Source organism: Urocampus carinirostris, chromosome 18 (genome assembly GCF_059441175.1).
Source record: "Urocampus carinirostris isolate Australia breed hairy pipefish chromosome 18, RoL_Ucar_1.0, whole genome shotgun sequence".
Taxonomy (NCBI): Eukaryota; Metazoa; Chordata; class Actinopteri; order Syngnathiformes; family Syngnathidae; genus Urocampus; species Urocampus carinirostris.
Genome location: NC_142366.1, coordinates 24,377,732 through 24,858,502, shown reverse-complemented (window position 1 = coordinate 24,858,502; position 480,771 = coordinate 24,377,732). Strand labels below are relative to the sequence as shown.

Here is a 480,771-nt window from a genome sequence, read left to right as displayed (position 1 = left end):
GAGATCGAAGAGATCAAAGCCAGGAGAGAAAGCTTACCACGTGTTGTGAGTCATCATTGTATTCATATTTAGTTTATTTTGTCTTTTATTAGCATATTTGCTATTGGAGTCATCCAAAAGTCATTCAAAGTAATCCAATCAAAGCAGGGGTGTCAAACTCATTTTAACTCGGGGGCCACACAATAGAACAAACATTCTGTCGGGGGCCGGACTAGTAGATTAGAGTGAAAGAAAAAAGAGACAAAGAAATGAGAGAAAGAGAAGGAGAGAAAAGTAGAGGGTGGGACAAAGAAAGAGAGAAAGGGACAAAGAAAGAGAGAAAAAGGAGAAAGGGAGAGAAACAAAATAGATAAGAAAATAAATAATGAGAGAGGGAGAAAGAAAGAGAGAGAAAGAAAGAAATCCAAAGAGAAATAGAACAAGAGAAAGAGGGAAGGAGAGAAAAGAGAAGGAAAGAAAGAGAGAAGGGGAGAAAGAGAGAAGAGGAAAGCAATGGAGAAAGAGGGAGAAAAGGGTAAAAAGGAAAAAACAGTGAAAGAGAGGTAGATAGCGAGTGAGAGGAAAAGGGTGGAACAGTGAGTGAGAGAGATAAAAAAGAAAGAAATACAAGTACAACATTTGTGAGAGGCACCTGCCTTTGGCAAGTGCATATTTTTCAACCTGCAGCTCATTTTTCTCCTCCGCTTCTCCGAGCATTGTCCCGTGGGCCGGATTGCATCCCTTAGCGGGCCTGATCTGGCCCGCGGGCCGCATGTTTGACTCCCCTGAATTAAAGTAACCCTACCCAACCCTGGCTATATGATATATTGAACTGAAATTGCCGATCGGAACAACCAATGATTGATAAAGGAAAATCATGAAAATGTTTAGGGGTGCCCAAACTTTTGCATATGAGTGATATATAGCCTTTAATAATAATAATATAATAATAATTTCCTTGTATTGTCATTCTGTGTAACAATGTACACAGAACGAAATGTCGATTGCACCTGACCCGTTGTAGCGAGCCGATGCAGCCGCAGCCAACAGAGGGCGCCGCCGACCACTTTTTAAGTCTTAGGAATGACTCGGCCGGGGCGCGAACCACCGACCTCCCAGTCTCAAAGCGGGCGCCTTACCATCTAGGCTACTGAGCTGGTACATAGCAAAAGAGTGACAATTTCTTGAAGAACCGAACGGGCAGATCTCCAAACGGTTGGAATCCCTGAAAACGGAACAGCGTGGCTTTGATCGTCTCCTTCTGGTTACCACCATTAGCATTATTATCCGGAATCGACTCTCATTTGTTCTCCCAACTTCAAGTGCTTTATTTACACCTCGTACGTTACGTCTCCGAGTACAAGGGCTTCCTTTGTGTTTATTTTTTCCCATCAAGGCTATTTGCGTGAAGCCCCGTTGAGTTTTATATCCCATCCCGTATAATGAGGACACAGTCATCCCGCGCAAGTTTTCAAGTCTTTTCTGCACGTGTTGCATTGTGTTCCTTGAACCTATTTTCAAAAGGACAAATCGGAAAAGAACACCGGGGAAGGCGAACAATGTGGCGGTGACCTTTTGTTTTCTTGGGAAGATTCTGTCATGAACAAGAACAGGATTAGGACCCAAACGCGTGACGTTACTCAGACAAGCCTTTTATTTTAGTCACGCACGTTAGGCAGCGGCAGCACGGCGGCGCAGTGGTTAGCGCGTGTGCGGCACAGTTCATGTCATGGGAACCTCCTGCGTGGGTTCAAATCCAGCTACCGGACTTAGTGTGCGGAGTTTGTATGTTCTCCCCGTGCTTGCGTGGGTTTCCTGCCACATTCCAAAAACATGCATTTCAGGTGAATTGGCCGGTCCAAATTGTCCCTAGGTGTGAATGAGCGAGTGAGTTGTCTGTCCCCGTGTCCCCTGCCCACTGCCCGGAGATGGCTGGGATGGGCTCCAGCCCCCTCGCGACCCTAATGAGGATAAGCGGTACAGCAGATGAGATGAGACGTTGGGCAGCAGTCTGGCGTGAAATGATAGGGGGCCAGAGGCCGACGAGATCGATATCCATTGTTGATATGAGTTGATATCGGACGGCTGGTCGGTGTCGATACCAGACAGGACAGACAGGATGGATAATGAAACAGGATATCGAAAATAAACAGGACAAACTACACGGGAACGAAAACTGGAGAGAATAATTAACAGGACCAAAATAGATTGGAACGAAACTAGAAACCGATATTAAACAGGACAAAAATAAACGGGAACAATACTGGACAGGGAATACCAACAGGTAACCAGACCGAGTCTGAACCCACGTCTTGCGGGGCAGAGGTTTGTTGACGGACTGACCAAAATAAAATTTTGGGGGATGTGCTTGTAGGTGCTTGAAATGAATGCAATATTTCTTAACAAGTCTGCTTAAAGATAACACTGACACTGCTCTCTGGTGGCTTCGCTTTGCCATTGTGTTTCTTCTTCCTCCGTGATTAACAGCAACCTGTATTAGTTTGTATGGCATAGTCATGTGTAGGGCCATTGCACACACAAAAAAAGCATTTACAAACCCTGCTCTAGGATGATTTTTCTGTTGACGAAAGCGTGTAATGCCCTCATTTTAAGCTCCATTAATACTTGATAAGGTTCAGAGTTAGCATGTTATGTTAGTGTGTGTCAAAGTGCTTTTTGGGTTTCAAAATAAGACAAAGAGGAACCAAAATCCCTCAAGCAAAAATATTTATTGTCATGAAAAATATATTTCTATTAAAAATAACACGTTTCTTCAGAATATTATGAATGAAACATTTACCAAATGTAAATAGAAAGATCGAGAGCTAGATGGCTAGCTAGATGGCTAGCTAGATGGCTACATATCCAGCTAGATGGCTAACTAGATGGCTAGATATCTAGATGGCTAACTAAATGGCTAACTAGATGGCTAGCTAGATAGATGGCGAGCTAGATAGATGGCTAGCTAGATAGCTAGCTAGAAGGCTAGATAAATAGCTAGATGGCTAGCTAGGTGGCTAGATAGATGGCTAGCTAGGTGGCTAGATGGCTAGATAGGTAGCTAGATGGCTAACTAGATGGCTAGCCAGATGGCTAGATAGGTAGCTAAAAAGCTAGATGGCTAGCTAGATAGCTTGATAGCTAGATTGCTAGATGGCTAGCTAGAAAGATGGCTGGCTAGATGGCTAGATGGCCAACTCGATGGCTAGATAGCTAGATAGCTAGATGGCTAACTAGATGGCTAGCTAGATAGATGGCGAGCTAGATAGATGGCTAGCTAGATAGCTGGCTAGCTAGAAGGCTAGATAGATAGCTAGATGGCTAAATGGCTAGCTAGGTGGCTAGATAGATGGCTAGCGAGATGGCTAGCGAGATGACTAGATGGCTAGATAGGTAGCTAGATGGCTAGATGGCTAACTAGATGGCTAGCTAGATAGATGGCGAGCTAGATAGATGTCGAGCTAGATAGATAGCTAGCTAGATGGCTATATAGATGGCTAGCGAGATGGCTGGATAGGTAGCTAGATGGCTAGATAGGTGGCTAGATAGCTAGATGGCTTGCTAGATAGATAGCTGGCTAGATGGCTAGATAGCTAGCTAGATGGCTGGATGGCTATATGACTAGCTAGATAGATTGATTGAAACCGATCGAGAGATAGGAGATAGATAGATAATGCCCAAAATAATAGATATGACCATTTATATTCTCAGGATACGTTACAACTCCATTTATAGCTTGTACATAAAGACAATCAGTTCATCGTCTCGCTACCAGGATGAGAAAAACCTCAACGAAAGTGAGCGCCTAAAGGCAATATTTTAAAATCTATCAATAAACATAATCACAGTGTAGAATGAATCGGGGACACAAAGCACGTCCAATTGTTGTTCAGGTCGTTCCGGCAACATAATGTCGTAGTTAAATCGAAAGTAAGAGTTTTATGACATTGTTATAATGTGCTGACATCGGTCCACATTATTTTTTAGTGTTAATGTCAGCACGGTCATTCATGGCCGCCATTTTGTGCTGCTGAGAATTTTGATACACATGACACAAACCAAATACCGTATTTTCCACACCTTAAAACAGACTGGATTCTAATGGGCACCCCCAAAATTATTTTGATATTTTTCTTCTATGTATAAGGCGCACCAAACTATAAGTCGCACGAGATGGGCACTTGTCATAGTTTTGTTTTCCCACAATGCATTTTGACTCAGTTGGATGCCGACATTTATCTTAAAACTTTTCCTGTGGAAATCGCAAAAGGAGACCGGTCGTTTTCGAGGCGACCAAATCTAATCTGCAGCTAGACGGGAATGTATTCCGTTTTAGCCGGGGCCAAAATTGTCCCTCTTCCCGAATACAAGCGTATTATTATGCTGCTTACGTTTGCAGTTAAAGATACAGTAGCTTCCTGTGTCCGAAGATGCTAATGTGAACGTCCAAGTGATGAAAAATTGATAAGTTGCAAAAGTATTGCCCCCCTTTGAGTTAATATTTTGCACAACATCCCTATACTGGGATCACAACCTGAAGTTTATGTCTATAGGTTTTGCATATCTAGATACAGAAATAGTTATCCATTCTTCCTTACAAAACAGTTAAAGTTCCTTAAAGTTTGATGTCATTTTTGGGAAATCCTGTTCTTCAGGCTTGAAGGACTGGGCTAGTACCTTTATATTGATAGTTTTAAACCTTACCCTTTCAGATTTTGCTTTATGTTACAGTTTTTGTACCGTTGGATTATGAAACAGCACCCCATTGTCAGGTCTTTTGGAGAGTCCAACGGATTTTCTGCCAGAATCGCCCTGTACTTGGATCTTTCCATCAACTCTAACAATCTTTCTAGAAAAGCGGCCCCTGGTGCATGATGCTGCCACCACCATGCTTGACAGTGGGGATGGTGTTTTCAGGGTGATGTGCAGTGTTACGCCCAACAAAACACTGTGCATTCAGTTCAAAAAGTTTAATTTTGCTCTCATTTTATCTGAGCACAATTCGTGTCTCCCATGTGGCTTCTTGCAAACGCCAAAGAGAAGTTTTCATGGTATTCTTTCAGGAAGGGCTTTCTCCTTGCCACTCTTAAGGGCATATTTATGCAGAGTATGACTAATAGTTATCTTCTGCACATATTGTCCCACCTTAGATATGTATGCCTGCACGTTATCCATTGTGAACATGGGTCTCTTGGTTGCTTCTCTGATTAGTTTTCTCCCTATTTCGCATGAACATTTAGAGGGACAGCCAGGTTTTGGTAGGTTTGCAGTGTTTTTTTGCGATCTCCATTGTGATATTACTGCTCGCAAAATCCTCTGGGAGATGGATAAATATTGTGAAATATTCCTCTTGTATCCGATTCCTGCTTTGAACCTTTGCACAACTTCATCCCGGACCTGCCTGGTGTTTTTTGGTCTCCATAATGATATCTGGGCTCCAGTATCTCATTTTAGAGACCTGATCCCCTCTAAGAGCAGGTACATTTAGATCAAGAATGACACTCAGGTGACCTCTGTTTATGATTGTTAGTCATTTAGGTTGATATTGGATTCAGAAGTCATCGGGGAACCTTTGGAGTCAGTTGGCGGAGCTGAGATAACAGGGGGGGTCAATATTTTTGCAACACCTACTTTTCAGTATTTTAGTTGTAAAAGTAATATTAAATGTTGAAACGATTTGGTTTCACTTCCCAATTGTGTCTCACGTGTTGTTGATTCTTAGAAAATAGATTTAATTGTTTGGTTTTAAAGTTGAAGCCTGAAACGTGGCAATATGGAAAAACGTTTTCCGGGGCCAATGCTTTCACTTGGTCTTATATTCATCTTAATACCCGATACTGTTACGATATGCTTTTCTTACTTTAGCGATTCAACCTTTTGAGATTTCAACTTTTCGATGGCATTTTTTGGCAACCGAACCGGGACGTAAAATATGGCGTTTATGTCAGATGTTTAGAATGAATCTTCAAGGACGTCCGCCTGGAAAGACGAACAAAACTAAGGAAGAATCGGCAACACTACCGCTTGACGCGCTAAATTCCAGCTTTTCTCTCCTTTGAAGCACCCACCAATTAAAAAGAAATCTACTGCATCGAATTTAAACAACAACAACAAAAATCTTGCCTCGGGACTAGTGTTTTAGTCTACAGCTGCTTTATTTTGTAGCCTTACTCAGTATTGTTGTGGATTGACTGTAAGGCAGCAGCTTGGTGTGCAGACATCTGGCAGGATGTTATGAGTCATGAGATAATGTTGATACAAGAAGTCACAAGTTGTTGACTGAGCAAGTCGGGGCCCGGAAAAATTTTTGCGATCCCGGGAAAAACATCACGTGATCTTTTTAAACACAGTACAAAGCCCAGCGTCTCTTGGATGAATTTTGTACGTGTCCTGAATGAATGAACGAAGAGCGTTCCCTCTTTGCCATATTTCTCTCTCTGCATATATTTTGGGGCGACGCCCAACGACGTCCTCTCCAAAATTTCCCGATTTAAACAAGCACACGTCTCACGTGTAAAAAACGAAAGCTCGATAACATCTACCGCTTTTAATGTCGAAACATTAGCATGTATGCTAAGGTGTCTCCTACTTTCTCAAGATATCTCACAAAATTCTCACTTAAACTTGAAAATACATCAAAACAAAGCCGCACCAATAAAGTTGCTCTGATATTTTTAATCTAGCATTTAATCTGTTATCCCGTTTAACTCGTTCAGTGCCGTGACGTATAAGTACATTTTTTAGAAGGATATTTTCATTAAGTTTTTTTTTTTTTCAAATCACAAGAAGCGCTAAATAATACACGCCTCCCTTGTCTTTCACCTAAATACAATTATTTTTGAAATAGTATATAAATAACATTTCAATAAATAATTTCAGGTCACCTTTAAAGGAGGCAGACCTCGTTTTTGAATTAAATAACTTTACTGGCAAATACAAACACAAGGTGGCGCTGGTGTGTATTCATGAATATTTAGACGCACTAAATGATATCATAAACCGCTACATTATACTTATGAGCAAGATTTCGAGTTGATCAATTGGAGCTTGTTTTAAAGACATCAAACAATGTTGATGGATTACATTTAAAGGGGCAGTGCAGAGTTTTCCATATCATAGGAAGATCCTGGTAGTCTGCTAGGGTTCGATTGGTCCTGCCAGAGTCTCATAAACTTGTAGTATTAAAACGTAAAATTATGATCACAAATGACATGGTGTGTATCTGTGCTACTTATGGGTCAGTCGTCATCATAGATTTAGCTTCTGTAAGATGCTTTAAAAAATGAACCTGTTCGATGTATGTCAAGTTTAAAATTTTCAAAATGTTCCTCCGTGAAAGCATGCCCCTGAACACCCACCAGGGTCTCCGAAATGTATACAGGAAACACTGCACGGTGTAATATTTAACAACTAGATACTATTTTGTAGCGTGAATCAAAATGAGTGCTACAAAGCACAAGGAAGACTTACAGAGACCGGGTATAGTGAAACAGAGAACAAGCGTTAAATAGCAAACTACGGAGACTCCAAGTGACCAAACCGTACCGTTTTTCCGATTATTTGCCCAGCCTTTCGCAAAGTTTTTGGCTTTAAAGGGTTACCCGTAGCAGCAAGATGGCAGACAATCATGTCACCTTCCTGTAGGTGAGCCTCATGTGATGTAAAATACATACAAATGTCTCAACTTATAAGTATGTCGAGGAAATTCAGGTTTAGATGATAGTTTATAAATGGGTTATTATTCAATACATAGTTTTTTTTTAAATAGATATTTCTTTTACCACTAGGTGGCCAAATAATACACTAGTTTCATTTTAACCAAAGCTAGATTTGGTTTGATAGTACAGTAATCCCTCGTTTTTCGTGGTCCTGCAAAAGTAAACCTGCAAAGTAGAAACTTTTATGAATATACATCGGAACCAAGGAAAAAAAACTAATTTACAGGTTCAAGTAAATAAAAGTACTGTACATTTTTCTGTTTTATAAATTACTACAGTATTCTCAAATTATAATTTTAAAAGTAATCTTGCTGTATGTGCTGCTCTAAGGGACGGATATCGTCTCAGGACACTATGTTTTTACTTTACATGGTACTTTTTTGCCATCGTGTGGACATAATGGAAAACGCAATCAATGTTTAGTGGGTTGAGAAGCCCAACTTTGTTGGCGATAGAAAGCGTCTTCTTCTGTAAGTCCAGAACATTTTGTCGACGAGATGGCTTTAAGAGCAACTTGGAATTAAAAATAGATTTCAGCGTACGTCATGTAAGTTGGTCGAGCTGTTATACGCATATAAGGGGCGGGGTGATTGTTTAGCCAATCGGAATACAGAACACAACGCACAATAAAAAATAGGCCAACGAGCTAAACCGGGATAAGCAAACCGCCATAGAGCGAGGGATTTCTGTAAACAAAACCAACTCGTCACAAAGATCTTAAAATAATAAACCTTCTTGAAATGAAATCCAAATGAACGTCGCAGAAATAGTCCCCCGGGTTGTTGTTCAAAACCCTGAGTATAATTCACGCGCCCTCGTTATGCTCGGACTGGACGTGTGAGGTTTTTTCTGCCTCCAGTGTTTTGGCTCCTCTGGAACGGGAGTTGACAGGCTCACACAAAACCCGCCTGGGGAGTAAACGCGGGTGTTAAAAACCGGCGGCCCCTCGTGTCCCCGGCCCCTCTTCGGGTCCTCCGTCAGATATTGGGCCCTTTGCTGTAATGTTCCCTTAGGTTGTAGGTCTGATAGCACATGGATAAGTCACACGTCCCCGGTGTTCCCGGATGACCCCTTTTACCGGGTTCACCGGGAGGTCCCGGCTTGCCGGGGGTTCCCTCGTTGCCTCGCTGTCCGATGCCGTCGAAACCACGGAGACCTGGAGAACCTTTGAACCAAAATAGAGAAAACATTTCAACAGATTCCTTGCGTTACGTTATAGTTTAGGGGTCAGGAACCGATGTCTCTTTTCATGAGTACATATGGCTCAGAGATAACATTCTGGTTATTCAAATTTCTTCCGTAGCGATCCGATGCTAGCACAGAGTCGAGTTTAATGTGTGGATAGCCAAAGTTGGGTCACATATTTAATGAGTACCGTCCCTGTTGTAGTTTATAGTCAAGGTGTCGCACCAACAGACCCCGTTTTGGCCGTACATCGCAAAATCATCCTTTACATGAAATCCCATTAAACGATGGATGTTCACTATTGAGACACTATGATAAAAACCCACAGAACAAACTGTAAAGAAACACGAGCCAAGCACCAAGAGCAATTTCCCAGGGTTAGCAAGCAAGGTAGGCAAAGCTATGCACAAAGCACATTTCTCTCTGTCCAGTGCCGTCTGCACCGCTGCAGTATCATTGTTTGCAGTATTTTGTGACATGTTTATAAAAGACCTCTGCTTGCACCTTGTTTTTAACAAATACATATGAAGAACATGATGGTCAAAATAATGCTATCAAGCACAGAGTCGAGTTTAATATGTGGATAACCACATATTACCACATAAAGACGTATGTGGGGTCACATATTTAATTAGCACCGTCCCGGCTGTAGTTTGCAGTCAAGGTGTCCCACCAACAGACCACGTGGCTGTAAACCGCTAAATAATCCTTTACATGAAATCCCATTAAACGATGGATGTTCACTATTGAGACACTATGATGAAAACCCACAGAACAAACTGTAAAGAAACGCCAGAAAAATAATCTAAATATTTTGCTTTTATAGCTCTTTTGGTCAAAAAGGTGTCCAACCTCTGCCTCTGGTACCTACCTATATATATATATATATATATATATATATATATATATATATATATATATACATACTGTATACTTCTTACTTTGCAGAAATTCCCTTTAATACAGGTGACTGTGGAACGAATGAACTGTGCAAATTTCGAGAAGACTGTATAATTCATGCAAAACAACAAACAACTAACGTCCCCGAACAATTTGACGTAAGCATCTACCCACATATCTCTCAGAAATGGAAGGTCCTTGATGCCTTTCCATTAAAAGTGCACCGATGTTTTGATGAGAGCTCAGATGTCAGGTTACCGCCGTTTATCGCTCAAAATATTTACAAGGCCGGGAAAAAAGGCACTAATGGATGCAGGCCAGTAAAAAAAGAAGCAAAATGCTCCTGTGATTTTATTTACCTGGCGGTCCGGGTGGTCCCGGGCGTCCCTGTTGACCTTCCCCTTTGCTGCCTTTGGATCCTCTCGGCCCCACGTCCCCTGAGGACATATCGGGTTCACTTCAGAATACGAAAAAATGAGTATCGTATAATAAGTCGATCATGGACAATTCACATGACAACCACTACACAGTATCATCTCCAAACAGAAGAGCAGCTTCAGCGACAGGCTGCTGTCACAGTCTGAGGAGATCATTTCTTCCTCATGCCATGAGGCTCTTGAACTCCACCCGGGGGAGTAAAAGCTCACATAAAACCCAACCCCCCACATTTGCACATTACCCTATTTTTAAGACAGTAGCACTATTTAAATACTATATAGCAAAATGTTATAGTGGGTATTTTTGTATTTTATATCTTTATTTTATTATTTTATCTCTCAAGACATCTATCTAGATATGAAATGACAATTATATATAGTGCTTTTCAAGTCAATGACTTCTCAAAGCGCTTTACAGTGCGCTTCACATTTCCCAATAGCTGCCATGTAAGGCGCAAGCCTGCTTATTGGGGGCATTAGGGGTTCAGTGTCTTACCTAAGGACACTTTGACATGTAACACAGAGGAGCCGGGATTCAAACTGCAATATCTTGATCCCAAGACGATGCGCTCTACCTCCTGAGCTACTACTGCCCCAACATCTATCTATCTAGACATTCATCTATCTAGACATTTAGACATCTATCTATCTAGGCATATATCTAGCCAGCCATCAATCTAGCCCTCTATCTAGCCATCTATCTATCTAGCCATCTATCTATCTAGAAAAGTTTCATGGTTTTTGTCAAGCTTATCATACTAATAATTGCTTCAATCTTCCTTATTTGCGTAGAATGGCTTTTAGATTTCTTTTTCATGTTGTGGTATTTATCAGGATATTTTCATTTTTTTCTTCTTCTTTTCTTTTTCTCTTTTTTTCATTTTTTTCTTTTTTTCTTTGTTTTTTTCTTTTTTTCTTCCCATCTTTTTCTTTCTTTCTTTCTTTTTTTCTTTCTTTTGTTCTTTCTTTCTTTTGCTCTTTCTTTCTTTCTCCCCATATTTCTCTTTTTCTTTCTTTCTCCCCCCTCTTCTCCTACTATGTCTCTTTCACTCTCTGTGTCTCTCTTTTTCTCTCCCTTTGTTGCTCTTTCTCTCTTCCTACCCTTTGCACTTTCTTTTCTCTTTTCTCTCCTTCTGTCTTTCTATTTCTCTTTAGATTTCTTTCTTCCTCTCCCTTTCTCTTCCCCCTCTCCTCCGAGTTTTTATCTTTTGTTTCTCATACTCTCTCCCTCTATCTCTTTCTCTTTCTTTGTCCCACCCTCTCTCCTTTTCCCTTCCTCTTTCTCTTATTTCTTTATCTACTCCTTTTCTTTGTCTTGAATCTAATAGTCCGGCCCCCGACAGAATGTTTGATCTATTGTGTGGCCCCTGAGTTAAAATGAGTTGGACACCCCTGCCTTAAACTAACAAGGTGATACGACATCCAAGAGTGAGACATTATAGTCGGGGATCTTCCACGGATGATTAGGCGCATGAAGGAGCCATGAATCAAAAACGGCTCATTAAGTCCGATTTGGCCGGCCTGACTTTTACTGCCGTTCGCTAGTTTAATAAGCTTGTTTTACGGGCTACGTTGAGCATCAACACGTCCCATTTGTTAGATCCAGGGTTGGGTAGGGTTACTTTGACTTGATTACTTTCAATGACTTTTGGATTACCCCGATACCAAATATGCTCATAAAAGACAAAAGAACCCTAAATAGGAATAAAATGACTCCATTTTGTGCAGGCTTGGGGAGTAACGGAATACATGGAACGGCAAAAAGCTGTTTGGATTGATTTTCATTTTGTTTCTGTGGCATTTGATGTTGGTTTTGCCGGAGATCCAAGAGATCAAAGCCAGGAGAGAAAGCTTACCACGTGTTGTGAGTCATCATTTTATTTATATTTAGTTTCTGTTGTCTTTTATTAGGATATTTGCTATTGGAGTCATCCAAAAGTCATTGAAAGTAATCGAGTCAAAGTAACCCTACCCAACCCTGCCTCAAGGGATGAATAAAGTATCTATTTATCTATCGATCTATCAACATGACGGTGACAAAATATCATCTGAAGTGGATTGTTTCGAAACGGACTCGCTCTCTACATAATTCGAGGTGGTGTAACCCTGGGCACAAAGATTTCCATCTGCTGCAGGGACGTCCAACTTTTGGCCTAGCGTGTGACGTCATCCACCCCGCTAAACTACAACACAGCACCCCGAGACCATCCTGTTAATCAACACTGCCTGCTTTCTTTATGATTTTATTTTTCAACACAAGGATACTGCTGGAAATGTGAATTTCCCTACAGGCAGGGTTGGGTAGGGTTACTTTAACTGGATTACTTTCAATGACTTTTGGATGACTCCAATCCCAAATATGCTCATAAAAGACAAAAGAAACTAAATAGGAATCAAATTACTAAATTGGGGAGTAACAGAATACATGGAGCGGCAAAAATGATGTCGGCAAGCTGTTTGGATTGATTCCTATTTAGTTTCTTTTGTCTTTTATGAGCATATTTGGTATTGGAGTCATCCAAAAGTCATTGAAAGTAATCCAGTCAAAGTAACTCTACCCAACCCTGGAGGTCTTTGGCACTCTTTGGATTATAACCGCGTCTGAAAGCCGTGGTAAAATCGCCCGAGCTGTTGTTTTTCGCAAAAGTCGTTTTTGCGCATCTCCGGCTCGGACTTCAGATATCGGGTCTTTGCGTACGTGCGGGTAGCTTGCGTTAAAGCGGACCTTCGGCAGCGCTTACCTTTGACACCCGCGGGACCCTGCTCACCTGGAGTCCCCGGGTATCCCGCAGAGCCAGTCCTGCCGGGATAACCCGGCATCCCCGTTGAGCCTTTGGGTCCCGGGGCGCCCGTCTCGCCCGGTGGTCCCTTTACGGCTTGGCAAGATTCGCACCTCGCTGATCCGTCCACGGACCGGAGAAGTCCTGGGAGTTGGGCTGGAGGGCAAAAGCGGAGGTCACTGATTAAAAGCGGGATGCACGAGAGAGGTAATGGTCATAGAGACGGAAACACCCACCGAATGCGAAAAGCAACAAAATAAAACCTACATTTTAAACAGGTACTTGCAGCAATTGTCAAATGGGATAATGGATAGTGGCCGGCAGCAAGAATGGAAAAGAAGAAGCCGCCACACGTGACACAAATGTGCTCTGTCGGCCCCTGCTCTTAAGTCAAGTCAAGTCATTTTTATTTGTGACGCCCTAAACCACGAAGAGTCTCAAAGGGCTTCACAGATTATTACACAGACTATTTTTCAGCCGACGAGAAGAGTAGGTTATTCAGAGGTTGCAGATCGGATCTCAGGGGGAAGAGCATTCCACCGTGTACTACCGTTATCTCGGATCATTATTTAGTTACATTTGAGGTGCTAGCTAAATGTAGTGCTAAAAAAGCTGAAGGATTTAGCGGACGCAATTTAAGCACTGGCACAGTTTCTGAGCTCTTTGAACTCCTTCCTGGAGCAGTTGCGTCTTTTCCTTCATACCATGGCTCGATTGACTCACTCATGAATGAGTTCAATACTACCCTGACTAGTGTCCTGGATTCAATAGCGCCCATAAAGCTTAAATCACGTCCTAAAAGACGCACGCCTTGGTTTACTGATGAAACTAGAACCCTTAAACAAGAATGCAGGAAATTGGAAAGAAAATGGCGCGCTACCAAGCTTGAGGTTTTCCATCAAACCTGGTGTGACAGCTTGTTAAAGTATAAAGCGGCCCTTGCCTCTGCAAAATCAGCCTACCTTTCGAAGGTGATTGCGCCTCAAAAGAACAATCCCAAAGCCCTTTTTGACACTGTAGCATCGCTTACAAGGCAACAGACTATCGCAGATAGTTCGACGCACTCTGCTCATGACCTAATGGTCTTCTTTACTAAGAAGATTCGATGCATACAGGAAGAAATTGCTAAAGACAAGAGTTAACAGGGGATAATGGAGCTCAGCCAAAAAAGGTAGATGATGGTAGATGGTCTGCATTTATATAGACCTCCCGAAGCGCTTTACAATGTGCTTCACACCTACCCATTCACACACACTCACACCGATAGCAGCAATCTAGTCACATTCGAAAATTCCGTTATGCCGGTCTTCATGTCTTAAAACAAAGTAGTCTCACTATTTTTCCTCTACCATTAGTTTTCATAAACAAAGGGAGATCCCTCTTGCCGGAGGAATCGTATCAACTGACGGATTATCTTATGCAAAAAAGATGAAGGAAAAAAAACATTAAAAAAAATACATTTTAAAAGTGGCCAAATAAGTTAAGGAAAGAAGAGAAAAAGGAAACAAAAAAATAAAAGAAAGAAAAGATCATTCAGACCGTTGACTAGCTTGGCACTTTTTACTCGTGACTGCCACCTGTGGCCAAAAGCGAAACTGGAATACGTTAACACAAAAAACAACTAGTAAAATAAAATATTCAACAAAATACACATTGAAAATCAATTTAAGAATAAAAGTAAAAGTAGAAAATAATTTTAGAAATAAAAGTCAAATAACTGCGGAAAAATATGAAAAGTAGGGTAAAAGGGTACAGTTCGATTCCCGCAGATTTTTTCCCTTTTATTTTCAAAATACATATTCCTGCTTCTTTTGATAGTGTGTTTTAGGGGGATACACTTCAGCAGCCTGAACCGGAAATATGTTTTGCTCGGCAATAGTTAATTGGGGATAACAGATAGCAGAATGGCACACCTCCCTACAAAGGTACCTTCTGTTGGTCTCCGCTTGCAGCAATATGAGATCGGGGATAATGGATCGCAGCCACCTGATTACAGTTGTTTTAGGAAAAACTACGCCATTTTCTTTCATTTTCTCATGTTCTATCGCCATTTCACCACATTTTTCTTAAGTCCCATGGAGCCTTTTTTTTTTTTTTTGTTCCTGTCATTTGCAGATCCTTTTTGTTTTCATCAGTTCGTTAGCATTTTTCTCCAATTTCTCGATTTTGTCAAAGCGATTTTGTCTCTCTTAAAATCCTTCTTTTATCGCTCATTTTGTCGAGTCCATGTCGTCTGCTCTCCCTGTTTCGGGCATTTTTCGTATTTGTTGAATGTAGATTCCTAAGAAAGAAGAAGAACAAGAAGAAAAAAACAGCAGCAGCAGGAAAAAAAAAAAAATTCCAAAGCGATAAAAAGAAAGTGAACGGTGAAAAAAAAATTCCGAGACATTGTACGTTGCAGAGGATCACCGTGGCAACCACCTGTTACACACAGTGTAGTGAAAAAGTATTTTCCCCTTGCCGATTTCTGTGATTTTTTTTCATATTTATCGGCCACAAACGTTTCGGATCAACAAACCGATTAGAATAACAAACAGAAGCAACCAAAGTATCTACAAAACGCAGTTTAATTCATCATGGCACAAAAATCTAGACAGGTGTCAAACAGGCGGCCCGCGGGGACAGATCACGGTCGAAAAAAAGCTTGCCTAGAGTCAACTGAGGTTCACAGACGGACTGACAAAAGGCGACAGGCACATTTTGATAATGAATTCCAACAGTGGCTATGGCAACAATTTCAAGCATTTTCAAGCATTTCACCCAAAATTCAGCCGTTTTCAAGAATTTCGAATAACCGTACAAACCTTGTATTGGAATGTGATTTTAGGAATCAGGTGGATGCGTTTTATAGCTGTTCACTTGGACGGTTTTGGGAGGATGGGAGGACACCATTTTGTTTTTTGTGGTTGCGTATCGGGAATATTTGCTGGTTACTGTATTTTCCGCACTATAAGGCGCACCGGGTTATAGGGCGCACCCCCAAAAAATAGTTTTTGGTCCTATATCTTCCATAGATAAGGCGCACCGGATGATAAGGTGCTACAATGGGAACGTGGACAAAACAGTCAGATGATTCAGTCCAACTTATTTCCCCCTTAACATTCCCAAAGCTTGCAAATACGTGTCGGGAACACGTGCAGATGCGGTGTCTGTACGATGTCACTCAAATGCATCGTTCCATCATTCAGAAGGTTAAAGTCTTGGGATTCAAGAAATGCCAACCATTCCTTAGTTTCTATTTTCTTTTTCGCTCGCAACTTTACTGTGCATATGACAATAAACACTTGGAATTGAGTTGAATTCACTCAACTCATCACAGCAACGTCAAGATCGTTCTTAAACAAGATACCGGGAAAATATAAAGCCGTATAGCTCACCTAAGTTCTCACGTTCAATAATGATATGCAACAATGGTCTTCTTACAACCGTGAGTGTAGTAAATCCAGGAGAGTCAAATATTTACAAATACAGACTAATGAAACATGTTTCTTTATGGCGTAGTTTAGCAAGCTTGCTATTCAGTCATCTTTTTCGGCCTATTGCAGGGTTTGTTTTGGCCCTCTAGCCTATCCGAGGCTCCGAATAACTTCAGCCAATAGCGATCGATTAAACGGATGATTGACACATCTTTTTCGGCCAATTGCAGGGTTTTTTACGGCCCTCTAGCCTATCCGAGGCTCCGAATAACTTTAGCCAATAGCGATCGATTTAACGGATGATTGACACATCTTTTTCGGCCAATTGCAGGGTTTGTTTCGGCCTTCTAGCCTATCCGAGGCTCCGAATAACTTCAGCCAATAGCGATCGATTCAAATGATGATTGACACATTGGTTAGCCAACGAAACGCCGGTATATAAATCCCAGCATACACCGCGGACTACTCCACGTTCGGGGGGAAATCGAGTCGGCGACTGTTGCGTAAGTTGCGAGACCTTGCGATTTAATATTGATCCATATATAAGGCGCACTGTATTATAAGGCGCATGGTCAGCTTTTGAAAAAAATGAAGACTTTTAGGTGCGCCTTATAGTGCGGAAAATACAGTACTAGCAATTCCAAGAGAACTGTAGTCGTTTGAGATGTTATTTATACTAGCACAAAAAAAAAAACCCCGATGAGCCCGTCTGCCGGCACTCCATCACAATCCACGCCAGCAGCATTCGATCGATAATCACTTAAGCGGCGTGCGGGTGTTTGAAAATCCATCATTATCGGACATTAGCGCGGGAAAAGGTACTCGTAACTCATCGCCTGACCTCGGAATATCAATTAGATTTTGTATTCCCGCATATGCTTTTTATTTTCGATCGGGGTTTCGGAAAACTGGAATTCGGCCAGTCTTTTTGTCCATCGGGAAAATGAATTTCAACAATGCGCCGCTTTGGAAAATGCCCTTGGGAAGGAGTGAAAATGCTATCATAGCACTTGGATCAATCCTATTATTCATGGTACCAGTGCCGGTCTTGAGACCAAAAAGTGACTCTGGGTTGCTGTCCAAAAGTCTTGGAAAAGGGTGAAATAGGTAAAAAGGATTGAAACTCTGGATTCAGGGCAATGTTCCCTCTAAATTTCCTTTGGGGTCTGAGCGTTGACGCAAAGTCGGTGAGCAACGCTTGAAACAACAGTGAGCAACGGCAATCCCAAGTGTGGCAACTAAATCATGATCAAACATGTCCAAAACTTCAAGTTACATTTTGCTAAGGTTCCGGCAATGCAAAATTATTTTTCCCTTTTGAATGAATTGACTCATGTACGATTGCCTACAAACGTCCTTTGTTTTTACAATTCTTTCACAAGATTTCCATTTTTTTTTTATTCCTGGTATCTTTTGTGGCATAATACTAACATTTTTGGGGGCTTATTGAATCGGTTGCACGATACACAACTGTATTTAATCACATTTTTGAGTGGAAGTACAATGTTGGCAACAAGATTGACTTGGTATCATTGCAAATGATTTGAATGCAACACAAACTTTTTCTTCTATTTCCGTTTTTTTCTATTTTTTTTCCTTTAAAAAAATCTCATTGTGTTGATTTTTTCCTTGCTGTTACTTTTTTCTTTTTGTTCTCTATTTACTTTTCTACTTTGTTTCTTTCTCTCTTTTTTTCTGGCTTTTTTCTAAATTTGTTCTTCTTTTTTTCTCTTCATTTTGTTTCTCAGCTTTTCACTACTTTTTCATTTTTGTATTTTTTTTCTTTTTTGTTCTATTTCCCCCCTTCCTTTAAGTCTTTTTGTGAATAGTTTTACATAATATTTGGTTAAGTTGGGATTAAAGAAGCAAAAACAACCTGAAGAGCCGGTTCCTTTTAGTGAGCAGAGCCGAAGAAGCCGGTTCTCGAAAAACTCTAACTGACTTTACTCAACTTTGTTCTACTTCGACCTTGACTTCAAAATACCGCATTTAGAACACAGCGTCAGGGTAACTCGTGTATTTTTACCTGGGTTCCCAATGACCTTCACATGTGATCTTGAAGTGATACACTGACTTACCGCGTAGGACATCGGTGCAGAGCTTTACCAGATGATCATCTGACGGTGACTTGCCCTGAAAACCGAACCAAATCTTAAACGAGGTCTACGTAGAAAACAAGGTCTAAACGGTCTGCATTTCTATAGTGCTTTTCAACCTCCCAAAGCGCTTTACGATGTGTTTCGCACTTACCCATTCACACACACACTCACACACCAATAGGCAGTAAGCCTCCAAACATTTTGAGGATAATCAAGATGCTAAATGGTAACAGGTCTGCATTTCTATAGCGCTTTTCAAGTCAATGAAGACCTCCCAAAGCGCTTTACAATGTGTTTCGCACTTACCCATTCACACACACACTCACACACCAATAGGCAGTAAGCCTCCAAACATTTTGAGGATAATCAAGATGCTAAATGGTAACAGGTCTGCATTTCTATAGCGCTTTTCAAGTCAATGAAGACCTCCCAAAGCGCTTTACAATGTGCTTCACACTTACCCATTCACACACACACACTCACACACCAATAGGAGTCATTTCAGGTGAATTGGGCGGTCCAAATTGTCCCTGGGTGTGAATGAGTGAGTGAGTTGTCTGTCCCCCTGTGCCCTGCAATTGGCTGGCAACCGGTTCAGGGTGTCCACTGCCCACTGCCCGATGATTGCTGGGATGGGCTCCAGCACCCCCGCGACCCTACTGAGGATAAGGGGTATAGCTAATGAGATGAGATTTGGCATTATAATCATTTCATACATTTGATGAAATCATCAAATGACATAGCTTTTGTTTAGAGAGCGTAATTGGCCGTTTTTTCAATTTTGTCTGAAATGAAATGATCTGCATTTATAGAGCGCTTTTCAAGTCAATGACTTCCCAAAGCGCTTTACAATGTGCTTCACATTTCCCAATAGCGGCCGTGCAGCCACGTAAAGCGCTAACCTGCTTATTGGGGGTATTGGGGGTTCAGTGTCTTACCCAAGGACACTTCGACATGTAACACGGACGAGCCGGGATTCGAACTGGGATCCCTTGATCCCAAGACGAGCGCTCTACCCCCTGAGCTACTGCCGCCCCCATACATACATATATGTACTTATTGTTTTAAGTGTCCGCTTCTATCTTCCGTGTTTTTCTATCCTATAGTTATGGGTTTTAACGCACAAAAATGCGTTTATTCGAGGAATCAACTCCTTGCCCTAAAGAATTCTCGGAATGAGGGGGCCCTATCATGGATGCGGAGCCGTAGTTAGCTAAACAGCTAGCGGCGTTATAAGCCTTCGGTACCCTCCGTAATCCTGAGCTACTGCCGCACCTGAAAATATTTGATGCGGTTCTCTCGATTTCTCGATTTTTTTTTTTTTGCTCTTTGGGTCAAAAAGCTTCCTGGCCCCTGATCTAGGAGTTAATCCCCTTGTGACATTTCTAGCGTACTCTGGAAGTATGCCACCACTCACCGGTTTTCCAGGAAATCCCGTTTGACCCGGATGTCCCGGTAACCCATCCAAGCCGGGGAATCCCCTGGGGCCCACGGCCCCCGTGTGTCCATTGTGGCCCGTCTGGCCTTTCATTCCTTCGGGACCCCTCGGACCTTCTTCCCCCTTCGATCCTTTCTGAAAAAGCCCAGACGGGAGAAAATCCCATATTAAAGAGACGGATCTTTTTCTTTTTTTCTCCCCGCCACAATCAATCCGAGCTTTGTGGCTTTCAAAGCCGTCCGAATCAATCTTTTTATAAACCTTTGCCGAAAGTGTCGGGGCGCTTTTACTTCTTAATGACTCGGCCCGGAGGCTTTAGCGGAATCCTTATATGACCGATAAAACAACACCATGAATCACGGCCGAGACTTTGGCACGATGTGGTCGACTGCGGGGGTTATCCGCTATCCGTTCAAATAGGTGCCGTTTGACTTTAAATGAAAAGCCCGAGTCCGAGTCCGTTTCTTTCTCTTTTTTTTTTAATGGCATATTGACTGATACACTGTCCCTTTAAGAATCTCAGCTAGACTAAAAAAAATGTGATACTCGATACTTTAAGTCAGGGGTGTCAAACTCATTTTAGTTCTGGGCCACGTGGTTGAGAAACCGTCCTCACCGAGGCCGGACTAGTCAATTACAGACAACGACCGAGAGAGAGAGAGAGAGAGAGAGAAAAAAAAATAAAGAGAAAGATTATTTACAAACATATACAGTAGAGAGGAAGAGGGAGATAAGTAAGAGAAAAGAAAGAAAGAAGAAAGAAAACCATTTTAAAAAGAGAGAGAGAACAAAACAGAAAGACAGAGAAAAGGAAATAGAGAAAGCAAGTGGGAGAGAAGTCATACGCAGAGAAAGAGAGAGAGAGAGCGTGTGAGAGAGAGAGAGAGCGTGTGAGAGAGAGAGAGCGTGTGAGAGAGAGAGAGAGCGTGTGAGAGAGAGAGAGAGCGCGTGTGAGAGAGAGAGAGAGCGCGTGTGAGAGAGAGAGAGAGAGCGCGTGTGAGAGAGAGAGAGAGAGCGCGTGTGAGAGAGAGAGAGAGAGAGCGTGTGAGAGAGAGAGAGAGAGAGCGAGAGAGAGAGAGAGAGAGAGAGAGAGAGAGAGAGAGAGAGAGAGAGAGAGAGAAAAAAAAATATGGGTTGCTTTGGGTGTGGCCCTTGGCTTTGGAAACCTATTTGAAGCTGCTGCTCATTTTTCTCTTATGGATCTCTCTTCATTGTCTTGTGGGCCACTTCAAACAATGAGGTGGGCCACATTTGGCCCGTGGGCCATGAGTTTGACCCATGTGCTTGAACTACACTTCAAAACATTTACCTATTTAGACTTGGGTTGGCTCTCTCGGAAAGTGGGACGTTTAAACGTGTTCTAAGGGATGGGCAAGGCACCTGTATGATGCAGGAGGGGTAAACCAGCGAAAGCTGTCGGACAGAAGAGTGTGTTGTGTCTTCCTGAGTGACATGGCCGCTTTCTTGTGTCCCGTTTCATCTGGGTGTTTGGGCTTTTGGGTTGGCCACGGTCCAAAAACTTTTGTGTTTTTTGCTACTTTTTCCATTTTTCTTTTTTTTGTTTTTGTATACGTTTTTGTCTTGCTGTCGGTCACCCCTCTTGAGGGATATGACCAGGGTAGATAGATAGATAGGTACTTGGGTTCGACAACCCAAATTATGACGCTATAGACGGTGTGTATTATTTGACCACTAGATGTTGCTGTGGTGTGATGCTAAAACCACTTTTTGTCTCTTTCTCTCTCTGTGTCTTTTTCACTTCTTTTGCTCTGACTTCCTTTTTTCCTTTTCTCTCTTTTCTCTTTCTCTCTTCATACCCTCCGCGCTTTTTCTCTTTTCTCTCCTTATGTCTTTCTTATTTCTCTTTGGATTTCTTTCTTCCTCTCCCTTTCTTTCCCCCCCTCTCAAACGACTTTTTATCTTTTTTTTCACGCTCCCCCCCTCTCTATCTCTCTATCTCTCTTCCACCCTTTTTCTCCCACTCTCTGTCTCTCTCTTTCACTCTCTGTGTCTCTCTTTTCCTCTTCCTTTGTTGTTCTTTGTCTCTTTCTCTCTCTGTGTCTTTTTAACTTCTTTTGCTCTAACTTCCTTTTTTTCCTTTTCCCTCTTCTCTTTCTCTCTTCCTACCCTCCGCGCTTTATTCTCTTTTCTCTCCTTTCTATTTCTCTTTGGATTTCTTTCTTCCATTCCCTTTCTTTTCCCCTCTCACGACTTATCTTTTTATCTTTTGTTTCTCACGCTCTCTCCCTCTCTTTTTCTTTCTTTGTCTCGCCCTCTCTCATTTTCCCTCCCTCTTCCTCTTATTTCTTTCTCTTTTTCTTTCTCTTGAATCTACTCGTCCGGCCCCCGACAGAATGTTTGTTCTATGGTGTGGCCCCCCCGAGTTCAAATAAGTTTGACACCCCTGCAGTAGCGTGTTCAGCATTGGCAAAACAGGCTCCTGTCATGTATATTTTCGGTCTTTTCGGATCTTCCCGACCCCGCAGGTAACGGATCCCGACGTCTCCCGGCGAAGCTTGTCGGGGCTTTTCACCGCGGGGCGGAACGAGAGGGAATGGATTATATCTAATACCGCCGCGTCTAATTTGACATACCTCTCCTTCCCTTCCCCTGGGTCCCGCTTGGCCCTGATGTGAGGAAAGAATAGCAGAGAAGGGGATAGAAGGGGGCGGTGGGGGAGAAAAAGAAAAAAAGGGAAGAAACAGAAAAACATTAGAAAGCAGCGCTTACATTTCACAAAACGGGGATATCAGAGGAGCGACGTTACTCCACGCTGCATCCGAACCCCCCTCGGTCGAAACCCTCGGCTTACACGACGTTTTAGATTGCTTATTCCCAAGCAATCTCCCGCTCTCCTTTTGTAAACGAAAAAAGCATTTTGTGAATCTTTCAAGACAGTATCTGCCCGTTGTGGGGGCCGTTATGCCCCGTTAAACACTTTGACATATAGATAGATGGTTTATTCATCCCCGCAGGGAAATTCAGACTACCAGCAGTATCCTTTTGCTGTTTATTAAGAGATGAACAGGATGGCCTCGGGGTTCTGTGTTGTAGTTTAGCAACAGCGGAGTGGATGACGTCACACGCTAGGCCAAAATTTCGACGTCCCTGCAGCAGATAAAAATCTTTGTGCTCAGGGTTACACCGCCTCCTGTTCACATAGATAGCGACTACGCTTCCTCTCCGCTTCCCGCAGGCTTTTGTGTCTCTGTCTGTCCCGACAGCGCTGAAGCCGGGTAGCTCCACGTTAGCGTCCAGGATGATAGACGTGAGCCATGTTTCTGTACAACACAGCAACGTGGCTCACGTCTACTCTTCTTTCCTGGTTTACAACTCGCTTCCGAACCCGACCAAATTTTTGCTCTCCTGTCCCAGCTCCTGACCCGTTTTTCTGTTCCCGACACCGCCATCGCTCGTCACAGAAGATCCACTTTCGCGTTCAGAGCGACCTGCTTCCCGCGTCCAACCAACACCGGATCGTGGGCGCAAACCTTTCTCTTTCTTCCAATAAAACTTGTGAAAAGCGCAACGCAAGTGGGTTCTGTCTCCGTTCTGGTCCTGACATTCAACAACTCTTTTAGGATAGAGTCAGTTTCGAAGCAATCCACTTCAGATTATATTTTGTCGCCGTCATGTTGATAGATAGATAGATAGATAGATATAGATAGATACTTTATTCATCCCCGTAGGGAAATTCATATTTCCAGCATTATCCTTGTGTTGAAAAATAAAATCATAAAAAAAGCAGGCAGTGTTGATTAACAGGATGGCCTCGGGGTGCTGTGTCGTAGTTTAGCCACAGCGGAGAGGATGACGTCCCACGCTAGGCCAAAAGTTGGACGTCCCTGCGGCAGATGGAAATCTTTGTGCCCAGGGTTACACCGCCTCCCGTTCACGTAGATAGAGAGTCCGCCTCCTCTCTGCTTCCCGCAGGCTTTTGTGTCTCTGCCCTAACAGGCTGAAGTTGGGTAGCTCCACGTTAGCGTCCAGGATGCTAGACGTGAGCCACGTTTCCGTAAAGCACAGCGAACTGCACTCCCTGTACGCTCTGATGTTTTTCACCAGTTCCTCGGTCTTATTTGGTAGAGAGTTCACATTTCCCATGATTACAGATGGTACCAAAGGCTTATAACGCCGCTAGCTGTTTAGCTAGCTCCAGCTCTGCATCCACGATAGGGCCCCCTCATCACGCCGGCACGAGAATTCTTCAGGGCAAGGAGTTGATTCCTCGAATAAAGGCATTTTTGTGCGTTAAAACCCATAACCATAGGATTGAAAAACACCGAAGATAGAAGCGGACACTTAAAACAATAAATCACAAAAAGTGCGAAATAACACTGAGCTGCTAGAAAGGCTGCCTCTCGCTGCAGGGCCTCTTTGACAAATCTCCAAAACAGCCAGATTTTTTTCATGAATCCTTTTAGACGACAGTGTCACGTTTCCCGAACCACCTCCGTCGAGGCCTTTTCCTTCACAAAGCTCGGGCGTTATTTGGATTAGCGGCGAGCGGAAATAATATCATATTGCGAATCAAAGCCGGCAAATTACATTTTTCCAAACAGGCCCCGCGGCGATTCATTTCATCCGTCGAGTGCCGGAGGAGGAAAATAAGCTCGGTCGGTTCAAAGTATTTAAACACGTGTCTTTGGAGATTACTTTTTTTGAATAGGTGTTTAATGAACCGACAAACAGACAGGTGGGTTAGTTGTTGCCATGTTGCGCCGAATTTGATTTTCATGCTTTACGTCTCTCCTCCGATGGATAATGAATCAATCGAGAAAGTGGATTGAAACCATTTGAAGAAGGTAAAGTCCGTCCATTTTCTTCCTTTGGCGGGGAAGCCCAGACCTCCCTGTCCCTAGCCACTTCATCCAACTCATCCAGCAGGATCCTGATGCATTCCCAAGCCAGTCTAGATGCCTAGTCCCTCCAGTGTGTCCTGGATCGTCCCCAGAGGTTCTGTCCCCAGCCACTTCATCCAACTCATCCAGCAGGATCCTGATGCATTCCCAAGCCAGTCTAGATGCCTAGTCCCTCCAGTGTATCCTGGATCGTCCCCGGAGGTTCTGTCCCCAGCCACTTCATCTAACTCATCCAGCAGGATCACGAAGCATTCCCACGCCAGTCTAGATGCCTAGTCCCTCCAGTGTGTCCTGGATCGTCCCCGGAGGTTCTGTCCCCAGCCACTTCATCCAACTCATCCAGCAGGATCACGAAGCATTCCCACGCCAGTCTAGATGCCTAGTCCCTCCAGTGTGTCCTGGATCGTCCCCGGAGGTTCTGTCCCCAGCCACTTCATCCAACTCATCCAGCAGGATCACGAAGCATTCCCACGCCAGTCTAGATGCCTAGTCCCTCCAGTGTGTCCTGGATCGTCCCCGGAGGTTCTGTCCCCAGCCACTTCATCTAACTCATCCAGCAGGATCACGAAGCATTCCCACGCCAGTCTAGATGCCTAGTCCCTCCAGTGTGTCCTGGATCGTCCCCGGAGGTTCCGTCCCCAGCCACTTCATCCAACTCATCCGGCAAGATCCCGAGGCATTCCCACGCCAGTCTAGACGCTTAGTCTCTCCAGTGTGTCCTGGGGCATCCCCGGAGGCTTTTGCCTGTGTGACAGGCCCGGAACACATCCCGGGGGAGGTATTCTTATCAGATGCCTGAGCCACCTCAACTGGATCCTCTCAATGTGAAAGAGCAGTGTGAAAGAGCAGCAGTTCTATACTGAAACTCATTTCAGCCGCTTGTATCCAGGAACTTGTTCTTTCGGTCAAGTCAAGTTCCCTATTGGTGTGTGTGTGAATAGGTAAGTGTGAAGCACATTGTAAAGCGCTTCAAGAAGTCTTTATTGACTTGAAAAGCACTATAGGAATGCAAACCATCTACCATTTACCACTTATCATTTAGCATCTTGATTATCCTCAAAACGTTTGGTGTGTGAGTGTGTGTGTGAATGGGTAAGTGTGAAGCACATTGTAAAGCGCTTTGGGAGCTCTTCATTGACTTGAAAAGCGCTATAGGAATGCAGACCACTGACCACTTAGCATCTTGATTATCCTCAAAACGTTTGGAGGCTGACTCTCTCTCGCTCTCTCTCTCTCTCTCTCTCTCTCTCTCTCTCTCTCTCTCTCTTCCTCTAGTCCACCCCTTTCCTCCTACTCTCTCTCTCTGTCTCTTTCACTCTCTATGTCTCTCTTTTTCCTCTTCCTTTGTTGCTCTTTGTCTCTTTCTCCCTCTGTGTCTTTTTAACTTCATTTGCTCTAACTTCCTTTTTTCCTTTTCTCTCTTTTCTCTTTCTCTCTTCCTACCCTTCTCGCTTTCTATTCTCATTTCTCTCCTTCTGTCTTTCTATTTCTCTTTGGATGTCTTTCTTCCTCTCCCTTTCTTTTCCCCCTCTCTCGCGACATTTTATCTTTTGTTTCTCCCTTTCTCTATTTTTCTTCCTTCGTCCCGCCCTCTCTCCTTTTCCCTCCCTCTTTCTCTTACTTCTTTCTCTCTCTTTTTCTTTCTCTTTAATCTACTAGTCCGGCCCCCGACAGAATGTCTCTTCTATCGTGTGGCCCCCGAGTTCAAATGAGTTTGACAGCCCTGACTTAGAAGTTCAAGTTTTATCAAATAAAAAATATGCGTGTGTGTGCATTGCCCTGACACGTGTATGAGTCCCGCCCGGAGTGTTCCTGCTCACAGCTGAGCTTCCCCGTTTTTACGACCCCGACCCCGCGTGTGATTTGAATCGTGACAAGTTGGGCCGGATTCCCACGGCCCTTTCGCCTCAGCGCTCCTCAGCCGCCCTCTCTCTGCCGGCTGTCCTGACGAGTTTCATTTTGGGTCATAATTCTGTATTTTTTCTCATACTTAATCCGAAATGATGAAGAACCAAAAATGCAATTTCAAATAAATATGTTCACTTTTGTTGTGTATATAGGCCTTGGTACTGCCAGTCAGTCGGTATTAAGCCTCTGGGAATGATTTCAGTATGATAAATAACCACTAAACGGTAGGAATGGCTTTGATCGGATCTTTGTCCACACATTGAGAAGCCCCCACTTCCTCGTGTTGTTTCCTCCATCTAGCAAGTAAGAGTGTGTAAGCGGGTCAACGCAGTTCAGGTGAGGTGTGAATAGGCAATTGTACTGCTGACTGAGGCGTTAATGGCCTTGCTGAAAAAAACCTTTCTAGACATCTATCTATCTAGACATCTATCTCTCCATCTCTGTCTCTCTCTTTATCTCTATCTCTCTACCTAGCTATATCTCTATCTCTTTATATATCTATCTCTATCTCTCTATCTATCTCTATCCATCTATTTAGACATCTATCTATTCATCTATCTATCAATCTATCTAGACATCTATCTATCGATCTCCCTAGACATCTATCTCTCTCTGTCTATCTATCTATATCTCTCTCTGTCTATCTATCTATATCTCTCTCTGTATCTAGCTATATCTCTATCTATCTCTCTATTTAGCTATCTACATATCTCTATCTCTCTATCTATCTCTATCCATCTATTTAGACATTATCTATTCATCTATCTAGACATCATCTCTCTCTATCTATATCTCTCTCTGTATCTAGCTATATCTCTATCTACCTATCTATCTCTATCCATCTATTTAGACATCTATCTATCCATCTATCTAGACATCTATCTATCTATATCTCTCTCTGTATCTAGCTATATCTCTATCTCTCTATCGCTACCTATCTATCTCTATCTCTCTATCTCAATCCATCTATTTAGACATCTATCTATTCATCTATCTAGACATCCATTTATCCATCTATCCATCTATCCATCTAGACATCTATCTATCTATATCTCTCTGTATCTAGCTATATCTCTATCCATCTATCCATCTCTATCTATTTCTCCACCTATCTCTAGCTATCTACCTATCTCTATCTATCTATCTCTATCCATCTATTTAGACATCTATCTATTCATCTATCTAGACATCTATCTATCCATTTATCTAGACATCTATCTAGACATCTATATTTCTTTATCTATATATCTATATTTCTCTCTGTATCTAGCTATATCTCTATCTATCTATCTATCTCTATATATCGCTATCTATCTAGCTATCGCTAGCTATCTATCTCTAGATATTTATCTCTTGCTATCTCTCTCTATCTATCTATATTTTAAGCCAATAAAATAAAATAAAGGTCTTTTTTACCGGAAGACGAGGCACCGCCCGGCCGTCCCTATTCTCCCCCTCAGGAATTAGAATGTCTTTTGGAAGACAAACGGTCACGCAGGTTTTTTGCAGCGTTTGTGATTCACCGGCGAAACGCGTTCCGCTTCGGGGAGTCGGGCGCGCGACGGCCGGGCTGCGCTCCGCGGCTTCGACATTTAACCCGCGCGCTGAAAAATAGAATCGCTTTACATTTCTCAAGTGTCACGGGCCCGATGACACGACTCTATCTCCGCGCCACACCGAGCTATTGCAGCTAACACACGAAAAGGAAGCGCACGCACGCGCTACGATTGGATTCGTTGTCTAATCCCTCTCTAGAGACGCCAGAATCGATACCGGGGTCATCGATACTCGGACTCCAATGGGACTTATTCGCTCTCGTTAGTCAAATCCTGAAATACAAATCTTGGCTCTGAAGCTGGAAATGCTATCGCATCTTGGTTAGGGTTCTTGTATTGTTTATTGCTCATCTGTCATTTTCCTTCCGGGTCTGAGCGTTCACACAAAGTCGGTGAGCAAGGCTTGAAACGACAGTGAGCAACGGCAATCCCAAGTGTGGCAACTAATCCATGATCAAACATGCCCAAAACTTGACATCAAGTTACATTTTGCTGAGTTTCCGGAAATGCGAAATTATTTTTCTCATTTGAATGAATTGACTCATGTACGATGGCCTACAAACGTCCTTTGTTTTTACAATTATTTCACAAGATTTCCATTTTTTTTCCTGATATATTTTGTCGCATAATATTAACATTTTTGGGGGCTTATTGAGTCGGTTGCACGATACACAACTGTATTTAATCACATTTTTGAGTGGAAGTACAATGTTGGCAACAAGATTCGCTTGATAGAATTGGAAATGATTTGAATGCAACACAAACTTTTTCTTTTTTTTTTTCCTCCTTTTTTTTTTTAATTTAAAATCCCATTGTGTTGATTTTTTCCGAGCTGTTACTTTTTTCTTTATTCTCTATTTTGTTCCTTTGTTTCTTTCTTTTCTTTTTTTCTGTCTTTTTTCTAAACGTTTCCTTCTTTTTTCTCTTCCTTTTGTTTCTCTTTTTTCTCAGCTTTTCATTACTTTATTTTGGTATTTTTCTTCTTTTTCATTCTATTCCCCTCTTCCTTCAAGTCATTTTGTGCATCATTTTATATAATATTTGGTCATGTTGGGATGAAAAAAGCAAAAACAACCCGAAGAGCCGTTTAGGACCCGAAAGAGCCGGTTCTTTTTAGTGAGCCGAGCCGAAGAAGCCGGTTCTCGACAAACTCTACTGACTTTACTTCTCAACTTCGTTCGACTTCGACTCGACTTCAAAATACTACCTTTAGGACACAACCTCAGGGGAACCCATGTATTTTGACCTTCATGCACTGTAACTTTGACTTAAGTCGCTTCTTAATGAGTCATTTTGAGCCCTGATTTTTGTGCGCTGGCTCGATTTTCTTGTGCGCCGAGAATGTGCGAGCAGTGCGCAATTGCGCACGCGCGCAGCTTAGAGGGAACACTGGTCCCAACAGAGATCTACGGGTCCCCAAAATTTAGTGTTATCGCGGTTGACATTGTAAATGGGCGACAAATATATAATATAAATCTATATATTCATTCAGTTTTAATCATTACAGTTTATTGGTAATACAAATCAGTTATCACTTCAAGAGTTTTCAGTTCACAAAATGTTGTATATTATACAAAATGATATTGCTGAAATATGAGTCTATATATTCATTCAGTTTTAATCCTCAGTTAATTGGTAATACAAAGCAGTTATCACTTCAAATTTTTCAGTTCATATATTCTTTGTGGTTTGATGTCCCGCCATAGTTGTAATGCCTTCTCAAGGTCCAATCCATTATCATCCTCCTCATAGCGTCACCAGGAATATAATTGAGTCCATTTTGGCAGAAAAGTCCTATTCTTGCTCGGAGTATTCTTTTGTTTATCTTTTCGTCGAATCGTTCGTTTCAACACACGTGTTTTCCTTGCCTTCACAATCTTTCGAAGAATTTCTCCGCCGTTTTTTCGTGCCGGACTTATTGCCGTTGTTACCACTTTCTGCATTATGTTTCGACTCATTACCGACACTGAAGAAATGACCAATTTTTTGTGGCTTTGCACCTAATACCAACTGTTTTTTCGGAGGCATACTTCTCTTTCACTCGACAACCGCCAAAAAAATGACATCATCTCGAAGCGAAGAGATCTCGTTTGCCGAGATCGGCGCGAGACCAAAACAACAATGGCGGATCTGCCTGACGAAAAGTTTGGAGTGCCGAAAATCTTTGTTTAAAAAAAAAAAAAAAAGTAGTTGGGTAATAATGAAGATTTGGTGTCAAAAACGTTGCGTCCCGGGGACGCACGTTGATTTGACATCATGCGTCCCCAGCAAAAATGCAGGGACGCGGGCAAAGCAGAACACTGCTTTATACTCACTATGATTTTTCTAGGGGCAGCACGGTGACGCAGTGGTTAGCGCGTGTGCGGCACAGTTCTAAGGTCTTGGGAACCTCCTGCGTGGGTTCAAATCCAGCTACCGGACTTACTGTGCGGAGTTTGTATGTTCTCCCCGTGCTTGCGTGGGTTTCCTCCCACATTCTAAAGACATGCATTTCAGGTGGATTGGCCGGTCCAAATTGTCCCTAGGTGTGAATGAGCGAGCGAGTTGTCTGTCCCTGTGTGTCCTGCGATTGGCTGGCAACTAGTTCAGGGTGTCCCCTGCCCACTGCCCGATGATTTCGGGGATAGGCTCCAGCACCCCCGCGACCCTACTGAGGATAAGCGGTGCAGCTGATGAGATGAGATGGGTATTGTTGATATTGTATTCTGTTTAATGCTTTCTTGTGGTTTCAATTTCCAACACAGCGGGGAGGTTTTGTTTGGGGAATCTATGGTTTGGCTGGACGATGGGCACGGTTACTATTTGGAGCGGCTCGGAGTGGAAATACGAGCCCCCGGCCGCCTTTAAAAGCCGTAACCCTCAAATTAGTTGTTGCAGCAGAGACATTGTTCATCTGCGGGATTTTCTTCATCCTGCCGCCCTTGCGCCGACACTCCATCCCCATGAACTCATTAACATTCTCCCGAGCACATCCCTTTTTCCGTCCCAGGAATCGTTACTGTCACCTAGTGGAGGCAGAAGATTACTGGGATTTTTGGTGTTGATCCAAGTAAATACAGCAGGTGTTGAGAACCTATGGCTCTTGTGAGTAAATCTGACACGGAGTTAACATTTTTGCACATTTCTCTGCGGCGTTCCTAAGATGAGTGATCAGATCCCGGAGTAAATCCTTCAAATGGAAGCTCATGAAACTATTTTTGAGATCATTTATGATGAAAACCCATAGAACAAACTGTAAACACCACAAAACACATAAAAAAACACTCAGAGGAATAGGGTTGCGTGGAAGGTAAATATAATGATATTCTTGTCGTTTGCAGTATTTTGTGAGCCGGAAATATGCTAAATAGATTCGGAAATGCGTGATTATCAAAAAATGTGCTTCTACATACAGTAACCATTTGTGAATGGATCGATTCCTTTTAGTTGCGAAACAGGATTCCCTAATAGTTCTATGAAAGACATTTTTATTATCTTTAGATCTTATGCGCCCTATAGTTGGATGCGCCTTATATATGAAAAGAATATTTTACAAGGGGGTATTTTTATAAGTGCGCCTTATATAACGAAAAATACGGCACCTCCAATACTTGTATTTCGAAAATAAAATCAGGCATGCAAATAAATTGTAACCAAGATTGGATTGAATATGAAATGTATGCATCTTACCAACCACTGACACCATTATTATGATGATAGGTCAAATGAAAAAAACAGTATCAATCTTAAGTAGAGGTTGACCGATTATCGGGCGAGACTTTAGGAATTTGAGGGATAGCGGTATCAGCATTTCTATTCATTCGACGGGCTGATTAAATATATTTAAAACTGGGTTATTTAGGCTCAGATGCAGCCAAGCCTCGCTCTCCCTCTCTCCTACTCCTCCTTCTTTGGATGCTACCAACCTTGCGCCTTCTGATTGGATAAGCAACCTGGGGCGGGGCCACTGAAGCAGGAACCTCTATTGGATGGTCCTTAATCTTAATATAATAGTGTCGATCCGATCATATTACTTACTCAGTATTGATAGTATGGAGATTTGAATTGATAATCCACCCGCCCCCCCCTAGTGGCCACACTTACAGGAATAGCAGGACCTCCGGGCTCGCCGTCTCTTCCGCGGTCTCCCTGCAAAGAGACATATCACGATTTATTTTTGATCAGAAATTGTTTGTTTGTGTGGCGGGGATGAATTTAGAGTCCAAAAAGTCGAGAAAAAAAAACAACGTAAGGGGTTAGTATATTGAAAAACTAAAAATTAAAGACGTAAGGGGTTGGTATGTCGAAAAGTCGAAAAAAACCCACATAAAAGGTTATTATGTCGAAAAAGCTGGAAAAAAAAAACACGTAAGGGGTTAGTATGTTGAAGAATTCGATAAAAACACCTAAGGGGTTAATATGTTGAAAAATTCGATAAAAACACCTAAGGGGTTGGTTAATATGTCTGAAAAGTGGAAAAAAACACAAAGGGGTTACTATGTCGAAAAATTAGAAAAAAAAAACACCTAAGGCGTTAGTATGTCAAAAAATTAGAAAAAAATACCTAAGGGGTTATAGTATGTTGAAAAATTCGATAAAAACACCTAAGGGGTTAGTTAATATGTCTGAAAAGTGGAAAAAAAACACAAAGGGGTTATGTTACTATGTCGAACCTTTGAAAAATAAACATCTAAGGCGTTAGTATGTCGAAAAATTGGAAAAAAATACCTAAGGGGTTAGTATGATGAAAAATTCGATAAAAACAGTTAAGGGGTTAGTTAATATGTCTGAAAAGTGGAAAAAAAAACACAAAGGGGTTACTATGTCAAAAAATTGGAAAAAAACATCTAAGGGGTTAGTATGTCGAAAAATTCGATAAAAACACCTAAGGCGTTAGTATGTCGAAAAATTAGAAAAAAATACCTAAGGGGTTAGTTAGTATGTTGAAAAATTCGATTAAAAACACCTAAGGGTAATATGGTAATATGTCTGAAAAGTGGAGAAAAAAAACACAAAGGGGTTACTATGTCGGAAATTTAGAAAAAAACACCTAAGGGGTTAGTATGTAGAAAAATTTGATAAAAACACCTAAGGGCTAAGTATGTCGAAAAATTAGAAAAAAACACCCAAGGGGTTAGTATGTTGAAAAATTCGCTAAAAACACCTAAGGCGTTAGTATGTCGAAAAATTAGAAAAAAACACCTAAGGGGGTGAGTATGTTGAAAAATTCAATAAAAACACCTAAGGGGTTAGTATGTTGAAAAACGGTTAGGGTTAAATTCCAGATACAACAGTCTCCCCTGTGCGGAGTTTGCATGTTCTCCCTGTCCCTGTTTCCTTCTACAAAAGGTTAATTGGCCGGTCCAAATCGTCTCTGTGTGCCCTGTGACTGGCCGGCAAGCAGTTGAGGGTGTCCCCTGCCCACTGCCTGGAGCTGCTGGGCTCCAGCACCCCCGGGACCCGACTGAGGATAAGCGGTGCATATAATGTTTCTGTTTTACATCCGAAACGCCATACGCAGCAGCAGATGCGAGTGTGTGCGACCGAGTGTTTAAAAATATAGAGAGAGTACGGAAGAGCGTAGGAAAGGTCAGGCTTACCTCGAGCAACCAATAAGAGAAAGCCGCAGAGAGGAGGAATAGGAACTCGCCGGCCGTAACCTTTAACAAAGCCCACTCTTTCCATCTCCGATGCCACTTACAAAAGACACATCTGCCGGCTCTGATGCTCAATGTTCTACCTCTTCCTAGCATCATGCTCTTTTGCAGTCGAGGAAACGGGGTGCAGGGACCCAAGACCGGGAATTACCGCATGAATAGTATTTTTTATTGAAATATAAATTAATTAATTTTTTTAATAAATGAAGGGCACAGACACTCAGTTGTAGTCGTAGGTCCAGCCTAGTAGTTTCTTATTGCCCATGCACTGCTAATAATTTTATTTTGTGTTATTTTTTTAAACCAGTACGACAGTTGAGGCAAAAAAATAGATATTTTTTCATAGAGGTTTTGTATAGCTTTTCCATGGGCAAATTCAGATAGAGATAGATAGCTAGATACTTTATTCATCCCCATAGGGAAATACACACTTCCAGCAGTATTCTTGTGTTGGAAATAAAATGATATAATAAAAGATATAGAATACAAAAGTACCCAATATATAACGTTTAGAGAGAGAGAGAGAGAGAGAGAGAGAGAGAGAGAGATGGATAGAGAGATATATATAGAGATAGAGATATAGATAGAGAGGGAAAGAGAGAGAAATATAGAGATATATATAGAGAGAGAGATAGAGAAAGAGATAAAGACAGATGGATAGATGGAGAGATGGATAGAGATAGAGATATAGAGGGATGGAGATGGATAGAGAGATAGAGATATATATATAGAGAGAGAGATAAAGATATAGATAGAGAGAGATAAAAAGATAGATAGATAGATACTTTATTCATCCCTGTTGGGAAATTCCCACTTCCAGCAGTATCCTTGTGTTGATAAATAAAATAATAAAATAAAGATATAGAGTACAAAAATACCCAATATAACGTTTTGCTACAGAGTATTTAAATAGTGCTAGGGAAAATACACACTGTCATAAAAATAGGGTCATATGCAAATGTGGGGGTGGGGTTTAACGTGGGCTTTAACTCCCTCAGGTGGAGTCAAAAAGCCTCATGGCATGAGGAAGAAATGATCTCCTCAGTCTGTCCGTGGAACAAGACTGTGACAGCAGTCTGTCGCTGAAGCTGCTCTAATACGTCACAGTCTTGTTCCACGGACAGACTGAGGAGATAACTTCTTCCTCATGCCATAAGGCTCTTTAACTCCACCTGGGGGAGGAAAAACCCACATGAAACCCCACCTCCACATTTGCATATCACCTTATTTTTAGTACAGTAAATTTTCCGTAGCACTATTGAAATACTCTATAGCAAAACGTTATATTGGGTATTTTTGTATTCTATATCTTTATTTAATTATTTTATTTTTCAACACAAGGATACCTATGGAAGTGTCAATTTCCCTACGGGGATGAATAAAGGATCTATCTCTATCCATCTATCTATCTATCTATCTATCTAGACATCTATCTATCCATGTATTGCAATTTTGTTGGTTAAAAATTGAATTTCAAACAGTTAATTGTTTTGCATTTTATCATTTATTTTTTAGCACTGGAAAATTCATATTTTAAATGTGTGTTATCATTTTGCTTTTCCAGAGATTTTGTGTTGTTGTTTGACTTATATACTGGACTGTCTCAGAAAATTAGAATATTGTGATAAAGATCTTTATTTTCTGTAATGCAATTAAAAAAACAAAAATGTCATACATTCTGGATTCATTACACATCAACTGAACTATTTCAAGCCTTTTATTATTTGAATATTGCTGATTTTGGCTTCCAGCTAAAAAAAACTCAAAAATCCTATCTCAAAATATTAGAATACTTCCTCAGACCAAGTAAAAAAATAATTTTATAACAGCAAAACTAAATCAAACATTTGAAAATGTCCATTGATGCACTCAGTACTTGGTTGGGAATCCTTTTGCACGAATTACTGCATCAATCCGGCGTGGCATGGAGGCAATCAGCCTGTGGCATTGCTGAGGTGTTATTGATGCCCAGGATGCTTCGATAGCGGCCTTCAGCTCATTTGCATTTGTAGGTCTGGTGTCTTTCATCTTCTTCTTAACTATACCCCACAAATTCTCGATGGGGTTCAGGTCAGGGGAATTAGCAGGCCAATCAAGGACAGTGATGCCATGGTCAGTGCACCAGTTACTGGTGGTTTTGGCACTGTGGGCAGGTGCCAGATCATGCTGGAAAATGAAATACTCATCTCCATAGAGCTTTTCAGCAGATGGAAGCATGTAGTGCTCTAAAATCTCTTGGTACACAGTTGCATTTACTCTGGACTTGATGAAACACAGTGGACCAACACCAGCAGCCGACATGGCTCCCCAAACCATTGCTGACTGTGGGAACTTCACACTGGATTTCAAGCAACTTGGATTTTGCTCTTCTCCAGCCTTTCTCCAGACTCTGGCGCCTCGACTTCCAAATGAAATGCAAAACTTGCTTTCGTCTGAAAAGAGGACTTTGGACCACTCTGCAACTGTCCAGTGCTTCTTCTCCATAGCCCAAGTCAGACGCTTCTTCCGTTGTCTTGAGTTCAGAAGTGGCTTGACCATGGGAATACGGCTATTGTAGCCCATTTCCCGGACACGTCTGTGAACTGTGGCTTTTGATACCTGGACTCCAGCTTCAGCCCACTGTCTTTGAAGCTCCCTCAAATTCTGGAAGCGGCTCTTCTTCACAATTTTGTTAAGGCTGCGGTCATCTCTCTTGGTTGTGCAGCGTTTCCGGCCACATTTTTCCCTTCCGACAGACTTTTTGTGGATATGCTTTGAAACTGCACTCTGTGAACAGCCTGCTCTTTGAGAAATTTATTTTTGTGTCTTACCCTCCTGAGGGAGGGTATCGATGATGGTCCTCTGGACTGCAGACAGATCAGCAGTCTTCCCCATACTTGTGATTTTGTTTACTGAACCAAGCTGAGTGTTTTTAAGGCTCAGGAAACCCTCGCAAGGTGTTTCGAGTTAATTAGATGATTCAGGTGATTAGTTGAATAGCCTACTTGTATACTTTTTCATGATATTCTAATATTTTGAGATAGGATTTTTGAGTTTTCTTAAGCTGTAAGCCAAATTCAGCAATATTAAAATAATAAAAGGCTTGGAATAGTTCAGTCTATGTGTAATGAATCCAGAATGTATGACATTTTTGTTTTTTTAATTGCATTACAGAAAATAAAGAACTTTATCACAATATTCTAATTTTCTGAGACAGTCCAGTATATATGTCCGTTGAAATATGATATACCGGTATATATCAAATAAACAAATATCTTCTAAAATAATATAGTTTCCTTGGTAAGTGAGAGATCAAAACATCACACCATGACAGTACCTCTATATGAGGGAAAACAATATTGATAAATAAAAGTGGTTTACCATTGACCCTTTGCGCACATAATAATAGAAAATGATAAAGAAGAAGAAGAAGAACTGTGGTGTAGCTGGTAACTTACAGTTCAAGAAAACGAATGGATGTTTTGGACAAATTTCAATCCCTGCACATTCCGAATGCGATGCAAAAGAGCGTTCTATAATTTCTCCCGAGTATTTTAAATAATAACTGGCAAAGCACTTACTGTATACCGCAGATAACCTTCCATCCGGTCTCAAAGGCGAGCCTCAAAGTGCATGTTTATAGTACTTCATATAAATTTCACGAGGGCCCAGAAAATGTCCTCGATTCCGGAAATGACCCCCGTCCGGTTTATGTGCTAATTCCGCGCTCCCGTCTGATCGGATACAGCAAACATGCGAGCGTTGCGGTGTGCTTATACTGTATCTTATATCATCTATATACTATATTTTGCGTTTTCCGGGATGTTGTGTTGTTGTCGGACTTCAAATCTGGTCGTGTAGGTCTATGAATATTTGAATTTATATTTCATGTTTTTCAAGAATCCCCGGCAAAACATATGAAATGACTAATTACCGTATTTTCCGCACTATAAGGCGCACCTAAAAGCCTTTATTTTTTTCAAAAGCTGACCATGCGCCTTATAATACAGTGCGCCTTATATATGGATCAATATTAAGTCGCAAAGTCTTGCAACTAATGCAGCAGCCGCCGACTCGATTTTCCCCCGAACGCCAAATAGTCCGCTGTGTATGCTGGGATTTATTTGCCGGCGTTTCATTGGCTAACCAATGTGTCAATCATCAGTTGAATCGATAACTATTGGCTAAAGTTATTCGGAGGTCAAGGGGCGGATCCTTTTTATCATTTACAGGCTGGCATTGGCTTAAACGGCAAAACAAAGCCTGCAATTGGCCGAAAAAGATGAATGCGTATAGCACGTGGCTGACGGCATACAGAAAGCATTTTTTTCCTATTCTGTATTTGTAAATATTTTATTCTCCTGGATTTACTAAACTCACGGATTTAAGAGGACCACGGCTGCACATTATTATGAACACAACGGCTTCGGTGAGCTACTCCGGCTATATATAGTATCCCTGTATCTTGTTTCAGACTGAACTCGATGTTTCTGTGATAAGCGGTGCAGATAATGGATAAATTAAACTCAATTCTAAGTGTTTATTGTCATATATACAGTAAAGTTGCGAGCGAAAAAGAAAATATAAACTAAGGAATGGTTGGCATTTCTTGAATCCCAAGACTTTAACCTACCGAATGATGGAACGATGCATTTGAGTGACATGGTACGGACACCGCATCCGCACGTGTTCTCGACACGTATTTGCGTCTTTGCAAGCTTTCGGGATGTTAAGGGAGTAATAAGTTGGACTGAACTATCTGACTGTTTTGTCCACGTTCCCATTGTAGCGCCTTATAATCCGGTGCGTCTTATGTATGTCAAAAATAGGACCAAAAACGATTTTTTCGAGGTGCGCCCTATAACCCGGTGCGCCTTATAGTGCGGAAAATACAGTACTAAATCATTTGGTGCACAAATTATCATTAAAAAAAAGAAAAAATCCTATAATAGCCGGTTTTCAGAGGGTGTGACCAGTAGATGGCCCTTCACATGAGAATGCCATAATAAAAAGCCACAGAGCAGGCATTTCGGCGCCTTTTTCAATCCGTTTTTTTTTTTCCTGCATTTATTGCACTATTTAGTCTGCCAACTCAGACTGCCAAGAAACATGGCAATATTTCAAGCATTTTGAAGCACCTGGACCAAAATTCAAGCATTTTCCTGACCTTGAAAACACAAAATTAGAAACGTAAGCATTTTCAAGGATTTCAAGCACCCGTACGAACCCTGTATTATGGTATTTTACAACACCATTACTCAGTTTTTCAAGGTTATTTTGTACAATTTGACACCTTTTTTCTATTTTGACATTAAAAAAAATATGAACAATCTGTTTCATCATAGATGGAATTTGAACCCCTCATCGGCCTGGTGTATTTTTTGAGTTGAGTGTCCTGTGGTGTGTTGATGCTTTCATGGAGGAGATAAGGGATCTATAAATACTGGATTTGGAGAGCTGCTCATAAAGTCAAAAGAGCTCAACTGCCTCCCGGTGGTTGCCTGTGGTACCAGTCAGTCATTCAGTCAGATGAGAACATTTTTAGCATACTAAGTACTTGTTGCTATGAAATATATGTCTGATCATGCTTTAGTTATTATTTAGCGCAGTGCTTCTCAACTTGTCTGTTATGGGGAGTTACTATTCCCCCGTAAAGAAAGGCTGTGAGCTGATTTTAAAAATAATCCAGTTCTCAAATGTATTGACTAAAAATATTGTGCAGATATAGTAGAAAATATTTATTTTTTTCAAAAAGATAAGGCAATAAGTTTTCACCCTAAACATTATTTTTTTTGAGAACAAAAAAGGAAATGAAACAAACAAAATTACAATAAATGAGATGTGGTCCCTCTCAAACATTGAGCAGACTGACATTTCAGTCCCAACTCAAAAGTTGAGAACACTGTTTTAGTCTACTTCAACTAAGGTTCCTTGTTCATTACACAAAAACTAGATTTGAAGTAGAAAATATATTTATTTTTTTTCAAAAAGAAAATGACCAGCAGAACCAAAACAACTTAGAGTATGCTATATACTCTCATAAAAGCCTACGTCACTTATAAGTTACTGCCTCAAATTGCTTTGAAATAGCCACATACTACAATAGGTTTTCACCCTAAACATTAATTTTTTTAAGAACAAAAAAAGGAAATGAAACACACAAAATCACAATAAAATGAGATGTGGTCCCTCTCAAACATTGAGCAAACTGACATTTCAGTCCCATCTCAAAAGTTGAGAACACTGTTTTAGCCTACTTCAACTATCGTTCCTTGTTCATTACACAAAAACTAGATATGAAGCAGACTGACATTTCAGTGCCAACCCAACCGTTGAGAACATTCAAACTCCACACAGGAGGTTCGATCTCATGACCTCAGAACTGTGCCGCACATGCGCTAACCACTGCGCCTCCGTACTGCGGGACTGCACATGAGGTACTTCAAAATCTCTTCATTGTACCATCAAAAACGACGTATTTGTATTGTTTTGCAGTGTGGATAGAATTACTTCTCAGCAACACATACTAAAGTCGATTTGTGTTGTCCGTAAAAATATATGTAAGTTTTAGTAATGTCCATGCTAATAATAAACATGCTATCAACAAAATCAGGTCAAAAGAAAATAGTTTCAAGTAAGCTTTGTACCTTATCTCCTTTTGAGCCGGGTTTTCCGTTTTCTCCCTACAAAAAACAAAGATGAGGGCTATGATTAGGGTTCGTACACATCTTTCAAGCACTTTTAAGGCAATTCTTTTGCAATTTTCCAGGACTTTCAAAAGGAGAAAACCAGTGTCTTCGTTTTGTTGACTAAAATAAAGTGATTGATGAGGGGGGTGAGGGTCATACAGAGTTGCTGGATACAACCTGAATGTTTGATGTTTGATCTTACATTACATTACACATTACACATAGTCCAGTGTGTTTACGAATTGCTCAGTCCACAATTAAATAATGTTCAGTAGGGAACACAAAAATAGAAAGGAAGTAGTGCATGTTTAAAAAGCAGAAAAATGAGAAAAATTTGGACTCTTTTTAATGATATTTCTCCTGTTGTGGATTGATGGGGTCGGCTTGCACGAGGAACGCATTAGGATATAAAGAGGGGAAATTCCAGCTTGTTTATCCCGAGTGTAAACGTCAGGGAATGTTATTAATGATCGCCTTGGGCCGCCAAAAGAATGGCGTTCGTCTTTACCAAAGCTTCCTGGCGGCAGGGAACATGCAGGTCAAGCGACCCCAAACAATTCTTGGAGGTTACATAAAGATTACAAAACATCCTGTCTGGTAGCGTGCATAAACACGTGCGAGCGGGACAGGCGAAAGTAATACGAGAATGTTGTATTAGGAAATAAAAAGACATTTGTCTCTGAAGACGAACGAGTCTTCGAGACTCCGAGATTTGCTGACGAAGTTAAATAAACAAACTCTCCCTCCCACGCCAAGACTCCGTTGCACCTTGTTGTTCAAGTATCGTGGGGCATATTGCTCGGGCTGTTTCCACAATACTCCGAAGTGTATTCCATCTTTCAATCTTAGAGACTGTTGAACGTTTGCTTTCTCTTTTACTTATTTCATTTATATTTTGTTGGGTGTTTTTCAGGGGGTCTATGTCTAAATTGGTGAAGATAAAATTGTAAATACAGTAGATCAATTTTTTGCATTTTAGCATTTATTTATAGCACCGAAGAGTTCATACGTTTTAGTTTTTCTCAGATTTACTATATTTTGCATTTTCCGGGATGTTGTGTTGTTGTTGGACTTCAAATCTGGTAGTGTAGGTGTCAAGGTGGCCGTTTTGGATGTAAAATCTCTCAGAAATTGAGTCTAGTGAAAATAACTTGTTTTGATATTCCTAAATACAAAAACAATCTTTCTCACACACACACACACACACATAAAACAACGTTCAATAATCAGTCTAATTATATCTCTTGTACGTTTATCAATCTTATATTCTTTTATTGTGAAGTCGTGCTCATGTGTGTGCTGTTTTTCACTGACGGATAATAAACCACGCCCCCCTGGGGGCGTTCTCTTTTTCTCTTTCGACCAATATGGAAGCTGTGAGTACTTTTGCTCCTGGTATCACGATTTAGTTTTTAACAATATATGTATTCTATTTGTGTAAATACAGCCACCAAAGAGTCTTAATAATGACTATCTCTGACAGTAGGTCTATGAATATTTTAATTTATATTTCATATTTTTCAGGAATCCCCTGCAAAACATGTGAAATGACTAATTGTTAAATCATTTGGTGCATAATATATCATTAAAGAAACAAAAAGCATCTTATAATAGCCGGTTTTCCAAATAGAGCTGTTCTCTTGGGTGTGATCAGTAGATGGCGCTTCACATGAGAATGCCGTAATGACAAGCCACAGAGCAGGCATTTCGGAGCGTTTTTTTTTTTTTTTTTTCCTGCATTTTTTTCACAATTTGGTCTGCCAACTCAGACTGCCAAAATACATGGCAATAATTTCAAGGATTTTGAAGCACCTCAACCAAAATTCAAGCATTTTCCTGACCTTGAAAACACAAAGTTAGAAACGTAAGCATTTTCAAGGATTTCAAGCACCCGTACGAACACGAAACACCATTACTCCGTTTTTCAAGGTTATTTTGTACAATTTGACACCTTTTTCCTCTCTTGACATTAAAAAAAAATATAACCGATCTGTTTCATCATAGAATTTGAACCCCTTACCCAGTGTCCTTTGTATCCGGGATGCCCAGGAGCCCCTGGCAGGCCCGGTGATCCCGGCTCACCGGTTGATCCCTGAAATGATCAAAAACCGTTGAAATGTTACGGGTTATGAAAACATTTTTCCGAGCGAGTCGGTCCGACCGTCGTTAGTATGCCGTAAAAAAATCAAGATGCGCTCTGGGAAATTAGCCAATTTCCAAAACAAAGTCGGCTTTATTGTCAGTTGTGAAGGATAAACAGAGAATTGAAACGACGTTTCTCTGGCAGGCAGCCATCTTGCAAGTTAGCATATTTTATCCTGTTTGTCTCACTTTAGAAAGAAAAGTATGGCCGATTCATTGAAGTCCGTAGAGGCTAAGCGGTCTAGTGCAGGGGTCGGAAACCTAAAGCACGGCAAAATAATAATAATAAAATATTTTTTTTTAAATTTCATGCCCATTTTTGGGTGAAACTCAGACATTTTTAGTTGCGCGCTGTGTTATTTAGAGCATGGACAGATGACTGGGGCTTTGTGCAGAAAAAATGACCGTGCTGTTTGTGTATTATGCCCCGCACGTCAAGTGTTCAGCGTCATTACGAGACGGAACATGAATTCAAGCATGAGTCTGACAAGGCGGGGACGTTAAAAGACGCTCTATCGGTTTACATGTTAATTACCGTAAATTCCGGACTATAGAGCGCACCTGATTATAAGCCGCACCCACCACACTTCGGGGGGAAAACCGATTTTGTACATACGCAAGCCGCACCTGTATATTAGCCGCATGCACCCACATTGAAATAACGCAATACGAACACGGAAATTAACCCATTCTTGATAAAGTCCAAAAAACACAGCCGGCAATATGAACGGAAAATGATACCGGTACTTAAGATTTAATGCAGACCTGCAGAGTCCGGGTGCCCGTTGAAAGTAATCCAAGGAAAAAAGTGTATATTTCCAAAGGTAAGGGTGGGGGAAAATATATGTCCACTATTGTCGGCCGCATCCACAAACAGGTCTCACCTTTACTCCACTTCCCGTCAGCCCGCGTTTGCCCCGCCCCTTCTCTCTCATTTGCTCGTACAAAACATATCAGAATAAGTTTCTAAAATAAATACATTACAAAAAAAAGGAACGGCTTATAGTCCGGAATTTATGGTAGTCGAAAGGTTTTTACATGTTTTCAGCAAGGTTTTGGTCGTTTTTGTGGAGAACGCCTAGGTGTTGTATTGCAGGTGGGTGCAGCAAATGACAAAAATAAGCAGAGAGCTAATAAGGGCTAAACCAGCCGGGAGACGCCAGGCTAGCCGGCGCCCAAAAAATGGCTAACCGGCACCAATCTGCAGAAAAACGGGAAGCCCGCCGACCAAAAACATGCAGTAGGCAGGCCAGAATAACCTGTAGGTGGCGACAGCGCTTCACATGACAACCCCGTACAAAGCACTGCAATGTGTACTTCTCTGCTGGCGTCATTTTTAAGCCGACTGAAGTCTGCGGACTTTCAGTTAATCCACAACAGAAGGACAATATTTTGTTTCTTTGTTTGTTTTTTGTTTGTTTATTTTCCAGACTATAATTTGTAGTTTTTTTTTCATAGTTTGGCCGGGAGTTTGAACTTCTATGTGAAGTTATGAACCTATTATCTCCAGGTATATCATTTCATATGTTATTTTCTCTGTAAAATGGGATGTGGTCCCTTTTCAAACGCGACGATTGACTGAACAGGTAGACGAGATCGAGCAAGGCATCGTCCCCGTCTACTGCAAATTCTGCAACGGGGGTTTTTCTTCTGTTCCACGTCTACTTCGTCAAAACCAAAAATGGTCCAAACAAGTGATGTACCACCCTTCTTCGGTGCAATATTCGTTTCCTTCTCGTTTCCTTCTTGTTTGTTGACTCTGGGACTTTGTTTACGTTTCCTTCTCGTTTGTTGACTCTGGGACTATGTTTACGTTTCCTTCTCGTTTGTTGACTCTGGGACTATGTTCACGTTTCCTTCTCGTTTGTTGACTCTGGGACTTTGTTTACGTTTCCTTCTCGTTTGTTGACTCTGGGACTTTGTTTACGTTTCCTTCTCGTTTGTTGACTCTAGGACTATGTTTACAGAGTCCGCCATGACACTCAATGAGCTCAAACGGTGGGTGTGGCATAGTGTGGTGCTTGCAAACGTTGAATCGCGTTTACTGGCTTGTGCTATTATGAAAACTACCCGCTGATTGGTCGGCGCTTTTGGATTTCGAACATTAACAATTGTGGTTGGCCAAAATTCCATCACTCAATACAAAACCTTAAAACCTTGACGAGCAGTTACTTGCCTTGCATGGCTGACGTGGCTATCGGTCAGTTAGTGTGTGTAAAAAAAGGAAAGGGTGAAGCACATTGTAAAGCGCTTTGGGAGGTCTTCACTGGACTGGAAAAGCGCGATTGAAATGCAGAACATTTACATTTATTTGTCTTCGCTTAATGCGTGGTCTGTCGAGTCAGACCGCCAAGAAACATGGAGATCATTTCGAGCATTTTCCTGGCATTCAAAATCAATTTTCAAGGATTTCAAGCACCCGTACGAACCCTGTTATTCAATGCCATTTGAAGTCGAGGGGAAAAATAACAAAAACCTGAGTTCTTGTAGTTTTTTTCCCTTTATAAGTGGAAAGTTATGCTCTTCCCCCTGAGATCCGATCTGCAACCTCAGTGGAAATGTTTAAATCTAAACTTAAAACTCACCTCTACTCTATTGCATACGAATAACCTACTCCTCTTGTCGGTTGACAATAGTCTGTGTAATATAGTGTAACAATCTGTGAAGCCCTTTGAGACTCTTCGTGATTTAGGGCTATACAAAAATAAATGACTTGACTTGACTTGACTTGAAAGTCAGATCTAAGCAACGAAAGGAACAGTATAATCTGGCCGTCTCACCTTCTGCCCTGGTGAGCCGGGACAGGTATTCACTTGGGAACCGCCGCAGTTGCCCTTGGAAAAAAACACAGAAGAAAAATGGCATCAGAACATAGTGCTCAATTCTGTCACAGAACAGGAACGGAGACGGGACCCAATTGCGTTTGTTTTACTCCGTTTTTTATTGAGAAAGAGAGCAGTGTTTGCATCCACGATCCCATGATTGTCGGTCACGGGTAGCAGGTGTCAAGGGAGGGTAGTCGTTGACAGCGAGAAAAACAGGTCGATGGCCGGGACGGGGGAGCAAAACAGAAACGGGTCCAGAAAAGAGGTCAGCAACAGGTATCAGGCAGGAAACGGGGTAAAACAGGTCGATGGCTGGGACGGAGGAGCAAAAACAGAAACGGGTCCAGAAAAGAGGTCGGCAAAAGGTATCAGGCAGGAAAACAGGGCAGGATAATGTCAGATAATAGAAACGGGTCCAGAAACAGGTTGGCAACAGGTATCAGGTAGGAAACAGGGCAAAACTGGTCGATGGCTGGGACAGTGGTAACGAGTCCAGAAAAGAAGTCGGCAACAGGTATCAGGCAGGAAACGGGGCAAAACAGGTTGATTGCCAGGACAGAGGAGTAAAGACGGAAACGGGTCCAGAGAAGAGGTCGGCAGCAGGTATCAGGCAGGAAACAGGGCAAAACAGGTCGATGGCTGGGACGGAGGAGCAAAAGCAAAAACGGGTCCAGAAAAAGGTCGGCAACGGGTATCAGGCAGGAAAACAAGGCAGGAGAATGTTATATTAGAAACGGGTCCAGAAACAGGTTGGCAACAGGTATCAGGCAGTAAACAGGGCAAAAAAGGTCGATGGCCGGGACGGAGGAGCAAAGGCAGAAACGGGTTCAGAAACAGGTCGGCAACTGGTATCAGGCAGGAAACAGGGCAGGATAGTGTCGGAGAGTACAAAAGCTTGCCTAGCTGAGAGCATAGGTTCGCAGACGGTCTGACGGCTTCCTTTCGGAAGACGGGAGTTTAAAAAGAGACCGACAGCCAATCGGCTGCCCCGAATCAGTAATCATGACAAGGTCTACATCTACGACGGTCGCAGCCGATAAACTTCCAGAAAGCTCCTCTGACGACTGCGCGAATGAGAGTTTAAAGGACTTTTGATGGCTATGATGAGGACATTTAAGCGGCAACAACAAGATAATGGGAGCTAAACTCCGATTGTTTATCGGCGATAAATGCTCAAATAGCTTTTTGGGAGGCTTCCGAAAGATGCAACGATGACATCGATTGATAATAATGAGGAAATCGTTTGCAAACCCGCTAGAATTCGTCTGCCCTGTTCATGAAATTCCTATAAAGCATCCTCAGTGACTGAATCCTTCTACAGTAATCCCTCGCTGTATCGCTGATATTTAGCAGGTTTTCATCACGGATCGTCTTCTTCATTCTGATTGGCTAAAAAGACGCCCCGTTTCTTTTCTACCTGCGTCTGCTTGTGGTCTCAGTCGTATGCCAAACAGAAACTTTGTCGTGATTGCTGATTCGGGGCAACTGCGACTGCCCCCGTTGGCGCCAACAGCCCTGTTCGCTGATTGGCCCCTGACTCTTTCTAAACCCCCGTCTTCCGAAACGAAGCCGTCAGACCGTCTGCGAACCCATGCTCTCAGCTAGTCAATGATGCACGCGCAGCTTCAATATGTCAAAACTGTTTACAAACTAGGGAAGCGCGACGATGCAGTGGTTAGCGTGTGTGCGGCACGGTTCAAAGGTCATGAGATCGAACCTTCCTGTGTGGAGTTTGCATAATCTCTCCCTCAAATCACTCACTACTAAATAATATAGTGCATAACGTTTTTTTATCATTGATCATATATCGTTAAGAAAAAAATCTCACTAGCCATTTGAGAGATGAGCAAAAAAAGGTAGTTTTTTTAAATAGAGCTGTCCTCTTGGGGGCAACCAGCAGGGGGTGGTGAAGCGTACCACCAGAGCAAGTGAACAAATAAATATAAAAACAAAACCAAACTGAAGGTCTTTGATTTCCAATCTTATCCGGATACACTTGATGTGCTTTTGTCTCTCATTGATGACAAACAAAACCGACTCTTTGAAAGGAAAACATATTAATTAAAACGACAGTGAGTTTATTTGATTTCTTTGTACTTGTTTTAGAGTGGCTGCCTTTGAAGACTTCCAACGAATTTGCGTTTTATTATCGTGGAAAGTAGAGGCATTTTGGAGGGTACGTGACTGACAGGAATTTGGCTGGGTCAGGACGTCCCCAACTGTTTGCTTAACTGACAAGAATTTGGACTCTATGTGCTTAACTGGAAAGAATTTGGCTGGGTCAGGGCAACTCAAATCAAGCGCCCGGCTAGAGAAAAACAACGCGTCAGCGCTGACCGAACACAGTAAAAATGCCACTGTCTTCCCGGACAATTTCGGAACAGGACCGAATGTTTGAGTGAAATAAACAACGTATTCCCCTCTCATTTCAACTCTCTCTGCTCTCTTGTGTATGTTTTGGGGCGGGGCCGATAGACGTCCTGGAATGGAAAAACAAATCTCCAATAAATTCAACATGACTTTATTTCGACTCATCATAACGAATAAAAGATATGAAATCGTACTACTTCGGAAAGCTAGCATCAATAAGCGTCCCGGTCTTCTGATTTAGGTCTCCCACCACTCATAAAATGCAAATGAGCTCCATGAAAACCAAATTTCCGCTTCTTATTTTCATAGGAATCTCGAATTCATTCATTTATTCCCTTTAATGGCGCATTATAAGTTTTCCGTGACTATTTGTTTCCTTAACGAGTCAGTCATAATCATTTTTTCAAAACGATGACGTCATCAAATACTGCAGTTTTTGTGTAAAACCAAGTCCGAGTTCTGGCCTGGAATGCACTCTCCGCCCACGCTGCAACCTATTAACGACTCGGAGAACAAATTGGCGTCTGGAGATAAATAAATAATAACTGTTTGTGTGTGATGACTGCTGATTAACTCTCATGGGTGGGGGGAGCAGGGGGAGCGGGGGTCGAGGACCGCATCATCACTGAATTTTGATTCCAGACGAGAAAAAACGGGAATGCTGGTCGAGCGGTTCGATATCGACTCGGGTTTTGACTGTCATCGATCGGCACCGTGTCAGAGATGTTAAGGTGTTACGGTTCTATAATGTAGAGCAGGGGTGTCGAACTCATTTGAACTCGGGGGCCACACGATAGAACAAACATTCTCTCGGGGGCCGGACTAGTAGAATAAAGAGAAAGAAAAAGAGAGAAAGAAATAAGAAAGAAATAAGAAAAAGAGCAAGTGAGAGAGAGAGAGAACGTGATAAACAAAAAAAGAGAAACAGAGAAAAGAGGAGAGAAAGAGAGAAGGGGAGTGCCAGAGAGAAAGAGGAGGAACAGAGAGGAACAAAGGAAGAGAAAAAGGGAGAGAGAGAGGGATGCAAATTGAGAAAAAGGGAGAGAGAGAGAGAGAGAGGGGAAAAGAGAGATACAAATGGAGAAAGAGAGAGAGATAGAGATATACAAATTGAGAAAAAGAGAGAGAGAGAGAGACAAATTTAGAAAGAGAAAGAGAGAGAAAAAGAGAGCGAGAGCGAGCGAGAGAGCGAAAGAAATACAAGTGCTCTACAGCGTCTTTGCAATGCGAGAGGCACCTGGCTTGGCAAAATCAAGTGGACATATTTCAACCTGCAGCTCGTTTTTCTCCTGTGCTTCCCTCGGTCTCGGTTTTCAATCCCTTAGCGAGCCTGATTTGGCCCGCGGGCCGCCTGTTTGACACCCCTGATGTAGAGGCATTTTATTTTTCAGGAAAGTCTTTGTGTGTCTACGATTAAATGAATGTTACATTATTACCTTTTTACGATATTAAGAGAATTCTCAGCGAGGTAGGAACCCTGATAATATAACTTCTTTCTTCCTCATGCCATGAGGCTCTTTAACTCCACCCGGGGGAGTAAAAGCCCACGTTAAACCCCACCCCCACATTTGCATATCACCTTATTTTTAGTACAGTAAATTTTCCGTAGCACTATTTAAATACTCCATATCAACACCTTATATTGGGTATTTCTGTATTCTATTTATTTTATTTTATTATTATTTTATTTTTCAACACAAGGATACTGCTGGAAGTGCGAATTTCCCTACGGGGATGAATAATCCATCCATCTATCTCTCTATCCCTCTATCTCTCTATCTCTCTATCTCTCCATCTCCATCTATATCTATATCTATCTATCTATCCATCTCTATCTATCTCTATCTATATCTATCTATTTTGATTTTTTTCTCTTATTTTCTGCTTTTTGTTTGTTTTCTTATTCTTTTTTTTCAGTTTTATCCCCCCCCCCTTTTTTTCTTTCTATTATTTATTTCAATCTTTTTTCTATTTTTTATTTTATTTTTATTTTATTTTTATTTTTTTATTTTATTTTTTTCAGGTTTATTCCCCCATCCTTTTCCTAATTCTCTTTACTTTCCTTTTTCTTTTCGTTTTTTTCCTATTTCTCTTTTTACCTTTTTTTCTTTCTATTATTTTTTTCAATCTTTTTTCTATTTTTTTTTTTTAATTATTATTTTTATATTTTATTTATTTTTATTTTTGTCAGGTTATTTCCCCCCCTGCTTTTCCTAGGTTTTTCCTATTTCCTTTCCTTTTTCTTTTCGTTTTTTTTTCCTGTTTCTCTTTTTACCTTTTATTTCTTTCAATTATTTTTTCCACTCTTTTTTCTATTTTTTTAATTTTTTTTTTTTTTTTAATATTTTTTTTTATTTTATTTTTTTTCAGGTTATAACCCCCCCTCCCCCCATTCTTTTCCTATTTTTCCCTCTTTCCTTTCCTTTTTATTTTCGTTTTTTTCCTGTTTCTCTTTTTACCTTTTCTTTCTTTCTATTATTTTTTCTGATCTTTTTTCTATTTTTTTTTCAGGTTATCCCCCTCCCCCATCCTTTTCCTATTTTTTTTCTCTTTACTTTCCTTTTTCTTTTCTTTTTTTTCCTGTTCCTCTTAATACCTTTCTCTCACTTTTCCTCCCCTTTCCTTTTTTCTCCGACTTTTCTTTCTCCTTTATTTTGGTCAATCTTAGTCTCCTTCGTTTGTATGCTCCCTTGTGCCTTTTAGCACTCTTTTACGGTCGCAAAGCATACAGAGATACGCATTACACACTGTACCTTTAAGTAAAAAAGCCCATTCCCGTCCCGACTGCTCTTCCTCCTGAACTTTCCCCGAAAATGTCACAAGAGGGCAGCAAAACTAAGGACGTCCTGCAAAATGCCTGCAAATCACCCTAAACTCTTGGCGGCTCCTCCTGTGTCATATAAACAAATATTGGCCGCAAATTACCGTTTTTATACCAGTTCTTTTCTCGCTGAATGCCACATCCCCCCTCTAAACATGTCTAGGGTCCCACTATAAAACCCTCATCCCTTTTTTCTCTTTTTTCTTTATAGCGAAATCATAAAATGTCAAGTCATAAAAGCAACCAACCGGTGGTCCTTGCAGGCCAGGTGACCCTTGGAAGCCTCTGTCTCCCTGCAAAGAATAGAAAGGTTTTTTTGTGAGTCCCAAGCGTCCTCCGTGCTATAATGCACTCAGGTGTGACGTTACCTGGGGTCCCTGGGGGCCCACTTCTCCTGGAGGTCCCCTGGCACCCTAGAAATGTCATACCAAAGAAATGAGATTATTTTCAAGTGATTATTCGTTGCACGACCATGCAGTTTTTCTTAAGAGAGAAGCGCCGATTTTCAGCTTTAAAGGTGCACTGTCATATTTGACCACTAGATGTCGCTGCGTTGCGTAGTGTCACGGGAACTGAGTGTTACAAAGTCGGACTTGTTTATTTGTGACGCCCTATATCACAAGGAGTCTCCGATTATTGTAAACTACTTCTGTGTTTTTTATCTTTCTCTCTTTTCTCCCTTTCTTTGCCTCCTTCTGTCTCTTTTCCATTCCCTTTCTCCCTTTCTCTATCCGTCTTTCTTTCTCTATTTGCTTCTTTGTCTTCTCTATATTCGCTTTTCTCTTCTCTCTCTTTACTACTCTTTGTCTCTCTTTTGCTCTCTTTCTCTCTCATTCCATTTTCCCCTCTTTTTCGTTTTTTTCTTCTCTTTTTCTCAATATCTCTTGTTTTTTCTTCCTCTTTCTTTCTCTTTTTCTATTTTGTGGTTTACTCTTTCTCTGTCTCTCTCCCTTTTCCCCTCTTTCTCGTTTTTTTCTTTCTCTTTTTCTATTTCGTGGTTTACTCTTTCTCTGTCTCTCTCCCTTTTCCCCTCTTTCTCGTTTTTCTTTCTCTTTTTCTATTTTGTGGTTTACTCTTTCTCTGTCCCTCTCCCTTTTCCCCTCTTTCTCATTTTTTCTTCTCTTTTTCTCAATATCTCTTTTTTTCTTCCTCTTTCTTTCTTTTTTTTCTCTTTCGTGGTTTACTCTTTTCTGTCTCTCTCCCTTTTCCCCTCTTTCTCGTTTTTTTCTTCTCTTTTTCTCTTTCGTGGTTTACTCTTTCTCTGTCTCTCTCCCTTTTCCCCTCTTTCTCGTTTTTTCTTCACTTTTTCTCTATCTCTGCTTTCTTTTTCTCCTCTTTCTTTCTCTTTTTCTCTCTTTCTTGGTTTACTCTTTCTTTGTTATTGCAACATCTTTTTTCGCCTGGACATCCTGGAAGGGGGATGACCTCATGTGCACTACCTTCTCAATGTTTCTTCATTTTCCTCATGTTGAGGTTTTTGAGTTTTCCTTGCCCTCATGTAGGTTTTAGATCAGGGGATGGGGTCATAATAGTCTGTAGTTTGCAATAATCTGTGGTCTGTGCAGCCTTTTGAGACTCTTTGTGATTAAGGGCCAAACAAATAAACAGGACTTGACTTATCCTGAGGTTTTTGAGTTTTTCCTTGCCCTCATGTAGGTTCTAGATCAGGGGATGGTGTTTTACGCAAAACCTAAAACGTCTCCAAGAAAAACCTTCAGAAGTGATCAAACGGCATCTTCTTCCCCCCATTTCTTTGCCAGGGGTATTTGTTTTTTTGGGGGTACTCTTAGCAGCAAGATGCCAGACAATCATCTTGGGTTCCTCCAGGTGAGGCTCATTTGATGTGAAACAAATGCAACTTTCTAGAACTCCAATATCTAAAAAAAAAAAAAATACACGTTTATGTAATACAGTGGGACCTCGCTACTTCGCGGTTCCGCGTTTGCGGGTTCAAAGCTTCGCAGGTCTGAAAAATAATAATAATAAAAGAAAAGAATTTTTAAAAATAAATAAATAATGTTTTGGGGTTTTTTTGCATTTTTAAAGGGGCGTCGCTACTTTGCAGATTTTCACTTCTCGCGGGTGGTTTTGGTCCCCATTCACCGGGCCTAAAATATAATAATAATAAAATAAAATATTTTTTTTTAAAATGTATACATATACATATGTTTTTTTTTGAAGCATTTTTGAAGGGGGGTCACTATTTCGCGGATTTTCACTTTTCGCGGGTGGTTTTGGTCCCCATTCACCGCGATAACTGAGGGATTACTGTAATCAATTCAAAATAAATAAATCAAAAAACACTGTTACCAAAACTGAATTTGATAGTGGCTTAATCAAGTATCACAAAGTAAAACAACAGAATTAGTAAAAAAAAAAATAAATAAAAAATAAGATAAACAGATTGGTCTTGACATTTTTTTAAAACAAAGCCCTCAAACTCAGATACCAAGACAACCATTTTAGATGTCCTCACCTCATTTTTCCAAAAGACACAAAATAAAATAACTTATTTATTTATATATATATATTTCCGCAAACTGTCACACCAGGCCAGTCGGAAAACCTCCAGCTTAGTAGTGCGCCATTTTTGTTCAATTTTTCTGCCACTTTGTTTGAGTAGCCTAGTTTCTTCAGTAAACCAAGGTGTATTCTTCTTGGGTCGGAATTTATGCCTTAGGGGCGCCACAGAATCAAGAACATTAACCAAAGCGGTATTGAAGTTGTTTGTAAGTGAGTCAACAGACCCAGTGTGCGAAGGGAAGGCTGCAGTTACCGTAGGTAATAATTCTTTTAAGGCTAATACCGTTTTAGGGCGGATATTGCGACTGCTAAAGCCTAAATTTTCCTTATCACAGTAAACATTAAACAGCACCTCACATGCTGGTTTGAGATCTGGTAATTGTGTCATTTTGTAATTGTAATCCTCTGCAGTCCTTGGAGACATTTTTTGTGATTAAGGGCTATATCAATAAATGTGACTTGACTTGATTTAATTCTTATTGGTTGACAGTGTTATGTAAATAAACAAAAGGTGGTGGTGGTGGTGGGAAGGTGCTCACCATAAAGCATTTGTGCTTAGGGCACCCAAACGGCTAGCTACGGCCCTGCCTGTCAGTGCTTCAAATGCATCCCCCTCTGCAAACCCAACCGCATCCATCCATGTAGAATCTAAATGCGACCACCGGGTGGAACGGAGATGACCAAAGAGTTAGCTCTGCTACCAATAGAGGCTAGCTCACCGGGACTGAAACCGGTTCAACACAAAAGACGAAAAACTGTATGACGGACGAGGGTTGAAGGTTGTCCTTCGAAGCTACAGAACCACATTTTCTGCGGGGCTTCACAAATGAATCTAAACCAGAACCCCAAAACCTGGCTCCTGTGTCGAGTTGACGGTTCATTTGGAGTTCATCCTGAAACGCCAAAGCCGACTCTCCGTCGGTTGACGGCCTCCTACCTGAGCTTGTAAGACTCCTTAACCTTCCCTCTTTAATGGAGACCGGCATCGGACGGCTTTCGAGTGATTTATTCCAGGGAGAAGTTGGAAAAACTACTCTGTTTGTTTCGTTTTAAAGAAGTAAAAATGGCCTTTTTTTAAACTCAAACATCAAAGCAGACTTTTTTTTTTATCAAAGAGCAGAAAATCGGAGCATAGAGGGATTTGGCTTTGAGATTTGTGATATTCCACTTAAGTGAGATACAAACTTTTTAAAAGCAATTTTCTTGAAATCACTGCTTTATTTTATTGGGGTGCGGATCTAGCAGGAAGTTGGGCAGATGGATAGAATTATCATCAAAAGCAGGCATGCTTTTGATTATTCCAATACCAAATATGCTAATAAAAGATAAAAGATCTAAATAGGAATAAAATTACTAAATTTTGTGCAGGCTTTGGGAGTAACGGAATACATGGAACAGCAAAAATGATGTTGGCAAGCTGTTTGGATTGATTTTCATTTTGTTCCTGTGGCATTTGATGTTCGTTTTGCCGGAGATCCAAGAGATCAAAGCCAGGAGAGAAAGCTTACCACGTGTTGTGAGTCATCATTTTATTTATATTCAGTTTCTTTTGTCTTTTATGAGCATATTTGGAATTGGAGTCATCCAAAAGTCATTGAAAGTAATCAAGTTAAAGTAAACCTACCCAACCCTGCGGAGATCAAAGCCAGGAGAGAAATCTTACCACGTGTTGTGAGTCATCATTTTATTCCTATTTAGTTTCTTTTGTCTTTTATTAGCATAGTTGGTATTGGAGTCATCCAAAAGTCATTGAAAGTAATCCAGTTCAAGTAACCCTACCCAACCCTGTTTTTAAATATACCAATATACTGCTGAAAAAAGCAACCCCAGAGCATGATGCTGCCACCACCATGTTGGACAGTGGGGATTGTGTTTTCAAGGTGGTGTGCAGTGTTATTCTTATGCCAAACATAACGCTTTACATTCGGCCCAGTTTTGGTCTCATCTGACCAGAGCACTGTGTTCCACATGTTGTATGTATCTCCAATGTGGCTTCTAGCAAAACGGGCTCCTCATAAGTTTTCAAGAACCTGCTGACAAAATCCCATCCATATTTTATCCGGCGCCGAACAGATAAACCTTTCATGGTAACGCAATAAGAAATAGGTGTGGACTCACCGGGACTCCTGCGGCTCCGACGGCGCCGGGATCCCCCTGAGGACATGACACACACTTGTCAGCGCTTTTACAAGATCCGGCGCGCTCGCTGAATAATAGCGTGCCACCGTTATCTCCATTTTGTCACCTAATCCTGTCAACGCGGCCGGGAAGGGATGAGATTAGAAGGACTCGATGGAGGGGAGTTTGCGGGGGAAATCCCGGCAACAGAGCGAGCGATTTTGAGGTCCGGACAACAAAATACGGGGTTTGTACGGGCGCTTGAAATCCTTGGAAAGGCTTGAGTGTTAATGTTGTGTTTCCAAGGAACAGAAGGGGCTCTAATTTTAGTTGAATGGTAAATGGTCTGCATTTCCATAGCGCTTTTCAAGTCAATGAAGAGCTCCCAAAGCGTTTTACAATGTGCTTCACACTTACTCATTCACACACACACACACACACACCAATAGGGAGTCAGCCTCCAAACGTTTTGAGGATAATCAAGATGTTAAATGGTAAATGGTAGATGGTCTGCATTTCTGTAGCGCTTTTCAAGTCAAAGAAGACTTCCCTAAGCGTTTTACAATGTGCTTCACACTTACCCATTCACACACACACTCATACACCAATAGGGAGTCAGCCTCCAAACGTTTTGAGGATAATCAAGATGCTAAATGGTAGATGGTCTGCATTTCTATAGAGCTTTTCAAGTCAGTGAAGAGCTCCCACTCCCAAAGCGCTTTACAATGTGCTTCACACTTACCCATTCAGACACACACACACACACACACACACACTCACTCACACACTAATAGGCAGTAAGTCTCCAAACGTTTTGAGGATAATCAAGATGCTAAATAGTAAATGGTCTGCATTTCTATAGCGCTTTTCAAGTCAATGAAGAGCTCCCAAAGTGCTTTACAATGTGCTTCACACTTACCCGTTCACACACCCACTCACACACCAATAGGGAGTAAGCCTCTAAAAGTTTTGAGGATAATCAAGATGGTAAATGGTAAATGGTCTACATTTCTATAGCGTTTTTCAAGTCAATAGAGACCTCCCAAAGTGCTTTACAATGTGCTTCACACTTACCCGTTCACACACACACTCACGCACTAATAGGGAGTCAGCCTCCAAACGTTTTGAGGATAATCAAGATGGTAAATGGTCAATGGTCTGCATTTGTATAGCGCTTTTCAAATCAAGGAAGACCTCCCAAAGTGCTTTACAATGTGCTTCACACTTACCCATTCACACACACACTCACACACCAAAAGGGAGTCAGCCATGCAAGGTGCCAACCTGCTTATTAGGGGCATTAGGGATTCATTGTCTTGCCCAAGGACACCTCCACATATAACACGGAGGAGCCGGGAATCGAACCTGCGATCTCCTGATACCTCCTGAGCTAATGCCGCCCTTAAGCGCTTGTAAATGCTTGAAATTGTTGCCGCGTTTTGAAACAAGTCTGCTAAAAAAGGCCGGCGGGTGCAATTTACAGTAATAGATTCTTGTCGCGCAAAGATAGTTGAATTAAAACTACAATTGTTTTTATTGTCATTGATTAGAACATAGTGTTATTGGGGCACACCAGGATATATTCATGATAAAAGACCAAAAAAGATTGGCCTATTTTTTCATAGTTTTTGTTTAGGGAAAAAAACTTTGGCGTTCTGTTAGTCTCTATTTTAATGGATCTTGACCGTCTGCCAGAGGGCAGTGGGTCAAAGAGGTGGTGGCCGGTGTGAAAGAGTCTAATTATAACGTGGCAAAATCCTTCTGCTCGTTTTTGCTCTGTGACCTTTTTGGGACGCCCATGTTGTTTGGAAAACAAAGTTAGTATGTAATTTACATACTGAGCAAGTTGCTAGGGAAATGTCTGCTGGCGATGAATGTTTGGTGGTTGGCTGAATCAGAGCGTCGCTTAAAAATGTTCCCGTCTGTGGCGCCATCGGGCATGTTTCATCAAAAAATGCAAGCTGGTTTGACAATGAAATGAACTGGTGCAGCCCCGATCCATTATCACGATCCTGTATTGCTGGGACAGTCAGTTGTGCCGTTCAGGCCTACATAAAATGCAAGACTGGCTGTGATCCAATATCCCTAGTCAGCTATTTCTGAGCAAGGAAGCAAATTTGTGTCATGTGTGATAAGATGAACAGCACCTTTGCGGCTGCGATCCATTATCCCTAGTTGCCTAATGCTGAGCATGAGGGGCAAGGGAGCAGATGTGTGTCGTTCCCGGCGGCTACTTTATTCAGTGCTCCCATTTATATTGAACAGCACCTTTGCGGCTGCGATCCATTATCCCCAGTTGCCTAATACTGAGCATGAGGGGCAAGGGAGCAGATGTGTGTTGTTCCTGGCGGCTACTTTATTTAATTCTCCCATCTATATTGAACAGCACCTTTGCGGCTGCGATCCATTATCCCCAGTTGCCTAATACTGAGCATGAGGGGCAAGGGAGCAGTTGTGTGTCGTTCCCGACGGCTACTTTATTTAGTTCTCCCATCTATATTGAACAGCACCTTTGTGGCTGCGATTCATTATCCCCAGTTGCCTAATGCTGAGCATGAGGGGCAAGGGAGCAGATGTGTGTTGTTCCTGGCGGCTACTTTATTTAATTCTCCCATCTATATTGAACAGTACTTTTGCAACTGCGATCCATTATCCCCGGTTGCCTAATGCTGAGCACGAGGAGCAAGGGAGCAGATGTGTGTCGTTCCCAGCAGCTACTGTAGTTAGTTCTCCCATCTATATTGAACATTACTTTTGCGGCTGCGATCCATTATTCCCAGTTGCCTAATGCTAAGCATGAGGGGCAAGGGAGCAGATGTGTGTCGTTCCCGGCGTCTACTTTATTTAGTTCTCCCATCTTTATTGAACAGCACCTTTGCGGCTGTGATCCATTATCCCCAGTCGAATATTGCTGCGAGCGTGGTCCAGCAAAGTACATGTTAAAAGGGGGGTTTGGGGGGAACTACTTAAAGGATTTTCACGTATTGTGTGTGTTCTAGTAATCTTTATTTTTAGTATGTAAAAAAAAAAAAAAAACTATCAGCCCCCCAATAAATTAATTTTGTAACTGTATTTTTTTTTACTTAATATTATCAGAATCAGAAAATGATTACTCTTTAAATAAGATTTAAAAATCAGCAAAGCAATTTAGGTCATGAACAAACAAAAACACATTTTACAGGTGATGTTAGTCAGCGCATGTCCAAAGTCTGGCTCGGGGGCCAGTTATGGCCCAGGATGAAATTTTAACTGGCCCCCTGCCTCAGTCATAAAATTGATAATATGTTGCCTGCCAGTAATGTACAGTATCAAATAAATTTGTACCAAAACACTTTACCATTTTACCAGATGATGGCAGTAGCTCCTTGGCCACCTTTGCTTTTTTTATGAGAATTTTAGCCCACCCTATTTCCAACTGTAAAGAAAAAAGAAAAGTTGACTGTGAGGGCCGTCGCTTCCAGGACAAGTAGAAATCTGAAACAACTGCATTTTTCTATGAGACTGTGACTGTTTTTAAATAATTTTATCTCAAGAGGCACTACCATACCAAACATGCCGACTACAACATCCAATCGGAAACAAACGCTGTGAAAAGGTGAAGCAACTGGAAGCTGTTATAACGGCATTAGCTCAGGAAGTAGACCGCTCGTCTTGGGATCAAGAGGTTACATATTGAATTGTCCTTGGGCAAGACACTGAATCCCTAATGCCCCCAATGGCTGACTCCCTATTGATGTGTGAGTGTGTGTGTGAATGAGTAAGTGTGAAGCACATTGTAAAGCGCTTTGGGAGGTCTTCATTGACTTGAAAAGCGCTATAGAAATGAAGACTATTTTCCATTCACAGCAGTGCTTTTTCACGAGACCCCGCGAGTCAAATGAATATGCTACAAAGGCGAGCTACGAGGTCACGGCAAATACTATGCTGTAATGCTGTAAATTGTAACAAAACAAGTGTCAGCCGGTGGCAAAACACAAATAAATGTATGGAGAAAATGTCACGGAGCAGGAACAGAGACGGGACCCAATTGTGTTCGTTTTACTCCGTTTTTTTTTAGAAGGAGAACAGGACTTGCATCCACGATCCGATGATCCTCGGTCACGGGTAGCAGTAAGAACGCGTAAGTGTCACATCCGTGTCGAGCGAGAAAAACGGGTCGATGTCCGGGACGGAGTAGCAAGGGCAGTAACGGGTCCAGAAAAGAGGTCGGCAATTGGAATCAGACAGAAAACAGGGCAGGATAGAGTCGGAAAGTCACAAAAAGCTTGCCTAGCTGGGAGCATAGGTTCGCAGACGGTACGACGGGTTCTTTCAGAAAGCTAAGAGTTTAAAAAAGAGTCTAACAGCCAATCAGAGTCCGTGACTGTTGGCACCAAAGAGGCAGCCACCGGTGCCCCGCATCAGGAATCATGACAGAAAATCACGTTTCTGGAATATGATCAAAGAATGGATTCCCTGGGATAGAAAAAAACACCGGGAATGTACAAAAACAAAAATATATCCTGTATTCTTGTATGTGCTTTTTAACTGAACTAAGCAAACAACTTGTCTTTCAGATATGCCAACTCACTTACGTAAACGAAGAAAATAGACACATAGTCATGATGTCTTTAAGTAAAAAACCCATATACTACGGGTAAATTATAAGAAGAAAACGTCTTCCAAGTTTCCATTCACTGTGACTAAGAGCAGCACACGAGCAACACGACATCGGTATACAGTAAATCCCTTTCTGTTTGTTTTTCCCTACGCGCTGCGGCGTTCCCCAAACATGTATTTGAAGTTCTCTGGCATGAAACAAGTACATTTGCTTCCTCCCCCCCCCCGAAAGCAGGTTTTAACAGCCGACTTCATAATTATAAAGTCAAAAGGATCCTCCCCACCCAATGAACGACATGTTTTGGGTGTGTGGTGTCAAAAGAAATATACAAGTAGTGTATTGTACTGTAATGCTCACTGACTGTGTAATTCACTCCCTGTATTTAATGTATAGATTTTTGGGGGTGGGGACTATTGCTACAGCTGCAGCGGCTGGATAAATGGCACCTGAAAACTATATACAGTGCCTTGCAAAAGTATTGCCCGCCCCAAAAAATTTTAGACATACTGCTATGTTTCAGGCTTCAAACTCATAGATAGCTTCAGCGACAGACTGCTATCACAGTCTTGTTCCAGGGACAGAATGAAGAGATCATTTCTTCCTCATGCCATGAGGCTCTTGAACTCCACCCAGGGGAGTAAAAGCCCACATGAAACCCCACCCTCACATTTGCATATTACCCAATTTTTATTACAGCGTGCATTTTCCGTAGCACTATTTAAATACACTATATCAACACGTTACATTGGGTATTTATGTATTATATTCCTTTTACTTTATTATTGTTTTATTTTCAACACAAGGATAATGCTGGAAATGTGAATTTCCCTACAGGGATGAATAAAGTATCTATCTATCTATCTATCTATCTAGACATCTATCCATCTAGACATCTATCTTGACATCTATCTATCTAGACATTGATCTATCTAGACATCTAGACATCTATCCATCTAGACATCTATCTAGACATCTTTCTATCTATCTAGACATCTATCTATCTAGACATCTATCTATCTATCTAGACATATATCTCTCTATCTAGACATCTACCTATCTAGACATATATCTATCTAGACATCTATCTAGACATCTAGATATCTATCTAGACATCTATCTATCTATATCTATCAAAAACTTGTTTTCTATAAATCAGCAACATGTGAGACACGACACTGAAAAGAAACCAGAGATATTCGACATTTTATATTAGGCTAAATGGTTAACAAATATAACTTGCAGACAGATTTTCTACTAGAATCGCCCCAAATTTGGCTTCATGCATCTTCCCATCAACCCGAACGATTTTCTCAGTCTTTGCTGAGGAAAAGAAACCCCAATGCACGATGCAGACACCCCCATGTTTGACACTGGGGATAGTCTTTTAAGGGTGATGTGCAGTGTTGTTCTTACGCCTAACATAACGCTTTGCATTCAGCCCAAAAAGTTCAATTTTGGTATCATTTGAACAAACCCTTTGTTCCTCTTGTTATATGTGTTCCCATGTGGCTTCTTGAAAATTTGTATATATACATTTATATATATTCTATCAGAAAGGGCTTTCTTCCCGCAATTCTTCCATTAAGGGAAAATTTATGCTGAGTACGACAAATTGTTGTCTAATCCACAGATGGTCCTACCTAGGCTACTGCATGTATGCCTGCAGGTCATTTGATCTTGGGCCTCTTGTTTGCTTCTCTGGTTAGTTTTATTCTTGCTTGGTCTGAAGGTTTAAATGGACGGCCATGTTTTATTAGGTTGATCGTGGTTTAATACTCTCTCCATTTTGATATTAACTGAGACAGGTGCACTCTGTTTGTCATTGTTAGTCGTTGGATCATCTAGAACTTCTGAAGTCGGTTGGCTGAGCCGAGAGAACAGGAGGGCAATATTTTTGCAACACCTACTTATAAGTTTTCTCATATTAAATATAATTCAAAATTGCCTCTCACATGTTCTTGCCTCTTAGAAATTATTTACAGTTTTTTAGCTTTAAGTTTGAAGCCTGAAATTGAATTCAGAGCTGCACTTGACTGCCATCTGTAGTCCAATAAGAGTAGTGCGGTCGAGGTGCCAATTAAACGGAGATCCTTTGGTGTTGCCGTTAGTATGCAAGGTCAGTCTTCGTCCTCGCGAGGATTAGCAACTGCCTCCATGATCACTCTAATGAATTGCTCCCCTAATTCGACTACAGTTTAGGGTTCTGCGTATCGTCTCTCGTTCGTTCGGAGAATGTTTGCTCTCCGCTAATGTTTGCTCTCGCAAATTTATTTGCGTCGGTATTCGTGTTTTTGTCCTTTGGGGCCCATACAAATGACTTCTTTTGTATTAATACTAAAGCGTCCTCGGTCGTGTTATCGGTAAGATGAATTAATTGCGTTGTCCTTGGAAGTTATTTCGCTTCCGCTGCTATGAGTCTTTCTAAAATCTCCCTCAAGGATGTTTAAAAGTTGCGGGCTTGATTACCACGGGCGCCGATTGAGGCACGTTTAAATGAGATGAACGGCGTTGGGAGATAGTGATGCTGAAAAAGCAACTTTGCCGTTCCTCGTTGAGCCATAAATGAGACTTAAATGTACAACTTTGACAATGAAGTTATATACTATTTTATACACTGTTTTACCTTACGTAAAGTCTAATATACCGTATTTTCCGCACTATAAGGCGCACCGGGTTATAGGGCGCACCCCGAAAAAATCGTTTTTGGTCCTATTTTTGACATACATAAGACGCACCGGATTATAAGGCGCTACAATGGGAACGTGGACAAAACAGTCAGATGGTTCAGTCCAACTTCTTACCCCCTTAACATTCCCAAAGCTTGCAAAGAAGCAAATACATGTCGTAGACACGTGCGGAAGCGGTGTCCGTACGATGTCACTCAAACGCATTGTTTCATCATTCGGAAGGTTAAAGTCTTGGGATTCAAGAAATGCCAACCATTCCTTAGTTTCTATTTTCTTTTTCGCTCGCAACTTTACTGTATATATGACAATAAACGCTTGGAATTGAGTTTAATTTAAAAATAGACACTCCATTCCATCCATTATCTGCACCGGCTTATCACAGAAACATCGAGTTCAGTCTGAAACAAGATACAGGGACAATATAAAACCCGGAGTAGCTCACCGAAGTCGTTGTGTTCATAATAATGTGCAGCCAATGTCCTCTTATATCCATGAGGGTAGTAAATCCAGGAGAATAAAATATTTACACATACAGAATAGAAAAAAATGCTTTCTGTATGCCGTCAGCCACGTGCTATACACATTCATCTTTTTCAGCCAATTGCAGGCTTTGTTTTGCTGTTTAAGCCAATGCCAGCCTGTAAATGATAAAAAGGATCCGCCCCTTGACCTCCGAATAACTTTAGCCAATAGTGATCCGTTCAAATGATGATTGACACATTGGTTAGCCAATGAAACACCGGTAAATAAATCCCAGCATACACCGCGGACTACTTGTCGGCGGCGGCAAGTTAGTTGCAAGACTTTGCGAATTAATTTTGTTCCATAAATAAGGCGCACTGTATTATAAGGCGCATGGTCAGCTTTTGAAAAAAATAAAGGCTTTTAGGTGCGCCTTATAGTGCGGGAAAATACGGTACTTGTTATAAAATCTAACTTCAGTGTTTGAGGGCAAACTCTGAGAGAAGGGTGTCGTATCACCTCACCTGGGGCGGGAGGGCGATGACCTATCACCCTTCTCCCAAGCTTCAAAGGACTATTGGGAAATTTGCATCGACACGGCGCAGACCAATCAGCCAGAGGCTTGGTCCATGGGGCGTGAACATTTCATTAGCATGGATTATGACAGGGAACCCCCTCGTCTTTTTCCACATGATTGTAATTGGCAAGGAAGAAAGAAAGATCCGATTTGTTCAACTCTTTGATTCGGCTAAATAAATTGATATGTGGACTACACTGGTCGTTGGGCTAAATAAATTTATCTGACTTCTGGACATGCTCCAACTGCAAGGGAATATACAAGGCACATGAAGTGTCTTCGGAGTCAGATTTCAGTTTAGTAAATGTTAAAACTTTACACCATCTTCTACGGAATCAACTAAAAGTAGATGAAAAACAATATTTGCGCCGAAAGGTGTCAAAACTATGGCTTACGATGTATGTGTCGGCCACCGGAGCCCGTGACATAAAACTGTGGTGTTCAAAACCATATAAACACGAATTAGAGTCATCAGAGTTTGAATGTGTGTCTAAAAATGTTTGAATTTGAATGTTTGAAAAAGGCTGGAATTATGGGCGAAGTGCTTGTAAATGCTTGAAATTGTTGCCTCGGGCGATGAGCACACGGTGGGAGAATTCTTACACCTCCCAGGGGGAGGGCCCCTCACCACAGGACAAAAATATTTTTGTTACAATTCACGATTGTCTCTCACACGTTCTTGCCTCTTAGAACATGTTTACAGTTTTTTTAGCTTTAAGTTTGAAGCCTGAAATGTGGCGGTATGATCAAAAAAGTTCCTCCCTAGGCAGTGAAGGCAGGTCTCCTAGCCTGGGTTATTAAATATGATGGAAGCTAGAGCTCTCGTTGGTGATAAGAATGAGTGGAGAGGTGTTGTGAAAGGATAGTTCTAAGGGACGGGCAGGGCACCTCTATGATGCGGCAGGGGTAAACCAGCGAAAGCTGCTGTCGAACAGAAAGGTCATGGCCGCTTTCTTGTGTCCTGTTTCATCTGGAGGGACGAAAGCAAGACCGACTTAGGTGCCGAGGTGCTTCACTTGTTTGGGTGTTTGGTTATTTGGGTTGGCCATGGTCCAAACATTTTTGTGTTTTTTTTGCTATTTTTCCCCCCTTTTTTTTTTCTTCGTTATTGTATGTGTTTGTCTTGCTGTCATCTTCAACAATTCACTGTTCCTTTCCTGCAGCGCTTCTATGACAGGCATTCCTACAAAATGTTTACAAAGGTTTCCATCTTCATCCCGATTCTTCTCAGTTTTGCTTTTCTTTCCCCTTATGACTCACTTTCTTGGAACCCATTATTAAGGGCAGAAAAGGAAATAAAACCAACAAAATCACAATAAAATGAGATGCAGTCCCTAACAATTGCATCCATTCGACTGACCAAGGTAGATAGATAGATCGATAGATATAATTGGGGTATACCTATGACTTATATCAATTCATAGAATACTGATTGGTATGTTTTGGATAGGATAGAACAAACAATCTGTCGGGGGTCGTACTAGTAGATTCAAGAGAAAGAAAAACAGATCAAGAAATAAGAGGGAAAAGGAGAGAGGGCGGGACAAAGAAAGAAAAAGAGAGAGAGGGAGAGAGCGTGAGAAACCAAAGCGATAAAAAGAGATGTTGTGAGAGAGGGGGAAAGAAAAGGAGAGGAAGAAAGAAATCCAAAGAGAAATAGAAAGACAGAAGGAGAGAAAAGAGAAAAGAAGGAGCGAAGGGTAGGAAGAGAGAGAGAGAAAAGAGAGAAAAAGGAAAAAGGAAGTTAGAAAAAGAAGTTAAAAAGACACAGAGAAAGAGACAGAGAGCAACAAAGGAAGAGAAAAGGGACACAGAGAGGGAAAGAGACAGAGACAGAGTGGGAGAAAAGAGGGGTGAGAGAGAGAGAGAGAGAGAGAGAGAGAGAGAGAGAGAGAGAGAGAGAGAGAGAGAGAGAGAGAGAGAGAGAGAGAGAGAGAGAGAGAGAGAGAGAGAGAGAGAGAGAGAGAGAGAGAGAGAGAGAGAGAGAGAGAGAGAGAGAGAGAGAGAAAAGCTATTAGAGAAAGTGTGAGCGAGAGAGAGAGAAAAGCTATTAGAGAAAGTGTGAGCGAGAGAGAGAGAAAAGCTATTAGAGAAAGTGTGAGCGAGAGAGAGAGAAAAGCTATTAGAGAAAGTGTGAGCGAGAGAGAGAGAAAAGCTAATAGAGAAAGTGTGAGAGAGAGAGAGAGAAAAGCTAATAGAGAAAGTGTGAGAGAGTGAGGGAAAAAAGCTAATAGAGAAAGTGTGAGAGAGAGAGAGAAGCTAATAGAGAAAGTGAGAGAAAAAAGCTATTAGAGAAAGTGTGAGCGAGAGAGAGAGAAAAGCTAATAGAGAAAGTTTGAGAGAGAGAGAGAAAAGCTAATAGAGAAATTGAGAGAAAAAAGCTATTAGAGAAAGTGTGAGAGTGAGAGAGAAAAGCTAATAGAGAAAGTGAGCGAGTGAGAGAGAAAAGCTATTAGAGAAAGTGTGAGAGAGAGAGAGAAAAGCTAATAGAGAAAGTGAGAGAAAAAAGCTATTAGAGAAAGTGTGAGAGAGAGAGAGAGAAAAGCTAATAGAGAAAGTGTGAGAGAGTGAGGGAGAAAAGCTAATAGAGAAAGTGTGAGAGAGAGAGAGAAGCTAATAGAGAAAGTGTGAGAGAGAAGCTAATAGAGAAAGTGAGAGAAAAAAGCTATTAGAGAAAGTGTGAGCGAGAGAGAGAGAAAAGCTAATAGAGAAAGTTTGAGAGAGAGAGAGAAAAGCTAATAGAGAAATTGAGAGAAAAAAGCTATTAGAGAAAGTGTGAGAGAGAGAGAGAAAAGCTAATAGAGAAAGTGAGCGAGTGAGAGAGAAAAGCTATTAGAGAAAGTGTGAGAGAGAGAGAGAAAAGCTAATAGAGAAAGTGAGAGAAAAAAGCTATTAGAGAAAGTGTGAGAGAGAGAGAGAAAAGCTAATAGAGAAAGTGTGAGAGAGTGAGGGAGAAAAGCTAATAGAGAAAGTGTGAGAGAGAGAGAGAAGCTAATAGAGAAAGTGTGAGAGAGAGAGAGAAAAGCTAATAGAGAAAGTGAGAGAAAAAAGCTATTAGAGAAAGTGTGAGAGAGAGAGAGAAAAGCTAATAGAGAAAGTGTGAGAGAGTGAGGGAGAAAAGCTAATAGAGAAAGTGTGAGAGAGAGAGAGAAGCTAATAGAGAAAGTGAGAGAGAGTGAGAAAAGGAGTGGAAAAGAAAGAGAGAGAGAGAAATAAATACAAGCACAGTGTCTTTGTTGGAGGAACCTTTCTTTGGCAACATCAAGTTGACCTATTTCAACCTGCAGCTTCTTTTTCTCTTGCGCTTCTCTGAGTCTTATCTGGCGGGCCGGATTCGATCCCTTAGCGAGCCTGATCCGTCCCGCGGGCCGCCTGTTGGTCACCATTGCTTTAAAGAATATCATTTCAGGTGCTGAGCGTTTTTCCAAACTCCTGTGGTTGAAAAAGAAATCCCAGCTTGATGGGATGGCAAAAAATCCCTGCCGCAGGTAGCAATTGACTTTCATTAATTACAGGCGGAGTAATAACAGAGGTGGCATCTCTCTCGTCTAAGAAACATGAAATCTGCTCGAAAATGCATAATAACAGAGCTTGTACGTGATCAAATCGCTTTGAAGGTCCATGACTTTTACTGCGGGAATCGAACCCCGTCGCACCGACGGGATGAGAGTCTGTGTTCGAGACCCGGTGTGGGATACAACCTCATGTTTTACAGTCAGTGGGAGTGGTTTTGGGGGTTTTTCCTCAGGCCATGACCACACGCAGGTTGTTTCATCACGTAGGTCGACTCTAAGGGGGGTTTGACTTACTCGGAATCACTAAATTCATAGCCGGATCAAAAATGGCCAACCATTTTTTACTTTTTGTCTGGGTTTTTACTGTCATGTCCCTGTTTAAACCCACTCCAATCTGTTCCTTTTTTTTTTTTTCTCTGTTCCCCAGCTTCGACCTCTTTTTGTCCCCGACCACTTCAACTCTCCTTTCTTGTCTTGCGACTCGCTTCTGACCCCGACCACGTTTTTGCTCTCCTGTCCCGGCTCCTGACCCGTTTTTCCGTTCCAGACACCGCCATCGCTCGTCACGGAAGATCCACTTCTCGCAATCACTAAATTCCTAGCCCGATTAAAACTGCAAAAATTTTTTTACTTTTTGGATCTTGTCTGGATTTCTACTGTCATGGTTACCGATATGCATCACCTGTGCCTGCTCCTTTGGCGCCAACTGCCTCGGACTCTGATTGGCTCTCTGTCCCTATTTAAACCCACTCCTATCTGTCCCCTTTTGTCAGTCCGTCTGCGAACCTCAGTTAACAGTAGGCAAGCCTTTTTCGACCCTGACTCCCACCTGTTTTTTGCTCCTGTCTGTCCCCCCATCTTCAACCCATTTTTGATCCTGACCACATCTACTCTCCTGTGCCGGCTGTCGACCTCTTTTGTCACCGACCACGTCTAGATACATAGATAGATAGATAGATACTTTATTCATCCCTGTAGGGAAATTCACACTTCAAGCAGTATCCTGTTTTTGTGTACTCTCTCTCTCTAGACATTTATCTTACTATCTAGAATTCTATCTCTCTCTCTCTATCTAGACATTTAATTTTCTCTCTCTCTCTATCTAGACATTATCTATCCATCTAGAATTCTATCTCTCTCTCTCTAGACATTCTCCCCCTCTCTCTCTCTCTCTCTCTTTCTCTCTCTCTCTCTCTCTCTCTCTCTCTCTCTCTCTCTCTATCTAGACATTTATCTCTCTCTCTCTCTCTCTCTCTCTCTCTCTCTCTCTGTCTAGACATTTAGCTCTGTCTCTCACTCTTTCTCTATCTCTGTCTAGACATTTATCTTACTATCTAGAATTCTATCTCTCTCTTTCTCTCTCTCTTTTCTCTCTCTCTCTCTCTCTCTCTCTCTCTCTCTCTCTCTAGACATTTATCCCTCTGTCTCTCTCTCTAGACATTTATCCCTCTGTCTCTCTCTCTAGACATTTATCTTACTATCTAGAATTCGATCTCTCTCTCTCTCTATCTAGACATTTAATTCTCTCTCTCTCTCTAGACATTTATCTTACTATCTAGAATTCGATCTCTCTCTCTCTCTATCTAGACATTTAATTCTCTCTCTCTCTCTAGACATTTATCTCTCTGTCTCTCTCTATAGACATTTATCTTGCTATCTAGAATTATATCTCTCTATCTAGACATTTATCTCTCTATCTAGACATTTAATTCTCTCGCTCTCTCTATCAAGACATTTATCTCTTTCTCTCTCTCTCTCTATCTAGGCATTTATCTCTCTCTTTCTCTCTCTATCTATCTATCTATCTATCTATCTCTCTGTCTCTCTCTCTCTCTCTCTCTCTCTCTCTCTCTCTGTCTCTGTCTCTGTCTCTCACTCTATCTGGAGTGCGTACGAGTACACAAACAAGCAGTTCTATTTAACGGCAGGCCAGGAGAGCTTTGAGCCATTTCCGTAGTCCCCGCACCAAAAGCGAGTACGGGCGACTTCAACGCGGAGAGTGAAGAAACGAGAGCGACGAAAACATCTGCCCGGGCGCCCACTCCTTCCATGTGCGCGGCTATTTTCAGACATCTCTGAACTCGCTCTTTGTGTTCTACCGCTCCGCCGAGGCCTACTCGGTAATTTGGGACTCTATCATAATAAACCATGACCCCTCCGCCTGGAATCTGGAAATGTTTGACACCGAAACGGAGAAGAAGTCGAACAAAATGTATACGACCCGAGAAATTGTCAGTAGCGTTAGCGTAGCATCGGACGGTAATGACGGTACGATCTGCGTAGCCCGAAGCAGCACGACCGAGAAACGGATAAAATATCTTTCTCCGACAATGTCAGGGAACATTAAACACACAAACGATTGAGTGGAAATGAGTCCGCTTGAAGTGGATCTTGAGTGCTATTTAATCATCACGGCTGGATTGTCGTCACATCGGATGATTTGATGGGACGCGGAGCAATATGTTTGTTTTCAAGGGCTAGAGCCGTATCCATTACTAATACCGCTAAAAGAGGACCGTAAGAGATCATGGGAGCTGATAGGCAATTATCAGAATGTCCATCCATCCATTATCTGCACCGCTTATCCTCAGTAGGGTCGCGGGGGTGCTGGAGCCCATCCCAGCTATCTTCAGTCAGTGGGCAACTGGTTGCCAGCCAATCCCAGGGCACACAGGGACAGACACTTCGCTCGCTCATTCACACCTAGGGATTGGTTAGGCCAAATAACCTGAAATACATGTTTTTGGAATGTGGGAGGAAACCCACATAAGCACGAGGAGAACATGCAAACTCCACACAGGAAGGTTTGATCTCATGACCTTAGAACTGTGCCGCGCATGCGCTTACCACTGCGCTGCCATGCTGCTTATCAGAATGCATAAGCATTCAATAAAATACAAATTCGAAAATTTCGCCTTTTTGATTAAAATGTATACATATATATATATATATATATATATATAGAAAAAATCAAATCTATATTTATATCTATCTATATCTATCTAGGGCAGCACGGCAGCGCAGTGGTTAGCGCTTGTGCGGCACAGTTCATGGGAACCTGTCGTGGGTTCAAATCCAGCTCCATACTTCCTGTGCGAGTTTGTATGTTCTCCCCGTGCTTGCGTGGGTTTCCTCCAGGCACTCCGGTTTCCTCCCACATTCCAAAAACATGCATTTCAGGTGAATTGGCCGGTGCAAATTGTCCCTAGGTGGGAATGAGCGAATGAGTTGTCTGTCCCTGTGTGCCCTGCGATTGGCTGGCAACCAGTTCAGGGTGTCCCCTGCCCACTGCCCGGAGATGGCTGGGATGGGCTCCAGCCCCCCGCGACCCTAATGAGGATAAGCGGTACGGCTAATGAGATGAGAGATGAGATATCTATATCTATCTATCTATATATATATATATATATATATATATACACACAGGGTTGGGTAGGGTTACTTGAACTGGATTACTTTCAATGACTTTTGGATGACTCCAATAGCAAATATGCTACTAAAAGACAAAAGAAACTAAATAGGAATCAAATGATGACTCACAACACGCGGTAAGCTTTCTCTCCTGGCTTTGATCTCTTTGATCTCCGGCAAAACGAACATAAAATGCCACAGAAACCAAATGAAAATCAATCCAAACATCATTTTTGCCGTTACGTGTATTCCGTTACTCCCCAAGCCTGCACAAAATGGAGTCATTTCATTTCATTTCATTTCCTATTTAGTTTCTTTTGTCTTTTATTAGCATATTTGGTATTGGGGTAATCCAAAGTAATCAAGTTAAAGTAACCCTAACCCTTGAGTGTCAAAAACAGATTTCTTTGTTTTTTACTGTCGCCAATTCACCAAAAGTCAGTTTTAGCTTAGCTGAGTCGTAATGCAGACCTCTGTATATGTAATATTTCTATTGCACGTGTTCATAATTGTCATGTTCCGACAGCCCTAAAATTGGTACGTGGGTTTGACGCTCTTGAAGTATTTCGGGAACAGCTTGTTTTTTTACCGCCGCAATTTTGTTGACATTCATTTGAGAGCCGACTCTTGAAAGTCCAACAAAGACTCTGTTCATTTCTAGAACAAGAGCGCGACTGAGCTCGGCTGATGCATCGTCTTCCAGTCAAAGGAAGGAAATGCTCTGCTTTTTATTATTATTATTATTATTATTTTAATGCAGACAGTTGAGTTTATTTACTATATTCTTCTTCTTCTTCTTCTATTCTAGAAAAGTATGCAAAGTATGCTAACCACAGAGATCCGCGGTCCTGAGAGCATTGGAATCACGGTTTGGTGATGACCGATTAATTGGCACCGTTTTTTGGTGAATTTGACGGATATCGGTATTAGCATTTTTATCTATTTGACAGGATGATTAATCAGGCTCAGATACAGCAGAGCGTCTTTCCCCCACCTGTGTCTGATCAGCCCGCACCTTCTGACTGTAACAGGGACCGGGGGCAGAGCCACTGAAGCAGGAAACAATGATCGAGCAAAGTTAACAGCAGCAGCTCTGCTAACTTCTGAGTCCCGACCTGTCGTTGAGACAAGACCGCTGATACCATTGATATTTTTAAAAAGTCCGTGGTAGAAAAGCATTAGGAGATAGCGTTAAAAGTGTAGTTAGTTTTAGGGAAGCACGTTCACGTGGAGATTGATTTATTAGCTCTTATCATAACATGAGTCCGTCAATCAAGCGTGTGGGTTTGTGATTGAGAGCATAAGAAGCACGCTAACGTGTGAGGCTGAATGATTAGCTGTTACCGTAACATGAGTTCCTCAATCAGGCGTGTGGGTTTGTCATTGAGAAAGAGCATAAAAAGCAGGTTTAAATGGAAGGCTGAATGATGAGCTGTTACCATAACATGAGTTCATCAATCTGGCTCTAAAACAGGAGTGCCCGTACATTTCAATTTGTCAGCTCGGTTGGAATTTCGATGCATTGGGTTTCCTCTAAGTTAATTTATGTCATGTTGGCTGTATTGACATTTGTAGACAGTTTTAGGGAGCTGTATAAACTGTTATGATTGATAGATAGATAGAGATAGAGAGAGATGGATAGATGTCTAGATAGGGAGATAGATGGATAGATGACTAGATAAATGTCTAGAGAAAGAGAAAGAGAAAGAGAGAGAGAGAGAGAGAGAGAGAGAGGAGAGAGAGAGAGAGAGAGAGAGAGAGAGATGAGAGAGAGAGAGAGAGGAGAGAGAGAGAGAGGAGAGAGAGGAGAGAGAGACGAAGAGAGACGAGAGAGAGAGAGAGAGAGAGAGAGAGAGAGAGAGAGAGAGAGAGAGAGAGGAGAGGAGAGAGAGACAGACAGAAAGAAATGTCTAGACAGAGATAGACGTATATTTTATTCATCCCGGTAGGGAAATTCATACTTCCATAGGTATCCTTGTGTTGAAAAATAAAATGATAAAATAAAGATATAGAATACAAAAATGACCGTTATAACGCTTTGATATAGAGTATTTCAATAGTGCTACGGAAAGTAAATAAGGTAATATACAAATGTGGGGGTGGGGTTTAATGTGGGCTTTTACTCCCCGGGTGGGGTTCAAGAGCCTCATGGCATGAGGAAGAAATGATCTCCTCAGTCTGTCCGTGGAACAGGACGGTGACACCAGTCTTCCATTTTCAATAATTGACTGGATCTCACAACGACCCTTCTGATTCATCATCACCACGTTCCGCCTTCACCCGGACTCGCAATTTGTGCGAAAACATGGCGGCCAGAAACCACATCATGACAGTAATGATCTTGTTCTGGTTCTCCAAACACCACACAGTCAAGACTAGCAACCGTGATGAGATGTGGAAACACATGTTCCTACGAAGTGGCGTCACGGTTCAGGTTTGAACCTTCGGTGTGACTGTGTTTACCGCCAGTACGTGACATCATCCTGTCCTACCTTTAATCCTGCTTCTCTCGGATGTCCTGGTTCACCCCGTTCCCCCGGAAGACCCTGGAAAGAAAGTCCATTGTGGTTTGTAGGGCTCATGCATGAAGCACCACCGCCATGACAATAACCATGTTTACATTGAAACAACTCACGACAATGACCTGGACCAATCACCAACATTTCAGTATTTTCTGGGTTAAGGCGTGAAGGATTTTATATTTAATTTATGTGACCGTAAGGGATTTTATACAATTTTATACAAATTACAGTTATTGAATGCAATGAAGATTTTTCACAGGGAAGGCTTGGGGTCAGTGCGGCCTAGACAAGAATGATGTTTACAGAAAACAGTGAGAACAGGGACAAGGGCGGACGCCGGAGGAGCCTGTGACGCAGGAAAGGAGACGTTGTTTGGAGAAGTTGTTCCGATAAGCTTTCTTGTTGTGAGGTTTTTTTAGACGTGGTGGCGGCGCCTTTCGGCGAGGAGGTGGTGAAGCTGGCACCTCACCAGCCTCATGGGAGGGGCCTTCGTGACGCATCGGTCAGACAAGGTGGCGACGAGGTGGAGGCCACGTGGGGAGTCTCTGGCCCGCCCATTGGGGAGGAGCCAACACCCCAGCTTATGAAAAGACGTAGACAGAAGACAGAAGAAGAGACGGGAGATCTGAACGAGAATAAGAGGGAGGCTCGAAGCAGACTTATTAGACTAATTGACAATAATTCGGCTAAATTAGATGGAATTCACTTAGTTAAATACTTTAAGAAAATCATTCTGCCCCCGTGTGAAAATGTCGGCTATCTTTGTTCATTTTCCCATTAAGAAAAGAGCATGCATTGTTGGGTGAATAAAGTTTGTGTTTGGTTAATGGAGTCAGATACTCATTTGAATAATTTGGTAAACGATACGTTTTTAATAGTTTTTCTTCCTAACAAGGCGCAAAAAAATAAAGTGACATCCGTCTTTGAATCTCAGTAAGGCAAGCCTCCAGATTTCTACAACTTAACTGTCCAGTTGTCATCTGCATAGCAATGGAAACTAATATTATACTTGCCGATAATGTCACCAAGCGGAAGCATATAAATACTAAAAAGTAAGGGGGCCAAGTACAGAGCCCTGTGGAACGCCACAGGGGATATTAGAGTATTTAGAGGTCAGATTGCCGTAATTAACACATTGCATCCTGTCTGACGGGTAGGACCTAAACCACGAGAGTACAGTTCCTGAGATACCGATGCGTTCCAGACGAACAAGTCATATGTCGTGGTCGACAGTAACGAAAGCAGTAACATTGATGAGGCAACGGAATCTATTGCTAAAAGGAGATCATTGGTTACTTTAGCCAGAGCTGTCTCAGTAGAGTGATTTTCCCTAAATGCTGACTGGACAGTTTCAAAGAGGTTATTAAATGTTGGTTGCATGTTTTTGGAATGTGGGAGAGCCCGGAGGAAACCCACGCAAGCACGGGGAGAACATGCAAACTCCACACAGGAAGGTTCGATCTCATGACCTCGGAACTGTGTCCCACACGCCGCACACGCGCTAACCACTGCGCTTTTAGCGAGGAAACCCAAGTTTGTGCAAGTTATTTCTCTTGTACTACAAGTCCCACAATGCTTTGAGGCACAGGTGTTAAACAGGCGGCCCGCGGGCCAGATCAGGCCCGTTAAGGGATTAAATCCGGCCCGCAAGACAACACTCGGAGTAGCGCAAGAGAAAAACAAGCTGCAGGTTGAAATATGTCAACTTGATGTTGCCAAAGCCAGGTTCCTTTCACAAAGACTCTCGCTCTCCCTTTCTTTTCCACCCCTTTTCTCCCACTCTGTTTCTGTCTCTTTCACTCTCTGTGTCTCTTTTTCTCTTCCTTTGTTGCTCTTTGTCTCGTTCTCTTTCTTTGTCTTTTTATCTTCTTTTGCTCTAACTTCCTTTTTTCCTTTTCACGCTTTTCTCTCTCTTTCTCTCTTCCTACCCTTCGCGCTTTCTTTTCCTTTTTCTCTCCTTCTGTCTTTCTTTTTCTCTTTGAATTTCTTTCTTCCTCTCCCTTTTCTTTCCCCCTCTCTCACGACTTCTCTTTTTATCTCTTTTGTTTCTCCCTATAATTTCTCTTTGGATTTTTTTCTTTCTCTCCCTTTCTTTTCCCCCGACTTTTGTTTCTCTCGCTCTCTCCCACTCTCTCTTTCTTTGTCCCACCCTCTCTCCTTTTCCCTCTCTTCTCCCCATCTTTCTCTTTCTTTCTTTCTTTCTTTCTCCCCATATTTCTCTTTCTTTCTTTCTTTCTTTCTCCCCATCTTTTTCTTTCTTTCTTTCTTTCTTTCTTTTCCACTCCTTTTCTCCCACTCCATCTCTGTCTCTTTCACTCTCTTTGTCTCTCTTTTTCTCTCCCTTTGTTGCTCTTTGTCTCTTTTCTCTTTCTTCCCACCTTTCCCACTTTCTTTTCTCTTTTGTCTTCTTCTGTCTTTCTATTTCTCTTTGGATTTTTTTTCTTCCTCTCCCTTTCTTTTCCCCCTCTCTTACCACTTTTTATCTTTTGTTTCTCACGCTCTCTCCCACTCTCTCTTTCTTTGTCCTGCCCTCTCTCCTTTTCCCTCTCTTTTCCCCATCTTTCTCTTTCTTTCTTTCTTTCTTTCTTTCTTTCTTTCTTTCTCCCCATCTTTCTCTTTCTTTCTTTCTTTCTCCCCATCTTTCTCTTTCTTTCTTCCTTTCTTTCTCCCCATCTTTCTCTTTCTTTCTTTCTCCCCATCTTTCTCTTTCTTTCTTTCTTTCTCCCCATCTTTCTCTTTCTTTCTTCCTTTCTTTCTCCCCATCTTTCTCTTTCTTTCTTTCTCCCCATCTTTCTTTCTTTCTTTCTTTTCCACTCCTTTTCTCCCACTCCATCTCTGTCTCTTTCACTCTCTGTGTCTCTCTTTTTCTCTCCCTTTGTTGCTCTTTGTCTCTTTTCTCTTTCTTCCTACCTTTCCAACTTTCTTTTCTCTTTTGTCTTCTGTCTTTCTATTTCTCTTTGGATTTCTTTCTTCCTCTCCCTTTCTTTTCCCCCCTCTCTCACCACTTTTTATCTTTTGTTTCTCACGCTCTCTCCCGCTCTCTCTTTCTTTGTCCCGCCCTCTCTCCTTTTCCCTCCCTCTTTCTCTTATTTCTTTATCTCTCTTTTTCTTTCTCTTGAATCTACTCGTCCGGCCCCCGACAGAATGTTTGATCTATGGTGTGGCCCCCCGAGTTCAAATGAGTTTGACACCCCTGTCCTTAAGCGATGAGCAGAACTAACTCTAACATTGCAATGGTAATACTAGTCAAACTAAGACCTTACCTGTGATCCTGGTAAGCCGTTCATCCCTCTTTCTCCCTAAGAGAGGTTATAAAATGGTATTATTATCAGGAGTACTCTACTTTCAATCCCCTATTTGTTCACGGGCTTACCTTTAAACCAGGAAGTCCTCTCGGACCTAGCGAGCCGTCGACACCCTGCAGAAGGGAGAATGGACATAGGTGTTTACCTTAATGGATTTCTCCCTGTAGCGATCTAAAAATGGACACAGACGGCTGCCATTTATGAACAATTAACTCTTTACCTTCCGCCCCATTATCCCTGGAAGGCCAGGCTTCCCACTTTCACCCTGAGAGAAACATAAAAGAAAAAGATTGATTTTTTTCCTCTTCCTCGTGTTAATTTAACTTCTGGTTTGTGAGATGTTGTGAGACTGGTAACAAGGGCTGAAACTTAGCGGTTCTGCTGAAATTTTGATTAAAAAAACGAAGATTCTGGGCAATGAGAGGTACAGAACCAAGCTGTATGGGTTCACAAATGTGCTTTCAGAATGGCTGACAACTACTTTTATACTGGGAGGGCAGGCTATGTCCAAAACTAATCTTTCTACTTTACAGCAGCCCTTGTCTAAAATGGATTTATTCACAAAACGGAGTACACTTGTCACTTTTCTGCAGAGATTTCATTATACTGTTTCATAAAACAACACTGAAGAAACATCACTCAAATTAAAATTCTGGATTAAACTTTGACAAAATAAAAAGAATTCTTTGTAAAGCTTTCATAGCAATGTATATTTACTTTAACCCTCAAAAACTCATAATGTAGCTATCAATAACAAAACTCCTTTGCAACAAAAGTGAGTACACCCTAAAGTGAAAGTTCTTGAAGTGTATGGTCTGAATACTTCCAGGCTAACCTTTTCAATCTCTGCAGAAACACTGACAGCACTCCTGCACCTATCCTTCTTATATCGCATTCAGATATGACGCTTTGCATTTTCACTCAGCTTCTTTGGACCTCCAACACGAGCCCTGTTGTGAGTGAATCCTGATTTTTTTTCAGTATTTCAGCCACTGTAATGCATCTCGACGTCAGGGCGATCATCTCGTACCCTTGCCCAGCCTCGTGTAGTGTCACAAGTCATATGATTAAGGTCCCTAGAGAGTTCCTTGCCATGGTGTGCCATCTTGGGAGTTTCAGTAACTAATACGACAGAGTGTACTCCAAATTGAACACACCTGGTCCCTATTCATACCTGAGACCTCGTAAGAGTAACAAGTCACGTGAAATTTTGGAGGGAAAATGACCAGCAGTGCTTTATTTGGACACTTTTGTTGCTTAAGGTTTAGTTATGCTCTCCAGCACAGGGGTCAAACAGGCAGCCCGCGGGCCGGATCAGGCCCGCTAAGGGATGGAATCCGGCCTGCAAGACAACAGTGAGAGAAGCGCAAGAGAAAAACAAGCTGCAGGTTGAAATATGTCAACTTGATGTTGCTAAAGCCAGGTGCCTTGAACAAAGACACTGTACTTGTATTTATTTCTTTATTTCTCTCTCTCTCTCTCACTTTTCCACCCCTTTTCTCCCACTCTGTCTCTCTCTCTTTCACTCTCTGTGTCTCTCTTTTTCTCTTCCTTTGTTGCTCTTTGTCTCTCTCTCTCTCTCTCTCTCTCTCTCTCTCTCTCTCTCTCTCTCTCTCTTTTCCACCCCTTTTGTCCCACTATCTGTCTCTTTCACTCTCTCTCTCTCTCTCTCTCTCTGTCTCTCTCTCTCTCTTTTCCACCCCTTTTGTCCCACTCTCTGTCTCTTTCACTCTCTGTGTCTCTCTTTTTCTCTTCCTTTGTTACTCTTTATCTCTTTCTCTCTCTGTGTATTTTAACCTCTTTTGCTCTAACTTCCCTTTTTCCTTTTCTCTCTTTTCTCTTTCTCTCTTCACACCCTTTCCCCTTTCTTTTCTCTTTTCTCTCCTTCTGTCTTTCTATTTCTCTTTGGATTTCTATCTTCCGCTCCCTTTCTTTTCCCTCTCTCTCGCTACTTTTTATTTCTTGTTTCTCACGCTCTCTACCTCTCTTTTTCTTTCTTTGTCCCACCCTCTCTCTTCTTTTCCCTCCCTCTTCCTCTTATTTCTTTATCTCTCTTTTTTTTTCTCTTGAATCTACTCGTCCGGCCCCCGGCAGAATGTTTGTTCTATGGTGTGGCCCCCCGAGTTCAAATGAGTTTGACACCCCTGCTGTAAATCAACAGTGTACTCACAGGCTTGCCATCAACGCCGGGCAATCCGGCCTCCCCTTTCTCTCCCTGTAGAAAGACATTTTTTAAAAGGCACAAATTAAACACGAACCGTTTCCGAAAAAACAGAAAGCAACCTAATGTCTCGAACATCTGCTGTTTCGCTAAAGGACGGATACGGAATGGCTATTTTAAGATCGACCGACAGCTCCGGCCTGCAACACGCGGGTAAAATTGGCCACATCTTGACTTGACTCGACAGAGTTCCGGAAAAATGCTTGTAATGGCTACATGCATTTAGCCGTGGTCAACTGCAACCGCGGTTGCCTTCTCCTTTTTATCATGCTGCTAGCGAATCAGATCTTTTTGCGCATTTAGTTGCCGGGTAGAAGGGATCGGGGTCGGGTAGGAGTTTCCCACGAATTGTAGGTACAGGTCATTCGTTTCTATTTTAATCATCGCGGAGAGCGCCGGAGACCTTGATGAAGTCGCGGTTACCCGATGCTAAGGTAAAGCTAGCCAGCCGCTCTCTAAATCGTTTTCTTGCACTGAAAGGAGAATCCCTCCGATTTGGTTGTACTTTAATACAATGACATTCAAGACCATTTATTCTACTGCAATTCCATTTTTATTTGTAGATTAATGGTTATTATTTTCGTATACTCTCAGTCGGTATTAACGTCATCTCGAGGCGAGTTTGCATGTTTCCCCCAAAAACTAGCAGAGAAAATAAACTCTTCTTTTAAAATAAAATATCGCATCAAAATTGGTCTGAAAAATTGCAATTAGGTTTTTTTTCCAAAATTGTGCAGGCCGGATGCCAGGGTTGGGTAGGGTTACTTTAACTGGATTACTTTCAATGACTTTTGGATTACTCCAATCCCAAATATGCTAATAAAAGACCAAAGAAACTAAATTTGAATCAAATGACTCACAACACGTGGTAAGCTTTCTCTCCTGGCTTTGATCTCTTTGATCTCCGGCAAAACGAACATCAAATGCCACAGAAACTAAAAGAAAATAAATCCAAACAGCTTTTTGCCGTTCCATGTGTTCCGTTTACTCCCCAAGCCTGCACAAAATGGAGTCATTTTATTCCTATTTAGTTTCTTTTGTCTTTTATTAGCATATTTGGTATTGGAGTAATCTAAAAGTAATTGGAAGTAATCCAGTTAAAGTAACCCTACCCAACCTTGGAAGGGATCACATGCTTACTACACAACAGTGGTATCTGTGTTTGCAAATTGTACTGTAAAGTGAAAAGGCGTTACCCAGACTCAAAAACAATGGAGGTCAAAGAACCAGAGTCCTTGTATCCATTATCTATCCTACCTATCAACCTGTACGTTTTTGCCGTACAAAGTAGGTTTATGATGCATTTTAAGACGTGTAAGACGTACGAGAAAATCTGTACGGCAAATTTGTCATTGGTGGGTACCGTCCGGTATACACAGACGATCACGAAACGGCAAAATAATCAAGTCAAACGAGTTGGCCGCGGTAGCCTCTATCTCGGTATCGTTTTTTTTGGTTGCAAACGAAGCCAGCAGGTTGATGCTACTGTGGGCATGCGTCTGCCACCTGGGGATTTCCCATCATGCATCATTCTGTGGTAGTTGTGTGGTAAAAGGTAGTCCATCTTTTTTTAGAGAACCGGCTTTTTCGGCTCAACTCGTGAAAGAGAGCCGGTTCTCCAACGGCTCACTTGCTTTGCTGCATTATATTACAAATGATCATGTTGTATAAAAAAGTTAAGAAAAAAAGGAAGTACAAAAGGAGAAAATGAAAAAAGACAGGTTTGTGGTGATCCCTTGAATCAGTATATTACCAACAATAATTGAATGCAGAAAATGAATTCATCATTTGAATCAGAAAATTCTACTTCATTCTATTTGCATGTATTTTTTCCTTCTACAGTGAACGTCCGAGCGACTTCATTTTGGAACTTTTTTTATAATAAACCTCAGTCATGTCGAGCAACTCAGGATCTCACAACAAAATGTTCATGAACAACATAGATGATAGAACGAAACACATGCACAAAATAACATGTTAAACGACATCAATAAACACGTTTGAAAAAAAAAATATGGTGTAAGATTATTTTCTCTGGAGCTTGTTAGGTATGATCTATGCAGCTCATAATCAATGGACTGAACAAAGCAAACAATGAAAAAGAGATCATTTAAAATGACCGGTATTTTTTTACCCTTTGTCCTGGCGGGCCATGCTTCCCAGGAGGTCCGATGACACTAACGGAGTCTTCTGGTTCTGGGATGCTAGCTTCTCGATTCAGTGGACACTGTGGAAAGCAAGGGAGCCAATAGCCATTATCACTATTCTCTTCTGAATGAATTAGGAACTGAATAATAGATTATTATACATATTGGTGACAAATCATAGGACTTACCCTTTCATCATCCTGTGAGACAGACATAAAAGAGAATAAAAGATATCGTTTTGAAAATTTGGTATGCAGGAAAAAAACGAGAAAGTAAGATTTACCACGTAGAAGATCTCACAAGCCGTTTCTCTCTCGCTCTGTTGAGGGTCACAGTACAGGCGCAGTTTTTGGATTTGAATCTGTTACCCAAAGATAAAAACAAAAAACGATGAGTTCCTCGGTAAAACGACATTAAAACCTTAAACGTATTCTAATATTAAACTGAGGCTGCTCCAGGTCATCCATGAAACGGATGACCTGGAGCTACAACGGGTGGGAAACCGCTACGACACTCAAGAGGGTTGTAGACAAGAAATGAAGCTGGAAAACACACATCAGACACATACAAACTAAAGTATCTAAAAGCATTTCAATAATTCATAAAATCAAATTAATTTTAAACTATAATGCATTTTATTAATTATATTGTGCAGAAGTCTGGGGCAATAATTAGAAAAGTTCACTTTGGCCCCTTTTTATCTTCCAAAAACGTGAAATTAGAACCATACACAGGGTAGGATATAAAGATCATACTCAAATTTTGTTCCTGCAGTCCCAATTATTAAAATTAGATGATTTACTAAAATTTTTCACTGCACAACTGCGATTTAAGCTCAACAAAAACATCCATTAAGTATTCATTCAGAAATAGGGAAATCATAATTGAAGGTGCTGTCGTGAATTCATAATCCCAAAGGTGAGAACCACCAGGAAAAGTGTGCGTGTGTCTGTGTGTGGAGTCCAACTTTGGAACAATGTCCAACTATATACTTGTTCAAATTTAAATACAAAAAAACATGGCGGCGGAATTCAGAGATGAAGAAAATGGGTGATACGAGAGATTTTGAATAGTGTGTCTAGAACAGGGGTGTCAAACTCATTTGAACTCGGGGGGCCACACGGTAGAACAAACATTCTGTCGGGGGCCGGACGAGTAGATTAAAGAGAAAGAAAAAGAGAGAAAGAAATAAGAGAAAGCGTGAGGGAAAATGAGAGAGGGCGGGACACGAAAGAAAAAGAGAGAGGGAGAGAGTGTGAGAAACAAAAGATATTCATGAGAAAGGGGGAAAAGAAAGGGAGAGGAAGAAAGAAATCCAAAGAGAAAAAGAAAGTCAGAAGGAGAGAAAAGAGAAAAAGCGCGAAGGGTATGAAGAGAGAAAGAAAGGCAGAAACTAAGAAAGAAACTAAGAAAGAAAGGCAGAAAGAAAAAAAAAAGGCAGTAGGAAAAAAAGGCAGAAAGAAAGAGAAAAAAAGAGAAAAGAAAGCGCGAAGGGTATGAAGAGAGAAAGAAAGGCAGAAAGGAAAAAAGATAGGCAGAAAGAAAGAAAGAAAGAAAGGCAGAAAGAGAAAAAGAGAGGAGAAAGAGAAAGAGAGAGAGAGAGAACTAAATACAAGTACAGTGTCTTTGTGAGAGGCACCTGGCTTTGGCAACATCAAGTTGCCATATTTCAAGCAGCAGCTTGTTTTTCTCTTGCGCTTCTCTGAGTGTGGTCTCGCGGGCCGGATTCAATCCCTTATCGGGCCTGATCCGCCCGCGGGCCGCCTGTTTGACACCTGTGGTCTAGAACTATGGTTCACTTTGTTGTTATTGTTGCTATTGGTATATCATAACTGTTATTATTAATAATAATATTGTTGTTATTATCATATTCAACAGGGAAGATGAAGGGGTAGGGAAAATAAGCATTTGCTTCTTACTACCCCTTTTCGAACATGTTATGTCACATTATTTTGTCGTTGAGTTATTGTTTTTGTTCTGTTTTTATTTTAATGTTCGAATAAAGTTTTCATTCATTCAACAACTTAACAAAGCGGTTTAAGATTGCACTGTAAAAAATACAAACATAAATAAAGCACATCATTTTATTCATCATTTAAGACCTGGGTCAATCGGAGGATACCTTAAATGAGAAGCCCTCTAAATGCAATTCAATTGCAATTCTGTGTTTTATCGAACATTTACAGTTATTTTGTTACAGTTGTATACTCTCAGTCAGTTAGGATGTTTGTAAGGTAAGTTCAACCCCTTTTCACGTTTCTCACGGGGTTCTGGTCCCCAATAACTGAGGAAATTCTGGATTCACATAGTGTTAACTATGAAGTCGACATCATTTTTCGGATTTTGAATTAGTAAGCTTGGTTGAATATTGTTTACTTACAGGGACGGTGACATCGATGGCTCTTCTCTTGGCCACCTGAGTCTTCCCATTGATGTAAATGGGTTCCATCGGTTCCGGCGTTATTTCCTGAATCCGATAACCGTCGAGGAAACCCGTCACCAGGCTCGGCCTCACCAGGAGCTTCAGCTGATGCCACGTCCCATCGTAGAGAGCCTGAGGAAAGGTAGACACAAATACTGTGAAATGACCAAAATATTGTGGATTCAATATTCATTTTCAAAAATTGGGGGCCAGATTTGGTAAACTGAAGATGTGTGAGGGCCCGGCATTCTTTGAACAGTTCAATAAATTCTGCCTCCGTCAAAGATTTGCAGTGCTTGGCGATCAGCGTCGAGACCTCGTAGTTCGCCTTTGTAGAATTTTCATTTGACTTGTGAAAAGCGCCGTTTCGGCGTTTAAACAGCTTCCAGTTGCTCCACCTTTTCACAGCGTTCCTTTCCAGTTCGATTTTGTAGTCGGCATGGCAGTGCCTCTTGATATCATCCATCTATTATGTGTACCGCTTAACCTCAGTAGGGTCGCGGGGGTGCCGGAGCCCATCTCAGCTATCTTGGGGCAGTGGGCAGGGGACACCCTCAACTGGCAGCCAGGGCACACATGGACAGACAACTCACTCGCTCATTCACACTTAGGGACAATTTGGACCGGCCAATTAACTTAACATGCATGTTTTTGAAATGTGGCAGGAAACCGGAGTACCCAGAGGAAACCCACGCAAACACGGGGAGAACATGCAAACTCCACACAGGAGGTTCGATCTCAAGACCTCAGAACTGTGCCGCACACACGCTAACCACTGCACCGCTGTGCTGCCCCCCCTTGATATCATATTCTTTGAAAACAGCCACAGTCTCTTAGCAGTTGTTTGATTTTTCAGTGAAAAAAATAATCCAATACCTGTCCTGAAAATGGCGGACCTCACAGTCAACTTTCGTTTTTTTTATTAAAGAAGCCATTCTTACAGAAAGCCAAGGGTAAATTGGCCATCATGTGGTGAAAAGCTGATTTATTTTCTTATATAATTCATGCGTTTGTTACCTCCCGTCTTGATGACTGTAATGCCCTACTCTCCGATCCCCCGAAGTCCAAAATCAAGAGCCTTCAGCTGGTACAAAATGCTGCAGCCAGGCTTTTAACTAAGACAAGAAAGTTTGATCACATGACCCCGATTTGAGCCAACCTTCATTGGCTCCCTGTTAGCTTGAGGTGTGATTTTAAGGTTCTGTTGGTAGTATACAAAATCTTCCTCATTTTGAGTTTTCCTTGCCCCCATGTAAGTTTTAGATCAGGGAATGGCGTAATAATTAGTCTGTGGTTTGCAATAATCCGTGGTTTGTGCATCCCTTTGAGACTCTTTGTGATTAAGGGCGTCACAAATAACATGACTTGACTGATTTTGAGTTTTTCCTTGCCCTCATGTAGGTTTTAGATTAGGGGATGGTGTCATAATAGTCTGTAGTTTGCAATAGTCTTTGATCTGTGCAGCCCTTTGAAGACCCTTTGTGATTAAGGGCCAAACAAATAAACATGACTTGACTGATTTTGAGTTTTTCCTTGCCCTGATGTAGGTTTTAGATCAGGGGATGGTGTCATAATAGTCTGTGGTTTGCAAAAATCCGAGGTCTGTGTAGCCCTTTGAGACTCTTTGTGATTAAGGGTGTCACGGATAAACATGACTTGACTGATTTTGAGTGTTTCCTTGCCCTCATGTAGGTTTTAGATCAGAGGATGGTGTCATAATACTGGTTTGCAATAATCTGTGGTCTGTGTAGCCCTTTGAAGACTCCTTGAGATTAAGGGCCAAACAAATAAACATGATTTGACTGATTTTGAGTTTTTCCTTGCCCTCAGGTAGGTTTTAGGTCATAATTAGTCTGTGGTTTGCCTCTTTTCTCCACGTTATGACAAAGGCCAAGTAATAATTCCATCACGGTCCATAACTGGCTCCCAGGCCGGACTTTAGACCTTCCTGTCCTACATCAACGTGAGAAGAACAGATGGCACATTGTTTCCCGATTCCAGCCTAGGAAAACCAACATCTTCGAAATGTTAAATCACGGGCCACCATTTTTCTGCCCCGTCCCAAAAAATTTGAATCAAGCAAGTGGGAAAAAAGGAATAATGGCGACCTTGTTGCGTAAACCACAATTCAGTCCAGGTGTCTCCAAATGAAGGAGGCGGCAGAAATGGGAAAACAAGAAGAACCTGGCTGCTGTCTGACAGGACCTGTTATTAGAAGCTGCCGTGGAAATGGCGGCGGGTGTTTTCCAGAAACAGTCAGAAAGGATTTCCTCTGGCATCCTTCACGTTTCATTTTGGGTGATTCGTTCGAATTAATCCATCATCCATTCATGTCGTTATCAAGTCAAGCCATGTTTATTTGTGACACCTTTAATTTTCAAAGGGCTGGACAGACTACAGACTATTATGACACCATCCCCTGATCTAAAATCTACATGATGGCAAGGAAAAACTCAAAAACCTCAAGTCCAATCCAGCCTTGCTTATTTGTGTGGCCCTTAATCACAAAGAGTCTCAAAGGGCTGAACAGACCAAAGACTATTGCAAAGTACAGACCATTATGACACCATCCCCTGATCTAAAACCTACACGAGGGCAAGAAAAAACTCAAAAACCTCAAGTCAAGTCATGTTTATTTGTTTGGCCCTAAATCACAAAGAGTCTCAAAGGGCTGAACAGACCAAAGACTATTGCAAAGTACAGACCATTATGACACCATCCCCTCATCTAAAACCTACACGACGGCAAGGGAATACTCAAAAATCTCAGGATGAGTCAAGTCCTGTTTATTTGTGACACCCTTAATCACAAAGAGTCTCCAAGGGCTGCACAGACCACAGATTATTGAAACCGCAGACTATTATTACACTATCCCCTGATCTAAAACTGACATGAGGGCAAGGAAAAACTCAATCAGTCAAGTCATGTTTATTTGTGACGCTCTTAATCACAAAGAGTCTCAAAGGGCTGCACAGACCACAGACTATTGCAAACCACAGACTATTTTTAAACCATCCCCTGATCTAAAACCCACATGAGGGCAAGGAAAAACTCAAAACAAGCGCTGTTTGTCGTGGAAAAGCCATTTGTCCCAACCTTCAGCTGCTTGCTATAGAGTAATCCTGTTACTCGGTGACTTTTTGGAAGAAGTAGTTTTGTAACTATATACGTTTTTGGAATTAAAATGGCCGACTCTGTTCGGAAGAGCTCACCCACCTCAAATCCCTCTTTGAAGACGATACTCTGTTCCCGGTTCGGTATTCTGGTGGTGGTGAAGGTGAGACTTTTGTTCTTTCCGTTGAGTGTCACTGCCACTTGGATGGTCTTGTCCTTGGAGAGCACCCTCCACAGGTCAAAATTCAACTTGGCAGCCATTCCCTTGAGGCGAACCGTGGCAACAAATACGTAGGATGGAGGAAGGCCCTCGGGGAAAATCTCTCTAGTACGAGGAAAAACAAGAATACAGAGACTTTTCAGTACGTTGTGGGACATTTTGTATTTCTAAATCTCTATACTTTTTACTTGAGTAGATTTGTGAAGAAGAAACGGTACTCTTATTCATTAGGCTACATCGAAGCCGTTACGAAGTGACTTCGATTCCCACCACTTAAATACGAGAATTTCTCCAAGGGTTGCTTTTTTCTCTCCGGTGAGAGCCACTGTGTGGCCCAAGGCCTGCCTCTTATAAAGGGGCAGTGTCACATAGCAAGGAGGTGGGTGTGTGATTGGCCGTCGTTATTTGGATAACTACTTTTGACTTCTACTTGAGTCATATAATGATCAAAGCGGCTCACGTCTAGTATCCCGGACGCTAACATGGAGCTACCCGGAGGTAACCGGCTTCAGCGCTGTTAGACAGAGACACAAAAGCCTGCGGGAAGCGGAGAGGAGGCTGACTCGCTATGTACGTGACCACGAGGTGGTGTGACCCTGGGCACAAAGATTTCCATCTGCTGCAGGGACATCGAACTTTTGGCCTAGCCTGTGACGTCATCCACTGCGCTGTTGCTAAAGTACAACACAGCACCCCGAGGCCATCCTGTTAAACTGTTGATCTGCGACACAAGGGTACTGCTGGAAGTATGAATTTCCCTACGGGGATGGAAAAAGTATCTATCTATCTATCTATCTATCTATCTATCTAGGCATCTATCTATCTATCTATCTATCTATCTATCTAGGCATCTATCTATCTATCTAGGCATCTATCTATCTATCTAGGCATCTATCTAGACATCTATCTATCTATCTAGACATCTATCTATCTATCTATCTATCTATCTTCTGAAGTAAGAGTACTTTTCCTCCTCACTAGGTTCTACCTGGTGTCCTCCGATATGTCGGCGGAGGCAGTAAGAGCGAAGGCGGTTTCGGACAGCAGCGAGCCGGGAATTTTCTTGGCTTTTTTCTGGACGTTCATGCCCAGCATCAGCTCGAAGCCTTTCTCGTCCCGGGACGCTACCGGAATTCTGGTGGGACAGACGGATTCTGGAAAGAAAAGGAAGAAGTTGCAAGGGGCTTTTTCAAACAGCAGTGATAAAAACATTCCGCTGTTCTTAAAGGGACAGTGTTTTATAGTTGTCCACTAGATGTCTCCGTCACGTGTAGTGCAACCAAATACCGTTCTGAGGAACTACGAACTACCGAGGAGATCATTTCTTCCTCATGCCATGAGGCTCTTGAACTCCACCCGGGGGAGGAAAAGCCCACTTTAAACCCCACCCCAACATTTGCATATTACCCTATTTATTTTCCATGGCACTATTTAAATACTCTGTAGCAAAACGTGACATTGGGTATTTTTATTTTTATTCTATATCTTTTTTTTTTTTTCCAACACAAGTATACTGCTGGAAGTGTGAATTTTCCTATAGGGATGAATAAAGTATCTATCTATCTGTCTATCTCTCTATCTCTCTCTCTCTCTCTCTCTATCTCTCTCTATCCCTCTCTCTCTATCTCTCTATCCCTCTATCTCTCTCTCTATCTCTATATATCTATCTAGACATCTATCTATCTATCTAGACATCTATCCATCTATCCATCTATCTATCTATCTATCTCTATATCCTATCTCTCTCTCTCTCTATCTCTCTATCTAAAAAGCAATGTTTTCTTCTAATTGCTACCCAGCCTTTCTAGATGAAAGACAAAAAGAAGGGGAAAAAAGATTCTTGTAAAAAAAAAAGAATAAAAAGTAGGGAACAGCAAATAGGAAAAAAGAGGCAAAAAATGAAAGTGTGAATCACAAGAAAGGTAGGAGAAAAGAAAGCATGGATAGAAAAAAAGAGAAAAGAAAGGGATTAATGAAAAAGGACAAAAAACAGAAACATTTTTCTCTTTTTTTTCTTTGTTTTTCTTTTCTTCTTCTCCCTTTTTCTTTTCTTTTTAAATGTATCTTTTCTTATTTTTTTAAACAAGGACCATTTTAGTCACTTTGAGTTGTATTTTGTCTTCTTCTGTTGTGCTTTTAGCACTCATTTTCGTTGGCAGGACAGAATACAGTGACATAAAGTGGGAAAATATCTATTATCTTGGGGGCCTAATTCGCACCCTGGCTATGAGTTCGAGACCTGGTCTAGAATAACCCCAAACAGTATTTTTTGTGTAAATTGATCTAGAAAATTGGATCAAATTGACCCAGGGTTAGTCTATTTTTACTTAATCCTGGGTTATTTTTAACCCAGGTGTTTTTAGAGTGAAGACTCAATTTATTTTTACCCAAACCTGGGTTATTTTTAATCCAAAAGTTTTTACAGTGTGTGTTGTTTTTCTAAATTAAACCCCACAAAAATGATTATGTTGCCTTTTTTGTACCAAATAATACTTCAAAATTTTGCTGAAAATGACTCCATTCCAAAATTGGTAACTTTATACCACAAGGGTCATTTTGTCTAGTTTTTTTCTAAATTAAATCCCGCAAAATTGTGAATTCAAAAGAATTCTGCAAGTATGAGTATTTTTGTTGAAAAAAAAAATCACTCCCAAAATCGATTTCTTTCATACTAAAAAACTCTAACGGCCTGGCGTTGCTGGGAATTCTACTTGGTTGAGGTTGTTGGGGCTGTGGTCTGTTGAAAAAGCACCAGAGAGCCACTAGGGAGTGCCAAAGACCCACATGGCAGCATGCATCTCTAGAGTCACTTTTAAACAAAAAGTAATGCTTATTGATTTTGTTGGTAGGTTTTGGGGGCACCTTGACCCAAAACCTAGCCAAAAACACTTCCAGGAGTCTATAGTACTACTGTGTAAATGTTCAGGAAAATCGATTCTGCAGTTTCGGAGCCTATGGGTCACATATCAACACACACGCATGCAAATGGTGATTTACATAGGAGTTTAGACAGTCTTGGTCCTTTAAAATAACTGAAACATTTTCTTTTTTTTTTACTTCATTTTGGATTATTTTGAGTGTTTTTATAGTAAAGACTCTTGCCTTCACAGAGCCTCTGCTCCATGGAGTCCCGGATACGGTCGATGGTGGTGTAATCTTCGGCATAGAGGACATAGGTGGAAGACGGCTTGTTAGCGATGGAGACCAGCTCGGAGTTTGCGATCTCGTTCCCGACCCCGACGGCGAAAACGGTAACGCTCTGAGCCCGTGCCTCCACGCTGGCATCCACCTACGGAAAAACGGGGTCGCTTTAACCGAAAAACGTCATGGCTGTTATTTTCGTGATGTCGTGGTTTGGAGAGACGAAGACAAAGGATTATGTTATGTGCAGGGTGTCGCCATAGCGGTTCAAAAGTTGATTTACCACGTCGTCTTGGGATTTGCCGTCCGTGACCACGACGGCGATGCGGTTCTTGACCGGGTTCGCTCGCCGGGACGTGGCGAAAACGTGGTCCACGGCGAACTTAATGGCTCTGCCGGTCTGCAAAACAAGATGGATAGATACTTTATTCACACTTCCAGCAGTTTCCTTTTGTTGTTTATTAACGGATTAACAGGATGGCCTCGGGGTGCTGTGTTGTAGTTTAGCAACAGCGGAGTGGATGACGTCACACGCTAGGCCAAAAATTCGACGTCCCTACAGCAGGTGGAAATCTTTTTGCCCAGGGTTACACCACCTCATGTTCACGTGGATAGCGAGTCCACCTCCTCTCCGCTTCCCGCAGGCTTTTTTTTGTCTCTGTCTGCCCTAGCAGCGCTGAAGCCGGGTAGCTCCACGTTAGCGTCTGACACCGAACACGTTGTCCTGTTTAAGACTTTGCACAGGCTCAAGGCGTCGTTGCCGTGATACAGTTTTACAAGTCTCATCTCATCTCATTAACTGCACCACTTATCCTCAGTAGGGTCGCGGGGGTGCTGGAGCCCATTCCAGCAATCATCGGACAGTGGGCAGGGGAGACCCTGAACTGGTTGCCAGCCAATCGCAGGGCACACAGGGACAGACAACTCGCTCGCTCATTCACATCTGAGGACAATTTGGACCGGCCAATCCACCTGAAATGCATGTCTTTGGAATGTGGGAGGAAAACCGGAGTGCCCGGCGGAAACCCACGCAAGCACGGGGAGAACATACAAACTCCGCACAGGAAGTCCGGTAGCTGGATTTGAACCCACACAGGAGGTTCCCAAGACCTTAGAACTGTGCCGCACACGCGCTAACCACTGTGCCGCCGTGCTAACCAATTCATAGATGGATCTTCTGAAAAACGCGCAAAAAAATCTAAATAAAATGAGTGAAGCAAAACTAAAAGATCAGAAGTCTCGAAGATGGAATGCGCTCTGCTTCGGAGCAATCGATATAATTACATAGAGTCCAAATTTGGCTCATTTTTCTGCTTTTTAAACTGCCTGTATTTTCTTTCTTTGTCCTCTGTGTCTAGCTCCATTCTTAGCCAACACCTATAGAGCCTTTTCCATGTTTTAAAACAAGTCTGACGTTGCCAAGCTGCGTGTGCATTGTTAAAGCAGAATGGCAGAATTCATGTCAGTTTATAGCAGCGCATCAACATAAAGAATCATAGCTCATAGATTTGAACAATACAAAAGAGCAGCTTCAGCGACAGACTGCTGTCACTGTCTTGTTCCACGGACAGACTGAGGAAATCATTTCTTCCTCATGCCATGAGGCTCTTTAACTCCACCCAAGGGAGTATAAGCCCACATTGAACCCCACCCCCACATTTGTATATTACCCTATTTTTATGACAGTGTGTATTTTCCATAGCACTATTTAAATATTCTATATCAAAATGTTATATTGGGTATTTTTGTATTCTATATCTTTATTTTATTAATTTATTTTTCAACACAAGGATACTGATGGAAGTGTAAATTTTCCTACTGGGATGAACAAAGGATCTATCTATCTATCTATTTATCTATCTATCTATCTATCTATCTAAAATATGTGATAGCAGCCAGAATAGCCACTTTAGTCAACAACAACAAAAAATATTCTGAATATTGGCGCTGGAATTCTTTCTTTGAAAGAACAGACGCTCCCCCTACATACAAACATTCGAGTTACGCAAAATGGTAAATCCGAAAAAAAATTTCGGTATGTCAAAAAATATCCGAACATTGCTGTAAGTTAGATTTAGAATTGTGTGCACCTTTTTCCGAGTACCGGGCGATGATGTAGTACTTCTTTCCGCCACTACTGGCGTGTGGCGCTGTGAGAGCTCATCCGGCATTCACCCGGAAGAAGAAATCCGTTTCCTCTTCCTAGTTCGTGTGTAAACATTCTATACTGTATCTCCAGCGCCCTTAGAACTTTGACATTTTTATTGTTTAATATCTCGTGCATCTGTTCAATACGGTTAGTGCAAAGTGTAAAAAAGAGGCGAGCCATTTCTTTAGAAACGAAAGTGGAATAAGAAATCCTGATGCGGTTGAGAAAATGGTCAAAATGCTTTTGTTCAACCACTTTCTACCACCGAGGAGGACGTCATCTATCTCTTGAAGCTCATCTTCCAAAAGTAAGTTAGACTTAAAAATTATATACTGTATCTCCAGCGCACTAAGAACTTTGACGTTTTTATTGTTTAATATCTCGTGCATCCGTTCAATATGGTCGGTGTAAAGAAGAGGCAAGCTGTTTCCTTTGAAGCGAAAGTGGAATAAGAAAGCCTAATGCGGTTGAGAAAATGGTCGAAACACTTTTTTTCAGTCACTTTCTACCACGGAGGAAGATGTCGCCTAACTCTTGAAGTTCAACTTCCAAAAGTAAGTTAAACTTAACTCTATTTACCTTTATAGTGCATATTATTTTATGAAACATTTATTTTTTGAGTACAAAAAAATACAGGTTACTTATAGAAGCCGTAAACATACTTATATAAACCTTAAACATACAAAATATAGCACTGAAGCAAATTATGAATGATAGGAAGTAGGGCAGCGTCTGTACTGGAACAATTGGCCTTGAAAGTTCTTGAATTTGGTCATGAAAAAAGATGTAAGAAACCTTGGTTATAGCCATTCTAAGTTAAACCGCGTTGAAAAATGGAACTTTGTTAACATTGACATAAAAAAAAGGTTGTTCCTGCCTGCGTGTTCCCTCCCATGTACGCGATCCCTTTCATGGCCCGGATGAGTTCCGCAGCGCTCTGTTGTTCCCCCAACAGGATCTCTAGTCGAGGAGTGTCGCTGTACTGGATCACGGCCACCTGCAGAAGACACCATTTTCAAATGTGATTATTTTGTTATTCTGACTGGAAATGACAATCTTTCCTGTTGGATGCTGTTAGGAAATAAATATTACAAATGTAGCGTTTACCAAATAGTTTGAATTCGTTATCTGACTCCATTCACCAAACATAAACTTTATTCACCTAACAATGCGTGCTCGTTTCTTTTTGTGAAAAGACAGACAAGAGACCGGCTTTTCTACACGGGGGCAGATTTAATTTCTTAAAGTGTTTAACTAAGTGAACGCCATCGAATTAGTCGAATTAGTCTTCGTCGAGCCTCCTCTCTTGATTGTCCCTCTCCGTCGATCTTCCCAGATCTTCTCTCGACCCACGTCTCTCTCCCAAGCTGGCGTGTCGGCTCTTCCCATGGGCGGGCCAGGAACGCCCATGTGGGCTCCACCTTCGCCCGATGTCTGGACCCCAACGTCACGAAGGCCCCTCTTGCGCCGAGAAGCGCTGATTATCATATCAGTCCTTGTCCCAGTGCCTGTTGTTTCTGTAAACATCATTCTTCACAAGGTTGCAATGACCTCGCCCCACAGCTCAGCCAGTGAATATCTTTTGCATTTGAATGTAATTTGTATTTGATCGTACAAAATCCCTTGTAGTCAAATATATAAAATCCTTCAATGCAAAAAAGTGAGGAATGGGGTATGGAGAGGGAGTGGCGGTACCTGCGTGTAATGGGAACTGATGTCAAACCGGCTGGTGATGTTGATGAGCCATTGCTTGGCTGTTTCGAAATCCGACACGCCCACGCTCCACGAGCCGTCCACCATAAACACCAAGTCATTTACTGCGGTGCTGCAGCCTGAAACGGAAAGATTTCATTGGATGATGTCAGGGAAATTATAGGTTGATCGTAGTTTGTATTTTCCTTTGTATGCTTTTATCTTCAAAAGTACCTTCACGACACCAAAAAGATTACATCCAGGTGCTGTGTGTATTCTTGCAACAATTGTATCCTCCAGGGGCCGGCTAACTATAAATCAAAATGGCCTTCGCTTTGGTGCTGGGAAGTCCAGGTAAGAGCTTGCCTCCCCTTTCCAACTCCCTTGACTTCTCAGTGACGCTTTGTACCATTTGTTTTACAAAGTTTCACTTTCCTTACTGCTCATTTGTTATGTTCTCCAGCAGTATTCCCTTTATTTCTGTCTATCTAGACTATCTATCCATCTATCTATCTATCTATCTAGACATCTATCTAGACATCTATCTATCTATCTAGACATCTATCTATCTATCTAGACATCTATTTATCTAGACATCTAGCTATCTATCTAGACATCTATCTATTTAGACATCTAGTCATCTATCTAGACATCTATCTCTCTAACAACAAAACAGGTCAAGAATTTCCTTGAGGGTGAAAACATTGAATGAAAGGCATGGCCTACCCAGAGGTCCTGATCTCAACCCAAGAAAGAACCTCTGGAAAACCCTTGGTGACAAAATTATGGTCAAGAAAGCCACTAAAATCCCGCAATGATGAAGAGGCTGGAAGAAGGATGGACCAAATCATACTCAATAAGTGTGAGATAGCAGAGCTGTAAAGTGCTGAAGCCATTGTTAGGAAATAAATATTACAAATGTATCGTTTACCAAATTATTCGAATTGGTTATCTGACTCCATTAACCAAACTTAACTTTCATTCACCCAACAATGCATGCTCTTTTCTTTTCGGGAAAATATGGGCTAGAGACCGGCATTTCCACACAAGGGCAGATTTATTTTCTTAAAATATTGAACTAAGTGAATTCCATCGAATTAGCTGAATTATTGTCGAATTAGTCAAATTAGTCTTCGTCGAGCCTCCCTCTTGATTGTCCCTCGATCTTCTTCTGAAGTTTTTCTGCCCACGTCTTTTCACTAGCCGGGGTGTCGGCCACCCCCATGGGCGGGCCAGGACGTCACCGTCACCACCTCGTCTGGACTGGTGCGTCACGTGCGCCGGGAAGTGCTGATTATGGGAGTACTGATTATCTACCGGTAATCAGGGCCTGGCCTTCTCCGTCAGCGTCCTGTTATCAACAGAACTAAACAAAACATTCGCATTCGGAACGGCGCGACCTGTCATTGACTTTAAGCCTTCTCTGTGAAAAATCTTCATTCCATTCAATAAGTGTAACTTGTATAAAATTGTATAAAATCCCTTATAGTCAAACAAATAAAATATAAAATCCTTCATCATTCACACTAATCGATGACTTTTATAACCTCCATGCCAAAGTCATTGTTGTTTTCTAATTTTGATCAGTGCGTTTTCTGAAAAATATTGGTGTTGAAATGCCTTTTTGTGAAAAAATTGTTGCCGTGATCACAATAAAATGTCATTTAACCGTGAAAGGTGAAGATAGCCTCATCTCATCTCATCTCATTAGCTGCACCGCTTATCCTCAGTAGGGTCGCGGGGGTGCTGGAGCCCATCCCAGCAATCATCGGGCAGTGGGCAGGGGATAGTATTTAAAAATAATTCCGTTCTTTGATCCCCGGTGTAGCTGTCAAGAAGCTAACCACGTTTACCTGCTCGGACGTCCTGTCCGCTATCTGCAGCATTCAGCGGAATCAGCAGCAAAATGATACTCCGCCAAAGCAACATGGCGGTCCGGGAGGGCGGGTCCCCTCGGTCCAGTCCCACTCGGCTAAAACGTGAAGAAGAAAAACACGTGAGTAGAAAAGCAACACGAGCTAGCGTAATGTACCGGACTATAAGCCGCGGCTTATGCAACGATGCGGCTGATTGATGCATTTTTTCTAACTGCCGCCAGGGGGCGCCTGAGCAGTAAAGGTAACAGTCTGTTTGGGGTACAAAAGAGAAGAAATATTACAGAGAAAAAGATGAATACCTGTTAAAAAAGAAACAACAAAATTATGGTATAAACAGGAGGCCCCCTCCGTGGAGCGGTGGGTGTGCTCCGTGAAGGAATTACTTGTAATGGAGAGGATCGCATTTCAAATAAGGTTACAGGAGACCCAAGTCGTGGACAGATGGGAAAAATGGATAGATGACAGGGAAAATAAGGACCTCACCCATGAACAATCAAGACTGGACTTCGAAAAATGACTGGAGCATGGAAGATACCTGGAGGGACAAGAACCTAGCTAGAAAATCAAAGATCAGACCCTTGCAAGCACTGGTGTCTTCCATCTTCCTTAGCAAAACTGGAAAAGAACATCCAGGCCATGGAGATGCTACAGGAAACTTCTAAGCTTCAGCTACTTAGCCCATGTGACAACCCAAACCACCAGAGAGAACATTGGACCCTATGGAGGACTGTTGTCAATTGTGCGTGCACGGAAACTTCAGTGGTATGGTCAGGTCACAAGATCATCAGGACTGTTCATTCTCCAGGGCACAGTCTAAAGGGGTAGAAGAAGAACTGGACCCACAACATTAAGGAACAAACTGGTGCCCATAAACAGACCAGGGACCATCAAGGGTGGAGAAAGCTCTCCAGAGTTGCGTCCTCATTGGTGCCTGAGACCGCTGCAGTTAAAAGATATGTGTACCGTGTTCTGAGGTCCCGAGATCGAACCTCCTGTGCGGAGTTTGCATGTTCTCCTCCAGGCACTCTGGTTTCCTCCCACATTCCAAAAACATGCTTGTCAGGTTGATTGGTCGGTCTAAGTTGTCCCTAGGTGTGAATGAGTACCTCGTTGTCTGTCCTTGTGTGCCCTGCGACTGGCTGGCAACCAGTTTAAGGTGTCCCCTTCCCACTGCCCGAAGATAGCTGGGATTGGCTCCAGCACCCAGTGACCCTACTGAGGATAAGCGGTGCAGATAATGGCTGGGTGGATAGTTGCAGCCCGCACGGCAGAGCAGTGGTTAGCGCGAGGTCATGAGATCGAACCTCCTGTGTGGAGTTTGCATGTTCTCCTCCAGGCACTCCAGTTTCCTCCCACATTCCAAAAACATGCATATCAGGTTGATTGGCCGGTCCAAATTGTCCCTAGGTGTGAATGAGCGAGCAAATTGTCTGTCCCTGTGTGCCCTGCGATTGGCTGGCAACCGGTTCGGGGTGTCCCCTGTCCACTGCCCAAAGATGGCTGGGAGGGGCTCCAGCACCCCCGCGACCCTACTGAGGTTAAGCGGTGCAGATAATGGATGGATGTACCATGATATTCTTCAAACTTTAAAAACTCTCTGTGTGTACCGTCCCTCTTCATAAAAATCTCACGTTTCAATGTAAACACCTGCGGCTTATAGACAGGTGCGGCTTATGCATGTGCAAAATGTTCTTTCCTTTAAACATGGGTGGGACTTGGAATCAGGTGCGTTCTAGAGTCTGGAAATGACAGTACTCGTGAGTTTGTCCCCGCGATCCATTTCGCCAGCCCAGAAATATTTCGGCCAACCGCGACGTTGGCCAGACTTAATAACAATGTTGAGGGCCCTTGGGAAAACCTCTATAAACATGGCAGAGGGCATTCCAGGATTCGGACGACATTTTTAAAGGCACAGCGTCACAAAGTATTTTGTCAGAAGCCTCACTCTTACAGTAGCCCCCCCGGGAAAAAGGGACCCCACTTTACAGCATTTTCATTTAACAGTGTGGGATTTGGAGGTTTTTGGCCCCTTCTTACAAAAATTCCCCTACTATTGGACATAAACATCAAAATATTCTGCCAGTGTGTCTATATAGAGTTACCTATAACCTGCCTGTCCGCTATCGGTCAACGATACATCAAGTGCTGCTCTGCTATTGGTTTGCACCACATCATCAGCAACATACAGATATGTTTATTAGCAGAACTACCTCCCACAACTGCCTCGCCTTATTCATTAAGTTCAGAATTTCGTGTGCTTGGTAAAGACTTTGAGTCGGTGATACACTACTGTAGTTTTGTACTGTGTTTATTCATTTTGGGTCAGAAGATTTTTAGTGATGTTAAAGGAAGAAGCAAAAAAAACATAACCATGGAAACAAAGCTTGTGATTATCAAGAATTCCAAAGAAGGCAAACTGTCTGAATCATGGATTCATTTATTACTGAACGAGGGGTTGATTTCCATATTAATTGTTAATAATTTTTACAGTATTTTGAGAAAAATATAAATTTGAGAACAGTGAAATGTTTTTATATCAGTTTTTCTTGTGGGAAACCCACTTTCGCTCAACCCTCGTTTTGCTGGCCCCCAAGTGAAAAATTATAACCTTACAGAATGTTTAAAAATAAGTTAAATTCTAAATCTGCCGTCACCTACGCCCTTTGCATCCACCCGCTACTCTGCTTGACCAGCTCAAATCATATATGTCGCCACAAAATTAGATCAAATGTATTTATAATGATTTTAATTCTTTATTTTACACAAAAACAGTACTTACTGTATACTATTTTGTACTTTTAATATTTTTCATCAGTCGCTAGTTTGGAATACATTAGCTATGTATTATCACAAGTTTCTATCCCCCGCTAAACGGCAATTTCACTTTGTGATCCCCACCTCAGAACAGATTAATGTTGTATCCCTAAGGTATACTGTATTCATAAATCTCAGGTCCATTACTTTACATATCTGAAAACGTGATTTCAACAAAAATACTACAAAACTAAGTATCCAATTTAGTGCGTAAAAACCGGGACCTTGTATATTATTTTGTCTTCATTGGGATCATAAAAAGAAAATACCATAGAAATATTCAAAAAAATTAGGCTACAGTAATACTACGATTGAAAAATACTACTACAGTAATACTACAAAAAGACAACCAAAATCATATAATAAAAAATACTAAAGAAATACTACAAAAATACCAGTATGGAATCACTTTAAAAATACTTCTAAAGAAATACTATAATACAAACACTGCTAAACAAAAGTTATGCTAAAAGATAACAAAAATAAAACTACAGTAATATTAAAAGGTACTAAATAAATACTACAGATACGACTATGGAATCACTTTAAAAATACTTCTACAGAAATGCTACCAAAAAAAGTACAACAGTAATTCTATAATACAAAAATACTAATACAGAAATGTAATATTAAAAGATACTATAAAAAATACTACAAAGATAGTAGTATGGAATCACTTTAAAAATACCTTCACATAATTACTACATAAAAGCACTACAGTAATACTGTAATACAAAAATGCTACTACATAAGAATCACGCAGAAATACTACAAAATACAACTACAGTAATATTAAAAAGTTCCAAAAAGTACTACGAAGATAGTAGTATGGAACCAGTTCAAAAGTACTTCCACAGAAACACGACAAAAAAGCACTACAGTAATAGTATAATACAAAAATACTGCTACATAGATATTATACAGATACACTACAAAATACAACTACAGTCATATTAAAAAGTACAAAACAGATACTACAAAGATAATAGTACGGAATCATTTTTAAAAATACTTCTACAGAAATACTGCAAAAACACTATAATACAAAAATACTGTTCTATAAATATTATACAGACATACTACAAAATACAACTACAGTAATATTAAGAGTACAAAAAAGTACTACGAAGATATTAGTATGGGAACAGTTCAAAAATACTTCAACAGAAATACTACAAAAAAACAATATAATACAAAAATACTGTACCACAAATATTATACAGAAATACTACAAAATACAACTACAGTAATATTAAAGAGTACAAAAAAGTACTACGAAGATATTAGTATGGGATCAGTTCAAAAATACTTCAACAGAAATACTATAAAAAAACAGTACAAAACAAAAATACTGCTACATAAATATCACAATCATTATATGAAAATACATCAATATTACAAAAATGTGACTCTAGAAATTCTACAAAATATTAAAAATAAATATAGAATTACAGTCATATTACAAAACTAAATAGAGGAATCAAATGGACTGAACCATTTCAAGGCAGTGGAATATTCACAGTGCTTCACTGTTCATAAGTTTGTTTTATTTTCTTTTAACAAAAAAAAAAATATTTCGTCCTATTTAAGCCTAAGAGAGTTGCTCTCCATTTTGGGGGTGCTTGAGCACCCCCCAAAACCGGGCTGGTTGCGCCCCTGGTTTGGAAATTTTGTAGCCGATCCAACTTTATTTAAAAAAAAGCCAATGTTATCGAAACACGGCGAGGAAGAGAAAAAAGAGGAAGGGGAGTCAAAGACCTCAACTTACCCTTTTGACGGAAAGCGCGTGCTTCAGCCCGGAGCGCGATGAGAAAATGAAAAAGGAAAAAAAAGAAAAAAGAAAATCCCCGAAAAGAGGGAAAAAAAAGGGATGGAGCGAACGTGACAGTCTTAGGTAGGAGTGTCGGGGGAGACCCCCCTCTGGAGTCGCCCTGGAGGTCTCGGACTGGAAACCCGGACGGAATCCCTCCGCGCGAACGTCCAGTCCTGATGATTCGGTTGGCCCTCGAAAGGACTTCGGGTGACGTCATCATCCCCCGATCTAAAACCATTCAAGTTATTCTTCTTCTGGAGCGCAAAAGGGAACCCGCGCTAATATCCATTTCTATCATAGTAACTTGCACGACTTACCGTCTCGTTACTACGTAATTAAAAGGTTAAGTAGGGCGAGTAGAAAGGAAAAAAAGACAGAAAGAAAGAGCGAGAGTGAAAGGGAGAGTGAGAGAGAAAGGGAGGAAAATAAAAAGAAAACAAGAGAAAGACAGAGAGTGAAAGAAAGGGAGAGAAAGAGAGACAGATATAAAAGAAAGAAAACAAGAGAAAGACAGAGAGTGAAAGAAAGGGAGAGAAAGAGAGATGGATTGAAAAGAAAGAGAAAACAAGATAAAGACAGACAGTGAAAGAAATGGAGAGAAAAAGAGACAGATAGAAAAGAAAGAGAAAACAAGAGAAAGACGGAGAGTGAAAGAAAGGGGAAGAGATAAAAGAGGGATGGAGAAAGAGAGAAGAAAGAAAGAAAGAAAAAGAAAGAAATTGAGTTGGGGGCCTCGGAAGCCAGGGTTGAGCCAAAAACAGAACTGGTGAAAACATTCTGCTCTTCTTAAAGGGACAGTGTTCGATATTTGTGGAACCCAAAATGAGTCCAGGAAGACTACAAACTACGGGGACTGAAGGGGGGCAAAAAAAAGCAGCCTTTTCTTCACTTTTTAGCTAGCGTTTCTCGAAGAAAATCAAAAATAAGGGAAACATATCTTCAATAGGATAGAAAAAATAAGAAAGAGGCCAAAAATGAAAAGAAAAAGGAGGAGAAATGAAAGCAAAAAAGGAAAAATGAAGGAAAATAAATAAAAAATGGAAAGAAAGAAATAAAAAAAAGACATTTCTCGGATTTTCCTTTCCTTTTTTTATTTTTTCTCTTTCCATTTTCTTGGGTTCCACTTTTTGTCTTATTCAGCTTTTTGGTCGTTTTTATTTTCTTTTTTTATGTATCTTTTATTTTCTTATTTCTCTTCTCTTCATAAACAATAAGGTGCGTTTTGGTCACCATATTTTTTCTTCTTACGTTGTGCTTTTAGCACTCGTTGTTGGCTCGACAGAATACGTGGACATCTAGTGGACAAATAATACACACTGTCCCTTTAACTTTAATATTAAGGCAGTGGCCTCAAACTGTCCTCCTTGGGGGAACAAGTTTGAGACCTCTGTTTCACCAGGTTCGTAAGGGTGCTTGAAATCCTGGATCATGTTTGATTTAGATTTTGTGTTTTCAAAGTCAGGAAAATGCTTGAATCTGGCGTGAAGTGCTTGAAAATGCTTGAAATTCTTGCCGTATCATATTTCTCAGTAGCCTGACTCGAAAGACGACGCGTTAAGGAAAAAAATGGCTTCAAAATGACGCCGCTGCTATTGCATCGCTCTGTATGGGGTTGTCACGTGAAGCGTCATCGCCCCCTACAGATGCATTAGGAAAAGTGCATCAGAACAGGTAAATCACACCAATAGGGCCTGCTGCTAAAATCTGCTGACAGCAATGTAGAAAAAAACGGCAAACGCACCTCCTTTCAAAATAAGAAGAGCAGCAAGAGAAAAACAGTAAAAAAATTCATGGCTTTTTAGAAAAAAAATGACAGGAAAGATGAAGGATGCTCATTAGAGTGCTAAACAACCTGGCCTTTGTTCTTACCTTGATGTTCAGTTTATTTATGTTTACGTACCTTCTGTAAACCCCTCGATGTTCCAGGGACCGTCCGTTGAATCCAACTAAGTAAAATATTGACTCCAAACAGCTTGATGATGCCCACCGATGGGAAAAAAAAATACGCCTAAAAGCATTTCTGCATCATTGGAGATTCCTTGTTGTAATCATTTTCAATATTTGATTGACACCAATATCAGCCAGTAGCAGTCTTTTTTTTCATAGGCCACAGGCCGCAATAGCCTCGAAGGGCCTGTATTGATAAGAGAGAGATCACCTTCTTTAGCTCCGGATATCTGTAGCAGAACTAGGTAAGTAGTTCAGAACTGAAGGTTATTCAGATATTCACTGTGTATTCAAAGACCCTAAAATCAAGGGCACAACGTCACTCGTGTTTCATCTTTACGCACTATTACTAATCATAAGGGCGCACAATCATTAATTGACTTCTGAAGGAGAAGTTAAACATTTACAACTCTTTCAAAATGTCTAAAAAAAATCTCACCTGTTTTCCAGCTATGACGTTCATGCTACACTCATCTGCGGTTGTTTAAATGCGGGAAAACAAACTGGGCGAGAAAAAAACCTATTTCCGATATTATTTCAGTTTGGGTCAGAACTTGAGAGTGTTCCCTTTCAAAAGAGAACGCCTTTATTTATAACGGTATATTCCCAACACTGGTAATATTTGACCTCTAGATGGCACTGTGTGATCTATCGCAAACGAAAATCAGTGGCACAGAGCACAGCATAGCAGCAAGATCCCAGACAAACATGGCGACGACTTCTACGTAGGGGTTCCACTATGTATACGAAATACAAATTTCTCAACCTATGATTTCCTTTTTATTTTTATTTTCTAAACATGAACAGTTGTATGATAGTTTATGTATTTTTCATGTATGTTTTTTGTTTTTTTTAAGTTTATTTCTACCACTAGGTGGCACTACATATGACACAATGTCCCTTTGGAGTCGTGCTACTGAATTTGGAGCTTTTTTACTCTCTGCCGCCCTCTCCTGGCTCGTGTGTTCATTACAGCCTCAGTCGTCTCACTCATGATGTGTGTGCGAGTACGTGCACTCATCAGACGCATCGTTTTTCCATCTTTCTTAGTCTTTGGTTTGATGTTTGTGCTTTTCAAAATAAAAGGGCACTTACAGGGATGAGCATGACGGACGCCATTCCTCGAACCTAAAGTGTTCCGCACTGAACAGCTGTGACGAAAGGAAACTAAAAGCAGAAAGGCGCAATGGACACTAAAGCATAAGGGCTCTTTGAACTCAGTTAGACATTGCTAACACATACTTATAAGAGAAAATATTGAACTTTCCCCGTTTTGAGGACACACCCCACCTTTTAAGTCAACAGAGAGGAGGAAAGGGGTGGGGGCGCTCTATTTAGGGACCACCACATGGAAAGAATTGCATGGGTGGAAACAAACTCATGCGCTTCGAATGAAAAGATAACTTACAAATAGCTGCTTTTTGATCATGCGACTATCAACACGGAAAATAAAGTCTATATACAGCACAATATGTTTTTTAGGCGTCTTCAAGGGACACTGTGTCATATTTAGTGCCTCCTAGTGGTACAAAACAACTTTCATTCGGTAAAAGAAAAACATTGATTTGAATACTGGGCAAAAATACAAATACACATAGATAAATCTAATGAGAGAGAGAAAAGGAGAGAGAGATACAGGTAAATAGATTGAGAGAGATACAGGTAGAGAGATAAAAGAGAGAGATACCGGTAAATAGATTGATTGAGCGAGAGAGATACATGTAAATAGATAAAGAGAGAGAGCGAGAGAGATACATGTAAATAGATAAAGAGAGAGAGAGTGAGAGAGAGATACATGTAAATAGAGAGAGTGAGATACGGGTAGATAGATAAAAAGAGAGAGAGACATACAGGTAGATAGAGATAGAGAGAGAGAGAGAGAGAGATAAGTAAATAAAGAGAAAGACTGAGAGAAAGATACAAGTAGATCGATAGAGAGAGAGAGAGAGACAGAGAGAGAGATACAGGTAGATAGATAGAGAGAGAGATACAGGTAGTTAGATAAAGAGAGAGAGAGCGAGAGAGATACATGTAAATAGAGAGGGAGATACGGGTAGATGGATAAAGAGAGATACAAAGAGAGATACAAGTAGCTAGATAAAAAGAGAGAGAGACATACAGGTAGAGAGAGAGAGAGAGAGAACGAGATAGAGAGAGAGATACAGGTAGATGGATAAGAAGAGAGAGAGAGAGATAAGTAAATAAAGAGAAAGACTGAGAGAAAGATACAAGTAGATCGATAGAGAGAGAGAGAGAGAGAGAGAGAGATACAGGTAGATAGATAGAGAGAGAGATACAGGTAGCTAGAAAAAGAGAGAGAGAGCGAGAGAGATACATGTAAATAGAGAGGGAGATACGGGTAGATAGATAAAGAGAGATACAAGTAGCTAGATAGCCTAGATGGTAAGGCGCCCGCTTTGAGACTGGGAGGTTCGGGTTCGCGCCCCGGCCGAGTCATTCCTAAGACTTAAAAAGTGGTCGGCGGCGCCCTCTCTTGGCTGCGGCTGCATCGGGTCAGATGCAATCGACATTTCGTTCTGTGTACATTGTTACACAGAATGACAATACAAGGAAATTATTATTATTATAAAAAGAGAGAGAGACATACAGGTAGAGAGAGAGAGAGAGAGAGAACGAGATAGAGAGAGAGAGATACAGGTAGATAGATAAGAAGAGAGAGAGAGAGAGATAAGTAAATAAAGAGAAAGACTGAGAGAAAGATACAAGTAGATCGATAGAGAGAGAGAGAGAGAGAGAGAGATAGATAGATACAGGTAGATAGATAGAGAGAGAGAGATACAGGTAGTTAGATAAAGAGAGAGAGAGTGAGAGAGATACATGTAAATAGAGAGAGAGATACGGGTTGATAGATAAAGAGAGATACAAAGAGAGAGAGAAAGAGAGATACAAGTAGCTAGATAAAAAGAGAGAGAGACATACAGGTAGAGAGATAGAGAGAACGAGATACAGAGAGAGAGAGAGAGATGTGTAGATAGATAAGAAGAGAGAGAGAGAGAGAGATAAGTAAATAAAGAGAAAGACTGAGAGAAAGATACAAGTAGATCGAGAGAGAGAGAGAGAGAGACAGATTGATACTGGATAGATAGATGTCTCGATGTCTAGACAGATGTTACGCATTTGTTGAATGATATGCAATAGAATAGTACAGAAACATATTTATTGATTATTGATAACAGCATAGTTTATTTTTTCACAATGAGATTAGATGTGGCACTCCAGGATAAAATAAATATCAAGAAAATACAATTTAGAAAAATTATATCAGGATGGGGGCAGCACGGCAGCCCAGTGGTTATTAGCGTGTGTGCGGCACAGTTCTGAGGTCATGAGATCCAACCATCCTGTGCGGAGTTTGCACGTGCTCCCTGTGGGTTTCCTCCCACATTACGAAAACATGCATGTGGTTGCCGGTCTCTGTTCTCTGCGACTGGCTGGCAACCCGTTCAGGGTGTTCCCTGTCCACTCCCCCAAGAAAGCTGGGATGGGCTCCAGTACCCCGGAGACCCTACTGAGGATAAGCGGTGCACCTAACGGATGGATGGATATATTAGGATGAGAAGCAAATATTTGACAAGAAAATGCTTGTAGATTGACCTTGGATGTAACGGTATTAAAAAGTGGAATTGAAAAATGTGTAAAAGAAAAATGAGACATTTTCCCTATTTTTTCACAGTTAGTGATGGTTATGTTTTCCAAACTGGGCAGAGATCAGTCGATGGCTGATTATTTAGGCTGTGTTGATAAATTCAGTTGTTTTTTTTTTTTGTAATAATCAGGGAAAGGTCCCCTAGATGTCAGTAACCTTCTTTAAAATCAAGAAAAACCACAACACAGACTACATAACTTACACATACTTTTGTCCACACATCAAGGGAAGCCCCCCCCCCCTTCCTAAACATGCTTTCTGTATCCAGTGATAAAGTGTGTAGACGCCTCCTTATGGCGAATATAGGCATATTCTTAAGGTGTGGACGGATTGGGGTCAAACGGGACACCTACATTTTTGACTGAGTCACATTTGGTGATGTCGATTTTCAGAGCAGTGTTTGAGAACTTTAAGATTTGTCAATTTCTATGTCGCTCTTACTCGTGAAATTGCGGTAAGACGTTTTCTATTGGTTGACGTCATTACGCACGCACTATATTTCGTTTTGCTGGTTGTTGAGTGCCATGTTGGATTGGATGAAGCAGTGTTCTTGTTTACTTATTGTTAAGAATAAATGTTCTTAAAGGCTGGACCACAATGTCCTGCTTATCAGAGAAAGACGAAAGATAATATCTTCTCACGCATGAGGAAACTGCACACTCTGTCATATCCATAACAAGAACAGCTCACGGCATTTAGATGAACCAATAAGTATTGGAATACTACACCATCAGTACACAAATCGCTATTTTAGATTATTGAATATTTTCTATCAGTGCTGACTTGTTTTAAATGTAATTTGTTTTAGTAAAATGAAATTAAAAAAAGACCCCGCTGGAATATTTTAAACTACCACCAGGTGGCAGGAAAGCGCCGGCTGCGAAAGACTACGCAACCGGAAATAAAGTAGTAGAAGAAGAAATGCTCAGCCACCATGGAGCCGCCCCGTCTAATGGCGAGCAAACAGCAGCGACATTACAAGCGATTCACTGCTGAAGTCTTATAGCGTCGTCGCCATGTAGCTTCTTAGCCGAGTCCCCCAAGCACCGACGATGCTCAAAATGAAAGTCCGGACGAAAACAGCGGAGGAAGGCGGCGACGAGACCGCGGAGGAAGACGCCTTCCATCCCAGGGAGCGCCGACACCTTCCCAGCTCCGCACCCGACAGCCTGGACCCCTCGCCCGCTACCCGACTGGACAAGGAGGGCGTCTTTGAATGGTTCGGCCTCCATCTCAACCCCGCCAAGAGGGTGGAATTCATGTGCGGACTGCTTCACATGTGTCAACCGCTGGAGCTTCGCTTTCTGGGGTCCTACTTAGAGGACCTGGCCCGGAGAGATTATCACGTTTTACGGGACTTCGAGTTCCGCGCGAACAGCCCGCAGGAGCTGGGACTTTTAACGGACCTGATGGACCCGGTGGTGCGGTCTAAACTGCTGGTGTGTCTCTCCCTTCTGGGTTCCGACAGCCGGGAATGCGCCGGGATCCTCTACCGCATCCTCAGCCACGTCGATCCGTCTCCGCTGTGCGAGTACCCCCAGACTTGCTCCGCGGGACCTTTGGAGCAACTGGCGCTGCTATTTAGTATGGCGTCGTTGCACCCGGCTTTTCACTTCCACCAGCGGGAGACGCTCCGGGCCCAGCTGGACAAAATCGAGCTGGCCCGGAAAGACGAAAGGCGAACGCTCGGTCCCATTGCACAAGTAACGGTAAGCTATGGAGCGCGCTAGCATGCTAAGCTAGCTCTTGTTTACTTTTGTTACGTCGCCTAAAACGACGATTTTTATCCCATGTAAAGTTTGTTTCGTCTAGTTTGAATACAAAAGCCCACATTTATAAATTAGACTCGTTTTGTTTTTAAATTTTATTGCGTTTTTATCTTCAGTAAAGTAACAGCTGCTGCTTTAGCTATAAGCTAGCTGAATGCTAACTTGTGGCTAGCATGCTAAGCTAGCTCTTGTTTACTTTTGTTATGTTGCCTAAAGTGACGATTTTTACCACCCTTAAGGTTTATTTCGAATAGTTTAAACACAAAAGTCCACCTACATAAATCATACTCGTGGTGTTTTTCAATTTCATTGCGTTTTCATCTTCACTGAAGTGACAGCTGCTACTTTAGCTATAAGGTAGCTACATGCTAACTTGTGGCTAGCAAGCTTAAGTTTTGCAACTCATGCCGGTGGGTCAGGTTACACTCTGAACCGAATGAATTGAGTGGGGTCCGGTTCCTATGATGCAGGACTGGGAAGGTTGACGATCTGAAGTCAAGGGCACCTGGTCACAGGTGTTCGCCATGAGTAGCTTTCATTTCTCCCCTCAGAAGCTCTTTCGTTTCTGCAAAAGTGAAACTAGTGCTTGCTCTGATTCATTGCCTCACAAGCTAAGGAATATAAGTGCGTCTTAAGTATCGTTTTAAACACTCTCACTGAGGTTGCAAATGGTGTATCTCAGAGGGCAGATGATTTTTTTAAGCTAAGGCTCCAAAAAGGAACTTTGCAATTTAATCAGAAAGATATGAGGAGGCAAGTCCATGCAAAACGGTGTGTTACCAACAGAACCTCAAAGTAACATCTTAAACTTGCAGGTCAGCTCCATTCGGGGTAACGTGATCCAACTTTCTCGTGTGAAAGCTTCGCTGCAGCATTTTCTGACATTTTGTGACAAAGGACCATACAAACAAACATGACTTATGGCATGCAGCCATTTAATGGCTCCATGCAAGTTTTTGCAAGAACTTTGGACTTGGTTGCTCTTGTACTATTGTAATCAGTCAAATGAAATACTACTTTGTGTTGTTTTTTTTTGAAGATGATAAAGCTATCGTTTTTTTGTGTGATTACTCCGTTATTTGTTCAGGTATGCACACATTTTTTTTCCGCCCCAAACAAACTTAAGAGCTCGGGTGCCCATTATAGAGACAATTTACATAACTATATAAGCATTCATAAGCAATGATTGACAAATATGACCTTATTCGCTCAGTATTGGAAATCGAAACCCGGATCAGGGCAGGGAGAGCACAGCATCTTATCCACTGGCCCACTGGGATTGTAAATGGCAATCGGTTTGATCTCATCACACTATTTTTTTACCCACGGTGCCATGTTGTCCAAAGTTGTTATGGAGCTTTATTGGAAAGAATTCAACCAAAACAAAGTTGTAAAACGTGGTACAATAAGTAAAAAATAGTGTGGTGTTGAGATCAATTGTAATGCCTTTTCCAATGTCATCCAGATCTCTTGTGGTAATTACGCATAAAATTTGGGCTTTTTATTATGATTAGTTCAGTAATCAAAACAATAATGGTAATAATAAAGTTGTTATTTGGCCAGTCTGCGAGAATATAGTCGGACATGTAATCGCTCTGTGGCACAGAAAAGGTTGCAGACGACCGGTATCACAATGAAAAGAATGAAAGCGCCTGACTCATTTTTATAATTTGCTGAAAAATGGAATCCAATAAAGATATCCCTGAAGACCAGAACCATCTGCGAAAAGGGAAAATTTGCCAAGTAGCGTCGCACCTTCATAACAGCCCCCAAAGGGGTTAAACTTACCTCGAGACGTCATTACCGACTGAAAGTGTACCACTGTAACAAAATAACAATTATAGATCTTAAAATATTAACAAATAACACATAATTGCAGTTGAATGAATGGTTTTATTCTCATTATACAAAAGTATAAGGAAATTGGAGGGCTGTTTTTTGTGTAACAAAGCAATTTAGAGAGCTGCCGGGGAGCTGCATGCTAGCATCAGGTGTCCTCGATGATGGAGTTAAAACCATCCTGAATGTAGCGTTGTCCCTTGAGTTGCGGCTCCAGGTCATACATTTCATAGTAAATGGACCTGGCTTTGGCAAGATACCGGCCTGGCAGTAGTGGCTTCGGGGAGTTATTAGGTTCACCGTAAGCGGTCGGCCGGACCAGCAGCACTGCTCTTGCCAGACGCCGGCCAAGTTGCTAATAATTCTAGAAGAACCTGCTGGAGATCTCTATTTCGTTGCGCTCCTCTGATTTTCCTCAAAGACCGATTTATTCGATACATTTATTTTTAATGTAACAAGCCTCTAGAAGCTTGCGGTTGCGGTGCTTCCCAGTTTGATATGATTCGGAGACGTTGACTGCGCATCTCCACCTGTTTGACTGATGGCATACCCCAGCCTATCACAGTCGGGCCTACAGACAGTCGCACCCACCCTAATCCGTCCCCGCGGTCTGCTGTCAAACAGAACACAATTCACGAAACAATGACAATAAAGACAAAACCCTTTTCATTCAAAATCTGCGAAGATCTATGCATAACTTGATGAGCTCCCGGCTACAGCAGCTCTTCAACAGCTCCCGTTTTATCCGGTCAGTGTCCTCGTCTCCGAGCGAAATGGGGCCACGTGTGCCAAAGATGCTGAGCTCCTAATGAAAACCATGTGCTGAACAAATGTGGTTTACCATGACCGAGGGAACGGGCTTTTGATATAAGGGTGGGATGCTATTTCCCATGTTTAACAGCATATGCATGAGAAAACCCTCCGCATTCTGATAATTGTTGTTGTTTTTTGGACGGCAGGAGTTAACAGGCCAGATGGGTGACTATCTGCCGTCTGTGAATTCGGGGGAATGCGCAGACTCCCTTCCTCCTTGCCAGAGCCGACGCTCCAGACGGGGGGCCATACAGAGGCGAGGTGAGACAGTCTAGCGGATTTCAACCCATCTTTCTCTACATAAGTCTTAAGTATTGTCATTTTTTCGCCCCTCCAGCGGTGCATATAGAAGCTATTGTGCTCAAGTGCATCACTATGACCAGAATTGACAAGGAATACAACTTTGAGGTGAGGAAACTCGGAAAAGCTCGACAATATTGACAACTCAAAGCGAGGTATGGAATGGGGCAACGACGCGCCGTCTGCCTTCAAATTGCAAAGCTTTCTTTGTTATCTAAGACACCTTCCAAACACATTGACTGAGGTCTGTTTATATTCAACCGCCTTGAAACTGGTTTGCCTGTCCCTAGTATACTTGTGGGATGCGCTGTTCCTTTCACGATAGTTGTAAACATAAAGAGCCTTGGACTTGTTTAACAACAGTAATCCTCTCTTACGTGCTCACCAAATTTCATATTGTTTAGTACAAAATCAGGAGGGATTATGATTTCTATTTAAACATCTACTTCCAGGTTTAATTCAATTGTGAATTCATTCTTAAATGAAGTTGTGGACTTGCTGTAATTCCTCAGCACCTGACTATTATCTGTTCAAGATCGACGTTTGACCACACAATTGACAGAGTACCGAAATCATTTTTCCCATCCGAAGTAATGGTGAGGTGAGCACTATTTATGTAACACTATTTAAATACTATATATCAACACGTTACATTGGGTATTTCTGTATTATATTCCTTTTACTTTATTATTGTTTAAACACAAGGATACTGCTGGAAGTGTGAATTTCCCTACGGGGATGACTAAAGTATCTATCTCTATCTATCTCTCTATCTCTAGCTCTATCTATCTATCTCTCTAATGCTATTTATTTGTATACGTTCTTACAGATTGTAATAAAAGTGGATATACCCAAATAGTAATAAAACATGTACCTAAACAAAGGCGATTATTTTAATTCGTAGATAATAAAGACAGAACATCATTAACAATGTTAAAGCATTTACTGTACCTTTAGCAGCAGTTCGATGGAAAACACTCATGAAGTATTCTGAAACTTGGCAGTCATTTCCTTCAATTCGATCATTGTTTGCACTGTTATCTTCTTTTCTTTCCTGTTATCACAAACTTTCTCGGGAAGCATTACTATCGGCAAAAAAACGTGTCTAAATCACAATAAATTATCTAGATGTGACGTCAAACTGATGCTACCACTAACCAAGATGACCTCATCTCACTCGGCCACACGTTGGGGCGAAGTTCCTTATTGTTTGAATACCACAGCAAAAAATACTAGAGTTTTTTTAGAGTCATTTTAGTACGAGGGTATCGCTCGTAGGCCTAATTGAATGGTGAGAGATTCAAAACCCCGTAAAAGTGAAGGATTGACGTCAATGGCAGGTGACAGTTTGCCGGTCGGTCAGGAGGGACCTCAACGTCATCGCTCCGCTTTTCTTTCTCTTGTCTTTCAGGTGAAATGGTCAGACTCCTCTTGTAGTAACGTGACCAAAACGCATCTGGAACTGGAAAATTTCCTTTTTAAGGTAGTCGTCTGAATTCCCTCCTACCCCATTTTTTTAACTCTCAAAAATTACAAATTGAAATGTTGATTATGTGAATTTATTTTCCAGTCAAATAAAATATCTGTAGACAAGGTATTTATTGCAGTGAGTGGAGATATTTTTGCTCCGTTTCAAGCTGTGTGGCAGATTTGTTCTATATTTTATATCAAAATATGACCATTTTGTCTGATTTTAATTGCAAGGTATTTTTATTATTGTACAAAAACAGTACATTTTAAAAAGAAAACAAAACTAATATGAAACAAGAACAATTATGTTAGAATTATTTCCTATATAGAAATCTGCCCACACATTTTATGAATTATATTAGTGTGAGTGGGGACCGTTTTGCGCCATTTTAAATTATTCGTTTTGCAGCTTTAGTCAATAGTTCATAAAAGATGGTATGCTTTATCGGATTTATCTTACTAGGGATCATTTTCACAATCACTTTAAGAATTATTTCCTGCAATATCGAGGATTCTTTTGACATTCATTTTTTTGGTATTGTTCTTTATTTAATATTATATATTCAATCGAAGTCAGGAAAAATGTTCAAACGCATTGACAAAACAAATAATGAAATAGGAAATATAATGTTTGAAACCAGTAGGTAATTTTCCATAACATTTGTGTAACTGGGCGTTCCTTTTTTGTATTTGGGCACAGCAAAGAAAAAAATGAGGCACGAAACAATAAATGGAAAATAAAACCTTTTTACACAAAAACAGCTGCACAATACAATCATATAATACATAAACGTGCCCAAAAGGAGTAAGTAGGCTGCAGCAAAAGCTTTTAACTGCTTAGCCTCAATTCGTTCTTTTCAGGAAGAACATATTCAAATCAAAAACAATAGAAGACAAAACACAAAAGGCAAATTGGGAATAAGAAGATGACATTTCAGACCTTCAATTATGTTGCTAGAAACTTCTACAATGTATAAGAGTTAAAAAGCAAACAGTAACGGTCTTATATTTGTCTAAGATCATATTTACATTGACGTGACTTTTTGTGCAGCTTCCCAAGGATCAGTGCACTGAGTCGTTTGCAAAAAGCCTCCTGAGACTTTTGAGTCAGGGGCACCACTACGAGAGCAGAGAGGGCGAGAGAAGCCTCAGGTACGTTTTAGCATCGCAATTAAAGGCATGACCGAATTCTAAAACGGGCAACGTTTGGAGAAAATGTGCAGAAAATCTCATAGATATATATAGAATTTATAATATATGTATATCAATTTAATCGGTATATTCCAATTCCAGAGCTGTGAAATCATCAGAATAACACCGGCACCCTGCTAGCCAGTCACCATATTGCTTCATGGCTTTGTGTGTTAGTCATATAGGTTAGGAGTATTTCAAGACAAGTTCTGGTAGTTTTTGTGGAGAATGCCTAAGTGTTTCCTCGCAGACAAGTGCAGCAATGGTACAAAAAATGTCGAGCAGCCAAAACTGGTAAAAAATAACACAGTGGGCCTAATCTCGCCGGTAATAAACTAAATGGACACGGCAGGCTAACTGGGACAAATTGGCAGAAAAATGTCCGTCTGGCCGACCAAAAACAGACGGGCTACCAGGGAACCGACAACGATTAACGGCCAAAGCAATAAACGCAAACCCTGCCAAAAATAAGCCGGCTGCCAAAGGGGGCTAACCGAAATTGATCGGCAGAAAAACGTGACACCGGCTGACCGAAAACATGCAGTGAGCAGCCAGAGTTCCAGGGAATCGACAACTCAAAACAGATAAGCCAACAAACATGAACCTGGAAAAACAAGCAATGGACATGGCAGGGTAGCCAGCTAGCCGACCGCTAAAGGGCTAACATAGACCAAACAAAACCGGAAGCTTTCGGCAGCCTCAATGCTAAGGGGGAGCTATCCCTACACACTGCAAGACATGCGGTGAAAAACACAAGGGAAAAGCCACTATTGCCCACCTAAACAGTGACAAAGGCAAAAAGGAACGTACACCATTCATTCTGTGCCTTGTTGAAAACAAAAAGGGTCTTTGTAATCCCTTTAAGTCTTTCTTTGTTTGAGCAAAAGTGAAACCCAGGAAGAGGAAAGTCATCCAATCGATTGTACGTTTTTCATTTCAGGGAAAGGTTCCTGGCGGCTCCTGGCGTTTTCAGACAAACCAGGAAAGTTTGTAGCTTCTTCAATTGTGACTCGCGTTACTCCGCGACGCCTTCGGATTGCCGTTGTAAGTTGACGCTCTTTCAATCTTAAAGGGACACTGTGAATTAATGACCACTAGATGTCCATGTATCGTGTAGTGGAAATAGAAACGAGTGCTACAAAGCACGAGGAGGAATACGAAACTACGGAGACTCTGACGAAACCGCACTGTTTTTCTCATTTACTTTTTGCCCCGCCTATTACTAGGATTATGGGGGTGGTAGCCAACACCTCATGTTATGTAAAAGAAATTAAAAAATAATTATTTTTTAAAAATGCATGATTTGTATGATAGTTTGTATATTTTTGCTTATTTAAATCAATATTTACACCTATTAGGTGTGAAATAATACACACTGTCCCTTTAATGCCATTTATCAGTACCACACACAAATATGCTCTGATGAATGAATTAATAATTATGTTTGGGATTTTATTTGGTAGATAAAAATTGTATCGAGGATGAAACTGATTAAATAGTCTAACAATATTTTATGATTGTACTTAAATTCCTTCAATTAAACTGAATTAAAAAGAAGATGGGTTTTTAGAGTGCAAAAATAGTGTTTTGAAATAAAAATTTCTCTTACATTTAATGGAAAGATGGCTTAATTGTTGAACCCAGCATTTGCTAATTCAAATCAATACATTTCATGACGTGTTTTTACCACTAGGAGGTGCTAAAAATACACAAATGTCCCTTTCACGGACAATTGAATTTGACAAGGAAAGAAAAACACGTTGGTGGTTTGTTGCGGTCCAATCGGGCCTGACATAAAAAAATTTTGAGCAAAAATAACGTGTTCCATTAAACATAAACATCATTAAATCTTGTTTTCATATATACGAAGGCACATGTCATAAGAATAACTCTTAAGGTTGCAATAAATAAATTGGCATATTGAGTTTAACGTTATTGTTATGTAATTTGGTTTTATGTTAAGAGAGTTGATTTATTTATAAATGGTGCAGTAGCATTTCATTTTAATAATGAATTTTATTGATTGTATCTGCGCATTTTTTTTCTGGTCGTAGGCAAAGGTCAGCCCGGGAAAACCTTCCAAGGCGATGCTTCCGATGGCTCCAGTCAGGACGAAGGTGAGAGCTGGTCACCCGGCCCCTTCGCACAAAATCCGAGTTCACGCGTTCTACTCTGTTCTAGACGACGAGTCCTTCGTTCAGGGACACAAGAAAAGGCCCGGAGCCAAGAGCGCCAGTCAAAGGTGAGTGTGAAGTCACGTTCCCACAGAAATGAGACACCATCTCAAGACTCCATCTCTTTCTAAAGTCTGTCTAGCGCCAAGGGGCCACAGGGAGAAAGTCGGCGGGGCCCCCTTGTGGCCGAGCTGGAGAGGAGGAAGAGGGGATTCCACCTGAGGAGCGGGCCTCAACCTCAACAGGTCGGATAGAATTTTCATGTTTGCGCCGAGAAGTTTTTATCAGGGTTCCCCCAAGGTCTTCAAAACTTGAAAACATCTTCCATTTGATGACCCCAAATTATAAACGTCTTAAACTCCATCCATCCATTATCTGCACCGCTCATCCTCAGTAGGGTCGCGGGGGTGCTGGAGCCCATCCCAGCTATCTTCTGGCAGAGGGCAGGGGACACCCTCAACTGCTTGCCAGCCAATCAGAGTACACACAGAGAGACAACTCACTCACCCATACACACCTAGGGACAATTTAGACCGACCAATCCACCTGAAATGCATGTTTTTGGAATGTGGGAGGAAACCGGAGTGCCCGGAGGAAACCCACGCAAGCACGGGGAGAACATACAAACTCCACACAGGAAGGTTCGATCTCATGACCTCAGAACTTTGCCGCACACGCGCTAACCACTGCGCCGCATTGCTGCCCGACCGCAAATTATGAAGGTCTTAAATTGAACTCTCATTTTTTAAGTCTTTCCTAATAACTGTATCATTAGGACACTCACAAAAGTAGAGAAAATAGTTTTCATTTTCTCCGACTTTATCCATCTCCCACCGATGAATGCAACGTGTCGGTCGGAAATTCGAGATTTCCGCGTTTTCGTGAATGCAGCATTATGTTGGAGCTTTACACAGTCTCTGAAGTTGCTGTTGGAGGAACTTGGGGATGGGAAACTGTAGATTTCAATATAAATGGGTTCTGGGTGTACCAGGGAATGAGTGGGGGTTGCCCGTACCCTTTGTTATCATCTTGAGCAGTTGGGCACAGACCTCCGTCACGGGGTCGCCCGGCTGACGTCCTGAACCTGTCGGGGAGGCGTGCCCCTCTGCCACCCAGGACAGTTCCAGTTGGCTCCCACACAGTTATCGCCTGGACCCTAAGAGGATCGGGTGCATGGGGGGAGCTTTAGGGGTCAGGCTGACCAGGTTTCGGTTCCAACGTGTCACCTCCAGGTGAGTCACATTCTGTGCTGCTCCCCGTAGTCTGTCCCGTCCTCCCAACGGCAGCGGTGCGCGAGTATCCTTTATTCGGGTCATTCCGTACCCGACCTCCGCGCTGTCGTGGTTCCAACCGCCCCAGTGCCACCCTTAATCCAGGCCTGGCTCGGGTCCGTCACGTCTTTATGCCATAACAGACGCGAGATTGGTCTTGAATTTCATTGGATGTGGTTTTAAAAAGATCTCGTAGAGTCTTACATTTGGATAGAAAAATCCTGGGGGACCCCGTTTAGGAAGAGTTGAACATAGTCAAACTTGTCGTTTCAGGAAACGGAGAAAAGAAGCCAAACCAAAAGCAGAGTCCAGCATGCAGATAGGTACGTTTCTGATAACTTGCGTTTGTTTGGATGTCTCCCTGATTCTCTCCTATTTGTTTGCAGAGTGGCAGAAAAGGGATCTTCGTTCCTGCCCAACGGTAAACTGCCACCGACTTATTTGCCTCAGAGGAAAGGTGAGTCTTTCTGTCGTCATTAGTTCTAAATACATTTAAGGTTTCCCGCCTTCGTTGCATTTATTTTTTACAGGGTTTGTAGTTAAGTAGGTAGTTGGCTTGCATTGCTGACGCTGCTCTTGGTTAGTTAGTGTGTAAAGCGCTTGGGGAGGTCTTCGTTGACTTGAAAAGCGCTATGGAAATGCAAAACCTTTACATTCAAAAATTGGCGAAAAAAACAGATTAATGATGCATAAAAGAGGCACATGGTGGGTAGTGATTGAGACAGGAGAGAGAGAGGCTGGGCTGCATCTGAGCCTAACTAGTTGCCTGCCAAATAAATATAAATGCCAATACAGATATTAGACAAATTCCTGATTATGGGCTAGTTAGATTATCTTTCGACCTCTGATTTTTAATGTAATCCGCCACATTTTCCGGTATGTAAGGCACATTGGATTTGAAGGAGCGCTTTCCGGACAATTTGGGGTTTTTAGGTGCGTCTATAGTTAGGACAATACGGTAGTTGTGTTGCTCACTGCAAAGAAGCGAGGATACAGAGATAATTTGGTTGTCATGGTTACTGAGGACCAGAAGCCCTTACTTCCAGAATACATCATTAGTCATTAAGAGTATGCTACAGTGATAAAAACTATTTTTGATCTACAAATAATAACACGAAATAGCAGTTGAAGGAATGGTTTTATTGTCATGAGACCAAATTAAAATGAAATCGGAGGACATGAGCAGAGATGATATCAATGATTGCAAAGAACAAATCAATTCATTAAAAAATCTGAAAAGGAGTGAACCGGCAATAACTGATCGCGAGGGGTCTCTAAAGTATCATTGCTGAATTTTGCGGTGAAATGATACCCTGCAGGTTTGGTGGCGGGCTCCGGTCCCGACGACTTTGGCGAAACCTCGTCGGAAAGTTCCAGTTCTCCGTCCGGTCCTCAGCGTCGAGGAGCCGCCAGTCTGGATAGCGAGGACGATCCCAACAAAGGTACGGAGGGATAAAATGGCCGCCGTCGTAAACGTGGTCTGACCGGATGTGCCTACTTGATTTTGCCAGATAGCGACAGCCCCTCCGACGACTCCTTCCGAGTGGCGGGCCCCGGCGCGCCGAAAGAAGTCCATTTCCCGCCGCTCCCGGACGCGCTCCCCAACGGCGCTTGCGAGCCTTCCCTTCCCGGCCGCGATCTTCTCCCGATGCCACCCGCGGGTCCCGTGCCGCCTCGCCCGGGAGAAGCGGACAAAAGGGACGGCGCGCCCGCGTTCGCAGTGACGGCCTTGGGATTCCAGCCTCCCGTCCAGAGGTTTAAAACCGCTTTGCCGCTTAAAGGTAATCCCTCGTCCTCAAAACTTCGCGTTCGTACGGGTGCTTGAAATCTTTCAGGTCAGTTATTGTTTAATGCTCGTGTTTGGAGACCCTTTTCTTGGCCAAAATCCAGCACTTTTTAAGGACTGTCAAAGATGAAAGGGAAAATGACAATACTGTCCAATTTGGACTATAGAGCACCTGTAGTCGAACCCAGTACATTTTTCAAGGAAAAAGCAACAAACAACAAAAATCAACTCATCGGAGAAACATTACCATCGGTCCGAAACGAGATACCCGAAAACTATAAAGCCGAGGTAACTCACCATGATATCCCCGGGCCGTTTTAACTTTTGAATCTCCGCGAAAAGGACAATCTGTAGAATTATATATTTATTCCAAAACACACAATAATGCCCAAAGATGAGTAGACATTTCAAATTTGTTGGACAGTTCTTCGACTAATCCATTGGTTTGGCCACATGACTTCTGTTGTTCCCCCAATACGGTCGTTAGCCCTCCCCTCCCCTTTTGAGTGATACCTTTTCCACCATAAGGTAGTTTTATTCATACACAAAGTGCAAAGTTGCATTAAACTTGGTCTTTGACACATTGATATCACATGATGAATAAATTAGCCACAGGTTGAAAAGATTGGGAAAAGTTTGCAGTTTATAGTTCAAATTGTACGAAATGTAGCCTACATTTTCAGTTGCAGGAAGTTTGTTCCATTACAATTCCCTGCTGGGAAATGCTACCTTAATGATTGTCCATAAGTAATCCTTGCACTTATTTCATAGTGTGCTGTCCTGTTGGACGATGACGTTTCATAGGTTACTGCTATACAAAATACAAGGAAATAAATGCAATGGCAAAGTGAAGCCACTGGAGTGCAGTGTTGGCATTGTTTTTAAAGCGGATTTTGCCCCAAATCCTTGAAAACACAACATTAAGATAGATATTTTATTCATCCCTGTAGGAAAATTTACACTTCCAGCAGTATCCTTTTGTTGTTTATCAACAAATGAACAGGATGGCCTCGGGGTGCTGTGTTGTAGTTTAGCAACAGCGGAGTGGATGACATCACACGCTAGGCCAAAAGTCCCTGTGGAAATCTTTGTGCCTGGGGTTACACCGCCTCGTGTTCACGTAGATAGCGAGTCCGCCTCCTCTCCACTTCCCGCAGGCTTTTGTGTCTTTGTCTAACAGCGCTGAAGCCGGGTAGCTCTGGGTAGCGTCTGGGATGCTAGATGTGAGCCATGTTTCTGTAAAGTTTGGGCATTTTCAAGAATTTCAGGCACCTGTTCAAACCCTGCATACTGAAATTGTTGTGTTAAGAGGCGCTTGTACAAAGAGATACCACTGTATCTGCGTAATGCTTGTCCAATATACCTGTAACACTTCCTGTACTTCCAATGGCTCCTCAGAGACTCCCGTGGCCTCCCCGTCTTCCTGCCTCGCCATGTATCCCGCGCCGCCGCCTTGCCAGGACGCCAATTCTTTAAATTCTCACGCCAAGCACCCCGGTTTGACATTACCCTCGGCGTTACCGCCTCCCTTCGGCGGGACCCCGTCGGGCACCGGACTCCCTCCCGCCGTACCCGCTCACGTCCCGGGCCCCGGTCCCAGCCCGGCGCTCGCCCACAACGCGGCCCTCGCCGACGGCATCTCCTTCAGCAACGCCGGCGCGTCTTGCGAAAGTCCCGTCCCGCAGCAGCAAGCGGCCCCCCGGCCGCCGCCTCCCCCGATGGGCTGCGGCACCTGCGGCTGCCACAACAACTGCGGCGGGCGTGCCGGCGGCTGCCAAGCGCCGCTCTTCTTCCCCAACCACCAGATGGCGGCAGTGAGACAAGTTTTCAGCGTCCCCCCGCCGCTACTGCAACTGACGAGCCTGCGCATCAACAGCTACCTCACCCAGGGCCAAGCGCCGCACCAGGTGAACGGGGCCGCCCCCACCTTGCCCCCCTTCTACCAGGCCGCCCCCTACGGCCCCCTCCACTCGCATCCTCAAAGTCACGCCGATGTGCTGAGCACGCAAGCGGTGGCGGCGGGCGCTAGCTACAACCTGCCCGGCGCCTCCTTCCACTGCGTCTACCAACAGGTTTACCCCAACCCCTTGGGGGTGCTGCAAGCGCCTGCCGCGGCGGGGGGAGGACTCAATAAGAAGAACGGCGCCGTCTCTTGCTCCAACTGCGGCCTGGGCGGACACTACGCTCAGGATTGCAACCAGCCTTCCGTCGACGCCGCTCAGCAAGGTAAGACGCTTGATTTATACCTACTGCGTTATCTGGACGTACGCGTGACTCTCCGTGGTTAAAAGCGGTACACCAAAAGGGCTAACCTATCCACTCAATATTGTGCAGCCGTCAAATGAGATGGCTCATCTTGTCAGAAACAGAGGATAGCATTAGCAATGCTAACTAACAACCTACTCCTTTCGTATGCTAATATGATATATTCAGGGTGCCATCAAATCTCAAATCGATCATTTGAGCGAACGTAGCTCCACTCTTTGCAGAATCTTACCCTGCACGCGAATATCTTTTTTGCTTTTAGTCGCGGCCGTCAATATTCTTGTAGAAACACGTTCACTGAACTAAAATCGTGACACAAGTTCTGTTGAAACTCAAAACGAGTGCGCGCTTACGTTTAGGGGTGTGAGATACTTCTGCTGGGAAGTCGAAGTTGGCTACAATACTTGTAACTACTGTAATGAACATAAAACTGCGTGGAAATACATCAATCGTATTGTGTAAAAATGTTGGCTGCAAATCCTGGAATCATTTGCGAGTGGCTCCGTGCGATTTGCCGATAAACATCGCTGTCTTTATCAAAACAGACACGATAATGTTCCAAATCGGGCCTTGAATCTTGCAGATTGGCACAGCATTAAAGTAGTGGTTTTCTTTTGCGGGGATTATTGGTATTTGTTTCAACTCAAATTCTCATTCGAGGGCTGTCCACTAGAGTGCATGGATAAGGTGCATTCCAAAACGATAATTTGTAGGAATAGATTTTCAGGGCTAATAACAGATATTTGAAGCTATTTATTTCTGCATAAAGAAACTGAATATGTGTTGCAAATTCCAATATAACAAAAATTTCTACAGCAAATAAGTTGGAATTTTAACATAACTCATCTTTCCCTTAAACTAAAATTGATCTTAGCAGCCACTTCTATAATGGTACATAAACTCTTACCTTTGCTGCTGGTAGGAAATTGTTCATGTGTCATCAGCCACATCGTTGCATAAGCGGCATCTTATAATCTGAATTTGATGGTATTTAACAAGCTAAAAGGGGAATTATAATGTGCAAAGGATAAACAGCAACTTCTTTATGACCACACCTTTTGAAACCCTCTTGCAATGCAAACAGACAGGTATAAAATAAAATACAGGGCTGAAGGATTTCTTTATTCGTTTGCCTTTTTTGGAAAAGAAAAGTCCACTTTCATTTATAATGCATAACACAAAGTCCAACATGGTGTGTCTCCAAGCACAGCTACATATTCTGCAGACAGGTTGTGAATATAGCTGACCAGTGATTTCATTGTGACATTCTGGGAAACTGATTTTTCCGCCCGAGTCTAACCCTCCTTCCAGTAATTGACCTGTTAATAACATATGTTGAAAGCTCCTATTATGTCAAATAAATGCAACTTTCTCCAACTACAAGCATTAAAAAAAATACATGTTTGTATAGTGCATGTTTTATGGTTACCATTTAAACTATCAAGTGTTTTTGAGTTAAAACAGCTTAATGCTCTAACCATGAAGTTAACTGTTATGTATAAAGTCTAAGGGTATTCTACTGCTAATGTATTAACATTATTTCAAATTTCAAAGCGCCTTTAAAACAGACTATGCGAGTGACAACGACTTCATTGTAGGCTGCACAGCCATTTGCTTCGTTTCAAATTATAGAGAAACAATTGAGATTATGATACTGTAGTGACATAATATATTAATAATATATAATAACATTTTTGGCGGGGTGCATTTTATTTTGAAAATCAAGACTCTCGTATCAGAGCTACTATGCGTGTTTTTTACATTATAGTTGGGGTTGGTTTTGGCAAAGGATGTGTGACTAACATAAACCTTGGTTTTCTTATTCTATCCCTCCTAAGAGTTTGAGACCCTAACAATATATAGAAAAACACATATATATTTGTTGGATGAAGCTAAACATGCCGTGATGTCGAGTGTGCCTGAATGCTAACGTCTAGATGCCAGAGCCAAGGCCTAATCGTCACAATCGCCGCGGAATATGTCTTGTTGTATATATCGGTGCAAGGATTCATCAGTTGAAAAATGTCATTGACAAGTCTCAAAACACTGTATGCAACAGGAATTGAACCTGGCTCGCGGCACGGCAGCGAGTGTTGAAACCTAACTACTTCAATATAGATGACATACAAAAAGGCGTATGGTTGTATTTTGCTAATACATTTTACTCAGGGTGCCACAAGTGAACGATGGCCAGATTCATCATGCTTTTTGCAGTTATTTATATCATTCTGGGTGACTGTTTTCTCCGTTCTCTATCGTTCACTTGTGGCACCCTGAGTAAAATGTATTAGCAAGATACAACCGTACGCCTTTTTTGGTGTCATCTATATTGTAGTGGTTTGGTTCAGCACTCTGCTCTCACTGTTGTGCCACAACCCAGGTTCAATTCCTGTTGCATACAGTGTTTTGTGACTAGTCAATGACATTTTTCATTCGATTAATCGTTGCACCAATATATACAACGAGACCATTTCTGCGCTGATTGTAACTATTGGGCCTTGGCTCTGGGATCTAGTAGTTGCCATTCAGGCACACTCAACAACAGATTTATTCTCTCTCTCACCCATTATGCACATTGATTTCAGTTTAAATATAGATTTACTGTAATAGGCTTTAGAGAGCTGCTGGTTTTAATTGCATTCCATATTAAACATTTCTTAGGCTAAGTTTGAAGTTACAGAAAATGACTTTTTGAGGTATTTAAGAAGCACTTGTAATTTCCTGGTCTATCTGGGGGTTTTAAGGATTTCTTATAGTCTGAAAAAGAGACAGGACTATGCAACAAAATGACATGAAGTCTGTTTCAGGTGGCTTCCGGTTAAAGTATGCAACTTCACATGCTGGGGAGACGCCGGACGAGGCCGATTGAGATAGAGACCCCCGACGGCCGGTAAACGGAAACCAAGTATTTGTGCCTAAACCTCTTTCAACGTCAAATCATTTCACGTCGGGTGCACATGAAGGCGTTTCTCCGCTTACGGTTCCCCTTGGATCATTTTGCACTGAGGCCAGGAACACCATTAACTTATTATGACTGGTAGAAATTCGATTTAGTTTTGACGGAAAACGAAAGAATATTTATGCTTTGTCGTCGACATTGTTCATAGGCAGATTTTATTCGTTTCCCCTTTTAGATACTCCCACGTGAAGCATTGTCTTTTTGAATGTAGGCCATGTTTGAGGAAGCTCAACAGGATTGGGGGAATTTCAAGTTAATTGCTGCTTTTGAATTTTTTTATTGCGTTTCTTTGTATTTTAATGTGCACTAAAGGGGGGGGGGGGATTATTATAGACGTGCGGTGTGGCATTCATGAATTGTGCTCAGGGGAAAAATGGATTACTTTACTGCCACTTTTAGTGTCAAGTGGCTAAAATACTGGCACAGAGAATATCAACCGCTCACAACTTTAAATCATTAATGCTAACAAATGAACAAAATTTTATGGAATCTATTGTTTGAATTACAGTTTCCAGCAACCTATTTCATGATTTGAAGATGTAATAACTATAAATCAAATTACAATGAGATGGTTTGTTAGAAGATTATATGACCTGTATTGAGTGATACACCAATAGGTCACTGTGAAGTTAAGAAAGCGATTCTGTGCACTTTTAAATCATCCGGGAAAAAACAAATTGTATGGAGCGGAGGTCCTACTAAAACCACTGTTAGCTTTCGTTTTTAACTGTTTTCTATATCTCATTCTAAATCTCCTGCGCTGCGTCATGTCACCACTAGGTTGTGTTCGAGCTGCTTGCCGTTGCAACGAAGAACTATGCATGTCCGTTTTGTCGTACGTCCTACACCGCTTCCGGGAAGTGATTTTCCTTCACCGTGAGCTCTGTGCACAAATGCATTACTTAACAATCAGATTAAACCATTGGTTACCAACTATTTTCAAGGAGGGAACTACTTTTTTTGTTACATAATAACACAAAAAGGTACATTCTTTTAAACCCTACAAAGTTATTCACCCCATTCCTATTGTCAAAAGTACATATATCTCACAGAGTAATGGATATTCACTTTAATTTAATCTATTAAGGCATAACGCGCGCATAGCTGACCTAGTACAAATGGTTCGACCTAGTATATAAAACACATATTCTTCATAGAAACACACGACAATTCCCAAACAGGTCTAACGGGCACCGAAGCTGTTTACCCTATTTAAAAGTAATGCGTTTGTGTAAATCTATGGCAGGCATGAGGGGGGGCTTTGACTCAAATTCGGCGTCGATTTCAATGTGTTCATTTGCAAAGCGTTTACAGTACTTTGATACGAGCCCGTTTCTAGAGCAAAATTTGGATTTGATGCAAACTGTTTTCATTTTAGTGAACGCAATAAACACATCTTGAATTTGTCTAAAGCAATTATTTTTTGTTTTTGTGTCAACCCGTGAACTATACTATTTCTATATGACCGATTACATTCAAACAACTTTAGTAACTACAGATCGTCCAATGGAAATAAAGGGAAAAAGCGGCGTGTACTCAGCTCCTGACGCTCTGCAGCGCTTCCTTGAGACCGTCGTTGTACTCGGCCACGCGTCTGTAAACGTTTTGAGCCACCGACTGGAAGTCGCTCTCCTGGCATTTGGAAGCCATGACTGTCGCCGCCGTCAAGGAAAACTTGTGAAATGGCGAGATCTGTTCGCGTAGCCATAAGGAAGGATACATTCTTTCATGGCAAAATTGTTCTGCTCCAAATGTTGCCACTTCCTCTCCAGATTCACCAACTACGAAGACAACAGACAGTGTTTTTTAACCGGCCTGCCCACATTTTTCAGGTCCGGTCATTAAATGTCAATCGTTAAGTGTGCTCATGCTTCTTTCTCGCTGATTTTTTTAATTATCCGCTCGGCACGTTTAGCCAACTGTGTTTGTCGACACCGTCGGACACAGATGCGACAGGGGAGGGGTTGCAAAGAGATTTTTTTCACAAGACAACCAAAATCACACTTCCTCCTCACAAAAAAAAAATCAAGCTCGGTACCTCAGATCAAGTTCATTGGTCGGTCTGGGATTTTTTTTAGGTCAGACCTTAGCTCGAAAGGGCACACAAAGGTGACTATTATATCTGTGCCATCAAAAGACATTCAGTTCAGCGTCTTTCCTTTCTTGCAGCGATCAGCCGAGTAACTGTAGCATTTATCCATAGTCGTAATTTCTTTATACGGTCATTTTCTGCACATGATGCTGTACAGGGAAGTAGATTGATACCATTATTCCAATTAATCATTTTCTTGACACAGGTTTCAGATCATGGGTTGTCAGAATTGTGGTTTGTGGTTAAGAACTATACAATTCAACATGTTAGACTTGAAATCTTTCAACATGCCGTTTCTCTCTTTAATTATTTTAATTTTACAACAACTGAAAAGTTGGGGAGTCGTAAAACATTTGTTAATCTTGAATCGATGTTTTATTTTTCTAGAACTTGTAGTAAAAATCCTAACACTGTCACGATCCACAATTAAGAAAACCTTAATAACGACAATGTGATCGTTAAAGATTGGAAAAAAAAATTGCTAGAAATAATTTTTTCAACTGGATTTGAGTGACATAGCCCAAAGTAAACACATATTTTCATTTTTATTTGTGAGGAGTCAGGGGCAAAAGAGGGCTTGTCCTCCTGACAGTTTTTTTTTCCCCCTAAAGAATCCACCCATCATTGTTCTTTGTTTCTTTTTCTTTGAGGATCCGCACTTAGCACACAGACCCATCGAGTGGGATAGAATCCATTGCGCGAATCCACCACAAAGGAATAGAAAAAAACAAAGAACGACGACCGGTAGATAAAATTGGTCGGCAATAAAGAAGCCTGGCCTGAAACCAAATGTAACGATTGACATTTTGAGCTAAACCCGTGCTCGGGGTTGAGATCTCAAGAAATAAACAAACATACAAACCTGTGCGTGTGTCTCATTTTCGTCCAACTGTGTCTTGAGCGCTTCATATTTTTGGCTCATTTCCTCCAAAAGTTGCTGAAAGGAATCTCGCCGTTGAATAAGTGTGACCCGCTCTTCCTGAAGTCTCTGCACAACGACATCATCGTTTTAAAACATGTTGCCATTTTATTTGTAAGTCTTTGCTCATAACTGACATATAGTTGAAAAGAATGTTCTTTTGTTGCTGACTAAAATAAAGTCGCTGTCTTGCTGCTGGCACACCTTTTGTGTGAATGGGCTGCTATAAACTGACGTGAATTCTGCCATTCTTCAACAATGCAAACACAGCTCGGCTACGGCTCCATAGGTGTTGGGTTATAATTGAATTCAGTACAAAAGACAAAAAAGAAAAAGTACTATATGTATAAAAAGCAGAAAATAAGCTAAATTTGGACTTTTATGATATGGGTTGCTACAGTTTTTCTATCTGATCTTTTGCTTTTTATTTGACTTATTTTCATTTAGATTTTTTTTACGTTTTTTCAAGGGTCTGTGTCTAAATTGGTCCAATTGTTTTGTGATCAAAAACGTCTTTATAGATCTGTAACTAATTCAAATTTATCTATGTATAAATAACTCGCGACTAAATAATTTGGTGCAATCATTTTTATTATTATTGATAATACGTCATTAAAAAAACAAAAACATCAAGAAGCCGTTTGGGAGCAAAAAGAGCTAGCTCTTTCCACTGAACAGAGCCAAAAAAAGCTGGTTTTCTAAATAGAGCTGTCCTCTTGGACGGGGCCAATAGGGGGCAGTGACGCTTTATGATGACAAGCCACTGTCATCGTTTTGAGATTTCCACTTTATTTTATTTTTTTAAAGTCTTCATTTATTGAAGGGTCTATAGTCAGGCCGTCGAAAACATGGCAACAGTTTCAAGCATTTCAGCCTAAATTCAAGCATTTTGCTATGCTCGAAAACCTTAAAATACTCGCATTTTCGAGGATTCGAGCACCTGTTCGAACCCGGTCTATTTTTTATTTCCTTCAATTGGATTTGCAGCTCGTCATGAGGTCAGGATGTGGGGTCCTGAAGTCAGACCAGTCGAATACCACCGGCTTAAAAAGAAATAGAAACAATGGCGGATACGAATAACATCAATTAGATGGCGCGAGCCGTTACCTCCTTCCTCTGTTCCGCCGTCACCCGCAGCGTTTCCAAGTCCTTGTAGGTGAGCAGCTCCGACTCCATCTTCTCCACGTTCTCCTTCAGCGTACTCAGCTCTTCCGTGATCTTGCCTTCGAGCAGCTGCACTTTCTCCAGGTCTTGCTGCAGCCGCTGAGATTCTGACCGAGTGTACAGAAAGGCCGCGTTATTTTAGAGAATGAGGGCTCCCGGTGTCTTGTTAGGGATCAACCGATATGGGTTCGGTAATATTCAGGGATCAGAATGGAGATTTTCATTTTCAGCTGAAATAGCCAGGGTCCAGGAAAAAAGCAGGGCGGAGCCCCCCCATTCTATTTTTCTAACGGCCGCCAGGGTGCGCCAGAGCAATAAAGGAAAGAGTGAGACAGTCGGATTTTGAATTTGTTTGCTACGCAAGAGAAAAAGTGAAAAAGTCGGAATGCCTTTGGGGTTCAAAAACAGCGGAAATCCGCGGAAAATTCTGATCCCTGAATATTAAGGAGAGGCCCATCACCGATATTCGGAGCCCGTATTCATTCGCTGCAAAAGCTTAAACACGGGTGTATTACATTTTTAATAATAAAAAAAAAAAGAAAATATTTGCAAACAGAATCGTATAAGTCTCTGAAACCCTTTAAAGTCATATTTCACTTCAACCAAAAAACCCTAAACCAGCAACTCGTATGAAAGGTACATAAAAACTTAAATAGCTCCTAAATTATTTATTTTTTTACACTAAAATGTCAATGTTAACGACTTAAAAAACGTTTCCAATGGGTCGGATTATTTATTTCTTTATCCACGTGTTTCCGCAGTGCAGTGGTTCGCACGTTCGAGACCGGGTGGAAACATACGTTAGACTAGAGAGGGCCGGGCACCACCACAGAAACGGTGCCCCTACCACCCGTGTAGTTATGGGATCCAACCAACCACGTTTGATAGTTGGGTTATAAACATGTACAGAGATGATTTGAATTGTATTTTATAATACATATAAATAATCAAGTGTTAATGAATACAAATATAAATGAAGGAATCCCTATAGATATAAGATAGATAATCGATGCATCCGTTTAAACATTCATTCGGCTCTATTATGAAGAAATATCAAGCGCAAGAATATGGTTGGCCGTTAACACTACATTTCCCAAAATGCATTACCCCTAAACAAGGAAGCGGACGAGCATCGTTGTAGCAGGAGACAACCAAACGATAACAAGTTTAGCAGACCAAAAAACAGACGTAGCAGCATGAATAATCCCAAGAAAGCAGCAGAACCCGGATTTCATCTTGCACAGTCGGCATTTGTGCAGATGTGATTTTTCATACTTTCCCGGTTTTATGGCCGCCATGAACGGATGTGCCGACAGGCCACGGCACCGATCGCCCCGATGAGTGTTGCGCTTAACAAAATCAGCCGCCGCTTCTGCCATAACCCCACCACTGATTCGCAAAGTGAACGAGCGCAGCACTCAATACGAGCAACGTCACTTCGAAATTTTAACGGAGCTCGCAAATTGTAAAGTGTAGGCACTCCTGATTGACAATCTAATGTTCTGGTAACAGCTCATCACTCAGCCTTCCAATTAAGCGAGCTTTTTACGCTCTCAATCAGAAACACAACACACTTGATTGACCAACCAGTGTTATGATAAAAGCTAATATATCCATCTCTACCTGAACATTTACACTTTTTACGCCATCTCTTTATGACACACACGCTTTTCTACCACCGACTTTTTAAAACCTCAATTTTATCATCAGTATTGATTCACAGACAGGAGTTAGCAGAACCGCAGTTGTTAACTCCTCTCTAACCTCCTTCTTGCTGCTTCAATTGCGCCGCCCCCTGGTCGTTTATCCAACCAGAAGGTGGGTAGAAGGAGTGCGAAACAGAAGACAGGAGAAAGGGAATGACAGGTTGCGTCTGAGCCTCAATAAGCCAGTTTTAAATATAATCAATCGGCCCGTCGGATGAATAGAAATGCCGATACCCATCAAATTGCCAAATACGGTTGCCGATAATCGGTCTCCCTCTAGTTCCTATTTCGGGGAATAAGGACTTTTCAGTCACGTCACCGACCTACGCTCAGTCCCTCGGCGGTGCTGGTGGACTGCGATACTTCCGTCTCCTTGCAGACCAACATGTCCTGCATGTTCCTCAGTTCCCGGGCCGAAATGGCGTCCACGCGCCGGAGCTGCGACATGTTCTGTAAAAACCCGAATGTGAGCGGGAGGCGCTCCAGGAGGTTCCTTTTTTCCACTCACCTGGCTGGTGTGTTCCAAAAGGGAGACGATGTTCTCCTGCGTAACTTTGATTTTGTTCTGCTCCTGAGATTTGAACTCCTCGAAGCCCTCCAGGTATCCTGAACAGAAGAGGTACAGTGCATGCTTCTCGTCACATACTTACGGTTTCCGTTCGAGAATAATAATAATAATAATAATTTCCTTTGTATTGTCATTCTTTGTAACAATGTACACAGAACGAAATGTCGATACACCTGACCCGTTGTAGCGAGTCGATGCAGCCGCAGCCAACAGAGGGCGCCGCCATTATACCAATTAGGTATGTCTCGGCCGAAGCACGAACCAGCGACCTCCCAGTCTCAAAGCGGGCACACTACCATCTAGGCTACTGCACACCCCGATTTTTATTCAATTAAAAACCGGAATAAGATTTTGTTTCTGACTCAAAGTGTTTTTGTTTTTTTTATTTCTGCCTGCAGAACTCTTGCAAACAGCCAGGTTTAGTCAGAACTTAAAGGGACAGTGAGTGAAGAAACGTGAGGCACATTCAATGACTTTGGCTCAAAGCGTTTGGGAATTTGAGGCCGCAGTGCCTCAGAAATCCCCCTGCTTGCCTCGGACATAAAGGGACAGTGTGTAAATAATGAAAAAGTCTTTTTGCGTCCATCGACTCAGAGCGTTTTTGATTTCAGCTCTGTATAACACTTAGTTTCAGTTTTCAATAAGCGTCGTAAGTGAAAAACACGATTGAATACGATGAAATTCATATATCAAAAATGAGCGCCACCAGGCTGTACTTGCCCAAGACACACCGCAGAAAATGGGGCCCCTACGACCAACCCACCAAACTATGAAAACAATACCAACATAAATTGTATTGAATGTCCTCCAAAGGCTGATTCATCATCAGATACACCAAAGAGTTGTTTCCCTCATTGATTTATATCTTTCAGGACTTTGTTTTCTTCATTCTCTAACATTTTTCTCTGGTACTGTGAATAAAAAGAAGGTGATCATGAGATCAAATCTAATGCCAATTCATATGCCATGTAAATCACTGCTGAGGGTTTGTACATGGCCAGATTCAATCCACAGGCTTACCCACGTGTTCTTAACGTGTTATCCGTTTTCCACGGGCATCACCTTGGCGACCCTTGCAGTAAAATACGACACAAGATGGATGAAGTACTACCATTTTTTATGGTGACTGCTCATCGTCACCCCTAGAATATGCAAAAATTCACGAAACGGTGCCGCCAACCCGACACGACTCTTTATACAAAAAAGGAAATACGTCACACGCAATGCATAGTTTGCGGAAGCACTCATGGATGCTAACGCGGTAGAGTATCGAGTAATTTGAAAGTGATTATTCTGCCGGAGGCTGTCTCCCGAAATATGAATAAAACTTAAAACTTGTACTTGTGTATATCATGCAGTAAACAAAGTACATTATACAATTATAGCTAAGCTCTGAAAACATTCAATTGTATTCAAGTGGAATCGCTTGAAAAGAAGGGAGCAGGTGAGAGTGTACAGCGTTGTTCAATGACTATTTTCATTCCGCATTGCACGATAGCGCAAAGTAGCAAGAGATGACAATACTATGTTTGTAGAATATTTCCTTACTGTCAATGTCTTCCTCTTTCCTCTTCAGCTCCTTGTACTTCTGCTGGACCTCCCCTTTGAAACAAAAATACTCGAGTTGAGTGCATTCTCCATGATATCGTATTTTGCACGGGTCGGCGTTCCCACCTTGCGCTTCCTCGGAATCCTGCTCCTGTCGACGGATCTCCTCCGAAATTTGGCCGCTTTTCTCCCTGATCTCCGCCAGCCTATAAAATCACATTCAGAAAATCAGAACCGCGTCAGCAAAAAATACAAAAAGGACCGTGTGTTATATTTACTGCCTAAAAAATTTCATTCAATAAAATGAAAACCATTGATTTGAATACTATACGTGAACTATAATTCTAGTTTGAGAAATTTTGAATCCACACTTCGGTCGGCGCTACGTTTGTCTGGCATCATGCCGCCACGCCGTGTTATGTGGCACGATCACCAGACGACACAGCGCCATCTAGTGCTCAAATATTATACACCGGGGCTTTAAGCATGGACACGTACTGTCTGTCCATGCTGGCGATCTCCTGATTGTCCTCCTTGACCTGAAAAACAAAACCACGAGGTGAGAATACATTTTTGCTTTTCGATCCTGCCATTTTTTCAGGTTTGGGCTACATGCAACCAGTTAGGCTTTTAAATTTGGCGCACTCAAAAAAAAAAAAAAGATCAAATGTCATGAATCCTTTTACATAATATTAAAGTAAGTACTGCTAATAAAACAGGTTTTTGTTTGCTGCCGGTGATGTCTCATTTCCCCTTTGTCTGTCTACTACAGAAATTAGTCCGAAACCAAATATCAAACTTAATGCTTCAAGATAGGGACCTGACATATTTTGTTTTGATTGCACTGATGCGCTACAAAATACTATTATGGAAATCCAATAATACAAAAATACTACAGAAACTACAGAAATACTATTATAGTCATACTACAAACATAGTATAGACATATTACAAAAATACAACCGCGGTAATACTACAAACATAATAGATAAACGCTACAAAATACAACTAGAGAAATACCATTCTAGTAATACTACAAACATAGTATAGACATACTACAAAAATACAACTGCAGTAATACTATGAAAATAGTAGAGAAACGCTACAAAATACTACTATTGTAATACTACAAAAATACAACCGCGGTAATACTACAAACATAATAGATAAACGCTACAAAATACAACTAGATAAATACCATTCTAGTAATACTACAAACATAGTATAGACATACTACAAAAATACAACTGCAGTAACACTATGAAAATAGTAGAGAAACGCTACAAAATACTACTACAGTAATACTACTATTGTAATACTACAAAAATACAAGCGCAGTAATACTACAAACATAATAGATAAATGCTAAAAAAATACAACTACAGAAATACTATTATAGTAATACTACAAACATAGTATAGACATATTACAAAAATACAACCGCGGTAATACTACAAACATAATAGATAAACGCTACAAAATACAACTAGAGAAATACCATTCTAGTAATACTACAAACATAGTATAGACATACTACAAAAATACAACTGCAGTAACACTATGAAAATAGTAAAGAAACGCTACAAAATACTACTACAGAAATACTACTATTGTAATACAATAGAAAAACTACTATAAAATACTACAACAATTACAGAAATACTAGATATGTTACAAAAATACTACCATAGTAATACAACAGAAATACTCCAGAACTAAATATCAAATTAAGAGCTTAAAACAGGAACCCAATATCATTTTGCTTTAATTCTTAGTGTTTCAGAACTTATTTGATGAACATAATCTATTTCAAAACAAAATGCAAAAGAGAAAAACGGGAGCGGTCTCCAGACCCGGGCCCCTGACCACCATGTTCTCCCGTCCCCGATGGATTTCAAAGAAAGAATGAACTTACTTGTTTGAGGAGGGTCTCTCGCTCCTCCTGAGGCGTGCCCAAGCTCCTGTCTTCCGCCTCCAAGCTCTCGCGTTTGGCCTCCAGCGTGGTCAAAGTCTGGTGGAGCCGGACCATGTCCTGCTTGATCTGCGAGTGGGACAGTTCCTGCACAGAAACAGGACATTGGACAATGAGCCGACGGTGGCTGCTATATATGTTGAAGTTCCCAACGGTCTTCAATTCTAGACGTCAGAGAGCAGCGAATTCAAAGCCACGTGCGCAAACGGAAGCGAGAAACTCCACTCGACAAAATTCAACAGCTCTAAAAAGGAAATTGTTTATGTTCATTTCTTTAAACCAAAAATTTCGAGAAATTCTTGCTTCGCTGTTCGGTCAAAAAATCGGAGTTCGAACGCCGGTAATGCGGGAGTGCGTACGCTAGGTTGCCATGCTGAGCGGCATACGGGTGTTTTAGCCCCTTACTATGCCTCCGAAGAAAGCAGCAAAGTTGCTACAGGTGAAAAAAGAAAAGTAGTGCGTACAACTATTGCATTTAAGAAAGAAATAATAGCTCCACCGTCCACCTGCGCCTTCTGCTGACCACCACAAAGGTAAGAAATCCTATTCATAATTGTTTTCTTTATCCTTTTTTTTTATTTTTACACGTTCATGTTAGCGCAATCTTTCGTACGGAAGAGTACGATAACGCAAACGTACGATTAGCCTGGGCTAGCTTTAAGTTTACGTTAAACATTCAGGGTGTTGGAACGGAGCCCAACATTCAGGGTGTTGGAACGGAGCCCCCTTTCCAATGAACCGCTCACCACTTGTTGTGGAGACCCGGGTGCTAAATGACTTGTAAACGACCCGATTTTTTTATTTTTACACGTTCATGTTCATAACGCGAACGTACGATGAGCCCGGGTTAGCTTCATGTTTACGTTAAACATTCAAGGTAAACGTTCAGGGTGTCGGAACGGATTAAAACGATTTACATTATTTTTAATGGGAAAAATGATTTCGGTGATCCAACAAATCGGTTTTCGAACAGGGTTCCGGAACGGATTACGATCGAGAACCGGGGTTCCACTGTATAGTCGAAATACTGATCCAACTATAACATGTGCTTCGTGTCTTAGCCAACTCACGGCTTCGAGTTCCTCCTTCCGCGTCAACAGAGCATCCAGTTCGCCTTGGAGTAAGGTCAGCTCCTGAAACAACGGGACCAAAAAAAGGATTGTCAAATCGACGTTCCGATGAAAAAGGGAGACGAGAATACCTGTAGAAGCTCTTTATTTGCAGTCGTCATGGAGAAATACTTCTCCCGTTTGGGCGTGGGCATGTCTTGGACCATCTCCTCTGCAAAATGTCTTTCCTTCTTGATGTCCTCCTCGATGGCTTTCATGGCGTCCTCTCGTCTAAGGACAGACGCACCAGAATGTGCTTTAAAAAATGCCATCCTTATTGTGAAGATATTATGACAGGCTTGAAAAAAAACATTTTTTAAAAACCTATTCTTGTAATATTATGGTTTGTTCAATCTCTTAAAAGCTTCCCGATGAAGGATCCCCTTTAAAGGGACAGTGCGCACGATTTGATCACTCGATCGTCTCCGTTGTGAAGTGCAACCGAAAAGGAATGCGTACAAAGTACAGCGACTCAAAAATTGTTTTACAATTTTTTTTCCCAGCCTTTCAATAGGTTTTGGAGTACCCGTAGCAGCAAGATGGCTGACAATTCTATGACACACGTATGTCAAGTAACACAGATGCAAATGTGCACGACTATTTGACTTAATGCACGTTTACGCGTTATTTCATGTTTTTTTTGCTGATTTCTCAAATCAATCATTTTCAATGAATAAACGAGATTGACCACTAGGAGCAGTGTTCCCTCTAAGGTGCGGGCGTGCGCAATTGCGCACTGCCTGCACATTCTCAGCGCACAAGAAAATCTAGCCAGTGCACAACAATGAGGGCTCAAAATGACTCATTAAGAAGCGACTTAAGTCAAAGTTACAGTGCATGAAGGTAAAAATACCCGGGTTCCCCCGACGTTGTGTCCTAAATGCGGTATTTTGAAGTCGAACAAAGTTGAGTAAAGTTAGTAGAGTTTGTCGAGAACCGGCTTCTTCGGCTCGGCTCACTAAAAGGAACCGGCTCTTTCGGGTCTTAAACGGCTCTTCGGGTTGTTTTTGCTTCATGAATCCCAACATGACCAAATATGATGTAAAATGATGCACAAAATGACTTAAAGGAAGGGGGAATAGAACAAAAAGGAAAAAAATACCTAAATGAAAAAGTAGTGAAAAGCTGAGAAAAAAAGAAACAAAAGGAAGAGAATTTTTTTTAGAAAAAAAGCCAGAAAAAAAGAAAAGAAAGAAATGTAGGAAAAAAAGTAAATAGAGAACAAAAAGAAAAAAGTAACAGCTCGGAAAAAAATAAACACAATCTCATCCCCTCCAAACCTCTAAACATTTTCTCTAATGGGATCCATACGACTCACGCGGGTCCCCCTTTTTGACTTCAAGATGGTACGTTCTTCCTCGAGGTGTGCGATTTTCATGCCTGACTGGATAAAGGTCATTCAGGAGCTGGGTCGCAACAGGAACAAGGAAATCCGCAACATAAACCCGGGTTTACCGCAAAAACGTCGAGGCGAATGTTTCACGTGGGCCATCAGAATTTATGACAAGGGACAAAGGTCTATTGCTGTGTTGGCTGTGCCCGGGGATCATCCTCTTTCTGCTCAAAGAACAAAAGGTACGTACTTCTTGGTCATATTTCATACTTTTTGTTCCTCTTTCCTCAACTCAAACCCAATCCCAAAGGTGAGAACCACCAGGAAAAGTATGTGCGTGTCTGTGTGTGGAGTCAAACTTTGGAACAATGTCCAACTATTCACTTGTTCAAATTTAAATACAAAATAAAAAAATACCGGCGGAATACAGAGATGAAGAAAATGGGGTATGAGTGATAACTATGGTTAACTTTGTTGTTATTGTTGCTATTGTTATATCATAACTGTTATTATTTCTATTGTTATTATCATTGGTGTCACAATGATATTTAGTGACAAGTAGCATTATAACGTTAATAAATGGGTACTACGATGATTAGTATATAAAATATGTGACTATTGTTATTATTATTACTGATATCTGACCTATGTAATATGTATATCCGTGAGATTTTCTTTTATTGGACACAAGAGGAGCTATATGTAAACTGTAATTAATAGGGAAGATAAAGGGGTAGTGAAAATAAGCGTCTGCTTCCGACTACCCCTTTTCTAACGTCTCATCTCATTAGCTGCACCGCTTATCCTCAGTAGGGTCGCGGGGGTGCTGGAGCCCATCCCAGCAATCATCGGGCATTGGGTAGGGGACACCCTGAACTGGTTGCCAGCCAATCGCAGGGCACACAGGGACAGACAACTCGCTCGCTCATTCACATCTAGGGACAATTTGGACCGGCCATTTCACCTGAAATTCATGTCTTTGGAATGTGGGAGGAAAACCGGAGTGCCCGGAGGAAACCCACGCAAGCACGGGGAGAACATACAAACTCCGCACAGTAAGTCCGGTAGCTGGATTTGAACCTACACAGGAGGTTCCCGAGACCTTAGAATTGTGCCGCACGTGCGCTAACCACTTTTGTTGTTGAGTCACATTGTTTTTGTCCAGTTTTTATTTCAATGTTCGGAATAAAATTTTCATTCATTCATTCAACTCCAGCAGTACTGTTAGTCACTCATGAACTTGTCGATTTCACCTTCTCAAAATCTTCAAGAACCGACTTCAGTGTTCACAATTGTTTTGTTTTTTTCAGAGGGAGATGACGGAAAAAACCCTCAAGGGCTCCCACCTGCTGGGGTTGCTTTCTCTTGTCGCCACATTCGCGAATAATTATGCCGCGGTTGCAGTGCGAGATATACAGGTGAGAATTAAATATCAGCGTTTGACGTGAAATTCCGTCCATGGCACCGAATGTAGCACATTTAGTACTGTATTTTCTGTGTGGGGTTCGAACCTTGGCCGAGACATCCCACTTCGGAGTGAAATTCCATGCTTTTGTGAGATGGTTCACATTTCTAACTCAATGCGACTTGTACGCGATCTCATGCGGATTTTAAGTGTCTCATCTTTTAACGCCACAATGCATAGTTTGCGGAAGCACTCATGGATGCTAGCGCGGTAGCGTATCGAGCAATTTGTAAGTGATTGTTTTACCCGAGGCTGTCTCCGGAAATATGAACGAAACCTAAAACTTCCCTCTCCCCTTTCCCTCCATTAAATGCTTTCCGTCTTTTCGGCCGCTATAGCGTGTCGATTTCTATCTTGTAAACCGAGCATCTATCTGCAAGAGATATGCCTCGATTCGACTCCCCTGACTCCCCTTTGCGTGAACGCACACTATGCTTCCGACAGAACATGTGTCACCATTGTCGTCTGTATATGTGTTTATGAAGGAATATTGATCGGGATTATTAAAACAAAAATCGCAGTCAATATAATGAGTTTATTAAGACGAATGCAAAGGTCCCCAACACCGCAATGCTGAGAAGCATGGTTTAAGCCAGGGGTGTCAAATTCATTTTAACTCGGGGGCCACACGATAGAACAAACATTCTGTCGGGCGCCGGACTAGTAGATTAACGAGAAAGAGGTAGGGAAAAGGAGAGAGGGCGGGACAAAGAAAGAGAGTTAGAAAGCGTGAGAAACGAAAGACAAAGAGAAGTCGTGAGAGAGGGGGAAAGAAAGGGAGCGGAAGAAAGAAATCCAAAGAGAAATAGAAAGACAGAAGGAGAGAAAAGAGAAAAGAAAGCGCAAAGGGTAGGAAGAGAGAAAGAGAAAAGGAAGTTAAAGTTAAAGAGACACAGAGCGTGAAAGAGATAGAGAGTGGGAGAAAAGGGGTGGAAAAGAGAGAGAGAGAGAGAGACACAGAGAGATACAGAGAGAGAGATAAAGAGAGATAAAGAGAGATAACGAGAGATAAAGAGAGATACAGAGAGATACAGAGAGAGAGCGAGAGCGAGAGCGAGAGCGAGAGCGAGAGAGAGATCGCAAAAAAGAAATACAAGTACAGGTTCTTTGTTTGAGGCACTTGGCTTTGGTAACATCAAGTTGACATATTTCAACCTGCAGCTTGTTTCTCTCTTGCGCTTCTCTGAGTGTTGTCTGGCGGGCCGGATTCAATCCCCTAGTGGGCCTGATCTGGCCCGCGGGCCGCCTGTGGTTCGTGGGAAGGGAGTCAAATTGAGGCGCAACAGCGGGCACCGTGGCCTATCGTATGTGTTAAATACAGAAATAGAACCCGCTACGGAAACCGCGCCTTTTAACAGTCGTGAAAATACGGTGCTCCCAGGTCATCAAAGTCTAATTCTCGCCTTCTCCGCGAAAGGTCCGGAACTTGACGGACGCCTCTCTGAAAGCCATCCCTCCCAGCGACGCCAACTCCTCCGTGATCATTCTCACGCTTGATAGGAATCAGATTACTCTGTCGGACGGCGACCGGCTGGCCCTGGCCAGTTATCCCCGACTCGCGGAATTAAACCTGGATGCGAACCGGGTGGCCCAAATACCGGCTCGGTTTTTCTCGACGGCGTCACGCCTCGAGGCGCTGTCGCTATCCTGGAACCAAATCAGCAGGTAAGAAGTAAAAGATTCCAAATATGGCTTTTGATGGTTACGATTCTACGACGAAATTTAACCCCAGTTTAGTACCGGAGTCGTTTTATGGCCTGGAGGCGTTGAGGACTCTAAATCTGTCCCACAACAAGCTGACAAGTCTTCCCTCGCAGCTATTTCGTGAGCTTCATCATTTACAGGTGACGGATCATAAACCAGGATTCCGGACACTTACAGTATCGTTAAAAAGTCTTTGGATTTGTCTTCATCTTATCTCATCTGGCCCCGTTTAGGTGGTAGACCTACAAGGCAACCCGTGGAACTGCTCCTGCCAACTACTGAGCAGCATTCAAGAGATACAAGCAACAGGAGTCAAGATCGGTAATCATTTCCAATTACCAATCTTTGTATTTGTCCGTGTATAGCGAATATTTTTTAACCTAAAAAAATAACTCAGAGTTTTAGTGCGTGTTACACCTTGTAAATATGTGTCTGATCCATCTGAAACTTCACAAGATGCGTTTTCTTGTGGTTTCATGCCATATTTGGGCCTTTACTTGTCAAAACATTTATTTTGGAAAATGGTAAATGGTCTGCATTTCTATAGCGCTTTTTAAGTCCATGAAGAGCTCCCAAAGCGCTTTACAATGGGCTTCACACACACACACACACACAGGGCTGGGTAGGGTTACTGTAACTGGATTACTTTCAATGACTTTTGGATGACTCCAATACTAAATATGCTCATAAAAGACAAAAGAAACTCAATATGAATAAAATGATGACTCACAACACGTGGTAAGCTTTCTCTCCTGGCTTTGATCTCGAGCAAAACGAACATCAAATGCGACAGAAACAAAAAGAAAATCAATCCAAACAGCTTTTTGCCGTTCCGTGTATTCCGTTACTCCCCAAGCCTGCACAAAATGGAGTCATTTGATTCCTATTTAGTTTCTTTTGTCTTTTATGAGCATATTTGGTATTGGAGTAATCCAAAAGTAATTGAAAGTAATCCAGTTCAAGTAAACTTACCCAACCCTGCTCACACACCAATAAGGAGTCAGCCTTCAAATGTTTTGAGGATAATCAAGATGCTAAATGTTAAATGGTCTGCATTTATATAGCGCTTTACAATGTGCTCCAGACTTACCCATTCACACACACACACACTCGCACACCAATAGCGGCCAAAAATCTCGCTATATACGAGACTACTGTTCAAAAGTGTCTTTAAGAAACATTTTAACAATGAGAAACTTTACAGGAAGCATTTAATCATGGTGTCACACCCTATAAAGGCCTTCCTTGACAAAATTAAAAATTAAAAAGCAAGAAGTACCCCAGTACGCATTTTACATGAAGTTTTACAGTGGTACATTACCGTATTTGTGCAACAATTTGTGTCGGAATTTAGTGCTGACCACAAATGCCAAACATTGGATGCAATGGGAATCCAACTCAGGGCACAGCGGTGAATCCTAACCACTAGATCACCAGTGGTATAAATGACGTGCAAAAAGGCATTGGAATTGATTTCATTCACGGTACCAGAGACAAAAGATAGTGCTTGGAGGAAAAAGTACCCAGAAAGATATAAATACATCAAAAAAGCATGACAAAATGAAAAACTCTAATGCAGGGGTCTCCAGCCTTTTTCAAGCCAAAAGCTTATTTTTGTAACTATTCGAGGAATTAGGTTGCATTTCTAAATGAACTGTTTATGCTTTTACTTTGTTTTTATAATGTATGTAATACATTGGTAGTAGAGTTAAAAAAGACTCACTCAAATACTAACAATCACAATGCTCGAGCAATCGTCATCTATTTTCAGAACCGGTCAGCGGGTACCTCAGCTGTCTTTAGGGGGCACCCTGGTGCCCGCAGGCACCACGTTGGAGACCTGATGATCGATTGGATTTAAGGGCATGAAACGCATCGTATTTTTTATGTTGACGCTCCTGATAATAGATCCTAAAGCACTGGGAAAAACTATTTTCACAATTTTCAGTATCCGATCGTACGATACGCGTTGAATCACTTGAAACTTGATGGCAATGGCGTTACATCCTTTGCTTTTGGCACATTAAAGGCTCAAAGGCTGTTTGGTAAAGGTCTTGGCATTTTGTATATTTTTGTACCTCTATTCAAATGATTTATGTCTTTAAAATGAATAAATAACGAGATAGATGGCTCTTTCAAAATCAAATAAGTTACATTAAAATTGATAGGTTAGTCGTTTTGGTTGTAACATTTCTCAGAATTCACTGTGTGAATATAACTTGTTTTTATATTCCTAAATATAAAAACAATCTTACACACACACACACACGAAGTAACGTTTCAATAATCAGTCTAATTGCATCTCTTGTACGTTTATCAGTCTTGTACTCTTTTATTTTGAAGTCGCATTTCCGGTGTATTTTTCTGTTTCCTGTGTGAATAAAGTTAACTACACACACGGGTGGGGGCAGTGCTGCCTAGGTCGTGGCCCGGATGGGCCACCGGACAGTGCTCTTCCGCTTGGGAAATTTATTTACCTTAATGCTTGTTTTTATTTGAGTAATTCTGCCAACATAGAGTTTACATAAGTTTTAACTTTAACAAAAATGTATTCAAACGGTTGGGATTTGCTCCCCCACATGAAAGAGCTAGTACTGGTTTCCATTGTTACCAGTAGCAGGAAAAGCCTCACGATTAGACTCTGATACAGCACATTCAACATTTAATTGCCGTCGTTTTTCGGCATATTGCACACCTGCAAACGGTCTCAGAGCACAAAATGCTTGCGTTGTTAAGAAATCCTTTTAATTATGGCCGCAGGTATTCAATGTTCGGCTCTCACAATGCTTAGCGAGAAAAAGTGAAGCAAAATGTTAAATTGATATTTCATGAAATATTAGGGGCGTGCGTTACACACAAATAAGCGAGGTGATCGGGTGAATACAACAATTTTGTCCTTTTTGGCTCTGCAGCAGAGACAAACGCAACATGCGCTTCACCGGAGGAACAGGCCGGAGCCGATCTTTTCCAGACGGCTGCTAAATGCGACGCCACATCACCTTCTTCAACGTCGCAACCGCCAAAAACACCCTCTCGCACAAAACAAGCCATTTCCCCAGGATCCAGCCCGTCTGTTGGTGCAGACAGCAACGGTAAGGAAATTTTACTTCTACAGTGCCGTGAAAGGTATGCCATCTTCCCGATTCCTGTTTTTTTTTTGCATATTTAACACTTACAAATGTTACAGATCATCAAACCAAATTTAATATCACACATTTGTGACAACAGTGGTTTTCGCCTAGGGAACTCTCCCACCACGGGTGACATTTTCGGCCAGTGTCCTTCTTATGGTGGAGTTATGAACACGAATAGCCTTTTCAGCGACACAGTTCTGGATTTCCTCGCCTGGATTGGCCTTTTTCATGAAAAAGTACCGTATTTTTCGCACTATAAGGCGCACCTAAAAGCCTTTATTTTTTTCAAAAGCTGACCATGCGCCTTATAATACAGTGCGCCTTATATATGGATCAATATTAATTCGCAAAGTCTTCCAACTAACTTGCAGCTGCCGACTCGATTTTCCCCCGAACGCCAAATAGTCCGCGGTGTATGCTGGGATTTATTTACCGGTGTTTCATTGGCTAACCAATGTGTCAATCATCATTTGAATCGATCACTATTGTCTAAAGTTATTCGGAGGTCAAGGGGGCGGATCCTTTTTATCAATTACAGGCTGGCATTGGCTGAAGCGGCAAAACAAAGCCTGCAATTGGCCGAAAAAGATGAATGTGTATAGCACGCGGTTGACAGCATACAGAAAGCATTTTTTTACTATTCTGTATTTGTAAACATTTTACTCTCCTGGATTTACTACACTCACGGATATAAGAGGACCATGGTTGCACATTATTATTGAACACAACGACTTCGGTGAGCTACTCCGGCTATATATTTTCCCTGTATCTTGTTTCAGACTGAACTCGATGGTTCTGTGATAAGCGGTGCAGATAATGGATGGAATGGAGTGTCTATTTTTAAATTCAACTCAATTCCAAGTGTTCATTGTCATATGCACAGTAAAGTTGCGAGCGAAAAAGAAAATAGAAACTAAGGAATGGTTGGCATTTCTTGAATCCCAAGACTTTAACCTTCCGAATGATATTTGGAGCGATGCATTTGAATGACATCGTACAGACACCGCATCCGCACGTGTTCTCGACACGTATTTGCTTCTTTGCAAGCTTTGGGAATGTTAAGGGGTTAATCAGTTGGACTGAACTATCTGACTGTTTTGTCCACGTTCTCATTGTAGCGCCCTATAATCCGGTGCGTCTTATGTATGTCAAATATAGGACCAACAACCATTTTTTCGGGGTGCGCCCTATAACCCGCTGCGCCTTATAGTGCGGAAAATACGGTAACCAGTTCTTAGTCCCTAGAAGCCCGGCAGTTAGTTACCCTCTCTATTGAGGTTTTATACCCTGAACCGGGGACTTAAAATGTCTCTGACGACCACTTCTTAGCGCGCTACGTTGGTGCACTGCTAACCGATGATTGTTCAGAGAGAGTAGTAGAGGATATCATGTTCAGTTGGTCCTCCCCGCCATTTTGAAAATAGTGTCGCGTGTTTTTATTTTGCCGCAACAAACACTATTTAAAAATGATGGCTATTTCACGAAATTTAGCCCCGTTGTCTTCTGACAAGTTTCCTTAATAACACTTCGGCTGCCCCTTCATGTCATGTTTGTCAAGTCATGTTTATTTGTGACGCCCTTAATCACTATTATGACACCATCCCCTGATCTAAAACCGACATGAGGGCAAGGAAAAACTCAAAAACCTCAAGTCAAATCAAGTTATATTCATTTGTGACGCCTTTAATCACAAAGAGTCTCAAAGGGCTGCACAGACTACAGATTATTCCAAACCACAGACTATTATGACACCATCCCCTGATCTAAAACCTCCATGAGGGCAAATAATACACGTTATCAAAATAAAATATCGGTTATTCATATGCTATAGAGTAGAAGTGTGTTTTAAGCTTAGATTTAACATTTCCACTAAAGTTGCAGATCAAATCTCAGGGGAGAAGAGCATTCCCCAGCCCTGAATGGAGAAAGTTCTCAAACCGTCAGATCTCTTCTTGGCTCTGGGCATTGCTAGTAGTCCAGCATTTTCAGAGCAAAGGCTCTGGACTGGAACATAAGGGGAAATTGAATCTGAAAGATATGAGGGAGCAAGTCATCTATGATCAATTGTCTTGAGTTTGAATGTGCTTCTGGTTTGCGGCAAATATGACGCTGAAATGACATCAAGACGCAGCACCGCCCTTTAATGGAACAGGTACCGAGGGAGAGGCCGGGAAGGCCGGAACCGTGTCTCGGAAAAAAGGCTTTTATGATCCGGGGCTGCTTTGCTGCCTCAGAGCCAGGACAACTTGCTGTGGTTGATAGAATGATCGAATTCTGGGTTTTACCAGAAGATCCTGAAGCAGAAGGTCTGGCTGTCAGATCTGAAACACGCCAGCAAGTCCACCGCAAGTTTCTCGAATCTGGATTTAAATCCAATGGATGTGCTGTGGTGTGAACTCAAACGGGCAGTTCATGTTTGATATAGCACAGGGGTGGCTAACCCTGTCCTGGAGAGCCGCACGTCCTGCATGTTTTGAAGGTTTCTCTGCTCCAAAACAGGTGACGCCAATTTTCAGCTTGTTAGCAGGCTTTGTGAGAGTTTGATAAGGATCCAGGTGATTGGAATCACCAGTGTTGGAGCAGAGAAACCTCCAAAACATGCAGGACGTGCGGCTCTCCTGGACAGGGTTACCCACCCCTAATCAGGGTTGGTTAGGGTTACTTTAACTGGATTACTTTCGATGACTTTTGGATGACTCCAATCCCAAATATGCTAATAAAAGACAAAAGAAAGTAAATAGGAATAAAATGACTACATTTTGTGCAGGCTTGGGGAGTAACGGAATACATGGAGCGGCAAAAATGATGTTGGCAAGCTGTTTGGATTGATTTTCATTTTGTTTCTGTGGCATTTGATGTTCGTTTTGCCGGAGATCAAAGAGATCAAAGCCAGGAGAGAAAGCTTACCACGTGTTGTGAGTCATCATTTGATTCATATTTAGTTTCTTTTGTCTTTTATTAGTATATATGTGGTATTGGATTCATCCAAAAGCCATTGAAAGTAATCCAGTTCAAGTAACCCTACCCAACCCTGCCCCTAATATAGCAGATATGAAACTATTTTGCAAGGAAGAAGGGGAAATTACTTTTACACATGGGGCAAAATAGGCCGAGATTTTTTTTCATTGCGTCTTAATAAACGGAATCAACATTTGAAAACTGCATTTTTTTATTTCCTTGGATTTTTGTTGTGCGATATTAAAATCGGTTTGACGGTCTGATACTTTTGTGAGTGATAAATATGCAATAAAGGCAGGAATCAAGTAGGGGGCAAATATTTTTCCACTGGAAAGGAATTCTACCCGCAACTTCTACTGATGACTGTCCTAAATTTAGACGAGAAGCAGCCGTTGCCCCACAACGCGTGGAAGTTCACGGCAGTGGTCGCGGTCTTGGCGCTGGCTATCTGCGCCCTCATGGTCTGCGCCATCAAAAGCCCGGCCTGGTATCGACTTTTCCGCAATTATCGGCACAAGCGTCTGCGGCAGGAGGAAAACGCCGAGCCGAGCGGGGATTTCATGAGTCAGCGGACGTTCTCCTTCGAGCACCCGGCGGCCGAAGCGGACGACGAGGCGCACTACTTCGAGGATCCTTATATTAAAGCGGAGGAGTAACCCCGACCAAAACCCGCCAGGAATAAAACCCGATTTTCTTTATAGGTGGAGAAAGGGAATGGAAAGGCACTCACTGTCTCCTCTCGAGGAAGATGCGTTCGATGCTTTCGGCCTCTCGGTCGTTTTGCGCTTTGAGCTGATGGCGGGACACAAAGCCCACATCATTTTTTTCGTACTTTTGTCGAACGGGAATGGGATATTTGCTTACCGTGTTGTAGTCGTTGATCATCCCCTCTGTGTCGGAGTTGGTGTTGAATTTGTCCATCAACTAGACACAAAATTCAAAAAAGATGTATATCGTTTTTCAACCAGTGTGCCGTGAGAACTTGTTTTGCAGGAAATTGACTAATTGTGTCTTTTCAAAAAGGCATGTCATAGATAGATAGATAGATAGATGTCTAGATAGATAGATAGATGTCTAGATAGATATATAGATGTCTAGATAGATAGATGTCTAGATAGATGTCTAGATGTCTAGATAGATGTCTAGATAGATGTCTAGATAGATGTCTAGATAGATGTCTAGATAGATAGATAGATGTCTAGATAGATAGATAGATGTCTAGATAGATAGATAGATAGATACTTTATTCATCCCCTAAGGGAAATTCATATTTCCAGCAGCATCCCTGAGCTGAGAACAGTACAATAATAAAGCCAAAAGAATACAATATACAAATACCCAGTGTGACGTGCAAATGCCCACTGTAGCGTGTTATATAGAATATCTAAATAGTGCTACACAGAATACATATTGCAATAAAATTCGGTAATATGCAATGTTATTGTTATTGTATATCATTGTTCTATATCAGGGGTGGCGAACAATTTTGACACAAAGAGCCGAAATTTTTAACTGTGAGAGTCAAATAGCCACACCACGCACTGACCTGGAGCCAGAGTTTCAATTAAATCCACAAAACACTTTCAAAAACTGGCCTTCTCTGTACGTTTTTTTTAGCACGGGCAATGTTCCACGGCACTTTATAGGAGGCCAGTGTCACAGTTTCTCCATGCTTAATCAATGGCTGAAACATTTGAGACTGTCTTTTGACCTGGCTTTTCAAGGTGTTCAATTTTTACTTGCATAGTTCAGTATCTTTGGGGAATTCTGTGCCAATATCAGTATGGGCTGTGCTAAAATGACGCTGAAGATCTGAAGTCTTGAAATGGGATATCGTGGTACAACAAAAAAGTAAGCCTCTTCCCATTCTTCCTGAAATGCCATGTGTTCATCTTCATATTTCCGTTTCGCTTTGCATTTTGCCATTTTGACCATGAGGGCGACAGTCTGCACGCTCATGAAATGTTGACTTAATTTCCCGGCATTACACGTAACCTACGCAGATGATTGGCAGTCAGTTATGTGTCCGGAGCAGCATAAAACAAATCTGCCAAATTCATTTCAAAATATTATCTATTATCTGTTATTAACTCTGATGGATTCAAGTGTGTTTTAAGAGGGGAAAAAAATAAACATGAAACGAGGCAAAGAGCCACAGTATATAGAAAATATGATGAGCCAAAGAGCCGCATTCTTATTGGCCAAGAGCCACATGCGGCTCTAGAACCGTGTGTTCGCCACCCCTGTTCTATATATTTGCTTTCTTCCAGACATCGGTAGAGTAATTTCCATCCGTGTCAGTAGGTAGTAGTAAATTACCATTTTTCATCTCTATATAATAATTATCTGCTCATGAGGTAGCAGTGTATTTATTAAAGTATGTTTGAATAAATTTATCTATCTATCTACCTTGGTCATATCCCTCAAGAGGGGTGACCAACAGCAAGACAAACATATACAATAACAAAAGAAAATAAAAGACGGAAAAAAATAGCATAAAACACACACAAATATTTTGGACCATGGCCAACCCAATAGCCCAAACACCCAAACAAGTTAGGCACCTCGGCACCAAAGTTGGTCATGCTTTCGTCCCTCCAGATGACACAACACACTCTTTTCTTCAACAGCAGATCCCGACAGCTTTCACTGGTTTACCCCTGCCGCATCATACGGGTGCCCACCCCATCCTTAAGAACGCGTCCACAATCCCACTATCCTTTCACAACACCTCTCCACTCCTTTCTATCACCAACAAGAGCTCTAGCTTCCATTATATTTAGACCTCTTTCCTGCAGTGCACTCATAACACCCTTCATCCACGTCAATGGCAGCCTTCCTCTTGGTCTCCTTCCATTGACTTCTGCTCCTCATCCATCCTCTCCATGTGTCCAAACCAACAGAGTACTCTCTTATCAACACGCTTGCTCAGTTCCAATAATAAAGACATGAAATAAATTGAACATTTTGCATACAACTGCAGCAGATTTAGAGGAAAAAAGTGTGCCTCACAGAAAGGTCAAGAAACACTATTCTACGTTGACAACTTACCATGTTGTAGTCGGCAAGCTGTCCCTGAAGATCCCGGATTTCTGCAGCCAGACCTTCGGCTCTAAAAGGAAAAGAACATTTCAAATAGAAAACTCAGCCGCATATGCCAAATTAGACTCCCTCGTACCTCTTTTCATAGGACAGATAGACAGAGTTCTCCTCGTTGAAGGTGTCGATTTCTTTATGGAATTTGCTGATTTCTGTGGTCAACTCATTCATCTTACTCCTTTAAAACATAAATGGCTTTTAAGTCAGAATGGACCAATACTTTAAGTTATAGTCAGTCTCAAATAAAATGTGTGACTGTTACCTGAGAAGACCCAAATAGTAAGACTTGTCCAGAATTTGTCTTTGAGGTCCTTTGAGATAAAAATGACAATTGTGAAAAGCAATTTATGATGTCATCATTGGTAAATGAAAAGAAAAAATGCACGCCCTTAATCACAAAGCGTCTCAAAGGGCTGCACAGTTCAAAGACTATTGCAAACCGCAGACTATTATGACACCATCCCCTCATCTAAAACCTACATGAGGGCAAGGAAAAACTCAAAAACCTCAGGATAAGGCAAGTCAAGTCATGTTTATTTGTTTGGCCTTTAATCACAAGGAGTCTCAAAGGGCTGCACAGACCACAGATTATTGCAAACTACATACTATTATGACAGCATCCCCTGATCTAAAACCTACATGAGGGCAAGGAAAAACTCAAAAACCTCAACATGAAGAAAATTAAGTCAAGTCCTGTATATTTGTGACACCCTTAATCACAAAGAGTCTCAAAGGGCTGCACAGACCACAGATTATTGCAAACCACAGACTATTATGACACCGTCCCCTGATCTAAAACCTACAAGAGGGCAAATAATACACAGATATTGTCAACATAAAATATAAGTTATGTTTACCTTTCAACCCAGTCTTCATGCCACTCAGTCCCTGTTGAGTCACAGGCCTATCAGCCACTTGGATTTGTGCCGACAGGACTCCAGGAGTGGTCATTGGAGGCTTGACACCGGTCGCTGGAACCATCTGGATTGAAACGCACGAAAGGAGACTCTGTTTGACTAAACGGTTTAATGTCAAGTCAAATCATATTTATTTCTATAGCCCAGGGGTCGGAAACCTTTTTGACCCAAAGAGCCATAAAAGCAAAAAATGTTTTCAAAAGAAATTGAGAGAGCCACGTCATATATTTTCAGACAAAATTGAAAAAAACGGCCAAAAACGCTCTCTAGACAAACGCTAATTCTATTTCACTGTGTGTCATTTGACGATTTCATCAAATGTATGAAATGATGATAATGCCGAATCCTGTGTCCCAAATCAACGTCAATATGACATTTAAAATTTGTCTTCCACCTTCAGTTAAGAGTGTTGAGGCCATTTTTTTCCATGAAATTTGTCCTTAATAATACTTTCAAAACAATGTGCATGCAAAGTTCTTTTGTAAAAATGTCACAAATGATAAGCATATTCTATAAGTCCTATTCACTTTCGGTCTAGACTACAAACACACACACACACACACGCACGCACACACAGAGAGCGAGAGAGCACGAGAGAGAGAGCGAGAGAGAGCGAGAGAGAGCGCGAGAGCGAAAGAAAGAAAGAAAGAGAGCGAGCGAGAGAGAGAGAGAGAGAAAGAAAGAGAAAGAGAAGGAGAGAAAGAGAGAGAGAGAATGCGAGAGTGAGAGAGCGAGCGAGAGAGAAAGAAAGAAAAAGAGAAAGAAAAAGAGAAAGAGAAAGAGGAGAGAAAGAGAGAGAACGCGAGAGCGAGAGAGAGAGAAAGAGAGAGCGAGAGAGAAAGAGAGACAGAGAGAGAGAGAAAGAGAGAGAGAGAGAGAAGGAAATGCCTTGCGCTGTGTGCAGGGATCCGCCCACCTGTACTGCTCACCCAATCAAAGTCCTTTGCCGGCGTTTTTATTTATCAATTTAAATGTTTTTTTTAGCAAACTTCTGCATGAAGTTGCTTCGTCTTTATATGGACCAAAATCGGGATGAAATCACTTGACTTTGGAGATGTGCAATAGTTACATTTTATTTCGGAGCCATACGTACTCATGAAAAGAGCCGTATATGGCTCCCGAGCCATGGGTTCCCTACCCCTGACATAAGGTCTCAAAGGGCTGTACAGAGCACAACAACAAAATAACTAGTAAAATATAACATCAGCTTAATAAAATATTTTTGTCGGAACGGAAATATGTTAAGCGAAATATGTAAAAATCAAATATGCAACTTGGTTTACATAGAATCCAAATGCCAAATATGATAATATTAAATATTGTAAAGTCCATACTCGGGTAAAAAACTAAATTGGAGCTAGATAAATAGCTAAAATAGTAAAAAAAAAAAAAGATCAAATGTTAACTCGATAGCAGGCAAAAAAATGTAAAACGCTAGGTAGATAGCATGCTAAATAGCTAAAAATGTGCGAAAATAGCTAGCTACAAAGCTAAAGAAAAAAAAAGTAGCCAGATAGCTAGCTAAAAAAAACTGCACATTTTTTGCTCATTCGCTTTATGAAACCCAATTACGGGATTGAAGTTTTTTTGTACCACTAGGAGGCACTACATATTACACAGGGTCCCTTGAGACTAACACTGCTCCAAATTTTACACTTTGAGCGCTGACCTTCATGACATTAATATTGTGTCTAAGATTCTCCTTGGACAGAAATGAAATGTGCGCGTCATTTTAATAAAACGAACGCAATGTTAACTTTATGATTTCTCGACTTGATTTTGTGACCATTAATTTTCTCTTTCTTATTAAGGTTTACAACAGGGGTTGGGAACCTAAGCCATATATGGCTCTTTCATTGAGTATGGATTTCATCAGACAAAATTTAATACCATGCAAATGTTCTCTTCTCATGAAGAAAATCCGCAGAACAAGCGATGTGAGGAGCTATGCAGAGCGCACGCACTTCCTCCGGTCTCTCGCCCTGCACCTAGTTTGCAGAATTTGGTGACATTTTTACAAAATAACTTTGCTCGCACCCTGTTATTAAAACCACTATTTAAGACAAAACGAGCCAAAACACTCTTAAGTAACTGCGGGAGGGAAATACATTTTAAGTGCTGTTTATATGGGATACAGGCTCTAACACACGGGGGTCAAACAGGGGGCCCGCGGGCCAGATCAGGCCCGCTGAGGGATTGAATCCAGCCAGCGAGATAACGCTTAGAGAAGTGCAAGAGAAAAACGAGCTGCACGTTGAAATATGTCCACTTGATATTGTCAAACCAGGTGCCTCTCACAAACGTACTTGTTTTTATTTCTCTCTCTCTCTCTCTCTCTCTCTCCCTTTTTCTCTCACTCTCCATCTCACTCTCTCTGTCTCTTTTTCTCTTTGTCTTTTTACTTAATTTTGCTTTCTCTTCCATTTTTACTTTTGTCTCTTTTGCTTTCCTCATCTCTCCTTCTCTCTTTCGATTTCTCTCTCTCTCTCTATCTCTCTCCATTTCTTTCTCTTGAATCTACTAGTCCGGACCCCGAGAGAATGTTTGTTCTAGCGTGTGGCCCCCAGAGTTAAAATGAGTTTGACACCCCTGCTCTAGCATTACTATTTCATAGATTTGATCAGTTGGCTGGCAACCAGTTCAGGGTGGCCCCTGCCCACTGCCTGATGATTGCTGGGATGGGCTCCAGCACCCCCGCGACCCTACTGAGGATAAGCGGTGCAGCTAATGAGATGAGATGAGATTTGATCAGATCATCAAATGTCACACACTGAAATTAAATGCACAGAAGAATAAGCTTTTGTCTGGAGAGCAGGTTTAGTGGAATTTTGTCCCAAAATATATGGTGAGGCTCTTTCCTCCCCTCCCCAAAATAGGAAAATATTTTGCTATTACTTGAGTCAAAAGGGTTCTCAACCCTCGGTGTACAGTATATGTAATATTAAACCGATATTATCATAGTTGCATATAATCCAGAGGGGGAATATTGACAATATATTCGTCATTGGTGAGTATTTCTGCGACAATGAATCGTCTCCAGAAATTCCCAATCCTAACATTCCTAAATCCTGGCCTTACTCCGGTTGGGATGCGCATGGATGTCGGCGGAGGTCGAGCAGCCGTCAAAGGTCTTCCGCTTTCCGGTACCGCCGAGCCGGTCCGACTCATAGGCCGACCCATACTGGAAGGAGGACGCTGACTTGCCATGGTGCCCAACCTGTAATTGTATCGAATATTTGGACCAGTATTTTGCAGCCGGGGAAGGGAATGTTGTACTTGACATCCAGAGCACTGGGCAGAAATCACATCACATCAACACCAGTTATCATAGAAAATTTCAAATGTATTAAACGGTGAAATGGTTTCAGGGTTAACGTTTTTTCCTCATTTAACTTAAAATATTTGGGATTATATTTTTCAAAATTGCTAAATTTTCACAATATGAAGATTATTAATACAATTAGGAAATGCTACAGTAGTGAGCTTCTGGAAATGCAGGGAGAGGCACGCAATTCTCTTACCTCATAAATGAAGACAATAGTGAGATCAAGTATTGAGATTGTGCACACACCTAAGCCCCAAACATTTGAATTTCCTATATTTTTAGCAATCTACCAGCAAGTTGAGCCATCCAGTCAACAACAGCCGATTGTTCCCCTTATTTAGCAATAATAAACCTTACAAAAACAACGTGACCAGTGTTCCCTCTAAACTGCACAAGTGCGCAATTGCGCACTGCTCGCACATTCTCAGCGCACAAGAAAATCTAGCCAGAGCACAAAAATCAGGGATCAAAATTACAAATTAAGAAGCGATCTAAATCAAAGTTACAGTGCATGAAGGTCAAAATACACGGGTTCCCCTGACGTTGTGTCCTAAATGCGGTATTTTAAAGTCGAGTCGAGGTAGAACGAAGTTGAGTAAAGTTAGTAGAGAACCGGCTTCTTCGGCTCGGCTCACCAAAAGGAACCGGCTCTTTCGGGTCCTAAACGGCTCTTCGGGTTGTTTTTGCTTCTTTAATCCCAACATGACCAAATAGTATGTAAAATGATGCACAACATGACTTAAAGGAAGGGGGGAATAGAACAAAAAAGAAAAAGATACCAAAATGAAAAAGTAGTGAAAAGCTGAGAAAAAAAGAAACAAAGGGAAGAGAAAAAAAAGGAAAAATTTAGAAAAAAGCCAGAAAAGAAGAAAAAGAAATGCAGGCAAAATGTAAATAGAGAACAAAAAGAAAAAAGTTACAAAAAAGTAGAAAAAAAAACACGGAAAAACGAAGAAAAAGTTTGTGTTGCATTCAAATAATCTCCAATGATATCAAGTGAATCTTGTTGCCAACATTGTACTTCCACTCAAAAAATGTGATTAAATACAGTTCTGTATCGTGCAACTGACTCAATAAGCACCCAAAAATGTTAGTATTATGCGACAAAATATATCAGGGAAAAAAAGGAAATGGATATCTTGTAAAAGAATTGTAAGAACAAGCGACGTTTGTAGGCCGTCCAACCTTTGCAATAGTACATGAGTCAATTCATTCAAAAGAGAAAAATTGTTTTGCATTGCATTGTAACGTGATGTCAAGTTTTGGACATGTTTGATCATGACTTAGTTGCCACACTTGGGATTTCTGTTGCTCACTGTTGTTTCAAGCCTTGCTCACCCACTTTGTGTGAACGCTCAGACCCCTGGAAAATGACAGGGAACATTGAACGTGACACTTATTTACAGACTATGTAAACTATGAAACATTATAATTTTTGTAAACAATTCCATTTTATTTACCAAATAAAACAACTCAATTCTTTCAGCATCTTTAATGGTTCTTTTCCCACTTGCAGTAAATCCAGTGTTGCTTATACGTAGCGGTATATTTAAAAAAATCCCTCACAAAAATAGCACAATTTGAAAAGCAAGCCGACCGAAGAACATACAGGATATGAGGAAAGCGTATAGCATTGTAGCCCCACCACAAATGTGTGGCTTTATAATTTATTTGGGGAAAATAAATGAGATTACTATCCATTAAAAATAGTTTTTAATGTAAAACACACACATACATACATGCAAATTTAGATACATATATATATACATTCGTGTATATGTATTTTAAACACCAGCAGTTGATAGAAGATTCGAGTAGGCACATGATTAACAACTGGCCCAAGGCATAAGCGAATCTTTAGGGCATCGCAACCACTAGGGGGCGTCAAACAGCAGTTAACTCAATTTGTTTCGTGTGATTTTTGATGTAAACTATCAAATATTGGGCAGCACGGCGGCGCAGTGGTTAGCGCATGTGCGGCACAGTTCTAAGGTCTTGGGAACCTCCTGTGCGGGTTCCAATCCAGCTACCCGACTTCCTGTGCGGAGTTTGTATGTTCTCCCCGTGCTTGCGTGGGTTTCCTCCAGGCACTCTGGTTTCCTCCCACATTCCAAAGACATGCATTTCAGGCGGATTGGCTGGTCCAAATTGTCCCCCCCCGTGTGACCTGTGATTGGCTGGCAACCAGTTCAGGGTGTCCCCTGCCCACTGAGGTCTAGGCCTCCTGAAGTCCACCATCATCTCCCTGGTCTTGGTGGTGTTCAGGTGCAGGTGGTTAGCGCTGCTACATGAGACAAAATCCTGGATACATTCCCTGTACTCCTCCTCTTGTCCACTCCTGATACATCCCATGATAGCACCGCGACACTACTGAGGATAAGCGGTGCAGCTGATGAGATGAGATTATCAAATATTGCCCTGCGACTGGCTGGCAAGCAGTTCAGGGTGTCCCCTTCCCACTGCCTGAAGAGAGTTTACTGAGGATAAGCGCTGCAGATAATGGATGGATACTATCAAATACATGTCCATTCACAAATACGTTAACAGACTAATATCCTAAATACGAGGACTTTGTACTGTATACATTTTGAATATTTAGGGTAAATAAATCCCAGGCTGCTCTTTTACTTGAATTGTGTACAATTTCAGATTATAAATCACAGATTAAACGTGCCTGGCTGCGCTTTAAGGTTTTAGGTATTGATTCCCGTGTGGCCACTAGAGGGAGTCACTCACTTTGCTAAATATTTATTAGGAAAAAAAAGTTCTTTAGATGTGCAAATTCACTGAAACAGCTCATATCGATTACTTTAAGTGTATTCGTGAAAGCTGAGTAGAACATGGAACATGTTGTAGGAAAACATCACATTCTTCGAGGTTTATGTTTTAGCTGTGTTAGCTTGCACGGTGTCCATGCTAGTGCAGCTAACACGCCTATAACACAACTTTAGAAGATTGTTGTGATGCTAGAACATATTATTGGGGTCAATTGTGTGTGCAGGTTTCAATGGTTTCAATGTAGCTCCTGTACGCTTGTTTTCACGTTTCCCTGTCACTTTAGCATATATATACTCGTACGCCAGAAGCACCAAGCTAAAAGGCCGTCCACTCGCTATCATAACAACAACATTGAAAATAAGGGAAGATAAATACCTTAAATGCTTTCGTCGGTATCCCCGATAGTTCAAGAAAAATCGATATTTGGAGGTTAGCATTACAGCTAGCAAAACATTCTCCGCCTGAAACCATTAAGTTAATGAACGTTGCCGCGGCAACCTTTTTTCTTCGCGGATAACGCGACGTCGCCTGAACACGAAACTGGCACTAGCGCTCTTAGCGATCGATTTGAAGAATGACAACCTTTTTTTTTTCATGCGCTGTGCAGTTTTCTCCAATACTGTTCGTAAAAATACGACATTTGCTTCACACTGGCGTATTTATCGCCATTGTGTACTATATTTAATTTGACTGTACTTTGATGACGTGCACGAATACAAATTTGATGAGCTTTATATAAAACCCGATGCCATCGTCACATGAAAAGTGCAGCTTTAAAAGAAGGAACCCCAGAAGCATTCAACATTTTATATCAAAACACAATCCAATAGAATGTCAGGGTCTTCTTTTGTGTCACCAACCCATACATTGAAAACCTTGAGGGAACAGCATTCCAGTATTGTTACTAAAGGATTTTATACGATTGACTCATAATGCAATGAAGATTTTCACTGAGTGGGCTTTAGTTCAATGTACAAGGTCAGGGCAGGCTGTTCATATTTTGTCTAGGGAATTTTTATAACAGGACTCGTGGAGGCGACGTTTTTTTGAGAATTCAGACATCAAGGCGCGGTGTTGTGAGAACGATAGGAGCAAGCAATTCCTTGGCACGCCCATAGGAGGAGCCGGCACACCATCTTGCGGGGAGACGTGGGCCAATAAGAGAAAGCTAAAAGACTTCAGAAGAAAGCTTCACACAGACTTCAACGTCACTTCGTCCGTCTTCGATGGAGTACGCTTAGTTCTTTTGTTAGGGAAAATAAATGTCGGCTATCTTGTTCATTTTTCTCTCAAAAAACGAGCGTGCATAAATTGTTGGGTGAACGTAGGTTGTGTTTGGTTAATGGAGTCAGATAACTCATTGGTAAATGGTACACTTTGGTAATTAATTCCCAACATGACAAGTATTGAAAAGACAAACCCCTGAAGAAAATCGAGTCCTCTGTACATCTCAGACAATGTTGTTTCGGCCGAGTCTGGGAATTCCATTGCTCGTTTCACAAATCGTGCTATTATCACAAAATGCCAACATTTTTTCGGAGGCCTTTGCAGGAATATTTTTATTCACGTTGCCGGCCATCTGGATTTCCATCAACTTTCATCGACGCATGCCGACTCTGCTTCCCGTAAAACTGTTTGCATGTCCATTAGTGTGATCTAGAGTGGGAGAAGAAAAGAAACATAGCAGTCACAACTATTCGTTAGACCAGTGTTTCTCAACTGGTGGGTCGGGACCCGTTTTATGTGGGTCCTCGGCCTCGTCTTTGGAAAAATCACGCCAAGGAGAAGAAAAAACAAAGAGTCGATTACACTCTTAACAGTAAATGGTCTGCATTTCTATAGCGCTTTTCAAGTCAATGAAGACCTCCCAAAGCGCTTTACAATCTGCTTCACACTTACCCATTCACACACACACACTCACACACCAATAGGGAGTCAGCCATGTAAGGCGCCGACCTGCTTATCGGGGGCATTAGGGATTCAGTGTCTTGCCTAAGGACACTTTGACATATGACACGGAGAATCCGGGGATCGAACCTGCGGCTTATTTATCCCTAGATGAGAGCTTTACCTCTTGAGGTAAAACGAAGCGCAAGAGAAAAATGAGCTGCAGGTTGAAATATGTCCACTAGATGCTGCCAAAGCTCGGTGCCTCTCACAAACGCTGTACTTATATTTCTCTCTCTATCTCTCTCTTTTATTTGAATGAAGTATTTACTTTCTTTATTCCTTCCATGTTTCAATGTGTCCATTCATTCGGTACTTTCCCAGTAATGTTTCCAAGTGCCCTTGAACCTGCCATATTTTATCAGACCACCTGCAAAATTCGGTTCGATCACGTCTGAACAAAAAGTTTCTTGTAAGGATGTCCCTCCCTTGTCATTTGAGTTGAAAATTATGTTAAGTTTCATTTTCTATTTTGTCAAATCTTTTCTTTTCCTATGAGAGAGGGTTGATACAATCTTCGATACCTATTGGAGGGAATACTGCTCCGTACCAGCTTATACTCTGTTTTATTTATTTGTAACTTGGTCATGAAAGTCCCCAACTGAACTGCTGTCTTTAGCACTTTTTGTCTTCGTCCAAATCCCAGAAATTGAACATTTAACGAGACACGGAATGTCTACATCAACAATGGCGATTATGCCATGCTCGAGTATAAACGGTACTTTTGCTGGTCCTTTTGTGCATGTTAAAACGGTTAATGTATTAAATCATATCCATTTTAAACTGCTCTATTGTTTCAATGGATACATTTAAGAAGTGGGTTGTTTTTCCGTAATTGGGTCGCAGCTTGTCATTTAGGTGGAATTGCGGGTCCTGAAGTCAGACCACTTGAGGACCAGTGTGTCCGCCTAGAGCAGGGGTCACCAATATTTCAAAGCTGAGAGCTATTGTTGTGGATTAACTAAGTCAGCAGCCTTCGAGCTAACAACAGACATCTGGCAGGATCTTATGAGATAATGTTGATACAAGAAATCACAAGTTGGTGACTAACTGAGCCGAGGCCGGAAAAAAACACTTTTGATTCTGAGAAAAACATCACGTGATCTTGTTGAACACAGTATAAATGCCAGCGTCTCTCGGACGAATTTCGAACGTGGCTTGAATGCTACTGAACGAATGCAATAAAGAGCGTTCCCTTTCCGCCGTATTTCTGTCTCAGCGTATATTTTGGGGCGATGACCAACAACGTCCTCTCCAAAATAAGTGGCGCCCGACTCGGAAATCGAACCAACAACATCCTCTGAAACTACTTTCTGGTTACCGACTAGCTTAATGGGCTACCAGTTTGATATGCATTTCTAATCATGTTATTGCCCGACTTTAAATAGACAAGAGAATATTGCAACGCGAGTAGGATGCAGTGCAAATGTTACCTGTGGGATGGGATATTTGGTGGGGTACGGTGCCGTTTCCCGCCCAAAATCAGACAGGGTGCCACACTTTGCATCACCTTCTACCCAGAGGCCTTCATAAATGAGACCTTTGTCGGCATAGTAGTACTTTCCGTGACCGTTTCTCTTGCCGTTTCTCCAAGATCCTTCATACCAGTTCCCATTGGCTTCAACATACAATTTATAAATTAGATCTTTAGTGACATTCGCTCATGATGATTCGAAAAAAAATCTTACCAAACTGAATGACGCCGGCGCCATCTTCCTTATCCCATAGCCATTCTCCCTCGTAGAGATCGCCACATTTAAAGGTGAGCCTCCCCCAACCGCTGCGATTGTCCTCGCTCCACTCTCCCTCGTAGGTTGCGTGGGCATAGAAAAAAGAACCGTGTCCCTACAGAGATGATACAGAAGAGGGAATCCGTTTACTCGCAGGAGCATTAAAACATTTGAATTCCTACGTCCCAAAAGTAGAAAATAAGTGATTCGATTATCCAACAATCATTGTACGATGACACCCACACAAGGGCGGCACGATGAACCGAAATCTAATCGATATTGCAATGCGACCTAGTGCGATTGTGTGATCGCAAGACACTGCGCCTGCACAAACTCCCCAGAAGAGGGCGCAGTTTTCTTAAGGTTAAGCAGGGGTCTCATACTCAAATGACTTGGGGGCACAAAATACATTTCAAAAGTAATAAATGTGCTCATTTATTTTAATGTATATTGTCCTGCACTTCAAGATGGCACGATAGCTTAAAAAAGAATTTCTGCAAGTGTGCTCAGCAGCAAAACTTTAGATTGTGAACCATATGCAGGGTTGAAAATTTCGACTGAACTACCGAAACGTACGTAGTCTGCGCGGCCCTTTGAGACTTCTTGTGATTAAGGGCTAGACAAATAAACATCACTTGAAATCGTGTAATATACATGGACCAATGGCAAATTCTATTTGTATGAAAATCAAACAATTAGTAATAATATTCATTCACGTAAGCTGCACTAACATAAAAAACTTACATATGAAGGCGGCGCCATAAACTATCATCCTGGGGGCCGCAATTGGTTCTTGGGCTGCAAGTTTGAGACTACTGGTTTAAAGCATGTCAATATGATTACCCCTCAAGTTGTCTTCATTTTAAGGACCATTTTTCTAATACAACTTGCATAAAAATGGGAATGAAAACTACATTTTTCTAGTGTATTATGCCCCACAGTGAAAAGTTCTAGGGTTCAATTCCATCTACTCCATCAACCTCCCTGTGCCTATGGGAGTTTCCTCCCACATTTTGGCTCCAGCTCCCCTGTGACCCTAGTGAGGATAAACGGTGCAAGAAATGGATGGATGGATCATATAGAGTGGATTTTTCCAAGATTTTAACAACCCATTAGCAGGTCATTTTCACTTGAGGACAACAGGAGGTTTAAGTACGTAAAAAAAAAACAGAAAATGTTCTTTTTTTGCAGTAATAGTCTGGAAATTAGTTTTTTTAACCCCCCCGAGATCCTGCAGCCCTAAATCATACTAAAGAGGCAATAAATTGTATTTACCGGAGAAGTCAGGACCAAACCTAGCTTTGTACATCATTTCTTGTTTGGTATTTGTAGCCTATACCTAAGTACTTGCGATAACTGTTTACCTGACTGCCCATTTTGCACATCTGGTTAGCTGCTCCTCTTGCACTCTTTGCACTATTGTACAATACTATACATAGCTATAATCATTTAGTATATTATTAGTACTTCAATACTCCAACTCAATACAACATTTTATTTATATCCGTACATTTGAGGAAACTGTGCGGGTCAGATGTATCGACATTTCGTTCCATATACACGTGTACAAGAATGACAATAAAGTAGATCTGAATCGGAATCTGAATCTAAATTGTCATTGAACACCATTACTGACATCTTAAATTTCGTCTAAATCAAAAAACCATGAAAGCACAAAAGACGCGGTGTTTGTTTGGGATGCGATTTATGGACATACGTACGTGTTTCATTCCGTTCTTCCACTCTCCACAGTACTGCGTCGTATACTTTTCAGTCTCCGGTCGCAGTATACTGTAGATGCCGTAGCCTTCCTGCTTCCCAAATTTCCACTCTCCGTTGTATATAGCCCCGGTTGACTTCCACTCTTGGGTACCCCAACCTTTAGCCATTGTACGTGAACATTTGTTAAGCAGCCATTTCATTTTTGACGCGATTTTGGGTCATGAACATCAACTCACCGTGTTTTTTATTGTCCAGCCACTCCCCGGTGTAGTTATCTCCATTGACGGCGAATAGGGTTCCACGAAGGCCAGATTTCTTTGCTGTGTTGTCTAACACGTTCGTACGGGGTAGACCGAGGCGAGTTTTTTTCAGGAACGGCATTTCCGAAGTTACCTGTACATTAATATTGCCAGATATACACAGTGGCATCTACCATTTGATGTCATTTAAACCTGAGGAAGTGAAGTCATTTACCAACAAGCAAATTGGCTTGCTATCTGGTAGATGGACCCAATCTCCAAAGGAGGTGGTCAAAACACTGTAGGGAAATTCACATTCAATTGTATTGCCCCTTTTTATGGTTTAGGCCAAGAACCTGTCAGAAATTACCAAGTAGCCTTATAGGTATGGAAATATGCTTGGTGTACTTGGGATGTAACATTTTTTAATAATAACTGTTGTGGTGAAGGTATTCCTCATTAAGAACGGAGCAAGAAACCTGACATTGAGCTGGTTGAACGATATGATGATAAAACAAAGCCTCACAAGTCTGTGATGGCGAATGATGTCAGCATATGACAAAGAATGTGATCACATTCAGAGCTATTGCAAAAAGGTTTCCATTGCATGCATTTGGAATTGCCTTTCTATCAGTTGCGAACACATCAGCCGAATAATTTAGCAGTTGCTACTCACCAAGATTGCAGTTTTTCCCAAGTGTGATCGTAGTTTTCCTTTAGGTACCCCAGCCTCATCACACGCTAGCTTTCAGAAATATAGAGGCTCCAGATTTAACCAAGTTTTGATATCAACCATCAACAAAAGTTAACAAAAGCATTTCCTCTTCCCCTCAGGATTCCTACAGCCTTTTTCATGGCCATTCAAGCACTTTTAAAGACTTTCAGAGCCAGTTTTCCAATTTCTCAATATCAATAAAAGAGAAAAATCCAGGTGTAATAATGTATTTTACAAAGACATTCACCTGTGATTTAAATATATGAGTTTTAATTTTGCATTTATCCATCCAGTTTATTAAATCTTCAATAAATTTTATATATTTGTTTTGAGAAAAGAAACTCTCTCCTAAGGAGTGTTGGCTATAATAACAGTAATATGTAGCTTCCATTTTCTGTTGCAGGAAGTTCTTCCCCATGACAATTTACTTTAATAAATTGCATGGCCCATAAGAGATGTCCATCATGAACACATTTCATAGTGCCCTGTTTAGATGCAGAACGCACCTGTTTTCTTGGGCGCGGCCCATAGGGAGCAGTACCACTTCATATGGCAATGCTGTTCACGCTCATTTGGGAGAAATGCAGAAGAAATGCAATGGAAAAGCGAAGCCACCAGAGCAGTGTCAGCGTCAATTTTAAGGATATTTGTTGAGAAACATTGCAACAAACTCAAGCATTTACAAGCACTTCAAATTGAAGCACTGACAATCATAATATAAACATTTTCCCATCACAGTATGATTGAACTTTTGTTACAAGCTGTTGTTATTTTATTGTCATAGACAAATATCTTATTGACTTTATTTGCCAATTCATTTTGCCGATAGGGCAGCACGGCACAGTTCTGAGGTTATGGGATCGAACCTCCTGAGTGGAGTTTGCATGTTCTCCCCGTACCTGCGTGGGTTTCCTCCGGGCACTCCGGTTTCCTCCCACATTCCAAAAACATGCATGTCAGGTTAATTGGCCGGTCCAAATTGTCCCTAGGTGTGAGTTTTCTGTCTCTGTGTGCCCTGCGACTGGCTGGCAAGCAGTTGAGGGTGTCCCCTGCCCACTGCCCGAAGATAGCCGAGATGGACTCCAGCACCCCCACGACCCTACTGAGGATAAGCGGTGCAGATAATGTATGGCTGAATTTTGCAGATGTTGGGGATTTTCCGTTGTCTTGTTTTCCAACCACAATCTCGAAACCAATGCAACTGAAATCCATTTTAATCTCATGTTTATTCGTCACATCACTAACAGTCACAATAAACACTTTTTGTCCAAGCAGAAAAAAAAAACCTCAGAAAATAAAGCGACACAAAAACAAGGAGGTTCTGTCAATGACAAGGTACGTCTACCGAACACATCCTATTGTTTCGTCAGCATGCTCTTCAGGTTTACGACGGTTATTAAGGAGCGATTAGGTTTATATTTGCCTGCGACGAGTTCACCTTCGGGAGATGAAGCGTTCGCTCAGGTGCGATGTGACGCAAGCCGAACCTGCACAGCAAGAGTTCACGTTAACTGCTTCTAGATTGGAACCATGCAGGGTAATGATATGTTAGAACATGGAGAAGTCAAATTCTGCAATGTGGGATGAGGCATCCGACATAAAGTTTCGTTTCTTTCCCCCAAAAATTGTCGTTTTTTAAAAAAAGTCTTCAATTAGGAAAAAAAAACATGCCCACTTTGAGTTAATGCCATAACCCAAACGATGGTTACCATTTTTGTTAAGCAGAACAGCTGTGAGGCGAAAGGAACGCAATCATAAATACAAAAAACAAAACAAAAATGTCTTAAGACATTCTTTCACTTCAAGGGCCCTCGAAAGAGGCTCACATTTGTTAACAGTAATTTTCGTTATGATCAACGTTATGATCAAGGAGTCAACCGTGAAAAGCTGCTATTGGTGTTGTTTGTTGTGTTTTTCCGAGAGAGAGCATCAGCAATAAAATATCTATATACATCTGTGTGCAGTCTCAGTGTAGCAGGAAAGAAAAACTGACATCCTTTTACGCATAAGCGACAACAAATAGTGGGATACAGGCCAAGTTCAAGAAACAAAAAATATTGAATGGAACTGGATCACGTGTTCATGTTTATATGCTCCTCAACAGAAGACATTGTTTATGCACAGAATTAAAGAGAATAATCCAAACTAAAAATAAGGTTTGAATGGCCTATAGTACTACAAAAACAGATTTTGTCCTACACTGGTTTTAACGTTTCCCTTTTTGATTCCAAAGTTTGTTCAGGGGAGTTTCGATGGGTTTAAATGCCTCTGGAATTGCAGAACCCAGCATGTTTCAAATGCTTGTGTTAGGACAGTAGATCTTAAAATGATGCGCATTTTACACACGTTCCCATTTGCAGCAAAGCTCGAGTGAAAATGAGTTACATACGTTACAGTGGTTAACTTCAGCTGCAGTTTAAAATGAGGCTATAGTTTATGCATCAATAACCGATTAAAACGTTCATTTATGAATCCCAAATATTTTCTTGACACTCCCAGTCCAAAAAACGACCGCCAGCGTTCTCTTGGAGGTTTGCTGCCCCCAAGTGGACAAACAATCAAACAGAAAATGTTTTTTTGGTTTTTGTTTTATAAAAGGTCTAAAACTCGCTATTAAACGCACAAACAAAAACATAACCGTGAAATAAAAGCGAACGCTATTTGTGTTTGAGACGGCGTTTTTAAAAATCTTTGTTGAATGAAGTCAGGGATTCAAATGACATAACTTGCAAATTTTCGGGTTACTTCTTAGAATGGCGCACTTGACAAAAAACAATGAAAGAGGCACATACTTCTTTACGTTCCTCGTCCCATTCCGCATAAAAAAGAAAGAAAAAAGTAAGTAAACAACCCCCGAACAGCCATGAATTTAACTCGAGAACCGGAATCACATACGTGCTTTACAATCAACTTCAAATCTTAGTTTTGACTTCCTCTCGACACTTTCGACGTTTGCTTCACCTCCAGTATGTGCCTCGGTGCGCGCTTACGTTTGCTATTTTATTATTTTTACATTATCATTTTCACTTTTCTTTCCCAATATTCCCTTTTCAGATAATCAAACTTTTTTTGTGTTTGAATGCCAAAGCAATAATTGTATTTCTTAAGCTTTACGCTAACATGTATTTCAGGGGTCTGGATTTTTTTGGGGCCCAAGGAGCCATATTCGCAAAATATTTGATTATTTATTTTCTTATATTTGGATTTTTTTTTAAAGAGCCATACCAAACATTTAAAGACAAAATTCTTTAAAAAACGCCAACCTCGCTCTCCAGACAAAAACTAGTTTGTCATCGCATTTGATTTCATTGTGTGTCATTAGAAATTTGATAAAATCCATGTCATAAGAATAATGCAATAGCCTGTGTCCCATATCAACACGTATACCACTCTAAACGTGTCTCCCTCCCGCAGTTACTTAAGCTTGTTGAGGCTCATTTTGACCTTCATTTTCATAAATCATGGTTTCAAAACAAGCAGAGTTCTATTGTAAAAAATGTTACCAAAAGACTGCAAACAAAGAAGTCACTGATGTATTTCCATTCGTCATTTTGGACACATGTGAGAGAGAGGGGAGGGTGTTAGGCGTGCAGAGATCCGGCCACCCCTACTGTTCACTTAATCAAATTGCTGTGTGCTCGGCTGGCGTTTTTGGGTGCTTACTGTTGGTGCTGTGGGTTTTTAGCATATAGTGTCTGAACAGTGAACATGCATTTTTTTAATGAGCTTCCATTAAAAGGATTCCATAGCGACATACATCCAAAACTGGGTCTGTTGACTAGTGGAAACTGTGCCCTTTTCATACCTGATCGATCATTTGATGCACTCACCAAACTACTTGAGCTCATCAGAATTGAAATGCCATAGCATGATTTTTCCCGTATAGCTATTTATCTCAAAGCCATACGTACTTATGAAGAGCCTTTAGTTCTTGACCCCTGATATAATGCTAGCACCTTGCAGCAAATTGAGCTGAAAGGATTTTGATGCTATTAGAGACACTTCATTTAGACAAAGGAAGATTATTCACAACAGGGAAAATGCTGCCAAATGTAAGTGTGCGTTCAAACAAAAAACTCCACCCAGGACTTTTAGACAGCTAACTTTTTTTGCATCTATTTCAAACTTCAGCTAACAAATCGAAATCAATTGTTTTAGAATTGAAAAGAGGTCATCAATGCAAACAGCTACTTTTTAGGAGTTGCCACTCAAAAAGCACGACTACAAAGAGTTCAACAGTCTAAAATCTTTGTTTTCTTATCAGTTGTGTATGAGTCCGCCTGTTTTTGTTTCTAAGCTAGCGTGAAACCCACCAGGAAATAAATGAACTTTTGTGACACTAAAACAGATATGAGAACAGGGAGATTTGTATATGGAAGAAGAGGCTGTCCGGATGCCGCGGGGTCCACTCCACACGGTACAAGCTACGAGTCGCGGAAGGGAGACGGCGGGGGGGTCTTTAGTCTTCGGGAGGAGCAGGAGGCCATCTTGTGGGCGCCTTGGTCCGTGCGGGTCGAGCTAGAAACGCTCAATCTGCGGCAGAAAGTTTGGAAAGAGGAAAAGGGGTACGGAAATATAAAGAGGGGGTGTGAGATGAGGGGGGGCAGAGGTACAGCAGAGTTAGATGCCTGCAAGATAAGAAGTCAAAAGATATTGGTGGGATCAGCGATGGGAAACTTCCCCCAAAGACAAAGAATGAACACACAAGAGAGAAAATGACACTACTTACCGGAAATTCCAGATTACAAGCCACTACTTTTTTCCTCTATTTTAAAAACTGAGGCTTTAAGTACTGTTTGGCTTGTTCATCCTCGTTTAAATCATCACGTGCAATATCGTTCTGTGTAAATAGCAGAGTAATACTCAAAGGTGGCGTGCGCGGTTTGAGGTTTCCTAAATAAAGTTGCAAGTAAAATATTTTCTCCATCCGTGAGTTCAAAAAGCCACTTATTTTTCATTTGCCACTACGCCTGCTTTTATCTATATTTCAGCAAAGCTGTTCCGGGCGAAACACATTAGGCTGGAGGATTTGGTTCTGGGAGAGTGCTAGAGCGTGACGTGATGCTCGCCCCGGTGTTTTTGTTAGTGTAGCATGAAAATGGTGAAAGTGAGAAGAGGCCTGTCCAAAGGCCGACCAAACCCTAAGAAGATATGAAATAAATGAATAAATAAATTAAAAAGTTTATCCAAGCACATCTAAGAAGAAGGCTGCAATGATGGCAGGCCAGAAGATGGCGTCAGCAAGTAAAGTTTTAAATTCCATCTAAAAAACTGCAAGCATACAAATATGCATTCAAAACACTACATCTGGATGGTAAATGGTCTGCTTTTCTATAGCACCTTCCAAGTTAATGAAGACCTCCCCCAAAGCGCTTTACAATGTGCTTCACACTTACCCATCCACACACACACACTCACACACCAATAGCGGCCATGCAGCCATGCAAGGCGCCGACTTGCTTATTGGGGGCATTAGGGATTCAGTGTCTTGCCCAAGGACACTTCCACATATAACACGGAGGAAACATGTGTTTGAGAGAAATTGTTCCATGTTTTTGCCAATAATATTCACAGGAGCAAGGAGGGGAGGTTTGACAGTCGGCACTTTACAATGAACTTTTGATATTTCGCCTTTGGCACCCACCAACCGAATCCAATTGAACAGAAGTGGAAATTACTCATCAAAAATGCTACACTTCTCTTAACGTATCAGTGTAAATGTCAGGTTGCTAAAGTTTCCTTACATCAACAAGGAACGATGACAAGTGAATGCAATTGGTTCATTACCACAGCAACCTTCGATGACACGAAAAAAAAACAAATCAGTGACGCAGACCTCATACACGTTTTCCCTTTGAGCAATAGTAAATATGTGATCGCCTTTGTAATTGCCATCTTGAATGTTTAAGTGAGGACAGATTAGGGAGGAGAGGAAAACGGCAAATTTAGATGGGCGCTATGTAAAAAAGGGACTATAAGAGCTCTTTGAACCAAGTTGGGCATCGATAACACATAAGTTATTCAAATATTTTTAAGGACACCTCAAACAATGCATTCCACCTTTGAGCCTGCAGCTTAACATCCGGTAAAGCTTGTTGAGGTTTGTTCTCAAATTTGTGACAGCGGCTTTTAATCAGGTGCACTCTGTCATCTGGAATTTACGGTATTTATTTTTAAAGATAAGCATACGCACACCCCCCCCCCACCCCCACCCAAAGAGATAAGGGTTCTGACTTACTTGACTCTGGAATATGTGCAACCAGGGGTGCCTGAGGCTCGCCAGAGTCACCGGGAGGCACATCCTTCAGTCCGTTCTGGTGAGTGTCGGGGCTAGACACCGGCCCGCATTCCGGACCGAGGGTCCCGACCCCCTCGACTGCCTCTTGGGGCCCCTCGGCCTGCGAACAAAGCAACGGGCGAGTTCACTTCAAAATAAGAGCGAATCCCAAAAGTTTCAGTGACCGGTGACATCGTCCATACACCTATTTGTTTTTCTTAAATATGTTTCAATGTGGGCACATGCGGCTTATAGACAGGTGCGGCTTATATATGCACAAAATGGTTATTTTCCTTTAAAAAATGTACTGGGTGCGGCTTATAACCTGGTGTGCTTTATTGTCATCATTTAACGGTGTACAAAAGATAAAACTGTTGTTTTTTGAAATCTTGTGTTGCAATAGTTATTTCTTGGCGACATGGCACTCACCTTGACACTCCCTCCGCCAGGTGAATGGCTCACATTGTCCAGGGAACCCACTTTGGACTGCGCTTTTTCCTTAAAGTTGATTTTGTGCGACTCGATCTTCACCACGCCACCGCCTGTGGGAAGCGCATCACTCTTTTAGTGCCATTGAATTCAATTCTATACACCTTTTCCATGGCCAAATTTAAGATCTTTTCAAGCACTTTCAAGGCCAATTTTTTCAGTACTTTCAAGAAATCCAGCGCCAGTCAAAACTTCAATTGACCTGATGATTACCATTAAGTCGCTACCTTGCTGCTAAGCACGTGCTTTGTGATACTTCTAGCTATTCCTATTCCAATGGGCTGCTATAAAGTGACATGAATTCTGCCATTTCGCTTCAACAGTGCACGGGCATCTTGGCTACATCAAGCTTGTTTACAACCACAGAAAATACTTTATAGTTGTTGGGTTAGAATTGAGTTCAGTAGGAAAGACAAAAAAAAACAAAGAAAGTACTGTATTTAGAAAAAACAGATAAATGAGACAAATTTGGACATATTGATGACTATGAAGCGGAGTGCATTCAATCTTTCAATCTAAGAGACTGCTAATCTTTTGCTTTTGTTTTTACTTGATTTATTTTGCGTGTTTCTCAGGAGATGTGTCTAAATTTGAGTAAATAGAATTGTAAAAACAATTTCTTTTTTCATCTTGGTATTTATATAATATTTTTAATTCATTGTAGTGCATTTTCAGGGGTGTTGTGTTGTTGTTGAACATTACATCGGTTCAGTGTGTAAACAGATAAAATAGTTTTGTGTTTTGAATATCTGTGAATATTTTAATTTATGATTATGTACTTTTCAGGGATTTCCTGCAAAACTCATGAAATTACGAATTACTAAATAATGTGGTGCATAATGTTTTATTAATAATGTTAATATATCTTTAAGAAAAAAACAAATCTGAAGAGCGGTTTGTGAGCAGGCTTTTTCTGACTGAGGAGATAATTTCTTCTTCATGCCATGAGACTCTTTAACTCCACCCGGGGAGTAATAGCCCACATAAAACCCCACATTTGTATATTACCCTATTTTTATTAAGGTGTGTATTTTCCGTAGCACTATTTAAATACTCTATAGAAAAACATTATATTGGGTATTTTTGTATTCTATATCTTTATTTCATTATCTTATTTTTCAACACAAGGATACTGCTGGAAGTGTGAATTTCCCTAAGGGGATGAATAAAGAATCTATCTATCTATCAATCTATCTATCTCAGTGAGTCTAGACAAAAAACTGGTTTTCTAAATAGAGCTATACCCTTGGGTGCAACCAGTAGGGGGTGGTGACGCTTCACATGACAGGGCCATAATGACAAGCCACCAAAGCAGGCACGTTGGCATCATTATGTGTTTTTTCTTTATTTTGTGGTTTATTGAGTCCGACTGCCAAGAAACACGGCAATAGCAACATTTTCAAGCATTTCCTTACCTTGCAAACACAACATCAAAATTCAAGCATTTTCAAGGATTTCAAGCACCCGTACGAACCCGGCACACATCTTTTTGGGGCCTAGTTAGCGTTTCAAAGAATCTTTAACTTTAGATTCCTGTTAATAAAAAAAAAAAAAAACACTCTTCACTCACCCGGCTTGTGCTTGATGTTGTCCTTCGATCCGCACTTGGACGTCACCTTGCTCAGATCGACCTTTTTGTTGAGAATTTGCACCTGTTTCAAAATTGCACACCACTGTCACCGTTTCGTTACAACAAGAAAGCAGAAAATCATTGTTTCCTCTTAGCCATTGTAGGAAAAAGATAGAGCATTGCGGTGTCAGGCAGAAGGAAGGTTATTTTTAAACGACTCAACTTATCGAGGGATGTACTTTGTAGAAAGGCTTCGAAGGTTCTAGTGCTTCATACTATCAGTGTCCAGTGCGGCAGACACTCAAGTGCACCACACTCTATGCGAGTGTCAAACTACTACGTTTTTACATAATATCTCTCTCTCTCTCTCTCTATTATATATATATATATATATATACTTCCAAATATTTTCCGAGGTAATGCATTATGAAGACAGCGTCTTTTCTTTGACTTCCTGAGCTGTGACGTCACGTGAAGCACATCAGCACCATGGCAAGCCAGTCACCCCATTGTGTTTTACGGAAACGTGGCTCACGTCTAGCATTCCGGACGCTAACGTGGAGCTACCCGGCTTCAGCGCTGTTAGACAGAGACACAAAAGCCTGCGGGAAGCGGAGAGGAGGCGGACTCGCTATCTACGTGAACACGAGGCGGTGTAACCCTGGGTACAAAGATTTCCATCTGCCGCAGGGACGGCAAACTTTTGGCCTAGCGTGTGACGTCATCCACTCCGCTGTTGCTAAACTACGACACAGCACCCCGAGGCCATCCTGTTAATCTGTTAATAAACAATAAAAGGATACTGCTGGAAGTGTGAATTTCCCTACAGGGATGAATAAAGTATCTATCTATCTATTGGTTTATGTGTTGATTCATCGAAAAGGTATTAAGTGTTTTGGGCCAAGTTTTGCTAGGTTATGTGGAGAAATCCCACGCATTTTGTCGCAGGTGGTTGCAACAATGGTACGGCAAATGGCGAGAAGCCGAAAAGGGACCCTCTGGCAAAAATAACACACACACAGAGTTAAACCAGCTAAACCAGCCGAAACACGGCAGGCTGCTCGAGAGGACGAACCGGCTCTGATCGGCAGAAAAAACATGCAGTTAGCAAGTCAACAACAAAACACTACCACGGCAACAAAAGCAATCCCAGTCAGGAGAAAAAACAATGAGCACAAGAGGCTGGCTGGCCAGCAAGCTGACTGCTAACGAGGCTAACCAAGACCATACAAAACTGAAAGCCTTGGGGAGTCTGGATAATACCCGTAGCAAATAACACAAGAGGAAAAGTCACAATCACATACCTATAATGAGGCAAAGGCAAAAAGGAACGCACGCTGTGAACGACAGAAGGTAAACTTCCCCGCACACCTTCTGACCAGAGCAGGCGTGTAGAGTTTTGTTTCATTTATTACATGGTCTGTACAGTCAGACTGCCAAGAAACATAGCCATGGCATCCATTTCAAGCATTTTCAAGCACTTCACCCAAACCTTTCCAAGGCTTTCAAGCACCCGTACGACCCCCGATTCCATCAATCGCCCTGCACTTCCACCATCTGACTGTACTTACATTCCCTCCTCCAGGAACGTGCTTCATATTGTCCTTGGAGCCCAATCGTGCACCGACGTGACTGAAGTCCAGTTTTTGGGAGACTATCTGAACCTGAACCGAGCCGCGTGAACAGCAGAACGGCGGCGGGTGCGGCCATTAGGGAGGAAAGCAGAAGAAGAGAGGAAAGAGGAGAAGGAAAAGCAAAGGTCACTGCCGTAAAGCCCACTTGACTCGGAAAGGGTAGACAGATACTGCATGGTTTGATGTTTCAGGATATTTTCTAGAGATATTACTTGTTTGAACACTTGGGTCAAAAATAATTTAGGTTGGGTCATACCAGTCCACTACTTTGATAAACTTTCTAGGTAGTTTTGTTTCAACCAAGCTATTATTTTGGGTCGGTCTAAATCGGTGGTCCCCAAACGACGGACGGCCTCCTGGTTAGGTCCCTGTGCAACACCAGGGAGCATTTTGCCGCCTTTTTTTTTTTTTTTTTTTTACCTAAAAATAGAACTAAGTCCAGGTGCACATTTTTGGTTGTATCGAAATTTCAACCAGGTGGCAACAGTGAAAGCGCCAAACTAGACTACCAGTGAAATAGATGACAAACGGCATTGCGTTTTAACCCTAACCCACCACCACATTTTTAGTCACGATACCAGAGACGAATGTCAACTTCACATGTTACGATGACAAACGCACCACAAAATGAACATTCGTCTCTGGTACCGTTGTCGTGTAATAATGAAGTAAGAGCTTATCGACATAATGAGGACAAACTTGTTTGGACAGGAAATTCCAGGCTCATTTCTCTCGAATTTAAATGTCAGCGAAGCAATAACACTCGGCTTGGGTTGGAACAGCTTGCGAAGCTAAAAATTGTGTGATACTGAGATAAAATCAACTGCCTTTTCGCAAGTCATCTATATCACTGGTGATTCAGTGCTGACAATTATGCTGATCTTTTTTAACACAAAAACAGAAAGGTTATGTTACATGGACTTTTTTTTCTTGCGAAGCGTTGCGTTTGGTTATTTTTTAATTTCATAAACCGGCATAATAGCCCAGGCTTGGCATTGCCGGTGATTTGATCATAGCATTCTGGAAAGCGAGACATTTTTATATTTCAGCAGTTGACGGTGTCACACTTTTTGTGGTACCAACTGGCACAGGTCTCTCATCTGAGACAGGAAAAGTTTGGGGACCCCTGGTCTGAACAAAAGACACAATTTTTAACACAAAATGATGTTGGGTTAGTTTGTAACCGTCAGACCTTAATTTTACATTCATTAAAATAACAATGCTATTATTTTTAAAATTCGTTAAAATAAATGGACAACAGTAGTTATTTTTTGTGGTATTAATTGTAAAATACATCACTAGATAGGTTTGTATTTATTTCTGCTACAGTTTGATTCTCTGACCATTGCTATCTATCAGGGTTGGGTTGGGTTACTTTAACTGGATTACTTTCAATGACTTTTGGATGACTCCAATAGCAAATATGCTCATAAAAGACAAAAGAAAATAAATATGAATATAATGACTACATTTTGTGCAGGCTTGGGGAGTAACGGAATACACGGAACGGCAAAAATGATGTTTGGATTTATTTTCATTTAGTTTCTGTGGCATTTGATGTTCGTTTTGCCGGAGATCAAAGAGATCAAAGCCAGGAGAGAAAGCTTACCACGTGTTGTGAGTCATCATTTAATTCCTATATAGTTTATTTTGTCTTTTAATAGCATATTTGCTATTGGAGTAATCCAAAAGTCATTGAAAGTAATCCAGTTAGAGTAACCCTACCCAACCCTGCTATCTATGCTCTTTGAATAAGCTTGAAATGTGCATTAAGTCGTTGATGTTTGTTCTCTATATTTGAGAGTAGTTCAAATAAATGAAAACAAATAGGCGAACGTAATGATGAGGGTCTGCAAAGAAAGATGAGGCGGAAAATAGAATAAGAAGATAAATGATGAGTCAAAGCAAAGAAAATTGGAATTAAGGATGGCGGGGGAAAGGAAGGGCGGAGGAACTCACTTTGACCTGGCTTTTGTCTTTGGAGGCAAGGACCCTGCCCTTAGAGGCAGCTGATACCTGGGGAGACAGGCCCACCCGGGTCAACCACATATAAGAATAGGAGATGCTGGAGATGGAGGAGATGAAGTTCTAGAATTGTCATGAAATCTTGTGATGGGTTATCTCTTTTTCTCCATTACAAGGCGTGCCCCAAATAAATGGCCTTTTTTTCATACATAAGGCACATCTTGTTATCACAATATTGTTACTTACGCCTTGGTTTTCTCCATTCTCTAACATTTATTGGCAAAGAAGTAGAGAGAATGTTTCACTGATCAAAATACCTTGTAAAAATGAGTGTTTCTGGCACTGTGAGTAAAAAAAGTGTGTTAATAAGATAAGTTCTAATGTCACCTGTGCGTACGAATACATATAAAACACGATTAACGCGCATGTGAAGAAGTCCAGAGACTTAACCAATCAGAATGCACTGTGTAAATCAATGTTTCTGGCACCATGAGTAAAAATAGTAGGATAAGCTCCCTTTTTGTATGCCATTTGTATAACTTGTGGTCTCGTGGTGAAGTGTTGATGCTCCCACCACATTTACTCTGGTTCGATGCATACGTTGTTGCATACAGTATTTAGCGATTTTAGTCATCGATGTTCCTCAATTGATCACTCGTTGCACGAATACGGTAGTACACTGTAAAACGGTGTATGATAACGCATTTTGGGCTCATGTGGTGATGGGGGGTGCATTACATATTATAAAATTAATTTTAAAAAAAAATGTAACCTGCAGTAATTTTGGGGAGAAAAAATGTAAAAGTAGAACGAAGCACAATTCTACATGTTTTTGTTTCATTTTTAGCGTTTGGTGCATCATTTCTAAATACTACTATGGAAATACTACCAAAATACTACTACAGTAATAATTTAATACGAAAATACTACTACAGAACTATTACAACTGAATTACTGCAGAAATAGCAAAAAATACTAACGACTACAAAAATACAACAGAAATACTACAAAAATACTATTACAGACATACTACAAAAAATACTGCTTTGTACTATAGTAGAAAAATGATACTACAAAAATATCACAACTGAAATACTACAGAAATACTACAAAATGCGTAATATTACGAAAACAATGCGACAGAAATCGTCTTGGCATCAAGCGGTTGCAGGTTCGATTTCCGGCTCCTCCGTGTTATATGTTGAAGTGTCCTTGGGCAAGACACTGAACCCGTGAAGCCCTCGATAAGCAGGTAGTTCCCTTGCATGGTTGACGCTGCTATCGGTGTGTGTGTGTTATCTCTTTCTTTATCTCTTCCTTCTTTTCTTTGTTTCTGCTTGTCTCTTTCTTTTAGTCTTTCTTTCTTTTTTCTTTTTCTGTCTTTCTTTATCACATATCTCTTTCCTGTTTTTCCTTCCCCAGTTCTTTCTTTTCTTTCGGTCTTTATCTCTTTCCTTCTTTCTCTTTCCTTCCTTATCCCTTTCTTTATGTATCTCTTTCTTTTCCTTCTTTTCTTTGTTTCTGTGTTTGTTTGTCTCTCTTTTTGTCTTTTTTTTGTCTCTGTATGTTTGTCTTTCTTTATGGCTTTCTCTTTCTTTAACTTTCTTTCTTTCCTGTTTTTCTTTCTTTTTTTCTTTCTGTATTTCTGTCTTTATCTCTTTCCTTCTTTCTCTTTCCTTTCTTATCCCTTTCTTCCTTATCCCTTTCTTTATCTCTTTCTTATGGCTGACTTCCTATTGGTGTGTGAGTGTGAACGGGTAAGTGTGAAGCAGATTGTAAAGCGCTTTGGGAGGTCTTCATTGATTTGAAAAGCGCTATAGAAATGCAGACCATTTACCATTTAGCATCTTGATTGTCCTCAAAACGTTTGGAGGGTGAATCCCTATTGGTGTGTGTGTGTGTGTGTGTGTGAGTGAATGGGTAAGTGTGAAGCACATTGTAAAGCGCTTTGGGAGGTCTTCATTGACTTGAAAAGCGCTATAGAAATGCAGACCATTTGCATACCTAAAATTATTGTATTCAGTGTTATATGAGGGGCACTAGTTTATAAGGCGAACTTTCAAATTTGTGGCCAGTTTGGGTTCATTAGGTGGGCCTTGAAGTGCGGAAAATACACCACTGGGGTCTTTGAACTTTCAGTTTAGGAAACGGGTGCAATGGCTGGAAACGACCACAAGGGGATAGAGCAAAATATACAATAAATAAACAGGATGCAAATGTCGAAGAAGCAAACTATAAAAAGAATAATCCAAAAAATGGGGGGTTAGGATTTATTTTAAGTGCAGTTCTTTTTATCCACTATTCCACTATTCTAGAAATAACTTAAACGAGTAATTTAAGATGTTTAGGCTGCAGTTATATAATAGAATTTGCAATGGGCTATCAAACGTACCTTCCCACCCCCAGGCTGGTGCTTGATGTTGTCGGTGGAGCCGATCTTGGAGCGGGCGTTGTGGATATCGGGGGCGGTGCCGGGACGGGCCGCCGACCTCGAGGTGCCGCTCGTCGTGTAGGTCGTCGCCGAGGAGGTGGTCCTGGGGGCCCGAGGGACCGAGGGCTTCTTCTCTTGGGTCGCCGACGGAGCGCTCGGCTTGGGGGCCGCGGCGCGGGCGCGGGAGGCGGCGGCCGTGGTGGAAGTGGTGCTGCGCGTTGTTGTGGTGCTGCTCATTGTTGTGGTGCTGCTCCTGGGTTTGGCGGGATCTGATGAGGGGGAAAAACTTTACTGTAGTTATACCGCAAAAAAACCCAGGTCCTCTCATTATTCAGTGGTACCGATTGACACAAACACTTTTAGACAAGACTTTTAATATACGAGTTTCATTTAAGGCTACCACTTGAGACTACAGGACGACGATTATCGGCACAGATACTTGGGATTTCAAATACTCTATAGGACACGCTACAGTGGGTATTAGCACGTCACATTGGGTATTTGTATATTGTATTCTTTTTGCTTTATTGTTGTATTGCTCTCAGCGAAGGGATGCTGCTGGAAATGTGAATTTCCCTGCGGGGATGAATAAAGTATCCATCTATCTATCTATCGGTACTGGCATTTTTATTTGTTCAATGGGCCGATTAAATATGTTTAAAACTGGGTTATTTAGGCTTAGATGCAGCCAATCCTCTATTAACTTGTTTTAGGGAAGAACATTCAGGTGGAGACTGATATATTAGCTCTTTTCATAACATCAATTCCGGTGCTCTACATTTCATGACTATTACTAACTTTACAGCGAGAGGAAAAAGGTTAGAGTGAAGTAAACAGCGGCAGCTCCGCTAACTCCTGATTACCAACATGCCCGTGTATCATCTTAGAAATTCTCCATTTCACTTAACTGACCTCAGCACATATTTAAGCAAGAAACAAACTACATTTTTATTCGCTGAAAAGCAGTTTCGTTCTCCCACAAGCATATTTTTTAGATTAGTATTTCTTAGAATCTGGAAACATTCTCCTGAATAGCGGTCCCATGTGGTCGGCCTTAGCGATCGGAACACCGTGTTCAATGATCGCTTCAGTAAATAACACTTCAGCATTTATGACGTCCAAAGAATCGGTTGGGGTGACAAAAAAAGTGGAGATTTTGCTGCTGGACTTACTGTCATTTGCATTTGATTTGTGTTTTTTTGTTTCCACATGGTCTTTAACGTTGCCAATTCCTCCATGACTCGCAGGAAAGTCTTGTCTACACAGTGTGCAGTTGGCGTAATTTTCACCTTTTGTAGATCTGATAATAACTCCAGGGAAAGCTTTGGAGTATTCTTCACGAAAGCACTGTCATTTTCGTTTCGGTTTCACAATTTTCTGCACTTCTCCGGTAGACTCCATGACCTCTATATTTTTTATTTCAAGGTTCTCTTGTTAGTATACAAAACCCTGCTTGGACTTGCTCCCTCACATAAATTAAATAATTTCCCCTATGTCCCAGTCCGGAGCCTTCGCTCTACTACCCTACTCGTGATCCCAAGAGCCAAGAAGAAATCCGCAGGTTGGAGTGTATTCTACATTCGGGCCCTGGTGCCGTGGAATGCTCTTCTCCCTGAGATTGGATCTGCAACCTCAGTGGAAATGTCTCCATCTAAGCTTAAAACACACTTCTATTCTATGCACTATGTTGACTATTTTTGCACCAAATGCATATTGCACAAACCCTTACGATACCAACTGTATGTAACATCCTACATGCCGTCATTTCTTTGTGTAAATATTGTGTAAATTATAACTATAACCTTATCCTCCTTGTTTTATAACCTTATCTTCTTGGTTTCTTTGCCTCACTGTGAATGTGTGAAACTGGAGTGTCATGCCCAATTTCGTTGTCACAATATGTTAACCTGTTTTGTAACAATGACAATAAAGGTATATTCTATTCTATTCATAGGAATAACCTATATTTTATGTTGACAATATGATAGGTTTCAGATCAGGTGTAGTTTGCAATAGTATTTGATCTGTGCAGCCCTTTGAGTCTCTTTGTGATTAAGGGCCAGACAAATAAACATGACTTGACCTGACTTGACGTGTGTATGAAGGACATTTTTGAATAGTCCATTAAAACCAATTTTGAACACTCTTTGGAAGAGCAAAATCACTTTTTTTGAAAGATAAAACATGGCAGAAAAATCCAACTCGAACATACGAGTTTGGCTGAAAACAATTGGAAAAATTAGCTGTAATGTGCTCCCCCTCATTTCAGATTATTCTACCGGTTGGGACCATAGAACACCGGGTGCACTCAGCATTTGCATGAAATCGAATGTCTTTTTCAGGCGCGGCAGCTTTTTCCTTCCAGTGCTTAGACACGCACGACGCGACGGCGCGTATTTCTAGCGACTCCTAAGATGCGTTCGATGAAAAGAAGCACCCCCCTCTTTCTTTTCCTCCACGTCGGAGTTTTATTTCCCTGACGGTAAGAAGCGTGGCGGATTAAAAAGCTCCGGGCTGTATCAGCAGGAGCCGGCGAGTGCCGTCGACGAGGGCGGGACGCTAATCCCTCGCCTGCAGCGCCCGAGCTTTTCAAGGCGGCAATAAACTCTTTCACCCTCCTCCGTGAAAACTTCCAGCATTGCCACTTTACCGCTTTCGTTTGAGAACCGGGGCTGGGCAACTATTTGGAGTCGGGGGCCGCATTGGGTTGAACAAATTGGGCCTGGGGGCCAAACCCTAAGACCTGTGACGTTTTTATTGATTTATGAACAAATATACACGCAGGCATCTACATGGTATGCTTAATTTATTTCTTTATGGTTTTAAGACCCTCACTATTAGAGAGATAGATGTCGAGAGAGAGATACATGTCGCGAGAGAGAGAGAGAGAGAGAGAGAGAGAGAGAGAGAGAGAGGGATACATGTTGAGAGAGAGGGAGAGAGAGAGGGATACATGTTGAGAGAGAGAGAGAGATGGATGTCAAGAGAGAGAGAGGGATTGATGTCGAGAGAGATACATGTCGCGAGAGAGAGAGAAAGAGAGAGAGGTGTCACGAGAGAGAGGGGGATACATGTCGCACGCGAGAGAGAGATGTCGAGAGAGAGAGAGAGAGTGAGAGAGAGAGAGATGGATGTCAAGAGAGAGAGAGGAATTGATGTCGAGAGAGATAGATACATGTCGCAGAGAGAGAGAGAGAGGTGTCACGAGAGAGAGAGAGAGAGAGGGATACATGTCGCGCGCGAGAGAGATGTCGAGAGAGAGAGAGAGAGAGAGAGAGAGAGAGAGATGTCGAGAGAGAGAGAGAGAGAGAGAGAGAGATGTCGAGAGAGAGAGAGAGAGAGAGAGAGAGAGAGAGAGAGAGAGAGAGAGCGAGAGAGCGAGAGAGAGAGCGAGAGAGAGATACTTTATTCATCCCTGTAGGGGAATTCACAAAAAATTCATATCAAAGCCAAATCATATATTACGACCTTGTTTTAAGCACAACATTTGATATTTAGTTTTGTAGTATAACTTTAGTTGTGTTTTTATTGTATTTTTGCTGTCAGATTTTGTAGCATCTCTCTCGTATTTTTGTCGTAATAATGTAGTTTTACTTTCGTAGCATTGGTCCAGTATTAGTTTTGTAATATTTCCATAGTATTTTAGTAGTATTTCCATAGTACTTTTTTTTCTTCTAGTATACCTACAGTAATTCTGTAGTATTTACATGGTACATTATTATAGTGTCTTTCCATTGCAATATGTTTGTAGTATTTCTGTTATATTGTCATAATATTTTGGAGTACTACAATTGTATTTTAGTAGTATTTTGGTCATCATATTTCTGTAAAGGTATTTTATATTATAGTACTAATGTAGTGATATTTTTGCAATATTTCTTCTTTTTTTGTGTTTCTATCGTCATATTTTTGTAGTATTTATTTTGTATTTGTGGAGCATTTCTGTTGTAATATTCCTTTAGTGGCATTTTTGTATTATGGTATTGCTGTCGTAGTATTTTTGTTGTATTTCTAGAGTTTTTTTCTTTTTAGAATAAAAGCAATATAATATCTGATGTCCCTGTCTTAAGGCACTATATTCGACTTTTAGTTTTGTAGTCTGGTTGTAGTATTTTGTTGTAGACACAAAGGGACAGTGGGGAATACGTTAACACCCAAAAATATTTTTCTTAGTAGGACTTTATTTACTATTATAAATATATTGCCATTATATTTTGACCATCTTAGTTTTCCCATCTCTTCTTTCCATGTATCCGCCTGCAGGATGAGTCCAAACTTTCAAGTACATACCTGTTGAGGTCCTTAGCGTGCTGGGTCTCTTCTCCCCAATCGGTCGGCTGTCAGTCTTCGAGGCTTCAAGCAGAAAATGATTGAGATGCATTAACAATAATGACAGTGTTAAGTGACGGGCGAAAGGAAATAAAGATCAAATTGTGACATTTATGAGCAATTTTTGTACAAAATGATAACATTTTGGAGTGAAAAAGGAACAAGGCTTGGTAAAATCAAGACCATATTTTACGTTTGATCTATTGACTTATACAATAGTTTTAAAATAATATTTTATTTTTATAGTATGCATGTTTCGAAACGACATTTACCAACCTTGTACACCGCAGTAGAAAATACATTTGAATTGGCACTTCATGTTAATGACTTAAAAGACAATCCTAAATTTGAATAAGTTGCCTCCAAAATAACCCAATTTGAGTCAAGAGAAGTCAATTTGACCCAACATCTTGGATAGTCTTCATAAACAACCCCTCAAAGATGTATTGTTTTCTTTTAAACAGCATAACATACAATACAAAAACCTAAAAGCATACCAGAAGAAAAAGAGCCAACTCTATTGAGAACACGTACACCCACTGAAACAAATCATCTTCTTGAGCAAATGGAATGATCAAAGTGCTTCATTCTATTTCAGACAGCCCCCCAAAATGGTCAGATTGCAAAAAAATCTGTCAGTGTAGTCCAAAACAAACAAGTCCCTCCAAATTGGGTAAATAAATTGTGAAATTTGTTTCAAATAAGGCACCAAAATTGACTTGTTTTTGTTGAAGACACTCTCCCCCAAATTTGCATATGGTACAAAACAAAATGTAGAAAAGTGAAATGTTTTCCATAAAACTACCTTCCCAAACGGGGGTATTTAGTTTCAAATACGCCCCTCAAAATGGTTCTGTATTGTGCAAAATAAACAACCTCCTAGGAATGGGGTGTATTTTTAAAATCTTTGAAGCAAAATTGATTCATTTTGTTTGAGATAAGGCACTCAAAATAGCTCCTTTCCTTTAAAACAACGCCTACAATAAATTGTAGAAAATTGGGATGATTTCTTTAAAATGGCCTTACAAGATTTGTTTTCTTTTTGCTTCTAATAACCCAAAGACATTAGACAAAGACATGGGGCGGCATTAGCTCAGGGGATAGAGCGCTCTTGGGATCAAGAGGTCGCAGGTTCGATTCCCAGAAGACACTGAATCCCTAATGCCCCCAATGATTGGTGTGAGTGTGTGTGTGAATGGGTAAGTGTGAAGCACATTGTAAAGCGCTTTGGGTGCTCTTCATTGACTTGAAAAGCACTATATCAACGGAGACCATTTAACATTCAGCCAAAAATATTTTTTCTTAGTAGTACTTTATTTACTATTATAAATATATTGCCATTATATTTTGACCCTTTTCATTTGGCAAGCCGGATGAAAAAGCCTGCCGGGCCAGCGTAGTTTTCCCATCCCTGATGTACATGTATTGCACAAAAATAAACAACCCCATTCACAATCGGTGGTCTTTCTTAATCTACCGTGCCCTAGAATTCAGATCGGCGCATTTTTCAAGCGCCCCGCCTCTAAGCGAAGCCGACAGTGACGCGGGACCGGATTTGTGTAAACTTTTAACCCACCTCAGCAGGCGAGGTCAAATATGTCAACTCGGCTTTCTAGAAACAAGCTGTCACGTCACGTTCGAATCAAAAATGTGTGTTGCGTGCCACTCCGTCTCACCCGGGGGCTTTTTGGGCGCCGTCGCGGTGGCGCTGCGGGACGACAGAGTGGTTCGGGCCGTAGCGGTCGTTCGACTGTTTGTCGCGCTGCTCGTTGTGGATTTGGCGGGGGCGGAGACCGCTTGAGTTGAGGCGGCAGTGCTGGCCCTCGGCACTGGGGGGCGCCGCTCCGTGGGTGTCTGGCGAGACAGAGACGTTGAGATCGACTTTAATTTCGGAGATTTTCCTCTTCTTCTTCTTTTTTTAACAAAACAATGTACGATTACAGTTAAACATGCATTGCACTTTCTTTAACAAGCGCATAAGCAAAACAAGCGGACCTCACAGAAATGCTGGGGGGAAGTTTTTCAAATGACAGCATAGGATACACAAGCTAACAAACAAACAGACACAAGTAGGCAGGCACACTAAGACCAGCTCATAGATGTCTAGATAGATGTCTAGAGAGATAGATGTCTAGAAGTCTTGATAGATAGATGTCAAGATGTCTAGATAGATAGATGTCTACAAAACTCAATTCCAATGAAGTTGGGAAAGTGTGTTAATTGCAAATAAAAATTGATCCAAGTAAATTGCAAATTCTTTTCAACCCATATTTAAATGAATGCACAGCAAAGACAACATATTTATTGTCTTCACTCATAAACTTTATTGTTTTGGGAGAAAATCATCAACTCTGTAATTTGATGACAGCAACACGTGCCAAAATAGTTGGGACAGGTGTCAATAACTACTCAGAAAGTGGATGAATGGAAATCAACCAACTATTTGCAGGTGAACAGATGAATTAGCAACAGGTGAGAGTTGTTACTGGGTATAAAAAAGGGAGACCCGAACAAGCTAAGTCATTCACGTGCAAGGATGGGGCGAGGTTCACCTCTTTGTGAACAACTGCGTGAGCAAATTGTTGAACAGTTTAAAAACAACATTCCTCAAAGTACAATTGCAAGGAATTTAGGGATATCATCATCTACAGTCCATAATATTGTGAAAAGGTTCAGGGAATCTGGAGAAATCACTGTGCGTAAACGGCATGGCCGTAAACCATTATTGAATGCCCGTGACCTCCGAGCCCTCAAGCGGTACTGCATTAAGAACCGACATCAATGTGTAAAGGACATCACCACATGGGCTCAGGAACACTTTGGAAAACCACTGTCAGTCAATACAGTTCGACGCTATATCCGTAAGTGTGGGTTAAAACTTTATGTTGCAAAGCGTAAGCCATTCATCAACAACATCCAGAAACGCCGCAGGGTTCTCTGGGCCCGAGCCCATCTAAAATGGACTGATACAAAGTGGAAAAGTGTTCTGTGGTCTGATGAGTCAGTTTTCCAAATTGTGTTTGGAAATTGTGGACGTCGTGTCCTCCGGTCCAAAGAAGAACAGAACCACCCAGACTGTTATGCACGCAAAGTGCAAAAGCCAGCATCTGTGATGGTATGGGGGTGCATGAGTGGCCAAGGAATGGGTAACCTGCACATCTGTGAAGGCACCATTAATGCAGAAAAGTACATTCAGGTTTTGGAACAAAGTATGTTGCCATCCAAACAGAATCTTTACCATGGGCGCCCTTGCTTCTTCCAGCAGGATAATGCCAAGCCACACACTGCACGTCTCACGACAGCGTGGCTTCGTAGTAAGAGGGTGCGGGTGCTTGACTGGCCTGCCTGCAGTCCTGACCTGTCTCCCATTGAAAATGTGTGGCGCATTATAAAGCGCAGAATAAGACAAAGGAGACCCCGGACTGTTGAACAGCTGAAGCTGTACATAAAGCAAGAATGGGAAAGGATTCCACTATCAACGATTCAACAACTAGTCTCCTCACTTCCTAAACGTTTATTGAGTGTTATTAAAAGGAAAGGTGATGTAACACAATGGTGAAGAAGCCCCTTTCCCAACTACTTTGGCACTTGTTGCAATTATAAAATTCTAAGTTTATCATTATTTGCTTATGGAAATAAAGTTTATGAGTTTGAACATGGATAATCTTGTCTTTGTGGTGTATTCATTTAAATATGGGTTAGAAAAGGTTTGCAAGTCATTCTATTCTAATTTTACTGACATTTTAAACTTTTTCCCAACTTCAATGGAATTGACTTTTGTAGATAGAGATAGATGTCTGATTGATTGACAACATATATAAATATATATGCTAAATTTTGCAAAATGTTATTGCACTTATTTTCATTGCACCATTATAACTCAGTCCAGTTTTCTAAGGACTACGTTGCAATTATTCTTTGTTAGCCTATTTAGATAGCATTTGCTTTTTTTTTTCTCTTTAAAGTCTCTATTTCATGTTTTATCCTTATCTCGGTGCATAAAATGTTTCAAACAATGTCGATACCAATGACAATAAAGACAATTCTATTTCAAAAATCGACGATGCAACTATTGTCTCGATTCCCGAGTGAAAATAAAAATGTGGGTCAACCGCCGCATTTTACATTCAAATACCATTCACCCGCCATTGCGAGGATGATGCACGTCTCAGCCGGGGGAGCTGGCTGAGCCCTCCCGCTACAAGCCGGCCATTATGAACCCAGTCACCCCGCACCTGTGGGCATTGCGCGGCTATAAAAAGACAGTCTATTTAATCGTCGGGAGGGGCTCGGTGCAATGTAGTTAAGCGGGCCACCCGTAGGGAGCGCCAAAGGCAGGGTGAGAGGATCGCTGCCGGGACGGAAACCACAAACGGCGGATGGATTTGAGCTGCTTATTGTGGTGAGTTAAGAAGCCATTAAAGTCAAACCCTAATTGGATTCCAGTAGGCAACCGGGTGCTAATTTTCATTATGAGCAGTGTGAACTTCATGACTTCGCAGAGAAACGCCAACTCATTGCCTTCATGACTTTCCATCTCACAGAGTTACAAAAAAAGGTAAACACAATTTAGCATATGCTCCGGACTATGAGGCATACCTTAAAACCCCAATTGGGTCAGAAATTCAAAACATATCCCACTGTTCCTTATACATCGCAGAATACGGTAGATACAACGTCACGTAGTAGCGCACGCCTATCTGTAGTGTCTTCTACGGTATAAGTATCGAAGGTGCACTTTCAGATTTCTGGCCCATTTGGGTTTTTTAGTGCGCCTTATAGTCCCTTAAATACTGTAAGTCAATTCAGAATCATTTTTTGCTCTGAACCATTTAAAGTAATGCATGTTTAATTTGAGAGCCCATTTGAAATCCTATCTCTATCTATCTATCTATCTATCTCTCTCTCTATCAACCTTGGTCATATTCCTCAAGAGGGGTGACCGACAGCAAGACAAACACATTCAAAGAAAAAAAGAAAATAAAAGAAAAAGGGGAAAAAAGTAGCCAAAAAGATGCACAAAATTTTTTGACCATGGCCAACCCAAATGCCCAAACACCCAAACAAATTAGGCACCTCAGCACCTAAGTTGGTCATGCTTTCGTCCCTGCAGATGAAATTGGGCACAGAAAGCGGCCGTGTCACTCGGGTCAGGGTGACACAACACACTCTTTTGTTCGACAGCAGGGCCCGACAGTTTTCGCTGGTTTATCCCTGCCGTATCATACGGGTGCCTTGCCCATCCCTTAGAATGCCTATCCTTTTACAACACCTCTCCACTCATTCCGATTACCAACAAAATCCTAATAACCGTAAACATACATCAGCATCCTTCCATCTTACCTTGGGTTTCACATCTCGCGTGGTGGCAGTGGCTGAGGAAGAAAGGCGGCTGGCGCCAATTGTGGAGGGCCGCTTAGGGGCACCGGCGCTGGCCGGCGGCACCCTGCTTGTTGGTTTTTTATCTAAACTGGAAGAGGTTGAGGTGGGTGTGGGGCGCTTAGCCGTCGCCGCGGTTGCGCTGACCCGCGTTTTGGAGAACATGCTCGGTTTTGCCGCCCCGACGGCAGGCTGGGATGGATGACGCCAAAACGAAAAAGATGATGGAAATCATAAATCAAAATCATATGGAAAGAAGCAGCAACTCAAATGTAAACACAGTGAAGGAACTCAAGTGGAAATGCATCCTGTACTATATTCAGTGGAACCTTTAAACTAGGTCAACCTCAATTCAACCCAAGTTTGAGGGGAAGTTTGTGCTAAATAGCCCTGAAACCTCACCAGTGCATCTCAAAGGAATTCATTAACTGGTATAGCAAAGCCGAAAGTCTCCAAATGAAAATAATTGTCCGTCAGAGTGTGGTTCACTAGATATGTACTGTAAATAGCAGTCGCACAAGTTAAATGCACGATAAATTAAACATGTATCCCATCTCAAATAGATTGCTTGGCAGAAACGGAGTTGAATTTGTCAACGCAATTGTGGAACTGATGTAGCCTTCTAATATATTTGGCTTGAAGTCAGAGGTACATACCTGTCAACCTCCAGGGCTCCATGCCCGTACAAACTGTTGTATTTTCCCGTACAAAATAATCGTACACCAATATTTTTTTTTTTTCCGGAATGATGCATGATGGGAAATCCCCAGGCGGCAGACGCATGCCACTGACAAATTTGCGTTTTTCTGTACAGATTTCCTTGTACGTCCTAATCGTCTTAAAATGCATAAAAAAAAAACTTACTTTGTACGGCAAAACCATACGGGTTGACAGGTATGAAGGTAAAATCGGGCCTAAAAAAAAATCTAGCCCGACCCGCCCTGCAAACATTAAAGCGTGACCTGCTCCGACTTGAGATGCAGGACCGAGACCAAAGCAAATCAGAAATTTCATATTTGTGAGGACTAGGGAGGGGAAGTGATTCATAATAACAAAGTAAAGCCTGTCTTTTGTAACAAAAAAGTTAATCAAGACTGTATAAACATTGACATCTTTCATATTTCAGTGTCAGCAGAGGTTAAATTGACCGACTATTTTTCATCATTGACTAATTTTGACAGGGACACTTTAAGGCTCTCCGTCATTTTGGTGAGTTGAAAGTTGGGCCAGTAACCACAGCAACAGTAAGTATTTAACGAAATACGCCGGTTTGCAATTCTGTTGAGGACAAAAACAAATAAAACTGAATATTCTGGGCTGTGAGTGCACAATAAGACAATTATGTTTTCACAAGTGCACTTTCAATTTATATACTAGAAGGGTGGATCGCTTCGGGCTATGACTTTCAGAGAGAGAGAGAAGCACAGACACAAAGAACAATAACAGGAGTAAACTAAAAATAATGAATAAAGCCCGCCCCAGCCCAGACTGAATAATTAATTTTTTTGCCCTAAATATCAGCTTAAGATCTTACTTCTGCTTGAAATGCCGGTCGAATAAAGGGAAAGCCAGACAAAGTAACCGGTTAGTGAAGGTACACGATCCAAAATCTCACCTTGGTCTTTTTGTCCGCACTCGCCAGGTCTTTGCTCGGTGCTGCACTGCTCCCATTGCCGGCAATCTTTGCCTTTATGGCCTTTTCTCCTTCTTCTGCCTTCAAAGCCTTTTCCTTCCGATCTTCCTTCTCGGCCAACTTTTTGTCGCTGGGTGTTTTCTCCTGCTTGTTCTCCGCTGCGCTTATCGGTTTAATCGCTTCTGCCGGCTTCTCTGACACTTTCGGTGTTTCGACGTCTTTCTCAGCCTTTGGCTCGGAGGTTTCTTCCGATCCAACTGCAAAGTCTGACTTCTTTTCCACCTTGTCGAGAGCGGCGTCCACTTTGGCGGGTGTCGGCAGGTGCTCGGGGGGCTTTTCCACTTTGGCTTCGACGCGTTGCTCTTTGGTGTCTTTAGTGTCGGTCTTTTCGGTCTCCGTCTTTTTCTTCTCAAAACCTGCCTCACTTTTTACATCGGCTTTTGTCTCCATTTTTTCGACCTTGTCAAATGTTTCTGTCTTTACAAATTTGTCCGGCGTTTCATCAGGCTTGTGCGCTTTAGCTACATTTTCTATTTTTGGTTGATGTAAATCCTCTTTCTTTAAGTCTTCTTCTTTCACTTTTTCCGCAGCATTCTCTGGCAGCTTCTTCAATTTTTCAAAATCTTCCTCTTTCACTCTCACTACATCTTTCTCATTAGGAACCTTTCCAATGTCTTTTTCCTCAGCGACTTTGACAGCAGCCTTTTCTTTTTCGTGGATATCCTTTCCCTCTGTGACTTTTTCTGCCTGGCTTCCCTTCTGTTGGACATTTTCAGACTCCTTCCACAGAATTGTATCGGCTTGCTTTTGTTTGTCCATTGCTACGTCTTTCTCTACTTTGGCTGCTGTCTCACCGAATCCCAATTCGACTTTCACACTCTTCTGGTCAGCGGGATCCAAAAGATCCACCTTGGGCTTCTCTTCCTTCTTGTCTGACTTGGCAACATTGTCTATATTGGAAGGAAACAAATGACATATTAAAAAAAATCCCCTCGGTTATAGTCACTTGTAACATCATAAAACAGTTTCTCACAATAGGGTTTGGATATGTTCTATTATTTGACTTTTAGTGGTTAAAAAAAGATACTATAGTGATTTTGAAAACGTTGCCCCTAATATATGCAGTGGTTGTTGCACGTAATATATGAATCAGATTTGTAACATGTTGACTCACTCAATGAAACATCTGCCTCACCCGACCTCGGGTCACAATGACATCATGCTATGTTGAGCAAAATGTAGTTAGCACTGGCACTTTTGACCCATTTATGCTTAAAAAAAGGACACTGATTTCTGACTCCTCTTTTGTTTTTGCAACCACTCCAAGAGAATAGGATGTACCATATCAAAACACACACTCGCACACACACATATGAGGTCATCTTTGAGACTGTGTTCACCCAAATTAATACCGGACCACAACAGAGTCAGAACAAATGACAGATTCTGCGTAACTTTGTCTTAGTTCCTTGAAGCGCTACCCAGCTCCGAAAAAAAGCTGCGACATAAAATAAAATGCTCTTGCTTAAAGTGGCACATTGAACCAGACGAGCGGAAAGCAACAAATCTGACTCAAAACTCCATCAAGTTAGTAAAACTAAGAATACTCAGTGGTTTGATTTGCACACAGACCATTGTGTCTCTATGCTCGGACAAGCATGAATCAACGTCCCCATACGGGCTCGTGAGCATCAAGCACGATCTTATTTCATGGGCATTGTACTGTATTGTGCATACACCTTGAATGGTCTTAACAACAACAATGTCTCAAACAACTATTGGTAAATAAACAACCAACCAAAAATCACGTCAACTATGAGCAGACCACGCAGTGAGATTGTATATTCAACCTAACCCACAAATAAACCAAGACCTTTCTGAGAATAGGTCATGATTTATTGACAATACTTGCGGTTGAGATACAATGTGCTCCAGCGAGTGGATTGCATGTCTGAGAATATGTCAGAAGAAGTGACCACAAAAGCAGGTCAAGTACAAAATGCCAGCTGAAAAGCAGGACGTGAACTTTTTGGAATGGTTCACAAAGGACAAAGCATTTGTCTCATTGTGTGACATGCCACAGTGTCCGTACACAGACATTGAATTGAAAAATATGCTAATCTCAAATTGTCAATCACTGCTCACTTTAATAGTCTTGTTTCAGTTATGCTGTATTGTTTTGTGATAAACTTCCAAATCACGTCCATTCATTTTCAGCGCTGCTTATCCTCGCCAGGGGCCGCGTTTGCCCATCCCATCTATCTTCAGGCAGGGGAAGACCTCAAACTGGTTGCCAATAAGTTGCAGGGCACATGGAGAAAGACAACTCACTTGCTCATTCACATCTTGGGAAAATTTGAACAAGCCAGTAACCCAGACATGGGAATTTGGAAGGAAACAGCTTTTAACCATGCACATAATTTCAGCGTATTTTCCATCACAGTCAGATAAATATGCCAACTTTGTAGCATTTTAAGTGTGTTTGCATGTGAAAAGAAGGGCAATCGCATATGAGCTTTAGCAGATGGAGGGAAACGACATAAAGCTCACCGACCCGTTACAATCACAAGGCCAAGGATTTTAAGCAAAGTGTTTGCAGTCATGAGATCATTTTACAGAAAAACAGTATAGGAGGCAAGACACTTTTTCAAGTGATCACGAAAAGTTTAAAAGTAATAGTTTTAACATGTTGACAGGACCGACACAGCAATACTGCAAACCATATAAAAGACAAAATATCGCACTGAACTTCCACCTACCATTCAATTTGACGATGGGGTTCGTCAAGTTTAGGCCAGACTTGTTAGAGGAACATACATCATTATCAGGTTCCATAACTTGTTTGCCAACCTTAAATTCTGGAGAGTTATTAGTATTGGGTTTCGAATAGTCCAAGTTTTTATCTATTGCAGTTTTACCGAAACTCTCAGAGCAAACTGAGAAGTCAGAAGTGAAGTCCGTGCCACTGAAAGCTTTGGGACTTGTGGGCACTGGTAGAATGATGCTTTTTTGCTCTTTTTCCAAGTTAAACCCTTCAAGAGGTTCCTCAAGGGAGATTGGAAGGGTGGTATTAATGTCTTTCTGTGGCTGGAATGGAGAGAGGGAAAGGCGAGGTTCAGGCGGGGTTTCTCTCAGGTCGATGTGCGTGGTTCCGGCTGCCGAGAGAGTCGGCGGTGGCGCGGGTTGCTGATCTTCTGCCACTGTCAATGAGCGCTGCATGTAATGCTGGGACCGACGTGACCCACTTCCTGGTGAGGCCAGTGGATCCAGTCCTGGCAGTTCACCGCCCGGGTATTTATCAGAAAGATCTAAGCTGGCTGGCACGGACAGGTGAGAACAGTCCGACATGGCGCGTCGCATCGCTTTCCTCTGCTGCTGCGCCCTTCCCATGAAACGGGGCTCTAGTTCCTCCTCTACTTCTTCATTGTCTTCCTCCTCACTACTTTCCCCCGAAGAGGCTACAGAAAATACTTGCTCTTTGAGGGTCTGTCTGGATCCAACTATATCCTCTTCTGTTCTCTTTAAGTAGTTGTCATCGATGACACCTATGGTACAATAGGTAGGAGGCACCTGGGGCATAGCAACTTTCGGGCTTAAATCAACAAAACTGGAGTCTTTCCAAGATTCAGAAGGCGAGTATGCACCTGGGGTGGTTGACCCGATAGTTGGGGTTCCTGTCGAGAGCGAAGGCATGGTTGCCGGGAGTGTCGGCATCTCCATGTAACTCGCTGGGGTTTGAGGAACCGGGGGCATAGAGACCCGACTACTACCTCCGCACTGCAGGGCAGGCGTAGACGCTAGGCTATCAAGGGAAGCTGGGGAGGGGAATGGAGAAAAGGACCGAGGACTCTCAGGGCTTTCTCCTGCGCTGCCAAGCGAAGCGTTACCCAATGAGGTGCTAGCAGGCATGGTTCCGACGCCGCCCGGTGCCTTTATTTCCACGTCTGTACTTGCCTTGTCCGCCTGCTCAAAGAAGCACAGCTTTTCTTCGCTACTAAGAACGGAAGGTGCGAGGGATCCGCCACTTACTTCCAAGCCTCTTTGCATGTCCACGTCCATGCTTGGGTGATGCTGCCAATCCCAAGTCTGAGTGGGTCTTGTTGGTGACACAGTTGCCCCCCTTCCAAGCTCGCTGTAATCTGCGAAAGGAGAGCCGGCTCTCTTCTGTTCGGAGAGAGACGACATGCTGTCTCCCTTTTCCCAAATTCCTTTTGTGTTTTCTCAGAAGCAGTTTATGGTCCGAGAAGCTGAAATATCTGGTCTACCCTCCTGCGTTTTTCTAAAGCTTGTAATTCCTTCTGAACCAAGGTCTGCTGCTCACATGTGGTAACTCCTGTATCACAAATACAAACCGATGCTGCAATGCATGTGCACTCGCTCACCCGCTCTCTCTCTGCTTCGCACAACGCTTACCGTGCAAGTCACGTGACCGAGTTGTGAATGCCGACTGGTTACTCGGAACCCCCAAATCCCGCCTCTCACGGTGGAGTGAGTAAGCCCCCTCCCTTTTTTAGTTTTCACTTTCTCTTCACGTCTTTTTTACCCTGATACACACACAGGCAGCTGTGCCCTTGAATTTTCCTTCAGGGGTAAGGAACAAGAAAAACAAAAAACCTTTTTCGGGGGGCTACTTTGATACAACACCGCCTCAATGTCCCTCCCAAAGTCTAACCTCTAACGGATTTTTTTTAAATATTTTATTGTTTAAGGTGTTGAAAGTGGGATGTGAATCCTTGCAAGACAGAGGGAATGTCTCCAGTCTATCTCCCCATGACTATACGTTGAGAACAGCGACATACCAGAGGGGTAGGGGGTCTCAGGGGGAGGGTGGGGGACTGTTTGTTAGGCGAGGAAGCTTCTGGTAAAGAGACCTTGTTATCTGTCAGAATGAATCTGGTCATATTGCGGAGAACCGCACTTCATTAGCCTCAACAGCAAAGCGACCACATTTACAGTTAGACAGTCAGAACGGGGCCCATATTTGTCAATATTTAGTCTGAAAATCCTGATAATATCAAGGTAGAAGTATATCCCTTTGGGGAAAAACTAAAACAAATCACAGACGGATGGGCAGAAGGCGGACAGGTCCTAAGGTGGAGGCAGACGGGCAGCTGGTGTACTGTCACTGCATGTGTGTGTCAAACCTTCTCTCTGACTTGGGTTGCAAAACTGAATTTTCAGCTGCACGGGGATATGACTAAGAAAGGCGAAACCGATTCTTAGGGAATCTCTTTTTGAGTCTAAAGTGTTGCGACAAACAATACAAAACAAAACACCAGGAGAGCATACCGTTTAGGGAACAGATACATCATATAGGGTTTCTTAAAAGCGAACAACGAGCAATCGATATTAAATGTTTTCAAAGGCAATCCTATAGAGAATCAAAGATCACAGGTGTTGACGGCAACACTTAGTACCGCAGGGCCATCACAAATCCGAATGATGTAGACGGACATGTCTTCGGTCTATTTATAGCTCTGTCTCATCTTCTTACTAGCCGAGTCACAACAACTCCCACCCTTGTTTCCCCTAGCTAAACATCTATTGTTCCTGCAATGGACCCAGTTGCCGAAGCAACCCAATCCGGTTGCTATGGTGACAGACTGCTCATCTGTGTTGCTGTTCCAGCCTTGTTTGGTAGTGATTGTTGTTGAATAACCATAGAAAATTCCAACACAACAGGAAGATGGTGGGGGGGCTCCTTGAACTGGGAGGGGTAAACTGAATGTCAAGCCAATCGAATTAACAGAATATGTACATAAACACTATTTAAACAATGTTCTGGCTTTATTTACTCATGTTTTCCAATGGTTGCAACTCCTGGTGAAAAAAACAACAACACAACAGCCCACCCTGGTTGTTTGCCTTGTGCGGTTAAAGGACAACACAAACATCATTTGTGCAAACACCACAAATCCAAAGTAAATATGGACAGTATACCTGTTCTTAATCACAATGTTTTTACAACAACTTCTGAGATTCAGTTGTTTTTATTGAACAAAAAGTCAATTTCCTAGAGCAGCAATAATTCTTTCGCCACTAAAAGGACAACGATGCCTGTCCATGATGATACAGTGAGTCAAGTTTGTCTTGCAAAATGAAAAACTAAAATAAAAATCCATTTGATAAGGAGTGGAGTTCATTTTTTTCAGTCAGTCACGAAATCCTGTTCAAGAGACGCAACTTTGAAACAACAGCCGTGTCGGTGGGGCGCAATTTTAGCAGCTGAGGCGCGAAAAGTGAATCTTCTGACAAACCAATCGAATGACCGGCATATTTTGACTCTTTTTTGACTTTGAGAGTAAGTTCACACATCTTCAGACTTCATCGTAGGGCTTCCATTAATCTCTTCATCTTCCGCTATGTCAACTGGCACATTTGCTGCTTCAGAGAGTCTGATGTGATGCTCTCTCTGGTTTGTCCCAATCGGACTGAAGTGGATCATCTCTGTTTCTTCATTTTGAACATTTTGTTATTATGGCTTCTGTGCAAAGCCCACTGTGTAATGGTGACACAGTGATGCCTCATTTATAGCGGGAGTTAGGTTTCAAAATGAAATTCTGATGGGCGAAGTAAAACTATAAAAAATTTTAAACATTTATAAAATGAAATACTCTAAAATGCATCAAAAATGAAACAAAACCACTTGACAGGCCCTAGCATTAATTTAACAAACGAAAGTACAAGTAAACATTTATTTTTTTATGACCAATCACTTCTATCTTTGGGACTGTTTAGCCAATCAGAATGAAGTTGAGAAAACCGTGAAAACTAAACTGCATTACTGCGAGGACTCACTGTACATGAAATCATTCTTTTGCCCAAAACATATCCTCCCTTTGTAGCAAAGTCAACATTCTGACATTTATTTTGAGCATAACGTGCAAAAGAGTTTTAATAAAAGTAGAAAATGGCCGATGACTCACCTATAGCGACAAAGTTTTCGATCCAACGGTCACAGCACATGCAAAACAAAAGAAACATGATCTTGTCATAAAACAAACAAGGCCGTGAACATTTCAAAAAGGTTCATCACCCCAATCTTGATTCAATCCTAAAAGAGGTGCAGAAAAACAAGTTGTTAGAAAAGACAAGAAAGTTAGAAAAAGTTGCATCCAAGCCCTTGATGCAATGAAAACACACAAATGACTGTATCAATGAAACATCAATCCACAGGAAAGGTTTGGTTTTGGAAGAGACAGAAGAGATCCACTGAGGAAAAATCTGCTCGAGTGGTTAGTAGTATCACACCTGTCACGAAACATGATTAATACTGTGTCCTTAATTAAAGTCAACGTGTTTAAGGTCATTAGTCACATAGAAACATTGATCTGGAGAAGTCCACAAACATAAACCGTAGTTATTTCCATGCAAGAAACGGTGCAAACGTGTAACACACGGCAATACCAGGCATCATCCGCAACCAACCTTCGACGACTGGGGGAACCGCGCTCGGTGGTTCCGGGGTGTCGGCGAAACTGGGAAAGAAGGGCTTGGCCGCAGGGTTGAGGCCCCATGCCGGAATTCCAAACGGGCTTGCGGGTTCTTGCTTTGCCTCCGGGGTAGCGGGGCTCTTCAAGGAGGAAGACGACGAAGAAGAGCGGGACTTCTTGGATTGCTTCTTGTCCGACGGCGCGGATGTTTTCGGGGAGCGGAGCGGGGCCGGCGAGGGTGCGTCGAAATCCAGGAGAACGGGGACCGGACGATCGGGCGTGCTCGCCTCGCCGAAGTCGAAGGGATCCAAGTTGCTGCTGCTGGCGCGGGAGTCGCCCGCCAGCCAGGAAGCGTCTGACGGGGAAAGCGTCGGGGCTGAGGCTAGCACCTCGCCGTTGGTGGAAAGGGCAGAACCCGGGGAGAAGGGGGTATCGGAGATTCGCGGTTCAGTGAAGGAGTCGGTATTGTCGAACATCCCGCTATCGGCGGCCTCGAGGTCGACCGGCGCTTGGAACGTTTCCCCGGGACTGGCGGCCGTTGGGAAGGAGCTGACTGTGGGCATTGTGAAAGGGGCTGCTGTCGCTTTAAGATCGCTGTTTAAGACCAGTGGGCTGATGGGAACAGCCGTTGGCGCGAACACATCGTGGGAGAGCGGGGGAGGCACCAGGCCTTCTTCGGGGAACTTCTCCTCTCTCCACGATGTCCGGCTCATATCTACATCATCCATGGCTACTAGAGGTGAACTTCCGAGATCCTTCACAGCTTCCTTGCTGATTATACCAAACGGCTCCGGAGTGGATTCCCACTCCTCTGGAATCTTTTTCCTGCTTTTGCCTTTCTTGCCCCGCCCTCCGCTTTTCCAAATTTGCTCTTCCCATCCAAACTCCGCGGCGGCGTCGCCGTCTCCCGGCGGCTGCGCCTCGGCGTGACCCTTGCTGTCCGCGTCTTCTTCTTTCTGTCGCCTTTTCTTCTTTTTCTTCTGTTTCCGGTCCGACTCCTCGGCGTCCCTTTCGTCGCCCCCGGCGTAGGCGGGGCTCTCTTGGCTGGGCGGGTTCTCGCGCATCATGGCCAGATTGTTGGCGTGGCGACTGATGACGGAGGCAACGCTGGGGCTGAAAGTGAGTTCTGGGGTGAGACAGGACAGTGGGTCGGTCCAGCAGTCACCTAAGGCCCCTTGTCACGGGTAAAGAGGGAATAGGTAAAGTGTTTATAACAGGGCTTGCGATGAAACTTAATTAGCATATTTTACGGACTATAGGGCGCACCTGAGAACCCAAAATTGGCCAGGAATTTGGGCGTATGCCGAATAACTCGATACGCCACAGATCACAGTGGATAAGATTGGAAATGCTTACAGTATTTATAAGTGTGCATTACTACAGGAGGTTATACGGTATACTATATTCAGATTCAGATTCAGATTCAGATTCAGATCTACTTTATTGTCATTCTAGTACACGTGTATACAGAACGAAATGTCGATGGATCTGACTCCCACAGTTTCCCTCAGTGTCCTTCAGTGTACAGATATAATAAAGCTGTATTGTGTTATTTACCATAGTGCCGATAGTGCAAGAAGAGACGCTAACCAGATGTGCAAGATGGGCAGTCAGGTTAACAAGTCAGGTACACAGTACCATTATATTGTAAACAATAACACTGTAGTAATAACACTGTAAGTAACAATTTGAGCAATGATTGATCAATTAAAAATCATCGCATGTCCAATTTACAGTACAGGATTTGAACACGGATTGAGGCGGTGATGGTGCCTTCCCTTTACCAGTGGTTCAGAAAACATAGGAACAGGCATTCGATCCTATCTGATTATCACACTATTATTACTCACGTTGCCAGAAACACACTGTTTTGAATAGTGCATTCTAGTCGTTAAACAATCTATCCACTTCTTCACCTGTATGTCAATAACGTTGCAAAAGACAGAAACAGAAACTCAACAAAATACTACACAAAATCATTCCCAAACATATACACATTAAACAGAGAGGTAATTGACACACAGGTGAAGAAGTGGAGAGACTGCTCAACCGATCAGAATACACTATGCAAATCATTGTTTCTGGCATGTTGAGTAAAAATAGTGTGATCATGAGAAGCTCTTAGGCCTTTTTATATGTCATCCATACTACTGGTGGTCTCGTGGTAAAGCGTTGCCGCGATTTGAGTTTGAATCCTGTTGCAAACAATGTTTTACGATTTGAATCAGTGATACGTATCAACGTATTGATCATTGCACAATTATATGCTGAAATTGGATAAAGAGGAACACGTTTATACACAACAAGCTTTTACTGTAGTCTGAATTTCATGCTTTTCATAGTCCAGTGTGCCTCATGTATACACAAATACATGTCAAAAGACCATATGTTGGAGGTGTACCTTATAATTGGGTATACCACACAAACCCTACAAAATACTACAGTAAGTTAAAAACCATCTGATGTTGACCTTGTTTTAGTCATTCGAGACACAAAAAGACATCCATTTATATGGATAAATGGGGCAACTGTCCGGCCCCATGCTTTTTGAAGACCCTCTGGGGAACTTGAAGTTTGCGAATAAGATGCTGCCTGCGCACTTAAACTGGAGTTGAAAAGTCCTCAGAGTGAGCTCATTAGGCTGAAAAACCGCTTACATAGAAGTAAATATTTATTATATTGCTATCGATCGTCACTAGATGGGACACAATCATTATTTAAAAACGGAAAACGATAAAAAGGCAAACTTGCCAACAGAACGGTCCAAAAGAGCCCGCCCATCCAAAAACCCATAACCTCTGTGAAAACAGCAAAGTCAATAGCTTCAATAATTTGCCATTATCTCCTGAAGGTGACCTTGGAAAAAAAGTGGCAGTATGTTAAGCAGAACAGCAACCAAGGCTGTAAACTATCCGGTTCAGATAAAGACAAAAGTCCATAACCAAGCACGCAACAGACGGAGGCAGTCCTTGAGGCCAGTGCGGAGTTGGACCCCGTATACATGACAGCATGGGATAGAGATCGACCTCAACCCCATGAATAAATCCGATCTGAGCTGGTGTGCGTGCGAGAGGAAGACGCTCTCGGAAAGAAGACGGACGACTGATCCGTGTCACGCCTCCAGAGGAGAAAAATAACAGCGGCCATATTTGTTGTGATACACTGAATGGAATGAAATGCGCTGAGAGTCCTGGATGAAGTTACATCGAGTTAAATGAACCCGAGTAGGACATTTTCAAATAATTCAAATAATTGAGCTATACAGTAAAAAACTGCGGTCCCCAAACCACATTTGGCCCAGACCACTAAACATTTCCCAAGAGCATTTACAAACTTTATTTTTCTTGTTTTACTCAAAAAAAGGAACTCAAACCATGAGTACGGGTTTGAGATTGTAAGAGGATTCGAACCAGGGTCATGGCAGTAAGAACACCAAAATCTCACCACTGGACTACCAGTGATGTAGACTACACCTAAAAAGGCATTGGGTTTTGTCTCATTATCACACCATTCTTAGTCACAGTACCAGAGACAAATTACAATTTAGTTGTGCATTTCACATGTAAACAATGACAATGGATGTGTCATTAGAATATTTTGTTATTTTAATATTTGAAACATACAATGAAATTAACATTGTGACTAAAATAGTGTGAACATGAGATAAAATGTATTGCCTTTTCGCAAGTCATTTATACCACTGGTGGTCCAGTGGTCAGACAACCAAGCTAATCCCGTTAAGACTGTGCACGAGAGAAAGTTTATGTTCCGTGGCCTTTTTTCTTCTGTGAAGAACACATATATTGTTACATTGTTATTTTTTAATATCATGATCATGAAGAGTGTTATCATTTATTTTCCGAGTTTAGTTCTGTGTGGAATCCAGAAGGGCTATTTGATTGTGGCTTTCTGGAAAACAATACATTTATAAATCTAAGCTTAAAACACACTTCTATTCTACAGCATATGAATAACCTATATGTCATGTTGACAATATCTGTGTATTATTTGCCCTCATGTAGGTTTTAGATCAGGGGATGGTGTCATAATAGTAGTTTGCAATAATCTGTGCAGCCGTTTGAGACTCCTTGTGATTAAGGGCGTCACAAATAAACAGGACTTGACTAGACATTTAGACAATCCTGCAATAATCACACTTTTTCGGTTATAAACTGACCCTGGTCTATAATCAGAGGAGGGAAAATATATGTGGCCCTTAAAGGAAAAGGTTTGGGGACCCCTGTTTCAAAGCAAGCTGGATGAATGGCAGTACACCCCGTTTATTGTTTTCTGGACGACCAGATATAGCTAGTCAGCGTTTATTGACCTTGCTTTCAAACTAACTGCATCTCTATCCACATCTTACTCAGATATGCTGCAATCGATTACCGATCTAGCATTCTTTTTTCAATTTGGAATGACATTTTCGTCTTACTAACTAAGCAAATTCAAAACAGTACACGCAGAGCGAGTGCATTAGCCTGAGTTACCTGCTGATAGATCCTGGGGGTTGCGAGGAGTTTGGGGTTCAGGCAGCATGGGGCTGTGCGGCAATTTGGGGGCCTCTGAGCCTGCCGAGGGTGCGGGCTGCAGCGGGTCGGCGATACTTGCGGGCTTCTCTGCTGTCATGGCTGCGTTACCCCCCTCCAAACCTTAGGGACAAATACAAAGAAAATGTGAATATAATAGCATAAAACGGTTTTACATTACAAATACATGCAGCCCGCCAATGGATATAATCCAGCCCGCGAGACAATACAAGGAGCAGTACAAGGAAAAAATAAGCCGTGACTTTGCAGTTTGCATGAGTTTCTTTGAGTTAAATGAACGGCATTGGAAATGGATCAGACGGTCATTTGGGTTAGCGCCTTACATGGCTGCAAGGCCGCTATTGGGAAATGTGGAGCACATTGTAAAGCGCTTTGGGAAGTCATTGACTTGAAAAGCGCTACATAAATGCAGATCATTTCATTTCATTTCATTTGAATTATTTTGACAAATGCGCCTTTGATAAACACTTCAAGAGATAAAATCTTAGGGAAGAAAAAAATATTGAGAAAAGGCACCAGGAAACGTTTTATTATCAAATCTTACACCCCTGATTCTTTGTTGTAAAAGGATAGTGGGATGTTTGGACGCGTTCTAAGGGATGGGAAGGGCACCCGTATGATGCGGCAAGGGTAAACCAGCGAAAGCTGTCGGGCCCTGCTGTTGAACAGAGGAGTGTCTTGTGTCACATGGCCGGTTTCTTGTGTCCCGTTCCATCTGGAGGGACCAAAGCATGACCGATTTAGGCGCCGAGGTTCCCGACTTGTTTGGGTGTTAGGGGATTTGGCTTGGTCATGGTCCAAAAATGTTTGTGAGTATTTTTTTGCTATTTTTTCTCCCTTTTTTACTTTCTTTGTTATCATATGTGTCTTGCTGTCGGTCACCCCTCTTGAGGGATATGACCAAGGCAGATAGATAGATAGATACACCCCTGATTGATGATCAACTCGTCACATACCGAAAAATCCCCAGCTCTACAGCAAATGCACGCTTTTAAGCAATTAATTTACTCGTCCAGCCCTTGTGAGAGTGTTTTTCTACCATAAGGCCTAGAGGAACATCTCCAAATACAGCCCTCCTTCTCCTGGGTCCTCCCAAATAAAATATGGAAATTCAAGTGAGCTTCGGGCTGGTTTGGGTTGTAATACTGGCAGGATTTTAGTGGCCCATGAGTTAAAATGAGCTTGACACCACCGGCTTACCCTAAAAACAGTTATCTATTTTAGGTAAATGGACAGATCCATTCATTGAGTTCATGCTACCAAGCCTCCTGGGTTGCTTTATTTAAAAAGAATCCCCTAAAACCTGTCGTAGTGAATTTTGGATCTCATTTGGGTTTTTTCCCCCGACCCAAGTCTATCACCAAAGAATACCACAAATCAGAATGTTTGACAAGTCAACTTTTAGCGCGATATATGCAAATTCAACTGAAATATCTTCCATTTGAAACGAATACAATGTACTTTTATCTGTGTGTGTTGAAGCCGGGAGCGGAAACACGGCGACGCCAAGTTTCATCAAAGCAACGTTGACATCCGAGTATGTAGAAGTTGGCACGGTGAGAGGCGCAGCTCATCCGAACGTGTGCAAATGCATGGATCGCCACAAGCCAATTATCTCCCGAAGCGTAGCATCGTTTTGGTGCGGTATTAGAATGATTTACTGTCGGTGAAGTCAAACAATATATATAGTGCCAGTAGCGGCAACATGCTCGGTGTATACCTGCAAATAATCCAGGCGGGCTTGAGTGTTTCATTTGGACTGGGTTGCAAGGGGAACTTAGAGGGTCTGAGAAACCTCCCACAGAGGCTGGCAGGAAAGGGGAACCATCACAGAGAAGAACAAGACAACCAAAAAGGAAGGGAAAGGTATATCATTAGGAGAAGTAAACAAAAAAGCTGGCAATACTTCAGTAAAGATAATCCTGAGGGCTTGTGTGACATATTTGGACCTAGGCATACAAATATACTGTAGTAGACATTCTGAAAAAGTGTACATCATTTTCTTCATGATAGAATGCATTAGCATTCTTCAATCTAACTTATATACGGTGTCGTTTTCTATATAGAGTTGAAAAATCTTGTTCACATTATCTGATTTCATTTCAATAAACAGTTGGCCATACACAGTTATTTACACATTGTTCAGAATTTCTGGCTAGGAAGGGCTTGCCAATTGACCGGCAGTCAAACAACAATGTCGCATTTTTTCCCCCCTAAAAACTGAAATACTTTGCAATAGAGAAGCGGATCAAGCTACAGTCAAGTCAAGTCCTGTTTATTTGCGACGCCCTTAATCACAAAGAGTCTCAAAGGGCTGCACAGATCAAAGACTATTGCAAACTACAGCTAGCAAATATTTTGCTAATTGATTAAGATAAATACATTTGTCAATCAGATAAATCAAAACTTGTAGTTTTCCATTTGAATCATTCTAAAAATGGAACATTGCCTAAACCACTAGATGTAGCTTCAGTGTGTGGTGACTGAAAACGAGTGCCAAAAAGCACAAGGAAGAAAAAAAAACTAGGGAGACTCAAAGTGATTGGACAGAAAGCATTGTCTTTGTTTCTTTGCCCAGTTTTATTTTTGCTATTGCTATGCGTAGCGGCTCGATGGCAGACGAAGGTGCCCTCAAGGTAAGCCTCATGGTATGTAGAATAAATACAAATAATCTTCACCTACGAGTATTCTTTGTTTTTTTGTTTTTCTGTTTTAACCTCTGGGAGGCGCTAAATAATATACAATGTCTCTTCAAAACAGGTGTCACTAACGCTTTTGAAGTTAAGAGCTACAACAAGGACAGTACAAACATCTTCTTTGTACTTTTATCTCTTTGTTATCCTTATATCCTCACTGTAAAATGTGGAGCTGGAGTGCCACGTCCAATTTTGTTGTCACAATATATTCCATGTTGTAACAATGACAATAAAGGTATATTCTTTTCTATTCTATTCTATACTTTTTGTTCCTGAATGGCACGACGAGCTACTAGTTTGAAATTCATTTCTAAAATAACTTATCACGTTACTACTATGGGGTTACCATGTTATTACGAGGTTGTAACCATACAAAGTTATTCATACCAGAGTAGAAGTCCATCGCCAATAACTGATGCGGATCAGCTTTAAGCCCGTCTCCCCGATGCTCCGATGCCAACATCGACGTCTGCCCCCCTGTGGTCACTTTACAACCTGCAGGAATATCAGAAACAAAAAGATTGTGATCAGTTTTGCTGAAAGTTGGATCCGAAACGTGACAACTGGACCGTACGGCATTCACGGAGTGAGAACCGTCGCGGGTGCATCCAGATGCTCACCTGGTGAACGTTCTCCCAAATGATGCATGCCTTCCATTTAACTGATTGAGGTTTTATGCCCGCGTCAACGACCTCGGCTTAGTCTCCGCTGCCGCTTTAACTGACTGAGCCGGTAACATTTTGAAACCCCGGTCGCACGCAGAAACACCCACCCGCAAGTAAGCAGTCCGGGCGTCTGGGTCGGGTGTGACGCCCCGGGTCTTCTCTGCAGCCCTACCTCCCCTTCGCCTTCAAACCACGCTAATCTCCATCCCTAGGTCCGGACCAGAGCGCCGGATCGTAGCCCGGTCCGTGCCGTTGACGGCTATACACGTCATTTGAACCGTGAATGGGTTTAGATCTCGGTAGGAAGGGCGCACACGAAGGGAGGAGGGCAAAAGAGAGAAGGAAGGAGGTGCCACCGGCGCTCCTCTCCCGGCAGCATCGGAAAGATGACGTTGAAGTGAACGGACAGGACGCCGAGCAAAGTCACAAACACTTCCACGTGCAGACATGCGAAGCCGGCGCCGGATGACGCTTATTGTCTGACTCGAGAAAAACAAAAGCTTATAGGACGCGGTCGACGAGTGATTGGCGAAGGCCCAGGGGCTCCCGAGTGTGTTTTGTACACAGGCATTAAAAAGGGGAGAAGGGTGTGGAGGAGTTATGTCCCGGTACAATTTAAGGTTCATCACTTGGCTGAATTTATCCTCAAGTTGGTTGCATGAAAGCAGGTTATGTTTAGCTGGGCAACAGCAGTTTATTCCCTACAGCAGAGGTCGGGGACCTTCGGCTCATGAGCCAGATATGACTCTTTTCATGAGTACATATGATGCAGAGATACGATGCTACTCGTGGTAAATTTCCTCTGTAGCGTTTCGATGCTGATGAGCTTAAAGGCGAGTTTGATACGTGCATAGATGAAGCAATACTGATGATGCAAGCTTCTGGGTCTTGTATGTAAAGGGCACAGTCTTAACGACAGTTTACAGAAGGGGTAGGGAACTTATGGCTCGGGAGCCATATATGGCTTTTTTTTCCACAGTAGTACATATGGCTATTGCCCATCTCTCTGTGGCGTTCTAAGTCAAGTGATTTCATCCCGATTTTGGGCCATATAAAGCCGAAGCAACTTCATGCAGAAGTTGGATAAGAAACCATTTAAACTGATGGATAAAAACACCAGCAAAGGACTTTGATTGGTCGAGCAGTACAGGTGGGCGGATCCCTGCACGCAGCGCAAGGCACTTCCTTCTCTCCCTCTGGCTCGCTCAGTGCAGTCTACACCCAAAGTGAATATGACCATGTGCTTATCGTTTGCAGTCATTTGTGACATTTTTACAAAATAACTTTGCATGCACATTGTTTTGAAAGCGTTATTAAGGACACATTTCATGGAAAAAATGGCCTCAACACTCATAACTGAAGGTGGAAGACAAGTTGTAAATTGAATATTGACATTGATTTGGGACACAGGATTTGGCATTATTATCATTTCATACATTTGATGAAATCGTCAAATGACACACAGTGAAATCAAATGTGCTGAAGAATGAGCTTTTGTCTAGAGAGCGTGTTCGGCAGTTTTTCAATTTTGTCTGAAAATCTATGATGTGGCTTTCAATTCCTTTTGAAAACATTTTTTGCTTTCATGGCTCTTTGGGTCAAAAAGCTTCCTGACCCCTGGATTACAGTCAATGTTTCATTTTGTCTTGAAATGACTCTCTCAAAAATATTTTGCTATTATGACTCTTTGGGTCGAAACGGTTCTCAACCCCTGCTTACAGCTAGCCTGCTCCTGGCCAGGTTACCAACCAGGCTAAGATCATCCACAAAGATACAGAGATACCGTGTATTTGACTTTGGCAAATTTTAAGACATTGTGAAAGAGTTGTAGATGTTGACTTCTCTTTCCAGAAGTCAATCACTGATTGTGCACACTTGCGTGTAAAAACTGATCCTGGGTTGCATTTACGCACATTCATTTTCAGCTCTGATTTAAATACACCCTGTAAATGTACATGCATTTATGTTGGGAATTGTATTGGCTTATCAAAGGATCAATCAACATTTGAATTGGTCACTATCAGTGTTGGGAATAATGTCATTAGAAATAACGGCGTTATTTTTGCAGTAACGGAGTCATCTAACTTATTTTTCTGCTGTTACAACGCCGGTATCATTATTGATGGTCAAAAGTTGTTTGCTACTACGAGTTATTTACGTTCATGTCTTGTTGGATCATGTCGACTACCTTAGAGTTACATAGTGATTGCCAATCTAGTACTGACAAATGATCGGACCTTTTTTTTCTTTACTTCATGCATCAATATCAGATTAAATTGAAGTCAATTTTAATTAATTTAGGAAATCAGACTGATAACCATTACATATGAATTCATAAACAAATATTGGGTACATTTGTCTCTCAAATATTAAAATAAAAATTAAATAAATGAATTTACTTATTAATGAAAAAAACAAATCAACTCTAAACATATTAAATCCCTTAGTATTTAATATCCCAAACCTAATTTTCAATTTGTGTGCGATACTGGTAAAAGTGCATTGGGTTGTTACTATTGTTTTTATCAAGTCACCGTAACATTAACAGGTCATAGGAAAAATATTAAGTTTATCCAGTTTTTAATATTGGACACCTGCAAAGGAGATTGCATAGGATGTAAGTCAGTTATTTAGACTTTTACACCTCACTATTGTTGTTTTGATTATGATGTACTTTTTACGTAATTCTCACTATTGGCCAATCATGTTACTGTTCTTTGACCGCCACACCTTTTCAGGTGGATCTTCTTAAGAGATCTAACACAAAAAAGAGTGCCGGGGAAGAATGGGTTGGACATTCTTATCTGAGGTGTTGGTCTTCTCCAGTTCTCCTTGGACGTCTTCTCTCCTCATTTTGAGTGTCTACTAAACTATCAACTCATCAAAAACGAATAGAAGACTGGCAAACAACAGGACAAAGACAAAAATCTTCTTATGAGAAGGGATTGAAAATAAAACGCAACTTATTGGAAATTTAGTTCCCGTTGGCTGAAATTTCAAACAGACTTTATACAGCTTGAACGAATCCGGGACGGTGCCCATCGCTTAATTGACCAGAATGATATAATCGGGGATAAGCCCAAGGACAGTTGAACGTCCTCCAGCTGACCTCAGTCTCACCGTGCGTGCAGCTCTTTAGGTCTATTCTCGTCACTTTATCAAAGGGAGACATCGCACTACTTTTACCTTAATCGCCACCAGACTTTTAAATGGATATTTGACGTCTTTTTCCGTTAATGGCCCGGAAGAGATGATGGAAATGTGAAATCAAAGCGGCAGCCTTTCCAGCAGCTCCGTGTTATTTCGTACTTTTTGAGATTTATTGTTTTTTTAGTCTTCTTCTATCTTCTATCCTATGGTTATGGGTTTTAACGCACAAAAGTGTGTTTATTCCAGGAATCAACTCCTTGCCCTGAGGAATTCTCGCGCCGGCGTGATGAGGGGGCCCTATCGTGGCTGCAGAGCCGGAGCTAAGGCTAAGCGGCTAGCGGCGTTATAAGTCTTCTGTACCGTCCGTAATCATGGTAAATGTGAACTCCCTACCAAATAAGACCGACAAACTGGCTGTGCTGGTGAAAAACCTCAAAGCGTACAGGGAGTGCAGTTTGCTGTGTTTTACAGAAACCTGGCTCCCGTCTAGCATTCCGGACGCTAACATGCTACCCGGCTTCTACGCCGTTAGACAGAGACACAAAAGCCTGCGGGAAGCGGAGAGGATGTGGACTCGCTATCTACATGAACACGAGGTGGTGTAACCCCGGGCACAAAGATTTCCATCTGCTGCAGGGAAGTCCAACTTTTGGTCTAGCGTGTAACGTCATCCACTCCGCTGTTGCTAAACTAAAACATAGCACCCCGAGGCCATCCTGTTAATCTGTTAAAAAACAACAAAGGATACTGCTGGAAGTGTGAATTTCCCTACAGGGATGAATAAAGTATCTATCTATCTACTTTGTTGTCAAAGGCACTGAATGCATTATAATAATCCATTCGCCTGCCATCAAAACGATCCAGAAATGGATGTATTTTTTTATTTTTTCAAAACTCACAGCTTGACCTGGATGTCATAATCGTGGCCCAATTTAGCCCAACCTTTTTGGAACCGCTCCCGCGGAGGAACATCGGATTTGATTACTAGAGCGAATACTCTGAGGATCAATAATTTAAATCATTTGATCTGGAATTGCTGTAAAACGCTAGTGGTCTCTTCCTCATTTGACATGAAGGAGAAAGACCGCTTCAAGCTGCTAGCAGTGTCAAATAGACTTGACTTGGCAAAGTGTTAGATTGTGAGCTAATGAAGCCAGCAAAGCAGTGGAGTCAATTTTAGACACGATTAAAACAGTTTTAAAAGAAAACACTGTCATGTGCAAGTAATGGGTGACCGTGCCAAGCCTTGTGTGCTGTCACCTTAGCTTAGACTCCGATACGAGCGCTAAGAAAACCGGGCAACCGGCGTGCAACATGCTGAGAACACCGTGCGTGCAGGGATACGATCTTGTCATACTCAATGTGTTTCCTAAAAAGAAAAACAAAAGCGCGTGTTTGCCCGTGGCCTTGAGAGTTCATAAAATGAGAGACGACCGAGATCTCCATGTGAAATTTTTTCCCAGCGGTGATGTGAGGTGCTTCATTTTGCCGTTATCCTTAGAAAGCAGTCTTTGTATGAAGCAATCGTCTCTGGTTTTGAATTCTGTATGCATTTAGCAACACAAATCACACACTTGCCCTGGAATGTCTGTCAAGGGAGACGACTTAATAAAAGGCGGCTTTCGGTTTTCCGCATCGGCTATGGGATTAAAAAGGCAGACTCATCCGTCATTTGTACCGAATCACTTCGAGTTACATAGTCATTCAGATGATTGTGCTGTAGCGATCCGTCAATCATATCAGTCCATTCGATAGAATTGGCAACAGCGTTTCGGACATTAGATCAGGGTGTCAAACTCAATTATACAGAAGGCCAAAACTCAAACCTTACCTTTGGTCACGGGCCGAACAGGATAAATATTTATTGAATACACTTTCCTTTTTAAAAATAAATAAATAAGAATTTAAAACAGTCAGGTATATTATTCCAGAATAAACAAACTTAAACATTAAATGACTTAAAAATCGTTGCTCTCCATAAAAATATCTCCTATCAAAACTATAATTCAGATTCAGATTCAGATCTACTTTATTGTCATTCTAGTACACGTGTATACAGAACGAAATGTCGATGCATCTGACCCCCACAGTTTCCTTGAATGTACAGATATAAATAATGTTGTATTGTATTTTGGCTACGTATAGTATTTTACCATAGTGCCGAAAATATGAAAAAACGGAAAATATAAACAAAATTTGTGCTTTTCACTTTGGGATGTTGCTTTAGTGAAAAACATCTTCATGTTCTTCTTTAACTCTTCAACTTTCTATATCTTTTCTCTGGATTCAAAAGTTTTTCAGCTTACTCTGAAGTTTTGTCTTGTGGCGCCGTTTTACATGAAATTCCTTAATGACGGCCACAAAATCTCCACAAATAAGACACGCGGGTTCGCCGGCAATGTCAGTTAACATCATTTTCTTGGCCATTGTGGTTTTTAGTATCCGAGTATAATTTGAAAGTTATCAGGGTTTCATAGACCCAGGCCATTATAGTAGATGTATACAAAAGGATTTCACGGGCCGGATATAATTGTACGCCGGGCCGGATGTGGCCCGCGGGCCCTGAGTTTGACACCTGTGCATGAGATGAACAGTAAAACGGCAGCATGGTTGGAAGAATGATGCCAAGACAAGGTAAGATTGTTGGGTTTTAGTTTATTAGCACAACACGTAGGCAGAGAAAGGTTAAGTGTATGAAAGGAAGAATAGTGGACAGAACCAAGAGGGACAGGTATCATGACTACAGTGCATAGATTAACAGACACAGAATGTGCTTCTCCGCAGAGCAAATCACATTTTTCAAAGCTGGACAGTTTAAAGCTTTCATATGTTTTAGGATTATATCTCATTTGTGGCAATATAGCAAAAGGAAAAGTGCTACATCAAGTCGGGTTCACATTTTGTTTGGGTGTCACAAAAATGTAGTGTGGCAACAGTAGACAGGAAAACAAAATCCCCTTTCAATCTAGATTCACATATCACTCAGTTCATGCGCTGAAAAATATAACAAATTTCACCGTTGTAGGGAAAATAAATAGAATTATTCTGCCAATAAAAGGTCAAAGGTTGCGCCGATTTAAATTAAAATATTTTCACTGACATTGCAACAAAAAATATTTAATGGTAAATCATATTATTGATGCATTTTATATACTGTAATCCCTCATTGATGGGGACTAGAGCCTCCTACAATACGCAGAAATTCCACAAAATTGCCCCACCTCTATATTTACCATGCACTCTTCTGTGCATGAGTCAACTGGTGAAAATGGATTACAGCTACAACCGTGAATTTAATATTAGGAAGGCCAGAATTGGCACGTCTACCGACAAAAGTACCTTCTGCCGGTCACCAATCGCAGCAATACGGGATTTAGGGATAATGGAGTTCGGTTGTAGGACTGCAGTTTATTTTCAGGTGGACAGAACGGAGAAAAAGAGTCGCCAGGCCGGACAAAAATGCGCTCTATCGGCCCCTGCTGACAGCAATAGGCAACCAGGGATGACGAATAGCGGCTGCACTGTTGCAGTTCATTTTAGGTGAAAGGAACAGGGAAAAAAAAGCCGTCACGCACTTTAAAAATCTGCTCTCTTGCCCCAGAATCCCAGCAATATTTGACCAAGGATAGTGCATTGCAGCCAACGAATGCAGTTCTTTTTAAGCGCGTTACAGCAGCCCGAACCGAGGAAAAAAAAAAAAAACGCTCTGTGATCGTGCATCTGGTACACAGGCTGCAAGGCGGGAATTTTTGTTTAATATTTTTAGTGAAACAGACTAAAATGTGAAAATTGTTGAACAAATTCAAGGTTCGGGTAGATTGTTTTAAGGTGATATTGTTTTACTTAGGAAAAAAAATCATATGTACTGACATGTGATGGGCCAAATGAGTAACAATATAAAATACTCTAAGAATACAATCACATTCTAAAATGGGAAAATAATTAGTCTCTGAGATTTGTCATTTAATTAATACAGTAATAGATGGAATCATTAAATGGTACTAAAATGAACATTTTAAGCAGATTTGAAGAAAATAATTGAAAGTTCACAAAAAGTGCTGATTGATTTTAATATTAGAAAATTATAAAGTAATTATTTTTTTTTCCAGTATCAGAAAATTAGATGACATTTTACTGAAATAATGTAGAGTCTAAGAAACAAAATATCAAAGGAACCCATTGAAAAATCGACTGCAAAGAAATGCTAGATCAGGGGTCTCCAACCTTTTCCAATCAGAGAGCTACTTTTTGTTACTAATTAGCACAACAGTACCCAGTTTGATACGCATTCCCAAATTAGCATCTTATGTCATTAGTATGTTGTTAGGTTAAATATTGGAAGTAGGCTTGAATAACAAGCACCAGGTTGGAGACCCCCGGGCTAGAGAAACCCTGATACTTCTTGACTGATTGTCAAATGACAGCGTATTGAACCTGCATTTATTTGGTTTAGAAATCACAGGAGTGCAAAGGAAGGAAGAAAGTCCACAGCTCAGTTGAGGCAGCTAACGGTTTAGAGAAATGTCATGGACCCGAGCGGCAAGAGTAACACTTTCGTCAAAGAAACATGTTGACGGACGTATTAATAACGAGTCAGTGGGGATATTTCCAGACACCGACTCTTGGCGTGTACGTGTGACAGAAGCTCACAACGGGGTGTTGACAGATAACTCCAACAGCATCCGGGAATGACTTTGAAAGGTCGGAGTTGAGCCTTGAAGCGTCATCCTGGCGGTCGTGTGCGTGTCGAAACTTTTTTCGCGCGATTCAGGACTCGATGAGGTCGACTTGTTCGAATGTGGCTGGATAGGTCATCGTCTTAGGTAAGAATGTGGCCAAAGTGTCGGAATTAAGATGATTTGCAGCTAGCCCTCCTCTAAGGAGACGGGATTGGAGCCGACGGGAGAACATTTCACTGGAGAGCGACCAAATGAAGTGAGCGGGAAAAAACTCAGACTGAGCGGGAGTGAAAAACGTCATGAGAAGCGCAATTTGTTCAAGTTATGGCAACTCCCCAAAAGATTTCTTTTAGTGGACTCCAGAGGATTATTGGTTCTAGTTTCTAGTTCTCATTTAATTTTTGGGGAGTATCAAAATGAGTGACAGTTTGCATGACATTTGTCCTCTTTGTGATTTTGAGAGTTGTTTTGCTCAATTTCTTTGTCAACTTGAAGAGACGGAGTAAATAGCGATTGCGGAAATGATACAATGCAAGACTTTTAAGAAAAAAACTTCCTTAATATAAAAAATTGCATATGTTTTACCAAATATGAAGAAAGGGAACAAGAATAATGTTTTCAATCAACAACCGGTTGTACATATTTCAAAGTTGAGGCCCGCAGGAAGGTTGCCTGTGATGATTTTTCATTCGGGCCCCGGTGCTGTGGAATTCGATCTGCAATCTCAGTGGAATTTTTAAAATCTAAGCTTAAAACACACTTCTACCTCCATAGCATATGAATAATCTATATTTTATGTTGATAATATGTGTATTATTTGCCCTCATGTAGGTTTTAGATCAGGGAATGGTGTCATAATAGTCTGTGGTTTGCAATAATCCGTGGTCTGTGCAGCCCTTTGAGACTCTTTGTGATTAAGGGTGTCACAAATAAACATGACTTAACTGATTTTGAGTTTTTCCTTGGCCTCATGTAGGTTTTAGATCAGGGGAAGGTGTCATAATAGTCTGTGGTCCGCAATAATCTGTGGTCTGTGCAGCCCTTTGAGACTCCTTGTGATTAAGGGCGTCACAAATAAACATGACTTGACTTATTCAGTATTGTATTTGTGTATTTTTTTCACTGTGTATTACTTCTCCTTAAAGAGAGTGTTATCTATGTTTAAAAATGTATTTGAACTATTTTTTTCCCAATACATATTAAAAAAAAACATTTCAATTGAGTGAAACATAGGAATTTGCGATATTTTGGTTTCTGTGAATTAAAGGTAGTTCACTTTTGCAAAATTATAAACTGTATAAACTGCTACTCATGGTGCCTGAATAATGTTTTTATTTTCATTTAATGGGGATTTTTATATGAAGGACATTTGAATGTGGTGCCTGCTGGATACTTCAAATTACTGACTCATAACAGTTTTTTGGAATAATGGCTACATGCTAAGGAGATCTTATAGTTAGTTTTACTATTTTTGATCACTGTTGTTTGTTTTTATGACCATTACGAACTGTTTTCATCATTTTAATTATTGGTAAATTATGTTCCTGTTCATAGATTTTTACTTTAGAACAGGTCGAAATATTCAAGGTTTGGTCTTGCTCCACTGTTCTCCCTGCCACTTCAAAGTTTATTATTGGATGTATTCCCTCCTTATTTTAAAAGTTTACTCAACAAATCACTGACAGAGATATAAGAAAATACTGTTGCATTTATCTGATCACATTGTTATTATATATAATTGTATTGTGTAAGTTTTCAGTAGGTTCACTTAGCATCACTAGACTATAGGAGTCTTTTTGACCATTTTCAAGATTTGATAAGTCCGGCCTTCGGCTTGTAGGACATTTTTTTTAAAATCCCCCCACCCAATTGACTTGTTGCCCCTGACCTGTTGCAATAATGTTTTTCAAATTTGTAGTTTTAGAAGATTTAGTGGGGAAGAACAACAACACCGCGTGACGCTTTCTGGTGATTGCCCGCTCAAAATGATATTGCTTAACCGATATGTCAACGACACGATCGTTTCAGTATGAAAAGTTTAACGTGTAACTTCTTGTTAAACACGTGAAATAATAACAAGTGCATAAGCGTAATTCATTTGCATAAACTCTCACGAGAAGAAAACAAATACATAACGGCACAGCGGGTGAACCGACACCCCACTGTAAGTTTGCCCTGCATATACTCATGTGACCCTCATTGCAGACTCAAGGAAGACATTGACAGGAGAGAATAGCAGCGTTTGTGTAAATGCCGGAGAGGGAAATAGGCGCGTCGAAGCAGAAACAACAGCTGATGGGCAGTCAGTGTGGCGATGAAGGCGGGATCTAGTCCTCTGAAGCGTTAGGGATTGCAGAGAGAGGAAGGGGAGAAGGAGGATTTCAGAAGCAAAGGAAATCATTTGTGATGGTAGCGGTTGAAAGAATGATTGAAATGAGCGGGATGATTAGAAAAAAAGTCAAAGAAATATGCGGGAGGAGGATACAGAGGGAATAAAGGGGGAAAGGAAAGAAAGCAATTAGTCAGGTTTCACAAAGTCAACAATCGACTCATGTAAAGAAAAAACAAACCAACACATATAAAAATATAACTAAGGGTTTGATTTCAGCATCGGCATTCAGCAACAAGCATCTCATCTGCTACTTTGAACGTCGCTCGAGCGTCGGCCGGCTGAAATCTGCTAAGCGATTTTCCCCAGCGAGGATGGCACATGCACATATACGGTACAGCTTGGTAACCATGGCGACACAAGCTGCCATTTACCATCATGCCATGCGAGGCGGCGAGGGACGACGCTTCCACCGACATTTATCCCTACTGAGGCACCCAGAAGACCCGTGCACTTGAACACAGAATGTGAAGGCAACAAGGAGGTACCTATTACATAAATTTGCAACTTTTCGCTCGTATGATCAGAAAATCATCCACTTTTCAGGGGTTCGATTGTGCACTCTCAATAAAACATGTATAGAAAATGGGGAACGTACTTCGAGTTCCATCAACTATACTTTATGCGGAATCGATCATTGAATTGAGGGGAGTTATTGTGATTTTTTTCCCTCACATTTTGTCGACCTTGCCTCTGTTCACACACGATAACACTTTGTGAAAAGCTTTTCTGAATGTCAGAGAAAACAAAAAAGAGCAATGGCCATCATTGGCATTTGCAGATGAATGAGCGAATGAGGCAGCACAGCGGCTAGCACGTGTACAGCACAGTTGTGAGGTCATGAGATTGAACCTCCTGTGTGGAGTTTGCATGTTCCCTCTGTGCTGGCGTGGGTTTCCTCCAGGCACTCCGGTTCCCTCCCATGTCCCAAAAACATGCATGTCAGGTTAATTGGCTGGTCCTAGTTGTGAATGGTGTGAAGGTTTGTGTCTCTGTGTGCCCTGCAACTGGCTGGCAAGCAGTTGAGGGTGTCCCCTGCCCACTGCCTGAAGATAGCTGGGATGGGCTCCGGCACCCCCGCGACCCTATTGAGGATAAGCGGTGCAGATATTGGATGGATGGATGAGCGAATGAGGAAGTTTGAAATGTTGGCAGGCGGGCGCGAACGCTGTGAAGGCGCTCACCTGGCTTTTGCGCGCCCTGAGCTTGCTGTTCTCCGTTTTCCAACGCTCCACCTGCACATGGACACAAGAAGAAAAATGAAGAACGTCAGTCAGACGGGAGCAACAAACACACGGGCCGGTGCTGATGCATGCCGCGGCAATTCAATGAGCCTCTGCTCTCCCGCATCGCTTTGACGTCCGTGCCGACGAGTCAAACGCGGCGCCGGTCCAAACACTGCGTTCCTCGAGGTAAGGAATGTCAACACGGGGCAGGTTTTGCGAGCTTCTGTGCCGGATGTCAACACTGGTGACTCGCTCGAGAAGCTCGCGAGGCAATCGCATTAGCAAAAAAATGTGACGGAGAACGTTGCTTTGCATTTTTTTGAATTTATTTATTGATGGACTTCAGTTTTAAAAGCCTGATGCAAGTTCCTAACGTCAATATGCTATCCTTTAAATGTGATTTTTGTAATTTATGTGAAAATAGAGTAGAATTTTACATTACTTTTAAATTTTAATCCATCCATTCATTATCTGCAGCGCTTATCCTCAGTAGGGTCGCGGGGGTGCTGGAGCCCATCCCAGCTATCTTCGGGCAGTGGGCAGGGGACAACCTCAACTGGTTTCCAGCCAATCGCAAGGCACACAGAGACGGACAACTCACTTGCTTGCTCAGTCACACCTAGGGACAATTTGGACCGGCCAATTCACCTAACATGCATGTCTTTGGAATGTGGGAGGAAACCGGAGAGCCCGGAGAAAACACACGCAGGGTCAGGGAGAACATGCAAACTCCACACAGGCGGTTCGATCTCATGACCTCAGAACTGTGCTGCACACGCGCCAACCACTGCGCTGCCCTAAAGTCAATATACTATCCTTTTAATATGATTTTTGTAGTTTATGTGAAAATACAGCAGGATTTGACTTTACTTTTAAAATTTTGTAGCAAGTACTTTGATAAATATACAAAATCCAACCAAGCACGATTTTTTTTCCATTCACTTTTACAATTTTTGGGAAAAACTAATGAAAAATGTAAAATACATACATAATTATGTATCGTTTTAGTTGTGTTTCATTTCATTCCGATGACTTGGTTAATTTTGTCATGATCATGTTAAAGGACAGCATTAGCTCAGGAGGTAGAGCGCTCGTCTTGGGATCAAGAGGTTGCAGGTTTGATTCCCGGCTGGTGTGTGTTCTGTTAGTGTGAGTGTGAATGGGTAAGTGTGAAGCACATTGAAAGCACTACGGGAGGTCTTCATTGACTTTAAAAACGTGATTTAATGCAGGTTATTCACCATTTAAACATTTTGGCACATTTTAAAATATTTTTACAAGTACAAGACATTTGTATGTCAGTTACGTGTATGATTTTTTGATAGCTGCTAAATTTCCATTCTTTATTGTTATATATTCTAACATATCATTTTCACAAACGCATGCATTTGGAGCAGGGGTCTCTGACCTTTTTGAAGCTGAGAGCTACTTTTCATGACTCATGAGTGAAAAGGCCGCCCGGTTTGATTTGCATTTCTAAAATAATATCTTCTGATGTCATATAAACTCAGTCAACCGCTAAAAAAATTGCTTTAACTACAAAACCCAAATGACTGGAGAGCTATTTTTTAGAACAGGTCCGCATGCACTTCGGCTGTCCAATCTTTTTAATTTTGCCAGTACCTTCACATAGGAATAAATCCAACACATTTTTTTTGTAGTTGTTGACTTTGATTAGTCAAATGATGTCACTATTTTGCTGCCATCACATACTTTGTAGTACCGTATTTTCCGCACTATAAGGCGCACCTAAAAGTCTTAATTTTTTTTTTAAAAGCTGACCATGCGCCTTATAATACAGTGCACCTTATTTATGGATCAGTATTAAATCGCAAAGTCTTCCAACTAACTTGCAGCCGCCGACTCGATTTTCCCCCGAACGCCAAGTAGTCCGCGGTGTATGCTAGGATTTATTTACCGGCGTTTCATTGGCTAACCAATGTGTCAATCATCATTTGAATCGATCACTATTGGCTAAAGTTTTTCGGAGGTCAAGGGGCGGATCCTTTTTATCATTTACAGGCTGGCATTGGCTTGAACGTCAAAACAAAGCCTGCAATTGGCCGAAAAAGATGCATGCGTATAGCTGGTGGTTGACGGCATACAGAAAGCATTTTTTTACTATTCTGTATTTGTAAATATTTTATTCTCCTGGATTTACTAAACTCACGGATATAAGAGGACATTGGCTGCACATTATTATTGAACACAACGACTTCAGTGAGCTACTCTGCCTATATATTTTCCCTGTATCTTGTTTCAGACTGAACTCGATGTTTCTGTGATAAGCGGTGCAGATAATGGATGGAATGGAGTGTCTATTTTTAAATTCAACTCAATTCCAAGTGTTTATTGTCATATGCACAGTAAAGTTGCGAGCGAAAAAGAAAATAGAAACTATGCAAGCTTTGGGAATGTTAAGGGGGTAATAAGTTGGACTGAACTATCTGACTGTTTTGTCCACGTTCCCATTGTAGCGCCTTATAATCCGGTGCGTCTTATGTATGTCAAATATAGGACCAAAAACTATTTTTTCGGGGTGCGCCCTACAACCCGGTGCGCCTTATAGTGCGGAAAATATGGTATTTTAAGATGGTCCGATCTATGATCTGGGGTGATATAAACTGACATGAATTCTGCCATTCTGCTCCAACAATGCAAACACAACTTGAATTCATCACATGATTACAAACGCAGAAAGGACTCTTTAGGTGTTGGCTAATACTTGAGTTGAATACGGAAGACGAAAAAGAATGTATGCTTAAAAATCCGTCAATGCCAAACTTTTACTTTTTGTTTGACTTATTTTCGTGCGTGTTTTTCAGAGGATTTGTGTCTTAAATGGGAAAATAGAAATGTAAATGGTTGATTGTTTTGCATTGCACTGAAGAGTTCATATTTTTATTTATATTGTATTGTTTCACATTTTCGGGGATTTTGTGTTGTGTTGTAGTTTGACTTAAATCTGTTCAGTGCGTAAAAAAGCTAAAATTGTTCTGTATTTTACTATTTTTTTGGAGATCCATGAATATTTTAATCAATATTTGATGGATTGTTCCCCTGGAGGTTGGGGCGGCAGTGGCTCAGGAGGTAGAGCGCTCGTCTTGGGATCAAGAGGTCGCAGTTCAAATCCCAGCTCCTCCGTGTTACATGTCCAAGTGTCCTTGGGTATGACACTGAATCCCTAATAGATAGATAGATACTTTATTCATCCCCGTAGGGAAATTCACACTTCCAGCAGTCTACCGGGTTGTTTATTAACAGATTAACACGATGCCCTAGGGTTCTTGTAGCGGAGTACCCCCAATAAGCAGGTTAGCACCTTAAATGGCTGCATGGCCGCTATTGGGAAATGTGAAGCACAATGTAAAGCGCTTTGGGAAGTATCGACTTGAAAAGCGCTATAGAAATGCAGATTATTTCATTTCATTTCATTGCAAAACATATGCAATTACTACATAATTTGGTGCATAATGCTTTATTATTTGCATATTTTTACTGCACCGGCAGGAGGCCCCGGGAAGGACCCGGGGCACGCTGGAAAGACTACTTCCCTACGCCTGCCTGGGAATGCCTCAGGATCACGTTGGATGAAGTGGCTGGGGATAGGGAGGTCTGGGCTTCCCTACGGAGGCGGCTGCCTCCGCGACACGAATAGATGATTTATTATTATTAATGTTATTTATGCACTAAAGAAAAAAAAAATCCGAGGAGGTGTTTGGCAGCCGAACCAAAATAGCCAGGTTTCTAAATAGAGCTGTCCTCTTGGGTGTGACCAGTAGCGGGAGGTGACGCTGTACATGGCAACGCGTGTCAGCGTCATTTTCACACACTAATAAAAATATATCTTTATTTATTCTCATGGTCTATCGAGTCAGACTGCCAAACAACATAGCAATGACAACCATTTCAAGCCTATCCTGACCTTGAAAACACAACATTCAAATTCAAGCCATTTCAAGGATTTCAAGCACCCGTACGAACCCTGAAACACGTTATCTTCCGACATCCAACGTGCCCGCAGCAGGCATAGGACAATAACAAGCGCGCTGCTTCGCCCTGCTGTTTGAAGCAGCGTGTCAGCATGTCTGCATTTGTCCGAATGTGCATAACGTGCCAGGGCTGATCACTGGCAATGCCACCCAGGGCCCGTCCCGTAGCGAGCTGTCACCGACCGGTGCCCGCGCCTTGTCTGGGTGTCTGACCCGAGTATATGTCGGAGTAGCCATAACAGCCCCGAGAGCCGAGAGCCATGGCCGGTTTGTCCGTTTAATAGCTGCGATCTACCTGCCGACGTCTGTTCGACACACGTGACCAATTGGATCCTTTAACGCAGGGGCGTCAAATTCATTTTAACTCGGGGGCCGTGCGATAAAACGAACGTTCCCTCAGGGGCCGGACTAATAAGGAAGGAAGAATGAAAAGGAGAGATGGACAGAATAAAAGAAAAAGAAAGACAGAAAGAAAGAAACAAACAAAGAAAGGGAAAGATGGGGAGAAAGAAAGAAAGGGAAAGATGGGGAGAAAGAAAGAAAGAATGAAGGAAGAAAGAAAAGGAAAGATGGGGAGAAAAAGAAAGAAATAAAGAAAGAAAGGGGAAGATGGGGAGAAAAAAGGAAAGAAAGAAAGAAAGTAAGGGAAAGATGGGGAGAAAAAAGAAAGAAAGGAGGGGGGAAAGAAAGAAAGAATAAAGGAAGAATGAAAAGGGAAAATGGGGAGAAAGACTAGTAGATTTAGGAGAAAGAGAGAGAGAGAAATAAGAGAAAGAGAGGGAGAGAAAAAGAAAGGGTGTGACAAAGAAAGAGAGAAAGGGAGATAAAAGAGCGAGAGTTAAAATGTGAGAAATAAAAGAGATAAAAAGAGAATAGTGAGAGGGGGAAAGAAAGAGAAAGCAAAAAAAGAAAGAAAGAAAGAATGAAAAGGAAAGATGGGGAGAAAGACTAGTAGATTTAGGAGAAAGAGAGAAATAAGAGAAAGAGAGTAAGAGAAAAAGAGAGAGGGTGGGACAAAGAAAGAGAGAAAGGGAGAAAGAAAGAGATAAAAAAGAGCAAGAGAGTTAGCATGTGAGAAATAAAAGATAAAAGATAAAAAGAGAAATAGTGAGAGAGGGGAAAGAATGAGAGAAAAATAAATCCAAACAGAAATAGAGAGAGAGAGAAAGAGAGAAGGGGAGAAAGAGGAGGGGATGCAAGAGAGAGAGAGAGAAAAGACAGAAAATGAGAAAAGGAAGAGAGAGCAAAAGGTAAAAATACACAGATAGAGACAAAGAGGAACAAAGAAAGAGACAGAGCAAGTGAAAGAGAGAGAGATAGATAGTGAGAGAAAAGGGGAAGAAAAGAGTGAGAGAGAGTGAGAGAGAGAGAGAGAGAGAGAGAGAGAGAGAAAGAAAGAAATACAAGTACAGCGTTTGTGAGAGGCGCCTGGCCTTGGCAAAATCAAGTGGACATATTTCAAACTGCAGCTCGTTTTTCTCTTGCACTTCCCTCAGCGTTGTCTCGCCTGATCCGGGCCTGATCTGGCCCGCGGGCCGCCTGTTTGACACCTGTGTTTTAACACATGCGTGTCCGCAGCAGAATGTAATCCGGTTGGCTGTACATTTCTGAGTAGGTCAAAAATATGGAGCAGGTCTTTAGCTTATTGCTATCAAAACTAATGATCATTTTGATGAATAAAAACCAAATGCTCCTTCTCGCCACCAGAGGGCAGTGAAGCTGTAAAACAGGGATGCCCGATACTATGATAATAATAATAATAATAATAATTTCCTTTGTATTGTCATTCTTTGTAACAACGTACACAGAACGAAATGTCGATACACCTGACCCGTTGTAGCGAGCCGATGCAGCCGCAGCCAACAGAGGGCGCCGCCATTTTACCAATGTTATAAGTCTTAGGTATGACTCGGCCGAGGCGCGAACCAGCGACCTCCCAGTCTCAAGATCCCGATCATGTAACTTTTACAAAATAAATGTCAGCCAATCATTACCTCACTATAAATATTATGGTGAGGAGATGATAGGCTGATATATTTTATACTCTGTCTTAAAATAATTAGGGCTGCAACCATAATCGTTGATATGGTCGATTATTTATCTTTTGATTAATCGACAAATCGGATTCTTAAACACATTTTGAATTGTCCCCTCTATTCAAATATTTACATTTTGGACGGACCATAGAATACGGCACAAACCAAGAAAATATGATATTATATAAAACAACAAAAACATCCAAATGTTTGTCAAATAACTTGGCAATAAACAAATAATACATACAAATATATTCTATGTAAGATACACTTTTCTTTCACAAACTTTTATGTGTATCCAAATTTGTATCCGCCCAAAAAAATAACAAAAATGCAAAGCCACTTTTCAAAATATTGTCAATAAACTTGATTTTTGTCAAATCTTTGAATGTGATAAACAATCCCAATGTGCAAATGATAATATGCCTAAGAAGATGCCCCTTGTGTTGAGTTGAACAAGTGATTATTGTTTTTCTATTTTCTTGTATTAATTCATGTTCGGATTTTTGTCTCTGGATTTCTGCAGCACTTTCTGTTCCTTTCAAAATGGTTAACTTTATAGCGTTAGGCTGTTTCATTCTATATTTGTTTGAAATGATTAAAGGTTCAATCAAAAAGTGTTCAAAGAAAATTAAGTCACTTTTACAATAACGATCCTAGGGTGACCTCTGCTTGACCAAAGTGGTAATACAAGCCCATTTCTTTACACCAAAAGGCTACGCACTTATTTGCATTGATTTCAAGCGCTTAGTGTCTCATCGATCCTTCGACACAACCCATCAATGAAGAAATAAGTTGCCAATGCTTTGAACCATCCATTTCAATCGATTTCATCAATTCGTTGTTGCAGCCCTAATTCTATTTTATAGTTAGTATAAAATATATCACCTGACTGACATGCATGCTTTCAAATTCATATATTTTGTAATGTTGGCTAGTGAACGATTTTATATTTTATTTATTTATTTGACTATAAGGGATTTTTTTATCAAATACAAATTACATTTAAATACAAAAGATATTCACTGGCTGAGCTGTGGGGCAAGGTCATTGTAGCCTAGACAAGAACGATGTTTACAGAAAAACAACAAGAACGGGGACAAGGGCTGACGTGGGAAAAGGCTGATAATCTTTGTTGGTGTGAGTCCTTTAGACATGGCGGCGCCTTTCGGCGAGGAGGTGGTGAAGCTGGTTCCTGGCCGACCCATTGGGGGTGGCCGGCTCCCCGACGTGTGCGAAGACGGAAGGAGAGAGACGAGAGATGGGAGATTGTTAGAGGGAGGCTCGACGAAGACTAATTAGACTAATTCGACAATAATTTGGCTAAATTAGATGGAATTCACTTAGTTAAATACTTTAAGAAAATAAATATGCCCCCGTGTGAAAATGCCGGATATCATTGATTATTTTCCCATTAAGAAATGAGCATGCATTGTTAGGAGAATGAAGTTTGTGTTTGGTAAATGGAGTCAGATAACTCATTCGAACAATTTGGCAAACGTTACATTTGTAATGTAGCCTTTTCCCTAACGCTAGCATAGTGCTGAAAAACAAAGCTAAATATTTGGCTTTGGTGATCCAGCCCACCCGAACATAAAATCTGGATCCGGCCCCCAGAGCCAAACTGAGTTTGACGTGCCTGTTTAAACAGTTAGCTTTTGACGTCCATTCCAGTCAATGGGAGAGAACAAGTTGACTCAAGATACCAAAAGTTAAACCTACAGGGTCAAACTTGACCCACAAGCATCCGGATGCTAATTTTTCCACGACTCGATAATGCACGAATTTCTGCAGCGAGCTAGTATATTCAGAACAGTGTCCGCCAGCCTGTTTATCCTTCGACCGTGAGCCCGGTGGCTGAATGACATTCAAGCAGATGCAAAATGGCAGTTGGGGTCCAGCAGTGCCTGATACCATCCGTCATTTAAGGGCATCTGCGGCTCCATAGAGGATTACATAAAACAAAAACATCATCCTTTCTTATACATGCCCGAGGAAACAGAGGAGACTTACTGTTGAGGGAAATGGATTGCCAGATAAACAAATATTCAATAACCTCCTTGACCAAGCAGGATGCTTAACAACCGCTTGTTAACATGAGCATGCGGTCAAAGGAACGAGTGAATATAAAAACAAGAATGCATGATGGTTAAAATGGAACGTGGCCCTAACACAATAATTGTACGTTTAAAAGACTTGCTCATAAATCATGCCGAAAAGTTAATGAGTGACATCCTGAAAAGAGTGTCTGAACATAAACCCGTTTCACCACACATCGCTAATCTCGATTCAATAGATCTTTGTTTATCTATGCGATACGTTCTATAAATGACTATCATTATTAGGAAAAAACGTTTTGAAGTGCTATGTCCCTGCTCTAAGTGCAATACCCCTGATTAAAGTGCAATACCCCTGTTTTTAAGTACACTATCCCGGCTCTCCAGTTTTTATTTTAGATGTCCTAGTATTGTATTTGCAGAGTATTTTATTGGAGACAAATATTTGTATTCTTCTACTCTTAAATGTTTTACATTGTATCGTTTCCCTTTATTCACACTTGACTTCATTTCCAAAGTGCAATATCCTGGTTGTGGATGGTTTTTATTTCAGATGTGAATACTTAATGCGAGAGGTGAACACTTTAAACTTCTTTAATGTATTCGTCTTTATATTGCCTATTTTTTCCAACTAGAGTGCAACTGTAATCTCTTAACAATACATTGATAAAAGGTGATTGTGATTGCCACCAGCTAGATTATTAAGGCATATTAGCTATAATAGACTATTACATAAACTGTTGTCAAGATTGTCAATAAACAAAAGGTTGAAGTTACTTTTGTTAGTTAGACTATCTAGTCAATTGGCCTCACTAACTAAAGTATCAGTGATACTAGACCATTGGTAAGACGATGGACAGGACTGTCCATAAATAAGCAACGCAGTAGACTTCCATTAGCCAGGATAGCACGCTAATTAGCTTCACAAAGGACTCAAATGCCCTTAGCTAGATTACAAAACCCATTAGCTAGACTCGTAAACCCATAAGCAAGAATAGGCAACCAACTGTTGCCTGGATTTCTGTTTCACAGTTAACAAATCATTCGTTTGGTCTTTTTTTTTTTTTTACTCATACCTGTTCCGGCATCATCGTTGTCCAGCAGGGGGATGTAGTCCGTCTTTCCCACGGTCTCACCGATTTGATCGTCAAAGCTCTCGGCCTCGCACTGGGCCACAAAATCCCGTTCCACGTGACTTTCCGGACCCTGCGGGGCGCTGTCCACGAGAGCGTCGCTCAGACTCAAGTCCAACTCCGCCATGGCTATAGACAGGAAAGCAAACATAGATACATATGCTTAGATTCCATATGAATGAGTGAAGACATTTGTTTTTATGGTAAACATTTGCACGGTACGGTCATGTGTAGCAGAGCGCGGAGAACGAATGGCTTTTTCGGTGTGTCGACCCGATGTACCGCTTTGGCAACGCGTCAATGACAAGTAGTTGATCCGAAACCCTCGTGAGTCTGCCATTACTAATGTTTTGGAATGCTCTACACGAAATTCCATGGAAAAAAACTAAGTCGGTACGCGAAACAATCTACATATGATGCAGTTAAATTAATCCATATTGAAATGGTACGTATCGTGGTGTAATTCTTGAAGTCTTCATATAATGATCTGTCTTCTTCATTAAGTTGTTGTACAGTCTACATAACAGTCTACAAGAAAGTTTGATCACATTTCCCTGATTTTAGCTAACCTGCATTGGCTCCCTGTTCGCTTAAGATGTGATTTCAAGGTTCTGTTGCTAGTATACAAAATCATGCAGGGACTTGCTCCCTCATATCTTTCAGATTTAATTTCAACCTATGTTACGGTCCGGAGCCTTCGCTCTGAAAATGCTGGTCTATTCGTGAGAGCCAAGAAGAAATCCGCAGGTTTGAGAGTGTTCTTTATTCGGGCCCCAGTGCTGTGGAATGCTCTTCCCCCTGAGATTTGATCTGCAACCTCAGTGGAAATGTTTAAATCTAAGCTTAAAACACACTTCTACTCTATAACATATGAATAACCCATATTTTATGTTGATAATATGTGTATTATTTGCCCTCATGTAGGTTTTAGATGAGGGTATGGTGTCATCATAGTTTGCAATAGTATTTGATCTGTGCAGCCCTTTGAGACTCTTTGTGATTAAGGACGTCACAAATAAACAGGACTCGACTTGACTATATATTGTTTCAAGTGGTGTATTTGTTCTACTACAAGTAAAGTTTTGTTTTGTCATGGTCCGCTCTCCCAGAATAAAATGAATCGTTAGCCATTTTGAAAGCGTATCCCAGAATCCTACGAGTCATTGTCCTGTCGTTCAACTGTGCCTGGAATATGATATTGCATAAAACTTCCCCAAAACAACTGAAACATCTCAGCTCACAACCCGGAGGGAAACCAACAAGTTCTGTGTTCTTACACAAACAAGCCAGCAAACCCGGCGTGTCGGTTCATCAGCATGATTTATTTTGGTGTTTATTTTCGGTCTGTTGCTAGACGGCAGTCAACTTGACAATCTCCTATTTCTAAAGAAACAAGCGGCTTCATTTCAGTCAATGACAAGAGTAGGCGCGATTTGGCAGTCAATAGCTTTTCTTGTTTTTTTAATTACAAAGTGTTCAAATAAAGGATCCTGAATCTTGAAAAATACTGTAATTAAAAACAAAACAAAACAAAAAAACCCACATGTATTGGTCACAAAAAAATGACAAATTTCAAGTATAAACTATCAGTGGCTCATTTTATTCATATTTTTCTCTCAGAGAAGGAAAATGTATGACAATGAAAAATATCCAGAATAGGGAAATAAGGAAAACAGAATTTTTTTTTGAAAACTACGTCCTTAAAATGAGCAATGCGATAGTCCTAAAGATGACTTAAAATACAAATGTTATTTTTTTCTTAGTCTATCTGTACTTTGTAGCGTTGCATTGCATTTAATCTCAAGATATCAGGTAGGTAAACACCATTAACAATATGAATACCATAGATACAATTGTTATAATTTTAAGAGTCACTGTCGAAATCTATTATGTGTCGATGGCATACCAGTGTACTGTATACAGTATACCATGGAGCCCTATTTTTCATTCAAAATCAGAATAAAATAAAAATTCACTTTTTCTCAGCGCATTGTAGGAAACACACCATTTTTAATACATGCGGCAATGATTAAAATAATTTCTTGACAACAATTAACACAATACCAACATCAAAATTACAATCTATCTAATGTTCTTCAGAACAAACCTTGTCTTGTTTTTTTGCATTGATATCCTTCAGGGTGACATTCCGTTTTCTCCATTACTTGACAATCTTCTCTGTTACATTGAATACAAATTGTGTGAAAACGGGATAAAATCCAATGCCTTTTTGTCATCTATGTTACTGGTGGTCTAGTGGTTAGGATTCGGCGCTCTCACCCATTTTGTTTCCTGTTGGTTTTGCGTTTGTGGTCAGTGATATTTTTCAACTGATCAATAATTGCACAAATACGGTAATATACCATCGTAAAACCTTCACTACAACGCGCACCCAAAACGAATTATTTTTTAGATTAAAAAATGTGCGTTATATATAAACATGAATAAATACGGTAGTAGGATTTATTTAAAAAAAAAAAAAAAAGACTGTCTTTTTGGGATGGTGGGGGATTTATGCACCAACGGTATCAGTATCTTGTCTTGGTATTGAGGACTCTTAACAGTTCTCATCTCATCTCTTTAGCCGCACCGCTTATCCTCAGTAGGGTCGCGGGGGTGGTGGAGCCCATCCCAGCATTCATCGGGCAGTGGACACCCTGAACTGGTTGCCAGCCAATCGCAGGGCACACAGGGACAGACAACTCGCTCGCTCATTCACACCTAGGGACAATTCGGACCGGCCAATTCACCTGAAATGCATGTCTTTGGAAAGAGGGAGGAAACCGGAGTGCCCGGAGGAAACCCACGCAAGCACGGGGAGAACATACAAACTCCGCACAGTAATTCCGGTAGCTGGATTTGAACCCACACAGGAGGTTCCCAAGACCTTAGAACTGTGCCTGGTATCGGACATGTCTCAACGCCACAGATTGATACGGTTGACAAATGGAGACTATAAATAACATCAGTAGACAGAATTTGCTGAGTCGCATGACATCATCACGCAACAAGAAGGTCAGTTCCTCTGGTGCCAGCTGGCCGCCTTCCATTTCTGTGTTTGCGAAGTCCCCCCTCCACCAATTCCCCAGCTAACCTCGCGCAACCTCATGTGCTGAAACCTGATACCTGTCGGCATCCGGGAAGGGGTGAGGGTCAAGCTGTCGCTCGGAGCCTGCCAACATCCAAATCGTCAACCATAAAGGTAATCCCACATTTTTAAACCTTCTACATGTGAGGAAATAGGTAGGGCTGCAACAACGAATCGATGCAATCGATTATTAAAAGCAACTCATACGATCGTCGATCCGTTGTAGGAATTGATTTGATTTGTAGCAATTGATTGAGCCATTAAGAGAATCAATACAAATAAGAGTGCCAACGATTATTTTAGGACGGTGGGAGTTGTAGTGTCATTTTGGTCGGCCAGAGGGCGCCACATCCATTTCTATAAAAACAATGATCTTACATGTTTTAAATCATAAACATTAAACACTGTATTATTGCAAAATAGTGGCATGGAAGTTAAAACTCCGTGGTGATGGACTCTTTCAACGTGATGCAAAGTTAAGAATTCCCCCACCCCTGATAAAAACAGGAAGTGCTGCAGAAATAGAGAAAATAAATAAAAAAAACAAAAGAGTAAATAATATAATAATAATTACGTATTTAACGTTTCACAAATGACATATTCTTAAAAATGATTCATCATTTTCATATTGGGAATGTTAATCATATTCCAAGCTTTAACCTGCCAAAAAATAAAATAAAGACAATGTTGACATAATTTTGACAAGTATGTTTACTTTTTTGATATTTTTTGGGGGATAATTTTATTTTTCTACATACATAAATGTATTGCTCTTTTTTAAAAAAAAAAAAAAATCCAAAGTCAAAATATAATGACCTTTGGATAAGGTGGTAGAAAGAGTATATTATGAACTTATGTTTATAGTCAAGCTAATTGACAAACAATTGGAATTTTGTATTGCTTTACATTACACTATTGTGTTTTGTGCATTATTTTTCTGTCGTCCAAAACGATTTGAATAGGAGGAGGATATTAAAAATGTTTTTAAGAAATCCTAATAATCAAGCAAAATAAAGTTGATTCATCGATTATGAAAATAATCATTTAACTGCAGGGCAGTTTTAGAAATAGTCCATGGTTTTTGCATGAAATCTACATATTTTGCATCAGTATATTCCAATTGTTTTCCGAGATAATGCATTTTGACGACAGCCTGCCATGCCTTTGTCATTGTCAAGTCAAGGCATGTTTATTTGTTGGGCCCTTAATCACAAAGAGTCTCAAAGGGCTGCACAGACCACAGATGATTGCAAACCACAGACTGTTATGACACCATCCCCTGATCTAAAACCTACATGAGGGCAAGGAAAAACTCAAAAACCTCAACATGAGGAAAATGAGGAGAAGGAGCAGCAGCCTAGAAAACCAGTCAGCATATTGTTTCACCTGTCAGTCAAATTAGTGTCTTAGGCAAAGTTTGGGTCGTTTTTGTGGAGGCATTGTGTCGCAAGTGGATTCAGTAATGGTACAAGAAAGGGCGAAAACCGAAAAGAGGACAACAAGCAAAAATAACACATGGAGAGCCGCTAACCAGGGCGATCAACTAAAGGTGTCTTTAGCTTTGTTGGAAAAAACTGAGGCTGGACGACCAAAAACACGCAGTGAGCGGGCAGGCAAACCTGAAATCAACAACACAATTGGTAACGCTATAGCAACAAACACAAAGCTGGTCGGGAATAAACATACCAAGGAACACTACAAAACCGCCGCGAATGCCAAGCTAGCCGTCAGCAGCCAGGCGAACATTAAACCAACAACAAGCAGCTACGGCAATAAATGCGAAGCAGGCCAGGATTAAACCAAAAGACGTGGCAAAACCTGGGCTAATGCCAGGCTAGCCGCCCAAAACAACACACAGTGGGCAGCGAACGAGCGCAAACCGGGTGCAAACAAAAGAGCAAAGCCCTCGGCAGCCACGACTGTAACAGGAGGCTAGCCAAACACAATTCTAGCAACAGCGACACAGGTGGCGAAGAACAAACACAAAGACACAACTGCCGACCTCATAGCAGACATGTACGCCATTCACAACAATCGCCTCACCGTCGTTCTATTGAGATTCTCCATTTTGAAAGTGTTGTGTTCCTTCCATTACGTCACAGCTCGAAAACAAACAACTCAGATGGGTCAACTTTGAGTCTACCTTTGGGAAGTCATTGACTTGAAAAGCGCTATATAAATGCAGATCATTTCATTTCATTCCACCTTTCTCAAGACCACTGCCGCGTGGAATATTTTGCGACATATTGGCACGATTGGGAGGGGGAACACGACACATTCTGTGCCTGATTGGGAAAAAAAGAAAAGACAAATCTGTTTGGGAAACCCTTTAAAGTGTCCGCCAAGAAACCCATCATCAAGATGGAAAACCTGGAACATCTAATATTGTACACTAAAGCCATGACACAGCTAAACTCCCAAATCAACTCTATAGTGCTCTCTGCTGGATTTCTCCCTTACTACATGTTGACTCTGACAGGAGATGCTTGAAATTCCTTTTCATGTTCAGTGGCTTGGCCAAACCCTAGCCTATCAAAAATGTACAAATAAAAGGGATGAATTTGCAAAAGCAAATGAGACATTTCACATTCGGGTGCCATTTGACAGCCTCCCCATCCCCCCTCCTCTGCATCAGGGTGTGTCACAGGAAGGCTGCTGCAGAACAGCCTCCGCCGCAAAGGCCGTCCCTGCCAGAAATCGCCCCGGTTACCCTTTTCCACAGCGCATCGTCGAAAAAATAAGAATTCCTTCCAACCGTTTTAATTTACAAGTCAGTTTCCACACTTCGGTGCGGCCACTCGGAAACGATCCGGAAAAAGGAAGGAAATCCATGAAAAAAGCACTTTCCATTGTGTCTGCAAAGAAAAACGTGGGCATCTGCGCATGCGTTCGTGGATTAGTTAAATAGTGTGCGCGGTTTGGCTCGCCCGAGTTCACGGCCGGGCAAGAGAGGGAAAACGTTTACCAGCTGCCAAAATAAGAGGAGGTGAAGGTTAAGCTGCTTTTTAATCTGCTTCACCCGCACATCGCTATTTGTATGTAAACACTAAGACACCAAAACAAGTAAACATTAAGGATGATGATTTTAATGACCTAATAAAACCTTGATTACTTAACTGATGATTATGCACACCCCCTACATTGCATATTACCGAACTTTTATTGCAGTGTGTATTTTCTGTAGCACTATTTAAATACTCTATACAACACGCTACAGTAGGTATTAGCACGTCACATTGGGTATTTGTATATTGTATTCTTTTTGCTTTATTATTGTATTGTTCTCAGTGAAGGGATGCTGCTGGAAATGTGAATTTCCCAAAGCGGATGAAGAAAGTATCTATCTATCTATCTACTCTGAAAACATTGGTAGGCTTGATTGGAAAAATAAAGTAAACTACTGCTATAAAACGAAAAAAAAAGAACTAAAAACTCTGAAACATGAGCAACAGTTTATTTAAAAGAACACAAGAAGACACTTGAAGCCTATGCCTCTAGAATAAATAGAGGAAAGCCTCATTTTAATCCCTGCATACTCTCGTGCAAAAGCAAACCTATCATTATGAGCGCTAGCATAACCGTAACCACAGCACTTGGGTACCAGAAGGACGTCACTGGTTTATGATGTCAAAGAGATTTGGACAAAAACAGGCTAAGGTATGGAAAAGGTATAGATGGTGACAACAAAATGTAAAAACATACACCCTGAAGATTTGTGCTTTCTCTTATTTTTACTACTAGGGTCAAATACGATGGAAGATACTTAAACCAAGTTTAAATTTCAGCAAGAGGGTTTTCTCTTTTCCAAGCATATTTTCACTATACTTGAAGGTCAGGTGGAAGGGAATAGGACCCATTTCCGAATTAAAAAAAAAAACATTAAAAAAACTAGCCACTATTTAAAATTAATATCCAGTGTTATGGATTGTTTTTCTAAGAATACACTCGTTTGGTTTGATAAAAACAAACCTCGTCTTTTATTATCTTCACCCAAATTAAAATTATTATTAGCAATATTTGCTTTTCCAGAACATCTAAGTTCAGGGGATTTTAAAAATAAATTATTACGATTGGCCGGTCCAAATTGTCCCTAGGTGTGAATGAGCGAATAAGTTGTCTGTCCCTGTGTGCCCTGCGATTGGCTGGCAACCAGTTCAGGGTGTCCCCTGCCCACTGCCCGATGATTGCTGGGATGGGCTCCAGCCCCCCGCGACCCTACTGAGGATAAGCGGTACGGCTAATGAGATGAGATGAATTTGGGGGTCTTGTTTTTATAACAAAATAAACTAGTTTGGGTAGACGGGGGAGGGCTGTCCGGTGCAACAGAACTTTTTAACATTAGCTCAGGAGGTAGAGCGCTCGTCTTGGGATCAAGAGATCGCAGGTTCGATTCCCGGCTCCTCCGTGTTATATGTCGAAGTGTCCTTGGGCAAGACACTGAATCCCGAATGTCCCCAATAAGCAGGTTGGCACCTTGCATGGCTGACTCCCTATTGGCGTGTGAATAGGTAAGTGTGAAGCACATTGTAAAGCGCTTTGGGAGGTCTTCATTCACTTGAAAAGTGCTATAGAAATGCAGACCATTTACCATTTAACACTGTTATTTGAAACAGAATGAAGACATTTGGAAACTTTTTTCCTTACACAAGCACCCTTTGTTTGGTAGTTGTTAAAATACCCGTTATTTAAAACAAAACACAACCAAACCTATTGGAGTTGCACATAACAAACCGAATTCTGTGGGCTGTTTAGCGGTTCTAAACAACATAGAAGGTCGTGTGAAAACAATACAAGTGGGGTGTTGGTCTACACTTGCCCCCAGGTGGGAGTATTTTTAACCAAATGTAAATTGTTATCACAAAAAGTGTCAAACTAGGACATTGACGTCTGTAGCTACCGCTGGCAAAGAACCAGCTATGGGTGGTACAGTATGTCCTGAAACACACACAAAGGAAGTGGAAGGAATGTTTATAATTAATCATCCAAGAGATGTTGCATTTGTGAGAGAATGTGCCATTCTTCCAAATATTTTTCACTTTTTATCATTTTCTTTTTCACCTGATAACAGGTGCCGACACTTGAGGGAAGAGTACAGAGAACTACCGTTGAATGAAACCAAACCATAGCCGATACTATGTTTTAAACTACAGATAATCCTTTTTAATTGTTTGGCGTTAAAGCTGTCAGGAGAAAGGTCAAAAACTGGCCTGCTTAGATCCCAAATGCAAATGGGGGAAGGGAAGAAAGAGGAGACAGTCATGTGATAGCTGCTTACTCCGTGTAAATCACAACCCCGTGAAGGCCAATTGGGTGGGAACTTTCGACTCTCATCCCGTTAAGACCGACTTATAAAAATCCCTTCCGAGTGACAAAGGGGAACCGTTTGCAAACCCGAATGTGTTGGACCCCATTTTAAGAGTGTGCAAATTCACGGCGGACGGATCTGCATTTCCAGCTGCCCTTGCGCTAATCTGAATAGGATGCTATACCTAGCCTTCCATGTATGCTAGTCCCCGTGGCTTCGCAATCACAGCTTTGTCAACACATTGACGGATAAGCGCACACTGTTGAACGCATGCTCGGAATCCCACAAAAGTTTTCAATGAAATGACGACAACTGGGTTTTTGGAATTTTGCATTCATGTTCTCGGACTTTAAACTAATGATTGGGTTTAATAAAATTGTTTTGCTAAACCAGTACTGCAGTACCAACCCAGGATGTCTGATGACATCATTTGCAGGAATGGTAGAATGGACTGCTTTCATATAGCGCTTTATCGGTCACCTTGTGTGTATGAAATTGAAGACTGCACATTACGAGAGTACTAATTTATTAAAGGGTTTCCGCATCATTTAAAACGATACTTTCCTGCATTTTGGAATCTGTACATGCATAATGGTTTTGCGTTTGTGACTTCCCGTCTCAATGACTGTAATGCACTACTCTCCGGTCTCCCGAAGTCCAAAATCAAGAGCCAAAATGCTTCAGCGAGGCTTTTAACTAAGACAAGAAAGTTTGATCACATGCCCCCGATTTGAGCTAACCTGCATTGGCTCCCTGTTCGCTTAAGATGTGATTTGAAGGTTCTGTTGGTAGTATACAAAATCATGCATGGACTTGCTCCCTCATATCTTTCAGATTGAATTTCCCTTTATGTTCCGGTCCAGAGCCTTCGCTCTGAAAACGCTGGTCTGCTAGTGATCCAAGAAGAGATCCGCAGGTTGGAGAGCGTTCTCCATTGCTGTGGAGTGCTCTTCCCCCTGAGATTCGATCTGCAACCTCAGTGGAACTGTTAAAATCTAAGCTTAAAACACACTTCTACTCTATAGCATATGAATAACCAATATTTTATGACAATATCTGTGTATTATTTGCCCTCATGTAGCTTTTCGATCATGGGATAGTGTCATAATAGTCTGTGGTTTGCAATAATCTGTGGTCTGTGCAGCCCTTTGAGACTCTTTGTGATTAAGGGCGTCACAAATAAACAGGACTTGACTAGACTTTTGAAAATAAACTCAGATTATAAATGGTCAATATTGGTAATTTGCCCATTAGAGACCACAACATGGTTGTTTACCCCTTTTAGAAATATGTGTTCATTCAAAAAAGGCCTTTGTATTACATTAATCCATTTACTGATGAGGTTATGTAAAGAAAAACAACACTTTCCATGGATGTTTCTCTTGATTAAAAACAATATATATACTAGCATGCAGTTATCGTGATAATCATTCAATGATGTAAGCAAAAACACTATTAGTGCGTGTCTGGTGCTGTATAGCCTTTTGAGAGATATCAGGATAAACCCAGAATTTTACTTTTAAACACGTAGTAATGAGATTTTTTTGCAAATTGCCTCATATTACAAGTCTTGCACTACACAAAATTGCTCATAAAAGTGAAGCGTTTATATTATATTCAAAAACCTTTTAGGACACCCTACATTTCAATATCACTATTATGTTAGTGTTTTAAATTGAGACACATCTACTAGGCAAAAAAACACAAATTCCCTCAAGCTGACAACGAGCCTGGAAATCCACACGAGTCACTTATAAGGCAGAACCTACAGCTACATCACCTTGGCATGCCGAGCATCAGGCTTTTCAACTCTCGTCTGCAACAAGTGACGGAACTTACAACGGGGACGATAAAAAGGACGGAGGACAAGGAGACAAAGACGGCGCCCGTGGGCCTCCGGCTTGTTATTCAATGCTGGGAGTGGCGCAGTTCCCCGAGGAGGGAAGACAGACGGCTCTTGTAATTAGTCTTGTGAGGCGTAATGAACAACGTTGTTGGTGTCGGTCTACGGTTTCTATTGGCCCTGTTTTGACACTTCCAAACACAGATAGAGGGCAAAAGATAACACCGCAAGTATATAAAAAAATGACTGCCGACATATTTAAGGATAACATTCCAATTTGAATGAATTGGGCATTCTGTAAAATTGGCAGAAGAATTGAAAAGGCTTGCTCAACAAATACATTTCCTTCTAGTGACATCCTGGACCTATCGGACAAGTTTACTGCCAACATAATTTAAGTATAAAAAATGGTGTAAACGTTTATGTATGGGATTTTTTTGTTAGTGTGTCTGTTCGACCAAGAAAAGGGGGAAGGAGTTTAGATAAGACCACCATCTTTCACAGGCAGTCAATTTGTTGTATTTTTCACATCGAATGGTAACCACAAAAATGATTTGGCACGTTTGGTTTGTTGACTCAGCACTTCTTCCCAGAAAGACATTATACTCTCTCAGGCCAGAATGACACTGAATATCAACACTATTGTATAATGACAGTGAGAAACCCCAGATGAAATAAATAGGGAAAATATAGCTGCTTTCCCAGAGAGACATTTTACTCTCCCGGGCCAGAACAAAAAGGAAAATGACACCCAAAAGTAGTTTTGCATCCCAACTTGGGTGATGCTTGACTGGTGCACTTTCATTCTAGTTTTGATTATCTTTTTCCGCAAAGCGTCAAGAGGACGGGAGTAAGCAAAGCACCGACTTCTTGCTGTCAGCCTTTTTATCATCAGAGATGTAAGCAATTGTCTTAAAAAGTTGTTGAATTTTATATCATCAATGGTTTGTTTTTGGATGGACAGGGGGACTAAAAATGTCAATCTATCAATCAATCAATGTGATAAATAGGGTTGGGTAGGGTTACTTTAACTGGATTACTTTCAATGACTTTTGGATTACTCCAATAGCAAATATGCTCATAAAAGAAACTAAATATGACTCAAATGATGACTCACAACACGTGGTAAGCTTTCTCTCCTGGCTTTGATCTCTGGCAAAACAAACATAAAATACGACAGAATCAAAATGAACAGCTTTTTGCCGTTCCGTGGATTCTGTTACTCCCCAAGCCTGCACAAAATTTAGTCATTATATTCCTATTTAGTTTCTTTTGTCTTTTATGAGCATATTTGGTATTGGAGTCATCCAAAAGTCATTGAAAGTAATCCAGTTAAAGTGACCCTACCCAACCCTGGCGATAAAACAATACAGTTGTCCAGTTATTAATTTGGATGGATGTGAGCTGGAGACTTAACGATAAATGGATTATTTACGTGAACAATTGATAGGATTTGTACACCTCTTTCATGGCCAAATTCAAGCACTTTCAAAGCCAATTTCCCAAGCCCTTCAGTACCAATCAAAGAAGAGCTCCGGTGTGAATCATGCATTTTGCAGACCCACGAATATATCTGTAATTTACATGTGCAATTTATAATCTTGTGTGCACATTTATTAAGACATACGATTGTTACTACTTGAGTAAATTGTGAATATATTTGTTTTTATAAATGACAGCAGTATGTAGCTTACATTTTCAGTTTTCATTACAATTTACCACTGGGAAATGCTACCTTAATTTTATGCATGGCCCATAAGAAATGTCCCAGTTCATACGTAATTCTTGCTCTGATAAACATGACATGGTGTCGCATGTACCTGTCCTCTTGGGCATGAACTACATGCAGCGATTACGCTTCATATTTAAGCAAAGATTCTGTCAAAAATCAGGCTCTTACCTGGAAATTGAACATGAGTTGATAACGTTACATAAAAACCATGGATTTAACATAGGATCTTTAAAGGGACATTGTGTATCACTTGGCGCCTGCTAATTAAACAATATTGTTTTGAATAATGAGCAAAAGTACATGAACATCACATAATTAGGCTAAGAAATGCACATTGCCATGCAAACCAATACCAACTGCAGTTAACCATGAGGGAAGACATGCAATGGCAAATCAAAGTCACCAGAGAGCAGCGTTGGTGTCATTTTTAAGCAGACTTGTTGCGAAACATGGCGACAATCTCAAACGTTTCAAAACACTTGACCCAAAACTCAGCCACTTTTCAATCCTTGTACACATAATGTTAAAATTCAAGCTTATTTCAAGAATTTCAAGCACCTGTTGAGCAAAGACCAAACACACATAAACCCAAGCACACAGCCAGACGCACACACCTTTCGGAAGCCGATTGCATCATCGCGGATCAAGCGCTTGCCGTGGAAAAGCTTCCGAAAAGCAAAGAATCCAAAACGAATGACTTAATCTCCTGAAGGTAACCGCACTGAAGGTTCAATAAAGAGTCAAACAGAGACGTCCGTTAATGTAATTAGTCGGGAGCGGGTTAAAATTAAACCAGGGTACCTTGACGTGTATTAAAGCCGATAGATCATTTGATTCGAGTTGGCAACTATTCAAGTATTTTAAGGGTTTCTACTTTCTCCTGAGCCTTCCCTCACACTCACGGGATGACACTCATTTTCACCGAGACACGACTTTTCTCTTCCCGACGCAAATCCAATAAATTCTCACGGCCTGACGGACGCCGAATGATAGTTGCACGGCATGCGCAAGAGTACTCTGTGAGTACATCGTGTGCTAATACCAGCACATGCTGATGCTGAAGCATACACAGGGTAGGACATCGAGATCATACTCATATTTTATTCCTGCAGTCCAAATGATTCAAATTGGATGATCTAGTCACATTTTTCTCTGCACAACTGCTATTTGAGGTCAACAAAAACATGGTGGAAAACATCCATAGATTATTCATTCGGAAAGAGGGAAATTATAACTTAAATTCATAATCCCAAAGGTGAGAACCACCAGGAAAAGTATGTGTGCGTCTGTGTGTGGAGTCCAACTTTGGAACAATGTCCAACTATTCACTTGTTCAAATTTAAATACAAAAAAAAAACATTACTGGCGGAATACAGAGATGAAGAAAATGGAGAATACGATAGATTGGGAATAGCGCCCTAGGACTATGGTTAACTTTGTGTTATTGTTGCTATTGTTATATCATGACTGTTAATATTAATATTATTTCTATTCAGATTCAGATTCAGATTCAGATCTACTTTATTGTCATTCTAGTACACGTGTATACAGAACGAAATGTCGATGGATCTGACTCCCACAGTTTCCCTCAGTGTCCTTCAGTGTACAGATATAAATAAAGCTGTATTGTGTTATTTACCATAGTGCCGATAGTGCAAGAAGAGACGCTAACCAGATGTGCAAGATGGGCAGTCAGGTTAACAAGTCAGGTACACAGTACCATTATATTGTAAACAATAACACTGTAAGTAATAACACTGTAAGTAACAATAGTGCAGAGATCAAATGTGCAAGGAGTGGCAAGCTATAAAAAACTGCCACTAGTGCATTGTTGTTATATCATTGGTGTATTTCATAGGGAAGATGAAGGGGTAGGGAATATAAGCAATTTGCTTCTTACTACCCCTTATCGTACATATTATGTAACATTATTTTGTTGTTGAGTTATTGTTCTGTTTTTTATTTTGATGTTCGAATAAAGTTTTCATTTATTCATGCTTTTTCCAACGGTTTATTTATATATATTATAATTAGTCAATGTGGATCGTGGAGGAATGGAAGTCGTTTTTTTAAAAATTACAAGTCAAGAATGCATAACTTATAAATGATTCAAAAGCATAACTCCTAAAGGTTGTCCACTGTACATTTAGCATACATAATTCAACATTCCATAGTATGCGAGTTAATAATTAAAAACTCTCTCCCTTTGAGATTGAACTCAAAACCTGACAGACATGGTTTATTTAGAACGTGATTTTACCATCGAAATCCGACTGTTTTCATTTGCGCCAATTTTTTTTTTAGCTTACCGAGATTCCACAAATGATAATAGTCATATATATTTTTTTTTAAACCAGAGATGTGCAGTCAGGGGAGTCAGGTGAGGCAGTGGCTTACATATCATCATAGAAATACAAATTTAAAATCATATTACCCCCCTTAACTTAACCTAAAATGCCAATCCAAGACGTACCCATAGTGAATTGAATGTTGTTCTTGACCCGTTGGGATATAACAGACACTTTTGGCCTCTTTTGAAAGCTAAAACCTTGAAGTTTTATCCCTAACTGAAATCATCATTGGATGTGCTACTAAAATTGAGTCATCTGAGTTGGAACACACAGACATAGCAGGTTTTTATTCATGCTTAAATTTATTTTGCCATTTTGCAATTAAAAGCCTGCAAAACAGTGTCGCATGAGCATCTTAGCTGGAAATCAGGCGAAACCATAGCTTGAAGCCCTATCTGGTACCTTGTCAAATTTGTGTTTTACATATTTTAGGAATGAGTGGAGAGGTGTTGTAAAAAGGATAGTGGGATGTTTGGACGCGTTCTAAGGGATGGGCAGGGCACCCGAATGATGCGGCAGGGGTAAACCAGCGAAAGCTGTCGGACAGAAGAGTGTGTTGTGTCACCCTGACTCGAGTGACATGGCCGCTTTCTTGTGTCCCGTTTCATCTGGAGGGACGAAAGCGTGATGGACTTGGGTGCCGAGGTGCCTAACTTGTTTGAATGTTTGGGCATTTGGGTTGGCCATCGTCCAAAAATGTGTGTGTGTGTGTTTTTTTGCTATTTTTTCCCTTTTTTATTGTATTTGTTATTGTATGTGTTTGTCTTGATGGTCACCCCTCTCAAGGGATATAGATAGATAGATAGATAGATACTTTATTCATCCCCGAAGGGAAATTCACTTTTCCAGCAGCATCCCTAAGCTGAGAACAATCGAAAATAACTGAGAACAATCGAAAATAACACGGGAGCTGCTGGAGTGGCTGCCATTCGTGACGGCGCCGGAGAAACGATTCAATTTGAATCATGTACAAACAAACAAACAATTGAATCATGTACAAGAAACGATTCAATCTGAATCATGTGACCAAGGTAGATAGATAGACTTATGGTAGGTCTAGGCGTTTCCAAAAGTGGCCAGATGGAGACGACCGGTTTACAGCTCTCTTCAACTGTGTATTTTACTTTGGTCAATTTTATTGACATGTTCGACTTCTCTTGCCGCATTTCTATCACTATTGTGCAAACTTGCGCATAATAATAGGGAGTAAACATGAATTACCAGTGGCATTATGCAGGTTCATTTTGGCGTTTGATTTGAATACACTCTGTATATCTGCGTTCTTGTTCTTTTCAGAATTTAATGGGCTAACCAAAGTGTCAATCATCATTCTACTGGTTAAAGATATTTGGAGCTAAAGGAGGCAAAGTCAGTTTTACCAGTTTTACAGGGCCCCTTGGGCTAATGCCGGCTGCGGACTGTGAAATAAATCCTGCAATTGGCCGAGGAGTGGTCAATCAAAAGGTCAGAGGCCAACAGCCATATTGGAAATAATAGAAGTCTGTTTATTTGTACACGGAAATTATGGAGCGAAACAGACGGTATACAATAAGGAATGTCCAACAAGGCAGACATTTCTTTAGGCTTTTTTTTTTTTAATTAGTCAGCATTATGGTGTGTTTTGGAGTAAATGTTTAACATTTGGTAAGCTAACCAGTCTTGTTTCAGACCAATCGTGAGGTCTTTGCGCTGAGTACATTTTGAAATGGTGACAGAGACATATTTGTATCACAACAGTTAGATCAATGGGTTAAACGGTTATAGGTATTCAGTGTTCAAGTTTTTTTCCCCTCATCTAACTTCAAAATTTTGGGTTTTTCCCTTTTCAAAATCACAGACGTTTTTCATTTTGAAGATTATCAAAATAATATGTAACATACTACTGTGCCGAATGTCTGCAGATGCAGAGTGAGGCACGTAATTCTTTTGCATCATGACAGAGGGCGATATTGAGAACGAAGATTCTGATATGGGCGAACACCTCAGCCCAAAACTAGATACCTAGTGACACTATTGGCAAGTCAAGGGAGGATTACCTATTGTTTGATGCCCCCCCCCCCCCCCCCAAAAAAAGAAGCAGAACACAGATTTCACGTGTAACTTACGACAATAAAGATTTTTTGCCATGTTCCCGTTTAAATTTTGCTTTCCTTTTTTTGAAAATCAAATTGGCAGAACCATTTATTTGTAAATCTGACTGTCCCTCACTTAGACACAAAGCCCTGCGTACATCGCTGATTTCAACTGTGTCAAACATTGCACTTAACGGACAAATTTGTCAGCTCCACCCTTCCGATTGTTCCCTCTCTCCCCGTTTAAAAAGACACAAAGCTACGAACGAATGAATGAATGGCCTGTACGGCCACAATGGTTTCGGCAGGACACGTTTACACACAGTATCTGTTTGGGAACTGTGCCCCATTGTTGCCGGGCTGAACACATTGCACTGGAATGCGTAGCAGCAAGAACGAGAGCGCGCGCACCCGTTCCAAAACAAACGGAAAGCGGAGATGTGAAAATACCTGGCTTAGTCCTTTACCTTATTGTCATAAACAAACTGGAGAATTTTGGAGGCTCTGCACATGTCTTAGCTTAGCTCTGAAAAGAATTGATCTTCCATGATGAGGCTTAAACGTGTGGCCCACTTGTTCGTTTTTGGGGCAACAAAGCTGAGCTTCACGGCACTTTTCTCCAAAAATAACTATTTTAAAAGAATTAACAATTCCACATGCAAAATATTCAGTTAAAATTAATCAATGTGGGTTTTTCAGGGCCAATACAGATACCAATTATTAATATTAAGAGGAGGCCGATGACAGATATTTGGAGCAGGTATTCATTCGTTGTAAAAGCTTAAAAATATTGTAAGAACGTTTTAATAATACAAAGGGAAACAACAAATATGTATTCTAAATTAAAATAAAACTTTAACAAGGTTAAGAGAGCTATCAAAGGGAATACATTACAATTTAAACACAACTAACAAGAATAATCAGTCACTTAAACCAAAAGCTAACAGTGCTCTGCAGCGATTTAAATAGCTCCCTGTTTTTTTTTCTTCATTTTTTTACAATAAATAAATAAAAATATCAAGACAACCAACAAGACTTAACTTAAAACAAACAGTGCATCAACATTTCAAAGGAGCTCACAAATTCTAAAGTGTAGGCACTCCTGTTTTTGAGCCCGATTGACAAACAAATGTTATGGTAACAGCTAATCACTTTTTATACTCGCTCAATCACAAGGACACACACTCGATTGAGGAGCTAATGTTATGATAAGAGCTAAAATATCAGTCTCCACCTGAACATGCCTGTCTAAAACAAGTTAACTCCACAATTTGACGCTATCTCTTTATCACAAATACACTTTTAGTTAGTCGAGCTGCCACTCTAAGGTTATCGTTCCCGCTTCAGGGGCTGTGCCCCTGGTCGCTTATCCGATCAGAAGGCGCAGGGTGGGTAGCGAGGAGAAAGGAGGAGGGGCAGGGAGGAGTAGAAGCAAGGGAGAAAGAGTTTTGGCCGCAACTGAGACTTAGTGATCGACAAGTCGAATGAATGCTGATATCTGTCGATTTCCCAGATAAAAAATGTCAGAGTAAAATTTTGCGTATTTCTTAAGGGTTATTTATTTTTACTTTTTAATGTTACCTAAAATATCTAAGCAATATTCTGTAAAACAAAATCAAGCGCTTACCTGAAAATTAAAGTTAAAAACATGACATAAAAACAAATGGATATGCCATAGGTTCTTTAAAGGAGCATTGTGTATCATTTGGCACCCCTAATCAAAAATAAACAATATTGATTTGATTGAAAACCAAAAAATACATGAATTATCACATAAACGTAATAGGATGAGAAATGTACATTCTCGTACAAACTCATGCTAGCTGCACTTAATCACAAGAAGAGGAAATGCAACGGCAAAGCATAGCCACCGGAGTAGTGTCAGTGTCATTTTTGAGCAGACTCGTGTTCAAACATGGCAACCATTTCAAGCATTTACAAGCACTTTGCCCATAATTCAAGCACATGTCAATAATTGAAAACAAATTAAAATTCAAGCATTTCAAGCACCAGTAAGAATAGATCCCACTATGTTCTACACAAAAATAAAAAAGTCTTGGTGTCCCACCATCAAGTTCCCCATGCTGAAGCTCGCCAAGTGAGCCCACCTCCGGCTCATAGTAGCAGCAGGGCAGACGCGAATTACAAGGAAGCCGTTCACCCGGACGCCGCCCCGCTCTCGTTTAGCCGGCCGTCATTTGAGTGGCGTCGATTTGCGCTGGTCACGCAATCCCCGGGTTCAAACATTCACCGCGAACACATCTGTGTTTCGGGCGGCCTTTGAGATAATGCTCTGTAAGCACCCTGAATCCTATTTTCAAGGGACGCTCGCAGATTTCATTAGACTGGTGGGAAAACAGGCACTCTTCTCCCTTGCCGTCGGTAAATTGACTGATGTTTGGGTTTCATTTCAGGGATGTAGACATATCAAACTGTCACAACACAAAAATGATCAGAGGCTGGTCCAAAAACCAATTTAACTTATATTTACTCATTCAGTGCCATTACATATATCTACGATTTCAGAAGCATTGTCCCTGAATGCCAAAACGTAAGAATACCTTTTTGTTTTGTTTTATTTAAGACATATACATTATAAAAGCTCGGCTGCGGTTCATCAGTTAGTATCAAGCCTCTGGGAATGATTTCAGTATGATAAATCAAAACTAGATGGCAGGAGTGGCTTTGATCGGGTCTTTGTTTACACATCAATTGAATAGTTTCATCAAATTGGTTTAGAAACACAATTGAAGCAAAATGATACATTTGTTCCCTGTTTCAAGCAGATTATTTGAAATTTAATTTAGGTTTTCCTTGCCCTCATGTAGGTTTTAGATCAGGGGATGGTGTCATAATAGTCTGTGCAGCCCTTTGAGACTCTTTGTGATTAAGGGTTTCACAAATTAACATGACTTGACATCAAGAGCTCCCACTTCATCAAGTTGCTATCGGTAACCAGAGATTGAGAGCGTGTGCCCCCTACTGACCAGAATCGTCACTAGACACATCGGGCAATGAAAAGTTCTTGCAAAGTTCAAGCATAAGTGGAGTGTTTTTGCAATCAAATATCATTTTGCGAACAAAGTGTGCTTGTGCTTATGGAAAGCATTGTTTAGATATTGGAGGTATTACAGATTCAACAAAAAAGGAAAAAAAAGCACCTACGTTTTGGTTTAGATGCATCATTTTGCAAAAAGCCCTTCTTTTAGTAGTTTTCTTGAAAATAAGTATTTGCAAGAACAGTTAGTAATGTTCAAATGTTGATGAAAAAAAGCAATGGTAAAAGCTAGAAAGTAAAAATGTATCGATTATCAGAAAGAACCGATATTTGGGAAAATAACAGATATCGGTGTCGGCATTTTCATTCATTCGACATACAGATTATTTAGGCTGATATACAGGCGAGCCTTTTCTCCCTCTCTCCTGTCTCAAACGCTACCCATCGCGCGCTTTCTAATTGGATAAGCGACCGGGGACGAAGCAACTACAGCAGGAAGACTAATATTGCGCTAAGTAGACAGCAGAAGCTCGGCAAAATCCTGAGTCCCAACATACCTGTGAATAAAGATTGCTGATAATACTGAGATTGCCAAAAGTTGGTGGTAGAAAATCGTGTGTGTGATTAAGAGATAGCGTAAAAAGTGTAGGTAACTTGTCTTAGGTAAGCTGATATATTAGCTCTTATAACATGAGTTGGTCAATCAAGTGTGTAGGTTTGTGATTGACAGCACAACAAGCATGCTAAAGGGGAATGCTGAGTAATTAGCTGTTACCATAACACGAGTTAATCCATCTGGCTCTAAAAGTGGAATGCCCTCAATTTTCAATGCGTGAGTTCCGTTGAGATTTCAATGCACTTTTTGTTTTAAGTTGATTTAAGTCATGTGGGCTTTATTGACGTTTGTATTGACGGTAAAACGTTTCAGAGAGCTATTTAAGTTTGTATGTACCTTTATACGAGTTGCTGCTAAGCCCAATTTAATTTCCTGCACTGTTATAGTTTTGGTTTGAGTGAAATATTAGTCATGTTAAAATTCAAATTTACTGAATGTAAAAGGTTTCAGAGAGTGATTCAAGTTTTATTTGAATTCTAATGGAAGATGAGGGTTGAAGTTTTCTTTTGATGTCCTATGCCCTATATAGTTAACCGACTTCATTTTCTGTAGGATACGGAAAATTGTCCGGCACCGGCACTTCCCATTTGAAAGCAACCTCTGGCATTGAATGAGGTCAAAACGTGTTTAACGCACAACATAAATATGTTCACAGGGTGGTTGCTACCTCCATAAAACCATTACCACAACGCGAATCGATAAAAACAATTCGACCATGAATAATGTATACAAAAGCAGGATATTCAAAAGCTTTAGGAACCTCACCTTAAGTCAATTAACTGACTGGAAATTCTACGTCCCGGAATCAATTACAACGAAAAAACTGACGTTCGGCTCTAACCGATTTTGGTTTGACAAAAAACTAGGTTGTTCGACACTAAGGCAATTTGACAGTACTACATATACTAACAATGCCAGTAGTCTCTACAAACGACCTGGGCCTAGCTAAGCAGTAACAAGAAGTTAAGTGATAGTGGATTTATCATCTGTCTCGGTGTTTATAGGCAGAGAAAATCCAAGAGTAGTGCGGTTATGTTAAATGGAAGTTAACACAATTCTAAAATACATTTGTATTTCCCCGCACGTGTCTTCGAATATTTTATGACTTAGTATCCAACAGACGCGGGTCACAAATCTGTATAACACATTGACAGATAATACTTCAAAACCGCTTTTTACTGGAAAGTGGGAATGTGACTTTATCAGCATATCTCTTGTGTTTTAAATGAATTGTTTCGTAAACATAAAAGGTATTGTTCTGGATCGTCTTGGTTACTGGTAGTGGATGAAATTACCGTAGATTACTCAAGTGTTTGCAGTACTCGACATAATGTGTCTTGCTGTGAGCAAATAGGTGCCACGTTGTTTTTTTTATAAAGTTTGCTATCGCCTAATAAAGGAATTTACGATAATTAATGATGGGAGTAATTGGCTGAAGTTCTTAGATATGAGTCACATCACTCTAAAGGTTAATACAATGGAATATTTTGTTTACTTGTACATTTATTCGTGTGATTTAATCTTACACATGCATTGCTCAGAAAAATGACTTATTTTAGAGTTTTGTCTGCTCAACTCATGGTTAATAAACTATTAGCGGTTTTCCAAGTTTTTATCTCCCGCTTTACAGCAATTTGACATTGCAACTCCCACCTCAATGTCGTATCCCGGGGGTAAACTGTAATTGAACATCGAGTGTTTTAAAAGAAGTTAATGAATGAAAAAAATACGATTTAGTTGAGAACGTGGAAGTGGAAAACGCCCCAAAAAAGATAAATAAAAATAAAACAGTATTAGTTCGATGGGTGAAGAAAAGGAACGCGTGTCGGTTATAAACATGTAACTTCCCCCCTGCAAATGAATGATTCGCCAGAGACAACTCATTTGGGTAGCTTGATCTTAAATTATTTGCTTGCCAGCTATAACAAACAAGTTGATTTCGAAACAGACACAAAAAAACGCGATGTTTTATTCAAACAACGCAAGGGTGCGGACATTCCAACTGCGCACTCATACAGAAAAGGCGGATTTTCCGAGCCACACGTGAACGCACCTTCGCCCCGTAATGTGAGCTCACTCAACTCAGAAAAAAATCACCGTCGTGTCACTGCAACCGACTCCAACAACCCGCCTCATAAACTTTAACACGATCTGCAAAACTTTTAACGAGGGTTTAAGGGTGTTGTACCCGCTCGACTCACCGTTTCTTGCTAGCTTTTTGGCAGTTTTTCGGGAGACTCCGAGCGTTGCTGTCACTGCCACAGTCCGCCCCACTGGAGAAAGCGCTGAACCTAGGTGCATACGAACATGCTCGCCCATGCGGAGCTTAGAACCAATCAAAAGGCCGATATCTGAGTGGCGTGTCCAACACCCAATTGAATTCGGCGTTTTGTTCGAGTGACAAGCTGTTTGACCTATCACGGCTTCCGAAAGTCGAGCAGACGCCTCGTCGTCAACGAATGGACTTTTGACAGACACATGGCGCTTTCAATGGAAAAGTTCGATTCCTTTTAAGGTAGGACCGGACCATTCGTCCAGGACGGCGGGCAGCGGAGACTAACTGTCCCCGCCATTAAAGTCACAGAGTAATCCCCTTTCTATAATATATTTGGTTTCCTCGTGAATATAAATAAAGTGCGTTGAACGCGAGAGGATGATCCCGTCCTGGAACTTTAGCGACTCCTTGTGGCCGAAAGTGCAACGACGACTTACTGGCAAAAGGTAATTTGACATGTGACCTCATTAACTTTGAATCGGTAATCAGTTGATGACGTCACCGCTTAGTCAGCACTCAACGATGGAGCGCTTCTATTTGTATGTCAGGCAGGGGCGGTGCAAGCGCTCGGGGGGCTAAAAGGACACCACCTGGGAACAATGAATGAGTGCCCTCTATTGTCATGATACAAGCATCACAAACATGGATATGGATTAATAATTGTTTTAATAATACAAATGTTCATTTTATTAATTGAATGATGGCACTCTTGGGCTTCCATAGGCAATTATGTGAAATTTAATGGTGATAACGTTTTAATCAAAGCATTTCTCTTAAACATTTTCAATCACTGCTTGTTCGTTTTAAGGCCATTCACTATTCAAATGTTCATTGAATTAATTAAATTAAGGCGCTCTTGGGCTTCCTTGGGCAATTATGTAAAATTAAATTATGATAACGTTTTAATTTAAATATTTTGCTTAGGGCTTTTTATGAAAAAAAAAAAAAAAAAGCGGCTTCAATTATTTTAATGTGCATTTTTTTAAGGACATTTTTAAGAATATAATAGTCGTCTTGGGCAGCACGGCGGCGCAGTGGTTAGCGCTTGTGCGGCACAGTTCATGTCATGGGAACCTCCTGCGTGGGTTCAAATCCAGCTCCAGACTTCCTGTGCGGAGTTTGTATGTTCTCCCCGTGCTTGCGTGGGTTTCCTCCGGGCACTCCGGTTTCCTCCCACATTCCAAAAACATGCATTTCAGGTGAATTGGCCGGTCCAAATTGTCCCTAGGTGTGAATGAGCGAGTGAGTTGTCTGTCCCCGTGTGCCCTGCGATTGGCTGGCAACCAGTTGAGGGTGTCCCCTGCCCACTGCCCGGAGATGGCTGGGATGGGCTCCAGCCCCCCCCGCGACCCTAATGAGGATAAGCGGTACGGAGATGAGATGAGATAGTCGTCTTGATAATTGACTTAAGGCACCCTTCGGCTTCCATAGGAAACTATGTAAAATTAAATTGTGATCAAGTTTTAATTAAAATATTTTGCTAAAGGCTTATTCATTTAAAAAAGAACATTTTATTAATGGTCGTTTTCATACTCATTTTGGTTTTTTTTGTGATTTCTATATTGATTAATACATTTATATTACTCTTTTAATTGTATTTTTTTTCAAGCAGAGTTAACATTTCTTCAAAATTGTCTATTCAAATAAACCTAAAAATGTGTTTCTTTTTTTAAATTTTCTTTGTGCGTTTTTTTTCTCTAAATGTTCTAATTGTTATTATTTGTTCAACTTGTTGAGGTGTTTATTTTTCATTTTAATTATGTATTTCATTTCAAGCAATGTTAAAGTGATCCCTGAACATTGGGCCGATACATTACAATTTTTTTTTGTATTTACCGGTAATTCAAAAAAAATGTTTATTTATTTTCCATTTTGTTTATTTTTGTCAAGCAAGTTAACATAAATGTGAGGTTAATAAAACAAACACACTTTGAGTTTGTGATTGTTTTATTCATTAATAAATGTATTTTACTCTTTAAATTGTATCTTTTTAAGCATAGTGAACGTGAACCCTGGAAATTGGGCCAGTAAAAAAAAAAACGCTTTCACTGCTTTTTAAAGTTGATTTAAGTCATGTGGGCTGCTTAATTACTTTTTCAATTTTGTACCTTGGATTTTACCTTCTGAAAATGGGGCCAGTCAAACAAAACATGCGCCATTGATATGTCAAATCATCACAAAACCCCTGCATATTTTGCTTTCAAAAGGTGTTTATTGAAATAAATATTTGTTGTATTTTTATAAACTCCACCCATTGATAATCGCTATCACACAATCCGGAACCGCACCTTTCCCCCCACAAAATATGATATGAAATTACACCAACTTTGTGTTTCTCCGGAACAAAACGGAGGGCTCTTGTGACATAGCTTATCGAGTTGCGATTCGCTTTCCTTTTTCTTGAACGTCGCACAAATGCTTTCAATACAGGATATTGGTTTTCCATTGCACTCCGATAGAGTCTAATCCTTTCACCTTCACTTGGTAATCAATTTATTAGGCTTCCTAAATGGAGTCCCCCTTGAACTTGGGAAATAAGATTATTATGGAAATAAGATTCTCCCATCGTTTAGAAGACCCCCCTCCCTCTTAAAATACAGTTGACGAGCATAGAGCAGGAATCGACTTGAAAATGTTTTTTCACTTCCTCTCCTCTTATTTCAGTGCAGCATGCAAGTCAAAATGTGCGTGAGGTTTAAAAGTCCTCAGCTGGTTTTTACTTCCAAAGGACCTATGTTCCCCTACGTAGAAACGAATGTACAGTAGAAGTAACTACAAATAATCTTAATGCCATTTACCTACATGTATTACCTTACTATAAGACCTATATGCAATTGATTCATATATTTATGCATTTTATCGTTTATATAGTTCGTCAGGTATCTTGTTGTGTATTTGTTCGTGTATTCTGCCGTGTAGTTTGTCAAGTATTTTGGCATTTGTCATTTTTTAATACAACATGATCTTTTGTCATTTACTTTGTAATGTATTTTGTCATACATTGATTTTGGCATTTGTATAGTCACATATTATATCGTGTATTCTGTTGTGTATTTTGTCATACATTCTGTTGTGTATGTTATTATGTATTTTTTCATGTATTTGGCGATCTATTGGTTTCCTTATTTATTTTGTCATTTATTCATTTTGCCATTTATTTTGATGAGTATTATTTCATGTATTTTGGTATTTATGGTGTCGTCTATTTTGTTGTGTATTTTGTCTTGTCATGTATTTTTCGTCTATTTTATATCAAAACAACATGCATAAATACATTGCATATTTGTAGGTATTCATCTATTTCTACATTAGTTTCTACATATGGCAAGATTGGTGGTCCAACTCCTCTTCCCTCGCCCACTTTCTGTTTTTGGATAGGGTGCCTTTTCTTGTAAGAAATAGATCCACAAGCATATTTTGCATTTTCCAAGCATGCCAAAGAAAAAGTTTCAGTTACTGCATAGTGCTGGCTATACGAGTGCCAAAGTTTGGATAGCTTTACAAGAAGTACGAGTCGGTATGTACAGACAAAGAGTGACGCCAGTCCATCCAGTATTGTGTAAACTTGGAGTGCTTCAAATATCTACAAAGTCGGTTGGAACTCATACAAAGTTATATAGAGCTGAAAAAACGCTCTCAAGTATGGAAGAGCTAGCAAGCGAGTATTTTTTTTTCCTTTTTTTCCCCGTTTTCAACTCATTCGGTGCCGTTGACGGCCATAGACGTCAAATATATATATTTTACCGGGCATCTTTCATTCCGACCTTCCCAACTCATGCACTAACATTCCACTTTCTTTTTCCCATTAAGATGCAGTATGCATTACATGGACGTATTCTCTAGTATCGAGTACTACGCTCCGGTCTACCGACACTTACAACGTAAGAAGATACAACCACATTCTACATCTGAGGTCATAGTTCTGAATGTTCAATTACACTCCAGGCCACTAGGTGACTTATTGTACTCAAGCGAACCGTACATGAAAACGCTACCGTACGTGAAATGGAGAGGCAATAAAACCTAGAAAAACAAAGTACAGTGAAATCTGGCTCCTTGCCGGATATATGTAGTCAGCAGTTGGATGCCTCACACGACACAGACTGTACACAAAAATGATTCCGACGATCATCAAACATTTCTCTGTGCTTGTTTCCAACAGTTTGAGGCAATTTGCACACACAAAAAAAGGGAAATAGCAGCATACACATTTCGGTAAAGGGCAGTGACGCGCGGTTACAAATATCTCAAAGGGTCAAAATTGATTCAGTGTTAAACAATTGTTGGATTTTCTTTGAAAGAAATCAGAGTTTTCACATTATATTATGAATATTATTAATACAGGAAGTATTTAATTTATTACTGTGCTGAGCGTATGCAGAGTGAGGCACGTGATTCTCTTGCCTCATGGCAGAGGGCCAAAGTGGGACCCATGATTCTAATTTGGTGCGCATCTTCGTCTTAAATCATAGAAGTAGAGATAGAATGAACACGTTAACGGCGAATCAAGCGATTCAGTAATATGTTCTCGTTTCATGGACTTTTTTGGACCATCTACTGTTGCTTATATTCAAAAGAAGCAGTATCTCTTACCTGGGGGCCGCTGGAGCTAGGGTCTGAGTGAGGTTGGGCCAAATCGAGTTTTTTTACATTGTTTTCATATAGTATTCACATATCCTTTCATGAATTTCTAACATCAAACAATAATAACAAACACAATAAGAATCCATGTTGAAACAAATCAATCAGTAATAACTTAATCCATAATCAGCCAGTGTTGCACTTAAAGGGACAGTGCATAACAGCAGTGCCTCCTAGTTGTAAAATAACTGTCATTCATTAAAAAAACAATATAGATTTGAATAATTAGCAAAAATTACATGAAATATCATGTAGATGCACCTTGTTTTGAAACAATTGTACGTCAAAAATATATATTTTCGCAACATCAGTTGCACCTATAGTGAGATGACATCATTGTTTGCCATCTTGCTGCTACAGGTACTCAAAAACAACCAGGCAAGTAGTGGTGCTTCATGGTCACATTGTCTCTGTAATTTCCATTCTAATTTGTGATTTTTGGCACTCATTTTCAGTTGCTCGACAGAATACTACGACATCTAGTGTTCGAATGGTACACACTATCCCTTAACTTTCTGATTAAGGTGTTGGCCTCAAAGTATCGTTCAGAGGTCAACCAACGGCCCATGGGCCGCAACTTTGAGACCCCTGATTTAATGTATCGGTGTGCAGAGCAACTGGAGATAGAGGGGGAGGCACACAATTCTCTTGCCTCATGGCAGAGGGCGATAGTGAGACGAAGGATTTTGATTTAGTGCACACCTTATTCCCAAACAATAGAATCAAGCCATCCAGTCACATTTGTTTTACAATGGAGGATGTATACTAATGCTTTAAAATGAATAAATTACGGTAGGACAATAAAACAAGTTTTTTCCCTATGCTACAGTTTATATACCACTTGCTTACTCTGCCAATCAAGGTACACTAATTGTTAATCTGACTGAGTCTCACCGGACACCAACCTGATTGCACGTCAGTAGTAAAGGGGTGGGTGTCCACTCAGATGTCAACAATTTCCTCAGAGTATTTTTTTTACACCGGTTCATATTGCCTTTTATTTTTTATCTCGGGGTCGGCAGTTTTGCTGTTTCCCCACTTTTTCCAAGGCCAAAAATGATTGGGTGCATCTGGGGTGTCATTTTCAGAAGACATGGGACAAAATAGCTTCCCGAGACTGATTCATTGAACAGGGACAGATACGCAAAAACAATGAATTCCGTATCCCAAAGGTGAGAACCACCAGGAAAAGTATGTGCGTGTCTGTGTGCGGAGTCAAACTTTGGAACAATGTCCAACTATTCACTTGTTCAAATTTAAATACAAAAAAACCTTACTGGCCGAATACAGAGCTGAAGAAAATGGGTGATACAAGAGATTGGGAATGGGGCGTCTAGAACTATGGTAACTTTGTGTTATTGTTGCTATTGTTATATCATAACTGTTATTATTAATACTATTACTATTGTTGTTATTATCATTGGTGTATTTAATAGGGAAGATGAAAGGGTAGAGAAAATTAGCATTTGCTTCTTACTACCCCTTTTCGAACATATTATGTAACATGATTTTGTTGTTGAGTTATTGTTTTGGTTCTGTTTTTATTTTAATGTTTAAAATAAAGTTTTCATTCATTCTATTTAATAGTTTTACCTCGAGTGAACAGGAAGTTCCTCTAAGAAGACAATGTGTATTTTAGGACCACTAGATGTCACTGTATTGGGGAGTGCAACTGAAAACGAGTGCTACAAAGCTCAAAGAAGAATGTAAAACTACAGAGACTCAAAAGGGATCAAAACAATGCAGTTTCTTTCTTTTTCAGCAAGATGGCGGACAATTATGTCAGCTCCCTCTAGGTGTGGCTCATGTTTCATTTCATTTCATTTATTATTAATTTCAGGCAGTTATATTGTTTGATTTCACGTGGAAAAATTACCTAAATCCTAACAGAATGCCCTATGTGAAATAATTGCAAATTTCTTGACACATGAATATTTAGAAGAAAATACAAGTTTATATGATAGTTCAAGTATTTATGCTTATTATTAACATCAATGTTTTTTTTTTTATGAATTAAATATTTTTACCACTAGGAGGCGCTTCATAATTTGCAGTCCCTTTAAATGTAATTTCCCATTAGCAAGTCAGGAGCCAAGGTCAAGTCAAAGCGGCTGTAATTTGAGTTAACTCGAGTTAAAGCTTTAACTTTGACGATGGGAAAATACATTATTGCTATCTCCATACCTGCTCATTATTAACACATGAGAAAAATGTTGATAGAGGCCTAAGAAAATTGAGAACACTCCATTTAAGAGTCATTTTCACATTTGTGTTTTAGATCATGTCCTTCACAAGTTTTGTAGCAAAAAAAACATTGAAACAAAAATGTATTCCATCTTCATTTTGTCCACTTTGGTACGATACGAAAAGTGCCCCTTATTCTTATTATGAATCAAAAAATAGACCAAACCGAGTAGCTGTTAGCATTAGCGGTTGTTCAATAACTTACCGATTTCATTCGGACTCGCATGAATGGCAAGTCGACGACCACGCTGGACAAAAAGAAAACACGATGAAACATTTCCGAATGTTTAAATAACTCACAGACAAAATTATTATTATAGTTAACACACACAAACGAATAAATTAGCTTCGACCAGCAAGCAAGGAGATACAATCGTTGGAATGCCGCCTTAAAGGAGAAAACACGGCAGATTTCAAGTCGGCAAAACGTTAACTCCATGTTCTCGCGTTATTTCATCGGACTAAGAAAAATGGACCGGAGGACACATTCCTGAGTCTCGATCAAACGTTTGCACTGATTCAAATATAAAGTGCGGGAGCGGGAGTGGAAGCGTTGGCGGCTGCTACAAATTCAGTTTAAAGGACGATTGCACGATGCCTCCAGTAGGGGGCGCAATGACTACAGTACATGCATACGTAGTTTGAGGGAAGAGGGGATAATGGATTTAGAGGTCAAATCGGGACGAAAAAATTCCAGCCCGACCTGATCTGAACCCGAGGGAATTATAGCCTGAACCTGCCTGACCGATTCACTTGATTTGACTGCCCAAGCCCGAAGCAAACCAGAATTTTCACATTCATTTGTGAGGAGAAAAGGTGATTTTGGCCAATTTGGGCAGGATGCGATGCCAAAGCGCTGATCATCCACAAACAATAAGAAACAAAGAACAATGATGGGTGGATCAAAAAAAAGTCTTCAGGTGAGAAGCCTGGCTTGAACCCAAACGTCACAATTGGCATTTTAGGCTTAAGATCTTATTTCCAGATGGAATGGAGGTGTTTCTTTTTTAAATCTTGAATATTTATTTTATGAGGAATGGAGGCTATCAAGTAAAGATGTCACGACATGGTATAATATATATCAAAATACACAGTCTTCTGGTGTTTTTAAAGGAAAATGTATTTGATACTTGCATTCATTCTGGAATTTTGGAGGCCTACTTGATTCTCTGACTTTCCAATAGTCCCCTTTTGATGTTATTTGTTGAAATGTGGTTTTCACCCTTCATTTTGCTTTGACTTTTTCCAGTTTTAGGGGCTTATGGAAAAACCGGGAAGTCCCGCTAAGCTTTGGACTTGACTATTTTTAAGCTTAGCATTGTTATGTTGCGAGTCCATTCAAGCTGCAGGATCGCTACTACGCGTGTTCGTGTTAAACATGGAAAGCGTTTCATCCAATTTTTGTCTTTAAAATAAGAACTAACATCAAACGACTGTATTGTCAGGCTCTGTGTTTAGTCAAGTCATATTTATATTTAAATGAAAAATATAGAAATATGTTTGGACATTTTTCACATCTAGGGTAACTTACTTAACTGCCTGTTAAATATGGTGTTGATATTCAATGTCATTCTAGTCTAGAGAAGTATGACGATTCTGTATTATGCATATACTAGAAAACTAGAACATTGCGATAACTGTACATGTTTCCTCTAATGTGATCCAAAAAAACACATCTTTGCAGAGCTTAGTTGCATGACCGTTTTGTAGAAAACTAGCGTTCATTTATTCTACATCTATTGCCATCTATGACATATCTCATATCTTCTTCTTTGCCAGAAACTAGCGTAGTCTTTTTTTTTGAACACTAATTGTAATAATTTGTGACAGCGTTTGCCCCCGCACACTTTATGTATTATATACACACGTTTTTAAACTTGATTATTTGTGTCACGGTTGCCATGGCGCCCAATTGGCCCCACCCGTATGGCGCCAGCTGCGGCTCATTAACAGATTGGCTTTCTGTCTTCTGCCCCGCAAGACGCGGGTTCTGACTGTCCTGTTTTGCTGTTGGTATTTCATGCCCGGTATTGTTCCCGTTTATTTTGTCCTGTTTAATTTCGGTTTCCTGTTTCGTTTTTTTGTCCTGTTCATTATTTTCTCCAGTTTTCGTTCCCGTCTAGTTCATCCCGTTTATTTTCGATAACCCGATTCATTATCCTGTCTGTCCCGTCCTGTCCGGTATCGACCCAATCTGTCCGATATCAACTCGGGCAATTAGAATCGATCTCGTCGGTCTCTGGCTTCCCATCTTTCCACGCCAGACCGCTGCCTAACGTGAATGACTCCCCATTTCCCATAAAAAAAAAAAGCTTGTGTGATAATGTCACGCGTTTGGGTCCCGATCCTGTTCTGGTTCATGACAATTTGAGTTAGAAACCCCTCGTACACAATACAGTGGACACCCGGGATACAACGACTGCCCTACATTTCTACTTTACAGTGTGGAATAAGAGGTTTTTTTAAGCCCGTCTTTGTGGTAATTACCCCACTACATCGATATTTTTTCGCCGGGCATCAATTTACAAAATTAAACTTTGCTGTACCCGTGCATAAAACTTCAAAATACAGCTTTAAGATGCCCATCTTGTATAGGTCAAAGCCATATAAAATGCCCGTTTCTCATTGGTTTGTGTCCCGCTGAATGCAAATACCGTTATGCTTTTGGATGAACTACCTCCCATGATGCCTTTCTGTATGCATTCATTTCAGAATCTCATTGGCTTAGTAAAGACTTTGCAAGTCGGCGATACATGACTGTATTTTTTCGCACTGAGTTTATCAGCTATGGGTACCAATGCTTGCAATGATGCTAAAGGGGGAAGCAAAATCTGATCGACAGGAAACTGACCTTATAAAAAAAAACAATTTTCATACTACACTGACAAACAGAAATCGTAATCGAAACCTTCAGGGACGAGCATGACATCACTCGTCGGCATTCCCCTCAGCCCCCATTCCTCAAACCTAATGTGTTCCGCCCTAAACAGCTCTGATAAAAATCATATAAAAGAAGCATAAGAGCTGTTTTCACTCTGAGTTGGGGATTGTTAACTCATAGAAAATAATATACTTTCAACTGTTTAAGGACACCTCAAACATCACACCCCAGTTTTCAAATTCATTTGGAAAAATAACCCGATTACATATTTGCTTGTTTTGAGTTCAATAAAGTCAGACTTTGTCAAAGTGGACCTTGGAGGATAAGGTTTGAAAACCTCTCATTTTAGTCGATGGAGGGCCATCAACGACTTGGCTGTTTTTTGAGCTGCCGGAGAGAAGTTTTTCTTTTTTTTTGCCAAATGTTAATCAACGCCGCTTTGACATTTTCTAGCCATGTCGTCGAACATCATCATTTTCCCCTTGTGGCACGCTGGAGAGACGCAACCGTAAAGAATCCTATTTCCACAGAACTGCAATCCGGGACGGAAAAATCTCTGAAAACCTGATCAGGCAAGATAACGCTTTAAAACCCCAAAAGTGCATTTTGCAACCTTAACATGCTCAGTGCCACGGACGGCTATAGACGTCATACCTCCGTTTTGTTTTGTTTTTTCAGTTTGAGCAGGCTGCCAGTGAATAAGTTCAAGAGGAATCGTACCGAGCACAAACGATCATTTCATTTTCTCGCCGTTCGCTTCACCCTGTTTGTCCGAGCGTCCTTACGCTTTTTCGCGACGATGACGACGTTTATGCTTTTTACTCGAAACGTTGAAAGATGAATATGTTCGGAGCGGACTCGGATCTCATTTTCAAACTTCATATTAAAGGGATTTTGATGTGCTGCGTGGAAACAAAAAATAAAACCGCTTGCTTGTGATGGAAGCATTACCGTAATTTCAGGACTGTAAGGCACACCTCAAAATTTTGATTTGGACAGAAATTGGAAAGAGCGCCTTATAGCAGTGGGCACATTATATACCAAACTATATTGTGGATAAGATTAGGAATGCATTCAGTAATTTTATGATTAATGTCGCAGACATAAATGGCAAAACATTGTAGGCAACGGGAAATGAATCCGAGTCGTGGCACTGCAGACACTGTACCACTGGACCATCACTGGCACAAATGACATACGACAAGGCATTCGACCAGAGGGTGCAACCTAAGGATGGCTATCTTCCTACCTTTTTAGCCATTTATCAAGCTACCGAGCTATCCTTTTGCATTTTGTGCATGCCATATAGAAAACCTATGACCTTATTTTTTTTATAGTGATCATGCATTTTGGCCGCCTCTCTAGCAAGCTACCTTTTTTTTTAGCTTTCTATGTGGCTATTTTGACAGTTTTTTTTACTACTTTAGCAAGCTATCATTTTTCCCTAATGCCATGAGGCTCTTTATAGGTATATTTCTATTCTATTCTATTCCTATCCTATTCTAATGTTTAGTGATGTTTGTCAGTGGTACATATGTATGCACTAGCCAAACACACAGGAACCCTTACTGTCATCTCAATTCCATGCACCTTTTAGTCCGGTGTGCCTTATGTATGAAAACTATTTGAAAAAAAGAGACATTTTTGGGGGGTGCGCCTTATAATCCTGCAACGGAAATAAGGACTGAAAACCAAAAACACAAAAAAAGAAAAGGGACATTTAGCCCACTCCCTCATCCCTACTTGCCAGTGTTTGCATATTTTACTAAACATAAAAAAACGGCGGTGTAGTTTGTGAGGGCTATCTCCAATTTAGACGCATTCTGGGACCAGTAAAAATCTGAGGTAGCGGATTCAACCATGAAAACAAAAAACAGCACGTTTTTCCTTTTTTTTGCCAATTTGTCGCGCGCGTGTCGACATCGATCTGATATGTCGCTTGAGAAAATTCATGGCTTTTTTTTGTTTGAACCCTCCAGTTCCCAGCCCTGAAGTGAAAACCCAGCCAGTTAGGTGTGCTTTTAGGAAGTGGGGACCTCGTTGGGGATGAGAAACCGTAGACATGATGGTGGGTTTCTTGTTAGGCCCGCTAACACTACGTTTTGGGGGAGGGAATTAAAACCGGTTTGTGAGTTTGTTTGGAAGCGCCACGGACACTTTAAGAATCATTGTTTCAGTGCAAGACGTGATGGCTACTTGTTTCGTTATTATTCCTTCTGTCCTCGAGAAGTTATCCAAAACTGGATCGAGCGGTAAAGGGATACTCTTGGAGGGTTTCAGTCATCCTCTAGATCCATCTGGGTTTGACTGAAGATCTCTTGGTGTTCATGCAGAATGGAGAGAAACTCAGAAGAGGTTGGGTTTTGGTTGCCATGTTTGAATCACAGCCAGTTAGGTCCGTCTTCTTCGTCCCCACCTCTCCGTTCCGTTCGCCCGCTTAGCTCGCCCCCCGGGTCCGAGCTGTGTCTCTGGGGTGTCCGTGAGTCCTGAGGCGTACGCGACTCTTGGAGAGAAAACCTCCTTTGGGTTTCGGAATCTCGGGGTAATAGTCTGACGGGGTGACCGCAACCCATGTCCACACACAACCCTAACCCTGTTCTTCTGGAGCTCGTCCCGGACGGCGAGCCGGACACTGCGCCGTCCCCTACATCTCCGGCCGCCAGTTCCGAAAAAGCCCCGGCGCCGGTTTCCAAGCATAATTCAAGCTCCGAATGCTGCCTTAAGCTATCCAGCCCGGAGGAGGAGGGCCGGTTCTGGCTGGTGTCAATCAAAGGGGAGTCCTGCGATTCTGGGAATAGGGCGGACGTGGCCGGGAACTCTTCAAAGTCCTGAGCGTTCAACATCTGCAGGGGGAAAGAAGAACATGTCATGAAGAGTACACTTAAAGTTTCATTGATCCACCCATCCGTCATGTGATAGCATAAAGCAAGAGGTCCAACAGGACAGACACTTTCAAGGGGTTTTCAATACCTGGTACCAGATGGCAGATGCCAAAAAGAGTCGTGAAGAAATGATCTCATGCCCTCCCCTAAATTTGATGCAATCATCTATTATCCATCAATTTTCTGCACCGCTTATCCTCAGTAGGGTCTCGGGGGTGCTGGAGCCCATCCCAGCTATCTCCGGGCAGTGGGCAGGGGACACCCTCAACTGGTTGCCAGCCAGTTGCAGGGCACACAGGGACAGACAATTCGCTCCCTCATTCCCACCTAAGAACAATTCGGACCGGCCAATTAACCTGACCTAGTATATGGGAGGAGTGCCCGGAGGAAACCCAAGTAAGCACGGGGAGAACATGCAAACTCCACACAGGAAGATTTGATCTCACGACCTCACATCTGTGCCGCACACGCGCTAACCACTGTGCCGCTGTCCTGCCAAATAAGTATAAATAAATCCCCAAATAATATATGTTCTTATTCTGTTCCAGATTTTTCCTTTTTCTGTCAATGAGATGCACCTCTGATTTTCAGGTTAGGGTTTGTTAATTGGCCACTAGAGGGCAGTCAAGACGGGTATGGGCCAACATTATAAGTATTATATCTTAACCAAGACCGGCATTACTACTAATAATTCTAATTTTTTGTTATGTTTGGTGCTTTTTCACACCCAAAATAGAACCACAAAAATAATAAAAGGCTTGATTTGAAATCTGATCAAATAAAAAATAAAATATATTACACTTCTAGTTTCACAGTTTTAAAACATCAGATAGATAAATAGATACTTCATTCATCCCGGTAGGGAAATTCACACTTCCAGCAGTATCCTTGTGTTGAAAAATAAAATAATGAATTAAAAGATATAGAATACAAAAATACCCAATATAACATGTTGCTATAGAGTATTTAAACAGTGCTGTGGAAAATACACACTGTCATAAAAATAGGGTCATATGCAAATGTGGGGGTGGGGTTTAATGTGGGCTTTTACTCCCCCAGGTGGAGTTAAAGAGCCTCATGGCATGAGGAAGAAATGATCTCCTCAGTCTTTCCGTGTAACAAGACTGTAACAGCAGTTAATAACAATTAGAATTTTAAAAAGACAGTCAGTCAGAAATTAGCGCTGCACAAAAAATTGACTTAAAAGTAGTACAAGTCAAACATATTGTTTACCTGCGATAAGGAGGTCAGGGTGTTTGTCTCCAGCGGTGTAACAGGCGGAACCAGTTTCTCCCCGATGCTCGGCTCAGCACACGGAGAGGCCTACAAGTACAAAAACTGTCATTTTTCTCCAAAGTGCGGACATTTTCTAACAAAACTGGCAGAATTACACAAACATATTACCATGCGAGGCACGGAACATTCTTGTGTTTCTACCTGAGGTGGTGATGATACAGCACTGTAGGCCGGCGGGACCAGCGCCATCTGTCTCTGCAGCAGCTGCATGATGGTTCCGATATCTGCTGACATGCGAGTTTCCAATCTGGGAAAGCATTGTCCTGATTAATGTCGGGGGTTACCAACACGTGACTCTGGAGCCTCATACCGCTCTCTGGCACTGCCGTGAGACTCCCTGGCGCATTTCCAAACAAGGTTTACAAATTGAAAGATGCTCACAAACACATAAGATACAGGTCGCCTCAAACAAGGAAAAGTTGTGTATTGTCACGTGAAGTCGTGGCTCTCGCGGTTAAGCTCCTGCCTGGAGAACTTTTCTGCGATGCAAACCTTCGGCACATCTCTCCTCCACTTGTTTTCCTCTCTCTCCCGTGGCCTTTGTGGTAGAACGGAGGTAGGCGGGCCTAAGCTCGGTATTCCAAGGGGCACTGTCACAATGTAACTCAGCCTCTTGCTACATCCCTCATTTCAACACTGAGGTCACGTAAAAGGGTAAGGACACGATCCTGTCATAGGCTCTAACAGTATTTAAAAACAAAGTCGTTTTTTTTTTTATATCAAGTGATTTCTGATTTTTTTTTCAGAATATATTTGGAATGTCACTGGATATTATTATGTTATGTTGCTCATGGTGGCTGCGCTGATTTTCTATCAAAAGAGAGAGAGAGAGGAAGATGCTGCTGTGTTTTGCCCATGCCCTGACTTCAACTGTATTCATCTTATTTTATTATTTATTTTTGATGTTTTATGTTTATAAATGCATGCTGTGTTTTATTGCATACTTTCTTTCTGCACGATCCACGTTGGTGTTTTTTTTTTGAATGCTCAAAATAAAAACAACACAATTGGATACATTTGATTTATTCATTTATTTAATGGTATCAAAGTAATGAAACATTTATTCATTCAGTCATTCATTCATAGTGTACTGATGTTAGGGTTAGGCATTTTGACAGCAGGCTTATATAGGCTTTTAAGTGTTTGTGGCTCCAGACAATTTTTTTCTATTTTGTATTTTTGGTTCAAATAACAGCTCCTTTAAGATTTTTGGGCTGCCGATCTGTCCCTTCAAACATGCGTGAAGAATATTACTAGAACAGCTTTTTTTCATCTTTGCAACATTGCTAAAATATGCCCCATGCTGTCCCAGTTTGATGTGGAGATTATAGTTCTTGTGTTTGTTACCTCCTGTCTCCATGACTTTCATGCACTACTCTCCGGTCCCCCTAAGTCCAAAATCAAGAGCCTTCAGCTGGTACAAAATGCTGCAGCCAGGCTTTTGAATAAGACAAGAAAGTTTGACCACATGACCCCGATTTTAGCTAACCTGCATTGGCTCCCTGTTAGCTTAAAATGTGATTTTAAGGTATTATACAAAATCATGCATGGACTTGCTCCCTCATATCTTTCATATATCATTTCCCCCTATGTTCCGGTCCAGAGCCTTCGCTCTGAAAACGCTGATCCCAAGAGCCAAGAAGAAATCTGCAGGTTCGAGAGCGCTGCTGTGGAATACTCTTCCCCCTGAGATTGGATCTGCAACCTCAGTGCAAATGTTTAAATCTAAGCTTAAACACACTTCTCTATAGCATATGAATAACCTAGATTTGATGTTGACAGTATCAGGTGACGGTGTCATAATAGTCTGTAATAATAGTTTACAATGATCTGTGGTCTGTGCAGCCCTTTGAGACTCTTTGTGATTAAGGGCCAAACAAATAAACATGACTCGACTCGACTTGACTCGACCAACCCCCGGTTCAAGTTCTGACCCCCAAAATATGTCGGTACCTGTTCAGTTGTTTTTGCAACAGATCGAGGCGAGAGTCCAGTTGGTTGCGCTGCTGCCGGCTCAAGCTATGCAAAGGGGTGCCGAGGGCCGGCGGCGAGGCCAAGCTGCAGCTCGGAACCTCCTGGTACTGACCGCCGCCTCGATTTTCCCCCCAGAAACTGAAGATGTTGGACACCCCGGAGAGCGCGCCTAAAGTCAGAAAAGAAATGTCATTCCGTGCCATTGACGGCTAAACAAGTCAACAACATGGCTTCCTCTGTTTCAGTATGTATTTTTCAACCTGATAAAGCGTTGCAGGTGTTTCCCGTTTTGGTTTCTCCGTCCCCGTCGAGGTTCTCCGACATGTTTCTGTGCGTGACCTGCAAGTGGTGGTTTTCCAGCATGGCGGATGAAGGAGCAAGGCTGGTGACAACCGACTCTTCTCCCTTTTGAAATCAGACACAATTTGAATGAGTTGAGAGTGCGACTTACTGCAAAAACGTTTTTTTTTTGTCGGTACCTCATCACCGCTGGAATGAGAAGACACCGAGCTGCGATACTGGCGCTTTGGTACCTCTTGGCCTTTTTGGTGATGGGAAGATTCTCTTTCTCTTCTTCTGTGTAGAGTCTTGTGGGACTTTTTAATTTCGCCCACATCGGCATCATCTGGCCACAGGAGAAAAGATTTTGGTGATGAAATTGTTTGGTTCTTACACCTTTTTCATGGCCAAATTTAAGCACTTTTTAAGGACTTTTGATGCCAATTATCCATCTTTTCCAGTATCATGAAAAAAGCGCCAATCAAAATTACAGGTTTTTTTGTAGTTGCCTTTGATAGAGATAGATAGATAGATAGAGAGAGAGAGATAGAGAGATAGATAGAGAGATAGAGAGAGATAGAGAGATAGATAGAGAGAGAGAGAGAGATAGAGATAGAGAGATAGATAGAGAGAGATGTCTAGATAGATAGATGTCTAGATAGATATAGAGATGTCTAGATAGAAATCTAGATAGATAGAGAGATGTCTAGATAGAGATAGATGTCTAGATAGAAGGGCGGCAGTAGCTCAGGAGGTAGAGCGCTCGTCTTGGGCTCAAGGGATCCCAGTTCGAATCCCGGCTCGTCCATGTTACATGTCGAAGTGTCCTTGGGTAAGACACTGAACCCCTGATACCCCCAATAAGCAGGTTAGCGCCTTACATGGCTGCAAGGCCGCTATTGGGAAATGTGGAGCACATTGTAAAGCGCTTTGGGAAGTCCTTGGCATGAAAAGCGCTATATAAATGCAGATCATTTCATTTTCATTTCATAGATAGATAGATGTCTAGATAGATGGATAGATGTCTAGATAGATAGCTGTCTAGAGATAGATAGATAGATGTTGCTGCTGTAAGTCTTGTTCCACAGACAGACTGAGGAGATCATTTCTCCCTCATGCCATGAGGCTCTTTAACTCCACCCTGGGGAGTAAAAGCACACATGAAACCCCAACATTTGCATATTACCCTATTTTATTACATTGTGTATTTTTCGTAACAGTATTTAAATGCTCTTTATTAACACGCTATATTGGGTATTTTTGTATTCTATTTCTTTTATTTTATCATTTTATTTTCCGACACAAGGATACTGCTGGAAGTGTTAATTTCCCTACGGGGATGAATAAAGTATCTTTCGATCTATTTACGATTGCACTACTTTTCACAGCTCTATTGTTCCTGTGCACAAGTCTTTAGGACATGTTTACTTTGGAGTGGCACGTCTAATCTTGTTGCTAACAACGTTGATATCAAGGACAATAACAACACTACAATTCAGTTGAATGCAATTCAAAATGGCCCACATCATTTGAGACCCCAGATTTAGAATTCTAAAAAAGGGAAGAAATACCTTTCTCTGTGCGTCGCCTGAAGGATAATTTCCGTCTGCGTAGTTTGTTGAAACCCCCGCATTTGGACTCGTCACTGCTCGGAGAGCCTGGGATCATGTTGGTCTGACGAATATCACGTTAAATATGAGCGACACCAATCATAATACATAAATAAAAGAAAAAAACTGACATCACGGAGGTTGAACGTAATTTCCAGGTTGCTCCAGAAGTGTTCTGCAAATTCAGGATACATGTCCAGCACTTCTAGAACGTCTTCCCTGAAGATTTTGTGGAGGTCGCAGTAAGTCAGGGCCCTCACGTCCGCGTTGGATTTACCCGGCCGGGCGTACAAGTTGATGGGTTCTCCGAAGATGTCGTTCTTCCCTAAAAATTGCGGGTGCAAACGTTTCAAACCTGTCCATACAGCGACGTCACCGGACGGGATGCCGAAAAATGTTCATTCTTTTGTTCAGTGTTGTGAAAATGTTTTTGCACCCTTCCTGATTTCTTGCATATTTATCACTCACGGAGGTTTCAGGTCCTCAAACCTATTTTTAGCACGGTTGCCATGGTGCCCAATGGGCCCCGCCGTGTGGCGCCAGCTGCAGCTTGTTGACAGATTGGCTCCCTGTCAGTATTTAAACTTTGTCCCGTCAGTCCCCCTTTTGTCAGCGAATCTGTTTTTTACATGGCAAGCCCTTTTTCGCCTGTCCTGTTTTTTGGTCCTGTTTGTCTCCCACTACAATCTGTTTTGATCTTGACCTCGTCTGCTCTCCCGTCCCGAATGACGATCCGTTTCTGATCTCGACCACACCTACTCTCCTCTCCTGGCTTTCGACCATGTTTTTGCTCTCCTATCCCAGCTATTGACCCGTTTAATCCGCTCCCGACACCGCCATCGCTCGCCACGGAAATACCACTTCCGCGTTGGAGCAACCTGCTCCCTGCGATCTCCAGATCGTGTGTGCAATCCTTTCCCTTCTTCCCAATAAAACTGTGAGTAACGTTACGCGAGTGGGTCCTGTTTCCGTTCTGTCCTGACAATTTTAGTATCACACGGTGAAAACCCAAGGAAATACAAAATGCAGTTTTAATACATTGATTCAGTTTATTAAGGCACATTATAATCTAGGCCTATTTGGGTTTATGTGAAAAAGCACTTGCCCCCTGAACCAAAAAGCGACTTGGGCTACCATTGGAAGTGATAGTAGAAGTAAAAAATGCAGTGCAGTACGCCCTGCTATTAGCCACTCCCAGAGTTTCCTGAAAGTAAACAAACTAACTGCATGTATTCCAGCATGCTCTTTGTGTCACCGTCACAGTTCACAATTCAGAGATGAAGAGTGGTTCCGGGAGATTGTCAAAAGCCGTCAGGGCAGACGTCATTGGATCAGTTTTTCAAGAAACACGAGGCAAAAAGATAAAGTAATATTTTGATTATATCCTTACATTTTATTTACATTACGTGCCTCCTGTTTAATGCTTATTGTGCAGTAATTCTGACATGTATTTGTTTCATGTTCTGATGATCTTTCATGATTTGTGAAAAAAAAATATCATACTATACGTTTGGATGGCTTGGAACAGATGATCACATTTACATTCAAAATGGGTCTGGACTTACAGTTTTTAGGTTATGAAGCTAATCTCAGAACAAATTTAATGTGTAAATCAAGGTACCACTGTATAAATATTTTAGAAACATATACTAAAGAAGATTAATATACCCAGAGTTTATTTTTAGGAGTCACTAGTGATATCACAATTAGTTTGAAATGCAATTGATGTGTTTTTTAATTTTTGTTTGTGGGGTCAGGTGCTGTGTTCTTGTTTGGGATTTTGTCCCCTGCCCACTGCCCGGAGATGGCTGAGATGGGCTCCAGCCCCCCCGCGACCCTAATAAGGATAAGCGGTACAGCTAATGAGATGAGAGATGAGACATCTGTTTTCTGTGCAAACAGTTGATTTTGTCCTTCTTTTTAATAATGATTAACCTTGTCTTTTGTGCTGTACCCAAATAAAAACCCTCAGACAAACTGTAAACTGCACTTAATCTGACATGCAGGCTTTCGAAACGACCAACAGAGGGCGCACATGACTTATGTGACTGCGTTTCTGTTCACTTACCTAATATAGCCACCACTACATCTCCTCTCAGTATCTCGATGGATCCTCTGGATATAAAGTAGATGGCGGTGAGGACGTCCCCGGCGTGGACCAGCGTGTCACCCGGGGGTGCGTGGGTGGTCTTAAACTTCATGGCCAGGGCCCTGAGGCAGCCCTTGGTGGAGCCTTTAAAAGCCTTACAGTTCTGCAGCAAAGTCCGGTTCAGATGGAGACAGATGTCCGCCTGGAGACACTCGGGGAAACCTTTTAACACCTGCGGGGGAGGGATGGTGTTGGAGGAGGAGGGGGCCAAGAGGTTCCAAAGAGTATCGGGATCAAGACAAAGATTGGAAAAATGAAAAGTAAGAAGGGTGAAAAGACGAAATGGAGTGTGAGGAGGAGACAAAGGGAAAGGAGGAAGGTTAGGAGGTTTGTTAGAAACAGTTGAACCGATAGAAGAAGGTTATGTCGCATGCCGTTAGCAATCATGAGCCCCGCAACAAATATGGTGGCCCCCCTACATACAAGCCACAATATTTTCAAGAAATGGGAGATATAAGATGTCTTCGGAGCAAAAAACTTGACTGACGTACAAGAGACAAAGGTGGTTCCGAAAATGTCGAGTCCCCACGAATGCTCAGTGCTCGAGAACGCGTCGGCTCACCCCAGTTTGCATGTACACCACTGTTCAAAGGTTTGAGGTTGCTTGAAAATATCTTTATTTTTTTGAAGGTAAAGCACTGTTTTTTTGTTGTTTTTTTTTTCAGGGGAAGCTGCTGGTCAAGTCAGGCCGATCTCTTATGAGCGGGAGGACGGTTTACACGGCGACCATAGCATGAAGGTGCAGTATCTGTGTCAGATCAGGAGGCTTCTCCTTTTGCTAATAACAGGGTTCCTACATCTTTTACAAACTCAAGCACTTTCAAGGAGAATGTTTCTCAATTTCCATCCATCCATTATTTGCATATCCTCAGTAGGGTCGCGGGGGTGCTGGAGCCCATCCCAGCTGTCTTCAGGCAGTGGGCAGGGGACACCATGAACTGGTTGCCAGCCAATCGCAGAGCACACAGAGACAGACAACTCACTCGTTCATTCATACCTAAGGACATTTAGGGCCGGCCAATTAACCTGACATGCATGTTTTTGGAATGTGGTAGGAAACCCACGCAAGCGCGGGAGAACATGCAAACTCCACAAAGAAGGTTCGATCTCATGACCTCAGAACTGTGCCACACACGCGCTTACTACTGCGCCGCCGTTCCAACTGCGATCAAATTGACTTGTTGTTTTCTTTTTTTCTTTTTTTTTAGGGGGGCTCTTTGATGACTTACATAAAGCCACAATCTTGCTGCTAGCCTACGTTGTGCTGTTTTGGGCTGTTCCTATCTGTGATCTACGGAAATTCAAGCATTGCCAAGAATTTGAAGCACCCCAACAATCCCTGTATTTGAATGATTTTTTTGTGATTAAAGCTACTTAAGTTGGATCGTTTGGGGCGGTTGGTTTTCAGGTATTTTTTATGATCCAAGAGCCAAGAAGAAATCCGCAGGTTTGAGAGTGTTCTCCATTCAGGCCCCGGTGCTGTGGAATGCTCTTCCCCCTGAGATTGGATCTGCAACCTCAGTGGAAATGTTTCAATCTAAGCTTAAAACACACTTCTACTCTATAGCATATGATCAGCCCCTTGAGACTCTTTGTGTTTAAGGGCCAAAACAAATAAACATGACTTGACTTATGTGGGATTTTTTTTCGAGAAATTCCAGATTCAAGCTCTATGCGGGAACGAATGAAGCCCGTCTGTTGAGGGGCCAAAGAATGCATTCCTCACACTTTAAAGCATCCACTTTCTTTATTGTACGGCAAGTAAATTCATTTGTGGAATCGCGTCCGCTCCCGATTCAGTCCCGCGAAAGGACCCGCGTCTGCAGTTTTTTGAACAGAGAGCGGCCATCGTTCCCCGGACTTGGAGCAAAAGTGCGCAAATGCTTGTGAATGTTTCAGCAGGAACACAAAGCCATCGGGCCCTCCGAGCGTTATTATTTTGAAGAATGGCTGCAATTTTAATGAGTTGGATGCCAGTGTGGGGAGTCCCAGACCTTTTAGACGGCAACTTTGGCCCAATCCACTTCCAGCTAGGATTTCCTCGTTTTTTCAAGCACATTTGGGGACATGTTTTGTTTTCAAAGGAAAAAGTTTCAGGGTTCGTACACCTTTGTCATGGCCAATTTCAAGCACTTTCAAGCTATTTTTTTCAAATTTTCCGGCACCTCCAAAGGAAGACGCTCAGCTCCGATCAAAAGAACATTTTTTTTTCATTGTTGACCAAAATAAAGTCGCTATCGTGCTGCTAGTGTATACTTTGTGCTGTTTTGAGCTGTTCCTTTCTATAACATAGGATCTTTCTGTGTCATTTAGCTGCTATAAACTGACATGAATTCTGTCGATCTGTTTCAACAATGCACACGCAGCTTCAATAGTTTAAAAACATGGAAATGGTTCCGTAGGTGTTGGCCGATAATTGAGTTCAATACGAAAGAGAAAAAAATAAATTCATGTATGTATAAAAAGCAATGCTTGAAAATGGTCATTTGCTTGTACACCACAACATGCTTTTGTCTTTTATTATTATGAGGAGTAGTTTTGGTGTTGTTAGAAGTAAGAGTAGTGAAAGTAGTACAAATGCTTTGAGTATTGTTAGTAATATGATTCCGAGCAACGTTAATACCTATAATCATCCAAATGGAAACACCAAATAGCATTCCAAAAAATGCCTGACAAACCCTCAAGAAATGATATTAGAGAAAGAGTTATGAGTGCTAACATATGTTCCTTAAAGTTTCTATGAAAAATAGCACTCATTTCTAATATGCCATTAAATATCCCGAGACGGCCATCATGGGGAGTCAACATTGGTATGATGCACAGTCTCGAGTACCAATGTCTTAAAACAATTCTAGCATTGTCACTGATATCGGTGCTGCTCGCAAACCTAACTAATTATGGTACATTGTTAAAGTATTTTAAGTGCATTTGTTTAAAATGTTGGGTCCTCTTCTCGTTTTTTCCAATGGTTTCGAATCATCAAAGCAATTAGAATATCACACAGAGACAACCCAAGGAAATACAAACTGTAGTTTTGAAATGTTGATTCCATTTTTTAAGGGAAAAACATATCTAGGTCTATCCGACTATGTGAAATAATGCCTGAACGAAATCAACATTTCCAAACTGCATTTTGTGTTTCCTTGGGTTCTCGCTGTGTGATACTAAAATTGGTCGGATGATCTGAAACCTTTGTGTGTTGTGTAAAGACGCCTCTCGACTTATGTCTATTTGACTGGTACGATCGTTTTTTTTTCGGGATGTCGAAAAATATCTGGACGTTGCCGTAAGTTAGATTTTGAATCGTGTGCAACTTTTTCTGAGTACAGGACATTACTGTAATGCTTCTTTCCGCCACGTGGCGCTGTGAGAAGTCACCCGGCATCCACCCCAAAGAAAAAATCAGGCTTCTACTTCCTGGTTTGTGTGTATACACACTGCACTGTATCTCTAGCGCGCTAAGAACTTAGACAATTTTACTGTTTAATATTTGTTGCATCCATTCAATATGGTTGGTGTAAAGTGTAAAAAGGAGGCGAGCCGTTTCTTTTCAAACAAAAGTGGAATAAGAAAGATTGATATGGTTGAAAAAATGGTCAGAATGCTTTTTTTCAGCCACTTTTTACCACGGAGGAGGACCTTTTGAAGCGCAAGTAAAAAAGTAAGTAAAACCTCACTTTATTTACATTTATAGACCATATTATGTCATGAAATGTTTATTTTTTAGTACAAAACAATACTGGTTACTTATACAAGCTTTAAACATTCTTATATAAACCTTAAACATACAGAATTTAGCACTGAAGCAATAAATTCAACTTACGAACAATCGTCCGGAACCTAACTTGTAACCAGATACCCAGACATGTGGAAGGGGGGGGAAGTACTTTAGTGTGGCATTGTATTTTAAGATTCCATCAGTATTTTCGAAAAACATGAAATGCCACATAAAATAACTCATTCCGATGATCCTAAATGTGTTTTAGCCTGGGGCAGCACAGCGGCGCAGTGGTTAGCGCGTGTGCGGCACAGTTCTAGGGTCTTGGGAACCTCCTGTGTGGGTTCAAATCCAGCTACCGGACTTACTGTGCGGAGTTTGTATGTTCTCCCCGTGCTTGTGTGGGTTTCCTCCGGGCACCCCGGTTTCCTCCCACATTCCAAAGACATGCATTTCAGGTGGATTGGCCACTCCAAATTGTCCCTAGGTGTGAATGGGCGAGCGAGTTGTCTGTCCCAGTGTGCCCTGCGATTGGCTGGCAAGCAGTTGAGGGTGTCCCCTGCCCACTGCCCGATGATTGCTGGGATGGGCTCCAGCACCCCCGCGACCCTACTGAGGATAAGCGGTGCAGCTAATGAGATGAGATGAGGTGTTTTAGCCTTTAATATTCACTGGTAACCTTTTTTTTTTAATTTTAACTTTGGCCAAAATAATGAAAATAGTGTTTTTGTGATGACAATTTGTCTTCAAGGGTGATAGCAGTATGAATACTCAGCTCGAGCAAATACTACCGTTTACATCCAACTGATTGAAAACGATGCCATTTTTTCAATCTAAATGAATCTGGACATTGGCCTGAGACTTGAACTCCTGATTAAACTAGTTATTGTTCACAGATATGAGGAGAGGGCAAAAAAGATCCGCTTGGCCCTAAAGAAAAAAACAACTGGGTCTCCTCCACGCAATTGTATAAATATTCCCTAATCCACGCCTCTCGGCAAATTGCTCATTTCTGAGCCCCGGATAAAGCCGACTAATGATCGTCTGGAGCCTCATCGCGTGAACATAGAGAATTAAATACGGCATTGTGTTTAATTAGAGCCGCAACCCGGACGTGATGTTTCTTTCCTTTAGAAGTAGCAATCACGAGGCCGTGACCAGCTCGATTGAGGGATCCTTTAAAAGACGAAAACAATCGGAATTAATTCACTGATTTTTATGGGCGGCGTTGAGAGTAACGTGGTTCTAAATGCTATTTTTTTCAGTAACCAGGTCAACATTTCTTTTCCCACCGTTTCCGTCACTGACGGTCAAAAGCAGCAGCTTTGTCCCGGTTGCCATGGCGCCCAATTGGCCCCGCCCGTGTGGCGCCAGCTGCGGCTCATTGACAGATTGGCTTTCCGTCTTTTTAAGCTCAGTGCTCTCATTTTTCTTTTGTCAGTCTGTTAAAAAAACCTCTGCCCTGCAAGACGTGGGTTCTGTTTTCCTGTTAGTATTTCCAGTCAGGTATAGTCCCCGTTTATTGTTGTCCTGTTTAATATCGATTTCTAGTTTCGTTCCCGTCTATTTTTTGTCCTGTTTATTATTCTCTCCAGTTTTCGTTCCCGTCTATTTTATCCTGTTTATTTTCGATATCCTGTTTCATTATCAATCCTGTCTGTCCCGTCCTGTTGGTATCGACCCCATCTGTCCGATATCTACTCAGGCAATTGGTATCAATCCTGTCGGCCTCTGGCTTCCTGTCTTTCCACGCCACACCGCTGCCTAACGTGCATGACTCCCCATTTACCTTAAAATTAAAGGCTTGTGTGAGAACGTCACGCGTTTGGGTTCTGATCCTAATGTGGTTCATGACAGGCGTGTCCTCGCAAACCTTTTGTTTATGCTTTTAGATTACATCACCATTCAAAATAGCAACTACCATATGGTTAGATAGCGATGACAAATAAAGTGCTTACAAATGTACCGAAAAAAAGGCAAGTCGGTGAACGAGGCGTCAACCGACTTGTGTCATTTGTGAACGAAAGGTCTCTTTTTTAGTATTATGATTGGTCAATATGCATTTTTGTGTTGTTGACTGTATATTTGTTGAGCATAAAAAAGTAACATTGTTTTTTTTTTTTTTTATTTGGTTGCTTTATAAATAGTTCCATTATATTTCCTGTGTTTTTCCGTTCTTTATGTGTTTTTTATATCATGCAAATTGTATTATTTTTTTCTTATTTTTCCTTTTTTTCCATGTATGTCTTTTCTCATTCTTTTTTACCCCTTTTAACTTATTCTGTGCATAATGTTACGTAAAAATATGTAGTTTATGGATGAAAGCGACACAAATAGCCTTAAAAGCTGTCCTGAGAGAGCAGACTCTTTTTGGTGAGCCGAGTCAAAAAAGCCGGTTCTCTAAAACTCGTCAGAATTCCCATCTCTACACATAAACACGGTGTTTCGTATTAGCTCTGAAAATTTCCAATGAATTTGAGATACAACAATGTGTTTCTGAAGTAACAGAAATAGTTACTTTCCCTGGTAACTAGTTAATTTTACTCTAGAGTAATTCAGTGATGAATGACTGATTAGTGACTTTGAGACATTTGTGTACAGTACTTTGGATAGGCGCCTTGGATGGCTGCCTCTGGCTATCGGTGTGCGGGTGGGTGTGTGAATGGGTGAGTGTGAAGCACACTGTAAAGCGCTTTGGGAGGTCTTCAGTCAATTGAAAAACACTATGAATTCAGACTATTCACCAGCTGCAATTGTGAGTTTAAGCCAGGAGATGGCAGCAGACATGCTCGAATAAACTCTTCTTTTTCATGGGGTTTGTTCCGTCCTGAACAGGCCTGATAAAAGTCAAATCAAAGCGGATGGAAAATAAAGCATAGTGGCTCTTTGAACTCAGTTTGGCATTCTTACCATAAAACCTTTAAGAACACTTCAAACGCCGATAAAGTAACGCGGCTAACACCGTTTATGACGCAGCGCGATGATGACATGAACGATGACTTAAGCCGAAGTTCTCGCATGTCAGCAGAAACCATCGGTGCGACACGTTTAGGTGCGTGTGTCACGTCGCCGTCAAACCCATTGGGACTGACCTGGCTGCACAACACCGTGTCCCCTGACAGTTGTGATTCACTGCGCCTTTAAAATGTTTGCACCTCTGTGCTCAGCACAATCGAAAGCATTTTTCATCCCCCCCAGGGAACATCGAGGAGCCTCCGCTGGTCCGATCATGTTTTAATCACTGCCAGTCAACTTGATGGATTTTCCAGACTATAAGGAGCAGTTATACACGGGTGCGGCTTATATACTGCAACATATGGCGGATGAGATAAAAAAAGTCATGTTCAAATGATTCAAATGTCTTTTTTTAATTGATTAAAAATAACAACAAATACTTCACAAATGGCGTTACTCATTATGCCCCGTGAGAGGACTGTTGCCACACGTGGATGCCTGTGAGATACATGTGTGGAAAGTTGCTCTCTCTCTCTCTCTCCCTCTCTCTTGCTCTCTCTCTCTCTCTCTCTCTTGCTCTCTCTCTGTCTCTATTGCTCTCTCTCTCTATTTCTCTCTTTCTGTCTCTTGCAATCTCTCTTTCTTTCTCTCTCTCTTTCTCTGTCTTGCAATCTCTATCTCTCTCTCTCCCTCTGTCTCTCTTGCTCGCACTTTCTCTTGCTCGCGCGCTCTTTTTCTCTCTCTCGCACGCTCTCTCTCACTCTCTCTTAGACCCCATCTCTCTCTCTCTCTCTGGCGCTCTCTCTCTCTCTAGCTCTCTTTCTCTCTAGCTCTCTGGCTCTCTTTCTCTCTCTCTCTCTCTCTCTCTCTCTATTTCTCTGTCTCTTGCAATCTCTCTTTCTTTCTCTCTCTCTTTCTCTGTCTTGCAATCTCTATCTCTCTCTCTCCCTCTGTCTCTCTTGCTCGCACTTTCTCTTGCTCGCGCGCTCTTTTTCTCTCTCTCTCGCACGCTCTCTCTCACTCTCTCTTAGACCCCATCTCTCTCTCTCTCTCTCTGGCGCTCTCTCTCTCTCTGGCTCTCTTTCTCTCTCTCTCTAGTTTTTTTTTCATTTCACTCTTGTTACAATGTAATATTCTTCATTGCATTTTTAATAGTATAACTTAGGCCATTTATTCTAAGCATTATAGTAATCATTTTTTGGGGGGCATATTCACCCCAATAGTTTATCGCTTTTCTCTTCAAAGTCTTTGGATGACATGTTTTAACCGGGAGTGTCATGTCCAATCCCCTTGCATACAATGCTTCACAACGTTGATATCAGTGACAATAAAGACTATTTGAATTCTGATTATATTTCTCACCGTTGTGAGCCTGGTTTGACTTCTGTTGCATTCATTGTTTTGCGTTTGAGGTTGTGCAGTAGGCTTAAACGTATTTGCTCAAAAGTGTGTATTTCTAATCAGATTGTATGGCCCTTTTTGGCTTCTTTGAGTTTTCCTGTCTTTGTCTTTTAAAGTGTTGGTACTGTCCCAGGGGGGAGGGTCAGAGAGAGTTTCTTTTCCTTCTTTGTCCCAGTACTATTCCACCCTTGTGACTTCAATAAAACACAGCGCAGAAGGGGAAGGGTTTTAGAAGGAGCGCGGACGGCGAGACGAAAGCTACCTTCTCCAACTGCAGTTGTCTAGAAAAACTCAAAAAGTCTTTGCCTGAATTTCCTTCTACGATTAGTCCATATTTTTTAGCTCTCCCACACTTAAGTGATTGTTTTAGACCCGACAGAGGTCAGTGACATTTCCAGACTTGTCAATCATTGCATAACGTAAACTGTGTATAAAATGTGCAAAGATTATACACAGCTAAATAGGGTAGTTTTAATCCCACAATATATGAAAAGTGATTATTTGTGAGGGACGGGCCTTATAATTCGGCGCGGCTAATAGTGCAAAAAATACGGTACACGGGGAAAAGGACTGACACATTGAAGGCTATAATCCCCAATGGCGGTTGGGGGACTGAAAGGTCAAAGCTCCGTTTTCCGTTACCGTAGGCCCCGGTCGGGAGTGAGTTCCATCGCACGTGAGCAGGAGTGTGTGTGTGCTATTCATAATACTCACATCAGTCCTATTTTCTCTGATGGGCTCGGACCATGCATGCTGAGACAAAGTCTTCCAATCATCCTATCGACGTACAACGCAGGCTCAAAATGCGACTCTGGCCTCTAAGCGCGCCTGGGCGCGGAACACTCCGGCGAGCAATCTGGCGCGCCACCGGGGGAGGGAGGTACTCACGGCGTTCATGTCGATGCCGTTGGTGTAGGACCAGGCGTGCTGGAAGTATTCCTCCAGCCTCTGCCGGAGCGGGTTGGGGATCTGGTGGAAGCGGATGAACTCCCGGACGCGGAGCATCTGGGTGTGGTAGCGGGCCGTCCCGGAGTACAGACGCTGGATGATGGCCGAGACGTTCCCGAAGATGCTGGCGTACATCAGGGCTGGTCGGGAGGAAGGTATCCGTTAACCGGATCTGACGGGAGTCTTTTCCGCACTTAAAACGAAGTGAAGTTATCCCGGAAGGCGGCTGTCGGGGTTAAGTGCTACTTGCTAAAAGTTGGGGACGCTCACGTTTTAGGAATATGCGAATACACTCCACGACACAGTTTGACCTTATTTAGAACGATAGAAAGATAGATAGATAGATGTCTAGATAGATGGATGTATAGATAGATAGATAGACATTGATAGATAGATAGATACTTTATTCATCCCCGTAGGGAAATCCCCACTTCCAGCAGTATCCTTGTGTTGAAAAATAAAATAATGAAATAAAAGATATAGAACGCAAAAATACCCAATTTAACGTGTTGATATAGAGTATTTAAATAGTGCTACGGGATAAAAATAGGGTAATATGCAAATGTGGGGGTGGGGTTTCATGTGGGCTTTTACTCCCCCGGGTGGAGTTAAAGAGCCTCATGGCATGAGAGAGAAATCTCTTGCGAGCCCATTTCACGAGTACATCTGACTTGGAGGTAAAATAAAAGCCATGCTAATCTTTTATGTAACTATCCAATTGTAGTACATGCAGACCTGAAGCGGTGCATTTGGTGCCTGGTTTGGTCCAGGATATGTCGGGCAGAGTTCCAGCTATCAAGAAGGTTCCCGACCCCTTCCCTGGGACAACATGAGAAGCCTCGGTCTGGTCTAAAAATTAAACACTGATCTACTATTACAGTTAATTCAAATTCTACTCAATAAACCATTCTTTTTAACTCAAATAACTAGCACCTGTACAAACCCTTTAAATGTAAATGTACCGTAAATTCCGGACTATAAGCCGCTACTTTTTACCCTAACTTTCAACCCTGCGGCTTATTCAGTGATGCGGCCAATTTATGTCATTTTTCTAATGGCCGCTAGCGGCGCTCGAGTGTTGCTACCATTAACTGCCCTGTCAAAACCTTATTATTATTATTAAAGCTTTAAAAACTCGCTCGGTGTACCGTCTTTCTTTGTAAAAATGTGTAACCCGTGTATAATATGTATTTGCAACTGTATATTTTTGTAATGAATTTATTTGTATTTATTTTAGACACTTATTCTGATATGTTTTGCACGGATGAATGAAAAATGAGGGGCGGAACAAACGCGGGGTGCCGAGTTTAAGGGGGGACCGCTAAAGGTGAGGGACAGACAAGGAAAGAAGAGGGGGTAAAAAGTTGGTTCAAGAAAAAGGAGTTAGATGAGTAAATGTGATCTATTTTTCTCACCCTTACCTTTGGAAAAATACACTTTTTTTCCTTGGATTACTTTCAACGGGACCCGGACTCTGCAGGTCTGCATCAAACCTTAAGTACCGGTATCATTTCCTGTTCATTTTGCCGGCTGTGATCTTTGGACTGTGGACTTTAATGAAGGACATTTAGTTTCAATCGCGGGACTTGAAGTCGGGTTTGGGTTAATTTTGTGTTTGTGTTACATGTTTAAATGTGGGCGCATGCGGCTTATATACAGGTGCGGCTTGTCTGATCTCATTAACCGTACCGCTTATCCTCATTAGGGTCGCGGGGGGCTGGAGCCCATCCCAGCCATCTCCGGGCATTGGGTAGGGGACACCCTGAACTGGTTGCCAGCCAATCGCAAGGCACACAGGGACAGACAACTCATCCGCTCATTCCCGGCCAATTCACCTGAAATGCATGGTTTTTTTGGGAACGTGGGAGGAAACCGGAGTGCCCGGTGGAAACCCACGCAAGCACGGGGAGAACATACAAACCCACGACAGGTTCCCATGACATGAACTGTGCCGCACAAGCGCTAACCACTGCGCCGCCGTGCTGCAGGTGCGGCTTGTGTATGTCCAAAATCGGTTTTCCTTTTAAAATGTGGTGGGTGTGGCTTATAATCAGGTGCGCTCTATAGTCCGGAATTTACGGTACTATTTTTCATTACGCTTCAGTCCCAAGCATTAAATTGTAAACAGTTTTGTCTATTTATCCTGGTAATATCCGGATCGTCTTTTTCTCTTTTAAAGATTGATTCCATAATGACCTCGGAATGACGTGTCTAATCTTGATGTATAACAATAAAGAGATTCCGAATTCTTAATATGATGACTTACATCCAATGAGCATGACACAGATGGAAAAAATCTTCTCCGAGTTGGTGTTAGGAGAGACGTTTCCAAAGCCCACACTGGTCAGACTGCTGAAGGTGAAGTAGAGGGCCGTCACGTACTTGTCTTTGATGGAGGGTCCCGTTCCTGATCCGAGCACAACGGGAACATCCGTATTGTCGCTTTGATATCATTCCGATAACGCCGTTGACGTCTTTACCTGGGATGGAGTCGTTGAATTGTTTCCCCAGTTGGTCGCCGAGAGTATGGAGCCAACCGATGGAGCCGTTGCGCTCCACATTTCCGATGGCGTACCTGGGGATTACCATCCAAGATTCATTTGACTGGAAGTTTTTAAGTACACGTAACAACAGGATTCATTTTTTGGTATATTAACATCAGGGTTGGGGGTAGGGTTACTTTAACTGGATTACTTTCAATGACTTTTGAATGACTCCAATACCAAATATGCTAATAAAAGACAAAATAAACTCAATAGGAATCAAATGACTCCATTTTTGTGCAGGCTTGGGGAGTAACGGAATACATGGAACGGCAGATAGCTGTTTGGATTGATTTTCATTTTGTTTCTGTGGCATTTGATGTTGGTTTTGCCGGAGATCAAAGAGATCAAAGCCAGGAGAGAAAGCTTACCGCGTGTTGTGAGTCATCATTTGATTCCTATTGAGTTTCTTTTGTCTTTTATGAGCATATTTGGTATCGGAGTCATCCAAAAGTCATTGAAAGTAATCAAGTCAAAGTAACCCTACCCAACCCTGATTAACATATATTTGTGGCATCACTGAAAACTTTAACTGGCCAATGTCAACTGAGTTAACTCAAATGAAAGCTTTGACTAACAGCACCAGAATGCAACCAACCATGAAAACGGAATAATATGGGATTAAAATCCTGTATTAATATACCCATGCTTAGCAATGCTCAGGTTTAGTCACATTTCACAAATTGATGAATTTGATACTTTAGCAGGATCCAATATATAGTCATATAAAGCTCAAATGAACTCAAAACTTTAATTTGACAATGTTAAATGAAAGTTTAAATTACAAATTGAATACGAAGGGATTATAATCCCAGTTTAATTCAACCAAAACATTGCTGAGTTTGTAATCACACTTCAAAAATGGATCAATTTGACCTTTTTGGGGATATTAAACTGTGTGTTTAATGTCAGATAATGCTCTAACTCTGGTTAACTTACAATTATAATGCGCCAATGTCAAATAAATCCAATAAAAACGGTAATTTTGGCGGCACAAAAATAAAATTAACCATAAAAAGGGAATAATATGGGATTAAAATCCCGTATTAATATATCAATGCTATGCAATGCTTAAGTTAAGTCATATTTCACAAATTAATTAAATTGATACTTTTACCAGGATCCAATTTATAGCCATATAAAGCTCTGACTCAAATGAACTCAAAACTTTAACTTTGACAATGTTAAATGACAGTTTTAAATACAAATGGAAGACGAGGGGATTATAATCCAAGTTTAACATTGCTGAGTTTGTAATCACACTTCAAAAATGGATCAATTTGACATTTTGGGGAATATTAAACCATTTGAAATCGCCAAATGAAAGTTTTTAATTTAATGGCAAAATAACATCAACTAAAAAAATGGTGCAGTTGGAGAGAAACATATATATCATTTGGAGAGAAATAATCTCACAATAATTTGATAAAAATCAAACAAAGCTCTTTTTTTTTGTTACATTTCACAAATGGATCAATTTGACATTTTTGGGGATAATAAACTGTATGTTTAATGTCAGATAATGCTTTAACTCAGGTTAACTTACAATTATAACCCGCCAACGTCAAATAGATCAAATAAAATGGATAATTTTAACGGCACAAAAATAAAATCAACCATAAAAAAAAAATCATAATTATTCCATTTAACCAAAGTAAAAAGATCAGTTTTCAATTACATTTGGCAACTGGGATAATTTGATATTTTTTGGTACATTAAAATATATAAGTAATATGAGATCACGCTCCAACTTAAAACTTGTATGTAATGTGTTGATTAAGTATACTTGGGAGATTCATTCAAACGAAATAAAACTATGCTCATTTTTTTGATTTCACTTAACACATGGATCATTTTTGCTTTTTTTCGACAATAAATATTTTATCGCTGTCAAGTTACATGACCATTTTAACTCGCCGAATGAAAGTTTTTCATTTAATGGCAAAATAACATCAACCGAGAAATTGGTGTAGTTCATCTCACAATAATTTGACCAAAGTCAAACAAAGCTCCTTCCTTGAGTTACATTTCACAAATGGATCCATTTAACATGTTTTGGGACGTTAGGTTTACGACTGATGTCAGATAAAGCTTGAACTTCAATGTCAAGTGAGTTAACTCAAATTAGAATTGAAATCCGAAAGGGACGTTAGGTATAAAGCTTGAACTTCAATGTCAAGTGAGTTAACTCAAATTAGAATTGAAATGTGAAATACTACTGATGTCAGATAAAGCTTGAACTTCAATGTCAAGTGAGTTAACTCAAATTAGAATTGAAATCCGAACGGGACGTTAGGTATACTACTGATGTCAGATAAAGCTTTAACTTCAATGTCAAGTGAGTTAACTCAAATTAGAATTGAAATCCGAACGGGACGTTAGGTATACTACTGATGTCAGATAAAGCTTTAACTTCAATGTCAAGTGAGTTAACTCAAATTAGAATTGAAATGTGAAATACTACTGATGTCAGATAAAGCTTTAACTTCAATGTCAAGTGAGTTAACTCAAATTAGAATTGAAATCCGAACGGGACGTTAGGTATACTACTGATGTCAGATAAAGCTTTAACTTCAATGTCAAGTGAGTTAACTCAAATTAGAATTGAAATGTGAAATACTACTGATGTCAGATAAAGCTTGAACTTCAATGTCAAGTGAGTTAACTCAAATTAGAATTGAAATCCGAACGGGACGTTAGGTATACTACTGATGTCAGATAAAGCTTTAACTTCAATGTCAAGTGAGTTAACTCAAATTAGAATTGAAATGTGAAATACTACTGATGTCAGATAAAGCTTTAACTTCAATGTCAAGTGAGTTAACTCAAATTAGAATTGAAATCCGAACGGGACGTTAGGTATACTACTGATGTCAGATAAAGCTTTAACTTCAATGTCAAGTGAGTTAACTCAAATTAGAATTGAAATGTGAAATACTACTGATGTCAGATAAAGCTTGAACTTCAATGTCAAGTGAGTTAACTCAAATTAGAATTGAAATCCGAACGGGACGTTAGGTATACTACTGATGTCAGATAAAGCTTTAACTTCAATGTCAAGTGAGTTAACTCAAATTAGAATTGAAATTCGAAATACTACTGATGTCAGATAAAGCTTTAACTTCAATGTCAAGTGAGTTAACTCAAATTAGATTGAAATTCGAACGGCAGGTTAGGTATACCACTGATATCAGATAAAGCTTTAACTTCAAGTGAGTTTACTCAAACTAGAGTTGAAATTCGAAAGGCAGAAGAATAAAAAAGCTAGCCACCAGATGCAGGCGAGCCAGTGAGCGATGAGCGCGAAGGTGCACATGAGCAGGAAGAGGACGGCGGCGCCGTATTCCGAGTAGCGGTCCAGTTTCCGAGCCACTCGCACCAAACGCAGCAGACGCGCCGTTTTCAGAAGGCCGATCAGCGTGGTGGTCTGACGAGCGCAAAAGAGAAAAAGGTCAGCCGTCTCCGCTCGCGTCCACGCCGCGAATACGCTCGACGAGGAAAATTGCTTGAAGGGAAAGCCGTGTATAATAACGGTCTGCTGAGAGTAATCTGCAATGTTTTTGCTTGGCTGGGCAACGGCAATGAAGTCAACCATCTAGGAACCATTTTTTTGAAGCTATTGTTTTAGTCTGATTTTTGGGATGCTAAATCTCAAATGGATAAGAGATAAGGTCATCTCAAAATTCACGCAAAAACGTCATTTAGTAGCACTTAGAACACAGGTGTCCAGTCTTCATTTGAGCTGTGAAAAGTGATGGCTCCCGTGGACTCGCATGCTCAAAAATCCCCAAAATTTAGTCTTATCCAGGTTGACATTGTAAATCGGTGACAAAAATGTCATAAAAATATATTTATTCATTCAGTTTCAATCATCAAATTAGTAATTCATTTTCTGCATCAAATGATTGTTGGTAATATACCGATGAAAGGGATAACCACCAACCTGTCTTTTTTTCATTTTCTCATTTTATACTTCCATTTTTTCTTCACTTCTTGATACAACGTCATCATTCGTAATATAATGCATCAAAGCAAGTGAGCCGTTGGAGAGCCGGCTCTTTTGAATGAGTTGAGCCGAAAAAGACGGTTCTCTAAAAAGAGACAGACTTTTCACCACACAACTCGAGATCGGCGTACAGACGAAAACTGGAACCGCGAGACCAAAACAACATCTGCCTGACGAAAAGTTTGGAGTGCGGTAAATCTTTGTTTAAAAAAAAAAATGTAATCGGGCAATAATGACAATTTTGTGTCCAAAAAGTTGCGTCCGAGGACGCACGTTGACTTGACACTATGCGTCCCCAGCAAAAATGATGCGTCTAGGACGCAGGGACGCCGGCAAACCAGAACACTGGGTGTCAAACAGGCAGCCCGCGGGCCAAATCAGGCCCGTTAAGGGATTGAATCCGGCCCGCCAGACAACACTCAGAGAAGCGCAAGAGAAAAACAAGCTGCAGGTTGAAATATGTCAACTTGATGTTGCCAAAGCCAGGTGCCTCGAACAAAGACAATGTACTTGTATTTCTTTTTCTCTCTCTCTATCTCTCTCTCATTTCCACCCCTTTTCTCCCACTCTCTGTCGCTGTCTCTTTCACTCTCCGTGTCTCTCTTTTTCTCTTCCTTTGTTGCTCTTTGTCCCTTTCTCTCTCTCTGTCTCCCTCTCTTTTCCACCCCTTTTCTCCCACTCTCTGTCGCTGTCTCTTTCACTCTCCCTGTCTCTCTTTTTCTATTCCTTTGTTGCTCTTTGTCTCTTTCTCTCTCTCTGTCTTTTTAACTTCTTTTGCTCTAATTTCCTTTTTTCCTTCTCTCTCTTCTCTCTCCTTCTGTCTTTCTATTTCTCTTTGGATTTCTTTCTTCCTCTCCCTTTCTTTTCCCGACACTCATGACTTCTCTTTTTATCTCTTTTGTTTCTCCCTCTCTCTCACTCTCCCTATTTTTCTTTCTTTGTCCCGCCCTCTCTTCCTTTCCGTCCCTCTTTCTCTTATTTCTTTATCTCTCTTTTTCTTTCTCTTTAATCTACAAGTCCGGACCCCGACAGAATGTTTCTTCTATGGTGTGGCCCCCCAGTTAAAAGGAGTTTGACCCCCCCTGACTTAGAATAACCCCCGGGCCGAGCTGCACCGTCTCGTGAATCAATCATCTCTGGCCTCAGTGGTTTTGGTCCTCCGAGGGTCCCTCACTTCTCAACTCTAGCTCCCCCTACCCGACATCATTAAATAACCGCCTTTCTTATTTGTATTTGTCGTTTTTCACGTCAATTCAAAAATGTTCAGTGTTCACGTTTTGAGGTATTCTTCAGGGTCTTTCTTACCTCCTCCCCACTGCGATAAATGAGAAGGTCAAAGGGAATGGCGGCCACCATATCGATGAGGAACCAGCCCTTAAAGTAGTGCACGGCGATTCTCAGGGGATGGCTCACCACCTCGTCGTTTGAGTTCACGTAAGTTGTCCTGAAAAAATAGAGAAACACGAACATGACTTTTCACTTGGGTGGTCTAAGACAATTTTTGTTACTGCTATAACTGTGAGGGCCACCAGAAGGCCCCAACCAGGGATTTGAACTGGGCACAGGCGTGTTTCATTATCGCAGACTTGTGCCCAACTATCCAGAACATTGGGAACATGACACGCTGTCGGGTCACTGTGTCATTTTCATTTCCAGCACCATGTTTTTTTGTGTTTATTTCTGATTGTTACTTTGCTCCATGTATTTTATAGATCCAGTTTTGGTCTTTATTTCCTGTTTGGAAAAGCCGTTTGCTTTGTAACCACTTGTTTGTTTGGTACTTTGATCTTGGTTTTGATCATAAATACTATCCATCTGTTTGAGCACCCCTGCTCCAGTTCCTGCCTCCCCTCCATGGGTCCGTCGTCCTCCAAAATGGTAACAATTAGAGCACAATACAAAATGTTTTGCGTGCCCCCGAAAAAATCTTTGCGAGTGTATGGCGAGTTGCATCTCTAAAATGCCTGTCTGCTATCGGTCGACGTGATCGAAAATGCTGGTCTGCTATTGATGTGAGTCACGGCATCGTGAAAACACAGATATGCTAATGTTAAAACATTTTCCCATAATGCCCTTATATGTCTCTTCATTCAAATCAGGATCCTGTGAGTCAAGGAGACACTACTTTGCTACTCTTTGTACTGGATGCATTTTCTATGGGTCAGAGGTTGAAGGGATGTTAAAAAGAGAAGAACAAATATGAGAACCGTGAAAAGAAAGCTAGCGATCATTAATAAATTTGATATTCTTCCCCAACCGCCGCAGGTTCTGATAGGCTCCCTGTCACTATTTGAACCCAGTCCTGTCAAACCCCTGTTGTCAGTCCTTCTGCTAATCTCTGTGTATACTAGGGAAGCCTTTTTCAACCCTGACTCACGCCTGTCCCGTTTTTTGCTCCTGTTTGTCGACCTGTTTTGATCCCGACCACGTCTGCTCTTTCGTCCTGACCCACCACCCGTTTTTGATTTGGACCACGTCTGCTCTCCTGTCCCGGCTTACAACTCGCTTCTGACCCTGACCACGTTTTTCCTCTCCTGTCCCGTCTAAATGTGAATTTCTTTTAGGGGATGAATAAAGTATCTATCTATCTATCTATCTATCTATCTACCGACCGGTTTTCCGCCCCTGACACCGCCATCGCTCGCTACAGAAGATCCACTTCCGTGTTTGGATCACAATCCAAGTACGAGAGCGACTTGCTTCCCCCGTCCAGCGAACACCGCATCGTGGACGCGGCCCTTCCTCTCTCTTTCAGTAAAACTTGTGGTAAACGTCACGCAAGTGGGTCCTGTTTCCGTTATGGTCCCGACAACCAAAGGTTAGTAAAATTTCATGTTTCCTTTTATATGCAAGTTTACGTATAATGTTATTTAATCATATAAATGTATATTACACAAAAGTAGTATATATCATATTATTTCATCATGCTTTCATCTAGGGTTCAAAAGTCATTCGTTTATTACCATAGGTTTCTATCCCCCGCTAAATGGAAATATTTGTGATCCCCACTTAAAGAACGGATTAATGTCATATTCCAGGGATCCTACTGTTGTCAAGACCAGAACGGAGACAGGACCCACTTGCGTTACGTTTGTCTCAGTTTTATTGGAAGAAAGGAAAGGGTTTCCCTCACGATCCGGTGAACGCTGGGCGCGGGAAGCAGGTCGCTCTGAACGCGGAAGTGGGACTTCCGTGGCGAGCGATGGCGGTGTCGGGAACGGGAAAACGGGTCAGTAGCCGGGTCAGGAGAGCAAAAACGTGGTCGGAAACGAGTCGTAAGCCAGGAGAGGAGAGTAGATGTGATCTGGGACAAAAAGAGGTCGAAAGTCAGGATGGGAGAGTAGATCAAAAATGGGTTGTAAGCTGGGATGGGAGAGTAGACGTGGTCAGGATCAAAAACGGGTCAAAACCGGGGGACAGAGAGGAGCAAAAACAGGTGGGAGTCAGGGGCGAAAAAAGCTCGCCTAGTGTTAACTGAGGTTCGCAGACGGACCGACAAAAGGGGACAGATAGGAGTGGGTTTAAATAGGGACAGGGAGCCAATCAGAGGTTGCGGCAGTTGGGGCCAAATGAGCGGGCACAGGTGCTTCGCATCAGGAATCATGACAAGTGTATTCTATTGAAAATCCCCAATGACTGCTTGTAAAGAAATGCCAAGTTTCTTCTGTTGAGCCACGCAAATGTAAATTGAAGAAAGCCTCACCTGAAGTTGATGAGGATGTCAATGATGAACATGATGTCCACGATAAGGTCCACCACATTGAGAGGAGAGCAGGAATAGCCGCAACGCTGCATGGCTTCTTCTTCCTGCCATCAAAAGAGGATATAATAAGACGAGGGGCTTAAATTAGAAAAATGATGAGCGGGACTAATTCGTTCAGTGGAAGAACATCAGAAACGGGCAGGTCCATCAATTTCGAGAAGACGGCAATCGACCGTATAGCCGTTTTCGCCATCGTCAATTATTCAAAGCATTCTAATCATCAAACAGTCATTGGTAGATGTCCCTGTCCTATTAAGCTGTTTAATAATAGGCCTTCATTAAAATGTCCCGCCTAGGATCTTTAGCTATCTAACAACGTGCCTGATGTCAAATAAAAACACTCAAGTCTAATGATTAATATGAATGATTAAAAATGTACCTGACAAGTATATGACAAAATGAAGTCTGTTATATTATCTTCCCCGATATTTGGAAACTCGACAGATATCGGTATCAGCATTTTTAGTCATTCGACGGCCTATTATCTAGGCTCAGATACAGAGGAGCCTGTCTTTCCCCCACTCCCTTTATCATGCCTTCTGTCCTACACACTACCCAATCCGCGCTTTCTACTTGAATAAGCGACAGGCGGCGGAGATATACTGAAGCAGGAAGAATAACGTTAGAGCGGAGTATATAAAGGCAGCTCTGCTAAGCCCTGCGACCCAACATGCCTTTGAATCAAAACTGCTGATAATATCTATATTTTGAAAAGTCCATGGTAGGAAAGTGTGTGTGTGATTAAGAGATATAGTGAAAAGTGTAGATAACTTGTCTTAGGTAAGCTGATATATTAGCTCTTATCATAACATGAGTGTGTGTTTGTGAAGCGGAGGGCTGAGTGATGAGCTGTTACCATAACATGAGTTGGTCAATCCTGCTCTAAAACAGAAGAGCCCACTCTTCTTAAATCGGAAGTTCCGTATAAATGTTAATGCACTTATTTTTAATTCATTTTAAGTCGTGCTGGGGTTATTGACATTTTTTATTTATTCATTGTAAAAAGTTTCAGGTAGCTATTTGAGTTTTTATGTATCTTTATAGGAGTTGCTGTTCAGCCCGATTGTATTTCCTGCACTGATTTAACATTAGTCACGTTAGTTGGTTTGAAATTCGAATTGTCTGGAAAAAAGTTAAGGGAGATATTTAAGTTTTGATGTACTTTTCTACAAGGCCTAGTTTTATTTCCTGCATGGTTAGTTTTTGCTTTAAGTTAAAGGTTAGTGTTAAAATTATATTTGTAAAAGAGAGCTATACGTTGTATTTGAGTTTACAACAAATATGTTTCTTTTTGCATTATTAAAACAAATTTTTAATAATTTTTAAGCTTTTACAGAAAATGAATATGGGCTACAAATATCAGTTATCGGCCTCCTCTTAACATTAACAATCGGTATGGGCCCTGAAAAACCCATATCGGTCAACCCTTAGTTATTACCAAACAGATAAAAAGTCAAAACTCATCAATCACCATTTCATTGAGGAGAAACGCCGCCGAGTAGGGAGTGAGAATGGCGGTATAGATGACCAGCAGCAGGATAAGCCAATCCCAGACCGCCTTGAAGGGACTGTAGTGCAAAACCGTCCAACTGTGGATGCGAGGAGCTTGCAGTTTGTACTCCGGCAACACGTCTGCACCCAGGGACAGCACCTGGGACCAAAAGGAAGAAAAGACCGTTCCGATAAAAAACTCACACCGGGAATTGCGGGTATTACCGTGCAAGAGTTGGAATTGATTCCGCCATCTGCCACGGAATTCCCCTCGCCTTATGCCTTTACTTAATAGAATCAAACAACGAAATGCAAGATGGTGCCTGGGGACGGAGGAATACGGAACACCAGAATGCATTTCTGATAGTGGTCTTGCGTATGTCAGCCCATTGAGCGGGGAATAGAAAACACACAAACAAACAATTACGCTTTCCGGTCGATCCCGGGGGATTGTTGTTCTGCTCGTGATGTGAGTAGGCTACAAGGAAATGTACGAGTAGTGCCATGAACAAATACGAGATTCGTACACCTTTTTCATGGGCAAATTCAAGCACTTTCAAGGCCAATTTTTCGCCCAGTGCCTTCAAAGAAAGAAATCCAGTGTTGAACAAAACCTTTCTTTTTGGGGGGGAGCCAAACGAGCCCACTTTTCTCAGTGAGCCGAGCCAAAAGAGACAGCTTTCTAAATAGAGACGCCCTCTTGGGTGCGACCAGTAGAGAGCAATGACGCTGTCGTGGAATAATGAAGTCAGAGCTCATCGACATAATGAGGACACATTTGTTTAGACAGGAAATTCCAGTTTTGTTGACTTTCCATGCACTTTCTGTTTTAAGTTCATTTAAGTCATGTGAGTTGTGTTGACATTTTAATTTAATTTATTTATTTGTAAAAACAAAAACAAAATTCAGGGAGCTATTTATTTTTTCTTGTACCTTTATGTGAGTTGCAGCCAATCCAAACTTTATATCCTGCACAGTTAGTTTTTGGTTTGAGTGAAAGACTAGTCACGTTAGTAGTGTTGAAATTCTCATTTCTTTACTGTCATATGTTTTAGAGAGCTGTTATAAGTGTGACTGAATTTGTGATTTCTTTCTTTTTCATTATTAAAAATGTCTCACACCAGGTTTAAGCTTGTACAGCAAATTAATTTTGGCTCCAGATATCGGTTATCGGCCTCCTCTTAATATCAATAATTGGTATCGGCCCTGAAAAATCGGTGGATCCCTAATACAAATGCATGGTGTATTTACATGGATACTTCGTTAACAAATAAGAGTTTTGAAAGGATTTCAACCCTGCTCTCCTTTTTAGTCAGACACAATAAAAATATGTTTTGATGCGGTGCGGTAGTTGAATAATAATTGAGGAATAATACCCAAGAATTTGAGGAGACTAATTCAATTAAGCGTCAGTTAAAAAAGAAGCAGTTTCCTGGCAACTCATTCCATTACGATTGACAGGGACGGCATTTACATAATTTATGGATGGATCCATTGTTTTTTTTTTCTTTGAGATGGCGGAATAAAGCATCTGTTGTTATCATTTTGCATTAGGTCTCATTTAGTAATTGAAGACAACGTTTGTTCAGACCAAAAAAAAAAAAAAAAAAAAAAAAGAGGATTGCACTCAAGCGCGGTACATTTCATGTCGACATCTTGAAAAAAGGATGAGGAGCGGAGTGAGCCACCAGTTCTTATCTGTTGTGCTATTGTCGCCTACGGGCTTTTATGAAACATGAGTTGGGACGGCAGTAGAAAGGAAATAAGAAGACGTAGAAAGTTAATGGCAGTAAACAGCTCCAAAAGAATATATTTGAAATAAAAGAAAACAATCTTTATTTGACCACGGTTTCTAATGAGAACCCAGCAAAAAATAAGATAAAAAAGAAAACAGTCGAAAATGTGATTGATGTTACTGTATATAAGTATTGTTTTTGTCACGGTTGCCATGGTGCTCAATTGGCCCCGCCGCGTGGCTCAAGCTGCGGCTCGTTAACAGATTGGCTTTATGTCTATTGAAGCTCAGTGGTCTCAAACTTCCCTTGTCAGCCCGTCAATGAACTTCTGCCCCGCAAGACGTGGGTTTTGACTCGGTCCTGTTTTCCTGTCCGGTATTGTTCCCGAATATTTTGTCCTGTTTAATATCGGTTTTCAGTTTAGTTTCTGTCTGTGTTTGTCCTGTTTATTATTTTCTCCAGTTTTCGTTCCAGTCTAGTTTGTCCTGTTTATTTTCAATATCCTGATTCATTATCTATCCTGTCTGTCCTGTCCGGTATCGACCCCATCTGTCCGATATCAACTCGGGCGATTGGAATCGATCTCGTGCATGACTCCCCATTTCCTGTATAGTAAAAAGCTTGTGTGAGAACGTCACGCGTTTGGGTCCTGATCCTGTTCTGCTTCTTGAGAGTTTTCCTTGTTTGACCACATTTTAACATATTTTTCTGTTAAAAAAAAATGCCTGCAGCGCAAATAGTCAAGTTAAAATAGTTGGTTGGTTGGATCCCTTCACCACACGGGTGGTAGGAACGCCATTTCCTGAGGTGTGCCTTGGGAAAGTACAACATGGTGGCGCCCATCCCTCTCCAGGCAAAAATGTTTCCACCCAGTCTCGAACCGGAGACCTTGCGAGTGCTAGGCGAATGTGCTCACCCCAAAAATAAGAAAAAAAAAGCAGTCATGTTAGCAAGTAAAATAAAGTCACATGACTTGCTAACCATTTCACCATTATACTTGTACATGTTACTTTTTACTTTTAGGATTTATTTTATTGGTAAATAAATAAAAAGGTACTAAAATGAATAAAATGATCTACCATTGGCCCATGAAATCATTTTATTTTTATGGCTGTACTATATTTAGAAAAAAAGGCAAAAATAAGAAAAAAGAACTCGTGAAAATGTTGTGAAAGTGTCGTCTCTGCGTATATTTTGGGGCGACGCCCGACGACGTCCTCACCAAAACTAGTTTGTGCTGTGCAACAAAAAACGAGTGCTAAAAAGCACAAGGAAGCATACAACCTACACAGAATCAGTTTGACCAAATCAGATATTTTGGTTTTTGCTTTCTAGCCAAGGCTTTCACAGGTTTTTTTTTTGTTTGTTTTTGGGGGAAGTTACCTGTAGCAGCAAGATGGCAGACACATATGATCGCTCCTTCTCAGTGACGCTCATGTTATGTAAGAAAAAAACACACTTTTTTGACTCACAACTATTCAAAAACGCATGTTCATGTGATAGATGGTGTCATGATTACCAATGCGAATCACCTGTGGCCGCTCCTTTGGCGCCAACTGCCTCCGACTCTGATTGGCTCCCCGTCTCTATCCAAACCCTATCCTATCTGTCTCCATTTGTCAGTCCGTCAGCGAACATCAGAACACTAGGCAAGCCTTTTTCGACCCTGACTCCCAGCTGTTTTTTCTCCCATATGTCCCTCTGCTTCCACCCGTTTATGATCCTGACCACGTCGACTCTCCCGTCCCGGCTTTTGACCTCTTTTTGTCCCAGACCACGTCTACTCTCCTTTCCTGGCTTATGACTCACTTTCCATTACGTTTTTGCTTTCCTGTCCCAGCTACAGACCCGTTTTTCTGTTCAACACTGCTCGCCACGGAAGATCCACTTTTGTGTTCGGATGACAAGCCAAGTACGAGAGCGGACACCTTTCCTTTAATAAAACTTGTGAGAAACGTAACCCAATTGGGTCCTGTGTCCGTTCTGGTCCTGACAGATGCTTTCTTTTTGCTTATTTTTTAAATCAATAATTTTCTTTTGTTTTTCAATTATATTTTTTACCACTAGAAGAAGCTAAATATTACCCACTGTTCCTTTAAACTGGCCTCAAACATGCTTATCGTATCAGCCATGTTTTAATAAAACATGAGGTTGACCCAATGTGTTCAAAACAAACCCCATGAAGCGTGATTAAACCCGAACACAAACCGAGAATAAATGTAAAGCGCCAATAAGCCGACATCTGTTGACTTTTCACCCCTTTATCAATTCATGAGTTTTCTTTTAACGGCAGCCAATTCACCCACAGACCTGAAAAGCTTCTGCCGACGCGGTCGATACTTGGAAAATAGCAACTCATCCATCATTTATCCTCAGTCGGTCAAACAGCACCGCCTACGCTCGGGATGACCAAATTTCAGGTCGCGCGAGAAAGACATGAAATATTCAGCGGCCGTCAAATTCCATTTCTACTGTAAACACGGCAGTCTTTGAATATGAGTTTGGGAGCAAATTCCGTTCGTATGTTTGATATCTCTTCAATAATGCATTGTTGGCTCATATATCTCTTAGGTCCGAGGTGGGGGAGCATCGGCGCACGAGTGTCAGATCGTATTTAGCTGAAGTCTTGACGGATTTAAGCGAGCGTTATAGACTTTCATGCAAAAGCATTTAGTTTACCATTATCAGAAAAATATAAACTAGCTTATTGCTAAAGGGTCCATAAAAGAGTATGCTACCCTCAGGGTTGGGTAGGGTTACTTTAACTTGATTACTTTTAATTACTTTTGGATGACTCCAATACCAAAAATGCTCAAATAATACTCTCTCTTTTTCTCTTTCTTTGTTCCTTTTGGTCTCTTTCTCTCTGTCTTTTTACCTTGTTTTGTGCTCTCTTCATTTTTTCCCTTTACTCTCTTTCTCTCCCTTCTCCTCTTTTTCTCTCTTTCATTTTCTATTTGGATTTCATTCTTTTGCGCTCTCTCTCTCTTTCACTCTCTCTCTCTTTCACTCTCTCTCTCTTCCACCCCTTTTCTCCCACTCTCTCTCTCTCTTTCACTCTCTCTCTCTTCCACTCTCTCTCTCTTTCACTCTCTCTGTCTGTCACTCTCTCTCTCTTCCACTCTCTCTGTCTCTGTCACTCTCTCTCTCTCTTCCACTCTCTCTGTCTCTGTCTCTCTCTGTCTCTCTCTAGGCATGTATCTCTCTCTCTCTAGGCATTTATCTCTCTCACTCTCTCTCACTCTCTCTCACTCTCTCTCTCTCTCTACCTTTCTCTCCCTATCTTTCTCTTATTTCTTTCTCTCTTTTTTTTCTTTCTCTCTAATCTACTAAACCGGCCCCGGAGAGAATGTTTGTTCTATCGTGTGGCCCCCGAGCTTAGATGAGTTTGACACCCCTGATTTAAATACTCTATATCAACACGTTATATTGGGTATTTATGTATTCGTTTTCTTTTCTTATTATTTTATTTTCAACACAAGGATACTGCTGGAAGTGGGAATTTCCCTACAGGGATGAATAAATTATCTATCTATTTAATCCACGGCAGGTCTCTTATTCGCTCTTCCGAATGTTTTTTCCATTCAATCGACTCGTTTACATATCCCGGGATCTCTTTTCCCTGACCTAATATTTCCCCCCGCCCCCCACCGAGCAGAGGCCCTTCCGTCGACAATAGCTAGGTTTGAAATATTAACAAGGAATATGCGTCGCCGAGCCGCCGACATTGTTCGGATGCTGCTGACACTCCGGCGCTTAATCCGCCCGACGGAGAGACCTCCGAGTCTTGAATTTCTAATCTCTGGAGGATAAAATGAGTCGAGGGGTGGTCTTAAACCTCCCCGGAAAGCAGTCCCACCAAAACCCTTGAAGAGGATTTCGATGCACGTTGATGATCGACTATTAAGGTCGTAGTTGTTAGTTGGCGCGGTACACTCGGTGTAATATTGATGAGGCTTGATGACATGCAGCCGCGGCTGGATATCACGGGGAGGGGGCTTTTAACGGGAGCGGCGTGTGATCGGGGGGATGCCGTCATGCATTAAGATTCCAAAGATGGAATCAGGCCAATAGGGCGACGCCCACACCGGAACGTACGCTTTCAAGGACCCTCAGAAGAAGAAATCCGGTGCCGATCAAGTCAAGTCATGTTTATTTGTTTGGCCCTTAATCACAAGGAGTCTCAAAGGGCTGCACAGATCAAAGACTATTGCAAACTACAGACAATTATGACAGCATCCCCTCATCTAAAACCTACATGAGGGCAAGGAGAAACTCAATAATCTCAAGTCAAGTCAAATCATGTTTATTTGTTTGGCCCTTAATCACAAAGTCCCAAAAGGCTGCACAGATCAAAGACTATTGCAAACTACAGGCTAATATGACACCATCCCCTGATCGAAAACCTACATGAGGGCAAGGAAAAACTCAAAATCAGTCAATTCATGTTTATTTGTTTGGCCCTTAATCACAAAGAGTCTCAAAGGGCTGCACAGACCACAGATTATTGCAAACTACAGACTATTATGACACCATCCCCTCATCTAAAACCTACATGAGGGCAAGGAAAAACTCAAAAACCTCAAGTCAAGTCATGTTTCTTTGTGATGGCCTTTATCACAAAGAGTCTCAAAGGGCTGCACAGACCACAGAGTATTGCAAATCACAGACTATTATCACCCCATCCCCTCATCTAAAACCTACATGAGAGCAAGGAAAAACTCAAAATCAGTCAAGTCATGTTTCTTTGTGATGCTCTTAATCACAAAGAGTCGAAAAAGGCTTGCCTAGTACACACTGAGGTTCGCAGACGGACCGACAACAGGTGATTGACAGGACTGAGATGAAATAGCGAATAGCAATCAGAACCCGCGGCGGGTGAAAAGAACATTTTGATGTTGATGACTTTGATGACAATCTTGCTGCTAGCACATACTTTGCTGTTCCTATTTATGATCTATCGACTTTTTGTGTCAATGGGCTGTTATAAACTGACATGAATTCTGCCATACCTGCTCCTATCTATGACCGACGATCTTTTTGTGTCAATGGACTGATGTGAATTGTGTTTTGTGTAAATTGGTGAATACAGAATTATAGATGTTTTTGTTTTGTTTTGCATTTTATTATTTATTGATAGCATTAAAAGTGTAATTTTTATTTCATTTTTCGGCATTCTCAGGAATTTCATCTTGTCTGACTTTAAATCTGTTCAGTGTGCATGTTACAATTTTTGGGGGAGATCTGTAAATATCTAAATGTATATTTCATGTGTTTTTAAGGGATCCGCCTGCCAAACATGAAAAAACTAATTACAAAATAATTTGGTGCATCGTGTTTTATAATTATTGATAATATATCATTAAAAAACAAAACAATATGAGGAGCCGTTTGGGAGTCTTCTCAGTGAGCCGAGCCAAAAAAAGCCAGATTTCTAAATAGAGCTGTCCTCTTGGATGTGACACTTCAGATGACAACACCATAATGATAAGCCGACAGAGCATGCATGTCAGCGTCATTTTCACACGCTTTTTTTTTTAATTTTCCTGCATTTATTGCGTGGTCTATCGAGTCAAACTGCCAAGAAACATGGCAATGGCAAAAATATTAAGCATTTTCAAGCACTCTACCTACAACTCAAGCATTTTCCTGACCTTGAAAACACAACCGTGAAATTCAATTATTTTCCAGTATTTCAAGCACCCGGACAAACCTTGTTTAAATAAAACAGTTTTACAGTACGATCATGCTTATCAGGCACTTTCAACCTTTACAAGTCCTTCGTATAAAAAAAATAAACGCCATTTCTCAAACAGACAAAATCATACAATCTTTGGAATATCAATCCTATCAGACAACGGTGCAATTTCCATAATGCCGATTGAGCGAGTGAGCGTGAGTCATGGCAAAACGGGCTATTCGATAAAAATCTGCTCACACACATCAGTCTTAGCGATAAATTTCAAGTCAGAAACCAGTGGAGTGGCTTGATCTGCTATTACAATCTGCAAGACAGGTTTTCAATCATGATCACACTTTTACAGTACAGAAACGTGCGCAGAGGGGGAGTATTGCAAAAGGCATCAAAATAATATTGTCAAAATGTATTGCAAAAACAAAATACCTAATAAAAATAATAAATGCTGTATACTGAACACAATGCACGCTATGTTGATATCAATGACAATAAAGACAATTCAATTCCGTGAACCAGCAATAACTCAAGTACGAAGTAGCAAGGGGTCTATTTATACAGATTTTTACGATGGGTACTCACTTATCTCAAGAATTATCGGGTTATGTGAAGAGAACCAATTAATATGTAAGTAACATGACAAGTTATGAAGTTATTGTCATGATTACTGATGTAAAGCACCTGTGCCTGCTCCTTTGGTATCAAATGCCTCGGACCCTGTCACTTTTTAAACCCCGTCTTCCTATCCGGTTGTCAGTCCGTCTGCGAACCTCAGCTTACGCTAGAAAAGCTTTTCGACCCTGACTCTCTCCTGTTCTGGCTCCCGTCCGTTTCCCGGCTTCGACCCATTTTCTGATCACGACCACGATTTTTTGCTCCCCTGTCCCGGCTACTGACCTGTTTTTTTCTGCTCTCGACATCGCCATCGCTCGCCACGGAAATACCGCTTCCGTGTCTGAGCAACCTGCTCCCGGCGGCCAGCGATCTCTGGATCGCGTGTAAAATCCTTTCCCTTCTTCGTCCTGACAGTTATATGTTATAAACTTCATGACTATTTAAATCTAGCCTTAAAACACACTTACATGTATATTCTATAGCTTATGAATGACCTATATTTCACATGTTTTGTTTGTTAATGCTACATCCATTGCAACCTGGTCATCCTTTTATATTATACTTTATATTTTATTTGGAATTCTATTGTTTGTTGATGCAACATCCATTGCGGTCTGGTCATCCTGGATGACCTCATGTGCCGTCCCTTCTCAAGGTTTCTTCATTTTCCTCATGTTGAGGTTTATTGAGTTTTTCCTTGCCCTCACGTAGGTTTTAGATCAGGGGATGGTGTCATAATAGTCTGTGGTTTGCAATAATCTGTGGTCTGTGCAGCCCTTTGAGACTCCTTGTGATTAAGGGCGTCACAAATAAACATGGCTTGACTTGAGGTTTTTGAATTTTCCCTTGCTCTCATGTAGGTTTTAGATCAGGAGATGGTGTCATAATCGTTGCTGGTTTGCAATCATCTGTGGTCTGTGCAGCCCTTTGAGACTCCGTGTGATTAAGGGCGAAACAAATAAACATGGCTTGACTTGAATTGAGGTTTTTGAGTTTTCCCTTGCCCTCATGTAGGTTTTAGATCAGGGGATGGTGTCATAATAATCTGTGGTTTGCAATCATTTGTGGTCTGTGCAGCCCTTTGAGACTCTTTGTGATTATGGGCCAAACAAATAAACAGGACTTGACAGGATTTCAAATCTACAGTGTAAAAAATGAACAAAAGCAAACAATAACAAACTTACTGTTCTGTTATGTCACAATAAAGAAGAAAAATACTAATAATGGATTCCCAAATTGAAATCAAATGTTTTACTCCCTGATCTCAATCTCTTGGTTTTTAATCCCAGCGACTCAAATTGTTAATTCCCAATTTTCGAAGCCTTAATCCACCCATTTGTTTTAGCGTCTGCCAAAACAGGAACAACACAAACATTTACTCTCAACGACATCGTATCATCTCACGTCGGAAAGTTTTCCGACCAATTTCCTTAGCTCCGCATACAAATGCCTTCCTCCACAATACCTTTTTCTATTTTTGTGCCGAGAGAAAAAAAAAAAAAGAAAAGAAAAATGTCGCCCTCTAACAGTTGGGTGACAGACACACGGCGCATATTATGTCTTCCCGGAGGATTTCTGCATCTAAACCGAGCTCAGCTGAGTCAGGAAAGCGTGCAGAGGCTGAGTGTCATTTGAAAAAAGGGAAAAAAAAACTTTGCAAGCCATGAACACACCCCCATTAGTTTAGCCGAGGTGTGGGAAAACTATGGCCCAGGGGCCACCAACGCCCCGACAGGCTATTTTAATCTGGCTCCTCAAAGGAAAATCTTAAAAAAGATCATGTGTATAGATATATGTGTTGATTTGGTCCCACTTGTTCCCAGTTTCCCTTTCATGTGTCACCCCTCCATCAACATATAAGGCGCACCTGATTATAAGGCAGACCCTCAAAACATTCCTTTAATATGTTTTTGTTTGAAATATACGGTACATCGCAGTATGAAAACAAATATAACTGTCACAGACCAGGAACGGAGACGGGACCCAATAGCATTGGTTTTACTCAGTTTTTATCAAGAGAGCAGGGCTTGCATTCACCATCCGATGATTGTCAGTAGCAGATAGCAGGAACACGGAAGTGGCACTTCCGTGTCGAGCGGGGATAGTCGTTGGCAGCGAGAAAAACAGGTCGATGGCCAGGACAGAGGAGCAAAAACAGAAACGGTCCAGAAAAAAGGTCGGCAACAGGGCAAGATAATGTCGTAGAGTACAAAAGCTTGCCTATCTGAGAGCATAGGTTCGAAGACGGTCTGACGGGTTCCTTCCGGAAGACAAGAGTTTAAAAAGAGTCAGGGAGCCAATCAGCGACCAGGGCTGTTGGCGCCAACGGGGCAGTCGCGGGTGCCCCGAATCAGTAATTATGACAAGAACTAGAAAACGTTCTTCTTTCTGTGTTTATACTTCATACGTAATGCTTATTATACTCACTGTGTGAAGGCTAAACACAAACAAGACACTATGCAAATAAGAACAGTACTGCGCCCTAGTGTAGTGGAGGTGCAATTGCATTTAAGTCTGGGAAAGTTAAAAAAAAAAGAAACCTGCCTGCCTCACCTTTTGAGAACCACTGGTTTTGCCTAAGCCTTAGCAGATATACTAAACATACAAAGAATCGGTAAACAAATAGAGCAAAATAAATCAAAAATCCAGAAGTGAATTTCACTTCTAAATCTCTATAAGCACAGAACAACAGAGGTAAACAAACATTTTCAATGACCCAACAGCTATAAAAGAGGATACACATTGTTTGTATGCTAACACTGCAAAAGTATATTAAGTAAAACAGAAAAATAAACACAAAATGGTTCCGAGCGGTATCACATTTTTTCCACTAGCGCATTTCTCGTTTTAAGTCTTATTTATGTATCCTAATATTTAATAACATGGCGGTGTCCTATTTCGGGGTTTGCCAAAACGCTTGCGTAACTTTAAACAGAAAGCAGGTAGATTTAAAGCTGAGGGGGCTTTCAGGTGTCATCCAGGAACCCTTCTGAAAGCTGCGTGGGAGGAACAGAAGAGAAGAGCGAGAAAACGGCAGAGAATAGAAGCCAAAACGGGAGGTAGGAAACACGAGTCGGCATCGCGACCGCAAACTCGAGCGCGTACCGGGAGAATAAACATGCTGCTTTTTGACGGATGATCCTTGACTCCCGTCGTCTCGCAGACGGGAAACTTCGACCTTACTGTCCGTTTTAAACGATTCGTGTCTTCAAACGTGAGTTATTATATAGTGAAGGACACAGAAATGTGGATCAGTTATTATCAGGGTTCGTACACCTTTTTCATAGACAAATTCCAACACTTTTCAAGCACTTTCAAGGATTATTTTTTTTCCACTTTTCCAGTACTTTCAAAGAAAGAAATCCAGCAGAGATCAAAAAAAACATTTTTTGTTTTGTTTGTTTTGTACTGGCTTATGGTATATGAAGGTGTTATCTTGCACATATGTTGTGCTATTTTAAGCCCTTCCTATCCGTGATCTAGAATATTTCTGTGTCAATGGACTGCTGTAAACTGACATGAATTCTGCCATCCTGCTTCAACAATGCAAACACATGTTTTAATATAAAAACATTGCTACCTTTTGAAGCAACACTTTTACTCTTCAAGATTGTTTGATTTCATATTTTTCCCCCATTTACTTGTCTTCTAATTAAATAGCAGATATGTTTCTTCAAAATATTAGTTTTATTTGCCCAAGTAATTTGGGCAGACTGAGGAGATCATTTCTTCCTCATGCCATGAGGCTCTTTAACTCCACCCGGGGGAGTAAAAGCCCACATGAAACCCCACATTTGCATATTACCTTATTTTTATGACAGTGTGTATTTTCCGCAGCACTGTTTAAATACTCTATATCAACACCTTATATTGGGTATTTTTGTATTCTATATCTTTTGTTTTATTATTTTATTTTCCAACACAGGGATACTGCTGGAATAAATAAAGTATTTATCTATCTTTCTATCTATCTGACAATTGTCACTTATACTCTTCAAGATAATTGATGGATTTCATATTTTTCCCCCATTTACTTGTTTTCAAATGAAATATCAGATATATTTCTTTTAAATATTAATTAAAAAATTTTTTTTACAGATGATCGATAATTTTGCCCATTTTAAACCTTATTTTTCTTTTCAGTTTTTGAAATATGTTTACTTATCATTTCACGATATAAGAAAAAAAAAAACACTCCCAAAAAATCCCTTGTGATGATGATTTTTCATGATTCCCTATGGACTTTTTGCAGATCCGTGTACCATTATTTTGCTCCAAAAGGATCCACGTGCCTTTATGATGTTATTAGAAACACCGAATGTAGGACAGTGGCTTCTCATATAATGCCCCGATGTCCTACTGGTTAAGATGACGTGATCACAAGTGACTGGATAGGGCCCGGAGAAACCTCAGGGAAGAAACCAACAGCAGCACCGAAGCGTAGAAACAATATCAGTACTTCAAACAAAACAGATTCACCGTTCCAAGTAAAGCTTTACACCAGCCTACACGTGTTTTTGCAGAGTCCAAAATCTGACAGATGGGCTGCCGGCACTGCGCTTATTTCTTAACACCCTAAATGTGATTTTGAAAAAAGTGCTGCAACACGGGAAATGTTTTATTCAGATATGAAATGCCTTTGATGGTTATATATGCTGTGTTGGATCAGGCTAATCTATATATCATGATATCAATATTTGTACTCAAGGTGCCAGTCAAGTCCATGTTGTTCTGTATTCTGATTAAAGTGAATCAGTCCCTATAATTATGTATGTGTACGAAAGTGAGCTTGTATAGTATATTGTTTTGAAAGACTGATAACGCATACCTATAAGTAGTGAATGCATTACCGATCTTATCACAAGGCGCAATTTCAAATTGCAGGCTAAATAGGGGTCTTTCAAAATGCCTGATGAGAAAATAAGGTACTAGTAATGAAGTATAGACGGTTTAAGCCGTTAGAAAGCAGTATGCAAATCGGTGTTCCTGGCAACGTGAGTATAAATAATAATGAGATATGTTATATTGCATTTACATAAGTCATATATACCACTGGTGGTCTAATGGTACGACTCCGGTTCCATTCCTGAAATATAGGTCAGCGACGTTATTGGATTGTACAATCGTTGCACTACCATTGTATTCATCAAATTCCGTAGAAACATTCTATATTAACGCATACCAGTAATTACTGGTGTCACGGTTACCATGGCGCCCAACGGTCCGTTTATTTTGTCCTGTTTAATTTCGGTTTCCAGTTTCGTCCTGTTTATTATATTCTCCAGTTTTCGTTCCCATCTAGTTTGTCATGTTAATTTTCGATATCCTGTTTCATTATCTATCCTGTCTGTCCCGTCCTGTCCGGTATCGACCCCATCTGTCCGATATCGACTCGGGCGATTGGTACCGATCTCGTCGGCCTCTGGCTTCCTATTATTCCACGCCAGACCGCTGCCTAACGTGCATGACTCCCCATTTCCTGTCAAATAAAAGGCTTGTGTGATAAACGTCACGCGTTTGGGCCCTGATCCCATTCTGGTTCATGAAAATTGGATGCAATATCCAATCGTGTCAATTGTATGCTGCAGTATATGTGGTGCACCGAGTTATAAGGCCCACTTTCCAATTTCTGGCCAAATGAGTGTTTTTAGGTGCGCCTTATAGTCTGGAAAATACGGTGTTCTCCCGAAACGTCCTACCTTGTGAAGACGTCCTACCGTAGATTTATCTGACAGCAATGTTGTTTTATTTCTCATCAAGTAAAACTGAAGTAAGTTATTGCAAAACAAAACTTGTACTTATGATACAAAAGGATTGCGTACATGTTATAAAGCTACCATAGAAAAACATGCCCAGCTTAAAAGCTACTTCAGAAAACAGTATTCTGGAGCAGTACAAGAGTCAAATAAGACTAAATCAAAGCCAAAATTATAAGTACTCTCCATAGAAAATGACAATCAGCCTTGACCAAATTCAAGCATTATTTAAGGACTTTCAAAGACCAATTTACAATTTCTCCAATACCATTATGTGAAAAAAAATCCAGCATGAATTCTGTATTTTGCAGAGCTACTACTATATCTGAGATTTACATCTGCAATTTTTTATTTTGCGTGTGCCTTTATCAAGACATATTACTTTTAGATCGTGGGTAAATCACAAATATATTTGTTTTTGAGACAAATCTCCCGCATATAGGTGTTGGGTAGAAAGGACAGTTTCAGGAAGTACTTCCCATTACAATGTATCACTGGGAAACTCGACCTTAATTTAATGCATGACCTGTAATAAATGCCCATAATTGAAACCTAACTTTAAAGGAGATTCAAAGCCAATGTTCTAATTTATCCAGTACTATTAAAAGAAAATATCGGGTTTGAATCATGTATTTTGCAGAGCTACCACGATATCTGAGATTTACATCTGCAATTTTTAATCTTGCGTGTGCGTTTATCGAGACATATTATTTTTAGATCTTGAGTAAATCACAAATATATTTGTTTTGGGGAGAAATGAATGACAGTTTCAGGAAGTACTTCCCATTACAATGTATCACCGGGGAACTCTACTTTAATTTAATGCATGGCCCGTAATAAATGTCCAGAATTGAAACGTAATCATTAGGTGTAGCACACGCCTGTCCTTTTACGGCCAGTAGGGGGCGACAACACGTCACACTTGGTATTTATGTATTTTATTTCTTTCATTTTATTATTATTTTATTTTCAACACAAGAAATACTGCTGGATCTATCTATCTATCTATCAAGGACAATACCTTACCAGCTAAAAAAATTCGAAGAAAAAGCACAACCACCAGAGAGCAGTCTCGGTGTCATTTGTAAGCACACTTGTTGAGAAACGTGGCAACGATTTCAAGCATTTACAAGTCCGTCACCCAAAATTGAGACGCTTTGCAATCGTTAAAACATAACATTGATATTTTAGCATTCTCGAGGATTTCAAGACCCCGTACACCTCACCTCTCTCCCTTCGACAGGCAGACGGGCCGGGCGCTCCCTCGCCTCCCACCCCCGAGAGACGGGTAAACCGGGCGTTCTCGGCATGACGGCGGGCACACGGCGGCAAATGGGGTTCTGGTCGGCAACGAGCGCTCGGGCGAAGGTCGGCGGACGCGGGACTACGTTGAGGAGCTTGAGCAGCAACGGTAGGACCATGGTCCTCTCGCCACAACGGGGTCGGGGTCAGTGTGACGCCTACCGTCTGTTCCGACCCTCCTGGAGGTTTCGCTAAGAAGGGTCAACGGTCCTTGGGCAGAACGTTGAGGGCGCTCGTCACATGCCAGTTGTGGAAAAAGTCATCTTCTCTCCACTCTGGATCTCGGATCCTCTGGCAACACCCCCGTTTTACATCCCGGAGACCAACGCTCGGCTGCTTCTGAACCAGCGTCCTCACCTTTCATGGAGTTTCTCTCACCGTCTCCCACCCACAGCGTGACTACCGATAGCCGCTCGCTTGTTAACTCGATAAATCGGCGTGCAACGGAGGAAAAGGAAGAAGAGGAGGAGGAGGAGGAGGAAGAGGAGGAGGAAGATGGTAGCTGGAGAGTTATTCCCCAGGAGTTGGAGATGATGCCGGGAAGCTGTTCTGCCGCTCGGGGTAATACCGCTACGCTGCTCGCGCCGCACACAGAGAGACGGAGTGGGAAAATCACTCAAGGCGAGACAGGAAATAGAAGCAACATGTTCTGCCAAGTATTTCAAAAGAATGACAACAATAGTGCCAATAAATAGGGATGGGCAAGTACTGCCACCAGGTATCATATTGATACAGATACTATGGGACTGAGTATACGAAAAAGACCAATCCATTTTGATTCCAGTTTGCACAACCTGAAAAACACTGACGATTGATCCATTTTATAAATCCCAGGACTTATTTAAAAACATTTGTTTTTAAGTCTTTCATTAAATCTATGGGAGACTAGAAAAATATTTCCATTTTTACTTCTTAAAATTCACATCACTTTCACCAGCCACATGAATGGATCTGGGGTACAATGAGATTGTTTGATATATTCGATACTGAAGAAAAACGAAAAATAATAGATATATCATTCTATATGAACTCATCTCTCATCTCATTAGCTGCACCGCTTATCCTCAGTAGGGTCGCGGGGGTGCTGGAGCCCATCCCAGCAATCAACGGGCAGTGGGCAAGGGGACACCCTCAACTGCTTGCCAGCCAATCGCAAGGCACACAGAGACCGACAACTCACTTGATGTTGACCCCCAGTTCAATCAAATCAAATGGACACCAAACATTTTAAATTCTGTGATATTTTGTAAAACATATATTTCTTGGAATTTAAACACATTTTAAAAATGTTCTCTTTTTTGAGGATCATTGAATAGTGCAGGGGTCTCCAACATGGTGCCCGCAGACACCAGGGTTCCCCCAAAGGACAGCTCAGGTGGCCCCAGACATGTTCTTAAAATGTTTTACCAGTGTTGGGTCATTGTTTATTTTCTAGTAAAATGATTTTTTTTCTAGTAGTTGACCAAGTATATTTAACCCTATTTTCGATAATTAACATAATAATAACATTACAATAGGCTATTTTAGAAATACATATCAAACTGGGTGCTCTTTGAGTTATTTCGTAACAAAAAGTAGCTGTCAGCTTAAAAAGGTTGTAGACCAGAGGATCTATGGTATTACTACTCAAAGGTTTAGTTCGAATAAAGTGACATTGAAAACCCCCATAAGATAATAAAAGAATGTTGAGTTAATTGAGTCTGGTATCACACTGCTACATCTGGGTTTTGAGTCAGGTAGGTGTCGAAAATACATGGGATTGCCAAAGTCATATGAAGCTTTAGATAGATAGATACATAGATGTCTATATAGAAATATGTCCAGATAGATAGATAGATAGATATATGTCTAGATAGATATATGTCTAGATAGATAGAGATAGATAGATATATGTCTAGATAGATAGATGTCTAGATATATGTCTAGATAGATAGCTGCTAGATATATGTCCAGATATATGTCGAGATAGATAGATAGATAGACAGATAGATAGACAGATGTCTAGATAGACAGATAGATAGATGTCTAGATAGATAGATGGATAGATACTTTATTCCTCCCCATAGGTAAATTTCCACTTCCAGCAGTATCCTTGTGTTGAAAAATAAAATAATAAGATAAAGATATAGAATACAAAAATACCCAATATAAGGTGTTGGTATGGATTATTTGAATAGTGCTACGGAAAACACAGACTGTCATAAAATTAGGGTAATATGCAAATGTGGGTTTGGGGTTTTAATGTGGGCTTTTACTCCCCCGGGTGGAGTTCAAGAGCCTCATGGCGTAAGGAAGAAATGATCTCCTCAGTCTATCTGTGGAACAAGACTGTGACAGCAGGGTGAAACCGTATAAACGGTTCGGTCCTCATCTTATTCAGCAGATGAATTTTCTCGGTATCGATATGTATTCCCGATACCTTCCCTCGACGCTAAGAAATCGAATCGGTCGCACGGGAATGAAACTACGGGGGAAATGGGCGCAGGGCAACAGAGCCGAAAATGTATTCCTTTCAATCAAGGAAAGCTCGAGGGCTCATTTCCCCGATATGTCAGCGAATCTATCACATTTACACTGGTGTGGGTGTGCAGACAGACGGTGACATCTTAGAAATTGAAGGCTAAAAGAAAAGGCTCGCCCACTTGCCGCTCTCGAGTCATTATTGGGTCGGAAAATGTGTCGCGCGTCGACGCACGATTGCGCGGTCGAACGGTTTTGTCTTGCTGCGTCAGAAGCCAAAAGGGCTCCGGCGCGATCTCGTACGAGTGCCGACGATTTGCGCCGGGGTTAGGAGGTAAAGCTGCCGGTCGATTGGAGCCGATCGAGCGCAGCAAACAAAAGACTACTACGCGAAAATAAAAAAATAAAATAAAGGTTCCATTGGCGGATGTTAAAAGACTTTTGTTACAATATACAAATGAACAGATAGTAATTATTTAGCGCCTCCTAATGGTAGGAGCATTTCTTTCGTTGAAAAAAAAACAATTATTGAATTGAGCAACCTCTAGGGTTAACCAGTGGCACGCGAGCGCACGGCAGAATAATGATTTTTCTTTCTTCATGTGCATTTTTAGGTGAAATTCAGACAATTTCAGTTGCGCGCTGTGTTACTTAGAGGCTTTACGGTAGCGCCCCTCCTCCTCTGCTCCGTGTGTGAGCGTGTCTGCGCCGCGCCTCGCAGAGGATAGATCTGTGTTTAAACCCAGCCACAGAAACACCGGCGCGCGATAAATGAACGCATCACAACAGCTCCTCCAGCGAAAAAATCTCGTTCTTTTCAGCCAGCGTGGACAGATGACTGGGGCTTTGTGCAAAAAAATGGCCGTGCTGTTTGTGCATTATGCCTCGAGAGTGTTGTACCTCGCAGTGTTAAGCGTCATTACGAGACAAAACATGAACATGAATTCAAGACCTGGAAAGGCTGAGACATTAAAACGCATTGTGTCCAGGTACGACCAACAAACACAGATCTTGAAAACATTTGTCACTGCTACAAACGCCACCACTGAAGCAAGCTATCACATTGCTCACTGCATGGCAGAGCACGAAAAACCATTTACTGATGGCGAATATATCAAAGACGTGTGTGTGTTTAAAGTTTTGATATTTTCTGCAACAAGATATCATTGATGAATGGTTTGGTAGCTGTCCATATCACTTGATTTTGATTGTAGTTCATTGTTGAAGAATAATTGAAGTCATGGAGGTCTACAGGCCTTTCCACATGTTGCTCACAGTCATTTTTTACTTTATTGATGAACATGAATAGTGGAAGATAAATTGGTCAGTTATACAATTTCAATGTATATCCATGTTGTGTATTTGGACTGGTGTCAAATGACAGCTCTGTTGGATAGAATTTTTTTTTTTCGTGCGAGTCGTTAATCTTGGTGTGGCACACTGATTTACAAAGACATTTAAAAGTGGCACTCCACACCAAAAAGCTTGCTGACCCCTAATATATACATTTTTCACAGCCTACAGTCGACGCTGGAGGCAAACAAATACTCCGCGCAGGTCAACAGTACACACTAAAGAAACCCAGTTTTTCTTTTAGGAAGTTTGGTGTTAAAATGCCATTTTGTGGGTTTGTGTGCCAGAATCCGAGATAAACTTCAGCTGAAATTCCCGATAAAAGAAAAAGAAGAGAGTTGGGGTAAATGCATTAAAGCAAAAAGATTGGACCGAGGCACTCATCAAACAAGCTCGGGCTTGCAGTGGGCACTTCATATCAGGTAGGATCAATTAAATGTTTAAGATCGTTGCCATCCAGTCTGTATTAATCAATATATTGGCAGGGTATCTTGTTATTTTCAAACTGTTAGCAACAACAGCTTTCTTTTCCTCTGTCTTCTGACCAGCACAAGTATTTATTCATTTTTTATCTTAGTTTTTGCCTCCAACTAAGTCTCGCCTACTGGATATGTCACATTGTTTACACATAAGTTTTTTTTAGGCTTCACATACTTTTTTTTCTACTTGATTATGAATTTTAATATAATAGTTTATAAAGAAAATCATTGTTTTCTTAATTAAGAGAACTGAAAAGGGTGGCAACAACAGTTCAATTATTGCCCACCATAAAGAAAAATTGAATTGCAATACCATATTTTTACTGTTTTCCATGAGATGTACTGTAAAAGTGCGGGTGAAACTTGAACACCATAAACAATTCAAAGAGGCTCTGTTGGAATTGAACAGGTTCCTAAGATACCGACAATAAAGGTGGGGACCAATTGTGCTCATTAAAATGGGAGGGGGACACACAGCATGACATTGAATGTGAAGACAAGGTCAATAAGTATGACAAGTTAGGGTAGGTACACTTTTTGATGAGGAAATTCAAGCACTTTCAAAGCCAATGTCCCAGTGTCGATCAAACCTTAGTTAGTTCCATACCCTAAATCTATCCTCAACCCTATTTTGGAACTCTAAAATGGGTTTAAAACCCTAATCTACAGCCCTCGCTCTAAAACCATTGAGGAAACCTACGTTCAGTTTAGAACGCTAATACAGAGCTCAAACTCTTGTCCCTAACCATAAACCTACACCTATTTCAGCTGTAACACTAGCACCAACCTTATTTCGGACCCTAACTTCAGTTTGATGCCCTAATAAACGCCTAAAAATGAGTTTCTAATTCCCTCCCCAATTCAAAACCTAACCTAAGAAACACGGCAACCATTTTAAGCATTTACAAACACTTCGTCTCAATTCAAAGAACTTTTCGAACCGTGAAACACAACATTAAAATTCAAGCATTTTTAAGGATGTCAAGCACCCGTACGAGCCCAGGAATGTGGACAAAGAGTATATTTATCGTTTTCGGTTGCCCTCTAGTGGCCATTCTTAAATATAAGACAAAAAAAAACATATATGAAAAAAAAAGAAATCGCCATTATTAACTAATTCAGGGCCATAATAAAAAAACGCACAAAAAAATCCACCACTGAATGGCTAAAAAACAAAACAAAATGAAAGTTCCAGAGTGGCCAATTCAAAGTCCGGATTCTCAAGGTTTCTTATTTCGCTCGAGCTGAGGTTTTGAGGTTCTCCTCGCCCGTATGTTGGTTTAAGATCAGGGGATGGTGTCATTGTAACCTGCGCAGTCCTTCGAGACATCTTGTGATTAAGGGCCAAACAAATAAATGTGACTTGACAACATAGTCCCTTCTGTCCATGGAGGAAACTTGACTCTAAGAGCAGAAAAGAGGAGGAACGTGGAAGCCGGATGCTAAACCTCTTACGGCTAAGCTCCTCATTAAACACCGCCACGGCCAAAGTCAAGATGGAAGAAAAAAAGCATTTCTCTACTCGACTACTTAAAGAAATAATCATCTGTATCGTACGCACCCGAAATACCCAAACGGTGTGTCTTATCATCCAGTGCGCCTTATATGCAGACACACGTGTGCAACAAAAAACAGAGGAGGAAAACATGGCATGACCATGCAAGTTGGGGAGGAAACTGAGGATAAATAAAGTCAGGAGTCAAAGCCAAAGGACTACAAAACAGTCAAATTGAGACAAAGGATAGCAGCTAGCATACCCACTCAAAACATGCTGAAATAGTGGTAGATGGAAGTGGCCCCTCGCCTCCAGTTGTTTGAAGGTATTTTGGCTACTTAGAGTCTGATGAAAAAAAGTCAAGTCAAGTTTATTTGTGACGCCGTTAATCATAAAGAGTCTCAAAGGGCTGCACAGACCACAGATTATTGCAAACCACAGACTATTATGACACCATCCCCTGATCTAAAACCTACATGAGGGCAAGGAATAACTCAAAATCAGTAAAGTCATGTTTATTTGCGACGCCCTTAATCACAAAGAGTCTGAAAGGGCTGCACAAATCAAAGACTATTGCAAACTAAAGACTATTATGACACCATCCCCTCATCTAAAACCTACATGAGTCCAAGGAAAAACTCAAAATCAGTCAAGTCATGTTTATTTGTTTGGCCCTTAATCACAAAGAGTCTCAAAGGGCTGCACAGATCAAAGACTATTGCAAACTACAGACTACTACGACACCATCCCCTAATCTAAATGAGGGCAAGGTCAAGTCAAAACCAACCATGTTCATTTGGAGGCCCTTAATCACAGAGTCTCAAGGAGCTGCAAAGATCACAGATCTGATCCGTAGTTGTCCGGTGCAGTGTTTTTCAAACCTTTTTGAACAAAGGTACAATTTTATTTATCTAAAAGTCCTGAGGCACACCGTCCGTCGAAAATGTTTGAAAATGAAGTTATGTCAACTATTTCACTGTACGACCTCATAAGCAGGTAATTAGTACATAAAAAGAAGAAAATAATACTTAAAATAAAAAAGAATGATGTGCTTTATTTATGTTTTTATTTTTTAAAGTGCAATCTTGAAGTTATTAAATGTAGTGTGCTACCTCATGAGCAGCTAATGAGTATATAAAAATATGTAAACATCTACTGCCACCTACTGATATGGATGACTATTACAGTTCCTCGTCTGAAAATAGCAAAACTACTGAATAATGGCCTGATTTCTTGGAAAGATAAAATTGAGCAAATTCCAGCGGCACACTTGACAAGGTCTCACGGCACACTAGTGTGCCCCGGCACACTGGTTGAAAAACCCTGGTGTAGTGGATAGAACCTGACAAAATCCACACTGGGAACTGGGTTGTATTCCCATGGCATACAATGCAATCGGGTTCATTGATATAGTCTGACTGATATGTATACGTCAGAATCTCATTTTTTGCGCAACCTAAGCTCTAACTGTAGGTTTATTCAATGCGCCTTATATATGAAAAAAATAAATACTCTCAAAATACTATCTTCCGGGGGTGTGCCTTATAGTCCAGAAAGTACGGTACATGTGTGCTCGTTGTCATGATTACTGATGCGAGGCACCTGTGCCCGCTCCGTTGGTGCCAACTGCCTCAAACTCTGATTGGCTCCCTGTCACTATTTAAACCCATTCCTTTCTGTCACCTGTTGTCAGTCCGTCTGCAAACCTCAGTTCACGCTAGGCAAGCTTTTTGACCGACTCACTCCTGTTCTGATTCCCATCTGTTTCCTGGCTCCGACCCATTTTCTGAACTTGACTACATTTTTTGCTCTCCTGTCCCAGCTACTGACCTGTTTTTTCCACTCCCTACACCGCCATCGCTCGCCACAGAAGTAACACTTCTGCGTTCAGAGCAACCTGGTCACCACGACCAGCGATCACCGGATCGTGTGTGCAATCCTTTCCTTTCTTCCCAATAAAACTGAGAAAAGTTTACGCAAGTGGGTCCTGTCTCTGTTCTGGTCCTGACACTCGTGCCGGTGGCATATCGGCAAGAGCGTCACCGCTTCGCATGTCATTTAGTGTTTTACGTCTCGTGTTCACGCATAATTTAGTTTTAATCTGTCATTATTTGAGGTCGATTGCACTTTAGCAAGCGCAGCTCCGGAGTCACAATCATGGATTCATGGCTAAATAGTATCCGGGAGTCGGGAGCTCCCCCCGATGGCCAGGAAATCATAGAGCAGGCGCCAAGTGATGAAGTAAATTCTGTTTACTCCATCACGCTTCTATTAACAGCTGGCCTCGGTGTTGCCATCACATGCAAATGACGCATCGCTCGTGCCGATGCCCCTTCCCCTGCAGGGCGTGCCGCCGCGGTAAGACTGCGTTGCCATGACGACGAGGGACAGACCTCCAGCAAAACTAGTTATAGGGGAAAAAAATGAGGTGTAAAAACATGGGCTATTCATAAACAGGGTTGGGTAGGGTTACTTGAACTGGATTACTTTCAATGACTTTTGGATGACTCCAAAACCAAATATGCTAATAAAAGACAAAAGAAACTAAGTTTGAATAAAATGATGACTCACAACACGCGGTAAGCTTTCTCTCCTGGCTTTGATCTTTTTGATCTTCGGCAAAACTAACATCAAATGCCACAGAAACAAAATGAAAATCAATCCAAACAGCTTGCCAACATCATTTTTGCCGTTCCATGTATTCTGTTACTCCCCAAGCCTGCACAAAATGGAGTTATTTTATTCCTATTTCGTTTGTTTTGTCTTTTCTGAGCATATTTGGGATTGGAGTCATCCAAAAGTAATTGAAAGTAATCAAGTTAAAGTAACCCTACCCAACCCTGCTCATAATCAACTTTCTAAGGGCACGTCAGCAGCCGTTGATGGATGACCCGCGTTTTCCTGAGATGAAGTCATCGTCCATCATGGCCTTTCCTCCATAAAAATAGGGAAAAAACCTGCTCGGAAGTCGACGTGAAGGGCACCTGCCTCTCTCTATGATCCTCTCGGTTAAGGACTGTGCGTTACGTGACATCAACTCGACACCGGTAGGTATTGAATTAGGGTGTTGTAATATTTCATTTGCTAAAATAATTGGAAAGCTATTTCACAGGTGAAAGCGAGTGGAACTCATTTGGTTATGTTATCGCTTGATCTCTGTCATCTGTAATGGAGGCTTTCACTTTTCAGTCTATGGGTGGAAGACGGGGGAGACGATAACTGACGGGGAACTTTCATAAAAGAATAGATCTGATCTTTGTGTGTCATTTTCAATATGAGTCATAAATCATTTGATGACTGACTCGTTATGGAAATGAATGAGTTAGGTCCAAAATCAAATATATGAGGTGTTTTGCTGTCACTCTGTGGTGCATTCAGGTACAGATTGAACATTTGTTTTTTGTATTTAACGAGAATAATGGCCCGCCGTGGTGGGGCTTCGTGTTGCCGGGCATTCTACTTGAGCAAGGTTGTCGGGGGTTGAAAAAATACCATGGAGCCGCTAGGGAGTACCAAAGAGCAGTATCGTCTAACTGCTCTTTGGCATTCCCCAAGAGTCGCTTGTACATGAAAACAGATGTGTATCGATTTTCTTGGTATCTATTGCTATTGATAGCTAAAGATACTCGCACACGACTAAAGTACTACTCTGTGAATTTTCACGAATATCGGTTAAGGTATGTCACACTCTGGGATATAAATAGTCGAGACTAGATCATTTTTTTCCCCTAATTGTTAAGTTCTATCATGAAAGGCGAGCTGGTACATGGCCATCAGGTCATGAATACCGATTGGAATCACCAGCGCCATCTGCTGTGGGTTCTGATTGGCTCCATGTCCCTATTTAAACCCAGTCCTGTCAATCCCCTCGTCAGTTTATCTGCAAACCTCTATTTATACAAGGCAAGCCTTTTTCGACCCTGACTCCCGCCTGTCCTGTTTTTGCTCCCTGTTTTCTCGGGCTACGACCTGTTTTGATCCCGACCATGTCTGCTCGCTTGTCCCGGCTTAGGACCCGTTTTTGATCCCGACCACGTCCGCTCTCCCGTCCCGGCTTACGACACGTTTCCGACCCCGACCACGCTTTGCTCTCCCAGTCCCGGCTACCGACTCGTTTTTCCGTTCCTGACACCGCCATCGCTCGCTACAGAAGATCCACTGCTGTGTTCGGATCACAATCTGAGTGCGAGAGCAACTTGCTTCCCGCGTCCAGCGAACACTGGAACGTGGGTGCAGCTCTTCCTCTTTCTTTTAATAAAACTTGTGTTAAACGTTACACATATGGGTCCTGTTTCCGTTCTGGTCCTGACACATCAGGATTAGGGTTAGTCCAGCTCTAGCTATCATTAAAATGCAGACGGATCACGTTTTTTTTCTCCAGTATGTATGTATGTTTAAAAAATAAATCAATTTAAAGGGACATTATATATTATATAGTGCCTACTAGTGGTAAAGTCTAACTATTATATTCTACTAACTCTTAGGTTGAGAAATATACATTTATATATGCATATATTTTTTTTTCCATAATATTTTACACCCAAAAACCAAACATCTTGTGAAAGTTTGCGAAAAAGAAAATGAGAAGATACACTTTGAGTCTCCATACTATGTATTCTTCCTTGTGCTTTGTAGCATTCCTTTGCAGTTGCACTACACAATACAGTGCCACCAAGTGGTCAAATATTACACAGGGTCCTTTAAAATTGGCAGAACTTCTGTCAAAATGATTTGGAGGTACGCATAACACAAATCACAACAAAACACAACACAAATTTGACATCAAACCGGCCAATTTTTGTCCAATGATAACTCCAATAAGCAGGTTTTGCCGCAGTGTGTAAAAGTGTGGGCGGATTCGTTTTGTGTGTTTTTGTTCCTGTCTACACACATTCATTATGTAACGCGGCTAACGAAACTCAAACAGAAGCTAAAGTGGTTGAGTGGTGGTCATCTCATCTCTTTCCAACTGTACTCTGCACTCTTTTAATTGGATAGAAAATAAATACGCCCAAAGAAAAAAAGGGCATATTTTGTTCCGATGCAAATTTCTTGGCTCCGATTTCCTTCACCGCTCATTTTTTGGGAGTCAAACTGAAGTCACATTTTTTGAAAAATTCCATTTGATCATAAAAAATGAAAGGCTCGGAGCGCCAACTCAATTTTCTGTTGGAAAATGTCAACATGGGTGTGATGGTGGATCATAAAGTCACTCATTTGACAGCAGGCTTTCTGAAAAAGTGGACCGGTCCTGCCGGATGGCTAGCAACAGCCCACATTTGAGTGTCATGGGGATGGAGACACGCCCCCTTTTGAGACAATTGTTCTAGAATACATAAAAACAAAAATAAAAGTTGCTTATTTGCTGATTTGGTCAGTCATGGAAATACTCACCAAAACACACTCAGGATAAATGATCTGAGTACAGGGTTTTCACACCCTTTTCAGGGCCAAATTCAAGCAATTTTCAAGCACTTTCAAGACCAATGTTTTAATTTTTCCATCGATGATCTTTTTGTGTCAATGCGCTGCTATAAACTGACATGAATTCTGCCATTTTGCATCAACAATGCACGCACAGCTTTACAATGTCACACGTGTTTACAAACACAGATAATCAAGTTCAATACGGAATACAAAAAAAGAAAGAAAGTACTCTACGTATAAAAAAACGGAATAATTAGCCAAATTCTGACTTGTTTTGCTCTGAAGTAGAGTGCATTCAATGTTAGAGACTACTAATTTTGCTTTTTGTTTTGCTCATCTTAATTTATATCGTATGCATGTTTTTAGAGTATATTTGACTAAATTGCATGTTGCCATTTATTTATAGCACTGACTAAGTCATATTTTAATTTGTATTTAATTTTTCTGCATTTTTGGGGATTTGGTGTTGTTGGTTGACATTAAATTATTTTGACATTTTTCTTTGCAAATATTTTAATTTAGATTGTATGTGTTTTTCAGGGAACCCCTGCAATCATAATAAATTACTAATTACTAAAATATTTGGCGCATAATGTTGGATTATCATTATTAATAACATATCATAAAAAAATAAATCAATAATTGTAACCGCAGTTTGGGAGCCGAAAGAGACGTCTATTCCCGGTTAGCGGGGCTAAAAGAGCAGAATTTCTAAATAGAGCTGTCCTTTTGGTTGTGACCAATAGGGGGAGGTGACGCTACACGCCATAATAACAAGCAAATCGAGCAGCCGTGTCAGCCTCATTTACAAGGACTTTCTTTCTTCCTTTCTTCATTTATATGTCTAAAGAGTCAAACTTCAAGCATTTTCAAGCACTTTGCCCAAAATGCATGCATTTTCCTGCACTTGAAAGAAACAACATTGAAATGAAAGCATTTTCATGAATTTCAAGCACCCACAAGAACCTTGTCTGACAGATAAGTGTAGAAAACAAACATGAATAAGAGTTACTTTGCTAGTTATTAGCCGATTTGGTCAACCGAGGCAATGCTCTCCAAAACGCACGTCCGCAATAAATCAACTAAGTCGCAAACTCTACTTTCAGAATCCATTTGCAAACAAACCATTAAGAAAAAGTTGTGTACCGATGTCTGAATCAAAGCACTTCAAATGAGGCTATCAACGTATGTATCAAAACAAGGCTATAAAACAAAACTCAATTTCGAGGGGAGTCAAAACGAGTTCCCGTCTGAAAGCTTTTCGTTGCGTGAGGATATGTTTGTCCGAGTGGGCCGCATCTAAAAAGCGTGCAAGTGCTTACCGTCGGGGTCTTTTTTTTTGTTTGATGGCGACCGATGACATTCGTATTTGTATTATTTTCCGTCTAAATGAGTTTATATGTGCATGGTTTTATATAGAGTTTATAAAATAAAAGTGTGTATCGCAATGTTATATTCTATACTGGGATATAAAGAAAAGAAAAAGCTTGAATACATTGATAACATACTGTACTTTAACTCATTTCCTATTGTTTTCATTTTTTATACACTTACCGTATTTTCCGCACTATATGGCGCACCGTGTTATAAGGCGCACCTTCAATGAATGATATATTTTAAAACCTTTGCCATACATAAGACGCACCCCATTATAAGGCGTTATAAGTGCATGCTGGTTTAAGATCAGGTAATTGTGCAATTTTGTCATTGTAATCCTGTGCAGTCCTTCGAGACATTTTTGTGATTAAGGGCTATTTACGGTAAATAAATGTGACTTGACTTGACTACAGTAGAGAATGTAGTTACAATATGCAACCTCTAGATGTTGCCACGCTAAAGGGAATGTCAACAAAACATTCAAAAAGGTCAAACTTTATTGTTAACAAACGAAGTCAGCTGGCAGTTGCTGTGAAACAGTAGTTCGAGTACGGATGGATAGATTGCATCTTTTCATAAAACGAAAGCACCAAGTAGGACCACCCCTGAATTCTTTAATATTGAGTTCCTGTGCCAGCGCTGTTGCCTTCATACGTATAGTTATCGTACTGACACTTCTGCTTGCCGCTCTTTGTTGAACAACCCACTGTTCAAGAGTCTCCTCTAACTCTGGCCATCTTGCTTTATTGCCACGGAAACTTTGTTGAGTTTTCCTTACTTGGCGGAGCTTATCTTCATCCTTTCTCCACTTCCGTACCATCGATTCATTTATGTTTAACTCTCTCGCTGCCGCTCTATTGCCGTGTTGTGCTGCGTGACTGATCGCCTTGAGTTTAAACTCGGCGTTGTACGCGTGTCTCTTAACAGGAGCCATTTTTTTTATACAAATGCACGTATGAAAGAGAATCGTTGTTTAATATTTCCCAGTATGCACAGCGCGAAAAATGGAGTCGGCGGCTGTTTATCGTAGTTGTTAGACCTTGCAAATTTAATTTTGAGCCATATATAAGGCGCACTGTGTTATAAGGCGCATGGTCAGCTTTTGAAAAAATGTTAGACTTTTAGGTGTGCCTTATAGTGCGGAAAATACGGTAGCTTATATTAGTTTAGCATACTATTTGATAGATAGATAGATGTCTAGATAGATAGATAGATAGATAAATAGAGATAGATAGATGTCTAGATAGATAGATAGATAGATGTCTAGATAGATGTCTAGATAGATAGATGTCTAGATAGATAGAGATAGATGTCTAGATAGAAAGATAGATAGATAGAGATAGATAGTTGTCTAGATAGAGATAGATAGATAGATAGATGTCTAGATAGAGATAGATAGATGTCTAGATAGAGATAGATGTCTAGATAGAGATAGATAGATAGATGTCTAGATAGAGATAGATAGATAGATGTCTAGATAGAGATAGATACTGGGGCGGCAGTAGCTCAGGAGGTAGAGCGATCGTTTTAGGATTAAGGGATCCCAGTTCGTATCCCGGCTTGTCCGTGTTACATGTCGAAGTGTCCTTGGGTAAGACACTGAACCCCCAATACCCCCAATAAGCAGGTTAGCGCCTTACATGGCTGCACAGATCAAGGCCGCTATTGGGAAATGTGAAGCACAATGTAAAGCGCTTTGGGAAGTCATTGACTTGAAAAGCGCTATAGAAATGAAGATCATTTCATTTCATAGATGTCTAGATAGAGATAGATAGATAGATGTCTAGATAATAGATGGATAGATAGATGGATAGTTTATTCATCCCCGTAGGGAAATTTACACTTCCAGCAGTATCCTTGTGTTGAAAAATAAAACAATAAACGTTTTGCTATAGAGTATTTAAATAGTGCTACAGAAAATACACACTTTAATAAAAATAGGGTATTATGCAAATGTGGGGGTGGGGTTTAGTGTGGTCTTTTACTCCCCTGGGTGGAGTTAAAGAACCTCATGGCATGAGGAAGAAATGATCTCATCAGTCTGTCTGTGGAACAAGACTGAGGAGATCATTAGCAAAGTGCTTTGTTGTTGTGTCAAATTGCAACCACAGTGACTTATTGTTTTGCTTTTTTAACCACAGCAGAGCCAGCAACATTTTTTAATTTTATTTTACTATTGTTCTTATGCACTCAGACAAAAAAATAAAATAAAAGGTAGTGCTTGGAGATTGGCCCAAGTTCTATTTATCCTGACACTCATTTTAGCATTTGTTCTCTTAAGTCTTTTATCTTAAGTTTACGTCTAATCTCGTTGTAAACAATGTTCATCACGTTGTTGTCGATGTCAATGAAGACAATTCCAAAGATTAGCTTAAAAAAAATATCACATTGACACTTTGGTGCCATCTAGTGGAAAGGTGAATTATGATCAAGTGATTTGACCGCCGAATGAGTGACGGCACCACGTTTTGCTCATTTTTCTTCATACATTTTGCAAAAGCTTTTAGAAGACGACTTCAGTAAAGCTCTGAGAATGAGCAAAGCACAACGAAAAGGATAGAAAGCAAGATCTTGTTCTTTTCCCTTCCTGTACTTTGCTACGATGACAAACGACGTCACCATCAATAAAACAATAGCTGCTCCCCTTTACCTCTCATGGACACATTCATCAGGACAGCGAGGCGTTTGTTAGATAGATAAATACGTTATTCATCCCCGTAGGGAAATAATATTATGTTTATTAAGAGATTAACAGGATGGTCTCGGGGTGCTGTGTTGTAGTTTAGCAACAGCGGAGTGGACGACGTCACACGCTAGGCCAAAAGTTGGACGTCCCTGTGGAAATGGAAATCTTTGTGCCCAGGGTTACACCACCTCCTCTCCGCTTCCCGCTTTTGTGTCTCTGTCTAACAGCGCTGAAACGGGGTAGCTCCGGGTAGCTCCAGGTAGCTCCAGGTTAGCGTCCGGGATGCTAGACGTGACCCACGTTTCCGTAAAACACAGCAAACGGCACTCCCTGTACGCTTTGATGTTTTTCACCAGCACGGCCAGTTCGTCTGTCTTATTTGGTATCATGATTACGGACGGTACCGAAGACTTATAACGCCGCTAGCCGCTTAGCCTTAGCTTCGGCTCTGCATCCACGATAGGGCTCCCTCATCACGCCAACACGGGAATTCTTTAGGGCAAGGAGTTGATTCCTTGAAGTCACCGTCAATGGCTAACTATATTAGCGTGCGAAGACGCAGGCGGTCGGGAGACGGACCGCGGGTTTGAATCCCAAGGGGGTCGCGACCGCTACCGATTGGACGTATGAAAACGCTGCCCGCACATCGTGTTAAGTTCCGTCAAACGCGCCTCGTTAGCGGCGAGACTTCATTAGCATGTGTGTGTCGGTGTGTTCAAACACCTTTCCCGGTTCCCATTTCCACCTCTGTCATTTGAGGCCCACGATGGTTCGACGCTTCGTACGCTGGGGCGAGGCCTTAGCGAGACGCTAATTAAATCACGTCGGCGGTTAATTCCGTCTCCTGTCTGCAGGTTTCACCCTTCCTCAGACGGTTTCATCCATGGAATTTTTGTCACGATGCTAAAAAGATTGGACGGGTTCAACGCGGGTTCAAGATGATGTTATGCTTTCATTTCTTGACATCTGGTAGAGCCTGTGTTGATTTCAGTTACGTTTGGAGTTGAGGCACTCACCAGAAAGTGTCATGATTACTGATATGAATCACCTGTGCCCGCTCCTTTGGCGCCAACTGCCTCGGACTCTGATTGGCTCCCTGTCCCTATTTAAACCCACTCCTTTCCTGCCCCTTTTGTCAGTCCGTCCTCAGTTAACACTAGGCGAGCATTTTCCGACCCTGACTCGCACCTTTCTTTGCTCCCATATGTCCTCCTGCTTCCGTTTTGATCTCGACCAGGTCTGCTCTCCTGTCCCGGCTTTCGACCTCTGTTGTCCCCGACCATGTCTTTACTCCTATTCCTGCTTACGACAGGCTTCCGACCCTGACCACGTCTTTGCTCTCCAGTCCCAGCTACCGACCAGTTTTCCTGTCCCTGACACCGCCATCGCTCGCTACGGAAGATCCACTTCCGGGTTCGGATCACAAGCCAAGTAACGGGGTGACCCCGCTTCCCGCATCCAGAGAACATCAGATCATGGGCGCAGGCCTCCCTCGTTCCTTCAAAAAAACTCCTGTCCTGTTTCCGTTCTGGTCCTGACAGAAAGCTAATGGGGAAATCTATCCATTGTACCTAGGTACAGCTGACCACTAAACTATGAAGAATGATGTTTAACATTTTCAGGCAAAATTGTTGATCACCTTTATAATTGTATTCTCTCCAATCAATGCTCCCTAGTGCAATTGAAGTTAATCAGTCTTTTATAATATCCAAAACAACAAAAACAAGCTAAATTGGACTTGAAAAGGACCTGGCGTGACCACCTATTTCTATTGAATAGTAGATATGACACGCCCTTTTCATTAGCGTTCTTACCGCGAGCCTAAGCTAGTCGGCAACACTAGTTTGAAAGCAAAAAAAGATTTCATTTTTCAGAACAAAAAGACAATTGTTTTCCAAAGTAGAAGGAGGTGAGACTTATTTTCATCATGGTAGAAAAGGATAGTCGTTTGCAGCAAAACGTCGTGTGAAACATATTCTGACTATAGAAACGTTTTTAGGGTAAAAAGCACTCTGATATAAAAAGACTTATAGTGCAGGTGTTAATCTGGAAATAAAGTGGTATATGACATTACCTACTCAAAAGTAGTTTCGATGTGTCTAATTGAAACTTAAATATGTGTATAATTGTACTAGAATAGCTCTTGAGGTTGCAAAATTCTAAATTGGACCAACTCATTGGGATAAGCCGAAAATCAATAAGACCAAATGGCGAAAGAACTTGCTGGAGTTAGTTGTTTCAGGCACCACAGAATGGCACAAACTTAAAAAAAAATAAAATAAAACTAGAAATGGACATAAGCAGTGTCTGAAAGTAGGTCTGCCCCTATACCTGGGGCGTGCATCTTTTACGTCGGGCATACAACTTACGTCTCCGGCCGGGTAGCCGACAAAAAATCTTTTTTTTTTTCAAATCAAACGTTTGCTTTATTCCGATTTCGAAATCTTCGTTCGGTTTGGATATTTCAAAATTTCGGTTCGTTGAGCAATTTGCATACTCGGCAGCCAATCAGAAGCTTGCATCGAATAACTTCGTGCTTCCAAACTTTCCAGAGCGTTATAAGGTCAGGCATTTGCATATCATTTTCCAAAGTAGACGCACAGAGAACACAAGAAAAATGGAGAAGTGGTTAGGAATCAAACCAAAACCTCAGCCCCAGAAGAGAGATTCAAAAGGAACTAACAAAATGTATGACGCTACAAAACGTAAACGTACATTAAAAGCATGGTGGAAAGAGGAGTTCACGTGGCTTGTAGCAGACGACGCTGTCATGTCCTGCACGGTTGTCATGGCGCCAAGCTGGCCCCGCCCCTTGACACCGGCTGAGACGCATTGGACTGATTGCTCTTGGAGTACTTAAGCGCGCTGCTCTGTACTGTGCGTTGCTGGAACGTTAGTTAAACTTAGTTAAACTCCGTGAGACTTCTGTTAAAACCTGTTAAATGCATATTTCTGTGAATCTGCCCGTATTTGATCCCGTTTTGTTTTTGGTCTTATCCGTTTGTTTCTTTTGTTTGGATTTCTAATCCACTCCGCGACCATCGATCCCCGGATCGAGTGTGCGCACCCTCCTCATCCTTCCCCCAATAAATTGTGAGTACGTCTACGCGAATGGGTCCTTTTTTCCTGTTTCTCGCTCCGCTCCGTGACAGACGCAACGCAACATGGCATGAATGAAGACGAGTCAGGACAGGTACATACTGATGGCAGATGGAAAACAGCCACGTCATATACATGCAATGAATGTTATAAGTAGATTTAGAATAAACTTCATTTGAAAGTGTTGTTCCGTTAGATATTCTGATGATCAATCCATAATACTTTGCAACAATGTTTTTTTTTTTTTTTTGCGATTCGTTGTCTTATTGTGTTTCGAGTCGTGAAAATTGGGCAGGCGACTTTATGGCTGAACAGGCAAATTTTCAGAGTTGTCTGCCCTGCTGTCCGCTAACTTTTTCTCATGACTTTCAGACACTGACATGAGGTACATAATGTATAGTTTGGGGAGAGACAACCCAATAAAAATTGTTTAGAAATGTATTTTGGCGACACAACATTCCTCAAGATGGGCGGAAGGAAATGCCCTGTACAATTTGAAAACATGACTGTCTGGTGGAGGCAGAGCCAAGAAGAGCTTGATGAATTGCTAAAAGCTTCCAAGAAAAGTACTGTGAACATAAATTGTTATTTCTAAATCAGTATTCGCCACCTCACTATTGGCTTCCCTTCTCCACAGCAGTCACGTTTTTAGTGGTCAGATTTCAACTCCACGACGATGCTAATCCTTTGCATCCATATCCTTAGTAACCGAAACTTTTCCCAATTATTTCATCGGCTTCCGCTTTAAAGGAAGACATTTGGGGGCAGTCAATATTCCGTGAAGAGCATCGGACGAGCTGAGAGAGCACGCCGTATCCAATTTCAAATTGAATATACCCGAGGATTCGCTTATGAGCAGCCATACTTCATCATCAAGCCGTCCAGAAATGGACGCCGCGTGTGTGTATGCCCGTGTGCTAAGAGAATACAATTTCAGTGGACGGAAGAGTCCTGATTTATTTGTCCGGAGGTGCTGATTGCGACGTTCAAGGGCATGGCCGCTAAAGGTGATGGATGGGGATGGTTACATACTTTTTGTTTCTCTCTCTCTCTCGCTTTCTCTCTTACTCGCACGTCCCTGTTCTCACCCGCTTTCTCAGGTACGCACTGTCGTGATCAGACAGTCCTGGAAACTGCCAACCTAACTTTTCCCATCGGCGATGAAAAAATGCTGGAGACTGGAAGACGAAAAAAGCAATTTGTCTTGGACACGATTACGGATTTATTTTGCCTCCTTTCGCTCCACGTGCCATTGCTCCTCCGAGAAAGAAACATTTATCGGATGTGAGGAGAGAAAAAGACCTGGGAAAAGAAATAAATAAAACCCTATATAGCCAAATTCATTTTGAACTATAATGCATTGTATTTATGATTTTGTTCTCTAGTTCTGCCATACTTAACATATTGGGCAGAAGTCTGGAGCAATAATTACAAAAGTTGACTTTGGCCCCTTTTTATCCTCCAAAAACGTGCAATTAGAACCATACACAGGGTATGATATCCAGATCATACTCCTATTTTATTCCTGCAGTCCAAATGATTAAAATTGGATGATTTAGTCAAATTTTTCACTTCACAACTGCAACACATCATTAAATTATTCATTCAGAAAGACAGAAATTACAATTTAAGGGGCTGTCGTAAATTCAAAATCCCAAAGGTGAGAACCACCAGGAAAAGTATGTGTGTGTCTGAGTGCGGAGTCAAACTTTGGAACCATCTACAAGACGAGATCAAACAATGTCCAACGATTCACTTGTTCAAATCTAAATACAAAAAAACATTACTGACAGAACATAACTTATATCGAGTGACATCACACCAGATTTAAGATTGAATCTATAAACTGGGTGTGGCAGGAAAGCAATATCCTCAATATACAGTGTTGTTGCTACCACAAACTACTGAAACATGAGTGTGTACTGTACACAGCTGACATGATCCAAAATAAACTCATGAAATGTTCTCATGCTGTGCTTAAATGCACACTCTGTATACAAATGTACCTAAGTAGTAGAGTTTGAATTGCTTGGCGTGAGGTTATTTTGCTAGTATGCAGAGTGTTCCCGGACAGTTTATGAGACTTCTTTCCATTCCCGACACCGCCATCGCTCGTCACGGAACATCCACTTCCGCGTTCAGAGCGACCTGCTTCCCGCATCCACCAATCCCCGGATCGTGGGCGCAAACCTTTCCCTTTCTTCTAATAAAACTGGTGAGAAACGTTACGCGAGTGGGTCCTGTTTCTGTTCTGGTACTTACAGGTTTAGTATATTTTTACCAAAGAGCATGAGAGGGTTTCAGTGTTATGAAAGCATAAGTTTAGTCGTGTATGAGAGTTTTACAGAAAGTGTGAGAGCAAATAGTGCAATATTTGCAGCATGTGTTTCATGGAATTTATGGATTTCAGTTGTTGACATGATAGTGTTTCCGTTTTTTTGTCCAAGCATTTTAATATTTGTATGATTACGAGAGTGTATACTATGGCCCCTAATGCCTCTCATACATCGACAACCTCCCATCCTAGCCGCACACACATCAAGTTTATGGAGCATAGCGCACTTTCAAGAACAAACTGTTTCTGCTGTTTATAGAACAATAAACCTTCCTCTCTCGGATTGTCCACGTTGTGCAATAAAAATAGACTCCCATAAACCTTTCATCATTTGCGATATCTGTCACACAAAGGGAAATATTGCGATGAAAATAGGAACATCCATCTCTATTTTTGGCAAGACTTTCTGCTGTCCAATCCTCTCATTTCGTAGCTTTTTTCTGTCACTTTCAATGTACCACATTGCAAGTAGAACAGAGTGGCTGAATCACATTTATAGCACGTTTGAAATGTCAGCAACAACAATAGTAAGATCGGGGGGGGGGGGGGAAAAGAGAACATTGTTCCGCTAGGACTAAAAACGCAACCGACGAGACAGCCTGAATGATAGTATAGTGAAACAACGCACCTCTATAATTGAACCATCATGGAGGTCTTATGCTAGAATTGTAAGGTTAGGAAGACAGGAGTGTTTATTCGGACCCTGTATCCACAGATGTGTGAGTTCAGATTGGTAGCCATTTAACGCCGTTGACACTGTGTGGGACACAACGAAACGCAGATCGTAGAGGGACATAGACGATCAGCACAGCGAGGTTAAATTATAGTCAGGAACAGTCACATCTCTAAATGAATGAACCTACTATACAGCGTATTTATGTTTTGGTTGGAACTATTTAACACGTTCTGTTTAAAAAACAGAATTTTTTTCAATGCTATAAAAATGTAACATTAAAAAAGAACTTCATTGTCTTACACTCCCTTTTATTAATACAAATTAGAATTCTCTTTATTGCCGTTGATATAAAAAATGCTGGTCTAATTGTGATCCCAAGAGCCAAGAAGAAATCTGCAGGGTGGGCCCTGATGCTGTGGAATGCTTTGCCCTCTGAGATTCCATCTGCAAGCTCAGTGGAAATGTTTAAATCTTGGCTTAAAACACACTTTTATTCTATAGCATATGAATAACCTATATTTTATGTTGACAATATTTGTGTATTATTTGCCCTCATGTAGGTTTTAGATCAGGGGATGGTGTCATCATAGTCTGTGGTTTGCAATAATCTGTAGTCTGTGCAGCCCTTTGAGACTCTTTGTGATTAAGGGCGTCACAAATAAACTTGAGTTGATTTGACTTGAAACATTGTATGTAACAAGTTTAGACACGGCACTCCAGTCCGAAACATGTGATATAAAGACTGAAGAGAAAAAAAGATAAAAGACTATCAGGGTGAATAGACCAAAAAATTAATAATATTTACAACATAATGCTTAGAAAAACTGGCCAAAATGATATTAATCATAATAATAATCAGCAGCACGGCAGCGCAGTGGTTAGCGCATGTGCGGCACAGTTCATGTCTTGGGAACCTCCTGCGTCCCTAGGTGTGAATGAGCGAGTGAGTTGTCTGTCCCCGTGTGCCCTGCGATTGGCTGGCAACCAGTTCAGGATGTCCCCTGCCCGATGATTGCTGGGATGGGCTCCAGCACCCCCGTGACCCTACTGAGGATAAGCGGTGCAGCAAATGCGATGCGATAATAATACTCAAATGAAGAATAGTGCATTATAACAATAGTGTGATGAAAATAAGTGCAGTAACATTTAGCATTTAGTAGCAATTTAAAACAATAAACAACAACGATAAATTTCACGAGGTTGGTTTTTTTTCTCAGTTTCATGCAAAAGTATATGTTTTCACCGTTTCATTGGGAAACAAATAAAAGAGACATCAACCCAAAATTGTAGCAAGATATGTTTTTACAGTTTTGTAGGTTCGTTTAGGGTGGTGATGGATCTGGGGAAGCTGTTGTCCCTGAGCCTGTTTGTCTGAGTTTTGAGGGACCTCTAGCGCCTCCCAGAGGCCAACAGGTCAAAGACGAGGTGAGGGGTAGGAATTGTATTTGATAACGTTAAAGGCTACAGGTTCGCAAGCCGGCAAGGTCTTCTAGACTGGGCAGAGAGCATCTCCAGTTTTGAAAACTCCTTCAAATTAGAGAGGAAATACTCCATTGATTTCGATAAAGGCCAACGTGACGACAAATTCTGAACGGCTACACTTGAATTCGTGTTAGCTTGTTACTACTAATTCCTTTATTGATTGGCCCCGATGGAGGGCACCAAATCAGAATCACTGGTCGTGGTCTCACGATGGCCCTCAGACAGAAGGCACACCGACAATTGCAGCAGTTGCTTGCTCTTAGTTAAAGTAAAGGATAAGATTCAGCAATTTTGAACATAGACATAGCAAAAAATCGGATCACCATTTGAATTTGATATTTCAATGATGAGGGATGAGGCACACCCTCAACTGCCTCCCTGACTGCATGTCACTGGACATATATAAGAGGCGAACACACACTTTCAATGCATGGGCCAGTGCTTCTCAATTATCTTCTGCTAAAATAAGGTTCCAAATAGTCTTGCTAAACCCTTAACGGCAAACTAATAACGTCGATGCAGTGCTTAGAAAACCTTTCTAAGTTATGATCATAATATTAAATGAGAACCAGTGGCATAGGGCATGAAATAGTAGCCGACAGTAGCAAGTGTATACATACTTAAGGAAACCAGTGACAATGTAAATGGAAATGGTCTGCATTTCTATAGCGCTTTTCAAGTCAATGAAAACTTCCCAAAGCACTTTACAATGTGCTTCACACTTACCCATTCATACACACACCAATAGGGAGTCAGCCTCCAAACGGTTTGAGGGTAATCAAGATGCTAAATGGTAAATGTTCTGCATTTCTATGGCGCTTTTCAAGTCAATGAAGACTTCCCAAAGCGCTGTACAATGTGCTTCACACTTACTCATTCACACACACACTCACACACCAGTAGGGAGCCTCCAAACGGTTTGAGGATAATCAAGATGCCAAATGGTAAACGGTCTGCATTTCTAAAGCGCTTTTCAAGTCAATGAAGACCTCCCCAAGCGCTTTACAACGTGCTTCACACTTACCCATTCACACACACACACTCACACACCAATAGGGAGTCCGCCTCCAAACGTTTTGAGGATGATCAAGATGCCAAATGGTAAACGGTCTGCATTTCTATAGCGCTTTTCAAGTCAATGAAGACCTCCCCAAGCACTTTACAACATGCTTCACACTTACCCATTCACACACACACTCACACACCAATAGGGAGTCAGCCTCCAAATGTTTTGAGGATAATCAAGATGCTAAATGGTAAATGGTCTGCATTTCTATGGCGCTTTTCAAGTCAATGAAGACTTCCCAAAGCGCTGTACAATGTGCTTCACACGTTTCCTTTTTACACACTACTAACCGATATCAGCGTCAGCCATTCAAGGCAACACCTTAGGGATTCAGTGGCCTCTTTTTCTGGTTTTTTTAAATGTGTAACTCGAATGTCTGCTGTCTCTCCTGCACTGCCACAAACAATTATGCAACTAAATCCTGTAAGACCAACAAAAAAGCTAGATGGACGAGTGCTAACAATGGAAAAGTTAGTGCTGAGACTGAACTGACTTTGTAGTATTTTATTGTTGAAGATGACGGGTTTGTGTGCAAAATAAACAAACTTCCTACAATTTATTCTTTTTACAATAAAGGTTTCCATTTAAGAAGGACAAATACATCAATCAATTCCACAATCGTATACAGTGAGATAAAGGGGGAATGAATTTTCTATGACGCAAAAAAAAAAGGATTGAGGTCACATTGAGACCTTCCTCAACATCAACATTACAAGCAACTGATGAGGTGAAAGGTCACATGTACCAGCGTCCAGACAGATGATGAATGTAAATACACCGAATACTGTAATATGCAGAAGCGTGTATTTCCCTGATTGGGATCTCTCACACTTTTCATTTTCCCATCTTGTAAACGGGAGCGGAACACACACAGTGCACTAATGCAGTGGTCCGCAACCAGCGAGCCGCGGACCGGTATCGGGCGGTGGGTACTTTGGTAACAGGCCACCGGTGTTGGGAGTAATGCTGCTATAAATAACGTGTTCACGTATAATTTACCTAACCGGATAATTAAACTACCGTAAATTCCGGACTATAAGCCGCTACTTTTTTCCCTGACTTTCAACCCTGCAGCTTATTCAGCGATGCGGCCAATTGATGTCATTTTTCTAACGGCCGCCAGCGGCGCTCGAGTGTTGCTACCATTAACTGCCCTGTCACAGGCACCGTTTGGGATGAAAACTATATTATTATTATTAAAGCTTTGAAAACTCTCTCGGTGTACCGTCTTTCTTTGTAAATATGTGTAACCCATGTATAATATGTATTTGCAACTGTATATTTTTCTAATGTATTTATTTGAGACACTTATTCTGATATGTTTTGCACGGGTGAACGAAAAATGAGGGGCGGAACAAACGCGGGGTGCCGAGTTTAAGCGGGGATTGCTAAAGGTGAGAGACAAACAAGGAAAGAAGAGGGGGTAAAAAGTTGGTTAAAGAAAAAGGAGTTGCGTGAGTAAATGTGTTCATCTGATATATTTTTCTCACCCTTACCTTTGGAAATATACACTTTTTTTCCTTGGATTACTTTCAACGGGACCCGGACTCTGCAGGTCTGCATCCAACCTTAAGTACCGGTATCATTTTCCGTTCATTTTGCCGGCTGTGATTTTTGGACTGTGGACTTGAATGAAGGACATTTAGTTTCAATCTCGGGATTTGAAGTCGGGTTTGGGTTAATTTTGTGTTTGTGTTACCTGTTTAAATGTGGGCGCATGCGGCTTATATACAGGTGCGGCTTGTGTTTGTACAAAATCGGTTTTCCTCTCGAAATGTGGTGGGTGCGGCTTATAATCAGGTGCGCTCTATCGTCCGGAATTTACGGTAATGATATTTTCCACCAAGAAAACATTGTTACCGTTACTGGCAGTTAAAAGTCATGTATATTTGTGTAGCCCTTAATCACAAGGCCTTTGAAAGGGCTCACAGTTGGACATCCCCATATTTATTCACCAACACCACGGGAACCTGAACACGGCAGACATTTACAATAACACAAAACAATGCGTTGTCCGTTCTCTTCCCTAGCTCTACTTTGTATACATTCTGTGCAAACAAACACTTTTAAAACTCTCGAATTCACATTTAAAAAAAACAAACTGTACCTTTTTTTATTTAATCGGAGTAAAATGCCATGACTTAAACCTTTGCATTTGGAAAGACATGTCGGCGTTATATATTTAATAGCCTCGAATTTCATCAAGCGTCGATGACGTCACGTCATGAAGAACGTCCTACCGTAATATCACCAGTAAGAGAGCAATATAATTCACAATATTTAACATCGCGTTTGGGGAAACTCGTGTACAATTCTTCCTCAGTGGTTCTTTAAACAAATCTTTAAACATGAATTGTCAACTTTATGTGTTAAACATTACAATAGCGACCGTATTGTGTCGCTATTACGACTTCAGCTTCACAGTTCAGCGGTCCGGTGTTCGAATCCAGCTACCGGCAGTGTTCCCTCTAAGCTGCACGCGTGCGCAATTGCGCACTGCTCGCACATTCACAGCGCACAAGAAAATCTGGCCAGCGCACAAAAATGAGGGCTCAAAATGACTCATTAAGAAGCGATTTAAGTCAAAGTTACAGTGCATGAAGGTCAAAATACACAGGTTCCCCTGACGTTGTGTCCTAAATGCGTCGAGTCAAGGTAGAACGAAGTTGAGTAAAGTTAGTAGAGAACTGGCTTCTTCGGCTCGGCTCACTAAACTGAAACGAATCTTTCAATTTCTAAACAGCTCTTCAGGTTGTTTTTGCTTCTTTCATGCCAACATGACCAAATAGTATGTAAAGCTATGCACAAAATGACTTAAAGGAAGGGGGGAAAAGAACAAAAAAGAAAAAAAAATACCAAAATGAAAAAGTAGTGAAAAGCTGAGAAAAAAAGAAGAAAAAAGCCAGAAAAAAGCCAGAAAAAAAGAAAGAAACGTAGAAAAAAAGTAAATAAAGAACAAAAAGAAAAAAAGTAACAGCTCAGAAAAATTAACACAATGAGACTTTTTTTTAAAGGAATTTAAAAAAAAGTAGAAAACAACACGGAAAAAGAAGAAAAAGTTTGTGTCGCGTTCAAATAATTTCCGATTATTTCAAGTTGTCGTAACGGTTTAGGGAAAAAGTAGCAACGGCGCTCACGGAAACCCCTCTGCCCCCAACTCACCTCCTGAGCCACGAGGGAGGAAATGCGGACAGCCCGCCGGACCCTGGCGTTCCTCGCTCCGTCCTGGGTTAGGCTGTCCCTCCCGCTCATGGACATCTCGCTCATCTGATCGGCCCAGGACCCTCGGCCCAAGGGCAGGGAGGGGTCCCGTCGGACTTGGCCCGTGCCGCCCCAGCTGCCTCCCCGAGCCCGTCCGCCATCTGCGCTCGCCCGTGATGCCAATCCGTCGGCTGTCCTCCCTTCGCCGCTCCCCCTAGAGGCGCAAAGGGCAAAGTCCACGCCGGGGTCGTCTCCTAGGATCCCCCTTTTATCTGCACCTCCGCCTCCTCTCAAACTATCGCTCCGACGTTGAAGCTCCTTTCGGTCCGTGGTCCTCCTTCTTCTGGACCGGGTTCCTCTCACCCTTCTTTCTCCGTGAATCCTAAGAGTTTTGCTAGAAGCTCCTTTCGGATCCACAGCTGTGGACCAAGTGATGCCGGTGCCGTTGAGACTTCTCTGGGCTCACGCTCTCCCACTCGCGCACACTCTCCTACCCCCCTCGCCTCCCTTCCCTCTCCTCCTGTCGCTCTTACGGCCGTCGAAGCGCTCTTGCTTTCTCTTCACAAAGACGCGCTGCCTCCTTTTAAACCAGGGGTGTCAAACTCAATCGAGCCGGGGGCCACGTGCTTAAAAGAAAAACCTCACGGGTGCCGGACTAGTAGGTTTAAGAAAAAGAAAGAGAGAAAAGGAAAGAGAAAAGGAGAGGAAAGAATAAAGAGAGAGATAGAACATGGGAGACAGCGTAAGAGACAGAGAAGGTGAGAAGGACAGAAACGTGGAGAAAAAGTGAGAGAAATAGAGAGAGAGAGAACGCGATAGACAGAAAGTGAGAATGAAACACAGAGAAAAAAAGAGTAAAAAGAGATTGAAAAAGAAAATTAAAGAAAGAAAGTGAGAAAGAGAAAGATCAAAAGAACACGAAGGGAGAAAAAGAGAGAGTAAGAAAAAGAGAGAACAAGAGTGAGCATTAGAAGAAGAGTGAGACAAAGTGAAAAAAAAGAAGGAAAGAGCAAAAGAGAGAGAAATATTAATGTATGAATCATTTCCTGCAAATATGATGGCATTGTCAACTGTCTGTACTGTAAAAACTGGGGGTATTATACATCCATCCATCCATTATCTGCACCGCTTATCCTCAGTAGGGTCACGGGGGTGCTGGAGCCCATCCCAGCCATCTTCGGGCAGTGGGCAGGGGACACCCTCAACTGGTTGCCAGATAGTTGCAGGGCACACAGAGACAGACAACTCAGTCGCCCATTCCCACCTAGGGAATATTTGGACCGGCCAATGAACCAGACATGCATGTTTTTGGAATGTGGGAGGACACCGGAGTGCCCGGAGGAAACCCAGGCAAGCACAGGGAGAACATGCAAACTCCGCACAGGTAAGGGTGTGTAGCTGGATTTGAACTCATGACCTCAGAACTGTGCCGCACACACGCTAATCACCGCGCCACCCTGCTGCCAAAGGAAATGTCTGTCTTGTTCTGTCTGTCTGTCTGTCTGTCTGCAACAGTTTCCCTGACCAGGATTCGAACCCAGGCCACAGCAGCGAGAATGCCGCATCCTTGCCACCAGACCATCTGTGACTGGGTATTATACATTGTATTGTAATTAAACATACTGTTCAGTGTCATTTTATAACATGCTTGGTTAGTGGTGTGCCGCAAAATCTTTCCAAAGTAAAAAAAAAACTGCCCTGGCTCAAAAAAGCTTGATATAATATTATGTGATCAGGGCTGGGTAGTGAAAGAATGTGAGCCCTATATTTGACAGAGCCAGTAAATATAGTACATTTTATTTTTGTATTGTGTTCGTAGTTTACGTTATCAATCAATGGTTTTTACCATGGCTGCATGTATTCAACAATGTCGATCACTTCCATCCATCCATGAGTGCGTGTTATACACAAATAAAAACAGTAATAAAGTATTTCGGGAAATTCCGAAGCAGGTTCCAATGATGTATTGTTATCCATGATGCATTGCAGTGTACAGTTCCCTTCTCTGTCAGCTTGCTTTCTTGGTCCTAATAGGGCCAATTTACTCCCTTGACACCAGTTATCCAGCCGTCTTAAGAGAAAAGACTGAAAATTGCTTGGTTTGGAGGAAGAAGAGAAGGACGCCTACCGACCCAGGTTGTTTCTCAAATGGCTGTCTTCAAAAAAAAAATATTGTTAAACACGTTCCACACCTAGGAAGACTAGTCCAAGACTCCATGATTGTGATGATGGTTAACAAATACAGGAGCAACTGGTTATATATATTCAATATAAGCCATCATATAAGTACAAGTGTAAATAGGTTAAAATGTTATTTTCAACGGAACAGGCACCAAATGTTGTTAATCAATGTCGCTAACAGTCTTATTCACATCGCTAGTTTTCTTAGCTCAGGAGGTAGAGCGCTCGTCCTGGGATCAATAGAGCGCAGGTTCGAATCCCGGCTCCTCCGCGTTACATGTCAAAGTGTCCTTGGGTAAGACACTGAACCCCTAATGCCCCAATAAGCAGTTTGGCGCATTGCATGGCTGCACGGCCGCTATTGGTGTGTGAGTGTGTGTGAATGGGTAAATGTGAAGCACATTGTGAAGCGCTTTGGGAAGTCTTCATGGACTTGAAAAGCGCTAGAGAAATGCAGATCGTTTACCATTTTGCATCTTGATTATCCTCAAAACGTTTGGAAGCTGACTCCCTATTAGTGTGTGAGTGTGTGTGTGAATGGGTACGTATGAAGCACATTGTAAAGCGCTTTGGGAGCTCTTCATGGACTTGAAAAGCGCTATAGAAATACAGACCATTTACCGTTTAGCATCTTGATTATCCTCAAAACGTTTGGAGGCTTACTCCCAATTGGTGTGTGAGTGTGTGTGTATGGGTAAGTGTGAAGCCCATTGTAAAGCACTTTGGGAGCTCTTCATTAACTTGAAAAGCGCTATAGAAATGCAGATCATTTCCCATTTTGCATCTTGATTATCCTCAAAACGTTTGGAGGCTGACTCCGTATTGGTGTGTGAGTGTGTGTGTGAATGGGTAAGTGTGAAGCACATTGTAAAGCGCTTTGGGAGCTCTTCATTGACTTGAAAAGCGCTATAGAAATGCAGATCATTTCATTTCACAGTTCACTTTCTGGGCCAACAGGTGATACCGAATAAAAAGGTCACTTAAAAAAACTTGAGGCTTTAGTATAAAAAAATTGCAATGAACTGTAAAATTGTGACTTCAATTTCAATATGTGGCTGAAAATCCAAACCAAAGGGATACCTTCCGCTTTGAAATCTATCAAGATGCTGTACATGCGTGTGTCAGAGATTAAATTCAAATCTGTAACCCTTTGAGGTGATTAATCGTCATTACGTAATGTCATTAACATATCAGTCCGTCCAAAATGAATCTTCTCTCCGATAAAATCGAGATCTTTCCTTGCTGACATGTTCCGGTCTCGGTTCTCATTACAGAGTCCAGAGCTGGATCTCGTGTATTGGAGTGCGAGCGCACGAGGGTGTTTTACATCTTCGACCAGGATTATGCCTCGGCAGGTTTTATTTATAGATCCGTTTTTGGAGTGCGTTTCCCTCAGCGACCCCCTGTTTTACACCGCCGTTTACGAGAGTATTTCCCCCTTAATCAAGTCAAAGCAGGTTGCGGCGTTTTAGAGTTCAGACATTTCACTTTACCCTCCATTATTTACAGACGGCCGCGGCAAACTCAATCGCCGCGTTTGACATGTTAAACGGCCCTTAATAACCGCCGACAAAATTGATACCGACGGTTCCCCTCCTGGAAGAAGCCGACGTCAAATAAGATGCAAATGAACGAGTATAGACTAGATTTGTTGTTGCACCGCATGTAGACATTTTCATTGCTGATTAGAAAAGGCACGGTTGATAAACTGCACCAAACATAAAAAGATGAAGTTGTTAAAAGATAATTATGGATTCTAACCGTTAATTGAGCAAAACACTAATATAGTGCGACAACATTGCTGCAGAAACCGGCGGAATTGATAGGTTAGGATTCATATCCAATGGTGCGCTACCTCCTGCTGACCCAGTTTGTTTGAGTCAAGGTGTGTGTGTGCTTATTTGCATGAGAGTATATATTTTATACACACAAAGTGTTAGTTTTACCTCTGAAAAGTGATGCATGCTCAAAAATCTATGGGTCCCAGCAGAGATCTATAGGTCCTCAAAATTGAGTCTTATCGAAGTTTAAATTGTAAATCGGCGACAAATATATAAAAAAATATATAAATCTATATATTCATTCTGTTTTAATCATCACACTTGGTTGGTGATACAAAGCAGTTATCACTTCAGATTTTTCAGTTCACAAAAATATTGTACATGATACTAAATAAAATTGCTTAAATATATTCTTGTAGTTTTAATCACTTCAATTTTTTCAGTTCATATATTCTTGGTGGTTTCCTGTCCCGCCACAGTTATAGTGCCTTCTCAAGGTCCAATTGCAGCAACGGAATTTCCATAGCTAATTTGTGGTTTTCATTGTGGTTGTGTCGATACAATGTGCTTTTCTGAAAGATCGTATTGCGAAATGATTTATGCAATCCAGTTTTTTTGTCACGCTGGGTACACGCATCACAGAACATGTAGCCCCCATTATCATCCTCCTCATCGCGAAACCAGGAATATAATTGAGTCCATTTTGGCAGAAAAGTCCTTTTCTTGCTAGGAGTATTCTTTTGTTTATTTTCTTTCATCAAATAGTTCGCTTCAACACACATGCTTTCCTTGCCTTCACGGTCTTCTGAAGAATTTCTCCGCCGTTTTTTCGTGCCGGAATGATTGTCGTTGTTACCACTTTCTGTATTATGTTTCGACTTATTACCGACACTGAAGAAATAACCAATTTTTTGTTGATTTGTACCTAATACCAACTGTTTTTACGAAGGCATACTTCTCTTTCACTCCACAACCACCAAACCAAGGACGTCATCTCAAAGCAACAAGATCTCGTTTGCCGAGATCGGCGCGAGACCAAAACAACAATGGCCGATCTGCCTAAGGAAAAGTTTGGAGTGCGCTAAATCTTTGTTAAAAAATTATAATGACAATTTGGTGTCAAAAAAGTTGCGTCCCGGGGACGCACGTTGATTTGACACGATGCGTCCCCAGCAAAAATCATGCGTCTACGACGCAGGGACGCGGGCAAACACTGCACACACATCTATCTGAGTGAGTCACATGGTACGAGGCCGTTTGAGAGGTAAATCCTACTTGCTTTCACATATAACGTCATACTCTTACACAAATATAACTCTACTCTCATACAGACATAGTAATACCTATGCACAGGCACCATTACACTTTGTCATACACACGACAACACTCTCTCACACATACCGTTGTATTCTCACACACTATCTTTCTATCTCTTGCGCTCACACACAAAACTATCCTTTCTCACACATCATTAAAATTGGTATTACAATTGGATGTTTACGCCTAGTGTAATGATCACCTCAGCCTCAGTGTTGTCTCAAAGGGCTACACAGACCACAGATTATTGCAAACCACAGGCTATTATTACACCATCCCCTGATCTAAAACCTACATTAGTAGTATGTGTGAGAGAGCATGGTACTGTGTGTGTATGAGAGTGTAGTAGTACAGACGCTCCCCTACTTACGAGCGTTCAACTTACGAAAGACAATACATACGAAAAAAATTTCCTGGGATGTCAAAAAATATCCGTACATTGCTGTAAGTTAGATTTTGTATTGTGTGCAACTTTTTCTGAGTATGACAGTGTGTAGTGCTTCTTTTCGCCGCTACCGGCGTGTGGCAACGCTGTGAGAGGTCACCCAGCATCCACCCGGAAGAATAAATCCGGCTTCTACTTCGTGGTTCGTGTGTAAACATACAGTACTACGTGTACTGTATCTAGCGTGCTACGAACTTTGACATTTTCATTGTTTAATATATTGCAACCATTCATTATGGTTGGTGTGAAGTGCGAAGAAGTGGCGAGCCGTTTCTTTTGAAATCAGAGTGGAATAAGAAAGCTTGATGCGGTTGAGTAAATGGTCGGGACGCTTTTTTCCAGCCACTTTTTACCACGGAGGGGGACCTCTTGAAGGGCATCTCCCAAAAGTAAGTTAAACGTCACTGTTTATAGAGCATATTATTTGATGACATTTTTATTTTTCTAGTACAAAACAATACAGGTATAGTTGTTAGCGTGAGAGTATGGCAGTGGTATGTGTACGAGTATGACTGTGTTTGTATGAGGTATAGTTGCGCATGAGTGAGGATCTGATGTTACATAAGAGAGCAAGTAGAATATACTTCTCAAATGGACGCTCATAGCGTGGCGTCAAACATGTACAGTAGGACCTCGCTACTTCGCGCTCCGACGTTCGCGGATTCAGAGCTTCGCAGGTCTAAAAAATAATAATAATAAAATAAAATCAGAAATATATATTCTTTTTATTTTTGAAGGGGCGTCGCTACTTCATGGTTCCACGTTCGCGGTTTCAGAGCTTCGCACGTCTAAGAAATAATAATAATAGAATAAAATAATAATTTAAAAAATGAATACAAAATAAAAAAAAAAATATATATATATATATATGCATATACACATATTTTTTTTTTTAAGCATTTTTTAAGGTGCGCCGCTACTTCGCGGATTTTCACTTATCGCGGGTGGTTTTGGTCCCCATTAACCGGGTCTAAAAATTTTTTTTTTTTTTTTTAAAAAAGCTTTTTTTTTTTTTTAAAGGTGCGCCGCTACTTCGCGGATTTTCATTTATCGCGGGTGGTTTTGGTCCCCATTAACCGCGATAACCGAGGTCCCACCGTGTTTCTCTTTAAAGATGAAATTCCCAGAAACTGAAAAAAACAGCCTTGTTTTACCATTTAGACCAGGGGCTACCAACGTGGTTGTACCCCTTTGCCGCGGACTTGTTCTGAAAATAGCTTACTATTGCTGGGTCCTTGTTTTATAACCTTATCCTCTCTGTTCCTTTATATTATTAGTACTCAATACTCCAACTCAATACAACATTTTATTTATATCTGTACATTCAAGGAAACTGTGCGGGTCAGATGTATCGACATTTCCTTCTGTATACACGTGTACTAGAATGACAATAAAGTAGATCTGAATCTGAATCTTCTTGTTTTTTTTTTACCTCACTGTGAATGAGTGAAACTGGAGTGTCATGCCCAATTTCGTTGCAACAATATGTTTACCCATTTTGTAACAATGACAATAAAGGTATATTCTATTCTATTCTATTCATTGTGATTTTCAAGTAAAATGATTTATTTAGTGGTTGACTGGGTGTCTTTTAAACTTGCTTCCTATAAGTAACCTGGAAATAACATGTTAGTAACATATTAACAATATAGTAATAACACGATAAGTTGTCATTTTAGAAATGCAAATAAAGCAGGGTACTCCTTGCGTTAATTAGTAACAAAAAGTAGCTTTTGGGTTTAAAAGAGTTGGAGACCCCAAGTTTAGACACATCCATTAAGGAATAAAAAAAAAAACGATCTAATGGTTTGAAAATGCTCTTTGATGAATTGCTCTGAGAATAGTCGTCGAGCTTTAGGAGTCTCATTACCAACCCAAAATTGTTCCAGGCAGAGCGGTGCTGACAAGTTGGTGTAATTATCCCGGCTGTGGGCTTTGCTGGCTCTGCATGAACTGGGACCATGGAGTGCCTAGCTTGGAGCCGATGGACACGCACACACATATGCATGCACACTTAACATACATAGACATTCTCACAAGAGCTGTTTTTTATACTGGAACTAGCGTGCCGGTATCAGTGCAAATGTATTTATTTCAGGTTCACAGAGTAATTGAGAACTATGTTTTGGTGGTGACTAGTGTACTTCATTTGGTGTGTTGACAAAAGAAACGTTTGAAAACAGGTTTTTTATATTCTAATTTTAAACATAACTTGATATCGCATGAATGTAAACAAAGGAATTGATCATGAAATAAGATGCTATAGGCACAGGATTATGATTTTCTACAATAATCATGATCTAGGTTTAAGAGCAACCATTGCATTCTTCATGGCAAGGATGTTTTCTTGCAAGCCTCATTTGCACTTTTGTTGAGGTGACCCAATTCCCATTTCTGAAAGTAAAAGCAACAGACCAAAAAATTGGATGTAGGTCCAAAAGGCCCGCAGATGTTGTGAACTCTTTAACATCCTCCTCAATCAATTTTCTCTCTTTATATTTTATTTTCATACCCGGTGTTTGCGAAGTGAATCACCCGGTTTGACGAAACACTGCGTAAGATCCTGCATGCAAATCTGTGAGTGTTTGAGTGAAAAGGAACTCACAGGACACGCTCAACATAATACAAGTGATATTGGCGACACTGTCGGAGCAAAGTTCCTGCGTTGAAATCAGAGGAAAGGGTATGTCTTAAGTCATACACCGAGGATCCGGCGAAATGAGGGCATCCGAAATATTCTAATGTCTTCCGGCGGTCGAAAGTCAAGTCCTAACCTTATGTCAATAGTTGTTATCTGTTAGAGTGCAAATCTGCCATTGCCCTCTGCTACAAGAATTCACAACTCTTCTCCTGACCCCTTTCAAATAGCATTAGCGTTAGCACCTCCTCATGATCGCATCCATAACCTTGCTGCCTCTTTTACGACTGACTTTACATTCCCGTCTTTTTTTTTTTGTATTGCATTGAGCATCTCAAGAAAAACCCCTTTTAGAATCGGTGAAAGAGTCACAGTACGATGTAGGTTGTGCACTTTAACGCATCTCACAAATCAAGGTAACCATGGTGCTTTGAAAGTGGGTTAAATTCACCTTAAATCATAAACAATACAGCGGCTCCTTGCTAGGTTTTTCTATTACCATGGTCAGATGACTCCCAGTCATCAGTCTTCTGCGGGATGGAGAGAGAAGGCATATTCACTATCAGGGTGGCATCTTGTTGGGATTAGAATTGAGTGCAGCCACAGAGGTGATTAAATCTCAATAAGAGTAGAGTAAGTTTTTGAGCGAAAAAAGACGCTTGGAGAGGATGACGTCAGAAATCAATTTGACGGTCTGTGGGATCATGAGAAGAACTTAAACTTTGGCTTGTGTGCTTGTCAACCCTGAGCTACAGTACACAGAAAAAGTACCATAATCAAATAAGGAGTTTGTTGACTCTCTATTTATAGCTTTTTGGGGTCTTAACATGAAAACTCACAAAGCATCGTTATCAGTGATCAGGCCATATCCATTCCACAAACAGCCTATGGTATCAGGGATGTGATTTGACCAAAGTGAAATTATCTGAAAATTAGCGGGGGGGGGGGGGGGGTGATTGCTAGCTGGGGGGGGGGGAAACCAGGTAGGACCAGGGCAGTGCCCTGGTGGGGGGAAAAGTGGGGCGAAGCCCCCCCCCGGAGCTCATGGGTTTTTTTAAGTACTTTCAATGCACTCAGATGACAAAGAAATAGACAAGACAACAGCATAAATTTTCAATGTATATTGAACTATCCCATATAAAATTACAGTTTAAGTCAACTCAAAATCAGTCACATTAAAAAACATTTCCCCAACGCCACTATCTTAATTGTAAAGAAGATGGTTCCAGTGGCAAGGGAGACCCTAGACGACCGGCATCTTTCTACAACTGCAGGCGGCTAACGGGATCCAGGTCTGTAGGAAACCGCCTCAAAGCGTGCCGCCACCAGCTTTTGGGATCACTCTTAGTCTGGACTCTACCCTTCGACCTGTTCGGCTTGGGTAACCCTACCAGGAGTACGAGACTCCCGCCGACATAGCTCTGGGGGTCATGGAGACGCGCAAAGTGCCCCACCACGATAAGGTGGTGATCCGTCGGGACACAGCTAAATCCATTCACATGACCCAAACACTACTTCCTCCTAGACTTCATTGCTTTGGAATGGGTCTTTCTAGCCTGCTTCTGTGCAGCTTTGATGGTTCTTCTTGAGGCAGCCTTGCTCATTTGGGTGTCCTGTTTCACAGCAAGTTCTGTTCGTTTTGCAGACAACATAGCTGCTTCTGCATCCTTCTCCTCCCTGTACCTTTTGGAGGATGTCCTCAGATTTAGGCACAGTATGGACTGCACAGGATCCATCAGAATGTCTTTCCTTCCAAAATGGCTGACAGAGGTGGTATTTCTTGCTCTTAGGGCATATTTTACAGTCTGGATAGAACTTGTTTTTTACAATCTTATCAATTTCTTTAGCTCGCGGAGCATCTTTGCGTTCGATCACGGACATCTTTCTTTAAACACCCGGCAAAAACGTGTGAGAAATGAACAATGGCACACTCCTATAACAAGCGCGTTTATTGGTCAACACGAGACTTCAACCAATCGCAAGTACGTTTCATTTCAGTTACGGAAACACTCAAATGGCATGCTGTCGAGACGAAATCGTTTTTTTTTACCAATTAAAACACCGGAAATTTTAAAATTTTATTTTTGGAGATAAAAAAAGCGGAATTCCGCGAATTAGCGGAAAAATCACATCCCTGTGGTATTTTTTGAACTGTAAGGCGGATGTAAAAACCTCAGATTGGCCAGATATTTGAAAGTGAGGCTTATGACCTGGTGCACCTTGTATATTGCGAAAATTGGTGGATATGATCAAAAATGTATGCAGTAGTTATAAGTGTTCATTACCAGGATGTACGATATACTTCTGTATCTTAACAAGGATTGCTGACCCAAATTCCAATACATTTTATGCAACGGGATTCAACCCCGGGTCATGACAGTGAGTTTGCTGACACTTTACCACTAGACTAGTAGTGGTAAAGATGACATATGAAAAGGCACAAGAGCTTATTTCATTATAGGACTATGTTTTATGGTGCCTAAGAAAACTCATTCACCTCGTGCATTCGGATATGTTCAACAGTCTCTCCACTTCTTTACCTGTGCATCAATAACGTTGCTAAAGACAGAAACAGAAAAGACAGTCTTTCAACAAAATACTATACAAGTATTGTATGTATTCATATTTAAGTAAAAAGTTATTGAGGCACAGGCGAAGAAAGGGAGAGACTCGGAATACACGATCCATTCAGTGTTCCTGACATCAAAAGGAAAAATAGTATGATAATGAGAAAAGTTATATGCACCACTGGTGGTCAAGTGGTAAAGCATCACGGCCCTCACTGCTGAAATACGGGTTCGTTGAAAAATTGACTGATTACTCATTGCATTATTAAAGGATTTTATATGATTGACTAAATTACATGTATTCAGTTTAATAAGATATTCACTGACTGTGCTTTAGTTCAATGTACAGTAAAAGGTCAGGGCAGGCTGTGTGGAAGATGTTTTGTCTAGTGCTTTTGACAACAGGATTCGTGGATTTGCTGACGCAGAATGAACCAGGCATCAAGGCGCTGTGGTGTGGGATTGTTGAGCAAACAACTGCTTGGCACGCCCATGGAAGGAGCCGACACGCCATCACGCGGGGAGAAGATAGCCAATAAGGGAAAGCTAAAGATAGCTGCAGACACATAGCCAATGGGAGAAGAGTAGGATGTCCTTGCTTTGTTTATTGAAATGTATAAATAATCCCGGGCAACTCGGATGGGGGCCGTCTCCTGTTTACACTTAAATCTGCTGTTAGGAATAATAAACTATCGGCCCCTGTGTGGAATTGCCGGCTTCCTGGTACTTTCTCTCTCAAAAAATTGTTGGATGAATGTAGGACGTGTTTGGTTAATGGTGTCAGATAACTAATTTGAACAATTTGGTAAACGGTACATTTTGATAGATATATCCCAACACTCTAATGGAGACCTGGGCACTCCGGTCCTGGAGGGCCGTATGTTCTGCATGATTTTTGAGGTTTGTCTGATCCAATACAGGTGATTCCAATCACCAGTATCGTTAACAAGCACTTGCTAGCTTGCTAACGAGGTTAGAATTTGTATCACCTGAGTTAAAGAAGAGCAAACTCCAAAATCTGGCAGGACGTATGGCCCTCCAGGACCGGAGTGCCCAGGTCTGCTCTAATGGGTTATACATGGATAAGCGCGGTAGTCTCAATGTCATGCGCCTTTTAGTTCCGTGCGCTTTCTGTTTAAAAATATATCTGACAAAAAAACTATCTTTGTGAATGGGCCTTAGAATCCAGTGCGCCTTATAGTGGAAAAATGGATTTAAAAACCTGGGGAATACAACTATACAATCACAATGTCAGGATCTACCCCTTTTCCTCATCAGATGCCCGCATGAGATCTGACTGTTAAAGGGAGTGCGATAAATGAGATGCGGCTTCTACAGTGACCACAGAATGTTTGGTTTCCCGTTTGTATGAAAAAATAATCATCAAAGTGTGGTGTAGATACCAAACATCTGTGCAATCTGCCGAAAATATTCATATATTTTTTACTGCCAGTATTTTTATTTTTAATTGAAGTAAAAAAAAAATAGAAGGGATGCAGCCTGCCAACTTCCTGCAGTGATTAATTTCCCCCAAAAACATTTTGGAAGGACCTTGAGAGGTTAAACTTTTTTGCCAGCTTCCTCTCGCTTAATTTATTGTGCAAAGAAAAACGGGCTGGAATCCATTTTGGCGAGCCATATTTTTCTAAACGGTGTCACATCACACAACTTATATTGATCACACGGGAATGGTCTCCTCGTAGAACTTGATTTAACTCAAGGGGTTGTTTTAAAAAGGATGCAGAAGACTATTTATCTGACGCGGCAAAAATGGTTTCTACTTCTCGGAAGGTGAATTGAGGATATGCGGGTGCTCCGGTTCACAGAAAATCTCGCTGGTTCCAACACAAATGCCTTTCACGTGATAAAAAATGACATCGTTACCTTCTCTCTCTGAGGCACTTCCTGGTGTCCTACTTAACGTTTGGGTATTGCTGATGTCAACAATCCCCCCACATCACCGTTAAGTCTCCGAGCATTATGTCCTCAACCACACAAGGGAGGATCGTGCATCTTCTACTAAATAATCAAGCACGGGAGGTGGATCTACAGTATGTTGGGATTTAACTATCAAATTGTACCGTTTTAGCAAATTTTTCGAAGTAGTTATCCGACTCCAACAATTATGCACGCTCGTTTCTTGAGAGAAAAATGACCAGGAAGCCGACATTGATGTTTATTATTACTGACAGCAGAACTAAGTGTCAGTAATAATATCAACACCCCCCCCCTCTCCTGTCCCGGCTACTGACCTGTTTTTTTTGGCTCTCGACACCGCCATCGCTCGCCACGGAAACCACCACGTCCTCGTCTGAGCAACCTCCTCCCTGCGACCAGCGATCTCCGGATCGTGTGTACAATCTGTTCCCTTCTTCCCAATAAAACTAAGAGAAACGTCTTTGTTCTGATCCTGACACATTTGTTTTTAAACGATATTGGATGCAACAGAAATTGAACCCTGGCCGAGGCGGTGAGAGCGACTAAGTTTGAGCTAAGAAAATGTGAAAAAAAAATCCATTCTGATTTTGGTACGAGAGCACACTATACACAAAAAAAAGGTACCAAAAAAAAAACTTTGCAGAGAAGTCCTTCGTTAAATTGTAGCTACCAGCCTTACTTCATTGAGTTTGCTTGTTCTCCAGAGTAGATATCCTCCAGGTACTCCAGTTCCCCCCCATCCTAAATCATACACGGCAGGTTGATAGGCTAGTCAAAAATAGTCACTAGACATAGGTCTCTTTGTTTAAGGTTGTCTGCTCTTAGGTGTCCTGTGATTGGCTAGCAAATGGAAAAAGAGGAAAAAGTTTGTGTTGCATTCAAATCATTTCCAATTTTATTAAGTGAATCTTGTTGCCAACATTGTACTTCCACTCAAAAATGTAATTACAGTTGTGTATCGTGCAACCGACTCAATAAGCCCCCAAAAACGTTAGTATTATGTGACAAAAGATACCAGGAAAAAAAAGAAATGGAAATCTTGTGAAAGAATTGTCTTAAAAACAAATGACGTTTGTAGGCCGTACAACCTGTGCAATCATACATGAGTCAATTCATTCCAAAGTGAAAACTAATTTTGCATTGCCGGAAACTCAGCAAAATGTAACGTGATGTCAAGTTTTGGACATGTTTGATCATGAATGAGTTGCCACACTTGGGATTGCTGTCGCTCACTGTTGTTTCAAGCGTTGCTCACCGACTTTGTGTGAACGCTCAGACCCGTAAGGAAAATGACAGGGAGCATTGCTTGGGATGTTGTCACGTTTAGGAGGTCTCAAAAGGGGAAGAAGGTAAGGACATGTCTGGTTATCTTGACTCAGACCCCATCCATCCCTGCAAGTGAGTAACTTTCCTTTGGCAAACATGCAAATTTTCGAATGACTCAACTTTGCATTTCGGTTGTCCCTCTGGGAGGTCTAAAGCCGAGTGGCTCGGATCGCTTCCTTCATCGCTCACAGAGAGGAAGGGTACCTCCGATACCTTTGATGGAACACATAAATCTTCACGTGGAAAAGCTAAGGAGAAACGAAACCCCCAAAACTCACAAGGACAGTCAAAGCCCTGTCCTCAAACGTTCCCGACAGCCTCCGTCAAGATGTCCTACTGAAAGTAAAAAGTTTGAACAAGCAAACTATGTGATAAAAATGGATTAGAGAGTAAAGGATACCCTTTACTCTGGGGACAGCGGTTGAGGGTGTCATCAGGAAGGACGACGAGGATGCCATTTCCCAGGAGAAAGCTCCAGGGAGGAAGCGGGAGGAGAGTTGGAAGTCATGGGCGTGCTGAGGGCAACGCGAAGAACACGTGCGGTGTTAGCTGGAACGAGCGGGACGGTGATGCGTGTGGAAAATGCCCGCAGCAGGTGAGCGTAAACATTCAGGCAAGTCAGATTGAAGCAAGAAATTAGCAAAATTAGCCAAGACTTTGACACGGACGCCCTAAGTGCTCACAGCTTTTGAAAAGACGTGGGCAGAAGACAGAAGACGGAAGAAGATATGGGAAATCAGATGGAGAATGAGAGGGAGGCTCGACGAAGACTAATTCGACAATAACTTTGCTAATTTGATGGAATTCACTTAGTTAAATACTTTAAGAAAATAAATCTGCCCCCGTGTGAAAATGTCAGCTATTCTTGTTCATTTTTCCATAAAGAAAAGAGCGTGCATTGTTAGGAGAATGAAGTTTGTGTTTGGTTAATGGAGTCAGAGAACTCATTCAAACAATTTGCTAAAAACTACATTTTGCAATAGTTTTTTTCTCTAACAGTATGTTGTGCTTATTTTCGTAGTTTTTTTTTTTCTTCTTCTTTTTTTTCTTCTCCTCTAACTAGAGTCTATACTCCGACAGTTATCTGAACAGCTGTTGTGCAAAAATAATTCAACGATGAATAATAGAACTGGGTAACCAGATGTAAAAGCAAGATGGAGGAGGAGGATAACGATCTGATAAGCAGACTGCAGCTATTCCAACACAAATGTGAGTGCGATGGATTCAATGGATTTACATACTTTAGTGTTGTAAATCAAGAGCAGTACTAAATGGGTGCCACCCTTTTGTTTTTAACAAGTTTCTGCCGTAAATTGTATGTACCCAAATGAGTGTTTTGTAAACAAAAAAATATATTATTAAAAATAGGTTACAGAATCCAACACTCAGCATAAAATCCTTACAATAAAAAAAGGTAAGCCAGTCGTTCCCCAAAAATGCTACCACACACCAATGTCGGTACATTAGAGTTGTAAGACGAATGCGTATCACAGTTTTGCTCAAAAACGGATAAACTGGAATGCTGCACGGTAGATATTCTTGATTTACTTTCCGGTTTGATTTAGCTCCAGGCCAATTCCTTACCAAGTATCTACATCACAGTACTGCCGTGTTTCAGCAGCACACTGTGACTCAACAAACTCATCATGAGACCGTGTGTTAGTCTTCTTCATTTATGCAAAGTAGTCTCGTTATAGAAACATGAACTCATGTTCAAAAAATGCATGTTTCCCTTCAGATTGTTTGATTTTGGGGTTGTATACTAACCTAACTTACGAGAAGGAAATTAAATGTTTTTGAGATGAAGTGTTTGAGGAGTATGTTAGGGAGTAAAAATGAAATCGTGACAGCCAGAACTGGAGTAGTAGTGGAACTGAGCAAGCGTGTGGATAAGAGAGTACCCGGTGGGTTCGGACACATGGAGAGGATGGATGAGGAGCCAATGTTGAAGAGGACCTACAGAGCAGAAGTCAACGGAAGGAGACCAAGAGGAAGGCCGCCATTGACGTGGATGGATGGTGTTATGAGTGCTCTGCAGGAAAGAGGTCTAAATATAGTGGAAGCTTGAGCTATTGTTGGTGATAGGAAGGAGTGGAGAGGGGTTGTAAAAGGATAGTGGGATGTTTGGACGCGTTCTATGATGCGGCAGGGGTAAACCAGTGAAAGCTGTTGAACAAAAGAGTGTGTTGTGTCACCCTGACCCGAGTGACATGGCCGCTTTCCTTCTTCTCTCGAGGGATATGACCAGGGTAGATAGATAGATGGATAGAATACTAACCCAAGTGATTGAATCAATTTGAATACGGTGATGACTCCCCAAGAAATGTTCAACTCATTAATAGTGTTGACGGATGTAATGATTCTCACATCTCATTGAGTAGAATTCAGCGCTGTGTATCTGATCCAAACACACATGCACAAAATGAGAATAATGTTCTACTTAAGAAATGGCCAAGACATTAAAGACACTCGTGATGGAAAGAATTTCTGACCCTAATTAACAGGCAGAGGAAATGTCATTTGGACCAAAAACGGGATTATTAATTCATTTGTGTTCAACAGTGAAAGAAGTGGAGAGTTCAATTCATAAACATGAATCATTCATTAACAATAATCAGAATAATGTCATTTGTTCTTGTCTGTGTTGTGATTTGACTTCCAGATAAACCGTCAGGACCAGAACGGAAACAGGACCCACTTGCGTAACTTATACCAAAACTTCGCTCTCGTACTCGGCTTGTTATCCGAACACAGAAGTGGATCTTCCATGGCGAGCGATGGCGGTGTCGGGGATGGAAATAAAACGGTCGGTAGCCGGGACAGGAGAGCAAAAATGTGATAGAGGTCGGAAACAAGTTGTAAGCCAAGACGGGAGAGCAGACGTGATCGGGATTAAAACGGGTTATAGCTGGCGACAAACTGGAGCAAAATGGGAGGCGGGGTCAGGGTCGAAGAAGGCTTGCCTTGTAAACACGGAGATTTGCAGACGAACTGACAAAAGGGGACAGTGGGTTTAAATAGGGGCAGGGAGCCAATCAGAGTCAGTTGGCGCCAAAGGGGATTCCAATCGGTAATTATGACATAAACAAAATAAAACTGAACAAGGGCATTAACGTTGTTGACAAAAATGTTTTGATAATAGGTGACTCGATAGAAGAAAAAATATACAATTGAATAGTATAACTCAAAAACTTGTAAAAGCCAAGTTGCGAATTTGTATGTATAAGTACTTCAAAGACATCAAATCTAAATGTTCTGAGGTTGCCATCAGATGAGTTCAAGTAAACTTTCTTTGAATGAATGAATGAATGAAAACTTTCGAACATTAAAATGAAAACAGGACTAAAACAATGACTCAATAACAAAATAATGTTAACATAACATGTTCGGCAGTATGAAGCAGACGCTTATTTTCCCTAAATACAACACAATCCCAAGGATACGCACATTATATAGGTCGGACAACAATAATTATAATAATAACAATAGTCACATATTTTATACACTAATCCTCGTAGTACCCATCCCTCAACGTCATAATGCCACTAGTCACCAAACATCACTACGACACCAATGATAATAACAAAAACAACAATAATATTAATAATAACAGTTATGATACAACAATAGCAACAATAACAACAAAGTTAACCATAGTTACCACTCATACCCGATTTTCTTCATCTCTGTATTCTGCCGGTAATGTTTTTTTGTATTTAAATTTGAACAAGTGAATAGTTGGACATGGTTTGATCTGGTCTTGTAAATTGTTCCAAAGTTTGACTCCACACACAGACACACACATATTTTTCCTGCTGGTTCTCACCTTTGGGATTATGAATTGACGACAGCCCCTTAAGTTATAATCTCCCTCTTTCCGAATGAATCATTTATGGATCTTTTTGTTGACCTTAAATAGCAGTTGTGCAGTGAAAATGTTCACGATGGAAGGCATAGAAAATCTGCAGCTCCGCATTGCGATTTCACCGCATGTCGCGTCTGTCAGAATTAACACTTCCAGTCACACACGTGCGTTCGGTGTGGTGACAGATAGGATGTGACAGTTTTGTGTGCAAGCAGCTCCAGGTGGAGATGACCTTTTAAGACGACAGGCAAACAGAAGCAATGGCGAGGGAGGAATGGGGGAACAAAGCGGCACCAAATAGGTGTGAACGGCCAAAGAATAGCAAAACCCCCGCGGACTTGCCGAGGCTGCGAAGGATTTGCTCTTTCAGACGGCGAAAATTGGGCCCTTTGAAAAAGTACCGCAGGGCCAATGAGGTGTTGCTCCTTGCAACTACACTCATGCGGAGCAATGACATACTTTTGCTTTATTTGATTCTCTACTACTGTATTCGTTTGTGTATTTTTCTTACTGTAGTACCTTACCGTGTTTGTACAGTGATTCGTTGGTCCAAAAATATCACTGAACAGAATTGCAAAACACTGGATTCAACCGGAATCAAATGTGGGTGGCGACGGTGAGCGCTAAATCCTTACAACTAAAACACCAGTGATATAGATGACATTGGAAAAGACATTACATTTTATGTTATTATCAAACTATTGTTACGGTACTAGGGGCGGCTGAGAATGGAGAAAACGGATACTGAAAGCTAGAAATGCAAAAAGCAAGATGCGGTAAACTGTCATGATTAGATAGATAGATAGATAGATAGATACTTTATTCATCCCCGAAGGGAAATTCACTTTTCCAGCAGCATCCCTGAGCTGAGAACAATCGAAAATAACACGGGAGCTGCTGGAGTGGCTGCCATTCGTGATTACTCATTGCACACACCAGTGCCCGCTCGTTCGGCGCCATCTGCTGCTGGTTACCTGATTGGTTCCCCCTCCTATTTAAGCTCAGTTAACTCACTCGCTCTTTGTTAGTCCGCCAGCGAACCTCTGCTAACGCAAGGCAAGCACTTAGATTCTGGCTCCCGTCATTCCCGTTTTTTCATCCGTATACCACTCTTCTATTCCCGATTCCCCGTTTGTTTCAGGCTCCGTTTTTGACCACCGACCACACTCTGATCCCTCACTCCGGCTGTCGACACGTTTTTCCTGTTTGACCACACTACGACCTCCCGCTCCGGGAGATCCACTTCCGCATTCCAAACACGCTCCGATCCCGTGAGCAGTTTGCTTCTCTCGTCCAGCAAGCACCAATTTGCTGGGGTTTCTTTCCTCGATATCCCAATAATCTTTTGCGTGAAACGTTACGCGATTAGGTCTACCATTTGTTCTGGTTCTGACATAAACAACTTTCTGCTGTATCTGATGATACACCAGACTTTGAAGTACAAGAAATGGATACAGTGTAAATTTTATGATGGTGTTCATAGTTTATCTAAACGGAAAAAAAAACCTACAGAATTGTATATCCATTTTTAATCAAAAACTAGGGAGCGAGTTATACATGAACACATTCGTGAGAGAATATGTGAGAATCGCTAACATTAGCCAGCAACATATGGCATTCAGCTGATTTTTAGCATTTGCTGACAGAATAACCAGACAAAAAATAAAGCCTTCAGTGATTTGTGTGTTACATCCATCCATCCATCCATTATTTGCACCGCTTATCCTCAGTAGGGTCGCGGGGATGCTGGAGCCCATCCCAGCCATCTTCGGGCAGTGTTCAGGCGACACCCTGAACTGGTTCACAGGGACAGACAATTGGCTCGCCCATTCACACATAGGGACAATTTGGACCGGCCAATCAACCTGACATACATGTTTTTGGAATGTGGGAGGAAACCGGAGTGACCGGAGGAAACCCACACATGCACGGGGAGAACATGCAAACTCCGCACAGGAAGGTTGGTAGCTGGATTTGAACCCATGACCTCAGAACTGTGCCGCACACGCGCTAACTAATGCGGCGCTGTTCTGCCCTTGTGTGTTACAAATATTTGAAAAAATCCCTAAATTACTTTTGTCATTTTTAGGGTATTTCGGTTAGAGGACTACACCGTACATGCCTTTTTCTATCCGTTTGAATGAAAAACACAACAGCTTGCTTTCAAGGTTGAATGTCAAACACTAAAACGCCGGAGGTTAGACATACTGCCGCTTGTCTAGTGACGAAAAGCTTTTCCTAGGAAATATTGGATCTGAAGTGAATGTTTATCCCCCCATTCCTTTGTAAGGAACATGCTACTGCAGACCAAGCGTGTACGTAGCCATGACCAAAAAGTGATGACGGAACTTTTAAAAAAGCATAATGTCAAACCAAATCCCTGGCAGTTCTCTTTCAAAGCACCTTTTGACACGCTACATGATGCCGAAGCATTTCGATTTAGAAGTGCTGATTTTACAAACATTCCCGACAAAACGCTTGCCTTTCCCCCCGTACCCATTCAGGACAGAGGCGACACGACATTTATGTAAGCTGTCTTTCCGACCATTATGTCCTCAACCACTTAGATAGGAGCTTACAACACAAAGGAGGATCATGCATCATCTACTGAACAGTGTTTTGGTTTGCCCGCGTCCCCGCATCCTAGACGCATCATTTTTGCTCGGGACGCATCGTGTCGAGTCAACGTTCGTCCCCGGGACGCAACTCTTTTGACACCAAATTGTCATTATTAACCGATTACTTTATTTTTATTTTTTTTTTAACAAAGATTTACCGCACTCCAAACTTTTCGTCAGGCAGATCCGCCATTGTTGTTTTGGTCTCGCGGTTCGAGTTTTTGTCTGCCGATCTGTGTGGTGAAAAGTCCGTCTTTTTTTAGAGAACCGGCTTTTTCGGCTCAACTCATTCAAGAGAGCCGTCTCTCCAACGGTTCACTTGCTTTGATGCATTATATTACGAATGATGATGTTGTATCAAGAAGTGAAGAAAAAAGGAAGTATAAAAGGAGAAAATGAAAAAAAGACAGGTTTGTGGTGATACCTTTAATCGGTATATTACCAACAATAATTTGATGCAGAAAATGAATGAATCATTTGATGATTAGAACTGAATGAATATATAGATTTTCATTATATATTTGTGACCGATTTACAATTTCAACCTGGATAAGACTAAATTTTGGGGACCCATACATCTCTGTTGGGACCCATCAATTTTTGAGCATGCCAATCCCCGGGACCCATCACTCTTCAGAGGTAAAATGAACACTGACTGAATAATCAACATGGGAAGTAGATCAGTATGCTAATAAACACAGCAATCCCTGATCTTAAGTGATAATTCACCAGTGTTTTGGATCAACACTTTTGTGATGAAATGTTGGCTTTAAGTCAAGTCAAGCCAAGTCATTTTTATTTGTGACGGCCTTAATTACAAAGAGTCTCAAAGGGCTGCACAGACCACAAATTATTGCAAACCACAGACTTTTATGATGCCATCCCCTGATTTAAAACTTACATGAGGGCAAGGAAAAACTCAAAAACTTCAACATGAGGAAAATGAAGAAACCTTGAGAAGGGACCGCACATGTGGTAATCCCCCTTTCAGGATGACCAGGCCAAAATGGATGTTACAATACAATGTTACAACTTTACCAGGATTAAACTTCACATTTCTCAATTGTTGATATGGTGAAACTGATGTATTGGGTTATCGTTAACTTGGTACACTCGTTGACTCATCAAATGATTTGGATAGTACTAAGTCAGGGTTCTTAGAGCTTAAGGCAAGTTCGATTGCATGACTTTTATAATGACTTCTGAAATCAAATTTGAGACCAAGTAGACAAAACAAACAAATAAAAAACATAATTCTTACACACAAAACATAGTGCCTCGTACACAAAAGTTAAACGTTTTTGTCCGAAGTTGTTATGTGTATTATGACTAGACCTAAAACATGAGTCTGCTCTAAAAAGCCCGACTGAAACACCATCACCATTTTGATTGTTCTGTTATTGTGGTCACGCGCTGTTGCCACGGAAGTAAATCAGTGAATTATCAAACAAAGACGACTGATAAATCGGACTAAATGTGTTTGGTTTAAACAAATATAAATCTTATTAACGTGTTCACATTGTTAAGATTCTCAAAAATTGGATTTAAGACATGTTAATGCCAATGAAAGCCTCATTTTTTGTTCCACGGACAGACTGAGGAGATCATTTCTTCATGAGGCTCTTTAACTCCACCCGGGGGAGTAAAAGCCCACATGAAACCCCACCCCCACATTTGCATATTACCCTAATTTTATAACAGTGTGTATTTTCTGTAGCATTATATAAATACCCTATATCAACACGTTATGTTGGGTATTTTTGTAATCTATAACTTTCATTTTATTATTTTATTTTTCAACACAAAGATACTGCTGGAAGTGTGAATTTCCCTATGGGGATGAAGAAAGTATCCATATATCTATCTATGTTTAAGAATAATGAACTCAGTACCTTTTAAGACTTTTCAAGGATCTGCAGGAAACCTGTAGGTTAATGGATAGATGTTAAGAACATTTAAATAATTATATCATCATGCTCGCATTAGCTTACCCAATAGTTGAGACTATAATATTTTGCAAAGCAGTACGGTTTGCCATTTGCTCCAGGATTGCTTTAACTAAAATATCAAAAAACTAAGTCACACAACGTCCTGAAACGATCTGAGGTCCAAGGAGTAATGAGTTTCATCATGGCGCAATCATTTCCTATACATGTTGCATGTCCGTCACCGTGGTGTTTGTAGTTTTTCAAAAAACTACGAAACAAAACTGCAACACGAACATTTCTACATGTGTTAGGATTTAGGCACAAGTGACAAACATCCGACGGGCAGAACAAGGACGACCGCAATCTCGTGAAGGCGACAGCAGACGCTAAACAGGCAACAGCGAGAATCAGAGAACAAGGCTGTCATTGATGAAAGTAACAGCAAAAAAAAAAACACAGGAAAAAACACGTGCTACATTCGACCTAATATTACCACACATGAGGAATTAGAACTCATTGCCTGAAAAACTTCAGTTTAAAATCCCAAATGACCTTAAAATACAGTGTTAAACATTCAAAAAAGCAAACAAGGACAGATCCCACTTTTCAAATTGTCTCTAAAATGTCCATTTGTTGTCACTGCAACAACTTTATGTGTCATGATTACTGATGTGACTCATTTGGCGCCAACCGCCGTGGGTTCTGATTGGCTCCCTGTCACTATTTGAACTCACTCCTGTCAATACCCTGGTGTCAGTCCGTTTGCGTACCTCTGTTTTTCGAGGCAAGCCTTTTTCCACCCCTGACTCCCGCCTGTCCCGTTTTTGCTCCTGTCGGTCTCTGGCGACAACCTGTTTTGATCCCGATCACATCTGCTCTCCCATCCCGGCTTCCGAACCCTTTTTGTTCCCGACGACGTCTACTCTCCCGTTCTGGCTCACGACTCGTTTCCGACCCTGACCACGTCTTGCTCTACCAGTCCCGGCTACTCACCAGTTTTCCACCCCTGACACTGCCATCACTCGCTACGGAAGATCCACTTCCGTGTTTGGATCACAAATAGAGTACGAGAGCGATTTGCTTCCTGCGCCCAGCGAACTGCGGATCGTAGGCGCAGCCCTTTCTCTCTTTCAAGACAAGTCAAGTCATGTTTATTTGTATAGCCCTTAATCACAAAGAGTATCAAAAGGTTGCACGGATCAAAGACTATTGCAAACTATTATTACAGACTATTATGACACCGTCACCTGATACTGTCAACATCAAATCTAGGTTATTCATATGCTATAGAGTAGAAGTGTGTTTTAAGCTCATATTTAAACATTTCCACTGAGGTTGCAGATCCGATCTCAGGGGGAAGAGCATTCCACAACACCGGTGCTCGGATGGAGAACGCTCTGGAACCTGCGGATCTCTTCTTGGCTCTTGGGATCACGAGTAGACCAGCGTTTTCAGAGTGAAGGCTCCAGACCGGAACAATAAAACTTAAACGTCACACAAGCGGGTCCTGTTTCCGTTCTGGTCCTGTCATTAAGAGGTTACAGGGATCTCCACTAATGCTGGCTCAGCAATTTTGTTTCATATAGTTGTTGTGATACAACTTTTTATAGGTCAATTTAAATTTTCCTGATCCCTTAAAACGGTTATGGCCTGTATGCGGATTTCAAATCTCAAAAGTGACTCCTCTACACTTTACTGTTACCTAAATAAGAATGCAGCCTGACCATTTGTGTATTCTTCCCTGGTTTGTCAGCTACTTCTTTCAATCAAGATAAAAATGCTTCGATAAAAGTTCAATCAACATCCGGCCATCAAAGTGCAAGTGAGAATCAGTGATCTTGCCTCCCTCAGACGGTAAACTCATAAAACGCATCCAGGCACAAAGTAACGAACCCAGAGGGCACAAGCAAACCTAATGACGCTGAGAGATAAAGTTGGACATGTCCAGCCAGAAAAAGACGAGTGAAATTGAGAATCTCGGAGGGCCGAGTGCAAAGAAAAGCTTCCTTCCCACAGAGTTTTACTTTCGGGTAAATGAGTTTATCGCAGCAGGTGAGGCTGCATCTCACGACAGGACACACACTTTGAAATTGTCTTGTCCGGCACAATTTTATGCTAAAAAAGTCCGTCTCGGTGAGACAGTAGTAGGCCAACAACGCATCCCTACGGTATTCCTGCACGGTTCCGTCTTTTTCCAAGATTGGAAAGTGGTGTGCTAAGCAGTTCTCTGGTCAGGAAAAGAGCTAACCTAAATACAGACAAAGCAGTGATTTCTCACGTCATTGTATTTGCACGACTGTTGAATTTGCCATTTATCATCCTTATACACTGTACAAAAATGCCAGTGTTTGTGGATTTGTTGTCATGATTACGGATTTGGGGCGCTTGCGGTGGCCAACAGCCACGGGACGTGATTGGCTGTTGGACTCTTTTTAAACTCCCGTCTTCCGAAAAGGAAGCCTTCAGACCGTCTGCGTACCTACGCTCTCAGCTAGGCAAGCTTTTGTACTCTCCAGCATTATCCTGCCCTGTTTTCTTGCCTGATACCTGTTGCCGACCCTTTTCTGGACCCGTTTCTGCTTTTGCTCCTCCGTCCCAGCCATCGACCTGTTTTGGCCTGTTTTCCATCTGATTCCCGTTGCCGACCACTTTTCTGGACCCTTTTCTGTTTTGCTCCCCCGTCCCGGCCATCGACCTGTTTTCTAGCTGTCAACGACGACCCTCGCTCGTCACGGAAGTGCCACTTCCGCGTTCCTGCTATCTGCTACCCGTGACCGACGATCATCGGATGGTGGATGCAAGCACCGCTCTCTTTCTAAATAAAAACTGAGTAAAACAAACGCTATTGGGTCCCGTCTCCGTTCCTGGCTTGTGAGATTTGTAGGAGTGGTTAGCAGACCGATGAAGCAGAAATTCTGTTGTACGTGTGCATCGCAGTGCAAGCTGCTCATGCAGATGGTTCTTGCACAAGATGTTGGGAAGACAATGAAGAATTCCCATTCACTTAACCTCACATCTTCTGTACCAACTAAAGTACTGGACTATAATCTGTTGTGACACCACAATCTTAAGTGACTATTTTTAGGTAAACGAATGGACAAAATCTGAATAGAGTGGAATTTACAAATCAAACCGTCAATTACATGTTTAATAAATCAGGTATAAATTAAAAAAAAAAGTTACAATATTTCAAATTTGTTGCATAAATGTAATTGAGTACTTTTAGCGACTGATATCCTGAACGTCTGAAACGTTCTATTTGGAATCAATACCGATTTGATACAGATTCAGTATGTCTACATTCATATTTTGTCAGAACCAGCACAAATGGTAGACTCAATCACGTAACGTTTCTCACAAATTTATTGAAATATAGAGGAAAGGCAGCGCCCGCGATCCGGTTCCGAATGCGGAAGTGGATCTTCCGTAGTGTTGTAAGACGGAAAAACAGGTCGTTAGCCAGGACGGGTGATCAGAACGTGGTCGGGGTCAAAAAACGGGTCGGAGCAGGAGACAAACGGGGAAATCAGGAACAGACGAGTTGAAAACAAGTGACAAAACGGGACCGACGAGAGTCAGAGTCAAAAATGCTTGCCTTGTCAAAACACAGGTTCGCTGTGCTTCTTTTTAATTATTAATTCTTTTATTTATGTAAATTAAATCAATATCAACATTTAACTCCAGAACAAAAACCTTTGTGTTAAAATAAAACAAAAACAAATGATATATTTTGTTAGTTATTACTTTGACGGCTTTCCTTGCGGCATTCTTACACCCGGCTCTACATCTATTATGCAAATAAGCTTAACAAAGTTCTATCTATTAATTTAGCCAACCAAGTTAGATCTGGATACCATATCCGATACAGATACCGATCGAGTCCGCAACCGGGATTTTCCGGCACCAGTTCCTATCACGGGATCGTCACAGAAAATCCCTGATTTTCGGTTCACCAACAATCAGACCTACAAATACAATCATTAAGCCCGGTAATCTGACGTCAATACCCAGTATCGCGTGACAGAATGAGGAATCACTCGCCAAATGCGAGGACCTGTCAGAGGAACTTGGCCAGCGTCTTCTATCAAATCAACGTAGTGAACCTCTTTGTAATCCATTATCAAATCACGGAGCAAAGAAATATCTCATCTCTATCTGTTTCTTTCTCTAAATACAAAATGGCCAATGTTCCCGAAGAATGTACTGCCTCAATACAACTCGTCTGGTATTTACCCTGCTATTTCTCAGGGGTTGAAGGTCTGAGCAAGGCTCTCGGATAATGACTGGGTGGAAATGGCAGCGCCCGCTTCCAGATACCGTCAAACGACAAGTAGTCACCGCCACATGAATCCCCGGACGTCTTGGCTATTCTCTGGAGGACCCTCAGTTCTGTTAAAGGTAATAACAATTGGTGACACGCCGGGGAGTGGGTTTGTGTTTGCGTGAGAAAGACTGAAGACGTCGAGTCAGCCATTGATTCGTACTTTGTAAGTGTTGACCTTATGGCTGACTTCCAAAGTTCACATCTAGTTGCTTGTAAGCACATTATCGGTACACGTGCTTGCTTGTGCAAATGTGAGATGGTCAATAGGGAACCCAAATGTTTTACTTTCAAATTCCAATGTTATTGGTCTATCTAAATGCCGTGACTTGTTCTCAAAATCTGCTCTGAACATTGACAAATGTAAGATCACCCAGAGTGACTCAGTCCAAAATGTAGGTGTCCTATTTGACCCCGATCTGTCCTTCCAAACACACGTTAAGAATATGACTAGAACAGCTTTCTTCCATCTTCGCAATATTGCTAAAATTCGTCCTATGCCGTCTCCGTCGGATGCAGAGATTATAATTCACGCGTTTGTGACCTCCCGTTTTGACGACTGTAATGCCCTACTCTCCGATCCCCCGAAGTCCAAAATCAAGAGCCTTCAGCTGGCACAAAATGCTGCAGCCAGGCTATTCACTAAGACAAGAAAGTTTGGTCACATGACTCCGATTTGAACTAACCTGCATTGGCTCCCTGTTAGCTTGAGATGTGATTTTAAGGTTCTGTTGGTAGTATACAAAATCATACATGGACTTGCCCCCTCATATCTTTCAGATTTAACTTTTCCTATGTTCCGGAGCCTTCGCTATGAATATGCTAGTCTACTAGTGATCCCAAGAGCCAAGAAGAAATCCGAAGGTTCGAGAGCGTTCTCCATCCAAGCCCCAGTGCTGGGGAATGCCTGAGATTTGATGTCACAGCTCAGAATGACAAAGAAAAGACATCAACGTTATTTGAAAGTATTCTCTCCGAGAATAATTGAATAATAATGATGAAAAAGATATAGCTTTGATGCAAAATCATGTACTATTTCCTACCATTTTACATGTTTAAGAATATGGGATTACCTGTAAATAACTTGTTTAAAAAACCTGAACATTATTTATTTTCAAAATCTATCTCAATCTAAAGTACTTTCTAAATCCCGATATGTGTGCTTATGTGTTTGTATGTGTTTTATAATCTCCAAAACAGCTGAAGCTATTTTTGTGAAAATGTACACAGTTGTACTTTAAGGTAGCCTCGAGTGTCTTGAGCTAAGTTTCGTGTCAAAGCACGCACAATAAATACCAACAAAATCAATAAACATTGCCCTCTAGTGGCAAAATTGGGTGGCTCCAGAACAAGGAGCAATCCGAGTATCCAAATCCAATCTTTTCTGAATGTTGTCCGGGAGATGGAAAGCCAACAGAGAAAAGCATACAGGAAATGATATGACCGATTGAGAAAATGAAAATAAAAAATCCTGAAATAGTGTACAACCCCAAAAAGTGTTAGACGCTAGCTGTGGGCTTCAACAAAACAGGGCGCATATGTCTATGCTGGTGTGTCAGTGACAGAGTACCGCGTTTCTGTACTTGGTCCACTCGGCTGCCTCTCCAGATGAGCAAGCTTCGCGGCCCCGCCCTTCCTCTCGCCGCCCGCATGATGGATTGGTCCGAAGCGGGTGCCTGACCGGCTCACTTACTGTACCTGATCTTACTGCTACCCTCGAAGCTTCGGGGATTGATTGCGAGACGTAACAAGAAAAGGGCGCCTCGGGTAACTTCAGTCAAGACACAAACCTTTTTGACCGGCTCTGCGCAAAGTGATTGCATGTGACTGGATGAAGATGATAAATAGATGCCAAACAGTCCGCTGGGAAAGACTCATCTTGCACATGATGCTAATGGAAATGTAATGGAAAAGCAGGAGCTCCATCGGAATGCATTACGAAGCACACCACTTTGGCAAACAACATCATGCCAAGACTGCAGTCATTCGCCACAAAAAATGATACAAATACGATAATCCTGTCAGTGTTCATTTGAGCTGTGAAAAGTGATGGGTCCCGGGGACTCGCGTGCTCAAAAATCTATGGGTCCCAACAGAGATCTATGGCTCCCCAAAATTTAGTCTTTTGTAAATCGGCGACAAATATATAATATAAATCTATATATTGATTCCGTTTTAATCATCACAGTTTATTGGTAAAACAAATCAGTTATCACTTCAGGATTTTTCAGTTCACAACAGTATTATACATTATACAAAATAATATTGCTGAAATATTTATATATTCATGCAGTTTTAATCATCACATTTAATTGGTAATACAAATCAGTTATCACTCCAAATTTTTCAGTTCATATATTCTTCAGGGTTTGCTGTCCCGCCACAGTTGTAATCCCTTCTCAAGGTCCAATCCATTATCATCCTCCTCATAGCGTAACCAGGAATATAATTGAGTCCATTTTGCCAAAAAAAGTCTTTTTCTTGCTCGGAGTATTCTTTTGTCGAATCGTTGGCTTCAACACACGTGTTTTCCTTGCCTTCGCGGTCTTCTGAAGAATTTCTCCGCTGTTTTTTCGTGCCGGAATGATTACCGTAGTTACCACTTTCTGTGTTATGTTTCGACTTACTACCGCCACTGAAGAAATGACCAATTTTTTGTTGATTTGCACCTAATACCAACTGTTTTTTCAGAGGCATACTTCTCTTTCACTCGACAACCGCCACAACGATGACGTCATCTCGAAGCAACGAGATCTCGTTTGCCGAGATACGCGCGAGACCAAAACAACAATGGCGGATCTGCCTGACGAAAAGTTTGGAGTGCGGTAAATCTTTGTTAAAAAAAAAAAAAAAGTAATCGGGTAATAATGACAATTCGGTGTCAAAAAAGTTGCTCAGTAAATGACATCTCAGGAGGTAGAGCGCTCATCTTGGGATCAAGAGGTTGCAGGTTTGATTCCAAGCTCTTCCGTGATATATGTCCAAGTGTCCTTGGGCAAGACACTGAATCCCTAATGCCTCCAATAAGCAGGTAGGCGCCTTGCATGGCCGACTCCCTATTGGTGTGTGAGTGTGTGTGTGAATGGGTAAATGTGAAGCACATTGTAAAGCGCTTTGAAAGGACTTCATTGACTTGAAAAGCGCTATAGAAATGCAGACCATTGACATCTATTTGCGTAATGACGTTCCCGCTTCGTGCTCGTCATCGCAATACTTGCTGCCTCTCGCATAGATGGTTATTTGGTTGTCTCTTGGCATTCGGATTGATCCAAAAATGCAATTATCCATTTCCAATCCGATTCTTGTCTGTGTGTAAAAATAGTCAATGCGGTTTCATAAAAGGCCACTCTCTGATACTATTACCTGTTATAAAGAGGAGCCCTGTGATAAATGGGGCCAAGACAAAGGAAATGGGTCACACAGAGCAATAGTGCAGAGGAAACACGGACAAGGTAGATAACTGGGGGCGTGTTCTCGAGCGTTACAAGCAATAAAAGAATTAAAAAGCCACGCATAGAAACCTTTAAAAAACTGAGACACAGAGAAGACATTTATGGTGGATTATCTTTGGGAATTTCCCATTTTGTTCAGGTACAGCAAAGTCCTCACAACCTTGGAGCAAATCCGCCCCGTTACCGGCTCTTAATTTAGAAGCGATACCTCACATGTGTAATGACGAAACATTTTCCATCCCGACGCGAATCAATTGCCATCGGCTAGTGGGACGACGTCACAGTGTCCTTCCGAAGACACGCCCTGGATTTACTTTCCGAGCGCTAAAGTTATATAGAGCGTTGCAAATGGCCAAATCGATGGCTGCCTAATGCGGTTTGAGGGAAGCAGAAAGGCAAACAGATTAGCGAGCTATAGATTAGTTGCTTATTATGAACAAGGGAGACCATTTGCAAAGTTGTTTCGGACAATGTTTGGTAGATTGCGAGACATGTTGGCAATATGTCAGCTTCGGAGTGGACTCAAACGCGTTGTGGCAAATGGATGATGCCGAGAGAGAAATGCATTTGTTTTGATTTTGTTGGATTACATCCACCCATCCATTATTTGCACCAGTTATCCTCGGTAGGGTCGCGGGGGTGCTGGAGCCCATCCCATCCGTCTTCGGGCAATGGGCGGGGGACACCTTGAACTGGTTGCCAGCCCCACACAGAGACAAACAACTCACTCGCTCATTAACACCTAGGGAACTGTGCCGCACACGTGCTAACCACTGCGCCGCCGAGCTGCCCCGTTGGATTACAATTAATAATACTTTTTCAATGAAAAACTGAGAGCACTGAGCTTAAATAGACGGAAAGCCAATCTGTCAATGAGCACACAGGCGGGGCATATTGGGCGCGATGGCAACCATGAGACCCATTTATGATCCAGGATCTTTCTGTGTCAGTAAGCTGCTATAAACTGACATGAATTCTTCCATTCATCTTCATCAATGCACGCGCATCTTCAACCCTTCAACACTTCTTTACAAACACGGAGAGGGATGTTGGTTATTAATTGAGTTCCATCACAGAGATTGCTCGGACGCGGAAGTTGGAATCCACGTCTTGCGGGGCAGAGGTTGGAAAAGGAGAGTGACAGGACTGGGTTTAAATAGTATGGAAGCCAATCTGTCAACCGGCCGCAGCTGGTGCCACACGGGCGGGGCCAATTGGGCGCCATGGCAACCGTGACAGGCCGACTCGAATGCATTTTTACACCCGGCTCTACATCCGTTATGCAACTGACCTAAACAAAGGTCTATCCATTAATATAGCCAACCAAGTTAGATCTGTATACCATATCCGATTCGAGTCTGCAACCGGGATTTTCCGGCACGACTTCTGATCACATGATCGTCACAGAAAATCCCTGATTTTCAGTTCACCTAAAATCAAACGTATAAATACAATAAATAATCAGTGTGAGGTATTTCGGCAGAGCCAGACAGCAGGCGGCTAAATTACAGTCCGGCAGCTTGCTTCCAGACTCCATTCCGGCCAATTTAACAAAAAAGAACTGGCCACTGGTCCCATATCATGTACATATCTCCTTTTTTTGGGTGGCGGTGGGTAATGCTAAAATCACAATAGTGACAAGTCTGAAAACAGCACTCCAACCAGACACAAAAAATAACCTTTTAGTGAAAGGGACAAGAACATACGTAACACGATGCCTATCTTGAAGAACTTGCTTTCTTTCTTCCCGACAACGCGAGCGTTCATAAAGGGGTAATAGTAACTAGGGGCAAGACTCGGTCTGGTCTGTCTCATCTGCGGCTCTAAAGAGAATAAATGAAGTGATTCTCCTGCAGGTGGACTGTGAGCGCTTTATTGTGGAGATGAAAAGCCCTCGTTTTCATTCATTTCTGCCCTAGTTCACAAACATAGTGCTTTGCCGAGATATTGCCGGAGGTCTTTGTCTCACCGCAAAAACCGCAACGCCCAGTCTGGCCCTGGAGAAGTGGCAGTATGTTGCAATGAACTCTGTATTCTTTATTTTAGCCTTTACCTGGAATTTGAATAACTACTATACTTCCCAATTACAGGGTTCAGACACCGTTTTCATTAAAGCATGTTTTAGGCACTATCAATGCCCTTGTTTCAAATCCTCCAGTACTTTTAATGGAAGAAATCCAGCGCCGATCAAGGGAAAGTTTTGGGGTTGTTGTTTTTTTTTGCTGTTGTTGACTTTGATGATTAAAATAAAGTCCCAATACTGCTGCTAGCACATACTTTGTGCTGATTTGACCTGTTCCTATTGTCATGAACCAGAACAGGATCAGGACCCAAACGCGTGACGTTACCCACACAAGTCTTTTATTTTATAGGAAATGGGGAGTCATGCACGTTAGGCAGCGGTCTGGCATGAAATGATTGGAAGCCAGAGGCCGACGAGATCAAAACCAACTGCCCGAGTCGATATCGGACAGATGGGGTCGATACCGGACAGGACGGAACAGACAGGATAGATGATGAAACAGGATATCGAAAATAAACAGGACAAACTAGATGGGAACGAAAACTGGAGAGAATAATAGTCAGGACAAAAACAGATGGAAACAAAACTGAACCCATATATTAAACAGGACAAAAATAAACAGGAACTGTACCAGACAGGGAATACCAACAGGAAAGAGGATTGAGTCAAAACCCACGTCTTGCGGGGCAGAGGTTCCTTGACGGACTGACAAAGGAAAAATGAGAGCACTGAGCTTAAAAAGACGGAAAGTCTGTCAATGAGCCGCAGCTGACGCCACAAGGGCGGGGCCAATCGGGCGCCATGACACAATATCAAGCATTTAGATATTATTAGCACTTCACCCATAATTGAAGCATTGTTCTAACCTTGAAAACACATTAAAATTCAAGCATTGTTCAGGATTTAAAGCACCCGTATGAACTCTGCCCATGTCTAACAACACATTTTCCAAATTGACTTCTTGACATCATTCCTTTGGGATTCGCACAAAGGAGCCTTTCTACCCGGCAACTAAATGCATCTTTGAAAAAGGTACCACGTAAAAGTATGTTATCGTGAGAAAAATGACATTGGGGAGGGTACTGAAGATATTTGAAGTATCCGTGAGTCCTGGGCAGAGATGTCCCAACGTGCCTATGAAAGCCTTCCTATAACGGCCACTCGTTAAAAAAAGATGTCCGACCTATTTCGCTTAATGTTATGCTGATGATGTCACAGCACGTGTTCTTTGTTGGGGCTTTCGGTAGCGTGTGCCAGGATACACAAATGTCGCATTATGTGCATGACGGAATGTAGAAAATTGAATTTTATGGAGAAATCGGTTTCTCAACAGTTATGAAACAGTATAATTGTCTTGATTACTGATGCAGGTCAGCTGTGGCTGACCCAGTGGACTCTTTTCAAACTCCCGTCTTCCTGAAAGAACCCATCAGATCGTCTGCGAACCTATGCTCCCAGCTAGGCAAGCTTTTGTGACTCTCCGACTCTATCCTGCCCTGATTTCTGTCTGATACCCGTTGCCGACCTCTTTTCTGGACCCGTTAATGTTTTTGCTCCTCCGCCCCGGCCATCGACCGTTTTCTCGCCGTTAACGACGACCTTCGCTCGACACGGAAGTGCCACTTCTGCGTTCCTGCTATCTGCTAGCCGTGACCGACGATCATCGGATTGTGGATGCAAGTCTTCTTTTCTCTTCTAAATAAAACTGAGTAAACGAACGCAATCGGGTCCCGTCTCCATTCCTGGTCTGTGACAATAATTTGTTGTGTCTTTTAGTGCTTGATATTGTAATGAAAGTGTTTTTATTTTCCAAATATGACCAAATCTCAACTTGTTAATAGATTTTATTATGAGATTTCAGACAATCCTAAAAGTGTTTTCTTACCCTAGCCAATAGAAGGTGCTGACACTTAAATACAGGTAACTTCCTGTAGGATGATAATACCCTTGCTACAAATAATTTCTCGAACAAGGAATTTTTAGCAACACAAAAAGGGAGAGAACTGCCAATCGGTGCTGGCGTCAAACTTTTCAAATACGCCATAGAAAATCTCTGCTCATTGGGGGTTCGGGTAATGTGTGCATTTCTTAGACACGCTCAAATAAACTCTTCTTTTTTCATCTTTTTGGAGGAAAAAAGCATAAGGGCTCTTTGAACTCAGCTTGGCAGATCATTACAAGAGAATATATTCAACTTTTTTGAAGAGTACTTCAAACTCCGCACCCCACGTTTAAAAACGAGTATGAGACTCACTGCAATTTACCTCCACAAATCCTTAAACTATTTATTTCTAAAGATAAAAACACGACGTCCGACTCACAACCTGCTTCAGTTTCAACCAACCGTTCTTATGTCCATTACAGTAGGGCCATTGTCTGCCAAGAGAGTATTTAATTATTGGACCGAGTTTTTCCTTGCCCTCATGACAGTTTTAGATGAGGGGATGGTGTCATAATTGTTAAGTTCAAGTTTCCAACATTTATAATAAAACGCTCTGCAATATAGGACAAAGAGAATCGGTTCTTTATAATTAGTTACTTTATTAATCATCATATTGAGAGCCGCCAAGATTCTGCTGTTAGACATCTTTTCGCTCGCTCTGCCCTGCTTGCTGCGCTCTGGCTCGGCTCGGCTCTGGCTCTGAGGATCTCCTCGAAAAACCTCCCTTCTAATATTCAGTTTTTGCCTTTGCTACGTAGAGTTGATTAGTCTTCTTTCGAAGGCCTGCTTTCCATCCAATGATGACAGGTGACCTTGGTCCTGGGAAACTCCTTTTTCCCAGGCTCTTTGGTGAAGAACAATCTTGAGTTATGGGATGCCAGGTCAGGATGTATTTCGTTGGTATGTGAGAACAAAAACACAGTCTGTACATAAAAAAACAACTCATGGCCTTGAAGAGTAGCTTACGGGCTGAGAACTCTTCAAAATGGCTGAGAACACATATAACATATTAAATGTCAACCGTAGGATAAATACAACCCCATCAATAATAGTCTGTTGTTTGCAATAATCTGTGGTCCGTGCAGCCTTTTGAGACTCTTTGTAATTAAGGCCAACACAGAAAAACACGACTTGACTTGATGTTTTTGAGTTTTTCCTTACCCTCGTGTAGGTTTTAGATCAGGGGATGGTGTCATAATAGTCTGTGGTTTGCAATAATCTGTGGTCTGTGCAGCCCTGTGAGACTGTCCCTTCTCAAGGTTTCTTCATTTTCCTCATGTTAAGGTGTTTGAGTTTTTCCTTGCCCTCATGACTGTTTTAGATCAGGGGATGGTGTGATAATAGTCTGGGGTTTGCAATAATCTGTGATCTGTGCAGCCTTTTGAGACTCTTTGTGATTAAGGCCGTCATAAAGAAACATGACTTGACTTAAGTCACAAAATTCCCTTTTTCAAAAGTTGCTTGGTACAAAGTGGTTCTGTGATGGTCGCAGTACAAGTGAGCATCTCATTGATTCTGTGTTCAAGTATGCAGAGGCAGTGTTCTGGTTTGCCCGCATTCCTGCCTCCTAGATTCATGATATTTGCTGGGGACGCATCGTCTCAAATCAACGTGCGTCCCGGGACGCAACTTTTTTGACACCAAATTGTCATTATTATGATTACTTTTTTTTTTTTTTAACAAAGATTTACCGCACTCCAAACTTTTCGTCAGGCAGGTCCGCCATTGTTGTTTTGGTCTCGCGGTTCGAGTTGTTGTCTGCACGCCGATCTCGAGTTGTGTGGTGAAAAGTCCGTCTCTTTTTAGAGAAGCGGCTTTTTCGGCTCAACTCATTCAAGAGAGCCGGCTCTCCAACGGCTCACTTGCTTTGATGCATTATATTACGAATGATGATGTTGTATAAAGAAGTGAAGAAAAAAGGAAGTATAAAAGGAGAAAATGAAAAAAAAGACAGGTTTGTGGTTATCCCTTTCATCGGTATATTACCAACAATAATTTGATGCAGAAAATGAATTAATCATTTGATGATTAAAACTGAATGATTTTATAGATTTTTTATTATATATTTGTCACCGATTTACAATTTCAACCTACATTTTGGGGAGCCATAGATCTCTTTTGGGACCCATAGATTTTTGAGCATGCGAGTCCCCGGGACGCATCACTTTTCAGAGGTAAAATGAACACTGCACAGGGCATATCAAGTCCATTTTCAGCCGTCTGGAGTGATTCCACATCCAGGAATGAAAGTGGAAGGAAATGTTGAATGAGGTCAATGTCGGAAGACTTGGCTCGGTTATGAGTTGTAGTTAACAAGAATGAAATGAGAAGAACGTTTTTTGGATGAATCAGTGACAAGGTAAGGCTGATTGCCTCCATTCCCTCCAATACAGTGCACATTTAGCTTGTTTTTTTATAAAGGAACAAAATAAAAAACAATATCAAAGACATGAGCGCTATCCAAGATGAAAAAGTCAAAACGGAGTCATTGAATCAAACGTCTCAATGTACTGCTACCATCTTCAGGCCTCAGATGACATTACAGCTCTTCAAGACACCCACATCGCCAATACAAGGCATGCCCAATCCATTACTTGTATTTTAACCTCGGCATCTGCAACTCGCATACCGCAGAATGATTACATTATCGTATTGCGTCATCAACTCTGGATTATCATCCGTTGAGGAAAAAATAAATAAATAAAGAGCCCGATGGGATCAAATCATTCCTATTCCCTTTAGTAACTCTCGGCAGACTCCTGTCCTAACAGAGGGCTTAACTTAATCTTTAATACTCTTATTCTTCTCTTTGGCTTTATTCATTTTGCTCATATACTTTTCTGCAAGGTTGTAAAGGCTCGAAAGTCACAGGGAGGGGATGTCGTTCGAATAAAAACTGGGGGAGTAAATGGGACTCAGGGAGGGTTAAAAAACACTTGTGAATTTAGCAGGATATCACCTGCGACAAGCAGCAGCAAGATCAAATGGAGACTTAAATCGCAATGCCATCAAAAATGAAAAAAAAAACAACCTTACAAGAAGAAAACTGCGACACTATTAGCGATCTGCTATGACGTTGTCGACTTCTACCAATTCCTGAGGCAATTCGGATTAGAGGTGAAATGGGCAAGACAAGATCGGTCCAACAAAAAAAGACATTTCAAAAAATATAGTATTACCCTTATAAAATAGTTATATGGTGTACACAATTGGAAATAAATAAAAAAACATGGGAAAAAGGTACAAGTTGACAGGGATGTATTGTGTACAGCTTGAATATGATGAAACTAATAAAATAATGATCAAATGCATCACATGTGTTGGCAAGAAAAGGAAATAACGTGATATTTTATCACACATTCTGCGTGGTTCAAAGGTTATTTAGCTCCACTAAACTACACTATACTAGATTTATATTTCACAAAAACATTTGCGAGTTTTTCCATTACAAAAATGAAACGTAGGAAATAATGTAAAGAAAAACGTATCAAAAGTACAACTGAAATTAATTTACATTCAAATATGAGTTTATTCATGTGTGTTAATTGAAGATAACTAAAGAAGGTTTGGTTGTTTTCATTGAAATAATTATGTTAAGTCTAAAAGATGATCTCTCTTCTTTTAACACTAAGATATCAAGATCATACTAATATTTTATTCCTGCAGTCCAAATGATTCAAATTGGACAATTTAGTCAAATTTTTTACGGTACAACTGCAACTTAAGGTCAACAAAAACATAAAACATCCATAAATGATTCATTCGGAAAGAGGGAAATGATAATTTAAGGGGCTGTAGTCAATTCCTAATCCCAAAGGTGAGAACCACCAGGAAAAGTATGTGTGTGTCTGTGTGCGGTGTCAAACTTTGTTTGGAACAATTTACAAGACGAGATCAAACAATGTCCAACGATTCACGTGTTAAAATATATAAGAATAAAAAACATTCCTGGCGGAATACAGAGATGAAGAAAATGGGGTATGAGCGATACGAGAGATTGGAAATACTGCGTTAACAACTATAGTTAACCTTGTTGTTATTGTTGCTATTGTTATATCATTGTTTTTATCATTAATATTATTACTATTGTTGTTATTATCATTGGTGAATTTAATAGGGAAGATGAAGGGAATATAAGAATCTGCTTCTGACTACCCCTTTTCAAACATATTATACAACATTCTTTTGTTGTTGAGTTATTGTTTGTTTTCTGTTTTTTATTTTAATGTTCCAATAAAGTTTTCATTCTTCCATTCATTCAGTCATATTTTGGGAGAAAAAAATGATACAGTTGTGATGAATATGGTAAAAAAATATATTACACATAAAGGATATACAAAATCTTGTACACTTAAAACAGAATTTCCAAATATTTTATCTGCATTACCCAGCAGCTTATCAGGATTTGCTGCACCATTGCACTCGTAAAGCGAGCTCAGTTGGATTTTCCAGCAAGTTATCAGTAAAGTCAATGTATGTAATGGGGATAATGGTCAAAATATCTCTTGGAAGTTATGATTCCTTCAAAAACAAAACCTGAGGAAATGTCAGTGACCAAGGCAACTTTATATCAACTCCAAATGACCCAGACACATTCCCGCTTTCAACTTAAACCTCATGTGGCGTGACGGAGGAAGAGCTTCATTCGACCCAACACAGTGCAAGACGCCTCATTAATGACCATAAATGGCAGAGTCTCCGCCCCCGTCCACGCCCACCTCGCGCCAAAAATAAAGGGGTCCTACCTGCGTCACTTTCTCCGTCACGTTATGCGTTCGGTCGATGAGTTTGCAAGGCGCAATGATGTCCATCTCCCCCGTGGGTAAGGCAATGAGCGGGTCGGGTTTGAAATCCACAAAGTTTAAGGTGATCTGGGGAATTTTGGAGATGGTACGGTACCGCATGAGGTCAGAGTCGGACGTGGAGTTCAGTATGTTGGACTTACTGTTCACTGCACCTGCGAAGACCGCATGGAAAATGGGAGAAAAATACCGGAACGAAATACATCGCTGTTCAAAAGTTTGGGGTCGCCCGGACAATTTTGTGTTTTCCGTTCAAAAGTCGCACTTTCCAGCAGCTCCTTGTTATTTCGCTCTTTTTGTGATTTATTGTGTCTGCTTCTATCTTCTGTGTTTTCGTCCCGTTTGACAACTGATCTTTGGATGACTTTCTATCCTATGGTTATGGGTTTTAACGCACAAAAATGCGTTGATTCGAGGAATCAACTCCTTGCCCTGAAGAATTTTCGTGCCAGCGTGATGAGGGGGCCCTATCGTGGATACAAAGCCGAAGCTAGCTAAGCAGCTAGCGACGTTATAAGCCTTCGGTACCGTCGGTAATCTTGGTAAATGTGAACTCTCTACCAAATGAGACCGACAAACTGGCAGGTGAAAAACATCAAAGCGTACAGGGAGTGCAGTTTGCTGTGTTTTACAGAAACGTGGCTCAAGTCTAGCAACCCGGACGCTAACCTGGAGCTACCCTGCTTCAGCGCTGTTAGGACAGACAGGGACACAAAAGCCTGCGGGAAGCGGAGAGGAGACGGACTCACTATCTACGTGAAGACGAGGTGGTGTAACCCTGGGTAGATTTCCATCTGCTGCAGGGACGTCCAACTTTTGGCCTAGCGTGTGACGTCATCCACTCTGCTGTGGCTAAACTACAACACAGCACCGGAGGCCATCCTGTTAATAAACAACAAAAGGATACTGCTGGAAGTGTGAATTTCCCTCTAGGGATGAATAAAGTATCTATCTATCTATCTATCTAATGTTCTTTTGCCCATTGGAATCTCCTCTTTTGTCGGCCCGTCTCAGATATGAAGTTTTTTTTGCCACTCCGTCTTGAAGGAGGGCATCTCGGAGTCCCGTCTTCCCAATAGATACTGACACTGGTAATTCGTGGGGTGCTAAACTGCTCCTTGATGATATCTAAAGCATCTATTTCTCAAACGAGTTATTTGAGTAATTTATTTGGTTGTGCAACAGGGCCTTCCACTTCTCTTTCTACTGTTTAGAGCTTGTTTGTGGTGTGCTCTAAAAGGACTATGTCATGATTAGCGATGAGATGCACCTGTGCCCGCTCATTTGACTCTGATTGGCTCCCCCGTCCCTATATAAACGCACTCATATAATGTCCCCGTTTGTCAGTCCGTCTGCAAACCTCAGTTTACTCTAGGCAAGCTTTTTTTTCGACCCTGACTTCCACCTGTTTCTGCTCCCATCTATATCCCGGCTTCGACCCGTTTTTTTGGATCCCGACCACGTCTCCTCTCGTCTCCTGGCTTTCGACCTGGTTTTCTGTTCCCGACACCGCCATCGCTTGTCACGGAAGTCCCATTTTTGCGATCAGAGCGACCTGCTTCCTGCGGCCGGCGATCACCAGATTGTCGGCGCAACCCTTTCCCTTTCTTCTAATAAAATTTGTGACAAACGTAGCGCAAGTGGGTCCTGTCTCCGCTCTGGTCCTGACAGAGTAATGGGTAGGGTTGTGGGAGCTCTATTTGTTTGGGTTATTCCTGCATGGAATAACCTTCATTTCTTAGAATACACATGAAAGTTCTTTTTCCTGGCTGATCTGAAAGTCTAGTCACACGCCCAAATATGACGTGCTAACTGCTCGACGAGATCATAGGAATGTCAGTTTTAGAGCTTCTCTAACCCGCTAAACTGTTTTCAGCTGAGATAGCATGAATGCGAAAAAGGTTTTAAATCATGCATAAGCCTTCTAATGCAATTAAAAAACTAATGCTGCTTGCTGGAAATGAGCCTCTTTTGTTACGGTAGCCATGGCACCCAATTGGCCCCGCCCTTGTGGCACCAGCTGCGGCTCATCGACAGATTGGCTTTCTGTCTACTTAAGCTCAGTGCGCTCATTTTTTCTTTGTCAGTCCGTCAACGAACCTCTGCCCTGCAAGATGTGGGTTCTGACTCCTGTTTTTCTGTTGGTATTTCCTGTCTGGTAGTGTTCCTGTTTATTTTTGTCCTGTTCAATATCGGTTTCCAGTTTCCTTCCTGTCTAGTTTGTCCTGTTTAATTTCGATATCCTGTTTCATTATCTATCCTGTCTGTCCCGTCCTGTCCGGTATCGACCCCATCTGTCCGATATCGACTCGGGCAATTGGTATCGATCTCGTCAGCCTCTGGCTTCCTATAATTCCACGCCATCCTGCTGCCTAACGTGCATGAATCCCCATTTCCTGTAAAATAAAAGGCTTGTGTGAGAGCAACGTCACGCGTTTGGGTCCTGATCCTGGTTCTTGACATCTATAATCATGTAGATATCGCGTCAGATGTATTTCCTCTTAGTTTCATATTATTTTTGATGACTTCAAAAATAAGGGCATCTCTAAGCGACCTCAAACTTTCGAACAACGCAGAATCGTGGCAACGCACCAGTGCTTCCCATTCGGACGCTGGATCTGCGGTTTTTGCGGTCCCAGTCCGGCCTCATGGCCTCGATCTCGTCGACAGAGGAGGCGCGCCTCATGCTGTGGAGGGTCTCTCGCGAGCGGCTTCGCGACAGAGAACAGTTGGAGCCCGAGGCGTCTTGGTTGAGGCTGAGGCGGTGATGGGACGCTACGCAAGGGGAGGACTGGGTGACGGGGCCCGCCAAGTGGCTGACGTATTGGGGCGGTGGATGAGGCGGGACGAGAGACACAGAGTCCAGTAAAGTGCGCCGGTCCTCCGCCTGATCTTCGGTCCAACCTTGAATGGCCGACCTTGAAGAAACAAACATGGGGAAAAGAAAAAATAACATGAAAAAATGATCAATCTCGCCATTCGACAACCAGTCAGAAGAATTATCTGGTCTGGATCTTATTTCCAGCTACTGCTAAAAGGGAACTTGTGAAATAGTAAACACCTACGAGTCAAGTCAAGTCATGTTTATTTGTTTGGCCCTTAATCACAAAGAGTCTCAAAGGGCTGCACAGACCACAGATAATTGCAAACTACAGACTATTATGACACAATCCCCTGATCTAAAACCTACATGAGAGGGAAAACTCAAAAACCTCAAGTCAAGTCATGTTTATTTGTTTAGCCCTGAATCACAAGGAGTCTTAAAGGGCTGCACAGACTATTGCAAACTACAGACTATTTTGACACCATCCCCTGATCTAAAACCTACATGAGGGCAAGGAAAAACTCAAAAACCTCAGGATAAGGCAAGTCAAGTCATGTTTATTTGTTTGGCCCTTAATCACAAGGAGTATCAAAGTGCTGCATAGACCACAGATTATTGCAAACCACAGACTATTCAGGGATCAGAATGGAGATTTTCATTTTCAGCTGAAATAGCCAGCGTCCAGGAATAAACCAGGGCGGAGCCCCCCCCACCGACACCAAAAAAAAAAAACCTGGGTTTTAGGCAATTTACTTGTCCAAAACCATGCTTATATTTATCATTTAAGTAACATTTTTAGAAGAATAAAATAATTTGCCCACATAACTGATTTTTTTGTAAATACTGCAAGATAAGTTCAAATGCCGTGCAGTCCCTGCAGCTTGTGCGACGATGCGGCCAATTTTTCTAACGGCCGCCAGGGTGCGCCAGAGCAATAAAGGAAAGAGTGAGAGAGTCGGATTTTGAATTTGTTTGCTACGCAAGAGAAAAAGTGAAAAAGTCGGAATGCCTTTGGGGTTCAAAAACAGCGGAAATCTGCGGATCCGCGGAAAATTCTGATCCCTGACTATTGTTACATGGTGAAAAACGTCAATCATTAAAAGAAAAACGAATCCATTTTATTAAGAAGCAAAAATACATGAACTATTGTAGAAATTGTATATACTTGTAGGTTGAGAAACTAGTATATTTTTTCTACACAACATAAGGACGACCTGAAGGGAGCTGACACAATTGCCATCTAGCTGCTACAAGTATACCCCAAAAAACAAAAACCTTGTGAAAAGCTGGGAGAAAAATGATTATAAAAATGATGCCGTTTGGTCACTTTGAGTCTCTATAGTTTGTATTATTCTTTGTGTTTTGTAGCACCCATTTTTGGTGTCGCTCCATCACATGCATCAAACTCATGGTCCACTAGCCCTCTTATTTTTATGCGACCCCCCGGACAACGCTGAGAGAAGCACAAGAAAAAAATAAGCGGCATCACGTCAAACATTGACTTAAAAATATGTCCACTGCGAGTATTTGCTGACTACCATTAATCAACCAGAGAACATTTAGGAAGCTCATACTGATGTAACTTTACATAAAATAAAAGTCTGGGACACGCTGTTTAAGGCAATATGAAAAGCGTTAGCTCCTTTCTATAATAAACGTAATCCATATGAAATCTAATTGTGGAGTTGCCATATGCAGGTTAAATAAACTATGGTTGTTTTACTTATTCTTCAATTTTTCTTCTTCTTTTTTCTTTTTATTACACAGTTGATAAACACTACAAGGGATTAAAAAAAGTAATGAGGGAAAAAAATAATATTTGACCCCAATAAAACACCACCTCCAGGTAAGGCACTATTTTTATAATATTATTTGTCTATAAAGGCCCCGCAGAGAGGGCGGGACAAAGAATGAGAGCGTGAGAAAAAAAAGAGAAAAAAAGTTGTGAGAGAGGGGGAAAGAAAGGGAGTGGAAGAAAGAAATGCAAAGAAAAATAGAAAGACAGAAGGAGAGAAAAGAGAAAAAGTGCAAAGGGTAGGAAGAGAGAAAGAGAAAAGAGAGAAAAGGAAAAAAGGAAGTTAGAGCAAAAGAAGTTAAAAAGACACAGAGAGAGAAAGAGACAAAGAGCAACAAAGGAAGAGAAAAAGAGAGACACTGAGAGAGAGAGAGAGAGAGAGAAATAAATACAAGCACAGTGTCTACAGAGAGAGAAAGAGACAAAGAGCAACAAAGAAAGAGAAAAAGAGACACAGAGAGAAAGAGACAGAGACAGAGAGTGGGAGAGAAGGGGTGGAAAAAAAGAGAGAGAGAGAGAGAGAAATAAATACAAGTACAGTGTCTTTGTTCAAGGCATCTGGCTTTGGCAACATAGAGTTGACATATTCCAACCTGCAGCTTGTTTTTCTCTTGCGCTTCTCTGAGTGTGGTCTCGCGGGCCGGATTCAATCCCTTAGCGGGCCTGATCCGGCCCGCGGGCCGCCTGTTTAACACCTGTTTTTTAAGAGGCGCATGCAAAAGTTGCATGTCAAATGATGACTTCAGCCAGCAGATGGCAGCCCTGTAACCCTAGTCAAGGCCTGCCGTGGAATCTACCCACGTTTAAAAGGATCTTTCACACCTCCCGCAATCGCGTCAAGACGTCTACCTGCTTTCACTGATTTGCTCGGAGTGATCCGGCCGTAAGTCGGGGAGAGGCAGGAACTCCCCCAAAGCGAGGGATTGGTGACGGCGATCGGCCGGGTGCGGGGACAGAGGCGTGGCGGTGGGGATTCCGCCGGACTCCGCGTCGTCCAGGGAAACTTTGCTGTTGGAGAGGGAACGCAGCAGGGGAAGGCGCAACTTGAAGCCTCTGGGACGACCTGGTGAAGACGAGAGGAACGACGTTTCGTCACGACGGCGCGCCAAAATTAAATCAAAGGATATTTCGACAGAATCCTGTTGAAACGAAATAGGATTTGAAGAGGAATATAGGACATGGCTTAGAATTTAGCTCCAAAGTATGATTACGAACACTAAAAGTGTCCTGCAAAAACACAAGCTGGTCTTTGGGAGAACGAACGGAATTGAAACGAGATTCAAATAAATCACGACAAAAGGCCACCAGAAGAATGAGTTCAGCAACGGAGGTGGATTAACCCTCAGGTCGTGTTAGGAATTGCCAGCGCTCACCGTTGTCGGCGAGTCCATTTTAAGCCGGGAGTTGACTCAAAGAAATGTAGTAAATACAAGCTCCTAACAAACATTATAGAATAGAATAGAATATACCTTTATTGTCATTGTTACCACATGGGATATAGTGTGACAACAAAATTGGACGTGGCACTCCAGTTCCACATTTTACAGTGAGGATAAGGAAAACAAAGAGATAAAGGAACAAAGAAGATGTTTGTACAGTCCTTGTTGCATAGGCTTTGTTTTCCTCCGGAGGGGGGAGGGGGGTGTATGAGGGGGTAAGGGACAGACAGAGATGGCCGGATCCAACTAGATGTTTGATGTCCAGTGTTTTTTCCCTAATTGCTCAGTCCACGTATTGAATGAATTTGGGAAGTACAGTCCTTAAGCATGCCTGATTAAAGTCGCCGGCGACGATAAAATATATGCATCCCCTTTGTTATTTGATGTTATGGCCCCTGAAACACATCAATGATTACATTTTGTAACCTTGAATTTTGGTCACTGGAGACCCTTAGGCCAGATAAGGGTTAAATGTGTGTGTGCGAATGGGTAAATGTGAAGCATATTGTAAAGCACTGTGGGGAGTCTTCATTGACTTGAAAAGCGCTATATAAATGCAGATCATTATTTCATCATTAAATGAAATGTGTTGTATCCAGTACATCGAGAGCAGTCGTTTTTACAACTCAAAAATAAACAAAAAAATACCGTAAATTCCGGACTACAAGCCGCTACTTTTTTCCCAACTTTCAACCCTGCGGTTTATTCATTGATGCGGCCAATTGATGTCATTTTTCTAAAGGCCGCCAGCGGAGCTCGAGTACAAAAGGTAAGATTTAGACCGGTGGAATATATGCGCCGAGGAAGACTGCAAATTCTTGGCTTGTGCATAAATTAAATTAGCGTAAACATAGCCTCATCATGCAAAATGCAAAAAGAAAGGCACATGACGCAGCTTTCAAGCTAAAAGCAATCGAGCAGTCCGATAAAGAAGGAAAAAGAGCTACTGCACGTAAACTTGGCATAAACGAATCGTGTTGCTAGCGTGTTGCTACCATTAACTGCCCTGTCACAGGCACAGTTTAGGATGAAAGTTATATTATTATTATTAAAGCTTTGAAAACGGTCTCGGTGTACCGTCTTTCTTTGTAAATATGTGTAACCCATGAATAATATGTATTTGCAACTGCAGATTTTTGTAATGTATTTTTTTGTATTTATTTTAGACACTTATCCTGATATGTTTTGCACGGGCAAATGAAAAAGGAGGGGCGGAACAAGCGCGGGGTGACGGGAAGTGGGGACCGGTAAAGGTGAGGAACAGACAGACCTGTTTGTGGACGCGGCGGACAATAGTGGCTATATATTTTTCCCACCCTTACCTTTGGAAATATACACTTTTTTCCTTGGATTACTTTCAACGGGACCCGGATTCTGCAAGTCTGCATCAAACCTTAAGTACCGGTATCATTTTCTGTTCATTTTGCCGACTGTGGACTTTAATGAAGGACATTAAGTTTCAATCGCAGGACTTAAAGTCAGGTTTGGGTTAATTTTGTGTTCGTGTTACATTTTTTAATGTGGGCGCATGCGGCTTATATACAGGTGCGGCTTGTGTAAGTACAAAATCGGTTTTCCTCTTAAAATGTGATGGGTGCGGCTTATAATCAGGTGCGCTCTGGTCCGGAATTTACGGTAATCAATGATGTGACAAACTAAAAATGTCTAATAGCGTCCAACCCCAAAAGTGCATTATTGATTAGAGGTAACACTTTTAATGTATGCAAGTTAGAATAAGAGTCCTAAATAGTTGTAGCAGTAGGGCTAATAAGTTAGCAGTTAGGAATACACTGGGGAGTAAAGGGGGCGCCAGCCTGCAAAAGTTTGGGAACCATTGGATCGGATAAACATGAAGTAAAGACAAATGTCAGGATAGAGAGGCGGAACAATTTACAAGGAAGTACTGAGAGCTAAGTTTTCAATAGTTACCAGTGACGAGCCAAGTGGGAAGGCGGTGGTTGAGCTCTTGTTTGGCGTCGTGCAGATTCTCCTCAGTCATGACCTCAAAGTTGAGGATGAACATGATCACCATGCCATCCTCGTTCTTCACGGGCACCACGTCCACCATGCATAGGAAGCACTGACCTGTGGGCGGTAGAGTGGTTTTAGCAACCAGGAGGGCGTTCGTGATCCGCAAAAACGGAAAACGGCGCAAATCGAGCACCCCGTTGATGCATTTTGAGGACTTTTCCTAACGAATCGGCCCCATTTACTGAGTCTTACCGGAATCGTGACGCTAAGCAGTCAACTCGGCGGATAACGACGCGAACATCAACTCTTACATCGGGATATACAAGGTATCGCCTCGTCGCTCGGGAGAGAACGGGACAAAATCCGATTGGACGGCGGCGTAATCCCTCCAGAGGAGGGGGGAAATACGAAAGACGGAGAAAAAGCAAAGGATTACGCCATCTGGAGCGTGTGTGCGCCATGTGCACGTGCGGTCCCGCTCATTCAAGAATTTCTGGGTCATCCCCGTGCCATCACGTGGATTCATTCAGAGAGTTTCGGGAGCGTCGAGGCGTTTCCCCCTTCAAAATACGGCGCACTTACTTCATATTTTCAAAAGCAGTGTACAGTATGAATCAGGCCCTCATGACTGTATTCCATTTCCCTTAAAAAAACAATAGGACTAAGTATACCCTGTATCACACTTAAATATCCCATTTTGGGGTGGTATCAACATGAGTGTGAAATTTTGTATCCGTTTTTTAGTTTAGCCAACACAGCTGCTAATCTGTACATCTGTTTGTTGTCGGGTTTTTTTGCACTACTGGCAGTTCTCTTATACCTAGCCACTCCTTTGCACATCTGTTCTCCTCTGCACTATCGTACTCCAGTGTTATTGTTATTGTATAGTGACTTGTTTACCTGACTGCCCATTTTGCACATCTGGTTAGCTGCTCCTCTTGCACTCTTTGCACTACTGTATACTATACATAGCTATCATGATTTAGTTTATTATTAGTAGTTCAATACTCCAACTCAATACACCATTTTATTTATATCTGTACCTTGGAGGAAACTGTGCGGGTCAGATGTATCGACATTTCGTTCTGTATACAAGAATGACAATAAAGTAGATCTGAATCTGAATGAAGTGAGCTTTGAGCTTCAGAGAGTAAGTGACATTTCATCAAAATGATCCTCTCGGATACATTCCAATTCTGTGTGTAGCAGCCGCTAATCTGATTCAGTGAGGCTGATTTACAAAAAAAGCAGAAGGGATTATCAAAAAGATGGAGAAAAAAAGGGGTCCAGTGATGCCGTGATCATACAAATGTGTTTGAGTAATTACAAAAGCCGATCTTTATAATTAACCTTAAAGTGGGCCATCTGCTCTTGGTGTCATTTGTACTCAGGACAAAGAGCCTATCTAGAAAAATATGGTCACGGTTGTCTGGTTGAAAATAATAAAAATAATTGACTGAAATTCTGTTCTGAGCTATAGAATTTACAACCATAAAATTATATAAAATTGAATCCAGCACCGTTCTTGCCTTAAGGACACAGCCCACTAGAGGGAACTATTTCTTTAAACTGAAAGTGGAGAACAAATACATATATTTCTGGTAGTGCCTCAGTTCATTTATCCTTTTCAGGATTAAATATATCAACAATGAATTCAATTCAAAACACTTATACAAATTTGACACTCATGTTATCACCCCCCCAACCCCCCCAACCCTAAAAAAGGGGATATTTAAAAATAGCTCCCAGGTCTTTCAATTGGCTACTTATTTAACTCATTCGATGCCAGACGTTTTTCTCAAATGGGAATGGCCCATGCCAGCCAATTGGACATGTTTTTGTAGGCCTATCGCTATCTAGGCAAAGGACATAAGTGAAGAAAGATTGAACTCTCATATGTCCTTAGAAAAAAGTTTGTTTCTAGCTTTTACCACTGTTTGGTAAACAACAGTTTCTTGAAAACACTCGTTTCCAAGTACACTTCTAAGGAAAACCAGTTTTTTTTGTGAAAGGATGCATTTCAAGCAGAACTTTCATTTAAGGGTTTGTTTTTGCATGTTTCAAACCCCCAATATCTAAACCTGTTTACAGTGAAGTTATATACTATTTTATACGCTGTTTTATTCCACTTATATTTAAAAATACTTGTGCTAAGTTTGACCTCAGCCTTGAGTGCATTTCTCAAGAAGGGTGTCTAAACCCCTTTGCTTTGGAATGTGTCTTTGGTTTCCGTCCGTGCAGATAACCATGACTTATAACCTCGCCTAAGGGGGGTGACCTATCACCCTTCTCCCATTCTTCAATCATGGTTGGGAAATTTGCATCGACGACGGCACGGAACAATCACAGCGGCTTGGTCATGTGAACATTTCATCGGCATGTGTCATAAAAGTGGGCAACCCGGGAGCCCCCGTCGCTCTCTTTCTACACACGATTGTAATTGGCAAGGAAGAAAGATCCAAAGTGTTTAACTCTTTGATTCGGCTAAATAAATGAATATGTGGACTATACTCGGCTCAATAACTCCGACTTTTGCGTATGCTCCAACTGTAAGGGTTTGGACAGGACACGTGAAGTGTCTTCGGAGTCAGATTTCAGATTAAGAAATGTTTAAACCTTACAACAGCCATACCGACCTAAGAACACCCGATTTCGGGAAGCTAAGCAGGGTCAGGTCTGGCTGTCGATAGGTCAACGGGTGCACGCTCTGCTGCGAAAGCACCGAGCGTAACATTGCGAGGAAACAACCAAGTAAACCGCATCGACCCCGATGATTAGTTTGACAATGAGTTGATCTGAGAGTGGTACGTCAGCGGACTACCGAATGGAAAACAAAATGAAGTGTGTACATGACTCACACTGAGTAAATGTCATATTGACTATTAATAATGGACTTGCAAACACGTGCGCTTCAGATATGGGCCAGCAGCTGTTCTCCGATAAGTGATATAGCATTACTCCCAGCGCTACGCACACATATAGGCCCACAATAGTGGAGACACTGACACACAGAACACACTGATTTTAAGTTGAAACCCAGCACTTTATTCTAGATTCTTTCAGGATTCGGAGCAGTCCAAAGCAATGTTCCCTCTAATTTTCTGAGGGTCTGAGCGTCCACACAAAGTGGGTGAAACAACAGTGAGCAACAGCAATCCCAAGTGTGGCAACTAAGTCATGATCAAACATGTCCAAAACTTGACATCACGTTACATTTTGCTGAGTTTCCGGCAATGCAAAAAAAAAAAAGTCACTTTTGAATGAAATGACTCATGTAAGATTGCCTACAAACGTCATTTGTTTTCACAACAATTTTTTTCCCAAGATTTCCATTAATTTTTTCTTTCCTGGTATCTTTTGTCGCATGATACTAACATAATTGGGGGCTTATTGAGTCGGTTGCACGATACACAACTGTATTTAATCACATTTTTGAGTGGAAGTACAATCTTGGCAACAAGATTCACTTGGTATCATTGGAAATTATTTGAATGCAACGCAAACTTTTTCTTCTTTTTTCCTGTTTTTTTTTCTTTTTTTAAATTCCTTTAAAAGAATCTCAATGTGTTTATTTTTCCTAGCTGTTACTTTTTTCTTTTTGTTCTCTTCACTTTTTTCCTTTGTTTCTTTCTTTTCCTTTTTCTGGCTTTTTTTTAATTGTTCCTTCTTTTTTCTCCCCCTTCCTTTAAGTCATTTTGTGCATCATTTTACATAATATTTGGTCATGTTGGGATTAAAGAAGCAAAAAAAAAAAACCTGAAGAGCCGTTTAGGACCCGAAAGAGCTGGTTTTTATTGGAGAGCCGAGCCGAAGAAGCCGGTTCTCGAAAAACTCTACTGACTTTACTCAACTTCGTTCTACTTCGACCTTGACTTCAAAAAACCGCATTTAGAACACAACGTCGGGGAACGCTTGTATTTTGACCTTCATGCACTGTAACTTTGACTTAATTGGCTTCTTAATTAGCAATTTGGAGCCCTGAATTTTGTGAGCTGGCTAGATTTTCTTGTGCGCGGAAAAGCTCTGGGTAGTGCGCAATTGCGCACACACGCAGCTTAGAGGGAACATTGCGCTGCATTGATTTTCTTGTGCGCTGAGAATGTGCAGGCAGTGCGCGATTGCGCACGCACGCAGCTTGGAGGGAACATTGGTCCAAAGTCTTCCCGACAACAATTCATCCGCCATTCCGAGCCGTAATGGAGACAAATAACCACAAAGTTTGCAGAACGTGGCGTGGCCGAGCTACAACTCAGATCGTAACGCAATTTGTCGTCGCGCGTTTGTTTGCCGAGATCTGGCTGAGGCCTCATCGACTCGCTTAGTGGAAAATTAGAAGTAATGGTGATGCGCCGGAGTAAGATTGATTTGAAAGACCCGACCGGGGGATTCCCAGAGCGGACATGTTCTGAATAAACGATGGGCCGGCGAGTCGTGTTCACCTGAGCAAAAACAAGCCGGATTCTCGACGCCGAATGCTTTCGGAAAGTGCATTTCAGATGCTGCTAGACTCGTAAGCTCACAATACTTTTAGCATTCCAATTAGATAGATACTTCCTTCATTCCCTTAGGGAAATTCACACTTCCAGCAGTATTCTTGTGTTGAAAAATAAAAAATCAAAAGATATAGAATACAAAAATACCCAATATAACGTGTTGATCGAGAGTATTTAAATACTGCTACACTGTAATAAACATAGGGTAATATGCAAATGTGGTGTTGGGGTTTCATGTGGGCTTTTACTCCCCCGGGTGGAGTTAAAGAGCCTCATGGCACGAGGAAGAAATGATCTCCTCACTCAAATTATGAAGAGAGACAGAGATAGCGAAAGGGAAACACAGTACTATAATTATTTTGGTTAAGAAGTAAATAAACGTTTGATTGGTTTTATATATCAGTTTTTTTTCTATTTTCACTCTACTTGTAAAATGTATTTTTTTCAAATATTCTAATCTTTTTTTTTTCTAGATTTTACTCTTCTACTGAACTTGGAGTTAAAGAGCCTCATGGCACGAGGAAGAAATGATCTCCTCAGTCTGTCAAATTATGAAGAGTGACAGAGATTGCGAAAGGGAAACACAGTACTATTATTATTTGGTTAAGAAGTAAATAAACTTTTGATTGGTTTTATATATCAGATTTTTTTTTTTTCACTCTACTTGTAAAATGTATTTTTTTCAAATATTCTAATCATTATTTTTATTTCATTTTACTATACTACTGGACTCCTATGTGTTTACACTAAGCAGAGTTTTAGCATTCCAAATAGAAATAAAGACCAAAAGACAAAAAGTTTGATTTTTTTTTTTTTTATTTTTTTTTAATGTAAAAAATAAAATGCTCGGTCTAAGCATGATTTTTTTAATGTATTATTTGAAGTATTTTAATGATTATGTTTCTAGATTTTACTCTTCTACTGAACTTTCGGGTTTGCACACTGACCGGAACGTAAGCATTAATAATAGAAGGAGAGACAGAGAGTAAGAAAAAGAGGGACGGTGCAATAAATATATATGATAATCCATCCATCTAATTTCTGTGCAGCTTATCCTCACGAGGCTCGCCGAGATATATGATAATTATTTATTTGAGAAAAAATTGCTTTGTTAAGGAGTACTTTTCTTTTCTTGTTTTTAGTTTTTTCTAAGTGATAATTATATGATAATTGCATGATAATGCAATTAATGATAATTAAGTATTTGAATTATCATTTTTCTTTTAAATAATTGATATAAACTTTTCAAGCATTTTAATTATTCTTTTTCTTGATTGTTCTAGATTTTGAAAAATAGGTGTTGGTAGTAAAACAAAAACAAATATATATTTTAAGACAAGTAATGCAATATACATATTTCTTATGATGAGCACATTTATATGCCAACAAAACAAAAGCTATTTTATTTTTCATCTCATCTCATCAGCTGCACCGCTTATCCTCAGTAGGGTCGCAGGGGTGCTGGAGCCCATCCGAGCAATCATCGGGCAGTGGGCTATTTTATTTATTTAATTTTATGTTGCTTTTTGGGGATCGATATTACATTACAAAGTATATTTTCTCACAAACAACCGAACAATCGACATATGAATGAAAGAATCACCTTTTTTTGTAAATAATGAAATCAGAAATGTTCTCACATTCAAGTAAAAGCCGTTCAATGGCATTAGAGTGGCCAACTCGGGGGTAAACAAGGTCCTAATTTCAGCAGGACAAAAATATGATGTGCAAATTGTGATGTAATTATTCATTCCTCTCCGTGTGCACACCATGCAACAGCTGTTCTAGGATGCTTTTCCGAAAATAAACAGCAGCTCCCACACTTGAGAGTATTAAATACTGGACGTGACATTCGTGTGGAACATGAATCTCAAGAGAATGAGAATCTTATGAAGTAGATGTTTTTAGTATAGTTACCGCAGTACATTCAAGCAAAAACTGTATTTTAATACTGCTGAAAATGCATTGAGTGCTAGTGAAGTTCATGAAACGTGAGAAACAGGCTAACATGCAAAAGAATCCTCCTAAATGCTGCATGGCCGTGAGTTCCATTAGGGTCTTTTCCAAACCACTGAGTCGTGGAGATGCTTCGGATCAATAGTTACAGCGTCCAGAAGACCAAAGACAGCAAGTGAGATGGCAATGTCAAAACATAGAAGAGCAGAGAGGGTCCAAGGCGGCCGGTGTCACATACACTGCCATTAACGGATGAAATGCCATCGCTAGGCGCCCCGCAAATTGAGGTGGCTGAGCCCTTCCAGGGGGAAAAAAAAAGCCTCGATATTGTAAAGCATGTGGGACATAGAGGGAGGGGTTTCTCAACGGGTGGGTCGCAAACCCGTTTTAGTGGGAACCAGGAACCAGAACAGGATCAGGGCCCAAACGCATGGCGTTCTCACACAAGACGGTCTGGCATGGAAAGACAGGAAACCAGAGACCGACGAAAACGATTCCAATTGCCCGAGTTGATATCGAACAGATGGTTGGTGTTGATACCGAACAGGACGGACAGAAAGGATTGATAATGAAACAGGATACTGAAAATAAACAAGACTAACAAGACAGGAACGAAAACTGGACAAAAATAAACGGGAACGAAACTGGAAACTGATATTAAATGGGACAAAAATAAACGGGAACGATACCGGACTGGAAATACCAACAAGAAAACAGGACCGAGTCAGAACCCACGTCTTGCGAGGCAGAGGTTTGTTGACAGACTGACAAAGTAAGAGATAGCGCACTGCACTTAAATAGAGGGAAAGCCAATCTGTTAATGAGCCGCGGCTTGCGCCACACAGGCGGGGCCAATTGGGCGCCATGGTAACCGTGACAGCATTTGCCTTGACAAAAATTATGCTAAGAAGAAGAAAAATTAGGGTCCGTTACAGTCCTTAACAGTAAATGGTGATAATGCCCTTCTCCATCTCTTCTTTATGTTCAGTCAATCAACGTCATCTCAGACATTGTGTTAGTTTTCTTTTTTTTTCTGACCATAATAATGGGTACAGAGTAAAGTAGTTAATGGGAAGTTAGTGAGTGTTGGAAAAAGTGGACAACAGTGACAACAACGATCGATTATTGCAAAATACAAAAATGGTTAGCATGCTATTATAGTTCTGCTTGAAAGTACAGTTAATTGTTGAAAAATGTTATATTAATTATTTAGCATTTTTACCAGTAAGTTAATCTTATTTATCTGTATCTTGTCCAGAATTTGAAAATGTTCTACCTTCTGACGCCATCTCCTGGCTTAAATCATTATTGCAGCCCCTGTCGAGTTGCTTGTGTGGCACGTGCAAGTGCATGCATTTCTTAGACAAGCTCTAATCAACTCTTGTTTTCTCGTCGTTGTGGGGATTCGGACTGTATTTATTTTTAGAAAACCAGGAGGACAAGCAGGAAATCACACCAAGAAGTCATTTGAGAAGTGAATTTTGTTATCTCGATTTGAATCGCAGTTTGTTAGTAGGACAAAATGGCGGGTCCTGGCGGCAGTAGCTCAGGAGGTAGAGCGCTCGTCTTGGGATCAAGAGATCGCAGTTCGAATCCCGGCTCCTCCGTGTTACATGTCGAAGTGTCCTTGGTTAAGACACTGAACCCCTAATACTGAAGCCCTTAGAGACTAATTGTGATTAAGGGCTATACAAATAAAAATGACTTGACTTGAATTGACTCAAGTCAGACCAGTCGAGAACCACTGATATAGATGACAGTAAACTCTCGTTTATCACCGAGTTGCGTTCCAAATCGTTTTTTCCTGTGTTGTTCGCCACACAGTGATCACAAACACGAGTATCTTAGGATTTCAAACGGGGAGAGTGAGACACGCAATACAAAGCAGTTTCTCTATCGGATTAACTAAATGCATGTTAGCAAGGCTCGGAACGGGGGAACAACGTAACACTGTTATTATAATTTGATTATCATATTCATGGTGTGGAGTGTTTGTCGCTATTGGCCTAATGAAACCAATGCATCAAGCTTAAGGTGGAATCGTAAGCACAAATTTGATTTTGTTTCATATATCCTGACCAGGAATATTGAATGATTTAACCACAAAGAGTATAAAAAAGGTTTGCCTTTGTGCACTTCCATGTGAGAGGTGTTTTTTGCATAGCAAATTCGGCGGTCGGACGTGATCGAGTAACACGATATTCGACAAACAGGTGACACGTAGATTTGCATGGGTTCCAGCCAGGTGCGTTTAAATGCTGGTAAGACTTTTAACTGGGATCGGTTCCAACCAACCGTTCGTAATTCTATTTCAATAGCACTAGCCTCAGACAAGACGGTGTCTAGTTACGGTACCGAGGGTGATGTTCGATGACTGTGCCGACTGGCTGCCAAAGTTGTTGGATGTATTGTCAGGCTGCTACGTGCTGCGCTGCCAATCATGGAAAAACGAGCATCTACTGGCATAAATACGCATCCTGCTAGAAAAGTTAGCATCTCCTAGAAAAAAACAGCGAGCACTGGGGGAAAAAATGAGTATTTGTTCACCGTGGTCATAAGTATCGGTGGACGTAAGTTGACAAGGTCGTGTCAAACCATTAAGTATTGTAATAGCAGTATCTGAAATAAAGTCTGCCCGGACGCCCGGGGCGTGCATCTTTTACGTCTGGCGTACAACTTACAAAACGTCTCTGCCCAGGTGGCCGACAAAAAATCTTTCATTTTTGATTTTTTTCAAATCGAACGTTTGCTTTATTCCGATTTCGAAATCTTCGTTCGGTTTGTAAATTTCGGAATTTTGGTTCGTTTGGCAATTTGCACACTCGGCAGCCAATCGGAAGCCTGCATCGAATAACTTCGTGTTTCCGGACTTTCCCGAGCGTTATAAGGTCCTGCATTTGCATATTATTTTCCAAAGTAGACGCGAAGAGAACACAAGAAAAATGGAGAAGTGGTTAGGAATCAAGCCAAAACCTCAGCCCTAGAAGAAATATTCAAAAGAAGCTAACAAAATGGATGACGCTACAAAATGTAAACGTACATTAAAAGCATGGTGGAAAGAGGAGTTCACGTAGCTTGTCGCAGACGGGGCAACGCAAACATTGCAGGAATGAAGATGAGTAAACACAGGGACATACTGATGGAAAACATGCAATGAATGTTATAAGTAGATTTAGAATAAACTTAATCTTAAAGTGTGGTTCTGTTATATACTGTGATTATCATTCCTTAGTATTTTTTTTGCAATGAGTCGTCTTATTGTGTTTCAAGTTGTGAAAAATGGGGTAGGCGACTTTATGGCTGGCTTGGTGTCCGCTAATTTTTTTCTTATGAATTTCAGACACTGGTATTAGTTTTTCATGAGTCATCAAAATATAATGGTATCCCAGCTTTCGAACGCTTCTGACCTCAACCAACTAGAAACTCAACCAAAAATTTCAAGACTAATTTGCCTTTGTGTTTTACCGAATCAGAGTCAAGCCAAACCGTGTGCCCCAAGAGTCTTGACTCTGGAACTGCTCTCGCTACTTAATGTTGAAATGATGAAAAGGGCTCTACTTCTAAAACCATTTGTGGCCGGTTGGAAACATTCAAGAAGAAAACTGGTTTCTGTAATGCTAGAAGCATTTTTCCAATGATATGGTGTTGTTAGAACACACACGCACAAGAAACAAGGAGTGAGAAATGAACAGCTCTTAATGAAGGGCCGAAAAGCAAACAAGAAGTGCATTTGAATCATTTTGGAATTCAACAGAGAGCAGAATGACACACGGTGGTAGCAGTTTAAGATTCCAGGACCAACAAGAGGAGGTCTTGCGACTATACATGGAGAGGCAGCGAGGTTTGGAACAAAAGGCTGCCGATACATACCCGATTGAGTTTGCCCCGTCTCTAAAGGCTGAATCATTTCTTCCTAAGCAAGTGTAATTATGATGCAACCAAAACATAATATAAATCATATATAAATTATATATAATAATAATAATAATAATAATAATTTCCTTTGTATTGTCATTCTTTGTAACAATGTACACAGAACGAAATGTCGATACACCTGACCCGTTGTAGCGAGTCGATGCAGCCGCAGCCAACAGAGGGCGCCGCCATTATACCAATTAGGTATGTCTCGGCCGAGGCGCGAACCAGCGACCTCCCAGTCTCAAAGCGGGCACACTACCATCTAGGCTACTGAGTATATGCAGTATAACAGGGATTCTCAAATAGTAGGTCGGGCTTCCCTAGGTGGGGGTGGATGCAGGTGCGCTTGACTTTTCCCGTCATGATGTGCAATTGCACCTCCACGACACTAGGGGGCAGTGGAATTCTCAATGGCAGAATGTTCGGTTTAGAAGTGTAGACACAAAGTGTAGGAGGCATTTTGCTGATAAGAGGCTCGAGTTAGCATTTAGAGAAAATGTGCTGAACGGTGGAGATTTAGCATGGACAGAAGTGACAAGATACCATCAATTTTGAGTATGATTTGTTTTGTCTCCAGCAATATTTTGGGATCACTTTAAGAAATAATAATCATAAAAAAAAGATCTATCGCGCGAGAGGATGTCTCTTTTCGAACAAGGGTGTGACATATCACTGAAAAGCACTGCTGTACAAGTTTAGGACTAAAATCCTGGTTAGATACAGGTTTAATTCAACAAAAGTCAACTTTTCATATCGGCCAGAACGGACTTATGAGCTCACCAATGTCATGATGGTAAAAAATAAATTTAGACCACGGCGGCTTGGAAGTACAGTGGTTAGCGCGTCTGTGGCAAAGTTCAGAGGTCATGAGATTGAACCTTCCTGTGTGGAGTTTGCATGTTCTCCCTGTGCTTGTGTCCGATTTCCTCCCACATTCCAAAAACATGCATGTCAGGTTAATTGGCCGGTCCAAATTGTCTCTAGGTGTGAATGAGGGGGTGAATTGTCTTTCTCTGTGTGTCCATGCGACTGGCTGGCAACCAGTTCAGGGTGTCCTCTGCCTACTGCCCAAGGACAGCTGAGATGGGCTCCAGCACCCCTGCAACCTTACTGAGGATAAGCAGCGCAGATAATGGATGGATGGATTAATTCAGACATTGACCAATTCAGACTTAAACCTCCAAACTGGAACAGATTACGTTCTAAAGCTGAAGCACCAGTTTATTGAAGATTGTGTTTTTTTCTGTACTTCTGGCCCACTCTCCCAGATTGTTTGGATGTGATTATACAACACCTTTAAATCTGTTGACGTGGAAGGAAGCAAGTAAAGCATGTTGTTGATGCAACTGTTTGACAAAAACGTTCAGGTATTCTCACATCCCAAAAATCTCAATCTTGGTTCACATCTCTGTTCAGTCATAACCATCAGAACCTTGTGCTCAACCCGTTTCCACACCCATTTACCTTTTCCATTTGTAGAGCCAAATAAATATGACAATCCCGAAGCCAATAAAAATCCGAATTTATACATTCGCATACACATGTGGTTTCCTGGGTGTTCATTTCCTAACCGGACACTTCCAAACACAAATGGATCTTTTCAATGTGTGTGTGTTTCTGTGTCTTTATTGCAGTCTGTCAGCAGCCCGTTTTATAGGTTGTGTGATTGATACCAGAATGTAACAGCTCCGAGCTCAGCTGCGGCAGTTGTTATGTCGCGTCCATGCCAACGGATGCTTACTGCAAAAGCCACACATCCAAAAGGATCTTATTAGAGCCTCATCTTCCACAGTGACTCTCGACTGACCCTACTTCTATCCCCTCTTCTCCCGTTCATAGCTGGAGTTGAGCGTTGGACCACGAGTGACGTGTTCAATGTCACTTTAATCTATATTTGCTTGAAAGTATACCAATATAAGAAATGTCAAGTCAAGTCAAGTCAAGACCTTTGTGATGCCCTTAATCAGAAAGAGTCTCAAAGGGCAGCACAGGCCACAGACTATTGCAAACTACAGGCTATTATGACACCATCCCCTCATATCAAAGCTACATGAAATATAGATTATGTATATGCTATAGAGCAGAAGTGTGTTTTAAGTTTCGATTTAAACATTTCCACTAAGGTCGCAGATGGAATCTCAGGGGGAAGAGCATTCCACAGCACCGGGGACCAACTAGCGAAGGCTCTCAAACCTGTGGATTTCTTCTTGGCTCTTGAAATCACAAGTAGACCAGCATTTTCAGAGCGAAGGGTCTGGACAGGAACATAGGGGGGAATTAAATCTGAACGATATGAGGGAGCAAGTCCATGCATAATTTTGTATACTACCAACAGAACCTACAAATCACATCTTAAGCTAACAGGGAGCCAATGCGGGTTAGCTAAAATCGGGGTCATGTGATCAAACTTTCTTGTTTTTGTTAAAAGCCTCGCTGCAGCATTTTGTACCAGCTGAAGGCTCTTGATGGAAATGGAAAAAAGCTGCACCTGTGGGATTGAAAAGGTCAGAGAAAATCCCAGGTATAAGCAACCACGAGTTAGCGGCAAAAAAATCTGAACAAAAAAATGTGAAACCTTCTCAGTCCTTTTCTGTGAATTATTTTGTATGGAACTACTTGATGTGGATAGGACATTTGGTCCGGATGCCACCTGAACATGTGTTCAGGGTGTTTCCAACTGGCAGGAAGTACCAGGGACATGCTGGAGAAACTAATAATGACTTTGGGGTTTCCTGGTAAAGGATTTTATACATTTGACTATAAAAGATTTTATACGATTGAATACAAATTACATTTAATGCATAAGATATTCGCTTGCAGGGCTGTGGTGCAAGGTCAGTGCAACCTAGTGGAGAAAATGTTTTGCAGGAATGGCGGGAACGGGACGTGAGGCTGATAAGATAATCAGCGCATCCCGACGCGGAGGGGCCCTGATGACGGAGGACGGCAGGCATTGTTTGAGAAATGCTCTCCGCTGTTTTGAGTTTTTCCAGACATCGCGGCACTCTTCTACGAGATGGTGAAGCCCAGGGGGCTTCATTGGCACGCCCATGGGAGGAGCCGGGACACCATCTTGCGGAAAGACGTGGGCAGAGAGGAGAAAGCTGGAGGATTTCAGAGAGGCTTCCCAGAGTCTCCGACGACACTAATTCGACTAATATGGCCATATTCGATGGAGTTCACTTGGTTAAATTGCTAATTAAATTAAATCTGCCCCCGTGTGAAAATGTCGGCTATTCTTGTCCATCTTTTCCATCAAGAAACGAGCGCGCATTGTTGGGTGAATGTTAATGGAGTCAGATAACTAATTCGAACAATTTGGTAAAACGGTACATTTTAATATTTAATTCCCAACACTGTTAATGCTTTGGGGTCCGATCTTTTGAGCCGGATGAAGTAGCTGGGAGCGTGAGGTCTGAGCTTCCGTGTCGAGGTTAGTGCCAGAGCGACGTGACCCGGACTGCCCAAAAATATGAATGGATAGAATCATTTTCCAGGAAACAAACTTTCTTCAAAGTGTTTTTCATGTGTATGATTGAGAAATTCCATTCTCACGCTAGAAACAATCTATAACCATGATCCCTAACCAATACAGCGCGACATAACAACATATCAAGTTGTCAAGGTGAAAAATGTATTTTAATTATCGGTTAGCGCACCCAGTCTGAGTAATATATGAGCTTGTCCACTTTATGTGGGCGGTCTGATGGGAATCCCTGAAATCTAAGCATCGGGTAATTCATGCGCGACTGAATGGCAATCCGAAACACAAAAGCTACGGAAACATCGACACACTTTGGCTTTGCGAATGTATTTAACAGGCCAATTCTATTCTCGCAGTCTCTAAAACATGGAACAGCTGCGGTACATCGCAGCCCGGTGCAAGTGCCAACAGTTATGACTGACTGAGAGCAACCTGTAGCCCGAAAGAGTATTTGCAGCACGAGCTCGAGGTGATAATGGGGTAGAGGGTGGAGGATTAACGGTTTAGAGTGTTTGCACATTTGAGATGCACGTGGGAATTAGTGAGTCACTGAAAACACAAAAGTAAAAAATGGAAAAGGAAAGGTTCCCAAAAAGATTTCACTGTTGAGCAGTTACAGTGACAAAACTTCAAGTTTAGTACCCGCTTGTGGAATAATAAACCTGCCCAAATCCCAATGAATCATTTCATGATGATGATAATGTTGCTCGCCGGGGGCTTTCCAGAAAATGAGCTCACCATTAATGCAGCTTGTGTGTTTCCTGTGAATATTTGAAAATGAAAACCCCAATTGATGAACGACTGAAACAATGGACAATATATAAGGTAAAGATAGTAGATCGTCTATAATGTTTCTATCATTTATTGCTCTTGTATTGTTTTACCTGAACGATTGTTAAATATGTAGATTTCGGTTCAAAAACGATTGTGAGCCTCATCCCCTTCTAGAGAGTCTAACCAAAAATGATCATGTCAAGTCAAGTCCCATTTATTTATATAGCCCTTAATCACAAAACATGTCTCAAAAGACTGCACAGGATTACAATGACACCATCCCCTGATCTTAAACCGACATGCGGGCAAGGAAAAACTCAAAACCTCAGCGTAAGGAAAAAAGAAACCTTGAGAAGGGGCCTCACAAGTGGTCATCCCCCTTTCAGGATGACCAGGGTGAATTAGATTTAGCATTTCAGTACACAAACATAGTAAACATCAATAAAAGAGAACACTAGGTAACATGTTGAAAGTGCATGACAGCAACAACGCCCCAAGCCTGTAAACTAGTCCAGAAAGTCCAAATGAATGACTTAAAATTAAGGTGGCCAAAACATTCCAGTTAAGATTAAACAGTACTAATAAACTAGCCCGGGGCAAGGAAGATGGAATCATACCTTTCTCGATTCTGGCACCATTGCTCCACAACTATATTATAAAAAACTGGAATCTAACCATTACCTCCAACTTCAAAGATCCCTATATTGGATGATTAGAAGTGTGGAGACCCTAAAACACTTCATTCATCCTCTAAAACAGCATTCATTAGTCTGTCGCAGGGTTATCAGCCAACTAAGTGTCAGATTATGTTTTCACAGTAATCTTACTAATATGCGCTAAGCTTATGATTGATGCCCACCTCATATTCTGTATTGTCCTGTCTTTTTCCGACTGCCTGCCCGGTGGTGATACGAGGAAGAAGGACGATTTGGAGATGAGTCAGCAGACCGGCGTTTGACCTGAAGCATGTGAACGCCTGCATGGACCAGCTGGGAGAGATCGGAAACTGCGTCCTGGCCGTCATAGACTTTCTGGACTAGTTTACAGGCTGGGGGCGTCGCTGCTGTCATGCACTTTTCTGGACAAATTCTCAACATCTTACCTAGTGTTTACTATGCTTGTGTATAGTAATGCTAATTGGGATTCACCCTGGTCATCCTGAAAAGGGGATTACCACTTGTGAGGTCCTTTCTCAAGGTTTCTCTTTTTCCTCACGCTGAGGTTTTGAGTTGTTCCTTGCCCGCATGTTGGTTTAAGATCAGGTCATTGTGTCATTGTAATCCTGTGCAGTCCTTTGAGACATTTTTGTGATTAAGGGCGTCATAAATAAATGTGACTTGACTTGACTTGTGTGTCGTTTGCAATTCCACAATCAGCACCACAAGGAAGACGATACAAACAAAGTACGAGTGTTGTTTAGCTTTAAGGCGCGCATGATGAATAACCTCAGAGGAGAACATGTGCACACAGTCAAAGGCCCAGGGAATGCAGGCACAATGAAGCATCGGGCACACACCTTCTAAATCATTCCTCTGCTGCCGAGCATGGGGGGCATTGTAAAATAATCCAATGAAAAAAACCTCAACAGGCCCCTGGTGTGGTAATTTGCTTGTCAAAAACAAGAATAATATACAGCACGCTTTATGCCTTGGTTTTGACAGAACATTTTTTTAGGGTAAGTCAAAACAGGTGACTGTGCAAAATGTCGGGATGTGATCTATCCCCTGTATGTATTTCTTGGCAAGGGTCATTGCATTTCATAGTAAAATATTTACCTGCGTAAGACACAAGAAGAAAACCGCCTACTTTTCTGTCATCCTGAAAGAGTTCCATCCATCCATCATCTGCACCACTTATCCTCAGTAAGGTCCTGGGGGTGCTGGAGCCCATCCCAGATATCTTCAGGCAGTGGGCAGGGGACACCCTGAACTGCTTGCCAGCCAGTCGCAGGACAAAACACTCTCTCATTCCCACCTAGGGACAATTTGGACCGGCCAATTAACCTGACATGCCTGTTTTTAGAATGTGGGAGAACAGGGAGAACCTGCAAACTCCACACAGGAGGTTCGATCTCATGACCTCAGAACTGTGCCGCACACGCGCTAACCACTGCGCTGCCGTGCTGCCCCCTGAAAGAGTTATGATGCTCAATTAACCGTTGATGAGACCGTAAATGGTCTAATGATGCGACGGGTGGAGCTGGGTGACCTGGATGTGATCCCTGAGGCCATTCCGACAGGCCACCCACCAAGATTTAACACCCGTTGCTGCTCATAAGTGCCTTAATTACTTCTATCTGGGTTTAACTGCAGCCCAGAAGTTGTTGCAATGTCTAAGCCGAGGCATTGACCCGCATTAGACAGTAAAGTATTAAAAACACATCACACGTGTCAATAGATAATAGCGCCGATAGGAAAGTATCTATTCCCTGCTACCGAGTGAAGACGAGAGGCCATTTTGAGGTGAAGTCTTCCAGAAGCTAAAGCCCTTCGCAATTAAGCAATCATTACAACGTCGAGGATGGTCCCGAGGACGTGGCACTCACACCATCCCTCCGTGTATGCAGAGAGACCAATTTAGTCGGAGCAATTACAAAGATGGGTCACGTTAAGGGCGCTACTCCTCCAGCCCTTCGTTCTTCATTCTGTTCGTTCGATTCCCCTTTTGGGCCGGTCATCAGTTTGCTCTCTCTCTCTCTACTGTGTTTTACGGCTTTAAAACAATATCAAAGCCTTCTTTGTTGCTGCAATATTGGATTTTCTGCCATCTGTTTTGGGCTTTTGGTACTCATCTTTTCAGGCCGAGTGAAAGTGTTTCACCAGACAAATAGAAAAAACACATTCTCACCTGTTTTTTTTTTAAAAAATGGAATATTTTTTCCAAAATAGAAAAAGGTATTCTATGTGTTAAAATGTATTTAGTCCAGGTGTTTGCTTATTAACAGGCTACTTCCTGGGTGTCCATTGCTTCCATACTGTAGTGATGAACCGGTGAAAACAAATTACTGTTGTCTTACAAATATTGTAGGAGTTATCCGTAGCACTGACTTATGAATGAATGAAAACTTGATTTTGAACAAAATAAATTAAAAACGGGACCAAAACAATGACTCAACAACAAAAATATTGTTAACATAACATGTTGGAAACGGGGTAGTAAGAAGCAGACGCTTATTTTCCCTAACCCGTCATCTTCCCTAGTGATTATATTTTGTGTCTTAATATAACGCAATCTCACGGATATACATATTACATAGGTCAGATATCAATAATTATGATAATAACAATAGTCACATATTTCATACACTAATCATTGTAGTACCCATCTATTAACGTTATAATCCTACTAGTCATTAATTATTGTGACACCAATAATAACAACAACAATAGCAATAATAGCAGTTATCATATAATAATAGTAAAATAACAGAAAGGTTAACTATAGTTGTAAACGCAGTATTTCCAATCTCGAGTATCACCCATACGCCATTTTCTTCATCTCTGTATTCTGCCAGTAATGTTTTTTTTGTATTTAAATTTGTTGTTCGATCTCGTCTTGTAAACTGTTCCAATTTTTGACTCCACACACAGACACACACGTACTTTTCCTGGTGGTTCTCACCTTTGGGATTAGGAATTTACTACAGCCCCTTTTTGGATGTTTTCTGTTTAACTCACTGCATAATGTATACTCAAATAGTCTGACACCTAAAGGCATCCGATTCTACCGAGCAATAAGCGAACAGCATTTCCAAGTTTGAATTAGTTTGTTTTACGCCGAGACTTTTAAGAGTAGAAGCCAACATCCTTGCATTGACTATATTTGCAAATTGAACCACAGCGTGAGAGCCACAAACAGGAAAGGAAAAGCATGATTATCTGTTTGACTAATCATCATTGATTTAACAAGAACGAAACCAAATTTTGATTTTTTGAGTTGATCCGCCTATCAAAAACACTCATATGAAAAAAGAACCGCCGTTCTGAATATCATTTGCCGAACGAGTGAGTTCTGAAGCTGGTCTGGTCCTTCTAGGACCTCAATTACTTAAACCCCACGGGTCACCGGCCCGCTTGACTAAACCGGTCTCATTCTGTCACTTGCTGCATCTTTTACCAGGAACCCGATACACCGAGCCGGATAAGGTAACCACTCGCGGTTCTTCTTTCCGCATAGACCTTCCTCAATTTCTCTGTGTAGTTTGTTTTATTTGAAAGAGGTGCCAGAGTGAAGTGGTTAGCACATTCGCCTAACACGCGAAGGGTCCCCAGCAGTTTGAGACATTTGCTGGCCTGGAGAGGGATGGGTGCCACCAGGCTGTACTAGCCCAAGATACACTACAGGAAATAGTGCCCCTAGGCCCCTGTGAGCTTAATCCACCCACCCGCCACAAAAAAAAGAAGGTTTATACGTCTTAAAGGCGGAAAAAATATACAAATATTTAAATTACTGACTGAAGCATTAGAAGAGAAAGACTACATCGGCCAGGATTCTAAGACCTGGAAACTAGAAGTACCATATGTTCCGCTGATTATCGATTTGATTCATCGTGGTGCGACGCCTAAAACATTGATGTTCATGGTCATACGTTTGGAATATATTATTTTGTTGTGTTAATTGTATTGGAAATAAGCTAATCTGACGTGTTTACAGCAGACAACGTCAGAGTGTAGGTCATAAATTTGACCACTAGTGGGAGTATATTGCCCATGCATAGTATAGCTGCGTTATGGGATGATATTCCAAAACAGCTGTCTATTGCGAACTGAAGAAGAGGTTAGTAAAGTGTATTTAATGGCCACCATTCAGTCATAGGAACTGCTAAACATTAGTGGAATGCGTAAATTGAGTTTTGATTGAGAAAAATTGCCAGATAAATGTTGTGAAATGTAAAAGTATTTCCGTTATAAAAGAATGTTTTGAATGGTTCCTGGGCATTTATCCTATGTGGATTAAGGTTAAATTGTAATATGAATTCTCTCTCTGTAGTTTTAGCTCATGATTGTACACATTACTGAAGATTGAAAAAGACGACTTGACACGTTTCTAGTCAACTGTTTGTATGTAAATGTGTTTAGGCTGAAAGAATTATTGTAAAATTCATAAAAGGGGCATTCTTTGTAAAATAAAAACACAAGTAAAACAGTATTTGTGTTCGAAATAGTGAAAAAGTAACCCTGATGGTACAAATGCATTTTGTATTGTATGCTTTGTTGTGATCATGATGTTTTATGGATTGATGAAATTCTGCTGAATAGAAAAACAATTGTCAGCTGCCAATGCTAATGGAGGACGTGACTCCAGTCTCTTCTTTTCCTTGACAAAACAGAGAAACCATCACCTGGGACTGGGTTACTCAATGCGAGGCCTGTAACCATTGAACAATCATTGCTCAAGGACGTATGCTAGTAACACATAGATATAATTCCTGGATGTTCTGCGGTATGTAAGTGGCACCAGGTCGTAAGTAAACTTCTGGGTTTCAGGTGCACTTTATTGTCACGAAAATACGATGGGTCTAATCACGTTACGACAAAACATACCTATTAACAATTATCGACCGACACATAAAGCCAACAATTGCAATACCGACTGAGCCAAAAGAAAAATAGGAAGACAAAGCCTCTTTTAAAGCGTGTCAACACAACCAGGCTAGCAAAATCCACTGGGACTCGGAACACAAGACTCAAACCAGGACAGTGTTGTTAAACCCCTAGGGGTAATGAGGACATTTGGTGATCTATGACTCTGAAATCAAGAGTCTAGCAAAATCAAATATCTTGGGTGATTTGGTTGAAGGTCTAGCCAATATTCTATGAATGAATCTGAGAATTTTGCTTGTTTCCTGGACCCGAGCCAGTAGGGGTCATGAGTCACCAGCATGGAATGTCCCAGATAATGATGACTCGGATTGCAAGGAAGCAACTTGACCCTCTTGTCTGAGCTGTATGAGTCAAGGCACTCATCTTGCGCCCTGACACTCCACGTTGAGTGACGGGTCGGAGAGTATGCGCGAGCAGACTGTGTTAAAGACTGTGTCGGCATAAATGGGAGGGCGGGGCCGACCCGGTGCCCGTTTGACGGAGGCCTCGCTTGGCACCTGTCAATCGGGGTGCGGCGCTCCTTTTTGTTATGGCCGACAGCTCGGACCAATAGAATCTCTCGACCCTTAGCTTCAGCAGCTTTTAACCCAAACAGCACGTGCATGAGGACACTTTCAAACCTAGGCTGTGAGACCTTAACCTTGGCCCGCTCTCGTGGTGGCTCGGGCCATCACGGAGACATCTCGGAAGAAACCTGACATCTGCTTTAGCCTGTCAGACTGTCCTCCCTTTTCAACCTCTACCCTCGCTCTCTTGTCCTTTGAGGGCCATGTTTAATTCATGCGCCGCTTGTCAGTATGAACTAGCCAGTAGCAAGTTAGCCCATTGATCCAGAAAGGGTCTGGATCCTGAAGCCTCTTGGCCCGTTTGTCCAATTACATACCACATTTGATCAGTTGAAGGTAAAGCGGTTTGCTGTTATAGATCCTAAGTCAGAGGTCTTAGACTCGGGGCCAGAGGGCTAATTGTGGCCCCTGCCTTTATATGAAAGTTCCATAGACAGTGAGTATAACGCGTTATATTGGGTATTTTTGTATTCTATATCTTTTATTTTTCAACACAAGGATACTGCTGGAAGCGTGAATTTCCCTACGGGGATGAATAAAGTATCTATCCATCTATCTATTATTTGCCCACTAGATCTCACTGTATTCTGTCGGGCCACTAGAAGCACAATGGAAGACGACAAAATACAGAGACTCAAAGTGACCAAAACACACCTCATTACTTTTAAAAAGAAGAGCAATCAGAAAAGAAAAAAAACAAAACAAAACGGAATAAGACAAAAAGTAAAATCAAAAATTTAAAACAAAAATCAAAAATAACATTTTTAGGTCCGTTTTCTCTTTGATTTCTTTCTTTAATTTGATTTTCTTTTTTTCTCCATTTTCCTCAGTTTATTCCTTTTTCTACATTTTATTTTTATTGCTTTCTTTTAACGAGTTTTATTTTTAACCCCGTTTATGTTGTTCAGCTTTTGAAACTATTTCTGTTGACCTTTTTGTATATTACCCAAAAATATTCTCCCCTTCTTTGTGTCTTTCATTGAGAAAGGCTGGGCAAATATTGCAAGTAAAGAGTGCTTTTTGCTCCCTTTCAGTCTCCGTATTTTGTAGTCTTCCTTGGACTCATTTTTGGTTGAACTGCGCAAGACAGTGACATCTAGTGGACACATATAAACACTGTCCCTTTAAGAAGAGTGGAATGTTTTTGTGGAAAACCCTAGCTTCAGCGGCCCTTAACTCCATCGAGTTTGAGACCCTGGTCAGAATGGAGGTAAGTGTGTTTATTCACAACAAACTAGCTCCCATTTGTCCGGTCCATCCAATACGACCGCTTCGCCCGATCGATGTTTACGTTCTCCAAATTCACGACGCCGCCGCACGGAGGCCAAATACTCACGTCGAGAGCCGACGCGACCAAATCCCGCTTATCTCTCGGAATCGATGCGTTTCATCAGCCGGTAAACACCGAGACATCGATGAGGGATTTGAAAACACGCGTGGAGGCTCCTCACTTGACTGCGCCTCTTAAATGGCCCACGGGGCGTAAACACCACGGAGCAGCGAGTCAATCGCGAGGTTTTAATTCCAAGTGGAAAGGCGGGGTCCCGCTTTCAGTCGGAGGAGATTTAAATGAAGGTGGCCAAGCCGCAGCTGATGAGTCCTGATCAAATAATGACAACCGCGCATGTTTTAATTTACAAGCGTGTATCGGACTGGAACTCATTTGTTTTAAATTGCTGGAGAGGTAGATGCTAAATTGAATCAGTATATAAATCTGCATATTCAACACCAATTTTCCTCAAAACAATAAGTAAAAGAATCATCTTAGCTGTGTGACTAAATAATCTGCGTATACTATTCTAGTTTAACACTAGAAATACCACAGCTAAACCATTTGGCTGCCCTACATAGAACGCCCAAAGGACAGCCAACTGACTGGATTTGATTTCACCATTAATCTGCAAATGAGGTAAACTCTGGTATCAATATTAAAACTCAGTCATGACCCTTCGCATGTTAATGTGAAAAAAAATCATGTTTTGTGCTACATATCTCAAGAACCAGAACAGGATCAGGACCCAAACGCGTGACGTTTTCACACAAGCCTTTTATTTTACAGGAAATGGGGAGTCATGCACGTTAGGCAGCGGTCTGGCGTGGAATGATAGGAAGTCAGAGGCCGACGAGATCGATACCAATTGCCCAAGTAGATATTGGACAGATGGGGTCGATACTGGACAGGAAGGGACCGACGGGATAGATAATGAATCAGGATATCAAAAATAAACAGGATACACTAGAAGGGAAGGAAAACAGGAGAAAATAATAAGCTGGACAAAAATAGACGGAAACTGAAAACCGATATTGAACAGGACAAAACGAACGGGAACAATACCGCACAGGAAATACCAACAGGGACAGGACTGAGTCAAAACACAAGTCTGTTGTAATAGTGCACAAATTTTTCATGCGTCTTGCCGCACTTACAGAACAATGGTGTCAAGATGGGCTGTTGAATTGTTAGTTTTGAATAACACAGCCTTTTGGCTGTCAACTGGTAATTCTGAAGGGGTAGAAAAAAGTCCTGGGACGAATTCTAGTGTTTTGAAGATGTGGAAATGTGTAAATCTAAGCCTAAAACACACTTCTATTCTATAGCATATGAATTATCTATATTTTATGGTGACAATATCTGTGTATTAATTGTTATTGCAACATCCATTTTGGCCTGGTCATCCTGGAAAGGGGATTACTTCATGTGCTGTCACTTCTCAAAGTGTTTTCAATTTCCTCAAGTTGAGGTTTTTGAGTTTGTCCTTGCCCTGATGTAGGTTTTAGATCAGGGGATGCTGTCATAATAGTCTGTGGTCTGTGCACCCCTTTGAGACTCTTTGTGATTAAGGGCCAAACAAATAAACATGACTTGACATGATTATGAATTACCGCTATCGTAAAATATGGGAGAAGACCAAGGCGTGCTCATTTTCACTACAGATGTGTTGTTTTTTTTTATGCTCCTTGAGCAATACATTTACGGTGGCAACTGGTGACATGAGAGAGCGTATGTGTGCGTTGACACTATGCAATCCGGTTGATGAGACCATCAGGGTCCGCCGCTAACCTACTCTGTCTGACGCAACAAAGACAATGTGATCCGGCACAAGATTTTGCAGAGTCATTTGCAAGTCCAAGGACTTTTATCGGGATGGTTGTAATCAGTGTTACAAGCCTGGCACTCATGTATGCCAGTGCGCGACATGTTTACACTATTGATAACAAAGAATGGCCCAATGATGAGTGGAACTATTACAATTAAGCAAACACAGGAAGCTAAGCATATATAAGTCTCTTTTTGTGCATCCTAAGGTGATCACAGTGCATTATATTATTCAGCTCACCTGGCCATTGGCTGTAAATGTCAAAATATAGAAATATAACATTTTCCAGCCACCGTGATAATGGAGACATGCTCTAGGGAAGGTCTTCTGATTAAGATGATCTCTAAAAAGTTGCAAAGGCAGCAATTATAAGAACAAAATGAATATTAGAGGACAACCTGAAACACCAAGAACGCATTAAAAACCAACATCCTGGCGCCAATTAACATCTCAACATGCCGATGATGCATCTACTAATCCAGTAAACTAGAAGATTGGTCCTCCAATCAAAGAGAAGGGCGAAAGACTTTGAAAGGTGGAAATTTCCCAGGAGACAACACTGGTCGAATCTAATTTCCCTTAAGATGAACAGACCATTCACTTCAATTGTAACTCAAAGAGGAAGTCGTGACAAAAGGACCTGACGTTCTCTCATATGAGACTTTAAGAAAGAAACTCGACCGACGGTTGCCATTCCTTTCAGTGTGACTTAAGCTAAGGAGGCCCCGATTCTTAATAGTGATCGAGGACATACAAGCAATCAGACTAGACCGGCAAGAAAGTTTTTGATTCCGATGTTTCGTGCGCGACGTCACTTTCCCCGATACGGCGCAAAGACGTGCGGCGAGACTCGGCTTGATTCTATTTGTCATGCAGAAGTCATCCTGTAAAATGAAATGTGACCTTTCTAAAAGAAATCAATTCATTTTGGTAGTTGGGAGTGCCCGATCTTATGTCACTGTATTTGCTGCAAACAGAAATGGCATGAAGGAAATTAAACGTTCCACGGTTGATGCAATATTGAAGAGGAGCCCTTTTCCCCGTATCAACAGTAAAACCCGCAGATAAAAGTATCTTCAGACCATATTACGAGAGCTAAATATCAGCTGTAGATAATCATAAGCATATTGACTGTGGGCAGGGTTGGGTAGGGTTACTTTAACTGGATTACTTTCAATGACTTTTGGATGACTCCAATAGCAAATATGCTAATAAAAGACAAAAGATACTAAATGGGAATAAAATGACTCAATTTTGTGCAGGCTTGGGGAGTAACGGAATACACGGAACGGCAAAAATGATGTTGGCAAGCTGTTTGGATTTATTTTCATTTTGTTTCTGTCCCATTTTATGTTCGTTTTGCCGGAGATCAAAGAGATCAAAGAGAAAGCTGACCACGTGTTGTGAGTCATCATTTTATTCATATTGAGTTTCTTTTGACTTTTCTTAGCATATTTGGTATTGGAGTCATCCCAAAGTAATTGAAAGTAATCCAGTTAAAGTAACCCTACCCAACCCTGACTGTGGGGAGTAATGAATTGAATCATAAGTGAGACATGTACGGTCTTTGTACGGAAAAAAAAAATCACAAACTGAAATCAAGTTCAATTGAAATCAGAACATAAGGTTCATCAGCACTTCTGATCAACCAAAACATGTCAACAAGAGTGTCACGGTTGCCAGGGCGTCCAATTGGCCGTGTGGCACCAGCTGCGGCTCATTGACTGGTTGGCTTTCTGTCTATTTTATGCTCAGTGCTCTCATTCTTTCTTTGTCAGTGCGTCAACGAACCTCTGCCCCGCAAGATGTGGGTTCTGACTTGGTCCTGGTTTCCTGTTGGTATTTCCTGTCCGGTATTGTTTTTGATTATTCTGTGTTGTTTAATATCAGTTTCCAATTTTTTTTGTCTATTTTTGTCCTGTTTGTTATTCTCTCCAGTTTTCGTTCCCCCCTAGCTTGTCCTGTTTTATTTCGATATCCTGTTTCCGGTATCGACCCCATCCATCCGATATGTGCTCAGGCAATTGGACTCGATCTTGTCGGTCTCTGGCTTCCTGTCTTTCCGCGCCAGACCGCTGCCTAACGTGCATGACTCCCCATTTCCCGTAAAATAAAAGGATTGTGTGAAAACGTCCTGCGTTTGGGTCCTGAACCTGTTTCAGTTCCTGACAGAGTGTGTGTATATGGAGCAAATGCATCCACGAGGCGACTGTCCTTTATTGTTGTCAATAGGTTGACTGCAAGAGAAAAGCAAAGAGACTTCACATAAAAACGTTCTCTCTTAGCAAATGGTTTTCAGTTTCAACTTTCTTTGCAAGGTGTTAACTTTAAAAGAGAGTGGCGACCATTTTAACAAAGCAGTAAATCCTTTTTTGTTGTTTGTGTCACAATACGCAATGTGTTTTGTGGCCCGGGGTAAAAGACGAAATACAATAAAGCCAGTACCTTGCAAGTATTGAAAAATGTCAATTACCATTGACCAAATATCATTCTGTCTCTAGTATTAATATTATGTGAAGCAAATTTTGGAATCTGGTCAACTTTTATGAAGAGCAGATGTGTTTGGTAGAACCTTGCTTATATCATCAAATTGCAAAGCAAAAATTTAGACAGGCGGCAGCTGCCTGGTGGACGGTGTCCTCTTTCAAAGGAATTGAAAACTGTAAACCGAGATTAAATCCGGAGTGCAGAGAGCACTCGGAGGAGATAAAACACAACTGTAGAGCACTCGGAGTCGAAACATCGATCGGTGCCGAGCGCCTTCCGAACAGGAGAGGACTTCAACCGGCGTCCAACTCCTACCGGGCGGGCACGCTATTATGCAAATAAATCACAATCCTAATTACGATGCCATTTATTTACAGCAGACCGGGACAGTCCTTCATTTGCATAATAATGACAAAAGGGTCTCTGAAGGAATAGGCTTTATGGGTTTTTAAGTGCTCACAATGGGGTAAAATTGCATAGACGATACGAGGCGGTGAGATAACGAGGGTCAACTTGTACATGCACCCAATGGTAATTAAGGGTACTCTCCGGGTACTGTTGGTTCCTCAAAGAGCTTCCTCTTAAATTAAGATTCTAAAATGTTTGTCGGTGTTGAAGGATTTTTCATTTCATTTAATTGACGATAAAGGATTGAATATAATACAAATTAAATTTTGTTGAATGCAGTGGGGATTTTTCACAGAAGGCTGAAGGTCGCGCCGTTCGAAGTGTTTTGGCTGGGGAATTTTGATAGCGGGGCGCTGACGAGGGAATTAGGCCTTGTTTTGATAAACGCTTGGCATTGCTATGAGCCGATAAGCTTTCTTGTTGTGAGCCCTTCAGACACGGCGGCGTCTTCCGGCGAGGAGGAGGTGGCGACCGGGTGGAAGCCACGCGAGGAGTCGGCCAGGGGAGGAGTTCCTGGCACGCCCAGGGGAGGAGTCAGCCCGCCCAAGGGGGAGGGGCCGATGCCCCGACGTGTCAAAAGGACGTAACACGGAAGAGACAAGACAGACAGACGGGAGCAAGGCTTGACGAAAACTAATTAGACTAACTCGACAATAATTCGGCAAAATTCGATGGAATTCACTTAATAGATAATCTAAGAAAATAAATCTGCCCCCGTGTGAAAAGGCCTGTCTTTTGTCAATATGTTTCCCAGAAATCAAGAAAAAAGCACGCATTGTTAGGAGAATAAAGTTTGTGTTTGGTTAATGGAGTCAGATGACTCATTCGAACTATTTGGTAAACGCTAAAATTGTAATATGGTTTATTACCTAACAGTGTGAATTTGGATGCAATCAGCAAGCACTACATGTCTTTTTTTTCTCGAATGTGCCCGAAACGACAACACTTTCCTTTCTTTGCGTTTTCCAGCAGCTCATTAAACAAGGATTTCAACGGAAAGTCAACATCCATATTGCCGACACGCTAAACATCTGGGACGACTGCACACACAGCAAGTAGAAACGGCGCATGCTCCCGTCCGTCCGGAAGCTTCACACTCTTAAAAGTTCAAAAGGTCTTCGCGGAATTGCCATTCGGCAGTTTTACACGTCGGCCGATAAAAGCCGAAAGGGAAGGTACAACTTTCGGTATACGGTGGAAAAGCCACTTTAACGACCGTCATATTTGAGATAATTAAATTGCAAACGGCTCCTGAACTGTATTTTTTTTCCTTGTGACCAATTATCCGGCGACAGCAAACTCCGTTCGCTGCACTCCAATTTCTTATCTTTTTTTTCAGCGTTGGCTGACATTTAGAAAATAAGAGCTTAATGGGATTTTTAGAATAAATGCATTCTCCTGTATCGTTTGAAATGCTGTCCTTCTGCCTGTGCTTCTAAATCCCCGCTTAACATTTTTTGAGAGGAAGTCGACGGACTTATTGAATTCATATTTGCTGCTCTGCATTTTTGACGCAAATCATGCAACGAAAAGACAATATTAAAACTAGAGGTTCAACTGCTAATTGATTCATCGGCAACTCGTTGATGATCACATTTTCTTAAAAAAATAAATAATAGTAAACATCAATTGTAGTTGTGTTAATTATAACCAAATATTTTCCTGATGTTTGCTGGCCACAATTAGGTTAAGTAAGAGGGTTTTTTTTTCTCAAAATGCTTTAATCTTGGTCAAATCAATGTACCTTTAAGTGGTTTCTGAAAATACATTGTTTGCAGGAATATTATTTTAGCCTAACTCCAGGATTTAGTTCGGTTTTGCATAATCTCTCAATTGCCTATTTACTGTAGACGTGGACACTGGAGTTTCGCTGGTACTATTTCAAAAAGCTTCTAATTGGAGGACTTGTAAACTAATGTACGTGTTTCCTAAGCCACTTTGCTTTTACGTCTGGTTAGAGCCTGTTAGTCTCTGAAGGGAGTAGTACACACTGTTGTAGGAGAGCTTTACTTTCTTGGCAAGATTTCACATGGAATAGCCTTCGTTTCTCAGAATGCTAATAGACTTACAACAAAGTTCTCTCCATTTAGAAAGTGTAATCACACCCACAAATGTGGCGTTCCAGTTATTCATCTAAGTCAAATGAAGGTAAGTTCCATAACTTCTCTATCCATAACTTCTATGGCTGTACAAACATAATTGCACAAGGGTTTTCTAATCATCCATTTGTTTTCTAACGCAATGATCAGACACAACTTGCTATGAGAACATTGGAGCACTGGTTGCTGGAAATGGCTTCTAACACTTACATAGACATTGCTTTAAAAAGCAAACTGTCAGGATTACCGATATGGATCACCTGTGCCAACTGCCTCGGACTCTGATTGGCTCCCTGTCACTATGAAAACCACCTGTTGTCAGTCTGTCTGCGAACCTCAGTTTACTCTAGGCAAGCTTTTTCGACCCCGACTCCCACCTGTCCCGTCTGTCTCTGGTTACTACCTGTTTTTGATCCCGACCACATCTGCTTTCCCGTCCTGGCTTACTGACCCCGACCACGTTTTTGCTCTCCTGTCCCGGCTATCGACCTGTTTTTCCGTCCTTGACACTGACATCGCTCACTACGGAAGATCCACTTCTGTGTTTGGATCACAAGCAGAGTGCAATAGCAACTTGCTTCCCACACCTAGCGAACACCGGATCGCGGGCGCAGCCCTTCCTCTTTCCTTTAATAAAACTGGTCAGAAATGTAACGCAATTGGGTTCAGTTTCCGTTCTGGTCCTGACACAAACATGTTCAGCTTCAATGGTTGTTTACCGTGTTAACAATGTATGGCGTGCATTTCTGAGTAGTTTCAGGGTATCTTTATTGAAAGCAAACAGTGCTTTTCCTGAAAAAGAATGAGAATATTTCCAAGCGACCCCAAACTTCTGAACGGCAGTGTATTCATTTGTTCCACTTTTGCCTGTTGATCTTCCCAGGCGTGGCATATTCACAACAAATCACAAAGAGTTTACAGCAGCTAAGCCTCCTCCCTCGCACCCTCAAGGTGAACGATCGGCCCGAACGGGGATGAGCTTTGCTCGGCTCGGCGGAAGCTGAAGGTGAAAGGCGCTCATCCCGAACGGCGCAATTAAATCAGAGAGGGTCGGCGTGAATTGGACGTGGCCCTTGGAAGCGGCAGATAAATGAGTGTGTGGCTGCTTCGCCGGGATAAAAAGACTTTATGGATTATGGAAGTGGAGAACAGAAGGACCCAGCGAGTCCCAGCCTGAGAAACTTGACCCCTAACTCTTTCAATGCCCGTGCGCTTCAACAAAAAGTTGGTTTTGATGGTAAAAGTCGTCAACGGGACCCAATTCAATAGACTTTTTATCATCTTATACCGCACATCCACTTAGTCCAATCCCTCCTCTTCACCTGTGGGAGAAATCGGGCTGAGCTTGCACGATAAACCATAGCATTGAAAACGACGCGGCGTTGGGTCGTTACTTGACCGGGGTCATCTACTCTTCACCAAGAAAAAAGCAAAAAAAACGAATTGCTAATTAAGAGCCAACCTCAAAGTCAAAGGGAGCATAAGGGAGGCGGATCATTACAAGAAGAGCGTGCACGGATGCACCTTTGACATTCAAATGTACCCGTTCAGCAATATAACCGCTTGTGCCAGAAAATCAATCATGAAAAAAATAAATCATGGATTCATTTGAAATGTTTGTATTGTTTGTTTGTTTGTTTGTTTTGACTCAATGGCAATTTGATCTTCTTTTATCTTGTGCCAGTCAAACAGCTAAAAAGGTGAGATGTGTCGTCTAATATATTACATATCTGTTAACGATGCCCAACTGAGTTCAAATAACCCTTATGCTTTTCTTTCCACATTGCCTTCTTTGCTTGTATCTTACTTGTAGCAAAGCTGTTCAAGGTGGAACACATTAGGTAGGAGGAATGGAGGGTGGGGGTCGTGCTGGAGAGTGATGTCGTGCTCGTCCCCGCAGGTTTTTTTGTTTCCATGTGTTAGTTTAGGAGGAAAATGGTGAAAGTCATGAGAGATAATATTCAAGTATAGTCCAAACGGCAATCCAAGAAAAATAAAAAAGCAGAGCGGATTTGGACGCTTACGAGCAGAGGATGGCTGCGGCGATGAAAAAAGTTCCCAATACAATACAGCCCCGTCAAAATAATCTAGACTTAATCGTAACATTCATGAAATATTGTTTTTGTATAGAGCCGTAAAATAAACATAACTATTTGCCTTCTTGTCATCTCAATGCTTAGTATCAATGTATACTATACATTACTACAATACCATATTATTAAAAAAAACTGACACTTTCGGGGGAGAAAGTGTGTTTGCTTACCCTAAAAATATTATCAAAATAAACAAGGGATATTGGTATCGTAGATACCATCCTTATTTTGAGGTATTGTATTTGTGATAGTAGGCAACACCAGTCTTGGCTCTGATGTAATTTCACGTAATACCGGTATTTGCTACTGGTACCGGGAGTGATGAATACGCAAGAATTGAGAATTAGCGTCGGTATCTGTCTGAAATCCAACGAATGACAATACAGTCGTTGAAAATATCACAAAATGAATAGCTGAATAAAACAAAAAAGAAAGTAGGCTCTAAGATTCAGATTAATCACATATTGGACAAGTTAGCATTGAAAAAAGGCTATGCTTAAACCAAAAAGCCATCATTCGAGTCGACACAAGGTGAGACAAAAATGTGATGGTCGAGAATTAATTAAAAAAAAAAATCCTCGAAATGAGCTTTTTCACACACATCACGCACGTGTTACATCTAATTTAAGTCTTACGGGACACGGCGGCAGTTTTGCACGTGATAATAAAGCAGGCAGGTGAAGCATCGCTATGACGAGCAGAGACACCGAATATTTTAAATCCACGTTACCAGAAGGCTGCTTGCTCGGAATTTCAAAACACATCTCGACCCGTTTTATGGTCACTCTGACAGACTCACCCGTTTGTGAGATTCGAATGAAGTATAAGATTAAAATAAAAGAAAGACAACCAACCTTAACTGACTTGCTGAATTGAGGTCCTGAAATGTTGTGGAATCCAATCCATCACCGTTACTTGGCTCAACTGTTTGTTCCTGCTTACTTTGCTGTTGGTCCACCTGCTCCGAGATCATTTTCTTGGGTTTTTCAGGACCATTACTCTCTGTCGGCCCGTCTCGCTTGCTTACAAAAGCCCAAGGATCGCCGTCCTTCGTTAAACCCTGCCATCCACCGTTCCACTTGCTCCATCCATCTGCCGCTAACAATTCACAGTTGTACCTCTCCTTACGAATGTCTCTACATACGGAAGTTTCAGGTTATGAAGTACCCGAATGGAAAGATATTGCCTCGAGTTACAAAGTCAAAAATACAGTGCAGTGTCCCCTGCTATTAGCCGCGCTGAGAGTTCCACAAACGTAAATAAAGAGGCTGCGAGAATTCCAGCATGCTTTTCGTGTCACCGTCACAGTTCTGAGTCCGAAGACGACAAGGCGTCGGGGTTTCCAGAAAGTTGCCAGGGAGAAGGACGCAGCTATCATTCAATCAGCCCATATTAAAGAGCCATGAAAACTTTGCGGAAAGGAATCACACGGAAAAAAATTGACAATTTGGGCTATTGCTCATTATGTCTGCCTCGCGGATTTCTGACAGATTGTCAAGAGTCGGCCAAAGCAGACGTCATTGAATCCGTTTCTCAAGAAGTGCGAGGCAAAAAGGTAAATGAATATTCTTATTATTTTGTTTAGTCTTTGTTTTTTTACATGATGTGCCTCGTTTTACATTTATGGGGCAGTAATCGAATTCTAACATGTATTTGTTGCATGTTCTGAAGCTCTTTTATGATTCATTTTTAAAAAAATGTGCTGTTCTTTTAGGGGGCTTGGAGCAGCTTGGCGCATTAACATTCAAAAGGAACCTCTACGTATAAAGTTTTCAGCTTGCGAAGCTACTCCCAGAACAAATGAAATTTGTAAGTAGAGGCACTGTACTTTCTGTCCTGGCAGCCCTCATTTATTTTATTCCTTCTATAAACCTTTTTCTCATATTCGACGCCTCCGTTTGTCTTTGTTGGGGTTTTCGGTTTAAACCGGTGTTCAATGACAAACCTTACAAATGTCTGACGTGACTTACAATAAAATGGATTTGGGATGGCTTTGCACCAAAAGGTCCTTGCTGATAAGAGGAATCTCGATGATATAGCAAGGGGATTGCTAGAAGAGGGAAAATAGGGACATTCACGTAAGACTCTCCTCGTTATGATTTTAAATATGCGTAGGCGGGCGATTGTCAAAAGCACCTATGGCTACGCAGGGTAAGAGCAGACAGGAGGAGGCTCTGGATCATCAGCAAAGGCTTCTATAATTTAGCCCCAGTCTCAAGCAATGGCAACATGCCTTCTCTTTTAAGAGGATGCTGATGATGACGCAAAGGAGAGATAATAGCGGAAGAACACTGGAGAAGAAAAAAACGGCGATAGACCCAAAGGAGTCAATATAAACAGCAATTCACCCAATACCCAAGTGATTCAATGATGGCCTTCCATTACAGAGGGAATCTAAGGCCTGGGGTAAGCCACGTTGGATTTCACATCAAGCGAGACCTCACACTGCGAGGGGAAGGTGGCCAATATACAAATTTAGAGGAAAAACAATAAAGTCCAATCATACGTTTCCCATAGATGGTTGCCCACGGTGTATCCTGAGGAAATCAGAGAACCGGGGATCGCTGATGCCGAAGTAATGCACAAACCTTTATTATGAAGTCACAACTGCCTAAACCAAAATAATAAATGTTAGAAAATAAAAATGCTCCAAGGAATTGAAAAATACATATATGTATTGTTGAACCGACTCCTTTTAGGGCTGAACAAATAAAAGATAATTGTTTAGCTGCAGCAGTAGTTGGGAACGACGCTCATTGTGCAGAGAGTATTGATTCAATTATCAAAAATAATGTGCGTGTTGGGAATTGATCTATCAAAATGTAGCGTTTACCAAATTGTTCAAATGAGTTATCTGACTCCATTAAACAAACACGACCCACATTCATCCAACAATTATGCGCACTCGGGGCGCCATGGCAACCGTGACACACACGGGCGCGGCCAATTGGGCGCCATGGCAACCATGACAGAAAGCTTTATATAGCGTTTCTATGGTTTTTATATAGCGTGCGAGACTTATTATTAATGTATGTTTATGGTGTGCTATTTTAGCATTATTCTAAGGCATGTTTATTAGACGTAATTTTTCACTGATTGCAGTAACCAGAGAACCATTGTGAATGAGACCCTGTTTTATTGGATTCCCACATATATACAACATTTTGAATTCCATTTAAAATCTGATCTATTGTATTCAAATTAAGACACACTTCAAACATTTTGTGTTGTGTGGCTATGGGAGAGTATATGTTAGTTGTGTTGAAAATCTAATGTATTTACTGTAAAAGGTTTCAGAGGGCTATCAAAGTTTTATTTGAATTCATGACAAATAATTTTTGCATCATTTTGCATTCTTCAAAATTTCTTAAGCCAATTTTTAAGCTTTTACGGCAAATGAATATCCGCTCCAAATATTGGTTATCGGCCTCCTCTTCATACTAATCATCGGGATCGGCCCAGAAAAACCCTTATCGGTCGATCCTTGGGTTGCGATTACTTCATCACCAAATTACATGAATTTCTAACAGTAAAAAAAGACTCATTTGAGTCAGGTATCTCATTATTAAGCCCATATCATGTTGCAAATGTTATACTTCATAACACTATCTCGCACAAAAATGTTACATAAGTGTCTTGGGGTTGGTCGATGGACACAATGCCAGTGAAAAACGCCGTCCCAGAGGACACGAGCATAACGGTTTATCCGACAGAATATGAGCCAGGACTTGCTTGATTTACCGAAGCTTATGCAGGGCCATCGATCGCCGTTAAGAAAGGACCATTTTTCGACGGCTCTAATGCGTCACCCGGCTTGTTTCCAAACAATGCGGTCTTTAAACGATCGCTCCGAATATAGACGAGCTCTCTCGGCTTCTCGGTTATTCTGGAGAGAAACCCGAGATCGATCCTTATCATTAAAAATTGTAGACTTTGCAGATTTGGCGGCAGGTGTCCGCGGACTGAATCTCACCGGGAATGAGACAACTGTGGGCCGTGACACTTCAGCTGTTGCTTGATTAAGTGACGGATGGCTGAGGAGAAGCTGTTGACCGATATAGATGAGAGTGGTAATGGCTCTGACAAGAGCGCCTTTGGAGCAAACCATAAACAAAGGATGAAGTGAATCCATCTAGACATAACATTCAAGATTTTTGAAACATTTATATCTGCCGGCCTTGTACTCGTCAAAACATTTCTGGTAAAAGAGGATTAAGACCTTGACGGGAAAATTCACCTCAAGTTGAGGATTTCGTTCCATTGAACTGGATCCCAGAACTCCCTGCAAAAACGAAGCGGTTAAATGGAATGATTTGAAAGGTTAAAGGCTGTCAGTCAGCAGTCAGGTGAGAAGGTTTCCATCTTCTCTTTTGCTGCGTTTGATCGGTGAGCACCTTTACATGTGTTGCCAGAGAAAGCAATCAATGGCCACTTGACCTCGCTCAAAGCTGAGGCAGCATGTGAAGTATGGTCATTGGAGTTGCTTGGAGGGGAAGGGTCAGTGTACCTATTTGAAGCGTAATGCACGGTCGGGCTGAGGCAGCTGCTTACAAAGTCCATTAACGCTGGAACTCGGAGGCCACCGTGCGAGCTGTGTTTTCACAGAGACCGTTCACCTTGACTTTGATGTACTTTGTATTCGAGGCGGGAGGAAAGATTCGAAACGCTAAATCGAATGAACAAAAATGCTCATTGTAAACACGTTTTTTTTCCCTGACGTTTTGGCAGCACGGTGGATGACTGGTTAACAAGTCTGCTGGCTGAAGATTTCCCCTTGCCTGAGTGGGTTTTCTCCTACCACTTTAGTTTCCTTACCAAAATCCCAAAACATGCTTGCAGGTTGATTGACGGTACAAAAGAATTATGGGATGTCTGTCTCTTTGTGCATTACGAAGGGCTGGCCACCAGGCCGGGGTGTCACCTGCCCAAAGTCTCATGTCTGCTGGGATGGGCTCCAGCACCCAAATGACGCTTGTAAGGACAAACCTTTGGAAAATGAATTAACGAATTCTAAATTTAGCTTAGGCTTGACACTGGTACGTTTAGAATTCCAGTCTAGTAGCAGTTCTTACACTCTCAATGATTAAATATGTCAGACCATGTTTCTGCAGAAACCCTTTCAGTTGTAAGCAATAAGCAATACCACATCTAATATTATCAACTGCTGCTAAGCTACCAGATGTCATACCAGGTCTGCTACAGTTTGACCTGTGTGAAATTGGTGTGAAATGTAAGGAAACTTTAAAATAATTGTATCTCAACAATAATGCTCTCAGGTTGTTCAACAGACTTCTTTGTATACAGATTATCTAAAGTTAGATACTACCTGACAACCCATCTGAAGTTCATCCCCTGTCATTTACTGAAGATGGCAAAAATATAAACCAATAGGCATTTTTTTAGTGGATAGCAAGAAGTCAGGGTGTCAGGAGAGATTCCCCACATTTTTTGTGGAGTGCATTACACGCAGCTAGCCCCAAGCCGCATCGCCAAACGCTTGTAAGGAAGAAAAGAGCCAAAACACAGAACAGAGAGCTTTGGCAGAAGCGTGAGTTTCATTTCATTCGTGTTACTTGAAATGCTGGCGCGGAAAATGATTGTCCAAAACCACGGCGGGGTCTGAGAACTATTATGAGCCGAGTGGAACGGCACCAAGCTTTGATTAACCGGTGTTACCCCGATTGCACGCTAATTATACATGCCTGCTATTGTAACCGGCGAGAAACGTACAAAGGTTGGATGGTGCCAAGGGTGCGTCTGCACAATTTAGACAGATAGTGTGTCATAATTGAGTGCAATTGTATGGAAAATGGATGCCGCGACAGCAAAACTGTATTCATCGAAGTTTACCGAGGTTTTACCGTCAGATGCGCTTGGCCTAACGGCTGCTGATTGTGCTGAAACGCAATTGCTTCGTCAAATTCCGTGTTAAGCTTCCGACTCGAAGTTTTGCTAGCGTGTACGGAATGTACCAATTTAGAGACTTCATTACAGTAACATTTGAGCTTTTTATTACAAAAAGCTTGACAAGAAGATTGCATGTTGCCATTCGAAGGCAAACACGATTGTAGAGATTTGGTAAGCGTTTAAATCACCACACTGCATGTAAAAAAAATATAATAAGGATAATAGGAATTGGATTAACCCCTTACCATTCCAGTAAAATTGGGCAAAAATCACATTCCAAGACGTGAGTAGATTGAATGCTGCTCTTGAACCTTTTGGCAAAAACCTTTTGAAAGGTAAAACTGAAATGTTCCTAATTGTCCTTAATATTCCTAACTACTGCAAGTGCTACTAACATTGAGACATATGAGTTGGAACACAAAAAACTAATGGGTTTTTATTCTCACCTGAATTTCTTTCGACATCACAGGCCCGAACATGATTTTGACTCCTTCGCAACGCTCGAGAACTAGGCTACGATTGTCACGCGCACTCACCTCTAACCAGTCTTTCGTGAGAGTTCTCAGATTATGGAACTCTGCTTAGGTTTTTATATAATTTTCACACTTTCTGTTTTTAATTTAAATTACTGTAAATGCAACAAAAAACTTTCAACACAATTGAACCACATTTTAGACATTGTGATTAGGTCTATTTATAGAGCAGGCCCGCGATAGACATTGCCAAAATCTGCACCTTTCATTTATAATCATTTTAATATGAGTCTTTACTGTCTTCTCTCCTTATCCTGTGCTATAATAATCTCTAAAAACGGATACAGGGCCCAACACCATCCCGTTTTATAAATCATGTTGTCAGAATCCATGTTATTACATCACATTAAATGCACGTCACATCGTGCCTTAATTATCAACAACTTTTAATCGTCTCAATTTCAGAACGGGCCAATTTTTCTGAAGCGTGGTTTCACATTTACGGAGAAAAATATCACAGGTATTTTAGTCTGGCTCATCAGTTTGTCGTCAGCATGTATTCGCGGTATCATTTACTGAGCGGCTATATAGTTTTTTACGATAACCACTATCGAGAGGGTAATGTAATATCTACCAGAAACGGATATAAATAAGAAATAAAAAACACAATCATCAAGATGAAAATCTATTTTCAACGCGCACCACCCAAAGAAAGAAAGAAATGCCCTTCCTTCGGCAGTGATCATAACTGAAATTGAACGAGATGATCTGTGATGGGAATCATGTTCCGTGGTGGAAACACTAACACCTTGGTTTTCATTTTATTGGGAAAGGACAGGCCTCGGCGGAGGTGCAAGACGGACCGAACCTCCCCCATCCACCATCGTGGCCTCATGCTGTCTTTATTTGCTGATAGGAGAACGCTATCATCTCGCTGCGAGAAGGACGGATTGAAGGAGAGGAAGATGAGACCAAGGAAGATGGGAGCAAGAGGCCACTGATGAATAACAAGGAGAAGGCGGACTTATCAGACAGAGAGTCGGTACAAATGTATCAAAGAGATACAGTCATAGAAAAAAATACAGTAATAACGTAATATATATAATTATAATTGAGTTTGGGACTGAATTTTACCCTTATTAGTTTCTGGTAACAGCTCTGCCGAACCCCAAAAACATCTTAGCTGGATTTAGATAGAAAGGGAGAGGTCAGAATGACACAAAATCGTCACTCAGGTGTAGAATAGGCCTCCAGTTTATATCGCCTATACGTACTCATCCAACCCATCAATCGAAATGACAATTAATTTACATGCGTAGGCAGGAACAGCTGACTGTGAACAACAAATGTCAAACCATAAAAATAACCATTTTGTGAGTTACTTCTCTCACTTTGATACTTCCTCTGTGGTGGATTTTTACACTCCCCTAACGGAGGGTTTATAATCCAATCAGTACGTTACGTTCCTCTTGCTAATTGTCCAGCACCCAGATTGTATTAGTATTGGACAGCAAATGGCCCAACGCTCGATCCCATCTTTCTCCAATCCGGACCAACAAGAAGATTTAATACTGCACTCCACCCACATTAAGGGTATACGCTGTATATTGCACAAATGTATTTGTGTTTTTTTATTGCAGATGGCCGAGAGATGAGAGGAAACAAGGAAGCAACAAGACTTAGTAGATTCTTCCACGGACACACCCCTGTATAATGTCGTTTTAGAAGCTGTTAATCTTAATAAGCAGGTAATTCGATTTCATTTAACAATGTCACATCTGGCTCATTAAAATACATAAAGTGAAACCTTCGAGCTTGCCCTCCCAAGAAAAACGATGGAAATGGAAACCGTATAAATTGTTTTATGCACACTCGCCCTGAATAGCGCCTTCGCTAATTAAAGGGGTGTAGGTGGAATTAGATGTAATTAATGAACAGCAACATACATACTTAAGGAGTTAATGTATTGCAAAAATGGCAAGAAAACATGTAATTGGTAGACTGTGCAAGGTTTCAGTGCATCACCATACCAACAAAGCTAATTTAAGCATATATTCATTCTTGTCTTTTTTAACGATAAAGATAATACCTTAGATTTGAAAAAAATGCATTCGAAATTCGAAAATATTCTGGCTGAAATCCTTTATCTAGCCTTACCAAAGTCTGTTTTGCACGTGCAAGTACTTAACTTTCTTAGATGCGCTTGAGTAAACTACTTTTTTCTTCCATCTTTTGGAGGTTTGGGTTGGCATTTGGACTGTATTTCAAACAGTCTTTTCTTAGTTTCAACATTTTTAACCTAGAATAAAAGAAAACTGTGAGCACACGCATGAAATTACTCTCCCCCCTTACCTCCAGTGTAATGCGTTCTGCAGCCGGAGCACTGATAATAAAACTAAGATAAAAGCAGACAGTTGGAAGAAAATATATAAAGGCTCATTGAACTCAGTTGGGCTTTTGCTAACACATAATTAATAGAGAAAAATGTTTACTTTCAACTTTTAAAAAGGTACATTGTGTAATATTTGACCACTAGATGACACGGTGTTGTCTAATACGAACCAAAAAAGTGCAAAATTGGCATAGCATAGCAGCAAGATATCAAACATGGAGGAAACTACTAGGGGCGGCAGTAGCTCAAGAGGTAGAGCGCTCGTCTTGGGACCGAGATGTTCGGTTCCTGGCTTCGACTTAAATGCGGAAGTCTCCTTGGGCAAAATACTGAACCCTCAATGCCTCCAATAGGTAGGTAGGTCCCTTGCATGGTGTGTGAGTGTGTGTGTGAATAGATAAGTGTGAAGCACATTGTAAATCGCTTTGGGAGGTTTTCAGTGACTTTAAAAGTGCAATATAAATGCAGACCATTTACCATGTATAAGGTATAAACTCTGCCGTGTGAAAGAAATACAAATGTCTCAAACTATAAATGTTACTAAAAAGTTTTTTTATTTGAAGATATTTGATTTATTTATTTTAACAACATAAGGACAATCATCCTCAAAATAAGCAAAATGATCTGATATAGCGTACAGTAGATAATGATGCCAATTTTAAAACTTATTTTCGACCGATATCAAAAAATGAAATGAGAAAAATGATCTACCCAATGCTAGATTTCTGACAAGCTAAAAAAAAGCTAAAATGTTGTTAAAAGGAAAATTATACTCAAAATGAGTATGATTTTCTCCCAACGGGGTAAGAATTCATTGTTTCCACAGCGTAGCCGTAGATAATGTCCATTGAACTTTATTGAGTAGGGACCACTACCCTCGTTAATACCTACTTTAGTTGCAGTCAGCTAATACTGAGAAAGCTGTTTCCTGACCTTCAGGACTCTTTCTGACACTGTCAATCACAGAGTCCTGATGACGTGCCAACCCGCCACTTGGCAAATATCGCCCGAGGCCATCCGAGCCCCAAAGTGATACAAGGATACATACTCTGACGGGTGTCCTTTTCTCGCGTGCAATCGCATAGACGGCCTTGAGGCAGAGGTCCATTAGTTGAATCCCGAGTCAGTGGATTGTGTACAATATTGTGCAGTCAGCTTTTTGCGGTCCGATACCTAGACATGCATACAAAAGCAAACACACTCTTCTGGACAAAACCATAACTTGGAATAATACCCCAATAAACAAGTTCCACAGTCATCTCAGTCCGGAAACTCTATCGGGACAGAGTTAAGGTGTGAACAGGAGCGTACATAAATGATGACAGGACGGAGCAATAAGTTGCAAAGTCAGCTTATTGACACTGCAGAGGTTTTATCAAAACGCTCTAGACAAATTATCTGGCATGGCAGAAAAGTTCCAACTTTTCAAGAAACAATTACTGACAGTAATTCACACTTCCTGTGCGCTATCACTAAAGTCTACAGCTTGCACTTTATGTTGCTTAGCAACATGAGAGGTTTTGAAAATGTCAGCAGAACACCAGATTTAAACTATGGCCGACTAGAAGCTACACTGAAAAAATATCGAAAAATGACACGCAGGTTTTTTTTTTCTATCAGCAAAAACATTAGCAATAATTTAAATCCACTGAGGTTGATCCAAGATCTGAGATGTTCTGCACTATATACCAGTTGCTAAGTAAGGGATTAGCGTGGACCAAGAGTCATGACAACGGCAATCAACAGCCCATGTGGGAGAGAAGTCCCATGTTGGAAATACCCCTGGGGGGAATTAAGTCCTAACAGGCTGTTTTAGTCCAGAGGGACCCCAGGAACAGCTGATGGGTACCGAGATGAGAAGACAAAAGTTAGGCCTTAAACAGTGGACAAGTGATACAGGGTTGTAAATGGTGAATGGGTGTTTGCTCCAACACAGGACGCATTTTGCCATGGAATCCGCCACATTTTTAAAGAGACTTTGAAGCAGCTCAGATAAAAATCAATGTTTTCAGATGAAGAGCATTTCAAATTTGGTGAAAGTACCTCATAGATGCCTTGGCCTCAGATGAGGAATCGCAGCTGACACCTAACAAACCACAGACTTGGAAAATTCAACATCTCAAATAAAACTCTGAAGTCATGATTTAAACACCCTGGACTGATTCCTAATTAATCATGGGGCAGTATTGGGAAGCAATACATGTTAAATGAGGTCATGCTACCTGCATGAAAGTTGGCTATGTGAACCACGACACAATTACCCGAACCTTTGGTTCTTTTCTCGCCTTGCTTATCGCTCCATCAAGCTTCCTGTAAGCTGGTCCACCTGCACTATGCGTGCCTTCCCATTCAGCGCAGATCATTTTATGACAAATGGTAAAAACAATTGCACTTTGATACGAAAGATCCCTGAACAGCATTACCAAGAGTCACCTTCTTGTTCTTATTCCTTTTTAAAACACACAAATGCACAACCGACAGGATGTATTCTCGGATGACCTTGAGTTGGTTTCATGTCTTTGCATAATGAAGCGCTAATGCCGTTTCATGCCTTACTGTGGAATTGATGGCTGGATGGAAAGAACTTGAAAGCTGACCGTAGTTGCTCAGAATGTTCCAGTGACGTGATAGGGAGGTAGATGATAGCTTGGCAGAGATGTCTGGATTTTTCCATTTTTTAAGACTAACAGGACCGACTGATGAAGAAGAAGGTTTAGCACAAAGACACAAGCGGTGGAGAGTGAACGATTCTCTCAGCATGAGACAAAAAATGTGAGCTTAACTGTAATACGACTGTTATTTCACAGTCGGGGCTTCATTTTTTTCATTCAGAGATAAACATGTGATTAAGTAAATTCCTTTTAATGTTGATGCCTGTAATAGAAATCAGCCATAAAAATGGTTGAAACCGAAATGCGGTGAACTGTGAATTCAGCACCAAGGACAGAGTCGAAAACAAAAGTTACTAAAAGGAATAATAATGGTTCCGACTTAAGCTCATAGTGATTCATTATCGCTCATTCAACAAAAAATGTTTCCCAAACCATAAGAAGATTCGTGCAAGTAGCCCCGCGATGCGAAAGCGAGCACGCCGTGTTTGTCCCACTCCGCCTGAACTGTGATTAGACGGTTGGGTAAAGTGCGACATCGACGAGTGTTCCGTTTTCCACAAGTTGAAAATGTTTTAACTCTCGGCGACCAAAAAAAAAGTTCAGCGACGAGCACAAAATCTGTCCAGAAAAGGCATCCCATCATAGCAGCAATCACAAAATAGGCAGAACTGATATTTAGTACTTTCATTTAGCAAATCACCGATATCAGCATTACATGTATCAACATTTAACACTCATTTCGGTGGTTTGGTCTGATGACTTGCCGATATGTTACCTTGGTGGCATGCATTTCTTTTGGTGAAACCATGTATGCCAGTGTACATTATTTGGATGTGACCTTAAAGTGTGATAACTCAGCCATTTATAAATATTTCTTTACTTCCAACCTCCTCAACATGTTCAGCGACATCAGACCTATCCATACACATATCGTTTATCATTAATGTATTCTTCTCCCCACCCCTTACGACACTAAATATTCTAAAGGTGACTATAGAGAAAACTAACTGAACTGTATATACATATGCATAACATTTCTAGGTGAATATATTATATTGCCTAATTAGAGCTTCATGATAGTTAATAAGTGGTGGCTTTTTTTTTTTGATTAATGCCATTCTGATTTGAACCCATGACCTCAAAACTGCGCCGCAGACGCGCTAACCACTCTGCTGCCGTGCCCATTGTAACTATGTGGTCAACAATTCCCTCAGTAGAAAATAAATCCAATGCAGTGACGGGGCTACTGATGCGGGCAGTGGCATACACAGTTGGCCAATGCTTCATCGGTTGAGTATTTCCTTTCCATTCTGCCCAGGTCAGGGTTGGGAGGGAATGGTCCCTGGGTTGAATTGAGCCCCTAAGTCGAAAACGTTTTCATTTGAATGGTTTACCTTTCCCACGGCATCGTTCAGCTGTTTATCTTTGAAGCAGGGTGAACACGCCCACACGTGCTGTGGCTGTGCCGAGAGGCACACACACAATTCAAGTTCACGACACTTGATTTTGTAACAACAAGGTAGAAAGCAGTAATTCTCTTTTGCAAAAGAATGTTTGCGCGTGCAATGCGCCAATGCCAGTGTCATGGAGCCTGCAGTCAGTGGTTTGCTGATAAATTATCATGATTATAATCATTATATTTGGACACTCAAGAATGTGGTTTTTACCTTGCACACAATTGACTCCACGGCCCTAAAGAGAATAATACCAAAATCCGTGTGAATGCATTAAAATACATGATGAGTCAAATATGAATTGTAATAGATGTCTATAGGCCCAAACAATGTACATAGCATGCTTTGTGTATAGTATGTGGTTGGCTCTCTAATGCAATCACACATAAATCACAGCGCAATGCCATTTTAAACATCCAGATGTTCTCAAAACCCGTGAGAAATTTGAGCTCCCAGGTGTTTACTTTTCAATCCTCTACGATTGAAAAATACAAAAAGCATGAAAATGTATATAATATGTACCCGCATGCCACGAGGGTTAAAAAAGTACAGCATCAACGTCAGAACACTAGTTATTTTTAGTCTAATTAGATGACAGATTTTTTTGCATTATTCCGTCTCGTTCCCCATGTCTGCGGGTGTTTGTGTGCCATTGCCTTTCATAACAATTTTATTCATGATTCAATAGTATACAAGGACACATTCATCTGACTTTTTGGGTGTGCTCTGCCATAGATGAATTGAAAAGGTACCGACCATTTTCTTTCAAGAGAGAATGTCCCTAAATCCCTAAACAAAAAACTACAGGAAACACTGAACAATGTTGATGAGGTACTCATAAGGGCCCAGAGTTCATTCAATTATTCAGAACAAACACGCTGTCTTAAAATGGCATCACTGGCCATGATTATTTGCAAGATTAAGGAAATTATCATTTTAGGGGCTGTAGTAAATTCTTAATCCCAAAGGTGAGAACCAGCAGGAAAAGTATGTGTGTGTCTGTGTGCGGAGTCAAACTTTGGAACAATTTACAAGACGAGATTAACCGATGTCCAACTATTCACTTGTTCAAATTTAAATACGAAAACAAATTCCTGGCGGAATACAGAGATGAAGAAATGGGGTATGAGTGATACGAGAGATTGGGAACAGTGCGTCTAGAACTATGGTTATCTTTGTGTTATTGTTTTTGTTCTGTTTTTTATTTTAATGTTTCATTCATTCATTCAAGATGATTTGAGTCGCTACAAATTCAATTGTACTGCCCGCGCAAAAAAGTCAAGTCAAGTCAAGTCAAGTCATTTTTATTTGTATAGCCCTAAATCACGAAGAGTCTCAAAGGGCTTCACAGATTGTTACACTATATTACACAAACTATTTTCAACCGACAAGAGGAGTAGGTTATTCGTATGCAATGGAGTAGAAGTGAGTTTTAAGTTTAGATTTAAACATTTCCACTGAGGTTGCAGATCGGATCTCAGGGGGAAGAGTATTCCACAGCACCGGTGCCCGGATGGAGAACGCTCTCGAACCAGCAGAAGACTTCTTTGCTCTCGGGATCATCAGAAGACCAGCACTCTCAGATCGTAGGCTTCGGACCGGGACATAGTGGCAGATCAGATCTGAAAGATAAGAGGGAGCAAGTCCATGTATGATTTTGTACAATACTAAGAGAACTTTGAAGTCACATCTTTGGCTAACTGGGAGCCAATGCAGGTTAGCCAAAATCGGTGTTATGTGATCGTACTTTTTTGTCCTGGTTAAGAGCCTCGCTGCGGCATTTTGTACTAGCTGAAGAGACTTGATTCTGGACTTCGGGAGACCGGAGAGTAGTGCATTGCAGTAATCGAGACGGGAGGTAACAAATGCATGAATTATTGTTTCCGCATCAGACTGAGACAGTATTGAACGGATTTTAGCAATGTTGCGAAGATGGAAGAAGGCAGTTCTAGTAATTTGTTTTACATGCATCTCAAAGGATAGTTCAGGGTCAAATATGACACCTAAATTTTTAACTGAGTCACTCTGTGTGATGTGACATTTGTCAATGTTCACAGCAGTTTTTGAGAATAAGTCCCGGCATTTAGAAGGACCAATGACTAACATTTCAGTCTTTTCAGAGTTAAGACGCAAGAAGTTGAGTGACATCCACTCTTTTATCTCAGTGAGACAGGCCTCCAAATTTCCACAGTTTAGTGTGGAAGATTCCTCCAACGGAAGATATAGTTGAGTGTCGTCTGCATAGCAATGGAAGCTGATATTGTACTTGCGAATAATATCACCTAACGGAAGCATGTAAATGTTGAAAAGTAGGGGGCCGAGCACTGAACCCTGCGGAACACCGCAGGTAACATTAAAGGGCTCAGATGTCGTTTCACCATATTTAACACAGTGCGTCCTATCTGAGAGGTAGGATTTGAACCACGAGAGGACAGCTCCTGAGAGACCAATCCATTTTTCCAACCGTTCTAGTAGGATATTGTGGCGCACTGTGTCAAAAGCAGCACTAAGATCCAGCAGCAGCAAAAGTGATGAAGCGCCAGAATCCATTGACATTAGGAGATCATTTGTTACCTTGATCAGAGCTGTCTCAGTAGAGTGGTTAGCCCTGAATCCTGATTGCATGGATTCAAAAAGGTTATTCTCCGATATGAAAGCATTCAGCTGCTGTGCCACTACTCTTTCGAGTACTTTAGAGAGGAAAGGTAGGTTTGACACAGGTCTGTAATTACTTAATATTTCTGGATCAAGGTTGGGTCGTTTCAGTGTGGGTTTAATAACGGCGGACTTAAAAGCTGCTGGAACTACACCTGAGGAGAGTGATGTATTTATAATATTTAGAACTGAAGGCCCAAGGACGCTAAAAAGACTTTTAATAAGTGAACCTGGGAGCGGGTCGAACTGGCAAGTTGTCGGTTTGGCCGCATTCACCACTTGTTTGAGATCATCAAGTGACAGTTCACTAAAACCGGCCATTTTCCCAGGGCAGCCACCCTGTCGTGCATCTGTAAATTTCAGTCCTTTAATACGTGTGGTACTAACAATATCTTTTGCAATTTCTTCCTGTATGCATTGAATCTTCTTAGTGAAGAAGACCATTAAGTCCTGAGCAGAGTGTGTCGAACTGTCTGCGATAGGCTGTTGCCTTGTAAGCGATGCTACAGTGTCAAAAAGGGCTTTGGGGTTGTTCTTTTGAGACGCAATCACCTTCGAAAGGTAGGCCGATTTTGCAGAGGCAAGGGCCGCTTTATACTTTAACAAGCTGTCACACCAGGTTTGATGGAAAACCTCAAGCTTGGTAGCGCGCCATTTTCTCTCCCATTTCCTGCATTCTTTTTTAAGGGTTCTAGTTTCATCAGTAAACCAAGGTGTGCGTCTTTTAGGACGTGATTTTAGTTTTATGGGCGCTATTGAATCCAGCACACTAGTCAGGGTGGTATTGAACTCATTCATGAGTGAGTCAATCGAGCCATTGTATTTAGGAAAGGACGCAACTGCTCCAGGAAGGAGTTCAAAGAGCTCAGAAACTGTGCCAGTGCTTATATTGCGTCCGCTAGATCCCTCAGCTTTATTAACTCTACATTTAGTTAGCACCTCAAATGTCACTAAATAATGATCAGAGATAACAGTAGTACACGGTAGCACCATAATGTTTGAGGTTAAAACTCCTCGAGTCAGAATCAAGTCTAGCGTGTTCCCATTTTTATGGGTTGGCAAGTCAACCAGTTGAGTAAAACCAAATGCATCAATTAGAGAACTAAACGCAATAGTAAGTGAACTGTGTGGGGAGTTCATATGAATGTTAAAGTCTCCCATAATTATAATTTTGTCTGCATAGGTTACTAGTTCAGACAAAAGTTCAGCAAATTCGTCTAAGAAAGTTGTGTATGGCCCAGGTGCACGATAGATAGTTATTACATCAATTGACAATTGAGGGGACCGCATCACAAGAGCCTCAAACGTTTTGTAATTATTAGAGGTACGTGTATTAAATTTGAGCGATTTTTCAGAGATTAGCGCAACACCACCACCCCTTTTCAGCGTGCGTGCTATATGACTACTCTCGTAGTCTGGGGGAGAGGCATAATTTAGCGCTAAGTGCTCATCCGGGCGTAACCACGTTTCACAAAGACCCATACAGTTAAGTTTATAATCACGAATAATGTTATCAACAAGTAAAGCTTTTGGAGCAAGCGATCTAATATTTAACAGACCAAATTTCAGCTTTGCTGAATCATTTGACTTAGCTGAACTCTTTGTAGTCTTTGTCGAGATCTTCAAAAGCTCCCGGCGTTGTGGCCGCTCGTGAGCGCTGAGTTCAAAGCGTCGGTTGTCCGGCGAGGAATGAATGGTGGAATTAGTTACATCCTCGCGTCCATCTTGCTGCTTGGACTTCACACGCTTCACACATCTACCTGCACGGCAACCACGTTTCTGTTTTCTTTCTTTACGGGGCCGCCGCCGCCGTTTTTTAAGAGGAATAGCTGTCCACAAGGATGCCGGGTCTCTTTGAAGTTCGCTCGGTATATCATGGGCGGTATAAAAAGTGCCCGAATAATCGAAATTTAGACGCCCACCCAACCGAATAAGTTCGTCCCTACTGTAAGTGTTTTTGGCCACACATGTGTCCAAAAGTGAAAGCAAAAAAGACAAGAGAACGGCAATAAATAGAAGATTAGCTGGAGAGCTCGCCGCAAGCATGTATCCATGCGCAGTCGCCATCTTGAAAGGCTACCACATTGGCAAAAGCTAGCGTATGCGAGCAAACAAAACAAGCCAATAACTTCAGTTCAAGTAATAACACCAGTTTCAAGGCTCCGTCTGCACGGATTCCCAAAGACTTTCATTTAAAGGCCGACTCCCCGAAGGGCTACGATCTCGCTGAGGCTTTAAGTGCCACCCAGCGAGGAAACGCTGCCAATCGAGTCGACCTCATTACGAGGAAAATCGCACGTGTACCACCGATGTCATGACAGTCAAACGAGACGACCGCGTCGCCTTCCGACGCCATCCAAATGCCTACGAGACAACCGGAAAGAACTGCGCTACGGAGACTTCAGGCAGAGTGGAGCAAATTGGACAGCTGTGTGTATCGAAAGCTCTGTCGACTTTTAATGTGCTGTTAAGAGAGGAACAAAGATGCTGGTTACTGTTCTACCATTTTATACTTTGCTTGTGTGAAACATTTATGAGGTAAGGAACCGTTTTATAAAGGTAAACATTGCAGAAAACCGACAATCAAAATGTTGTACGTATCCCACGTGTCCTAATATGATTTAAACAGTTTTTGAAACATCCCCTGTGACTCATCGAGACGAGAAAGTACCTCTACAAGATCTCGTATCAATGCCAATATCAGCCTCTTTTAAGATACTTGCAATGGTAGCTGATAACAAAATCAGATGCATAGTCATGATAATTTGACAAGTCAGAACCAGAAATGAAAGGAATGGTAAATTGCCATTAAATAAATGCAATATAAAAAGGGACACTGCAAAAGTTGACCACTAAATGTTGCTGTAACATTTAGGGCGAATAAAACAAGTGCTACGAAGCACCAAAAAAATTTAAAAAAAACGCGAAGACACCAAGTGACCAAAGCACATTATTTTTCTTCTCCTTTTCTTTCCTAGCCTTTCATGAGGTCTTGGGTTTTTGGGTACTTGTAGGAGCAAGATGGCAGACAACCACGTCTGTTCCCTCTCTCCCTTTCATGTTAAATAAATGAAAAAAAAACAACTTATGAGTATAAAAAAAACCAAGCTTATTAGATTCAATATTGTTGTTTTGTCTTAATAAAAGAAGGCTTGTTTCACTATTAGCGGTCACTTAATAATAAACAATGCCCTTTTGAGGGGGAAAAATGCTGGAATTTAAAGGTATTTCTATCAAAATAAGTTTTTTTTTCTCAGATGTAAGGTAGTTTTATTTGGTATTATAATATTGGTATGTAAAATGGATATTGATTACTACCAAAGTTGTTGCACATTGTTTTAGGTAGTATTTTGTTATGCATTGGTCTTAACTTTTCATATTGTCGTTGAGCATACTTTCTCCAAGTCGGTGTCGAGTTCCCTCGCTACTTTGCAGTTTTGTTGTGGGACATTCACTTTATTGTAGTATTGATTTTTTTATCGTCCCCATTTTCCTCTTATTAGTATTCCCTCCGAGTAGGACAAATATTTTTACAAGAACATCATTCGCCCAAAGAAGAAGAAAGCAACTCTGTTTTCACTGTAACCTGTGAAAGCACTCACACAAAAAAATCCACAATCTCTTCAGAGTTATTGTCTAACATAGTTGGGGGGAGAAAAACAACGGTAAAAAATAAATAAGTAAATAATAAACTTTGCATGATTTTAAAAACAATTCAATTGTTTGGGCCGCAAAACCAATCAAGGAATTAAAATGGTATGTGTGGAGAGAGCTGACAGGAATACATGTCAGCTAAACGCTGATGGTCGGAAAAAGCAACTCCTCCACTTTACATGAGCCCATTTTTAATTGTGTACAGAGACTTCATTTACAACACCAGAAGACATTTCATTAATTCTTGAGTTAAATTGCATAGGTTCTCGAGCAGAGTGGCCGGCAACATTTTCTGTACCGTGAACCGGTTTCACGTGTGACCATAATTCTTGCGGCTCGGACGAATATTAACATTTGTAATAATAACAGATAGCAATCACAATAATAATGATATTAAGAAGCCCAACTCGTAGATCTAATCACAACACCAGTAGGGCTCTAGATGTCATTAGAGATTTTATTGTATCTAATCATCACACTCATTTAAATCACAGTACCTCGTTGTACAACGTGGTTTAGGCTGAACTGTTTCCCATAATTCTCCATTAGAATGTTGCAGATCGTGGCACAATGAGTAAAAACAGTGAAATAATGAGACAAAAGTCCATGCCTTTTCCATGGTCAGCTACAACCCAAGTTGACTCATGGTCAGGATTCAGCTCTCTCGCAGCTGTGATCAAGGTTCGATACCCGTTCCATCCAATGCTGAGCCAATGAGGTCAGCAATACTTGTCAACTGATAAATTATAGTGACATACTACTGTGTAACCTCAGTATATCGCTCACCTAAATTTTAATTTTTTGGGGGGATTAAAAAAAAGGCAAAGAAAAGAGCCAATTTTTATCTACCGGTCGTCGCATTTGTCTAGCAAGAGCAGTTAACATGCATGTATTTATCCAGGTCATTTTTTTATTGATATTGTGAGAACTGCGGACGCAATGGTAAAGAAAAGTAAGGGAAAATAAAGTCACCAGTCCAAGTGTGTAAAAGAAAACTACCGTTACAATCTGCTGTTTCACTGCCGTGGGACCTCATTTATACGGGACGACGACCGAGCTTGAAAAAGGAAATGAGAGCAATCGCAACACAGAAGCCTCCGGCTCCGTTCTCCACATTGACCACAACAGCTCAATGCTGCGTTTTGTCGGTGTGGCCTTTTGCTGCCGTGTCACATCACCTTCATCTATCAAGCTATCGATACAACACAGCCGGGGTGAGAGCAGCTCAAGGGTCAATACGGTCATTCGTCTTCCCCTCGTCCGTTGCAGGGTACACTTCGGCCCATCGTCATAACGAGTCCTGTTATAATTTACCCTAAATGACACCGTCGCTCCTAATCTATTTCCACGGTGTATGACTTGATATCTTATTTCTGTTCTTCTTCCTAATGGCCAATTAAAGGTGTTTGGGGATGGCAGTCAGGAGAGACGAGGCGCCATCATTATTCACACCGCAGTATGAGAGACAGAACAGCGGGCTTGTTCTGCGAAAGGCAGAAGCTACAATTGGACCTCTGGGCTTCTCTGGACAGTCCAATTTTTTCTTTCTTTAAACGGCGCCGTTTCAAACTTTGGAGCAGGGAGATATATCGAAGTAATTTGGTTAATTCGTCATTACGAAAATCAGCAGTTGGAAAATGAGCTAATGCGTGAGATTGAGGGTGAGAATATTATAGATGTATTTGAATACCCTAAGGTTGAGGCTGTCCTGTTCCAAACCAATTCATCAAGCTCTTGAGGTAGGAACCTGAGGCATCCCCAAGCCAATATAATTTCATTGTCTTTTCAGTGTTTCCTGGGCCTCCTGCTGATGGTGTCCAGGGAGTATCCGAAATAGATGCCCAAGCCACTTCTACTGGCTTCTCTCAATGCATGGGAGAAGTAGCTAGATGGTGAGTCCCTCACAGATAACTTGATCTTATCATCTTGGATTGGCTTATAAAAATCCAAAATTTTACATGCCCAAAACACTTCTCAAGAGAGCTGTCCAGGAAGCATCCGGACCAGATACGAAAACCACTTCTACTGGCTGATCTAGGAGTAGTAGCCCTACTTTGAGGCCCTCCGTGATAACCCGAACTTCTCATCCAAGACTGACTCATCAAATCAAGATTTTACATCACCGGAACACATCTCGAGGAAGGTGTCCAGAGCGCATCCGGACCAGATGCCCGAGCCACTTCTACTGGCTTATCTCAATGCTTAAGAGCAGTAGCTCATCTCCCAGATACTTGAGCTTCTCTTCTTAAAATGGCTAAAAATTAAAAAATAAACATTGATATTTTACATGCAAGGGACACCTCTCGAGAGAATTGTCAGGGAGCATCCGCAACAGACTCCTCTCAATATGAGCTTCTCACAGAAAGATTTCGTTACAACCATATCGGGCAGCCAAACCAGAAACATAATATCGACAGAAACATGTTTCAGGGTTAGAATGATGACAGAGACATGTTTAATAAGTATTTCAGTATCAGAATAGCTGCAGCTACGATGAAACTAACTAGAAAAAAGAAAAAACGGTGACGAGCTAGCTCATGATTGAAGCCACGGGGCCGGATTTAAAACTGGCGACGGTAGCAGTGAAGCGTCATTCCAACGTGCCATGGCCAAACACATTGAGCCGCTGCGGCATTTGCCAACTCCGTTTGGCGACGATGGCAAGACAAATGGTGGGAGCCTGTTCATGAAAAGTGATTCAACATTCCAACGCATCAAAGTCAAAGAACAGCATCCCATTTGCTAACTGTTGTTGATAAATCACCTTTGGCGCCATTAGCCGCCCTCCCCGACTGCGAAATGTTTTGGGACGCTGGCAATGAGAAGGAACGGAGGAACTCTGGGCCCCCATTAATTAAAGTGGGGGTTTTCGGAATTCTGCTCGGAGCCAATCTGAATCCAATTTGTATTCTGAATACGACAGAGAAACTTGTATGGTGTGCAAGAATTTATCTCGGGGGGGAACAGTGTCTATCCATTGTGACTTTCTTCAGGTAAAAAACACACAAAATAACATGAAAATGTTTAAAATGGCAAACTTTTGAAAACTACTACTTTGGAAATATTACTTTCAACATGGAAACAAAACACATGACATAGAATAGCTAGAAAAATAATCAAACGTAAGGGTGTCATGATTACTGATTCGGGGCACCTGCCAATGCCCCGTTGGTGCCAACAGCCATGGTCGCTGATTGGTTCCCTGACTCCTTTTAAACCCCGGCTTCCAAGAGGAAGCTGTCAGACGGTCCTGCGAACCTACGCTTTCAGCTAGGCAAACTCTGTACCTTCCGACAATCTCCTGCCCCGTTTTCTCGTGCCTGGTACCTGTTGCCGACCTGTTTCTGGACCCGTTTCTGCCTTGCTCTTCCGTCCCGGCCATCGACCAGCTTTCCTGCCGCCCACGACTATCGTCGCTCGACACGGAAGGGCCACTTCCACTTCAGCTACCCGTGTCTGACGATCTTCGGATCGTGGATGCAAGCACTGCTCTCTTTCTCAATAAAACTGAGTAAAACGAACGCTATTGAGTACTGTCTCCGTTTCTGGCTTGTGACAAAAGGGACCGATACTTTACACTGTGAATTTTCTGTTGTATTGTTCAAAACTACCTACGTTGGGTTGTTTCAAAAAGACATTTTCTTTTAGGTTTTTAACAAATGTGGTGGAGTTAATAAAAAGTGTCTATTTTTCAACTGAACTACCCTGCCTTTTTCTGTTTTGAAGAAATAGCCCCCAATATTTTGGGGTTGAAACAGTTTCCCGTGTTTTGTTGGTATTTTAAACAAACTTAACTATTTCGTAAAAATATTCAGGTGGAGGATTGGTCCACTCTTGAAGCAAATTGAGATGCGTTTTGTCAATTATCAAGATCATTTTAATATGGATGCTTTCCGGTTTCGAGTTACAGGCAAATTTGGGGGTTTTAGGTGCACCCTGTAGTTCAGAAAATACAGTATTTTAAACTCTGGCATCGACAGGCAATACACTGAACCCCTAATGCCCCCAACAAGCATGTAGGCTGCTTGCGTGACTGTCGGCGCTATTGGTGTGTGTGTGAATGGGGAAGGGCTAGGAAAATTGTAAAGCGCTCTGGGAGGTCTTCAGATACCTCTAAAAGTGCTATATAAATGCAGTCCATTTACCATTTATTTCTATTGAGACTCATTTTTTGTTGTTTGAACAGCTTGAAAAAAAAGCTTTTTTGTCTTTTCGGTTTTCATAAAGTGTTATTCAGACAGTTGTGAGGCCGTCTGCCGTTTTTCCAAGTGCAAATTGATATTGGAACCGTGTCGCAACATCTGCAACAACTTGTTTTCTGCACAACTTCAGCACCAGTTTGGGAAACTTGATATTCGTAGCACCGCTAGCGGAATTAAATGCCTTCACGGCAAGTTACTAGAAACAGTTTGTGTTGTTGACAGAACGGGCTGAAGAAGGGCCGCTACTGCCAACGCTTCTAAGGCAGCTTGCAAAAAGTCGGGGGAATCAATCACGAAGCGGGGCGATGCCCCGCTACGCCTCCACAAAAGTGAAATTCAGCAGATGGGACACAGCGATACACCTTCGGTTGTACCGATTGGTGTTGTTTAGCATCTCAAACTTAACCGCTGTTAACCTGGCGTTCCCCGGTGTGAACTCCAAACTTTTTGGTGATTCCAATTAAATGTTTAATATTTCACAGCTTGTTTGTGTGTTCAGGCCTCCAGGCTCCCACTTTAATTAAGAATGTGATCGAGAGGAGCAACACGCTGATGTGTTTATTGTTCCGTCTTGGTCTTTTTAAGAAGTTCCTCTCCGTCGTCCACCTTATTTTCTTGCACGTTGTTAGGGGAAAAAAAACTATATTACAAATGTAGCGTTTACCAAATTGTTCGAATGAGTTATCTGACTCCATTAACCAAACACAAACTTTATTCTCCTAACAATGCATGCTCGTTTCTTCATTTTAGGGAAAAATATTGACAAGAGAGGCATTTTCACACGGGGGCAGATTTATTTTCTTAAAGTATTTAGCTAAGTGAATTCCATCGAATTTAGCCGAATTATTGTCGAATTAGTCTAATTAGTCTTTGTCAAGCCTCCCGTCTCTCTCTTGTCTCTTTTTCCGTCTTCCGTCTTTATGACACGTCGGGGGCGTCGGCTCCTCCCCCATGGGCGGGCAAGGAACTCCCCACCTCGTGCGTCACGAAGGCCCACCCCATGGGGCAGGTCAGGTGCCAACTTCACCTCCTCCTCGCCGAAAGACGCCGCCACGTATAAAGGAAACTCATATCAGCTCAAAGCAATGCAAAGCGTTTATCAAGGCCTAATTCCCTCGTCAGCGCCCCGCTATCAAAATTCCCCAGCCAAAACACTCTACACTTGGAATAAAAAAATCCTTCAATGTCAAGTTTAATGTTTTTTTAAGCAGGAGTCTCCTCCCCCCACATAAATCTCTCAACTTTGTATATATAAGATGTTTTCGTCTACAGAAATCATCGGACCTTTTCGAGTGTGTTTCTGCGCTAAAAACATTGCCTTACGTGAAGAATCAGAACATGTTCTAATTCAAAGTAATTGCGTTATCGGGTGTAGTTAGAAAAAGGAAATGAGTCTTTATTGAGGTTACTGAGATAAAGCCGCGTTCTACTGAAAGGACTTTAATCTGTCCGTGTCCTGTCCGGGCCAAAACAGACCACACACTTTCACCGTGTTTACGCTTTACTTAGTTACGGCGTGACAACATCTGCAAGATAAGAGTCATGTCTATTAGGCAGACAAAATCAAGGCGCAGCAACTCAAAGGGGGGGGAAATGAGAACAAAAAATAATAATACATTGAGATGTAACAATATTGTATCAAATCATACCATATAAAATAAACATAACATGATATTAATATATAAGGAATCAGATTGGGAGTTTAGGAGATTTTAAGACAGTTCGACTATATTTCTCGATCGTTTCAACCTAATATGGCAACGATATGGACTTCGATTCCGGCCTTAAGACAAATATCCTAACTCTATTTTGATTGATTGCATCATTTGCAAAATAAGTACCAAAGGGAAAAAACAATTGGAAAAGAGTAAGGACAGCACACAAGAAGTGATTAGGATGGTTACATGTCAGTTCATGTTATGTGTGAAAATGTAGACACAAAAACAACAATTCATCACTGTGAATATGTGAAAAAATGTGATTCATGACCACTGAAAGTTCAACCCTGAAATATCTTCATGGAGGGAAAATGTTGGAGTAAATAAATTAAAGTGCAGGGCTCCCCTACAAACAAGGACCAATTTGAGATAATTAGACACTCCATTACACAAATGTACTTTGCCCTTTTGCGCTTGCAAGAAGCCACTATTATACCCATGTCAACAATATACCCAACTCAACTGCATCCACTCCAGCAACGGTGCAGAAATGCAGGAATTGTAAGTTCTAATACAGATATATCAGAACTTCAAAATGTAAACTTTGGAAAGAATCTGACGAAATGAATCATTGAAAAAGACACAGGCCAACCAAAAAGGTTGTCATCCTCTCAATAGTCAGATATCTTGATACGAGCAGCTCCAACACAACTGTTTTGATATACAATATTTATTTGGAACAAAATCTTTCTCTATATAGGATGGAAAATATAAACAATGAGCATTCCCAGAGGCTACCACTAGAGACTGCTCACCACTCAAAACTGCTTACTGGTCATGCTACAGTTCTTGTTAATGACACTTGCCTTAGACATTTTGAAGGTGAGTAAGCGACAAATCTGCACGGATAGATTTTTATTCAGAATACCTTGAAAAAGTGAATCTGTTGCGACTCCTGCTTACAAGGCCAAATGAAGTGAAGAGAAGTACGGCCATAATCTACATACGAATTGTTCAGGTTACGAGCAAACTGAGCGTAAAAAAATGACCGCGAGGTATGAATTTTTTTTCAGGATACGAATAAACAGACCAGTATCGTGCGAACTGCTTTCCGGCGCCCCGCACTACTGTACCTGGAAACCCGATTCGTATGCGTAAGGGCCGGCGAGCTTTTGTGTCTAACGCTTCATCTTTGTGTCCACTTCTAGTTCCATTCCCGCTCTGTAAACAGTACTGTACTCTATTATGCTAGCGATACGAAACATTAGCGATGGACCCCAAGAACGACATTCGGAAAAACGAGCAGCGAGGAAAAAAACGGAAAAGAGTTTTCCTGGACATTGCAACAAAGCAGGAAATAATTGAACGGTATGAAAAGGGGATGCGTATTGTCGCCAAAATATATATCCGTGATATATCTACGATCGCCACGATTATTAAACAGAAGGGAGCGCTAAAATGTACGGCTCCTTTCGAAGGCCTCTCGGTCATTTTGGAGAAAAGATCGCCTGCGGACGATGAGATGGAGAGGTTGTTACTATAAAAGTGAGACAATATTTTTATTATTTCCTTTATTTTTACTTCTTTATTTTGTACATTGTTTGCCTCTTGTTTTTGTGTGGTATTGTAATTTTAACATGTATTTGTTTCATGTTCTGATACTTTTGAATTAAAAAAAAAAAATCATACTTTTTCATTTTTTGGAACGGATTAGTGAATTTACATTGAAAAGGCGCCTCTACTTACAAATCTACTCCCAGAACGAATGAAATTCGTAAGTAGAGGTATGACTGTATAAACTAAAGCAGTAAAAAGGCAAAGAAAGACAGAAAAGAACATTCAAATGAGTGCAGTGAAAATAGCATGAGTTAATTTAAAGGTACAGTAGCTTCAAACTTGATGAAATGAAATGATCTGCATTTCTATAGCGCTTTTCAAGTCAATGACTTCCCAAAGCGCTTTACATTGTGCTTCACATTTCCCAATAGCGGCCGTGATCTGTGCAGCCAAATTTAAGTGTACAGTAAGTGCTTACGCATCATCAAAAGGCTTGTTTTCATCATTCCTCTGCACCCCCCAATTGCCCCTACACAATGCAAACAATCCCTCATATTTTACTTGTTGTCCTTTAAACACTAAAACAAAACCCGAAAGAAAGTAAACCAGAGCAGCGGAGCACAGAACGGGACGTGTGTACAAACCAATTCAATAATGAAGGAGCGATAACGGTCGCACTAATGAGAAACAGGACAAGCCATGAGGAGGACCCGCCAGACCATTCGTAACGGCCGGAGGAGGAAAGAAAACAATTGTTTTTCTCAAATACAAAAAAAACATACCTCCTGTCGGGAACGCTTACACTTGTGAATGATCCCACCCCACACGAGGCACCAATTTTACATCCGCCGTCTATTTTCGTGTTGTAATCCTACCGATACTATAATCACATTTGAGCAGACTTTGCGATGTGATTTACAAGCATGACAACATGGGGCCTCCTCATGACGCCGCTTCAACAGAAACCCTACTGTGCTAAGACAAGGTCAACAGTCGCTTCTTGCCTCTCTTTGTCATCCTGCTGCTCTTCAGTCAGAACGCACGCAAGTTACAACAGGATGCATTATGTGCCACACAAGACACACAGTAACAATGCATCCCATGATGCAGCGCCGCTCTCAGAAAGTTTCATGCATCCTGCTCCCACTCACTTTCAAGAGTGAAGTGAGACAATCTGTTTGGGAGGGAAAGCAAAAGATGAGTGCGACAGAGGAAACGAGTTGGGTAATAACGCATATACGCCGAGAGAAATGAACACCCTCAAAGTGTATTTAATTGCAGGAGTAAATATTTCAATATTGTGCAATGTATCAATATTCCTGGCAGAAGTGATTGCTTATTGCGAGTTTAATTGAGGGCGGAAATTGAGCTGCAGTGCTCATTTCCAGAGATTTTATAGACTTCCTCTGAGGATATAGCCACAGCACATTAGTGGCGTGTACGGAAAATAGTATTTACAGAAAATAGAACAAGGGTGGGCAAAGTGGGATAAAACATTCAAGCGAAAGAGAAGAAAAGAATTGTGTTATTTTTCAGATGGTACGTTAGTCTCGAATCGCTACCTCGGCAATATAAAAGGAAAAGATAATGTAGGCCTTTCAGATTTTGCATATCGTTGCTGCTTGCTCATTTTTAGGGAACATTTTTTTGTCTGTAAATAGATCATTGAATCAAATTGGTTTTGAAACACTCACCTAATTCAAAGTCAAATGTGTGTTTTTTAAGCAAAAACTTGAGCAATATGCACTGCAGTAGGGCAAGGTTAGAAGTCACCTTGACAGATAATCCATCCATCCATTATCTGAACTGCTTATCCTCAGTAGGGTCACGGGGGTGCTGGAGCCCATCCCAGCTATATTCGGGCAGTGGGCGGGGGACACCTTGAACTGGTTGCCAGGGCACACAAAGAAGGACAATTCGCTCGCTCATTCCCACCTCAGGACAATTTGGACCGGCAAGTTAACCTAGCATGCATGTTTTTGGAATGTGGGAGGAAACCAGAGTGCCTGGAGGAAACCCACGCAAGCACGGGGAGAACATGCAACATCCACACAGGAAGGTTCGATCTCTTGACCTCAGAACGGTGCCGCACACGTGCTAACCACTGCGCTGCCGTGCTGCCCCTTGACAGATAATATAAATCCCAAATTTAAAAAAAAAATGTACCCAGCTATTTGAATGTTGGGGACCAGGTTCGACACCAAATCGACACATTTTATTTGTGGGATTTTTTTACCATTTTATCAATATTGTATTTTGAAGATTTTATGGGGTGGATTAAAAAGCCTGTCATAAGGCCCACAGACCATAGTTTCCCACCGCTGTGCTACAAAATAATAGATAAATGCTTAATCGCCAGGTGATTGCCAGGTAATCCTGCATTTTTTACATTGTCTTCAAAAAAGAATCCGATTTTTATTTGGTACCAGGCAGAGCAAAAAGAAAATGTGCCTCATCTTTTTTTGCATTTGACCTGATCTAAAACCTACATGAGGGCAAGGAAATACTCAAAATCTCAGCGTGAGGAAAATGAAGAAACCTTGATGAGGGACAGCGCAAAAATCAAGACACAGACATCATCAACATTGAATACAAGTCATTCATAAGCAATACAATACAAGTGTGTTTAAGCCTAGTTTTAATCAGTTCTACTGAGGTTGCAGTTCAAATCTCAGAGGGCTGAAAAGGTGAGGGTCTGGTGTCAATTTTACAGGCCGCACACAACAGACACTCCATTCGTTCGTGTCAATAAACCCAAAATGTTAACACTGCATAGTTCAGCCAAGTCTGACAAAACAAATTATGCTACCGTGTTTATTCCTCGGCCGCACTGTTTGATTATTTAGTCACCCTGAGTTGCAACATGACGGACCTCTGGCACGGTCCTAGAGGCAGAAGATTGGAATTGATTAAGGGTTTCTCCTTTGCTCCCTGTAGCCTATACGAGGAGAAGAAAGGCTCGAGAAGCGGAGTAGCTCCCGGCGAGACCTGCTCTAATCAGCAAGAAACTGCGGGGGGCAGGACTCGCGCTCCATCCTAGACGTTGAAAAAAAAAAAAAAAAAAAAAAAAAAAAAATATCACACAACCACGGGCGTGCACATGCAAATGTATGAGAGGCCCAAACAGTTCAACTGATTGTCACGACTGCGAACGATAAAATACAGCCAAATATAATTCACAAAGTACCGGGCTATAAGTCTCTCTGGAGTATAACCCGCACCAGCCCTAAAATGCATAATTAGGAAGCAAATGATATGTATAAGTCGCATTTTGTGAGGGGTATTCATTTGATAAAATCCAACACCAAAAACATGTCATTTTGAAAGGCAATTTAAAATATTGACATTATGCTATGTTTTTCTTTTCATAAACGTAATAATGTCATGGTTGGGTGCTTGCATTCCCTTCGCTTCTCCAGAGATGGCTGCATTACAACCTTTTTCCAGACCTCCTCACTTTTCCTTTCCCCAGGTGATTCCAATCCTACAATTATCCACCACTACCATAAATACTCACTACCATAAATACTTCACACTGACATTCATCCCCAAGACCACAAGCTTTTCCTTCCACGACTTCCTTATTCAAAGTTCACCCACTCCAAGACCTGCAACTCTAACCACCTTTTTAAAGCTACTCCCAAATCTCCCTGTGAAGATTGCAAGCTTCTCCTCCCAGACCTTCTTCTTCAGTCCCCTCGTTGTCCCAGGATCTTACACTCCAGCTATCTTTTTAAAGCTACTCCCAAATCTCCTTTCCAAGATTTTCACCACCTTAAGACTCCTTCTCATGTTTTCCCCCCTCCACACTTCTGGTCACAAACTCCCTTCTCCCTAGTTAAGTTTTTTTTTTTTTTTTAAACGCGCCCCCTGTTGGGGTCGGATCACGTCCCTTGTATAATGTCTCCCTGTTGTCCTGCGTTTGGGTCTGTCCGACACCTTTCGACAGATAAAATCAAAATGGGGTTTTAGTCCATTAAATATGCTAAGTTGCTCATTTGAAAGTATGGAAGATTATATGAAAAGGGACCAGAAAACAAAAAAAAATAATCCTATTGGTTTTAATTTAAATTTAGAGAAAATATATATATAGTCACTTCCTTATAATTGTGAATTGGAATCAGTGTTGTAAAAATGAGGGGAGTTAGTTATTATTCATCATGGTTCGTGGATACTTGGGCGAGTACAGTCTGGCGACATCCATCCCTCTCTCCAGGATGTTTTCTGGGTAGGGGTTTCATACCAGTAACCTCATCCCTTCCCTTTTTAACGAGTAAGAAAAAAAAACAATTAAAACATTTCTTTACAAAAACTGTTGTACGGTGTACACAATTTGAAATTTAAAAAAAAATGAAAAAAAAATGTGTGTTAAATGTATAAGTTGACAGGTATGGGTTTGCTCTTCCTCGTGAAACAGTACTGGTTTCCATGGTTACAGGTAGCAGGAGAAGCCTTCTGAGTCATAATTTATACAGAAATTAAATACCTTGTTTTGTTAGACAGAAGCTAAAATAAAGCATTCCAAATATAAACAGAGATGGACCATAAATTATTTTAACATCACTTTTTGTTGTTTGATACCAGCAGATGGGCTGTAAAGCTGAAACAGAGCACGAATGAATATTTCCAGAATTGACTGTATTAGGTAAATAGAAATGAATCTATTCTAGACAAAAGACTATTCATGAAGATTGAATTTGTATGAAGCTTAAAGGGTAGAATGAATGCAGCCCGGTGTTCTTGTGGTTAGCACCTAACACCTGACAGCCATTCAAATCCCATCTCGGGCCTCCTAATGTGGAGTTTGCAAATTGTCCCCGAGCCTAAAATACGACATCGAAATGTCTATGTATATGGATGTTTCCATATGGTATTTTGTCTGTGATTAGCCCAGGGTGTTTCCCATCTGTGGCCTAAAGTCAGTCCAGATCAGATTCGGCTCGTCGGTGACCCCAATGATGCAGATGCACTACAGTACAGAGCGTGGATCAATGGATAAAATGCTGCATCTGTCGACTGTAAAAAATATAGCCTTCCATGGGAATATCTGGAAGACTGAGCTAACACATCAACCCAGCTCGAAAGATTCTGTTTAACAGACAAAAAAAATTGAAAATACTTACGTAGAACTGATTTCAAATGATTTTCCGGATACTCCTGGTCCAAGTTTATGTTTTTTTGTCAGTCTGACGATGAGGAATCGTCTACATTGGGTAAATTCAAGATATATGCTTTGCTCACATATGTGCATGTTATCTTATTCAAAACCATCTATACTATATGGCACTTTATTCGAAGGTCGACAAATAGAATTCCCCCGACTGCAGCAAATGAACTGAAGACGCTTTCATTTAATTAAACTCGCGGCCGATTTACTTTTCGGATGGAGAGAAGCACATTTAGGAATATATAGATTGATGTTTTGCAGGGGTAATGGAGCAACAGGGGAGGAATATACTTAAAAGAGAAGTCGTTTTGATTGATATGGGTAAAATGCTGTGGGTTTGTAACTTTTCTGCTTGGAGATGGAATTCTGCGTGCTTTGAAAGCTTCAATAATCAGACAGTTCATCACAAGTTTTTCAATGGAGAATGTTTCAAAACGTCACAGCAACAATAACCGTCTTCATCTATCATTGCATTGTTAACCTTTACATCAAATGCTAGATATTGTTTTCTAATGATAAATCTAAGGCCTTGAAAATGGCAACTTGGACACGTATTGATGGAGATCATTTAAGGAAGCTGCCTTTACAAAAGCGTATCTTCATTTGGTAGGTTTGTTAGATGGCGAAGTGATTGAAAGGACATTTACTTGTCAGGGTACATGTGGGACATCAGTCTGTTTTACTTTGACTAAACCTCTCAATTCACATTTGATCCTAGTGGCCCAGCCCCATGCAGTCATATACACAAATATGATAACAATGCTCTTGAATCCGAGATTCGACTTCCTGACAGATCCTCCTCTCCAGTACCACGGAATAGACTGTATCAGGGAGGCTAAGAAATGTGATTCCCCTGTCGTTGAAACACACTCTCCGTTCCCCCTTCTTAAAAAAGGGGACTCCCACCCCTGTATGAAAATCCAGAGGTACGTGAAGATGCAGAGGTGTGTCAAGTGAGACACGCCCACAACATCCAGAGCCCTAATGAACTCCGGGCGAATCTCGATAACCCCTAGGGCCTTGCCACTGAGTAGCTTTTTTGATCACCCCAGTGACTTTGACCCAGTGATACCAGAGCCCACCTCAGAGTCCCCAGGCTCTGCTTCCTCAGAGAAAGACATTGCGGTAGGATTGAGGAGGTCTTTGAAGTATTCCGACCACCGCTTCACAACGTCCCGGGTCGGGGTCAGCAGCACCCCATCTTCACGATACACAGTGTTGCCGGCACACTGCTTCCCCCATCCCCTAAGGCGCCTGATGGAATTTCCTTAAAGCCGTTCGGAAGTCGCCTTTCAAGGTCTTACCAAACTCTTCCCCAGTTTTTTCTGTGGGGACTACCGAAACTAGCCGCTTCCAGGTTCCTAAAGGCCAGGAGGGTCCGATAAGACTCCTTCAGCTTGACAGCGTCCCTAATTGCCTATTTCGGTTACTTTAAAAAAAGTTGTTGTATGTCGAAGAATTCTAAATATTCTTAGCAGTATTTGAGTCAGTTGAAAAAAGAACAGACAGATAGTTGTGTTATAGAACCTTGTAACACATATTGCACCTCACCAGCAACAGATTTATCCTAGACCAAAAAATATAAACAGTAAACAATAAAATAAATGAACAAGTAGACAGTAATGGACACAAATACACAATGTATAAACACTACAATAGATTAAATCTTGGTGAAAACAAAAATATGGAGGAAAAATACCCGTAGTAACTGTTTCCTAATAAAATCATTGGTTAATTGTGAGCCTCCAAAAAGACCCCCATCCCTCCAGCTAAGGCAGACTCGCTATGCCATTAATTTACAAGTTTGGCCACTGTTAGAATAATTTTGTTACCATGTGGCCCCGAGCTACATGAGTTTAATCGCCCTAGAGTAAATGTCCACTCCGAGTGTCACGGTTTGATAAAAGAGTTGTTGTATTCCCCCATCTTGTATATAATTATCCACAACAAGGACGCAATTGTTTGTCAGCAAGTATCGTGTTAGCCACTTCAATTAGGCCTTGATTTGGGTGTCGAACTACGCTGGCCAAAAGGAACTTTGAAGTGGAATGGACGTGACACGAAGGAGGAGAGGGATAGTGAAGCAATTAAGGAAATGGCGGGTGTCATATGAGACAAGCTTGACGTAGCTCCTACAGTATGGACTTACACTGACGGAATAATGCATGGGGTCGGAGGCATCCAGGTGTAACCTATAGCCGCTTGCTGTCGGCCGTATGTGACACATTACTCGGCGGAGGTGCCATCCTTTACTGTAATTCTACAAATGGGTTGCACTAGGTTTCAGTCCTAATATGGCTCAGGTAGAATAGAATAGAATATACCTTTATTGTCATTGTTACAACATGGGATATATTGTGACAACGAAATTGGACGACTCCAGTTCCACATTTTACAGTGAGGATAAGGAAAACAAAGAGATAAAGGAACAAAGAAGATGTTTTAACTGTCTTTGTTGTATAGGCTTTGTTTCCTCCGAAGGGGGGGTGTATGAGGGGGTGAGGGACAGACAGAGATGGGCGGATCCATCCAGGTACTGTATGTCAATACTTTAAAGTAGGTATGTCCAAACTGCCAGTCGTCTTTTGGCCACATTGCCCTTAGCTTTCTGTGAGAATTTCAGCTCTCCCCTTTCAAAAAGGGTAACTGTAAATTTAAAAAGGAAAGTTGAGTGTGAGGGCCGCCGCTTCCAAGACAAGTGGAAATTTGAGAATTTTTTCACCCAAATCTGAAACAACTGCCTAATTTGCCAAAAGACTGTAGCTGATTTCAAAGAATATATTATCAAGAGGCACTGCCAGACCAAACACGCAGACGACAAAAAGCGAACCCGAAACGAATGCTGTGAAAAGATGAAGCAACTGTGTGCAGCGCCTTTCCACCAGACATTGCATGTCAAATGAAAAGGTACGAGGTCACAACGCTGATCCCCAAACACCGAAAAACATTTCATGGAGGGGGAATTTATTCAAGTCAGTTGAAAGAATGCCAAGCTGAAATCTCAGCCCCTCTCACCTTTTTTCAGCTTACCAAATATGGCCCGCTTTCTCAAAAGTTTGGAAACCCCTGCCAGACAGGTTTCATTCAGATGAGCATGCAACTAAAACTTATTTAATGGAAGATTGCAATCTCAATAAAAACTAAATTAGTTTTGGGGATTGGATATTAAAGCCTGTTAAATGTCAAATTATTTTTTAATAAAGGAAAATATGCAAAGGGATGATGAAGCATTGTCATAACTGATGTTAGGCTTACAAAGCAGTTTTTCTCGCCAAAACGAGACAAGTTTCTTAAAGCCAACATTGTTACGTAGATAGGTGAATAAATCGTGAACTACATTAGGATTGATACATGGATATCAAAAAGATGGAACACTTATCTGGATAAAATATTCAAACGTGATTCAAAAGAGCTTATCAGAAATACCTGGCTAAATGTCTTGTTTGTTTTCTCAACTAGCAATGCAGTCTAGATTTTTTAACTAGCTTTTGGGAATAGTAGAAAATAAGGCTCCAAAAGCAAAGTTATATTCAGACAAAATTTAAAAATGTATTTATTACTGTTTTTCGTCCGATAGTTCTGTTTAAAATGATTTGATAATATATACAATTACATTAGCTCAGGAGGCAGAGCGGTCGTCTTGGGGCCGAGAGGTTGTAGGTACGATTCCTGGCTCCTCCGAGGTAAATGTCAAAGACACTGATCCCCTAATTGCCTCAATAAGCAGGTAGGAGCCTTTCATGTCTGACACCCTATTGGTGTGTGTTTGAATGGGTAAGTGTGAAGCACATTGTAAAGCGCTTTGGGAGGTCTTCGTTGACTTGAAAAGCACTAGAGAAATGAATTTACCATTTAATCCCCCCCAAACATAAAAAGACAGATTTCAATTCACAATTTCCCTTAAAGTGTCGACCCAATGCTGACAGCAGGAGTTCCTAATCCCCCGTAGATAACTACAATACGCATGAACACGTTAATACTCGTTATTAGGATGCGAGTGTGAGACTATAGCTCAAAGAGACACATGAAATCCTCAAATTTAAAGGCTAAAATGACCAAACAAGGCGCAATCTCACAGCTTCAAGTGGTGTTTGGATCAAGGATCAACAAGCTCAACAGGAAAGCTCCTTTTAGTGGTGACCTGTCGCGTGTCCGTAAACCACAGACAAAGATCTTACAAACTCGGGACTTTCAGCATGACGTTGAGAAATAAAGATGCTCTTTGTACGAGAAGCTATTCGAGGAGGTCCGATCCCCGCCACGCAATATTATGCGACCTGAGTGAAAGAAATGCATTCATATGCAAGCTCAGCATTGGTAACGGAACTTTGTTTGGAATACTTAGCTTAGCCCTTAAATCTTCCTCGATATGGGGACAATTTTAAGGTTTTGTAGGTAACATAGAAAATGGTGAATGGACTTGCCGCCTCATGTCTTTCTGATTTAAAAGCTCCCTATATTGCTGCCCAGAGTTTTTGCTCAAAAGTGCCGGTTTACTAGTGATTCCAAGAGCCAAGAAGAAATCCGTAGATTTGAGAGTGTTTTCCTTCTGGGCCCATGTGTTTTTGGCCCTGGCAATCTGCAATCTACCATCTGCTACCTCAGTAGAAGTGTTAAGTGTTGCCCTGTTTGTTGCACCATGCATGCATTTCGAGCCATCGTACCAGCATTTAGACCTGATCCATTATCTAGAACACGGGTGTCAAACAGGCGGCCCGTGGGCCGGATCAGGCGCGCCGAGGGTTTTAATCCGGCCTGTGAGACAACACAGAGAGAGATGGAAGAAAAAAAAAATGAGCTGCAGTTGTACACATGTCCACCTGATGCCACCCAAGCAAAGGATTTGTAGTATTTCTCTCTCTCTCTCTTGTTTCTCTTTCTTTTTTTTCCCATTCACCCTCTCTGTTTCTTCTCAATCTCTTTCTCTTTTCTCTTAATCTCAGTCTCTTCAACTCCCTCTCTTACTCTTTTATTCTCTCTTCTTTTACTTCTATCTCACCATCTCTCTTTCTATTTCTCTCTCTTATTTTGTCTTTCTCTCGTTATCCTTTTTATTTTTCTCTCTCTTCTTTTCTTTTTCATGCTTACTCCTTTTCTTTCTCTTTAGTTCTGTCTTTTTCTGTTTTTTTCATTTGCTTAATCTATCCCCCTCTTTTTCTTTCTTTCTTCACTTCTTTCTCATTCTTTTTGCATCTTTATTCATTTTCACTTGTTTCCCTTTTTTCTCGAGTTCTCTCTCTCTCTCTAACACACACACACTCTGTTCTCTCTCTTTTTTATCTCTCACACTTCTTTTGGTCTCTTTTTCTCCCACTCTCATTCTTTCTTTCTCTTAAACCTACTGGTCTGGCCCCCGTGAGATTTTTTTCTCCTAGCATGTGGCCCCCAGCTGAAATCAGTTTGAGACCCCTGATCTAGAACCTGCTGCATCGGTCAAAATTTTGGGTCAGGGAGCCGTCTACTGGACATTCTGTTATTATGTTTGTGTATTTTCTGTCGATGCCTGGTCATCCTGGAAGGGGGATGACCTCATGCGCGGCCCCTTCTCAAGGTTTCTTCGTTTTCCTCATCCGGAAGTTTTTGAGTTTTACCTTGCCTGCATGAAGTTTCAGGTAAGGGGATGTTGTCACGGTGGTCCACACCCCTTTGAGGTTTTTGCTTATTAAAGGCGATTTGACTTGAATTGACTAGAAAGACTTCAGTAGCGAGCGCGTAATAGGAACCGTAAATTCCAGAAGCCGCGGATTAGCGACACCAAGTTCGGAGTGGTGAATATTGCATGCGGACGCGGCCCCGGGCCAGTCGAGGCTCACGTGTGCGGTCACGGTGGTCGAAGCCGGGGGATTAGCAGGACGGGCGCTAGGATTTCACCTGCGCTATCTCTCAATCTGAAGTCAGCGGGTCGGCTGACCGGTGAAGGGATATCACCTGGCCGGTGGCTCCTATCTCGCCCGCCGGGGGAGTCGGATTCGAGCGTGACGGCGGGAAGTCTTTGCGGCTTCGGGAGGAGGGCTTTCTAAAGCGGACGGAATTCCCGCAGAAAATCGATACGCTGGCGCCAGGCCGCCCTATTTGATAAGCTGAGGCTGAGTAAATAGAAGATGGGAAACATAAGGATTGTCTTCGCAACTCGGAACAGATACGTCTGTGCTAAAATCCATAAGTCTGTGAATTGTAAAAGGTTAGGTTGAGCTGGCTTCAGGCGCTAGCACAATTGATTGTGTTTCGTATTTTTTTTTCAAAGTATGGATTACTTGGAATGTAAAGCTTTACAATGTTGGATCAGCTGTTGTGTTAAAATGTTTTTCACAGGGATGTTTATTTCAAGCACAAACACCACTACATAGTATCAATACCAAAATACAATGCCAACTATTTTAGAGAAAACCCTACAGTACATTTTCCAGATAAGGATCTTGCTCAAAAATTGTGCAAAATATTCTACAATGTTCTATTTAAGGAAATTCTAATTTAGACGACTTGATTATAAACCCTGCTGTTGTGTGAAACCGTTTTTAAACAGTAACATGTTTCTTCTCACCATCATGAGCTGCCATGAAATCCTGCAGATAACACAAGCTCTTCATAAGGAAAATATTCATCCATATATGTATAATAATAACCATTGGCTGCTGGTTTATTTTCAGAGTGAGACAGAAAAAACGTGAATTCTTTCAAAGGTTTGGTTGGCGATCAGTGTCGCAATCTCATAGCATTTTCATTTAACGAGCAGGGTATTGTGAAAAATCGCTGCGATGCTGTTAAAACTGCTTCTGGCTGCTTTACGATTTCTTGAATTGTGTTTGTTTCGCTCCAAAACTCCCTTCAAAAACAAAGACTCGTAAAATGATTCCCAATATGGTAGTTAGCGCTTTCCTTTCGATTGACACCTTTTCCATGAACGAGGGTCGGTTCCTGCTCGTTTAATTCATGCACAACGCACTAAGTTTCATTAGACTTGCGTCTTCCTCGACACATATATTCCACATGTCTCACTTTCACCTTTACTGCTCAGGCGCCCCCTGGTGGCTGTTAGAAAAACTGCATAATTGAGCTGCATCGTTGCATTAGCCATACGGTTGAAAAGACGCTGCTTACAGTCCAAATTTTACAGTATTGATTTTAATACTAGGCCAACATACATTCAATGTCATTTTTTTTTTTTTTCAAAAATCATGGGTGGACAAATTTGCATTTCTTTTACAGAATGAAATCCCAACCTACAATTTGCTGCCATGTTTGTCTGGCATCTTGCTGTTATGCTGTGCTCTTGGGACTGGTTTTTGTTTGCATTAGACAAAACAATGTCATGTAGTTGTCAAATATGACACAATGGGGCTTTAATAACTAGGAAATATCCGCAGTTAGTTAAAATAAGTTAAAATAAATATGAAGCGCCTTTTTTAGTACGGTAACTCGCAGTGTTTCTGGAAATAAATCTGTAAAATTTGATGTCAACCATCAACCTGAAATAGTTCATTAAAACTTTAAGGTTCCACTATGTATAATAAATAGCATTCTCTTTACTCTCTATGGTTTACTCTGTAGTAAAAATTGTATTAGAATAGCAACACACTTTTTTTTACACGATGAAGAGGAAATGCAATCTTTGGTATCAGTTTGGTCATTGTACGTCCATCTTGTCGCATTACCTCATACTAAATCGGGCTACATTCAATCCTAAAAGCATTGGGAAAGACACAATCCGATAAGTTGAATCAAACTAAGTGCTATTTTTACCCTCTGCTGCATACTTGAGTGCTCCGGTAAACGTTGCAAAGAAAGTGTGGGCATCGGTATTTAAAGCTGAAGCGCGGGTGGAAAGTGCCACGCCCACACAATGACACCAATGACGCGTCTTTGACATTGTTGAAGGCTTTGACTTTGGGGTTGGGCGGCGACATTAAGAAAAAAAAATGCCACGGAGGAAAGGAAGGCAATTTTGCAAATAAAGGGTTGGCGCACACAAACACAGATTTCAGACGCTAATACCCTACGCGTTAAACATCATTAGCTCCCCCTAGTAGACCTTCAAGATACAATGTCGGCGCTATCACTCAGCTGATTGCAAATTTACGCTTGGTCCTCTTCTAAAAATGAACATAGCAACATGTATTTGGGATACTTGTTTTCTCGCCAATTAGAATTCAAAGGATGAGAAAAGCCTTTGAGACAAAAACATAATTAGAAAACAATTATCAGTTTTAGACTAAGCATCTCTCAGATTCATTTCAAGAGACTGTGAAGAATTACTTGAGGGAAGGGTGTATTGTATAAATGACTGACCCCTTACGATTAGATACTTAGTGAGCACAGTGATATTTCAATTATGTTTGGCTATTAGTGCAACATTATAACCAGGGTTAACAGCTATCAAAATATGGATTTATCCAGTATGTTAATGTACATTTGTTTGCGTTTATTCTAACTGGGGAAAACCAGCACTTGCTTTCTTTTTTCTTGCTTATATTGTTGGTGTTAGATAGTCTACACACACATATTACAAATACATATGTACAGTTACACAAAATGCTAATTACGCCAAGATGTTAAAAATAATGATACTGAACCCATGGACCATTAAAAATATATCTGAAATGTCTTGCATCATAAGGGGATGGGGGACTTCAGCTAATGAAAAAATACAAACCATAATGCTAAAAATGTAGATATGTACGGTTAAATAAGACTTGTAGTGAACAAAATGAAACGAGAATGCATTAAGAATGATCTCAATTAATATTTTGATTATTGTGTTAAGGTATATGCTTCTTTTCCTACTCATATGAAAACCAGGGATTGTAAAGTATTAATACCAGGTATCATACAGGTACAGATACCAGCCTTTCTTAAGGTATCCGAGCTAGAACTGATTGTCGTTAAGAGTATCAGCTGCTATTGACCATTAAACAATCAGGAAACTGAAAAACTACGTACTTATGTTATCTGTACATGGTAAATGTATCAGTGACAAGTTGATTTTGGTTTCAGTCTAAAAAATTGTGGTATTGCTTGAATCCAAAATTTATTATTGAAAAAACGAACAAGCAGCAGCAGAGAAATGCATGTTTGCGATGCTACACCCACTGCAAGTTCCAGTTTCACCCTTTCACAATCTTTTTGGGATTTTTTTGGACCAGTACACGTTCAGACTCTTTCTGGGGAAAAAAAAGCCCAGCAGTGGTAAAAATGCCACTGTAACTGACTTAGTTCCTGTAAAAACAAAGCTAAAAATGGGATTATATAGTGATCTCCAATTAGCACAGCAACACTACATTAAGATTTTACATTTTGACTAAAAAACTGCCTTTCTAATATTGGATTTATTACGAACGGCTCCGATCCTTTTTTAAAGATATGTGCAGTAAGTAGGGGACTCAATCACGGGTGATTGATATCAGGGTCCTCCAGCAACTGCTAGCTTTGATTGACAAGCGCTGATGGCCCGCTGCCAAGAAGACAAATGAAGTCCTCAATCCGTGAGACTGAAGCCATTACCCGTTTGGATGTTGTTTATTTTCGCCCCGTCTTCATCTTTGGGCCCTATTACGATTGTGGATCTCTTGTTCACTTTGGTGGGTCCAGTGAGGAAAATTGAGTGAGTTCTTGGCCTGTTACCATCCACTACTAAGGATACGTTTAGCGTTTGATGAAACAAATTACTGAATTATCACAAAGGAAGACAAATGAAAATTTGAATACAAATGAAACAATAGACAAACGGTTGAATGAATTGTCAGGGATTGCTGTAAAAATAGGCAGAATACAATCTATCCAGCTTTCAATTTGTGTAGAGCTATTTTTATCAGACGCCTTCTGAGGTCCGTTTGGATATTTGTATCTTCCTATGGCACTTTTTAAGAGCTTGGGACTACAGTGTATCCGCCGAAGGATAGCTCAAACAGAAACATGATAATCACAATAAGAAAATGATGAAGTCAGATAATGAGTTTATGCTGATCATGACAAATCGTTGTTATCTTAGTCAACGTTGTGTTGTTTGAAGAACATGAGTTGTACTGTTACTTTTAACGACTTTACTTTTTCTTTCACATAATCGTCTTAACCTAATTCACAATAGCAGAGCACACCAATTGGGATTTTCTTTAGATGAAAATAAGATAATCATGGGTTTGCGTTTAAGCGAATACAGCCGTGATGGACCAAGGCACAGTAAGGCGTAAATGTCAAACTTGGAAATTAGTATATTGGTACAGAATCAAAGGGGGCAAATTTCAAATGTGACATCACTAGAGTTTGTAAGTCGATTCCAAGAAATCAAATAATATACAACAAAAGTGTTTCTTATGGCTGTCATTTGGTAGATTTTGTGGGTTAAATCCTCAAAAACAATACTCTTTGGTTTGCTCCAGAAGTGTATTCCCATGAGCTAGTATTTAAAAAATAAGAAGTTTGTCATAAAAGTCCAGTTCAGTTCCCGGTCTTCTACAGGAAGAAGAATGAGGTACCGTCCGATCATAAAGAACATTATTTTTCAATAAGATTACTAGTACACAACAGAAGGTAATTAAACAGAGTCTTCTACGCAATTACGTTAGGTCCCTTATCTGCGAATGAACAGATGGTAAGGTCTCTGCTGTGTACTTAACATCAATATTGATACTGCCGTCCGTTTTCAATAAACATGAATAAATGGCTGCCGTTTAGAAGGACGGTGCCGTGTTGCGTCTTTGCCAGGCTCTGTGTCACCGCGTGAAAAATTGCGTGAGTGTGCCAAGCTGCCTAGCATACCACATTAGGTGACTAATGGGGCGGACACAAAATACAGCGCTATCACAATTGTATGTGTCCTGATGAATTATTTGGGTGTCATCAATAACAAGGATGCTAACCCAGAAACAGGCTTTGTCAGGAGACGGATGACCGAAACTTTGACGACCGTGACACTGCTCGCTCGACGTGTTTGTTGTTTTAACCATACTCACAAGTTTGGACAATAATTGAAGATCATTTATGTTTTGACAGCTTTTATAGCATATCGTGAGTTAGCCTATTTCTCTTGGTACTTGTGTAGGCCCTTCATAGACTGGCATAGTCCTATGACAACAGTACCTTACAAAAACCACAAGTATACGGCCCCGTGCCTCTACTTTTCTCAGTCGCTTCTCTTGTGTTGTAAATAAAGAAAGCCTCTATTATATCTTTTGAAGAGGACATTTCTTTTGACCAAAACAACCAAATGAAAATTCATGCGTAGGCAAATGATGGCTGCATTAATGGTGATTGTCTTTTGGGAGCAATTTAGCTGCAGGTGGGACGATCCACCGCCGTGCCACGAAGAGTGCCAACCCTCCCGAGCGATTGCATGTCTATCTAAGTACTTTGCTTAACTACCGCTGCTAGGCGATCAGGAGTCCCTCCAATCAAACAGTGCGACATTTTCTAGTGGGCACTCCACGTGAACACAACAGAGCACCGTTGATAAACAGGACAAAAAAGCAGAGGGACAGAGGTTATGTATGAGGATTTGAAAGCAACTATGAAACTATTCATGAGAGAAAATGGGATCTCCCTACTTGCAGTAGCTCTCTCTTTTAATTTTTGCTTTTGAAAGTATCTACATGTGATCATCTTATCCAAAGTATACTACAATTCAGGTTTTTTTTTGCATACTATGCTCCTAAATGCTTAGCAGCAAAAATTCTTAAATGCTAGAGTATACGACTAACACAATGACAACTAGATATCGACAAATAAAAACACATAACACAGAATTGCAATTGAATGAATGGTCTTTATACAAAAGTATAACAAATTTGGAAGGCTTCTCCTTTCAGTGTAAGAAAGCAATCTCGAGCTGCACGCTAGCATCAGGAATTGCCGGTTGAGCATACTGTACACTAAACGTATCTTCCCACATGGCCACTAAAGAGTGCTTCTTTCTCAGTCATGAGCATGGCACATAGAATAACACTAAAAATGCACCAAATGCAATATTGCACAACCGTTACGATACAACGTTATCACGACAACCCTGTATGTAACATCCCACATGCTGACATTAGTGTGTAAATACCATGTAAATTATAACTATAGCCTTATTCCCCTTGTTTTATAACATTATCTTCTCTGTTCCTTTATCTTCTTGCTCATACCCTCACTATGTGTAAAACTGGAGTGTCATGCCCAATTTCGTTGTCACAATCTGTTAGCCCATTTGTAACAATGACAATAAAGGTATATTCTATTCTATCTATTCTATTCTAAAAATGACTTCTCAATGTGTGGGTTGGTGTTAGGGTTACGGTTGTCATAGCTTTTGAGTGGCTCATTGTCTACCATTGGTTCATGCACACCACTAAATAAAAGCAGAAGCGTGAGGGGAAATGGCTTGCCCGAGTGCCTCGTTGTCACATTGCGGAAAAGCTACTCGCATCTGTGGTTTTAAGCGAATGTATTATCAAAAGTTTAATACTATAAATGAATGAAAAAAATCAATTCCCCAAAGGGCCGGAAATGTGCAACCTTGCAGGTGGAGTAACAGCCAACTAGGCCAGTCCTTACTAGCCCCTGTATGCACTTCATGTGTGTATACGTGAGCATAGGTTTCCTGGAGAAGATGATTGATTAAACGAGTGAGCCATCGGAGTCGGACAATTGAGCGTGAGAGCAAGAGGGGAGATCTATCATGGTGAAGACTCTTGCCTGAGCTTGGCCCAAGATAAATGGGCTCTAACCAGTTGTGTGCATGTATGTGTTAGAACTGTGGTCATTCTTACGTGGGCATCGGTGGGTTTGCCTTTTGACCATTTCTTTGTTAGACTATTGAGCATTTTTGTGATTAGATATGATCATATTTGAGTACTATGAGTTTCCTGCTACCCGTGTTTGGGTCTATTGTAAACTACCACAAGTTCTACTTAAAATCGAAAAATCCAATGAAATCTTCATCCATGTGTCACTTAAAGACTTACCCCGGGGATGTTACCAGAAGAGTGTTGTCCCCCCAAATATTATTAAATCCAAAACTTTGCTTTCCATCTATTTAATACTCTCCATGTGGTGAGATTTGAATGTGAATATAGCATAAACATAGCAGTCCCATTCCAAAAGATCAGATGTATATCGGATTGGAGAACGCATATGAGAGTGGTCTGGGTCTGGTGTAAAAAAATTGGTTATGAGTCGGTCGGACAGACTTTGACAGATCGGATAATGGTCGCGTTTGTGCAAAAAATATCAGATTTTCATGTACACGGTATAAAGAAGATTTCATCCAAAACGGTAAAAAGAATGTCCCATTGACCAAAGCTAGGGACAAACAATCAAGGACTTTCTGATTTTCCAAAGATCCCACCTTTGAAACCAATGTGAAAAGTAGAAATATTTGTTTGACCTCAACCTAATGGCATTTATCTGCACAAGATGTTACTACGCAAGATAGGCAGAAGCCGCAGCTGAAATTGTGTGGAGGAGGAGAAAGGAAGACTAAACATGTGCCGAAAATCTAAAGCACTGGACAAAACAAAGCTGGGAAACTCCGATAAGAGTAAATACTATGCGTTTAACTTTTAGGAAACTGAAAACAGCCTCTATATGAATACATGGCTACGGCAGTTGTTATGTGTTGTTTTTTTGTGGTCACTACAAAGTATTCATGCCGTATATATTTTGGTTTATTTATTTAAGAAAGCAAGATTAAAACACATGACAGTATTCCCTTGATTTTTGTGGGTAATCCGTTCCATAACCACCCGTGTGACGAAAGTTTCCGGTAAGTAAGAATCATATACAGTTCAGGACAATCTCATAAATGCAGAGTATGTTGAGAAAATAAGGTATTTTCTGTAATTCATATCAAATAGCGGTTCATTTGTTTTTGTTCTTTGTCATGTAAACAATTATTTTAATTGCTCCTATCAGATAGTGAAATGTTTGGACGCAATCTAAGGGATGGGCAGGGCACCCGTATGATGCGGCAGGGGTAAACCAGTGAAAGCTGTCGGACAGAAGTGTGTTTTGACATGGCCACTTTCTCGCGGGACGAAAGCAGGACCAACTTAGGTGCCTAACTTGTTTGGGTGTTTGGGCATTTGGGTTGGCCATGGTTCAAAAATGTTTGTGTTTTTTGCTTTTGTTTTCCCTTTTTTATTTTCTTTGTTATTGTATGTGTTTGTCTTGCTATCGGCCACCCCTGGAGGGATATGACCAAGGTGGATAGATAGATAAATAGCTCCTATCAGCACCCGGGAAACAAGAAACAGACCTCTGATTTGTTTGAGTGCACTGGCGCTCTTAAATCGATGCCAAAATTCGGCGAAATTACCCGCATAATTACCCAATCTTGGCACAGTGGAAAGTTATTATTCTTTTAACGAGATTGAGGAGCACTAAAAACAAGTTTATTACGTCGTTTCACTCTTGAAAGTTGTCCTTTGACTCTGGTAAAAACATCTCGAAATGATCATTCAAAATGAAAAAGATGATAATAATAGAAAGCTGAAGACAAAAGCACCTGCTCTAACATTGTCACAGCAAGATTAAAAAAACAATTCCGTAAGAAAAAGCCGCGAGACCCCTCGCTCAATAGACCAAATGAGAATTTTGATGAGCGACTTGTTTGCGAAGCGGCCGCCCCAATACAAAGACCGAGTGGAGAAGAGACAGTTGGCGACACCTCATCTGCACCTCGTCCTTCTTCCTCTGACCAAGACCAGAATATGTGAGAGGGACACTTTCAAACTGTCTGCGTTTCTCTCCTTCTGGCTTCCGTGGCGATTCCTCACTTTCCCTGCTATGTTGTTTTCTTGCCTCTTATGTCTTCTTGCCCTCTCGTTTCTTCCCGGGCCTTTCATCTCCCCCGCCGTTTCCCTCCATCTGTCTCTCCCCGTCTCCCTTCTGTCGCTCTAGTGTCGGTTCGCAGGTGCAAAATGTTTAGCGGGCGCTTCGGAAAGGCTCAGGGAGTTGCCGGCATGAGTACAATGGTGGCACTTTAATGCCACGGAAGCTGCCTATTGATACCGATACCACGGTCTGTACGTAGTTGCCATTAGAAACGGTCATTTTCCACTGAGTATTTTTAGAAAGACAAAACACAAGTCATGGTAATCGAAACGATGATGGAGAAAACGCTAGACAAATGCTTTTGGGGTGGCTTTGAAGATAAAAATAGATACACGTCATAAATATTTTTCCATCAATACGGGAAAGACACGATCTAAGACGATCACTTGCACGGAGACACCGAATCTGCATATCAAAACAAAGACGACAAGTTGTTCATGCACAACAGCTTGCATACAAAATCAGCAGGAAGATAACAAGTGTGACACCGGATAAACAAATGTGGGGACCGGCTCCAACATACTGTAATTGGTGTTTGGTTACTTAGATTCTCACACGCTACAACATTGTGTCGCGAAAAATCCTAATGAGCTTGATCATCGAATTCCATTTATTTTAAAGCTTTGCTAAAAGAAACTGGAGGGGGGAAATGTCATGTTTCTCAAAATAAATAAAAAATTTTTTGAAGGGACATGAAAAAAAAATACATTTGGGGGTTGTTATATGGAAAAACAACCCAATTGTTTGTATTGAATATGTAGAAATTGATGTTTTGTAGCGCTTCAAACAAAGAAGCAGGAAATAGTTCTAGTTCTGGTATTACGAAAAAAAAGTGTGTATATAAAACAGGTATTAAACAGTTTCAGTAATTCCTTTTCATAAAATGTATTTGTGCTGTACAGAATTTGGAACTTTTATACTCGCTAACCGCCATCTTCAGGCTTGTGTCATCATTGCAGCCTGTGTCAAGCTCCTTATATTACAAGTAAGTGCATTTCTTAAATGCGTTCGAATAAACTCTTTCATGTTTTTTGGGGTTTGGGTTGGACTTGAAAAAGGCCTTTTCTTTCTTTCACCATTTTCACTCTACACTCACAAGCGCAAAGTCACTCTCCGACCGCCCGGCCCCTTTACGTTGCCCGAACAGCTTTACTAAAAGTAAAATAAAAGCAGATAGGCGAGGTGGGGAAAAAAGATTATAAGGGCACTTTGAACTCACTGTTAACACATACTTAATAGGGAAAACATGCTACGGTCATTTCAATTTTTTTAAGGACACCTCAAACGATGCACCCTACCTTTAAACATCACCACTGCAAGAAAAAGAAGAAAAGAAAAAGAAAAATTGACCGGTCATTTGGCTGATTAAAAGATTATTATTTTACATATTTTAACACAAATACTTTGATTCAAATATTATTTTTAATTCTAATGATTATTTTTTATAATTTTCATATCTTTCATAAATAGTATTTTTCTCATTTTTCCAGAAAAACAAGTTGACAAAAATAGAGTCAAATAGAAAAAAAAGTTAGAAATGGAGTACCAAAAAAAAAAAAAAAACCCATAGGGGGTGATCTGTTTTTTGGAACCTTGAATGAATAAATCGAGAGGGATCGGAATAGAGCTCCGAGAAGGGATGACGTTTTCTTATCAGGGAGGCCCTTCTCCCAGACCAGCATCCAAGTTCAAAATCCCCGGACGTCTTTTCGCCTTATTTCGAGCGTCTACAAACGTTTCAACTTAACAGACGAACATGGCGTTTTCCCTCACAACTCAGACGGAAAGTGTTTTCCTACCATCTTTGCGGTAAAGGTTGATCTCCACTTTCCTCTCTTCGGACCCCAGCAGGGCTTGCGCCATCTGCGCGATGGCCAGTCGCTTGGTGTCGGGTCCGTAAAGAAAGTTGCAGGTGCAGGGCTTCTGCATGATCTCCGCTCGCGAGTAGCCGCACAAGTGACAAAAGCCATCGTTGCAGAAGATGATGGCGCAGTTCTCCACGCGTGCGTTGGCGATGACGAACTTGCGACCTATAGGAAAACAAAGGCCGTTAGCGTTTTCAAGGGGCTGAAAAGGACACGACTTTTCGACGTACAGCGGTACCTCTGTATACGAGCACCTCTAAACACGAGAATTTTGGTATACCAGTTTTATTCGCAGCAAAAATATTGCTCTCTATGCAAAGGGAAGTCATTTTCACGAGCAGTCCAAGAGGCTGCCACGGGAGACCGCTCGCCGCTTGTGACCGCTCACTGCCAGCATTAGCTCGTCCAGTTTGCGCATGCAAACTGCTACAGGAAAAAAATATAAAAACTGGTACTGTATTAATTGTTTGGGTGTATGTTCATTTAAATTTACAGTAAGTTTAATTTTAAGTCTGGAGGGACGAAAGCATGACCAACTTGGGTGCCGAGGTGCTTCACTTGTTTGGGTGTTTGGGCATTTGGGTTGGCCATGGTCAATTTTTTTTGTGTTTTTTGCTAGTTTTTCCTTTTGTCTTGCTGTCGGTCACCCCTCTTGAGGGATATGACCAAGGTAGATAGATAGATTTTAAATGTACAGTAATTGCTTGTATATCATCTTCGCTGCAAATGTCTCCCCTTGCGTATGATCAAAAATCCTCCTCATTAAGCAATCATAAACCTTAAGAACACAACGTGGAGCTCACTCATAGCAAGACAGACTATTTAGACTACCTTAACAATTCTAGCAATCTGCTACCAGTGACTGAAACCACTTGGATTAGAGCCGAATTGTTATAGGGCGTACGCAATTTTGTACGATCGAGTTACAGTGAAAACATACACATTGACAGGTGTGCAATCTCCGTGTCTCTTCCATGCACTCCTGCTTCCTCCGCACCATGCGCACACATTGGTTACGGCTCCCTGACCATCCCCGTAGTAAATTATCATTTTATTTCATTGAAATATTTTAATTTGTCTTTCGTCCATCCATTATTTGCACCTCTTATCCTCAGCAGGGTCGATTTTTCTTGTTACAATATTTTTGATGTTAAATTACTTTTTGAATGCGTTTTAAGTGATCAGGAAGATGTGTTTTTTCGCTATTTATGGTTCACTTAAATGCTTCTGGGAGGACGGAAGCGGACCAATTAGTTTTTAATTATTTCATATTACACGAGCAGTTTGTGCTATGAGCACAGTCCTGGAAGGAATTAAACTCGTAAAAAAGGTACCACTGTCCAATTTCGTGAAGCATTTGACTGACTGTACTGTAATTACTTATTAAACAGTCACAACCCATTCAAGAGACAGAAAGGAAGAAAGCCTCTGAAAATATTGTTTTACCCTTTTCCGTTCCGAAAAAATGTGTGTGTTTGCATGGAATCATATAACAGGACAATGCACCACTCTCCGGTCTCCCGAAATCCCAAATCAAGAGCCTTCAGCTGGTACAAAATGCTGCAGCAAGGCTTTTAACTAAGACAAGAAAGTTTGACCCCGATTTTAGCTAACCTGCATTGGCTCCCTGTTAGCTTAAGATGTGATTTGAAGGTTCTGTTGGTAGTATACAAAAGCATCCTTATGTTGAGGATTTTGAGTTTTCCTTTGCCCTCATGTAGGTTTTATATCAGGGGATGGTGTCATAATAGTCTGTGGTTTGCAATAATCTGTGGTCTGTGCAGCCCTTTGAGACTCTTTATGATTAAGGGCCAAACAAATAAACATGACTTGACTTGGCACACTTAAGGAGATGAATCTCTTGTCTGATATACTGAATCACTCAGAAAATAAAGACAAATTGAGAAATTGATGGACTGCAGATCTGAAGCCAAAACGTGTTAATGAATGAATGAGGAGCTAGAGAACTGTGAACTGAGACCAAGAACTAAAGTGATCATAGTGGATACAGAGTGGAAATCTAGCATGCATGGAAAAAAAAAATATCAGTCTATGGTAGTTCTACCAACAGTTCATCCTGGCTTACCTTCCGTCGGAAAACTACCATCGAGCTCGCTAATAAAACCCATTTCCTCAACGCTATGGTAGAAACATGGTGACCTTCAAAGAAAGAAGCTATCAAGGGACGTCTAAAGATTTTGCTGGGCAGCCAGTGCTCCAGCAATGTGTAAACACATTTTGGTAGCACTAAAAAGGCTATTTTTCAAGTAAAACATGTCCATTATAATGCCGACAAATTCTTAAGAGCTGCAAAAGAGATTTGTCAGTGCAACTAGCAGAATTCATTTGGGATCGTAAAAATGTAACTATAATTTACTGGGATGATTATTGTGCCAAGGAAGAAGAGGCAAGCAGGTCATTAAAAGAAAAACTGAAAAATCCTTTGCCGTCTTCAGCGTTCCATTTTAGGTGATCTTCACAAAATAGTTCAGGTTCATTTTGTTCCAGCAGTTGTTCTGATCTGGTATGGGAGATTTCAGTGTTTGACATTGAGCTTGTTATTAAGAAAGAAGGTTAGTAACAGTGAAAGTGTACAAATGGAATCGAGTATTGTTGATAAAATACTCTGGAAAATAACACTTTTGTATATTTTCTTACGCATGCCGGATGAATACATACATTATCATATAAAGATTTAAAACAATGTTATTTGAAGACACAGATTACACTATTGAGATTTGAAAATGTCTGTGGTAGAAAAGCGTGTGTGTGAATGATACCAAAAAAGTGTAGTCAATTTGTTTTAGGGAAGCACGTTCAGGTAGAGACTGATATATTAGCTCTTATCCTAACATTAGTTTGGCAATCAAGCGTGTGTGTTTGCGATTGGGAAAGCATAAAAAGAACACTAAATGGAAGGCTGAGTGATTAGCTGTTACCATAACATTAGATTTTCAATCGGGCTCTAAAACAGGAGTGGCCACACTTTACAATTTGCGAGCTCCATTGAAATGTTAATGCGCTCGTTGTTTTAAGGTAATATAATTAGTCGTATTGGCATTTTTTTCATTTATCAAAATAAAAAAAATCGGGGAGCTATTTAAGTTTTTACATACCGGTACCTTTTTACGAGTTCCTGTTAAGCCTCATTTTATTTGCTGCACTGTTAGTTTTTGGTTTAAGTGAAAGGTGAGTCATATTAGTTGTGTTGAATTTCTAATTTATTTACGGTGCAAAGCTTTCAGAGAACTATTAAAGTTTTATTTGAATGTATAACAAATATTCTATTTCTTTTTGCATTATTAAAAATGTCTTACGCCAAATATCAAGCTTTCACAGCAAATCAATATCAGCTCCGAATATTGGTTGTCAGCACCGTCTTGTTTCTAACAATCGGCCCTGAAAAAAAAAAACCTTCTCGGTCGATCCTTACTCCGTCCAGTACTTCAATAACGTTCGGATTAACTCTACATTTATTCACATCTCAATCTCGAGACGGATCTCGCAGTCCTGCCAAAGCTTTAAAGTATATCACGGCTTCGTTTTTGTAACGCCATCAACTGTTTATTAAGGCTTCACGTTGTGGCTTCAGCCGGCCATTCCCACAGGAGACGCAAGTGATGGAAAGCCTGTTCAGATATTCATGGAAACGGTGAAGATTCGTCGTGCGGTTGTGCTTGATAGCTCGCCTCCATGAATTAGCGGCGGCGGCGGTCCTCGGAGCACCGTAAAACTTGATAGGTTTGTCTTGCTGCAATGAACGTTTGGTAATCGGACGGCTGAAAACCCGACCACGTTTCACGGTTTTTCAATTCGCATATATGCTCTTTAATCATTGATAATGGCCTAGAAACAAGATGGCTCGTTTCATGCTGTTTAGCTCGTTTGGAGGGCTTGATGTGTTTTTTTCTTGCGCAGCATGAGTGTTGTAAAAAGATGCAGATGAAGACGTTGGATAAATCAGCAAAATTCATGCTGTCAAACAGCACGGCACGACGGCTGAGAAATACGATATCCCGATCTTTGTTTTCGTTCTTTTGATTTTGCATTTGACTTTCGAACACATCGTTTGTCTTTTGTTAGAGAGTTTATTTTTAGTTTTGGGTTGTTTGGGGACTCGTTTCTTTTGGTGACTCAAAATTGCAACAATAAAATACTTTATTACCTTACCTCTCTTATTTTGCATGGGACGCATTGTTATACTTTTTACAACAACAAAAAATGGACGTTTGTATTGTATACATATTTTATCCTGCTTCTTAGTACTCTGAAATAAACCTAGAGAACATTTTTAAAAGGAAAGAAAATGTCTGCTATTTGAGGACATGAAAAACTATGAATTTTTAGACACCCTAGAAGCATCTGAACGCATTACAAGGAACCTAATAAATCAATAACAGTAAACATTTAAGTGGCTTATACAGCTAAAACTTTATTGTCACATTATAGTCACAAGAAACATAGTAATTGCAAAGGCTTGATAATTGCATAGGAAATAGGAAGCATGATTACAAAACCTGCATTCGTATAAAATCTGCACGAGAATGATATGAAAGTAAAAAGGTTGCTGCTATTATTCTTTCTCAAATTCATTTAGCTACGATCAAACATAAAGGTTTGTATTATTTTGCATTCATGCATCTTTTATACACTGTTCATGTAGTCAAATAGTTTTATTTTTAATACATGAAACTCATTATCATTATGTCATGATTATCTGACCTGTATAAAAATAATAACTGCATAGGCTTATGCAAAAAAAGTGATGACATGTTCCCAGATGAATTACCATATGTGTGTATAACACGATTTTTAGATCTAAAAAAGAAATCAAACTTAAGTCGCTAGTATACATGTTTTCTAATTGTGTATTTTTACATGTTACATCAGTCAAAAAATAGTGCCGACCACAATCGCAAAACATTGGGTGGAACTAGAATTGAACTCAGGAGGCAGCGGGGAGAACGCTGAGCCCTAACCACTAGACCACTACTGATGTTGCTGACATACGAAAAGGCATTAGGTTTTATCTCATTCTCACACTCATTTTAGAAAGTCGTCCTGAAAGATATACTCAAATGCAACAAAGCACAATGAGGGAAAAACCTTTTTGATATCTGATGAATCAGATTTTGAGGGACATTAATTAAATACAGTATATACAATATAGTAGATTTTATGTTGGTATTGTGTTCATAGTTTACATTGTCAATAAATGATTTCAATCATGGCTGCACGCATTCAACAATGTCCCTTACAAAGCTTAGTTTGAGCTGAGAAAAAGTGATACCAAAGTTAATACCAATTTTTGGATTAGGGGTGCGAGTTATACACAAGTGCACATTCTAAAATAATATTGGACAATCAATTACACATAAAAGATTGGTTGCAATGATTGATCTCTGAATACATTTTGCACTGTTGCACGAATAACCGAAATGTAATCGATATCGCGAGGTGACGTAGTGCGAAAGTGTGACCGCAAAACACTGCAGTTTTGTTCAAGGATTTCTAGTTCCAGTTCGATATTTTAGAGATCAAGTGTTTGGCCGACAAGAATTGTCACATTGCGTGGTTTTACTGCACTGGCCAATCAAAAGCAGAGTTTAACGGCACCAGCCGATAGTGGCAAAGCAAAGTTTGCACGACTTTCATAGGGTGATGTAGACGCCGAGTCAAGCAGCCGGGCGTACAACTGGCAACCAAACAAACAGGCCAACTTGTAACTTTAGCGGCTCCCAACATTGAAAATGACTATCAATTAGATCGGACCCTGAGGAAAGTCCGGAAAGTGCAAAGAAAAGCTGATCACTAACGAGTGCTGCCTCGATTTTTATCACATCCGGGAATTAGCCGAGGCGTCATCGGAAGGGAAAGCTAACAGCCACCACTGCCGAACACAGCTATTCACTAACGCCGGATCCATTACCAACTACCAAACAGACAACTTGGAGCTACTACTCAAAAAAAAAAACGCTACATTCGTGACTCATCACAACAACCTTGCAGAAGTTAGTTACCTGACGCTAGCGTGTAGCTAGCCAGCCTCTCTCGAAATTGATTTTATTATACTGAAAGGGGTAGCCCTCTAATTAAGTTATACTTTTGGTATCATGAGAATAAAGACTATTTATTCAGCTGCAATTATATTTTTATTTGTAGATATATAGTCTCTAAGGACCTCATCTCGAGGTAAGTTCGCATGTCACTATATTTAAGTTCTCTCCAAAAACAAAACAAGCACAGAAATGCACTTTTTTTGTAAAATCGAAAATCGCATCGAAATTGCAGTACAGGTCTGAAAAATTGCAGTAAGGTTTTCTTTTTTTTTCAAAATCGTGCAGGCCTAGAACTATTGTATGTAGGGTTATTGCATAAATGTATTATTCTTATTATAACACATTTTCTCATATTGCAATGAATATGAGAGTGGGATGTTGAACAAAGCTACTGTAAAAGCACAAAAATCAGCATTTGTTGTCTCGCCATCTTTTCTATTTGTGACATCACTGCCAGCTTTCTCTGCAATTTCTCTCTAATGAGCTTTTGAAAGCCAGAGAGGGCCGATAGAGAGCCTGATGAAAGACTCGCAGCCACTCGGCCTGGAAAACACCTTTTAATATTCACGCGCAAACACAAATGTGCGAATGTATCCGCACACGAATACACAAAAAACCCTGGACGTGCCAACGCCGATTGAATAATTTACTAAGAAGCAGACACGGAGGGCTCTTCTGCAGTCGCCCGCTTGGCGCGTTTGCAAGCTGTATGTCTACGTGCGTGGGTGATTGAGTGTATCCGCGAGTGTTGCCGCGTTTGCTTGGAATCTCCTGGAGTACACTGCGTAGGCGCTTGAAGAGGGAAGCCCATGCGCACGCAGACGGCGGGAAAAGGGGAAGGGAAGGAAGACAAAGGATAACCAGACACGGAGAAGCCGATGATTGGAATATCACGCCAGGGTTGCAAAGAAAATCAGTGCATTTGAGTGTTGCGCACGATCCACACAACAGAATGAGATTGTTTTTGTTTCACCTCCTAAAATTAAACTGGGTTATCGCCATGGAAACAGAGGGTTTGACTTGCTTTACTTTTCCAAACACCACGAGATGTGAGAATATTTTATTCCGTGGTAAATGTTGAATGAAGGTATCAATTCATTGTCTTTATTGTCTTTGATATCAACGCTGTGGAAACCTTGTATGGAATGAGATTAAACATGGCACTCCAGGGTAAACATGTAACAAAGACTTTAAAGTATGTCTAGGGGATAAAACAAGAACAATAATTATTTTCATGTCATTTTTGCCACGATAAATAATAAAAACGTTCACTAAAAGTCAATGATTTAAACTGTTGTTTCACAATCCGACCATCGGAGAAAATGGGGGCGCTAACGCGATGAAAACGCAAGTACCAGACTAACATTCAGAGGACGAAGGTGACGAGGACCAGCCAGTAATTTTGCAGGAATAGCGCTACAGCGGCTCGCGAATGAAAGCGAAAGGACTACAAGACGCTCAAATTGAGCGATAAACAGACAAAGGATAACACACAGAATACCCACTAAAAGCATGCTGAAAGAGTCGTAACGAGAGGCCATTCATCTTCAGTTGTTTGGAGGTATTTTGGCGACATACGAATTCCATAAATAAAACACGACAAACTTATTCGCCTGCTAGAATACGCTGAAGGGAAAACAATTTGGCCTTAAACAAGTGCTAGCAAGGCGCTACCTGTGTATCCCAGCAACAGGGTCCCCCCTCTGAGAAGGTATTCATTTGTTGTTTGATGTTCCACATCTTTCATCTCTAATGAAGGCAGCCCCAAAATAAAAAAAAAAAAAAGTAACCAACAGTTGGTTCTGGTCCCCATTAACCGCAAAAACCGAGAGAACTCTGTGTATACTGTATACATCTATATTTATCGAAATTTTAAAACATGTTTTTCTCGTGTTTGTCCTCCTTGAGAAACAATGTTCTTTTCCAATATCAAACATTTTGAAAAAGTGCCAGGGAGCCACTAGGGAGCGCCAAAGACCTTCGAATTCAACGTTTGCTGACCCATCGGATACCTTACTCACAATCACAGGAAAAAAAAAAACCAACTTCTACAGACGCGATTCAAGGAGAGACAACATCTGCTAAGCGACATTTCTCAAAAGGTGGTTCTTCCACGCAACATGGCACACAAGCCCAATCCCCCCAACTGTCATTAACAGCAATAATCCCGTAATCACAGCAACCCTTAATGGTCTTGTTCGCTCAAAAGTGTCGCGGTCGACGCAGAGTGTACAGCATCTTCCTCTGCCTAATGAGGTTTTCTAGATTTATGCAAATGAGCGCTAATCCTTAAGACTCTGTGGATTTGGGAGCATTTCATTGGGTGAACTGACCTTTCCCTTGCCCCTTCTGAGGAGGCGTAGCAGCCCAAAGACCGTGAAAAGGAAACAGGTGAGAGACGTAAAGGGGCAGGAGATTAATGAACAGATTTATGACACACGGGAGAAAGGGCAGTGGGAGCCTGGCGGATCACAGATAAACAAAAAACAGCTTAACAACAAGAGCCCGGGACAAGGAATGATTTGTAGAAAATGCGACTTGGGTTATTCTTGCTGTGACATTTTTTAACAAAAATAAATTTTAGAGAAATCTGCTCAGGGACGCTGATTGACAGATGACGTCAGATAAAGGTCTGGGTGGATGACATTTATATCTCCGGTGTCGGCAAGAAAAGCTTGGGAGGAGATGAGGAAAGTGTGTGTGAATGAGGTGGAGAAGGAGGAAGAGTTCAAGTACTTGGGATCAACTGTTAAGTGCAGTGTGAAGAAAAGTTTTTAAAAAAGGAATATTATTTTTTTTATGTCTTGGAAGATGTTTAACAATATACAATTGGAGCCCAACTTCTGATATATTTAGGCAGGTATAGAAAAACTAGCAGAGGCGCTGATGTTTCTCAAAATAGGCAGGCAATTATTATAAGCAGAAAGTCGGGAGATGCATCCCTAGGTGATGTATTTAAAGATGTTAGGAAAAACGATCAGAGGCTTGACTCAAAAGAAATTGATTTTTGGGCGGGTGCAAAAGATGTTTTGTGGGACTTATGCATCTTCTAATAAAGCTCAATGGTCTCTAGTGGGGCTCAAAAGCTCTTTGCTTAATTGAATAGAAAAAAAGAAGACAAATAACAAGTTCATAATGATGAAATAGCCATGAAATCGCATAAGAACTTAAGTGACTCATTGCATCGATCCATAGAGTGCAGATTCACTTTTAGAGCGGTTTTGTATTAAAACAAATTATGTTGTTGTTTTTTTTAACTAGGCTAACTCTTATTACAATTCGGGCAGCAAGCCGCAACTCTTTTCTCATGGTCGACTTTTTGCACATTCATAATGTTCCGACGGAGCGTTTTTCGAGCACCCGGTAGCCATGACAACAAGCGGGCATGGTGAAGATTGGAAAGCTGGAAAAGAGGGTAGGAGGGTAGGCCAGTTGGGTCATTTGCCAACTTCTAGCGGTAGCTTGCCGGATTTCTTACCCGCTTTACTTCACAAAAGAGACATCTCGACATTCTCCCTTTTCCTGACAGTTTAGGGCATTGTGACCGCGGGTGATAACTGGTAGTCGGAAGCTGAAATTGTCACCTGTGCATTCACACTCACCGTAAAGCAAAATGCTGCTCTGTTGTTTTAGAATGAATTGGGAAAAGCGAAAAGGGGAAGACCTAAAACTCACCCTTTCACTTTGTTCAAAGTTTATTTTTTAAAGCAAAACAGACTAAATGTGGCTGTACTGTGTCGTGAAAGCGAAAACAAGGGCTACGAAGCACAAGGAAGAATACAAACTACGTAGACTCAAGCCGCACCATTATTATTTTTATTTTTCCTCCCAGCCTTCCACAACGATTTTGGGTTTGAGGGTACCCTTACAACAAGATGGCAGAAAATCATGTCAGCTTCCTCTAGGGCAGACCTGGGCACTCTGGTCCTGGAGGGCCATACGTCCTGCCAGATTTTGAAGTTTGCTCTTCTTTAACTCAGGTGATACAAATGATAACCTCGTTAGCAAGCTAGCAAGTGCTCGTTAATGATACTGGTGATTGGAATCACCTGTATTGGATCAGACAAACCTCAAAAATCATGCAGAACATACGGCCATCCAGGACCGGAGTGCCCAGGTCTGCTCTAGGGGATCCTAATGTTAAATGAATACATTTCTTGACCTAAAAGTGTTTTAAAATGGACATTTATATGATAGATCATGTATTAATGCATGTTATTCAAATGAAGTTGTTTTTTGTTGTTTATTTACCATAAGGAGGCACTAAATAATAACACAATGTCCCTTTAACTGAAAAAAAAAAATTAAGCTTTAACTAACTTACTGGAGCAAAGCTTTCAAGTGTTGGGTTATTCATTCAGGCTTTAGCCCATGTTAAAGCTTTAAACCCAGAGTTAAACCTGAATTCAAGCTTTATTGCTGTAAACTTTGACAGCATCAAACAATAGTAATGTTAATACAAACCATGCAGATCCCAGGAGAAAGGAACTTTTTGGAACTGTTTGTGCCCCACTGTTGGACGGTGATCCACCGGGTTCAATTTTGAGGCCTCACCATTTGTATCGAATTTGCAGCCCGAAGCTTGCTTGTTTATTCCCTTTCCCATTGTTTGCTATATATTTAACCTACTTTTTTAATTTAAGGAACTTAAGGGGAAATACAGCAGAGGCTGAAAACTAAAATGTTACTCAATATACTTATTTGACAATTGATAAACAATTTAGAGAAGAAAGAACATGGAGCGTGAGCTAAGGTGGTGAGCGTTTACATGATCTGCCGGTTTAGGAGTTTACAAGGGGGTGCATGGAGACGAGGTGAGGTTGCAAAAAGACAGAGGAGACAAACAGCGTATCCTAGACCGAGCACCTAGGCCACTTGACTTACTGGGTCAGGTTAAACAGATGGGGTAGGAAATGAAACCAACCACCAGGGAACCCCCCCTTATTGTTTCATGTATTGCTCCAATACAATCCCTCAACCATTTTCCTCACCACATACCGTGATCTAGCAGGCCAGATTCACCCCCTGGGCCTTAATTTGGGCGCATTTGATTTAGAAGGTGACCGGAGAGCACCAACATAAAAATCTCCATCGCCAGAATAATTTACTTCGTCTGGTAACTTCTCCTCCCAGGGCCACAGAAGGCATCCCTTTCTCTGTCTCTCCTTCCCTCGCCGGGAACATGAAGGCACCATGCGTTATGCAACACATTGCCAAGCTCATCAAAGTAGAATGAAACGGTGACGCATCAAGCTCCAAAAACGCCAGTAGACGACCTGCTGTTGTTGGTAAATATCGTTCCTGAATATGAGAGGGACACCATAATATTGCTCTCGTGCAGTTTATACTGCGGGTAACTAGTGTATGACTCGTTTGTTACTTTAAAAAAAAAAACAAGTGAAGCCAATACAGAAAACCCATGAAATTGGAATTATGGTAGATGATGCATTAATAGTGTTGATAGCGTAGCATATCATAGCAAATGTATTCATTTGCTTGAAATAATCTTGCAATAATCAGCAGAAAAACACATCCATTTTTCATTTTATTCAATTCTTCTCTGTGGTCAGCAGAGCAGTGTTTCCCCCAATACTTCTTAAAGAGATATTGTGTCTTATTTAGATAGATAGATAGATAGATAGATAGATAGATACTTTGTTTAGTGCCTCTTGGTAGTGAAAGAAAAAACAAAAAAATAAAAAGAATACAATGTTGCTTTGGACAATGAAAATACATTGTTTTCAATATAAATGTGATTTTCTTTTAAACACTCAGAGGTTGAGAAATCTGTATTTATTTGACATAAAATGATATATATGAGCCAAGTTGTCATTCTCCAAGAGTTCCCCCACTTCTCAGATTTCCGAGCATGCGCTCCTCATCAAACGAGAAATTCGAAACGGTGCAGGACGCTCAGAAATTTCCGAGGGTTTTTCGGCTTCTCCCCTCCCGCCTTCCGTTCCCAAATCAAGGTAAGGCGAATTTATCGTCCGCCTGGTCAAAGTTTGAAGGTTACGACGTGCCGTACATCACCGTGGCCGACGTTTGTGCGCGGTACCGATAAAGAAAGAGACAGTAGGAGGTTGTGTGGGTGGGTGTGTCGAGGGGGTTCAGTTGCCATGGCGATGCGAGAGCTTGTGCATGTGTGCGCTTTTAGCTGGCGAAGGATGGCGTCCTCCGGGGAGGACGGCCGATTCAAGCGTTGTAATTGGCCGACGTCCTTCTCTAAGGAGCAAATAACATCAAGCCCCAAAAGGTTGCTGCGGCCTCGCATCGAGGTCAGGAATGCTCTTTGTTGTCGTCTCGCTCGCAACTGAGACTCAAATAGAAAGCAAACAGAAATGCGCTTCGCAATCGGAAAAAAGGCACATTTTCAAAATGTGAATGCAGCATTCCACATGTATTGTTTCGAGAAAATGATCAAGAAATGTTTGTTTACAATGGTAGTGCCGTCAAACTGGAATTCCCCACCCAGTCATGGCCTTAAAGCTCTGTTCACTTAAGAGTTAAAGCTTTAAGTTGCCTCAAGTCTCGAGTTAAACATCGAAAATTGCATTTCCTCCTCAACTAAATCAAGTTGTAAAGCTTACCCTTGATACTACATTAACTCCAGAATTGAAGCAACTTTAAAGCTTAACTTCAGAGTTAAACCTTTAAAAAACTCCAAAATTAAAGTTTAAGCTCAGCGGTCTGACAGTAACATGTGAAATGGTTACACCGCTGTAGAAATGCAAACCATATATAGGAAATACAAATTGAAAACTCAATTATATAATAATGTGTCATTGCACCAAAGTATGAGTCGCATCCCAGTCAAGCTATGAAAATAACTGCGACTTATGCTCTGAAAAATACAGTATAAAGCAAGTTTAAAGCATAACTCTTTTTAAATTTATTCACTCCTGAATTCAAAAATGGTTAAACCTTTTAAAATGAAGTAACTCCTGACTTAAAGCGAGTTTAAAGCTTAGCTGCGGAATTAATGCTTGAAATATGTGTTAACTGTTTTCTGTCGAATACTTTATTTTCCAAATGTAAATATTGAAATGTTGTGTTTCTAAATGCTCTGTCATCATTTTCTTAAGAATTATCTTTTTAAGACCACCGTGTCGTAGGGCTGCACGATAAACCGAAATCCAAATTGACATTGGGACGTGTAATCGTATAGACAGCAAACCCTAAAAAAGCTCCCCAGAGGAGGGCGCTGTTTACTTAAATTTCACCTTTTAAGAATCCTGTAAAATTCACCTTAAATGACAATCCAAGATGTACCCAAAGTAAACTAAATGCTGTTGTTTAACCGTTTCGGTCCATAGCGTGAAGCCTTACCTGGTTCCAGGTTAAAATGGATTACGATCTGAAAAAACGAAATATTAGTCTTTTGCTCATTTTAGTAAGGGTATGTCAAGGCGTTTCCAAAAAAGTGACTATTTGGAGACTCCAAAGAGACCATTGACTGGTGACATACAGACTATTTGCTTCCCAACAGTATCAGCTCGCAGGCGGGTTAAAGCATCTCACTAGTATTATCCCTTGGATGCATAAGAAAGATGACCCCACGGTTTGTTATTCTTTAAAATCTTCAAACATGAAAACGTTGTAATACTGTCATATTACAAGTATTGCTTGTATGTGTATGACACGTTGCCATTAGTATTTTTATCCCCACTTATTATGTTCGTGGTTGACTGAGTCTTTGTAACCCTTCCTCCAGTTATCAACCAGGTAATAAGATATGGTAAATGGTCTGCATGTCCAAAGCGCTTTTCAAGACACTGAAGACCTCCCAAAGTGCTTTACAATGTGCTTCACACTTACTCATTCACATGCTAGCAACATAGTAATCACGTGATAAGTTATTTTAGGAATGCATATCGAAGCTGGAAAAAGGTCCGAGACCCCTTACTCTAGTGCGTATTTCCACAATTTTCCACAAAGGCCTTCCTGCCAGTTGTGTAACTTTTCAGGGAAAGCAACGGGGCTCGGCCCATCGATTTTCCTCCAGCGGACGTGTCAATAAATGCATGCCAAATAGCTTTGCCCTCTTGCGCTCTTCTGTCGAATAATCCATTGAGCGGCCATAACATGACGGGGTCTGTTTAGCAGCCGCTTTACCCTTGACCTGTTTGATTCATAAACATGGTATGCTTGGATCAGCATACTTCAAATTGTTGATGATGTCATCAAGCTATGTTTTCTCATACTGTGATTTGTAGGGGAGGGGGGGGGGGGGCTGACTGCCACCATGAGTCGACATTGTTCACAAAAGTTGATGATGGGAGTAGTCGACAATTGATTTTTTTTTGTCGACTGTTGTCGCCAGACACGTTTTACAACATGGCCAAATTCAAGCACCAACTTTGAATCCAAAATCGATTTTTGTTGTTGGCTGATGACTAAAATAAAGTCGCTAAGTTGCTGCTAGCATACACTTGGTCCTATTTTGAGCTGCTGCTATATATGATCCCCCCTATTTTTGTGGCAATGGGCTGCTGTAAACTGGCATGAATTCTGCCATTCTGCTTTTACAATGCACGCGCTGGTTCAACACGTCACGCTTGTTTGTAAACATGGAAAAAGCTCTCTAAGTGTTGGGGAATAAAGGAGTTCAATACAAAGGACAAAAAAAAGAAAGTACTGTATGTATAAAAAGCAGATAAATACGCCAAATTTGGACTCATTTTAATGCCACGGCATTCGATATTTTAATTTGTGTTTAAATCGGTTAAAATAGTTTTTTTGCATTTCGTTATTTATTTATAACACTAAACAATTGATATTTTTAAATGTTATTTTATTATTTGCATTTTATCAGTTGTAAAAAATGAGTTTTGGAACAGGCTTTGCAGTTGACCGCTGTACTTCACAAAATGCACATCATGTTTGTTTTATTTACTGCTCTTGGTTTACATGGATATTAATACTTGATTTTGATTTATTATCTATTTGCCTATCCCTGAAAAATGGACACAGGTTTATTTATGGATTTACGTATGTACCTACTGACGGAGCACTGCGCCTAATTGGTGTATTAAATGAAGTAAGTTGCCTCAGTATGTTGAATAGAGATGTCTTTTTCATTGTACCCATTTTATTTGTGTTGATTGTAACTGTCCACCTAATTAAATCAACTACCTTGTAAGTTTAAGAAAAAAAAAAACTATCGTTTCGGGAGTCCGTGATAAGTCGGCTATTGAAATCATCTTTAGTTGCCGTGTCAATTAAAATGTTCCTAATAATATTTATACTGCAGGATTCCAATCGTCTTCACAAATCCCTCACACGGTGACAAGTGTTGTGATTTTGTGTCTTTAATCATCTTTCTCCGAGGTTGACTATCAAACATCCGAGGACGTTATTTCAAAAGCGGTGGAAATAAATTAGTCTGTCGTGTTCTTCCAAGCGCGGAGATTGCTTTTCTCTCCCGCCTCGTTCTCACCTGTGACGGCTTCCATTGCCGACAGCGCGATTGTCGCTCGGATTTATTTTTTCCTCGTTGATGAAAAGGTGTCGAAGAAGCCAATTTGTTGTCATTATCAGGTGTACTAGAGCTAATCCCAGTTTACTTGAGTTATCGATCGATCGCAACATCGTAGAGGTCGACCGATTATCGGCACCGATATTGAGCATTTGACAAATATCTGAATTTTTATTTTTTCAACGGGAAAATTATTTAGGCTCGGATACCGCCGGGTCTCACTCTACCTCTCTCTGGCTTGGATAAGCAGTAACTGAGCAGGTAGAATAAAGTTAGAGCAGAGTAAACAGCGGCAGCTCTGCTAAATCCAGAGTTCCAACATACCTGTAAAGCAAGATGGCAGAGTGTTCACATTTTGAAAAGTCTGGTAGAAAAGCGTGTTTGTTATTAAAGGATAGCGTAAAAAGCGTCGTTTTTAGGGAAGCACGTTCAGGCGGAGACTGATATATTAGCTGTTATCATAGCATTGGTTCGTCAATCAAGCGTGTGTGTTTGTGATGGAGAAAGAGTATAAAAAGCACGCTAAAGTAGAAGGCTGAGTGATGAGCTGTTACCATAACATCAGTTCACATCAGGTATCTTTTTAAGTGTTAATGCACCTTTATAGGAGTTGCTGCTAAGCCTAATTTGATTTCCTGCAGATTTAGTTGATGGTTTAAGTAAAGATTAGTCAAGTTAGGCGAGTTGAAATTCTAATGTATTTACTGTAAATGGGGGCCATTGAAGTTTTATTTGAATTTATAGCAAATATTATGTATATAATGTTTCAGTTTTTACAGCAAAATAAAATTAACTCCAAACATCAGATATGGGCCTCCTCTTAATACTATAATCGGTATCAGTATCAGTAGCCCTGAAAAACCCATACCTTCAAATCCGGACTCAAAACTCACCTCTGACTTCAGCCTATTCTTGACAATATGCCTCACACACCACCCCTTTTAACTTCCATGTGTTTTTTTTGGCTATTTATGACTTGCTTGTTCTACTCTTAACTTATTGTTGTGTTCAACTCATATGTACAGCAAACCTTGGGTGTCTTGAAAGGCGCTGCGTAATACAATTTATTATTGTTATTCTTATTATAAGTTGTTCCTCGCACGATAGTCAAAAATCAAATTCAGGCAACAACCATAATGGCTGATTTTTAAGGCTCCAGCTAATTGATGACATTTTTTAAACAACACAAAGATTTCATCGAGGATTTCCCCTATTTGCACCAGTAACTAGCTGGTACAATTGCTTAGATTATTTTCCTGATCACGTGTTCAGTCTTTCATGGTATCATGTTACAACACTTTAAGAACTGTGGTTCTTTTTGTTTGGATGTTAAAGTGAATGTAAAAAGTCGGTTTTAGCAACGTTTTAGAAATTGGAGCTAACCTGAACCAGATTTTTTTTCAATAACTCAAATACTCTAAAAAATAATATTCATAAAACCAGTGCCTGCGTGTATTAGATGGCTTCGAAGAGTGAGTGAGTGATTGATTGACAGTATTTCACTTAGTTATGGATTTTCTTCAACATACTTAACTTTAAACTGCTGTTTTTATGAATCCAAATACAATTTTAATGGTCGCATTGTACATTTGATAGCATTTTTGGAGTGTTGTACCGCAATATTTCTTTATCACCGTCGTCAGTGTCAGAATCTTTTATCAGCCCGTGTCATAAAAGCTCCTTGCCGCACTTCAAAATGATTTCCTTGCACCAAAATAGCAACGAAGCATTTATTTTATTTTTATTTTTTATGAGTTAGTGCTTTGGCGTAACCGAGATAAGTAATAAGGCTCCAATTCCATGATGCTTATGTTCCTTTAATCGCAGAAAATATTGAAATATTTCAAAATCCCACGGTGATAATTGTTACCCTTGAATGAAAGGGTAATGCCCGTGTTGTACTTAAGCAAAACTGAATGTCAAAAAAATACAATGTATGGTATATAAACAGAATGAAAGCCTGACAACACTCCTAGAAACTCATGGGGCACTGACACCCCACCCCGATATCAGCTGCTGTTTTCGCCAGCAAATCTGCTCAAAAAATGCCCACCGAAATGCCTCTTCTCCACCACATTACACCACAGCCGATCTCCGTGGCCTTTCACACGCTTTGTTGGGCAAACTAAAAGACCCGCTCCCACCACGTGAGGATTCTCGAGGAAGAAATGAGTCACGGAGACGTTTAGGAAGCACTGACGTGTAGTTAAGGACCTCTATGATGCACATTTTACTCCTCATAAATAATCATCTCACCCAGGAATAAAGGTGCAACCTGCCACTCGCTTCAACAGATGTAAATCTGCGACGGGGCGTGACCGCACCTAGCGTAATGATGTGTACCCGATGGCAGGAAAATGTTCACCTTTATGGAGTCCACTGGATGGATGGAAAAAGAGGAGATTGGATCCCAGGGATTAATGTTGAGTACTCACTTTCAAGGTCTGCTATTCATCTAGTTGGCCCTGTGCTGCTCGGATTGCTAGCAAACATCGCAAAGAGTGCGTAAACAACTCAGCTCTGGTTCTTTAAGGATAATGCGCAGGTGTCCCTACATTTTCCATCTAATCTCTGCTAACTTGTGCCCCTTATGCCCTTTGATGGAACAGCATGTGGGGAGTAAACTACTGGAATTTCCTGACTGGATTTTCAGTAATATGAGCAATCATTATGGATCGATTGGTCAAATTAATAAACATCACTGACCTAAAATGGAGAATATTGTGGTGATGGTGAGCATGCTGACATTTGACAACAAGACCGTTAGTGTCTCAGATGACATATGACAAGGAATTAGACCTTATCTCATGATCACACTTTCACTCACAGTGCCAGGAACACTGATTTACATAGTGCATTCTGATTGTCTCTCTCCATTTCTTAACCAACAAATGTTAGAGAATAGAGAAAAACAGTTTTTCGACAAAATGCTACAATAGTATAAGCTTTTATATGCATGAATACATATTCAAGCTAAAGGTTAATGAACCACAAGTGAAGAAGTGGAGAGACTGTTTAACATATCAGAATGCACTATGCAAATCAGTGTTGTGTCACGTCACCATGAGTGAAAGTAGTGTGATACTGGGAACATTTCCAAAGCCATTTCGTATGTTATCTGTACCAATGATGATCTATTGATAAAGTGTCAGCACGTTCATCACCACAACTCCTTGGGTTCGATTCCCCTTGAATCAAAAGTTATTTTTACAATTCTGTCCGAAGGAACATATAATTCATTTCATCAATACGTTACCGTAGACACTGAAGCTCTTACTGTAGTCTAAACTCCATGCGCCTTATAGTCCGGTGTGCCTTATATACAACATGAAAGAATAGATAACAAAAGACAATTTATGGAGGTGTGCTTTGTAATCCAGTGTGCCTTAGAGTGTGGAAAACACAGTAATCAAGCAGGCAACCTCTTCATCCTGCCCAGGGCCAATTTCCAGAGCAACACTGCCATTGTTACCTCGTTTGAAGTCCGCGCACACATTCGCGCAGGGAAAAAAACATGAATGATACGCATCAAAGATTCAAGGAGGTGAGGGAGAAGGAGACTAGGATTGAGTGAATTGAGGAAATAACACATTGTCTTAATCCTTATCAATAATGTCGCTTTTTCACCGAAGATCCTGAGAACAATAAAAATAATTTCAATGGTCTTTATCTTTTAATGTGTCAATTTGTGTAGTTTACCACGGCACTGTTGTTCGAGCGGACGCTTTTTTGCCTTCCGAGCGCAGCCGCTCACTCGACTCGGTATACTGTACTAGTGTGCTGCCCAACTGATTAGGAAAGATAATATTGTTTTATATGTTTGAGTAGTTCGCTACCGTTTTTCTCACATGAGGGTACAAGAAGGCACTCCAGGGGCTATGTGAGATTTTAAATACAGCTTCAAAAGAAGCCTTATTGTTAAAATCATTCAAAAAATATTGATTAAATGATTATTATTAAAGGAACCTTTATCATGGTGATATTCAGAACAGAAAAATCATGTTTTGCTTGTGGTATTTTATATTTCTAACCTTTTTCCTGGTGCAAAAATAATTCAATTTTTTCATAAATGGCCAACATGTTTTCTTTTCTGATGTGATCAAAATATACTGGAACTTATATATATATATATATATATATATATATATATATATTATAATGATCTGACATTTTACTTGGAATCATAAATATTTAACTAATGCAACGACATTTCTCTGTTTTATGAATGCAATTTTTGCTGAGTTCAACATTTTAAGGATTACACGTCTTGAAGGAAGAACACTATTCATAAAAAGCTACAAATTTCAATAATAAATCAGACTAATTTCTAAAACGTTTTTTTCCGCCCAACACTAAGACCTTTGGGGTGCTTGGGTGGAAAAATATTCCACAAAGGTTACATCTCAATCTTTCCTCTCCACCTCTAAAATTCAGTCTGTAGAATTTGATTTTTAGTATTGTTTTGGGGTCAAATTCGCTTCGAAAAGTACAATGATACAAATCATACCTTTGTTAAGAAAAATCAGAATTGATATCTTATTCATCAACCAATTTTGGAATGTCTTGCTGCTAAATTGCACTATTGTTACCATAATTGTGTTTTTCATTGCACTCAACTCAGGCCAGTCTCAAAGCACCCCCTTGTAAATATGTGTGCCTATTTATCCTCACTTTCTTGTTATCTTACTTTTTAGTCCTATCTCCGTGTTCATCCTCGAGTGCTGTGTCTAATCTCATTGAAAACAATGTTCACGACATTGTTATCAATAACAATAAGTTAATATACTATAATTCTAATAAATGGTCTTATTAGGGCATATTTACACTGAACATAAACAAATACTGTATATTTCGCCATGCAATCTATTTTGGAACTAGTGAGATTAAACTGTACTAGTTAGTCAGCATGAAGTGTTTGTTTTGCTTGAAATTCAAAGTTGTACTTGTATAAAGACAAAATAAATGTTTGACATCCTTAATGTCCAGAGAAGTTTGAAAAGTAGTAAAAGATTCATTAGTAGGGAATGATTTCAGAATGGAAATCAAGGATCAAATTAAGATGAATCGATTAGATGAATTAAAGATGAATATATTCAAGTCAAGTCCTGTTTATTTGTGACGCCCTTAATCACAAAGCGTCTCAAAGGGCTGCACAGACCACAGATTATTGCAAACTACATACTATTATGACAGCATCCCCTGATCTAAAATTTACATGAGGGCAAGGAAAAACTCAAAAACCTCGACATGAGGAAAATGAAGAAACCTTGAGAAGGGAGTGCACATGAGATCATTCCCCTTCCAGGAAAACAAAAATTTGAAGGAAAACAAGTTTAAATATGTAAGAATTATATAGCAATAATGTACGTTTTAGGAGTCGCTAGCAATAATATTATTCATTCGAAAAGTAATTGCATTTGTTTTCGAATGGGTTATGGATCTGTTTTTATTGTTTTGATTTTGAATATGTCTTCTCTGCTAGGATGACAATTAGGATAGGGATAAACACTTACTAGCTTATACTCCCTGTGGGCACTTGTTTATATGTTATATTGTTGTTTTGCACAACTGTTTTTTGTTTGTGTGTGAAAATAGCTTATTTCCTTGTATGATTAGTGTTGTATTTTACGCAGTGCCTCAATGAAAAATACACAAACAAGCAAACATACGAATGAATGAACCTTCCATTCTGTCAAGGAATACAAAGAGAAAAGAAATGGACTTACTCTGACTGTCAAATTTCCTGATGATGGTGTCCAAGAAGGTGTTCTGAGGAGCCACATGGCCTCTCCGGACCGGCATTTTCACTTCGGTCACCCCAGGACTTGATCGGAACTTTGCTGGACTTTGGAAAGCGAACTCGCCACGAGAAGCAGTCGGGGGACCGGGGAGTAAAAGTTAGCGAGGAGAAGTGATCGTGGCACGGGAACCGGTGGCGTTTCCAGTCCGGTTGTGATGATGGTGGAGGAGGGCGCTCGTCAGGTGATATTTCCTCCCGGGAGTGGAGCTCGGCCGCGAGACTCCTCTCATGGCGCACGACGGCGCGCTCTGTCGCTAAAGTCGGGGTGCTGAGAGTCTCCGAAGGCTGCCGTGTTTCCGCTTCTCCCAAAATCTTGTTAAAAAGAAATAGGAAGGCGCCTTTTCGGGAAGGCTTCGTCGGAGCTGTAATGTCTCCTCTCGCTCTCGCTGCTGCCGCTCTTCCTCCTTCGCTGTGCGCTTTTTCGCTGGATGCCTTTCAGCTCCACCGGCTGGAGCTGCGCCTCTTTAACCCTTTACGCCTCCATGTGCCGAATATCTCCATCCTGCAACCAAACACTAAGAGAGTCACCACAAATTTACAGTTATAATCCATTTTCGAACATGTTAAATCACATTAAATGCACTAAAATGAGATAAACAAAAGAGAGGTTGTGGGAGCACCACAAAATGGCGTTCTGCTGGATGACAGCTTTCCGAAAAGTTATCATACAATTAAGATACAGGTTTCGTAAATATTTTAAAACAACTATGAAGTCTCGTCTCAAGATTGACGAAACCTGCTATAAATATCAAATTACAAATTAAGTGGCAAAAAGAAGTTGGCTACCTAACTAGCTAGCATGAAGAAGTTCGTTTATGAGAAATCTATAAAATGGCGTTCTGCCCGATGACCAGTTTCCATAATTACCAAAAATACACCTCAAAAATAAAGTTTTATCGTGGACATATTATAAATATTTCAACTAGAAGTTGAAGTGGCGTCCCTCACAATTGTTGACTAGAACTAAGTAGACAGGAGGCGGGAAAAAAAGTTGTCCACTTATCTAGCTAGTATGAAGTAATTAGTTGTTGAGCACTCCGCAAAATGGCGTACTGCTTGATGCCCAGTTTCCACATTTTTAAACTAAATGCAAAATTAAAAGAAAGGTTTAGTGAATGCCACATTTCACACATTTCAACTAGAATCTGAAGTTGTGTACCTCACAATTGCCCCAACCCTAACAAAAGTTAGCTCTTAACAAGCAAGCATGAAGTCATTAGTTGGTGAGCACTCCACAAAATGGCGTCCTGCTTGATGCCCAGTTTCTACATTTTTTTTAACTAAATACAGATTTAAAAGAAAACTTTAACGAATGCCACATTTTAAATATTTCAACTAGAACCTGAAGTTGCGTACCTCACATTTGTCCCCTACTATACCAACAAAGATAAAAAGCGGCAAAAAAAGTTAGCTACTTAACTAGCTAGGATAAAGTCATTAATTGGTGAGCACTCCACACAATGGCGTCCTGTTTGACGCAAAATGCTGCAAAAATGTACAATTCGTCCTTCGTAAAACCTTTAATTGTATAAACAGGAAAAGTTGGCTATCTACCTGGCTAGCATGAAGCCGTTAAGCTAACCCTGACCGGTTCTGTTTATCAATTGTTTGTTTTACCCCGCGACCCTACTGAGGATAAGCGGTGCAGGTAATGGATGGATGTTTGTTTTAAGATCGTTTTTTATTGATTTACAGTTTTCTAAGGTCATAAACGCCTTTATTTTGTGTATTGTTTGACATTGCAACCTCTGTTGCAGACTGGTCATCTTGGAAGGGGGGTTACCTCATGTGCGTCCCTTCTCAAGGTTTCTTCAATTTCCTCATGTTGAGGTTTTTCAGTTTTTCCTTGCCCTCGTGTAGGTTTTAGATCAGGGGATGCTGTCATAATAGTCTGTAAAATAATCTGTGGTCTGTGCAGCCGTTTGAGACTCCTTGTGATAAAGGGCTATACAAATAAACAGGACTTGACTTAACACACTGGAGAGTCCACAGACTCTGCCGCTATGCCTCAAGAGCATTGCTAGGAATCAAATAGACTAAACCATTTCAAGACAGTGGATTATTTCACATTGTTTTTTCTCATTTTTCTATTTTAGCAAGTGTTTTCATCATATTTCAGCCTATTCTATTCTTAACTAAGGATAAAAAAAGGTTTCAAAATGTTAAAATGTTGTGGGGTGCTTGAGCACCACCTAAAACGGACTGGTTACGCCCACGAATATGAGCTTGAAAAGGTCTGTATCTAAATTGTCATATATATCTTTTTGAAATGCCCACAAAGGAAATATAGCAAAACAAGGCTATAGATAAAAATGTCCATCCCAGGAAATGGCCCCCAAACGCCCCGTCTTATTTGAAGCATTTATGAGGTAGCCGGTGTCAAATTGAAGCGCTTGTATTGTATTCCACCGCCACTTCAACCAACAACAACGTCATGCGTCAAAGGGAAATCCCAATTGATCAAACACTCCAGCGTGCAAGGCCAAAATCTTCAAACGAGCGAAAAAAAAGAGAGATGGAGAAAATGAAAGTATACTGACCTGTTTGAATGCAATTAGCCTGAATTTTGCAGGCGGCGCCGGGGATTCACCTCCTTTGTTACGTCACCACGCGGGGTTCCCCTCACGTCAGGCAGGGGGATGATGCCTTCAAGGACTGCCGGATAACGTGCCACTCACTTTGCCACGTGACTGGCGTACAAAGGGACTACGGAGATGAGGGCTCAAGGATTTCCCTCGTAGATGAAAGATCCCTTCACGTGAAAGTGTCACCATTTTTTTAATAACCGATGCAAATTTATTGTAAATAACCAATATTTATTATTGATCCCTGCTATCTCTGTTGCTGTCTACTAGGTTTTTTGTCTGGTGTAATATATGATTACATGATGTCTTTTTTTTCATATTGGTAACTACTATTAAATTCTATGATAACTTAAATTGTATGTGTACATATGCACTAAATGGGGCAGCTATGAATTTCATTGACACTCTGTGTAATGACAATAAACGCATTCTATTCTACTTTTTAAATTTATTATTTTTTTTTCTATGTTGTTCTAGTCTATTGAATTCAATGCAGAAGAATAAATGGGAGACTTGGTATAACCGATACTCATGCATTTGGATATTGAATCATAGATTATTTTCAAATGAATTGTGCATTGATGTATTCATTGATTTTCGTGGAAATAATTGAGTGAAACCGGACTGCAGAAACAGAGAAGCGTCTCCCTGCTTCATTTGGGCTTTCTCTTTCAGTCCATTAGAGTGGGGCTTCTCAAATAGTCCGACTTGAGGTCCCACCATTCCAGCCCAGTGACAAACTGGGGTGTAATGGTGGAAATCAATCAAATGAATCAAATCAAAACCAAATCAAATGAATCCAATGAAAAGATTGTGCGGTTTGAAGCAGAGATAGTAGAATATAGTCACCTTTTTTTAAAAAACAAAAAAAGAATGAATGAGTCTGTCCCTGTGTGCCCTGCGATTGGCTGGCAACCAGTTCAGGGTGTCCCCTGCCCACCCTGACTCCCACCTGTTTTTTTGCTCCCGTCCGTCCCCTGGCTTTGACCCGTTTTTGATCCTGACCACCTCTACTTTACTCTCCTGGTTTACGACTCATTTCTGACACCGACCATGTTTTTGCTCTCCTGTCCAAGCAATATTGCCATCGCTCGCCACAGAAGTTCCACTTCCGCATTCAGAGCGACCTGCTTCCCGCGCCCAGCGATCCCCGGATCGTGGGTGCATCCCTTTCCTTTCTTCCAATAAAACTGAGAGAAACATAACGCAAGTGGGTCCTATCTCCGTTCTGGTCTTGACAGACTTGATCGCTGTCATCACTTTTTTCCACTTTTCCTCACACTACCTTGCTGTTAACTCACTCTTATTATTATGGGCAGAAATGGGAAATCAAACAAACAAAGCTCCGAGCTCGCAATTATCTGTATCAAACTACATGTCATGTTTGCTGATTCGGGGCACCTGCAACTGCCCCGTTGGCGCCAACAGCCACGGGACCTGATTGGCTGTTGGACTCTTTTTAAACTCCCGTCTTCCGACAGGAAGCCGTCAGACCGTCTGCTGACCTATGTTCTCAGCTAGGCAAGCTTTTGTACTCTCCGACAGTATCCTGCCCCGTTTTCCTACCTGATACCTGTTGCCGACCTTTTTTCTGGACCCGTTTCTGCTTTTGCTCCT

At 41.2% G+C, this 480,771-nt stretch overlaps 7 protein-coding genes and 2 long non-coding RNA genes across 25 annotated transcripts in view; 4 read left to right on the top strand and 5 right to left on the bottom strand.

The window, feature by feature from the left end:
• LOC148348712 (uncharacterized) overlaps nt 1–92,992 on the top strand; it is a 231,247-nt gene extending 138,255 nt beyond the window's left edge. Inside the window, exons 2-5 of the long non-coding RNA XR_015847618.1 lie at nt 83,211–83,392; nt 89,695–89,835; nt 92,373–92,428; nt 92,830–92,992. This is a non-coding gene — a long non-coding RNA (uncharacterized LOC148348712). The remainder of the gene's footprint in view (nt 1–83,210; nt 83,393–89,694; nt 89,836–92,372; nt 92,429–92,829) is intronic.
• On the bottom strand, nt 8,675–95,495 carry LOC148348711 (uncharacterized). Its single transcript, XM_088322326.1, has 29 exons — nt 95,420–95,495; nt 93,570–93,706; nt 92,752–92,871; nt 90,009–90,125; nt 89,687–89,873; nt 87,573–87,738; nt 86,467–86,689; nt 83,209–83,382; nt 81,112–81,189; nt 81,017–81,028; nt 80,816–80,908; nt 78,631–78,675; nt 76,681–76,725; nt 76,529–76,573; nt 76,419–76,454; nt 73,126–73,179; nt 55,382–55,417; nt 51,109–51,153; nt 50,989–51,033; nt 45,505–45,558; nt 42,603–42,674; nt 40,541–40,576; nt 32,362–32,406; nt 22,547–22,579; nt 19,932–20,087; nt 18,494–18,548; nt 12,961–13,155; nt 10,142–10,219; nt 8,675–8,862 (listed from the first exon to the last, which is right to left on the bottom strand). The coding sequence occupies exons 1-29, from the start codon at nt 95,493–95,495 to the stop codon at nt 8,675–8,677; spliced, it is 2,646 nt and encodes an 881-aa protein (XP_088178452.1).
• Nucleotides 95,496–106,613: 11,118 nt separating this feature from the next.
• On the top strand, nt 106,614–126,597 carry zcchc2 (zinc finger, CCHC domain containing 2). The gene is made up of 15 exons (XM_088322774.1): nt 106,614–107,393; nt 110,252–110,366; nt 110,443–110,513; nt 111,817–111,888; nt 112,927–113,027; nt 114,007–114,110; nt 115,121–115,183; nt 115,248–115,308; nt 115,374–115,485; nt 116,785–116,834; nt 116,898–116,968; nt 117,831–117,953; nt 118,023–118,292; nt 119,696–120,523; nt 123,370–126,597. The coding sequence occupies exons 1-15, from the start codon at nt 106,737–106,739 to the stop codon at nt 123,429–123,431; spliced, it is 2,760 nt and encodes a 919-aa protein (XP_088178900.1). The 5' UTR covers nt 106,614–106,736; the 3' UTR covers nt 123,432–126,597.
• ift74 (intraflagellar transport 74) lies at nt 121,664–155,957 on the bottom strand. The gene is made up of 21 exons (XM_088322775.1): nt 155,688–155,957; nt 152,288–152,426; nt 149,150–149,273; nt 148,555–148,603; nt 148,372–148,470; nt 148,245–148,305; nt 146,058–146,117; nt 145,924–145,985; nt 134,692–134,830; nt 134,561–134,623; nt 133,434–133,577; nt 132,017–132,057; nt 131,645–131,724; nt 131,519–131,572; nt 129,911–130,008; nt 129,726–129,852; nt 127,640–127,803; nt 126,476–126,601; nt 125,242–125,302; nt 125,058–125,173; nt 121,664–121,881 (listed from the first exon to the last, which is right to left on the bottom strand). Exons 1-20 carry the CDS (start codon nt 155,747–155,749, stop codon nt 125,058–125,060), a joined length of 1,869 nt encoding a protein of 622 aa, XP_088178901.1. The 5' UTR covers nt 155,750–155,957; the 3' UTR covers nt 121,664–121,881.
• Nucleotides 135,943–146,075, top strand: LOC148348709 (uncharacterized). The gene is made up of 7 exons (XM_088322843.1): nt 135,943–136,242; nt 137,243–137,350; nt 138,815–139,062; nt 139,130–139,241; nt 139,335–139,422; nt 142,014–142,193; nt 145,572–146,075. The coding sequence occupies exons 1-7, from the start codon at nt 135,943–135,945 to the stop codon at nt 145,847–145,849; spliced, it is 1,314 nt and encodes a 437-aa protein (XP_088178969.1). The 3' UTR covers nt 145,850–146,075.
• A 148-nt stretch (nt 155,958–156,105) lies between the features above and the next one.
• On the bottom strand, nt 156,106–161,437 carry LOC148348707 (MORN repeat-containing protein 3-like). Of its 2 annotated transcripts, XM_088322777.1 has the most exons (6): nt 161,186–161,436; nt 160,948–161,104; nt 160,711–160,868; nt 158,948–159,104; nt 158,693–158,877; nt 156,106–156,968 (listed from the first exon to the last, which is right to left on the bottom strand). In XM_088322777.1, exons 2-6 carry the CDS (start codon nt 161,090–161,092, stop codon nt 156,903–156,905), a joined length of 711 nt encoding a protein of 236 aa, XP_088178903.1. In that variant the 5' UTR covers nt 161,093–161,104; nt 161,186–161,436; the 3' UTR covers nt 156,106–156,902. The 2 variants fall into 2 exon arrangements, with proteins under 2 accessions (XP_088178903.1, XP_088178902.1); XM_088322776.1 differs by having other exon boundaries at nt 160,948–161,437.
• A 1,435-nt stretch (nt 161,438–162,872) lies between these two features.
• LOC148348706 (uncharacterized) lies at nt 162,873–255,511 on the bottom strand. Of its 11 annotated transcripts, none has more exons than XM_088322146.1 (18): nt 252,749–255,511; nt 223,322–223,507; nt 214,119–214,169; nt 202,439–202,546; nt 201,076–201,162; nt 199,296–199,457; nt 194,801–195,979; nt 187,355–188,322; nt 185,704–185,931; nt 182,037–182,214; nt 180,322–180,384; nt 175,993–176,300; nt 173,595–173,651; nt 171,573–171,665; nt 170,002–170,083; nt 168,372–168,484; nt 167,904–168,063; nt 162,873–166,293 (listed from the first exon to the last, which is right to left on the bottom strand). In XM_088322146.1, the coding sequence occupies exons 2-18, from the start codon at nt 223,503–223,505 to the stop codon at nt 166,286–166,288; spliced, it is 4,029 nt and encodes a 1,342-aa protein (XP_088178272.1). In that variant the 5' UTR covers nt 223,506–223,507; nt 252,749–255,511; the 3' UTR covers nt 162,873–166,285. The 11 variants fall into 11 exon arrangements, with proteins under 11 accessions (XP_088178272.1, XP_088178267.1, XP_088178268.1 ...); XM_088322141.1 differs by lacking the exon at nt 252,749–255,511 and adding an exon at nt 245,585–245,845; XM_088322142.1 differs by lacking the exon at nt 252,749–255,511 and adding an exon at nt 245,585–245,839 and having other exon boundaries at nt 162,873–166,198.
• On the top strand, nt 245,890–267,891 carry LOC148348705 (uncharacterized). 2 transcript variants are annotated; one of them, XR_015847562.1, is made up of 3 exons: nt 245,890–246,104; nt 266,280–266,353; nt 266,823–267,891. It is a non-coding gene; the product is annotated as an uncharacterized LOC148348705 (long non-coding RNA). The 2 variants fall into 2 exon arrangements; XR_015847563.1 differs by having other exon boundaries at nt 266,280–266,714.
• kcnh2b (potassium voltage-gated channel, subfamily H (eag-related), member 2b) lies at nt 253,914–479,283 on the bottom strand. 5 transcript variants are annotated; one of them, XM_088322152.1, is made up of 24 exons: nt 479,110–479,283; nt 476,496–477,071; nt 455,167–455,397; nt 375,811–375,966; nt 373,292–373,505; nt 370,416–370,741; nt 367,767–367,978; nt 286,420–286,599; nt 284,889–284,992; nt 282,491–282,629; nt 280,452–280,606; nt 277,117–277,211; nt 276,903–277,043; nt 274,577–274,776; nt 274,403–274,465; nt 265,534–265,786; nt 263,597–263,790; nt 263,427–263,529; nt 262,056–262,201; nt 261,837–261,981; nt 261,556–261,745; nt 259,744–259,849; nt 259,540–259,629; nt 253,914–258,267 (listed from the first exon to the last, which is right to left on the bottom strand). In XM_088322152.1, the coding sequence occupies exons 2-24, from the start codon at nt 476,569–476,571 to the stop codon at nt 257,806–257,808; spliced, it is 3,981 nt and encodes a 1,326-aa protein (XP_088178278.1). In that variant the 5' UTR covers nt 476,572–477,071; nt 479,110–479,283; the 3' UTR covers nt 253,914–257,805. The 5 variants fall into 5 exon arrangements, with proteins under 5 accessions (XP_088178278.1, XP_088178280.1, XP_088178279.1 ...); XM_088322154.1 differs by lacking the exon at nt 479,110–479,283 and adding an exon at nt 477,729–477,830; XM_088322153.1 differs by lacking the exon at nt 479,110–479,283 and adding an exon at nt 477,356–477,597.
• Between the last annotated feature and the right edge of the window lie 1,488 nt (nt 479,284–480,771).

Bases quoted from the DNA above. Each gene is read 5' to 3' on its own strand.
- LOC148348711 (XM_088322326.1), bottom strand. From the start codon at position 95,495: ATGTTGCTTTGGCGGAGTATCATTTTGCTGCTGATTCCGCTGAATGCT. The intron at 83,383-86,466 runs GTGGGTGAGCTC...ACCTTTCCTCAG, and splicing joins TCTTCAAAGAGGGATTTGAG to GCTCTCTACGATGGGACGTG. The intron at 76,574-76,680 runs GTAAAGAGTTAA...TCCCTTCTGCAG, and splicing joins CAGGGATAATGGGGCGGAAG to GGTGTCGACGGCTCGCTAGG.
- zcchc2 (XM_088322774.1), top strand. From the start codon at position 106,737: ATGCTCAAAATGAAAGTCCGGACGAAAACAGCGGAGGAAGGCGGCGAC. The intron at 116,969-117,830 runs GTGAGTCTTTCT...GATACCCTGCAG, and splicing joins TTATTTGCCTCAGAGGAAAG to GTTTGGTGGCGGGCTCCGGT. The intron at 120,524-123,369 runs GTAAGACGCTTG...AGTCTGTTTCAG, and splicing joins CGTCGACGCCGCTCAGCAAG to GTGGCTTCCGGTTAAAGTAT.
- LOC148348709 (XM_088322843.1), top strand. From the start codon at position 135,943: ATGGTACGTTCTTCCTCGAGGTGTGCGATTTTCATGCCTGACTGGATA. The intron at 137,351-138,814 runs GTGAGAATTAAA...TCTCCGCGAAAG, and splicing joins TTGCAGTGCGAGATATACAG to GTCCGGAACTTGACGGACGC. The intron at 139,242-139,334 runs GTGACGGATCAT...GGCCCCGTTTAG, and splicing joins GTGAGCTTCATCATTTACAG to GTGGTAGACCTACAAGGCAA.
- ift74 (XM_088322775.1), bottom strand. From the start codon at position 155,749: ATGCTAACCTCCAAATATCGATTTTTCTTGAACTATCGGGGATACCGA. The intron at 132,058-133,433 runs GTAAGTTCATTC...TTTGTTTTTCAG, and splicing joins GAGAGACCCTCCTCAAACAA to GTCAAGGAGGACAATCAGGA. The intron at 129,853-129,910 runs GTGAGTGGAAAA...GGGTTTTTACAG, and splicing joins TTTTGGAACACACCAGCCAG to AACATGTCGCAGCTCCGGCG.
- LOC148348707 (XM_088322776.1), bottom strand. From the start codon at position 161,140: ATGCCACTGTGTATATCTGGCAATATTAATGTACAGGTAACTTCGGAA. The intron at 160,869-160,947 runs GTGAGTTGATGT...CAATGGCTAAAG, and splicing joins GCTGGACAATAAAAAACACG to GTTGGGGTACCCAAGAGTGG. The intron at 159,105-160,710 runs GTACGTATGTCC...TCATCTCTGTAG, and splicing joins GGAAGAACGGAATGAAACAC to GGACACGGTTCTTTTTTCTA.
- LOC148348706 (XM_088322141.1), bottom strand. From the start codon at position 245,702: ATGGGCGAGCATGTTCGTATGCACCTAGGTTCAGCGCTTTCTCCAGTG. The intron at 170,084-171,572 runs GTAAGTACAGTC...ATTTTGAAACAG, and splicing joins ACGTTCCTGGAGGAGGGAAT to GTGCAAATTCTCAACAAAAA. The intron at 168,064-168,371 runs GTGAGTGCCATG...CTTTGTTCGCAG, and splicing joins CTGGCGGAGGGAGTGTCAAG to GCCGAGGGGCCCCAAGAGGC.
- kcnh2b (XM_088322152.1), bottom strand. From the start codon at position 476,571: ATGCCGGTCCGGAGAGGCCATGTGGCTCCTCAGAACACCTTCTTGGAC. The intron at 277,044-277,116 runs GTAAAGACGTCA...TGCTCGGATCAG, and splicing joins ATTCAACGACTCCATCCCAG to GAACGGGACCCTCCATCAAA. The intron at 258,268-259,539 runs GTAAACAATATG...TTCCCCCTGCAG, and splicing joins CCCTGACCTCCTTATCGCAG to ATGTTGAACGCTCAGGACTT.